The sequence below is a fragment of the Psittacula echo genome (assembly GCF_963264785.1).
Source record: "Psittacula echo genome assembly, chromosome: 1".
NCBI lineage: Eukaryota > Metazoa > Chordata > Aves > Psittaciformes > Psittacidae > Psittacula > Psittacula echo.
In genome coordinates this window covers 1,220,576-1,789,525 of record NC_137735.1, presented here as the reverse complement: position 1 = coordinate 1,789,525, position 568,950 = coordinate 1,220,576, and the positions used below count along the sequence as shown (strand labels likewise).

General features: G+C 49.6%; 6 protein-coding genes across 9 annotated transcripts; 4 read left to right on the top strand and 2 right to left on the bottom strand.

The window, feature by feature from the left end:
* The first annotated feature begins 12,669 nt into the window (after positions 1–12,669).
* Positions 12,670–48,257, top strand: RAB11FIP5 (RAB11 family interacting protein 5). 2 transcript variants are annotated; one of them, XM_080633727.1, is made up of 6 exons: positions 12,670–13,177; positions 26,769–27,208; positions 29,153–29,858; positions 39,325–41,118; positions 46,805–46,994; positions 47,976–48,257. In XM_080633727.1, the coding sequence occupies exons 1-6, from the start codon at positions 12,807–12,809 to the stop codon at positions 48,183–48,185; spliced, it is 3,711 nt and encodes a 1,236-aa protein (XP_080489853.1). In that variant the 5' UTR covers positions 12,670–12,806; the 3' UTR covers positions 48,186–48,257. The 2 variants fall into 2 exon arrangements, with proteins under 2 accessions (XP_080489853.1, XP_080489852.1); XM_080633726.1 differs by having other exon boundaries at positions 39,325–41,799.
* A 7,400-nt stretch (positions 48,258–55,657) lies between these two features.
* On the top strand, positions 55,658–124,606 carry SFXN5 (sideroflexin 5; the record flags this gene model as incomplete). The annotated part of the gene is made up of 12 exons (XM_080613220.1): positions 55,658–55,718; positions 64,845–64,913; positions 75,143–75,220; positions 92,887–92,913; positions 94,135–94,189; positions 96,226–96,251; positions 100,349–100,402; positions 101,807–101,863; positions 102,694–102,759; positions 117,227–117,317; positions 121,865–121,980; positions 124,517–124,606. Exons 1-12 carry the CDS (start codon positions 55,662–55,664, stop codon positions 124,604–124,606), a joined length of 786 nt encoding a protein of 261 aa, XP_080469346.1. The 5' UTR covers positions 55,658–55,661.
* Positions 124,607–162,007: 37,401 nt separating this feature from the next.
* Positions 162,008–171,740, bottom strand: EMX1 (empty spiracles homeobox 1; the record flags this gene model as incomplete). Its single annotated transcript, XM_080621031.1, has 3 exons — positions 162,008–162,175; positions 169,544–169,728; positions 171,374–171,740. The coding sequence occupies 3 exons, from the start codon at positions 171,738–171,740 to the stop codon at positions 162,008–162,010; spliced, it is 720 nt and encodes a 239-aa protein (XP_080477157.1).
* A 15,843-nt stretch (positions 171,741–187,583) lies between these two features.
* Positions 187,584–189,161, bottom strand: SPR (sepiapterin reductase; the record flags this gene model as incomplete). Its single annotated transcript, XM_080619547.1, has 3 exons — positions 187,584–187,774; positions 187,915–188,205; positions 188,825–189,161. The coding sequence occupies 3 exons, from the start codon at positions 189,159–189,161 to the stop codon at positions 187,584–187,586; spliced, it is 819 nt and encodes a 272-aa protein (XP_080475673.1).
* A 13,664-nt stretch (positions 189,162–202,825) lies between these two features.
* Positions 202,826–505,167, top strand: EXOC6B (exocyst complex component 6B; the record flags this gene model as incomplete). Of its 2 annotated transcripts, XM_080627685.1 has the most annotated exons (22): positions 202,826–202,938; positions 251,141–251,306; positions 256,441–256,488; positions 258,441–258,531; positions 258,625–258,670; positions 261,832–262,036; positions 337,851–338,027; positions 345,908–345,976; positions 375,768–375,851; positions 376,019–376,065; positions 377,294–377,414; positions 380,861–380,932; positions 381,357–381,454; positions 382,867–382,972; positions 384,125–384,234; positions 390,451–390,562; positions 393,952–394,086; positions 395,154–395,333; positions 419,625–419,766; positions 432,484–432,557; positions 499,777–499,889; positions 505,041–505,167. In XM_080627685.1, the coding sequence occupies 22 exons, from the start codon at positions 202,826–202,828 to the stop codon at positions 505,165–505,167; spliced, it is 2,436 nt and encodes an 811-aa protein (XP_080483811.1). The 2 variants fall into 2 exon arrangements, with proteins under 2 accessions (XP_080483811.1, XP_080483812.1); XM_080627686.1 differs by lacking the exon at positions 393,952–394,086.
* Positions 505,168–541,150: 35,983 nt separating this feature from the next.
* On the top strand, positions 541,151–560,561 carry CYP26B1 (cytochrome P450 family 26 subfamily B member 1; the record flags this gene model as incomplete). 2 transcript variants are annotated; one of them, XM_080623580.1, is made up of 6 exons in its annotated part: positions 541,151–541,354; positions 543,512–543,736; positions 556,795–557,070; positions 558,149–558,304; positions 558,981–559,262; positions 560,169–560,561. In XM_080623580.1, the coding sequence occupies 6 exons, from the start codon at positions 541,151–541,153 to the stop codon at positions 560,559–560,561; spliced, it is 1,536 nt and encodes a 511-aa protein (XP_080479706.1). The 2 variants fall into 2 exon arrangements, with proteins under 2 accessions (XP_080479706.1, XP_080479707.1); XM_080623581.1 differs by lacking the exon at positions 543,512–543,736.
* Between the last annotated feature and the right edge of the window lie 8,389 nt (positions 560,562–568,950).

Genomic DNA, 568,950 nt, shown 5'->3' with positions numbered 1-568,950 from the left:
TGAGGGACACGGCCCAGATCCCACCTATGCGCACACAGTTTGGGATCCCCCTTGGACCTGCTGGTGGGGCAGGTGGAGATGGATCTTACCTGCTCCTCAGGGAGCTGCAGGGAGGAGGAGAGCAGCCGCCTCTCCGTGCCCACCGTGTTCTGCTGCCATCAGACTCCAGACCCGCTTGGCTTTGCCTCTCTTGGCTTTGGAGATGGGCAAAGAGCACTTGGACATCAGGAAGCCTGGAGGTGAGGGACAGAACGGGAGTCAGGGGTGAGAGGAGCCCTTGAAGGGATCCCCTTTGGACTGGGGTCCCCCCTTGGAAGGGATCTTCCCGTTTGGATGTGGTCCCTTTCGAGGGGTCTCTTCGAAGGTCCCCCATTTGCAGAGGGTCCCCTTGGAGAGGTGGATGCAGGTCCCTCCTGGAGAGAATCCCTTTGGAGGGAGTCCCCGTGAGAGGTGGAAGGAGCTCCCCCATTTGGAGATGTCCCCTGAGAGAGGACAAGGGGCTCATTTGGAGGGGCAGAAGAGGGTCCTTGTTGGACAGATCCCCTTGGAGAAGGCAAAGGAGGTCTCCCATTTGGAGACATCTGAATGAGAGAGGTGGACAGGGGTGTCTGCCTGGGAAGAAGTCTGCATGGGAGAGAGGTTCCCCATCTGGAGAGGTGGCCAATGGTCTCCTTGGAGATGGAAGGAGATCCTCCATTTGGACATATCCCAAGAGAGGTCCCCCTGGAAGAGATCCCTTTCAGAAGGGTCCCCCAGGAGACATGGGTATGGATCACACCCTTGGAAAGGTGAAAGGAGATCCCCATCTGGAGATGGCCCCAGAGAAGAAGTGGCTTCAGGTCCTTGTTGGAGACAACCCCTTTGGAGGGAGTCCCCTTGAGAAGATGGAAGGCAACCACTACTTAAGAGATGACCCCATGGGAGATACAGATTCAGGCCCCATTTGGAGACATCCCCATGGGAGAAGGGGATATGGGTCCTCCCAGAAGAGATTCCTTTGAGCAGGGTCTCCCATTTGGAAAGGTGACCTAAGGTCCCCCCTTGGAGAGCCAGAAAGAGGTGCCCAGCTTGGAGATGTCCCCAACAGGGGTTGTCCTCATGGGAGAGGTGGATACGGGTCCCCCTAGAAGAGATCTCTTTGAGCAGGGTCCCCCATTTAGAGAGGTGACCTAAGGTTCCTTCTTGGAGCTATGAAGGAGGTCCCCAGTTCGGAGATGTCCCCATCAGGACTTGTTCCCTCTGGGATGATCCCATCCACAGATGCCCCATCAATGATGCCCCATCAGGGAAGCCCCATCAATGATGCTCCATCAGGGATGCCCCATCAGTGATGCCCCATCAGGGATGCCCTATCAGTGATGCCCCATCAATGATGCCCCATCAGTGATGCCCCATCAATGATGCCCTATCAGTGATGCCCCATCAGGGAAGCCCCATCAATGACGCTCCATCAGGGATGCCCCATCAGTGATGCCCCATCAGGGATGCCCCATCAGTGATGCCCCATCAATGATGCCCTATCAGTGATGCCCCATCAGGGATGCCCCATCAATGATGCCCCATCAGTGATGCCCTATCAGTGATGCCCCATCAGTGATGCCCCATCAATGATGCCCCATCAGGGATGCCCCATCAATGATGCCCCATCAGTGATGCCCTATCAGTGATGCCCCATCAGTGATGCCCCATCAATGATGCCCCATCAGGGATGCCCCATCAATGATGCCCTATCAGTGATGCCCCACCAGGGATGCCCCGCAGGCTGCAGCGGTACCTGTAGCCCCGAGCCAGGCGGTCCAGGCGGGAGGGACCCTGCTGCAGGCAGCGGCGGTGCGGCCCGGGGGGAGCCCCAAGTCCCAGCAGCGCCGCGATGGTGAAGGCGCTGCCTGGGGGCGCCGGTACCGGTGCCAGTGCCGAGCATGGGGGGGATCGAGCCCGGGACCGGCCGCTGCCTTTGTACGGGCGGGGGCCCGGCCGGGCAGAGGGGACCGGATGGGTGGGGCGTGAGCGGCGGCATCGCCCGGGGCGGTGGGGAGGGCCCTGTGTGCGCCTGTGGCCCCTGACATCCATCGGGGTGTCCCCTCCGTGGCCCTTTGCCCTCCATGGGGATGTCGCCCCCAGGTTCCCCTGCCATCGATGGAGATGTCCCCCCACATATCCCTGCCTTCCATGGGGACGTTCTTCCCATGTCCCTCGGCCACTGACTGGGGTGGCCCCCCTACGTCACCCCTGTCCTCGGTGGGGATGTACCACCCATGTCCCTCTGCCTTCGACTGGGGTGTTCCCCCCTCCTCGTCCCCCTGCTCTCCATGGGGATGTCCCCCTGCCCTCAATAAGGATGTCTCCCCTCACATCTTCCCTGCACTCAATGGGGATGTCCCCTCTCGTGTCCCTCTGCTCTTGATGGGGATGTCCCCCACGTCTCACTTCCCTCCATGGGGATATCTCCTCCCATGTCCCCCTGCCCTCAATGGGGATGTACCCCCTCATCCCTCTGCCCTTGAGTGGGTAGTTCCCCCACTGGTCCCTCTGCCCTCCATGGGGACGTGCCCCTGCCCTCAAGGATGTCCCTCTCCTTGTCTTGCTGCCCCAATTGGGGTATCCCCCTCCATGTCTCCCTGCCTTCGGTGGGGTTCCCTGCCCATATTCCCCTGCCCCTGGTGTAAACACCCCCGTGTATCCTCCCCCAGGTGGGCACCCCCTTGTCCTCCTCCCAGGATGACTTTGACCCTGAAATACTCAGGCAGGAGCATCCAGGTACCCAGGGCACACCAGGGGACAGCCAGTACCACCCCAAGGCCACCTTTGGCTTCCTGACCCCATCACACCACCATGCACCCCACTGCTTGTGGGGGGGCACAGTCCACCAGCGAGGAGATGGGATAGGAGCAGGGATGCTCCGAGAGGCAGTGGCAGAGGTGTGGGGCTCCCCCCTCACTGCTGATGGGATTCAGATGGTCATTAGGGGCTGAGATTCCTAAAATCCCGCAGCTTTTCCTAATGAGCTGGGAAAAGTCACACCTCGGCTGGGCCCGGCAGGGAGCGAGCCCCGGTCAAAGGACTCCACTGGGGCTCGGGGTTTATTGGGGAGGAAATGGGGCACAGGGGAGTTGGGGGGCTGGGACCCACATCTGCACTGCAGCAGACCCCGCATTTGGCTTTCATGAGGTCCCCAGGGCCCAGCACAAGCGTGTGGAGTTCCCAAAGCTGGGAAAATGATCCCAAAGGATCACTGAGAAAGTCATTATGGGGCTCTGCCCCATATGGAGCATCCTCTGCAGCTGCGTGGATGGGGATAGGGATGGGGACCCCCCAGATCCATGGTACCGGGGTACATCCAAGACAGGCAAAGGCTCCTCAGCAAAAGAGCCATAAGAAGCTGGTGATGGGCACTATGCCACGCTCCCCAGCTCATCGTGGGGCCTTCACCCCATAGCCACGGTGTTGGGGGCAAATAAAGACCCTTTTTGGGGGTACAAAGATGAAGGAGAGGCAAATTTGGGGTGATTTGGTCTGAACTGATCTTGAAATGGGAGAGATAAAGACAGGAGGCTCCTGCCTTGCTCCAGGAACCTGTTTGTTTGGTCAGGAGGTGCTTTCCCTTGGTTTATTCCTTGTTCCTCTCCCTCTGGTTGATGGAACTCAGCAAATCACTGCTCCGAAGTGGGGCGACCACAGGACTGGGGGTGCTCAGCATCCCTGTGCTGGCTGGGATGCTAAACGGGGACCAAATGGGATAAAGTGGGGATACTGGGACAGCCAGGTGGGAAAATCCTGTCCTGTAGACATGTGTGTGTGTGTGTGTGTGTGTGTGTTAATAATTTGGGAGTACAAGAGGGATGGAAGCATGGAATTGGGGGGTCACTGCTCACAAACCCATCTCCTTTCATCCCTGTCCATATCCACAACAGGGATGTGACCCCAGGGATGGCTCCTGCCTAATTTGGAGCCAAACTTGCCCCAAGGCTGCAGTTCCTGGGCTAATGAATATCAATGCTGCTCCTTAGGCCTCTGTCTGGGCTGGTGTGGATTGTGTCTGCGGAACAATGGGGCCTCCAGGGTCACCCCCATGTCCTGGGGAGCCTCAGGGTGACACCAGACCCACAGGACCCTCCCCTTTGTGTCCATCTCCTGTCCTGCAGCATCCCTGTGTCCATCCATCCCCTCTCCCAGTGTTTTCTCCCCAAAAGCCCTTTCTATCCAATTGCCAATGTGCTGGGCTGGGCTGGGGGGCTGTGGACACCCAGTTTTCAGGGAAAAGGGGGAATTTCCCCCAATTCAGCTCAAAGTATTGGGAAAAACATGAAGTATTCGGACAGCCGCTGCCATCAAGTGGCTGAGGAGGATCCAGGCCTGACCGATGGCCCCATGGATCTTCTCTGAATCCCACCCCCCAGTTAATGAAATCCATTCATTAACTTCCTTGCTTGTTAGTAAAGGTCTCACCACCGGGATTTGGGATGCAGAGCAAAGCCCTCCCTTAAGCATCCTAAGATATGCAGCTCCGCTGCTTCTCTCCATAGACCTGACCTGGCTCTTAGGGAGGGTGTTCCAGCAGGATTCAGTGCACTGGTCGCTGCCAGCCCCTGTTATATGATCCAAAGGGAATAAAAATGAGGAAAAACATCATTTCTATTAAAACCCTGCAAGGGATTGACCTGAGGAACCCCTTGTCCGGGAGCTTGTGGTGGTTGAGAGCTTCAGCAAAGGAGTTACTGCAAATAACAGCATCCAGAGCTGTATGATCCGGGTTCAAATGCACCATATCCCAGACTGGGGCATCCTGCAGCAGAGATGGGTGGCTCAGTGACGGGATGGGTCCCTCCAGGTCTGGGATTGGTCCCTCCAGGTTGGGATGGGTCCCCCCACAGTAGCCAAATGGGTTCTAGAAATGCTTCCATAAACTGAAGCAGGATGGCAAAGTTTGCCTTCAATTCCCTAAAGGTTTTGCCCCTTTCCATGCACCGGAAGGGAAACTGATGGGGTTTTCTTTCCATCACCTTCCTCATTCCTGTTTCATGGTGTTTTATTTCATGGGATTTGTGGCTAAGGCCAAATCCTGCCCTGTTGATGCTGCTTTGGTCCTGCTCCATATGGGCTCTTTAGGATGCTGGCAGCTGCTTCCAGCGAAAACTCCACTGCAGTTCCCAAAGGCACCCAAGTGCGGAGCAGCTCTGGTTCACATGGACCCGGGAGCTGCCCAGAAGCAGGGATCCCAGTTGGCAAACACCACAGTTAGTGCATATTCAGTCAGCAGGCACCCCAGCTGGTGGGCATCCCAGTTACCTGGCTTCCCAGTTAGCCAGTATCCCAGTTAGTGAGGATCCCAGTTAGTGGGCATCCCAGTTAGTGGGCATCCCAGTTAGTAAGCATCCCAGTTAGTGGGCATCCCAGTTAGTAAGCATCCCAGTTAGTAAGCATCCCAGTTAGTGGGCATCCCAGTTAGTAAGCATCCCAGTTAGCGGGCATCCCAGTTAGTAAGCATCCCAGTTAGCGGGCATCCCAGTTAGTGGGCTTCTCAGTTAGTAAGCATCCCAGTTAGTAAGCATCCCAGTTAGTGGGCATCCCAGTTAGTAAGCATCCCAGTTAGTGAGCATCCCAGTTAGTGGGCATCCCAGTTAGTAAGCATCCCAGTTAGTGGGCATCCAAGTTAGTGGGCATCCCAGTTAGTGGGCATCCCAGTTAGTAAGCATCCCAGTTAGTAAGCATCCCAGTTAGTGGGCATCCCAGTTAGTGAGCATCCCAGTTAGTAAGCATCCCAGTTAGTGGGCATCCCAGTTAGTGGGCTTCCCAGTTAGTAAGCATCCCAGTTAGTAAGCATCCCAGTTAGTGGGCATCCCAGTTAGTAAGCATCCCAGTTAGTGGGCATCCCAGTTAGTGGGCTTCCCAGTTAGTGGGCATCCCAGTTAGTAAGCATCCCAGTTAGTAACCATCCCAGTTAGTGGGCATCCCAGTTAGTAAGCATCCCAGTTAGTGGGCATCCCAGTTAGTAAGCATCCCAGTTAGTAACCATCCCAGTTAGTGGGCATCCCAGTTAGTAACCATCCCAGTTAGTAACCATCCCAGTTAGTAAGCATCCCAGTTAGTGGGTATCCCAATTAGTAAGCATCGTGGTTAATAGGTATCCCAGTTAGTGAGCATCCCAGCAGCAGGCATCCCAGCAGCAGGCATCCAAGTTAGTGGGCATCCAAGTTAATGGGTATTCCAGTTGGTGAGCATTCCCAGTAGCAGGCATCCCAGTTAGTGAGCGTTGCAGGTAGTGAGCAACTCAGTTACCAGGAATCCCAGCTCCCAGTTAGCGAGCATGGTAGTTAGAGGGCATCCCAGGTAGCGAGCATCCCATTTATCAGGGATCCCAGTTAACAGGCATCCCAGCGAGCACAATTCCAGTCAGCAGGAATTCTCCCAGTTAAAGAGAATCCCAATTAATTAGCAGGCTGCTAATGAGTGGGTATGCCCGTTAGCACAGAGCCTGCCGAGGGGATCTTTACTCACCAGGGATCCCAGTTGCAGGGATCCCAGGTAGCGAGCATCCCATTTAGTGAGGGTCCCAGCTGGGAGGTACCCAGTTGGCATCGTTCCAGTAGGATCCCGAGGGATCCCGGAGGGTTCGAGGGAGGACCGGGAGGGTCTCGGGAGGTCCGGTCGGGGCCGTTCCGCCGCTGACCGCCAGAGGCCGCTGCCCGACCGCGCTGCGACCGGAGACACACGGCTGCGGCACCGGGCCGGGACCGGGATGGGGGACACCGGGATGGGGGACACTGGGATGGGGGACACTGGGATGGTGCATCCTGATATGGGACATCAGGAGTGGAGCACACCGGGCTGGGACACACGGGGGTGGGACAGCAGAGTGGGGGACACTGGGCTGGGAGACACGCCAGGATGGGATACACTGGGCTGTGGCACACCAGGCAGGACAGCAGGGTGGGACAATGGGATGAAGGACACTGGGCTTGGGAAGACTGGGATGAGGGACACTGGGATGGGAAAGTGGGATAGGACACACTGGCATAGGAAACACCAGGGTGGGACACACTGGGCTAGGACAGTGGGATGGGGGACAATGGGATGAGACACACCGGGGTGGGACGCACACACTAGGGTGGGACACACAGGAATAGCACAATGTGCTGGGACACTGCAGGGACTGGATGTATTGGGATGAGACAAACTGGGGTGAGACATCAGGATGGGACAAAACAGGGCTGGTCTCTGGGGCTGGCCCAGCACAGGGCTTGGGTGATGATGTGGAGGAAGGAGAGGAGACTGAGATGAGCTCTTAGGCAGAAGCTCTTCCCTGTGAGGGTGCTGAGGCGCTGGCCCAGGGTGCCCAGAGAAGCTGTGGCTGCCCCATCCCTGGCAGTGTTCAAGGCCAGGTTGGACACAGGGGCTTGGAGCAAGCTGCTCCAGTGGAAGGGGTCCCTGCCTGTGGCAGGGGTTGGAGCTGGAGGAGCTTTAAGGTCCCTTCCAACCCAAACCAGTCTGGGATTCTGGGATTCAAGCACGATCCCTTCCAACCAGCCAAGGGCACACCAAGGACACCATCACCTCCCTGTGTGTCCAGAGCAGGGGTGGTTTCAGGGTCTGAAATCCACCCTGGAGCTTCACCCAAGCTGCCTGACTTCAGCCGAGCCACATGAACCTCATGGGGTTGGCTCCATCCGCAGCATCCCACTTGTTGGCTGATCCCAAGGCGAGCAGATTCACCCCATCTCTAACCAGGAGAACACACATGAGCTGCAACCAGCCCCCAAAACCCCATTTATCAACCCAAAAAGGGCACAGTCCTGGTCAGCACCTTAAGGCCGTGCCTGTCCCCACCATCCCATGGGACAACACCATGTGGGGGCAATGGGAAGGTTGAGGTTTGCCCTTCTCCGTGTGCTGCTTTTGGGGCTGACCATGATTTCCCTGGGGCTGGAATGGTGGGGGGGGGGGTTGTTGAAGCATCCCCACATCCCCCCTTTTTGCACTCCCATCTGCCCCCAAAATATGGGAGCAACTCAGAACCCTCCCCATCCATCTGCCCATCCGGGAAAGTCAAAAGCAGTGTCATTGCCAAATCCAGAGGTGCCTGTGGAATTGATGGAGCCGGATTTCCACCCTTATTTGTCAACAAGGCTGCTCGGCCTCCCCCCGGCCCCGCAAAGCCCCCTTAATCTCCCATACAATTGCAGTTTGCTCTGCAAACAGCTTTTGGGGGGGCTGGCGTGGGGTCTGCATGAGAAACGGGTCATTTGGGGGTGGCCGGCAGTGCTGCGGCTAAGCCGGGAGTGAATCCCGGCATCCCGAACGCCGGATTGAAACGATTCCGAAGCAATTGCCCTTCAATAACCCTAATCCTCGGCTCTGGATGGGGGTGTGTGTGTGTGTGTGTTAACTCCTGCCCATTCTTCCCACCTTATTATCTATTGATTGACTTTTAGAAAGGGTAATAACATAACGAGACTGATGCTCTGAATCCCGCCCGCAGATCAAATGGAGCCGAGGGTTCCTTTGCCGTGTGGGATCCGATGGATAAAGCCCAAAGCTTTGATTTAACACCCCCCCTCTCCCCGAAGCAAAGAGGAGACCAAAGGGGTGATGGGGGGCACGGAGGCAGGGATAAGGGAGGGGGGGAACTGCGGGAAGCAAACAATCAGAATAAAAGCAAATCATTTCTCCTCTCTCCCTTGCCGAGATGAGCGATAAAGCCCCCATCGCCCTTCCCCTCGCTGATAACGCCTCTCATTTCACTGCAAGGCCTAAAAATGCCATTTCTAAGCAAAACAGGACTCTGCTTTCCCATAGAAAGCTCCTGATAAACGCCAAGGGGGGGGCTTGTTCTTCCTTTTTTACCTGTTTCCCCCTCATTTCCCTCTCGCTTCGCACAGGGAAATGCCCCCGGAGCTACAAAGGCCAATCCAAGGAATAGTTTAGTCAAAATAGGCAAGCGGCGCTCGCAGCCAACTTCCAAATTAGCATTTTGAGGGCAAATATGCAGCCATTGGAGATAATGAAGCCTGATTATTCAATCCAATGAATGTTAAATAGGCAGCGAGGCCGCCCGGGCCTTATCTCGCCCGCTTCCCATTTATGGGAGTTCAGTTTAGTTTTAATCGTTTCCCATTTGAACTCTTTATTTGTCTTGGTTTCAGCCTCACCCGCATCCCCCCCCCCATTCCCTCCATCGCCCTCCTGCCATTCCTGTGCTGCAAGTTGGGATTTAGTAGTGGGGAAACACCACCAAACACTGTTGTAACTTGGGTTTAGGGGGTATGCTGCTTGTAACCCCCAATGGAGCAAAGGGAGGTTTAGCGATGCTGTTAAATGTGGGCCGTGTGTCCATGCACTGCATTGGGGGTGGTTCAGTGGTGGGTTAGAGCTAGCGGAAGGTGTCCCTGCCTGGGGCAGGGGTTGGAACTGGAGGAGCTTTAAGGTCCCTTCCAACCCAAACTAGGCTGGGATGCTATGTTGCTATGATTCACGCTGCTGGTGCAGAGATTTGGGGTGCTGCATCCCCAGCTCTTGCTCATCCTTCATCTCTTCCTGTCAATCCCAGGTCTGTTTGTGTGGGTGCTGGTGCAGTTGCTCCCACCTTGAGTGTCAGCATCCATCATAAAACCCAGGAAGGTTTGGGTTGGAAGGGACCTTAAAGCTCCTCCAGCTCCAACCCCTGCCACGGGCAGGGACCCCTTCCACTGGAGCAGCTTGCTCCAAGCCCCTGTGTCCAACCTGGCCTTGAACACTGCCAGGGATGGGGCAGCCACAGCTTCTCTGGGCACCCTGGGCCAGCGCCTCAGCACCCTCACAGGGAAGAGCTTCCCATAACCCAAACCCAACCAGCAAAGGAGCCCTGGGGGAATGATCCCAGCACCCGATGCCATCACAGAGCAAATCCCAGCTCAGCATCCCGCCCATCTGACAGCTTTCCAGCATCGCTCTGCTTCACTCTCATGTAATACAATTCTTTTGCGACCACAGTGATGTGCCTTTCCCATCCCAAAGGGTCAGCTCCAGGTTGGAAAGCTTTTGGAGGTGCACAGCATGATGGAGAGCAGCATTTTGCACCAAAAAGGGGGGGGGGGGGGGTAGGGTAAGCAAAACCATATCATTAGCATTGTTTTCCAGCTCCTTGCTCCTGTGGCAGATGGGATTACGGAAGAGCCCTCATCTAGGATGCTGTTGCAATGATACTTAGGAGAGGATGAGCTAAAGGCAAGGAGAAGGAGAAAGCAAAAATCAATGTTAAACACGAATCAAGGTTGAAGGAAAAAGGCAAAGTTTAAGGAAATCTTAAAGGGAAAATTCAAGTTTAAATCCAAAATTAAAGTGGCAGCAAAAGATAAAGCAGAATTTAACCCATCCCAGTCTGGTGCAGGACAATGTCAAGGGCACCCATGAGGCAGTGGCACAGCCCCAGCGCTGCTCCTAACGCGTTTTCCTTGTGATCCAAGAGGAAAATAACCAACCCGTCCTTGATTCCTGGGGTAATTAAACCCCCTCTTCATGCCTCAGATGCAAAAGTGTCGGTTCAATCAAAGAGGTGACTCAAAAAGAGCCGGGAAGTGGGGCAGGGAAAGGTGGAGATGGAACAAGAACCCCAATTACGGGGCCGGGATGGAAAGCGGGCGAGGAGGAGATGTGGGAGAGGAGAGATAATCAGGGAGGAGGGCAAAAAACAGGGGAAAACAATCAAAAGAAGGCAAAATCAAAAGCAGATGCTGAGGAGGGATAAGAGGCGGCAGCGGAGCGCGGCCGGGCACCGGGCGGGTGGGATAATTGGATTTCAGTTCATCTCGGGGGCGATAAGAGATTCCCCGTGTTTTGATTCCTCTATGAAGCATATTTTAATGTCAGATTTGAATAGGGACGGGGCAGCACATCCCATGGCGAAATGTACAGGTTCCTGAGGGGTTCTTTTCCCTATTTCCTGCAGTTGGGGTTTTTTTGGGGGCGGAATGTGGCTTATCAGCACTCAGGGTTCGGCCTCTTTGGGGCGAGCTGGAGTGGTGCAAAGCCCCAAAAGCAAGGAGATGGGATCCCAAGGGAGCCGCAGCAATCCCGAAAAGACCATCAGGGCACCCTGTGTCCCTGCATCCGAGCGGAACGGACACCCCCGGCCCCCGGGGAAGGGCTGTGAAGCAGAATTAAGCCCAAAGCTGAAGGTGTCCGGTCGGTGTTAGATGGGAGCGATAGAGCAGAGCAGCCCAGCCCCGTCCCATTAACCGGGGCGGCCCCGGACACCGCTTATCGCGACGGCATCAGAGCCCCGGGGCCGTGACCGTGAGCACCCGGCCCGCCCGCACCGAGCGCGGAGTGAGGGGGGATCGGTGTGACCTTGCTCCAGGGGCCGGGAATGCCGGGGTTGGATATGGAATGGCGCTATTAGGGTCAGCGGAGGGGGTTTAATTGTGTATTAGGGCTGGGGCCCCCGCAGGGATGCGGCGTGGGAAAGGCGGCTGGGAAAGGGGAAGGTTGGTGGTGGCTCGATGTGAGCCTCGCACCGGGAATGATGTCGGGATGTTGGGAAGCTGCTCCCGTGGGGATGTGTTCGGGGTGAAGCAGGGTGTGAGGGGCTGGGGGGGCTGCAGTGAGTGTGCGCGGTCTGTGTCTGCACACGGTGATGGTGCGTGCGCGGACATACGTGGACATGCGTGCACACGTATGGACACACATGCATGGACATGCACACACATGTATGGACTCACATGCATATGCATGAACACACATGCAAGGACACATATGCACATGCACAGACACACATGCATGGACACACATGCACACGCATGGACACACATGCATGGACACACATGCACATGCATGGACACAAATGCATGGACACACACACACGGACACGCACACGTGTATGGACACAGATGTACAGACACACACACACATCTACTGGCACCCATACATATGCATGAACACACATGCAAGGACACATGCACATGCACAGACACACACGCCCATACACAGACATGCATGGATGCACATGCACAGACACACACATGCATGGACACACATGCTTATGCACAGACACATGTTGGACTTGATGATCTTAAAGGTCTTTTTCAACTTACTTGATTCTATGATTCTATATGCACGGACACACGTGTGCATACACAGATATACATGCACAAACACACATGCGCATACATGGACACAGATGCATGGACATGCATGCACACACATGCACGGACACACATGCACATACGTGGACACACGCATGGACACACATGCACTTGCATGGACACGCATGCACATACATGGACACGCATGCATGGACACACATGCACATACATGCACACACAGGCACACACATGCACATACATGCACACACATGCACACACGTGCACACACATGCACAGACACACATGCACACACATGCACACACATTCACACGCTTGCACCCGCTTGCACACGCATGCAGGTGCGCTCATACACACACGTCTCGGGATAGGGTAACAGCAGCGAGCGAAGGAAACGGGGAGAGGGGAACGCGGGAGGCGCGGGAACTGTCGCGACATAGCCGGGTGTGCGGTGACACCCGCCCCGCTCCCCCCCAGTGCACTCGGCCGCCCCCGGCCCGAGATGGGGCGGGGCCAGCGGGGGGCAGGGGGGGCGTGGCCTCGGCGAGGGGGCGTGGCTCCAGCCCGCTCGGGGGCGGGGCTTGCATCGGGGCGGAGGGGGCCGGTGTCGCTCGCGCTGCGGCCCGGCTGCGGCAGCGGCGTCGGAGCGAGGCTCGGTCCGGCCCGGCCGGTCCGGTTGTGTCCGGTTGAATCCGGTTCCAGCCGGCCCGGCGCCTCCCTCAGCGTCCCGCCATGGCGCTGCTGCGTGCGGCCGCGCTGCCGGCGGAGGGGTCCCCGGCCTGGCTGCCCACCCACGTCCAGGTGACGGTGGTGCGGGCCCGCGGGCTGCGGTGCAAGAGCGGCGGCAAGGCGGGCACCAGCGACGCGTACACCATCATCCAGCTGGGCCGCGAGAAGTACAGCACCTCGGTGGCCGAGAAGAGCACCGGTAACCCCGAATGGCGGGAGGAGTGCGCCTTCGAGCTGCCCCCCGGGGCCGCGGCCTGCCCCGGCCTGGTGCTCACCGTCATGCACCGGGCCCTGGTGGGCATGGACCGCTTCCTCGGGCAGGCCCTGGTGCCGCTGGAGCCCGCCCTGCAGCAGGGCCGAGCGCCCGATGAGCGGTGAGTGAGAGCCGGGCATCGCCCCATGGGCGTGGGGAGCAGGGGGGGAGTCGGATTGTGGGGTCCCAGTGTGCTCAGGATGGGGGCCAGTGGGTCCTTGGTGCCCCAGAATGGGTGTCAGTGGGGCCCTGCATACCCAGGATGGGTGTTGTGGGGTCCCTGCTGCCCTAGGATGGATGTCAGTGGGTCCATATGAGCCCCAGGATGGGTGTTTTGGGGTCCTTGAGTGCTCAGGATGGGTGCTGTGGGGTCCCAGTGTGCCCAAGATGGATATCAGTGGGTCCCTGGTACCCCAGGATGGGTGCTGTGGGGTCTCTGCATACCGAGGATGGATGTTGTGGGGTCCATGCATACCCCAAGAAAGGGCTTTGCAGGCTGTGGGGTGTCACAGGGTCCCTGAACACCCCAAGAAGGGTGTCCCTGGGGCCAGGGGATCACGGACACCCTGTGTGCCCCAGGAAGGGCAGTGCAGGAGGTGGGCTGCGGTGGGGCTGTGTGTGCCTCAGGGCATCACCGGCTCCATGGGCACCCTAGGGAGGGGGTCACGGGGTGCCATGGGATCAGGCTTGCCCCATGGCAGGGGCTGTGCATGCACCAAGAAGGGTGTCACAGGGAATGGTGGGGTCCCTGGGAGGGTGTCCCAGGGTTTGGAGTGCCCTGAGGTCTGTGTATGACTCAGGAAGGGCACTGCAGGATAAGGGTATCCCAGGGCCTGTGGATGCTCCAGGAAGGACATTGCTGGGAGTAGAACATCACGTGTGGTGTGGAGGATGGGGTGGCTCCTATCAGCCCTGGAAGGGAATCATGTGGGACAAGGCACAGGATCCATTGTTCCATGTGCCCCAAGGGACCTTCCTTATCCCATGAGGGTTCCCCATGGCTCTGTCATTCCAGGGAAGCTGGGGCACGGATCCATGTTGTGCTTTGTCCTTCTGATGGCTGTGGTGGGGCTGTGACCTGATTTATCATGGAGCTGCTGCAGGAGGCTCCCTCAGTTCAGGGGCCTGACCCCCGTCCTTGTGTTGCTTCTGGCATAAATCCCTATTGGAGGGGATTTGCTGTTCTTCCTCCTGAAGGCTTTAAAGCAATAATAACATTTCCTAGCCTTTGCCAAGCAGAGAAATGCAGGAATGTAGATGAAATTCCTTTAGGGAAGCGCTTTGCTGTGTGCCTCTGGGAGCATCCCCACCGCTCTGCCATTCCCAGACCCCAGGAATTCCACTGGCTCCTTGCCCAAAGCACAGGCTTGGAGAGGAGCCTCCTCCCCAGGGCACAGCCTGGAGAGTGGGATCAGCGTGGAAAAGGCTTGGAAAAGTGGAGAGACGGGTTTCATTTCCATCTGCAGCCTGGGGAGCCTCCTGCCTGCCCTAAAATGGGAGTGTTCCCAGAGGAAAAGGGACTCAAACCCGGGAGCTGGTGTCTGAGTGTTTCCCCTGCGGCGCTCAGATTGCTTCTACTGGCCCTGCCTGGGGAATGGGAGGCGGTGGAGGAGCTGGATCGGGATTCTCCAGGTCTAATTCAAACCAGGATCGCGCACAGGCTTCAGAGCAGTTCTAATCCGTGGGTATTCGGGATGAGGCGAGTTGTTTTGGCACAGGAACTTTTCCATCCTGCCTGTGGTTTGGGGAGCGCCGGGAGCTGGGATAGGAGCCACGTCTCCAGGAACGTTGTGCTCCTGTCAGCAGAGGTTGATGGAGCTGTGAAGGGTTCAGGAGGTTGAGCCCATGGTCCTGGCTCAAAGGTCTCAGTGTCAGGGGCTGTTAATCCCATGGGAACAACGTCCAACGTGGCTGGACGCTGTCACACCATGACTGCAGCACAAGGCGGGGGTCGGGGCAGTGAGGCAGGAGAATTCCAGGCTTTTTGCTGTCTCCTTCCCTCCCTTCCTGTAGCTTTGCTTGCATAAGGAAAATGAACTTCCCCTCATGCTGTTAAGAGCTTTTCAGGCTCTTTTTCTTCCCTTCTTTATCTCCTGGTGGAAGTGAGCATGGAAAACCTGACAGGGAGCAATCACCCTGAGCATCTCCCTTCACTCGCCCATGGGTGGAAGCTGTTTGGAGTCTGCAGTGTGGAAGGGGCTGCACTTTATCTTGGATCAGAATCCCAAGTGCTGGAGCTTGTCCAGATGAAGACTTGGGGGCAGCCCCTGGTTCTATGAGACCTCCTTAAACTTCCAACCACATTCCCATGTCTTCCATTGCAACTAGTTTTGTTTAGGAGGGACTTTTAGTCCCAGATTAAGAAAGAGCAAAACAGGCTCCAGGCCGACACCATGGAGCACACCCAGGGCTGTGCAGCAGAGATAACCACTGCCCTCAAGTGAGGGATGCAGGACTTGAGTCTCTGCCATACACTGCTTAGGACCCCATTTATGCTCCTTGCTCCTGGGCACAAAGCTGCTACCGGTTGGAATGGGATCCTGCTTCCCAAAGGCCTCAATTGTCAGTGCCCTGCCCTTGCTCTCATTTTCCTGCTCGTTCCTGTTGCATGGGAGCATGTGAGGATTTTCGCCCTTGTTTTTCAGCTCGATGCAAAATGTTCCATCCGACTTGGACTCTCCTCCAGGAAGCATCAGGGTGTTTCTGAGCTGCTCTGTTGAGCTCAGCATCTCTGCCACTACGTGTTGCCCAAGAGGCAATCAGCTCTTGGATTTGCACAGGAGCAGCCTTTTGGCCTTTTTGGGGTATCCCGAAGCTTATCCAACACTCAGCTCCAAGGCTTGGGGCTTGGCAAGCAAAGCAGCGGTGCTCAGCATCACTCCTCCTTTTCCACTTGAGCTCCTAGTGCTTTTATGTACCACCCATGCCTTTTAGTGCCCAATGTCCATCCTCCTGTGTCAAACCCTCTGTGCTGTAGCTCTGCACGGGCAGGATGCTCCTGGTCCTCCCTTCTCCCTCCCATAACCTGTCCTGCCTCATATTTTGGGAGCCCAAAGCCCAGTCCAGCAGCAGGATGAGACCATGCAATGAAATCCTTCCATACTGGCATGGTGACGGTCACCACAACAGTGCTGCTGGCACGCAGGGAGATGTGGGGGCTCAGTGGATCCCCCCAAACCAAGGGCTCAGCCCAGCAGCAGAGGGTTTCTCTGTGCTCCCAAGGCAGTTATCACTTCTGCTTCCTGACAGCCAGGAAGTGCCATTGCAGGTCCCTGCGGGGCTCATCCTGCTTTCCCTCCGCATCCATCCCTGACACAGGGTGTTTGGGATGGGTGGAAATGACTCCAGCTGCCGTGAGCCAGAGCTTCCATCCAACACCCCTCAGGCTGTGTTATCCACTTGGACAGTGCTGTAGCATCTCTCAGGTGTGTGGTGTGGTGGGAGCTCCATGTTGGGCATCCCACATAACGCTTTGGGATTGGACTTTGGGCCTTGCTGTAGGGATCTCAAAGGATTTTGCTCCATGGCTGATGGTGGGAAAGGGCAATGGACACGTCAGGACCTCCTCTCTATCCCTTTGAAATCCTATTTTACTTTGCCTTCTTTCCCTAAGATCTCACACTGGGAAGGGTTAAAGCCTTCCAGGGTGAAGCTCTGCTGGAGCTCGGTCTCCAGAGGGCAGAATTCCAGGCTTTGGAGCACTGGGATCTTTGTAAGGGGACTGTAAGTAGCAGGAGTTGTGATCCTGGCCCTGGTGTTGCCTGCAGTGACTTGCAGTTGTTTGTTGGCTGCGGCCTTGGAACAGGAGTTACAGCCCCAAACCTCCCTGTAGCACTTCCCTTTACTTCTTCCTGTCCCTTCCCAGCTGTGGAGGGGCTGGTTGCTGCGGGGGTCTGGATAACCACAGCTCTTGTATCCTGGGAGCAGGAATAAGATGCTCTTCTCACTGTCCATCAGCAGAGAAGCCACTGAGGTACAAACCCTTTTCCTTTGGGTGTTAAACTTCTCCAGCTGAAGTCCTTGAGGCCACTGTGGCTTCTTCTCTCCTCTGTGTCTTGATGGAGCTCAGTTCTGGGGCAGGTCTGAGTGGAAAAGGGAATTCCCATCCCTTGAACACTGCCAAGGATGGGGCAGCCACAGCTTCTCTGGGCACCCTGGGCCAGCGCCTCAGCACCCTCACAGGGAAGAGCTTCTGCCTAAGAGCTCATCTCAGTCTCCCCTCTGGCAGGTTAAAGCCATTGCCCTTGGCCTGCCCCTACAGGCCCTTGCCCAAAGCCCCTCTCCAGGTTTCTTGTAGCCCCTTTGGCTCTGGAAGACTGTTCCAAGGTCTCCCTTAAATCCATGGGCATCATTAGAGCAGAACACTGTGACCTGTGGGCTCTTGGCTGTGGCATCTCGGATGCAGTGGTTTGTGCTCATTGCCATTCCCACCACAGCCTTGGCTCATGGCTGCATCCTAGGAGAGATCTTCACACCCAGGGTCAGGGCTCACTGTCTGCTCCCTATCAGGCCTGAGCTGAGGCCATAGCACTGCAGTGTGTCCTTAAACCAAGGAGGGGAAGAGACCTTGGTAGGAGGCCGAGAGGAAACAGCTGCTCAGGGATAGTTTGGGGATGGAAAGCCTTAATGCGAGGGCAAACAGAGCTGTCTTTGCAGGAGCTGCTGTGATTAGAGGTGCTGGTGAAGGTCCTGAGAGCGCCAGTTTGCTGCTCAGACACCCTGGACTGTGGTGAAATCCTTGTTGTGGGCTGGAAAGGCAGCTCTGAAGGGTTGTTGTGTCTGTGCAGAGCCAGGAAACACCCTGCTGTGTTGAAACACTGCTGAGCAGAGGGAGGAGGAGAGGGCTGGTCCTGCCAAAACCGAGGTCAGGATGCTCTCTGTGTGCTGGAGGCAGTTGGCTCTTGGGACAGGGTCCTTGGTGGCCAGTGTTTGTCCTGAGCCGAGAGCCCAAAGGAGAGCATGATGCTGCTGCTTCCAAACTGATGGCAGGGCTTCATGTTGCTCCTACCAGCCCAGTTAACCCCATTGTCACCCAGTTTCCAGTGCTGCTTTAAAGGGTTTAAGGCCTTTGCTCTGTTCTGCTTTTGTCATTGTTTAAAAGCTGTTTGAGCACTTTGAGCCCAGCTTTGCAAGTCTGACACATTGGCTTTGGGCTCAAGGTGACCATCCATCACCCTGCTTCATCTTCAACCCTCAAAACCTGCAGATTGAGGCTTCTTTCTCTGTTTCACATGGGTTTTCCAAGCCCCAACTGCTTCCAGCTGGCTTTTTCCCTTAGAAGTTGCAGGAAAACCTTCATCTCAGGGAACACCTCAAACCTATTGGTATAAAGCTCAAGTTGCAGATGGAGGTGGTGCTATTGCATGTGCTGAGTTCAGCTGATGCTCGGGCCGTTCTTCACCACCTCAGTTCATCTTTCCAAGGTGATTCCCTCCTTTATTTCGTGCTACTCCTTCCTCTTTGATGACCAGGAATGTGGGGTGGGCTCTGCTCTCCATCCTGTCACCCCCCAAAGGGATGTGTCCTCATGTTGGGATGAGCTGGTTTGCTCAAAGGCAGCATCCACAGCAGGAGAGGAGTTACTGGGGATGCTCTTCATGGTTCCTGCTCCATTGTAGGAGACATCCCCATTCTTTCACCAGAGGGAGAGCATCTGTTGGTGTGCAGAACGTTTGCACTGTGGTTGCTTCCAGAGCAGGGTCTAGACTGGGTTATTCCGCCCATCCTCTGTAGCTGGCTCATGGATGGGCTTATGTTGGTGCTCACATAGGCTCCTTGCCTCCAGTAACCCCGTGAGGGCTCCTTGGCATAAGGAGTCCAGGGAAGACCTCGCATCTTTCTACATGTGGTCCATGGAGTGGAAATGGCTTTTAAATCAGTGCTGCCACCTCTCTTGCTGTCACAAGCTTGGCTGGGATGGGAGGTTTGGCTTTCCAATAGGATGGACTTTCCAGGCCAGTTGAGGGCTTGGGACCCCCATTCCCAGAGGAGCATCCCTTGGCCTCTCCTGCTCTGCATTTCCAGCCGATGGGTCTCTTCACCAGCAAATCCACCAAGGGTAAAGGTGTGTGTATGAGTAGAGCAGCTACTGCCCTACTGTGATTCTGGGATGTGTAACCTACATGCTAGATTGGGTGTTTCAAGCTGTGTGGAGGCCTTGGGGTTGTTTTCCCCTCCGGAGAACAGGCTCTGCATTCCCAAGCTTGTGTTGCTCCAGGTACTGGGCTGTCCATGGTGCTCTTTCCAGCTGGAAGTAGAGAAGGATTTACAGCAGTAACATGTTTCTCGTGCCCATCGTGTGCAGGTTGGGTTGTGTGTGAGGTGGTTCCCTGGGAGTGAGAGCACCAGAGGAACCTGCAGGGCAGCTCCTTGCTGTCCGTTGTGCTTTGCAAGCACAGGATCCCCGAGTGGTTTGGGTTGGAAGGGACCTTCATAGGATCGTGGAATCACTCAGGTTGGAAAAGCCCTTTAAGCTCATCCAGCCCAACCACTGCCCCAGCACTGCCAAGGCCACTACTACCCCATGGCACTGAGGCCTCGTCTCCACGGGCTGTGAACACTTGCAGGGACGGTGCCTGCAGCCCTGCCCTGGGCAGCCTGTTCCAATGCCTGAGCACCCTTTGGGCAGGAATTGTTCCTCAGCTCCATCTGAACCTGCCCTGGTGCAGCTTGAGGCCGGTTCCTCTTGTCCTATCACTTGTTACCTGGGAGCAGAGCCCAGCCCCTCCTGGCTCCATCCTCCTCTCAGGCACTTGTAGGGAGCCATCAGGTCCCCCCTGAGCCTTCTCTTCTCCAGACTGAACCCCCCAGGTCCCTCAGCCCTTCCCCATCACACTTGGGCTCCAGGCCCTGCACCAGCTCCAGTGCCCTTTTAAGAGCTCATTTTCTGTCTCCTGCTGTTACCATCTCCATTCATAAATGATTCATGTCCCGTTTTACAGCTCCTTAAATCTTCCCAGGTCTCCTCTTCCTTCCTGCCCATCCTGCACTAGGCCCTGGAAAGCTCTGATCTTCATAACCTGGATTGATCTGTGATGGAGTTACCCACCCTTGTTCTCATGCCAACAATGCACTGGTGGCTCTTCTCCATCCCGGGTGTCTACCATGTCCCCCTCCTTCCCATCACCCCCCTGCTTGCCTCTGCCAGCCAGCACAGGGGCTGTAGGGGCAGATTTGGGGAGGCATGGGCAGCATACGGGGTCATGGCAACAGCCTGTTTGGGGCTCTGCAAGTCTGGGCCACCCCTGTTTCCTCATAGCCAAGGGAGGTGATGTGAAGTAGAAGGGTCCTGTGGGGCGCTGCTCCGGATGGGATGCAGGAATGAAGCTGCTCAGGACATTGTCAGGATGGACCTCATGCATGGAGCAGGATGCATGCCTGGAGCCCCAGGTCTGTATCACAGCCTGGCTGTTGCACCAGGCTTCCCAGTGAGCTGTGGACCCAGGCAGGGGTAGTTTTATCCCTGGGTTTCGTCGTACCTTGAAGGGTTCCTTGCCATTGAGTCCCACTGGAGGCAACAGCTCTGTCCCTCGACTGAGAGCCATAGGATGAGCCTTTCAGCAGGGCATGGATGGTTTGTGCCCTGGGATGAGTGTGAGTTAGTGGTGGGATTGTCCCATGCTCCTGCATCCGCTGCAGTAACATCACTTGGAGCACCACCACTGCGCCCATAGCTACATCCTCTTGTCCCCCTCACCACACACAGCTCCTGCTCTTCAGTTCTGACATCTCATTTAACCGACACCCTCCTGAGTAGCTGAGTTGGTCCTGTCAGGGCTGGAACCCATCAGAGGAGCAGCTTGAGATGCTGGGGAGAGGTTGGTTCAGGTTTGGTTTCAAGCACTGCTCAGTGATGCTGTTTGGAGGGATGAACTTCTCCCCCTCAGCTACCCGAGCCCTTTCTTCCCCATCTGGGGGGCATCAGATTTTCCCTGGTTTTCCTGTGTTGATTTTTCCAGCTGTGTTTTAGCAGCTTTCCAGGGAGCACTTTGCAGAGCAGCCAAAAGCAACCCCAAACCCAGCCTGTGCTGCAGAACCCCTGGCACCGATGGGGAGCACAGAGCTCCCCCGGGCTGGGTTGTTTCCACCTTCCACTTCCCTTCTTGGGTGCTCAGCTTCCTCCTGCTGAGGGAAAGTTCAGGTTGGATCTAAGGCAGAAGCTCTTCCCTGTGAGGGTGCTGAGGCGCTGGCCCAGGGTGCCCAGAGAAGCTGTGGCTGCCCCATCCCTGGCAGTGTTCAAGGCCAGGTTGGACACAGGGGCTTGGAGCAAGCTGCTCCAGTGGAAGGGGTCCCTGCCCGTGGCAAAGGTTGGAGCTGGATGAGCTTTAAGGTCCCTTCCAACCCAAACCAGGCTGGGATCCTACGTTTGTGTTTCCATAGGGCTGCTTCAGCTGTTGGCTCACCAATGTGCCTTGTGCCCATCGAGGGGGTTGTGCCCCTTCTGCCTTCATGTTTTCTTGTGCCTGTCCTGCTGTGTCACTGTAGAGGCCCAGATAGTCTTGGATCAAAGACCTGGGGCTCTTCTCCTGAGGCTGACCTTGGTGCAAGGATGAATCAGCAGTGAGAGCCAGGCTGCTGCAGGCAGGGAAGAGGCGCTGGCTCCCTGCTGGGCTGTCTCTGTGCTGCAGCTCAGGAGGCTCGGTTGTGTGGGGCAGGAGCAGTTCTGCTCAGTTTGAGGTGAGCATCACCCCCCCCCCCGGCAGTGCTGAGCGGTTCTGGGGGGCTTTTGGGAAGAACACTCCCATCTGTGCATCCTTCCCTCCCTGCATCCATGAACACCGCGAGTCGCTGTGGGACTTAACTTTCAAGGAGAGTCTCTTGGACTCACTGCTGGTAAAGCACTGGGACCAGTCTGAGAGAGAAACTGGAGAACCATTGCTGGAGGTACCAAGGGTGCATCGAGCAGGTCTGTTGGGGTGAAGCTGGTCCCTCGGTGGATGGGGATCTCTTGGGGACCCCAGCCCAGGTGGTGGTCCTCCTTGGACGGATGCATGTCCTGCTTGGCAGGACCCACATCCTGCTTGGAAGCAGGGCAGGATGGTGGCCTGGTGGTGCACGTGGCATCTCAGAGCCGTGTTTTGTGATGGGGTGGGGGCTTTGGGCTTGGGTTTGTGCTGAAGGAGCTGCTTGTACCGGGAGGGGGATGCGCAAGGTGACAGAAAGCCTCAGGTCTGGTCTGCTCAGGCTCCATGTCCTCCTGTGCACCCCAGCAGCTCGTCAGCCCCCACACACCGAGTGTCTCCTGAACCCGAACAGCCGCTCATTGACAGGCAGAAAGCACAGCCCAGGCATTTTCCCACTGAGCTCATTCCCAACACAAGGTTTGTGGGAGTGGGGGCTCCATAAGCAGTCACCTGCCCCTCAAGGAGGACACAGAGCAGAGGGGATGGTGTGAACCAGGCACTGACCCTGAGCGGTTCCACCCCATCAGCATCCCGTGGGGTCCCTTTCCCTCCTTCGCAAGCAGCTCCTACGCTCCTGTTTCCATGCCAGCCTGGTTTTCCCTTTGCTCAGCGCTTGCTGCCTTTCCGGAATGGGATGTTGCTGGAGGATGGGGGAAAGCACGTGGGGGCCTGGAGCTAGAGCAGTGCTTTGTGTTCTCCTTTCCATGCTTCCCTTTGCTGCTCCAACTGATCCTGGCAACCGCAGCTATAAATATAGATGCTTTCTGCCTTTCCTCCCAAACCTGCACATCCCACCCTTCTCCTTGGCTCCTGTGGGAAGAGAGAGAAGCCTTTACATAGAAAGGGTTTAACTGAAGCAGTCTGGAAGCGTTTGGGATGTGCTGATTACACACGGTGACCTACATGAGCCATGCAGGGGGTTGGGAACAGTGGGATGGCAGCTTGCAAAGCCCTGGAGCATGTCTGAGAGCTTGAAATGGCCTCAAGCTTCCCCTTTTTTGGGACATCTGCAATGAGTTTCTGTTTGAGGTTTCCTCTCTGTGCTGGGGCAGCTTCCTGCTTCCTTCCCCCTGCAGCCATCCCCTGACACAGCATCATGGATGGCAGACCCTGGGGTGATGCTGGGACATGCCTTTGGGGGGGATGCGGTAAGCAGGCACTGGATGGTGCTGGACCCGTAGGGTGGAAGAGGGAAGAATGTAGGAGGATTCTGTAGCTGAACCTGCAGCTCGTGTCTTCAGCTGCTTTGAGCTGTGTTCCTTGCTTGGGTTGTGTTGGAGGTGTCTCTGAGCAGGCCTGGCTCTCTGTGTGGCCTGGGCTGAGGTGTCCAACAGGAGCAGTGGCAGTGGAGGTGGGCAGTAGGTGATGGGTGGAAATAGGGAATCCCAGCCTGGTTTGGTTTGAAGGGACCTTAAAGCTCCTCCAGCTCCAACCCCTGCCACGGGCAGGGACCCCTTCCACTGGAGCAGCTTGCTCCAAGCCCCTGTGTCCAACCTAGCCTTGAACACTGCCAGGGATGGGGCAGCCACAGCTTCTCTGGGCACCCTGGGCCAGCGCCTCAGCACCCTCACAGGGAAGAGCTTCTGCCTAAGGGCTCATCTCAGTCTCCCCTCTGGCAGGTTAAAGCCATTCCCCTTGGCCTGTCCCTACAGGCCCTTGTCCCAAGCCCCTCTCCAGGTTTCCTGCAGCCCCTTTAGGCACTGGAGCTGCTCTCAGGTCTCCCCTTCAGGAGCCTTCTCTTGTCCAGGCTGCCCCAGCCCAGCTCTCTCAGCCTGGCTCCAGAGCAGAGCTGCTCCAGCCCTCGCAGCACCTCCATGGCCTCCTCTGGCCTCGCTCCAGCAGCTCCACCATCACCACCAGTATGGGGTGGCTTGTCCTGGATGTCCTGTGCTGGGAGGAGCTGGACCCAGGCTGGTGACGCCCTCTCAAGAGAGGCCTCAAACACCTTTGGAAAGTGGGTCCCTGCAGTCTGGGTGCTGGACATGGTGGCAGAGGTTCCTGTATCTCCCCATGCTTCTTGGTACCAACACCTCTTCCACTCGTTATTACTATAACCCAGTTCAGTTCAGAGCAACTGGGCTGAGCCTGAGCTGTGAAGCCCATGGTGGCCATTCCAGACCTGGAAAAGGCTTTGTATGAGCAGAACCTGTTTGGTTTTGATCGTGTCCTCCTCTAAGACTTCGGTTTGTGTGGCCCCAATCCAGAATCCCACCCAGGGCTTCCCCCTGAGGGCAATTCATGGAAGAAACATGGAAAACTGAGGGATATTCGATAATGGCAAAAAGATGCTGCAGGAGTTTGTGTTTAGCTGGGACTTGAAACCAGCCCCAATCCCAGTCTCCTGCTGCATCCCAGCTGAGGCCGTGTTGGCACCTCCTGTTTCCACTGATTCAGTCAGAAACACCCAACATGGAACAACTGAATCCTCCCAAACACCCATAAACTTAGAGCACAGCCTAAATATAGCTGCGTGCCCTGTTTGAGGTGATGTCCTGACTGCTGGGGAGGTCCTGGGAGCTAAAATAGCTCCTAAAGCCAGCGCCAGCAGCAGCAGAGGCTGTTCCTTCACACACGCTGTTTGGAGCAGGTCAGGTTTTCCAGCTTCAGGTTTTCCAGCTCCTTCTTTCAAAGGCATCAAATTCACTTTAATGACCACAACTTCTTCACTGATGGGAGATGCAGGGAGTGAATCCATGGAGGCTGAGCTCTTGGGGGCTGTTCCATCTCCTCATCCTCAGCAGCTCCTCTCTTTCCTTAATTCACACAGATTCTCTCTATTTATGACACAGATCTGGAACCCATTGTGAGATTTCCTCTTCTCATCCCCAGCTGAATGATTCAGCTCCTGAATCCCTGCTTTCCCAGCAGCCAGGCCGCTGCAGCCCTTCCCTCTTGAACCTCATCCAGGTCTTGCATCAAGCTGAACAATGTTGGAGCTGATGCGCTGTGGCCACAGCCTGTTCCAGACAGCCCTTTCCCTACGGCTGCTCCGGGAAGTGTCCATCTGACTCACCTGCTCCTGCTTCCCGACTGCTCCCTGGCACTGGATCAACCTCTCTGGGAGGCTTTGTGCTGCTGTGACTTGCTGGAAGGGGTTAATGCTGCTTTTCTTCCCCATGGATTTTATTCTGCGTGTCTGGATGTGTCCGAGCTTGAGGCTGAGCACTGACAGTGGAGTGGGCATTGGAAAGGGGTGGGATAAGCAAGTGGAAGAAATAGGAATGATGACAGCATTCCAGTGCCTAAAGGGGCTGCAGGAGACCGGGAGAGGGGCTTTGGACAAGGGCCTGTAGGGATGAGCTTTAAGGTCCCTTCCAATCCAAACCATTCCCTGATTTACCCCCATGTCCGTGCCCAGCACCGTCCCTCCTGCCCTTCGGTGGCACCTCAGTTGTGTGCTGAAGGACCTGGGTGCTTCCAGCTGTGCCCACGTTATTTATCCAGGTATCCAGCAGGGAATGAAGGGTTTGTGCCTCCTTCCCAAGGCAGAGTGCAGGCTCCTCAGGTTTTCCATCGCCTCCCTTTGTCCAGGATGTGGTATCACCCCCAGCACTAACTCGGAAACCTCTGGAGGCCATGATTCCTGTTTTCCCCTCTCCATGGAGGTTTCAGGGTGCTCACACCCATCTCCACCCCTCACATTTTCCTGCCCTTGGTTTTGTTCTCTTTCCACTGACTTCACTTTCCAGTGGCTGGAAAACACTGCTGGGATTTGTCTTTCTTGGGAAATCAGTGGGAATTTGGTTACCCAGGTCTAGAAGGTTCTTCTGCCTCTCATTGCTGTGTTTCACCCATGAAACGTGGCAGGGAGAAATGGGGGCTGTCCTGAACCTACAGACTTCCTTGTGCCTTGTCAAGGGGAATGTTCACACTTGGAGCAGAGGGATCAGAGCTGCAGGGACAAGAGCTGTGCTGGAGACCTGCTCATCCTGCTGCAGCCACCCAGGGAAGCAGTGCCTGGAAGCAGGGCAGAAGGATGGAGCATCTTATGGGAGGAGAAGGGACTGAAGGGTACCGGGTTGGTAATGGCTCTGGGGAACAAAGTTTCCTCGTGGCCTAGGTCTTGTTCTTCCCTGTTTGAATGCGGTACCATGGTGAAATGCAGAAGTAGAAGGTTCATGAGCTCCCCATGACCCAGCTTCAGTGAGCGCTTGAGCCCAGAACCCCCCCGTGTGCTGGGTGCACCCCCAGAGCGTGAGCAGCAGCTCAGGGAGGGGATCCTGCCCCTCTGCTGTGCTCTGGGGAGACCCCCCCTGCAGCCCTGATCCAGCTCTGGGGCAGCAGCACAAGAGGGACGTGGAGCTGCTGGAGCGAGGCCAGAGGAGGCCATGGAGATGCTGCGAGGGCTGGAGCAGCTCTGCTCTGGAGCCAGGCTGAGAGAGCTGGGCTGGGGCAGCCTGGACAAGAGAAGGCTCCTGAAGGGGAGACCTGAGAGCAGCTCCAGTGCCTAAAGGGGCTGCAGGAAAGCTGGAGAGGGGCTTGGGACAAGGGCCTGTAGGGCCAGGCCAAGGGGAATGGCTTTAACCTGCCAGAGGGGAGACTGAGATGAGCTCTTAGGCAGAAGCTCTTCCCTGTGAGGGTGCTGAGGCGCTGGCCCAGGGTGCCCAGAGAAGCTGTGGCTGCCCCATCCCTGGCAGTGTTCAAGGCCAGGTTGGACACAGGGGCTTGGAGCAAGCTGCTCCAGTGGAAGGGGTCCCTGCCCGTGGCAGGGGTTGGAGCTGGATGAGCTTTAAGGTCCCTTCCAACCCAAACCAGGCTGGGATTCTTGGATTCTAAGGGCCTTTCCTTTTCTCTCCTCTCTGGCTCCAGGTGGCACAAGCTCCACTCCAAGGCCGGGAAGAAGGAGAAGGAACGTGGTGAGATCCTGGTGTGCATCCAGTTTACGCGCAACAATATCACAGCCAGCATGTTCGACCTCTCCATGAAGGACAAGCCCCGGTCACCCTTTGGCAAGCTGAAGGACAAGGTGAAAGGCAAGAAGAAATATGACTTGGAGTCAGCCTCTGCCATCATCCCCAGCAGCATGGGCGGCCTGGACATGGAGGATGACTATGACATTGGGGGCAAGAAGTCCAAAGTGAAGGGCTTCTTCCTGAAGAACAAGCTCCGCAAGTCATCCTTGACTCAATCCAACACCTCCCTGGGATCCGACAGCACCATCTCCTCTGCCAGCCTGGGGCTGGCCTCGAATGTTCCTGAGGTAACCAGATCCCCCAGCAGACACAGCAGTGTGTCCATGGAGCGCTCTGGTAAGAGGATAATGGCTTTAATTCCCTCTCCCCCTCTTTATTCCCCCTTTTCTTTTCTCTGTGAGGGACTCTTGAGGCTTTCCTGCAAGTCTCTTAACTCATTGCTTACCTGCAGGCTGCACAAACCCTCTGAGATCTGTGAATCTCCCTTTGGGTGCCAGAGAGGGGCTCTTCATCAGGGGCTGTAGTGATCGGACAAGGAGCGATGGGTTCAAACTGAAACAGGGGAGATTTAAGTCAGATATAAGGCACACGTTCTTTCCTGTGAGGGTGCTGAGGCGCTGGCCCAGGGTGCCCAGAGAAGCTGTGGCTGCCCCATCCCTGGCAGTGTCCAAGGCCAGGTTGGACACAGGGGCTTGGAGCAAGCTGCTCCAGTGGAAGGGGTCCCTGCCCGTGGCAGGGGTTGGAACTGGATGATCTTAAGGTCCTTTCCAGCCCAAACCGTTCTATGGCTCTTTGGTCCTCTGCATGCTGGCAGCATTGTGCTTCCCAGAACAGGGAAGGGCATTGGAGATGTTGCTTTTCACACTCTATGAACAACCGGGCTTGGGTTGATGCCTCATTGTCCCTGCAGCTCGCCATCAGCTTGTGGGCTATGAGCGTTCTTTAGGACCTTTTCCTCTCTGTCTCCTAAAAGCAGGTCACAGCAATAAGCCCCTGAGAGAGGGCACAGTGCTGCTGCACTTCCCTGCTGCTGCTTGTCTGCTGGGACACCTAAGGCCTGAGGCAGAGCTGAGGCAGTGACTGGCTCCTGGTGTTAAAGCTCTTGGCGCTCGGACAGCGGCGATTTGCAAACAAAAAGGGTCCTTGTGGAGAATGAATTCTTGCTTGGAAGCAATGTGCAATGATCTGGTTTAATTGGCTGGAGACAGCAAATCCGCACGTTGGTGGGAGACTGGTGCTGCTCCTCACTGTGCTGGTGAAGCCACGCATGTGATGCTGCTTGGTTTGTGCTGCATGGTGGAGGCACTGGTCTGAATATAGAACAGTCAGGGTTGGAAAGGACCTTAAGATCATCCAGTTCCAACCCCCCTGCCATGGGCAGAGACACCTCACACTAAACCATGGCACCCAAGGCCAAATGTTGTGGTGAAGGGGAGTTTCCCGCTAGGAGGAGGAGTGGCTGCGTGGCACATGGAGCCCAGGCACCTTTTTCACCTGGCTCTTCCGCAGACAAAACCTGCTGGGTGCTGCAGTAGCCACAGTCAGGCAGGAGAGGGAGGAGCAGGCACTGCGCAGTACGGGCTTGTATCACACAGGATACAGGAGCAGAGCTCAGAGACTCCGCATCTTCCGTTCAGTGCAAACTCTTAAATCACTTGGAAGCAAAACCCCCTCAGTCGTAGACTCACAGAGTGGGTTGGGTTGGAAGGGACCTTAAAGCTCATCCAGCTCCAACCCTTGCCACGGGCAGGGACCCCTTCCACTGGAGCAGCTTGCTCCAAGCCCCTGTGCCCAACCTGGCCTTGAACACTGCCAGGGATGGGGCAGCCACAGCTTCTCTGGGCACCCTGGGCCAGCGCCTCAGCACCCTCACAGGGAAGAGCTTCTGCCTAAGAGCTCATCTCAGTCTCCCCTCTGGCAGGTTCAAGCCATTCCGCTTGGCCTGGCCCTTAAGTAGCCTCTGGGTACCTTCTTGCATGCATTATCCACCTTGAATCCTCTCAGGCAAGGGATTTGCTGTCTTACAGAGACTCCTCTCTGCATCTGGCAGTGGGAGGTGATGTCTGGGGAGGACATTGCACAACCTGTGCAGCCACATACCTGTGACCTGTGCTTTGCATTTCTGGTAGTTTAATTATGCAGTGGGAGCCTGGCAGGGAGAAAGCTGGTCTCATCTCCCAGGTCTTCAGTGTTTGCAAGGGGAAGATAAGGATGTTTGTCCTACCTGGACCTGTTACTCAGGCGGCCTCGCCTCTGTCTTGTGTTTGATTCCCCCCCCAGTGAAAGACTTGTTGCCATCTCCAAAGTTGACCCACAAGAGAGCATTCAGTGATGATGTCTCCCAGGTGAGCCCAGTCCTGGAGCCCAAAGCAATCCAAAGCCTGAAGCCAAAGAATGATCCCGTGTCCCGCTCTTCCCTCTGCATCAATGGGAGCCACGTTTACAGCGACGAGCCTGCACCAAAGAGCCCTGTGTGTGTCCCACAGAGCTCCAGCATTCCCAAGCGGCAGGAGGAGAGCTTCGGCTTTGCTCCCCTCCATCCCGAGCCCCAGGAGGTGCCTTGGGGGGCCAGCAGCTTTGAGAGGACACAGCAGAGAGACGAGCCCAGGTTCATCCCATCTCCTCCCAGCTTGGCCCTGCAGGAGGAGCTCAGGGTCTCCACAAAAGCTGTCACCCTCAGTAACCATCTGGGCAGAGCCAGGATGGAGGAGAGCAGTCGCATGGAGAGCAAACCAACCCAGGCTGCAGCTCCCATGGTCTTCTCCACGGACACAGCGAAGGACAAGCAAGCTGAGGACACCAAGAAGGAAGACAAGAAAGCAAAGGGTGGCCTCTTCCACCACGGGGGCAATAAGAACGATGCCGGGAGCAAAGGGCAAGGGGAGAAAGTGGGATCTTCCCATGGCTCGTCCATCCACACAGGAGGAGATGAGAGGAGTAAGAGCAGCGGCTGGTTTGGTTCAAAGGAGTCTCCTCAGAAACCCAGGTCAGTGAAATGGGGGTGGTGATGCCTGGGTCATGAACTGGGTGTCCCGGTGTCCTGTCTTCAACACTGAGCTGGTAAATGCGCTCCAGCGTCAGCAGGGGACTGCTCCCAATTGCTCAGAGAGGTGGTAGTGGGGGAAATGCTTCTTGGTCTTAAATGTCTCAAGGAGAGGGTGATTTTCCTGCATCCTTCCCTGGCTTCTGCCACAGACCAACTCCATTGGCCCTCCTGGGCTGTGTTTCCCAGTTGGGAATGGGAGAGATCCACTTCATGGAGAAGGAATTGTTTCCCTGTGCAGAGGCTCAGTGTGGTCATGCCAAGTATTTCTGTGGCCTCAAAGTAAAGGATCATTATTCTTGAGCTGAAAGAGCTTCCCTGACGCACACTGTGGGATGTGGGACACAGTGACACGGAATGACATTTATCAGCCTCCCACCCCTCTGTTTCTGGTCCAGTTTGGGGATGCAGTACATTGGTACCTTAAAATGAAGTAACTAATCCCATCCCTGCTCCTTCCTCTTCCCATCCCACCCCAACCTTCCCTTCTCCCTGGTGGGAATCTCTGATTGTTCCTGCTTTGTGTGGTGATTCGTCTCTTCCCAAGTCCTCAGCACTGGGTTCATGGCGCACAAACCGTGGTGGTGGTGGTGGTGCTGTTTCTGTGTGGGCTTTGTCGTGTTGATGGGTCACCTGTGTCCATCCCCATAGCTCCTGGGGGAGATTGAGAGCCCAGTGTGGTGTTGTCATTGCTCAGTGAGAGGGAGGAAAGGGGTTAAAGCAGCCAGAGAAAAGAACCAACAGTTCTGAGCTGGTTGAATCTCCAGGGTTGATTTATTAGGGGATTTTCCTAATCTGGGCTGACTTGAACCTCATGTATGAAGCAGAAGGGGTTTAATTCAGTCTGAGCCTCCTTTCATGAGGAGGGCACTCATGGTTTATCCAACCCAACCACATGCCCACAGGTTCAGCTGCTTTGCAAGTGCTGCTCAGAGCTGAGGGAGGGTGAGCACATGGCTCCCTGGGGCTTCAGAGCAGGGCAGCACCTAAAGCGTCGTCTTCTCACCCCACAAGATGGTGTTGTGCTCGTAGGGGGGCCTTTAAAGCCAAAGGGTGAAAAGGACTTGCTGCCACCCCCTTCCCAAGGACAGGAGATGTGTCCTTGTGCTGTGTGGCACATGTGGTGCCTTGAGAGGAGGATGAGCTGATGGTGAGAGCATGGGAGAGGAGCCACGGGGGCTGGTGAGGCTCAATCCTGCACTGCCTGGGCAATGGGGACACTGAGGCAGGCAGGAGCTGCTCCCCATCACAAACACCTCCTACCATAGGGCCTGGAGCTCTTTCCCCTGAGGCCATGGGGAAGGGAAGGACAAGGCAGGATGTGGGCTCTGTCCCTGAGCTGCTCAGCAGCAGAGGGGTGAACATGAGGTCCTGGGAATGCAGAGGCACCATTCCCACCTATGGGTCTTTCATTTCCAGGCGGTTATTGGGTGTCACACCCCAGGGCGAGGCTTGTTTCTGGATGAGACTAAAGGAATCTGACTGAGCTGAGCTCTTAGGCAGAAGCTCTTCCCTGTGAGGGTGCTGAGGCGCTGGCCCAGGGTGCCCAGAGAAGCTGTGGCTGCCCCATCCCTGGCAGTGTCCAAGGCCAGGTTGGACACAGGGGCTTGGAGCAAGCTGCTCCAGTGGAAGGGGTCCCTGCCCGTGGCAGGGGTTGGAACTGGAGGAGCTTTAAGGTCCCTTCCAACACAAACCACTCTGTGGTTCTGCGAATGCTGGGATTGAGGAAGGACAGAATGGAACCACTCGAGATTGTTCTTTGATTCCCTTTTAGTTCATTTTGTGATAATAAAGCTGCTGTTTCAGTCCTGCAATAGAAGATCCTGTATGAAAAACCCATCAAAGCCCTTCTGTGCTCAGGCAGTGACTGCACAAGCTGCCTGAGCCAGATGCTGAAGCATTGTGAGCCTGCGGTGGGGTAGGATGGGAGATACCCTCTGCATCTCCCTATGGAGCCTTTTCCATGATAAATGGGTGAGGAACCTCCAGGTTCCCTCCTGCTTTGCAGCTCTGGGTTTGAGGCAGATGTGCTCCGTGTGCTCCATCCCCCTGTGTGAGTTGTTCTATCCCAACGGACACCACTGTCCTCAAGGCAGGGATGTAAATGGGCTCCAGTAGCATCCAACCCAGGGGATAATCACAGAGGTGCCCTCAAACACTGCTGGTTTCTAACAACCATTGACAGCTGCTGGAGCCATTCCCAGTGTTATTCCTTTCCCAGAGGGTTTTCACTCTGTTCTCTCTTAACCTACTTCGGTGCTCACAGTTGAATTCAAGCTAAGCTGGAGCTAGGCTTAGCTTAGAGTTGGGTTGCTCAGGACCCTGCCTGCAGATGCCTGTTTTCTATAGGAGGAACTTGGATGAGCTGTGCGGCAGCAGCTCCTCCAGCTGGGGTTTTCTCTCCCCAAAATAGGAATTGCTTTGAAGCGGTGCGGGCTGCAGGGAGCAAATTCACAGAGGCTCCTTTTGGAGCATTTCTAAACAGCTGAATGGGCTTTAATTGCAGTTTGCAAATTGGAAATAGGAAGTAATGAGCTTAAACTGCAGCCTGGAGAAGGCTCCTGAAGGGGAGACCTTAGAGCAGCTCCAGTGCCTAAAGGGGCTCCAGGAAAGCTGGAGAGGGGCCTGGGACAAGGGCCTGTAGGGCCAGGCCAAGGGGAATGGCTTGAACCTGCCAGAGGGGAGACTGAGATGAGCTCTTAGGCAGAAGCTCTTCCCTGTGAGGGTGCTGAGGCGCTGGCCCAGGGTGCCCAGAGAAGCTGTGGCTGCCCCATCCCTGGCAGTGCTCAAGGCCAGGTTGGACACAGGGGCTTGGAGCAAGCTGCTCCAGTGGAAGGGGTCCCTGCCCGTGGCAGGGGTTGGAGCTGGAGGAGCTTTAAGGCCCCTTCCAACCCAAACCATTCCATGATTAAAAGAAAGCCAATGATGCTTGGGGTTATCCAACTGAAGCCAGAAGGGGAATCTCAAGAGCTTTACTTCAAGTTGGGCTGGTTTGTTACCCTTACAGAGCTCATGAGCAATAATAACCCAGGATCTTGATGCTTTCCCCCATATGGCCCAGGCTGGATGATGGGAGATGGTGAATGGGTCTCATTTGATGCAGAAATGGCCTTTCCATCATCCCAGGGACATGCCCTTCTCTGGTCTGGCTTCCCTGGGTCTTCATTTCTCTGACCATTAATTCCAACACTGTTGCTCATTCTAATTCTGCACAACTCTTGTGTGGTTTTATTCTCCTTCCTTACACGGAACGACCTCGTGGAGCACATCACTGATGCAGGGCAAAGCTGTTGCAGAGCTTTTGAGGTCTTGCTGGTATCAGGTTGAATGTGTGGTCTGGTACCATCAAATGTAGGATCAGATGTGCATGGTCTCTCAAGCATGCATTGGGCACCCAGCAGTGGGTGTTCTGTGGGTGTCCACCTGCATCTGGGGCAGCTGATTGGTACCTTCTAGAGCTGGAGATGGATCATAGCCGGGGACTGTTCAGCCTGGAGGGAAGGCTCAGGGAGACCTTGTCACCATGGTCCAGTGTTTAAAGGATGGCTGCAAAGAAGACGGAGACTCCCTTTGGACAAGGAATCCCATAGAAACCACGAGGGGTGATGGGCAGAAGTTACTGCTGGGGAGATTCCTACTGGACCCAAGAGGAAAAGGTTTCCCAATGAGCACAAGCATTGGAATGATCTCCCCAGGGAAGTGGTGACTCCCTGACATTGGACACTGTTAAGACTGGGCTGCACAGGGTCCTGGGCCATCCAATCTAGGTCATACTGTGCCTGGAAAGGTTGGAGCAGATGATCCCTGAGGTCCCTTCCATTGGGATTCCAGGATTCCATGATGAACAGTTGCTTTGTAGAGAGAACAGCTTCTGCATGAAGCAGTTTTAAGCCTTTAACTTACCTGCAGAAGGGATTTTCCCCTCTTGCTCTCCTCGTTCTGGAACCTTCAGCCCTGCAGCTCCTACCAGCTGAGCCAGCAGCGTTCCCTCCTCTGTTTGCCCACTGGAGAGGTCAAGTTTCACCCGGAGCCAAATGGATGGAGACAGCATCAAAAGCAGACACCGTTGCGGGGCCAGAAAGCTCAACCTCTCATTAGTTAAAAGCTCTGTAATTAGAAAGCTGCTTTACAAAGCTCAGCTTGAAATGAGCCTCCAGCTAAGCCAAGTCTTGAACCTCTTGCAAAACCAGACCCTGTCTTAAAAGCAGGAAGGTTCTGGGTTAACTTCTGCTTTCCAAAGAGCTTTGCTCTTCTCTTATGGGCAGGGTTTTGCTGAGCCATCAGCAGCACTTATTTACAGCTGGTTACTCACTGCCTGCACAAGGAAGGAGGTCCCAAAGGTTGTGCTTTGCTAAAGCCACCAGGCTTTGATAGTGGCTGGAATGGAAGCAGTAGGAAGATGGTGTTTGCTCTTTGGAGCCCTGAATAAAGGGCTCTTTGGGGTTTGTTGTTCTTAAGGTTGTGTGGTCCAGGGCTGTAGGGAAGGAAGGAGCTCAGCAGGTTCAGCTGAGGCTAAAACAATTGGTTTCACTGTTTTCAGGGTTTCCTCCAGTGTTATCAGAGCTCCACAGAGCCTGCTCCCTGCAGGGTGAATCGGAATGATAAAAGGAGGCTGCATCTCAGGCTTGGCAATAGAAGGGAGAAATTGTGCTTTCTCCTGTACAAATAACAGTACTGGTGCTGTTTGCAGGTTAAAAACCTTCTCTTGACAGGCTGAGAGAGCTGGGCTGGGGCAGCCTGGACAAGGGAAGGCTCCTGAAGGGGAGACCTGAGAGCAGCTCCAGTGCCTAAAGGGGCTGCAGGAAACCTGGAGAGGGGCTTGGGACAAGGGCCTGTAGGGACAGGCCAAGGGGAATGGCTTGAACCTGCCAGAGGGGAGACTGAGATGAGCTCTTAGGCAGAAGCTCTTCCCTGTGAGGGTGCTGAGGCGCTGGCCCAGGGTGCCCAGAGAAGCTGTGGCTGCCCCATCCCTGGCAGTGTTCAAGGCCAGGTTGGACACAGGGGCTTGGAGCAAGCTGCTCCTGTGGAAGGGGTCCCTGCCCGTGGCAGGGGTTGGAGCTGGAGGAGCTTTAAGGTCCCTTCAAACCAAACCAGGCTGGGATCCTATGGAAAGCAGGTTCTGGGGTTTGCACCCACCTGGGCTCCCACTTCCCAGATCCCATCTCTGCTATTTATGTGTTTATCCCTGTGTTTTGGGGCCACATCTATAAAGCAGGACTGGGCCATTGTAATTGGGATGATGGGCAGGTGAGGACCAAGGGGAAAGCAAAGCAGTTACTCCACAGAGACCTAAAGCCACTCCTTTCACCTCCAGAATTCCTATTTAAAAGCAGTGTTTGCTTTTATCCTCTGCCTCCTTCCCACCCTGTCCAAAAATGTCCTGGGCTGCCATAGCCTATCCCAACCCTTTCCACACCAATCTGATGGGAGGAAATTCCTGATCCCTGCCAGCCTTTGAAGCTGCTGCTGGCGCCTCCAGCGCCCTGATCCTGCTGGTTTTCCACCTCAGCCCTTGCTCTGTGCTGGTCCACAGGGAAATGGTGCCAAAAGCAGCTTGTGAGTGGCATGGTTCATTGCGGGGTGTCCCTGCCTGTGGCAAGGGGTTGGAACTGGATGATCTCAAGGTGTTTTCCAACCCACACCAGGCTGGAATTCTGTGCTCCAGCCCTCTTAGGAGGGATTTTCCACTTGAGCTTCAGTGCAGCTCTTAACCTTGACTTATTCTAGCTGGACTTGAGCCTTGCCCTCCCCAAACCTTGACATTTGAGCACATTCCCTTTATCTCCATGGTGCAGCTTAACCCATCCTCTTGCAGATGGGCTGTGATGGCTGGGGACCGTGCCCTGTGCCTGCAGGGTGTTTGCCTTCAGCCTGGAATCTAGGCTGCAATCCATAGGGGAAAACCCCTGCATTGAACAAGCTGTTTGCAAGAGACTTTTCCATCAGGGGGTTGCTCAGCAAGATTTCTTCTCTCCTTTTTCGATGCTGAGAGGCTAAACCACGCCTGTGAAGTGCTGCCAAACACAGAAATGAGGGCAGAAAGGTACCAGCTATTTATTTTGGCTGGCGGAGCTGTGTGCTGGGCTATGGGAAGAGGAGGAGGAGAAGGAGGAGGAGGAGGGTGAGTCAGCGTTTGAATGCAGCAAGATCATCTCCCATCAGGCTGCTGCAGGCGGAGGTTTCCCTCTAGAGGAATTCGCCGTCCTCAGCTCCTGGTTTTCCTCAGCATCCTTCAGCAGAGAGGGGAAACTCAGTGTAAGAAGGACCTGGAGCTGCTGGAGCAAGTCCAGAGGAGGCCACGAGGATGATCAGGGGCTGGAGCACCTCCTGTATGGAGACAGGCTGAGAAAGTTGGGGCTGTTCAGCCTGGAGAAGAGAAGGCTGCGTGGAGACCTCAGAGCAGCTTCCAGTATCTGAAGGGGGCCTACAAGGATGCTGGGGAGGGACTCTTCATCAGGGACTGTAGTGACAGGACAAGGGGTGATGGGTTCAAACTTGAACAGGGGAAGTTTAGGTTGGATCTAAGGAAGAAATTCTTTACTGAGAGGGTGGTGAGGCACTGGAATGGGTTGCCCAGGGAGGTTGTGAATGCTCCATCCCTGGTTGTGTTCAAGGCCAGGTTGGACACAGGGGCTTGGAGCAAGCTGCTCCAGTGAAGGTGTCCCTGCCCATCACAGCATGCATGGACAGGTCAGCTCCAAGCCGAGCTGGTCATTCTGGGCTGGTTTGTGCCTAAAGATCCATCACCTTCTCCATCACCTCCTTCCATGGCTTGTCCTGGAGATGTTCTGTTCTCACAGAGAGCTCAAAACAGCCAGGAAGAGCTGGGCAGCTCTGAGTTATCTTCTGTGGAGGTACATGCCTGGAGAGGACATGGAGCCCGCAGCAGAGCGTGGATGGACTCTGGGAGGACTGGAGTGGATGCTTGGCCATGGCCATCACTGCTGTGTAGTGACTGCAGGAGAGGTGACCCAGGAGCTCTCTCTGCCCACAGCACCAAGTGTGCTGCAGGTCTGGGGGGAAATGATGTTTCTTATGGGTGCTTTGGTGCTTGAATTCCCAGTTCTGCTCAGTAGTATCTGGTGTGGTGTCTGATGGGTGCTGGAGTTGAGCTTCAGCCACTTTCTGTGTTTGTTACCTACCTTAAAACTGGGATGGAGGGACTCTGGTGGTATTGGTTGCACAGATAAGCATTTTCCAAGGTTGCTGCTTGGAAAGTGATGTGTGAGAGGGGCTGTGAAGCTGCCAGGAGCAGGGAGGAGGGGGTCCTGCCACCCTGCTGCAGTGAGCACAGACTCCTCCCCATCTGTGCATCACTCATGGTCCAGGGCATGGGCAGCACATAACCTGCCTGCTGTGAGACATGGAGGTGCTGGAGTGGGGCCAGAGAAGGGCACTGGAGCTGGTGCAGGGCCTGGAGCACAGTGTGATGGGGAAGGGCTGAGGGACCTGGGGGGTTCAGTCTGGGGAAGAGAAGGCTCAGGGGGGACCTGATCGCTCCCTACAAGTGCCTGAGAGGAGGATGGAGCCAGGAGGGGCTGGGCTCTGCTCCCAAGGAACAAGGGATGGGGCAAGAGGAACCGGCCTCAAGCTGCACCAGGGCAGGTTTAGATGGAGCTGAGGAACAATTCCTGCCCAAAGGGTGCTCAGGCATTGGAACAGGCTGCCCAGGGCAGGGCTGCAGGCACCGTCCTGCAAGTGTTCACAGCCCGTGGAGATGAGGCCTCAGTGCCATGGGTTAGTGGTGGCCTTGGCAGTGCTGGGGTAAGGGTTGGACTGGATGAGCTTAAAGGGCTTTTCCAACCTGAGTGATTCTGTGATTCCGTGGTTATGGTTCTGTGCTGCACCTTCACACGTCCTCAGCTTCTGCCTCAAGATGGCATTTTTGAGCTTTAAAAAGTGTCTGAGGCTTTTGTGCATCCTTATGAACACAAGAACACAGTTTTCCAGGCGACTTTCCCATTTGACAGCGCATTGACCATGATCTTCCAGCGCTGCCTGTGGTCCCCTCAGGGGAGGCAGGGAATGCCATGGTGTGTCCCTAGGGCCATTCCTTCATTCATTCCTCATTAATCTTTGCCATGCCCAGTGCTGGCTGGTGAATGTCCATGTTTCTCCCAATCCAATGCTGGGGGCTCTGAAGCTCAGCTGTGGTGGCTGATGCAGAAGGAGGTGATCCCATTGCCTCAGTTTTGGGGCAGCTCAGTCCTGGTGCTGGGTGTTCCCATCCTGGCACTGGGATTGCTCCGGGTAGGGGTGAGTGAAGGGGATGCAGGCTCAGGAGGAGGGATTATGGTATCAGAGCACCGGTTGGGACATGGGGTGTCCACACCATGATGTGAAAACCACCAAGATGATGATCCCCAGCCTGGTGAGTTCCCCGTGGGGGTGATGCATATTGCCAGAGGAGATCCCAAAGGAAGATCAGTGAATCCCAAAGCAAGGTCACTGTAGTCCCTCTTGGAAAGGCAGCAGGGAACGGGCTGCCTGACATGGGGTGAGGTACAGGAGGATGTGCAGTGTGAATCTGAGGTGTGCTGGATCCCTTCCTCCTCCTTGGGGTCCTCCATGGGGTTTCAGGCCAGAAGCGATGGGATGAAGGGGATGTGGGGGCACTGGGCAGAGTCAGGAGCGGATCCAGGGCCGCATCCTGGCCATGTGCTCCCTCCTGCTTGGTTGCCCTCCCCTCCCTTCTGTGCCAGAGGGAGCACCACATCTGCTGTCACCCTGATGTGCTGGCAGACAGGTATTGAAGCACTGGGATAAGCTGGGAAAGACTCACTCCTGGGTGCTCTTCCTGGCTCAATAATCCCGATCCAAGAGCCCATCCCGGCTCCTTGTACACACCAAAACCCCTGAGCCCACTCCTTGGGCTGCAGGAGGTGGGAAAACCTCTTGGCTCCTGAGTCTTGGGGCTTGCTAAGGTAGGAAGGGGAAGTGTGGAGGACATCTAGAAGAAGGGCTGCCCTCTCCTGTGTGTCGTGCATGCCCTTTCCATGCCTTGACTCCATAATCATTGCTCTGCCTAACCAGAGAGACGAGAACGTATTTGATCATGGCATTGCTTTGGAGTGTGTGTGGTGTGTGCTTACAGCTCTGTCACAGCATTAACCAGGAGGACTCTTTTGTCTTCCCTCCACAGCCTGGAAGTGTCTCCTCAGGTAGAAACCAGCTCAGATGCTCCTTCTCATTTTCCTCCCTGCTCCCCTGCCCAGTTTCCTCCTGCTGCCGTAGCCCATCTCGCTAGCATGCCAAGCACTAACCTCTCTCCCGCTCTTGGAGACGGTCAACCCGGATGCTTGTCCCCTACCAACCCATTCCTCAACTCCCTGCAGAGCAATCCCTTCTTTGAGGACCTCCTCGCTGACCAGGTACTAAATTCTCCTTCACCTACTCACTTTCTCTCTAGTTTCCCGCCTGGGCCACGTGCTGCTCCAGAGGTCGCTGGGAGCTTTTATTCCTCTGAGGATTCCAGTCCCTCTGCCTCCCTAAGACCTAAAGACCCAGAGAGGGAGTCTCCAGCCCAAAGTGTTGGTGTCCCCGTTCCAGAAACAACTCCCCCATCACAAGGAGCCCTTCCTCCTCCGGACAAGAAGCCCGCTGTCCCTCCTCCCCTCTCGGAGTGGGACGAGACCTTCGATGCCTTTGCGACCAGCAGGCTCAAACCGGAGCTGAAGAAGGAGAACTTCTTTGCCTCGGTGGCAGCAGAGGGCATGGCTTTCATCGATGATCCTGGTGTGGCCAGCCCCACAGAGAGACCAGTGGAGCCACCTCAGGAGAAGGGGACAAAGGCTGATGCGCAGATGAGCACTGAAATACCCGCAACTCTACGGGCTTGGACCAACTTCTCGGGGTTAGATGTGGGGGCAAACCTGGTGAGCACAACCCAGGAAGCCACCGTGATAGAGGATGTGCTGAGCCCCGTGTCTGTGGGGTCAATGGGAAGGAGGAGGAAAAGCAGCACTCCTACCGTTTGGACAACCACGTTTGCTTCGGGAAACCCAGGGGAGAAAGAGGCTTCAACCCCACTGAGTGCTCCCAACCGTGTTAGGGAGGAAGGGGACAGCAATGAGGAGGACGCCTCTAGTGCAGGGACAAACAGCTGGATGACCATAGCCACCGAAACCACCCCTGACCCATCAGAGAGCACCCAGAGCATGGCAGGGCAGGAGCACGTGGGTCAGGAGAGCACCTTCAGCTCACGTCCAGCCTTCCTCAGCGAGGGCACCTTCGAGGCCAAGAGCAGCTCCCGCGCCGCCGCTTGCGTGTTGCCCAGAAGCACCTTCAGCCCCGAGCTGCCCTCCGAGCCCCTGCCAGGCAGCAACGTGGTGGCTGTGCCCCCACGGGTGCTCCCGGATGTGGCCCCACGACGGTTCCCTGTGGTCCCCGAGCCCGGGATGGAGCCTCAGGGTGCCGGAGGGGAGGAGGACGCGTTCGACATTCGGACATCGGTGTACCGGCTCCAGGCCAGCATGAGGCTGGAGGCCAGCGACAGCCGAGTGAGGCTCAGCTCTGACGTTCGGGAGAGGCAGGTTGTCCTCTCTCCATGGACAGGGAGCCGAGAGAAGGAGGAGATGGTGGCCAGCTCCACTGCGCCACCACCCAAACCTCCGAGGTGGTTCGCAGCCATGGGAGGTGGAGGGGATGGCGAGGAGGAAGATGCTTGCAACCCACAGCGAGGGGGTGAGGAGCAACGGGAGGAGGTGGAGGGCCCAAAGGCAGAGGTGGAGCTGCCCAGGAGCTGTCTGAGCAGCGAGCCCTCCGGCCCAGCATCTCCCAGCGCATCCACAGTGGGAGTGGATGGAGCTGGGAGTGAGTTCCCGGTCTCCAAAGATGTGGAATCTGCCCCTGTGGACTCAGCAGCTCATGTGGAGGCGAGAGCTCACGAGCTGGCAAAAGGGGACACGTCTTTGAGGGAAGAGCCATCAGAGATGAATGAGACACCTGCAGCTGAGCACTTCAAGACCTGCCCATCAAAGTTCTCCCTGAATGGATTAGGCCAGTCAGGTTTATCCCCTCTGATGGGGATCGAGTGGGAGATGGCCTCCAACCAGGAGCCATTCCCTGAGGACCTCAGTACCTCAAGACTAAACCCACCTTCCAAGCTAGACCTGGCCCAGCAGGAAACCTTCTGGACAGCTCTGGAAGAGCAGGAAGCAGCCGGTCACCCCGTGGGTCTCAGCTCAGCACCACAACCCCAAAGGTTAGCGCATGGGGAGAGCCCACCGCAGCCAGAGCTGGCACGGGGTGATGGTGAGGGGCAGCAGGAGCTGGTGGCCGGCCCCATGGGGCAAGCAGGAGGCCAGGGTGAGCCGTGGCACCCCATGGCAGTGGCTGTTACTCCCTGGGAGGCAGAGCAGGGCAGCCCCACAGCCAGCGAGCCCGGGATAGACTTCAAGAAGGCTGATTTCTGGAAGGCAGCAGGGGCAGAGGAGAGGCACAAAGAGGACGCTTCAACCCCGAGAAACCCCTTTGCTCCAGCACTCAGCCCAAACCCCCCAACCAACCCCTTTGTGGAGAAGCCACCAGACGCCATCCCTGTTCAACCTGTGCTGCCCGAAAGGTTTGCTCAGGGAGGCTCCAGCTTCTCCAGCCTCCAAGAGGAAGCTCTTGGGCAAGGCTTCCCCACTAACCTCCCTGGGGATGTGCTAGGCAAACCCTTCCTGCATGACCACCAGCCCTTGGCCTTCTCCACCCCTTTCCTCGTGGCTGCAACTAACCCAGAGCAGTTTGACTTCCCTTGCCCCTGCCCTGCCGCCACCAGCCGCGCAGCCGCCCAGCCCTGCCCTATGCCACAGCCCGGGGACACACAAGCTTCAGCGCTCCTGGTTTTGCCCAGGGAGACACAGCCAGCTGAGAAGCCCTTTTTCCAGCAGATTTCCAGGTGAGCATTCCGGGGAAGGCGAAGGGATGTTGTGTTTGGTAGAGGTGAACCCTGGCTCCCATCTGCTCTTAGCAACGGGGTTGGTAAGTGGATCCCTCAGCAGCCGACTCCAAGGAGGATGCTCCATGTGTTGCTGCAGGGACTCTTCCCTCACCTTCCCGTGGTCCCAGAGAGTCCAGGCTTGAGCAGCTTGAAGCTTTGGCTTTCTTGGATCACGAGGAATGGCCACTGGTGTCCCGTGTTTGCCCTAACGTAGGGTAAATGGTTTGATGCATCCAAGACCTGCCCCAGCTGAAAACGCAGCAGAATTGCATCCGCATTGCACTCGATGCTAAGTTTGGCTCCATCATCTTCCCTGTGCTTGCAATAGGTGCCTTTTCCGTGTCTGCCAGGAGAGCTTCCAGCCGTTAATGCTCTCATGAGTTCCTTCATGGCATGTGCACAGCTCCTGCCCCTTCCCTTGTCATTCAGCTTTGGTTTCTTTCCTTTTTAAACGACCATCAGGGACTAAAAGCCTTCTTCCTTCCATAGCCAAAAGTGGTGTCACCAGGGCGGTGGCAGATGCTGATCTTCCCTTCCTCCTGCAGAGATGCCCACTGGTTATGAAGCCACAGGATTTAGCCTTAAGGATAATGGGAATGGGAAGGGGGATATTGCGGTGTTGCATCAAGGAAGGAAGGGGCTGTTCCTCCTCCCAGGTCAGCTTTGGGCTGTAGAAATGCCATGAGGAAGATGCTGAGTTGAGGGTGAGGACTCCTGCTCTGTGTCCTTCAGGTCATCAAGTTCTCTTGGTGCACCTTCCCCTGGTCTGCCTGGGCAGAAGGTGGTCATGGGCTCTGCGCAGAGCATCAGGGATCAAGCTCTTGTGGTTTCCATGGGGTCCTACATGGGTCTTCTGGCAGGGATTTATTTGGCTGGCCTCACTTCTGCTACAGAGGCAAAGGGAGCTTGATGGGGGCACTGAGATGATAAAATCCCACCTGGCCCAAGCGTAGTGCTGGTCATGGGGCTGGGGAGGGAGGCAGGAGATGGGGACAGCAGAACGTAGCTGAGCTGCAGCCCTTCTGCATGGGGATCCCTCCTTGGCTTGAGTGGGGATTTGGTGTCCTTGGGAGCAAAGAGCAGCACGAGCTGGGGCTGGGAGCTGGTTTGGGTTTTTATCCCTTCATGGAGGCCAGATCCTCAAATCATTCCTAATTGGATTTTTCACCCCCCAACAGGTAACCTTGGTCACAATTTGTGGGTAGAGATGGAAAGAGAAGTGTCCTGCAGTCCCAAAGGGTAGATTTAGGCAACGAGTGTACTCCCAGAACACTCCGTGTGGATGGTACATGACGGTAGATGCTCACAGTCATCCTTGGGATTGACTGTGCATCCATCCAAGTCCTGACTGGCTCATGGGAGGAAAGTGGGCTTGGACCTAAGAGCTGGTCATTGTGTCAGTGCTGGCCTCTGTCCTGGTGCATGTCTGAGGCGGCCTCGAACATCTCTGCTCTGGTTGCTCTGCCTGTAAACCATGGATGGTTTGGATTCTTGCTGCTGGGACTGAAGAACCTTTGAAGGAGTCACCTTGGAGGAGTTCCTGAGGTCCCTGTGGAAGGCTCTGAGGTTCTGCATTACTTGATAAGGTTGGGGAGAGGTGACTCATTGTCATAGGGGAGAGAGGAAAAGGAAGGGCCTTTTCCAGGTTGGCCTTTCCTTAAGGAATCTCCTTAATAAGATGCTCAGTGGCAAGGTAGACAAAGAAAAGATACGGTAGAAATAAGGTGGAAGGGAAAAGGAAAGACTTAGAATGGACATGAAGGCTGAGCTGGGACAAAAGTGGCTTTCTCTCCCATGAGATGAAGGAGGAGCTGGTACCTGGATTGGTATGGAGAGCTGGTGTGGATTATTGGGAATCTGGTGTGCTGAGGGTACATGCCCTCCTTTGGAGGGATGGAAACTCCTGCAGGGTCCTATGTCCTCTTCCCAAATGTCCAGAGGGCTCTGAGCTGATTGTCTCATCCAAGATGGCAAGTCAAGCGCTAGACTTGTGTGTCTGACCGACACCAGCAGCTCCTGCCTGGTTTGGGTGGGACACAGCTTGGTTATAGGGAGCTGGGAGGTTGGAACAGCTTCTGGTGTGCTGGATCTGAAGATGGAGCCGGGGAAATCAGTGTCCGGAAGAGCACGTGTTGGGATTGTGTTTGCAGGTCCTGCAGTGAGGGAGGGCTCCCACCACGGAAGTGTTGCTGCTGGGTTGATGTGGGTGCTCAGAGCATCATTTGCAGCACTCAGGTGTGCGGAGGATCCCTTTCTGCTCTTTGGGGAAGGGAGGGATGGTGCCTTCACCACTGGGAAGGTGTCTCTGGTACAGGTGGGACCTAAAGGACAGCCCATGACAGTGCACTGGGGACTCCACTGCCTTGGAGCAGTTGGGCAGCTCCTTAAGTGATGGGGAACTCTGGTGTGTGACTGTGGCAGCGTCACGTGGCACTCGTAAGAGGCAGGATTGGGAATGTCAGAGGTGCCGAGGTGAGATCGGCCCATGCTGTTTTGGGCCTTCCTCTGCTCTGGAGCCAGGCTGAGAGAGCTGGGCTGGGGCAGCCTGGACAAGAGAAGGCTCCTGAAGGGGAGACCTGAGAGCAGCTCCAGTGCCTAAAGGGGCTGCAGGAAAGCTGGAGAGGGGCTTGGGACAAGGGCCTGTAGGGCCAGGCCAAGGGGAATGGCTTGAACCTGCCAGAGGGGAGACTGAGCTGAGCTCTTAGGCAGAAGCTCTTCCCTGTGAGGGTGCTGAGGCGCTGGCCCAGGGTGCCCAGAGAAGCTGTGGCTGCCCCATCCCTGGCAGTGTTCAAGGCCAGGTTGGACACAGGGGCTTGGAGCAAGCTGCTCCAGTGGAAGGGGTCCCTGCCCGTGGCAGGGGTTGGAGCTGGAGGAGCTTTAAGGTCCCTTCCAACCCAAACCAGTCTGGGATTCTCTGACGGCATTTGGAGCTGCTTGTGTTCATATCTGGCTGGGATAAGCGGTGCCCCCACTGGTCTCCTTCCTGAACCGCGTGTTTTGAGGAACAGGATTGTTCCCACAGTCGTTTGTGGGGTCCCTCTCCATCCTTCCATGCTGCTTTGGAACCCTGGCTCTGTCCATGCACTCGGACAGCTCTGACAAGGAGTGACAAGGACAATCCTTTGGCTTGTTGGAGCTGGTCAGTGGCTACCACTGCTGTCCTCTCATAGCAAATGGATGACAGGAGGCATCATCGTGGTTGAAGAGGACTTCAGACGTGCCCTGTCAGCACAAGGAGACTGCTTGATATGTCCTGATCCCATCACCATTGACATGGCATGAAAGCACCAGCCTTGAGGACTTGGTCCACCCACCTGATGCCTGATGTGATGAATGAGGCTGGGACAAAGGTGTCATCTCAGTCCTGGAACAGGGTTGAAAGCTTTCAAAGCACATTAAGCTCAAGCTAGACTTGAGAGGTGTCAGTCCCAGCCCAGCAACAGCTCACACCGTCACTGTGGGTGTCAGTCCTCCTACAGCCCATTGTACCAACACCCTGACATCCCCATTGTAAAGGGTGACTGTGTTTGCTCACCTTGCTAAGGTCCCTCTTCTCCTGCAGCACTGTTTGGATGCCCAACACTGGGGATTATCCCTGTGCTGCTGCATCTGGTGGGAGCAGAGGCTTTGCAGAGCTCCTGGTGGATTTTACAATGGAGCTGGTGCAGGGCCTGGAGCACAGTGTGATGGGGAAGGGCTGAGGGACCTGGGGGGTTCAGTGTTGAGAAGAGAAGGCTCAGGGGGGACCTGATGGCTCCCTACAAGTGCCTGAGAGGAGGATGGAGCCAGGAGGGGCTGGGCTCTGCTCCCAAGGAACAAGGGATGGGACAAGAGGAACCGGCCTCAAGCTGCACCAGGGCAGGTTTAGATGGAGCTGAGGAACAATTCCTGCCCCAAAGGGTGCTCAGGCATTGGAACAGGCTGCCCAGGGCAGGGCTGCAGGCACCGTCCCTGCAAGTGTTCACACACCATGGAGACGAGGCCTCAGTGCCATGGGTTAGTGGTGGCCTTGGCAGTGCTGGGAACGGTTGGACTGGATGAGCTTAAAGGTCCTTTCCAATCTGCTTGATTCTGTGATTCTATTCTATGATTTCATCCTGAGGTCTGTGTATTCTTTGCAGGACAGTAGCATCAGGTCACTTCTCTTTCCATCACACTGAAAAGCAAAAGGACTTTGATTAAGTCCAGAAACAATTTTTTGGGTGAAGAATGAGGCCAGAATAACTGAAACTGTAATTCCTTCTCAAGTGACAGAGAAGGTGCCCTCAGACACAGCCTCCTCACTCTCCCTTTTGGCTGGTGGAAGGAGACAAATCTGTGGTGTCTTCAGGCAGGTGGAGTCCAGCTCTTGGGCTGAGGCAGTTCAGGAGCATCCCTGAAGCATCAGTGGTGACTCCAGACTCTAACCTGGGGGCTCCTGAGCCCCAAACCCCCGCTCTGGGCAGTGGATGTAGCAGCTTCTGATGACATTGGACCTGGGTTGAACTTCCCCTATGGTACCAGTGCCTGGTGGGAGTTTTGACCCACAGGACTCAGTGCGGACTGAGCAGCAGAGGTGTGGGCATGGGGATCTGTTGCCTATCTCAGCCAAACACACATGTTCTGGGGCACCTTATCTCACCTCTGGGTGGAAATGGTGCTGGAGAGCACTCTGGGCTGCCTGCTCTGCAGAACATGGGCTCTCCTCAGAGCAGCTGAGCTGTGTGGAGCTCACTGAATGTCATCAGTGGGTCCCATCCCATAAAAACTGTGGTTGCCCCATCCCTGGCTGTGTTCAAGGCCAGGTTGGACACAGGAGCTTGAAGCAAGCTGCTCTAGTGGAAGGTGGCAGGGGGTTGAAGCTGGATGAGCTTTAAGCTCTCTTCCAAACCAAACCAGTCTGTGAAGAACCCCAGGGAGAGCTATCGGTGTTGCTCCCCATCCTGGGAGGGTTTTAACTGTCCAACCTCCTTGTTCTCCTTAGTCCTCACCCAGTGAAACCCATCAGCGCTGCGATGCAGGAGGTCTCCAGTGAGAAGAAGCAGCAGCACAGGTCCAGCCTGACGACTGCTCTGAGCAATGGGCTGGAGAAGCTGAAGACGGTCACCACGAGCAGCGTCCAGCCTGTGGCCCCGTCCTCTCACCCGGAGAAGGCAGACTCCAAGAAATTAAAGGTAGGAACATCCCTCTGAGATGAGAGCTGCGTTCGCACCTCCTCCAGATGTTCCGTAGCTGGTGACAGAGGAGCAGGATGCTGGTGTGGGATGAGGTGGAACTGGGTCCTGCCACAGTGTGAGCAAAGCCCACTGTGTGTTAACCCTGACATCCTCAATCCTGGTTGCCTTCCTCCATGGCTTGGTCTCTGGATCTTCTCACCCTGTTGTTCTCCCATTGCTTGCTTTGGGTTGGGGTTTTTGTTGTACAGGGTGTGAACCAATGCCAGGTTATCCACAGAGATGAGAGGATGGGATGAGATAAGTGCCTGATGAAAGGCCTGAAGGCAGAGGGGAAAGTTCTTCCTGGAGCCTTGCTCCTGCCTCTTGCCTGCTGTATCCCATACACTGGCATGTTGAGGCAAGGAAAACACCCATGTGAGATGTCTGAGGGCACAGTGTCAGGGGGTGCCTTCTCCTCCTTTCTTGTCCTGCTCCTCCTTCTCCACTGCTGCTCTGTTTGCCTCCCCAACCTGACCTATAAAATGCTACTGCTGGGGCTCACCTGAGTGGAAGGACAAGTACAACCTCTGTGCCCAGAAAGCCCTTTCTGGTTCCACAGGTAGTTCACGTTACGGGTTAGGAGCATCTCAACTTATCTGGGATGAGGTCTGTCCGGGTCCTGCTCCCCTGTGCTGTTCCAGCCTGTCTGGAAACCTGAATCGCCTGGAGCTCTCATCCTCTGGGAGCTCCTAAAGGGGTTTTTCAGCTCCTAATTGTCTTTTCCTGCTGCTGGAGGACTGAAGAGAGTGGAAGCTCCAGAAAGGGAGGTAGCTGATGGCAAGTCTCATAGCAAGGGAATGGGCTCTGTTGTGCTCCCACCTTTAGCTTTTAACTGTTGGGGGACAGGGGTTTCATTTGACTTAAGGTCCCTCCCAACCCAAACCATTCCATGATACGATTCTGTGACTCATTGAATGTTCCTCTTGGTTTCTACCACAGGATCCCACCGTTCTGGACCAGTCAGCCAAGTATTATCACTTGACCCACGATGAACTCATCGAGCTCCTGCTGCAGAAGGAGAAGGAGCTGAACAAGAAGGAGGAGCACATCCATGAACTGGAGAACTACATTGACCAGCTGCTGGTCCGCATCATGGAACAGTCTCCAACGCTCCTCCAGATCCCACTGGGAGAAAACAAGACCAAGTAACCTCTCCCCAGAGACCAGCACTCCTCCAATAAACACGCTGCAAACATCCCTGCACTCCCCTTCCTCTTCCAAGAGGGCTCCAGTGGCTTCTGTTTGCCAAAGGTTATCTGCTCCTTCCCAGCCCAAGCTTATCCCAGCTCTGGCTCCAGGGAGCTATAGGGTGATGGGCTGTCACCCACCCTATGGGGAGGAGCAGAGCCCTCCCCAGGAGGCTGATGCCTCCTTAGGTTCCTGTTGTGACCGAGCAGCATCTTCTCAGGCACTCATCTGCCAATGCTTTAAGTGGTCCATGGGTATCTGAGAGCTGGAAACCAACCACCTTGCCCATGTCTTCCTCCTGCTGCTGCTGCTCTTCTGCCCACACTCTTCCATATCTCTTCTCTGAAGTGGTGTATGCTGGCTGATGGATGGTGTTCAACTGGTTGAACATCAGGATGCTTAAGCTCAGTTTGGCTTTACCAGCATGTAGGCACTTAGGGGAAGGAGCTGCTGTTGGACACCTCTTTCCCTTCCTCTTGTACCCTAAATGAAGAGTCTCCATCTGAAGAGCTGGCTCCAGTGTGTCAGCGATATGGGAGGTGCTGCTGGAGTTGGAGGCCATAAAGGACTCAAGCCAATGTCACTGCCCAACCATGAGTGGTGTTGGTTCCTTTGCTGTGTGATGCTGCCTCAGTTCCTCAGCTCTAAACTGTTCTGTGTCCACAGGAATCACCTTCCACCGCCTGCCCCACCACTGACTTGGTGTTGTCTTTCTCAGTGCAGCAGGAAACACCATTAGGACTGAAGCTTGTGTGTGGAGATGGGTGTCAGAGCACCCACCACCTCTGTGCATGACACCCTGGGAGGTCAGGAGTGCATCCAGCCCTCACTGTCAGAGCTGGCAGGTCAGTCATTACCCACCACAGAGCTCCTTCAAGCCAGTGCTGGCACCAAACACCTCGAGCTGTACCACATCCACCCTCTGGTGTCAGGCCTCTGGTGGCCTGGGCTCACCCAAAGTGCTTCTTGCTGCTGACTTTTGAGTGGCCATAAGGACATTGGCCTGAGGCTGGTGAGTGATGCTCCTGGCTGCACTGGAGAGCAGGGCAGCTTTGGCTTGGAGATGCTGGGGAAGGGTCTAGAGAGGGTGTTGCTCCTCTTGTTCTGCCAGGGCTTTGGCGGGAGAAGGTGCCCGTGCAGGCAGAGGGTCAGTGGTGGGGGTCTTGAGCTGCTTGGACATGTGAGGCACCTTCTCCCTCCTGTACATCTCCCAAACTTACCAGATTCCTTCAAATCCTTCATATTCCTTCCTCCTTAATTCCTTCCAGTTATACCATGACATGGAGAAACTGTGCCTTTTGCAGTAGGACAGTAGCAGGCTCTGAGATCCCATTCTCAGCCCAACACATCCCATCTCGGGCAGCTTTCCCTCTGCTGCCAGCTCATCTGAGCAAGGTGAGTTTAAGTGCAGGCAGCAGAGCCTTCCCACCCCTGTGTGTGGGTCACTTTGGCAGGAGTTCTGCATGGACAGCAGATAGGAAGAGCTGACACTGGGGGAAGAGCAGGCCAAGCATTCCAAGACAAACTACAGCTGGATAAAGACAGTGTTAGGTCATGCTCAGAGTCTGAGGTGGGAGAAACAGGCTGTTGGGGTGAGAGCTAGCAGGAGAAAGGCGGTTTGGTGTCACTGTCATGGTCATATCTAGCATGGAGCCCATCATACAAGGAGGAGGATGTGTTAGTTGGGAAGATACCAGCCATGAGCCTCATTCCTACCTGATTTCTACTGGCTTTTGGCCCTAGGAGGAAGCAATCTGGGCTTTTGTACTTCTTCCCCCATGTCTTTATGCTGCTTCTGCCCTTGTGCAGGGACTTTGCTTCTGGTTTAAGACATGAGGGCCCGAGGGAAGGTGTTTCTCCCAATGCAGAAAGCACCAGAAACCTCTCTCTGCCTGTATCATCAAGAGGACCCATGGCCTGAGAACTCGAATCCCTTTCTGGGGGTTCCTCTCATGGAAGAGCTCCCCCCTTTGACCTGAAAGCGAGCAGGGAGGAGCTGTGGATAGGTAGGATCCAGCCCAGCATCAGCAGAGCAGCATGGAATGGGCAGAAGGGCTGGGAGAAGTCGCAGGGATGCTGAATGGAGAAGGCTTATGTCAGTTGGGAATGAGGAAGGGGAAACCAGAGCTGGATTCTCACACTGGCTCCCTGCTCCCCCCCAACCATCTGCTTCCCAGGACTTCTGCATTGTAGGTGCTCCCCACACACAAGTGCCAGTGTTGATAAGGAGCTCACTGCACCTTTTCCCCTCCTCTTCAGCACGTTCCCCTTCTGCCTTAGCTCGGCCTTTTCTCTCCTCCAAAGCTTGAATGTTTTGCACTTGAATATATAAAGTTCCTCTCAGCAGGGCTGTATTGGGCCCTGTCAGCAATATCTGACACCTCCCTCCGAGCAGCACGGTCCCCAAATGTCCCCAAACTGCCTTCTGCTGCCATCGAGGGGAGGCTAAAGCACTCTCACGATGGCTTGGTGACAGCAGAGCATCTCCAGGGGCCACGGTGGGGCTCTGCACGGGGACCTTGGCACTTGTGCTTAGGAAAAGGTGTCTTGAAGCTGTTCTTGTCTTCGTTCTCTGTTTCTCCACTCGGCTGTCCTGCAAACAGGTTTCTTCCCCCCAGCACACAGTTTACTCTCTGCATACATAAGTGGCTACACACAACAGCGCGGAAGCCAGAGTCTGTGTAATCTCCTTGTTAAAACCTCTAAGTTATCAGAGGGAAATGGTTTGAGGACCTGGATGTTGCCTTGTAGAGGGGGAAGGTGAGGAAAAGGAGCAGGGAAACATTCCCAAGTTGCTCATGTCCCACATCTCCACGTCTTCTTTGCAAACCCATGGAGGGAACACTCTGGCTCTGGTCCTCGCTGAACCCAGCAGGGTTTTGGTGGCCCAGCAGCAGCTTCTCCCTGGGTCCATTTCAAGCACAACCATAACATCACTCTATGGTTTTGCCTCTGGTCTTTCTCTTTCCATGCTCAAGCTGTTCCACGAGGCCTTGGGCAGGGAGCTCTTGCTCACAGCTCTGCTTTCGCTGCCAGCACATAACTGGGTGTTTTCTGCTCTTAAAACACTCTGGCCAAATGATTTCTTTATGCCTTGACTGGCCCTTCCAGCCTGGAATCAGGGGCCAGAAGAACCGTGAAGGAATATCCTTCAGCTGGAACAAACCTGAAGGGATGTGGGTGCTGAAGCAACGCGTGGACTCGGCCTTAGGCTGTGTCCGGGAAGAAACCTCTGTGTGTTCCGTGTTGTAAACGTGGGGTGGGAAAACACCCCAAAATGGGAAGGAGAAGCGTCGGGGGGGGGGGGGGGGGGGGCGGCGCGTTGAAGTCGTTGGTTTCCCTGTACCTGATGGAGGCAGGAAGTGGGTTCTGAGTGGTTCATGTTTTAATAGTTGCAGCTGATGTTTCTAAAGAGCTTGTTCTTCTGTTTGAAGCACTTTAAAGAGAAAATAAAAGTTGTTCAAGCTGTTCCTAGAAACTTGTGAGTTATTGACAACAGCGTCTGTGCTGATGGCGCTTGGGCAGGGAGTACATGGCAATGAGGAGGAAGCTCTTCCCTGTGAGGGTGCTGAGGCGCTGGCCCAGGGTGCCCAGAGAAGCTGTGGCTGCCCCATCCCTGGCAGTGTTCAAGGCCAGGTTGGACACAGGGGCTTGGAGCAAGCTGCTCCAGTGGAAGGGGTCCCTGCCCGTGGCAGGGGTTGGAGCTGGAGGAGCTGTAAGGACCTATCCAACCCAAACCATTCCATGATTCATCCTCTTGCACATTGCAGCGGGTCTCCCTCCTATTCCCGTCCAGCCTGCTGTGAACACTGCCAGGGATGGAGCAGGGATGAAGAGACCTCATCCTGCATCATAGCCACCAGAGAGTGCAGCCTCAGGTGCCTGGTGAGGAAACCAGCTCCATCGGTGCCACCCCTCATGGAACAGGGCATGAAGTATTGAGGGTTCTCACAGTACAGGGCTGATTCCCAGCCCTTCCCCTCCAGCTCCTCTGCCCTAATCCCACCTTTTCCCCTTCTCCAGGATACAGCTTCCTTCCTTCATGCCTTTTCCTTCAGACCAATGAACCCTTTAAGCTTCCCTAAATCACAGCTCCGACAGAAGAGTTTTGTCAGCTCTAATCCCAGGTTATTTTTCCTCCAGCTGGATCAGGAGCTTAGCACCTGTCTGGGGGGATCATGTTAACCCTGAGAGCCCGAATGGGAATGTTGGGAATGCTGCTCCATGGGATCAGCGCTCTGAACTCTGATCCCCTGAAAGACTAGCCAAAGAAAAGGCAGCAGGAAGGTCAGGGTTAGCGTGGGCTCCCCTGCACCCTGCTCCACATGGACCTCCATGGGCTGCAGGGGAAGCCCTGGAGCATCTCCTGCCTCCTCCTGCACTCACCTTGTCTGTGCAGGGCTGCTCCTCTCGATGTTCTCACTCCTCTCTCCAGCTGTAGGTGCAGTTTTGTCCTTCTCCTTCTTAAATCCATTGTCCCAGAGGTGCTGCCACGTTGCTGATGAGTCCATCTTGGAGTTCATTGGTATCATCTCTGTTGGATATGGGGAAGCTTCCAGCAGCTTCTTACAGAAGCCACCCTGTAGCCTCCTGGTACCAAACCCTTGCACCTAAACCTAGTACATCAGGTCTCCAGAGCCCCTCACTCAATGGTTGGGTGCTTGTTCCCCACCACAATGGAAAGAAGCATGATTGTCAACCAATTGTGAGGAAGCAGCTCCCCCTCCTCCTCCTTCCCCAGCCCAGGAAGCAGGAGCTGTCAGTCTCCATGGATCTGGTGAGATTGACATCAGCCAAAGAATTGATATTCTTTCTGGTATTTAACCAAAAAAGTGATAGTCTTATGTCACTCCAAATGGGGTTTGAGATAAACAGATTCTCTCCCCTCTGTTGTTACCAAACATTTAGTGTGTCAACATTAGGGATTGTATCAGTTCCCTGGCTCTGGCTGGGATGGGAGGGAGGGAGATTCCCCCTGTGTGGAGACGGAGGGGTTTGGGATATCATCCTTAGGAAGTGGAGGGATTTGGCTGCGCTGTGAAGTGCAGGATGAAACCTTTAGGAAAGGGAGAGCTGCCTCGTGAAGCGTTACCCACAGCACAATGGATTTGTTGTTCCTTTTAGGATGGCATTTAGGGCTCTGAGCAGGGTTAGACCCTGCCTAAAAGGAAGGGATGCTGGAGAGGGACTCTGCATCAGGGGCTGTTGCAATAGGACAAGGGGTGATGGGTTCTAACTGAAACAGGGGCAGGTCAGGTTAGATCTAAGGAAGCAGTTCTTTACTGTGAGGGTGCTGAGGCACTGGCACAGGGTGCCCAGAGAAGCTGTGGCTGCCCCATCCCTGGCAGTGCTCAAGGCCAGGTTGGACACTCTGAGCCCCTTTTCTACCCAGAGCTGCAGGAGATTCAGGATCCACTGAAGGGGATCGGTGCTGAATTAGCCTAAAAGCAGAAATGGTTTTGCAGATGGGAAGGGATGGGAAAGAAAGGAGATTCAGCACCACATCCATAAAGCAGAGCAGCCGCATCCCCACAGCAGTGTTGTGACGGTCACATTTTTCCCTGTAAGGCAAAAAAAAAATAAGGGTTTTATTTTTCACACCTATTGTTTAATTCCTCCTTAGGTGGAAAATCTGTTCCCGCCCTGCTCTGTAACCTCCTGCTTTGACTGCTGCTGCTCCAATCCTTCCCCTTATACCTGGCTGCTTCCCCTGCTCCATCCTCCCCTGCGCTCTATTTGCTGACCCTTTGCTCTTCCTCAGAGCATTGATCCTAATCCCCCAACCCATTGCAGCAGCATTGGAAGGGTCAGACTCTTGTTATCCCACTAATCTAAAGAAGAAGATTCCGGAGGCAGTTCGCACACATCCCTTCGGCCCCCAGCCCCTCCTTTAGCTCCACACATCCCGGCACTGAGCACATGGGCAAATCCATCTGCATCCGAGTAAACTCCTTATTCCCAGATTGCCAATTCTTCCCTTGTAATCACCTATTTTAAAGGTCAATAGCAATTGTTAGGAGCCATCAATGTGTTTCCACAAGGAAAGGATGAAATTTAAGGGGTTTTTCTTCAGCAGCTTTCAGGCTTTCCCCTTTCTCTCTGTTATTATTTGCTCAATTCCAGCTTTAAGGCAAACGTCCACTTTCCACATCACGTTCCTGTGAGTCCTCTATCACCACCCGTCTCCTGGCTGCTGCATCACTGACAAACAGTGTTTGTGCTCAAAACGGGAAGGGCTTTTTGGCATGAGTTCCTTATGAAGGGGTTGGAAGCGTGGGCCACGAGGTGTACGTGCTCCCAGGGCAGGAAGAACAGAGCAATGCTCTCTGCTTGCTTCAGACATCGCTGCTGGTTGCTAAATTCAGCTGTTTCTTCATAAAAAGGAGGATGGACATGGGGAAGTGGCAGCACCTTCACAGGGAACAACTTCTGCCTTATCTCCAACCTGGACTTCCCGTTTCAGTCTGAACCCGTTACCCCTTGTCCTGTCACTGCAGTCCCTGATGAAGAGCCCATCCCCAACATCCTTGTAGCCCCCTTCAGACACTGGAAGCTGCTCTGAGGTCTCCACGCAGCCTTCTCTTCTCCAGGCTGAACAGCCCCAACTTTCTCAGCCTGTCTTCATACAGGAGGTGCTCCAGCCCCTGATCATCCTCGTGGCCTCCTCTGGACTTGTTCCAACAGCTCCACGTCCTTCTCATGTTGAGGACACCAGCACTGCAGCTCATCTCTGTCTAAAGACACCGTGTATAGTTCACTGCACATGTTCTGTGTGTAAAGGTCTCTGTGGGCAAAGGTCCTTTACCTCAGGAGGTGGGATTTTAGTCTCACAATGAGCCAAGTTCCTCTCAGGACACGGTTATCTTGTGTTTTGCTGAGCTTTCCAAAGTCACTTCTGTATTTTTGACCCTGGGTTTCTTCTTAATCTTTCTGCACTTAGATCTACATTAGATGTCAGGACCTTCTCCTCTGTGAGGGTGCTGAGGCGCTGGCCCAGGGTGCCCAGAGAAGCTGTGGCTGCCCCATCCCTGGCAGTGTTCAAGGCCAGGTTGGACACAGGGGCTTGGAGCAAGCTGCTCCAGTGGAAGGGGTCCCTGCCCGTGGCAGGGGTTGGAGCTGGAGGAGCTTTAAGGTCCCTTCACCCAAACCCTTCTGTCATGGCGGGTGCTGCTTCTGCTGCCCTGAGGATATTCGCCCCCCCCGGGTCAGACCCCTCATGCTCCCGCCGCGGACTCCATTTCCCATACTGCCCCGCGGCCCCCGCGCCCTCCCATTGGCTGTCCCTGCCACCCCCGTCCCTCCGTCCGGACTCCATTTCCCGTCGTGCCCCGCGGGAGCTGCGGTGGGCAGCAGCCAATCAGCGCGGCGCCGCCGCGAGGGGCGGGCCCGGCGGCGGGGGGAGGCCGTTTAAAGTGGCGCTTGCGGCGCGGGGAGGGGATGGCGGAGCCGGCCGATTATCCCCCGTTCCAGCTGGGGAAGCCGCGCTTCGAGCAGGTACCGCCGGCCTCGGAGGGAGCGGGGAAGGGCAGGGACCGGCGGCGGGAGGCGCTTCCCCTCAACCTCCGTGCGCGGCTTCGCGTCCCCGCACCCCCCATTCCCCCCCCCACCCCGGGAGAGGAGAGACCCCCGCTCCTCTGCCCCGCCCTCCCCCTGGTATGCTCGCTGATTGGCTGATTGATTCTCAGCCCCGCCTGCGATTGGACCGCGCCGCTGTCACTCAGAGCCACCGCCCCCCTCCTCGCGGCGGCTCCCGCGGCGGGCGGTGATTGGCGCGTCCCGCCGTGCCCCTGTGGCGCTGAGCGAGTGGGGGGGCGAGCGTGGAGCAGGAAAGCCGCGGGTTCGAGCCCCGCGGCAGCCGCCAAGGGCAGCGGGGTTGGCGGGGTCCCGGGTACCAGCGCATGGCGCGGCCTCATCCTTTCACCCTACCCCGGTGCGGGGTGGCGAGCACAAGGTTGTAGGGAGGCGAGGAGCTGCCTACGGGTGGGAGCAGGGCTTCCAGCGCAGGGCCCCGGTGGTAGGAGAAAGCCAAGGGGTGAAGGAGCCAGCGCCGGTCCCAAGTTGTTCTTTTGGCCGCCTTAGAACGGGCTGTGGGTGCCAAGGGTTCGCCTGGCCCCTCCATGGAGCCTATCCCATGTCTATCCCATGACGGGGCAGGAATGGCATCATGTGGGGTATTGGAGGTGAGGAGCTGTGGCTTGGGCTGGTGTGTGAGGCTGGAGCATGGTGGGGAAGGGTCCCCAGCAGCCGGGTGAGGAGATGCTGGTGCAGGGCTCAGAGGTGCTCGTCCATGCTGCCACCTTCCAGAGCCTCTTCATAAGCACTCTGAAGGGTTCCTGCCACCTTATAGCTGACAGGGACCACTCTTCATTCCCATGGAGGCCATAGAGCATCCTTCTGTGGCTCCTGAGCTGGGCAGGATTCCTCAGGAGAGGAATGAGCCATTGGAACTGCAGGCTCAAGAGTGAGTCTGCTCATTAATATGTGTGTCTGTGACTACTGGGGCAGTCTCCAAGGAGACTCTTCCCACCATCCCTATGAAATCTGCACAGGACCACTATTTGCCAACCATCTGACTCGCTAATTGCAGCTCTCCATTGACCAAAGCACCCATCTGGGTTGCTGAGAGTCCAGTTGCTGGTTTCCCATAGGGGCCAGCTCTTTGCTCCTGCATCTCCGTGCCTCTTTTCCCCACCGCCTTACCCCTGTATGGAAGGGCACGGAACCTCCTGGGAGCGCCGCGAGGAAGAGGTGACTTCCCCATGGCGGGAGCCTGCTCGGCTGCGTGAGCCGAGGGATGCTCAGGCTGGGGAGATGGAGCTTTTTAATAAGGAGATGAGGAGGAGGAGACGCTACTCCCTTCTAGACACCACAGATGATTCGAGGCACACTTGGCAGCGAGTCAGGCACAGAATCGGTGCGTTCTGTTCATTAAGGAGCGACTGTCACTTGTAGCAACATTTAGAAGCCGTTTGGAGGGCTATGGCAGGATGTTAATGATGGGTTGTGTGTGTGTGTGTGTGTGTGAGAGCGAGCCCAGCCGTCCCCTCCTCGCTGCCACCCCTGGGAGATGAGCTGGGTGCGTTAACCCTCACCCTGCTGGGGAACCCAGGCCCCTTGGGACTGTGTCCTTTGGGGGTGCGCTGCCAACGGCGTTGGGAAGCATTCCCCTTCTCTTCTGGAGTGGGTTGATTCCTTTCCTCCTGCTCTCATCACACAACCCAGCCGAGCTGAAGTCGTTCATGTCTAGGTCAGATGGTTATAGTTGTCATGAGGTTGCTGAGGCACTGGAACGGGTTGGCCAAGGAAGTTGTGAATGCTCCATCCCTGGCAGTGTTCAAGGCCAGGTTGGACACAGGGGCTTGGAGCAAGCTGCTCCAGTGGAAGGGGTCCCTGCCCGTGGCAGGGGTTGGAGCTGGAGGAGCTTTAAGGTCCCTTCCAACCCAAACCATTCTGTGATTTCCCTCATCTTGGCCTTGGGGTTTGCCACCAAACTTCACGCCCCAGTTCTGGGGAGCAACATGGGTGTGAGCCCAAGGGATCTGCAGCCCTTGAACACCCCGATCCTTCTCTATCCATGCCTTTCCCATTCTGTTTCGTGGCTCGTTGCAGGGGTTTATCTGTTTCTAGGATCCCGGTGTTGGATGATAAAGGATGCTTTGCGTGCCTTGGAAGGGATTAGTGATGCTGTTTAAATTCCAGCCATAGCCCCGTGTGATGCCAGCACTTGTTTTCCTCTGAAGCACTGGCTGGGAGCAGGTCTGGGGCTGTTTAAGGGGAGGTTGGACTAAAACCGGGGCTGGAAGTGATGCAGGGACTGAGTCCCTGCAGGGGGAAAACAAGGCAGAGATGTGTGCGAGGAACAAAACCCTTGGAGAGCAAACTTGGATCTGGGGCAGAGGAGCTCGCGGTGGTTTCCTTCCCCTGGCACCACCTCGGGAGCGAGCTCATGAAATCCCCTTTTCCCCTCCCTTGTCTTGCGGTTGATTGGGTTTTCTTGATCTCTGGGCAGTGAGTTCTGTCAAGTCACCTTTCTTTGGGGTTTCTTTGCTGCAAAGAGCCTTGCTCGCAGTGGAAATAGGCTATTTTTAGGTGAAAGATGAAATGAGGACTCTTAGGCTTGAGAATGTGTGAGAAGGGCTGAATTTCCTGATGAGTAGCTCTAATTTGAGAGCTGTACCCTATTTTCCTTAAGGATTTCAGTGCTTCCTCTTCTGAAGCCAGAGCTCAATGTGTGTTCCCAGTGCCCTGGGGTCATTACCTGCAGCCCAGGTATTTACCCTGGGCAAAATCAGTGCTTTTTCTATCAGAGGAAACCTTAACAGCAAGGCTCTAAATAAGATGTGGGCGCTGCTGTTTGCTGCCCAGGGGGGTTTAATGCTGGAGGGGGTTAAATTCTGATGCTTTTATTGGGGTCAGCCCTTTATAAAGTACTATGAGGTTGTCTTGGTTGGTGCAGGAGGACTTTGAGCGCAGCCAAGAAGTGAGGAGACTCCTTCCCAGCTGAGGTTGGGGGCATTCATCTCAACAAGCACAACTCATGGGCATAAAAAGGAGTTGCAGATCTTGGATCCTTCAGAGGAAGGAGATGGAATAAAGGGGAATAAACCCAAACCAGCCCCATAACCATCTTCTAGCCCTCGCTCGGCTCAGTGAATGGTCCTGGAGCACGTGGTGCGCTCTGGAGGGTCCGTTCTGTTGGTCCCACGTGCCATTTCTCCCCCTGCACCATTAACAGCGTTGGTGGGGATGTGCTGCTCCAGAGCTTGACCTTGCAGAGGGTTTGAATGCTGGAACTTCGCACATGATCATCTCGGCAGTGGCTCATGGGGACCTTAGTGCTAAAACTTGTTATTTCCTGCTCTTCCTATGCTTTAATCTGGTGAGTTGAGAGCCCAGCCAAGGTTTATTGCCCCTCTTATCAAAACCACGTGTCCAAGATAACCCTTGCAGTGACACACAGATAAAGATACTGATTAGATACGCCTCTCAGGAGCTAAATGCCTCGCAGCTTGCACAGTGTGGTCGCTAAAAGCCCAGTTACAGGCAGCAGGAGGAACCGGAGCTGTACTGCAATGGGAGCACAGAAGTTTCTCCTCGTGCTGCTTGGTGTGAGGTTGTTTTCCACTTTAAGAAAGGGAATGGAACTCTTCTCTCCTAAAGAGGCATCACTGTCACAGAATCCCAGCCTGGTTTGGGTTGGAAGGGACCTTAAAGCTCCTCCAGCTCCAACCCCTGCCACGGGCAGGGACCCCTTCCACTGGAGCAGCTTGCTCCAAGCCCCTGTGTCCAACCTGGCCTTGAGCACTGCCAGGGATGGGGCAGCCACAGCTTCTCTGGGCACCCTGGGCCAGCGCCTCAGCACCCTCACAGGGAAGAGCTTCTGCCTAAGAGCTCATCTCAGTCTCCCCTCTGGCAGGTTCAAGCCATTCCCCTTGGCCTGTCCCTACAGGCCCTTGTCCCAAGCCCCTCTCCAGCTTTCCTGCAGCCCCTTTAGGCACTGGAGCTGCTCTCAGGTCTCCCCTTCAGGAGCCTTCTCTTGTCCAGGCTGCCCCAGCCCAGCTCTCTCAGCCTGGCTCCAGAGCAGAGCTGCTCCAGCCCTCGCAGCATCTCCATGGCCTCCTCTGGACTCCCTCCAGCAGCTTGGTTCACAAGTGCTCCAACTCCTGTCTATGGGCAGCTCCATCCCTGTGTGTGCAAGCAGCTTGAGATGGGTTGGAATGTGCTAAGTGGTGTTTGCTCTCACCGAACCCTGAGGATGTGCTGACCCTGTGTATCCTGTACAATGCACTGCGTCCTGCCAAGCATGTGCTTGGAGGTGAATTGCAGAGCAGGGGAAGGAATGCAGACACCTTTGGGGTTGATGTTTATCTGCCGACTTCACAGAACCCGCCCCAAAAGCCATTCCTTTGCTTTCTTCCATCTCTATCAGCCACCATAGGTTTCTAAACAGGGAGTTTGTTTGTCTCTTGTCCTACACGATGCAAACCCCACCTAACACCAGGGAAAGGTTTCCATGCTGCTTCCTGGTGCATCCCCGTTCATGCTCACCCCCGTCACTGCAGGTGCCTGAAGGTACTGAGGTGCAGGAGCTACTCCTGGCTCCGTACTGGTTCTTTGATGTTTAAAGTCAAGCTGAGAGCGTCCAACAGCAGAGTCCATGGCCTTAACCTAAGCTTGCGCTGGGCTGGGCTGCAGCCTGTGTGCAGTTACACAGCTCTGCTGCCTGGCCCATTGCTCCGCAGCTTGCATTCCCTTGCTTTGGTTTGGGTCAGCTTTAATCTCTTCCTAATTAATTTCAAGCTGACGTCAGCCTCAGTTTTTTAGCTCAACAAAAAGAAAAACCAACCCCAAATCTGCCTGCCTCTTGCTCCGGCTTTAATTAAATCCTGTTTGAAATCACACTGCAATTAAATTGGGGCGAGTTGTATCTCCTGTTCTTCCCAGGGCTGCCTGCTCTTCAGGAATCGCACAATTCCAGAGCGGTTTGGGTCGGAAGGGACCTTAAAGCTCCTCCAGCTCCAACCCCTGCCACGAGCAGGGACCCCTTCCACTGGAGCAGCTTGCTCCAAGCCCCTGTGTCCAACCTGGCCTTGAACACTGCCAGGGATGGGGCAGCCACAGCTTCTCTGGGCACCCTGGGCCAGCGCCTCAGCACCCTCACAGGGAAGAGCTTCTGCCTAAGAGCTCATCTCAGTCTCCCCTCTGGCAGGTTCAAGCCATTCCCCTTGGCCTGGCCCTACAGGCCCTTGGCCAAAGTTGGACAAAGGAAAAACCATGGATATCTTTGCTCCGGGGCTGTACGGTGCTGCTTAGGTGGGCTGAGTAGTGAAATATGGAGTGATGATGCTTAGATGCAGCCTGAAGAAGACTACTTTGCTCTTGATTTGAATTTGGTCCCATTTTAGGTGGTTTTCAGAGAGACCACAGCATAGGGAGCTGCTGATGTGGAAAATGAGCTTCTCCTTCATCAGAGGTTAAAACACCCACAACAAATCATATTTGAACTCTTACTCCTCTATTTTTGGGCCTGTTTTTTATGACACAGTGTATGGTACCATGAAAGGACTTCGAGATGTTGTAGATGTAGAGCTGGGGACTTCCACCATCCCACTCTGCCACTCATCTCGCCTCCATCTAGCTCTCCCTGTCCAAGCCTGACCTTGGTTTGCTTCTTTTCCTCTGGGTTTTATGACCTCTGCACGTGATGGGATGAAGCAGGATGGGGAAAACGCTTTTTTACCAATTCGAATGTTTTCTTCCCCAGTTGCTTCATCGACAAAGCTGCTCCCTTTAAAATCCAGGCCTGGACATGGGAATGAAGGAGGTTCAATGCAGTGGCCTCATTTGAAGAAACTTGGCCTAACTTAATGGCTTGTCTTCTGCTGTCGCACAGTGGTGATGAGGGATGTTGAGCTGACCTGTGAGTGTGCTGAGGACCCCTGAAAGGATAAATCACTGCTGTGGGCCTGCAGCTCATCCTGTCTCTTGGAATCTAGGACAGAGAGCAGGAAGATCCGGGCTTTGATCCGAGTGATGAAGATTGAGTCTTAGGGTGACAACAGCTTTCTGTTGGAAGGGGTGGGTTGTGGTTGAGCACCAGAATACCATTCATGGGAGGCTTTTTAGAGGGGTTTTTCACTTCCAGGCAGCAAATCAGAGCAACAAGGAGAAGCACCTTCATGTGAGTGCATCTTAGAGAGCTCATGGTAGAGCAAAACCAAAGTGGAAACCACAGCTGAGGGGCTGGGTCTTGTTGCCTGCTCTAGGGAAGGGAAGGTGGACTCAAACATGGGTCTCCCCACTCCCACACTGCCCCATCGTGCTGTGCTGTCCTTCAGGCAGGCTGGAGAGATGGGCAAGAGGAACCTTTGGAGCAACAAAGGCAAGTGCAGGGTCCTGCCCCTATGGAGGAATAACCCCATGCACCAGTAGAGGCTGGGGGCTGACCTGCTGGGAAGCAGAGAGGGACCTGGTGGCCATGGAGTTGTCCATGGGCCAGCAGTGTGCCCAGGGTGGCCAACAGTGTCCTGGGCTGCGTGAGGAAGAGCGTTGCCATCAGGTTGAGGGAGGTGATCCTCCTTCTCCTCAGCACTGGTGAACTGTGTCCACATCTGAGGTCCCCAGTATGAGGGAGACCTGGAGCTCCTGGAGCAAGGCCAGTGAAGGGCTTCTGGAAGGATTCAGGGTCTGGAGCATCTCTCCTCTGAGGAAAGGCTGAGGGAGCTGGGGCTGTTCAGGCTGGAGAAGGTTCAGTGGGATCAATGTACAGAGGCATCTAAAGGGAGGATGGGGCCAGACTCTTCCTGGTGGTGCCAGGTGATAGGATGAGAGGTGATGGAATAAACTCAAACATAGGAAGTTCCACCTGAGCATGGGAAGAACTTCTTTACTGTGAGGATAAGTGACCATAGGAATAGGTTGCCCAGAGAGGTTGTGGAGTCTCCTTCCCTGGAGGTAATCAAGAGTCATCTGGACACCATCCTGAGCAATGTGCTCTGGGTGACCCTGCTGGAAGAGGGACATTGAATGACCTTAAGGTCCTTTCCAACCCAAACACTTCTACTGCTCTCAGTGCCATGGTTTAGAGGTGGACGTGGCAGCGCTGGGGTAATGGTTGGACTCAATGATCTTAAAGGTGTTTTCTAACCCACTTGATTCTATGATTGGACTCAATGGCCACCAATGGTCCCTTCCAGCCTCAACCATTCCGTGTTCTCATTTACTTCAACTGCTCTGAATTCCCTGTGCTGTTTGGCATTGAGCAAGCACAGAAGGATGGGCAGTGGGAGAGGGATGACGGAACGTGGGAGCTCGGGATAACGTGAGGAGGGCCCAAGTGACTCATGGCTTAGTCACGGCACTGCCTGCACCACTGGCAGCCGTCTTGTGGAGGACAGTGGCATCTGCAGAGGGTTTTAGACTGAAAACCAAAGGAAAGCAGCAAAGCATCAAGCCCACAAAAGCTGGAAAGCACCAGAACTGGTGCTCATGAAACCAACGCTAATTAAAACCCACGGGGCTTCATTTCTGAAGCTCGTTTGTTCAACTGTGGGGTTTTCTTCTCTCGTTTTAGTGGAGAACGTGGCAAAACACAGCAGAGAGTTATGTGAGGAGCTGAGCATGGCGTGTTGGAATGTGAGGTCCTGGGAGCTGCTGTTACAGAGGCAGCTCTGCCTGAAGAAGTAGGCAGCGTTATTGGTATTCCTCTTGATGGCTCAGTGGAGAAGAACCAGCATGTTTGATGAACTGGTGCCAGGCTGTGATTAAATACCATTCTCGCTGCTGTATGCATGTTCTGCTCCTTTATTTATAGCACATTTCTGCATTACAAACACAAAGGGGTTTGCTGCACGTGGCTGGAGAGCACTCAGGGCAAAGGGTGCTCAATAGCAAGGAGTACGTGAAGGTCCATCCATGAGCAGTGTCCTTTCTGCATCCGCAATGGGCTGCAGGAGAGAAGCCATGGTAGGGATAGAGGAGCTGCTGGACCAAGCTGCCCTGGTCTGTTTGGCTTTGCTGGTGTCCAGATGAGGCTGTGGTGATGCAGCGCTGGCACTTAGCCTCTATCTGCATCCAGGTGGAAGAATCCAGACATGTCTGAGTGAGAGATGGGATGGAGCAGCCCTGAGGAGAACTTGGAGGTGTTGGATGAGGAGAAGCTCCCCATGACCCAGCTTCAGTGAGCGCTTGAGCCCAGAACCCCCCCGTGTGCTGGGTGCACCCCCAGAGCGTGAGCAGCAGCTCAGGGAGGGGATCCTGCCCCTCTGCTGTGCTCTGGGGAGACCCCACCCTGCAGCCCTGATCCAGCTCTGGGGCAGCAGCACAAGAGGGACGTGGAGCTGCTGGAGCGAGGCCAGAGGAGGCCATGGAGATGCTGCGAGGGCTGGAGCAGCTCTGCTCTGGAGCCAGGCTGAGAGAGCTGGGCTGGGGCAGCCTGGACAAGAGAAGGCTCCCGAAGGGGAGACCTGAGAGCAGCTCCAGTGCCTAAAGGGGCTGCAGGAAACCTGGAGAGGGGCTTGGGACAAGGGCCTGTAGGGACAGGACAAGGGGAATGGCTTTAAACCATTTATTCCCTTGTTGAGACTTTAAACTCTTTTAGGCTATTTGAAAATCGAATTTCCCAAACCTGTGTTCCGGTGGTGTGCAGGGGAAGGGGTTTCTTCACACGACTCTTACCCCCAGTCAGGGACCCTGTGAGATGGGTGTTAGGGGCAATGAGGACAAGCAGCACGGGGACAGGCTTAAAGACGTCGAAGGGTGGGAATCCTATTGACAAGATCACTTAGAGGTCTGGAGCTGTGCCTTGGGTTTTGTGGCCTCTGGCATCTCCCAAGAGCCCCATGGGGAAGGCGACAACGTTGTATTTGGTGTGTAAAAGGAAAGGATTTTAGCAGCTTGATAGTATCCCTTTATTATAATATCTATATTAGTATCCTGTTAGTAGCAACGCTGCTATTAGCAGGATCCAAGGCATCATCTTTTCCTTTTTGCTTCCTATCCCAAATTACAGCTGAATAGCTTCTATATTACATCTTTTTCGCTGCTATTTAGGAGGAAATAAAACTTTTCTCTTCATTGGTTCCTAACTGAACATGTTTTGTTCTTTCCCTTGTTTTCCAGACTTCATTTTATGGCAGATTCAGGCACTTCTTGGACATCATCGATCCGCGCACTCTCTTTGTGACCGAGGTAATGTCTATGCACCTTGTTGTCTGAAACCCTGTTTATTAGACAGGTTTAGATTGGAAACAATCTCTTCTGTGAAGAGCAGGAGTAATGAAGCCAGGTTTCCAATGGATTTGTGTCTCACAGCTGATTGATTGCCCAACTGAGCTCTGTTCAGTCCATAGCCCAGACTTCTTTCGATTAGACATTGGTGAATCCACACCAGTCAATCTCCCATCTCCATCCAGTAACCGGTGAGACCCTCCACTGGTTTCAGTCAAATTTGCCAGGGATTTAGTCTTCTTAGGAGGAAAATTCCTACAATCTTTATGGAATAAAATGCAGGTGAGTAGATGAGGGAGTAAACAGTAATTCTCATGAAGGGAGAGGGTTCACACTGCAGTTTTCTGTGCCTGTACTCAAGAAGACCTTATCTGAGTGAGGTGGTGTAGGTTTTTCCTTAGTTATTACCCTGTTTGTAACAGACTTTTTGGGTTTCTGGCCCATTTATGTCCTGTCCAGCTTTACTGCATTTCCCTGCTCTCACAAAGCAGTTGTGGGGAATCCTTTAGAAGTATTTCAGCCGGTGATCTTCAGTTCTGCTGCTGGCCAGAAAACTCTGGATTTTGCTTCCAGTGAAGGGAACTGGCTTTTTCCTTTTCCTTTGCTGCATTTTATTTTGGTTCCTTTTGAGGTGGGGTTGTGTAAGATGAAAACAAATGTGCAAGCAATTCTCGGAACACAGGGAGCTGAACCACTCGTAGCTGGTGGTGAACTGAGGCCAGTTCCTTCTGCACTGCGATGGTGGTGGTGAAAACGTGTACTTTAGATCCTGAAAGGATCTGTAGATCTTGTACTTTAAAATATGTCATGTGTGTATATATGTATATGTGAAGACAGGCTGAGAACTTTGGGGCTGTTCAGCCTGGAGATGAGAAGCTGCGTGGAGACCTCAGAGCAGCTTCCAGTGTTGGAAGGCGGCTACAAGGATGCTGGAGAGGGACTCTTCATCAGGGACTGCAGTGATAGGACAAGGGGTGATGGGTTCAAACTGAAACAGTGGAAGCTCGGGTTTGATGTAAGGCAGAAGCTCTTCCCTGTGAGGGTGCTGAGGCGCTGGCCCAGGGTGCCCAGAGAAGCTGTGGCTGCCCCATCCCTGGCAGTGTTCAAGGCCAGGTTGGACACAGGGGCTTGGAGCAAGCTGCTCCAGTGGAAGGGGTCCCTGCCCGTGGCAGGGGTTGGAGCTGGAGGAGCTTTAAGGTCCCTTCAACACAAACCCTTCCATGATAACTAAAAGCTGTTTGGTTTCCTTTGCTAGTTGAGGTGGCAAATTAAACTCCATGAAGGGTTTGATGAGGAAGCAGCAGTTTATGGAGAGCTCCTTCCCGCTGACAGATGGCTGCATCTTCCAGGTCCGGGGTTCTCAGGGAACAAATAAATCACTGTTTGTCTTGGAGGAGCTCACTAGCAAATGGGGGGGAAAAAAAGGAGATAAATGAGTTTCTAATGAGAAGGGAGGTTAATCCCATGGGAAATGTAATAATATGGGGGTTTTCTCCATCCTATTTTAATTGCTGTGTGTTACATCATTACATCCTACTGGTAGCTCTGTTTGGAGGAAGGATGAAGTGATCCCTCTGAGTGGGGGAAACCAGGCACAGTGATACGGAGCACAATGAGCCTCAGTGACAGTCCTCTCGTAGTCATTCCTCTTTCAATAAAGCAAATCCTTAACACCATTAAAAACTTCCTTGTCTTTTAAAGGTTCGTGAGCATTAATATTCAAGGGATACATGTCCTTAAGGGATACATCCTCAAGTGGATAGTGTCCGTGACCATGGCAGGGGGTTGGAACTAAATGAGCTTTAAGGTCCTTTCCAACCCAAACCATTCCATGATTACATGGCAGAGGCAGTTGGAAGGCAGTTGCCCCAGTTTTATCTTTAGTGTAGATACAAGTATCTATATCAAACTTACCTACTCATTTTACTTGCTTTCTGAGTGCATCTGATACTGAAACAAGGCAAGGGCCTCGTGCCGAGGGTGCACGTCACCTCTAAAGTGGAGGTTTCCTCGTGTGCTAATTCATATCATAACTGGCTCCTAATGAAATCATCTTTGGCAGCAGCAAATGTGCAGCCTTCTCCCATTAAGCAGGAGTCATCCCAGAGGACAAACCCAACGAGTCCCGTCACTGAGACCATGAGGAACCCCTCAGTGGGTGTAATGCCTGTTTTCGAGCAGCGTGAGCTTGAAAGGATTGGGATAATGCTTTTAATTGCTCTGTAATTAAGATCCATTGGGAGAAGCAGTGTGGTCCAGCAGCTATTTTGATAAGCCTAACGTCTCCCATCTGACACGAGCCTGGCCAGACTGTTAACGCTCATTGGGAAGCTCTTCCTGGAGAAAGCTGTGGAGCTGCTAATAATTGAGAGCCAAAGTGGAATAAGGATTCAAGCGAGCTCAGAGGGGCCGTGTGTTATCTGCTTCTGCTTCATCTCATTGTTCAAAGCCGAAGTCTGCAGAGCACGGAGCATCTTGCATTCCCATATTTGGGTTTAAAATGGAAGCAGGATTAGATGTATGTTATTTATATGAACGATACCTTCTTACTCAGCAGATTGACTGTCTGTGTTTATTCAGTGTCACATCTGCTGGCTCTACTTGAACAAAAAGTTTCTGGCTCCTGTTGTCTGTCACTGTAGATCCAATACAATAGGGCCAGCTGGAGTCAAGTCTGCCGTATGTATCATCTATGGAGTAGCAAGACAAAATCAGGGGTGGTTGAGTTGCTGATGGCAGAGCACAGCTGGATTTTGGTGCCCCACGTTGCATTTGTGGTGCTGGTGGCCAGAAGACTCTTGCTTTGGTTCACATGCCGATAAGTCATCATTGGTCTGAACCTGAAACCGGTGAAACTTGTAGTCACAGAGTTGAGCATCACAGGGATAACGCAGCCTTGCAACCCCAATACGAGCTCCACAAGAGCAGAGGGAGATGCCAACTGTCCCAGTGCACCCTGTCCCATCAGTGGGTTTTCTCTTAAAAGCCTCGCCTGCAAAACTTGACTCTCTCTTTGTGTTGATTCTGTAACAGTAATGTTGTAGTGCTCCTGGCATAATGACTGTTATTACGGTCTGTATGTGCACATATGGGTTTCTGGAGGCAGCTCGAAGCCATGTGTAGGCATCAGTTGGGATCCAAGAGAAGACAAGGCACAGATCTCTCAGACAGAAACAGTGTGCCCTTGAGCACGGAGGACAAGGTGGAAAATCAGTGCAAGAGTTCACGTGCTGGATGGAGGTGTCTGATGCTTGTATGTATGGACAGTTGTCTGCAGTTGTCCTCCTGTCCCACCAGGCTGCTGGAGTGATGGCTCTTAGAGGATTCGGGGTGGTGGCAAAGGGTTCTTTGTGGTGGCCATCAGCTCAGTGTTATATGGGACAGGCCAAGGGGAATGGCTTTAACCTGCCAGAGGGGAGACTGAGCTGAGCTCTTAGGCAGAAGCTCTTCCCTGTGAGGGTGCTGAGGCGCTGGCCCAGGGTGCCCAGAGAAGCTGTGGCTGCCCCATCCCTGGCAGTGTTCAAGGCCAGGTTGGACACAGGGGCTTGGAGCAAGCTGCTCCAGTGGAAGGGGTCCCTGCCCGTGGCAGGGGTTGGAGCTGGAGGAGCTTTAAGGTCCCTTCCAACCCAAACAATTCCATGATTCTATGATCTCTGGTCTTGTTCTTTATCCCCTTTCTTTGGCTGGCCGAACCAAACTCCTCCTCATACGATCCTTTAGCAACTCTTCCTACAAAGACTGAAAGTCTCCATTCTGCTGATGTAGTCCTGCAAGCGTGCTCCAGGCAGTGACCTTCTGAGTCAATGCCTGGTGGCCCGGGTCAGGGCAGAACAGGTTACATCAGCTCTTTGAATCAAAACCTACAGGTTAGATCTAAGCTGGGTCATTCAAACTGAGTCAGGTGCTGGCTTTTGGCTGTAACCGTAAACCCCAGGGTCATGGATCAGCGGTAGCCCTTTGCATACTTCTCATGGGCTTAGTGAACTGAGCTGTGGTTCAAAAGCTGGGTGAGTTTGGGCCTACAATGATACCAGAGAGGGACTTTTCATCAGGGGCTGTAGTGATAGAACTGTGATGGGTTCAAACTGAAACAGGTGAGATTTAGGTTTCATATAAGGTAGAAGTTCTTCCCTGTGAGGATGGTGAGGTGCTGGAACAGGTTGCCCAAAGCAGTGGTAAATGCCCCATCCCTGGCAGTGTTCTAGGCCAGGTTGGACAGAGCCTTGGGTGACCTGGTCTAGTGTGAGGCATCCCTGCCCATAGCAGGGGTTTGGAACTGGATGAGCTTTAAGGTCCCTTCCAACCCAAAACGTTCCATGATTCTGTATTTTCCAGCCGTGTTCAGCACAAGGCAAGGATTGAACCCCTTTCCTAAGACCTGTTCTTGTTGGGCAGCATTTCCCAAGTGGACACGGCTTGAGCTGCTGTGGTGGAGCACCAAGGGTGGAAGTTTGTGCTTCTGAATCCCTGAGCGTGGTAGATCCCTGGCACTGCTTCTGGGCTTGGGTTTGTAAGAACCTCCTCCGGGTGCAGATGGTCTGTCTAGCACCCTATTATGAGAGCTGAGACCCCATCACCCACCACGAGAAGTGCTCTAGTTTTGATGAGAAGAGGGGTATGAAGGAAATGATATCTACGAGGGAAAGCTGTGGCTGCATCTTTTTTTTAGGTGATGCTGTAAAAACTCCGGTGACACTTCTTCCTACAGGCAGCAGGAGAGAAATCAAGCAGCAATAAACATTGAAACAGTAGCACAACCTTGCAGAGAGACATCTTTTCCCCTGTTAAAATGGAAATGAAGAGGAATCTCAGACATGAGCACTAGCGCAATAATGCCGCGCCGTGCTGAAAGCAAAGGAGGCGAGCTTTGGCTGGTGTTTGGAGCTGTAATTCCCTATTTTTTGGGCTTTTCCAGAAGGAAAACAAGGCACTTTTCCCTAAGGAATGTTGAGCCTGGGGGGCTGTGCACTAAAACTACCTGACCACTTCCCAGCCATGTGAAAAGCATCTTCTTAATGCGATCCTTGCATGAACACTTTGCTTTCTGTGCCACTCTTTTGTCCACCTCGGGACCCATCAGCAGCGCTGGTTTAGGACTCCTTTCTTTGGGAAACTTCCCTTTTCTCCCCACGGAGCTGAAAGAGGAAATTCATGAAGACTGGGATTTTGAAAAGCAAAATCAGCCTTTTTTGTTTTCTGTTTGTTACCATACTCAACAAGATGGGATCTGGCCAGGGTTGTTATAGTAACTCCGAAGATTTCCTCAAGAGAAGGGGGAAAAAATAGAACACAGACCCATTCATCTCTTCCTTCCAGTTTTTCATTCAGAGCTACATGCTGTTCTCTGCAGATCATTTGCAAGGCACACACTGGAGGTAATCTCAGCCACAAAACCACGAGGCCAGTAATGAGCACAAATGGCTCTCCAGAATGTTGGGCTGGCGTTCCTGGGTTCTTTGCTAGCCTGGGAGGTGAGAAGCGATTGTCTTCCCTGGATCTGTTGTTCAGCTTTTCACCACAATATTATACATGATATGATATGCATATATGATAGCCACAATATATAGGATACCCAATATATTATACAATTATATGTATATACACGTATATCATGCTGGGTAATCCTAATAGGATGTTTTTAAGCAGCCATGAGGGCAAGGAGCTGTCAAGAACAACTTCAAGAGGCTCACGTCCTGTTGTGATCTTGTGTGATGCTTTTCTTGCCGCATCTTGAATCCTGTGTTCAGCTCTGGGTCCCCCATTAGAAGAGAGACATCGAGGTGCTGGAGCGGGGCCAGAGAAGGGCACGGAGCTGGAGCAGGGCCTGGACCCCAAGTGTGATGGGGAAGGGCTGAGGGACCTGGGGGGTTCAGTCTGGAGAAGAGAAGGCTCAGGGGGGACCTGATGGCTGCCTACAAGTGCCTGAGAGGAGGATGGAGCCAGGAGGGGCTGGGCTCTGCTCCCAAGGAACAAGGGATGGGACAAGAGGAACCGGCCTCAAGCTGCACCAGGGCAGGTTTAGATGGAGCTGAGGAACAATTCCTGCCCCAGAGGGTGCTCAGGCATTGGAACAGGCTGCCCAGGGCAGGGCTGCAGGCACCGTCCCTGCAAGTGTTCACACCCCGTGGAGATGAGGCCTCAGTGCCATGGGTTAGTGGTGGCCTTGGCAGTGCTGGGAACGGTTGGACTGGATGAGCTTAAAGGGCTTTTCCAACCTGGGTGATTCTGTGGTTCTTCACAGGTTGGAAATGCCCGAACCAGCCTAAAAATCCCATTTGTTTCTCATATCTACAGTGCTTACAGCTTTCCAATGATCAACCAACATTCTTAACTGCTCTTTCATGTAGTTGGTCATTCCAGCTACTGAGCCCTGAGGGTCTTGCCCAAAAGAGCATGGCCATGTGTCCGTGCCATTGGATTTCATCCCATGTGCCCATTTCCCAAGGTCAGCATTGCTTATGTATGAGATCCTCAGCCTGTCTCAAGGAAGCTGTGTCACCAGTGCTGCACCGTCTTCATTCATAACTCTTGCTTTTTGTCCAGTGTCAGGAGGACTTGGCTCAGGTAAGGGCTCCTATCTCTGTCTGGGATGTTTGATAGATGAGGAAAAGTATGACCAGTGACTGGCCTTACTCATTGAAGTACTTGGAACAAGAATATTTGTGTTCCTAAACAACGTAGGCTCCTTCCAGGAAACTATTCATGCTTTCCCTCTGTCACTTGCATATGACTTTTTATTAAGATAAGTTTAAATTTTAAGACAAATTTAGCATTTGTGTGCATAAGGCAGGGGGGCTTAGAGTGAAGACGACACTGATTTTTCTTGCTATGTAGAGTCATAGAATGGTTTGTGTTGAAGGGACCTTAAAGCTCCTCCAGCTCCAACCCCTGCCACGGGCAGGGACCCCTTCCACTGGAGCAGCTTGCTCCAAGCCCCTGTGTCCAACCTGGCCTTGAACACTGCCAGGGATGGGGCAGCCACAGCTTCTCTGGGCACCCTGGGCCAGCGCCTCAGCACCCTCACGGGGAAGAGCTTCTGCCTAAGAGCTCAGCTCAGTCTCCCCTCTGGCAGGTTAAAGCCATTGCCCTTGGCCTGGCCCTACAGGCCCTTGTCCCAAGCCCCTCTCCAGGTTTCCTGCAGCCCCTTTAGGCACTGGAGCTGCTCTCAGGTCTCCCCTTCAGGAGCCTTCTCTTGTCCAGGCTGCCCCAGCCCAGCTCTCTCAGCCTGGCTCCAGAGCAGAGCTGCTCCAGCCCTCGCAGCATCTCCATGGCCTCCTCTGGCCTCGCTCCAGCAGCTCCATGTTTTTATATTGGGGTCAATGTGCACGGGACAGTCTGAGTCAAAGAGGGGGCAAGTTTCAGGCCAATACACCCAGAAATAGGGCAGAAACCAGGACTATATCACTTGTTACCAGTGGCACAGGGCTGTGAGCTTTGGCTGGCAGCGCTGACCTCACCATCAGCACCCAACACAAGCAAGCCCCATCTCGGAGCCCACGTTGTGCCAAGGGTGTAGTATTTTGCAGAGGTCATTCCTATCTGCTGTGAGCCCTATTTTGTGGCTTTGTACAGACTCCACTTGTGCTCGGGAGGTGCTAATTGCTGCAAGAATCAAACCTATAAAATACCAGGGCTGGAAATAGCATGGTGCTGCTGCTGTGAGCAGAGCCAGCGTCAACCCAGTGGCTCCGCTCCCAACGCGCTCGCTCCGTGCAGGAATTGCCACTCTTCCATATGTCTGGTGTGTTGAATGTTTTCGGGACAATAGTCATTCATTAATTGCTGCTTTCAGGTTGGCGCTTCCAAGGAAACAACAAAGTACTCTTTGATGTTGGCATGAAAGGGGGGCGAAGTAGTTTCCCTGCCACCGATCCCATGGATGCGAGCGCCTAATGAGCTTTGCCTTGTTTACAGGAGGGATGTGAGAGCAGAGCTGGCACTGCCTCGGCACGGTCACACACCAAGCACAGGGTTTAGATGAGCCACCATCACGCTGTGGGTGATTTTAGACAAAATACTCCGTGTTTATGGGATGTCCTCCAGGTTTAAGACCAGCAAAGCTGCCACAGCAGCAGGGCTAGTGCAGCAATCAGACCAAAGCCGATGTTACTCAACTGGATGACAGATAACCCGCGGGAGGCTTTTGAACGTGGTTAGCTGAGTGATTCGTTTGGCTTCAGATATTTGGGGGCCGTGATCTAGTGCTTCCTGCAGGCTTGGATAAGTGGATTTAACCCCCCTGAAGCTGCTCTTTGTATCCCGACTTGTTCCTCTTTATCTTAGGTTAATCTCTCTCTAATTTGGACCTCTCTACTTCTGCCCTGTGGTTTGCTTTAGTAATTTTTAATTGATTTCAAGAAATATATTTATCTCATGTAGAATGTGTCATAGAGTCATAGAATAGTCAGGGTTGGAAAGGACCTTGAGATCATCCACTTCTGACCCCCTGCCGTGGGCAGGGACACCTCACACTAAACCATGGCACCCAAGGCTCTGTCCAACCTGGCCTTGAACACCGCCAGGGATGGAGCATTCACAACCTCCCTGGGCAACCCATTCCAGTGCCTCAGCACCCTCACAGTAAAGAATTTCTTCCTTAGATCCAATCTAAACTTCCCCTGTTTCAGTTTGAACCCGTTACCCCTTGTCCTGTCACTGCAGTCCCTGATGAAGAGCCCATCCCCAGCATCCTTGTAGGCCCCCTTCAGATACTGGAAGGCTGCTCTGAGGTCTCCATGACCTCACATGTGTGTACATGTATGGCTTTAACCTGCCAGAGGGGAGACTGAGCTGAGCTCTTAGGCAGAAGCTCTTCCCTGTGAGGGTGCTGAGGCGCTGGCCCAGGGTGCCCAGAGAAGCTGTGGCTGCCCCATCCCTGGCAGTGTTCAAGGCCAGGTTGGACACAGGGGCTTGGAGCAAGCTGCTCCAGTGGAAGGGGTCCCTGCCCGTGGCAGGGGTTGGAGCTGGAGGAGCTTTAAGCTCCCTTCCAACACAAACCATGCTGGGATTCTATGATATACACTCTATAGTATATGCTATATATAATATAGTATCTATATACACACAAAGTATGTATTTCTGGAAGTTATTATATCTAGTTCTTGAAAGCATTCTGCATACATAAGCTACTCTTCAACTACAGAACACTTCTTTATATTTCTATATATACAGATAACTGTTTTGGGAGTGCATTGATGATTTTGACAGGCTGGTAGCACGGCTCAATGCCCTTGTGATCCCTTGAACACATGGAATGTGTTCATTCTTCTATTTTATCACAATGTGAGGAAAATCTTGGTTTACTCATGTATGTGTTTGACTTGGTGGTGATAGCCCCATTCTAACTCTTAACTGCAGCAACAACTGACGTTGTTGGTGTTCTTAGAGAGAATGCAACCGGTTGTGAGCCCCTGTCTGAATGAGTGCGGAACAGGCACTTTAAACAGCAACACAGGTCAGTGGGTCAGCGCAGTGGGACTTTGAGATCCATCTGAAGTGTATGCATTGGGGCTGCAGATAAATTAACTCAGCTTGGACTTCAGTGTGCAGTTACAAAGGGTGCTGTTACACTGCCTTGCAAGCTGTTGTATAGTAGCTCCAGTGGAGATGCTCTTCACAGCATCCCAGAGTGGTTTGGGTTGGAAGGGACCTCAAAGCTCCTCCAGCTCCAACCCCTGCCACGGGCAAGGACCCCTTCCACTGGAGCAGCTTGCTCCAAGCCCCTGTGTCCAACCTGGCCTTGAGCACTGCCAGGGATGGGGCAGCCACAGCTTCTCTGGGCACCCTGTGCCAGCGCCTCAGCACCCTCACAGGGAAGAATTATCTATTGCTCATCTTCACTGTTTTCTACCTTGAAGTGAGAACTTTCATCTCCAGGGTTTATCAGAGCTCTGGTGCCACACTGCGAACTCTCAGGTTTTTATGATGTGTTCCATGGACACAATGCAAGGGGCAGGTTTTTCTCTTTCCTCTTTTATTTCTCCCTCTATACCACTCGTGCAGTTAGATACAGAACAGCAGGACTGTACCAGCCAGCAAATCCACACATCCATCTTCTATATCATATGGTTAAAAATAAACCATAAGGTTTCCACCAAAGAACACCTAATTCTATGACTTCAATCCATTGCCCCAGTAAAACCATTCAGTGCAGGACCGGCATTGCAGATCTGCTGCTCTCTCATTTGCAGAGTCGTCTGAAGGAAGCTGTGCAGTTGTTGGAGGATTACAAACATGGGACTTTGCCCCCCGGGGTCACCAACAAGGAGGTAAGAGGAAAAAGCCTTTGTTAAACCTCTGCTTCTCTCCGTGCTGTAAAGCAGGGGAGGATGAGGTGACATTTCGGGCTGTGTTTGCATCACTGCAGGGCTTTTTGATGTTTCTACTGGTGGAATCCCTGCTCTTCTCTGCTTGGTTGGTTGTTGACTTGTTCAATGTGGCTTCTGGTCCCCTGCAGCTCAACTGCCAGTTTGTTATAGTGAATTTGGGTGGTTCTGAAGTTCCTATGTTCTAAATGTTGCTGAGCAGCAGTGATAGCAAAGGGTTTGCCATACAGACACACAGGTTTGCTGCTTTCAGCTGAAGGGAACCTTGCTGTCCTGTAGGTTCTGGTACCAGCAACTGTGGGGCATCAGCCCCATCTCCTACTGTGTTCCCGTTGGTTCTCATTGCTTTTCTTGATGGAAAGAAATGTTGTTTGGGCTGTGTATAACCCTCGGGATGCCCTCGTGTTATGGATTGTACCATCTGCAGTGGTACTTTGTGCTGGGTGGTGTTCCTGCCCTTGGGAAGCTGAAGGATGTTGTGGGTAGCCCACTGATGGGTAAAGTGTCACTTTTGGTAGCACTTGATTCTGCTTTGGGACAGAGCGGTGGGCTGGTGACGTCTCCAAGGTCCTGTCAATCCTGTTCTATGGACTTTTGTCTGGTCTCTGTCTATATATGAACACATGGAACTTGTGGAAGCAGGGATGACTATTGCAGAGACTGCTTTTTGAAACAAGGATCTTAACCTTCCTGTGGGCATTACCTCAAACTCTCCTCCTTGTCTGTCCATGTGTACACACCTGACCTGATGGGGCTCTTTTGTGGTGTGTGTACATCCAAAAGACTTCAGTCCTATGTAGTTTAATGTCATATAAAGAGCAGCCTGACTCGATTGTCAGGCTTGCCTCAGGAGATTAAAGAAGCAGCCGTGCCAAAGGACCAGTGTACCTCCCGCGTAAGCAGTGATGGAGATGGTGGAGAGCTCTTCCTCCATGCCCTGTTGGTCAAAGAGCCTCTTCTATTTTGTTCCACTGTTCAGGTGTGATAATTTCCTCTTACGAAAGACAAGTAGAGCAGGTGAATGAATTAAAAGTGGCATTCAGTTCAGAAAGTGGCTGCTTGTGTGGTAGGTGCTGGGTTGGGCAAGAGGCATGGCTTCAACAAAGCATCAACGTGAAATATCCCCTCCCTGCGTGATGTGCACTACGAGGCATTGCTCTCCTGGTCTTTTGATGTCACTGGATGCTTTCAGCCCTAATCTGACGGCAAGCAAAAAGGAGCTGGGGTTGAGGGAAGGAGAAGAGCAGAGAATGCTGCAACAGCAGTGACTCAGATCTCATCTGCCTTCAGGCAGATGTAACACAAGTCTTTTGCTGTGGCAAACCACGCAGACTTCTGACCTATATTTTGGGTTTGCTTAGTGACACCCTCAGGATATAGCCAGGGTTCAGTCAGAGCTCACTGAGAGAGCAAACACAAGTGTTTTGTGCCTTGTTTCCCTTAGTCATGACCACGTGTGCGGGAGGTGAACTTTGTTATGCAAGCTGAAGGGTTCTGAGCGTGCAGTGAAGGTATGGGACAGAGGAGGGGAGAAGAAGTAATAGAATCAGACTGGTTTGGGGTGGAAGGGACCTCAAAGCTCCTCCAGCTCCAACCCCTGCCACGGGCAGGGACCCCTTCCACTGGAGCAGCTTGCTCCAAGCCCCTGTGTCCAACCTGGCCTTGAGCACTGCCAGGGATGGGGCAGCCACAGCTTCTCTGGGCACCCTGGGCCAGCGCCTCAGCACCCTCACAGGGAAGAGCTTCTGCCTAAGAGCTCATCTCAGTCTCCCCTCGGGCAGGTTCAAGCCATTCCCCTGGGCCTGTCCCTACAGGCCTGAGCTTTCAGCTTTGCCAGTTCTACCCAAGAACTATAAAGTCCAGATGAATTGCATGACAATGGGTTTTCATCAAATGCTAAGTCTGTGGTGATGTCAGGCGTTGGGTACTTCTTGTCTTGATCAGCCAAATCCTCTCCTTTTGTTCTCCGAGAAGATCTAACAGTAAATCTGATGGCAACAGGGCTGTGGTTGCTGTCTCTGCATGGGAAGTGTAGGGCTGGATCCTGCACTCTGAGCATCACTTGTTGCAGGAGCAGAGGGGAAGGCAGAGAATGTGGGGAGATCTGGGCAGCTGGCAAGCTTGCCACTGCTGAATTAAATAGGAGTGTGGCAGATACATACAGCTCTAAGCGTCTCCTTAATCATTTTCAGAGCATCCAGTGCATCAGTTCATAGAATCATAGAACAGTTAGGGTTGGAAAGGACCTTGAGATCATCCAGTTCCAACCCCCCTGCCATGGGCAGGGACACCTCACACTAAACCATGGCACCCAAGGCCTCATCCAACCTGGCCTTGAACACCGCCAGGGATGAAGCATTCACAACCTCCCTGGGCAACCCATTCCAGTGCCTCACCACCCTCTCAGTAAAGAATTTCTTCCTTAGATCCAATCTAAACTTCTCCTGTTTCAGTTTGAACCCGTTACCCCTTGTCCTGTCACTACAGTCCCTGATGAAGAGTCCATCCCCAGCATCCTTGTAGCCCCCTTCAGACACTGGAAGCTGCTCTGAGGTCTCCACGCAGCTTCTCTTCTCCAGGCTCAACAGCCCCAACTTTCTCAGCCTGTCTCCATACAGGAGGTGCTCCAGCCCCTGCTCATCCTCGTGGCCTCCTCTGGACTTGTTCCAACAGTTCCATGTCCTTTTTATGCTAGGGACACCAGTTGATGGCTTTGGGGAGGGGAAGCATCTCACTTGCACAGATGCCACCCCAAAATTCTACTGCTGAACCAAGAACACTTGGAGAACACAGTTTTTACTGTCCTCAGGCTAAGTTTTACCAGTTTAATGGCCCTTCCCTGCACCACTCTCTGCAGGATGGACTCTGCTACAAGGCAGAGACAATTTGCAGTTGTTGTAGTGCTAACTCAAGGAAGGGATTCACTGCAGCTCTGGAGAGGTGCCCACTTTGTGGCTCACGTGCATGGGTTGATGTTGGAATAAAAGACTGAGGCGTCTGATGTTTGATGGAGCTGATAACTGAGTGTCACACACACCTCTGACGCACTGATGGAGATGCCACACGCTGGCAGGAGACCGGAGGATGAGAGGCAATTTGAGTTTTGACTGATCTTTTCCTTTCTTTTACCCCTCTTTGACTGTGAACAGAGTTAATCACCGCATGGCCACTGTGGGCAAGCATCTGCTGGAGCGGTGACTTGGCTCAGCTGATGTGGTGACACGATTGTATCTGAGAGAGGAGAAGTCGCTGTTGTTACTCATCAGAAAGGCTGGGTGGAACTTGATGGGGTTACTTAATGGCTTTGAGAAGTGGGATCTGCAGATCTGGCTGTCTCTGAAATCAAATGGGTCACAACAGGAAGCTAAAATGACCCAAAGAACTGATTTTATAGTCACAGAGTGGAATTCGTGTTTCTTCTGGATAAAATACAATTCTATAGAGAGGGGCTTGGGACAAGGCCCTGTAGGGACAGGCCAAGGGGAATGGCTTGAACCTGCCAGAGGGGAGACTGAGATGAGCTCTTAGGCAGAAGCTCTTCCCTGTGAGGGTGCTGAGGCGCTGGCCCAGGGTGCCCAGAGAAGCTGTGGCTGCCCCATCCCTGGCAGTGTTCAAGGCCAGGTTGGACACAGGGGCTTGGAGCAAGCTGCTCCAGTGGAAGGGGTCCCTGCCCGTGGCAGGGGTTGGAACTGGAGGAGCTTTAAGGTCCCTTCCAACACAAACCACGCTGGGATTCTATAATGTTCAAGATAGAAGCACTCAACTTCATTGTCTTTGTTTCAAAGCAGATTCAGGTTTGATTGCCAGAGCCACTTAGAGATGCAGTTGCCACCCCTATAACAGGTTCCTCAGGCACGGACTGGGTATAGCACGTGCTTAGAAGAGTTGCCTGAATGGTCTCTTAGGTTTCAGAATCGAAATCGCAAGCACCTTGGAAGCCTTTAAAACTAACAGTTTGGGTTAGAGTTTTAATGCATTAGCTTCCTAAGAACCCAACACTCCCCCCTAGATATCAGCTTTGAGACAAGTTGTTTTGACAGAGTTGTTTCACTAATCTCCTGACTGATCCACTTTTGTGCCACAGCACATTTGACAGTGTTCAAACTCCCTTTTTCTTCCCCCCCCTCATTCAGAAATTCCTGGTTCTCCTGAAGGATGGCAGGCAGGAGCTGGAAGCGTCACAACAGCTCAGCACTGTCCCTCTCGCTTGCTGAAATGGCTTCGCCGCATGAAAAATGGAAAATGTAAAAGCCTAAAGCTATGTAACGTCAAGTATCTCCTCCACACTTCTCTCTTTGACAGGGTTCTTACAGAGCAAGTCTTTCTCTGCTGCGCTTTCCAAGCAGGTTTTACAGAATGAGCTGAAATGGGACAATTATGGACTATCTGAAGGAGTAAAACAGAAGAGCCATCATCATCTCGAGAAAAACCACTCTGAAGAGCCCATAATTGTGCTTTGCTCCCATGGCCTATGACCATCTCTAAGCCAGTTTCCAGAACAGACACTGCTTTGCTCCATTTTACTCTCTAGGAGATGATTCATGGACACCGATGCTGCCAACACCTACATCTCTTCCAGGTCTCTCACACTCATCCAGTGGCTCTTGAACTGGAGTGATTTCAGTGCTCAGGAAGATGTCCATTAACTCAAAGTGGTAAAAACCTATTTCTTGGGCATCATTAGCAAAAAGGAAGAATTGATCTCTTACCTGTCAATAGCTGCTAGACTGCTGCTAGCTTTTGATTGAGGGCAACAATAGAGTTTGTTCCTACATTGGAAAGATGCTTTAAACCCATGGGGTTTATCACGAGTGGATTGTGTAGTCAGGAAACCAGAGGCCAAATAGCTGCATGATGAGTATTTATCATATTAGAGCAAGCAAACATGCTCCAGTCTCCACTTCTTCCCCTAAGCTTATTTACCCACCTCTTCCTTTGAATATATAAGAGCCAGGCTTGGGTTTTATTAGCTCTGAAGTTGAGCGTTTCGCATTCCCCTCATTAAAACCCCACCAACCAAAAACATTCTGTGGAGCAGCAATACCCCACGCTGTAATTAGGGCTCCTCTCTGACAGGCTCTTAGGATTTCATATTCTTTTCCTCTAAATAAGAAGATATTCTTGGTAATGCCACCAGTTGGGGTGTATTTCTGTTCTCCTGGTCGCTTGGGTTAGATAACTTGGCAGGATTAGAGAACGTGATTGCAGAACAAACTCCTTGAAGGCCTTGGGGAGGTTTGGTCTCCTCGTGGAGTGTTTTAGACTCATAGAATCACAGAATGGTTTGGGTTGGAAGGGACCTTAAAGCTCATCCAGTTCCAACCTCTCCTGCCCTTCCACTAGAGCAAGGTTGCTCCAAGGCCCGTTCAACCTGGCCTCGAACACTGCCAGGGATGGGGCATTCACCACTTCTTTTGGGTGGTCGTGTCTCTATGTTAGGGGATTGAATTCCACAGAAGTGTTGGATGGAAGAAACCGTGGTTTCTTTTAGCGGTTTAGAAGTGCAAAATGTGGCTGGGAAGGCTTCAAGAGAGCGGGTGAGTTCAGTCAACTTCTGCTCTTTGGTTCTGTTTGGTGACCGCATCCGTTGATGTCCTTCATTTGGCTCCCTCTGCAGAGAGTAAGGGCATCTGAAGTGGCACTGTGTCATGTGGTGGGGTGTATCCCCCTTCCTCTCCTGGTCCCAGAGCTAGAAAATAACAGGATCCTTAGAAGAGGAGGGAAGAAAAGGAGATGTATAGGATTCAGATTGATGGGAGAAACCGGTTCAGTTGTCATTTATGTTTTGGTATTTAAAGGGTGGCTACAAAGAACATGGAGAATGCTTTTTTACAAGGAATCCCATGGAAAAGACGAGGGGTGATGGGCACAAGTTACTGCTGCGGAGATTCCCACTGGACACAAGAGGAAAATATTTCCCAATGAGAACAACCATTGGAATAATCTCCCCAGGGAAGTGATGACTGCCCCAGTGCTGGACACTGTTAGGACTGGGCTGCACATGGTGCTGAGCCATCTAGTTTAGGTCGTGCTTTGCCTAAAAGCCTGAACGAGATGATCCTTGAGGTCCCTTCCAACCTGGTGTTCTGGGATTTTGTGATTTATGTCTTGTGTTTCCCATCTCTGTAGCTACTATTGTATTATTGCCTTCCTATAAGGATACCTTCATCTCCAGAACACCTAAAGGGTGCCTACCTAAAGCTGGAGAGGGGCTTTGGACAAGGGCCTGTAGGGACAGGCCAAGGGGAATGGCTTTAACCTGCCCGAGGGGAGACTGAGCTGAGCTCTTAGGCAGAAGCTCTTCCCTGTGAGGGTGCTGAGGCGCTGGCCCAGGGTGCCCAGAGAAGCTGTGGCTGCCCCATCCCTGGCAGTGTTCAAGGCCAGGTTGGACACAGGGGCTTGGAGCAAGCTGCTCCAGTGGAAGGGGTCCCTGCCTGTGGCAGGGGTTGGAGCTGGAGGAGCTTTAAGGTCCCTTCCAATATAAACCAGTCTGGGATCCTTTGCACTTTGTGCTCCCCATTGAAGTGGTCTCTGGTTACTCTTAAGCAACCTTTTCAGCTCACATTCCTTACAGGTCCCTCCATGCAAGGGAGGGATGTGCCAACATGCCCACCCCTGCTCCAACCTGGTTTTAATGGTGGTTTCCACTGGTGGCTCCCAGGGTTGGCAGAATCCATCCCTTTACACGAAGCTCCGGTGGCTGGTGCGAGCTGCGAGTGGGTAGGTGAAAATGACACACACAAGTGCACTGGGAGCCAATTTGCAGCAGAAGGTATAGACTGTAACATATCCAATTCTAAACAGGGCAGGCAATTCCCCCAACTGCCTCCTGGAGGGAATCTCTGCTGGAGTAAAAAGGTTTCATTTGAGGGAATAGTTTCTCCTATAAAAACAAGGGCTGTAAAATATCAGCCTGATAAAGGAGGAAGAACCAGCTTGTTAAAAGCAGGCGTTTTCCTTAGCTCAGGAGTGTCGGTGCTGAGGTTTAGCCTCAAACTAAAAGGCTGCACCAACTGCAGGGCATAATGATGTGGCTTTTGTCCTTTATCCTCAGGCTCCCTTTGCTAATTTGGAGGCTTGCATCTGTGTCCTCTGTGTGTGTGAGTCCCTTTCCCAACCTGTCCAACAGACCAGCACAGATTGGAGGAACAGATTGATGCTGGCATGTCAGCAGCGGTAAAAGTTATGAGAAGCAGCACTCGGCGGCTATCAGCTACAGCGAGATTGAAATCAATCCTGCTTTATGACACAGCTGCTTTCTGCTGGGTGATTTTTGTGCTCAGTACTGCAGAAAAGCCCTTTCAAAGGCTGGGGAACATGTGGACAACAGTGTTCAGGCACTAAGGATCTGCCTTGGAAGGACTGCAGTAAGGTAGAGTGCTGGCATTGTTCCATTATGAACTTCAGGCTGCTTTTCCCCCCTAAATAGCTTCTACTTTGATTTCCTTTGCTAGAATTCCCTGCAGTAATTCCATACTTGAACTACACTGCTGGCATGGCCAGCAAAACATGCCCTGAATCATTTTAGCCTTGGAGATTGGGGTACAAATAGCTGCTGAGCTGTCAGCTTAATATCACTGCCTAATACCGCTCCAGATATTGAACAGCAGTTGCCTGGGCTGATATTTGATTCAATATTTGGAGCAATATCAGGCTGATGAGCAAGTTAGGATCTGCTCCTTGATTTGCCCCATTTCTAGGTTCGTACCACTCTGTTCTAAAACCTTAGTATCTAAAGCAGAAGTGGAATACAGTCTAAGGAATACAGTGATGAAGGTCTATTATCCTCTTCTCCCTCCCCTCTGTCCCTCGGTCCTCATCGCCGGCTGGCACCCCAGCTTCTCCCTATGGTCCTGCCAGCAGAGAGAGGTAAAGAGCCACAGAATAGCAGAAGTGTCTGAACAAGGACTCTGGAGAGTGAGGGATGCTTTTTCTGTGCAAGGCTTTTTATGAGCATGGGGCCAAGAAGAGGTTTAAAACCTCGGTTAAATAACTAAATGCAACCTTTGTACGTAAGCACCTACAGAGTTGACTCTGCCCTCCACTGTGCACCCGCAAGGGAGATGGTACCTATTAAATTCATCATTCCCCTGAACTTTATATATGAACTGGTACAAATTTGTTCTGTGCCCAGAATATTGCAAGGGAAAGTGTGATGCCATGGCAGCGTGAGCTGATCTGAGGCAGCACTGCCATGTCTCTGTCTCCTTTCCTCCCGGCCATGTGTTCCCACCTCCTTGCTGGCTTGCACTGGCACAGCTGGTTCAGAGAGCTGCTCTTAATAAAAACTGAGCCTCCCTTCCCCCCTGCTCCCAAAATGCTTCAGTTTTGACTCAAGCAGCTTCCTGGATTCCAAGCTATCTGCTCTGTGTTGTCTGTGCAACGTGGGGGATGGAGCGTGCGCTGAGGATGGGGATGCTGGGGCCATGAACGTACCCCAGCTTGAGCTGCTGAACAGGAGGTAAGTCAGTGATGGAGGTAGGGAATTAATCCAGGATTCGTGGAACTAAGGCTAAACATCTTAATCTGTGGATTTTAAGCTCTCAGACACTAGATATTTAGATCTTTGATCCATCCACCTTTGCCTACTGTAGGATCAAAGGTAATCCAGGCAGGAGGGGACTTGAGGAGGTCATCTAGCCCCACACAGGTCCCTAGATGTACTCTTGGAAATCTGTCTGTTCATTTAGCTGTATGTCTACTTATAGATGCGTGTGAAGATGCATATATGATGCGTATAGATGAATATGTATTTATTAGGAAACAAGATAGGAGAAAGTCAGCTCTTTTACCTGACTTTGTGCCCGTAGAAACTCCACCCTGAAAGCTTCACCCCTTCATCATAAGGGGGTGGTTTGAGAAGGGGAAAAACCCCCTAAATTCCAAGTAAAGCCAAACGGAATGATCCATGGTGAGAGGAAAAATGCAGCTTCTTGAAATTGTCCCTTGGAGACAGACATTTGCTATTCTCCAGCCAGCCCCTTCCTGCGAGCGTTGGCGGAGCATGAACCGCGGTGTGTCACTTGTGACTTCTCACTCTTCAGCCTTTCCAAATGCAGTTTTGGCAACTTGCTGTTTTGAAACTGTTTCATTTCTTCCCCATTAGTATCAGTGAAGTGAAAAGAGGCTCACCAGCTTAATGGGCATATATTTATTACTGTGTTCTGCCTTCAATCATGTTAGCAGCGGGAAGAGCCGCTCATGCTGTCCCAGACACAGCAGAGAACAATGAATCTATCAGAGTCTAAACAGCATCCCTTTTGGAGAATAATAGCTTTTCTTAACAGTGTTGATGAAGAGCGAAGAGGTCCATTTGCAGTAAACTGTAATTTTTCCCCCCCTCTGGTCTCTTGCAGGATGCGATAAAACGTAGATGCATCAGTTGTCCTGCTGCTTCCTTTCCTTGGCAAGAAAGTAGCTGCTCCAAGGGCTGAGCTTGGACCTTCTCTCTGCTGCTATCTGTGATGGTCTAAGATAAATTGAATGCTTTAGGTGTCATTTCCAGACTGTCAGAGGACAAAAGGCACCCAGGGAGCTTAGATAGAAGGTTAACACACCTTGAAGGAACCAGGTTAGATGGTACTGTTGATGCTCCTACTCAGTTACAAACCGGCTTTGCTTCATCCCATCAATTGAGGATTAAGAGTTTATCTAAATCCCATCTAGATTACAAATCAGATAAGATTTACAAGCTCTGCATGGCTAAAATAAGCTGAAACAAAGCTGATCCTGAGCAACCTGGTTGGAGCAGCGAGCCTGGTTTCCTAAGGTGCTTTTAGACGATGCAACGGCATCTAAGTTCTCCACCCTTGGTGCAAGTGATGCTTTTCAGCGAGTGCTTCTTATTCTGCTTAAGCCTTCCCAGTAGAGTGCTGTGAGGATTAATTAGTTAATGTTTATTGAGTGCTGCAAAGCTGCAAAGTGTTATTTAAGTGCAGTCTTTTTTTATCAGTCGGGACTTGCTGCTGGTTCCACCTACACTTGGGTTTGTAGCTGTGCAAATCTGTGCATTGCACTGGAATGGCTCGTGCTTTACAATGCAATTCCCAACGCCGAGGCACTTGTCTCGCCCTGCTGCTGTGCAGGTATCTCAGCTGATGCTCTTCAACATGTGGATTTGTTTGAAGGTTTTATGGTCCTGCAGATGGGCAGCAGCTCGTGGTGCTCTGACTCAACAACGCTCAGGACTGGGGATGCATTTTCCATTGGAATCCAAGAAAAGCAGTGGCTTCTGGTGCCTCTTGTGCTGTCTTATTTCAGTGCTAGGTACAGGGCATAAAATGTGTAGAGACCCTTTGTGGTTTATCCCATGCGTTGGAGCGTTTGAGCTTTATCACCTTAGAGCTGAAACCTTTCTAACATAAAGATTATTACGAGTAGGGTTGTAAAAGGTTCGTTGTTGAAGTTTCTTACTGAGGAGCAAGTGCAGACAATGGTTTATGTGACCTTGTTGTCCATGTTTATCAGTAGAGCCAGACTCCATAGAAGGAACCATAGAATGGCTCGGGTTAGAAGGGGCCTTAAAGCTCATCCAGTTCCAACCCCCTGCCACAGGCAGGGCCACTTCCACTAGAGCAGCTTGCTCCAAGCCCCATCCAGCCCCATCAGATTCCATATATATTAGCAGGTGGGATTAAGCACATCAGGTGACGTTAAATGTGGAATGAAAGGATTTGGGATTCCACCACTGTAGATCTCTAGACCTTGCCAAAAGCATTCAGCCCTGACCAAATGCTTTGGCTGGAGCTTGGGGTGTGCATTTGTCTCTATGTCTCTATCACCTTTTGAGAAGTAGATCTGGGGACTGAAGCTGGAGAGAAGTGAGAGAAAGCCAAACAAAGCAGGAGTAATCACACTCCTAATGGAGGGAGAAGCAGAACACGTTGTAGCTCTGTTGGGCTGCACCTTGGCTTTGACAATGGTGGTTAGTGTTAGTGAAATACTAAGAATACTTCTTTGTTTTCATGGGAGCTGCTGAGAGGTTCTGGGGTGGATCTTCATCCATAGCAGTGTAAACTTAACAACATTAAAGGATCTGAGAAGTGTAGTGAAATAAAAGTGATGTAATATCAATAAGAAGCACTTCTTGTCCGGGATGGACCTCCTGTTTCAGTGGTGAGGCCATGGGTGCGTGTTCTTCTCTAGCTACTTTTGATGCAGACTCTTCTTCCTTGGCAAAAAGGCTGCAAGGAGCAGTTTCAGTGCGGAATGTCCCATGGTACTGCTGGGAAAAGGGATCATGGGAGTTTTCCAGTGTGTTTAACCTTATAATGGAGATGGATATGAGCTATCCCTGCTGATGGGATGTGGTGGAGCTGCTGCTGAGTGCTTCTGCATCAAGCTGGTGGCCCTGAGGAAGGGCCAGTTCTTTTCAGCTGGATTTGCAGATCTGTTTGGCAGAGTTGTAATGCTAAAGTCTGGGATTCCTAAATGTTCTAACATAAAATCTTCAACTTTCACCGAATTCCTGTTGGAATCTAAGGAAACTGTACCTTTGCAATCCATGCCGAAAGCAGTACGAGCTCTGGGTGCTTGATGCTTTGGGATGTTTTTACATCTTAGACCCAAATCCACTTTGAGCCAAGGACAAGTGTCAGGTCTTGAACCTGGGAAAACACAATCCCAGAGTGCAGCACAGGCTGTGATGTGCTGGGCTGGGAGAAGATCTGTGGAAAGGGTCCTGGGGGACACAAGCTCAATAGAAGTGAACAGTGTGCGGCTGTGGCAATGAAAGCCAACAGGGTGCTGTGGAACATCAACAGGGGCATCACCAGCAGAGATAAAGACGTGGCTAAGGAAGCTAGAGTGAAGGTAAAACTCACTCAGAGTCATCACTATCACTTGATGTGATGGGGGTTGGAACTGGATGATCTTAAGGTCCTTTCCCACTCGAACTATTCTATGATTCTATGGTGCCAGATCCCTGCTGCTGCTCTGAAGTGCTCCTCAGTGAACTCTCCAAGCACAGTAAGTTACACCTTTGGAGCAAGGGCTGCTTTTTTCTTCCTGTTTTCCTCTGGGTTTGTATCATTTAAACAATTGGGGTTGTTGGAAAGCGCATCTGTTGGAGCCTCTCCCTCTGAACGGCCGCAGACATGAAAACAGCTCTCGAGAATGAGTTTTGCTGCATCACACGTTCTGCTCCCGACACCCAATATTTGGAATTCAGCGTGGGATAGATAACCTGAGCTCTGCTTTAATAAACCTTGTGACTCCTGGAGTGTGAAACTACTGGCAGCTTCTGATGGGGTGTGAACTCCAGGCTGTTACCTTATGAAAAGCAAGGTTTTGCGGGTACAGGTGGGGTCTCAAAGGCTTAGAACCTTCCTCATGGGGTGGGAAGGGGAGGAGGAGATTTTGAGGTGCAACTCTGTCTATGCTTGACTGGACAGATGAGGTAAATCAACTGAAAGTACTCATTCTTTGGAGTATTTCCTCTTCAGCATTGTCTATACTAGAGGAAATCTGGAAACTTATGATGGTGCAAAGTCTGACACAGGTAGACCACTTAGACTTTGCTTAAACTGGTGTGTTTTCTCTTATGCGTAGAGCTCATATATTCTCCATTAGCTCTTTGAAATAGCTGTGTCTTGTCATTAATGTTTAATGTGTGGTTAATCAGGAAGGGATTTTCTCCATAGAGTTCTTCCCTGGCAGTGTTCAAGGCCAGGTTGGACACAGGGGCTTGGAGCAAGCTGCTCTAGGGGAAGGTGTCCCTGCCCGTGGCAGAGGGTTGGAGCTGGAGGAGCTTTAAGGCCCCTTCTAACCTAAACCAGTCTGATTCTATGATTTAGTGATCCCTGACATGGCATATCCAAAGCACATACTCATGGATTTGAGATCATTTCAGTGTCTACTACTGTATTGTGCAAGGGATGTGCAGTTGAGGGAAGGAAGCATTAGAGCATCTACTAGAGATTCCCAGCATCAAATCTGCCTTCGTGTCCCCATTGAGCACAGGGAGGTGATTGCTGGCAACACATGGAAGTAGGTTGTGTGAATCTGTTGGTGCTCTCCTGACCGTAACCAGTGGAGGCCAACTTAAGCAACATATTAAATGCCTTGGATACAGCAAATGCACTCATGTAGGGCAGACCTGGCCAATTGTTTAAGCAGTGTCGGAGCCTGCTAGAAAGAAGGGTGAGCAATTTGTTAACTTGGGCTTCTAATCCTGGTGAAACTTTGGGTAAAGGGGAAAAAAATCCCACCTTTGATTCCACAAACACAAAATCCTCCTGTATTTAACAAGAGGGAGGTTATTGCTTTAAAGCTGACTGGTACCCTTTGTACTGTGTTTGTGGTGGCAGGTGTTAGCTAATGGATTGGGGCTGGGTAGATTCCTTAAATAAATACTTTTTTGGGAAAACTATCTCCAAGCTGCAATTCTGCTGCTAAATAAGGAGTGCTAATGAATGTCTTGTCAAGGAAAGATCCTATCTGTTCCCCCAAAGTTGCTCTAGTCTCTAGCTCTTTACTGCAGCTTTGGTTCGCTTTAGACGGTGGCAGCTTTCGATACTCTTCTTAAGCACGGTATGCTTCTGTATAACTGAGTTCAGTTCCTGAGCCCAGGGCTTTGAAGCTCTCTGCTGGAGGTGGTGAGTATCCCTTCCTTGAAAAACTGTAGGAAAACCTGGAATCCTGGGACGGATGCATGAAAATCTCATTCGTGAGTGCAGCTTTCTGAAACGATGGTGCTGGAAGCACTTGCAAACGGTCCTGGAGCTGATTCCTCCATGACCAATGGGAACAATCAGCCATTGGAATAATCTCCTAGGGAAGTTGTGGATTCCCCAACACTGGACACTGATAAGAATGGTCTGGACAGGGCGCCGGGCCATCTACTCTAGGTCCTACTTTGCCTGGAAGGGTTAGAACAGGTGATCCTTGAGGTGCAGCCCGCTGGGGTTCTAGGATTGATGATATTTACTGTGAGGGTGCTGAGGCGCTGGCCCAGGGTGCCCAGAGAAGCTGTGGCTGCCCCATCCCTGGCAGTGTTCAAGGCCAGGTTGGACACAGGGGCTTGGAGCAAGCTGCTCCAGTGGAAGGGGTCCCTGCCCGTGGCAGGGGTTGGAGCTGGGTGAGCTTTAAGGTCCCTTCCAACACAAACCATTCAGTGATGGCATCTCCATGAAGCAGGGCCCGTTCTGTCCCAGTGAAAGGTTGCAATAGCTACAGGCTAGAGACACTTGTCCATTACTGCTTGCTAATGCAGCTGAGGGGATGGTAGAATATGTTAACAGTGCTCCAAAGCTGCTGTACTCTTGTCCTCTGGGATTCATTGGTGTAAACCCATATTTCTTGCACACAAATATGAATGGTGGCAAAACCCTTGTGTAGCTCTGAGCCAGTAATTGTAGAATCCCAGAGTGGTTTGGGTTGAAGGGACCTTAAAGCTCCTCCAGTTCCAACCACGGGCAGGGACCCCTTCCACTGGAGCAGCTTGCTCCAAGCCCCTGTGTCCAACCTGGCTTTGAACACTGCCAGGGATGTGTATTATCCAGCAAAGCTAATGCAGAGGAAGCTGATCTATTACAGGACACCCACCCAGTACAGGCTCTCTATATTTAGAGATCACAGACCTAAATGTACCATAGATCAGGCATGAATCTGGAGTCGTTCCATGTGCTCCAGTTGAAGATGCTTTGCATTCACGTGTGTGTGTAAATGGGATCAGAATCCGGCTGCTGCTCCAAGGTGGCCGGAGAGAGCGTGAATGAAATCCCCAGCAAAAGCAGAGCTTTGCTGTCAGAACCGAGCCCCCCCAGCTGGCAAAGCCTCACCAGAACACTGGAGCTCCTGAGGGATGCTGCAGACAGAAAAGGAATTAGAGGATAAAGAAGTGAAAATGAGCTGGCAGGAGCGTTAGGTGACTCATCAGGTGCATCTTGCAAAGTCTCTTTCTGAGAAGTAATGAAATCCCATGTTCTAACAATATTTGCACTGCAGCAGGGAAATGCATAAATATTGGGCTCAATTAATGAAATGAGAGAATTTGACCAAAAACGCCGTAGCGCTGGCTCAGAAACCAGCCCTCTTCCTATTTGCTGCACTTGGTCCTTGTAGTTGGAGAGGAAAAGCCCATGTTTTCCTTTCACATCCAAGATAGGCGAGACCCGGGCAGCCACATGGTTGCTTTGGGTAGTCACCTGCAGCTCCATGTCACCCCATTGACTTCCATTGTCACCCCATGGAAGTTCTTGAGCTGATGGGCAGGTGGATGTAGAAAACCCCTTGTAGGTATCTGGGCAGGAGCCTCGCACCCTTCGGATTTCAGGGTTGGTGAGGGTAGACACATCTTGTCTTTTCCAGCCACAAAAGTTGTATCTTTGTGTCCCTCAGTCCCTGGTTTTTAACTGTAGGATGGAGAATAATGGTTTGCCTTCAAAAGGAAGTTTGCCTTAGGGAAGAGCTGTGTGGATATGTGCATCAAGCCTGTGACATTTAGATACTCCAGTAACTGTACGTGGTGGAGTTCATCACAGAGCTTCAATTCAGGGGTGAGAGCTGGATTTGTGAGCGGAATACTGGGGTTGCTGTATCAGGGGGTGAATTGATGCCATTTATAGAAGAGTAATTGCCTTATTGCAACAGTATTTTAATGGGTTTATATTTGGGGGAGGTGCTAAACCTCGGGTGAGGAAGAAAGGCAGAACAGGGCTTAATTTATACCATAATGATAATACCCTCACAAAGTTTGCTGATGACACCAAGCTGTGTGGTGCAGTTGACGTGCTGGAGGAGAGGGATGGGATCCAGAGGAACCTGGACAGGCTGGAGAGGTGGGACCGTGTGAACCTCATGGACTTCAACAAGGCCAAGTGCAAGGTCCTGCCCATAGCCTGGGGCAATCCCCAGCACAAACACAGGCTGGGGTGGACGGGATGGAGCAGCTCTGGGAAGATCTTAGAGCAGCTCCAGTGCCTAAAGGGGCTCCAGGAAACCTGGAGAGGGGCTTGGGACAAGGGCCTGTAGGGACAGGCCAAGGGGAATGGCTTGAACCTGCCAGAGGGGAGACTGAGCTGAGCTCTTAGGCAGAAGCTCTTCCCTGTGAGGGTGCTGAGGCGCTGGCCCAGGGTGCCCAGAGAAGCTGTGGCTGCCCCATCCCTGGCAGTGTTCAAGGCCAGGTTGGACACAGGGGCTTGGAGCAAGCTGCTCCAGTGGAAGGGGTCCCTGCCCGTGGCAGGGGTTGGAGCTGGAGGAGCTTTAAGGTCCCTTCCAACCAAACCAGGCTGGGATTCTAATGATAACATCTTAAAGGCGGATGCCTGTGTTGCAGAATAGGAGCACTGGTGTAGGCATTCTGGTGGGTAATCCTGAGCTCTCCAAGCAAAAAGAGCTATCGCTGTCTTTGCCTTTATCAGCAGCAAGAGCAGAGCTCCCAGGTTACCCTACCCTTGCTTTGGCACGGCTACAACTGTTGTTGGAATCATTTGTCTGGTTTCTGGCGTCCTCGATGCGGGAGGATGTTGACAAATTGGAAAGATGCAAAAGAGCCACGAGGGTGGTTTCGAGATTGGAAACGTGCCTTGCCAGCAAACAGGCAGTCTCCTGGCTCGGGTGGATTCTGGACTTATTTTCCCTTACATGCAGGTTAAAGGGTGCTTTCAACAGCTCCAAGTACCTGGGTGAGGAACAAAAATAGACGGTGCTGGAGGCTGTCAGACAGAGGTGGAACACAAGCCGGTGCTGATGTTGAATCCAGCCTTGAGCTGAACAGAAAGGTTTTTCATAGTAAAAGCAATGATTTATTGGGGTATTTTACAGGAGTCCTGGGGTTTCATCCGTCTCTGGAATTTCATACATCAAAATCAGGATTTTTATTTGTATTTTAGAGCTTATAATTTGCATTTGGGTAGAATTCATGGAGGAGAGCCCTCTGGCTTTCTTAGGCAGGGGCAAACTATGGGTTTACATCTATGCCAAAGCACCTCTTGATGTTGCGCACCTCCTCATTGGTTCTAGCTGCACCTTACATGGGACGTTGTTTCCTCAGTGCTCATAGATCTTCACTGCCTGAGCCAGATCTGGGGTGTTTCGATGCTGCTGAGTGACACTCAGTAAATCGCAGTCGGCGCTCGTGAGAGTTTTAGCTGAGATTTCTCCCCTTGACGAGCGCTTTGCGGTGCGTTTCCCTTGTGAGGGATGAAAACTCCTGGTGCTTTATTCTGCAGCCAGGTTTGATGTGAAGAGACGCTCGTCGCCTTTCCCTGCAGGGCTTCCTTGCTCCACCTTTGTTCCCCAGCAAGCTTTGGTTTCCGCAGGAAGCTCGTCCAAGGAGAGGCTGTGCTAATTTTACCTTGAGATCTCCGTGCGGCTGTTACCGAGATGATTCTCAGTTTGTAAAGCTCAGAGCAGAGCACAAAGTCTGGCTGTTACTCTTTATCACTCAATATAAAGAGAACATGATCTCTCTCTGGCTGATCGGACTGGCCATGCTCATATGAAGGAGCTCAATGTGTCTTAAGCATCTTTAAATGCATCCAGGAAGGATGCTGCAAACAGGTCTGTTTAAACGCAGTCATTCATTCACTACAACAGCTCAAAGACGAATATTTGGGGTTTCACTGCTTGGTTTTTTATATGTAATATTCTCTTTTCTTTCTTTCTAGCTGTGGGGAGCTCAAAAAATCAAGCAGGTAATACCCGTTTTGTTCCTATCTGATGATTATTGTCAACCCTTGCTGTTTTCTTTCCTCTTTGCTAAGTGTCGCTGTCCTCTTCTCCGCTATTGACTTTGCCAGTCGCTGTTTTGTCTTGCCACAGGAATGTAAATGCAGCAAACACTTGCCACCAAAGGCTCTGATTTTTTTCCCTCTTTGTATTTATATATTTTGATGTCTTCATTTTCTCCTTCCTGTCTAGTCAAGAGATTTCTTGTCTCCAGTCTTTTGAAAATAGTTTGACAGTTCCTTGGTAAGGTTTGGAACTGTGTCGTACCTCCCTCCTCTGCAATCCCAGATCACTTGGGGATGCTTTTTTCCTCCCCAGCCACTTAGTGCCAGTGCAACCTCCTGTAAAATGAGGTGGAAAATGATCCAAGTGACCTTGGTTGTCTGTTTATTAGGAAAACATTTAGGACTGCCATGGATATCGGGCTGTCCACAACCACCAGCGCTGGTTGAGGAGCTGTGGTTACACATAAAGGTTGAATAAACCAGCAAATCCAAATCCTGTGGCACATGAGGGGGTTTTATTTGAGTGACCCTTATGGTGACAACCAGAGAGGACAGCACCTGTAGGGTTTTTATCCCACCTCTGATCCTGAAGCGGCATTTCAGACTTCCTACAACATACTCATGCAGACGCACCTGCAGATGGAGATGCTCCTTGGAATGCATCCATCGCGGCAGAGCCACACCAGTCCTTATGGGGGTCTCCTGCACCCGTTTGCTTTCTGAGCATCACAAAGTGATTTACAACCAAGCAGGCAGCCCTGCCCTCCCCATCCTTCTGCCTCAGCGAGGGCTTTTCCTTTTGTAGAGCAGTGTTTCAGCCAGGACATCGAGCTGCATCTCAGTGGAGATGCTGAAAACAGGTTTCCCTTTTCCCCTCCTCAATCTGCTTTTCTCCCCCTGGGGTGAAGGTGTAGCATTGGGGGACATTATGGTGCCAAGAAAGAGCCACTTCTTGTATTTCAAGTTAAATGATGTATTCTGCATTATCAACTTACACTCAATGACTTCAGGAGAGGGACAAGCAATGGTGGGAGGTTTGGTGGAGGCTCTTGAACAGTAACTCCCTTGGTTGAAAGCAAGGAGGGTGCTGAGTACTCGCTGGTGGAAGATGCTGTTTGGAGAGGCTGAGCACTGCCTTTGCTGCTGTGCCTTCACCCTGTCTCTCTGCTGACTCTTTTCCAGGCCATCATCCATCCCGACACAAATGAGACCATCTTCATGCCTTTCCGAATGTCAGGTACAGTATGTCCCAGCCGGGCCAACATGAATATTACTGGGAATATGTACAAAATCCCTTCTTTTTTCCTCCTGTTTCTGAATTGCAGCTTGTAAATGTTTAGATTAAGCTCAGAATGTAATTCAAATGCCCCAGTCCCTTTGCAGCTGAGGAGAATTGGGATCCTAAATGCCTATGGGAGATTTAGGGCTTCATATTTTCCTTTCCTTCAGAGGTTCTAACGTGAACTCAAGCATTTGGCATTTTTGAGGCATCCAACACCATATTGGGCACGTTAATTCTGTAGTAAATAGCAAAGCTTGATGCCCAATGACCAGTTTATGGGTTTACTCTCCAGGAGAGAATGGGATGAGCCCTATTTTACCATGTGCCTAATAGCCATGCCATGGGGAGCCAGGAAGTATCAGCTTCCCTGTGGCTTATTCAGGTTGCTTAATGATTAAATCCTTGCCTCCTCCTTCCCACATTGGGGTGTCTCTTTGCCATGCACAGGTCCACAGCTACTTCTGCTGTGGGTTGAATAGCACCTCTCTTGAGGAGGAAGTTTGGCCTTTGGCTTTTTCCCAAAGGACCTACTTAAATAAATAGGGCTTTTCCCATGTTTTTTGTGGGAGCATCTTCACCTGAATGCTGGGCATAAGGGGAATATAACAGGGTTGATGGGTTTTGCTCTCCAGTTCTTTGTAGAAGGGTGATGCTGAGGGTGAAGTGGAGGGAAGAAAAGCCAGGACCCGCAGTTTGCTGGTTCTATATTTCTTTCTTTGTTTAATTATTCTTCCTCTCAGGTCTTTGCCCCTTTTCTGACTGTAAATTGGATCCATGAGGCTTAATTCAGGAATATCGAGACCTTCTAGTGGAAGTCATAGAGATGAATTATAATTAGCACAGAAATTGGCAGACTTAGCAGGGGGAAAATGTGAAGCATTTGATTTTTGTGGCACTCAATAGGATTTGGGGTAAAGGCTTATCTCTAATATAGAGCTTTAACTTAGACCTGTGATTAAATAGTCCTTCCCTCTTCCATGATGCTACTACACTTTCTTCAGCTTACACCCTCTTGCTTCTTCTACTGACCTAGAAATCAATGAGCTCTCCTGCTATAAAATCACTCATGGAGAGGTTGATGAAGCAGATGGAGAAAGAGGAAGATACCACCTCTGGCGGCCTCTGCTCCTTAACTGGCATGGGCTCTGCAGCTTGTTAGATGGCTTCATGAGCGGCTTTGGCATGCTGTAGTGGTGGGACCAGGTTCAGCAAGAAGGGAAGGGGCATGGAAAGCTGGAGAGTGTTCTCCTGGGTTAGTGAGGGTAGGTTGTGGGAGGGTCTGATGAGCAACAGAGCTGGCACAAGGAAGGGAACAGATTGTGTGACTGAGCTTGGGAAGGGGGGCAGGATCTCCCCCTTCCCATGGCAGCAAGCCACTAGGTCAGCTCAGATAGCAGCATCCAGCTCCTCCTGCTCCGGACCGAGCAGCTCCTGGTCTGAGCTCTCATCCCTTTGCTTCTGATGATGTGAGGTTTTGCTGGCTGCTGAGCCCGGCTCAACTACATGATGCCCTCTGAAGTGCCAATGCTATGTACTGGAACAGACTGGCCTTACTGGAGTAAGCTTTAGGGTCTAGATGATACATGCTTCAGGGGAAGTCTTAGACCACAACCCAAGAGAAGCAGATGGAGGACGGGAAGGAGATGAGGAAAAATCAGGAGTCTGCTCTAGTTGGTGCTTGGTGCATCAGTCCGTGTCCCGATGGTGGTGAAGAGCTGGTGGAAGCGAGTGCAGCCCATCATGCCAGGTTTGAATCATGAAATGGTTTGGGTTGGAAGAGACTTTAGAGCTCATCCAGTTCCAACCCCTGCCATGGGCAGGGACACCTTCCAGTAGAGCAGGTTGCTCCAAGCCCTATCCAACCAGGCCTTGAACACTGCCAGGGATGGGGCTTTGACTGCTACCCTGACCTGATCCGTGTCTTAGATAGGATGTTTTTCCATCCCAAAACTATGTATTAAAATGAATGCATCTCTTCTTGTTTTTCATAGGTTACATTCCCTTCGGAACACCCATCGTAAGTATTTTAACATCTCTCCCCATTTTGTTTGCAAGTACCAAGAAACACATGTTTTAGCACTCCACATACCACCTACATGCTCCCACAAGGGTTCCCATTGCATGTTAGCAAGGTCTTCACCGTGTTAAACCTGCCCTGTGCACGTTGTGCTTGAGGTTACTCATCTCTTGAGCGTCATTCACTCAGCCCCGTGCAACATCTTCAGCTTCGTCTTTCCCTTCTGGGAAAAGGGAAGACCGAGATGAGCTCATTGCCTGCAAAATGCAACTTCTGCAACTCTCAGAGCTCAGCTTTGGACACTTCTGTTTCTGTTTTGGGGTTTCATTTGCATGTTTTACAAGTCTCTCTCTGAACGTGATGAGCTGCAGCACGGCGAGGCCCGTGTCGTGCGCTCCCGGCTCGATTAATTACAACAGCGAGTGCTTTCCATGGGGTTACTGCTGAGGGTGCTTGGAGTTTGTACTTGTTCTTGGGGGATGTGTAAGCATTTGGGTGCTCGCGGTAGCGAGAGCCAGAAGGGAGATAATTCTGCCTGTCTACTGAAACCTCAGCTCGTCTTTGGGAATGGGAATCATTCATTAATCCCTTTTATGAACGGGGAAACTGAGGCATGGAGTTTTGCCTTAAATTGCTCAATGTTGACACCAGAAGGTCCTCAGAGCCACCAGTTCTTGGCTCAGCTTCTTCAATCACGTGTATTAAAATGGTCGGAGGAGCAAAATCTGCTCAATTTGACCTCCTGCACTCACTGGACTGTGGCATAGTCCTTGCTTAAAGGTGACAATCAGTGCGGACCAGTGATAGCGGGGTTGTCAGCACCTAAAAGCAGAACCCGTCACATCCATTACTCTGTTGTGGTGGGGAAAGGGCTTGGTGGGCACTTTGTATGGGGCATCTTCAAAGAAAAGGTTAAACAAAAATGAGTTAACGCTCAAGCTGACAATGAAATCGGCCCCAATCCAGAGCTGTCAGAGGAGCTGCGAGCTGTCAGATGAGCCCAATTTCACTCGCTGTAAAGGATAAACTGGAACCTCTTGTCATTTACAAAGAGGAGGAGAAAAAAAAAAACCCCATACCCAAACGTTTCAAATGTTAAAATTAAAATGTAACATTTATGCCAATCGATCTGTGAAATTTAGTGACAAAATTGGCAGCCTGCTCTAGCATAAAAACAGTTTGAGTCTTGCATTTCACATAGGGGGATGGGATTTCCTCAAGAGAGACTCAACGTGCCTGCGGTGAGCTCTGGCTGTGTGAGTGTGGCTGTCCTCACCTCCGGCGTGACCGTCCCAGGGTTTGAGGGTCACTTAAACACCCGGCATAGATGGGATCAGAGACTGTATTACCAGGTTTAGTGCCTCTCAGTCAATCCATGATGCTGCCGCTACACATCTTGATTTGGGTTTTTTTCCTCCCCCTATAGCTAATGCAAACTAATTCAGTTTGGTTTAGCTCATTGTGAAAGAGATTAAGGTCTTGCTGAAGATAATCGTTTCTTTTCTGGCCAAAGCAGCTACTCCCCTGACACATCAAATCTTGTGGCTCTTTATCCTTCCCCTGAGTTGCAATCATCTGCTTTTCGTTTTAGCTTCCATCCTTTCCATGCTCAAGCTCATGGCTCCATCATGGAATCAGTTGCAGAGTGAGGACAGCATGGGGGATAGGTCAGTGTAGGAAGAGTCTGTGTTTGCCCACTGAGATTTCAGCCCAAGAGGGAGCAAATCCATCCCTTCCCATTACAGAACCAGAGACTGGTTTGGGTTGGAAAGTCCTTTAAAGCACATCCAGTTCCACTCCTCTGCCATGGATAGGGACACCTTCCACTAGAGCAGCTTGCTCCAAGCCCCTGTGTCCAACCTGGCCTTGAGCTCTTCCAGGGATCATCTCCCTTTGCTGTAGGGGTAAGATGTGCAGGGCAGCTGCTGGGTTGTGGGCTTTCCTCTGGGTGTGGGTTTCATCCCAGGGATGGAAGGCTTTAAGGAGGAAGATTTATCTGCATGTAGGGAATTCAGCCTAAGATGGGCAGTGAAGATGGAGCAGAAGCCGTGCTGCTGTTCCCAGCTGCCACCCACTGCTTTAAGCACCTTGTTTTCCCCAACCATTAAAAATGGAGGGGTCTTGTTGAGGTTTCAAAGTCCATAGAGAAGACCTGGGTGTTAATATGGGGATGCAGACAACTCTTGCTAACACACAGAGCAGGACTTGGGCCTTGCAAGAGGAAACTTCATAACACAAACAGAGCCCACAGATGCCCAAGCAGTGGCTTTAGCCCCGTCTTTGGTGCCACGAAAGCCCCTTCACACCTGATAGGCAATTAAACGTTATAGCTGGTACTTTTCTAAGTGTTTAGAAGCTTTTTGCCTATTTTGTTTTCCTTCTTAGTTATTTTTTCCCCCTGACAGTAATTAAAAGTGAAATTGTACATTTCTTGACAGACTCTTGCACATATGGAGAGTTTGCATTTAAACGTGCCTCTTTCAGTCATACACATTTTGGGTGCTCTTCTTTATTTATTTATTTTCCTCTTCTATTTCCCTCGGCGCTCAGCTTCAGCTGACAATGCAAGTGCCTGCCTGGAGTCTTCCCTTTCTCCTCCAGAGCCTCATTAGCCCGGTGGCTTCAGAGCTAGAAGCCAGTCCTTGAGCGAGGAAGTTCATCGCCTCTTGAATTCATTTGGCTAAGCCCGGCGCTGGAGTAATTAATGACGAGAGCCCCATATTGAATGGAAGTGGTAAATTAGTGTAACTTGCACGGGTTGGCGCTCAGCCAGCGTATGAAGTAGCTGTAACTTCACGAGAGGCTGTAGGAGGAAAAGCTGGAGGAGGAGGAGGAGAAGGGAACGAAGATGGAAATGAAATCAGGCCTCCCAACCCTATTACCCTTTTGTTTGTTGTTATTTCTCTCTTCTGTCCTTAAGCGTAGAGGTTGCCTCCTCTTCAACTGATGCTGCTGCAGATGTGGGGAGATGGCGTTAGCTTATCCCTCCTTGCAGCAGGCTCTCAGTGCTCCAAACAGGGATGTTTGTTCTCTTCTTAGGAATACACTTAAAGAAAATGGTACAAAAGACAGTTTGAGAGTGGGAATGAACTCACAGCCTTCTTGTCCAGATGCCTCGGGGATGTTTTAGTGCACATCAGTGTCCTGAGAATAAATGTGTTTGGAATTAGAAGGAGTTAGCTGTTCAGCCTTTATACTCATAACAAAGAGCAGAGATGATTTTGCAACAAGAAGGATGTCTTCTTCAGAAACTATCAAACATCCTGCTCATTGCAGTGGGGTTGGATTAGGTGACCTTTGAAGGTCCCTTCCAACCCAAACCATTCTATGAGCTCATGTGCAGGAGGAGAGGAAATGACAATGATGTTAGGAAGTATCTCTCACCTTACATGTTTCTTGGGGTTGGACTAGATCACCTTTGAGGGTCTCTTCCAACCCAAACTATTCTGTGGTTCTTCCCCAAGAACTCATCCTCCTGTGAGTTTATTGGGGTTTTTTGTTGGAAGTCTTCATGCTTTGCGTCCTTTTCCTCTTATTCAGTTTCTTCTGTTGAGTACAACACATCCATAATTCTCTCTTAAAACAAAATCCAGTATCCCAGACAGGACCCCATGTGCTTCCAGGTGTCACTCCTGTCTTCAGATGTTCCAATCCGATTCCAGTCTTGTGCTTGAAAGAGCAAATGTGCCAAAGGAAAATAAGAACGACCCCGCTTTTGCTGCCAATAGCAACAACTTTGAACTCTTGCATTCAAGCAGTGTTGAAGCTCTCCTCCAGAAACTCCTGGATTAAAGAAGTTATTACATTTTAATGAATTAATCTTTGGGCATTATCTGCTGCCAGACTCTTTCCAGGGTGTGCTGCAAGCAACAAATAAGAAGCAAAGCTTTCATGGGCAGCTCCATTGCCCAGTTTCACCACTGGAAAGCTGAGAGACAACAGGCAGAAGGGAAGTTCAATAACTATAATGAAATAAAGCCATAATGAAGGTCATTTATTCAAGACATCAGAAATAAGCTTGCTGTTTGCTTGCCAAGAAAAGCATCAAGGGCAAATCAACAATGCATTTACTAATGACCAAATCTCTTCTCTTGCAGGTTGTTGGTCTTCTCTTGCCCAACCAGACGCTGGCATCCACTGTGTTTTGGCAGGTAATGTCCGAATGGATGGAGAATGGGATGGAATGGAAAGAAGCAGTTGAATTTTGCCTAGATACATGTGGCTATTCTGCATTGCCAATGCTTTAGTTAGTGGGGAGATGATGTGGCTGGATATAATTAGGGAAAAGTTTGGTAGGTCTAGAAGAGACTATAAGCAAACTGTTGGGTCTGCTTTCCAGTTTATGCCATTGCAAGGGAGATGAAAAATACTCTGGAATCACAAAATCAGCTTTTTGGACCCATTTTGTATAGGTGTAAATCACAGGATCCCAGACTGGTTTGGGTTGGAAGGGACCTTAAAGCTCATCCAGCTCCAACCCCTACCACAGGAAGGGACACCTCGCGCTAGAGCAGGTTGCTCCAAGCCCCATCCAGCCTGGCCTGGCTGCCTGTGTGGAAGGAGCTGTGGGTGTTATTTCCCATTAAAATTCTGGGAATTAAGAGTAAGAGGGGGAAGCATGCACGTGAATGAGTTACATCCATAGTAAACACGCCAGTGAAGTATCATTTCAGCAGTAACTGAAATGAAGGAACAAGTTCTTTTCAGGCTTATTTTTAGTTGTGAATGTCTTTTTATTGTCTACAGTGTAAGTGATGATAGAGAATTATGCAGTTAAGAAATACCAAAGCAGAATGGGATCTGCTTAGTATGTTAGAAAGACTGCAGGACCAAGAATATGTTGGTACGTGCCAGTAACTTGTGGTTTGGTGTGTTTAGCTGTAACTTGTGCCGTGGGGCATCACCTGCTGTGGGAGTAGGATGGTGGCTGGAGACATCTACACTCATTCATGTTTATGAAGGCAACTTGCCTCCCCTGCTTTTAGAATGCCAGAATCCCAGCCTGGTTTGGGTTGAAGTGACCTTAAAGCTCATCCAGTTCCAGCCCTTCCACTGGAGCAGCTTGCTCCAAGCCCCTGTGTCCAGCCTGGCCTTGAACACTGCCAGGGATGGGGCAGCCACAGCTTCTCTGGGCACCCTGTGAAGGGTGGAACTGGATGAGCTTGAAGGTCCCTTCCAACCCAAACCAGTCTGTGATTCTATGTATTGACTGCTAGGCTTAATGCTACCTCTTAACAACGGTATGGATTTGGTGCTGATGAAAACAAAGACCAACTGAGACGTGTTGAGGTAGACTGGGCCAGGAGAAGAGCTGTTTGTCAAGCAAACAGGGAAGCAGAGCTGCCCTCAGGTCTATGAATGCCTTGGGCTTTCTGTCCCTCCCTTTGAGGGGCACTAAATCAGATGTAGGTTATACAGGGGCCTCTACAAAGAGATGGCAAATTGTGAGCAGGCCCAAGGAGACAGTTTCCCATTGACATTCCCACCTTTAATAGATATTTTTCACTTTATTGGTGTGAAGTTATGTTTATGCCTGTCTCCTGTTTCCTCCTCAGTGGTTGAATCAGAGCCACAATGCCTGCGTCAACTATGCAAACCGCAACGCGACAAAGGTGAGGAGACCCAATGTCTGTGCTGTGCGTGGTGTGTTAGCTCTGGTTTAACACAGAAACAGGAGTCTTGTCTCTCCGCTGTTAATAGATGCTCTGGAGTTAACACAGTGATGGATTTATAGATTGGCCATTCTCCTGTATAGGCTTCCATGTCAAACCTCAGCTGTAAATGGTATGGGGATCCCCAAATCACTCAAAGCACATCAGTAACACTAAACGGCTTTGAGCTGAACCAGTATCTAGTTCTAACTGGTGTGAAATGGTTGCATTTGATACGGAAATGGGCACAAAGCAAAGTGATATCTGGGGTTCTGGGTAGCAAAAGACAGCTCCTTGATCACCCTGGTGTCTCCTGAGGACTTTATATGTGCTAGCAGCAGTGGTGCTGGGAAGTGGTGGGGCTGTTCCTCCTCTCTCCCATTGCTTTATCATTCGTTACAAGCTCAAGACAGGAAGCTGAGCTGGATAACATTTCAACCACGCTATTTCATGTGAAGAGTTTGGGGCTCATCACTAGTGTATAAGAATAACTCATTTTGTGCCATTTGCTGAATTCCATTCGCATCCTTCCTTTGAGCTCCAATTAATATTATCATTTTCTGATGCCAATTAATTTTCCAGTCCCTTTAACCTTGCTCACGAGGCTCCAATTTGCCTTTCTTTTGCCGCTGCTACATGACAGCCCATGTGTCACGGAACAATATGACAGAGATGAAACCTGTCTCTGCTTTCAAACAAACACAATGAAAACAGCCCCCAAAAAGCAGAGCTGCAGTTTAATAACCAGGAGTTTGTTTAGTGACAATATGTTTTGTTTTCTCTTTCCAAAGCCTTCTCCGACGTCCAAGTTCATCCAGGGCTACTTGGGAGCTGTCATAAGTGCTGTCTCGATAGCAGTGGGTAACGCTTTGTATCTCTATATTTCACTACTAACTGCTCCCTCACAGTGGTTTTGAAGATGTTTGTTTGAATTGCCAAGCATGTTTGTCTTGTAATTGGCAGAATCCGGTCTATATAACCGGAAAATACCATTGCTGTGAGGTGGGTCTCTCCATGCGTGCTCCAGCTTCCCAACAGAAGGAGATTTCTACTGGTGATGGCTTCCTGCACTGTGATGCTGGATGAACTCGGATCATCTAGTTGTGCATTAACTGGGGGGGAATTAGCCTGGTCCAAGCTCAAAGAGGGACTTTAGCATGCTGAACAAAGGCAGGCTTTGAGAGATGTCCTTCGGGTGGGTCACCGCCTTGCATTGAAAGAACCAAAGCACTCCAAATGACCTGCGGATGAGTGTTCAAGCTGGAAATGGTGGGTTTGGGTCATAGCTGAAGTAGTCTCTAAGAGAGGAACTTTAAACAATGCTAAACCCATGGTCTCGTGGTGCACTTAACAGGCTTCTAATACTCAGGTTCCCCAGAAGCATGAGTGGACATCTGTAGCAGGGTCAGTAATTCCTGAGGAGGCAGGTATATTTCTCAGGAGCAACTTATGGAAGTTCTTCCTTACGCTGGGTTTTCAAATAAGCCCTGAACTGGATGGTTGTACCTTTCCTGCTGGGACATTAAAGATCCCACAGCATTTGTAGTTGTTTTCCTCTGGCCAAGACTTTCTGCCTTCATCTCAAGCCACAGACATCCTTTTCCAGGCGTTTTTTCTGCAGCAGACTTTGCTATGGGAAGAGGTCAGCCCTCAGGGGACTGACTCAGTGGATGGTAGTGGTAGGACAAGGGGGAATGGGTTCAAACTTAAACAGAGGAGATTTAGGTTGGATATAAAGCTCTTCCCTGTGAGGGTGCTGAGGCGCTGGCCCAGGGTGCCCAGAGAAGCTGTGGCTGCCCCATCCCTGGCAGTGTTCAAGGCCAGGTTGGACACAGGGGCTTGGAGCAAGCTGCTCCAGTGGAAGGGGTCCCTGCCCGTGGCAGGGGTTGGAGCTGGAGGAGCTTTAAGGTCCCTTCCAACCCGAACCATTCTATGGTGATTCTGTGGTTCTCAGCCTGCTCACCGTGCTGTTTGTACCCAGGTTCCCCAATTCACGTTCAGGAAGATGCTACATGGGCTTTACAAGGTAAAATGTCTATCTAGAGCAGACCGGGGATCACTAAGGGAACTATGGAAGCAGGAGCTTCTTGCAGTGAGTGGTTTGGCACATCATGGCCACAGCGGACAGCAGGAAGTCTGCGGAAGGCTTATCTCTGTTCTTGTGCAGACAGCTTTGCAAAGGGCATGGAGCTGGTGAAGCACCCTGAGGTTTTGAGTGGAAACTGTCCGTCTATTGGATGCACATCTCCTTGACAGTTGTCCATCCCCTGGCTTGGTACACTCACTGGTTGCTGTGCTGCTCCCTTTTATCACCTGTATTACCCCTTCACTGCAGAACAGAGCAGCCTTGTGTTGGTGTGAGCTCCCACCCTTCATAACCCCATGAAGATGTGTCCACACCAGCTCCAGCTTCCACGGCTAAAGTACTATGTGAGGCCCCATCTCACCCACCTCAACCCTCTGTCCACTCTTCCTGGTGTAGCATAGGAAAGCCTTCTCAGTCCTTAGCTCAGGTATTTCCACCTTGTGAATCAGTAAAGCAAAGCTCTTCAGCTTGATGTGCTGCTGCTGCTTACACCCTGCCTTCCAACCCCCAGTGCAGCTGCAGCAGAGGGCTGATGTCTGCTTCCACGTTGTTGGCATTAATGCTCCTCTCCATTTTGGCAACAGGGGCAGATAGAGGGCAGGACACATGAAGAAGTAATGTTGGGAGAGGTTTGTCACCCCGAGAAGCTGACAGGCTTTGGTAAGGAAACCATTTGGGCAGTGCGAGGTGATGTCCGTCTTGGGACAGTTGATGTGGGTCTTGGAAAGCTCTGGTTCCTCCTAGGCTGGCTGCAAAGGAGCTGAAGCAGAGATAGGTTCATAGTGCAGAAGTGTCACCATCAGTGGTACTGTGAGAAACACTTCTTCTCTGAAGCAGTGTGAAAAGCTACACCAAGGCACCTGGGCACCCTGATGTAGCTGAAGATGTCCCTGCTCATTGCAGGGGGTTGGATTAGATGAGCTTTGAAGGTTCCCTTCAACCCAAACCATTCTATGACTTGTAGATCAAGGTAATTACAGCAAAGCAGCAGTGACCTGCTGTTACTGCAGGGTGGCTGTCACCACTGGTGGCTTGTAGGTGGCTTGCAGTCTTCTGATAGTAGATCAGCTCTTTGTCCCGTGATAGTTTATATCTCCATTAGTTGTACTGTCTCCTCCCTGGTGGTGAAGGAGATGCTGGTCTGTACAGAACAATGAACTTGGAGTAAGCATAGAAGTGATGCTGGGATTTACCTGTCCTCCTCATTTGTAGGTGCATCTCCAGCAGGAGCCCCAGGGCCTGGTTACCTTGCACACCTTGGCTGTCCATCACTGGAGAGCTTTTAAAGCACTCCAAGGAAAGGTATTCTGTACAACAGGATTCCAGGCTTGTGCAAGAGGAAACCTTCCTTGGGTGGTGTGGATCCCAGAAGGAGTTTCTACCTTCCTGTTCCAGTGCTACAATGGCCCCACCAGACTGGGCTTCCACTGAGATGCCCTTGGCACGTAATAGCAGTGTTCTGTAGCTGTGGTGCTCTGAGGGTCAGAGTGTTGTTAAGGGGAGGCAGGAGCTTTCTGTAGATCCATTGATGTAGTTGAGAGAGTGAGGAGCCTTCATGGATTCTTCCTGCTTCCTGCTGTAGGGATGGAGGTCTTCTTCCAAGTGAAGCATGTAGGGTGCAAAAATGAGATGTACAACTGATGTCCCTGTAGTATGTCCCCATAGCCGAGCTGTTGGGGACACAACTATGTGTGTTACAGCTTCGTGTCCTGATAATCCATCACAGCACTTCCTGCCTGCTCCATTCCCAATGCAGAGCAGCCTGGAGAAAATCCTGCAGAGCAGGGAGTGATTTCTATATTGTAAATACCTGGATTAAGATCCAGCATCTCCTCGAGTGCTTTGTTTTTTAAATGATGATGACAAATAACATCGAAACAGCCCCGGGGTTCATTATGTTGGGTTGGAAGGTCTCAGCTCTCATTAAGTGATCTCTGCTGTCAGTTAGCAACAAATCACCTCCCAGTGTGAGCCTATTAGGACCAGATGACCTGAAAACAAGTGCCACTGCCTCCAGTGGCCTGCTGAGACCTGCTATTAATTAAACTGAGCCCCTTCCACCTTTGCAGTTGGCAACAATGCGGGGAGAAGGCTCAGGAGTGACAGAGGGGTTGACTTGTGATACAGCTTCCCGTTGCCTTTGCCCTCCGTGGCTTTATCTAACAGAGAGGGACAAACAAATGACTTGCTCACACGTAGAGAAGAGCAGATTTTGGCTTTGGGCTTCTTGCAGTTACACTGAAAGTCTTGGAAAGCTTTGCAGGTAACCAGATTCTTTTCCCATGCTAGAGAGATGGAGGAATCGCTGTCGAAGAGAGGTGATGCTTCTCTCTTGGATCCAGTGCTGCACCTGGGATCCTGATTCACAGCCCTTCAGGATGAGGTTTTGGAGGAATCAATGCTCTTTTTTCCAATGGTTTTCAATATTTCAATATTTTTCCCCAATATTATCCCTCACTACAGAAGAGACATTGAGGGGCTGGAGCAGGGCCAGAGAAGGGCACTGGAGCTGGTGCAGGGCCTGGAGCCCAAGTGTGATGGGGAAGGGCTGAGGGACCTGGGGGGTTCAGTGTTGAGAAGAGAAGGCTCAGGGGGGACCTGATGGCTCCCTACAAGTGCCTGAGAGGAGGATGGAGCCAGGAGGGGCTGGGCTCTGCTCCCAAGGAACAAGGGATGGGACAAGAGGAACCGGCCTCAAGCTGCACCAGGGCAGGTTTAGATGGAGCTGAGGAACAATTCCTGCCCCAGAGGGTGCTCAGGCATTGGAACAGGCTGCCCAGAGCAGGGCTGCAGGCACCGTCCCTGCAAGTGTTCACAACCCGTGGAGACGAGGCCTCAGTGCCATGGGTTAGTGGTGGCCTTGGCAGAGCTGGGAATGTTTGGACTGGATGAGCTTAAAGGACTTTTCCAGCCTAATTGATTCTATGACTCTATGAATATTCCTGTTCTTTCCCCCCACTCCCAACCCAATCCACAGCCTAGCTCCAGGCAAGGAAAGACGTGGCAGCTCCAGAATTTTCTCTCTCCTCCTGTGCAGTACTTGTGTCTAGCCCTCACATGAAGACAGGTTAGAAAAGGCATCAGAAGGGATAATGGTGGGACTGGATGTGGGGAACGAGGTGAAAAGATGGAGCTGTTCCATCTCGAACTCCTTACACCAGGTTGGATGGGGCTTGGAGCAAGCTGCTCTAGTGGGGGTGTCCCTGCCTGCGGCGGGGGGTTGGAACTGGATGAGCTTTAAGGTCTCTTCCAAGCCAAACCATTCTATGATTCTATGTCCTTGCTTGTGGCAGACGATATGTTTAGAGAAGTCTGATCACCGCTCCGTAACCTAGATTTCTCTTTCTCCTTCTGTGGTTGTAGCTTATTTTTAGCATATTCTCCATCCACCAACCTCCTTCCTGCCTTTTCTTTGGATTCCTCTCGTTTTACTGCTTTTCTGAGCAGTAATTGTTATTTTTTAATGTATTTTTTTCATGCAATTGAGTGGATTCCTGGAATTGGGCCCTCTTTGCTGATATCTGGCTGCTGTGCATGATGATGGATGAAGTGTAGTTAATATCAGGTGGTTTTCCTAAGCAAGGCAAACAAAGGCAGAGAGTGGTAAAAGGACATAAGAAAGATCAAGTGTCTTTGAGATGTTAGGGTTTGGGTTTTTTCCCCCAATATCCTAGCACCAGGAGTTATATTGATGGGAGGGATTGGAAACCCTTTCCAGCAGACGCGCAAAGACACGAACGTTCTAATTTGACCATGCTTTTAAAAGGATAAAAAAGCAACATAACCAAACCCAATCTCATTGTTAATAACTGGTTTGACATATGTTATAAACAGGTTTCTTAATTTCAGATCCAAACTCAATTTACTCCTGTGCTGCCGATCCCTTTTGCTTCTGACCCAGCTCTTTATAGACTCACAGACCGGTCTGGGTTGAAGGGACCTTAAAGCTCCTCCAGCTCCAACCCCTGCCACGGGCAGGGACCCCTTCCACTGGAGCAGCTTGCTCCAAGCCCCTGTGTCCAACCTGGCCTTGAACACTGCCAGGGATGGGGCAGCCACAGCTTCTCTGGGCACCCTGGGCCAGTGCCTCAGCACAGAGAAGATGCTATGTCAGTACTATGGGCTTAGACCATAACTTCAGTTTGAGAACAGAGAGGTTCTTGGGGCTGCAATTAAATGCATGCAAACTAAACCAGATCCAGACAAGGGCCATGAGCAGCTGCCCTCTGGTTTATGGGGGGTCACTGGTGCTGAGACCTGCAGGCTGGAGCCTGGTGGAGCCCATGGTGGAGAGTCGTTGGGTTTCTCTGTACGTTCTCCTAGAAGCATCTCACGGCAGTGGTGTTACTGCCATTGCTTTCTGTAGTCCTTGGATCAGAGCTTTGCACACCAGGTTTTTAATGTCCACCTGTGGTTCTGCCAAGCCCAGCTCCAAGTCTTGCTCCTTGTGATCCTGAAGACCCTGTGGAGACTCTCCAAGGGCTTCCTCTCTTCTGCCAGTATCATTTGGCCATGTTTGACATCTCCCAGTAAGCAGTCCATTGTCGCTCAGCGTGGTGCTCTGGTCATTAGCTCATTGTCCATCTGGTGACCACTGTGTGTACCCTGGAGGTGCCATATCCATCGGTACTGCTGGCATTATCCTCTTCAGTTGGCAGGATGGGCTCTAATTAGACCACAGCAAGCCTGGCAGTCATTCAGAGTGTGTTTTACATGTAGAGGTGTATACAACTTGACCAGGAATCCTCTTATTGTGACCACCAAGGCACGATGGCACTGAGCTTCCCCCTTGTGATAGGCCTTTGATTCCCCTGATGGAAGGAGAAGCAAAACCACGCGTGTGAGATCAGGCACCTCTGCAGTGGAGGGATGGTGAAGTTCACCCCAATTATAGAAGCTCCCTCCATCCCCTTGCCAATATACCAGGGTTTGTAGCTTCTAACCAGGCTTTTATTAAGTGCAACTTTGGGATTGATGGTCTTGTCAGTACAGAGGCAAACAAATACGTTGTTCTCACTTAGCAACCTGAGCTAAATTCTGACAAAAGTAGGTGTTTTGTCTTCTTTTGTACAAGAGAGAGATGTAATGACATGTAACCATGACTCCCCGCCACGCTCCGTGTTCGATATTGATTTATACACTTAAAATGCACCTGCTCCAGACTTGAATGTAACCTTGGGCTTAAAAAACTCAGGTGGTTAATGCCTTAATAACTGCGGTGCTATCAGCTACTAATGACTCACCCTGGAGTCACGGCTGGTCGAGGTGTGCCCGAGGGTGTTGGAAGCAGCTCTTGGACAGAGCCTCGGGTGCCATGGTTTAGTGTGAGGTGTCCCTGCCCATGGCAGGGGGGTTGGAACTGGATGATCTTAAGGTCCTTTCCAACCCGAACTATTCTAGGATTCTATCATTCTATGATTCACAGGCAGAGCCAGGCCTTTTCATTTTAAATGTGACCCCACGCTTCCTGACCCTGGACAAGGCAGTGGAGGAAGGGAGCTGATGCCAGTGTGGTTTGCTGATGCTCTGGCTTTGTTGTGTGGAGTGTGCACGGTGCTTTCACAGACTGTGAAAATATGTGGAGTTAGACTGGAGTGTGTGTAAACCCAAACCAGGTTAAAGCTCCAGAGAATCACAGAAACATAGAATTGAATGGTTTGGATTGAGAGGAGACTTAAAGCTCCTCCAGCTCCAACCCCTGCCACGGGCAGGGACCCCTTCCACTGGAGCAGCTTGCTCCAAGCCCCTGTGTCCAACCTGGCCTTGAACACTGCCAGGGATGGGGCAGCCACAGCTTCTCTGGGCACCCTGGGCCAGCGCCTCAGCACCCTCACAGGGAAGAGCTTCTGCCTAAGAGCTCATCTCAGTCTCCCCTCTGGCAGGTTAAAGCCATTCCCCTTGGCCTGTCCCTACAAGCCCTTGTCCCAAGCCCCTCTCCAGCTTTCCTGCAGCCCCTTTAGGCACTGGAGCTGCTCTTAGGTCTCCCCTTCAGGAGCCTTCTCTTGTCCAGGCTGCCCCAGCCCAGCTCTCTCAGCCTGGCTCCAGAGCAGAGCTGCTCCAGCCCTCGCAGCATCTTCAATTCACGCCTCTGATACAGGTGTCAGTCATCCTGGGGCAACTTTCTTCTGCACAGAAGCTCTGTAGATGTTATTTCCAAGAAAATGCAGCTTTTGGGGGAGTTCTGTGATTGCTGTAGGGCATCTGCAGAGCTTCTGAGTTCTTGAAGCGCTGTGATTTGTCTCAGAGGCTTTGGGTGGTATTCCCGCAGGGTTCACAGATGATCGGTCGTGCAGGATCTCAGCTGCGGTTGGAGCTGCCTGAGCACAGAGGTTACACACAGATGACAACTCCTAGATTGTAGCTGTATCGGAGAAAGGAAGTTGAGCGGGAGTCTCATCAGCAAAGCCCAGTGTGGGTCTGGGAGGTCAGCTCAAAGCTGAGGCTGCTCCTGGACAAACACACATGACATAAATGATGCTTTTAAGCCAGCTGGATTCCCCCCAGCCCAAAGAGTTTTCATTTTGCAGAGTCAAAACGTGCCTTGTCTTGAAAACATCCCTTATAACCCAAACCGCCCCCGCAACCACACAGGATTTCAGCAGAGATCTTGTTATTCGTCTCCTTCACCTGAGAGGTGAAGTCTGCTCAAGCCTAACGTTAGTGCTGTAAACCAATGTTCGTGTTGTAAGGGGTTGTGTCGCAGCCGGCTTTGGCAATGCCTCTGCTTGCATCCTGACAGCCACAGCTCAGTGACCTGGATCACTGATGCCACTGGGGACGTGGAGCTGCTGGAGCGAGGCCAGAGGAGGCCATGGAGATGCTGCGAGGGCTGGAGCAGCTCTGCTCTGGAGACAGGCTGAGAGAGCTGGGCTGGGGCAGCCTGGAGAAGAGAAGGCTCCTGAAGGGGAGACCTGAGAGCAGCTCCAGTGCCTAAAGGGGCTGCAGGAAAGCTGGAGAGGGGCTTGGGACAAGGGCCTGTAGGGCCAGGCCAAGGGGAATGGCTTGAACCTGCCCGAGGGGAGACTGAGCTGAGCTCTTAGGCAGAAGCTCTTCCCTGTGAGGGTGCTGAGGCGCTGGCACAGGGTGCCCAGAGAAGCTGTGGCTGCCCCATCCCTGGCAGTGTTCAAGGCCAGGTTGGACACAGGGGCTTGGAGCAAGCTGCTCCAGTGGAAGGGGTCCCTGCCCGTGGCAGGGGTTGGAACTGGAGGAGCTTTAAGCATCCTTCCAACACAAACCAGTCTGGGATTCTGTGATTAAAAAAACCTTGGGTGTATCCAACCGAAGCTGGAGGGAGAATCTTAAGAGCTTCTTTTAGATAAATTAGATTTGGGCTGGTTCATTACACTCACAAAATTAATGTGTAATGAAACCCCAGGATTTGATGTTTCCCCCACTCCCTGCTCAGGAAGGACAGGAGCTTGTTGGACCAATTGCTCAGTCACATCTGTGTCCAACCTGGAGCGGGGAGAGCATCCTCACAGCAACCCGCTCCGTTGGTACCACCAGCCAGGGGTTGTTGCTCCTTCCCCGCTCCCATTGCACACTTCCCTCGCACACACGCACCATTTTTCACTCTCCTCTCTAGGTGGAGGTGCCCCTGTGGATTTTTCTAATCCCAGCTCCTTCTTCCTGATAATTGTTTGTGAGCCGTGTGGAGCCGCGGCATTGACAGCCTGTGAATGTGGTGTGATGCCCGTAATCAGGTTGTGAGGCAGCACAGGAGGCCACCCACTGCCCTCAGCACTGTCGGCCACTTAGGGCAGTCAGGAAACACTTAGAAGCTTGGAGGCAGTCGGTGCAAAGTAGGGCGAGGGGTGGGAAGGGGATGGAGCACGGCTGGGCCCTGCCTCGGAGGTGAGCTGTCATAGGGAGACAGGAGGAGAATCAGAGGAGATCGGAGGAGCTGGTGATAAACTCGGGTTCGGTGCTTGGAGGTTTTAAATGAGGTGGTGCCTGCCTCTAGAATCTGGGTAGCTGTGCTTCCAGTGTCCAGTGCTCCCAGTATCCCAAGGGAGCCTATGAGAATGCTGAGAGGGTCTCGTCACTGGGAGCTGCAGTGATACAAGGACAAGGGGTGATGGGTTTAAAATTAAATAGGGAAGATTTAGGTTGGATATAAGGAAAAAGCTCTTCCCTGTGAGGGTGCTGAGGCGCTGGCCCAGGGTGCCCAGAGAAGCTGTGGCTGCCCCATCCCTGGCAGTGTTCAAGGCCAGGTTGGACACAGGGGCTTGGAGCAAGCTGCTCCAGTGGAAGGGGTCCCTGCCTGTGGCAGGGGTTGGAGCTGGAGGAGCTTTAAGGACCCATCCAACCCAAACCATTCAGTATTAACTCCCTCTTTTCCTGCTCATACCTCTCCTGCAATCTTGCTTCTTTTTCCACATTGCACCATTTTCTTCCATTGAAGCATCCAACTGTGGGGCTGCTGTGGTCATCCCTTCTTCAGTCATCTCAGGTGTCACTCAGGTTTCCTCTCTTTCTTTCTCTTGCTCCTCTCTAACTTCCTTCTCCATTCGGATTGTTAATGCTTTCCCTTCCCTTATACTCCTCCATTCTGTTCTCCTTGACTTGGTAGAGCTCCAGTTGGTAAACAGCCCAGTTTTCCATCTCTCTGCCTCCATCTTCACCCCTCAGCCCTAATGAATTGGTTTTTTTCCTTCCTTCTCCTAATGCTCTTTTCTTCACTTCAGCTGGATGGGACTCATCAGATCCAATTAGTGTTCTAATTCAGCAATCTGGTGATTTGAGGGCTGAAGGAGAAGCTTCTTTGGAACCAGTCCCTACTTCCAAGTTGGCTTTCTAGGTCCTTTGGAGCAGCCAACTCCAACTGCAGCGGTCAGGGATTGTCCCGATGCTGATGGAAGCTGGGAAAGCTGAATCCCTTAAATCAGTGGAGATCGCGCCAACGCAGTTAATGAAGCCTGTGACGGAGCTGCTCAGCAAGTCTAAGTGGTGTTTAGGTGGTGTCAAAGAATTCCAGCCTGGTTTGGGTTGGAAGGGACCTTAAAGCTCCTCCAGCTCCAACCCCTGCCACGGGCAGGGACCCCTTCCACTGGAGCAGCTTGCTCCAAGCCCCTGTGTCCAACCTGGCCTTGAACACTGCCAGGGATGGGGCAGCCACAGCTTCTCTGGGCACCCTGTGCCAGCGCCTCAGCACCCTCACAGGGAAGAGCTTCTGCCTAAGAGCTCATCTCAGTCTCCCCTCGGGCAGGTTCAAGCCATTCCCCTTGGCCTGGCCCTACAGGCCCTTGTCCCAAGCCCCTCTCCAGCTTTCCTGCAGCCCCTTTAGGCACTGGAGCTGCTCTCAGGTCTCCCCTTCAGGAGCCTTCTCTTGTCCAGGCTGCCCCAGCCCAGCTCTCTCAGCCTGGCTCCAGAGCAGAGCTGCTCCAGCCCTCGCAGCAGCTCTGTGGCCTGCTCCTGGTTCGTTCCAGCCAATGTCCCCTTCGCTTGCTGGACTCCAAATACTTCTTTATTTCATAACAAATCCCTCTCCAAATTAATTGAAAGAACTTCTTGAATTCCTGATGCATTTACTGCTCTAAAACTGGGTTAAGATGTGGAGGGATGAAGATGTAGGTGGTAAAGGTAGACCTTTATCAAATGGCTCGGTTGTTCCCAGCTTCAGGCATTGAAAACCATTTAATTGGCTTCAAAATAATCAGAAAGGAAAAACAAAAATAAAGCAGGGCTTATTTCAGAAATTCCTATGATTTAATATTCATGTCTTGGTGGATACTTTGAGTCAAGGAAGAAAAGAAAAGGAAGCAGAAACCTTGGCTCAAAATTTTGACAGTGTCTGGTTCGGTTTCAACATCACAAACTTTCCTTCTGCTGAGATCATGTTGTTGATGCTGGAAACAAAACCAGGAGGAAAATACACAGCAGGAATTCCTGGCACTTGAAGAAGAGGGATGGAGGAAGGACAGAGTGCTGCCAGAGGTGTAGTAGAGCCCTGAGTAAGGTTACTCTCCTGTTTTCAGTGTTCTGTCCCAGTTTTGTGTTGCGGGATGTTAGCAGCCCTTGTGGTGTGATGTATCCTGGTGTCCAGCTTCCCTTGCCTTGTTGGGATGCTCCATCAGCTGGATGGAGGAAGTGCTCTGGGAGAAGAAACCCCAAATAAATAGGCAATCTGGATTTGTCCCTTAGTCTGGATCACAGTGCAGGAACATCCCAAACCTGGACTGAGCTGAAACCACTGGTCTTGGCTGAGTTGAGACATGACCAGCATAGGTGTCTTCACCTGAGCTGCATTCCTGGCCTCCTTTGATAGTCAGCAGGGATAAATGGGCACTTTTGGGGACATTTTACGTGAGCACCCATAAATGTCCATCTTGGAGGAGAATAAAAACCCTCAAAAAGGCTCATTTCTCTGCATGGGGCTGCAAAGGAAGTCTGTAGGATGAGAGGAAGCAGCCTTAAGTTCTGCCAGGGAATGTTTAGATTGGATATTAGGAAAAACTTCTGCACAGAAAGGGTTGTCAGGCATTGGAGCAGGCTGCCCAGGGCGATGGTGGAGTCACCATCCCTGGAGGTGTTTAGAAGATGTGTACACGCGGTACTTAGGGACATGGTTTAGTGGTGGCTTTGGCAGTCATGGGCTCAATGATCACAATGGTCTTTTCCAACCTAAACAATTCCATGATTCTGAGTTTCTCCGACGTTGGGTGTGATGAATCCCACCTGCCTCTCTGTTACGTGTCTCTACCAGTGTGGTAGATCCCAGCTCTGTGACTCAGGCTGTAGGCAGGGTGATGATAATAATACTCCTGTGGTTGTTTTCTTAGGGATGAATTTGCCTCTATAATGAGTGTTGTTTGGCCAGCCTTTGGGAATGAAACTCATGAAGCTGTCCTTGATGGCCCTTTCGCTTATGGTGCTCTGAAGTGGAGGAGAACCTGCTCATTGTTGGATGCTCCCCTTGACCTGTTTACCCTCATCCCGCGTTGTGACCTGTGGGAAAGAGTTCACAGATTGGTTCAAGCCATTTCCAAACTGTAAAAAACAAACCTTCATTAGCTCCCTAAATCTGCTCCTTGTGTTGGGAATTTGGGAGATTGGATTGAAACCTACAGCAACGTTTAATTTCATATTCACAGCGGGGTGGTTGCTGTAAGTGGAGGAGCCAGTTCATCTGCAGCACCAAATTGAATCTGAAAGTAAAATGCTTTTATTACCACTCTCCTCACAGCGGGGTCTCTCCCAGGCTCATCTTTGCTGTTGCAGAAGCTGCTGCTCTTCCACTTCATGGTCAAATCCTTCCATTAAACCTACAAGCCGAGGCTGCAAACCCAACAATATTTGTCATCTGCACATTTGGCTATAAATACCCAAATCCATGGGGCAGTACCAGCAAAGCCAGGCTTATGGTTGTCTTACCTTTAATCTTAAAGTCACCATTTTAGAGTGCTTTGTAGTTTCTGGAAGCATTCAGATTTTGCAAATATGCATCCCAGCACTTGGAAAATGTACAAAGAAATACTAGAAATCAGTCATTTTTGAGGGGGAAGAAGATTAAGACAAAACCATCGTTGCCCAGCTTAAGAACCACCACTGTGGTTTCGCTTGGGCTCGGTCCTAGAGTCATAGTGGCCAAGGAGAGGAGGAAGGATCCTGCTTGGGGTCTTGGTGAAAGCCTCCTGGGGCTCTGGAAATGCTCCATGGGTTTTGCAAACCAGCATTCTGCTTATGCAGGGCTTACCCAGCAGTTATGCTTCTCAACATCATCCTCAGCCTCCAAAAAGACGAGATGCGCTGCGGGTGCATGTATAATGTAGCAGCCTGCAAAATATGTTCTCCCCTGCTTTCCTTTTCTTCTTTTTCCTTTCTTTTCCCTTTTTTTAAGACCCCAAATCACTATTTGTTGGCAGGTTTTTGGCTTTGGCTGATTTTTTTCGTAATTTTTTTGAATTTTTCTGCATTTTTGGCTGCAAACTGTCCCATTTTCAGCCTGAAGTAATCCGCACTTCGGGGCTGTTGGGATTTTGTTTGCGCATTTGGATGAGGAAGAGAAAATATTGTGAGGGAGAGTAATTTGAAGACATTAAAGTCATTCCCTGTGAAGAGGTGTGTTTAGTTAATAACCCCAGCTCTGCCTGCAACCAGTTTTGCTGGGAATTCTCTGACTATCACTACTATCCAACCACGCTGAGGCTGACGAGGCAACGACTCTCCTCCGTGCCGCTCCTATGAACATACGCAATGACTTAAATCCCTGCAAAGCTGTGGAGAGCTCTGCATTATTCAAGTGGTGGAGGAGGCAACAAGAAATGATCCATGGCTATAATAAACTGCCTGCTGGCTCTTTGTGTCTAGTAATAGCTCTTGTAGAGCCCAAGTGCATTGGAGTGAGGTGGTGTGGTTTGCACAGACCCTGGGAGGAGGAATGAGTTGTGTTGGGCAAGCCACCGCCTTTGGGCTTTGTCCTAGCTGGGTGAGGTCTTCCAGCCCCAGATATTTTGTGGTGGATGAGGAAAATGCCAGTAAACTGGGTAAAAATGCAGCTAGGGGCATTTCCTGGGGAGCTGAATGGTGTTACAGTGATTTCTAGCTCGTCTTTTAACTGGAAGGGGTTTAAATCCAACGGTTGGGTTCAACCCTTTATTTAAACCCAATGGTTGGGTTCAACCTTTCATTTAAGCCAAATGGCTGAATTCAACCCTTTATCTAAATCCAGCAGGTGGGTTAAACCCTTTATGTAATCCCAGTGGTTGGGTTGAACCCTTCCAATGGTTGAGTTCAACTCTTCATTTAAACCCAGCATTGGGTTCAACCCTTCATTTAAATCCAATGATTGAGTTCAACCCTTCATTTAAGCCCAACAGTTGGGTTCAATCCTTCCAATGGTTGAGTTCAATCCTTCATTTAAGCCCAGCAGTTGGGTTCAATCCTTCATTTAAGCCCAGCAGTTGGGTTCAATCCTTCATTTAAGCCCAACAGTTGGGTTCAATCCTTCATTTAAGCCCAACAGTTGGGTTCAATCCTTCATTTAAGCCCAACAGTTGGGTTCAATCCTTCCAATGGTTGAGTTCAATCCTTCATTTAAGCCCAACAGTTGAGTTGGACCCAGCACAATTAAACCCTGCAGTGTGTGGAGGGTTTAGTTCTCGTATGCTTCTGCATGGGGAGAGACCCCAATGTGTCCCCTTGAAGAGCTCTGCTGCTGTCTGCAAGCTGTGGCGTCTGCCCTGCTCCCTGTAGCTAAACGTTTCTGCTTCTCTGTTTTGTTTCTCTTCTGTTCAAAGGTGGGCCTTAATGTTCTGGTTCAGAGAGCAAACAAGTTTACCCCCGCCACTCGTCTCTTGATCCAGAGGTTTGTGCCATTCCCTGCTGTCGGTAAGAAAGGACACCTTTTCTCTATACTCAAAGTGCTGGCTGTAAACCTACTGGTAGCTAAAGGACACCTAACTCCATCCTTCCTGCTTTATGCCACCATAAAGTTGAGGTCCCTGAGTTGGTGCAGACAGCAACAGGATGGTGCAGAGCAGCATTTTGGCAGGAGAGTGATGCAAAGCTGCTGGTGGAGGCAGCTCATGAGGCTTTATCAAGCTGCACTTTCCACTCTCAAGCAGTTTACAAAATGATCGGTGTTGACTGGTCCTCGATCATCCAAATTCGAGAGGATTTAATCTGCAAGAGCTGGTTTGAATCATGTCAAATCAAACCTTGAAACAAGCAGTAGTGTTAGGGGTTTTTTTACAATACAAATGCAATGAAATGCTCCTCCTCTGAATATACAGATTTCTAAGAGCTGCTGATCAAAAAAAGACTGAAGCGTGTGAAGAATTAAGGCTGCTGCTGCCTTATTGCAGCACAAAATAAACCCTTCTGTGTTTTAGCAGCAAACTGCTCCATGTTGGAGGGAAGGGACGTGCTGGACTCATCCTTTGCTGAAGCCTGTAGTTAGAATGTTAGATTAGTTCAGGTTAGATATAAGGAAGAAGTTCTTTGCCGTGAGGCTGCTGGGACACTGGAACAGGTTGCCCAAAGAAGTGGTAAATGCTCCATCCCTGGCAGAGTTCAAGGCCAGGTTGGACAGAGCCTTGGAGGACAAGCTCCAGTGTGAGTTATTGTGGCTGTGAAGAAATCACCAGTGGAGCTGGAGTGATTTTTTAATGTATTTATCTATAAAGATGGTGCAAAAATGGTCCAAGCATGGAGGAAATCAGTGATCAGAGGGGTCTTGCTCCCTGTTGCAGGTCGCTTTTCAACTGTGTTAACGCAAAACTTCCCTTTAAGCTTTTTCCTTTGCAAGGGCCATATCCTCAGAGCTTCGCTTGAGGCTGCTGAGCCTCTTCACCTACCTGGTGCTCTCAGATTCTGTGGTCTTTTTACTCCTTTTATTACAGACAGCTGGTTGCTCTGTCTCTCCAGCCTTCAGTTCCTGCATTGCTGGGGTTTTTCCCCTTTTCTGCCAGAAAAACAGCCTCCTGCCCTGTCTGCAGAGAACGAGGTGATGGGGATTGTGGTCTGTGATTGCGCTCGATCTTGTTTCTGAGCTCTTTGCTTGCACATAGTGGATCTATGGATGTTATTATTGCTTTCCCAAAGCTTCCTTGGAATATCTCTTCAGAAGCTTTCAGCTTTCTTATGATTTCTATAACCAGAAGGGCACTAGAGGTGAGCACAAGACTGGGTTTGAGTCAGAGATGCACGTGGGAAGCCTTTGCCGCCGGGTTCGTCTATTTCCATTCCAAGGTGCAAGGAGAAAGAGATTTTGCTTGTGTCGGCATTGATTGAGGACCCGTAATTAATTTGTTTAGCCTGTAATTAATTCTCTGGTGCTTATTTTATTTGTGTACTCTCATGCTTCATTTTGTGCCAGGACATCAGGAATCCTCCCACTAATTGCTGCTGTGTGGTTTTGAAAGCTGCGAGTTACTGGTTTGCGGACCTGGACAAACTGTTTAATTAAGATGCATCTTCCCATTGCTTTTGACCCACCAGCTCCCTCCATAAGGGCAGAATCTCACTTTCTCTACATAAAAAAGCTGGTGTAAAGCTCTTGCTCCACAACCATTAAGCCCTGGTTCTTCCTTGCATCCCTCTCACTGGGCTGAGCTTGGTTGATAGAAGCTGGAGAATTGGAGGATAGCATCAAAGCTTTGTGGTCTCCATCTGGCTGGGTCAAGACAGGCTGAGAACATTGGGGCTGTTCAGCCTGGAGAAGAGAAGCTGCGTGGAGACCTCAGAGCAGCTTCCAGTGTCTGAAGGGGGCTACAAGGATGCTGGGGATGGACTCTTCATCAGGGACTGTAGTGATAGGACAAGGGGTAATGGGTTCAAACTTAAACAGGGGAAGTTCAGGTTAGATGTAAGGAAGAAGCTCTTCCCTGTGAGGGTGCTGAGGCGCTGGCCCAGGGTGCCCAGAGAAGCTGTGGCTGCCCCATCCCTGGCAGTGTTCAAGGCCAGGTTGGACACAGGGGCTTGGAGCAAGCTGCTCCAGTGGAAGGGGTCCCTGCCCATGGCAGGGGTTGGAGCTGGATGAGCTTTAAGGTCCCTTCCAACACAAACTGGTCTGAGATTCTATAAACGCTAATAGCATCCAGTGAGTTGGAGAAGCCTCCAGCTGTGGTGGAAGCAATGGATCTGCACACACCATCATGAGTCTCACAAGAGCCTTGTTCTGGTGCATCCTGCCTTGGCCAGAGCATCTCTGCTGGCATGGTTTCATGTGTTCAGTCTTGACTGATAGCTAGAAGGACGGATCATGTGAGTGCTAAAGAAGAGAAACGAGAAAGGAGGGGGGCTAAATGAGCTGCCTGCTTGCTTTTGCATCCTGGATGCAGGAGCTGGAGGGTTGGTAACACAGATATTTTGATAGATGGGAAGAGTGGTCTGGTAGTTCGAATATTAAAGAGAGAGACAGAGTGTGCGTGTGTGTATGTTCCTCTTCTTCTCGAGTGTAAGGAGCATTTGTCACCACAAATCAGCCTTGATTGCAGCGAGCTGCGATGGTATAGGGCTCACCCACCCACCACCCTCCAAAAATTAGACATTTGTTATATGACATGAATTGAGATTAATTAGTGAATATTAACCCATCAAGCAGTGCAGAAGCACATTTTTGGAAGCCGTGGTACTTGCAGCAACAGTGGGTTTGTATTAGTTCTGGTTGGAAAGTTTGCAACAAAATGTGCTGGGGAGGGGAGGGGGGTGATGCTGGAAGATGCCAGTTTATCCAAACTTCAAGTTTTATAGGAATTAGCAGCTTTGCTATGGAAAACCGAAGCAGTGCCTCGGCCCCGGAGAGGAGCTGAACCTGGCAAAGGTGTTTCTCATCCCCAACTCGTTACTCAAGGAGGAGAATTTGGGATCACCTTGAGAAGGGTACAGAAGCCACAGGCTGGGTGAGGGTGGGGGGTGTCAGGAAGGATCCCAGCTCTGCTCCCACCTCTGCAGGGCTGAGATGTGGGAAATGCCACTTGGGAAGCAGAGCCAAACCCTGCTGGTTTGTGTTATGGTTCAGATCAGTATTGTTAAAGCAAAGAAACAGGTCTCCAAATTAAGCCCACAGAGGCATTTTTCCCCTAAAACGTGAAATAAGGACAAATAGTCAGCAGGACCCTCGCGAATGGGATATGTGTCCATGGAACCAACCCAACCGTGTCCTATTTGATTAAAACCCCCAAGTTTGTCCTTTTAGGAGCTCAGATCTAAGTTCACATTCGTTGCTGATGGCATCCCTCGCTGTGTATTTCCAGTATACCTGCTAAAACCCGTTATTTAAGAAGAGTTCATCTGCTGGCTTAGGATAGGGAGTTAAAACCAGCTCTGGGATGTACCGTAAGACAAGGCAGCTGTCAGTCAGCAGTGCCTGGTTGGCTGAAAGCAACTGACGGCCCAGGGCAAGGACCTGTTTGACTTAGTAGATCAACATGGTGCGTGAAGGATCCCTATGGAGAGTGGGAGCTTGTGCGAACACCAGCATCTGGAATCGTAGAATCATAGAATAGTTAGAGTTGGAAAGGACCTTAAGATCATCCAGTTCCAACCCCCCTGCCATGGGCAGGGACACCTCACACTAAACCATGGCACCCAGGGCTCTGTCCAACCTGGCCTTGAACACTGCCAGGGATGGAGCATTCACAACCTCCCTGGGCAACCCATTCCAGTGCCTCACCACCCTCACAGTAAAGAATTTCTTCCTTAGATCCAATCTAAACTTCCCCTGTTTCAGTCTGAACCCGTTACCCCTTGTCCTGTCACTGCAGTCCCTGATGAAGAGTCCATCCCCAGCATCCTTGTAGCCCCCTTCAGACACTGGAAGCTGCTCTGAGGTCTCCACGCAGCTTCTCTTCTCCAGGCTGAACAGCCCCAACTTTCTCAGCCTGTCTCCATACAGGAGGTGCTCCAGTCCCCTGATCATCCTCGTGGCCTCCTCTGGACTTGTTCCAACAGTTCCATGTCCTTTTTATGTTGAGGACACCAGAACTACACACAATGCTCCGAGTGAGGTCTCACGAGAGCAGAGCAGAGGGGCAGGATCACCTCCTTCGACCTGCTGGTCACGCTCCTCTTGATGCAGCCCAGGATACGGTTGCTTTCTGGGCTGCGAGCGCACACTGCAGCCGGCTCATGTTCATTTTCTCATCGACCAACACCCCCAAGTTGTTCTTCTGCAAAGAACTGGTGTTTCTTCGCATCAGTACGTTTCTGATTGTGGCAGCAGATCCCTTTGCAAGGAAAAGGAAATGCTCTTGGTTATTATTCTCTTCTTGAGAATCACATCTTAGTCTTGGTGTAAAAGTGGCTCCTTGACTTGCAGAAACGTCTTGGCAGACAGGCAGGCGAGGCTGAAGGGCTGTCGCGGCAAACAGAAGCCTGCCATTTGGCATTGACCAGGCCTGCGCTGCTAATCGTCATGCTTTTCTCCTCCTCAGCTAGTGCCAATATCTGCAATGTTGTCCTGATGAGGCACACGGAGCTGGAAGAAGGAATTGATGTTTTGGACAATAACGGAAACATTGTCGGCTCTTCCAGGATTGCTGCAAAACACGTACGTACCTGTGAGGTTCCTGGTGGGCACTCGGGTGAGCGTGGACACAACTGGCTCTCAGGCTTAACAAATCCCACTGCCATAGGAACTGATGGCTTGGAAGAGCTACAAATAGCTGAGATTTAGATACTAGGAAAGGATTCTTCCCTGTGAGGGTGCTGAGGCGCTGGCCCAGGGTGCCCAGAGAAGCTGTGGCTGCCCCATCCCTGGCAGTGTTCAAGGCCAGGTTGGACACAGGGGCTTGGAGCAAGCTGCTCCAGTGGAAGGGGTCCCTGCCCGTGGCAGGGGTTGGAGCTGGAGGAGATGTAAGGTCCCTTCCAACACAAACCACTCTGTGATGCTATGATATGATATGATGTGATATGATATGAGAACCACACATCAAAACTCACTGCCTGCTTTGTACCCACACATGCAATTGTGTAGCCACCAAACAGAGTGTGCCAGTGGGCACAGGCTCATGTCATGCTGGCAAATTGAGCTCACCCTGATGGTTTAGAAGGGTGCAGATTGACATCAGGAAGATCCTGTACTACCCTGATGCTTTCTTTCACAGCCTTAGGATTTCTTTGTGGAAACATGTAAGCAGTTGATGTTGAGTACGAAGTGAAGATAACTTACACCTTTTTCTAAATGAGGAAGACTTCGTTTTGGAGCTGAGCAGCTTTTTAACCCTCGCCATGTCAAAACTGCATGAACGAAGCTTTGGGAAGGTAGCCAGATGTTGTTATCCCCATCCTAACACCTGGCTTGGTTTCCCCTGTAACCCTCTACTCCGCCATCTGCCTGCTATTATCCCCTTTTCTTCCATCCTCACATAGTTTTGTCTTCTGAGCATCATCTGATTGTCTGAGACATGTTGTTTCCAAGTGGGCTTTAATCTGAAATGTAAAGCATGTACCAAAGCACACGCCCAGGCAGAGGAGTTAATAATATAATGCTTGGCATTTCTCTCGCTCCTTCTGTCCAAGGCTCTTAAGGCACTTCATAGACAGCAATTAATGTACAGATTTACAGTCCTCGGCAAGAGATGGGAGATCTCTAATATCTCTCCATATTGTTGTTTAACAGGGAGATTAAAACAATCTGTTGAAGGGCTTGGAGATACTTACTTGAGCCAGTTTTCCTCACTTCCAGTAACTGGCTTCAGGACCCAGCTTTCCCCTCTCCATCCTAATGGCTGAGAGGAAGAAAACAACATAGAAAATAAGTAGTCAAAGGGCAGGTTCTATAAATGGGGTTTAGGTGGAGTTTGAACATCAAATACGGGATTTCTGAGAAGTTGTGCCCAGCTGCCCTCTAATCCCAATGCTTCTTCCTAAGTAGCTTAACACTGGGGTTTGTCATGTAAAATTTGGCCTCAGTGAACACATCTGTGCCACTCTGAGACCTCAGCCCAGACTGGAAGGATTGAGTGCTCCCAAGCCTGGCTGCATTGCACGATCTTCAGCATTTTCATCCAAAATCCACAGTGTCCTCTGCCTGGATCTGCTAAAGCCCCACGCGTGGTTGCAGAGCTTGGGGCATCTCAGTTGGGTGCTGGCAAAGGTGGTTGGAAGATGGAAATGAAGACACAGTGGTGGTTCTGCACCTTGCTAGAGTGACCGTGATCTGCTCTCGGTATCATTTCAGGGTAACTTATAGGTATCATGCTGCTCTGTTTGCTGCTTCTTGGCGTATCTCGCTAGGAAGAAAGCACCAGTGGATGGACAGCCATAGCTCCACAGTCAGGTGTCTTCTTGGGAGAAGAGAGGTCTGTGGGTTACAAGGCTTCGCAATAAACCACCAGTAATTAAAAACCAGCAACAAGTCTTGGAGCAGAGAATAAGGTGCTGTGTTCCCCCAGCACGTCACTGAAATTGAATCTCAGTTGAGAGAGGAGTTGAATATCACACTGAGATATTTCACCTCACAGCATCTTCCAGGCAGCTGTTTTGCCTCTCCAGGCAGCACTAACATGGTTGTGTAGGAATATCATAGAATCCCAGCCTGGTTTGGGTTGAAGGGACCTTAAAGCTCATCCAGCTCCAACCCCTGCCACGGGCAGGGACCCCTTCCACTGGAGCAGCTTGCTCCAAGCCCCTGTGTCCAACCTGGCCTTGAACACTGCCAGGGATGGGGCAGCCACAGCTTCTCTGGGCACCCTGTGCCAGCGCCTCAGCACCCTCACAGGGAAGAGCTTCTGCCTAAGAGCTCAGCTCAATCTGTCGGTTTAAAACCATTCCATAGGATAAGATGGGATGTTTGAGCATTTTGGTCACAGAAACTGAAACCAGGGAAGCTTGTGAGTGTCTGTTTATTCCACTGGATTTGTGGAATGGGCTCCAGCCTGTTGTTTCTATCAACAGAGCAAAACCAGGTTGTATCCCAATAGCTGATAGCAACGTTGAAAGCGTGTGTTGGTACACTCATTGACATCAGCACAGGACAGCCCAGCCAAAGCATTTCTGTGTCCGCATCTTGCTTGCTCAGCCCAGGTACATCCTGAGATGGGTTTTAAATGTCTTGGCTTTGTTTGTTTGTTTTCCTGTTTCAGGCACTGCTAGAAACAGCCCTGACCAGAGTGGTTCTGCCAATGCCTATACTGGTTCTACCTCCAATTATAATGTCCATACTGGAAAAGTAAGTGTGGGATAATACAAAGAGGGGTTTTTCAATGGGATGGGAGAAAAGAGCCACAGTTTGTGTTATTCATTGATATTTCTAAGCATCAAAGACTATTTCCATCATTTTTGATGTGTTCCATCATTTTTGACCATTTTGGAAGTGTTACATTGATGCTGTTATTTTAAAGCATCTTTCTGAGTCCCCAGCACTTTGCATAACCCTATTCCATAGGGTCAGGGTGAGCCAAAACTCCCTGAATTCAGTGGAAAAGTATTCCTAAGTTTTCAGTCCTCTGCTTAGCAAACGTTAGAACTGCCACATGGGGTCACACTAAAGATCTTGGCTCTTGGTTCAGCCAGATAGGGAGGGTAGGGTCTTGCTGACCGTGCACTACATCCAGACCACATTGGCCACCATTGGACTTGCTTAGGCCCTATTTGAACTCCTGTGGCTTGGACTTCCTCAGAAGAATATATCATAGAATCATATGTAACAACATGGTTTGGGTTGGAAAAGACCTTAAGATAGGTCATCCACTTCCAACCCCCTGCCATGAGCAGGGGCACCTTCCACTAGAGCAGCTTGCTCAGTGCTAGGAGAGTGGACAGGAAAGGGCAGGGTTATTATTTCATATCCAGTTATCTCATATCAAAGTTCCCAATAGGAAACCCCTCTAAACTACCCTGTCCATTGGCCAGTCTCCCACCTTCCTTTCCAGCACCTCTACTTTTTCCTCTGCCCAGAGATGCTCTGAGCCTCTTTGGATCTATTGGGTGCCTGTGGCTCTTTTAGGACACCCATCAGCAGCTCATTGGCATGAATGATCCATGAGGTGGGGGTCACCTTTGCCAGCCTCTGAGACTGATTAGTGCATTGAAAGATGGGGATGCTAAAGGGCTTGCTACCTTTGTCCTGACAGCCAAGCTGGAAGCACTCTCTAAACAAAGCTGTTGGTAATGGCTGCTCTAAAGCACTCCACTGACAAAGTAAATAGCAATTAGTAGGGTTAGGGATTGACCCATAACTTTTTAGCCTTGTTTATCCTTGTAGAAACACCCCAGGGCAATTTTCTCTCCCGAAGGGAAGGGTTGGAGCTGCTTCTGTAAGGTTGGGCACTGATTTTTAGCATCTGCATTTAGATATATAGATATAGTGTGGTCGCCATCCAGCACCTAAGTGTCACTTCCTCCCATGGCCTGGATGTGGGGAGAAAGAGGGCATCAAACTCTGATTTAGGAGCTGTAAAGTAAGGTCTTTCAGCTCTTTGGAGCCAAAATACACTGTTTTCCCTCTCTTTTCCAAAGGGGCTGTGGTGGTTCCTTGCAGCAGGGCACAGTCTTGGTAACACCTTCTGCTGTCTGGAGATGGCTGCTGTTGACACACAGGGAGCAGGGGTAGATTCCAACCTGGCCTTGAACACTGCCAGGGATGGGGCAGCCACAGCTTCTCTGGGCACCCTGTGCCAGCGCCTCAGCACCCTCACAGGGAAGAGCTTCTGCCTAAGAGCTCATCTCAGTCTCCCCTCTGGCAGGTTAAAGCCATTCCCCTTGGCCTGTCCCTACAGGCCCTTGTCCCAAGCCCCTCTCCAGGTTTCCTGCAGCCCCTTTAGGCACTGGAGCTGCTCTGAGGTCTCCCTTTGGATTCCTGGAAGCCTGTGAGTGAGAAACAGCAGGGATAGGGAGCGGGGTGTAGTTTGGCCATGCAGCTGAAGCTGGTGGTACCGCTGTAGGACATGAAAGCATCCATCTGATGCAAAAAGCATCCCTTTCCATAGCTGAGGGATTCTCAGTCCGGGTCTCAACTCATGTATCTTTTCAAGTGGTTACTGGAGGGCACAGGCAGGGGTGAAACCTCATTTTGGGAGAAAAACTTGGAGCATTTGGTGAAAAGTTTAACTTTTTTTAGTTCAGTAGAATTCGAGTTAGCCCAGGGTGTTTTTCATGGGAGTCATAGCAAGGAATGCATTATCAACTTATTTATAGCCATCCTTACAGCGTCTATAATGAGAAAGACGAGCGTGATGGCTTATTATTTGGAGATCTGGAATCAGAAGTGGCAATCTGGATCCTCTCCTAAGTCATTCCCACTTGGGGATGTGGGGAAGGAGGAGAGCGATTCTCCTGCCTTGCGCTGAGGCCGGGGTGGCTGTGGGTGCCAGCGCTGCCCTCGGCTGGGAATTGCACCACACCAGGAGCACCCTCCCTGCTCCCAGCAGCGGTTTTCCCATCCATGGATAACTCCTTCCCTATGGGAAAAGTTTATTTTAAGTGGCCAGTTCCTGGTCGCCGTCTTTCCACTTGGATCCAGGTCTTTCCTCTCTCTCAGCCATCTCTCCATCTGCATGTTTTAACTCCCCCAGCTGCCTCTCTCGTCTCTTGTGCCATTTTTTTTCAGCTCTCTTGGCTTCCCTCGTCTCTTTGCCTGCTGTGTATTTTAACTCCCAGGGCCGCCTTCTCTGCTCTCCAAGGAATTCGATGTTACCTCCCACTGCTGAGCTCCATTCTTTCCCCATGTTTCATGCATTTCCTGCTGCTTGGACGCTCTGTTGAAGCAGCTAACATATAGAATCCATGTTTATTTTGAGCGTGCATATGCCATGCAGGGAACACGGTGTCAGTTATTTTGTGCAGATGTATTCTCATTGAGGCTTTATAAATAATATCACTGTTGGCAACTTTAATATGGAGAAATATTGGGTTTGCTTCGTCTATAAGACGAAGACGACGCCTCTATGGGATGCAGCTGACTTTGGAGCAGACAATGGAAACTTCATTGGTTTCTGCCATGTCACAGGGATATGGGGCTGGCTACATCCACTGCATGAAGACCTGAGCAACCTGGTCTAGTTGAACATGTCCCTGCTCATTACAGGGGGGTTGGACCGATGAGCTTTGAAGGTCCCTTCCAACCCAAACCATTCTGTGACTCTAAGTTGGACTTCTTGTCCCTCAGACATTTCCCTTCATTCGGATGCTTCTGTGAATCCTTTTGTCCGGTGGTTATGATGAAATCTGGGGTATGGGGCTGGTGTCTCCCAGCCACCATCCAAGATTTCTCCAGCAGTCTTGGTCCAGCTTCCAACTCCTTGCATCATTGAGCCCGTCTATGTGTCGACCATCCAGGTCTGTGTGTAAGTGCAATTTCAGGTTCCCTTGTAGGCTGAGCAATGCAGGTGGGAGAGCCCATATCCAGTGGTACGTGTGGTCTGCATAAGTGATGGACAAGTAGTGATGGACAGTATCCGCTGTGGACACTTTGAGCTAATGGCAGTGGAGACTGAAGAACATAAGCTCTTATCTCCTCATCCTAAAGTTTCTTCTCTGCCTCACAGTACAAGCAACAGGGGGTCTGAAGCACATCAGGATGGGCTCCAGGAGCTCCTGTATGTCAGGCTAGACAAGAGGAGGCCCTAGAGCTGACTGTGGGGTGCTATGGAGGACAGATAAAGCTGGAACTATTGACAATGGGCAAGAGAGAAGAGGGGAGCAGAATAGTTGTGTCCACAAAACAGGAGTGTTTCTACTCTTTCTTCACCTCCGTATCATCCTGATCTTGTGGCAGAGCTGCCCCAGCATGTCAGCATCCTCATGCAGCAGTTGTCAGGGCTGTTTTCCTGGAAAACTCACTGGGATGCTCCCAGGCTGGATCAACATTACAGAGCTGCTCTGGCTTGGCTAAGTCCATCTAACCATGCAAAAGGGATAAACCAGTGCTCATCCCGTGGCTTTGTGGTGCTGAAAGGCTGTTTCCTTCAGCTTAAACCATGGTTTTCACTGCGGAAAGGGGTGCGAGGGAAGAGGCCCTCCTGGACCTCGTGTTCATGGCCTTTTCCTGGGGGTATTTCCCTGCTCCAGAACATTTCCTACAGGTGCTTTTCCCGCTTGGAAGTGGCTCCGTCCGGCTAAAGCCTCGCTGAGCTTTGTTTAAACTCAAGCAGCTGCCAGCAGCGACACCTTAAACTGCTGTGGCTGTTTCCAGAGTAAACATTGAAACTGCTCCTTTAATGGTGTCAATCAAGCACTGAAATCCCCCCAACCACACTCGCTTCGCATCTGCTGTGTCCTCGGGAGGGGGCACTGGGGCTATAGCAAAGAGCGGGAGATGCTCCTTGGCGAGGACAAGCTGGACGGGGCAGCAAACAAGAGCTACTGGTTGCTGGAAGAGCTCAGCATTCCCAAATTGACCCCAAATAAGTGGGAAAAGCTGAGAAAGACCCTCTGCAGGGAGCAGAGGGACCTGAGGGGCTCTCTGAAGAAGTGGGCTGTGGGGTAGGACAACCCCAAAGTTTGTTTGCACATCAGAGAGGGGTTTTGAAGGCTCTGAGGAGCTCGGGATGCTTCGGGACACCCCAAGCTTCATCTCCATCACTTTTGCTTACCCCGCCAGCGTCGTCTTGCAATGTATGTATTAGCTTTGAACCTGTTTATAGCAAACACTACAGAAACCCCACAGAATCTGTCAGCTGGGAGACTTTGGTTAACTCCTGTCAGATTGAGTTTAGCATCTGACACCTCCTTCTAGACAAATACAGCTCTGGTTCACTGAACCCGATAACTCCTTTTGAGTGTGGCAACTGACTTCCATATGGAATAAATTACAGCACCTCTTGAAAAACGCCAGAGGCAGCTGCCAAATTATGCAAAATTGAAGCCACTAATGAACAATGTGATGAAAGTTGAATGAAGGTGTATTTACAAGCTCTACAACACACTGTCTCCGCGGAGCAGATGTACTGTCTGTGCAAGTATGTGTTGTGTGGATATACCTACGTACATGCACACTCATGCATATGGAAATGTTATCCCGAAGGTCTAGCTGGTTGAGGTGTATCCCGTAACAGGAAGTCTTCCGTAGAGGTTAGTGAGCCACAGGCTTCCCAGTGTGTTGCTGCCTTTTTGATGTCTGTTAGGCACATTTTGTGAGGGTAAATTGCAGAAGGAATGGCCATAAAGGGGCTTTTGAAGGGGTAAAGAAAGAAACCTTTAGGGGAAAGAGTTAAAAAGAGAGAGGAAGGGGGAAGCTGAGCCAGGCTGAGAGAGCTGGGCTGGGGCAGCCTGGACAAGAGAAGGCTCCTGAAGGGGAGACCTGAGAGCAGCTCCAGTGCCTAAAGGGGCTGCAGGAAACCTGGAGAGGGGCTTGGGACAAGGGCCTGTAGGGACAGGCCAAGGGGAATGGCTTGAACCTGCCAGAGGGGAGACTGAGATGAGCTCTTAGGCAGAAGCTCTTCCCTGTGAGGGTGCTGAGGCGCTGGCCCAGGGTGCCCAGAGAAGCTGTGGCTGCCCCATCCCTGGCAGTGTTCAAGGCCAGGTTGGACACAGGGGCTTGGAGCAAGCTGCTCCAGTGGAAGGGGTCCCTGCCTGTGGCAGGGGTTGGAGCTGGAGGAGCTTTAAGGTCCCTTCCAATGCAAACATGCAAAAATGCATGTTCTTTGCCTTCCAAAGGCTTATGTATAAACGTGGGTCACTTACATGAGGAGACCACTAAGATTTACATGAAGCAGACCGCTGGTGCCAGAAATTTGGCTTCTAAAACTGGGAAGAATAAAACATCTGTATTACTGTCTTCCTGCAGATTTCCATCATGAGACCTTCTCTCGGTGCCCACTTTTCAGTCCTGTGTTCTCTAATCTGAGCACCAAGGTTTCATTCTCTTGGCCAGTCCTGTCCTGTGTACGTGGTGACAGTCCATGAGTTCATAAGGCAGTTCATATGAGTCCATGTTCTCATATGAAAGTAGCCTCAAGTACTTCTGCAGAATTACTGGTAGCGAAAGGTGGTGTTTGCTGTTGTGAATAAAGCTGTCTGCTTTAAAGATGCCAACAGCAAAGTTGGGCTGTCAGGGGGAATCTAAAGGTCCAGATCTCCACCTCCCTGATCCAACCCTTTGACAGGGCACCCAGGACGGCGTTGTAAACTAATACACTCTTCAACAAATGGATATTAATGTTATTTATCTTTAATCTCCCATAAAACTCTGCAGTTAAACCCTTTGGAAACATCTAATCATTCACTTCCAATGAGGGGCTTGATTGGGTTTTGATTGCAGTTGACAGCTAACAAAAGGCAGCACCCAATATTTAACTTCATGTTCTGCACAGGGAGAGCGAAAGCGCCAGGGCCAGAAGCAAACTGGACCTTTTGTCTAATTATGAATCATTTATTCTGAACCACACAAAATCCAGGCTCTGAAGCCCAATTAAGACATTACACCACATGTGTTAATTAATCTCCTCTCCTCTTTAAATCAAGCGATAACTCTTCTTAATTAAGAGCTTGGCCATTGTTATTTGAACTGGCCTGAGTCTGAAGCGCTCCTGGAAATCACACCTGGGGGCTGAACCTGGGATCAGTTTAAATTGGTCGAGGTTTTACTTGGGTGATTATAAGGTCCCTAACAGGGCGGTAATTAAAGAGGGTGCAGCTTCCAAATTAAGATGTCAGGGGTGGTATAAGCAGTCATGGTTTGGTTCTAAACTGTGCGCCAGGGGTGGATGCTGGTCATTGGATTTGCTCAGTGAGGGCTCTCATGGATCACAACAGCTTAAGCAGGGGAATAAATCAGTTCCAAGAGTTACCCCTCAGCATCCCAGGGACTGGTTATCACAGCTTATTGATGGCAATCCCTGAATGTTGCGTTTGTTAAAGAGCACGGAGCAAGGTAACCTGCTTTCCTGACTCAGACAAAATCCTTGTGGTCTTCTGCAGGAGGCTTTTGGGTTAGATCATGCTCTCTGCAAAGCAGCTAAATACTGGAGAACAGAAGCTTGGCTTTCACAGCACAAATGGATAGGATCAACTCCGTCTTGAGAGCTTATTAATGAGGAGCTGGGATATTGGAGGAGTTAAGGCTCTGGATCTTGTTTCCCTTCCCCACTTCCCCCAGACCTTCTCAAGATGAAGACAGCTTTCAGCAAGCCTTGCTAGCGAAGGGTGAAGAGTCTGAATGTTCAGACACACCGACACCGTGCAGCAGGGTAACAAGTTCCCACACATCAGCTGCTCCGTTAGAATTCATCAGGTGCATGTTTGTAGCCTGCAGTAAACGTGGAGTAGAAGGGGGCCGAGGTAATCTGGGGAGAGGTGCCTGCAGCACCACGTGTGCCAAAGCAGGCTGGTGGCATGCCCTGGTGTGGGGAGGGTTCCTCAGCTTGCTTTTGGTGGGCACCTTGTGAAGGCACCATGCTGCATCGGGAATGTGTTTTTGCATCCCTGGTGATGGTAGCCACAGTGATGTTTAGCGGTTGGTGTAATCTGATTGTACCTTCCTTGGCCAAAAGGGAGCTCCTATGTTATCATCCCAGTGGGAACTAGCAGATCTTGGCCCATGTTTGATGGCAGGGCACTGTGAGGTATCAGCAACCTTGAGATTGGAATCCCAGAATCCCAGCCTGGTTTGTGTTGGAAGGGACCTTAAAGCTCATCCAGCTCCAACCCCTGCCACGGGCAGGGACCCCTTCCACTGGAGCAGCTTGCTCCAAGCCCCTGTGTCCAACCTGGCCTTGAACACTGCCAGGGATGGGGCAGCCACAGCTTCTCTGGGCACCCTGGGCCAGCGCCTCAGCACCCTCCCAGGGAAGAGCTTCTGCTTAAGAGCTCAGCTCAGTCTCCCCTCGGGCAGGTTAAAGCCATTCCCCTTGGCCTGGCCCTACAGGCCCTTGTCCCAAGCCCCTCTCCAGGTTTCCTGCAGCCCCTTTAGGCACTGGAGCTGCTCTCAGGTCTCCCCTTCAGGAGCCTTCTCTTGTCCAGGCTGCCCCAGCCCAGCTCTCTCAGCCTGGCTCCAGAGCAGAGCTGCTCCAGCCCTCGCAGCATCTCCATGGCCTCCTCTGGCCTCGCTCCAGCAGCTCCACGTCCCTCTTGTGCTGCTGCCCCAGAGCTGGATCAGGGCTGCAGGGTGGGGTCTCCCCAGAGCACAGCAGAGGGGCAGGATCCCCTCCCTGAGCTGCTGCTCACGCTCTGGGGGTGCACCCAGCACACGGGGGGGTTCTGGGCTCAAGCGCTCACTGAAGCTGGGTCAGTGTTGGGCTCGTCACTCAGCACACCCAAGTCAGGATGGACAGAGGAGGGATGCACGCTGGGACTAAGGCCATTGCTGATGACCCAGCACCAAATCTGCTGTCTCTACATCCCTAATATACACTGAATATTCAAACAAAACTCACTGTCAAGTTGTTGATTTATATTCCCAGTTGCTTTGGTTTGGTAGAGGCAAGTTGGATGACAGGGTCCTTTTGGTGTAAACAGCTTCAGAATAAACCCTTTACATGTTTCTCCTTAACTGTGTGAGGTTTTGTATCCTGGAATATACTTAACATGCCACCTAAGTCAGCTAAATGTTGTCCCTGTCATTTGGTGTTAATGGCATCAGAAGGATCACTAATGGGTCATTATCAGAATCTGACCTTGCAGGCATCTGAAAGTGTTTGCTCTTAGCAACTCCTAAATATCCCCTGAGGACAGCGAGTGTTAAAACATCCTTATCACTGCCTCCACAGAGCTTTGATTTTTAACAAATTAAGGTATTGTCAAGTTTGCTACTTTATTACCCCATTAACAGAGCTGTGTGCCTTTTCAGTACTGCTGCTGCTAGGGCCACAAAGTCCACATTATCACTCAAGATCTTAATTTCCTTTGCTCACTCCATGTAGTTTCCAAAGCCTTAATGCAGGTGACACCTGCATGTGGCAAGATCACCTTCTGTGCCGTTTACTCAAGGTAGAGATGGTTTGAAATGGGGGAAGTGTGTGTGAAATGATCCTGATTTAATGCAGGTTGGTGTGGGCTGTGGAACCCCAGCAGATTCAAAAGCTCCGTATGCAGGACTCAGCATCTTTTGTAGGTGAACTCGTTGATGACCTACTGAGAAGGAACCTGGACCACTTAGAGTGAGACCAGGGGGCCTGGGTGACCACCAGTGTCCACTGATGAGGGCATGCACTCATCTGCTCTATGAAACGGTCTAACGAAGCCTTTCCTCTGCAGAACATCCCTCCTGAGGTCCCGTCCCCGGATGATTCTCCCGGTCCAAAGCCTTGTGTGCCTCGCGGCCTTTGGCCTGGCCCTCCCCTTGGCCATCAGTCTCTTCCCGCAGATGTCTGAGGTCAGTATGTGTCTGGTCACTGCAGTGGGATATCTCAGGGGGGTCAGCAATGCCAATGTGTGTTTGCCTTCTTGGATAATAGTCCCATTCCTATTGGGACTCCTCCGTGTTTGGATGAAGTTGGTTGCTGTCTTCTTCACTCGAACAAGCACAGATTCCCTTGGCAAGAGATGGTTATGTTAGTCCCTCCTGTTAGCACATTATGTGGATTAATATCACACAGCTTTTCTATGCCTCTAACCAGTGTTTGGACCATGTGGTGGGATGTACCTTCCAAGCAAACAGAGGAGGAACTGAGCAGAGTTTGTTCCATCCAACAAATACACCTTTTACAGGCAAGGGATGGTCATGGGTGATTCTCTGATCCTTCTTCCTTCCATTGCATCCACTGTTCTCCCACAAGGGCGATCTGCTCCAGGCCTCTCTCACATGGAGGACAAATCAAAACACGAGGGATCGGGGCGCAAGCAGGTTGCAATAAGGTGGAGGGTTTAAACGTATGAAGATCATGTCCTGCCTGCTTGATCGCCAGTGCCTCAGCTAGCACAGTGGGTATCCTGTCCCTCTTTAGTGATGCCCAGGTCAGGTCTGATCAGATCACAAGTGAAGGGATGTTGGTTTTTCTGATGGGTGACTCAGACTCCGGCTGGGTTCATCCTGTCTTGTCTGGGGACATGAGCTCAGTCAGAGCTGAGCTGCATGGGAGAGAACATGTTTCTGTTCACCCTCTCCCCTCACAGTGGCATTTCCTCGGTGTTAACATAGTGAAAACAAGTCTTTGTCCATTGAGCAAAGAGCCTGGGATGTACATTGGATGTGGATGTGCTTTCCAGAGCTTCTTTTAGGGTTTCTGCCTTTTCCTCTTCTAGCCTGGCTCTGGGAAGACACAGCCTGGGGGTGAACAGAGGCAACAGAAATGAAATCTCCCCAAGTTAGCTCAATGCATTGCTAAGGGGTATTTGTTTGTAAGTCATTCATTTGGACTGTTTGGAGCTGATAGATTTGCAGCCTGTGTGTTTGTGCCTTTACAGGGAGGGTCCCTATTATAAAGTGATAAAACCCCTATCAAACAGAGCAAAGGACTTTGCTGGAGTTCTCTGTCTGTGTCACCTGGAAGAGTTGATCAGTAATCGGTATGCCAGCCTCCACTGGGGAATTCATTGCATGGGTTTATCCATGACTTCTAGCCAGGGAATCTTGTTGTACACTTGTCTGCTAGACTGAAAAACCTGCTACAGATTTTCTGTTGTCCTTCTTAGCTATTTCCAGGCTGAGATAAAACTGTCCCTTCGTCTTCTCTTGAAGAGACGTAATATGTCTCAATCTTGGAGTCTCTTGCTAAAAGACGTGTTTTCTGAAGCTTTAATGATTCATATGGCTCTTCCTTAAACTTTTTCTAATTAGTCAACATCCTTTTTGGAGCCCTTCCATGAGAACCAGACACAGTATTCCAGTAAGAAGTTGCACAAGTACCAGTTGCGGGAGCAATGTGATTTGCCTGCTTGAATTCATACATCCACAGAAGCATGTTAGTCATTTTGGCGTGAGCTCAACCTTAGCTCCCTGTCCATCAGTTTTTTGCTGTGAGCCCAAGTTCTGCTCAGAGGTTTGGGTTGTGAAGGACTGAGGAGTATTTGCAGGTCTCACACCCGTTCAAGGTGCCTGGATCATGTCCAAAGTTCCTGTTGGAAGGAGGCTTGGGCATAGAGCATCGCTTGTAGAATGCTCTGATTCCAGGGAATGCTCCAATGATTGTGCTCCTATTTCCAGGGAAAGGAGCTTCATTCTGCAGAAGGCTTTTCCTGGGAAATCTTCTTGCAAGATAATCAGGGAAGCAAGACCGTGGGAGGCACAATCAACCTCATTTACCCCAGAGGGGGCATCGCCACCATTCCTCCCCTATGCCATAAGCACACACACTCTTTGCGCCCAGAGGGAATTCTGTGTTTGACCATAGTATGATGCTCATTGACTTCTGTTCCACAGATCAGCGTGTGGTCCAGAGGTCTCAGTGACCTGGGCTCTTAATTCCTTACCACTTTCCCAGACTTGGTGTCATCTCGAGCCTTAAGCATCCGTCACTGTGTATTTTTCTCCCTTCTTACTGATGATGTGTTGAGCATTCATTCAACATAGACAGCAAACTCACCCTGCAATTCTGTTTTGGAATTCAGCATTTTGTCCACTTCCAATGGTTTCTGTAAGCATCACTTCTCTGAAATAGGAAGTGTGCTAAGGAGGTCAATGGGAATTATAGTTGTGGTACCAGAGTCTGAATTATTCAGAGTTCAACACTTTGAGCTCTAGAAGAATAGTAATTTGTTGCCTTAGTTTGTCTAAAACTGAAGCTCACGAGGTCTTTTGGCCTTTATGTTTTAGCTTGATGGGTGCCACATTATTTATAATGTCTAGTATGTGATACCATAGCATGAAGAATTGTGTCGATGCTAAGAGCTGAATGAATTCTAGCCCACGAGGAGAACGAAGGTCTGCCTTCCTTCAGAAGGATATTCAAATTGCAGGCATCAGGCACTACTGAAACCACCCAGCATCACTTGAGGATGACCTTCTCCAGCAGATGAAATGTTCTCTGCAGTGTAAACATGAATCAGCGCTGATTAGTAGATCAAACAGAATGACGCTCCCTGCCCACGCCTCGTGTCAATGAAGAGAAACCATTACAGCTGGTGGTGGAGCTCATTACCTACTGGGATCACAGCTCTGCTCGGCTGGAGATGGCTCCACGTGCACAGCTGGACCTCACATCTGCCGATGCCAACAACTCAGATTCTCCGGAGCAGCCTGGTGTGAGCAGACTTCCAGTGATCTTTGCATTCATTATGTGCAATATGTTTGCAAGGCCAGGCTGGACACAGGGGCTTGAAGCAAGCTGCTCTAGTGGAAGGGGTCCCTGCCCGTGGCAGGGGCTGGAACTGGATGGGCTTTAAGGTCCCTTCCTCCTAAACCAGTCTGGGAGCCTTTGATTCTGTGATTACTGTGTGAGTGTGTGCATAAAAAGCATAAAGAGATCCTGCAGAATCTCATTGATGGTGACTGTGGAGATGCTAAAGTGAGCAGAGCAAATGCTTTCTCTGAAACAATCTCTCCAGAGCCATTTCTTCACATTCTTGGATAGGAAATCTGAGTTTCCTTGCAAAGAGCATTTCTCAAAATGTGTGACTTCTTGGTTGCTCATCACTGGTCCATGAATTTAGCTAAGTTCATAGACTAGAGGGGAGTTTTGAATTAGATCTTAGGCAGAAGCTCTTCCTTGTGAGGGTGCTGAGGCGCTGGCCCAGGGTGCCCAGAGAAGCTGTGGCTGCCCCATCCCTGGCAGTGTTCAAGGCCAGGTTGGACACAGGGGCTTGGAGCAAGCTGCTCCAGTGGAAGGGGTCCCTGCCCGTGGCAGGGGTTGGAGCTGGAGGAGCTTTGAGGTCCCTTCAAACCCGAAACACTCTGTGATTCTATGACTCTATGGCCTGGAGTGTTTGAACGTTGATCTGTCTATGCACATGCATGTGTATCTCTGCATGCGTGTATTTGCTTTCCCTCATAACCACAGTATGTGAAGCAGCTATGAACATGACACGTCTGAGATGATGCTGTTATAATGAGCGCTACCCAGGGAGTAAATTATGAACAACAAGAAATAGGCGTGTTCTGTTCCAAAAATATGATTATGGTCTGAGCAGCAGCCCTTTCAGGAATTGTAAATGAGCCAAATTCTGCCCTTAATCACACATTCACAGTCCTTTTTCTTTAGTCAGAGAGCAAACACAGAGAGCTGATGTGTTATTAAGCACTTGTTTTAGCATGGGAGCTTGACTGGCCGCCTTTGATCCACTCTTCTAAAGGGGCTTAAACTTACAATTAGTTTTCAAGCAGAACTGAAGCCCTGTGTGTTAGATAAATGCAGCCACCTTATCACATCAGCTGTAGCTGCTTCACACTTCTACCTGGTTTAAAGTAATGTAAGAGAAAACAGAATTTGGCTCTGGTTCTGTGTAGAAACACCAATAACAGGTAAATGAAAACTATGGAGCTGGACAACCTTCATGTACTGGGAAGGTGAATGCATCCAGATTTTCTCTTGGGTTGGTATTTGGCATAGCTAAGACCTTGTACCTTCCTTGATGTTGTACAGATGGAATCTCTACATTCTCTTCATCAAGGGCTGTAGTGATAGGACAAAGAGTAATGGGTTCAAACTTAAACAGGGGAGATTTAGGTTCGATCTTAGGCAGAAGCTCTTCCCTGTGAGGGTGCTGAGGCGCTGGCCCAGGGTGCCCAGAGAAGCTGTGGCTGCCCCATCCCTGGCAGTGTTCAAGGCCAGGTTGGACACAGGGGCTTGGAGCAAGCTGCTCCAGTGGAAGGGGTCCCTGCCTGTGGCAGGGATTGGAGCTGGAGGAGCTTGAAAGGTCCCTTCCAACCCAAACCAGTCTGGGATTCCATGAATCCATTTGGATATCTGCAACAGTGCAACAGGATTACAGCTTCTTTCTAGATGTTATGGTTTTGAAGATCACCTTATGAGAATAAAACCCTACTGTCAGCCAGAAAGAGATGGGTCCTTGCAACTAAACACGCTTAAGATGCTGAGAAATACACTCTGAAGCCCAATATAGTGTTAATTCCAGTACCTAAACGCATCAATATGCATTAAGTCATTCACTGCTGTTAAGTTTAGGAGAAACATCTAGTTAATGCATTTAGCCCACAACCTCCAACTGCCTCCCATGCCCCCCGGGGAATCTCTTTTCTAACCGCCTATCCTACAGCATCCCCACTGACAACTCCTACTCAGCTATGCACTGCCAATAGAAACAGCTGTGACAGTTCCAAACTGAAAATGGGACTTGTGCAAATGAAATTCAGTGTAGCAGCAGAAGAAAGAACCATGGGGTTGCTCCACTCCTTTTTCCACCCTTTGGTCTCTGCTCATCCACATCATTCATTTCTTCAGCATCCAAAAGGATGCTCTTGGACTTCCAGGGTGCCCCAAAGCCACTGAAGCTTGCCTCATCCCATGCCTGGTGTGCTGGTTGTGCTGATAAAGAGGGATAAACCCAAGTGAGAAATGGGGCTGAAACAAGAGCTGATGGCAGAGAAACCCTTCCACTTGCTGTAATCCACATGCCCTCCCTACGGGTTGAGTTTAAAGGGCTTTGGTTGCTGGTTAGGGCAAACCAAACCATCTTCCGGAATGAGGCTGATTTCAGCTGAAAGCCTTTTCTTCCAACTAATCTTCCTTTTGGATCTCCAGGACAAGGGGAATAAACAGCCTAAAATCCAAGGCTGAGCTATTGTTTTCCAATCTGTTTTAGCCTTCATCTTGTTGGCAGGCTGCTTTAGAAAAGCAAAAGGTTAATGAGCCAATGTGCAGTGGGATTATTGCAGTAAAGATGACAGTGAACCAGTAATTACTAATTAGATGCAGTTTAACAGGAGGAACAAGTGAAATCTCCTCTTCACCAACTGTCAATAATTAGCAGATTTGGTGAGGTTGAAATGTGTCCACAGTTAAAAGGCTGATTTTTTAATGAAATGGCACTTGACAAAAGAGCTGTATGGAGGTCACAGCCATAGCCCTCGAGACGCTTCCCTATACCATACTTAGGAGGGAAATCAGATGCAAGACAGCAGGGGGTCCCCATGAAACCATTTCTCCCTTGGGATTGCATTGCACAAGGGAAGGGGGAGGGGAGCAGGAGGGATTCTCTGCAGTAATTTTGTCCAAGTTGGATGAGAAGCAAAGGAAAGGATTTGCCAGCTGCCATGGGGGAAAATGTTTGGGAAGTGAGAAGTTGGGTGGTATTCCTTTGCTTCTGAGCAATGGTTTCTTGAGGGTCTGGTGAGCTGAGCGCGCTGGTCAAAGCCTACCCTTGGGATGGAGGTTGGTCTTGGAAGGAGAGGCACAAGGTCCTTAAGGACTGTGGGAGGCTGGAGGCTCGGGGGTGTCTCCCAAAGACTACAGTAGATTCAAGCTGTGCCCTGAAGGTTTGGTTTCACACTGACACACAGGCAATGCTCCGTCGTTGACTTGCGAAGCATGTCGAGGTTCATCTGAGGTTCCTCTCCTATGTACTGCTCTAGTTTCTCTGCTAGCAAAGTAACTGATTGTAACTTGCCATAAGCAAGAGTATCTTTATTTTCCACATCAACTTCGAATGGAGAGGTGATGTGTGTGAGCTTCTTTAGGCCAGGTTGGATGGGGCTTGGAGCAAGCTGCTCTAGTGGAAGGTGTCCTTGCCCGTGGCAGGGGGTTGGAACTGGATCAGCTTTAAGGTCCTTTCCAACCCGATCTACTCTATGATTCTATGGTTCTTTAATGCCCATGAAACTTTTTACTTGAGCAGAAACCCCCGGGATTTTCATGGTACTGAGTGGTTGGATGCTGCTGTGGTTCAGGTACGGCTGGAGAGAAGACCTGGGAGACCTGGGATATCTGGAAATGTGTTGATCCCTGTTCTGGCCTTCAGATGAAGGGTGGTGCTTAGCAAGGTTTGTGTCTGGTGTTCTTTGGTAAGGATGGACTCATTCCTATCAGAGGCTGGAGGACAAATGAGTGGCTCCTTCCAGAGTGTAGTCCTGCACTTGGAAGAGTAAAGTGATGGGAGAGGAGGTGATATTTGGGGAACAGAATGATACTGCCATGACTACACACAGGCTGGATGTGGTTGCACAAAACTCAAATGTAAGTTGCTAATCCATGGTTTATAAGCAAAAATAACCTAAGGAAATCATAAACCACATCTATACTTCTAAACCCAACAGGGTGTGAGTACAAACTGGGTCACTGGCCCGTGGTGTTCAGCCTGGTTGATTGTCTGCATCCTCTCTGGATCAGTTTTGGCTTCCCAGCTAATGCTGGTGGGACTCAGGGACTGCTTCCAATGCATAAAGCCTCCCTCTCTGGGGGAAGAGTTTGGCCATATGGATGCAGGTTGTGCCATACCAGTTGTCCCTAAGCCCAAGACTGGATTCTGGCTCATGTTGTGACACACAGCAATAGCTCTGCCTGTACTCAGGGAGTGTGCTAATTTTGGTCTGGGACCTCTCTATGTTAACTTGATTTATGATTTATAGGTCTTATCTGAGCTGAGTTTTGACATCAGAGGACCAATGTAATCTTGCATTACAGGAGAATCAATGCATAGTAAATGCCCCATCCCTGGCAGTGTTCAAAGCCAAGAGGGACAATCTGGGGCAACATGGTCTAGTGTGAGGTGCCCCTGCCCATGGCATGGAGTTGGAACTGGATGATCTTAAGGTCCTTTTCAACTCAAACCATTCTATGGTTCTATATAATCCTGCACCTTGACAGAATCATGCCTCAGCTGAGCAGTGGAGAGGCAAAGATCTCTTTAGCCTTTGCTTCAAGTGTCTGAGACTGTTGGACACAAAATGAAGGGTGATCTGTCCTGCCATACTTCTGATGGAGCCTGCTCTTGCTGACATCCTGGGCCTGGACCTGAGGTCTGGAGATTGAAGTGTTTGTCACCAGCTCTTTTTGTGACAAACCCTTCCCTCCTCCAAATCAAATTAGCCTTGGCCATGAATGTTCATGAAGCCACCAGAGCAGCCCGAAGCACAGTGGGACCAGTCCCCAGTGCTCAACTCTGCTGTCTCAGTAGCTCATGCAGAGAGATGGGACCTTACTCATGCAGCACAACAGGAGTCCTCACCTGTACATCTCAAGGTGGTGACCATGCAATGCGCTGAACAAGGCAAGTTGGCCTGAGGCTGCTTGCTAAGGGATGAGCCATGAATTTGAACCTAACTCTGGGCTAAACAGCCCATTTTGGGAAAGGTTTCCATCTCCCATGGCTTCAGACAGGAATGCTTTCACCATTTGCTTCCCTGATGTCTCCCTTCCTTCCCTGCTCTCACCAGCACTCTCTAGTTGAGAGCATGGATCAGAGGAGAAGATGATGCGTTTGGGCTTAGCCCTCCCTTCCCAGGTTTTCCTTTACTTGCCCCAGCTGCCAGGGCAGAGTTTGCAGATCCTTGCTTTCCAAGGAGCCAGGTTCTTCTGACTGGAGCAACCTGGAAGGTGTCTCTGCTCATGGCAGGGGGTTGGGGCTGGATGAGCTTTCAGGTCCCTTCCAACCCAAACCAGTCTATCGTTCTATGATTTCTGGATGTTTCCCGTGGTTCTTTACCCATGTTTTTCCCCAAATCAGAGTTTTTCCCATGCCAACTTGCTCCACAGCGGGCTGGGGTTGGGGGGTCTCAGTCACTTCTTCTGTGAACAAACATCCTTCTTTCCAAGAGGAAGAGGAAGGATCAGGTCTTCAGGAGCATCAGCTGCACCATCCCTCTTCACAAGCCCCTAGGCAACATTGGAGGGGGTGTAGGTTTACAACTGCTCAGCCTGTTTGCACCTCACGGGGTAATTATTAGGCTCAATGACATCTCGTCTGGGGCAGGTCACGAGTGAGCAGTGCTCTGATTGATTTGGAGCCCGGCTCTTTGTTCTCACCTTCCCTGTCCCAGAGGCTTTGATTTGTGACCCAGCTGCTGTTTGAAGTCAGCTCCTGAGAGTGGTCCTTTGTTTCACAACCAGCGCTCACCAGAGAGCCAAAGGTGCTGAAAACCTCGCAGGATCTGGCCCTAAAATCCTAACCTGGCCCAGCAGGGCTTGTTCTTGCTGGGACTGAACTGTTATTTGTGGTCATTCGTGGTGGGTGTGGGAGAAAGGAACCCTTTGTGCTGCCCAGGGGCTGCAGCGCGGTGTCAGACAGGATCTGGTTTCATGTTTATATCTCTGTCCCTGGGATACAGGTTCAAGTATGTAAACTATCCATCCTGCAAGCACAGGCTCCTGCAGGTGTGTGGGTGCTGGTGGGCATAGAAAAACATTCCTGACACCATCTCTTTTGAGGAGGCTTCACCTCCTGATGGCTATAAGCCATTAGGAGTCAAAAGAAAGAGCTGACATCCGACAACTCCGGATAAACAGCTAAACATTAACCCTTAAAGTGGCCCGAAAAACGTACTTAAAAGGCACTTTGTGGAAAGAAGCCATTTTTTTTCCAGGCCTGTTAATTGCTGTCTTTCTTCAGGACACCTTTCAGCAGCACCTACTGTAAACAGAGCGGCTCATCCCAAAGCACTTCCCCCAAGGATTCCTTCCCTGCTCGAGGAGATGGGCATCCCGGTCTCCTCCTGCCCCGTGCAGTCCTCCTGTGGGTCCTTGGTTTTGCTGGCTTATTCTTTATTCGATTTAGGACCTTTCTTTCTGCCAGCCCACTCTAAAGACTCAGTCCTCTTTCAGCCCCAAAAACTCAGACCTCTTGGTCACCAGCAGCCTCTTTATTTGGTGCAGTTGGGTTCATCCCCAGATCTTCCATGGCCGTTGCCTGGCTTTACCTATCTCTTGCTGCACAGGGTTGGATATGTCCTTTCCTGTGTATTTGGAGAGGGTTCTTTAAGCTCAGCTGAAGCAATGGTACCTCAGACTGCTCCAAGTGAGACATACAGGATACAAGCAAAGGAAGGTGGCCGGTTGTCCAGGCTTGCCTGCCGTAAGGATGCTTGCTTACTGCAGAGAATGCCTTATTAATCATATTTGCCAAGCACAAGTATATATATAATCATCTGTAATTGCTTTTTAAATCATTTATATCCAGCAGCATCTTTCTAGTGAGGCTGTTGGTCCTTCACAGAAGGAAATGTGATGCAGGTTGGGATCCTGAGGAGCTTCCTTAGCTTCTTTAAAGCAACAAGGACACCCCTAAATCCTGCAATACCAATGCAGAACCATCATCCTCTTCCTTCTTAACAGCAGGATGTTTGATGTTCTCACCAAACAGCAACAAATGCTCTCTTCCTTGACAGAACTGCTTGAGGGTTTCTTACCAGAATGGATCTAATAGCTCATTTTCATCAAGAGGGAAGCTTGCCACATTCATAATGTTCACACTCAAAAGCAGCAGAGACAACTCCAAGTCTCTGCAAATGCTCTTCATCCCAGCGAGGAGCAGTGACCCCAACTAAACTGTGCAAGTTTGGGGGTTCTCAAGGTCATGTTTCAAGTGGGCTGATGACTCCCACCCATCCATTGGCCTGAATGTTCCCCAAAGAGTGTCTACACCATGTCCCGTGAGGCTTCTTTCAGTGTGTGCTCGCAGCCCAGAAAGCAACCGTATCCTGGGCTGCATCAAGAGGAGCGTGACCAGCAGGTCCAAGGAGGTGATCCTGCCCCTCTGCTCTGCTCCCGTGAGACCTCACTTGGAGCATTGTGTGCAGTTCTGGTGTCCTCAACATAAAAAGGACATGGAACTGTTGGAACAAGGCCAGAGGAGGCCACGAGGATGATCAGGGGCTGGAGCACCTCCTGTATGGAGACAGGCTGAGAACATTGGGGCTGTTCAGCCTGGAGAAGAGAAGGCTGCGTGGAGACCTCAGAGCAGCTTCCAGTATCTGAAGGGGGCCTACAAGGATGCTGGGGATGGACTCTTCATCAGGGACTGCAGTGACAGGACAAGGGGTAACGGGTTCAAACTGAAACAGGGGAAGTTTAGATTGGATCTAAGGAAGAAATTCTTTACTGTGAGGGTGGTGAGGCACTGGAATGGGTTGCCCAGGGAGGTTGTGAATGCTCCATCCCTGGTGGTGTTCAAGGCCAGGCTGGACAGAGCCTCGGGTGCCATGGTTTAGCGTGAGGTGTCCCTGCCCATGGCAGGGGGTTGGAACTGGATGATCTTAAGGTCCTTTCCAACCCAAACTATCCTATGATTCTAAGACTCTTCTTTGAGGTCAGGAAGAAGTTTCTTTTCCCCTACATGCTGTAGGCTGAATGCCCTGCACAGTTTTGGGACAAGTCGTCTCCTGAAGAAGGGTCCTTACCTTAAGTCTCATTCCTGAGCTGCTCCATTTCTCTCTATGGGTCATAAGTTTGTGTTGCTTGTGTCTTACCCCTTGGTCCCTTGTGAAGCATTGCAGACCACGGTGCCACCTCACTGGGGACACAAGCTGGCACCTCCTGGGTAGCAGTGACTGTGTGAAAGGAAGGAAAGCCCTTGGCCTTCCTGGATTGCTAGGGAGAAGTGGAAATGTCTCTCTTCTCTGGCAGACAGAAAGAACTTTATCTGGATCTTGCTGTTTGAAACCTGATGGTTTCAAAGCCTTTATTTGTTTTAATGCTGCTGTTTTTGTTAATAATTGAGGTTTCTGGCACTGTGGGCATCCCTCTTCAATTTTGCAATGACTTGGAAATGGTGTCATGTTGGGGTTGGACCTTTCAATGTGTTCATAAAGCCGGAAGACTTGAGAGGGTCTGAGAGCTGTGTGAGCCCAGTGCTAACCAAACCCAGCTCCTAGGAGTGGCTTTCATTCATCTCACCGTGTCTGTTCATCATTGGTGTCATCCTGAGACATCAATGATGATGGGTTCCCGTGTGGAACTGGAAGGTTAGACCTGGTATCGCACTGATGGACTGGTTTGGGGCTGTGAATGGACATGAGGGGCAGAGCACAGGAGTGACACGTGGCTGTTGAGCTGCTCTGCTGCAGGACAGGCAGGGACACGCTGAGCAGCTGGAGCTACCTTGCAGCCTTGTTGTATATTGTTTTCCCACCTCCTGACACTGTTGTCATCACTCACTTCCAGAACGCTGGAAACAAATGTGCTGCTGGGCAAGGGTTGCTCATTGCCATGGGGCAGTTGTGCTCAGCTCCAGCCTGGTTGGACAGTAGTGTGTAATGCTGGATGAGTTCCTCCCTGTGAGGGTGCTGAGGCGCTGGCCCAGGGTGCCCAGAGAAGCTGTGGCTGCCCCATCCCTGGCAGTGTTCAAGGCCAGGTTGGACACAGGGGCTTGGAGCAAGCTGCTCCAGTGGAAGGGGTCCCTGCCCGTGGCAGGGGTTGGAGCTGGATGAGCTTTAAGGCCCCTTCCAACACAAACCAGGCTGTCATTCTATGATTCTATGATCAAGTCCAACTGTTAATCTAGCACTGCCAAGTCTGCCCGTGATGTGGTGGAAATGACTCTCCCATAACTAACCCATAAATCCTACAAACTCTTCTGCTCTGCTTCAGGGCAGAGCCAGTTGTTCCCTTTTAAGGTGAGGGCAGTAACATCTTAAGCCTTGTAGCTCTCTATTGCAGAAGCAATTGCACATCTTCATCCAAACATCTGTTGAGCATGAGGAATATTCCTACTCGTCTCCATACAGAAGCCTGATGGCAGCCAAGGTGCTGCTGACACTTTGCCTGTCGTGCTTTGCTAACAGCAGGGACGTTTTCAGGGGACGATGCAGAGGTGTGAGCAGATGTGATAGAGTGAGAATAGCTTGTGGCACTAACAGTGTCACTGACATACTTTATATCTTACAGATGTCATAGCAGGGTACGTGTGGTGCCACCATCAGACCCTTTCCAGCCTGGTCTGAGAAGAACCTCTTGTTTTCTGCCCTGTTCTACAGGCAGCTGAAGGTGGGTGCTGGTGGTCGGAGCATCCTTGGCATGCAGACTCCAGGCTGTGTATGCACAACCTTCATGGTCCTCTTCTTGCAGTATGCACAGGCTCTGCTCACCAGCTTCTTCAGCACAGCCCTGGCTGGAAAAGCCCATCTGCTCTGCTCCTTGCAGCGTGATGCTGGGGGGAATCCCAGACTCTTCAGGAATGTCAGTCCCTGGTGCAGTTGCATACCTTGGTGTGCCAGACAAAAGGAGGTGATCAAAGGAGGATGGTGAGAAGGCCACCAGCAGGTGCACAGCTCTTTGATCCCTGCATTCCGGGGGGATCCATCCCTCTCTTCTTGAGCTGACCCCAAAGTTGGCACTTTTTGGGGAAGGGGGATGTGTGAAAACCATCAGTGGGCTCCCACCAAGCCATGAGGCTCTTGCATCCCAGGTAGGGCCAGATTTGGACATGGTGCCACCAGTGATGGGTGGAGGGACACCTGGCTGCTGGGCTGTGAGTGGCTTCTTAGGCTCTGGTTATGTTTTGCTAACACCTTCCCCAGCATCAGAGATGGAAATGGAGTTGAATAACTCATTTCCACGTTTTTGAGAAAACATTTTGACTAGATATGGTGTGTTTTCTTATGGAAACAGAACATTCATTTAAAAGAGGGAGTCGGTAGGACTTGAGGGAAACAAAAAATGAGGAGAAGTGGACAGGTCGACTCGAAAGCTCAACTTTCATTGTTAATTTGAAGGGAAACCTAATAAAATTGAGCTTTATCTCAAAATCATTTCCCCCCAGCTTTGTGATTTGGCCAGCAAACTGAGTATCAGTTATTTATGAAGTTATTTGTTGCCATGTACGTTAGTCATGAGAGCATCTCTCAACCAGTGTGTCCAGTTTGGGGTACATAGTTTTCTTAACTATGTAGAAAAACTGGGAAGTGGTCAGAAAAGAGCTTTAACACCAATATCTCCAACAATAACCTACCTCGTAGAGAAGAAGCAGGAGTTTTGTCTGTATTGGAACAGGCTTCCCAGGGAAGTGATGGGATCCCTGCAAGTGTTCACACCCCATGGAGACGAGGGCCTCAGTGCCATGGGTTAGTGGTGGCCTTGGCAGTGCTGGGGAATGGTTGGACTCAATGATCTTAAAGGTCTTTTCCAACCTGGCTGATTCTGTGATTCTGTGACCTTTAACAAAGGAGATTTAAGGATCTTTGAATCCTTTCATGGGCACAAACTTTCTGGCAGGAGCGAGCTCCTGATGCAGCAGATCGATAAGTGCAAAGCTGAGCCTGAGCTTAGACTAATGTGACCCATGGAGATGGCTGATGCCCTTTGAAGCAGGATACTGAGAGGTCTTGTGACTCCACTCTTGCTTGGACTCTTCAACCAGAGGCTGGGTATCTTATGAAGAGCATCTCCTGTGATTTGGTTTGGGGTGAGATGGGGCATTTGCTGTATTCTCTCACCTATCAGATCGCCTTCAGTTGGCCATAGGTCCGTAGCATTTCCAAGAGACAATCCTTAGTCAACACCTTTTCCTCATCTCTTTCCTTAGTAAGTGGATCCATGGAGAGCACTTTAAATTCTGATGTTTGGGAAAAGCTTTGAAAAAGGTTTATCTGAACAGAGGAGAAAAAGCCCTTGATGTCTTTAGCTCATTCAGTTTATATTTCCCAGTTTTGGAAAGCCTTATGAAATGAAGCACAGTTTCAATCTGTGATTTTGGCCCCATCAGCATGGGTTTAGCTGCTGTCAATTGAAAGAAGAAAAGGTCTGAGATGTCTGGAAGAACATTTAGGCAGTCTTACCATGGGACCAAGATCATTGAAAACCCAATCAAGATGGGTTTTGACCCCAAGAAAGTATCTTAAACCAGATTTAATGAAGTTCTGCTTCTGGGCAGAGTTGGATTGGGCGACCACAGGTTGAAAGCAAAAGGAAGCCTCCATAGGACTGTACAGAGCTGCTTTCATGCCATGGCCTCACCAGGTTACAAGCAGAGGTGCCTGGTGACCATGGCATGGTTGATGAGCAGTAGCTCATCTATCCAAGGAAAACCATGGTGTTTCTTCACTGAGGACACTGAGGACAGAGCAGAACCTGTGCTGGATGTGCCCCACATCTCCATCTATGTGTGGACAGTGTTCACCACCATGGAAGCAGCAGCTGCTGGTCCTTCATGTCCTCTCTAACCAGGGATGTCCCAGCTGACTGGAAGTTAGTAAATGTGACAAGGGCTGCAAGGAGGATGCAGGGAAGTACAGGCCTGCCAGCCAGACTCAGATCATCTTGAGTGCATGCAGCTTGTATACAGGGCATGAAGGTGGTCAAGCTCAGTCAGCATGGGTTTATGAAAGGCAGGTCCTGCCTAACGAACCCAATCTCCTTCTGTGACGTGGTGACCCATTTAGTGGCTGAAGGAAGGGCTGTGCATGTTGTCTACTGGGCTTCTGTAAAGCCTTTGACACTGTTTCCCATAGCATTCTCTGGGACAAACTGGTTGCTCGTGGCTTGGATGGGTGTACTCTTCATTGAGCAGAAAACTAGATGGCTGAGCCCAAAGAGTGATGGTGAATGGAGTTAACTCCAGTTGGTGGCCAGTCCCAACTGGTGTTCCCAGGGCTTAGTACAGGGGCCAGTTCTGTTTAATATCCTTATCAATGACCTGGATGAAGGGATTGAGTGCACCCTCAGTGTGTGTGCAGATGACACCAAGATGGGCAGGAGTATTGATCTGCTTTGAGGATAGGAAGGCTCTGCAGAGGGATCTGGACAGGCTGGATTGATGGGCCAAGGCCAATGGTGTGAAGTTCAACAAGTCAAAGTGCTAGGTCCTGCCTTTGGGCCACATCAACCCCCTGCAACATTCCAGGTTTGGGGAAGAGCAGCTGGAAACTGTTCATGGAAAAGGAGCTGGGGGTGCTGATTGATGGAGCTGAACATGAGCAGCTTGTGCCCAGGCAGCCAGGAAGCCAACAGCATCCTGGCCTGTATCAGCACCAGTGCGGCAGCAGGGCCAGGGCAGGGATTGTGCCCCTGCACTGGGCACTGGTGAGGCCGCACCTTGAATCCTGTGTTCAGCTCTGGGCCCCTCACTGCAAGAGAGACATTGAGGGGCTGGAGCAGGGCCAGAGAAGGGCACTGGAGCTGGAGCAGGGCCTGGAGCACAGTGTGATGGGGAAGGGCTGAGGGACCTGGGGGGTTCAGTCTGGAGAAGAGAAGGCTCAGGGGGGACCTGATCGCTCCCTGCAAGTGCCTGAGAGGAGGATGGAGCCAGGAGGGGCTGGGCTCTGCTCCCAAGGAACAAGGGATGGGACAAGAGGAACCGGCCTCAAGCTGCACCAGGGCAGGTTTAGATGGAGCTGAGGAACAATTCCTGCCCCAGAGGGTGCTCAGGCATTGGAACAGGCTGCCCAGGGCAGGGCTGCAGCCACTGTCCATGGAGATGTTTAAAAGACATGGCGCTTAGGGATGTGGTTTAGTGTTGGACTTGTCAGTTCTGGGTTAAGGGTTGGACTTGACTATCTTGAAGGTCTTTTCCAACCTAAATGATTCCATGATTCTATGGTGCCATTTATTAACCACAGTCCTTGTTACACCTCACTGAGCTTCACTAGTGTTCCATTAGCTTGGCACTGCCCTCAGCCATTGCCCTGCTGTCTAATAGCCCAGGAGAAGATGCCAGAGGGCTGCTGGAAGGGCCGGGAGAACCCTCCTGGGCTCTGAACCGGGGCCACCATCACATCCCCCTTGCTGGCACTGCCAAGGCAGCAGCAGAAGATGCGGTGACCAGCCTGGTCCTCCCTTCCCCCACCTCCCAGTGCAGCATCCGTCAGTCCTCATGACCCTCCCCCTCCCAAAATTGGCTGCTTTCTCCCTTCTTCTCCCCCCCTCTCCCTTTTTTTGGCTGAGTGATGAGCTGTATGCCAAATCCATCTGCTTCTGTCTCCCCTAGCTGCCTTCCATATCGTTACAGGATCCCTGGCAGCGTGCCTAGACCTATCTCTCTCCCTGCACTCTTCGGAGCACATTCCTTTCTACACCTTTTCCCGAGCTGGGATAGAAATGAGTATCAACCCCAAACAAAAAGCATCTGCTTTCTGCCTGCTTCTGCTTCACCGGACGCGCCTGTACGCTACACCCGTGTCAGCAGCGAATGCAAAACACACACACACAACCCCCCACCTCGTCACCCCGCATCCAACACGGGCTGACGGAACTTTGGGAGCCGGGAGCCTGCCTCACACCCTCTCCCTCTCCATCTCCGCAGCACCAGCTGTGACCACCGCACCATTTGTTCCTCCAGCCCACGCCAGCACTCGGAGCCAGTTCTTTATCACCCCAATTAGCCTTGTCTGTGCTGATGAGAGGAGAGAGGCTCCCACTGCAAGGCAGGGATGGGGGGAAGAGAGCTGGCGTGCGGTGGGCATGGCGAGAGGCGATTCCCTTTGCGGTGGCTTTGTTCCCCAGGAGGGATAGATTTCACCGGGTCAGGAATGCCGCTCAGAAGCCAGCGCTGTTGCCCTGCCTGCATCACCTGCGGGATGCTGGTTTATAAACAGTTGCTTCAGTAAGGTCAGGGGACACCGTTTCTTGCTTCATGCACTTGGCTGGGTGCTAGAGGGAAGAGGAGCATCCTCAGCCTGTGGCGGCCCTCAGGTGTTATGATGGGCTGGAAGAGTTTGGAGATGCAACCCTCATAGCAACCTTCCAGTATCTGAAGGGGGCCTACAAGGATGCTGGGGATGGACTCTTCATCAGGGACTGCAGTGACAGGACAAGAGGTAACGGGTTCAAACTGAAACAGGGGAAGTTTAGATTGGATCTAAGGAAGAAATTCTTTACTGAGAGGGTGGTGAGGCACTGGAATGGGTTGCCCAGGGAGGTTGTGAATGCTCCATCTCTGGCGGTGTTCAAGGCCAAGTTGGACAGAGCCTTGGGTGCCATGGTTTAGTGTGAGGTGTCCCTGCTCATGGCAGGGGGGTTGGAACTGGATGATCTCAAGGTCCTTTCCTACCCTAACTATTCTATGGTTCTATGATTCTATGCACCTTGGCCTCGTCCCCAGTGAGGATCTCCCTGCATCTATAACAAAGCTTCTGGTAGCCTCACAGAGGGATGAATTCCCCCTTCTCCCTCTGCCTCGTTATATCCTGACATCCATACATGCAGTTATTCATATACATACATATATATACATGTCAGGATATGGAGTGGTCAGTGCTGCTTGAAAGCCTGGGGTTCTTCCCCAAACAAGCCCCCAGTAGCACTCTTTTGGAGCAGTACTTTTACACCTTGGTGCCCTCAGTGCTGTTGTGAGCTTGCGTCCCTCCTGGACTTCTCTGGATTCATTGTTGAAGGCCCTTTTCCAGTAGGCACTTCAGTGCTGTCATTCCAGAGCAAGGAGTGAGATCATCCTTTGCCCCAGCGCAGGTAGATCTACCTTACGAGGAGGAAGAGGATGGGCGCAATTCAAACCCAGTCCCATGGTGGGCACTCAGTTTGAAAAGACAAAGTCATCCCATGTGGGATTCTACCCCAACAGGGTAGAACCTATTCCTCAGAGCATCCTCCATGGAAAGCATTCCCTGTTACAGGGGGTTCCAGCATGGCCATGGCCAGGAACGACCCTACTGTGGGGTCTTCTTTGAAGCTGAGACACAAGAAACTGGACAAGAAACTCCAGATGTGCTTCACAGGGCCTCCAGATGTGCTTCAAAGTGCCACGTCCAGTGGCCAAGCAAGTCCAGGATGTTGGAGAGCCAGAATAGCAGTCTGCACCAAAATAGGTGGAATTACCCCTTCCAACAAAAAGCCCTGAGGGATTCAAAGACTGAAGTGGTGCACAGTAAGATTGTGTCTTAAAGTTGTCTTAATATCTGGAGCCCAGCACCCTAATGCTTCTCCTTGTTCTTCTACATTGAATTTCCCAATGGGAGGAGTAAGTTACTTGTACCTCCATCCTTGGTGCAATTGCACCCCTTGGAGCTGCTGTAGCTGAGGCTCTAGGGCAGGTTTTAATGTCTGTTTTATTCTAGTTAGCCAGAACACATCTTCAGAGGTTGCTCCAGTTAAACCAGTCACCTCCCAGCAAATATATTTCACATCATCCCAGGCTTCAGAAAGGGGCTTAGGTGAGTTCAGGGATATGCAGCTCCAGACTGATGTCTATGACCAATTGTATCTTCTTTCAAGATCTTCAGAGGAGTCGCTGACCATGTGTCCATCTTGCATTAAGCATCCTTGCCCTTCTGCTCAGACACCAAAATCTGTCTCTGAACTCTCCCACCTCAATCCTGTCCCTCCTAAAGCCATCCCATCCAACAGCCTTGTGTGCAGCCTTGCTGTGAATGAAGAGCTCTGCCATGCAGGGAAAGGAGGCTGTTTTCCTCCTGGACCCATGGGAGGAAGCTGGAAGGACTTACCAGCAGTTATCTCATCTGTCTCCTTCCATCAAGACAAGCTCAATTCTGCTTAAACTATTCTTGATGGGTTTCATCTAATCTGTGCTGAAAACTTCCCACCACAGAGACACCACACCTTCCCCAAGCATTTGGTTGCAATACTTTGCTCCTTCCCACTAGGATACAATTCCTGCTGTTCAGCTTGGATCCTACTCGATGCTTTTTGAATGGTGTCCCAAGAGACCGTGAACGAAACATTTCTCCTTTCTTCCGTGCTGTATCCTCTTGCACACACAAATACCACCACGTCTCCCTTGAGCTCCTCTCTTCTAGACTCAGCACATCCAAGTCCTCACTGTTTCCCCATAGATCTTGCTTTCAGACCACTAATGTGGGGTTCACCAAGGCAGATGTGACTTCCCTCCTTTTCCTTTGCAGCTCCCACCTCTCCAGCCGCTGTTGGAGAGGGATGGGCTGTGGTGGCTCTCCATTGCCTTCCTATGGAGGCTTCCCAGTAGCAGGTTGAGATTTGCCCTCTCCAAGCTGCCCCACATCCCCAAGCCCTACCAACCCCACCATGGATGCTCAGGGTCAAATAACCCAATTTCAGGTCATTTTAAAGCACTTCCCACCTCAATATTCTCGTGCCAATGGTGAAACCACCCCAGCCCCAACACCTTGGAGCTTTTCTTTCCATCCCTGGAAGAAAAGGAAGAAAACAATAGGAAGAAAAGCTGCGTCAGAGCCAGGCAGATCCGACTTAATCCTCCCTCAAAATGGATCCTGTCGGTGAGAAGAGCCTCTCCTGCACCTTCGCTGGGTGCTCTCCCCGGCACAATGCTTCACTTTGTGTTTCAGCACAGAAAGAAATGGTGAAGTTGCTAATAATGGCACGAAAAGAAAATATGCTACATCTGTTATGGATAGCAGTACAAAATTAGCTGATCACACCTCTGACACCCAAGATGTCTTCACTTAAAATACTCGTTGGCTTACTTTACATAATTTGCTGATTATATTTAAAAGAAATACAATTTTGCAATTACTGTTCTTTCTGGTGTGCTATCTATGCATCATTTTCTTTTTATGTTTATATATTTCTCCTTCATTAGTGCAGTCTGAAGGGTGATTAGATCCCTTCAAACATTTTACAGAGGTTAAACGTTGATTAAGATTTAATTATTACTGTAAATAGCTTGGAATGACATATGGTGCAAAAACCTGACATATGTGCATTTGAATAAATGAAGTGCTATTTCCCATGATGCTCCAGTAGCTGTTTAACAGCTTTGCTGAAGGGTTATGTTGCACCTCATGTTAAGATTGCTTTGATGTTATATTTTGTTGGGTTTTTGCAGCTGAAAGCTAAGAACAGTTTTTCCAGTTTTTAAAAACATTGAATATTTTAAATACCTAAATTGTTTTGCACAAATTTTTGCTAATTTGTCTAACTAGGTTAAACATTTTCAAAAGCATCTCGATTTTAACGTGGGCTCCTAGCATTGTGTCAGCAACAGCAGCAAGTCAACCTATAGGATTCCTCAAAGGCTGGTCTTGCAAGGTGCCCTGTCCCGCTTGGGAGCGGGATCTTTGCTTGCTATGGGAAATGGGAGCATCGCAGGGATGCAAGGGTTTGGAGGGATTCAGAGCTTCTTGTGAAGCCAGTGAAAGGGAAAATGTAGGAAAAGGCTGGAGATCTTATGGAGACAGAGGAAGAGGTGGGTAGATTTTAGCACTGATCCCTCCGTGTTGGAGGATGTAGAGCACTGGTCCAGGAGCTGGATGAGGGAGCGCTGTCCCCTTGTGTCACCACGCAGCCCTTGACTGGTCCCTGTGGATGCAAACAGCTTTGGGGACTGGGTTCCTTCTAGCACCATGCTGTGGGAAAGGAAGAGATGTCTCCTGGAAAATGATGGGTGGGATATGTTTGATTTGCAGAGACACTCTATAATTCATTGAATATTATAGCAAGGCAGCGAGCGGGCATCATTTCATGTAATATAAGTCACTCCAAACAGGGTTGTGTTGAGACTTGAGCAGAGTAAAGCACATTAAAATGACACGGAAAAGGCACAACTGACATGGTATTATTTACATATCATACCTCTCCACATTAATTTATTGATCTCTTGAGCTCCTGCTGCAGCACAACGATTCTGATCTTGTCTCCTCTTTGGTTCCACAGATTGAGACATCTCATCTGGAGCCAGAAATCGCAATGGCCACCACCAGTAAGACTGTAGTCTACAATAAAGGATTGTAAGTGGAAGCAGACCATCTCAGCCCAGAAGATATGGGGAGGGAAAGGGGGAAACTTGAGATCCCGACTGGGGAAAAGAAAGCAACAACAAGCTAGAACAAATCCTAGAGCTCAGCGATAGTAACGTCTTAGCGCTCCCGGCCAACCGGGAGTAGGTTAACACTTGCAGAGAACTGACACCTCACACCAGTCTAAAAGGTTAATATTAAAAGTTTTACATTAGCAACAGGAGCAGCAACAACAAAACTTCACATTCAAACACTTTAGAGAAGTAGCTGAAGAAGAATCTCAGAACTTACTAGCACTGCATGGAGGGATGTTTAACGGCGTGTTTACGTGGTTATGCCTAACTACATGACTACTACTAACTTCACCCAGCAACTTTTGTGTTCTCCACACTAATGCTGCACAGAAATAATTCCATAGAGATCAGCGGGTGCATGAATGTGAAGCTCTTGATAGGGTGTTCGATAAGGGTCCTGTATTGATTCCATGCCGATCCTGCCCCTCTGCTCATGAGCAAAAGCAATCTTCCATGGTTCAATGTGCAACGCTCCGTTAGCACAGCGACGGTCTCAGCTTGTGCACCTTCCATCTCTCCATCTTCTGCAGGCGGTCCTGGTGGCATCCTGACTTTTATTGTGCTCCCAAGGCTTGGTGTCACAGTAGCCTAAAGCTGGGCATGTCCGCAATGGCTTCTGCTTAGGCTTCAAGATACTGGAAAGCCAATGTGCCCATACATTGAGTAGGAAAGGATCTTCTAGCCAGAAATACAATCAATCTGCTCTTTTCCTTTGCACAGATATGAAGGATGGGGTTGGTCCCACCTAAAGTAGATTCTCTAAAGTAAGGTTTTTATTCTAAGCTAATTGGCTGAGCCACACTTGGCTAAGCTAGTTGTCTGAGGGCAGAATGTGCTTCTCTTCTCTTCTCTTCTCTTCTCTTCTCTTCTCTTCTCTTCTCTTCTCTTCTCTTCTCTTCTCTTCTCTTCTCTCTTCTCTTCTCTTCTCTTCTCTTCTCTTCTCTTCTCTTCTCTTCTCTCTTCCCTTCCCTTCCCTTCCCTTCCCTTCCCTTCCCTTCCCTTCCCTTCCCTTCCCTCTTCCTCTTCCTCTTCCTCTTCCTCTTCCTCTTCCTCTTCCTCTTCCTCTTCCTCTTCCTCTTCCTCTCCTTTCTTCTGCCATAATTTGGCTTTCTGGTATCTTGCACCCAAGAGTAAACCCTGAGTGACTCCCTGAGGACCAGAGGAGTTAATGCAGATTTTGGACATGATCACCGGCAGAAGACCATACGGATAATGAGATCTGCCTCTAGGACCATTGTAGGGATGGAGTCATGGGGATGATGGGCACGACCAGATGCACAGGCTGGCATCCTTCAAATGCCAATTTACTGAGGGTTTGGAGGGGTGGGGGGAGAAAGGGAAACCAAATCACCACTGACATGGAATGTATTAGAAGGATTTTTTGCAATGCTTGGAATCAGGAGGCCTGAGCCCACTCCTGCTGGAGTCAGACCCATAGGAACTGGAGTCACCAATGGTGGGGCCAGCTCAGGGAGATTGATTCTGTCCCTGCCCTGGTGTGGATCAGAAATAATTGCACAAAACAAACCCATTTTTGAGTATTCACACACCTGTGTGCAGGGGAGAAGAGGAACAGCTGGATTTGACCCATCAGAGTTCTAATGCACTAGATGAGATGAATGTATGCTCCAGAGGAAGTGAGGACACTCCATCCATTCCGGTTGGGATTTGGAGATGCTGCAGGGAGGTGGCATCTGTCCTAGGGACATTTCCATGGGCGTCTCTCCTACGGGCAGCACAGTGCAGTGTCAGGGCCTGTATTTTGCCTTGGAAGCAGTGAAAAAGAGGAGGAAAAACCTCCAACCCCAGGAAGGGGAGCAGGGATGCTGTCAATCCCCAAACAGCAGCCTGCCAATGGGATGGGCAGCAGCAAGGCTTCAGAGATCCAGCTGGGATGTGCTGAGTTGCCTGAAAAAGGGCCCTTTGCATTGCTGCAGGGTGTGGGAGGAGGTGAGGATGCTGTTGGATGCTGGGGATGCAGGTACCCCCTTGCACACACATCCACATGTGTGTGCCGCAGGGAAAATGCTACTCTGAGCCCAGAACTTCAGCTTCTGGTTCCCTGAGCCCGCACAAGTTGGGAGCCAAGCTGCATCGCGTTGCACGGAGGCACAACTTGCCTTCTTCTTCCTCCTCCTGAATGGAAATGCGAGGCTGAGACAGAAACAGCCTCTTGTGTTGACAGGGAGAAGCCTCCTGGCTCCGGTGTCTGTCTGGGTGGATCATTTCCCCTTCTCCGGTGTGTTTTGTCACTGCCTGAACCATTCTGCTGCAAAGCTTGTTCATCCCAGGCTTTTTTTTGGGGGGGAAGTGGTGGAAGCTGTGCTTTGCTGTGAGGTTTCAAGAGGAGGAGCAAGGAGGGAGACAGGGATTTGGTTTTGCATTGTATCATGGATCAGAGATTTCCAAGTGTGAGCTCCGGCTACCTGCCGGGCCCGCAGATGGAGAAGGGAATTTGCAGTGGAGGAAGGAATCAGTGCTTTGCTTGCTGGATTTCTTTAGGAGACACCCAAGGGAAAGCATGGATTGAGCAAGTTCTGCCGCAAGAAAGAGCCAATTCCTAATGTTCTCCATGATGGGAAGCATGTATGGATGCGTTCCCTGCACGCGCATCACCCACACAGGTTGTTAATTAGCAGGGGATGCTCATCATGTTAATTGAGTGATGCTCAGTGAGGACTGTGTTGTTTTGGGGGAGAACAGACTAAAGGCTTCTTGCTGTGTATCCCAAGGGCCTGATCCTGCTCCAGGGGGTGAGGACCAGCTTGAGGGATGTCAGAGGAACCAGGCTTGGCTCAAAAGCAGCTGCACAGGCGAACAAGCGACAATCAAATGGGATAAATGAGTCTGGATTTATCCCCTGCCATCAAACTTGTTTCTGTTCACGTGTCATGGAAATGGGTCTCAGTCAACTTGATGGTTTGCACTGAGGAAGGAATAGCATCCCAGGTCCTGATCCAGGCACACACCGGTGTGTCTCTGGGAGCTGGAACAGGCAGCCCATCCCGGCCTCTGGGTGCCTGGGGACAACGTTTGCTCTCAAATGTTGTCTAAATGCACCTCCAAATGTGTGTCTCCTGCCCAAAACACTAGGAAAAAGCTTGGAGCTGGGAAGGGGGAGCCACCACTTAGGCAGTTCCCTTGCCTAACCTCTTCTGAAAGCATCTGCAGGTCTTTTGTAGCGAGGTAGTGCTTGTATTAGTGATATGCATGGGGCTGGAGACCAAGGACATCTCCCAAACCCATGTGTGTCCCCTTCCTCTGGACATCCAGGATGGTGCATACCCATCTTTGCTGCCCTTTTCTTTGCTGTCCCCTGCCTTGGTGGCAAGCAGGATATATTTGAGGAGTACGTTTTGGTGGCCCTATGGTCCCAAACTCTTCAGGAACACAAGGCTACGGTGTCCCCGTGCTGGGACACTGATGAGGTTCAGCCTTTGAGCCACCACCATCCTCCCACCACGGGGGATGTTTGAGATGCATCTTTCTTTAAAAGCAACACAAAAGCACAAACCTGGCCCTTATGGATATTAAGAGATGTTTTACTCCCAGAGCAGCTCAAGGTTGGGCTCCCTCATGCAACGGTCCCACCACCATCTCAGCACGCTTGCTGCCATCCATGGTAGGACCTCCAGCCAACCCCAAAATACCACGTTCCACTCTTCCTACAGCATTGGGAACGAAATGCATGGAGCTGGGGAAGCGGCAGCACATTAATGCTGTTTATTAGGACAGCAAATTGTGCCAGAAAAGACTACACACAACAGCTAATGATAACATGATGCACATCCACTAATAGCTAATTAATCTCTTCGGCTTGCCTAATGTACAAAGAGGAGCCTTCGGTTTGCAAGAACAACCCAACCATTTGCATCTCTGATTCCCTATAATTGGGGAAGTGGAAGGAACGGGGCGCGAAAACCCCACCACACACATCAAGTTGTTCACCTCGGCAGATAATAATAATGAGATGATCATCTCCTGTAGTATTTAATTAGAAATGTCGCAGTTAATTGATTTCTTGGATATGTTAATTAAGAAATAATGAGGACCAGGTTGCAGCTAAAGGTGCCAGCGAGAAGTTTTGGGGCCCTTCTGGAGGATGGTTCTGTTGGCTGCTCTCTGAGCTGGCCAGGGGACAACCCCAGGGTTGTGTCACCCATATCCTCAACCCACCTTCGAGCTTGGGCACAGCTCAGCTCCTTCCATTTCTGCTTGTTGCTCATCTCTCTGCTCTACATCTCTGCTTGTGGCCAGGTCCTGGTGGGATGTGCAGCAGGTCACCCCATGCCAGTGGTTCTATCCATTGGGATGACTCTTCCCTCCTGGGACAAACGATGCTGGTAGATCTCAGGGTTATACCAATGCCATGTAGCCAAGTGATGTTGGTGTCCCCTCCTCTTCAGTTGGCTCCTCTTGAAGAGCTGTGATGGAGATCTAGAACCTGGGGTGTCCTTCAGAAGAGGGGGGGACTCTGGAGTGTCATGGTGAGATTCTGATAGCCTTTGAGCCAAGGCTTTTAGGATGTGGATAAGCTCATTGGGAAGCTGGCCTGGCTCTGTGAGCATTCCTGGTGTTGCATGTGCAGATGATGGAGGCTTGAAGTGGTCCTGCTGGTGGTAGATACCCCCAGCCCCAGGCATCACCCTGGGTCGCTTTAGCTAACATCCACTTTTGGCTTTTTCCCACTTTTTTATGGCTTATTTTGCACCCAACATCCTCAGCTGCCCCTCCTCATGCAGACCTTGATCCGAACGCACCTTAGAACCGCGATAACGGCAAATCCCTTGGGATGCGGTGGAGGGGTCGCCCGCCAGCTCCGGCACGTCTTCCAGCGGTCCCTCCATGGGACCTCTACGGGTGGAGGCACCTCCGCCACCCCCGGGCACCCGCCGGCTCTTTTTAACCTTCCCAATTGAGTCCTGACCGCGACACTTTGTGTAACACTCGGATCCGTCTGGAATAAAAGAGTTTAAAGACTCGGTGGTGGTGTCCCATTGCTGCACGGGAAGGATGTCGGGATTTGAAGGGATCAGCTTGAGAAGATGAGGGGTTTATGGGCTGGTTTGTCAGGGCGAAGCTGCTGGGAATGGGCTTTTCCTTGAAGCACAAGGGGAGGGCTTTCCCAACAGCAGGAATGACTAGATATTTGTGTGAGTGTATACGTGTAATATATAATATTATATATAATGATAGTCTATTATATATAATAAAATATATAATGTGAATATATACATATATATAATGTGTATATGTAATATATAATATACAATGCACATAAGAGATGTAATAAAATCTATAAGACGTAAATATATCCTACAATATGAACTTATACATATTTCCATATAACTATATATAATTCTATATTATAAACTATAAATTACATTATAAAATGCATTGTAGCTTTATAAAATTCATTATATATTATATATAGTATAAATACATTATAAAATATAATATATAATATATACACACATTATATAGACATATATAAATGTATCTATTGTGTGCATGTATATATAAGTGTGTTCACATAGCATATCCTATATAATTATTATATTTATATGTATATATTATTTATACTATATATGTATAGTTGAAGATGTCCCTGCTAATTGCAAGGTGTTGGAATTAGATGGCATTTGAAGGTCCTTTCCAAACCAAACCATTCTATGAATCTTTGATTCTGTAGCACATATATATATGTTCTATAATACATAGATTCTGTAACACATATATATATCTGATTCTCTCTATATGATTCTGTATATATATTTGATTCTCTAGCACATATATACATAACCCCACAAATAATCATTATATATATTTTATATATTCTATTATATATAATAAAATCTATAATATGCATATATATAATAAATATGTAATATATAATATATATAATATATAATATATATAATATATATAATATATATAATATATATATAATATATATATAATATAATATATATAATGATTGTAAGTGTCCTTTCCCTCAGACCCCAGCAACACATGGAAGGACACCCAACCTTCATCCCCCAAGACCCCCCTGACCCAAGTCCCTCATTGGGATCCTCATTCCAGGTCCTGGTGTGCCCGGAACTGAGGGGGTCCCTTCAACCACCCTGGGGGTATCCCTGCTTGGGGTGGGATATTCCCAGGAAACGGCGCTGCATGAAACCTCTCCCGACATCCAATCCCCCATTGCAGGTGTGAAGCTGCCGCATACCTCTCATACGTGTGGCCACCCGCCCTGTCCTGCCACCCCCTTCATCCCTCCAGCACCCACCACCATGGGGCTACCATGGCTCCATCGCTCCTGTGGGACACAAGGCCAGGTTGGAGCAAGCTGCTCTAGTGGAAGGTGTCCCTGCCCATGGCACGGGGTTGGAACTGGAGGAGCTTTGAGGTTCCTTCTAACCCAAACGATGCTGTGAGTCTAATTCTATGACACATCCCTCCACAGTGACACCCCGTTGTGTCCCCCCAACAAGGACACCAGCACCCCCATGGCTTTCAGTGGTGAGAGAGGGGGGACTTGTCCCCCAGCTCCATCCACCAAGGCAACCAGACACGTTTCCAGCACGTTGCTCTTTATTACCACGCAGTAACACACACTACAGCTGCTGACTACCTACGACAGGGAACGCACGCACACAGGCACCGAAAGAAAAGAATAAATTAAACCAAAACTGTGTCAAATCAAATAAAAAACCCCAAAAAACAAAAACCAACAAAACAACGGGGGCTGGGGGTGGGGGGAAGGTGAAGGAAATCAAAGTGAAAAAGGAAACTGAAACGGGTTCACATTGAGCATCTCGATAGGACGTTTGGATTTGATCTCATGGCTGACGGACGCCTTCCAGCACGGAGGAGGATGCGCGGTCGCGTCCCAGGGCCACGGTCCCTGCAGCCTCCTCTTCCTCCTCGGCTCGGCGGCGGGAGCTTCCCGAAAAGCACCTCCAAGGGATGCCCCGGGCAGCGGGGTGGGGGGGGTGGACGGGGTGCGGGTCCCCGGCCGGGCCGGGGGTCCCCAAGGAAAGGCATCGGGTGGCGGCGGCGGTGGCTTCCCTAGAGTCCGTTTGGTGATGCCACCCGTGTGCCCGCGTCCTCCCCCGGGTTCCTCTCCATGGTGGCTGCACCAGGAGCCTGTCCCTGCCTTAGTCGTTGGAGGTGACGTCGATGTCTTCTCCGCTCGACTGCTTGGTGGCGAGGCGCCATCGGTTGATGTGGTGGGAACCTTTCTTCTTCTGGTCCGAGTCGGGTCCTTCCTCCTCCAGCTTCTGCCGTTTGTATTTCGTCCGCCTGTTCTGGAACCACACTTTCACCTGGGGGACAAGGAGAGATGGGCGCTTGTGGGGGGCCTGGTGATCAGGCAGCAAGCCCTCATCTCCTTGAGGACCAGCACAATGAAGGCCCTGTCCCTCCAGGAGCACTCCCTGGCAACCCTGCCTTGCCTCAGTTTCCCCTCTGCCCATGGCAGGGTGGGATGGGGGGGACGAACATGTTGGGTTGCAGGATGCAGGATGCTGCCGCATCCCAGCCTTGGAGAAACCCAAATGAAGGTCACTCAATCGCACCTCAGCCATGGGGTCAGCAGATAAACAGGGCCCTTCTTAGAGCGCCACAACCCTGTGCCCATCACCCTGGTGTCTGGGCTGTGCCCCGATCAGCACAGCATGGTGGGAGCTGCTAAACCCATCCCCATTGCTCTTGGTCACTGGTGTTGGGTTCCTACAGCTCCAATGAGCCCATGGGACACACAAAGCCACCCCCATGCCACAAGCCAGGACCTGTGCCCCAGGGCAGGGTGGCTTCATTAACCAAGGATCTAATTATGGATAAGGAATTACAATGAAAGGCAATTCATTTACTACATTTAGGTTTCAGGAAACCTTTTCCACCATGATGGTGGCCGGACGCTGTTCCTGGGGTCTCCATCCTTGGAGACAACACCCTCCTTCCCTGCCCAAGGCCCCAGCATCCCACTCCAATGGGATCTCTGGTGGGACTATGGCCTGCAGTGGGGGCTGGACATATCAGCAAGGACATGGTGACGAGTTTGGGATGCTGAAAGCACCCACAGGGTGGGTGGTGTGAGATGCTGTGGGCACCCATGTGGTTGGAAATGCAGGATGCTGCAGCCAGGGATGCGGGATGCTGTGGCCAGGCTGCAGGATGGCTGTAGCCAGGGATGCAGGATGATCCGGCCAGGCTGTGGGATGCTGCAGCGGGATGCCAGAAGTAGCAGTGCGGGATGCTGTAGCCAGGATTGAGGGATGCTGCGCCTGGGGATGTGGGATACTACAGCCAGGGATGCAGGATGCTGCAGATGGGATGTAGGATGCTGCAGTGAGGGATGTGGGATACCAGGGGTAGCAGTGTGGGATGCTGCAGCCAGGAATAAGTGATGCTACATGCAGTGGTGCAGGACACTACAGCAAGGTATGCAGTATGGTGCAGGCAGGGATGCCGCAGATGGGATGCAGGATGCTGCAGGCAGCAGCCCTACTTGCTGCAGCCAGGAATGAGGGATGCTATATGCAGTGATGCAGGATACTATAGCCAGGGATGCAGGATGCTGCAGACAATGCAGGTTGCCACAGGCAGGATGCTGCAGTAGTGGTGCAGGATGCTACCTAGCTCCCTGGTCCTGCAGGACATGAGGTGCAGGACACTGGATGTGGGATACTGGATGCAGGACACGGGATGCAGGACACAAGGTGCAGGACATGGGATATAGGACACAAGATGCAGGACACAGAGTGCAAGACACAGGATGCAGGACACGGGATGCAGGACAAGGGATGCAGGACATGGGATACAGGATGCAGGATGCAGGGCATGAGGTGCAGGACACAAACGGGATGTAGGATATGGGATGCAGGACATGGGATGCAGGACACAGGATGGGCTGCAGAACATGGGATGGGATGCGGGACACTGGATGCGGGACACTGGATGCAGGACACTGGATGCAGGGCACAGGATGCAGGACACTGGATGCAAGGCATGGGATGCAGGACATGGAATGGGATGCAGGATATCGAATGGGAAGCAGGACACGGAATGGGATGCAGGACACGGAATGGGATGCAAGACACGGAATGGGATGCAGAACACAGGATGGGATGCAGGACACGGGATGCAGGTCACTGGATGCAGGACATGGAATGGGATGCAGGACACGGGATGGGATGCAGGACACTAGATACAAGACATGGGAGGGATGCAGGACACGGGATGCAGGACACAGGATGCAGGACATGGGATGGGATGCAGGACATGGGATGTAGAACATGGGATGCAGGACACGGGGTGGGATGCAGGACACGGAATGGGATGCAGGACATGGAATGCAGGACACAGATGGGATGCAGGACACGGGTTGCAGGACATGGAATGGGATGCAGGACATGGAATGCAGGACACAGGGTGGGATGCAGGACACAGGGTGGGATGCAGGGCACGGGATGGGATGCAGGGCACGGGGTGGGATGCAGGACACGGGGTGGGATGCAGGACACAGGGTGGGATGCAGGACACGGGGTGGGATGCAGGACACGGGGTGGGATGCAGGACACGGGGTGGGATGCAGGACACGGGGTGGGATGCAGAACACGGGGTGGGATGCAGGACACAGATGGGATGCAGGGCACGGGATGGGATGCAGGGCACGGGATGGGATGCAGGGCACGGGATGGGATGTAGGACACAGATGGGATGCAGGACACGGGATGGGATGCAGAACACGGGATGGGATGCAGGGCACGGGATGGGATGCAGGGCACGGGATGGGATGCAGGGCACGGGATGGGATGCAGGACACGGGATGGGATGTAGGACACAGATGGGATGCAGGACACAGGATGGGATGCAGGACACGGGATGGGATGCAGGACACAGGATGGGATGCAGGACACGGGATGGGATGCAGGACACAGATGGGATGCAGGACACGGGATGGGATGCAGGACACGGGATGGGATGCAGGACACTAGGTGCCGCTGCTCGGCCACAGCTGCCAGCCCAGGCTGCAGCATTTGGCCACTGGCAGGGGATGTGGTGCCCGCAGCCCCTCCAGCAGCGCTGCAGCCCCTCATCCCACGGGAACATCACCGCTTTCCCCCTTCTCCAGCATCACCTTCAGGCAAAGCTTTCTTCCTGCTCTGGAGCTGTTGGCAGCGAGGCTGAGGCCGGTATTCCCACCTCAAACCGCATCCCACCGGCACACGCAGAGGAGCCCTGCACTTCCAGGCATGCCCAGTCTATGGAAACAGCGGCTTTATGGCCCCGGTGTATGTTATAACCCGGACTCCAACCATTTGCTTTCCTTGCTTTGGGGCATTTCTGGAACAATGCTGAGCTGGTGCCTTTCATTCAGCAACTGCAAAGCACTTTGTAAACTTTAATTAAAGCTCGGAGCCCTCTGGGAGCAGGGAAGTTGCCTTATCCCTAAATTACAGAACGGGAAACTAAGGCATAAAGCAATTAAGATGCTTGAGTGAGGCTCTGTGGCAAGCAGGGGTGGGAAGGAAGCGGTTCAGCTTGGAGAACCCAGCCCGGTACGGCTGTATCCCGCGGGATGAAGCTCTCCTGTGATTCCCAGCTGCAAGAATGGGGATGTTTCCAGGCTGGATGGGATCCCTGACCCCTCCGATGCCATATCCCGCTCTCCAACAGGCCAGAAGCCACAATGAGGGAAGTGTGAGAACCTCACAGTGGGCAACTGGAGGATAAGCTGCCCCCTACGATGCCTCATCCCGACTCCAAGAGTAATTGGTTGAAACCCCCATTCCTGGGGGTTTATCCCTTCCCAAACCCTTTCTGCATTAACCATTGTCATGCCGGGTGTTTGTGCATCCAGGCAGTGGGATGCTCCCGGGGTCCTGCCTCCAGGGTCACTGCATGCTCCTGCTGCAGGATGGGAGCAGTCCCCGGATGGCTCCTGCATCCCAGTCCTGCCTCTATACACGGCTCCCACCATGGCTTTGCTGCACATGAGCTGTGCTTCCACCCCTGAATCCACCCTTGAGTCCACCAGGAAATGACGCTGTGCTTCAGGGACACCTACAGCACCCAGAGAATCAGCTCTGGCTAAAAGGTGACATTGCCATCCCCAAGCTGGGGACAACAAAACCAAGGTGGCTTCATGTGCCCATAACCCAGATGATGGCCTGAACCCTGCCAAAGGCTTAGAGCATGGGTATGAGTCTGGATGGTGACCGGAAGACACCAGCCTCACCATCACTTGCATCCAGACACGGTGACACCGCTTGTGCTGTGCTGTCACCCGGATGTGCCATCACCTCCAAGGGCAGTGCAGCTGCTCAAGCATCAACACTGAACCCTCACCAACACCTGCAGCCCCAGCTGGGACTGTTCTAAAAGCACCCCACAACTTTAAAGAGCTTGGTTTTGGATGGTCCTTAGTGGGGGACCACTGCCAGCCCCGGGCTTGGCCATGCGGGTGTTCTCTGGCTGTATCTGGGATGTGCATCTTTCTCCTCTGTGATTCCCAGGTATTCACTTGGTTAATTATTACTGCTCCAGCCAGGGCTGCTGTGCCTCCATCTCTGCACACACAGCGCTGGGAGGGAATATTGGGGTCCACGATGTCTCCATAATAACCCCAAATCTCCCGCTGGCAGGATCCAAGGAGAGGCCTTAGCTTTGGGAAGGCAGGATTTCAGACCCGGAGTGGGTTTGTATCGTGTGCTGCTGGGGATGGAGAGGTTCTGCTGGGAGATGGGGGCTGTGTCATGCAAAATTAACTCAGGGAAGTCATTTCCCAGCCCAGCGTGCTCCCATGGGGAGGTGAAGTGACCTGATGCCACCAGCGATGGGCACAATGGTGCAACCACTCGTGATGTCCAGCCTGGTACCCGCACATCCTCCCTGTTCCCCACCTACCCCGCACACGCATCCCGCTCCCATCGCAGCAGCCCTAGTGCATCCCTGAACCTCTTTGCACCAGCTCACACATTCCATGTCCCACATTGCCATCCTGTCACACACATCTCCTCGGATGGCTGCTCTTGCACAGGTCACCCCCCATTCCTGCCCTACACATGCTCCAGCCTCATCCCACTTTCTGTGTTTGCTTCGGGACCATAAGCTGCCGCTGCTTCCCCCCCCCCCCCAATCCCTTTATTTCTGTCATTCCATGGGCCTGTCTCAGCCCAGACTAATGCAGCTCCTTGGTAGGAAGAAGGATGGGAAGGGGTTAAACACCTCCACCCTTCCCCACCCTATATCCCAAGGCATTTCCTGATGCTGGGCAGGTACCTGTACCCTTTTCACCTTCCCCCTGGGCTGCTCCAGGTGTTGCTTCCCGGCTGGGGGACCTGGTGTGGGCGAAGCTCCCTTTTCCAGTGGGAAAAGCAGTTGGGAAATAGGACCAGGCCGAGCCATCACTGGCAGCTCCTTATGGAAACGGCTAAATCCACTGAAAAACAACCCAAGGCACCCACCCGTGGGTTGGGATGTGGGGCTGAGCATCTGTATAGGGTGAAAGCATGCCTGTGTCATCAGTCATACAGGCGATGTGTGTCATGGAGTCAGGGGCTTGGATTTTGATGGGAGGTTTGTGTGTGTGTAGGATTCCTCACTGGATTTACAGTAATAACAATAATTAATAAGCATAGAATAGAATCATAGAATTATGGAATGGTTTGGGATGGAAAGGACCTTAAGATCCTGGGAATCTTTCACTAGACCAGGTAGCTCAAAGTATAATAATAATAATAATAATAATAATAATAATAATAATGGCAATAATAATGGCAATAATGATGGTAATAATGGTAATAATAGTAATAATAATAATAATAATAATAATAAGCTTGCTTTTGGGACAGCCACCAACCAGGCTGCCTCTCCCACTCTCCTGTGCTTTGATGCCCATCCTGTACCCCATCCATTTGCACAATGGGGTTATATCCCTCCAAATAATTAAAAGATTAATAAAAATTACTATTTTCCTAAAGCCAAAGGGGTAAATCTCGTCCCTGCCAGCCCACAGACCCCCCTGCAAACCACTGCTGCCAATCCCAGCCCTTTCCCAGCTCGTTTTCTGCCTGGAGCCATGGGGAAAGGAAGGACGAACGACCCCACTCGCTCCCTGCCCTGCGCCCGGCGCCTGCGATGGAAACAGCATCCTACAGAAACCCCTGCAGCACAGAAAAACATCCATCCCATCTATATCTATAATGCCTCTTCCCATTCCAAGAGCTCCATGTGGATTTAGGGACGGATGCCTCCGCTTTTTCCCTAATAAACTGCATCATCGCTCAGCGGCTCGGGGCAGCGCCGAGCTGAGCTCCCCTCCGGGCATCCCGCCGCTGCCCTTTCCGCCCAGACAAGTCTCTGTTTGTTCTTTGACCTCTGGGTTTTGTTGTTTGCGCTCTTTTTGTCCCCGCTTTTAACAGCGTTTTCAGCCCGGAGAGGTGACAGAAGGGAAAGGACCGGCGCTGAAGGGTCCCTATGGATGCACCCTGCGAGCCGCGGGGCCGGGGGTCGGGATGCTCTGATTTTACTGCCTATTTCTATGAGGATACAAACAGCTTTGGGAGGATTCTGTGGGCTCAGGCCACTCTCCCTGCATCCACCTCTGTGCATTCCCACAGTGACATTTTCCTCCCGGGAACTTGGGAGGTTTTGCTTGGCAGAGCCCGGTGAGGATGAGCCAGGCGGGTACCGGGAACACCCACAGCTCCGGCTTGGTTTTCCAATTACAGTAAAGGATAAAAATGAAATTAATTCGGGAATAGGCCCACCTTCCTAATAGGAATTTAGAGAAAACTTTCTCCATAGACTCAGGTACTAAACATTACGGGAAACTGGACTTTCACCTGGAACATTTGGGAATAGCCGCTCACCAGGACACAGTGCTTGGACACACACAGAGATGCTCAGCCCCGTCTCCCCCGTTTTCCCCCAGCACAGTATGATCTCTATTTCCTTTTATCCCTACAATTTTCCCGGGTCTCTTCCAATCTAAATCCCTGTGGAATGGCTTTTGTAAAAGCAGAGATAAAGGAAATATTATTTCCTTCACCCTTCCTGACTTCCGCAGTGTTTAAGCTCAGAACCAAGACGCATTTTTGCAGCTCCCCAGGGAAGGGGATCCCTGTGCGGCTCCTTTTTAAACTCGAGTTTGAAAACCAGATCTTCCTCTCAAGGAAAACACCCCAAGCAAGCAAGAAATAGCCCTGGAAAACCGCTCCGGAGAGCGGCGTGACACAAGCCCGGCATTCCCAACCTCAAGCCCTTGCCGGGAACGACGGCAACAACCGAAGGAACTCTGCATCACAAAGATAAAATCACCCAAATCAGCACGGATCAGCCACTGTTTCCTAGGTAAAAACAGGTGGAATTCTGTAGAGTGCAGCCAGAGCCCTGAGCACGTTTAGTGCTGTATCCACTGCCTAACCCTGAGCTGCTCCCGCTGGAAGCTGGACGGATGGATGGATGAATGGATGGACAGTGGGGCTGATGGCTGTGGGTTGATGGCTACCTGAGGTCCATGGCTCTGGAGGTATCTGAGGTCACCGGGTTTTGGGGATCCCTGAGTCAGGACGTAAATAGGTTTTGGGGTACCTGGGTCTGGGGTATCCTGGGTCTGGGGGTGGCTGAGTCTGGGGTTACTGGGTCTGGGGGTACCTGGGTCTGAGGGTACCTGGGTTTGGGGGTACCTGGGTCTCGGAGAGGCTGAGGCTGCTGGCCAGCTGCTTGCGTTCGGCACCCACCACGTAGTGATTCTTCTCGAAGGCCCGTTCCAGCCGCAGGAGCTGCGACGGCGAGAAGGCGGTTCGGATGCGCTTGGGCTTCCGGGCGAAGGGGCCGTGGAGGAGCAGGCTCTCCTGGGACACCTCGCTCCCTGTGGACAGTGAGAGCAATCAGGGTCCTGCACTGGAACCCCCAGCACACCCAGAGCCCCCTTCATGGGACCGGCGGATACAGGAAGGGCAGACACGGGGGTACCAGGGGTACCCTGGTCTCCAGGAGTGCAGCTTGGTCCCACTGAGCACGGCGGTGCCTTGGCCATGCTGCTCTGGGTCCCATGGTGGGGATGGACATGGGACAACGGGAGGAGAAGGGGAAAGGAGAGGGAAGGAAAGAGAGAGGGGCTGAGAAAAAGCAGATAGAAAAAGAAGATAAATAAAGAGGAGAAAGATGGGCTGCGAAAGTGGCAGGGGGAAAAAAGAATCAGGGAGAAGTGAGAACGAAAGAAAAAGAAAAAGAAGAAAGAAAAATAAGGCAGAAAGACAAGGATAAAAACAAGGAGTGAAAGGGAGAAGGGAAGAAGGAGAGAAGGAACGTGGGAAAGGAAGAAAAGGAAGCGAAGAAGAGAAAAAAGCAGAGAGAGAAAGAGAGAGATGGAAAGAAAAAAGAGAGAAAGAAACGAAGAGATAAAGAGGGAAGGAAAGAGAGAAAGAGAAATATAAAGAAAAGAAAGAAGTCATAAACGAAGGGAAAGAGAAAAATAAATAAAATAAGGAAATAGATGGAAGAAGAAGGAGAAATGAACGAAATAAAATAGATTAAAAAAACCGAAAAGGAAGAGAGAAATGAACGAAAGGAAAGAGAACTAAACGAAGGCAAGGGAAACCCCCGAGAGGCCGGCAGCGGGGCTCGGCGGAGGGGCCGAGCTCAGCACCGGGGAGGCAGCGCCGGGAGCCGGGCCGGGATCGGGATCGTGTCGGGCTGGTGCCCACGGGCTCTGCCGGCAGCGGCCGTGATCCCCGGCGGAGCCACCGGAGCTCGGAGCGACGCGAGGGGTTGGTGCCGAGCAGATAACCCTGATCTGGGCTCCTCCGGGACAACCGGGACCCCCGGGCATCGCGGCAGGGACAGCGGGGACAGGAGGAAAGAAGGAAAGGAAAGGAAAGGAAAGGAAAGGAAAGGAAAGGAAAGGAAAGGAAAGGAAAGGAAAGGAAAGGAAAGGAAAGGAAAGGAAAGGAAAGGAAAGGAAAGGAAAGGAAAGGAAAGGAAAGGAAAATGGAACAAAATACAGACTGAGGAAGGGAAAAAGAAAAGAATATAAGAAACGGAGAGGCAGAAAAGGAGAGAAAGAGAAGAAAGAGAAAGGCAATGGAGGGAGTCGGAAGAAAGAAAGAAGAAGAAAGAAGGAAAGAATAAGAAGGAGCCGCGAGCAACGCGTTAAAATCAAACGAAATCCCGCCGAGAATCCCGGAGCCGCCGCGATCCGTCCCTCCGTTCCCGAGCGGGAGAAGCCCCAACTCCCGGCTCCGCCAGCCGCGGGGCCGCGCGGGAGCCGGCGGCGCAGGTCCCGTCCCCGGGAACCCCGCGGGGCCTGGCCAGGACCTCGCTTCGGGCACCGGCATCGGGAGTGCAAAAGCACCGGCACCGGCAAGCAAAGGCATCGAGCACCGGGAGTGCAAAGGCACCGGCACCGGTGTGCAAACGCCCGCAGCCCCGCACGGCCGCCGCAGCAACAGGTTCTGCCCCCGGTTCTCCCTCGCCCCCCGTTAACGGGCCCCGCTGCGGTGCCCGCCGCTCACCTTGGAAGCGGTGCCCGAAGAAGCGGTTCCGCAGCACCCAGGGGTAGAAGTTGAGCGGGTCGCGGTGCTGCGGCCCGAAGAAGGAGTGAGGCGGCGGCAGCGCCGAGCCCCCGAGCTGGTGGGGCCCGACGGGCAGCGCCGGGTGCCCCACGGCCTCGGGGAAGACGAGCTCGGCGCTACCGTACAGGGCCCGGCCGGCGGCGGCGGCGGCACCCGGGAAGCCGGGGGTGAAAGCGGCGGCGTCGGCAGCGGCGGGGCCGGGGTAGGAGAGGGCGGCGGGGCGCGGGGGGTCCCCGGGGCCGAGCGGGGTGTCCTTGCCCACCAGGGACTCGATGGTGAAGCAGCGCTTCGCGGACGGCTGGAACATGGTGTGAGCCGGGATGGGGCGGGAGGGGGGGGGTGTGGGATGGGGAAGGGGGGGGCCGGAGCGGGGCTGTTCCTTCGGGCGTGTGCGTGTGTGTGTGTGTGTGTGTGTGTGCAAGAAACCTCCCCCCGGCCCTGCACACCCGCACACCCGCACCCGCCCCGCGGGTTCCCACGCACCCGCAAGCCCCGGGCAGCCGGTACAAATACAGCCGGTACCTGGCGGGGCCCGGCGGAGGGGGCGGCCTCACCTGCCCGGACCGGGGCCGGGACCGGGGATGGGGATGGGGCCCGGCGGGGAGGGCAGGAGGAGGTAGGGGGAGGCAGGGCAAGGGAGGGAAGGGGAGGGCAGGGCAGGACAGGCAGGGGAGGGAAGGGGGAGGAAGGGGAGGGCAGGGGGAGGCAGAAGGAGGCAGGACGGGCAGGGGCAGGCAGCAGGAGGTAGGGGAGGGCAGAAGGAGGTAGGGAAGGGTAGGACAGGCAGGAGGAGGCAGGGGAGGGCAAGAGGAGGCAGGGGCAGGCAGGAGGACGTAGGGGAGTGCAGGGGGACGTAGGGGAGGGCAGGACAGGCAGGGGAGGGCAGGAGGAGGCAGAGAGCGCCCGAAAAACTGGACTGGAGCCGCTCCCGCAGCCGTGCCGCGAAGTTGTGGAGAGGGGCTGAGGCTGCGGGCGGCTCCTTCCTGCTTCTTGGAGAAATAATAAATATTTAAAATCGTAATAAATTTTAAAAAATCCCTTTTTAAAACCCCATCTTTTTCTTTTTTTTTCCCTTTTCCCCGTTTTTTCGCTTTTTAAACCTACTAAAATAACCCCGTACCCGGAGCGCCCGTTTGTAACCCCGCGGCTCGGGAGCTGCCGGCCGGGACACGCAGACACACACAGACACGACACTGCACCCCCCCCGCGCAAACTCCGCTCCCCTCCGCGTAACGCCAACCCCTCCCCAAAGGCAGGACCTTCCCCCCGGACCAAATCCCGCTCTTCCCACGGGTCCGATCCTGGGAATAATGAATGGAATTGATTTAACCCCCCCCAAATAACCCCCGTTTTAGGGTGTTTTCTCGGCGGCGCGGGGGTTCCGCGGGGCGCGCAGCCCTGCGCGGGCCCGTCCCGAGTTCGCTCCGCAGTTTGGCGCTGCTCGGGGTTCCGCCAGCCCGCCCAAAGCGGGGGGAAAGTCGATTTTCCACTTGGCTGGATTGAAATACCCCGCGCGGATCCTTGCCCTCCCGCGGAGAAGGGAGCGCTGCTGCGCGGCCCGCGGGCTTTGCGCGGACTTTGCGCGGACTTTCCGCAGACCCGTTCCCGCAGGAGGATGCGGGAAAAGAGCTGGAAGGGGGGAGGAGAGAAAAATTGCATTAAACCCGCAGAAATTAAAGCCTAAACCAGGAGCGAGCGCCTCGGCAAAACGCGTTTATTTTGATAGCCCAAATGGAGGAAAAATGGAAATCTAAATTTTAAACCTCTTTTTCTATTAAAAAATGGAAATAAAGAAGCGGGATTGGGTCAAGCGGCTTCTGGAGAGGGCAGCGCAGAGCGGAGCGCACCCGCGGAAGGATGGGGATAAGGAAGGAGAAGGGGAAAGGGAAAGGAAAGATAGGAAAGGGAAGGAAAGAGAAGGGAAGGGAAATGCGGGGAGAGCATTCGGCTGGGACGCGGGAGCTGTGCCCGGCTCCGGACCAGTGGTGTGATTTAATTTAAATCCATGTAATATAATTTAATCCCCGTCCATTCCCGGGCTGTTTCCTCTCCTGCCGCCCGCGGAGCCCTGCGCAGGGCCCGCGGGTCGTTCCGTGCAGATCCCGCTGGATTTCAGCATCTCCTGCGGGGGGATAATGAAAGAGGCGGCCGGGGACCGGCTGCTCGGCGTCTCCTCAGGAACCTTATTTTTGGGGAAGCCGCTTCGGATCGAGGGATAACCCACCCTATCGGGAAAACTAGAAACCTGTACGCTGGTTTTTCATTTTTTCCTATTCATCCCGGGGGATTTCAGCCCTGGCTCCATGTCCAGGCGAGCTCCACGGATGCTCTGAAGGGAGCTACACTGAAAACCGGCCGAGAAACCCAAATCTATCTCTGCATTTCTTTCCCCCCAGGCCTCCAGCATCATTCAGGCAGGATCTTCATCCCCTGTGGGAATAAAACACGGGGCCCCAAGTGGGCGCCTTGCTTCGGCCCCAGGATTATTAAGAGGAAAACTTTAGCTCCAGCATCGCTGGGAGGAGGTGATCCGGGAGCTGCCTGCCTTCCCGCTGGATTTCTGGCCAGGAGGAGCTCTGGGTGGAGGCATTTTCCTTTATAACGAAAGAGCGGCTGAGCCTGCTGGAGAAGCGGAGGGACGCAGCCAGCAGCAGGCACTGGGCAGGAAGCACTGGGCCCAGGGGTGCTGCACCGGGATCAGGGGATGCTGCTGGGGGAAAAAGGGAGATCTGCTGCCTGTTAACAAACAGCAGTGAGGGTTTTCCCAGGAGAAAACGAAAGAGGGATGAAGGAGAGGAAGAGGGGGACAGGACTGGCACCAAAAACTGGCTTTGGGGATGGGAGTAGAGGGTCAGCATGGGGAGGTGTGGGGATGGGCAGATGGACTGTGGGTCCAGCCCCATCCATCAGCATCTTTGTTAGGCTCAAATCAGTGTCTGAGCTCAAATCACTGCCTGGTCTCAAGTCACTGCCTGAGCTCAGATCATTGTCTGGACTCAGATACCTGCCTGGACTTAAATCAATGCCTGGGCTCAAATCCCTGCCTAGACTCAAATCCCTGCCTAGACTCAAATCACTGCCTGGACTCAGATCCCTTCCTGCACTGTTCTCCCCTGCAGCTGGAGCAGGCAGGCTCTGCCGGGGCCGGATCCTGCACACCACCGGCAGGTGCTGTCCATCCTCCCTCTCGTTAATCTGTAACACATCAGCTTCCAGCATCAAAGGGCAGAATGTGGAAAATCAGGCCCTGGGCCTCGGAGCGTGGCCACGGGCGCAGCTTGCCGGGATGTTAAGAGTTGACCGGACTTCAAAGTGCTGGATCATTTCCTCCCAACCTCTCCCACCTGCTCTTCCCATGGGCACAGCTCCTTCCCCTGCTTGGATTTCTTCTCATCAGGCTTCAAGTGTGGCCCCGAAGTGAAGAAGGGAGGAATGGGGCTGTATTGTGGGTTAGGGGTCTGGAGCCTGCCTGTTCTGGGCTGCTCCCCCTTTCCTGCTTCACTGGCTTTTGTTCTTTGTTATTTCACTGGATTCAGGGATATTCTAGATTGGGATAAGCTGTTCCTGCACATCCTGTGGGCTTCAGCAGGTTATTCATCCCACCTTCCTCAGCCACAATTTTTAAGGTGGTTTTATCAATTGATCCATTGATAGTGGATGGATGGGTGGATGGATGGATGGGTGGATGGATGGATGGATGGATGGATGGGAAAAGTGGGGATGCTGGTAGATATGTGCATTGACATGAATGGATGGGAGAGAACCACAGTCTATGGAGTCAGGCTGATATTGAGAAAGGATCCCACCACTGAGCCAGGGAATGGGAAGCCACCCAGATCCCATTGCTATGGGCTGGAAGAGGTCAGTCCAGCAAGGAAAGATGCTGCTGGCCCTCACCCACCTCAATGGCCACACTGGCTTTTCCATGGGGGCTCTGCACAGACGTGGGCTCTGGTGTGGCGAGTCCTGATGGGCTCTCAACATACTCCAAGGTAGGAGATCTTGCAGGCCATTCCATGTGGACACGGCTGTGGTTTCCATGGTTGCAGCCGTGTGTCATTAGCTGAGAGTGATGTGCAGAGGTTGGGCACTTGGGGACCATTCCCCAGACCTTGGCCCTGACCATGGGGACCCCATGTCCCCTGTTTGCCTGCAGGTGAGTGGGGGAATGAACTGGTTCACCCACACCAGGGCCCATGGAGAGCAGCATCACTGAAACACAGGGGGTTTGAGCAGCATCAGCATCTCCTGCTTGCGACACACAGGGACCGGCAAGACATACATGGCTCAATGGGTTCCATGGCCAGGAGCTCTGTGCTTTAGCACTGTGATTCCTGGGAATGCTTTCGAGGTTTTACACCACTGGGAGCCCTCGGTAGAGCTCAGTGGTGCTGTTCGGGTTGAGCCAGCTTTCCCCACTGCTTTTGGGGGTGACGACTGGTCTCCCAGCTAATGTCCCACCACGTACCTCTCCCCAGTGCTATCAGATGTCACCTTAGGAATGCTTTTCCATGCACAGCAGGGTCATCGCTGCGGCAAAACCATCTTTCTAGGAGAGCTCGGGGTATTTCAACACAGGAAATTACACTTCCAGCCCCAGGAAGGGTTTGAGTGCTCCCCTGGATGGCACCAGAGCGTGACCCCACATCAGACCCCCCCAGGCTCACACTGGCTTTGCTCCAGCAGAGAGGAAATCAAGATCCCCTGCAAGATTACAGTGTTTAGGGGCAAAGGAACCATGGGGAGAGGTGCCATCCCCACTCGGATGCTGTAAGAGCCCCCCCTGAACCCTGTGGGGATCACCCAGCATTGTATTAGGGGAGCTCAGCAGACTTGGCTCCCCCTCACCCCCACAAAATACCATTAAATGGCATCGAGACAGTGTATGAGCCTCTTACATATGTTGCTTATAGACGCCAAACTTATTAACACAATAAAACTGCTGCTAAGAAGCTTTCCTGCCTCTTTTCCCGCGTGGAGAGCATCAGTGTTGGAAGCACCTAAACCGCCTCGTATGGAAACATCCGGGGTTGCTTTTCATATGGCACCCAGGAAAATAAATATATGACTCAGCCAGGATCCCCCTTCCAGTGCTCCCAGGAGGGCAGGGAGATGGGGATCCCCAGAAGAGGGGGGTTTAAAGCCAGTCTGCGGGGGAAGCATCGCATCCCATCCAATGCCTGGCTCGGAGGGGATGTGTCTTGGAGTGCTGCTGGGGCTTGTGGGGTGCTGGTGGTCTCCTCCAATGCACAATGCTCCGAATGGATGAATCCTCCTTCTGCTTCCCTTTGGAAGTGGTCGGAGGGGGACCCTGCCTGAGTCACGTATTTGTTTTCCTGGGTGCCATATGAAAGGCAAGCCCGGGTGTTTCCATACGAAGCAGCTTAGGTGCTTCCAACACTGACATCCTCCCGGAGAAAAATAGGCAGGAAAGCTTCTTAGCAGCAGTTTTATTGTGTTAATAAGTTTGGCGTCTATAAGCAACATATGTAAATGACTGATATACTGTCTTGATGCCATTTAACATTATGTTGCGGAGGTGAGCAGGAGCCAAGTCTGCAGCATCAAGACTAATACGTGAGGAGCTGCCAATTCCGGTGGGATCTTTCCTTCTTTTATTTCCCCCCCCCTTTGTAATTCCATTTAAACAACCCAACAGTCTCCCCGCGCCAAGCTAATGACTCGGACCCCTCTGTCTCCGTTGCTGTTTCTTGGGAAATGGTAAATATTGTGTTCATTCAGCTTGTTCAGCTCAAGACCTCAGTGCTGGGATGGGAAACCGCAGCTTGTTTGGTATCCCTGTCCCTATTGCTGGGGATAAGGAGAGGGGATATGGAAAAGGGACGGCGAGGAAGGAGCAGAGCCGTTGCCAAACGCAGCCCCGGCTGTCGGTAGAGGAGGTGCCAATGTCTCCACGGTTCCCCCTTCCCCAATGAGGGGAAAAAAGCCCAGAAAACAAGGGGAAAAAAAAAGAATTCCATCTAAAATCCATGAGTTTCTCCCTCTTGCAAGTAATTTTCAGTTAATTTATGTTGAATCAATGGTTCCTTGCAGTCATATGGATGGCACGCTCCCAGCCATTATTAGTGTAAACAGATTTGTGAGCAGTATATTTAGCTGTTCCATATTGCTTTTAGGAAATGTGCACATTTCAATGGCGTATACTTAGAGAGGGCCATACCCTGCCACCGCTCTGCAGGTGGGGATGTGCTGTACAGGGGCTCCCAGCCTCCTCTTCCTCACCCGAGAGGAAGCCTTCAGCTGGCACAAGGGGTTTCAGCTGCCCTTTGAGGCAGTGGGGGATGTCAGCTCCTTCATGCATTTCATCTGCTAAAAAAACCCTGGATAAATGGGGGTTGCTGGTGGGGATGGGTGGCTGAGGCTATGCTCATCCCTGCAGGTCACAGAGCCCATATCCAGCTCATAAGGTTGGGGATGGAGGTGTTTGCAACAGAGGAGGTCCCTTGGCATGGGTGCCAGCATCGTTTTGATGCTTCAAGGCACCCACCTATTCCCTGGAGCTCTGTGCAGCCTCATCAGCCTACAAGTGAGATGAGCTGAGCCAGGGCTCAAGCATCATTGAGGTGAAGACCCATGGGATTGGCCTCCTGTGCTGTCTGGGATGGGAGCTATTCAGGGACCCCACTGGGATGCAGGTGGCACATCTATTCATGGTCCACACTGGGATGCAGGTGGCACATCCACCCATGGACCATGCAGGGATGCAGGTGGCACATCCATCCATGGACCATGCAGGGATGCAGGTGGCACATCCACCCAGGGACCATGCTGGGATGCAGGTGCCACATCCAGCAGCAATACCATGGTTACATGACACATCTCTGCCACGCCGGGATGGATCTGGACCGTTCCCCCCCCAGTCTGAGCAGTTGATTTAAGGGAAGTTGTGCTTCGGGGAAGTGCCAATCCCAAGAGTTCTGGGGCCAGGATGTAAAACAGGCTAAAAAAGAACTCCCCACATCTCAACAGAAGGGATGCAAAAGCCCAGCCCAGCCATGAAGGAGCCCTCCAAATCCTGCAGGATGGATTCTGCTGCTCAGCATCCTTCTGCTCATCCTATTCCCTATGCCATTGAGGAGGCTGCCCAGCAGCGAGCAGGATGAGTCCCTTCCCCATCTCCCCACCAGCTTCACACCACGCGCACACCTCACCCACCCCCAAAATAACCCTGAAGCACCAGAGCCAGAACCCGCTGATGGTTCACACGTGCCGGGATGGCACGAAACGTGGGTGCAGCCCCTCTGCCAAAGGAACTGGGGCAGGAACGAGCCCTGGGGGGCTTTTGCTATTTTGATTTCCCTGCCGTATTGCCTGCGTGCCTGAAATAGCTGCCGGGAGCGGGCTGGCACGGGCGGCGCGGAGCATCGCCAGCATCCAGCGGGAAAGGATTTGGGCAACGTCTCACCATGGCTACCTGGGATAGGGAGAAGTATGTGGGCTCCAGGGGGGAGGGTGCCGGCCCCTTTCATGCAGGAGAAAGCCACGACATCAGGGCTCTGTTGTTGGATGTCACCGTCTCCCTCCCGCCAGTGTGAAAAATCAATTAGGAAGAATTAGCGACGTGTCAAGGGGGGAGAAGGATGGGCCCCATCCTGCACGGAGCGACACGGGTTCACCCAGGGGAGGTGGCAGTGTCACCGCTCCCTCGGCCGTCCCCACGATGCCCCAGCACCCAAATCCAATCCCAGCGGGCTGATTTCCACACCAAGGGCTCATTTGTGCTTCATTCCACCCCAGTGCTTCCTGCCTCAGTTTCCCCATCCCTGCGATGCGGCTTGGCTGGACCGCAGCTGCCAAGCCCTGCAGCATCACTGGATGGAGACCGCACCAGAGCCCATCCCTGTGGCTCCAAGACTGGAAGGAGTTCATTGAGAGCACAACTTGCCCCGTGTTGCTGCTTTTCCCACCTCTTTCTGCGTGTGTGTGTATATATATAAATAAGAAGGGGAGGGGGGCGGGGGAAAATCCCAAACTCTGATTAAAATCCCCTTTTCTTATTCACCTGCCCATCTTTCCTGTCTCCGTCTCCCATTCTATCCAAACTCATAATTAATCGCTCAAGGCAAAAGTAATGAATGTTAATTGGCCATCTGTACAAAGACTAATTAAAATCTACCATGCTGGGGATTAAAACATACCTATAGCAACTGCCTGAATTGAGAATGAGACAGAGGAGAGATTGAGAAAACAGCTGAAAGGCTTGTGCAAAACGCACTCGCGCTTAGGTGTGAGATGAGCTGCAGCTCGGAGATCTGAGATGCTTTATTATTAAATTAAGGAAGAAAAAGGGGGAAAAAAGAGAAGAAGAAGGGGGGAGGAGGGGAAAAACTTGTGATGGGAGATGGTTTAATGGGAAGAAAGGCCGCCGGAGATTTCAAAGCCAAGTGACCCCCAACATTTGGGGTTTGGTTTAGATGAGGATAATGCTGCCTGCTCCCCTCCCCACTGCAGGAGATATTTTGTGGCCTTTTCAGCTTTTTAGGGGGGTTGGATGTGAAGAAAACACTCCTGGAACTGGGAAACTGCTGGTTGGAAGAGGGGAAAGAAGCACTGAAGCTGGATGGAGCAAGCTGTTCTAGTGGAGGGTGTCCCTGCCCGCGGCAGTGGGGTGGAACTGGATGAGCTTTAAGGTCTCTTCCAGCCCAAACCATTCCATGATGATCCCTGACTATGAAGAGCTGGTGATGGAGCTCTTGGTACTGGGCAATGGGCATCACTGCCTGGCTGGGTATCCAGTGGGATCTGCATCCCGCTCTGCCCCGAAGCTGCAGCGCGCCCTTGGCTGCCCTGCTCCCTTCTTTGTCCTAAATCCAAGGCTTTTCAGGCCAGCCGCCTCTTTGTTGTGGGGAGGGTTTAGGAATAGCACAACATGAATAAGCCAGTGCTAATTATTCCTGGGGCTGCTCCTCCTCCTCCTCCTCACTGCGTCTCCAGTGAGTCCCCGGCCCTCATCAAACACTCCCTGACCTTCCCTGTGCTGCACATGAGGAGCCAATGTGGATCCTGGATCCATCCCACCCGGCTGAGGTGGCCCCTCCAGCACTGGAGGTTGCAGGAGGTGCCTGGGGATGGAAGGCACCCTGAGGGATGCTGGCTGGAGGGTGATGAGGAGGCTGGACCCTGTCTCCAAACAGGCTCCCCAGGCTCAGGGCAGCTCTGGCACGTGTGGAAGTGTAAAATTACATCTATTTTTAATTAAAAATAAAAGCAAAAAGGGACTTTTCCTCCAGCCCAAGATGGGGAGAGGGGGGTGTTCCATCAGGCATCAGCAACCTGCAGCTGCAGTGTCCCCATGAAGCTGCAGACCAGGACTGTCCCAAACTATAGAATCACAGGCTGGTTTGGGTTGGAAGGGAGCTTAAAGCTCATCCAGTTCCAGCCCCCTTGCCATAGGAAGGGACACCTTCCACTAGAGCAGCTTGCTCCAAGCCCCATCCAACCTGGCCTTGAGTGTTCCCAGGGATAAACTATCCCATGTACCAGCTCTGACACCACCAGCCAACCTATCTTATCATCCCAGATCCCCTGTGCTCCATTCCAGGGGCAGCCGACTGCATCCCTGTATCCTTGTGATGCCGAGGAGCACCACAGCCTCTGAGCATCCTTCCCGGGGGGGGGTTCTGGGGTTCAAGGAAGGGATGCAGAGAGGAGGATGAGCATCCCCCCTCCCGTGAGCGTGCTGATGCTCTGCAGCCTTGCTGGGAGCACCCGGCTCTGCTCTTGTTTTCCCAGATTCCGCTGTGTTTACTCCCAACACGGGTGACCGCTGTGGCCCTATTACGGGAGCGGCTGACAGCTCGGCTGACAAGTGTGCTCGCAGCAGGAATGTGAATGCGGATCCCGGCCTCGCCGCGGTGCCTCGGCGGCAGCTTCGCCCGCACTGTGACATCCCTGTGGAAGGAGATGCTCTGGGTTTCCCATGGGATGCGGTGCGGCTTGATCCTGGTCTAAACCAGCAAGAGCCTCCCAGCATCTTAATGGGAAGGACAGGGATCTGCTGGGATTATTCAGTGCTTGGGAAGGGCTGAGCACTCAGTACAGGAGGGTTTCAAGGCTGGATGGAGGATGATGGGCTGCATCCATGGCACAGGATGGGCTGTGGAAGAGGAGGATGGATGCGCTGAGCTGAACTGGATGAAGGAAAGCGGACAGGGATCACCAGTGTTGGGACCCAAATCCTGAGGGAGACATGGAAGCAGCTCAGGCACAGCCTGCCTCCAGCTCAGCACCTGATATGGGGGGACGGTGGTTTGAAATGCACCCGGCTGCATCGCACACGGGCCAGCAGCAAACGTGACAAAGCCTGGCTTTGGGCTGGTGCATAGGAAAACAGGGAAAACCTCCTCTTTCTGGGTGCTCTTTGCCATTGGAGTGGAGGTGGCTGTTGCTCTGCAGGGTCCAGTTCTCTCACTGGTGAATTCAGTGGGTATAGGGCAGCACTGGAAGCAATGATGAAGCTGGGGATCCAGCCCATGGCAGTGATTCCAGCTCTGTCCTTGCTGGATAAAGATGGTTTAATTAATCCCAGATCATTTCTGCTATGTCCCCCCATTAACCTCCATAGCAGCCTAAATAATAACTCATTAAAGGCATTTGAAGCTCGCAGGAACAGGACAGTTTACCAGCAAACCCTCTGCTCTTTGGCTCTAAACTGGGTTAATCTGTCATCTCTCCTTGCAGGGTCCCTCATTACTCATTAAATGACTGTTCCAGGCCAGCCTGGAGCTGTTCCTTCTCCTTTCACAGTCCTAAAGCCACCAAAACCGAGGGACGATGTAGAGAGGAGGTGAATAAGAGTAGGTCAGCGGGCTTAGAGTGAGGAATGCAGAGCTACAGGCAGGAGGATGCATGAGCAAGGGTTCAGTGATGGGGAGAAGAACCACGCCAGCTCAGCAGAAAGACGTTTGCTCTTCTACCCCACTCAGGCTCCATGGACATCCACCAAACCCCAGCCATGGCCCTGAGAAGCCGCTGCAAAGCTCCTGACTTGTCACACAGAGAAGCAGGAGGCTCTGGGGCAGCTGACTGTGTGCCTAGGAGAGATGTACAAGGGCCAGGTACATCTGCAGTCCCAGGCACAGCTACAGGTTGGGCAGAGAAGTGATTCAGAGCAGCCCTGAGGAGCAGCACTTGGAGGTGTTGGAGGAGGAGAAGCTCCCCATGACCCAGCTTCAGTGAACGCTTGAGCCCAGAACCCCCCCGTGTGCTGGGTGCACCCCCAGAGCGTGAGCAGCAGCTCAGGGAGGGGATCCTGCCCCTCTGCTGTGCTCTGGGGAGACCCCCCCTGCAGCCCTGATCCAGCTCTGGGGCAGCAGCACAAGAGGGACGTGGAGCTGCTGGAGCGAGGCCAGAGGAGGCCATGGAGATGCTGCGAGGGCTGGAGCAGCTCTGCTCTGGAGCCAGGCTGAGAGAGCTGGGCTGGGGCAGCCTGGAGAAGAGAAGGCTCCTGAAGGGGAGACCTGAGAGCAGCTCCAGTGCCTAAAGGGGCTGCAGGAAAGCTGGAGAGGGGCTTGGGACAAGGGCCTGTAGGGACAGGCCAAGGGGAATGGCTTGAACCTGCCAGAGGGGAGACTGAGATGAGCTCTTAGGCAGAAGCTCTTCCCTGTGAGGGTGCTGAGGCGCTGGCCCAGGGTGCCCAGAGAAGCTGTGGCTGCCCCATCCCTGGCAGTGCTCAAGGCCAGGTTGGACACAGGGGCTTGGAGCAAGCTGCTCTAGTGGAAGGGGTCCCTGCCCATGGCAGGGGTTGGAGCTGGAGGAGCTTTAAGGTCCCTTCCAACCCAAACCAGGCTGGGATTCTTGGATTCTATGTGCATGTCTCTGGGTGTTCCATGGGCACCTCGAGGGGCTCTGCCCACAGGATGGGGGTCCCTGGGCAGGCACTGTGGGCACCACTGGATCTTTCCTCCCCAGAAGCACCTTTGCCGGAGGAGCAGCTCCGTCACCTTTGTCCTCAGCAGCAGCTTGTTTGTGAGCAAGGAGCTCGCTGGGCACTCGATGTCCTGGCCAAAAGTGCCACGCTCAGCGTTTCTGGCCACCGGATGGGAAAATAAAGGTCATCATCTCCCCTCTGCTGAGGAACCTTTCATAAGGGGCAGAGGAACCTGGCTGCAGCCGCCTGCCCTGCTGAGCCGGGGGCAGTGCAGGGCAGAGGCTGAGATTTGGGAGGTCGTGGGGTGCACGATGGTTTTAATTTGGGAGGCTTTGGGGAGGATTTAGGAGGCTCCTTCTCACCGCGGTGACCAGGACCTGGTCACACACACGGAAACAGAACCCCAGCGCTGACTTTGGCTCCTTTCATAACTCAGTTCCCCATGGCGCAAAGGGCACAGTGTTTCCCCAGGAATGAGGAATGGGTTAGAGGGGGTCCCATGGGGATGTGGTGCTGGTAATTGGGCCGTGTCACCCCTGAGCATCGCATTGGCACTTCCATTCCTGCCCCAAACTGCTACTGAGGCCATCACAGAGGTTTTCTGTAGTGTTCTATAGGGATATCAAGCAGGGAGATGGGTTATAGGCATCTGCACAGCTCGTGCTCCAGCTTTTTACCTCTGTTTACTCTGTTTGCTCCCTGTTTACCAGGAGAGCACCTCACCTCTCCAGCACCCATCCACTACAGAAAACTGCAAGCAAACGGATTTGCTTGAAAATATATGAGCTCAGAGCAAAAAGGGGGGCATAGAGGGATGGGATGTCCCATAGAGCCCTTGCAGCTCCACACTGGGAGAGTGGGGCTGAAGAGCCCTTCCTGGTGCTGCCACAAGCCCCAGGGCTTTGCTCCAGGGATGGGATGGGAAGGAAAAAGGAAATAGTGAGGAAAAGAGATAAAATGCCCTATGCAGCACCTTGCTGCAGGAGACAGGGTGGGAAGCAGGTGAGGGGCAGCCCCACTTGGAGAGACACCCCATGGTAGGCAGGATTTGGGGCTTCAGAAGCCCATCTTTACCCCCATCAGGGATAATGTGGGTCCTATGTGGGGTGGAGGAGGTGACCGATCCTTTTGGGGTGACCCCTTCAGCCACAGAGCTCCTCCTTAGCCCATGGGACAGCACTGCCCAAATACTGGGGCTCCCCGTGGGTGTGTTATACCCATCGGATCTACTTGGCTGGGTGACCTGGGAGCTCCTAACTCTGTAACAAGGAGAGCTCAAACCTTGGGTTTTAAATACACCCATTTCCCCTTGCTGAGCCTCTGGCACGGTCCCAGCGGCTCCAGGACGTGGAGATTCAACTAAAACCAAGTGAGTGGCCGCAGGGACCTGTGATGAGACGGTGCAGAGGCAGGAGAGGAGCCGCAGCTTGTGCCCCCTCCATCCCCGCCGAGCCGGTCCAGAAGCACCGATGTTCCCATCCTCAGGGCTGCTGCCCGTTACCCGGTCTCGGTACGCCCTCAGCTGGTCACAGAAAGTATTAGGAAAGGGAAGGAAAAGATTTCGTCTCGTTTTCCCCATAGCATCTCACAGCACCCATAGGTGCACAGGTGTTGGCTGGACCCACGGGGCGTGGGAACTGGGCCAGCAACCCGGGTAGGGGGTGCTGGTACCTAGGGGATGCTGGTTGCCAGGGATACCAGCATCCCCCGGGTACCAGGGGAGACAGAAAAGGGAGCGAAAAGCGACCCAGTTCCAAACACGAGACAGACATGGAGCTGCTAGGTTAGGTTCAGAGGAGGCCACGAAGATGCTGCAAGGGCTGGAGCAGCTCTGCTCTGGAGCCAGGCTGAGAGAGCTGGGCTGGGGCAGCCTGGACAAGAGAAGGCTCCTGAAGGGGAGACCTGAGAGCAGCTCCAGTGCCTAAAGGGGCTGCAGGAAAGCTGGAGAGGGGCTTGGGACAAGGGCCTGTAGGGCCAGGCCAAGGGGAATGGCTTGAACCTGCCAGAGGGGAGACTGAGCTGAGCTCTTAGGCAGAAGCTCTTCCCTGTGAGGGTGCTGAGGCGCTGGCCCAGGGTGCCCAGAGAAGCTGTGGCTGCCCCATCCCTGGCAGTGTTCAAGGCCAGGTTGGACACAGGGGCTTGGAGCAAGCTGCTCCAGTGGAAGGGGTCCCTGCCCGTGGCAGGGGTTGGAGCTGGAGGAGCTTTAAGGTCCCTGTCACCCAAACCATCCTATGAACCAAACCAGTGTCTCACAAATGATTTCACTGGGGTTCTGTGCAGTCTGACATAAGAACGTGTATCATTGTTGCTGATACATCCCCAGCCACTGGAGGGTGGTCAGACCTCAAGCAAGCATGCACGGTCCAAAAGTAATCCTCTCCCTTGTACCCTGGTTTTCCATGTGTCTTACCCTGAAGAACCCACCTGCATCTCCTACCCAGCTGGCACCAAATGGTCCCCATGCCCTGTATCCTCCACCTCCTCTTGCAATACAGGGCTCCTTGAGCCTTTCAGAGGGGGTTACCTTCCTCGAGCCCAAGCTCATTGTCCAAGCTCCTACAAGGGCAGGGACCCCAGCTCTGAGCCCTGCGGTTATGTTTTTGTTGAAAGCCAGATTCCCAAGATGGGGTGGGACAAGGCCATAGGGATTCAGGGTGAGGAGATGGGGAATTGTAACAGCAGCGGGTTCACCCGGGTTACACAGACCATAAGAAACACCACCAAGCATCAAACTCCAGAAGAACAACCCCATTGTCAGTGTAGGGAGCAGCAGAGGGGGCTTTGCTAATAATGAGTTTCACAAGCACAGAGGGAAGATGAAACCAAGCAGACAAGCTGGGGAGCAGTGTTTGTTGAGCTTAACGGGATTAAGTTAACACAGAATTAATGAAAGAGCTCAGAGATGGAGGAACAGGACTCCAAGAGGGCACGCTAGGGCCTTGTCGGTGCTTAACCCAGGATCTCTCCTCCCATCCTCCCAAACCCCCCTTTTAATGACACACAAGATCCAAACCAGACACGAAACTTTTAATGACTGCAGATCCAGACGGATGAAATGAGAAACACAGGGATGAGGCACTGCACTGGGGAAGGCTGTTGGCATTAAGTATAGAGGGACGCAGGGGATGCCACTGGGCTTTAGCGCAGCTCTCCTGCATCAACACACACTGCAGATCAGCTGCTTTCGATGGGCAAACCTCCAAGCACCTCCTGGAACCCCATGGAAAACGATGATAAAACCCACAAATAATCAAGAGAACAACCCAGGAGGGGCTGAAGGCCCAGATCCAGGCTTGGACCCACAACCTGCAAACAGGAGCATGGGCTGAACTCAGGGCTGTGCCTCAGGTGTACTCTAACCTGTGCTGTGCGTGGGCACAGGTCTAGAGAAGCTGGTGACCCCACCAGGCCCCCCAGATTCACATCTCATCCACAGGCAGCTCCCTCTCCTGGCCATCAATTGTGCACAACAACCCACAGGGACAGGCTTTGCTCCATGTTTTAATGCACAGAACTCACACAGAGACCACGCCAGAAGCGCAGGAGGGTCTGGGCAAGGCACTGGTGAGACACGGAATGAAGAGTCAGGGCTCTGGGAATGGCTCTTTTGCCCTTTGGTGACTTGCTCAGGTGCTGAGCACACAGCTCCTGAGGGGCAATGGGGACAGACACGGGGACACTCAGCCCTAACCCTACTGTTGGCTTCTTTGAGACCTTCTTGGTGGCTTTCTTAGCTGGCCTCATGTGCCTTGGTACCTCCTTGGCTCGCACACACTCCTGTGCAGGAGAGCTTTAACCCTTGGAAAAGGCATCTCTGGTCTCCCATCCCCAGCAGCTGAGAAACCCCTCCTTCTGCTGGAGGGTACCCAGGAGGGCTCCACAGCTGCAGCAAAGCAGTGACTGCTCCTCATCCCCACTTAGGGTATTTTAAGGCACCAAGAGGTCTTCTCTTGAAAGCTGCAGAGCACCCAGGACTCAAACAAGGTCAGCAAGGTGATCGTGGCCATGGAGATGCTGCGAGGGCTGGAGCAGCTCTGCTCTGGAGCCAGGCTGAGAGAGCTGGGCTGGGGCAGCCTGGAGAAGAGAAGGCTCCTGAAGGGGAGACCTTAGAGCAGCTCCAGTGCCTAAAGGGGCTGCAGGAAAGCTGGAGAGGGGCTTGGGACAAGGGCCTGCAGGGACAAAATGCTCTGTGATTCTATGACCAAACACAGGGCTCAGCAGAGAGCAAAGCAGGAAGGCAAAGGCAGAGGTGAGAGGAACTCAGATGTCACAGAAATCCACATGGGCACCAGAGGGGAAGGTGTCCTCCTCCAGGAGATTCACCAGCTTCTGGGCTGACACAGTGCAGTCTATCAGCTTTCTGCTCTCATGCAGGCTTTGGAAATGCTGCCGCATCTCAGGGTCTCCAGTCTTAGTCCGGGCCAAGAGCTGCATGTCCGTGTCCAGGGGACCTGGGGAAAGAGCAACCAAAACCAAATCCCATGAGGAGAAAGCAAAACCTGGGGCTCATTTTTCCCTCTGTACCTGGCTTGGCTGCAGGCATCTTATCCGCAAAGCCAGGAGAAAATGAATGACTGAGCATCCTCCTCACCCGGGGCATAGTTGAGCACACGGATATCCGGCTCCTCCAGTGCCAGCACTTGGAACATCATGTCCCGGGAAGCCTTCCCACTGCAGTACAGGGCCCAGCTCTTGAAGGGCTTCAGGGCACACAGTGAGGAGATGTTCACCACGGTCCTGATGGAGCCAGGCCTCTTCCCAAAAGCTTGCAGGGCATGGGAGGTGAGGCAAAGCGCCGAGGTGACGTTGAAGGCAAAGTAGCTGTTGATCTCATCCGGGTCAGTGAAATCCAGGAAGGATTTGGAGATGTCTCCCAGAGAGCCTAGGAAGGAAGGACACAGGAGTTAAGAGAAACCGTCGAGCATCTGAAGGGGGCTACAAGGGTGCTGGAGAGGGACTCTTCATCAGGGACTGGAGCAATAGGACAAGGGGTGATGGGTGCAAACTGAAACAGGGGAAGTTCAGGTTAGATACAAGGCAGAGGTTCTTTACTGTGAGGGTGCTGAGGCACTGGCACAAGGTGCCCAGAGAAGTGGTAAATGCTCCATCCTTAGCAGTGTTGAGGACCAGGCTGGAGAGAGCCTTGGGTGACATGGTGTAGGGTGAAGCATTCCTGCCCATGGCAGGGGGTTGGAACTGGATGATCTTGAGGTCCTTTCCAACCCAAACCGTTCTATGATTCTATAAGCAGCAAAGCACTGTGGTCCTGGCATCAAACCATCCCTGCTCTGCTCCCCCAGTTCATTAATTTAATACAGTAACAGGATCCACGCAGGGTGAAATCCCTCCTGCTCCGTCCTTTTTTTGCCTATTCACTGGCACCCAAAGCACCGATCAAGCCCCTCTGTAGGACCAAGGGCGGGCTCGCCGCGGCTGAGCCCCGTTGCCCCGGGGTCTGCCAGCCTGGAAGGGAGGAAAGGGACGAAGGTTCCCGCAGTTACCGGCGTTGTTGATGAGCAGCAGGCGGCCGGGCGGCCCGGAGGGCAGCACCTCCCGCAGCGCAGCCGTCGCCTGCCGCAGCCCCTGCTCGCAGCCCAGGTCGGCGGCTACGCACTCCACCCGCAGCCCCGCGGCGCTGCCCCGCAGCTCGGCCGCCAGCTCGGCCAGGGGGGCCCCCGAGCGCGCCAGCAGCAGCAGCACCGAGCCCTCGCCGAAGCGCGGAGCCAGCAGCCGCGCCAGGCTGCGGCCGAAGCCGCGGGAGGCGCCGGTCAGAACGCAGGAGACCGGGCCCCAGCGCCCGGGACCCGATCGCGATCGCGATCCCAACCCCGGCTCCATCCCTGCCCTGAGCGGAGGAGGCGCGGCAAAACGCCTCACCACGTGACCCGCCCCATTCATGCCCTCCCTTCACCCGCAGCTTGGTGATTGGCCTCTCCGACAGCGGCGGCACCGCCGCCTGTTCCGATTGGTCAGCGCTGTGGCCTCGGTCAGATGACGTACATAGGATGGGTGGGCGTGGCCAGAGTGGCGCGCTGGGGACCGGGTACTCCCAGGGGTAGCAGGGGACAGGGATCGGGATAGGGATCGGGATAGGGGTCGGGATAGGAATCGGGATAGGGATCGGGATAGGGATCAGGATTGGGATCGGGATTGGGATCGGGACGGGGGCACCGAGGATCGCCGGGTGCTCCCTGGCCAGTGCGCGGCTGCACTTGGATTTTTCTCCAATACTTATTTTTAATGCATTATTTTTGTGATAAACACATAAATGTATTGACATTCGCAAATCATAAATGTGGTTATGTGGATATAACTGCACGAGTTTACAATAACAGAAACAAAGCTCGCTAAAGACACAAGATTAGACAACAAGTTAAAGAAGGACGGGAACTCTTGGGCAAAACGGAGTCACATAGCAAAAGAAATTACTGTAAAGGTTAGAGAAAGAAGGGGGGGGCTTGATATAAGAAACGCTAGTGCCTGGAAAATATAGAGTTCAAGTACTTTTTAGCTTAACTTAGGTTGTAGAAAGAGAACAATGTTTATGTTGTAAGTCTGTGGAATTTAGGGGGCCCCCCTAAACATGAGTTGTTTCACACTAGTCCTCTAAAGTATCTTTAGCTTTAAAGAACAACATTTGTGTTGTAGGTCTGTGGTGAAATAACAGGATTTAGTGGCCCCACTAAACCTGAATGAGTTATTTCACACCATCCTTCTACTTTTCAGTTAGCTTAGAGACAGAGCCTCCCAAACATCTGCTAGCTTGGGATACTCCTTGCCTGCCCGTCCTGCAATAAATTTTGCAGGAAGGTCACCCTGTTCTCAATCTTTGCCAGTTAACAGAAGGATTACAGATATGGCTGCTTTCAGCTAGTTCTGTGATTACTGGGGCATCCAACTATGCCAAAGGTGAAAAGTACACCGCGAGGAAGACTGCTTACTTCATCTTGGAGACCCCAACTCACAAGAGGAAGACTGCTTACTTCATCCTCAAGACCCCTGCCTACAGTCACCGGAGAGCACTGCGCAGACGCCAAGAGGAGGAGACTTAAAGTATATAAACCTGTAACAAACATCAATCACTTGCGCCTCTGGCTATGGTCATGCGCCCAGCGCTGTTGCTTTTGCTTCATTGAATTTGTCCCTCAATAAAACCTTGTTATCTCATTCAGAGCAGTGAGGTCGTATTTAACAATTTTCACTAAAAATGTGGCTGCCCCATCCCTGGCAGTGTTCAAGGCCAGGATGGGCACAGGGGCTTGGAGCAAGCTGCTCTAGTGGAAGGTGTTGGGGTTAGTGGATGGCATGGGGTTGGGACTGGATGAGCTTTAAGGTCCTTTCCAACACAAACAATGCTGTGATTATGTAATAGAATATCTATTATATATAGAATTCCTCCATTTTTCCCCCTTACACTTACAAGTGTCAGGTTTTTCCCCTGGATAAGCCCAATCCTGGAGTGCAGCACAGGCTGGGATCTGCCTGGCTGGGAGCACCTCTGTGGAAAGGGACCTGCGGGTCCTGGGGGACACAAGCTCCATAGGAGTGATCAGGGTGCAGCTGCAGCAATGAAAGCCAACAGGATGCTGGGGAACATCATCAAGGGCATCACCAGCAGAGATAAAGATGCCATTGTCCCACTCTGCTCAGCGCTGGTCAGGCCACACCTGCAATACTGGGTTCAGTTTTGGTCCTGCTGTACAAAAAGCTGTGGATGGGCTGGAGAGGGTCCACAGAAGGGCCACAAAGATGATCCAAGGCCTGGGAAGTGCGTGAGGAAAGACTGAGAGAGCTGGGACCGTTCAGCCTGGAGAGAAGGCTCAGGGACACCTTATCACCATGGTCCAGTGTTTAAAGGATGGCTGCAAAGAGCACGGAGACTCCCTTTGGACAAGGAATCCCATAGAAAACATGAGGGGTGATGGGCACAAGTTACTGCTGGGGAGATTCCAGCTGGACACAGGAGGAAAACGTTTCCCAATGAGAACAAGCAGCCACTGAAATGATCTCCCCAGGGAAGTGGTGACTCCCTGACTTTGGACACTGTTAAGACTGGGCTGCACAGGGTGCTGGGCCATCCAGTCTAGGTCATGCTGTGGATGGGAAGGTTGGAGCAGATGATCTTGAGGTTCCTTCCAACCCTGCATTCCATGATTCTATGGAATCCCCATGCTTGCACCTCCCCAGCAATGGCAGTTTGCTGCCAGATACCACTCCATCTTTCCTCTTGGAGAAAGCCTTTGTGCAGCTTTTCCCTCTTCAATCAGTAGTTCTGACACTGAGCACCGGGTGTTTATCAGGTAACGAATGCTCCATCTGATCCCAAAGACCCCCAAAAGCCTTTTTAAGTTATGAATATCTTTGTGCATCAAGACACAAACAGCTTACAAAGAGGGTTTTTCCAAGGGATACCTGGTTTGTGTGGAATTAGCTTCCAGCTGGGCTTGGTTTCCCAGCTGTTAAATCCCCAGGACAGATGGTCCCTGTGATGCATAAGAGGTAACAAAGTGGAGTCTCACTCCATTAAGCAGCTGTAGGCTGGGCTGAAACCCTCCAGCGCTCTAATAAAGCATTAAAAATTCATGGTATGGCAGCAACCCAAGAGTGATATTTGTTTTGCTAAAGCAAATCTTACACGTTCAGTAAAATTAAGATCATCAGCAAAAAATAAGGCAGCAAATGCGTATTTTCTTCACAAGTAGCTTCTTGATGGCAGAACTTGCTTTAGTGACTGCCAGTTCCCCCTTTCCCATTTTGGCAGCTCCGGATTCCTGCATCCATCACAGTTTTGCCCCGGTTCCCAGCCTGCCACCGCATCCTGTCCCATGTAGCTGTGCTGAACACGGAGCTGGGCTGGTGGGAAAAGGCCAATGTTTTGCCGGCCTTTCCTTCCCATAAACCATTTATCTCATCTGACCGGCTGCACCAAAGGGTGCAGAAGATCATTATAGAATCCCAGACTGGTTTGGGTTGGAAGGGACCTTAAAGCTCCTCCAGCTCCAACCCCTGCCACGGGCAGGGACCCCTTCCACTGGAGCAGCTTGCTCCAAGCCCCTGTGTCCAACCTGGCCTTGAACACTGCCAGGGATGGGGCAGCCACAGCTTCTCTGGGCACCCTGGGCCAGCGCCTCAGCACCCTCACAGGGAAGAGCTTCTGCCTAAGAGCTCATCTCAGTCTCCCCTCTGGCAGGTTAAAGCCATTCCCCTTGGCCTGGCCCTACAGGCCCTTGTCCCAAGCCCCTCTCCAGCTTTCCTGCAGCCCCTTTAGGCACTGGAGCTGCTCTAAGGTCTCCCCTTCAGGAGCCTTCTCTTGTCCAGGCTGACCCAGCCCAGCTCTCTCAGCCTGGCTCCAGAGCAGAGCTGCTCCAGCCCCATCCCTGGCAGTGTTCAAGGCCAGGTTGGACACAGAGGCTTGGAGCAAGCTGCTCCAGTGGAAGGGGTCCCTGCCTTTGGCAGGGGGTTGGAACTGAATGAACTTTAAGCTCCCTTCCAACCCCAACCAGGCTGAGATTCTATGATTCAGATTCATTACTTCTCTCACCACCTGTTCCTTGGGGATGTCCTGCTGCTGCAGTTGCTGTTCTGGCTCAGCCACATCATTTGCCAACGCCAGACACTGTGTTCTGTTGGTGCAGGTGGCTACCTCAACCTTGGGCAGGAAGACCTGTTATCTGTGACTTCTTCCTTTGCTTCATCAGCGCCAGTATCATCACTTCTTTCGTCGCTGCACCCACGTATTTGCTTTGCTTTGCAGCAAAATCCCATCCCTGTCACTGATGAGGAACTTGCATCTTGGTGTAAATCCACTCCACTTTGTAAAGCCAGGTCGAGCTGCTGCAGGGGCAGACGTGGAGGGGGGCAAAGGGAGCAGAAGGACATCAGCATTCCCCATCCTGCCAGGGCAAATCCCACCCAATGGGTGCTGTAAAACTCCACAGCCACCCCCAGTTGACCAAGGAGAGAGGCTGGGACACAAGCTACAAGAATCAATATTTCTTCATACAGGGACATGAGGTGTCCCAGCCGAATTGCAGCACCCTGGTGGGGTTTTACACGGTGTTCTTGCACCCTTCAGGCATTCAGGTTCAATGTGATTTGACTAATCACTAATACACATGCACACCTTGGTTATTAAGCATAGTAAATACAAAACCACTTCAGTTTTGCAGCGTTTTTCCTGCCTTTCTAGTGATCCAGGCGTCCCTGGAGCCAGCCATGCTGCAGTTACTCATCTACGACACCAGATGATGCTGGGAGGGTTTCAAAGCCGGGTCACAGGGGCTGGGATGCTGCGCTATCTCATTGTCCTGGGTATCCTTTAGCCCTCATGGTCAGCTCTAAGCTTCCAAGAAGCAAAGTCCTTACTTCCAGGGCCAAGCTGTCCTTCAGTTTGTTCTACATAAGCATGAGCAATGCCAAAGTCTCCAGTGAAATTCCACTGCCACACCAGAGTGTATAATGTGAGCTAATACATATAGATAAAGCAAGCTATGCACTTTCATACTATAAAGACTGGGTGATGTAACAGGAAAAGGCATTTTCATAACCCAGGAGAGCTGTGAAATATCCCCCTTAGATCAGCTCCTTTCATCCCCTGGGTTGCTTTTTAAGCCAGTCATTGTGAGGATGTGTTGAATGCCACTTTCTGCCACAAAGGGTACTATGGTATTGTTTGAGATTGTTAGTATTAATATCATTGCTAAGACTGTGTTATCCAAGATGAATTCCTGTTGCCCGATGGACACAGCACGTGGTGGAAACCCTCTGTAAGCAGCTTGGGGTTGCTCAGGGTGATACTCAGAGCTCTTCCTATGCAGTTATGGAGGTTAAGCTGTGTTCTTTCACCAGATGCTCTCCATCTCCCATGACAGCCACTTGCTTTTCCCACTGGATTTCAACTCAATACAATCATTCTGAGAATGGCTATTTCCCTTCCCTTGGAGAACACTCAATCCTAAGCATCGCTCAGCAATTCTGAGGCTTGCTGCAGTCTCATGCTCTATATCTTCAGGGACAAGAAGGTACCAGCACTCTTCTTATCCTTCCTCCAAGCACCTTGGAAGTGCTGCTGCCAGAGCACCTCAGGGAGAAAAGAAGATGGTTTGCCATAGGGGTAGGGAACTTAGCATCAGGAATAACGGCCAGATCCATAGGACTGCATGGATAGTTCACAGAGGGAAAGTCTCCCTATGGAAGAAAGACTCGAGAAGTGGCAGCTGCTATCTGAGCAGAGGAGGCTGTATTGGAACAGGGCATGGAGCAGAATACAATTTAATGTAATCACCAGGAGCCAGTCCATTTTGGTTGGACTGCCCTGGAGCTCTCTCAAGAGGATATGTTTTAAAGCAGAAATGATTGCCGTTGGCTGGGGATTTGAGTAGTACATTAAGAGATACGATATGAAAGCATCTAATGCATGGGAGAAGGAAGGGGAAGGGCTGTACATTGCAGAAAGGTCATCACTGAGTTTTCAGAAATGATGTAATGTGGGCTGAGAAGGTGACAGAGCTGGGAAAGGCCTGGAAGGCGACCTGCTGTACAGATGTGACTGTGCTGCAGGGACACCTTCCGTAGCGCATAGAATCCCAGAGTGATTTGGGTGTGAAGGGACCTTAAAGCTCCTCCAGCTCCAACCCCTGCCACGAGCAGGGACCCCTTCCACTGGAGCAGCTTGCTCCAAGCCCCTGTGTCCAACCTGGCCTTGAACACTGCCAGGGATGGGGCAGCCACAGCTTCTCTGGGCACCCTGGGCCAGCGCCTCAGCACCCTCACAGGGAAGAGCTTCTGCCTAAGAGCTCATCTCAGTCTCCCCTCTGGCAGGTTAAAGCCATTCCCCTTGGCCTGTCCCTACAGGCCCTTGTCCCAAGCGCCTCTCCAGCTTTCCTGCAGCCCCTTTAGGCACTGGAGCTGCTCTCAGGTCTCCCCTTCAGGAGCCTTCTCTTGTCCAGGCTGCCCCAGCCCAGCTCTCTCAGCCTGGCTCCAGAGCAGAGCTGCTCCAGCCCTCGCAGCATCTCCATGGCCTCCTCTGCCCTCGCTCCAACAGCTCCACGTCCCTCTTGTGCTGCTGCCCCAGAGCTGGATCAGGGCTGCAGGGGGGGTTGTCCTCAGAGTTAATAAAAGCCTTTTCCTGAGTGGCATTGGGTGAATGCAGGGGGAAGCCACGTGTGACTGCTGGAGCTGGTCCAGGGAGGATTTTTCATTGAGGAATATGAGCATCACCTCATCCCTGGGTGAGCACGCAAGGCAGGGAGGATGAGCAGGCTGGCACAGATCCTCCTGGGGCAGAAGGAGCTGCTCAGCCAGGGTCTCAGTGTGGACAACAAGGTGCAGGCACTTCTTCCATGCTGCAGCTCCTCACCTTCACCATCGGATTAGGGCTTCCCTTGCAGCTCAGGCTGTAGTTGAGAGAAGCAGCACTAGGTGTCAGAGGCGTTTGAACTCTGGAGGGAGCTGAGGTCAAACCCTGAGCCCAGGGACCCAGGAGGACAGCGTGGGGTCTGGGGGCTTGGCTCCAGGAGCAATCACTGCTGCGAGCCAGCAAAGAAGTGCCAGGGCAGGAACATTTCTCTTGGTGGTGCTGATGGTGAACATCACCTGGTGTATTCCCAAATTGCCCATCACTTGAGATGGCACTTACTGGGTTCATCTGGGGAAGTCACCCAAGCCACATTGCTGTTCCGGCATGGATCCTGTTGGCACTGTTTGACAGTGCATGCGTGTTCACAATGCCCTCAGCAGCTTCTGATGGGTATAACAGGACTCCCACAAACCCAAGAGAAAGCAGGAGGGCTTCCAGAGGGGAAAACCCACCCCACGCACTGCAGGGATGGTGGGAATGCCGTGGAGCTGGTACTTTGGAGCAGCAGCCGCCCTAACTCTGCCAGGGCTCACACGTGTTGGAGAGGGAGTGCTAAATTCCTTCTGCGTGGGCTGTTAACAATAGCTTTCAGGAAGAGCCCTGGGTATTTCTGCTTGCTGTTACCACCCAAGAAGGGCAGGGCTCGAAGTCACACAAGGTGGCCCTGGCTGGAGCTGTCACTGCTGTGACTTCCCACAGGCTGCTCGAAGGGATGGCTGTGGTTTCAGTCCTGAGCTCTGCTTGTTGTTTTGGCAGCCCAAAGGCCACCCCAACTGTGGGATTCATCATGTTCAGCAGTAATTGGGTGACCTCCTGAGGACGAGATGCCTCGGGTGCCCACAAATGTCTTGCTCCGTACAGTGCGGTTGCTATCTGGCCAGGGTTCATGGCAGCAAGAATAATGGGGATGGACTGAGTGGCACAGTGGGGACCTCACTCCTGCTGCTATCTGCGACGAGAAGGGGAACACACAGGGAGGAAATTGCCCTTGATAGGGGTTAGGAGGTAGAATCTGCTTCCTATTCATAAATGATGATCCCTTCTGCTTGCTGTCACCATGAGCCAGGCAGCACTGAGCTGTGGTAGAGAGAACCTCACGCTTGCAATGGTGCTAACCACTTCCTGATGTACGTGGAATAGAAATATATCGTGCACCCTCCAGCTGAAGGGTGGATGTGTTTGCCCTTCTGCTTCTAAACAAAGAGGGAGAAACCAGCCCTTTCCTTCTCTGCCAGCATGAGCTGCCCAGGTTCAGCTGAACAGTCCAGGGCTAAGGAGCAGATGGGGATCCATCACTTTGGTCTTCACATCCTGTCTAGCTGAAGCTACCCTGTGCCACGTGTGTTTTGACATGACTTTAGATAGCCCAATACAGCTTGCCTAAAGAGCTTCACACCAGAAATACCACCAGAGATCCCCATCCCTGTATTGGGTTCAACCAGAAACTCGGCTTTGAAAAGCCTCCACAAAGGTTGAAAGATGGCTCAAATCCACCAGTTTCACTCTGCCCAAGCTACTAATTTCCCCTATTCAGACAAAAGAGGTATAATAAAATGCATGAGAAAACAAAGAGTTATGAGTAGAAGCATCAAGGTCTATCCCAAGCAGGGATTTGGGGAACAGCGTGGTAACATCAGATTTTAAGCAGAGTCTAGGGCTGGAAAACATGGTCTTATCCATGTATCTATGTTGTGGAAGGTGGGATTACTTTGTGCTTACTGATATGTGCAGATGGGTGCACCGGGGGCAATAAACCACGCAGAGCTCGGTCTAGGTGAGGGAACCTCCATGAGAGCAGCATGACCTCGGTGGAGCTGCTGTATGGGGTCTCTGGCAAGCCAGGCCGGCTGCTGGGGCTGCTGTGGGTGGCATCAGAGTGTGTGGGATAGCAGCGATCAGTGCAGAGGGAGCTGTGGCCCTTCTCAGAAGCAGCAACTGTTGACAGCACTTCTTCCACCCTCCATACAGGCAGGAGCAGCCAGCCCGGCTCCCCGCAGCTCCTCACTTCCTCTGCATCTCCATCCCAGCTCCAGGCCTCCCTTCATCCTGCAAAAGGGCAGCGAATTCCTGAGCTTTGCCCCCCTGCAACGGGCAAGATTGCGTTTCATAGGCTTACAGGGAGTGTTTTGAGCTGGCACCACATGGCAAAATGTGGAAAGTGGCTGAGGGAGGAGGGATAAATGAAATGTAGGCACCTCTCTGGGTGATGGAGGTTTATTTATTCCCTTAGGGTTGAAGTGGAGGGTGCTAAAGGTCAGCCTTTAAGATGGAAACCAGGCTGCTGCACACCCAGAGCAAACAGAACTGGGTGATTTGTGTGCTTAGTCAGCACCCGGGGCGTTCTTGTTGCTTTAGAAACACCATGTGCCTTTCCTTGTCCAGCTTTCAGCTGTTTGGTAGGAGAAAGTAAATGCTGAGGCTGAGAGTGGGGTTATGGCTTAAGAAGCTTGGTGAAGGCAGAAGGGAGAAGTGGGGAGCAAGAAGCGGCTGGAGCTGAAGGAGGAGAGTGTGGAAGCAACTACAGGGGCTCCAGTCCATACCCCAAAAGGGACCTACTCAGAGAGGTTGCTTGAGATTCCCCCATGTCCCTGCAGGAGGCTGGTCTTCCAGGCCAACAGCATCTGGCCTCGCTTGTTTCTTTCTTTCCACTTCCAATCCCTGGATCTGTTTGACAATGCCTTTGTTTCACTGTGTAGTGTTTTCTGAATGACACTGCAGAGCCCAAATGTAAGAGCAGCGTTGGCATCGCGCCTGCCTGGTGGTACTTGAGCATAGGTGCGGTCGGAGGAGCGTGGAGGCGACTGGAAGGGAAGAAGCAGCAGTGAGAAAAGAGTTCGGGAAAGTAAGAACACAACGTGAGAAAGTACAATAAGAAAGAGCTTTTTAAGGAGAAAAGGAACTCTCTTCTCCAGGCTTGTTCAGAAGAGGAGAGAAGGCTCCTGAAGGGGAGACCTTAGAGCAGCTCCAGTGCCTAAAGGGGCTGCAGGAAAGCTGGAGAGGGGCTTGGGACAAGGGCCTGTAGGGCCAGGCCAAGGGGAATGGCTTGAACCTGCCCGAGGGGAGACTGAGATGAGCTCTTAGGCAGAAGCTCTTCCCTGTGAGGGTGCTGAGGCGCTGGCCCAGGGTGCCCAGAGAAGCTGTGGCTGCCCCATCCCTGGCAGTGTTCAAGGCCAGGTTGGACACAGGGGCTTGGAGCAAGCTGCTCCACTGGAAGGGGTCCCTGCCTGTGGCAGGGGTTGGAGCCAGAGGAGCTTTAAGGTCCCTTCCAACCCAAACCAGGCTGGGATTCCATGATTCTATGGAATTCTGATGCTGGTATCGCTCCAGTGAAATGGCAGGATTAGAACTGGTCCTCAATTTGGGAAGATCCTGGGTGCCACAGTGATTTGCAGACAGTGATGATGACTTTTGGACCAGCAGCCCCAGGAAACCCATGTAAGAGGCTGTGCAAAGGCTGCTCAAGGTTTCTGACCTGTTACATTGATCTCTTTAGGAAGTTTTGGAACACAAGGGAAGTTCTGGAGGACTGGAAAACACCAATGAGAGGTCAATTATGAAAAGGGAGAGTGTTTAAAGCTCCATCAGGCTGTTATCAGCCCACAAAAATAATTATGTAGAACTTCATTAGTAGGACATTAAGGGAACATCAGAGTTAATGTCGCCAGCACGGTTTTCAGGGCAATAGACTCTGTCAGGCAAAGTCAATATGATTTTTCAATGAGATTATGAGCTGGTAACAGATGTGTTTGACACATTTGTGCTGGCTCTGCATGATGATATGATTAATAAATGGCAACAATAGAAATGCAGCATGTTTATGTCAGTGACTGGTCAGAATAAATAAACTTCTTGAGGACAGGCCTGCAAATGGTACAAAGTTTGTGTGGCAGCAAATAATAGGGGCAAGTCCCAGGCTGCTGCGTAAACCAGATGCAAGCAATGAATATTCATGTGATGGTGAGCAAATGCCATGTGTCCAGGGACAAAGAATGTGCCTTTTCTTACAGCATGGAAAGTTTGATCCCAGGTGGCAGTGACCTGACAGGAATTGAAGGTGATGGTGAGTAATTGGCTGAACATCAGCCTCAGCATGACCCTGTGATCACCAGCTAATGGAACCCGTGATGGTACCGACACAGCGTTGAGGAGGAGCAGATGGATCATGTTCTTTCTGTGTTTGTTACAAGAGCCACTGCTCCGTCCACTTCTGGCACCCACAGATTAAGGAAAATCTTGAAATATGGTGATTTTTGCCCCCCCAAAAAGCATAAACAAGGAAATTCCTGGAAATGTGCCTTCGAGTGAAAGGCTGCAAGAGCTCAATGTGTTCAGCTGGTTAAAGAAGAGGTTGAGTGATCCCAAACCTCAGGACCAGATGTGAACACCAAAGACTTGATAACAGACTTTTAACTCTGCCAGACAAGGGTAAAAAGAGATCTATGGTTGGAACTGGGTGATCTTTAATGTCCTTTCCAACCCAAACCATTCTATGCTTCATTCTGTCATTAAACCCATTATGGATTGGTACCAGCCACTCACTCTCTGAACACTGGTGTTAAACCCTGTTTTTAAAGCTCAGTGAAAACCACACAGTAGTTACTACCTACTTCAGGAATATTAGCTCAGTCCCCAACAGCACAAACTCTAACTTGATCAAAACCAGTAATCATAGCTGCTAACAGTGGTAGATGGTGGTACCCACAGATTTTACACCAGAGCTGGGTACGTAACGCACACCAAACAGTCCATTCTATATCCCCCATAGCCACAGGTAGCTAATCCCAATGGTCTGAGGTACAAAACATGTTTAAATCGCTCCTTGCAGCAGCTGGCAAAGGCAGGCACAAAATGCACAGGGCTTCCCCCTGATACAGCTCCGGCCCCATCCGAGGAAAGGCAGCATCAGGCTGCGGGGCTCAGAAACCACCCGGCTGTTTCATCCCCTTTCCTTCCACCACTGATGTCTCTTCGCTTCTTGGTCCTCCAAAAGCTGCTACCCCATCTCCATGGTGACTGCTGTGTCAACACATCCGAAGTGACATCCATCTGGTCTCGCACGGCACCGTGCTTGGCAACTACACGTGGACTAATGAAGTTCCCACCAGGCTCTCCTCGCCCCTCCTGTGTTGTTCCAGTCATGGTGCATTTGGGAAGTCCTTTTATCCCCTTCCCGTGTAATTTAGTGATGATACAGGGGAATTCAGACCAGCAGCGTTCAACCTTAGCAAGCAGCGGCGAGAGAAGCCAGAGGAGCCCATACAATGAGCGCAGTTTATTTATATCTCTGCAGATAAAACAACAAAGGCAAACGCAGGAGCCCTCGGTGGCCTGCATAGCCTGGTCTTGGTCCTGCTTTTCATCCCCACTGTGCCTCTGGCAAAGCATGGAATTCCTGTGCAAGGACGGCTCCGCTGCACCTGATAACGTGTGCCTGGGAATGGGATGCTTCTCGCAACACAAAGTCATCACAATAACAAAGAGCTGCTTCCAAAGGAGGGAGCTGCAGTGTTAAACCTTGAGGAGACCTTGACATCCAAGGAGGTTTCTAGGGGCTCCTGGTGTTTTCCACAGGAAGCTCTGGTGTGTCCTTGGGTGAAGATGCTTCTTGGATTGCGTAGCTTTTGGACGGGACATTTCAGGGTCAAGCTGAAAGGGGTTTGGTGTCAATGGGGAGCTTTGGGATCACAGTCAATGGCACCTTCTCAGGATGGGGGTGACATCCTTTATGGAGCTGAGGGACAGGATGGGGCAGGAGGAGCTGAGGTTCATCACTCACAAGAGGGATGAAGACCTTGTAGCAGCCTCCCAGTATCTGAAGGGGGGCTATAGGGATGCTGGGGATGGACTCTTCATCAGGGACTGCAGTGACAGGACAAGGGGTAACGGGTTCAAACTGAAACAGGGGAAGTTCAGATTGGATATAAGGAAGAAATTCTTTACTGTGAGGGTGCTGAGGCACTGGAATGGGTTGCCCAGGGAGGTTGTGAATGCTCCATCCCTGGCAGTGTTCAAGGCCAGGTTGGACAGAGCCTTGGGTGCCATGGTTTAGTGTGAGGTGTCCCTGCCCATGGCAGGGGGTTGGAACTGGATGACTTTAGGGTCCTTTCCAACCCTAACTATTCTATAAGGGAATGCCTGTGCTCAGGGCTGTGTTCCTTCAAGGGGTGGGTGTTGCTGCCATGGGGCTGTGCCCCTTCATGGAGCACACGAGGTCCTTGCCCTAGGGCTGCATCTCCTCAAAGGGGACACAGGGATCCTGCCGTAGGGCTGTGCCCCAGAGGGAGGTGTCACGGACAAGGGGCTATCCCCCCTCCTGGTGGGTGTCGCTGCCTTGGAGGCTGTGTGTCCCCATGGTCGGTTTCATGGCCCTGGGGCTGTGCCCCTTCATAGAGGAGGAAACAGGATCCGGCCCTGGCTGTGCCCCTCAGGGAGTTACGGCAGGCATGGGGCTGTGCCCGCTCAGGAGGGATGCTGCTGCATGGTATCAGGCTGCATCTCCCCACGGTGGATGTCATGGCCGTGGCGCTATGTCCCTTTATGGGACACATGCGGATCCTGCCACAGGGCTGTGCCCCCTCAGAGGCAATGTTGCAGCCATGGGGCTGTGTCTGCTCAGAGGGGATGTTGCTGCCATCGTGTCCGCGTCTCCCCATGTGGGTGGCATGGCCATGGGTCTGTGTCCCTCAATGGGAGAAGGACACAGAGGTCCCTGCCGTGGGGCTGTGTCTCCCCATGATGGGTGCCATGGGCAGGGGGCTGTGCCCGGCATGGGTCACACAGGGCTCCGGCCACGGGTCTCTGTCCCTCGGGGGGCCGCCAGCACCCGATCCCCGGCTCCCTCCGCCTCACAGCGCCTGCTCCGCGCTGTCCCCTCCGGCTGCCCGGAGCCGCTGACACCGCCCCGGGCGGCCGCTCCCCGCCCCTCGGTGCCGGGCTCTGGCGGCGCCGGCGCAGGCCGCGGCTCGCCCCCAGCCCGCACTACATTTCCCGGCGTGCCGGGCGCGGCGGGGCCGGCCCGCAGGGAGCGGAGCGGGGCTGAGCGAGAGCGGAGCAGCGCGGGCGGCCCCGGCGCTGCCGCTGGCCGGGGCGGGAAGGGCCGCGCCGGGGCGGGCGAGGGCAGGTGTGGCCGGCACGGCGCAGCCCCATGGAGCGGGGGAAGATGGCGGAGCTGGAGAGCCTGGAGACGGCGGCGGAGCATGAGCGGATCCTGCGGGAGATCGAGAGCACCGACACGGCCTGCATCGGCCCCACGCTCAGGTGCGGGGCGGGGGGGCTCGGGCGGAGCTCTCTTGCCGCTCCTCCATAGGAACACGGGGGGAAATGAGGGCGTTTTAATGGTTATATTGAATAGCCGTCCCTGCGGAGCGCCCGCAGCCCCCGGCCCGCCCCTGCCCGGCTGCCGGGGGCTGGAAGCTGCCGCCCTTGGCCTGGGTCGCTGCGGGGCCGGTTCGCGGTGCCCCTCGGTGCTGGTACAGGAGGGGAAGGAGGGCGTTTTCCAGCCCTGAACGCGGAATCTGGCCACGTTCTCATTGCAGCCCATCGCCTGCCCTTCTGGTCGATTTCTTGTCAGTCTCGCAAATACCGTGGTTAATTGTGAAGCCGCGGGTATGGGGACAGTTATCATCCTGACGCTGGTATGAGTTAATGCCTCTGTTTGCTTAATGGAGCCTTTGTTCTCCTATTAAGCATCTAGTTCCCGGTGGTTCTTGCAGTATCCTTCAGCTGGGAGAACCGGCAGCTTCATCTGTGCTAAGTGCCGAGCTCCTGCCCCAGGGCGCAGAGGGATGAAGCTGCTGCCCAAGAGCGCTGCGCCTTCCCTTTCCCTTCGGCTTCTTTCAGCGTATCTGGATCTGGCGTCTCAGCCTTTTTGGGTGTTTCTTTGTGGATGCTGGTTAGGGTTTTGCAGCAGACATGCACTTCAGGATGGCTTTCCTGCTTCTTCTGTGTTAATCAGGCTGTTTAAGTGAAGCCTGTGCCTCATGAGCAATCACCTCATTTCTTACCAAATGTGATGTTTTAGGTAAGTTATGCACAGCTGTCTACAAGTATTGCTCCTTCTTGAGCAAGCTGCTCTAGTGGAAGGTGTCCCTGTCTGTGGCAAGGGTTGGAACTGGAGGAGCTTTGAGGTCCCTTCCAACACAAACCAGTCTGGGATTCTGATACTGTGATCTAAGTCGTGTTCCTGCTAGCCAGACTCTGTACTGTTGGCTCCTGCCTGCACAGTGATGCTACATAATGACTTTGGCAAACTGAGACACCTCATCCCTCCTTCCTCCTCTTTAAAGTAAAGCAGAAGTTCTCCAAAGAGCTTTATATCAAAACCAATGTGCATTACTCTGAGTGCTGAGCGAGTGTATGTTATCCTCTGGAAGGTTGCTGATGGAAATGGGTTGAGGGTATTTACAGCTCATCATAGCTAAATTTATTGGGCTGTGAGTGGGGAAAGGTGCAGTTGTGTTACTTGGCTTCAGAATCTAAATACTTGCATTATTGCAAGCTTAAAACCTGGTGCTAAGCTTTGTCATTCAGTCCTTTGGCAGTGCTGTTGCTTTCACCTTCCTCTCTCAGCTGCTCTGCATCAGCCTAGGAGCTGCTCAACTGGAAATCTCAGTGCCAGGTGGGATTGTTTCCCTATAAACAGCCCTGGAGAGCTCCCTTCCCACCCCGTCCGCTGCAGCCCTTTGGTTTCTTTTCAATAGCCAAGTTTTACAAAGTCATGATGTGAAATGACTCGCATGGCTTTAAAAAGCAATGGGTTTAAGCTGTTTGACTTGCATTGATACTGCAGTGAAAGGCAAAACCCACCGGAGCACTGGGTTTATCTTGCTATAGGGTTGCCCATTTCTTTAGGTTTTCTGACTTCTTGCAGTTTTCTTTCTGGAGTTCTCCTGCGAAAGCTTTAAAGGTAAATTAAATGAGAATGGGATTTATTAAAACTGAAACAACTGGTTCCAATGTCTGGGAACTGCCAGAATGAAGAGCGTGGGTGGTGTTTTTCCCATTTCATAGAACCGAGTGCAGTTGATCTTGTTCCTTAGTATTAAGGTTAAATGAGGAGTTTGGCTTAATGTCTATCTGCATACCCACATTAATAACAGTTTGAGACAGAGAAAGGGTTGTGCTTGCCTATCAGTGAATGGTACTTCGTCAGGAGTGTTATTATTGATACAAGCGTAAGCAATACCTGCTCCAAGCACTTTCAGAGCTAGCCCAGCTCAGGGTAAACACGATGTGCTGGAAAAGAGGATGAAGGAAACTTCATAAAAGGGTGACTCACTGGTCATAGGCATCATGGAAGAAGTGTGTCTCCAGGAGCCAGGCTGGCTTCCCTTTGAGGAGCAGCAGTCCCAAAGCATGGTTCAGAAACAGGCAGGGCTGTGGGCCCCTGCTGCCAGCCTGGGTTTGTTCATGGAATCACACTTTTATCAGTTCCTGACTTGGCAGAGTGAGATATTGCAGCTCCGTGGTGTCCTGGGGCAGTGCTCGAGGCTGACTTAGCCCAGAGAAGCTGTGGCTGCCCCATTCCTGGCAGTGTTCGAGGCCAGGTTGGATGGGGCTTGAAGAAACCTGCCCTAGTGCAAGGTGTCCCTGCCTGTGGCATGGGCTGGAGCTGGATAAGCTTTAAGGTCCCTTCCAACCCAAACCAGTCTGGGATTCTATGAATTGCTATTATCAGAGGGTGATGGAGGGGTTAAGATGTTAAATTTAAGGTCCAACTCATTCATCTGTCTGTGTGGGTTTGTGTTCCACCCATCAGGGAGAGCGTTTTCTGCTAGACAAATAGCAAGTGTAGTAATTCTTGCCCTGGGGCAGGGGAAGGCAGAGATGCCTTCTTCAAGTCCCTATTTTTCTGCTCTGTTCTCGCTGTGATTCTGGGAGTCAGCAGCCGGGACTCCATTGTGCTGGGTGCTGGGCAGATGTGGGATGAAGCCTGGCCCTCCTCATGGAAAGGAATTTCATCCTAAATATAAAATAGGAGATGAGGGTGCGTGAGGAAATATTGCAACAGCCTCTATCTGTGTGATGAGCTGTGCTGGTCTCATGTCCTGCTGTGCTCATGGCTCTGATGCCAACCCAGTCTCTTATTTTCTCTATTATATCTACCAGGGAACGTCGTTGTGTTTGAAGGACACTGAACAAGTTAAGTGAGTCTTTGCGGGGTTCCCCTTGAGCCTGCGATGCTCCTGAAATCAAAATAATCCACTTCAGGATGTCTTTCCTGCTATTCAGCCTCTCCTAATTATATCCATTGCTCCGAATTCCACTTCCTTCTGCTGTTCTAATTCCTCTTTTTCCTCTTGTGTTACGCTGCTTGGTTTTGCAGAGTATTTTTGGCTTTCCTCTCTGTATCTCGGTTTCTAAGAATCACTTAATTCTGCAGGATCAGATAACGTCCTAGGGAAAGAGAAAACCTCTTTCTTGCTCAAAACCACCTCTTGGCTGAGTTGTGACACCCGAGTGCTCTGATTTTTATTGCACCTGGTTGACTGATCCAGTTTGTTGCTGTTTGAGGAACTTTCTGCCCACTTCATCTCCTCTTTAGTGATGGGAAGCTGGTGATGTTCTAACGGTGGCCACTGTAAGTGAGGATGGATGGGTTGGAAACCACAGAGGATGCATCTGCCCTCTGTGGTCTCTAATCAAGGTTACTCTTGGGGATAAGGGTGATCCCTCACCCAGCTCATAACAGCATTTCCTGAGCACTGAACTACATAAATATATATCACTTTGGGTATGTAGAGATTACTTTATTGCCTGGCTGAGGCTGTTATACTTTCTTCTGTGATTCACTTTTCTCCCTTTAACTTCTTCCATAGCTGTTTGTATAGAATATCCCACGTTTTGTGCTCTACTCCTGGATTACCAATGATTGACTCAACGTGGCACAGAATAAAGGAGAAGCAGTGAGGTTACCTTGTGTGAAACCCCATAAATGTGGGCTGTATAGCTACAGCCACTTCTCCCTGTGCTCAGCCTGTCATCTAAGGATGAATTTGTGGGATTATCGGAGTTGCTATTCATTTAGAAGCGATTCTTGGTTTTGGCTGGGGATGTTTTGCTGTCCTTTCCCATGCAGCATCCTTTAACACCGGGTGTCTTCTCGCCGTTAAAATACCAGCTTCTATTTTCAAGTCACTTCTTAGTAATCCCGCTTTGGTTTTACAGCTCGAGCTCTGCAAGCCTGTCGCTCTTGAAAACCTTCTTCCTGCTCTCAAGCTGCATTTGCAGCCTTTTGAAGTCACTGAAGGGTTTTTAAGCAGCATTTGATAAGCTAAAAACTGCAACTCCATCAGTCTGGCTGCACAGATGTAGTTACAGTATCCCTGTGTCTCCTCACCACTTCAGAAGCAGATACAATTACGCTGATCCTGGAGCAGTCTCCCGCTGCACGCTGGGACTGGAGAAGCTCGCATTCCCTCAGTGTTTTAACGGGAATTACTGCTTAATGCAGAGTTGTTTTCTCGGGAGCACTGCATCGTGCTCCTCGTTGCTGCATCTGTACCTTTGTGCATGGTTCTCCTGTGGTGCGAGCTGCTGGGGAGCATCAAGGCTTGCAAGTGATTGTTCTCTGGGGCTGCCTGATTTCATGGTTGTTGTCCTGCCAGCTTTTGTGTCATCTGCACATTGTATCATCAGGCTTTTTGGTTTTCCTTCTCTTTCTTTGATATATATCTGCTTTCTGGATTGTTCCTTAGCCCCAACCAGTTATGCTGGGAATTACCTGTGCCCCTTTAGAAATGTGGTATCTCAGCAATTAATCACCCTGTGCTTTTATGTGCAATTATATATTTAATAGGAGTTTAATATCTTCTAATTATGTGTGTTCAGAGAGATTACAATGTTGTTTGACCCAAGAATGAAATTTAAGCACATTTAATGGGGTAGCGTTTCTACTAAGCAGCTCTTGACTGAGATTAAAGCAGGACTTGTAATCAAGCTCTGTTCCCTAAATCCTTTATCAACTCTTCCATGACTGTGCCTGGGATTAGCATTGCTCTGGCTGACCTGGAACCCTTTACTGGCAACGTGTCATGTTCACCCCCTGCCCATAATGTCCCCCATGCCCAGGTTCATCTTAGACAGTGGAGCCAGAGGCCCTCAATTGCCTTTAGTTATTTTTCTAAGGATTCTTGGTCTTAAATGCTTGCCAAACACTGTTCTCATTTGGGGCTGATGGATGTAACAAAGCTCATCTCCCATAAGGGACATCACCGTAGGCCCTTCTTGGTACCTTTAGGCTCTGGCTGAAGGGATGATGTTGGCTGATGGGGATGACATTGAGAGACCTGAGCTTGGATGTGGAAGAGCCAGAGGTGCTGTTGCTGCAGCCCAGCTTGCTGATATCATTGGGTGCTACCTTAAGTCCAGGCTGAAGCAGTGAGACAGTGCAAATAGCAGCAGCTTGTCTGAGGTCCTGACTCCTGAACTGGTACTGATGACCTGGTAGGGGATGTTCTTTGGTTTTCTTCTATAGCTTCAAATGGAGCTGAGCTAAAACTGTTACAGCCCTGTTCCTGTGTCCTTCAGGTTTCTGGTGCTGAATAGGGAAAACAGGCTTTGCTTTTAGACATTTTAGACATTTAGACTTATGGATGGGGTCCAGCAAGTGCTGGGGCTCTTGTTTAGCTCCTCTGAACTCCCCAGTGTCTCCTAGGCTGAAAGTTGTAGCATTAGTACAAGCCCTCCTGGCTGGAAAACAGATCTGGATGGAAAAATAAGCCAGCTAGAGAATGTTTTGCTCTAATACAGCTGTGTTTCAATGTGTTTTGCTGTGTGGTGGCACAATTACTGTTTCCATCCCAGAGGAGAGGTTGTGTGGGGATGGGAATGAGGCATTCAGTGGTGGCAGAAGTTAAGACTGAGTCGTGTCCAAGCAGGCACTAACCTGCTGTGTGCTTCATGGTCCACAGTCACGGGCACTGATACGGGCTTGGTCAGGCTGCCTGCAGTGACGTGCACATTGCTCCTCATGGTTGGGGCTATGGGGTGTGTTTTGTTGGGCAAGAATTGGCTTAAGCAGTTTCCCATCTTCCATTTGCTCTTCCCAAGCGTTGGGGTGGCGCAGCATTCATGTGGGTGCTGGAACACAACCCTCCCCTTTCCCACCTGGTTTGTGTTATGGTTTTCCACTGGATCATCTCACCCCAGCTGCATCCTGGGCTCATTTTGTGGCTTCCCAGTGTCTAGACTGGCACAAGGGATTTGGTGGCAGGATACTGGGTCTGGGGGCCAGCTGTGCTATTAGACATCTAATGTCCTTGAACTTGGATGTGTCCTTCTGCCATGAGCTGCCTGCGGTTCCTTCACCTGGTAGAAGACTGTTTTACTGGGTTGGGGAGTGTAACTGGTTTGTGGTGCGTTGGATGAGCATGGAAACCATGACCCAGTAAGGAGCAGGAGCAGCAGTTTGAGCCGTCTGGGTTGGGTGTGAAGAACGAAGCCTGTCCAAGCTGGTCCTAATCTCTGTTCCAGTGGGTGAGATGAGGATAATGGTCTGTGTTACAGATGTGAAGCGAGGAGTAATGACAGGCATCTGGCTTCACATATTCCCTATTTGTGTTTTGGAGTGGAGGAATGAAGAAGGCACAGTGTCCTGATCACCCTGGGGACTGCCTTTACTGGTGTAGAGGGCTGGGATTGCTGTGGTTTGACCTTCAGCTGAGCCTGCCTTGGGTGAGGAGAGGGGAAGGAGACCTTTGGGATGAAGTGAACCTTCTGTTACACACGCTGGGCTGGTTAAGAAGTGCCTCCCCAAGGTCTTGGGCACAATAAGAGTTGAAGAGCATCTGAAAATCTCACACAGTATGTGCAGATCCCCTGAGGCTGCCTATGGTGAGAACCTCATGTAACAGAGCTGAAACCAGCCTGAGCTGTTCCGACTTCTCACCCTTCAGCTATGCCACGCGTCACCTTGGCTCCACGAGTCCCATCTCTACAGGCCCCGTCCCTTGGTTTACATACAGCAATTCATGTGAAATGCCAATTGCCAGCAAAGCAACACAGTGAAGAAATAGCATAGAGTGTCTAGACATGAACTGTTGGCCACAGGAAGCTGCTTGTAACAACTGTGAATCGTCTGCTCATAAAAGCCTCGCAGGATCTTTTGAAGCATCTTTCAACCCATTCTCCTGCCACCCAGACAGGGAAATCTCCTGAAGATGAGCCTGGGTCTCTGTTCATATGTACCTAATTAAGTGGCTTTTAAAAGCCAGTTCATTGCAGCACTGCTTGAATTGGATTAACATTCCCTTCTGGTCGGGCTGATGCTGTTCAGCTCCAGGTTTTCTGCTGGGGAGGAAGAAGTATCAGCAGCTCCTGGGAAATAGTCGGGTATTGGTGTTAATGGTGTGTCAGGAGACGGACTGGTCTGGTTTCATGTGCAGAGCATCAGGGATCTCTGCCTGAAGGTATGATTTACTGAATGAGCTCAGCTTTATGGATACTTTCTTGTCTGCCGCACCTTAGCACTGCAAACAGCTTTGAGGTGGCGAGTCCTTATCGTTGATATAACCCTTCTTATTTCAGTCTGCACCTGAAGGGAGCAGCTTGCAAGACTGTTCTGCTCAATTATTTATACCTTGGATGTGCTTGGTCTTTCTCACAGAAGCTCATTCCTTTCTGGAATCGAATGAATCACTGTGAAAGGACAGATGATCAAATGCCTCTTCCTGTTCTGTGGGATGCGGTCTCATGTCTGGGCTCTCAGTAGCTCCCTGGATTTATAGTCCTGCTTATCCTCCGGGCACCTCGTCTGCGATAGCGTTGAGGTAGTGAGCAAAAATGGGAGATTTCCCTTGAATTTTGGGGAAAGGCTGCTCAGTTCCTCACTCCTGGGGTCTTCTGGAGTGGTTACTCTGTATGAGTGAGCAGTATTTCATGTCGAGCCGCAGCTGAGCTCATCTTTAGAGCTCTTCTCTGTCCTGTCTGTGATGCGGTGCAGAAGAATAGCAGCTTGGGAGTTTGGTTGATGACCCTTTTGTAGGCAGAGTCCTGTGGCATTGAAGTCTACCCAGACTGTCCTTTCTGTCCTGCTCTTTCGGATTCTGCTTTTATTGGTTTAAAGGGGTTTTTTTGTTCTTTTTCTAAAAAGGAAGAAAAAATGGTTGTTTAGTCCTGGCTATGGAAGTGCACTAACACTGCCTGACTCTTCTTCCCAAAGGAGAGCAAACACAACCTTTGAGAAAGGCCTGAAAAAGGACTGGGATTGCTTAACCTGGAGAAGACAAGATGGGCACACAATTCATCTTCATGTGAAGAATGGACTGTTGAGAAGATGAAGAAAAGCTCTTCTTTCATAGCTCTGTGCAGGCTGGGATGTGGACTACAATTGCAGCAGCAGGGATTCAGGATAGATGCGAGGAAGTGCTTTCTACCTAATAGCTGAGGAAATCGTGGAAGCGTTTGTACTGGTCACATCAGAAGCTTCTCTTCTTCATTGTCCCATCTCTGACGGTAATGAGGAGTGGGTGCTTAGTAATTGAGATACAGAGCAAATAGGGACTGGAAGCGCTTTGGAGACTTTCAGCACGGTTTATAGGGCTCTGTTCAAGAGCTTCCCGTGGATCTTTTCTCCATGACTGTCCTGTCAGCATTTTGCTGTTCTCTCCCATTTTACAGTGATGAGTTCTGCTGTTTAATTGTGCCTTGTGTATTCCTTTAGGGTTTCAACTTGGTTTTCTTTGTTAGGAGAAGGTCTGGGCTGTCACAAAGGATTACAAGAAATAGTTAAGTCATGTTTTTTCCTGCCTTCCAAACTGAAGGTTCTTAATCAATTCATTCTTTTCTCCTGGTAAAGCTCTTTTGAATTGCTTATTATCCCTGTTGCTTTTCTTGGTATCTTCTCTCATGCAACTATCACCTTTCTGCGGTGATGCTGGAAAGATCAGAGCTGCGCATCGTGATTGAGATGCAGATTCACAACTTGAGGTGGGTGAAGCAGCGCAGTGTTGTTCTCTGCTTTGCTTTCTCTTCCTTTTCTTGCAGCCTCTGTGCTCTGAGCCAACACTTGTGACACTAGAGCCACAATACTGCTGGTGTCTCCTCCTCGGTGGTGGTAGTTAATCTGGAGCCCTTTGGTGTGTTGTAAAGGGTTTGTCCCTTGTTCCTCCCCTTGGAGTGTCCTGCTTCACATTGCTGACACTGAGCTTCCTGTGTCATTTTGTCACCTGATATTCGGTGTTGTGAGATCCTTTGCAGCTTTTTGCTTTGGAGCTAAGCCAAGTGAATAGTTCTGCGTCCTCTGCTAAGTGTCATCATGATGTTCACTCCCTTCTGCAAGCACTGTGAAGCACACTGGCCTAGAGAAACATCACCCATCTATTTCTCCCTTTGAATTTTAATGCTGCTGTTAGCATTTGAGTGTGTTAGGCTGACCAGATCCCCCTTGTTACCAAGTCTGACTCCTTCAAAGCATGCTGGTGAATCAGAAGTGTGAATGCCACCCAAGGAAGTTGTTGTCTCCTTTGCTGTGCTGTATTCTACATGTTAGCTGACTGTTTCATAAGAAGGACTTCTGCTTTGCCCAGTCACGGTCAGTGCCCTGTAGCTTGCAGGATTCTTCATGTGCTGCAGAAGCCGCTAAAGAAAGTGGGATCATGTTTTCCATCTTCCACTTCAGTATTAGTGATAGGTTATTGCTGACCTGTGGCCCGGCACTTGTATGTGACACAGCTTTAGTGTTCTGGAGTAAATACAGCTGTTCATTTCATTGACCCCCTCTAAGCATAGAATCCCAGCCTGGTTTGGGTCGGAAGGGACCTTAAAGCAGATCCAGCTCCAACCCCTGCCGCGGGCAGGGACCCCTTCCACTGGAGCAGCTTGCTCCAAGCCCCTGTGTCCAACCTGGCCTTGAACACTGCCAGGGATGGGGCAGCCACAGCTTCTCTGGGCACCCTGGGCCAGCGCCTCAGCACCCTCACAGGGAAGAGCTTCTGCCTAAGAGCTCATCTCAGTCTCCCCTCTGGCAGGTTCAAGCCATTCCCCTTGGCCTGTCCCTACAGGCCCTTGTCCCAAGCCCCTCTCCAGGTTTCCTGCAGCCCCTTTAGGCACTGGAGCTGCTCTAAGGTCTCCCCTTCAGGAGCCTTCTCTTGTCCAGGCTGCCCCAGCCCAGCTCTCTCAGCCTGGCTCCAGAGCAGAGCTGCTCCAGCCCTTGCAGCATCTCCTATTAACTCCTCAGGCTGCATCAGCAATAGAAGTTTTGGGGTAGAAACTCCTCAGTTGCATCCATGGGATGCAGCAAACCATTTTTCCAGCCATTCCATAGTAGCATTTTCCTGATAAAGCTTCCACTCTGTTGCTTGCCATGACAGTCTCCTGGTGTTTCTTCTGATGTTTGAAGCAGCTGCTAGTTTTGCATGTATCAACTGATGAGCCTTTCACATGTCTCTTTTTGCGTGGATTGTTGGGCACGTGTGCTTAGCTTACTTAAAGTAAGTTAAAGTTAACTATTCTATGATTCTAACGTTGTGCTCTTTAATTTTCCGGAGTTGGAAAACTTGTCTCTTATCCCTTGGAAGTCTCATCCTGTTGTTTGACCGTGGTGCCTGAGGGGGGTGTGTGTGAATGCTTCAAGCCTTTCTTCATAGTTAGTGTACCGCTGCCTTGGAGCACATAATATGGCTTTTAAGCAGTTTTGTTGCTACCCACAAGCATTTAATACTTTGAGCCCTTCCTTTTTAATGTCCCTTATGGGTAGGGAAGAAACGAAGAAGCAAACTGTCTTTCTTCTTTGTAATGGTAAGTGATGGAAACGGTTTTCTCCCTGTTCCCACAAAGGTGCTTGGTTTGGGTGTTTCACCCTGACTGTTGCAGAGAGCCCATCATAGATACTGAGCACTTCAAAGGGTTGGAGCAGAAGCACTTTTGCCTACAAGAAAGGTGGAGAGGGGCTTGGGACAAGGCCCTGTAGGGCCAGGCCAAGGGGAATGGCTTTAACCTGCCCGAGGGGAGACTGAGCTGAGCTCTTAGGCAGAAGCTCTTCCCTGTGAGGGTGCTGAGGCGCTGGCCCAGGGTGCCCAGAGAAGCTGTGGCTGCCCCATCCCTGGCAGTGTTCAAGGCCAGGTTGGACACAGGGGCTTGGAGCAAGCTGCTCCAGTGGAAGGGGTCCCTGCCCGTGGCAGGGGTTGGAGCTGGATGAGCTTTAAGGTCCCTTCCAACCCAAACCATTCCACGATTCTGTGGTCCCCATCATAAACTCAGGTGGTAGTTTTGGTGGGTCAGTATCTCTGTATTCCTGCTGGACCTCCTGTTATTCCACTTCTGCAGATCAACTGCCTCATGTGTGTGACACTCACGGCATTCACAGTCAATGTGTCCAAGCTTCTGGGTGAGTTTATCCCACTCCCACTGGGATTGAGGAGCCACAGGACTCACTCTTACTGAGAACGTGCTGTCGCCAGTGCTGTTCCTTCAGCCTGGCTGTGCCTGCTCTCCTCCGTCAGCCCTAGTGCAGTCAGCAGGCTGTGGGCTGGGTTTGCTGTTGTGCAGGATGCTGTCCATGTTCTGCCTCCAGCACCATAGGTTAAGTGCTAGAGTTTCATGAAATAACTAAAAATAGGAGTCAAGGCTTCTTGTTTCCTGTGGCCGCACCTTAGGAAGTAACATCCTCAAATAGAATCTCTAGATGCAATTTTGGGTCATTGTAAAGAATTGGTTCTTGGTAGTACCCAGCCTGTTTTCCAGATGCCCTCTGCCCTGTACAAGTGGGAATGTGCAGTGTGCCTGTCTGCTGGAATTCCTCTCTTTGCTTCCAGATCTGTTTTGGGTTTGAAAATCAGTGTATGGATAATTCTCTCTCCTGCTGCATTTGCCTTAGGGCTCATAGTTTGCTTGGCCAGGACACACACACACTGATTTGTGCTCTTTCAGTCACTTAGCTATGAAGGAGCTGAGCAGCATTAGCGGGGGGAGAGCACCAGGAACAAATCCTGCTTCTTCTCAGCCATAGCTCTTAGGAAAGCTGAGGATGAAGCTAGTTCCAGTTGTGCTTTTTGGGGTGGACTGATGCCTTTGGGATATTAAACGTCAGGCAACAGTTATTGAAAGGTCCAAACCTGCAGAGGTGACTGTTTTCTTCCTTACATCTCTGTGGCACTTTAGGCTCTTGTCTAGCAACCGGTTACCTGACTTAATGTTTAACAGCTTGCCTCTGGCCTGAGCATCCAGTGGGTTGTGAACGTGTTGGTGTCACTGAGCACATGAGCTAAGGGGAGAGGCTTTAAGGGCGACCTGACCTGTCTGCCCCATTCCTGGTGTCAGAGCAGGGCTGTCAGAGCTGATTCCACTCTGTTGCCAGCTCTGGGGGTGGTGACGTGTCCTACACAATAGATAGTGCTGCGAGCACACGTGTCCTTGCATGCCCCAGCTGGGTGAGGAAGAAGCCTGAGGATGTGCCCTTGGGTGTATTAATAGATGAGGATTTAGCTCAATGGCTTTGTGACGAGCTTGAGAGTCTCAGGCTCATCAGCAGCTGTCCCAGTGAAAGCAAGTGTTTCTTGTGTTCATGAAAACCAGAAGTGACACAGACTCATCTGGGTGGTTTGAGTTGGAAGGGACCCTAAAGCTCATCCAGTTCCAACCCCCTGCCACGGGCAGGGACACCTTCCGCTAGAGCAGGTTGGTGTGCAGGGGACCAAAGCTCCCTCATGGTTGCTGCTGTGCTCCATTCTTGATGCCAGGAAGGCGAGGATGCTGGCAGAGCTGCAGTAACCTCCTCTGCACCGCTCCCCCTGCACCAGCCCACTCATGATTCATGTGTGTCCCAGAGGAGGTTCAGTTTTCCATCTCAGCACTGACGTAATTCTTTGCCTCCCTTTCTGTGACAAATCAAGCTTCAAACGTCTCTCCCAAACTGCGAGCTCGCTGCTCTCCCCCTGTGCAGAACCTTCTCTGGGTGTTGGGGCTGAGGATGCTGACACAGCGAAGCAGGGTGTGTGGCTCTGTCTCAGGCTTAACTATGGACTTGCTTGGAGTGTTGGGCTCACAAGAGTGAGCAAACAGAATCTCCTCCTTAAAATCTGTCAGTGACGTTAAGAGCTTTGCCAGGGCTTTCATAAAAGGCTCACTGGGAAGCCAAACTTGTTGTTTTTTTTGTTTCCCCTCTGTGGCTGTCCAAGAGGAGTAGAAAGGGAAAAGATGAGTGTGAGGAGTGTGTTTTCCCCTCTGCTGAGTAATGAAGAGCTCGAAAGTAAGATAAGTTGATGGAAGGGTACCTGCGGGAAAGCTGGAGAGGGGCTTGGGACAAGGGCCTGTAGGGCCAGGCCAAGGGGAATGGCTTTAACCTGCCCGAGGGGAGACTGAGATGAGCTCTTAGGCAGAAGCTCTTCCCTGTGAGGGTGCTGAGGCGCTGGCCCAGGGTGCCCAGAGAAGCTGTGGCTGCCCCATCCCTGGCAGTGCTCAAGGCCAGGTTGGACACAGGGGCTTGGAGCAAGCTGCTCCAGTGGAAGGGGTCCCTGCCCGTGGCAGGGGTTGGAGCTGGAGGAGCTTTAAGGTCCCTTCCAATATAAACCAGTCTGGGATTCTATGAAGGAAAGCAGCAGAGGCTAAAGCCACACAGTGATGGTCACCTCTGTGATTCCTCCTCTGAACTGGTAGCACAGCATGGAACATTGTGGTCCTGGTAGGATATTTGTTTTGTTGTTGCCCTGCAAACTGGAAATGCTGCAGCCTGGCTACAAAATGTGTCTTTTCCTGGCCCAAATAGATGGGGCCATTTCTGTTCCGGAGCAGACAAGCTGGAAATGGGAGTTTTCCAATTTGTCCTGTGCTTGTGGGCTTTGCTACAGCTTTGGATTTACCTCACAGTCCCTGGGAATCTGTATGGCACCTTCCAGGGACCAAAAATGAAGGCTGCAGTGATGGAGACCCGGAGCAGTGGAGTTGATGAGCCAGGGTAAAAATGAAGTGAGAAATAACTGATATAAATGCCTTGGTTTTGGTAAGCTGAAGCAGGTTTGGGGCCATACAGTGCTAATATAGGTGGATGGCTTCTGTGTGTCATAGACTCACAGGCTGGTTTGGGTTGGAAGGGACCTTAAAGCTCCTCCAGTTCCAACCGGCTGCTATGGGCAGGGACACCTTCCACTAGAGCAGGTCGCTGCAAGCAAAACCACCATGTATTAAATCAACAACTTCTTTCTGTATACTCCTATGTGGGTCCTGTTGTTTGCTTCTTGGTTTGGAAGCAGCAACTAGAAAGGAACATCTTTTGTTGGTACCCTGCCATGAATTGTTGCGTGCCAGACAAGCGAAGCTGCGCTTTATTTGGGAAGGAGCTCCCAAATAGGTGCTGGAAGGGAGCTTGAGGGATGACACATCCACTGATGGCAGTAAAACATGTCCGGGGTGTTGGTGGTTTTGCTGAAGCCTCCAATGCTATTGTGTGTCTTCAGGGGAGTGAACTCTTTTGCCACAAATAGTTGCAATAGGAGAAACCCCACCAAGTCTTTTATTATCAGCTTATGGCCCTGCTGGCTATTTAGTTGTCTGCACTTTGTCCGTTTGCTTTGTCTTCTTGTCTTTTAAACTAAATATATGGAAGTCTGAAGTTAAGGACAAAATACTCCCTCCTGCGAAGCACAATCTCCTTTCATTCCTCTCCAGTCCTTCCCAGCTCTGTGCAAAATAACCTTGAGATAAAGTGTGTGTTGTTTCCTTAAACCCAGCTGTCCATTGGAGATACAGGTGAGGTCAGACTCTGGCTTTCTAGCAACTAGATCCAAAGCTAGATCCAAAACTAGATCCTGTGAAATAAGGTATAAGGTTGTAAGATACAAGGTTAGATTCAAGGCAGAAGCTCTTCCCTGTGAGGGTGCTGAGGCGCTGGCCCAGGGTGCCCAGAGAAGCTGTGGCTGCCCCATCCCTGGCAGTGTTCAAGGCCAGGTTGGACACAGGGGCTTGGAGCAAGCTGCTCCAGTGGAAGGGGTCCCTGCCCGTGGCAGGGGTTGGAGCTGGAGGAGCTTTAAGGTCCCTTCCAACCCAAACCAGGCTGGGATTCTATGAAATGCCTACAGCTGGGATGTGGAGTTGGTCTTTGTTCGCACTTCAGGCTCATGTCTTTAGGTTGGGTTTCTTGGCTGGATCTCTGCATCTCATCCAGGACAGGTTTTGGTCATGCAGGTTGAAAGCATAAACCCAGGGTTTTTTTTGCTCTTTTTTTAGTGCTGCTGCTCACATTTGGTTCTGCTGCAGAAGTGTAATGTGTATGATGCTCAGCCTGAGGTTAACTAATCCTGATTGGGCTGGTTAAGCAGTGCTTTCATTTTCATTGGAAACTACAAATAATAATAAATGACAATTGAGTTGCAAGGGCAAAATACGAGGGACATGGGTGCTTAAGTGCCTGTTATAGAATCCCAGAGTTGTTTGGTTTGGAAGGGAGCTTAAATCCCATCCAGTTCCAACCGCTGCCACGGGCAGGGACCCCTTCCACTAGAGCAGCTTGCTCCAAGCCCCTGTGTCCAACCTGGCCTTGAACACTGCCAGGGATGGGGCAGCCACAGCTTCCCCCTGACTGTGCTAAAAGCCTTCAATCTTTAAGGTGTTATAATAAACCCATATTTAATTACACACGTGGCTAAAACTGTGATGCAGAGGCTGCAAGTAGTGGCAAGGACAGAAAAATAAATGGAAGCTGGAAATAAAAGCAGGAAGCACGAGCTGGGATTCAACCTGGCGCAACCCCAGTGATGCCTATTTGAAGAAAAACTTGCCTTTGAGTGTCTGACAGCATATACAAATCTAAAACTTCTTGTCAAGAGGAGAATATAATCCGAACCAGAGCCCTGATGGGAACAGAGCACTTGAAAGGTGCTGCCAGCGGGGATTTCTTGTAGAGAGCCAGTTGCTTTTGTGTTTGCACCCTCTTGTGATACACAGTGGGTTTAAGGATGAGGGATGTACCTGCTGCTCTGCCTGCAGCCTCTGTGCTGCAGGGCTTGGCACACTCAGGTCTTCAGCTTGCTTTCCATAGGCGGAGAGGACGTGAGGAGAAGGGAAGTCAATACTGGAAGATGGGGTGGGATAGGAGAGCTCCAGGGAAGGGAAACCACCTCTAGAGATTGAGACTGCCTGAACATCTCATACACTCACTGAATGTTGTGATGCTTCTAGCCCTGAAATGTGCTATTAATTGTCAAATGGTGCTTGCAAGTCTTGCCTGAGAAGATGCTTCATTCGAGCTCTACATCCCAGCTCAGTCTCAGTGAGGGAGGTTGTGGCAAGGGCACCGAGACTGCCTGGCAGGGGATTTCTCAGCCTTCTAAAGCAGAGAGCTGCCGGAGCAAGCTGAAGCTGCTGTTCAGACTGGATTGCCCCCAGCTTCGTTTGTTTTATGTGTGTTTGCTCAAGTACACATGCATAAATTCAAACAAATGTGCTTTGCTGAAAGGCTCTGAGGGAGTTTTTTCATGTTGGAGTGGAATATACTTGACTGAATTACGAGGGAGGAGAGGAGAGCGCTGCTGTCTGTGTCTTTGACTAGCAGTAAGTGAAGTTACGAGGATGAAAAGAGCGGTCCTGCAAAGGCCAGTTCAAAACCCAGGGTGTTTATGTCCTCCTGCATAACCTACATGACACATAGGACTGATTTACTAGGTCTTTCTCCATGTCTGAAGCCTGCGGCTTGGTCTTCTGGGGGATCATCCCCTTCCACAGGGATGGCAACTGCAGCTCTCTGAATGAATTGACAGATGGAGGTGATCCTGCCCCTCTACTCTGCTCTCGTAAGCCCTCACTTGGAGCATTGTGTGCAGTTCTGGTGTCCTCAACATAAAAAGGACGTGGAGCTGTTGGAACAAGTCCAGAGGAGGCCACGAGGATGATCAGGGGCTGGAGCACCTCCCGTATGGAGCCAGGCTGAGAAAGTTGGGGCTGTTCAGCCTGGAGAAGAGAAGCTGTGTGGAGACCTCAGAGCAGCTTCCAGTGTCTGAAGGGGCCTACAGGGATGCTGGGGATGGACTCTTCATCAGGGACTGTAGTGAGAGGGCAAGGGATAACGGGTTCAAACTGAAACAGGGGAAGTTTAGATTGGATCTAAGGAAGAAATTCTTTCCTGTGAGGGTGGTGAGGCACTGGAATGGGTTGCTCAGGGAGGTTGTGAATGCTTCATCCCTGGCGGTGTTCAAGGCCAGGTTGGACAGAGCCTTGGGTGCCATGGTTTAGTGTGAGGTGTCCCTGCCCATGGCAGCGGGGTTGGAACTGCATGATCTTAAGGTCCTTTCCAACCCAAACCATTTTATGATTCTATGCAAGCGCTCTTACCTCTGCCAGCAGTGCGAGTATCCCTATTTTCTGATCGATTCCTTGGGAGAACTAGCTTAATCTAGGAAGAGGCACAGGACTACGAGGTATCTGAAAGCATTTCTTCAGCTGTGCCATATAGAGGTATTTTTCTTCAATCCTCTCTGTGAATTTGTGAAGGTTTGACCTTGGCATCCCTGCAATCTGCTTGGGAAGGAGAAACACAGCCAGGCAGGGGCTGTTGTGGCTGCCCCATCCCTGGCAGTGTTCAAGGCCAGGTTGGACACAGGGGCTTGGAGCAAGCTGCTCCAGTGGAAGGGGTCCCTGCCTGTGGCAGGGGTTGGAGCTGGAGGAGCTTTAAGGTCCCTTCCAACCCAAACCAGTCTGGGGTTCTATGACTGTGCTGCCGCTCCAGCCTGGCCCCATGAAGGTGAAGACCCACAGGCTGTCCCAGAGGTGCTGATAACACAGTTTCCATCAGGCCCTGTTGAAATCACTGGCAATTAGCATGGCCAGCAAGGGGGTTTTGTGACCTGACCATCTGCACACTGGAGTCTGGAAACCCAATAAACCCCTTGACAACACTCTTGCACATCAGAAATAGGAGCTGGTTTGTAACAGAAAACCACTTCTGTCCCTTTTCCTGTTGAGCTGCTGCCCAGGGATGACTTTTGCCACAAAAACTGATGTTTTTTCAGTGTTCCTTTTCTCTTTGGCCCCTACTTGCAGTGTGTCTGCGTGATGGGATGTTTTACATCCAGCCCGTCAGCTGATGGTGTGTAGTGGGCTGCGTGTTCCCGTTTTCCAGCAGGAACACATCGCTATTGGCAAAGCTTTAGGGATTTTTCCCTGTGTTTGCTCAGAAAAGGTATAATAAAGGAGCAATTTGTTTATTTTCAGTGCCTGATCAGCCAGGAGTTTTGGGAGAAGCCAGCTCCTGGGTGGGGAGGGATGATCCAAACAGATGAATTCCCATCCAGAAGCTCAAAAATGCCATGAAAACAACAGGGACGCGACATTGGCAGAGATGCAGAGTTAAATGTGCTGTGTTCAGGGTAATTGCATTTTGGAATGGTTTCTCTCAAAGATGAAGTTTGACATGTAAGATTTGTGGTCTGCTTGCCCACCATTTGGCAGCAGGGAATGCAGTAGGTGTGCTTCTGGAGCTGGCATGCTGGTGTGTGTGTTCCTTCTGGCAGGGCTGGTTGTTATTGCTCTGTTAGTTTGTGGCTTTCAGGATGTGTCATTGAAATTGAGCAAGGAGAAATGAAAGGAGAAAGAGGTTCTGCAGGAGAGATGTCACAGGGGCATTGGTGTGAGGTTGTAGAATCATATAGAATCCAGCCTGGTTTGTGTTGGAAGGGACCTTAAAGCTCCTCCAGCTCCAACCCCTGCCATGGGCAGGGACCCCTTCCACTGGAGCAGCTTGCTCCAAGCCCCTGTGTCCAACCTGGCCTTGAACACTGCCAGGGATGGGGCAGCCACAGCTTCTCTGGGCACCCTGGGCCAGCGCCTCAGCACCCTCACAGGGAAGAGCTTCTGCCTAAGAGCTCAGCTCAGTCTCCCCTCTGGCAGGTTCAAGCCATTCCCCTTGGCCTGGCCCTACAGGCCCTTGTCCCAAGCCCCTCTCCAGGTTTCCTGCAGCCCCTTTAGGCACTGGAGCTGCTCTGAGGTCTCCCCTTCAGGAGCCTTCTCTTGTCCAGGCTGCCCCAGCCCAGCTCTCTCAGCCTGGCTCCAGAGCAGAGCTGCTCCAGCCCTCGCAGCATCTCCATGGCCTCCTCTGGGTTTGTTCCAGCAGCTCCGTGTCCATCTCTGGACCCTTCACTCACACAAACTCTTGCATTTCTCTATTCTGGGACTTTTTTGTACTTTCAAGCATTGCAAATCAAATGCATTTGCATCTTTACAATAATGAGGAATTCCAAGCATTTCCCTCTTCCTGGTGAGTTGTTTCCTCTTCTGTCAAGAGGATTTGGATGCAAGCGGAACTGTTTGGTTCTGGCATTGTGACTCATGGCTTCCCTCTGCTATCAGCCTACAGACTGGATTTGATACAACTGTATTGTTAAATCTCTGCTGCAAGCCCTTCGTGGGAATACTTCTCCTTGAATTCCATTTCTTGGACAATGTCAGTCCAGAGAAGGGCACTGGAGCTGGAGCAGGGCCTGGAGCACAGTGTGATGGGGAAGGGCTGAGGGACCTGGGGGGTTCAGTCTGGAGAAGAGAAGGCTCAGGGGGACCTGATGGCTCCCTACAAGTGCCTGAGAGGAGGATGGAGCCAGGAGGGGCTGGGCTCTGCTCCCAAGGAACAAGGGATGGGACAAGAGGAACCGGCCTCAAGCTGCACCAGGGCAGGTTTAGATGGAGCTGAGGAACAATTCCTGCCCCAGAGGGTGCTCAGGCATTGGAACAGGCTGCCCAGGGCAGGGCTGCAGGCACCGTCCCTGCAAGTGTTCACAGCCCGTGGAGACGAGGCCTCAGTGCCATGGGTTAGTGGTGGCCTTGGCAGTGCTGGGGTAAAGGTTGTATTTGATGAGCTTAAAGGCTTTTTCCCACCCAGACACTTCTGTGACTCTAAAGACCCTGCAGTGTTGATCCATTGGGTTAATCCGTAACTCATTGTCCTGTTACTTGTCTATTGAGCTCCAAGTTTTACACCAGCTCCTTGTTTTGTGCTTTCCAGCTGTTACATGTAAACCTCATACCTACACACACGTCTACCTATGTATGTGCATATGTTCTGGCCTTTGGCTACAGGTGCTGTGGGGTCTGACCCTTCTCTTGCCTCCGGAGATTCCCTTTCCCGTGGGCCATCTCAGTAGCCCTGCTGTTGCTCCACGGTCCCCCCGTGCCTGTTGTCAGGCTGGAGCCGAAGCTGAAGCCTGTTTTTCCCTTCACGCCGCCTTTCCACTGCTCTTTAATGAGCTCTTGGCGTGCTTTTCCCTGCATCTCCTTCATGGGGGGGGTATTCTTAGAGCAGCTCCGGCCGTGTAAAGATAACGCCTCAGTCGGGAGCTTCACCATCTGAACGAGCTCAGAATAGCCATTCTCAAGGGATGGGTGGAGGAACACGTGCGTGTGAGCGGCCGGCTCCGTGCGGCTGCTCCACTGACCTGTGCCTCATTCACTGGTGTGCTTGGGAACTGCGTGAGGAGAGGTTATAGGGGAGTTGGATGGTTCTTTGGCTTTTATTCCACCCCCACCATCCCATCTGTGATGGAGAAGAGGGGCTGGGAAAGCTGAGGGGTGATGTGGGGACCTCACTGAGGTTTGGAGATGGACAAAACCTCAGTTTTGGTGCTGAGAGCCTGGTGCCTATGTGCTATAGCATCTCTATACCACCTCTCCATTGATGCTGCAGCATCAATGTAGCTGGAGTCTATTCTCCCTTATTTAGGATCCCATTGGATAGTTTTCTCTTGATGTGCCTCACCAGGGCTTCATTCCAAACCCAAAGTCTTCTGTAAAGGCAGGAGCTGTGTTAGCCTGTGCTTGACTAGCATTAAACTCAACTAAGCCATGATTCAAAGCTTTGAAACATGCCTTAAATTCATAGATCTTGGATCTTAAGCAAACCATGTTTTATGCCCTAAATTCATAGCTCTTAGACCTTAACTAAACCATGTTTCATGCCTGAAATTCATAGCTCTTAGACTTCAACTAAGCCGTGTTTCAAGCCTTAAATCCATAGATCTTAGACATAAACTAAACCATGCCTTAAATTCCTAGATCTTAACGCTGCAAGGTGCCTGTTTCGCTGCCTTTCCCACGTGCATGGGATGGGTGAGGGGAACAAGTCCCTCTCCAAGCCAAAAAGGTGGGACTCATAAATTGTCCTGATCTAATCAGGAGCCCTATTTTTACACATCCTGTGCTCTGTGTGTCTGGGTTTTTTTGGTATGTTTTAAATGCTCTGGTGTTTTTCCCCTTGCCCACTTCCCAAACAGGAAAAGTCAGGGCTTTATTTTTTCCTCTGAAGGAAGACATCTCAACCGCCCCCATATGTTGACAAGCCAGAGGTGTAAATATACGAGAGATAGGGTTTGGCTCTTTATGCTTCACACAAGGATGAGGCTTAAAGAAATCTCTTCCCCAGGACGTGGTTCATGAAGCTCCCCCAGTGCTGGAGGTGAAGTAGCTTCGCAAGCTGAGCTTCCTGGGGAGAATACCCTGGGATAATTCATTGCCTTTGTAGGGTGATGTGCATGTGGTGAGCTGCCCTTCCTTCCCTTGGGATAACGCTGGGTAATGACAAGGGAAATTGCTTGCCCAAAGTGCTGGGTGCACCCCCAGAGCGTGAGCAGCAGCTCAGGGAGGGGATCCTGCCCCTCTGCTGTGCTCTGGGGAGACCCCCCCTGCAGCCCTGATCCAGCTCTGGGGCAGCAGCACAAGAGGGACGTGGAGCTGCTGGAGCGAGGCCAGAGGAGGCCATGGAGATGCTGCGAGGGCTGGAGCAGCTCTGCTCTGGAGCCAGGCTGAGAGAGCTGGGCTGGGGCAGCCTGGAGAAGAGAAGGCTCCTGAAGGGGAGACCTGAGAGCAGCTCCAGTGCCTAAAGGGGCTGCAGGAAAGCTGGAGAGGGGCTTGGGACAAGGGCCTGTAGGGCCAGGCCAAGGGGAATGGCTTTAACCTGCCCGAGGGGAGACTGAGCTGAGCTCTTAGGCAGAAGCTCTTCCCTGTGAGGGTGCTGAGGCGCTGGCCCAGGGTGCCCAGAGAAGCTGTGGCTGCCCCATCCCTGGCAGTGTTCAAGGCCAGGTTGGACACAGGGGCTTGGAGCAAGCTGCTCCAGTGGAAGGGGTCCCTGCCCGTGGAAGGGGTCCCTGCCCGTGGCAGGGGTTGGAGCTGGATGGGATTTAAGGTCCCTTCCAACACAAATGGGGCTGGGATTCTGTGACTTGAATCATAGAATCATAGAATAGCTAGGGTTGGAAAGGACCTTAAGATCATCCAGTTCCAACCCCGCTGCCATGGGCAGGGACACCTCACACTAAACCATGTCGCCCAAGGCCTCATCCAACCTGGCCTTGAACACCACCAGGGATGGAGCATTCACAACCTCCCTGGGCAACCCATTCCAGTGCCTCACCACCCTCACAGTAAAGAATTTCTTCCTTAGATCCAATCTAAACTTCCCCTGTTTCAGTTTGAACCCGTTACCCCTTGTCCTATCGCTACAGTCCCTGATGAAGAGTCCCTCCCCAGCATCCTTGTAGGCCCCCTTCAGATACTGGAAGCTGCTCTGAGGTCTCCACGCAGCTTCTCTTCTCCAGCCTGAACAGCCCCAACTTTCTCAGCCTACCAGCTTAAAAAGCTTCAGAAACTGCATGGAGGGGATGTAGCTGGAGAGGACGTCACCTTCTCTACTCCAGCACCCCTCGCCTTCTGCTTTCCCTGGCTGACACCACAGTAGAGTTACAAACTGATATAAATCCCACTGCGGAACCATTCTTTGTGCACCCATTGGAGCTGGATTAGGCATTCATGGATGTAGTAACTTCACAGTGATTGTTCTGGCTTTGGGAATTGCCGGGCTGCTCTGAGTGTTTATGCAGGAGATTGATGGCCACGATAGGCCCTCCTGGCCTGGAAACGCCTGGCCCGTGTGATAACAAGCAGCTCCCCAACCCTAAGGCTGAAGAAGAGATTTAAGAGCCCAGCATTGCACGGGGGCCATTGGGTACTGCTCTTTGCTGGAGGCAAAGCACCCTGAAAAACAGCTCAGCTTCGTGCCTGCGTTTCTTTGTTTTCTCCATGTGGTTTCTTTTTCTTCCTTGTTAATTTTCCCTTTGGGGACACCGAGGTCCTTTGAAGCAAATTGGCTCCAGGCCTGAGACATTACATGTTGCCTTTTTAAAATTCCTTTTGCACTATCAGTTGGACACAGCATCCTTTGCTTCCTGTCCTAAATAACTGCAGAGAGCTGCTTTGTTCTGCCGTAGTGAGAGCTGTGTTTGGAGTAGCACATGGAGCTGGAGGCTGGAAACTCTCTAGGAACCCTGGAGAGGTGTCTCCATCATTCGGGGCTCTTTAAAATGAACTTCATGAGGAGCTGCTTCCAGTTTGGAATAGCTTGGTGGGTTTGAGAGCTGGAATCTTGGAGCTGTGCAGGCACAGAGCAGCGATGAGCAAGGGATGCTTCTGCATCCGTGCTGCCGCTTGTGATGTTCTATGAAGTGTGAGTGGTTGCAGGAGCTTAAGTGCTTAAGGAGCACTGAGCAAAGGGAACCTGAGCCTAGGAGCTGTCTGGGACCAGGAGGGATGAGGTTAAAGCCCTGACTGCAGAGATGAAGGTGGAAGAATGAATCCCTGCTTGGATTAAGGCACCTAAACGAGACCTTCATTTGGAAGTGTCACAAGAGCAGCCCTGAAATAGGTTCCTACTTTTGGTCAGCCAAATAGTCCAGTCAAAAGCTCACCGCCAGCCTCACAGGGAAGGACTGCCTGAGAGTTCGTCTAAATCCCCTCTCTTTCAGCTTACAGCCATTGATGACATCTTAGGCTCTTCTGTTTCCCTGATGTACTGGTTTGTCTCGAGGTCTCTCCTTTGTGGTTAGCAAAGGTGTGTTTCCTCCAGGCTGTTCTTTATTCACCAGGCTTTCTGAATCCGTGGTAAAGCTTGTCTCAGCCCTGGGGAAGAGGGGAGCTCATGGGGCTCTCGATGTGTTGCTGTGTAGCACCTGGTGCTGCTCAATTCAGCAGGACCATGGACTTGATGCTCTCCTGACCACGGGCTTGCACTGGTTTGGTAGCGCCGGTCAAGGCAGGAAAGGACCAATGTGCTGTGCCTTTCTCAGCCTCCCACCAGAGCTGTCTGAGCAGCATCGCTTTCACATCAGTATTGGTCTTGTTTTAAGGGTGAATTGGTTGATCTATCTGCCCTTTGCACAATACAGCTCATAAACTCCTCAGCCAAGGCTGTGACCTTTGCTTGAGCCTGAATACAGCTTCCAGTTGAGATGAGGCCTCTTTGAAGAGATGCTGTGATGGAAAGTTTGTCTTTCTCGATTCTTTATTACTAGAGGATTATTCTTATTGCTTGCAACATCCTGCCTTGTTCCAAATGGGAGTTTGCCTGGATTTGATTCCTGGGTGGACCAAGTCCTGCTGCTGAAAGCACTCCCATTAAGTAATATTAGTGATTAAATACTAAATAATGGTAACAGATCGAGTTACTTTATACACCGACTCCTTTATTATTCTCTTTAAGCCAAACAGATGGCACTTGTTAGGTCACTGGGAGGGCAGTTTATGTTAAATCAGTATTTCCAGTTTCCTCTATCATGTGTCCACAAACAGGCAAAGCGTGGTGCCTGCAAATAGCATCACTTCCTAGCAGTGGGTGGTTTTGGGATGAGTTTGTCTCTTGGAGATGTTGTGGTTCACCACAAGCTGTCATGCCTGGGGTGGCTGTGGTGGAAGGAATGTGTTGAGAGTTTAGATTCGGGTGGACAAGTGATGATAAAACAATAACAGCATTGATAACCTCATGAAGTTCATCAAGGCCAAAATGTAAGGTCCTGCACATGGGTCAGGGCACCCCCTGGTATCAGAACAGGCTGGGGGATAAGGGATTGAGAGCAGCCGTGAAGAGAAGGACTTGGGGGTGTTGGATGAGGAGAAGCTCCCCATGACCCAGCTTCAGTGAGCGCTTGAGCCCAGAACCCCCCCGTGTGCTGGGTGCACCCCCAGAGCGTGAGCAGCAGCTCAGGGAGGGGATCCTGCCCCTCTGCTGTGCTCTGGGGAGATCCCCCCTGCAGCCCTGATCCAGCTCTGGGGCAGCAGCACAAGAGGGACGTGGAGCTGCTGGAGCGAGGCCAGAGGAGGCCATGGAGATGCTGCGAGGGCTGGAGCAGCTCTGCTCTGGAGCCAGGCTGAGAGAGCTGGGCTGGGGCAGCCTGGACAAGAGAAGGCTCCTGAAGGGGAGACCTGAGAGCAGCTCCAGTGCCTAAAGGGGCTGCAGGAAACCTGGAGAGGGGCTTGGGACAAGGGCCTGTAGGGACAGGCCAAGGGGAATGGCTTGAACCTGCCAGAGGGGAGACTGAGCTGAGCTCTTAGGCAGAAGCTCTTCCCTGTGAGGGTGCTGAGGCACTGGCCCAGGGTGCCCAGAGAAGCTGTGGCTGCCCCATCCCTGGCAGTGTTCAAGGCCAGGTTGGACACAGGGGCTTGGAGCAAGCTGCTCCAGTGGAAGGGGTCCGTGCCCGTGGCAGGGGTTGGAGCTGGAGGAGCTTTAAGGTCCTTTCCAACCCAAACCAGTCTGGGATCCTCTGTGGTGCTGTTTTCACTGTGTAATGTTTTCTGCCTATGAGAAACGTCAGTGCATTGGATTTTCAGAAGGTTTTTGTAGTTCCTTATTTCTAACTAGTTCTGAGCGGTAAAAGCCACCGATATTCCCGATTCCTCCATGAGCACACACTGCTAAAGCAAAGCCTTAGCCCAGTTGTTGAGCAACACTCTACCAAGCAGTCTCCAGTGCGGTGAAGCTCATTTGTCCTCATGGCTTTTTGTTTTGGCTCGAACAAGGCAGTTTGATTTCCCTGCCTGCCCTGACTGATGTATGTCTCTGGAGATGAATGTCTGTGGTGGTCTTGGTCCAGTGTTGAGAACAAGCTCGCTTTGTGTTCTTGGTTTTGGCTTTCAGCATGGCCTTTTAATTACTATTTCATGCAGCTCTCATGGTGAAGGCTGTCTAGTGCAGTAACAGCAGGGATAAATCAGAGGTAAAATCTTCTTGCATGCATTTGAGCTTCTGCTTCTTAGTAGGTCCTTCTAACCAAGCGGTAGATGCTTGGTTTTGGAGTACTTGGCACAGGTAGGAACGTTCTGCAGGTGTTTTCTGAACCATTTTAAAATGGTAAAACCTGCTTTTTTTCATAACATCTTTTATTTTCCCCATTTTGTAGCCAGTTGAGGGTACTCATTCTTCAGAATGGCTTTAACCTGCAAAGGGGAGACTGAGATCTGAGGCAGCAGTTCTTCCCTGTGAGGGTGCTGAGGCGCTGCCAGCCCCAGCTGCCCTCCACCGATCCAAGGGGTGACAAGGTAAATCCCCAATCCAATTAAAGTTACCCAGAGTTAATCAAGAGTCAACCACAAATGCCAAGATCCTGGATTACCCAGAGCTTCATCCAGCAGCCCTGGGATGCTGCATAAGGACCACAGGACCTTATAGTTTGGAGAAGAGGAGACTGCGGGGGGACCTTATTAGTGTATATAAATATATAAAGGGGGAGTGTCACGAGGATGGAGCCAGGCTCTTCTCAATGGCAAACAATGATAGGACAAGGGGTAATGGGTATAAACTGGAACACAAGAGGTTCCACTTAAACTTGAGAAGAAACTTCTTCTCAGTGAGGGTGACAGAACACTGGAACAGGCTGCCCAGGGAGGTTGTGGAGTCTCCTTCTCTGGAGACATTCAAAACCCGCCTGGACACATTCCTGTGTAACCTTATCTAGGTGTTCCTGCTCTGGCAGGGGGATTGGACTAGATGATCTTTTGAGGTCCCTTCCAATCTCTAACATACTGTGATACTGTGACCATAGCCTATGGAGAACGGGTCCACCCCTCGCTGGGAACTGGAGCTGAGCTTTGCCCTGCTACAGCCAGCCTGGGTTATCCTCCCATTGCCTGCTGTGGGGGACTGAACCACTTACTGCTTTTCTTGTACGTCCCTCTTAGTTAGAGGCAAATTTCACCCCCAACTCTCAGCAAAACATGTCCATTACAAAAACCTATGGGAGCCACATCACCATTCATTACTGCTTTCCCCAGAGCAACTAGATTTTCTTAGAAACATAGAATCCCAGACTGGTTTGGGTTGGAAGGGACCTTAAAGCTCCTCCAGCTCCAACCCCTGCCACGGGCAGGGACCCCTTCCACTGGAGCAGCTTGCTCCAAGCCCCTGTGTCCAACCTGGCCTTGAACACTGCCAGGGATGGGGCAGCCACAGCTTCTCTTGTGGGTTGTGCTGCAAGGCCAAGTGTGTCTTGTGAGGGTGGTGGGTACCAACTGTGTGCCTGCACTCAGAAGAAGGGGCTTCTGAGATAACAGAGCAGTGTTTTCTGGGATCTGTTGGTGTTCAAACCAGTCTTCTTCAAGCTTTGCCATCACTCCAGGCTCCCATGGTGAACAGCTCATGCTCTTTGTTAGTGTGATGTCTTGTCACTGGCTGATGGTGGTGGATTTGTGGTGTGTGTTTCCTTACAGGAGTAGAGTTGCTGGTTTAGTTGGGGTATGACCTCACCTACAAAGACCATGAAAAAGGCCGAGCTCATAGCCTGTGCTACAAGCGCTGTGATCTCTTTTGCTGCCCTGTTTGGATGCAGGAATATCACAGTCTAGGAGACAGTTGTTTTCTTGTGTTCTTATGCAAGGCGTTGGTCATAAGCCTTTCTCTTTAGGGTTTAGACCTTTTCCTCCCTGTCTACTCTGCATCTGGTCATGTGAAAACATAGGGTTTTCTCTGGTGCCATCCTGTGGCAAGATGCAGTATCGTGGCTTGAAGGGATTCACAGGACGAGCTAGGGCTGCAATTGGGAAAGAAGACTTTACTGAAGGGCACAGTGAGATTACTTGGGATATACCTTGTGTGGGAAGGGTAGGACATAGGGTATCAGGGATAATCTGACTTTGTAGAAGAGAGATGCTATGGAGGATCTGATAGTTTCTCTTTCCTTTTCATTCCTGGCCTTCTGATTAATCTCAGGCACTACATTAGTCAAGCATTTGTATGAACATGGCACACATCAGTTCCTCTTTAGCAGCCTCCGAGCATTTAACTCAGTTCTTACATTCAGCTTTGAAGAAGCTGGTTGGTGAGCAGTGAGTAAGAACAGTGAGTAGAGGGGCCTCAGTAGCCCAGACTGAACGTGGCCTTTCTTTCACAGCAGTGCTGAGGATGGAGGACGTGACCAAGTACATTGTATTGTATGAAGGACATCCCAGATTCTGTACCTCTTGCTCTTTCCACTCCATGAAATTACTGTGATGCATAAAAGCACTGCTGGAAACAGGACAACCCATTTATTGCTCTTTCTCTTCTGTTGCCAAAACCTGCATCACGTATTGTGCTGTGGGCAGGGGAGGGATGAAGGCAGGATTTGCAGGGGAGACTTCCCACGAGGTAAATTCGGGTTTGCTGCCTCTAATGAAGAAAAAAAAGTGATGTTTTGTCATCTAATTTGAATCTATGGGCTTGTTGTAAAGCAGAGGTTTTGGTTGTTGGGAGGGTTGCTAACCAAATACGTGGTTTAGTAAGGCTCTCTGCTTCATCCTTCCTCTATTTCTTACTGCTCTAGTGAGCTGAAACGGATGCACGGATGTTCTGTCGCTGCAGGTTACAACCTAAGAAGTGAGGACTTGTGTGTGTCAGGCCTTGATGGTATTTTATTGATTGCTGGAGTGAAACCTGGTAGCATGAAAGCGTTTTGCAGTGTGATGCTGATGCGCGGATCAGACCTGGGTTGGGGGTGGTCCCCATGCACCAGTACATCACCTCCTGCAGTGCACACCTCCAGCCTGGCTGATCACGGGGTAGCTTGAAAACAAGTAGGCATGAACACCACACTTTGTATGCTGAATCCGGAGGATGGTGCTGTTCCAGGATAGGGTTAGCAATAGTTAATACTCTGAAAAATCTTCTTTTCTTAAGCCTGAACTGTGGAAATGGCTGAGCTGTTTTGATAGGTGTAAGATGAGAAGCTTCAGAAGGGGAGAGGGAACCACCTGGAAGCAGATATTCGACGTATAAGGCTTCAGCCTCCCCAGAATACTATGCATATATAGCACAGACCCAGGTAAAAGTACAAAGATGGTCCAGAAGTCACCCAGAGCGACCAGCAGCAGGTGCTTCAGGAAAGTATAGCTCTGTCCTGTTCCTTGTTACTCAGATACATGCTCTCCTGCTGCAAATACTCAAGAGCTTTGGATCTTCCCAAGCCAGAGCTGTTCCATTTGAGTCAGTGTTTGCTATCCGTGGATTATAAGCAAAGGGCTGTTCAGCACAGAGCCTGTACCAAAGGGATGCTCAGCAGCTGTGGGATGAGAAGGATCATTGATCTGTTCAGTTCTGCGGTCCCTGTGATAAGGATTTATGTGCACAGTGAGCTTTCTGGCTGGCAAGTGGGATTCTTTGTGTGGGTTACTTGGAAGCCATAGTCCCCAAAAAGGTGGTGGAAAGGCCAGTAACTACCCCTTGCCTCTGTGGTCCTCCCTGGCAGTCTGGATTCCCTTTCTCCTATGCAGAGAGAGGTTTAAAGCAGTGAATGTCAGCACTTGACCTCATCTGGTTGTTTCAGAGTAACCTGGTTAGCCATAATCTGCTCACTGCTTGAACTGCACATTGGTGTGATCCTGCACTGGGTCAGGTTGGATGTTCATCTTGCCTGCGAGTATCCCTCTGCTAAACCCATGTGCTTTGTGCCTCCATCCCTGACAGCGGTTGTGGGTGTGCTGGCTTGGGCAGCCAAGGACTTGGTAGGGGCAAAGTCCTTTTGGCTGTTTATAAAGCCTGTTACACTGGCGGAGGAGGATGATTACTAAAGAATTCATCTATTGCTAAATAGGATTTATCATAGAATCACAGCATGGTTTGTGTTGGAAGGGACCTCAAAGCTCATCCAGCTCCACGGGCAGGGACCCCTTCCACTAGAGCAGCTTGCTCCAAGCCCCTGTGTCCAACCTGGCCTTGAGCACTGCCAGGGATGGGGCAGCCACAGCTTCTCTGGGCACCCTGGGCCAGCGCCTCAGCACCCTCACAGGGAAGAGCTTCTGCCTAAGAGCTCATCTCAGTCTCCCCTCTGGCAGGTTAAAGCCATTCCCCTTGGCCTGTCCCTACAGGCCCTTGTCCCAAGCCCCTCTCCAGGTTTCCTGCAGCCCCTTTAGGCACTGGAGCTGCTATTTCTTATAGAGAATACATATATCTCTTTCATACATCTCTACATATATCTCTTTCAAAAGACTTCTCAGTTTGTTTTGTGGGTACTTGATGCTCTACAAGTTGTGTGCTGCATCCCAAGATGATTCATCCAGCCTGGGATCTGCTGATGCCCGTCCTCTTGAGTTCCCTCCAGCCTCTTGTGTGCCATATAACGTGCTATGCTGGGAGCGACCCTTGATTTACCAGAGCAGCCTCGATCGGCCCAAGTCCTTTAATAGTAACCTCCCAAAGGAAAATACTAAGGCTTTCCAATGACATTAAAAAGACAAAAGGAGGAGGGAAAAGCTAAGTTTAATTAGAGCAAAAACTGGGATAACTGACTTTAAATAGATTAAGGCAAGTAAGAAAGAAAGCAAGCTGGATGAAGTAAAGTTCACAAGCAGTGGGTTATAGGATGCCTTATAGAAGGCAGCAGTAAGGTTGGGTCAAGGCCTTTGTATTTCTCTGTAGTGTAGTTGTTAATGCTGCTCAGGCCCCTGGTCCCTGGGAAGCCTTCTCCAGTCCTCTGGTGTCTGCCTGCTGCAGGACTCCAGCTCTGCTGTGCCTTCCCAAGCTGCTGAATCAGGGATTACGGAATCCTGGAATCCCAGGTTGGGAGGGACCTCAGGGATCATCTGTTCCAACCTTCCCAGGCACAGCATGACCTAGACTGGATGTCCCAGCACCCTGTGCAGCCCAGTCTTAACAGTGTCCAATGCTGGGGAGTCACCACTTCCCTGGGGAGATTATTCCAATGGTTGTGCTCATTGGGAAACGTTTTCCTCTTGTGTCCAGTAGGAATCTCCCCAGCAGTAACTTGTGCCCATCACCCCTCGTCCTTTCCATGGGACTCCTTGTAAAAACGGAGTCTCCATCTTCTTTGCAGCCACCCTTTAAACACTGGACCTTGGTGACAAGGTCTCCATGAGTCTTCTCCAGGCTGAACGGTCCCAGCTCTCTCAGCCTTTCCTCTCACGCTTCCCAGTCCTTGGATCATCTCTGTGGCCTTTCCCTGGACCTTCTCCAGCCCATCCACAGCTTTTGTTGTGCAGCAGGACCAAACTGAACCCAGTATTGCAGGTGTGGCCTGACCAGTGCTGAGCAGAGTGGGACAATGGCATCTTTCTCTCTGCTGGTGATGCCCTTGATGATGTTCCCCAGCATCCTGTTGGCTTTCATTGCTGCAGCTGCACCCTGATCACTCCTATGGAGCTTGTGTCCCCCAGGACCCACAGGTCCCTTTCCACAGAGCTGCTCCCAGCCAAGCAGGAAATCTTCATAAAGCAGTGTGAAGATCTACTGTTTTAAAGGCAGTTCCTATGATGAGCAATGGTTGTATTCTTCATGAACAGCCTGTCTTGGGGACCCTGTCTGGGTATTGGAGAGTGTCTTGTGTCCTAGTTCTTAGCTTGTGGGTGCAGAGCTGTGACAGCAGAAGCAATCCAGCCTGAACAAGCAAGTGTCGTGGTCCCTTTGCTCATCTCTGAGTGAACGACATCCTGGTGGTAACAACCCTTTTTGGTCCTTATTTCCATTTAGGTGGTACAAAAATGTGTTTGCCCAATGTGTAGATGGCATTTAAGAGGTTCCCATCAGCGGAATCTCCTGCTGGTATGCTAAAACTGTGCTTTTAAGGTTCTCCTGAGGAGATTCTCTTACCTCCTCCGGAAGCAGTGAACACAGGAGGGCAAAACCAGTCTTAGAGCCTCTTTATACAGGGATCAAGTACCACTCAGGGCTTGCTGTGCTTGGAAGCAACTTTATTCTTTGTGAATGAAAGTATATTGAAGCTGGAACTTGTGCTTAGCTCAGTGTGAAGCCCAGACAAGCACATACTTCACTTCTCGCTGTGATTTTAGAAACCAAATCAGAGCAAATGTTATTTCTCTCCAAGCCAGAGGAGCAGCTTATTTCTGTGCGTGACTGAGAGCTCCCTGCTCTGGCAGTTATGCAGCATTGCTGCTGCTGCAGCTTGCTCTGCTCCTCACTGCTTGCTTCATAATAAAATCCTGTCTCTTTAGCTGCAGTGACTGAACAAGTTTGATCGATGCTGTCAGATCATTGGTATGTTTAAAACCACAGGCTGAACAGTTACATCACTGCGAAAACCAACTTACTGTCTTGCTTAGTTGTTTGCACATGAATATTGAGTCATTTCTCTATTTTCCCCTGTGCTTTTCATGCTGTCACTGTAGTAAGTAAGGTAATGAAGAATTGGATCTTTAAACCACGTGCTATAAAGCAGCAGTGCTGCTTGAGTTTTCTACCCAAAACTCTTGGTTAAAGTTACAAATTGTCTTTGTACGTAACCATAGCATCCCAGCATGGTTTGGGTTGGAAGGGACCTTAAAGCTCCTCCAGCTCCAGCCCCTGCCACGGGCAGGGACCCCTTCCACTGGAGCAGCTTGCTCCAAGCCCCTGTGTCCAACCTGGCCTTGAACACTGCCAGGGATGGGGCAGCCACAGCTTCTCTGGGCACCCTGGGCCAGCGCCTCAGCACCCTCACAGGGAAGAGCTTCTGCCTAAGAGCTCATCTCAGTCTCCCCTCGGGCAGGTTCAAGCCATTCCCCTTGGCCTGGCCCTACAGGCCCTTGTCCCAAGCCCCTCTCCAGGTTTCCTGCAGCCCCTTTAGGCACTGGAGCTGCTCTGAGGTCTCCCCTTCAGGAGCCTTCTCTTGTCCAGGCTGCCCCAGCCCAGCTCTCTCAGCCTGTTTTGGGCTGGTTCCTTGCCCGTTAAGAAAAAGCCCAATCCCAAGTTCACCAAAATGAATTGTAATGAGTGCAGCTGTTTGAAAGGGGGAAATGTCGGCCTGACTTGTGGAGGAGGAGAAGGAGGAGAGGATGGTGTGAATGTGACTCACTCTGCAGTGACAGTTGCCATCAGCTGGTGACGGTTTGTGGTGGATGAAGGCACTGAGCTCCTAAGCAACGGCTGCAGTTGGGAGCACGCGAGGGCATTTCCCACCACAGGAAACAATTGCTGGCAAACATCTTCAGATGGGAGAAGAGGAATGGATGAAACCCTTTGAACAACTTGAGCATAGTTGTTTTTGGTGCTGTGCAGGGGTACCTGTCTAGGGTCACCCCCCTATCACTTTTGGGGCACAAGGGAATGTGCACATTCACCTGCACAGTCGGCAGCTTTCAGTTAGTGAATCTGCAGGAATGGCTTGTGCTTGTTATAAAAGCACTGTTTTTAGGAAGCAGGCACCAGGACAACTTGTCCATGTGTTATGTTGGGCTTTCCCATGTTCTGCAGCTGCTTTCGTTGTTACTGGGAGGCTCTTCAGTTTGAGGGGTGGAAGTGGAAGGAGGGATAATGGAGATGATGAGTTCTGGAGCCCTCAACGTAAGAGGGATGTTGGAGAGAGTCCAGAGGAGGCCGTGGAGCTGCTGCGAGGGCTGGAGCAGCTCTGCTCTGGAGCCAGGCTGAGAGAGCTGGGCTGGGGCAGCCTGGACAAGAGAAGGCTCCTGAAGGGGAGACCTGAGAGCAGCTCCAGTGCCTAAAGGGGCTGCAGGAAAGCTGGAGAGGGGCTTGGGACAAGGGCCTGTAGGGCCAGGCCAAGGGGAATGGCTTGAACCTGCCAGAGGGGAGACTGAGCTGAGCTCTTAGGCAGAAGCTCTTCCCTGTGAGGGTGCTGAGGCGCTGGCCCAGGGTGCCCAGAGAAGCTGTGGCTGCCCCATCCCTGGCAGTGTTCAAGGCCAGGTTGGACACAGGGGCTTGGAGCAAGCTGCTCCAGTGGAAGGGGTCCCTGCCCGTGGCAGGGGTTGGAGCTGGAGGAGCTTTAAGGTCCCTTCCAACCCAAACCAGGCTGGAATTGTATGATTACAGGGAGAAGGAACTTCTATGGGAGGTGCAGGGTACTGGATGGCAGAAGCAGTCTGGGATGGACTATATGTGTTTGCTGTCCTCTCCCACTGCGGGCCTTGCACAGCTCAATCACGCAATACTTGCTGTGGTGGATGGATGCAGCAGCTTGTGCTGCTCCAGTTCTTTGTCCATCACGCTCTTGTTATTTGTGCTCAGTGCTGGCATGTTTCCTGTCTTGTTTTGGAGCTTGGGATACCTGATCTCTGAAAGTCTGTGCTTCTGAGGTGGGTCAATGGAGAACTGCCCATCTTCATGGTGAAGCTAAAGCTCCCTTTGGCTTCGCCTTGCTCCTGGGGAAATGCCTGCTGCCTGGAAGCACTCTGATTTCTGGCACAACCGAGGCTTGTTGTGTGGCCTTGGGCACTTTATTGTTCTGTGCCTCCCAAGTTGTCAAATACACATGATGCTTCTCTGCAAAGGGAAACTGAGGCAGGATGGTGGCTGTGAGGTATCCTGGCAGCTTCTGATAGGAGAAGCATTTGAGGGTTGCTTTAAGTTATTGTTTTTAAGTATACCTGATTCAAGGACTGTTCTGCAGATCCCAAAATAAACAGAAATGGTTTGGGATACCCTTGGTAATGTTATACTGCCAGGGATACTTTGGATGCCCCTTTACAAGCAGGAACCAAAGCTCCCAGGCTGTCATCCTCATTTTCATCACAGTGATGCCAAGTCAAAGGATGAGCTGGGCTTACTCAACCAGGAGGCTGTTTCCAGCTTGCTTTTGGTACCTCTGCTCCTTAGGTTTCACTCATCTGAACAAACTTCCTTTGTGCTGATTCTGTGTCTGGCTTCAGCTCTTGCGAACCCTGCTGCGCTTGGAGCCGGGATCACGCATCGGTGTGGAATACTTGGCTCCAGCATCCCTGCGTGCAGAGTTCAACTTGAGGCCTTCCAGATCCTGATGCCGGCCTTGCTTTAGCTGCTTTCGTGCTGAAAGGCGGGATTACGCGTTCGACCGTTGCTGGGCTTTGGGTAAGCTCAACCTCGATGCAGTTCAGGCATCGCAACACAGGGTGGCGGTGCCACTTCAAGCTCTGCTGGCCCAAAGGCTTGGAGAATCCCGGGGTGTAGTTTGCTGTGTTCAGCGCTGCGGTCCTTGGTGGCTCTGAATCACATTGCTCTGTGTCTGCTTCTTCCAAAGCCCCCTCTGTAAGCCACAAGGCACTGAGCTGTCATTTGTGGAAGGGCTGGTGAGAAGGCTGGGACATAGCAGTCATCCCGTGGGCATCCCATGAGCAGATCATCCGGTTCCAACCCCTGCCACGGGCAGGGACACCTTCCATTAGCCAGGTTGCTCCAAGCCTGTGTCCAGCCTGGCCTTGAACACTGCCAGGGATTTAACCACCCATAGTGGTTAAATCACCCCCATCCTTGGCACACATGGCTTCACCTTCTCAGCTATTTTAACCCCTGTGTTTTATCTTCCCTATCACTTACATCTGGTTTCTGGATCCTGCTGGCTGAACACTGGCTTGGTGAGGACTTTAGCAGACTATGTAGTGCTATGGCCATACCTTTGCACAGTGCTGCCTCTTAGGAGTGTGTGCTTATCTGGCGGGGGGCTTGTTTTAAGCCAAGCTCAACTCCAACATCAGTCTCGCTTCCCACATTTCCCTGTGTGTTCCAGTCTCCCTCTGGTTTTCCATTGTCTTGGGTTTGTCTCTGTAATGCAAAACTGTTGTGACTCTTAAACTGCATTGCCCTAAACCCCTTTCAGGGGTGACACAGGCTCAGGAGCAGAATGTTCCTTGGTGTCTCCTCTTTTTGTTCTGTATTCCCCTGTAACAGGGCGAGCCTTTGGGCACCTATGGGTCATCTCTGGTGCTGCTCAGCTTTGAGAAGGTCACTTCTGGTGGTGGCAGAGGTCTCTTCCTTCCAGTTCTTGGCTCGGTGCTGTTGTTCTGTTTAGTGTCTGGTGCATGAAGCTCTCGTCAGCACATCCTGCATGGGATTTGCTTTCTTTGTGCTGCTTTATGATAAATAGGAGCCCCTAAGAGAACTTGGAGCGTGCTCCTGCGTGACTGTTCTGCCCCTTCCCTAGGGCCTTTTCAGAGGGTGTCCTCTGCAGCTGGGGTGCCAGTTGACTTGCAGGTCTCTGCTTGGGGCTAAGCAGCCTCCTCCTCTATAGAAACATCCCATATCCTGCAGCAATCCCAGAGGGAAGCGTGTCAGGAGCGCAGCTCTCCATCCCAGCTCTTGCGAGCTCAGAGGCCTGGCTGTGTCTGAATCATTTCTCGGTCTGTGAGCAGACAAGCTGGAGGAGCTGGAGCAGTGCCTACGGGATCTCTCCTCAAGCAAGGTTGGATCTGTCTTGTGGAAGGCAGTGAGCCTGTGAAAATCCACACGGCAAAAGAACTGCTGGCAAATCCTCCTCCTACTGCTCGTGGTGGTCACTTGAGGTAATCCTCTGGAAGCCTTTAGATAGGGTAGGTGGAGAGCTTGGAAAACTGACCCCTCTCTATAAAGCCGTACAGCACATCAATAGGGTGTCTGGTTCCAAGAAAAAGCACCTTATAGGATGGTGTCCGTGCAGCATTTAGGAAGCCGAGTTGGTTTCTTTTCATTTTTTCTGTTCTTTAAGTGAATTATAACATGTTTGTAGCAAGTTATTTGGGATTCTGTTACCCAGCTCCGTGTAGCTCTTCCTTCGTGCTGGAATTGCAAAGCCTTTCCGTAATGAAGGTCAAATGAGTGTACGGAGTACAGAGGGTGAAGGCATGAGTCAATCTCAAGCTTTCTGGTAGGGAAGTGCTTATCAATGGCATGATGAAAAATCTTTTCCCAGTGTCTGAATGTCTTGTGATGTTTTGTTGTACTAATCTGTTATAGCTGAGGCATGAAGAAGTGAACTACATGCCAGAATAAGCACGACCACATCTCATCACTCCTTGTTGCTGTTGCTTCCAAGTGTTTAAAGGCAGTACTATTAGCTCCTTCCTCCCGAGCTGGAGGAGGGATGACCTGCCTAGATCCAGGAACCATAGCTGTGTGTGTGAAGAAGCTGAAGGAAACCTCATGTATGTGGCAGCCTCAAATGTGTGGCAGGTTTTGTGGTTATCTCCCTACCATCACAGGAGGTGGAGGTGCCGGCACGGGTTCTGTCGCCATCCCATTGCCCCACTTAGGTGGTGCCTCTTTTACTGACCTTGTTGCAAGGTATTAGAGTTCTGGAGATAATGTCCCATTGCTTTAGGTACCCAAAGAGGTACCTAAGCTAAAACTGGTCGTGATGCCTCTGGGTTTCCTCTCTAAGGGTGCTTGGATTTAGCTGCCTTTGTAATATGTTGGGTAGAGAGATGGGAGTCTCAAAGGCATGCATGAAGGCAGATGGCCTGGTAGATCTGAAGAGACTGTAGATGACCAAAAAGATGAAGTTTGTGCCTTGACAGTGGACAATTTACATGGACATATAAATCTCCCATTTATAGGATGAGGTTGTCGATGCCTCCACCTTCTGAAGCAATGGAATCCATCAACCACGGGAGAGGAACCTGTAGGTTGATGAGGCTGAAGATGAAGGGCTTTTGACAAGGGCCTGTAGGGACAGGCCAACGGGAATGGCTTTAACCTGCCCGAGGGGAGACTGAGCTGAGCTCTTAGGCAGAAGCTCTTCCCTGTGAGGGTGCTGAGGCGCTGGCACAGGGTGCCCAGAGAAGCTGTGGCTGCCCCATCCCTGGCAGTGTTCAAGGCCAGGTTGGACACAGGGGCTTGGAGCAAGCTGCTCCAGTGGAAGGGGTCCCTGCCCGTGGCAGGGGTTGGAGCCAGAGGAGCTTTAAGGTCCCTTCCAACCCAAAAACCAGGCTGGGATTCTATGGTCTAGTAATTAAAGTGCCTCTCAATTTCCCTTGGAATAAGCTCAAGTGGGGAGGTCTTTCAGTGTCCTGACACATCCACTGCACTTTCTCTTGTCTGGGCTCTTTTCTGGTTGTATTTTTGACGGGGCCTTTCCTATCCAGTGCTTCGCTGTTGGTATTTTCTTCACATTTGCGTTTCCAAATAAAGGTAACCCACATAGTCCTGGTTTCATACCCTTTGATTTCCCCCTTTGAAAATCAATGCTTCCCTAAAGGTCACGGTGCGAATCGACCCAAGACAGAGCCGATGACTCAATCAGAGCTTTCTGTCTCTCGTTGTACATCAGATGTTTTATTTATATCTACTCCGTTACTCTGTGTGTCCTGTGCCTGTTGTGAAGGATTAGACGTGCTGGAACACCATTGCAGGCGCAGCAGAAGGGAGATTAGAACATTTGTGGTGGCTTTGCATCCGCATCCCCCAATTCTTGTGGGTTGGTGTCTGCCTCCTTATTTCGGCACTTTTCCTCACAATAGTACATATGGTGGCAACGTTCAGAATCGTCCTGCAAAGTCAGTGTGACGAGGGTATATCATTAGGTTTGAGCCTTTTTTGAAGCAGCCTTGTTTACAGGCATTGTAAAGATGATTCATCTCCCTCTTAATGCTAACCAGCTTGGATGGGGCGCAATCTATCTCGCTTGGTTCTAGCGAGCATTCCTATCCTACACATGGTGCGAATCAAGTGTCCCTCCAACTTGAAAGAGCTTTGAGAGAGTAGGGCCTGCTGACGCATCGCTTTTGTTCTTGGGGGAATTGTTTCCATTGTGCTCACAGAAAGAGGAGGGAAGTTGAGAGCTCTGCTCGTGGCCAGTTCTCTCCATAACTTGCCTCGGTTGGGGGCTTTCGTGTTTGCTGGAGCTCTTCTGGCTTTGGGTTGCTCCTTAACGTTTCCTGGCTCTTCTGGAGGCTAATTTGTTCAAGCTTTCAGTTCTTCATGTCTTTTATCATCTGCAGCTCGTTCTTTAATAGGGACATTATAACCAAGTTGTTCCATTATATTTGCAATTAGGGTAATTATGCCTTTCCTTCAGGATCTTGTCTGGCGCAGAATAGCTGTATTCCACCCCGGAGATTGCTGTGGCTTTATGGTGGCTCTATTTATCCAGTAATGTATAGCCTAAAAGGGCTTTGTTGTCATAAGTGTACGCTTAAGAAGGCTTCAGAGTATTTTACAACTCAAGACCTGACCTTGTACAAATGGAGGAAATGGGGGTTTGTCTGTGGCCATCAGTGAAAGCTGAGTTGGGTTCTTGGAAATCCTTATAAAAACCTGGCAGGATTTAGTACATGGGGTCAGAGGCACCGTTTCATTCAGCTTCAGGGCTTAGTTCAGTGTTGGTGGCTTCCAAAGAGCTTCATCTGGTTGGACCCATAGAAAACAGGACTTCAGGGGCTCTTCGGGCTCCTCAACCCTCTCCTGGGCTGAGGAGGTGCTTGGTCTCTCCAGCAGCAAATGCATCTACGCTGGTCCTGCTTGATGGTTTTCTAGCTTATCCTTGGAAATGATCAATTTAAAGAGGTTCCGTAACATGCCTTGGGGATCCCTTTTGGATTTCTGCCACCCTTACACTTAGAAAACCTCATCTGATGTTTAACCTCATTCTCCTGGGCAATTTAAGCCCATTATGATTTTCCCCTCTCTTCAGTAGGCACAAGTATTTGCACAGGAATGTGAGCCTGGGCCTCCTGGTAGTCATACATCCCAAATGCTCTTGCCTTGTCATCCAGCTTTCCTCCCTGAGGATGTTGCTGTGTCTGGTCCTTCAGATGGGTTTGCAGAGCAGGCATCTATAGTTAGAAGGAGGATGTGCTTTCAGTTACAGCACTGCAGTTCAGTGGTGAGCAGCAGTTTGGGGGCTGAGGTTGAGGTTTGTTGGCAAGGAGGGATTTACTCATCTGAAACTCAGCATTAGAGACCCAAACCTCAACCCTGGATGAGCTGGGACAATAGAGGCTTAAGGCAGGTTTAGTGTCCCTCTTTTGTGGAGGTCTTTTGGTCTTGTTGAGTGGGTCCTGGTCAGTGTGGGTTTTATAGCAGATACATGCCATATATTGAGCTCCCAACACCTAACAGATCTGCTCTGAGCTTCTGCGTCTGAATTCTGTCCTTAGAGCTGGTCCTGAGCTGTTGTTTTGCCTTAAGCTGCTTCCCTCCTCAACCAAAACACAATCTGTAACATACCTTTCCGAGGAGGCTTTAGTGAAGCTGAACTGAATATTCAGTGTCACTTTTCCTGTGCATCACTGTTATGCCTGATTTTGACTGCGTGGATCCTGGGGATGTGGTGGAATATCTCCATGGAATAATGGAGAGCTACACGGGTAGATGCAATAAAATGCAATAAATGGATTCTTCCACTCTCAGTTCTGTCTTTTGGAGAAGCCCTTTCAAGTCGAATTGATTTCTGCGCATCTCCTACAGAGCCTCTCTGCTCTTTGGCACGTGTAACTGGGGGTTCATGACCTGAGTCTTCTCAAACTGAACAAAAGGGCTTCTCACTCTTCAACTAACCCACACAGGGAGCGACTCAACCACAGAAACAGAGGTACCTTGTGCTGCTTGTGATGCTCGGTCTTATCTGGCCTCCAGCTGCATCCCTAAAAGGCCCTTTGTAGTTCCTGTGCCACGTTAACCTGCGCTAGGCAGGTATCTCAAAGGGTGCCAGGCATCTATATTTATCCAGCTAAAGTCTAATCTGAGACTTACGTGTTAGTTTAGAAAGCAATTATTAGGCTGTAAATGAGAACGAGCTGCCTCTAGCTTGAGCTGTGCTGATGGGAGAAACTGGGTCAGCAAGATGCTTGTCTTTGCCAAGTCCCTGTTGCGTCAGGTTTGCTTCTGGAAGCACTTGTGTGATTGCTCCTAATCTGGTTTGGTTCAACTGATCAAAGTTATAAGAAGGTTTAAAAGTAGTTTTCCTCTTTCTGGGGTGCTGGTGGTGCTGGAGAGGGCTGAAGGTGTAAGTGGAGCTGGAGCAGGCGCTGGCAGAAGGCTGCTTTCCAGTGGCAGCGCTGTGTGCAGAGCACAAATCTGTGTGCTGCTGAAAGTCAGGACCTTCTCCACACAATGAATTGGCAGCGGGGAGCTGCATTGTGCCATCCCGTTCAACTTTTGCCTCTGAGGGAGACCTCGAGTTGACCTTGGTACTGAACCGTGGTCTTCTGCAAGAGGGAAGGAGCTGGAAGCTGGTGAGCGCCGTGTGCTGCCAGGCAGGGACGTCTGTGCCCAGTGCTGGTTTCTGTGCACTGAACTGCCTGGAGGTGAGCACAGAATTCCAGTGTGGTTTGGGTTGGAAGGTCCTTAAATCCCATCCAGCTCCAACCCCTGCCACGGGCAGGGACCCCTTCCACTGGAGCAGCTTGCTCCAAGCCCCTGTGTCCAACCTGGCCTTGAACACTGCCAGGGATGGGGCAGCCACAGCTTCTCTGGGCACCCTGGGCCAGCGCCTCAGCACCCTCACAGGGAAGAGCTTTTGCCTAAGAGCTCATCTCAGTCTCCCCTCGGGCAGGTTAAAGCCATTCCCCTTGGCCTGGCCCTACAGGCCCTTGTCCCAAGCCCCTCTCCAGGTTTCCTGCAGCCCCTTTAGGCACTGGAGCTGCTCTGAGGTCTCCCCTTCAGGAGCCTTCTCTTGTCCAGGCTGCCCCAGCCCAGCTCTCTCAGCCTGGCTCCAGAGCAGAGCTGCTCCAGCCCTCGCAGCATCTCCATGGCCTCCTCTGGCCTCGCTCCAGCAGCTCCACGTCCCTCTTGTGCTGCTGCCCCAGAGCTGGATCAGGGCTGCAGGGGGGGTCTCCCCAGAGCACAGCAGAGGGGCAGGATCCCCTCCCTGAGCTGCTGCTCACGCTCTGGGGGTGCACCCAGCACATGGCGGGGTTCTGGGCTGGAGCAATGGAGGCAGTGAAGCTGCTGTTTTTCTTCAAGACCATGCAGAAGCACCACTAAGGCCATGGAGTGCTGGTTGCTGATGCTGTCCCTGTCCTCCCACCAAGCTGTGGGTCCACTGGCTTTGCATGTGGAAGTTATCAATCACAGCAGTGTCAATTTTAATGTGCTTTGTCTGGTTTCCTAATGCAGCACTTCTCATCTCATGCATGTCTGAAGTATTCGTTGCGCCTCTGTTGGATGTTATGACAATATTGCTTCACACAGAAAGGGAGGGTCTGGGACTGAAAGCCAAGAATGCACCAAAGAAGAAATCAGCTTGTTTAAACAATGCTTTAAGATGACAAAATGAACTTTGTTCCTAGGAAAAAGCACTTTAGTGGGACAATAACACAGCAAGGATGGACATTAAAGTTTTCCTGTGATAATCTCATCTGCTTTTATAGCTGTGAGGGCTAAAATCTTAATTCTGTAAAGTGCATAAAAATGATTCTCTGTTATCAACAATTTGATTTGTGGCTGCTTTGGGATGGTGCCTTCCTTCTTCGTCGGCAAGTGTTCACTTCCTCCTCTTCCTTGTGCTGCTGTAGGTCAATAGCAGAGCAGCTTCCATGGCTCCTTCTTCCCTGCCTCTTCAGCAGCCCTTTCTCTTCAAATCAACCCCCAAATTCCTTTGCCTCTTCATAGCCCAATGAATAAGGTGCTGTGGCTGGTGTGGAGCCTGTGTTTTTTCCTGCCTCCCCTCTGATCCCATTGCACTTGCGCTGCTGGTTTTGACCTTTGCTTGGACCCCAGCCATGCACTTGCCTTTCCTGACCTTCCTCCTCCTTGACTTCTGGAAACACTTCCAGTTCCTCAAGGTCTTTGGCTGCTGCTTGTGCCTCCTTCACTTTGGTGTCACCAGCCCATTTCCAAAGCGCTGCTTGCGTTCTAGCGTCTAATTCACTAATAAAACCGCTGAGGAAAACCAGGCCCACAACAACTGCATGGGGAAGCCCTGCTGAAGAGCTCCTTCAGTCATTGACAAGTAACTTGGTTTTGTAGGATGGGTTTGGAGCAGCGTATGCAGGTGGTTTATGGGAATGCTGTGTGCTGCCTTGCTCCTTGTGAGAATACCCACCCGGGGTTACACCAGGACACGGCTGAAATCAAGGTGTTCTCAGCTATGAAACAAGGGTCATCCAGATAATAAAGTACAGTGATGCTCTGCAGAAGGGGCTTTGTTTGCTACTCCAGGACCTTGTGGTAATGGGATATTGCTGATGTTTTTGCTGAATTTTACAGTGATTGGAATGATTTCTGTTGTAAACTGAGAGCATGACGGTGGGGTAAAACTTCTGTGCAAGAGATGTGGGGCTAAGCAGAAGTTTAAACAAGCTGAGAGAGCTGGGCTGGGTCAGCTTAGAGAAGAGAAGGCTCCTGAAGGGGAGACCTTATAGAGCAGCTCCAGTGCCTAAAGGGGCTGCAGGAAACCTGGAGAGGGGCTTGGGACAAGGGCCTGTAGGGCCAGGCCAAGGGGAATGGCTTGAACCTGCCAGAGAGGAGACTGAGCTGAGCTCTTAGGCAGAAGCTCTTCCCTGTGAGGGTGCTGAGGCGCTGGCACAGGGTGCCCAGAGAAGCTGTGGCTGCCCCATCCCTGGCAGTGTTCAAGGCCAGGTTGGACACAGGGGCTTGGAGCAAGCTGCTCCAGTGGAAGGGGTCCCTGCCCGTGGCAGGGGTTGGAGCTGGAGGAGCTTTAAGGTCCCTTCCAATGCAAACCAGGCTGGGATTCTATGAAAAGCACACATGGGAATGCTTTCTGAACTAAAGTAATGAAAAATGATCATGATTCAATGTTTTATACTTTTCCAAAATGGAAAAAAAATAGTTGCTATTTTCCCTCCATATTTGTGCTGTAGATATCATCACCATGTGGGTGATGGGACAAAACTGAATGGACTCGCATCTGTTTAACATAATGAAAACAAACAGCACGTTCTGCACTTGCTCTTCCACTGAGATAACTGCAGGTGTAACACACCGAGTCAATGGGGCTCTTGGAGTCCAGCTTGCTAAAGCTCTGTGTACGCAGGTGGCCTTGGGGAAGCCAAGGCTTGAAGCTCTTTGCTCTGGCAGTTGGATGTTGAGCAGGTCCCCATCTTGCCAGCTTGCGTTGCCCTTTTCTCCACGCACCACTCTTGAATCATTCTATGTAGTATTGCTTGCATTGCTCAGGAGTCAATTTGTTGATTACAAAAGTCAAAAGAAGATTAAACAAACTGCTAACGCTTTTATGTAGCGTAATGAGAAGAAAATGTTTCGGAGGGATTAAAACCACTACAGAAGTTTAAAGGGGGGGGGGGAGAAAAAGGGAGAGAAAAGTCCATAACAGAGTCAGGAATTTGTTCCACTTATTAATTGAAACCAAAAGCAAGTCCCTTCTGTTCCAGTGTCCCCGGAATGTCCTCCTGCATTGTTCCAGATCGCTTTCATTTCGCCCCCAGAGAATTCCCTCCTCTGTGCTTTCCGCTGGGTTTATTGAGGTGACTTCTGAGTGCCCGTCCTGCAGGCACCTCGCGTTGGGGCTGAGGTTGGGGGTCAGACTCGTGCCTTGGCCTGCCCCGAGGCTGCCTGGAGGGCTCGTGTGAACCGGTTGAGGATGAGACGCAGCGAGCACATGCGGAAGGGGTTGTGAAGTATTTCCTAGCATTAATTTATACGTGTGCAGTGCATTTAAGCTCCTCTGAGGTGTTTTCAGCATTTATATCGTACAATCCCAGACTGGTTTGGGTTGGAAGGGACCTTAAAGCTCTTCCAGCTCCAACCCCTGCCATGGGCAGGGACCCCTTCCACTGGAGCAGCTTGCTCCAAGCCCCTGTGTCCAACCTGGCCTTGAACACTGCCAGGGATGGGGCAGCCACAGCTTCTCTGGGCACCCTGGGCCAGCGCCTCAGCACCCTCCCAGGGAAGAGCTTCTGCCTAAGAGCTCATCTCAGTCTCCCCTCGGGCAGGTTCAAGCCATTCCCCTTGGCCTGTCCCTACAGGCCCTTGTCCCAAGCCCCTCTCCAGGTTTCCTGCAGCCCCTTTAGGCACTGGAGCTGCTCTCAGGTCTCCCCTTCAGGAGCCTTCTCTTGTCCAGGCTGCCCCAGCCCAGCTCTCTCAGCCTGGCTCCAGAGCAGAGCTGCTCCAACCCTCGCAGCATCTCCACGGCCTCCTCTGGCCTTGTTGCAACGCTATGTGGATATGGTGTATGGATGCAGTAGATGGTATCTGATATAGGACTTGCCAGTCTGAGAACAGCCACATGAAACACTTAAAGAATGGTTGACCTCTGCTTTTCCCCCAGTGTTTGCTCTTATGGATGTTGAAGTGATGGAGAATGCATTGGAGTATCCAGTGCAATGTGGTTGAGTACAGCAGAGTGAGGCTTTGCGGTGTGGGGAGAGCATGAAGGTGTGAATGGTTCTCCATCATGATGTGCTTCTGCATGGCTGCTGCTTGGGAAATGGAAAAGGTGACAGAGCATCCAGCTGTGCCACCCATCCACATCTGCAGCATCCCTTTTGTTAATGGTTTGGCTGCTTGACATGGACCAGGTTTGGTTGCCCCTATTTTGGGGGCTACACTTTGCAATGACACAAGACGCAGATGGGAACTCCTGGTGCGTTTGCCTGCTTTGGCTTTCCTGGAAAGATTTTTGCAGTTGACCTTTTGGAATCAAAACCCAAGTGGATTTTTAAGGGCTGCAGAAATTGTGGAACTGAACAATACAATCCAAGAACTTTTCCAAGGCATCCTCCATGGTTTTGTTTAGTGAGTGTACTTCAGAAATGTAAACCAGACTGGTGTGGCACTGAGCAAAGTCTTCCAGCCCAGAATTACAGCCTACAGAGCTATAAGATAAGTACATGCAGGACACACCACTCTTCCTCAGCCTGTTTCAATCAGAAGGCTCTTTGTGAGGGAGGCTATTACTAAAGCTATCTGACAAGCAATATTTTGTAGCAAAGGCAAAAGAGAAGCTGCCTCAAGGATCATTTTCTATAGCATTGTCCCAGCGCTTTGTTATTTACAACCAAGAGCATGAATAGGCCAAACCACTTCTAATTGTGATTTTTGTTCTCCTTCCTTTATGTGTTCATTGTGTGCTGTCGTGACTATTAATGGGTATTAATCTATGTCTAAAATCCATTTCTTTCTAGAAATGCTTTTGCATCACCTTGTAGTGTCTTCTTATCAAGTCTCTTCAGGACACGTATTGAAGATGCAGATTGGGCTGTTATGAGTGCTTAAAATAGGAGAGATGTTACTAAGAGCAATGTGTATGTGCAGAAAAAATGAGGTGGAGGGGAGCAGCTGAAGAGACCTGGAGATCCAGAGCAAGGCAGTGGGAATCCTGAGGGTTTGGTAGGGAAGAAGTGGGAAATGTGATGCCCCAGATGTGGTAATGTGAAGGACATAATGAAGGTGCTCAGCTGAGTGCGTCAGGTGAGAACGGGAGCTGGGCTTGAGAAAGCTGACAGTAACTAGGTAGGGAACAGCACACTTGCATCAAGGGTATGGCATCACAGGGATGCTTTGCAAGAGTGGTGCTGTAGCTTGGGCAGCTGAAGCAGCAGCTCAGGAAGTTGGATGTCTACCAGAGCCGGGGAACTGAAGATGATGATGGTGGAGTTTGGGACTTGAGAGTGTCTTGATGTGATTGCAGGGGTGAGATTTGTTCTTGCAATCAAACTGAGTCCCTGCACACTTACTGTAATCCACTTACGATGGTGTTCAATACAGAGTAAGAACTTGACATCCCCTTACTTTGGGGTTGCCGTCCTTCAGCTTTGGAGTGTATTGCAGTTTGATCTAGGATGGGCTGGGCTATTGCCCATTTGCTTGTGTTTTATAGGGAGGACAGAAGTGAAGGATGCTGGTTCTGCTGTGGAGGGAGGGTTGTGGACAAACAGGAGAGCTCAAAGGGGAAGATGAGGGTGCTGAGGCGCTGGCCCAGGGTGCCCAGAGAAGCTGTGGCTGCCCCATCCCTGGCAGTGTTGAGCTGGCAGCTGGAAGAGCTTTAAGGTCGCTTCCAACACAAACCAGGCTGGGATTCTATGGTACAGAGTTTGTTCAAATCCAAGCTTAGAGCTGACCCCGGAGATGCTGGGGTTTCGTCGCTTTCTGTCACCAACTGTTTTTGTTTTACACTCCACTTTGGCTGAATAAAAATACAATGGAAGGTTCTCAGTCACCAGACCTCTATGGCTCAGTTTGGCCACCTCCAGAGGAAACTTTGCCCGGAGTTGTGACTAATTCTGTGTTTTTTCACCCTTGATAGATGCTTCTGTAAGCGCAAAGAGCACTAGATGGCACTCTGCCTCCAGCATCCCTGTTCCACCAGCAGAACTCTGCTAAGCTGTAAGCAACAACCACTAGTATCCATGTGATTTCAGGAGGTTCTATCTCTCTGTCACCTTTAGCACCAACCGACTTCTGTCTTTGAATAAAGAAGGGAATAGGGTCAACATTGCAGGCTTCTAATCTTGGTGACTGTTATTTTGCATTGAGTTTTAAGCAGGTTTATAAAGTTTAGGCGTTTTTGTTTTGCTATTGAGAGGGCTTACTGAAACTGTGTAATAGAAATTCCTAGGGCAGATATTAAAGGGTGATAATTCAGAGCTTTTTCTCCAGCTTTTAGCCCTGTCAGGTTATTTTTATGACTAAGAGACCTTTGTGAATTGCAGAGGTGGGATCCGCCACAGTGACTTGTGAGCACAGATCGCTCCAAAGGATCACATCACTTTCTGCAGGCAGAAAGATTTAATGTATCATAGAATCTTAGAGTGGTTTGGGTTGGACACTGCCAGGGATGGGGCAGCCACAGCTTCTCTGGGCACCCTGGGCCAGCGCCTCAGCACCCTCACAGGGAAGAGCTTCTGCCTAAGAGCTCATCTCAGTCTCCCCTCTGGCAGGTTCAAGCCATTCCCCTTGGCCTGGCCCTACAGGCCCTTGTCCCAAGCCCCTCTCCAGGTTTCCTGCAGCTCCTTTAGGCACTGGAGCTGCTCTGAGGTCTCCCCTTTAGGAGCCTTCCCTTCTCCAGCAGCTGGGTGCTATTTCAGCTGCAGGAATTGCTGCCTTCCACGTCTCACTCAAGAGCAGTGTTGACCTTTCCTCTGCCTTTATGTGTTTTGGGCTCTGTTTTCAGCAGGCAGTGACCCCAACCACCCTTTTGCTGCTTCTGGTTCAACAGGCAATTTGTTCTCTGTGGCTGTGCTGGTCTTGCAGCCAAAGGGCTAACAGTGCTGTCAGCATTGGGAGTGGGAAGGGGAATGGGTTTTGGCAGCTGTAGATGTGATACTTTTCCATTATAGCTTTTACTCTTGCAGACTAAAGAGCATCCAGGAGGAGCACTCAGCATTGTAGCGTATGGTAGCAGATAGTGATCAGGGGTGGCTGAGCTCAGAGACAGAGCACAGGGACTTTGTTTTGGATCATTTGGTGCTGGGTTGGCCGTGTTGCGGTCTCTGAGGGAACATGGAGCTGGTGTTCGTTACAGGTGGAAAAAGAAAGAAGGGCAGCAATAGGCAGATACACAAGGCACCAAACTCAAGTTTGGGTATGTGAATAAATAGCACAACTATCCCTTTATCACAGGAGGCTTTTTGAAGCTCATTGTGTAAGCAATGGCTTAACAAATATTGCAATATTGACCCATCATTGTCATCTTCTCTTTAGGTCCGTCTATGATGGAGAAGAACATGGTCGCTTTATGGAGAAACTGGAGGCACGGATCAGGAACCATGATCGTGAGATTGAGAAAATGTGCAACTTCCATTACCAGGGCTTTGTGGACTCCATCACAGAGCTGCTGAAGGTTAGAGGAGAAGCTCAGAAACTGAAGGTAAGAGAAAGCCATCCAGATGTGGTCCTGGTGGAGCAGAGGGCTTGTTTTCAGGCGAAGAAGCTCCAACCTCAGTGTGCTGACTGCTGCTTTTCATACATCTATTTATTCACTTAAAGCTGTCTCTGGCATTTCCAAGCAGGCTTTTGGCTTTACACACACAGCTCTCCATCCCACAGCCAACCACATGCTCACAGAAACACCTTCCTGGGGGGATATCCTGACACCAGAAGCACCCGTGTTATGACAGTGGCATTTTCCATGGCAAGGATTCATCCAGCGGTCGATTGTAGGATGAGGCCATCGAAAACACCATCAAAAAGCCTTTATTTATTTATTTTTAAGCTATTGTTCCTAGCCAAGAATTCCACATTGTTTGTTGGCAAAGGCTCGTTGCTGTTTCCCATTCTCCAAAGAGCTACTTTGTTGGTGGCGCACTGTGAAGTCCATCTCTGTACCCTCAGGATCTCTCTTGATTTCCATTACTATGCGATCTATAAAACAGCACATGGGGAAAATATACACAGAAACATGTTTCCCAAATCCTGAGCCTTCTTTGTAAGGGTTTCCTCAGGGAATCATCCCTGGGTCCAGTGGTGAGCGTGTGTTTTGTTCCAGCTATTCATTCTCTGTTTGATCTGGGTCTTGCTCTCAGTAGCGCTGCTCTTTGAACGTACATGCAACCAGCAGTAAAATAAATGCCCTCCCTGTTGCATCTCCACTGTGTATCTTCACTCCTGTGCTTTTAGCTTTGGGGCATTTCGTGTAACATCAGGCTGTAGAAATATCAGTGTTCATTGTTTTAAGAGTGCCCATGGTAAATGTGAGCTGGGTGCGTTGTCTTCTGCCATTCACGGGTGACACGGCTGCCCTCCATGCAGGAGTGATGGATTTCAGGGGGCTCCAAGTGACCTAAAATCTTGAGAAAAGAAGGCTCAGGGGAGACCTTGTCACCATGTTCCAGTATTTAAAGGGTGGCTGCAAAGAAGATGGAGACTCCCTTTTGATGAGGGGTCCCATGGGAAAGACAATGGGTGATGGGCACAAGTTACTGCTGGGGAGATTCCAACTGGACATAAGAAGAAAAGGTTTCACACTGAGAGCAACCATTGGAATAATCTCCGTAGGGAAATGGTGACTCCCCAGTGTTGGACACTGTTAAGATTGGGCTGGACAGGGTGCTGGGACATCCAGTCTAGGTCATGCTTTGCCTGGAAAGATTGGACCAGATGATCCTTGAGGTCCCTTCCAACCTGATGTTCTATGACTCTGTGATTCTGTGATTAGAATCTACTCAGGACTGTACTGCTAAACTTTCTGTCCTGCTTTTGTGCCCTGTGAACGGGTAGCATTGAACTGGGAGCTTTGTGCTCTTGATCAGCAGAGGAGCTCCTTGCAATGAATTTCTGCACTACACAGCACTGTGTTGTTTTCAAGAGATGCTGGGTCGCTGAGTAATAATCTGTCTATGGATGAAAAAGAAATGAATTGAAACCACGCAGGATGCACTCCCAAAGAGGCATCTCCTTAATTTGGATGATATTTCATAGAATCCCAGCCTGGTTTGTGTTGGAAGGGATCTTAAAGCTCCTCCAGCTCCAACCCCTGCCACAGGCAGGGACACCTTCCACTGGAGCAGCTTGCTCCAAGCCCCTGTGTCCAACCTTGCCTTGAACACTGCCAGGGATGGGGCAGCCACAGCTTCTCTGGGCACCCTGTTCCATTTCTTCCTAATATCTAATCTAAATCTACCCTCTCTCAGATTAAACTCATTCCCCCTTGTTCTACACCTACACACCCCTGTAGTAAGTCCCTCTCCAGGTTTTTTGTAGGTCTCCTTAAGGTATTGAACATCTAAAGTCCAATACCTTAACACCATCCTAGTGACATTTATAACCTTATGTCATTAATAACCTCAAGGGCAACTACAGTGCAGTGAGAGTAGGAGCTGTCATTAAATTCAAAGTATGTGTCTAAGGGAATCTACAGCCTAAATTCTTGTTGGGTTATTTCAGATGTGCTCCATCACATATATAAAGGATTTAGGAAGGAGCTGCTGTGCTCTTCATCCTCAGTATAACAGCCAGTGAGGCAAACATCCCACACTTAGCAGAATCGGCAGTAGATGGGTTTTGGACAGAGGGATGGAGTCAGCACCAGGGTCATGGTGGTGTCCTTCAGGTCCATTCCCAGGATTCCCCTCCAGCTCCCTTTGCTTCTCTCTCTCATCACTGACACTCTCTAAATGGTAGCAGAGTGATGTTTAACCCCTCTCCCATCCCAAGCCCTGCTCCATACCACATGTTCCGTATGCAGATGAATGAACTAATGACTTGAGCATCCTTTAAGCCCCTGTGTGATCCCAGTGTCTTGTTCCTCACATGTGCTCACCTGTTGTCTGTCCCCCCTTGCTGTGCGTCTGTCTTAGATTATAAACCCTCCTTGTCTGAAAAGCTTCAATGTGTCTACAGAGAGTCTATATAAATAATCAGCTATTTTATTACAATATATACACGTAGACCTTAAGACCAAAACAAAACACGACTCCCTGCCCCCTGAAAACTCCTAGTGTGCAAGGGCAGAATATATCCTTACTCTTTGCTTTAACTGGGATTGATATGTAATTTTAATAGAAGACTGCTACAGCCCTGGCGTTATTTTAGGAGCAGTTTTAAATTAGCCTACACGGATTCCTTTTTCCTGGTGGGATTTTCAGGATAGAAGCAAATAAAATAATCTTTGGAAGAGATGCTGGGCTCCTGCTTGTAAAAGCTCAATGCATCATAAAGGAAATGAGCAGTTTTTGCACAGGGCAATCAGCCAGGAAAGCTGAAGCTACTGCTGAAGAGGGAGCGATGTGATGCAGATGCTGTCAAGAAACTGTGAGAGGGGAGATCATGGGATGACTCCTCTTTGCAGCATGGTAAGCTGGAACAGCAGCGTGGCCAGTGTTAAAACCAAAGGAAACCTGTGAGGCTGGATGGCTTTGCTTGCTGGGGCTACACAAACATTTCAGTGTGAGACCTCATGTTGCAGTTTGGAGCAGTGTGGGAAATCAGTGTTGCCCAGTATCTTCCAATAGTCAGCAGGGAACAAGTTGGATCCTCAATCAGTTTAATCACAGAGTGGTTTGGTTTGAAGGGACCTTAAAGCTCATCGAGCTCCAGCCCCTGCCACGGGCAGGGACCCCTTCCACTGGAGCAGCTTGCTCCAAGCCCCTGTGTCCAACCTGGCCTTGAACACTGCCAGGGATGGGGCAGCCACAGCTTCTCTGGGCTCAAGCACACACTGAAGCTGGGTCATGGGGAGCTTCTCCTCACCCAACACTCGCAAGACCTTCTCCTCAGGGCTGCTCCATCCCATCTCCTTCACTCTGTATTTGTGCTTGGGGTTGCCCCAGAGCACATGCAGGACCTTGCATTTGGCCTTGTTGAACTTCATGAGGTTCACATGGGCTCACCTCCCAAACCTGTGAAGTCTTGTGTATAAATACCAAGCTCCCTTTCTATCTCAGCTGCTTGCTTTGTGGTGTGCTCCAAAAGGAAAGAGAGAGCTTCACCCTGAAGCTTGTCCTGCTTTGCTCAGCTGTGGCTCTGCTCCACCTACTGTCTACATTGTGTTGGGGGTTCAAACTGAAACAGGGGAAGTTTAGATTGGATCTAAGGAAGAAATTCTTTACTGAGAGGGTGGTGAGGCACTGGAATGGGTTGCCCAGGGAGGTTGTGAATGCTCCATCCCTGGCAGTGTTCAAGGCCAGCTTGGATGAGGCCTTGGGTGCCATGGTTTAGTGTGAGGTGTCCCTGCTCATGGCAGGGGGGTTGGAACTGGATGATCTCAAGGTCCTTTCCAACCCAAACTATTCTATGATTCTGTGATCTTAGAGAGACAAGCCTGGAAATGACCATTTGCAACTTGAGTAGCTGTGAAAATAAGTTTTCTATGGAAAAGAAGGAGCTTGATGGCATGTTAGTCTTGGACTGATGGAGGCACCTGAACTCTGCTGGTATTTACCTTCACAATTGGCTGCTCTTGCTGAGGACCTTAATCTGGGCATGTTTACTTGGAAGTTTGTGTAATTTTCTATGGCTGTCCCAGCTGGGCTGTAGAAGATGCTATCTCTGTTCACAAGCCTCCTGTCTGAACATGAATGAGTATTCAGGAGAAAACCCAAAGTTGTCTTTCTATTTGTTGTCTAAATACTGTGTAAGCTGCTGATTTTGTATCCTGATGAGTCTGAAATGACCTTCGTTCTCGTGTGTGTCTTCATTGAGTCAAACTGATGTCTGGAGCCGCAAAGGGGTGAACTGCTGTGATCTTGCTAGCCCAGGGAGCCTCCAGGTTTGCAAACTGGGAAGTTACTGAGCTGTGAGCCCCAGCTTTATAGGATAATACAGGAAGATGGTTTAGTAAAGAATATACATCCATTTTTATGCCAGCTGTATAAAAATGACCTTTTTATACCAGCCAGGAGGAGGGATCCAGTGGGAAATGCATCTGAAGATCTAACAGAAAATATATGGACTTTATAGATGAATCCCACATTGAAGAATTCTTTTCTTGCTGTGATAACAGGGAATTAAAACCCAATTGTCACGTACTTGGTGGTGAGGAGGGGAAAATATAACTCCTTTACCACTCAGGTAAAATAGCTTTTAAGGTGATGCCCCATCCCTGGCAGTGTTCAAGGCCAGGTTGGACACAGGGGCTTGGAGCAAGCTGCTCCAGTGGAAGGGGTCCCTGCCCGTGGCAAGGGGTGGAACTGGGTGAGCTTTAAGGTCCCTTCCAACACAAACCAGTCTGGGATTCTGTGAGAACCCACATGAGCGTCTGCTACAAGATTGGATCCATTAAGACCACAGCATTTTGAGGCTCCTGTGCAACACCATGAACCTCTGTTGCCTTTTAGCTTTCTCTAGTAGCAGGGAAGAAAATCCATGGTGTTTGCTGCGTGGCTGCTGGCATCCTTGTGTGCCAGAATGGCCATGACGATTAAATGAGCTAAAGAACACTTCTGTGCCATACAAAAGGAGATTGCGTGAAAAGTGATGCTGTTTCTGTACAGTTTAGTTGTGAAGAACATTGTCCTGATTTTCATGTAGGTGTGCTTTGTCTTTTTTCCCTGACATTCCCACAGAATCAAGTGACAGACACCAACAGGAAGCTGCAGAACGAAGGGAAAGAAGTAAGTTCAGTCATTCATTTTGTCTGGTTTTTGCTTTTCCATTATTTGGCTGTGCTTGTTAGTGGGAAATCACAGTGTCACTAAGTGCTCAGCACTAGCTGATAACGTAGGTGGCACTGGTATTAGAGCATGCATTGATTCTCTGTCCTGTCTTTTGCTTTGCTGCCTGAAAGGTGAGTTGTGTCGGAGTGTTGGGAAGTGATTTTTCCATTTGGCTGCTTCTGGATTACGAGCTAGTGGAAGGCGCAGCCTGGGAAGCAGAGGGAATGTAAAGCAACAATAATCCTATATCGTGGGCTTCATCCTGCAGCCCTGAGGGATGTCATTGGGATTGCTCACAGCAATACTGCATCCAAGGAAGTGTGGCCAGCAGGTCAAGGGGATTCTTCCCCCCTGCAGTTCTGCATCCAGCTTTGGGGCAGCAGCACAAGAGGGACATGGAGCTGCTGGAGCGAGGCCAGAGGAGGCCATGGAGATGCTGCGAGGGCTGGAGCAGCTCTGCTCTGGAGCCAGGCTGAGAGAGCTGGGCTGGGGCAGCCTGGACAAGAGAAGGCTCCTGAAGGGGAGACCTGAGAGCAGCTCCAGTGCCTAAAGGGGCTGCAGGAAAGCTGGAGAGGGGCTTGGGACAAGGGCCTGTAGGGCCAGGCCAAGGGGAATGGCTTGAACCTGCCAGAGGGGAGACTGAGATGAGCTCTTCAGAAGAAGGTCCCTTCCTACCCAAATCAGTCTGTGTTTCTGTGCATATGAGCTGGAGAGCCTGACTGCTGCTTCCCAGAGCAGTACAGCAGCCATTAAAGTCAGGGTGGTTTTTGAGCTGCATGAACAGAGGCATGGAGGCATGGGGAAAGGAAATGATTGAGCATCTTGTGGATGCCGTGTGCCTTTATCTACATTCATTCTTCTAGCCCCTTCATCATAAGAGAACATTAACAGACTGGAGGCACTTTAGAGCTGGGTGTGCTGAAGGCAGTGGTGCTTCAAGTTTTCCAAGTGCCTGAGATGTGTGAGAACTCCCAGGGATGGTTCCTCTCCTCTCTTTTTCGTTCCTCCTGAGAATTGCATTATTTGCTATACAAAATTCTTCCTCTTGCAGCTTTTTGGTTTCATTTCGTAGCTGCTTTCCCAGACACCCTGACTTGGTTTTGCTCCTGATACATGCAGGCAGCTGCCTTGCTTTGAAAAACAAACAAGAAAATCCCCATCCTGGACTGCATCAGAGCAATTATTCTAATGAAGATTAAAGACAAGAATGCCCTTTGGGGAAGAGGTGATGCAGCTTCCATCCTGAATCAAATAGACTTGCCTCCTTGAATGGAGGATTCACCTCCAAGAGTAGAAGAGCCTGGGATTTCAAAAGGACTTTCAGTCTCAGCTTGGTACTGGGGAGATAAATGGATGCTCTGGAGGATAAATCCATGACCTATCCCTTTGGAAAGAAGAAAGCAGAGTGTTTTCTGTTGTATGAAGTGGCTGCTCCTTGTTTGTCCTTGCCCACATGCACAGGTTTTTCTGTTGGAGACTGAGCATTTAGGAAATCCTTGTTAGCTTGGGATGGTCAAAAGCCCCTTGGGAGCGTGTCGCCACATCCTGTCTTTGGGAAGAACTAGAAAAGAGAAGCTTGGAGAGGGAGTAGGGAAGAGATGAATAAAATGGGAAGGGGAAATAATTGTTGGAATCCAGAGGACGTGCTGCAAGGCTGGTGTTTTGTTGCCTTTGGTTTTGCTTCTTGCTTACTTGAAATGAAGGGAATGCCGCTGGTACTTGCTGAGCCAACCCGAAGCTGCCTCTGCTCCGATTCCAGCAGCGCTCTGCAGCCTCGCTGAGCTCCTGGTTATCACAGTGGGGTTTTTTGTCAACCTATGGTGTATGGCCAGGACAAGTGCAGTTTATATCCTCTCTATTCCATCTGTTCACTGCTCTAAGTGAAACTTGTCTTTTTTCCCTTCCCAAAGTTGATCATAGCAATGGAAGAGCTGAAGCAATGCCGGTTACAGCAGCGGAATATTTCAGCGACGGTTGATAAGCTCACGCTGTGTCTTCCTGGTGAGGAATCTCAGATTGCTCTTTATTTTCCTCAGTAATTCACATCCCTGGGCTCGTGTCTCAATGCGTGTGTGTTTTTCCTTCTCTTTCCAGTCCTGGAGATGTACAGCAAACTGCGAGAGCAAATGAAATCTAAAAGGTAAATTCTGTGTGGAGTGGTGTCTGTGATGGAAGAGTTGGAAAGCACCCGTTGGGTGCTGGATAGATTAAAGATATCCTCTATAGGATATAGATACCTATAAAGAGTCTTATATTCTCAAGATATAAGACTTCAAAATCAGCCCTTTCAAGTTAATTTGTTTGATTTCTGGGTGGAATCTTCACGCTCCTGCTCAGCCTCCTGTGTTACAGCCCAAACCCAGGATTGCAGCAGGGCACTCATCTTCATTTTAGGCTTTTAAGTGAAGGTGGCTTTTCACTTTTTCGTGGAAGCTGGATGTTGTCATGCATTCAGTCAACGTTTGACGTGGCGTTTAGGGGGTATTAACTGGGTTTCATTCTACGAATGTCATAATCCAAACCCTGATATGATCTGAGTGAACGGAAGCCAACCACCTGGGAAATGTGGCGCAGGGTGGGAGAAGCTGGTGAGAAGGTCTGCGGTGTGTTTTGTGGTAGAAATAACTGCTCAGGAGAGTGTGTGAACTACATGGACTTTGTGTCTCAGGAAATGTAGGTCTGTGACAGGCTGAGAGAGCTGGGCTGGGGCAGCCTGGACAAGAGAAGGCTCCTGAAGGGGAGACCTGAGAGCAGCTCCAGTGCCTAAAGGGGCTGCAGGAAAGCTGGAGAGGGGCTTGGGACAAGGGCCTGTAGGGCCAGGCCAAGGGGAATGGCTTGAACCTGCCCGAGGGGAGACTGAGCTGAGCTCTTAGGCAGAAGCTCTTCCCTGTGAGGGTGCTGAGGCGCTGGCCCAGGGTGCCCAGAGAAGCTGTGGCTGCCCCATCCCTGGCAGTGTTCAAGGCCAGGTTGGACACAGGGGCTTGGAGCAAGCTGCTCCAGTGGAAGGGGTCCCTGCCCATGGCAGGGGTTGGAGCTGGAGGAGCTTTAAGGTCCCTTCAACCCAAACCACTCTGGGATTCTATGATTCCCACCCTGCATCTATTGTGATGCTGAAGGATTCAACCATGGTTTGGGATATTTGCATGGCTGGGATCCCAGGGGCCGGTTTATTTAAGCACTGTGGGACTTTGGAAGCTCATTGTAGCCCTGGGAGGTGGCAAATTGGGCAAAGAGCAGCTGCTGGCAGGAGCTGGGCTGGAAACACAGCAGGCTCCAGGGGAATGGCACGCGGGGAGAGCGGTGGGATCCGATGCCTGATGGTTTCTGCCATCCATCATGGGAACAAGACAGAAGAAACCAGATGTTTCCAACAAGGCGATAACTAATTGGATGGGCGTATTTGTACACTTCCCTCTCCTGCTCTGCTCCTCTCTGTGCTCCTTGGGCCCAGCAGCCTTGGGTCCAGATGAGCATTAACTCCTGAAGGGTTGGGCTGGCTGGAGGAGTCACAGGGAGCTTGTTCAGCTGCTCCCCAAGCTCACTCGGGATGGCTCAGCGCAGACTAGGGCAGCGTGTGGTTTGTCCAAGTGTTTTTACTCTGTTGAGAGGAACAGCGAGGGGCTTATCTGTTGACAGATGTGGGGTGGGGAGCTGGAGCTGATCACAGCGCTGTGAACTTCTGAAGGGAATCCACATGCTGCTCGGTTCCCTCGCTCTGGAAAGTGTTTCCAGGGCCTGCTTCTAAGAATTGTGTCTTTTTTTGCCTTCCCTTCTCTTTGAATTGGTTCATTTTGAAACAAATGGAAGCTGAAAGCCACATTTAAAGAAAATCTGAATCCTTGGCTTCTTTTTTTTTTCTACTTTCTTTGTCTGTATTTGATGGCTTCATTCACCAAACACAGCACAATGTCATTAAGTACTTCTCTAGCTGCACCCGATATCACTTATATATCAACTCATGATGGCCAGCAAGGGCTGGTTACGAGCCTGAGTCTTGGGGTTTGGGTACACGGTCTCAGAGGATTTGGATTTGGGGTGAAGACACTCAGCTTCCCAAGGCAGACAAAATGAGCTATGTGCTGTTTGCTGCAAGGTGTTTGCAAAGCCAGTGCAGGTATTTGCCCAGTGCAGAACCTGTGGCCATGAGCTGGAGATGGAGCTGGGGAAGGAAGCGTGGTCTGAACCCAGAGGAGTAACTCTGCAACCAGCAGAGAGAAGAGATGGAGAGGGACGCTTTGTCTCTTGTTGTCCAGACTTTAAGGAAGGAGCAGAAAGAGCTTTTCCCCAATAGCTGAGGCACATATGGCTGCTTGTTGGAAAGTGATGAGGATAAACCCTCTTGGTTCTGCAGGGCTCTTGTGGGACCAGGCTTTTTTACCCCAGCTCACTTCTATCCATACAGTCTCCAAGCAGTAAGAAAGGAGAATGCTTCATCCTGTGTGTAACAGGATATAGCTTGAGTAGAGCAGAGCTGTGCCACCCAAGCAGAGCCGAGGTATTTTCAGGGAAAAAACCCCAAGAGCCATCCAGTTTCATGGGTGCAGTGTCGTTGGGGCACAGAGCTGGCACAAACATGGCTCTTCTGGGTGGCTGGTAATAGGCATCATGGCATCAGGGAATGGTTTGGGTTGGAAGGGACCTTAAAGCTCCTCCAGCTCCAACCCCTGCCACGGGCAGGGACCCCTTCCACTGGAGCAGCTTGCTCCAAGCCCCTGTGTCCAACCTGGCCTTGAACACTGCCAGGGATGGGGCAGCCACAGCTTCTCTGGGCACCCTGGGCCAGCGCCTCAGCACCCTCACAGGGAAGAGCTTCTGCCTAAGAGCTCATCTCAGTCTCCCCTCTGGCAGAGCTCATGGCTCTCCTGGGGGGACCAGTGCAGGGTCTTCCTGGGGTCCCCCTCTGAGCACCTCCGTGTGCTCATCCATGAGCTTTTTCCTCATGTAACCCGACCATACTACATGTGGCTTTTCCTTCACTGTGTAATATGGAGCCCCAAATGGCTTTGCTGTGGGTGAAAGCTGCTGCTGGGCTCAGGTGATGCTGGTTGCTTGTTACCCAGCTGGTCCTTGTTTGCCCATCAGAGCTCTGATAAGGAGCTTCTGTGCGTTTGTGTTTTTCTGCCTCTCTGTTTCCAGAGGAAGATGGTGTTTTTATGGTTAGTTCCCTTGATCTTAAGCTCTTTGTGGAGAGCTGAGATTCTTGGATATATCAAATGATTTGAAGCTTACGTTGTTTTGGAGGGTAAGCAGGATGGAAATAGCTGTTCTTCCTTCCACATCTGCCTTGCTTGCTCTCCCCAGGCACTACCCTGCGCTGAAGACCCTGGAGCACCTCGAGCACACCTACCTGCCCCAAGTGAGCCACTACCGCTTCTGCAAGATCATGGTGGATAATATCCCAAAGCTGCGTGAAGAGATCAAGGAAGTTTCCATGTCAGACCTCAAGGATTTCCTGGAGAGTATCCGTAAGCACTCGGACAAGATTGGGGAAACGGCCATGAAACAGGTAGGACTTGTGTGTGCACACGTGATGGAGGGCTTCTGGGGAGAGGAGATCATATTAAACTCAGCCCTTCTTTTCCAATCCCAAGGCACTAAACTTAGTTTTAAATATTGAAGTGATTTTGTTATAGGTGAAGCCATGATTCTTCATTCTGTGGTTGCTACCAGAGGTTTTATCTCCTGATTTATATACTGCTGAAAAGTGATGGACCATTTTTGCTGCCTTCTCCCACCTGTATTTTGCTGCTGGATCCTGGTAGTCCAGAGCCTTGATGCACAATCAGGGTGTGCAGCTCATCAGGACAGGGCCATTTGTGCTGCTGCATCTGGTGGAAGCTGGTGCACCTGGAGACACCAGTGTTGGTTTCCCAGGTTCAGGGTAAAGCAGCAGGAGTTCATGCACTGATACCAGCTTAGCTGCTTTTGCATCTTAAACTGGTTTGCACTGGGTAGCTTTCCTTATGGCTTGCTTGCATTTGCCTATCGGTTGATGTCTGTAAAAGGTGACCCTGATGGAGCTGAACATCCCCGTGCATGTATTAAACCAGAATTGCCTTTTCCCACTCTTCTTTAATATTCTAGATTTGAATTTCAATGGAGTTTTTCTTGTCACGGCCAGGAGACTGCTCACGGAGGCGCTTAAACAGAACTTGGCTACTTTGAAATTCATATTCACTGGTAGTGAAATGTTACCTCTCATGAGCAGTAAACTCCCTCCTCTGATAGTGATGGATGGATTGGGCTTGTTGATTTATGGGAAGGACTCTTGATGTGATTTCTCACAAGGTGATGAGCTTGTGCTGTTGGGTTTATGGTCAGAGGTAGAGGCAAGTTCAATTTACTGTCTTTTAAACACTATCCTTCCTGTAAGATGGTCTGGCTTGAGCATTGCTATTAATTGATTTAATTTCCAGTATAGCCCATGCTTTACTGTCTTCTCAGCTTCTTTGTAGTATTTTAAGACAAACCAAGCCTTATAGGGCTATGGGGAGATGCCATTCTGCATCCGGGAGTTCAGTACAGTGTTTTGTTCATTGTTCTGTTGGATCAAACAAATCTTTCTGAATCTGCAGAAACCACGTTGTGACCTGTGCATCCTATTGTAGAGCATCCATGGTGGCGATGCCTGTGATGGCTACAGGTGTTATTGTGCTGAGTTTACCCAATGCAATAGCTTCTAGAACAGTAACTGTTCCCAAACCCCACAGCACAAGGGGTAACGGGTTAAAACTTAAACAGGGGAAGTTTAGATTGGATCTAAGGAAGAAATTCTTTACTGAGAGGGTGGTGAGGCACTGGAATGGGTTGCCCAGGGAGGTTGTGAATGCTCCATCCCTGGCAGTGTTCAAGGCCAGGTTGGACAGAGCCTTGGGTGCCATGGTTTAGTGTGAGGTGTCCCTGCCCATGGCAGCGGGGTTGGAACTGGATGATGTTAAGGTCCTTTCCAACCCTAACTGTTCTATGATTCTATTTTGTTCATTATTGGCAGCCCAGCCTTCTTAAGATTCTTCCTTGGTTCTTGTGGCTGTGTGGCTGGAAGGGAGCAGGAGTTTCCTTTGCCTTTTGTTGCCCAATTAATGGCAGCAAGTACATTACTAAATAAGTAACTTCTTTATACCCCCTTCAGGATATAAGAGGATGTAGATGTGGTGTCTTCCTCTTATAATTTCCAGTCTTGTCATCTTGATGCTGGGATTAAACCTCCCAACATCTTGGCTGGGATTAGACATTAGGCAGAAGCTCTTCCCTGTGAGGGTGCTGAGGCGCTGGCCCAGGGTGCCCAGAGAAGCTGTGGCTGCCCCATCCCTGGCAGTGTTCAAGGCCAGGTTGGACACAGGGGCTTGGAGCAAGCTGCTCCAGTGGAAGGGGTCCCTGCCCGTGGCAGGGGTTGGAGCTGGAGGAGCTTTAAGGTCCCTTCCAACCCGTTCTACAATTCTATGATCCTGTGAATTTTCTGCTGCAAGGTGCAGGGTCTGGAAGAGGTTTCCTTCACCCTTTGTGGGGACAGAGTTATCTCGGCCGGTGGACTCGATAACTTTCCAGCAGTGTGGATGCACTGTTCCCATACAGCCAGGGGAGGAAGGTCAACTTGCCGCTGCCAGTTGCAAAAGCTGATTTGGAAGCGCTGCTGGGATTTGAGCAATGGTGTAGGTTTATTCCTGCACAAAGCATCACGAGCTGCTTTACACTGAGGAGCTGAAGCTTTCAGAGCCTCCCGTTGCGTGGGGTCAGTCCACGTCGCCGTGCCGAAATCAAAGGGCAGGTTTTCCACTGCCAGAATTCCCAGTCTTGCGTGGCTGGGCCTTTTTCTCCTCAGTCTGTTGGCCGTGATTGATAGTTGCTCTGGAACAGAGCGGAGCTGGCAGGAGGCCTGGGCGAGTCAGGGAACTGCGATTGGCAGCTAAATACATTCGGTTTAAATTAGCATCATATAAATTCTTCTCAAATTGTTTGATTTCACCAGCGGGAATGGCAGAGGGGCTGATACAATGGGGAAAGGAAATCATGTTTTTGTAACATTACAAATCTGAGGCCGACGATGACAAGAGCTGAAAGTTTCATTTTGTGATAATCAGAAGGATCTGTCTTGGAGCGCTCGGAGCTGTGGTTGTGTTCCTGGCCAGCAGTCAAGGATGCAGGGAGCTCACCGGCCCCTCTCTGGGACAGGAAGCCTGCGATGGGATGAAGGCAACTGAGATGGTCCCAGGGTCAGCCGGACCTGAGAGATCTCACAGCGCACAGAGAAACCTTACAGTCTCCTAGTAGGAATGATGAGCTCCCATTGACTCCTTTCCTTGTGAATCTGACTTTCATTACCTATGGTTCTGGGGGAATTTGCTGCCTTCCAAATATTGGTCTTAATTGCACAGATAAAAGTAGCTCTGTGCATTTGAACTCCTTTTGGACTTTGGCCCTGTGAACCTGCGTGTGTGTTTTGGTTTTGGTGGTGTTTCTTTTTAAAGAGCTCGCTTCTGGCCTTGCCAGGAATGAATTACATCTTATTAACACTTGCTGATATCCGGTATGTGGTTTTATTATCTAGCTTAATGGCTGAAATATGTGCAGCATGTGGAGGAGGTCACTTAGGATGGTGCCTCAAAAGCATCCAGGGTAAGCGCAGTTAATGCTGCCCCACAGGGGTCCAAGAATAACCCATCCAAAAGCCATTATCGGATCAAGTTTGTCAGGATGGCCAAAATACTCAGCGTGCCTTTCGCAGAGATGGAGGCAGACCAACTTTTGGGGTTATTTTCGCATCACTTGGATGCGCTGTCAAAGCTGATGTTTAATCAGTGGTGATCCAGGATGAGTTTGAATGGGTTGATGTTTCAGCTCTGCCTTTTTTACAAGGGGATGTTTACTCTTCTCGCTGACACAGATTGGTGTCTGTGCCATTTCTGAGGAGTATAATGGAAGGCTTGTGTAAAAAATAGTTTCCCACAGCAGCAGAAAATCAGCTTGGTTAGAATCATAGAATCATAGAATAGTTAGGGTTGGAAAGGACCTTAAGATCATCCAGTTCCAACCCCCCTGGTTATATGATTACACTTAAAGAACAAGGTAAAAAGTTGCATGATGATGTGCACAATAGAATCATAGAATGGTTTGGGATGGAAGGGACCTTCAGAGGGCGTCTTGTTCTGACTCCCCTGCAGTGAGCAGGGAAATGCCCATCTGAGTTTGGTAGGAGTGCAGTTCTGACCATCAGAACTGGAGAAAATGGAGAAGATGAAGCACTTCAGAGCATGCGTTAGCAGCAGCTCCATAGACAACTGCATCTTTGAAATTCAGATCTAGGGTTTGAAGGGCTTCTCTTGCTTCAGTTCTATCCCTGCGGGTCAGAGCTGAGTGAGAACCATTCATGTATGGAGTGTCACATCCCACATGTGGCCTCTCCTTGTTTAGTGTGGCCTCTCATGCCTGCAAATAGCTTGGGCAAGGATGCCTAAATAGCATGTGGGTACATGCAGCTGCCACTGTATTCTCCAGTATAGAAGTTTTTGGTAGCACAGGATCAGGCCTTAGAAAGAAAAGATCTTGTGGATGAGAAGTAGAGGAGGAGATTTGTTCTATTTCCCCCCCAATTACTTGGTCTGGAGATGATGGCTGTTAATAGACATTCCCTGGGCCCACTGGGATGCATGTGGCATGGATACAGGCCATGCTAAGGCTGTTGAGCACGCAGCTATGTGCTTCAATAGAATCATAGAATAGTTACGGTTGGAAAGGACCTTAAGATCATCCAGTTCCAACCCCCCTGCCATGGGCAGGGACACCTCACACTAAACCATGGCACCCAAGGCTCTGTCCAACCTGGCCTTGAACACCGCCAGGGATGGAGCATTCACAACCTCCCTGGGCAACCCATTCCAGTGCCTCACCACCCTCTCAGTAAAGAATTTCTTCCTTAGATCCAATCTAAACTTCCCCTGTTTCAGTTTGAACCCGTTACCCCTTGTCCTGTCACTGCAGTCCCTGATGAAGAGTCCCTCCCCAGCATCCTTGTAGGCCCCCTTCAGACACTGGAAGCTGCTCTGAGGTCTCCACGCAGCTTCTCTTCTCCAGGCTGAACAGCCCCAACTTTCTCAGCCTGTCTCCATACAGGAGGTGCTCCAGCCCCTGATCATCCTCGTGGCCTCCTCTGGACTTGCTCCAACAAGTCCAATATTTTAGGTGTGTCTGGATTTAAATGTAATTCTGACCTAGAGTTCCCTGGATTCATGATGATTGGTTGGAGGATGCAAGTTTCTTTGTGTAGTTTTCTCTGTGCTACTGGTTTGGTCTTTAAACTGTAACCAAATCTCTTATGTGCATTTTTACTGGGATTACAGAGAAGTAACTACATGTTGATGAGTCCGGAGTGTCCATTAATTGCTGTTTAAAGTCATTTTGAATACATTGGTGTTGTAATAAAAATGCTATTGTGTAGGGGGTTTTTTTAGGCTAAATTGAAATGCCCCATCCCTGGCAGTGTTCAAGGCCAGGTTGGACACAGGGGCTTGGAGCAAGCTGCTCCAGTGGAAGGGGTCCCTGCCCGTGGCAGGGGTTGGAACTGGAGGAGCTTTAAGGTCCCTTCCAACCCAGTCTGGGATGTTAGGATTCCATCTCTGTAAAAGCTGGCTCACATGCAGGCTGCCCTGTCTGCTTCTCTGCACAATGCCCATGTTAAACTGGGTGCTCTCGCCTTGCCAGCACATGGAGCCCATTTCCTTGGCTCACTCCAATCCACAATTTCAAACCCTTCCCTTGGTTTTTGGATCCTAGGATGGTGTTTGCAAGTGTTCTGCACTGCTGGCTTTGTGCCTCTGCCCATTTCCGTGGTGTTCATCCTGTTGACCTCTTTCAGGATGTCTCTACAAAGATGATGGTAGTGATGGGATTATGTGGGCAACGGATAGTCAGTGTTTGTGGTTCGTGGCCTGGGAGGACAGCGGGTGGTTATAACACAGCTTCAGGCCAATGACATGTGCTCCAGAAGCACCTGAGGAATGTGGGATGTGTTAGGGAGTTAGCAGAGTTGAGGTGGGTGAAGGGGAGGGAATGAAGGAATGAGGGGTGTGGAAAGCAGTGGAGAGCTTGACCTACAGATGTACATCATGGCAAACACACCTTGGCCGTGCGGTGTAGCTTTACTGGTGGTGCCCATCCAAAAGCACAAGGCGAGGCTGGTTCCTGTGCCCTGTATTGGGAAAAGGACCAGATCCCTCTGAGGCTGAGCCTGCTGTGGCACCCGCTCCTCACACTCTCCTGTTGCAGGTGGTTCTAACTGAGCTGTGAAAACATGAGGATGTTGTGCCAAGCAGCTTATTGGGGACAATGGTGATAAGTAGAGATGTGGAGGAATGATACTTCCAGTATCTGAAGGGGGCTACAAGGATGCTGGGGATGGACTCTTCATCAGGGACTGCAGTGACAGGACAAGGGGTAACGGGTTCAGACTGAAACAGGGGAAGTTTAGATTGGATCTAAGGAAGAAATTCTTTACTGTGAGGGTGGTGAGGCACTGGAATGGGTTGCCCAGGGAGGTTGTGAATGCTCCATCCCTGATGGTGCTCAAGGCCAGGTTGGACAGAGCCCTGGGTGCCATGGTTTAGTGTGAGGTGTCCCTGCCCATGGCAGGGGGTTGGAACTGGATGATCTCAAGGTCCTTTCCAACCCTGACTGTTCTATGATTCTGTGCCGTGATTGCAGCCCTATTGGGAAACCATGTCCCCTCCCTGTGCTTCCTTTTAAATGCAGCCACATGGCCACCACCCCAGGCCACAAGAGCAAGCGGTTCCCTGCATAGCAGCGGACAAGGGGATGTTCTCTCAGCCTCCAGATACTGCCCAGTAGCCTTTTGCTGGCCCAGTTGATGTAGTTTAAACTGCACTTTGGGCAGTGTTCTTAATTATCGCTATCCCTGCCGTTTTCCAGCTTTATGTAACCTTCTGCAGCGCATATGGAAATTGTTTTGGCTTTGTATGGATATTTTAGAGCAAATTAGATTTTACTGCCTTTCTCTGGATGTGCCGTGCGGGGAATGGCCTTCTGCTGGGTGTCAGTGCTCCGGCAGCCCTCAAGACTCAATAGAGGTCAAGGGAGCCCTGTGTAAGACTCAGTCTCCTTTGCCACGTGGGCTGGATCTGCCGGAGCCAAGTCCAGGCTTACGTGGAGTGTTTGGAAGATCCCTGCATCCGCTTGCTCCGTGGGGGCCGGCTTTCATCCACATGCCCCAGGACTTGCAAAGCATCCTTGGAGCTGAGCTTCCTGCTGGTTTAAGTGGTGTCCCTTATCCCAGGGGGTTTCTTTAACAAGCACAAACAGTAAAAGTCGTGTTGTTTATTAAAAGCAAGGGAATTTTATAGTCTCGGATGCAGGCAGGAGAGCCCCTTGGGAAGGTCAGTCTGGTGGCTGGGTATGCACTGGCTGTTTACACAACAGATGGGGATAAGGGGATGGTGTTTTCCCCTCCTGGGCAGGTTTGTAAAGCAGAAACTTATTCTCTAGTAAAATTCAGTATAACGAGACCTTCTTAATCTTTGATACTGCTGCTTGTCTACTTGTTATATTAAAGTCTTATGGAAGGAAATAAGTCTTCTAGGGCTGTTTAGATTGGAAGTCTGATGGCCAGCTATGGTCTCAGCTTGCAGGAAACGAGGCTGAGTGAAGAGGGATGCTGTGGTCCAGTGGAGGAATGATGAATGTTCTCTGGTTATTGAAGGGAGGTGTCACTGCTGGACCTGTGGGAGCTCTGAAATGCCTTCAAGTGCCTTGATAAAAATGCTTATTGTCAGAAGCTTATAATGTGTTTGCATCTGTCTGCTTCCCTTCTATGAGTCATAGAATCAACAAGGTTGGAAAAGACCTTTAAGATCAAGTCCAACCATTAAAAATGAAAGAGATGGATAAATAGCGGTGACTTCAGTTGGTCGCTTACCCTCAGCATCCTTTGCTTAACCTCTTTGAAAGCGGACTTGAGAAAGCTGGTAAAAAGACTTAAAATTGCAGACAAATCTTTAATAACTCACTACTTTTTCATTAAGACTTGGCCCTGAAAACTGTTTCCTTAACAGAGTGTTGAGCATCATCTCAATGGTGACTGGATGAATCACTTGACACTTGCTGTTTAATTTGGAAGCTTTTTCATAGAATCCCAGCCTGGTTTGTGTTGGAAGGGACCTTAAAGCTTCTCCAGCTCCAACCCCTGCCATGGGCAGGGACCCCTTCCACTGGAGCAGCTTGCTCCAAGCCCCTGTGTCCAACCTGGCCTTGAACACTGCCAGGGATGGGGCAGCCACAGCTTCTCTGGGCACCCTGGGCCAGCGCCTCAGCACCCTCACAGGGAAGAATTTTTCCCTAATTTCTAATATTTCCCAATATCTACATTCTAAATTCATTTTTGAGGTAAATCCTGGGGATTTGTCTGCATTTGTTAACTCAGTCCACCCACTCTTGACTCACTCTTGACAGTGGAGATTGTGATAGGTTTTGAAGATGAGATGCGAATCAGAGGAGGGCCACGAGGATGATCAGGGGCTGGAGCACCTCCTGTATGGAGCCAGGCTGAGAAAGTTGGGGCTGTTCAGCCTGGAGAAGAGAAGGCTGCGTGGAGACCTCAGAGCAGCTTCCAGTGTCTGAAGGGGGCCTACAAGGATGCTGGGGATGGACTCTTCATCAGGGACTGTAGTGACAGGACAAGGGGTAACGGGTTCAAACTGAAACAGGGGAAGTTTAGATTGGATCTAAGGAAGAAATTCTTTACTGAGAGGGTGGTGAGGCACTGGAATGGGTTGCCCAGGGAGGTTGTGAATGCTCCATCCCTGGCAGTGTTCAAGGCCAGGTTGGACAGAGCCTTGGGTGCCATGGTTTAGTGTGAGGTGTCCCTGCCCATGGCATGGGGGTTGGAACTGGATGATCTTAAGGTCCTTTCCAACCCAAGGTATTCTATGATTCTATATCCCAGTGCTGTTTAGCCAGAGCCAGTGTGGTGGCTTTGAACATGGGTTCCTCACCGTCTTGTCCTCAGCTTCACATATTCGGGCTGGAGCTTACCTGTAGGAACCAAAGTGGTACCCAGTGAGGTCTCTTACGGCTGTAGGATGCTCTGCAGCTTGCCGAAGGGATAAAAGCAGGGGAAAGAAGCAGGAGGAAGTGATGTGAATGATTCTGAGGACTGGAAACATTTGCTGAAGTGGCTTCTGAAGGGAATTGTCAAGCCAGGAGCTTGAGGTTAAATGTGATCCCTCAGCTTCCCAGCGGGCGTGGGAATGGAGCGGCTGTGGCAGCCGGACAAGTCTGGGTTTAGTATGTTGGGTCGGGGTGGACGGGGCAGCCACTTGATGGGAAAAGCAGATGGAAGCATCACTGAGGACGTCTGTAGGTGGACTGGAGGCCAGCAACACATCTGGGCCATGCTGGGGAGGTGGTGATAGGGGTATGTGCAGATGTAAGCATGTTTCTGTTCTCCAGTGCACGTTGTTTGAGGTCTTTGTACTTCCTCGTGCTTTAACTCCCCTTCTTCCCACATCACGTAATTTGAGTGCAAATGTGCTTATTATCATAAAAGCTTTTTAGTCTAACGTTTCCTGGCTTTTTGGGGAAGGTTTCTCTGTTTATTCAAGAGGAATTCTGTGCCTTTAAGTCTACATTGAAAATTTATACTCCATAGGAACTTTATTAATAACTGGGTATTCCTCTGAATTCTTTTTATGACCTCAAAAATGAAACTGCTAAATCATAGGCCCTTTTTATTTCAGCATATGGATGACTAATGGCCACAGGGACTGTGGTATCCCCAGTAGGATATCCAGCATGTTCTGTGGACGTGGCTGCAACATAAAATCAAGAGTTTAACTACAGGGCAGTCACATCCTGGACTGCCTTTTTGTGTGGTTGCCTTTTAGACCCTTAGAAACACTTGAAATGCAAAGATGCTTCTTGAAATAAATCCTTTATCTTCTAATTATGATAGGCTGGGTAATCCTTAAGATCTTACAGAGCCGGGCAGTGCCAAGTTGAGGCATGAGCACCCTTTGCTCCTTCTTTTAAGCCGTCACTAATTGCTGTTTCACTTCTTGTAGCTGGGAAAAGAGGTGCTGTTCAACCTCTCGTTTTCACTGTAGTGGTTTTAATTATGGAGACTGTTAAGCTGCTTCAAGCAAGGTGCTGCCCAATGCTCCGGTCTTCTGCAGACACGGCAGCTTTGGAGGTGAGACAGTGTGGATAGACCTCAGACTCATAAACCAGGATGCGTGCTGGCTTTGGCGTATCCCATGTGGGAAAGGATGTGGGGGTCTGGACAGGATGGTTGTGGCAGGAGAGGTGCTGGAAATAAGGTTTGCTCAAAAAGCGCTGGGAATTGCTCCCATCGGGCTGCTGCTGCCTGGGATGATGAATTCCTCGGTTTTCATTAGGATGTCTCGGGCCTGTCGTGATGTAGCTGCTAATAAACCTTCCAAATTAACTGATTGTTCCTTGTTTTTCTTTTTAAAAATTCCCGGAGTGGTTTTGGTAACGGGTTCTTGTGCTGCACACGGGGTGGTTTGAGCTCTCTGTGTGAGTGCTCTCGCTCTGCGCCTGGCTGTGTATGCATGGAAGGAGAAGCTGAGGAGGTTTTGAGAGCCTGGGGACTCCTGGTGTAACGCAGTCATGTAGAAGTCTTCATGTACCTTCACCTGAAGGTGTGCAAAAGCAGTCTGTGGATGTGACAAGTCAGTAATGCTGCTGTGAAAATGGCACCAATGCGTTATGCAAGGCCAGGCTGGACACAGGGGCTTGGAGCAAGCTGCTCTACTGGAAGGTGTCCTTGCTCATGGCAAGGGTTGGAACAGAATGAGCTTTAGGGTCCCTTCCAACCCAAACCATTCTATGATGGTGATATGCAGTGTCACCTATGTCATGCATAAGCCAATCAGAAATATATGTGGTGGAAGAATGCTACAATGAGATCAGTATGGCTGGAACAAACTTATTTGGAATCACAATAAATAGAATAAGAAGCTATAGGACGAGGAAACTCCAAGTCAGAAAACTCCACATTATGTTAGAAAACCAACACTGGATGATCTTAAGGTCCTTTCCAACCCTAACTATTCTATGATTCTATGATGAAGCGATGCAGAACCCCAGCTCTTCACCGCTGGTGCACGATTCTAAGAGGATGCTGACAAGTGCATTACAATTGGCTGTATTACAGTCACTGATTCATCACTCCGCGGATGATGAAGCAGTGAAACACAGCAGCAGTACGCAGTAGTTTGTATATATGAGGAAGGGATGCAAGCATCAACTCTTACCAAACGAGTTTTCATGTCATCAATGCAATTACACCTACTTTACAGTTATATAGATATAAGGCAGAAGCTCTTCCCTGTGAGGGTGCTGAGGCGCTGGCCCAGGGTGCCCAGAGAAGCTGTGGCTGCCCCATCCCTGGCAGTGCTCAAGGCCAGGTTGGACACAGGGGCTTGGAGCAAGCTGCTCCAGTGGAAGGGGTCCCTGCCCGTGGCAGGGGTTGGAGCTGGAGGAGCTTTAAGGTCCCTTCCAACACAAACTGTTCTCTGAAATACCAGCCGTTGCTTCTCAGCTGATGGACTGTGACCTATTCGCAAGCAATGGGGAAGGGGAATGGCTCATAGGAAGTGCTGTGGGGTCACCAGGGAGCTGTGGGCTCGGGGTTGCTAAAGAGATGAGAATGGCTTGGAGTGAGTTGGGCTGTGTTTTTTTCCCAGTGGAGGCCCAATGGCTCGGTTGGAGGGAGAGGAGCACGGAGCGGGGCCGTGCTGCCTGCCCTTTGCATGACACTCCTGTACAAATTGCAAACGGGTGTATGCAGGAATCACCAAGTGAAATCCTTCAGCAACCCAAGATTTCTAATTCCTTTTAGTTTAAACACAGAGTTCTGCTGACAGGCTCAGGTTATTTAAGCCTCTTGACATATTCTTCTAATTCGCATATATAGCAAATTTAGAACAGCTTTCATTTGTGGGTAAGAGGGCGCTTAAGTTACTCCAGGACAGCTCAGCTTTGTTTCTCTTCTCCGTCTCCTTTTAGAGTTGGACAGGTTCCTCTGGGGGACAGGGAAGGGATGTCTCGGACACACCAATGTGTTTGTTTGACTTCAGGAGTGTGTGTGCTGCAATCTGAGCATGGTTCGTCACCGCAACCAGGGAGTCTGATGCTGGCACTGCTGAAGTCTTCCAAGGGCTTCATTTTTGTGAGAAACCAAAATCCCTCTTGGGTAAGAGAGGAAAACCTGCAGCAGGAGAAGCTGCAGTCTGTAATGGGTTGGGTGAGCCCCTCTGCAGCAGGAGAAGCTGCAGTCTGTAATGGGTTGGGTGAACCCCTCTGCAGCAGGAGAAGCTGCAGTCTGTAATGGGTTGGGTGAGCCCCTCTGCAGCAGCAGAAGCTGCAGTCTGTAATGGGTTGGGTGAGCCCCTCTGCAGCAGCAGAAGCTGCAGTCTGTAATGGGTTGGGTGAGCCCCTCTGCAGCAGGAGAAGCTGCAGTCTGTAATGGGTTGGGTGAGCCCCTCTGCAGCAGCAGAAGCTGCAGTCTGTAATGGGTTGGGTGAGCCCCTCTGCAGCAGCAGAAGCTGCAGTCTGTAATGGGTTGGGTGAGCCCCTCTGCAGCAGGAGAAGCTGCAGTCTGTAATGGGTTGGGTGAGCCCCTCTGCAGCAGCAGAAGTTGCAGTCTGTAATGGGTTGGGTGAACCCCTCTGCAGCAGCAGAAGCTGCAGTCTGTAATGGGTTGGGTGCTATAGCCCTGCAGGATGGAATTCTTGTTGGGTGAGGAGAAGCTCCCTAGGACCTGGCAGCATGCACTTGAGCTCAGAACCCTCTGTGTGCTGGGTTGTTTTCTCTCTAGTTGCATTGACCCTGGTAGGAAACGGTTGGATATGGCTGCCATGAAGAGTCGAAACTGCTGCATCCATCTGTCCTTATGTTCCAATTCTGTTGAAATCCTTATCTGTGCTAACAATTCTTGTATTTCCTCATCATCACTATCTTCTTAGCCCTTTGCTGGTGGTAGCTGGGTGAGATTGGTGCCTTTGGTCCCTGTTATACAAAAAAGTCTTGTAGAGCTGAAGAGTATCCAGAGAAGGGCAACAAAGATGGTCAAGGACTGGGCAGTGTGTTAGGAAAGGCTGAGAGCTGGGACTGTTCAGCGTGGAGAAGAGGAGGCTCAGGGGAGACCCTGTCACCATGTTCCAGTATTTAAAGGGTGGCTACAAAGAAGACGGAGATGCCCTTTTGGGAAGGAGTCCCATGGGAAAGATGAGGGTTGATGGGCACAAGTTACTGCTGGGGAGATTCCAACTGAACACAGGAGGGAAAATGTTTCACATTGAGAGCAGCCATTGGAATAATCTCCCTAGGGAAGTGGATTCCCCACTGTTGGACACTGTTAAGATTGAGCTGCGCAGGGTGCTGGGACATCTGGTCTAGGTGATGCTCTGACTAGAAAGGTTGGACCAGATAATCCTTGAGGTCCCTCTTGACTTGATGTACTATGTTTCAATGCCATCCATCACTTGGTGGGCAGCAGCACTGACAGGGGGAGGCTTAGGGGGCAGTGGGGGAAGCCTGTGATGTCTGGGATTGGAGATAAGGAGCTCCTGGCTCTGTCGGGGCTGGAAGGATGCTGCTGGTTACGAGGTGCAAACAACTTCAGCCCTCTCCACCTTCCAGGGGGCCGTGGCGGATGCTGATGCTCCTTTGCATTTTTAACCTTCTTTCTCTTTTCCACCCCTCTTAATGCTGTTTGTAGTTCCTCTAAGCCATAAAACAAGTGCCCTGGGAGTTCTCCTTATAAGCAGACAGCAGTATAAACAAACACCCCATCCCGTTCTCCTGGCGCTCCAGCCTTGAGGAGTCTTGTTTTCAGCTCTGACCCCACAACCTTTCCTCTGGTTGGCAGCGTGCTGGCGTTGACAGTTCCACTGGTTCAGCCAGAGTTGAAAGATAATTGCTGGAGGAGCAGCGGCCGGGATGGTATGCGTTATTCAGCAGGACCCCCTTGAGGCGAAGCTTTGAATCTGGTGCACATTTCAAAGCATGTGTTAAACTTGATGTGATACTGATTAAAACGGAGGGCTTCAGGGTGAATTGGCAGGGCCCTGCCATTGCATCTGCCAAATGACATGCAAAGAAATGTCTTGCTACAGTAGAGGGCTTGAGTAGTTGTCTCAGCAGAATCAGGATCTGAAAGGGGGGAAGCCTTCTTGGGGTGTTCTTCCTATACGGTGCTTATAGGTCCTGTGTGAGTGCTGCGCTCATATGGTGTTTTCATTGAGCCTTTATATTGTCAAACCCATATGGAAATAATACTTCTTCTCCTCCCCCAGCCGTGTCCTTCAACTTTGTGTTTCCAAGGAGCAGATGGAAAAGAGTGAGGGAATAAACGAAGGCAGGTATCATCAGACCCTGGGATGCAGCAGTGTTGGGCAATGGAGTGCTCCAGCACTCCCATGCTTCCTCTCTGATTCCATATCTTCAGTGAGGATGTGGTTTGCTGTATCACTGATGCACAGCTAAAATACCAACTGTATCTCAGTGGTGCTTGCTCCAGAATCTTCCTCTGAGATGCACAAAAGGTTAGTTTTGAGATGACGCTGTTATGCGATGTTCACTTGGATCGAGCTCTCCTGCCCTTTAGTTGCAGAATTGGAAGGGAAGTGTAGGTCTTGATGTGTTCCTGCTGTCACACACATCCTCTTTGTAGGCCCAGCACAACCTGGGTAGCTCCTGCTGTCCCAAGCTTGCAAAACTCAGTAATTAGCAAAGAAAAACCCACTCGGAAATGGGGATGGATGGATGGATGGATGGATGGATGGATGGGGGCAGCCTGGTACCTTTATAAGATAAGCTTGGTGTGCTTCAGCCTGGTACCTTTATAGGATAAGCTTGGTGTGCCCAGCACAACCTGGGTAGCTCCTGCTGTCTCAAGCTTGCAAAACTCAGTAATTAGCAAAGAAAAACCCACTTGGAAATGAGGATGGATGGATGGATGGATGGATGGATGGATGGATGGATGGGAGCAGCCTGGTACTTGGTGTGCTTCATGAATTTTCTCTGGCTCTTCAAGCTGCAAGTGTGCCGCCCTGTGCTTTAGCAGAAATGGTAGAGGGCAAGGAACCTTCCTGTGCCTCAGGCCAGTTTTGGGAATGGTTTAAGAAGCAATTTTTTGGGATATGGGGGAGAAGATACTGGGAATATAAAGAGGAAAAGCTGCTAAATGTCACATCCAGGAGGCGGTTCTTATATCAATAGGTTTAGGGCAGCATCTGCTGCTATATGCAAAGACTTAAAACAAAGATGTGCACGTAGATGTCATTGCTTAAAACGTTTGCCTAAATCTGAGAGGGGTTTGGCTCCCATCAACCTCCCGTGCTGTTGTGTGCAGGTAAAACTGGTTTGTTTTCCAGCTGCTTTTCCACTTGTACACTGATTTATGAACATCCCATGCCAGCTTTCTCCTTTGTTTGCCCGTTAAAAATAAACAGAGCTTTCCCCTTGGAGTATCTTCTGCTCCAGGGGTTTTAATTTATAAGCTTCCAATAGCTTTTTTGAAGCTGTTCCCCTTTGGCTTTGAGCATCAGTGTTTCCAGTCAACGATAGAAACACTAAGAGCAAATTCCGAGTGTTTGGGGTTTGCTGGGTATTGTCAGTGTTTCCAGTGCCTGGTCCTTGGGTATTCCTGGGGATTGCAGCTTTGGGACATCTTATTTGTCATGACTTGGAGTAAGTGTGTCCTTCTCCTTCAGAAGAACACTACCAAGAAGGCCCAGGTGACATAAAGGAAGGAAATCTATAGTGAAAAGCAGTTGTTAACACTGGAGCTGTGTAAGATGAGGTGTGTGAACACCAGCTGATGTGGCACATTAAGTGGAACTGTATTTCTTCCTCAAGTAACTTGTAGCCCCTCTTGTCAGCTTTCCCATTGCCAGCCAGTACAATCCATCGGCCGATGTGGCTGTGAATGTTCATGTCTTCCGGTTTCCTCTTGTTTCCAGCAGTTTTGCCTTCATTCCAGCACAATTCCGATCAGCTTTTTGCTGTCCTGTTTTGCCTAATTCCAGCCTCTTACTTCTTCCTGGCTGTGTTTCATTTAAACTTGCAAAATTTGTTGCTGTCTTGTTTTTCTCACTAGCGAAAATGTGATGAATTTGGTATTGGTGCAGGTGTGACAGCATGGAAAAGAGTTATGTGAATTTCATGGAATCATCATAGGATCCCAGCCTGGTTTGTGTTGGAAGGGACCTTAAAGCTCCTCCAGCTCCAACCCCTGCCACGGGCAGGGACCCCTTCCACTGGAGCAGCTTGCTCCAAGCCCCTGTGTCCAACCTGGCCTTGAACGCTGCCAGGGATGGGCCATTCTTATTGGTCCGCTGTGTATTGAAGGCTGCTCTCAGGTCTCCGTATAGAGGTGTCTCTCTGCGTTTTCCATCTCTTTATTTTAGTTAATTTTAGTCTGTGGTGTCTATGACTGCAGAGGGCTGAGACCTGTCTCTGAACCTGCTGTGGTCTGCCCAGCCTCATGGGTGTATTTCTCTTCTGTCAGCGAGGGCTGTTTTGTCTCCAGGTATTTTGTGGTTGATTGCAGCTTAGAAGTCTCTGTGCCCGCAGTGGTAACTTAATTTGATGCTGCCTTGTCCTCAGCAGCCCCCTTCCATCTTCCAGCATAGCAGATGTTGCATAAAGAAAGAAAACAACAGCAGCATTCATGAGTTTTGGTCCAACTTAGGTTATGATCTGCTGGGCACAAGGACTTTCCTTGCCCTGCATGCTGGGCACGTGCGTTGCGTCTCCTCCCTGCCCTTCCTGGCTTCAGCATGGTTGCGTATGGGCATGCAGGAACCTTACGGATCATCTCCAGGTTCCTGCTCAGTGGGTTTGGGTTGGCAGAAGTCATCCATGACCCGTTTGCAAGGTCAGGGACTGGTGGTGTGGACAGGTTATTGCATGGCAGCCGCTTCAGGAAAACTGATGACTGACCTTGGGTTCACTTGGTGATGTTACTTGGGTTACTTGATGAGCGTTGTGATCCAAAAGCCGGATCCGTATCTCCGTGATGCTCTGAGTGAGTTGTGTTTCCATTTTCTCATACCTCTGTCAATGAGACATTGAGCATCTGATGGGTTGAGGCATATTTAACAGCTACTAGTAAATGCGTGACCACCTGAGAGCCTTATGTGGGAGCTCTGAGGAGCATCCTCCTCCTGCTGCTGCTCCCCGCCAACCTCTCCTGTGAACTTACCAGAAGTCCTTTGGCAGAGTAAAAGCCATGGATGCTTTTTGTTACTTGAAGTATTTTCCTTATAAAATGCTGGCAAGGGGTAGTGACATCAGTGGATCATTGAAATATTAATGAGCAGATTTGTAGGGAAAAGGAATTCATGTCCCCTGGATCAAAGAAATTTGTTGTATATTAATTTGATGTATTTACAAGTTCAAATGCTTTCTAAATGTCTTCTTCTGGTGCCGTTTCTGTTAGCAATGAACGTGAATGGTTTTAATAAGCTTTTATTTGCAGCAAAGCTGGCAGAAATGTTTTCTGCTTTCCTTCAGAGTTGGTGGCATTGCCTTCAAGCTGTCTCTGGCCTCGGAGGTTGACTTAACCCCTTAGTCTCCGATGGTCGCGCACACGTAACATCTAGGGGCACTTGGCACAAGCTGCATGAAATCTGGTTTAGTTCTTTAGAGCCCAATATTTGACATGCAATTAAAAGGCTACGAGCTTTGCTAGCTCTCATAAAGCTCTTTTGCAAGTGTGGCTGTTCAAGTCCAGCTTTATAAGCCACCTGTGCATGCTTTTATATTTTAAATAGGGATGTTGGCCCTGTAAATCTGGCTTTTTAAACTTGAATGCTTCAGATGTTATTAAAGTGTCTTTACAGTTCTCTGCTGTTGTTGCAGCTGCAGCTTTGATAGGTTGTAGTTGCAGCTACTGCAGATCTAATTGTGCACGAGCTGGCGGGGGGGGTACGTGTGCACACACATGGCAATCAATGCGTGTTCTGATATTCCCAGGGAGGCATCTACAGGGCGTTAGGGGCAAGAAGCCATTCCCTGAGCTTCAGGACTCAAATCTAGGGGGTTGATGCAGCCTTTAGCCCTTCAACTGATTTATTTTTAGACCTCTTGTATTTGGAACAAACCAAACCCAAACCTCGTGGTGCTGCAGTCCCTTTATTGCAATGAAACTTCAACTAAGATGATACCTAAACTGGGGAGACTGAGATGAGCTCTTAGGCAGAAGCTCTTCCCTGTGAGGGTGCTGAGGTGCTGGCCCAGGGTGCCCAGAGAAGCTGTGGCTGCCCCATCCCTGGCAGTGCTCAAGGCCAGGTTGGACACAGAGGCTTGGAGCAAGCTGCTCCAGTGGAAGGGGTCCCTGCCTGTGGCAGGGGTTGGAGCTGGAGGAGCTTTAAGGTCCCTTCAACCCAGACCGGTCTGTGGTTCTATGAATCAAATCCAGGGTTTCATTAATGATTTCATTGATGTTCCATGCAGCAGGACAAATGCACCTCGCTGTTCAAACCCAGCATTCCAGGGAGGGTATGAATGTAGCTGTAGAAGGCTCCCTGTGGTGCTCCATGCAGGATTGATGCCTTGCTTCATGCTGCTGGGATGAAATTAATATGAAGTGCCATGACCTTCATCTGTTCAAGGATGAAGGACTCATGGTGGCAAACTCTGGGCATTAGCTTGTTCATGGCACTGGATGTCACACTTGGCCATCCCATAAGCTTTGTGTGCTGAGCCTCAGATGGGGGAGATCCTTGCATGATATCATTGTCCTGGAATGCAAACTCATCTGATCCAGTGAGACTGAGCACAGACAGTAAAAATGGGTCTCAAGCAGAGGGATGATGGGATTTATTGTGGGTGCACGTGGCCCAGGTCTGCTTCTTGCTCTCCTGTTTTATAGAAACCTCTAAAATGTGAGAGCACAACCAGGTGTCCTGAGGCATTCGGTCTTAATTCTGGGGCTTGCTCTGGGACTGTGGCCAAGGGCTGGAGTCAACATTGGAGGCAACCTCCCAAGTGTTGTCTTCATTGTATGAAGCCCAGATAATGATGTTCTGCATTGTTCTGGTTCGGTCCCTATGTAGCACTTTGCACTGGTCTGCAAAGATCTGCCCTGACCTTAGGGTCTCTGAGGTATGATTCTGCGCTGTCCTTTGAAGGACATGGCAAACAGGGGGTTGGAACTGGATGAGCTTTAAGGCCCCTTCCAACCCAAACTATTCTATGATTCTATAAACGAGGGCATGACTTGTTTGCTATTGTGGCTGATTCACGTTTGTCTTTTATCATGGTGGCTCCTGACACATAGTGCTTGTGGGGCTTTAATGTCTAAGCTACAACTCCCCAGTTTGTTTCATATACGCTAAATAGCTTATTATTGGGATGCTTTTCCTCAGAACTACAGATTTCAGGTGTCAGAATCCCAAAGTGGTTTGTGTTGGAAGGGACCTTAAAGCTCATCCAGCTCCAACCCCTTCCCCTTCCAACACCTTCCACTAGAGCAGGTTGCTCCGAGCCCTGTGTCCAACCTGGCCTTGAGCACTGCCAGGGATGGAGCCACGTCCTCTTCTCTTCCCACACCAGTAATAAACCCCCCTTGTGTGATGTGGCTTTTAAATACTAATGATTTCCTCTTAGTCAAAGGCTTTATGTACCGAATATCCACCAGGCTGGGGAAAAATGAGCTTTTCTGCCTTATAAAGCCCTGGGAGCAGTTGTTGCTGGTGGAGATGTTGACAGACCCCCTTGCTCGGCGGTCTGCATGGTGCCACCGGAATGAAATGTCAGTAGTGTGTGCATGGGTGGGACAGCTTGTGTACAGCTGAGCCTTTATCACAAACAAACAAGTCTTTGGGAGCGTTGGGTGAGTTTCATTTCTTCCCCCCCCCCACGTTTTTATTTGCTTTTCTCCCTTTTAAGCCAAATTCTTGTCATTTACTGCTTCCTGGACCCAATGGTTTCTGATTGAGTTAAAAAATAATAATACAGAAAATACGCTGTGTAGATTAAGCTGCTGAAATGCCTTCAAGGCGTTGTTTATAGGTCTATGTTCTTTCTGTGCCGAGAGAAAGTGAGTGCTTTAATGTCTTCCATATTTCACAAATCTCTCTGGCTTGGATGCAAAGGGCTGTGGCATTTGAAGACGGTTTTTGCTGCTTTTAGGGAGAGACTGATGGAAATGTTGGCAGATGTGGTTGTGCTTCTGCCTCTGAAGGTAAGCATAATGTGTGCGAAGGGGTCGGGGTCAGCAGCATCAGAGGCTTCAGACCTTAGAGATGCAGAATGTGCTGTAGATGAGTTGTGCTCTGGAGGCTTTGGGGGAATGGGGTTAAGCATCCCAGAGTGGTTTGTGTTAGAAGGGAGCTTAAAGCTCCTCCAGCTCCAACCCCTGCCACGGGCAGGGACCCCTTCCACTGGAGCAGCTTGCTCCAAGCCCCTGTGTCCAACCTGGCCTTGAACACTGCCAGGGATGGGGCAGCCACAGCTTCTCTGGGCACCCTGTGCCAGCGCCTCAGCACCCTCCCAGGGAAGAGCTTCTGCCTAAGAGCTCATCTCAGTCTCCCCTCTGGCAGGTTAAAGCCATTCCCCTGGGCCTTCTCCATAGTGCATTTGTTTGCATGGCACAGGCATTCTTTGCAGTACATGTGTTGCCACTGAAAGTATCAGATTGATCTAGGTGAGAAGTATTCACGTTTTAGTCTTTAGGCTTGGGTCAGTGCTGTGATTTTTTTCCAAGTTCCATGGAACTTCCATTCCATTACCGAAATAAAAATATCTTGGTTTTAACTGGTGCCATTTTATAGGATAACAGGAGAAAAATGTGGGGAAAGGCGATGTGCAGGGGTATGGCTGGGACTGAGGCTGAACTGATGAAACGGTGTAATAGCAGCTCTGGGAGGGGAGTTTCGATAAGTGCTCTGTTGCTGTTACATGTTTCTGGGTAGTTTTGTCTGTATTTGTCAGTGTGCGCACACAGGTTCAGCCTTGCACCATCGAGTAGGTGGGCAGGGGATGGGAAAATCAGGATGAGAGAAGTGAGGAATTACACAGCTGATTTCCCATCTTGACATTGGCCTGGATCCTAGAGAAAGTCCCTTTGAAGTGAAGGAATCTCTTTTGGGCTCATTTGCCTTTAGTGGGAACATGGGGGCATGGCGTGGCTCCGGGTTGCTCTTCCCACCGAGGGCTCACCTCAGTTGTTAATGCTTCTAGTGAAGAAGTTTGGGATTTCCATCAGTCCTAATGACCTGATAACACTTCCTTTCCTTGCAGCCTGGAAATCAGCAGCCTGAAAGCCTCTCAGTAAGAAATTCCCCCTGACTTCAATGCAGAAATACAGGAATTACCAGAGCTAGAGCAGAAGGAGCCCATCTGAGCTCATGGTCTTGGTGTCAGTGACGGGGTTTGGGGTTGTTCTCACCAGAGGTGCTTTGACTTTGTTCCTGTGCTCAAAATGATGAGTTTTGCCCCCAAACCCATGTTTTTAGCAAAGCAAGTAAACAGTGTTCTCACCATAGATGAGGACATGCTGCTTTAGGACTTAAAGTCTATGTAGAGTATGAATGAGGATCATAGAATCATAGACTAGTTAGGGTTGGAAAGGACCTTAAGATCATCCAGCATGAGAGCTGCTGCAAAAGCACGTGGGGTGGGTTTATCTTTGGAGTGATATGAGATGTGCTGATCATCCCCAATTCTTCAGGCTCTCTGAGGCAGTTTGGTGCAGGTAGCCAGATGCTGATTGCTCGTGACTTCTGATCCTGTAAAACCTTGATCAAACAGCTGGAAACAATTGAAAGAGAAGTCCATGTTCTTCTGTTTAGCCAGACAAAGCCTATTGTGTGCTGGAGCAGGGCATGAAGGATGGTTTCTGCTGCACTGAGGGACAAAGGGCTGAGTGCTGCAGCTGAAAAATTACTTTCCCAGACAGAAGGAGAAGGACCAAATGTGATGGACAAGTTGAAATTGTGCTGTGGCATGCAGGGGATGGGGGGCTTTGATGTTTCCCTGACATCTGCGTGTGGAGTGGGCAGAGTCCTGCATCCAGCTATGGAGGCAACAGCACAAGAGGGACATGGAGCTGCTGGAGTGAGTCCAGAGGAGGCCATGGATGTGCTGCGAGGGCTGGAGCAGCTCTGCTCTGGAGCCAGGCTGAGAGAGCTGGGCTGGGGCAGCCTGGACAAGAGAAGGCTCCTGAAGGGGAGACCTGAGAGCAGCTCCAGTGCCTAAAGGGGCTGCAGGAAAGCTGGAGAGGGGCTTGGGACAAGGGCCTGTAGGGCCAGGCCAAGGGGAATGGCTTTAACCTGCCAGAGGGGAGACTGAGCTGAGCTCTTAGGCAGAAGCTGTTCCCTGTGAGGGTGCTGAGGCGCTGGCCCAGGGTGCCCAGAGAAGCTGTGGCTGCCCCATCCCTGGCAGTCATTTTGGATATGGCAAAACAGGGCAGCAGCCAGCTCAGATCCAGATCAGGCCAGAGGTCTCTTAACTGCAGCTTCCACTGGTTGTAAGCTTCCCATTAAGATAAGCTGCAGAGGCTGGTGTTTAGTTAGATTACAATAACACATCCTCTCATCCTGCTTGTTCGGAGCTGTTGACTGCAGGGACAGCATGGAGTGCCAAGGGGAGGGGAGGTCTTGCTGTTAAACACTTGCTGTCTACATGGCTAAGGAAGTGTGAAAGCCGGGAGTGCATCTGCTTGGGAAGCAGTCTTCTGGAATAGGACGTTTGCCATAAAAGGGCCTTTGTGTCTCTAGAGTCACTTGTGTGGCTGTTGCATGTGATTTGGCCACATTTAGATGCTTCGAAGGCTGGATTACCAAGGTTTAATGGTGATGGGCGCCCAAGGAGAGCCTTCACAAGTGCTGTAACTGAAGCAGAAAGCTGCAGGAGACGTTCGTGTTATAGGTTATTAGATTGAGTTTGTGTATTAGATGCTGGAGAGCCTGTGGGCAGAAACCGCTGTAGTGATGCTGCAGTGGTGGCTGGGGCTCATCCTGCTTAGACACCAAAATCCATGAAACTAAAGTGGCCAGCTCTGATGGTCCCCAAATTCCTCATTTATTGTGTTTTCATCTCAACTAATTTCATTAGAGACTCATGCTTAATGTCTGAAATAGGTGGTTTAATATCCCCTTACACATCTCGTGTCTCCTTGTGCTCTCCGTTGCTATAATTCATCATTCCCAGTTTTCTGAAGAGCCTGGAGGCTCCACTGCTTTCCCCTTTAGATGGTGAAGAGGGAAAGAAAGCTTTATAGCATCGTTTTTATACAATAACTCTCAAATTGGGGTTACTGTTTGGTAAGGGGCAGCCTTTTGTAGTGCCTGGGTAAATCCGTTCCAGGACCGTGAGCAGACGTGCTTGTATTAGTGTGTTAATTTCTTATATTGGGGGAGTTCTGATCCATGGAAAAACAAGCTAATGAAAGGGGTTTTAATTCCCGTTTTTTTTCCCCTCTTTCTCTCTTGCCCTAAATTAGAAACATTCACGTTTGGAAAAGAGAAAAAATAGAAAAAAAAATAATAGTGAAGTTAAAGGCAAAATGATGGCATTTATTATCTTGAATTTCCATGGCCAGTTCATTTGGGCTGTGTGTGGGTGGCTACATAATCCTTCTGTTTCCGAGAGCTTCCTGAGGAATTCTTTGTTACTGCAGCGAGACAGACGCCCAGTGTGGAAAGTTGAAATGGTCAAATCCCAAATCCCCTCCTGCTGCCGGGCGCCGCGGCGGCTGCGGGACAGCAGATACCAGCGCTCGCTGATGGGATCCTCCTTTCCAACGTGTTAATCCGCATCTGCTCATCCTCCCGGCTTCCTCAGGGAGGGCAGGAGAGGCGGGTGCTGGGGATGGTGTTTCTGCAGGGTTGAGGCTTCTGCTGGATGCGTTTGTGACTGTGGAGAGCATCTCTGTAGGTACTGCTGGAAAAGGCACCTGCAGGAACCTGCAGAGCTGCCTCCTGCTGATCTGTGCAAAGCTGTTTTGAATCACTTTTGGCTGTCTACGACCAAAATTGCTTGAATTTTCCGGACTTATTTCTCTCTCTCTTGGTAATCTGTTTTAGCTTTGTATTCTAAAAATAAAGGTGTCTTTTCACAGCCCAGAAAACACCTGTGTCATGGGCTTCATCCCCAGCAGAATGAGCTGGGCTGGGTCAGCCTGGACAAGAGAAGGCTCCTGAAGGTGAGACCTTAGAGCAGCTCCAGTGCCTAAAGGGGCTGCAGGAAACCTGGAGAGGGGCTTGGGACAAGGACCTGTAGGGCCAGGCCAAGGGGAATGGCTTTAACCTGCCAGAGGGGAGACTGAGATGAGCTCTTAGGCAGAAGCTCTTCCCTGTGAGGGTGCTGAGGCGCTGGCAGAGGGTGCCCAGAGAAGCTGTGGCTGCCCCATCCCTGGCAGTGTTCAAGGCCAGGTTGGACACAGGGGCTTGGAGCAAGCTGCTCCAGTGGAAGGGGTCCCTGCCCGTGGCAGGGGTTGGGGCTGGGAGAGCTTTAAGGTCCCTTCAACCCAGACCGGTCTGTGGTTCTATGAATCAAATCCAGGGTTTCATTAATGATTTCATTGATGTTCTATGCAGCAGGACAAATGCACCTCATTATTTAAATTCAGCTTTCCAGGGAGTGTGTGAATGTAGCTGTAGAAGGCTCACTGTGGTGCTCCATGCAGGATTGATGCCCTGCTTCATGCTGCTGGGATGAAATTAATATGAGACAGGGGCTTGGAGCAAGCTGCTCTAGTGGAAGGTGTCCCTGTCCATGGCAGGGGGTTGGAACTGGATGAGCTTTAAGCTCCCTTCCAACACAAACTAGGCTGGGATGCTGTGATTCTGAAGCCTTTCATAGCCCTCAGGCAGCATGAGGGATTGCTTTACTCATTGTCAATCTGTGGTCCACCCTGGAGCACACCAGAGTAATGCCTTGTGCCACGGGAGGCACAGTCCTGATGCTTTCCTCCCCCAGAACAAAGCTTTTGGGGGAGGCAAGAGGTGAAGAAGTGGGAGCTTCACATCAGGCAGCAGCAATAAAGTCATGATGGCTGGCACCAGGCTGGAGACCCGCATCCCCCAGCCACCCAGGCAGCATCTTGGTAGCACAATCTGGCTGGGGGCTGGCAGCACCCTGCAACCCCATTCAGAGGCAGCTTTAAGCCGTTTAATTGCCTTATCCTTCAGTCCAGGGGTGGAGTGGGGGGAGGAAATGACATCCTCCATTTGGGATTTCATTCTGGTTCAAGGGATAGCGCCGGGGAGCGTTCCTTCTTATGCCTTCTGCGCGGTCCTTTTGAAAGCGGAGGCTTTTAGGAGTTTAACATTATGAATACCTTGGGCTCAGTGGCATATGCAGAACAAATGTGAATCAAACACACAAATAATTCCTTCAAGAATTGTATTTCTTGATGTGGTAGCGCAGTACTCCACTGTTTACAATAGAGAGTTAAGTGGGATTTTGGGTTTGCTGGGAAGTTGACAGCTTGCGGTCCGGAGCAAAATTTCTGCCTTTTGTGGGATGAAAGAAGAAAAGCTGATGTTCTTGAAATGGTTATTTAGAAATGATTTGAAAGTTTGTTCCCTTTCCAGGCAGGGGAGAGCCTGCCAGGATTGTGGTTACTGCGATGGTGAAGTTGGGGATGTGAAGAAAAAGGAATCACAGGAGTCTGTTTGCATTAGAATAACAAGATAAAGAACCTTGCGGGGGACTCAAATGAGATGCAGTTGGGAACAGATTTCCCTCGCTCCCTTTCTCACGGGTAGGATGTTGGGAATCTCGAGCTGAGTCTCTGAGCAGAGACTATTGGAGATGCAGCGCTCTCAACGTTGGGATGGGATTAACCTGTGGAAACAGCCAGTTTTGGTTCGTTTGCGCTGCCATCAGGTTGTTTTGCAGGCTCAGTTCTGCATCAGCTCTGCTGTTTCCTCTCCCATCCTTTCCTTGGTTTCCCCTTGGTGCTTCCTTGTTGGCTTCCAGCCCGCTTGGCCATGCTTTGGGGTGGTGGCTCTGGACGTGCGGTGCCAGCATTCCAGGGCTAGGCATAAAATCTGTGCCCCAAAGGAGATGATGATAAATAATGGGGTTTTGTTTCTCATTCTGTGTCTGAGGCTTTTGCCATAGTGCAAATTTAGTGGGGAACCAGGGCTGCTGAGCAGTGGTTGCTGCCTTCTTCCTAACATGAGGTGTAGGGAAGAATGGACACTGTAGGAAATGAGAGGATGCTGCTGTGTTACCCAGAATAGGTCCCTGGTGCCCTGTGTGTCCGCTTCCCGACTCAGCCACGGTAAACCCCATCCTGCTCTGGGATGGGTGAAGTTAACCCCACTTCCTGCTCATGATGCAATGCAAAGGAATAAAAGTCTGGGTTATCTAATGAGGGATATTAGCAGGAAACACCCCATGATAACATATTTGGAGGTCTTCTCATGGAGTAATCCCTGAGGAAAGGGAGTGAGCGGGTTGTGGAGCAGTTTATCGGCAAGAAGGGGCTTTACGGCGGCAGCGTTTTGCTTTTGTCCAGCTGTGGAAGGAGTCGGTGACCTCCTCCAGATGTTCCCATTGCAAGAGACCAATCTAAAGGTGGATTCCTTGTTGTGTTTACTACACGCCATGTGCTAATTCTTCCAGGTGCTGTGGTCTGTGTTGGTAACGCTGTCAGCAGAGGGCTGGAGCCTGCAGAATGGGAATGCACTTGCTCTGTGGCAGATCCTTGCCCAAGATAGCGTGGAGAGCAGAGAGATCCCATAACCCCAGGCAGAGTTTTGACCAGGTCTTGGAGCTTGTGGAAAGAGAGGTTGTCCGAGCGTTAGGAGCTGGCAGAGAGGTCATGGTGTTGAATTGCTGCCCTTGGTGCTTTTCAGTTCTCAAGTGTTGGTAATTATGCTCTCTTAGAGGGTGGCATGATTACTGTTCTTACAGGTCTATCTTGAAAGGCTCAGTTGGGTTTCAACAATAATTTATTGAAATATGTAAAGGTTTTTGCACCTTTGTTTTCAAAATGAAGGCATGTCTGCTCCTCCCTCCTCTGGTGCACATCAGCCGTCAATGGCATATGGCCCCAGGAATGATTTGGGATGGGTTGCCGTCTTCCATCCATGGCCCCATGCTGGTGGGCTGGCACATGGGAATGGAGTCTCATCAGCTTGGTGGGGTGAAAAGGATGTGTCTCCATTCTCTGGTGTTGCAGGGTGGGTGCCGTCACCCCTCCTGGCAGGTTCCTCTGCTCACCCTGGTCAGAGTGGCCTGAATCAAGTTTGGTTCTGATGCTTATCAGGGGTTAGTAGGACACTAAAACTGTCTGAAGCAGCAAAGTGCCAACTCCAGCCCCATTTGACTGTTTCTGTGATGCTGCTTTGCTTTACACTGTGCGTGTTTTCCCAGTTTTATTTTGTTACCATCCTTGAGGCTTGTATAAAATACACTAAAATGAGGAAAACCCAACCTGAACAGTGGAGGAAGGGTTTAGGTTTGGGTCCTGTGTGTGCCGCTGCCCTCTCCTGGGGAACGCTTTGCTCCTCGGCAGCACACTGGGCTTACTCCAGTCTCACCCAGATCACTACTGAATACCGGGATATTTGACCAGGAGCTCGTTCTTGTGGAGTTTCCTCTCCCTGAACTGCCTTGATCTCCATGGGGAGCGTGACCTGTGCCAAGAGGACTTCACGGTGGCAGGCACAGTGGAGCATCACTGCTATCTCCTCCTCTGCCTTGCTTCTCTCAGCCGTGGGACTGCCTGGTTAGGCCTGGTGTCCCCTTGCCTGCTCTCCCCAGGGTTGCTGGAGCTTTGCTGGGATTAGGTGGCTCCTCTCCTCTGCCCCTTCCTCTTGGTGGGGGCAGAGTGGCCATGGTGGAGAGGATGGAGAGCAGCACACGACAGGGCTCCAGCACCATATGGAGGAGCAGGGTTACACGTCTTGGTGCCTGCTTGCGCTTTCATGTGATGGCATCCAACAGCATTGTCTGTATTTGGCCCCCTGCCTCATCCGAGCATCCCTGTGGCTTGTCTGAACCAACACTGGAGCCCCCCGTTGCCTGGTGCAGGATGAACCCCCCCATGTCCTTGCTGCTGTGTGCATCTCTAATGGGCGCACTGAGGGGCGGGCAGTGCGACTTCCAAGTGGCATGGGTTTGTTTTGAGTTGTGCAAGAAAGCAGCAGTGTCGGATGCCAACTATTTGTTTACTTGTTTTAAGATCTAACATAATGAGTTTGTTTACAAGGGCTTCAGATAGACCAGAAGGAATCCATTTGATTCTGTGGGGAACGTAATCTCTCAAACCATTGCTTATACAACACAATGACCCGGGTCGCTTTTGCACCCTGCTTTTTCTCTTAATTAAACCCCCCCCCAAACCTTCATCTTCCAGCCCCAAAGAATAATTGTATTGTCTCATCATTTGTTGTTGATTCTCTGTTAAATTCTTGTGGAGTGTTTTAAGTGTGTAATTTGTGGTGATGCTCTGTGTTGTGGTGGACCTCGTAAGGCATTAACAGTGCGTGTGTGGTCACCGAGGAGGTGAACAACCTGCAGGAAGGGGTCAGCAGCCTGGGCAAGGCTGGGAGAACAGAGCTTTGTGGAGGTTCAAGGGCAAGAGCGGCTGTGAACAGAGGTTGTGGTGTTGTCTTTTGGATGCTGAAGTGCGTCAGTGAATTAAAGCCCTGCTCCTTGGGATGATGTCTGTTGTTATATTGTGGGGTAATGAGGATGAAAATACCCCCAGCTGCTGTTTGTACAGGGATGTAAGTTGCATTTCTTATTTAAGAAATAAGGGCATGAGGGTTGTGCTGCTTCTAAAATCATTTCTATCACTCACACAATTCCTGATCAATACCTGACTGTGGCTTCAACAGAAGCTGTAAACCTCCTTCTAAAAGTTAGGTATATAGGATAAACCTTGTGGATACTGGAGGGGTTTTGACTCCTTGATCTTCTCCCATCTCCTAAATTGTCTGTGTGCAGCTGAATTCCCCGGTCATCCCCATGGATCTGAAATCCCTTTAAGTTCTTAGGCTTAGTTTGATTTGATGGAAATCTCTGCAATGGGTCACTTGTGGTTCTACTGTTAAACATTTATTTTCATAGAACCATAGAATAGTTTGGGTTGGAAAGGACCTTAACATCATCCAGTTCCAACCCCCCTGCCATGGGCAGGGACACCTCACACTAAACCATGGCACCCAAGGCTCTGTCCAACCTGGCCTTGAACACTGCCAGGGATGGAGCATTCACAACCTCCCTGGGCAACCCATTCCAGTGCCTCACCACCCTCACAGGAAAGAATTTCTTCCTTAGATCCAATCTAAACTTCCCCTGTTTCAGTTTGAACCCGTTACCCCTTGTCCTGTCACTGCAGTCCCTGATGAAGAGTCCATCCCCAGCAACCTGAAAAAACACAGGGTGCCCAGAGAAGCTGTGGCTGCCCCATCCCTGGCAGTGTTCAAGGCCAGGTTGGACACAGGGGCTTGGAGCAAGCTGCTCAAATGGAAGGTGTTGCTGCCCATGGCTGGAACTGGATGAGCTTTAAGGTCCTTCCCAACCCAGACCACTCTGGGATTCTGTTTGTAAAGACTCTGAAGCCTCCCAGCTTAATGAAGAACTGCCCTTGAGTTATGGGAGTGGAGGAGTTATTTGAGCTCCTGCTGTGTTAACATCTGTGCCCATCCTGCACTAGGACTGGTCTTGGTAGGGTGCCTCAGTCACTTCAGTTCTTCAAATATCCAGGCCCAGACATTGCCAGTGTTGTTAATCCATGGGACAAGAGGGTACCCATCCTCTAAGGTCTCGTTCCTCTCACTGTGCAAGCAGTGCTATTTGCATAGCCTCTACTACAGCTGCTGGCAGAGGGAGGCTTGGGCATGTAGAGGCAATACCCCTTCTCCTTCCTCTGGACCTAGAGCTGCCACTGTCCTCCTTGGGAGTGTGTCAGAACAGAGTTGTGGCCCATGGGTCTCCACTGGGGGTCTGCTCTTCACTGACCCTACCTTGTACAGGTGGATTGGAGTAGGTTATCAATGGTCTTATGGTCTGTGGCTTGCAGGGGAATGTTACCGGCTGATTATCCATCTGCTGCTGGACAATGAGTGTGCCAAGACTGTGTGGTACATGGTGGACAGGGCTGGGCTGCATAGGACCTTGTATAGGGGACCAAAGGCTGTTGTGATAGGGTTGGCAGCTGCTTGGTACTGCATTCATGTAGAGCTGGGATCCTACCACAGCCCTTGCATAGCCTGTTGCTGCTTTGTGAAGACTGTGTGTGTAGGGAGGAGGAGACTCCACCTCCAAACCCTGCTCCCACTGGGTCCAGACGGTTGGAAGTCCCATGTTGAGTGGTGTTTTGAAACATGGTGATGGGGGATGCTGAAACCCTCCTGCTTGTTGTTGATCTGCGCTCTGTCGGTGGCTTTGCAAAATCTCATCATCCCACTAAGCTGTCTGACCCTTTACTTCTCCCTTGCTCCAGTCCTCCTGGGAGGAAGCTGCAAAGCCAATCCTTTGACTTTTCTATCGTGTTGCTTCACTGATCACTGTTTATTTCTCTTCTTTATTTGTTTTTATCTTGCAGCTGCCTCTTCAATAAAGAAAGCTTCTTTAAACCTTTCAGTTCCTAATTGGGGGCAGAGTTGAGCTGCTGTAAACTGTTGTTGGGGGGGAACTGGCTGGTGTCCCATCAGTAGTGCAAAACTTGACTTGAGAAGAAGTTACGGAGAGAGACTTCCCTGGCATTCATGAAATGAGAGCAGTGGTTTTATGGTTTGACTTAGGTGATGTGAGACTAGAGACGAGAATTCACCGCTGGCTCTTGTGCTGCTTCTGCTCCCAACTTACGAGGTTATAAACCAGAAAACATTCCTGGAGCCTGGGAAAAAAGCTGTTGTCTGGGTTATTGTGGTCTGTGCTGGTTCGGCAGGGGCGGAGGTGGTAGAAAGGTGCCTGTTTGAAGAGCACCTTTGAAGATCCTTCCATCAGGAAGCAGCTGCTGACCTGCAGGAGCAGGACAGCTGCTCTCCTGGGGAGCTGGATTTACTTTCAGACAGAGCAACACATGGTGGGAAGTGGAAGGAGAGGGCGGCGGTGGTGATGTTGAGCTGGGTTAGCAGCATGGACACCCCTTGGCTGCTCCAGATCCTTTTTTAGGAGCTGATGTCTGTTTCTGGTTTTAATCATTGCTCCCGTTGCGTAACTGTAAATGTTTTCCTGTTTTGATGTCTATTAAAATCATAAAGCGCAGAGAATGACCTGGTGCAGCAGCCTGTGCGCAGAGCACAAACCTACGTCCAGCGTTCACTTAAACTCTATGTATTTATAGGTATAATTCTTCAATCATTCTGGGCTCCTGTGGTCCCAGCAAGGTTTGCCAAGGGGAAACAAGGAGAGGTGGCAGACAGGGGAATGAGTTTGTATTTAGGAAGGGAAAGGTCAAGAAACGACTGTAGAAAGGAGGCCAGAACAGGAGAAACCACGGCAGAATGAAGTAAAATGAGAGAGTGGGAAGGCTGCCGTGTGTTTTTAGGGAGCTGTTGCCAAACCCCACTGTCTGTATCTCTCTTGGCTCCCAACAAAGGTATCTCGTGTTATAAATGAGAAACATCAACGCTGTCGTTATGTTTGTCTTGGAAAAGCAGGCCAAGAAAGGTTTGGGACTGTACCTTGTGTCTTGCACCCTGCTGGGTGTGATGACTTGTAGTAGCTCAGACCTTTTACCTCCAGCTTGGAAAGCAACTTTATCTCCTGCTCTCCTGGGAATTTTAACCATCTTCTTCTATTCCTTGTATTTTCCCTCTCTTTGCACCACTTTCTTCGTGTGTCTTATACCTGTAAACATTCTTACTGTAGTTTTGCAGCAAGAATTGATTTTCTTGGCATCTACATCAGAACCTCCTTGGAGCAGGACCAGGCAGCTGTTAATGTTCGCGGCAGACAAGTCTGTGGTACTTGCTGCAGAAATCTCTGCAGCGTTTTCTGTTATTCCCTTTCACGACCAGACTTTGTACTGGAGCAGATGCAGGATGTTCGCACCGTGGTGGTGGTGGTACCCTTTGGCAGAGGAAAGTGGTTTCTTAACACCATTAACTATATCTGCAGTAGGACCACCATCTCTGAGCATGTCTGTAGAGGATCAGCCCAGCTCTGGGGCTGCAGAACCTCTTTAGAGTTTGGACTGTGGCCTTGAAACTGGACTTACCTGAGCAGAGAGCCACTGAAGGTGGTGAGACCATAAAGACCATCTTGAGGGTGAGACTTGGCAACCTGGCTTGGTGCCACAGGAGGAATATCCAACTGCTCTTTGGTTCCTAACCTGCAATATCCATGGCCTCGTAATCTTGCTGAGGGAGATTTGTGGCTTGAGCATTTATTGGGAACCTGGTGTGTGGGTGATGACAGCTGCAGGGGATTATATTGGAGGGACTTGGGAATGTTAAACCAGCTTTGACTAAAATATGTGTGGCCAGAGCAAAGGCCCTTGCGTCCTCCTGCAGCCTCGTTGCTCAGCGTTTACCCTTTTTAGTATTCCAAAAGGATAAAAAAAGAAGCTGTTCATTCTGTTTCTTTCCTTTGAAGAGCCAAACCCAACAGTGTAAACCCAGACACATGTCAGGAAAGAAGCCTTTTCGGGGCCTTGCCCCCCTCTAGGAAAGACGTGATTGCTGACATTTTCCATTGGGTCGCTGCTGTTAACCTAGCTAGTCCCAAACGAGAGCACAATTAGCAGATGAGCCTCAGGACATGTTAGACACATGTGTCCTAGCAGTGGGGAAATGCAAGTGCTATTTTGAAGAGAGCTGAGGAGACGTTGCTCTTTACTGTGGTGGGCAAGCTGGCAGTGATAAGCTGTCAGGAGGCACGCGGAAGGGTTGCCTTCAAGTGGTCCTGAGTGCTTTGCGTGGCTGCTTTGGTGTTTTCTGTCCTCATGTAACCTTGTATTGACCTTCCTGTGTGATCCCTCATGGAGCTGTTGGAACAAGTCCAGAGGAGACCACGAGGATGATCAGGGGCTGGAGCACCTCCTGTATGAAGATAGGCTGAGAAAGTTGGGGCTGTTCAGCCTGGAGAAGAGAAGGCTGCGTGGAGACCTCAGAGCAGGTTCCAGTATCTGAAGGGGGCCTACAAGGATGCTGGGGATGGGCTCTTCATCAGGGACTGCAGTGACAGGACAAGAGGTAACGGGTTCAAACTGAAACAGGGGAAGTTTAGATTGGATCTAAGGAAGAAATTCTTTACTGTGAGGGTGGTGAGGCACTGGAATGGGTTGCCCAGGGAGGTTGTGAATGCTTCATCCCTGGCGGTGTTGAAGGCCAGGTTGGACAGAGCCTTGGGTGCCCTGGTTTAGTGTGAGGTGTCCCTGCCCATGGCAGGGGGTTGGAACTGGATGATCTTAAGGTCCTTTCCAACCTTAACTATTCTATGATTCTATGATCTTCTCCATGGATATTGCAGCCATTGCGAGTGTCCTGCTGCACATTATTGGCTTCATCCCTGGAGCTGTGCAAGTGGAGCAGTGGAGGACAGGACTGATGAGCAGGACATTGTGGTCTGTACCAGCACCAGTGCGGCAGCAGGGCCAGGGCAGGGATTGTGCCCCTGCACTGGGCACTGGTGAGGCTGCACCTTGAATCCTGTGCTCAGCTCTGGGCCCCTCACTACAAGAGAGACATTGAGGGGCTGGAGCAGGGCCAGAGAAGGGCACTGGAGCTGGTGCAGGGCCTGGAGCCCAAGTGTGATGGGGAAGGGCTGAGGGACCTGGGGGGTTCAGTGTGGAGAAGAGAAGGCTCAGGGGGGACCTGATGGCTCCCTACAAGTGCCTGAGAGGAGGATGGAGCCAGGAGGGGCTGGGCTCTGCTCCCAAGGAACAAGGGATGGGACAAGAGGAACCGGCCTCAAGCTGCACCAGGGCAGGTTTAGATGGAGCTGAGGAACAATTCCTGCCCCAGAGGGTGCTCAGGCATTGGAACAGGCTGCCCAGGGGCAGCTGTGTGTGTCTAGGGACATTCTATAGGTGCTTGTACTCAATATAGAAGTTGTTTGCTTTTTCCTGTTTTGGGAGCTTAAACATGATGGGGGAAAGGAAAAAAATGACAGATGACTATGGAACTGCAAACAGGAATGACTGAGCAGGTATGATTTCAGTAATTACTGATCTTATGGAACAATGATAAGGCTGTTGGAATGCAGAATGCTTTCTGAGATGTCCTGGAGAAAGGAAGTGTTTCCGAGTCTTCTCCTCTTCCTGAGGTGTAACTGGGAGCGTAGGTCTGTGTGCCTGAGCCAAATTCTGAGCCAAATTCTTAGGCTCCCAGTGGAATTCGTTACCTTAATCTTGCAAATCCGAAGGCAGAACTTGTGCCTGTGCGGAATTTAGGATTTCATTGACACCAGGAGGCTCTTATAACAAGTCCAACCTTTCCAGCGTTCCTCACAGGGAGCGATGGTGTGGCCCTGAAGCTGTGGTGAGCAGCGTGGTGCAGATGGTCCTGGAGAAGGCTGCTTTTGTCCTAATGCTTTTCTTCAAGGCTTTATTGTTTGCTGGTGCCTCATAGCATCCCAGAGTGGTTTGGGTTGGAAGGGACCTTAAAGCTCCTCCATTTCTAACCCCTGCCACGGGCAGGGACCCCTTCCACTGGAGCAGCTTGCTCCAAGCCCCTGTGTCCAACCTGGCCTTGAACACTGCCAGGGATGGGGCAGCCACAGCTTCTCTGGGCACCCTGGGCCAGCGCCTCAGCACCCTCACAGGGAAGAGCTTCTGCCTAATGTCTAATCTAAACCTGTGGGAAGTGGCAGCATTGGCCTGCGGATGTTAGAAGGCTCTAATGCAGGGGAATAGATGAGAAGTAATTGAATGTTCATCTCGGGTCAATTCAACCTTTGCAGAATTCACTTTTAGAGAATAAATACCGTTAAATCCCCTCTGTTTTCTGAAAAGGAATCGCCATTGTCCAAACCTCAAACGAACGTCTGAATCATACGGGATAAACTGGGAATAATTCAGCTGAACAAATAATGCTTCTCTATAAAATGGAGCGCAATAACATGCAGAGGATTGGAAAAACATGTCAGTGACCAAGAAAAATACCGTTGCATCCATATTAATATTTCATTTTCAGTTAGAAGAGAAACCGTAAGTCTCCATTAAACTCCATTTCAAAACTTTATATTCTTTTTAATGCCTCGATGCAGCAAACTTGACCATTTAGGAATGGCTTCTCCATGCTTAAGTCACCTTTAGGGGAAATTAAGCACATGCTTAAAGAGCCGAGTTCACTCTGAAGCGCATTGCTGATTCCGAGTTCCAGCATCCCAAATTACTTGCTGGAAAATAGCTGAAATTTGGCATTGGGTTGAAATTTAGTTTTAGAGAACATTCAAGAGCAGAAGAAATATTTCCACTGTGTGCTTAAAATATGGAAGAATATTGGTTTATGGAGCTTTTATTGCATTGTCTGCAGGCTGAGAAAACCCAGAGCAGCGAAATCGCAACTGAGCAGCATTGGTGGAGCTTGCTGGCACTTGGATCCTTATAATTCCTTGTGTCAGTCTGAGCATAATATATAGAGTGCACACAGTGTGAGTTTCAAAACAAGGTCCCTCGCAGCTTTAAATCATTGTTTGAAATAAGAAAAGAAAATTAAACCAGCTTTCTTCCATCTCCCATACTGGTTGTCCCCGGGCGGGCAGCGGGGATTCAGTGGTTCAGGGTGTGCTATGGAGCTCTTGCTCCGTGCTTCTTGCCCATGATTGAAGTATCCCGGTTACCCAAGTGGGTTTTACCCACTTAAAGAGAGACAACTTCTCTGTAATAGGGACGTGTTTACAGGAACCCTGTGTGGGTTCTAATTCGGGCTGTCAGAAGATGCGAAGCGTCAGCAGTGGCGACCGAGTTGGGAGCAGCGAGAGCCTGGAGGTGCTCTGCTTGCAAGTTGAACTAGCGCAGAGCTGAGAAGCTTCAGGGGAAGGGAAGGAGAAGTTTGGGTATCTGGGACGTGTTTAGAGACTGCGATTGATGGTTTTCATTGTGCCGAGCTCCTTAGCTCTGCTTGCAGGAGCCCGCTGGCAGCGTGGGGGGCAGAGGCAGATCCTGGGGCTGCTGGCGCTGCGTGAGTCTCCTGCTGCCTGAAATTCCCTCACTGGTGGCTGACAGCCCCAGTGTCCGTGCTGCCGAGATGTGTCTGGAGGGGACGTTCAAACCCATTGATTCCCGTCTGGGTCAGTGGCAGGGGAATGGGAGCAGGGGGTCTGGCTGCTGACAGGGCTCGTAATGAGATCCGGGGTCACCGGTCCTGCTCCTGCCATTCCAAGGGCTCATCGGGGGGGATTCTATCAAGGCAGCAGGCTGGATTGTCCCGGGGGATGGCCCCATATGGTGCACACTGCTCTTTAGCAGCCAGTTTGGTTTTTGGAGCAGTGTCAGGGCTTAGTGTTGCCTCTGCCTTTGACCCGAGAGTGATGGAGGAAAATCTGCAGGGGAAATAGATAAAGTCAGGGCTGTTCCCCATCACTTTGGATCAAGCGGGGCACACAGGATCAGGCCCAGAGCACGTGCACACAAGCAGTTCCCAGGGCTGTGTGCCCTGGGAGAAAGCAGCTCTCCAGACTGCACTGAGAGGAGCATCTTTATGTATTTATGGTGCCACACACAGACCAGCAAAGAGCCTTTTCCAGGCACTGCTGAGGGCTTGCTTGTCTGCAGCTGTCTTAAAAAACCCTATAGCTGTCTCTTAATCTTTGTCAATGGAAATGCGCAAGCTGAGAGGCAGAGTTCATAACACCAACACCAAATGCTCACTGTTCCCTCAGTCTCTGCTGCCCCTGGCTATGATAACAACACAAGAAGGACGTGGAGCTGTTGGAGCAAGTCCAGAGAGGGCCGTGAAGATTATAAGGGGGCTGGAGCACCTCACAGGTTGAGAACATTGGGGCTGTTCAGCCTGGAGAAGAGAAGGCTGCGTGGAGACCTCAGAGCAGCTTCCAGTGTCTGAAGGGGGCCTACAAGGATGCTGGGGATGGACTCTTCATCAGGGACTGTAGTGACAGGACAAGGGGTAACGGGTTCAGACTGAAGCAGTGGAAGTTGAGGTTAGATAGAAGGCAGAAGTTCTTCCCTGTGAGGGTGCAGCTGGATTCCCCATCATCCACATGGATCTAAAATCCTTTTAATTTCTTAGACTCTGTTTTAATTGATGGAGGTATCTGCAATGGGTCGCTTGTTGTGGTTCTATCATTAAATGTTTGTTTTGGCACAGGGTGCCCAGAGAAGCTGTGGCTGCCCCATCCCTGGCAGTGTTCAAGGCCAGGTTGGACACAGGGGCTTGGAGCAAGCTGCTCCAGTGGAAGGGGTCCCTGCCCATGGCAGGGGTTGGAGCTGGAGGAGCTTTAAGGTCCCTTCCAACCCAGACCAGGCTGGGGTTCTGTGATCTTTCTCATGGCGTGGTGGGCAGCTGGGGCAGATAGGCTTGCTTCCTAAAGACTTCAGGAGAGATTTGCACAGCTTGAGTTTATCCGCAACGCTCCCAGTTACAAACTAAAAGACTGAAAAAGACCGGAGGTTGCGGTGGGTTAAAGAGATGGCTCGAAGCGGGGGGACACAACCATTGCAGGGGGCAGGAGTTTCACTCTGCTGCCTCTCTGACTTTGCCACCCTCAGCTTGTTGGGTTTTATCCTGGTTGCGAACAGACCCAGGTGAAATGAAGTCAATGAGCAATGTGAGCGTATTCATTTGTGTGTGCTGAGGAAGGTGCTTTCCTGCTCTGCAGCTTGTGCTGTCTGCAGGGTTCTGGAGCTGTAGCTCGCTCTCACGTGAAGCAGCTTCTGGGAAGGCAGCGATGCGAAGCTGCCGTCCAACTCCTACAGCAGATTGCAATAAATTTTTATTCCTTCTCCTGTTTCTCACTTCTGAAGTTGGGAACAAACCCAACTTCATATAAGTTATGTTCCTAAAGGAGACTTAACTTCCTACTTTGCTATTTATAGCTGGCTCTTTCTGCATGCATATGGATTGCAGCTTTATTTTCTCATCTTCAGTAGCTTCTGTTTGATCTCATGGGTGCTCCTTGTGCATCTTCAAGGAACGCTGCTGAATAATTTATCTGTTCAAGACTCTGAACAGAAGTTTGAAAGGATTGCTGGAGTACCTTGCACTCACATGTGTGTGGTGCTTCAGAAGGTCAGCTCTGGGTCTATGGGAAGGACTGGTGCTACCTGGTTTTGCTGTTCAAAGGGTGTAAATAACCAGTAAACTGATCGTGGAAGGGTGGGAATAGTCCCAGTAATAGTGAAGCCAACTGGGGTTGTTGATTTTGGACCTTAAGGAATGTTTCTCTGTGCCAGTTTGAGACCTCTGTAAGAAATCCCTGTTATTCCCGGTGCATTTCACCCTTGCGTCCATTGGTAGAGGTTGACATTTTGTCAGTCCTTGGTTTTCCAGCTGATCAAAAGAAAACCCAGCCGAATTTGGTTTGCATGTCTGCAGCTGTAGCAATGTCTTCTGAGTGCCCTCACTGACAAATGCCAGCTCAGAAGAGCAGCAGAATCAGTCAGGGCTTGCCTTGGTCCACAGAAGATGCCGTGGGGAGAGAACATCATATTTGGTGGTGTTCGTTTTGGGTAACTCTTGTCCTGCTTGTGATGAATTGAATGGTGTTTTGGTATTTGTAGACAAGGAAGAGGGGTCGGGATGTCCAGAGGGAAACTCTTCTGCAGTGAATGAAGCTCTAGCCCTTAGTTATCTGGAATTTGCCCTTTGCAGCTTCGGTCCCAGAGTAAATCAGCTGTGGTCTTGCCATAGACTGAGTGTCTTTGGACCACACTTGGGATGGGATGAATTCAAACCTGATGTTGCAGAAGAAATAACCTCTCCCTGGGGCCAGGGGAAGGACTTGGCCTTGTTGGCCATTTGATCTTTTTGCTGACATCTGGAAGAAGTGTGGAACATCCTGGATCCCGTCCTAGAGCGCAGCTACGTGTCCAGCCAAAGGGTCGACCCTGCAGTTCCCCATTAGCGTGCTCAAGAAGGTTTGTGAAATGCTTCCCTACCCACCAGTGTTATTATCACCTCTCAGGCATTACAGCTTCATGCTTCTTGGTTTCACCCAAACTGAACTCTTGCAGGAGGGATTGGTTTGCTTCCCGTGTTCGGGGAGGTCTCCTGATGATTGCTGTGTCAGTGCCGGAATGGCTTTATGATTAGAAGCTTTTCCTGGTTATTATGATATCTTTTAAAGAGAACAGATACTTCTGTCAGCAGTTGTAGCATCAGCTTCCAGGGTGTATTTGGAAAATGGTCTTTCCTTTTTTAAAACACCATCAGAACCTGTTCTTGGGAGCACTGACAGGCACAGAGCAAGGAACCCGTATCTCTGATGCCGTCTTGCATAGACCTGGGTGTTCAGATATTCGTTGTGTGTGCACAAATTGATATAAAATTGCCCCAGCTATGGTTGATGCCTTTTTCTTAGCAGAAGCCTTATCTACATCTCAATGCCAAGGGGAAAATACTCACCCTGGAGTATCTTGCTTTGTATTTCTGCATTTAAGGAAAGATGCTGTGTTGGACAGTAACCCAGTGAAAAAGCTCGAGGTTTTATTTCTTCAGATAAGGCACCTGAGGGTTGTAGAAGTTGTTTGTAGAATCAGGGGATAGTTTGAGTTGGAAAGGACCTTCAAAGGTCATCTAGTCCAAGCCCCCTGCAGTGAGCAGGGGCACCTTCAACTATGCCCATAACCAAGAACACAGAAGCTTCTTGTGTAGGTCAGAAGTGACCCTCAGAGGTTTGGTTTCTTTCATTAAGAGACTTTACTAATGTGGTGCAGTAGGTTGTGACTGCTTTTCTTCTGTGTGTCTGGTATGAACACTCTGCTTGGAAGAAGTAGATGAACTCAGTCAAAGGGAGCTGTGTTAGTTTGTTCCCCATCAGTGATGTATGGGTTTCACATGGCCTTCAGGCTGCTGGCAGTAGGAGGTGATGATGCTCTGACTTCATTAACAGGGGTTATGTTCTCAAAGATGGGAGCTGTGCTTTGCTGAGGAGCCCCTGTGTATGGAGACATGGGGATCTTTGGGGGGTTGAAGTGTGTCCGTCTAAAGTGGTTCTCTTTTGCTTCTCTAATTTTCTCATCGTTCCCTCAAAGATAGAGTGCATCTCTGAGAAGAGGAATAAAGAGTTGAATGGTTTGATCTAAAATTGAAACATTTTGCAGAGCCTAATGAAACAAACCCATGATTATTATGTAAAACCCTGTCCCAGGCCTTCAAACAACTTCTGAAATACCAGCTTTGCTTGAGAGCCGTGCCTAATCACCCCTTGAAAGAAGCAGGGAGCAACGGGTGTTGAAAGGCGATGGTTGGAGCTTGGCGAGGGAACCCAGCGACCACAAGTGTTGAAATTTGCACGGAACACGAGGAGGGCTTTGATCAAAACACAGCCCAAATTTCCACAGCTTGGGACTCGACCAAGAGCGCAAAGCTAGCAACAGGGAAAGAAGGTTTTGGAGAGACTTCAGAGGTTACAACAGCAGCGTCGCAGCCTGTAATCTCAATAGAGAACTGGCTCGATGGTAATTAACAACATAGCAATGTAATCCATGTCAGGACAATCCCTTCCCTCTCCTCCTGAGAACCTCTGGGCTCTTTGGGTCCTTTAGTTTCTTCCTAACTGCGTCATACATTGAACGCAGAAGAAGAGGTTGAGATGCGGCCAGGGGAACATGGAAAGGATTTTGGCCTGAGCTTTCCGAATGGAAGATCATGACATACTCCTCGTGTTCTCCACGAAGGACAGTGTGGAAACAGAGCCGCGGGACTTGAAAGCAATGTCATTTTAGGTGTCCTGCACTTGTTTGAAGCAGGCTTGGGACATGGGTCAAGGCTGGGTATGATTTGGTGAGACCTGACAAAGCAAGTAATAGCATGTTGGTGACATGGGCAGTGGGATTGAGCGCACCCTCAGCAAGTTTGCCGATGACACCAAGCTGTGTGGTTCGGTTGATACGCCGGAGGGAAGGGATGCCATCCAGAGGGACCTCGACACGCTTGTGAGGTGGGCTGATGCCAACCTGATGAAGTTTAACCATGCCAAGTGCAAGGTCCTACACCTGGGTCAGAGCAATCCCAGGCACAGCTACAGGTTGGGCAGAGAAGAGATTCAGAGCAGCCCTGCAGAGAAGGACTTGGGGGTGTTGGTCAATGAGAAAATGAACATGAGCCGGCTGCAGTGTGCGCTCGCAGCCCAGAAAGCAACCGTATCCTGGGCTGCATCAAGAGGAGCGTGACCAGCAGGTCGAAGGAGGTGATGCTGCCCCTCTGCTCTGCTCTCGTGAGACCTCACTTGGAGCATTGTGTGCAGTTCTGGTGTCCTCAACATCAAAAGGACATGGAACTGTTGGAACAAGTCCAGAGGAGGCCACGAGGATGATCAGGGGCTGGAGCACCTCCTGTATGGAGACAGGCTGAGAAAGTTGGGGCTCTTCAGCCTGGAGAAGAGAAGCTGCGTGGAGACCTCAGAGCAGCTTCCAGTATCTGAAGGGGGCTACAAGGATGCTGGGGATGGACTCTTCATCGGGGACTGCAGTGACAGGACAAGGGGTAACGGGTTCAAACTGAAACAGGGGAAGTTTAGATTGGATCTAAGGAAGAAATTCTTTACTGTGAGGGTGGTGAGGCACTGGAATGGGTTGCCCAGGGAGGTTGTGAATGCTCCATCCCTGGCGGTGTTCAAGGCCAGGTTGGACAGAGCCTTGGGTGCCATGGTTTAGTGTGAGGTGTCCCTGCCCATGGCAGGGGAGTTGGAACTGGATGATCTTAAGGTCCTTTCCAACCCAAACTATTCTATGATTCTATGACTCTATGTTGTGTGTACAATATGTACAGTAGTATATTGTAGCTGCACCAGTGGTTGATGGGTAGAAGTGGGTATGTAAGTGTGGTGATCCAGTCTTGCTTATAATTTGTCAGGCTTTTCAGTTCAGAGTGGCTTTTTGAGGAGTAATGCCCCTCACTCCAATTGGGTGATCTGCAGCAGGGTTTCTGAGCTGTCAGCAAGTCTTTCTGGACTCTCGGTCCCTTTGATTTGCTGTTACCTTTACAGTTACTATTAAATCATGTAATGGTTAAGAGGGCTGTAAGTGGGATCGGCAGCGGGTGAACGTTAGAAAAATAAGGGGTGGCTAAAGAAATACAAATCTATGTGTGAGGTTGGGCCAGGGCGCATGAAGGTAGCTTCCACTAGAGCAGCTTGCTCCAAGCCCCTGTGTCCAACCTGGCCTTGAACACTACCAGGGATGGGGCAGCCACAGCTTCTCTGGGCACCCTGGGCCAGCGCCTCAGCACCCTCACAGGGAAGAGCTTCTGCCTAAGAGCTCATCTCAGTCTCCCCTCGGGCAGGTTAAAGCCATTCCCCTTGGCCTGTCCCTACAGGCCCTTGTCCCAAGCCCCTCTCCAGCTTTCCTGGAGCTCCTTTAGGCACTGGGAGCTGCTCTAAGGTCTCCTCATGGCTGCTCCATCCCATCTCCCGCGGCCTGTTTGTGCTTGGGGTTTCCTTGACCCAGGAAATACTTGGTTTGAGCAGGTGGTAGGACTTTTTCTCCCCTTCAATGTTTTAGTATTTTTGGGGGTGTGAAAAGCCCTGCTGAGAATGGACCTCCAAATTTCTGATACAGACATCCAGCTTTTTAGACTCTGAACCGTTAATTCTTCGTTTAGATGGACTTGGGTATAGCGGTCCTGCTGTGCCCACTGAGTCAAGAGAAGCATATACTATGCAATCACTAAATTATCCACGTGAGCTTTCTGAGCAGCTGCAGAGAGGAACATTTAATGAATAGTGAAGCAATTATCTTGACAACTAAGCCCAACTCAGAACAATAACATGTTCCCAGTTACTGTGTGGTAGCCAGATGGTAACGCAGCCTGCTATTAAGGGCTTGGCTTGCCACTCTTGAGGTTACTGGCAGGTAATCAGTATGCTTTTCCCATTTGGAGGTTTGGATGTTGGTGTTCTGGGAATTAGGCCCACAGGGATGTCCAGTAGATGTTTCATTGTGAATGGAAGGCTTCTTTTTTTCATTCTTGCTAGGAAATGTTTCTTCCTGATGCCAAATATCGAGATGCAAATAGAAATATATGTGCTCTGGCGTCTGTTTGGCAACAAATGGGAAGCTAAACCAGGCAGGAAGCTTTCCAGAGCTTAATGTAGACACTCATGATTTGGTAGAACATGCTGTGCTGGTAACCTCATTGCTGTCTTCCAGTGCTGCTGCTGGTTTTGGTCACCTCCCCCTGTTCACCAGCTAACCAGGCTGATAGATGTTGACAGCAGTGATCTGTGCTGGGTTTGATAGGTGGGTCTGATGTGCCAAGGCTTTGCGTGGTCCAAAACCAGAAGTAATGAGTTGCCGATGGTGAATGAAGTCTTGTCATAGAACCACAGGATGATTTGTGTTGGAAAGGACGTTAAAGCTCATCCAGCTCCAACCCCTGCCACGGGCAGGGACCCCTTCCACTGGAGCAGCTTGCTCCAAGCCCCTGTGTCCAACCTGGCCTTGAACACTGCCAGGGATGGGGCAGCCACAGCTTCTCTGGGCAACCTCCAAATACAGAGAGGAGGTGTTTTATGTAACCCAGAAGTCTAAGAACCTGTCTCTAGGCCACTGAAGACCTGTGGCTGCTTATTAGTTTAATTTGTGTCTTCCTAAATTACCATCTAAATGTTTGCTCTCTGCCTGGCAGAATTTGTGGTATCGTGAGGGTAGGACACAAGTGAGGGCAAGAAGCAGCCTGAGGAAATGCTAAACTTCACAGCTGTGGAAGGAGAAGGGTCCTCCCATCAGGTTCAGATGTCTGGTATAAAACATGGAATAGTTTGGGGTGGAAGGGACCTTCAAAGGTCACCTGGATTCCAATAATGTCTGTAGAAATGCTGTCTTAGGATTCCCAGGCATTAGAGGCATCCCTCTGAAATCCTGAAGGTCAGGCTAAAATGAAAACACATTCACTTGTTCTTGAGCACGCATCCTGAAGACCCATGGTGGTCAGATGGCCCTGGTGGAACCCTTTGGCTGTGGGTCACAGTGGAGAACCTGCTTTGTTTCCATGGCATCCCTTTGTTTCAGCCCTTGGACCAAATGGCGCAGGTGTCCAGGGAAGGTTTGTTGTAGAGATGGAAGAAGCCCTTGCAGAGAGGGAAGCTCCCACCACAGAGTCCATGCTTGATATGGACTTTTTCATGCTCTTACTAGAGGTCTTATTTATTAGCTCTGAGGTTGCAACTACCGATGTCGGTGTAGAGCAGGGAGTGAGGATAATTAGCAGGAAATATTATGTGAGCTTGAGCAAACCTGCTCTCCCTCCTTGGCTGGTTGTGGTGCAGGTCTCGGAAGGAGACCTCATTCCTCACCGTGGCTAAAGGAGAGAATTTGCAGAGTAAGTGCTTTCCTGTGCAGAGGGTTGAGCGCTGGTGTGTGCTGAAGGGGTTGCTGTGTGGTAGCTGCCTCAACTGGGCATGACTCAGGGGCCCTTCTGGACCTCCAGTCTGCTGGGCTTTCTCTTTCTAGTGAACCATGTGTTTTGTTTAGCACGTGGCACAGGGTGTGCTCAGTGCTTCCATGAGACAACTACAAACTGCTTGACCAAAAACGTGATGTTCAACTGTGTGGGGCTTTTGCAAGTTTAGAAATGTATCATAGAATCATAGAACAGCAGGTTGTGAGGGACCTTAAGTATCATCTGGTCCAACCCTTCTAGGCAAAGCATGACCTAGACTGGATGTCCCAGCCCAGTTCATTCTGCCTTGCACATCTGCTCTGCTTCTTCCAGCACCTTTTCAGGTGTGAGGATGCCTTCAGCATCCTCTTGCTGCCTCGTTGGTGTTGCCTTCTCTCTCAGGCTTTGGAAATACAATTGTCCTGTAGGTGATGGAATTGGGGTCCTGTGTATGTGTGAACCCCACTAGCAAGCAGAGATGATGTGGTGATGCTTTTCAAGGCACTGGTTGAGGTATTGGGATAAGTCACTGATTCTTGGCATGTTCAGTATCTTGGAAGAGTACCAAGAGTTAAGAAACCTGATCTGGCTGGGGGGTCTGTTTCTGATGAATATCTGAGTTCTTTTAAGGGGTGAAGTTCTTGATTTATTAGTTGTGTGTCACTAATATCAGCAATTACACATCAGAAGTCTGGTCTGGAAGGTGATGCTTGTGTCTTATGACTTTTTAGTTGGAATTTTGTAGGCTTTTCTTAGACCCTGTTAGCATGTGGTCATCTTGTCTCTCTCTTAAGCCACCCTTAAAAAACACCAACCCAAACCCCAACATTCCCAACGTTCCAAAAAGCTTCATTTGGAATGCAGTCCTGCACTGTTGTGATTAGAAATTGTGGTCTGCTCGATTTCTAGACATCTGTTTTGCTCTCACAGTCAGTGTTAGACTGAGGCAAGAATTCCTGGTTTTGTCTAACAGGTTTTCTTCTCATTTTTTCTTATTTTTTATCTATTTATTTATTAATTTCAGGTGGTAACTTCTAAGTTTGCTGCCACTTCTTACTAAAACTGGTGGTAGAAAAATAACCTCCTTGCCATCTTAATAGGAGGAGGAGTCATATAAGAGAATGTAGGAATCAAATTGAATAATAACTTTGAAGACCATCCAGGACACAACATCTTTGTCTTTGACATGGACAGTGGGATTGAGTGCGCCCTCAGCAAGTTTGCCGATGACACCAAGCTGTGTGGTTCGGTTGATACGCCGGAGGGAAGGGATGCCATCCAGAGGGACCTCGACACGCTTGTGAGGTGGGCTGATGCCAACCTGATGAAGTTTAACCATGCCGAGTGCAAGGTCCTACACCTGGGTCGGAGCAATCCCAGGCACAGCCACAGGTTGGGCAGAGAAGAGATTCAGAGCAGCCCTGCAGAGAAGGACTTGGGGGTGTTGGTCGATGAGAAAATGAACATGAGCCGGCTGCAGTGTGCGCTCGCAGCCCAGAAAGCAACCGTATCCTGGGCTGCATCAAGAGGAGCGTGACCAGCAGGTCAAAGGAGGTGATCCTGCCCCTCTGCTCTGCTCTCGTGAGACCTCACTTGGAGCATTGTGTGCAGTTCTGGTGTCCTCAACATAAAAAGGACATGAAACTGTTGGAACAAGTCCAGAGGAGGCCACGAGGATGATCAGGGGCTGGAGCACCTCCTGTATGGAGACAGGCTGAGAAAGTTGGGGCTGTTCATCCTGGAGAAGAGAAGGCTGCGTGGAGACCTCAGAGCAGCTTCCAGTGTCTGAAGGGGGCTACAAGGATGCTGGGGATGGACTCTTCATCAGGGACTGCAGTGACAGGACAAGGGGTAACGGGTTCAAACTGAAACAGGGGAAGTTTAGATTGGATCTAAGGAAGAAATTCTTTCCTGTGAGGGTGGTGAGGCACTGGAATGGGTTGCCCAGGGAGGTTGTGAATGCTCCATCCCTGGCGGTGTTCAAGGCCAGGTTGGACAGAGCCTTGGGTGCCATGGTTTAGTGTGGGGTGTCCCTGCCCATGGCAGGGGGGTTGGAACTGGATGATCTTAAGGTCCTTTCCAACCCTAACTATTCTATGATTCTATGATGCGAAGAAGAGTGAGTTTCTCTGAAGGTGTGGAAAGTTACAATTTGGTTGGAAACCTGGGGAAAAAACAATTGGAAAGTGGTATTTATCAGAAGTGCTGCCTGAATGTGAACTTCAGGCCAGGTCACTGGATGCTCGGTGATAGCTCCCGAAGATCATGTGGTGGGATTAGCAGTGGAATTGAGTTGGAGGCTGTGCTTTAGCCTGGTTTTGGTGGGGTCTCTGTATCATGCAAATATGTGGGAATGTGAATGTGGGTGGTGATGTGTGAACTGTCTTCTCAACACGTGACAGGGAAGAATCATCCAGGCTTAACATGAAGCAGAGGTGTGTGGTTTGGTGATAGGGAGATAGGGAGAGAAAGAAAATGAGCAGGGAAAACAGAAGCTGATTCCTTATTCACCTTTTTTAAACTGTGAGCAGCTTTTCAAAGATAATTGATTAGATGCAGTTATATTTTATGATTATTCATTTCTTTAATGATTGATGCAGTCTTGTCCAGTTCCCATAGACCCATTGATCTGGAATGTCTTGAGGCTGAATAAGATCTTTACGTGTGCTTCCTTCTGTTGGGTTTAGTTTTGGCATTGTTTGGTACTGCTATGTCTTCTGTATAAAAGTATAGGATTGCTTGGTTCACATTCTGCTGATTTTCCACCTATTAAATGGTTTATGGTGATGGCTTAATATTTCATTGCAGTGAAGAACCAGAAAGTTCATCCTCGTGCAGAGGAATGTGAGGTGGATTTTAAGCCCTTCTGGTCATGCACGGCTCTTAAATGTCTTGCTTCCTATTGCTTTTCATCAGTGAATCTCTTTACAGCCAGGCATGGTCCTCCCAGCAGCTCTGAAGAACATGGCAGATAAGCTGATATGAGTTGCTAAAGGACACAGTGGGCTGGTTTTACAGGAAGGGGTGGAAGTTACCAAGAGAAATGCTTTTGGAGTCCTTTTGGAGACACCTCTGGGTATGTAGGGTATCTGGGTAGGATGGAGTCAAAAAAAGATCTTTGATGTGCAGTCAATTCCACTAGACCTCCGGATGTCCTAAAGGAATGAGCTTTCTTATGGTCAGAATCCGTATGGGAACAGAGGGACCTATTTCTTTTCCTCTGTCAAATTAAAGCAGAGAACACTTCTGCTTGGAGTGTTATCTTCTATCGTGGAATCATAGAATAAAATGTTTAAGCTTTTGACCTGTCCTCTCCAGATGCTGCATCTTCCAGGACATAGAATAGCCCAGTTCAGGCAAAAACTGCAAGCAGGAAATGTATGAGCTTTACTGAACATCCTCATGACAAGTGTTAATGTTACTTGACCTGCAGAGCATCACTTTGTGCAATGCAATATTTGCCTTTGAGTTTTATGGTTTTATACAGAGGTTGTCCTAATATTGCTGGAGTTATTAATGGTTTTGTTGTACAAAGATGTGACAATTTGAATCTTCATTAGGGTTAGGGATAGGAAACAGGATTTGCATACAAGGCTTGAGAAACTTAGTATCTTTGATTTATGAAAGAAGAAGATTGCAATCTCTGCTTCTCTGGGTGTTAGGAAACACTGATAGGAGCTACTGTTTTAATATGAGCAGCCAAAGGTTTGCCAAGATAGAATCCCAGTCTGATTGGGTTGGAAGGGACCTTAAAGCTGCTCCCAGCCCCCTGCCACGGGCAGGGACACCTTCCACTAGAGCAGGCTGCTCCAAGCCCCATCCAACCTGGTCTTTAACACTACCAGAGATGGAACATAAAGATGCAATGGCAAAGGTCAAAGCTAGGCAGAGGCATGGAGGTAGTGAGCTGCTGGAACAATCCACTGGGATTTGTGGTGGACATTGCATCATCCCTGGCAAACCCTTCCAATCAGAACAACTTGTTTTTCCTAAAAGCTTTATGTTCCAGGTCAACCACAACTACTGACCATATAGTAGGTATTAATTAGTGGCCGACTCCTTGTCTGCAGTTCTTCATGATGGCAGCCTACCTGACTACTGTGATCTCTTAAAGCTTTATGACTATAGGAATTATAGATTCTTGTGTCGTGTTTTTCTTCTTGTGGCAAAGGCTAAATTAAAGAAGCAAAAGATGAGTTTAAAGTTGAGCAGCCAAAGGTTTTGGTGTTCTGATTGTGACTCTGATAACTCTCGTTGTGTGGCCTTGGGCAAGTTACTAATCCACATGTTCCTCAGTTTGCCAGTTTGTCTGACCCGGATAACTTCACTCACCTCATAGGGATGGCGTGTTTTTAACATGCTGTTAATGTAAACATGGAATAATTACAAGCTTTTTATGGCTATTTTGTTTATGACAAAGGAGAATGGGTGTATTTAGAGTAGATGCCCATTTTCCAGACCTACTGCATTTAATTCCTGGGAGGTGTTTTGACTCTTCAAAAGAGGATTTTTCTTGACTTGGGGCCACCACTGTGGTACTCTGTCCCGCCAAGTTCAATGTTCTTCTGGGTAGAATAAAATGTGTTTATGGATTTTGATGAAACTTGGGAATACTTGGATTGTTATATTTGCTGTGTTACGGGAAAACAGATCAAGTTCTGACTCATGGAGGAGAACTGACCTTGGGGGGAAAGGGCAGCACTCTACATACCACGTTTGATTCACTAGCAAAGTATTCCTTTGGTTGTCTTCGGCATATATTTATTCTTGTCACATTATTACTGTTGCCTGGTCTCAGATGGTGCCATTAAGGATGAGACATGGCCTTGGTGCCCCTCTGAGTTTGCACTCTTTGTTATTGTCCATCAAAAGGAGCGTGACCAGCAGGTCGAAGGAGGTGATCCTGCCCCTCTACTCTGCTCTCGTGAGACCTCACTTGGAGCATTGTGTGCAGTTCTGGTGTCCTCAACATAAAAAGGACATGGAACTGTTGGAACAAGTCCAGAGGAGGCCACGAGGATGATCAGGGGCTGGAGCACCTCCTGTATGGAGACAGGCTGAGAAAGTTGGGGCTGTTCATCCTGGAGAAGAGAAGGCTGCGTGGAGACCTCAGAGCAGCTTCCAGTATCTGAAGGGGGCCTGCAAGGATGCTGGGGATGGACTCTTCATCAGGGACTGTAGGGACAGGACAAGGGGTGATGGGTTCAAACTGAAACAGGGGAAGTTTAGGTTAGATATAAGGCAGAAGCTCTTCCCTGGACACTTGGGTTGTGCTCTGCTCCCATCTCTCATGGTGGCAGCATCTCCAGCTTTCACTGCTGTCTTGGATCCCAGGCAGATACTTCACCTTTCTATCCGCTCTAACCCTCTCAGTCTTCCCTGGATGTGTCCCCCTGACCATCCTTCAGTGTCTCAGTTGTGGATTTAATTTCCCTTAAAATTCCCTTGAAGTTTGTTGGCTTCAGTGGTGCAAACACCTCAGTTTATTGTCACTGGCAGGTTTCTGTGCTGTTTTATTTCCACTCTTCGTGACTGTTTCTTGCCTGCCTGGTCTCTCTCTTCTCTGCTTTGTTGTTGTTTCCTCCCTTTTTAATGTTTGTTCCCTTCATTTCCTAAAGGATTACAGATACAATCAGTGGAAAATAATTGCCAAGATATTCTTCAGTCTTCTGCTCTCTCCAGACATGAAGGTACTTTGCACTTGATCAATCTATTCACTTAACCCCGCTCTGAGAACAACATGAACCTAATTTCTAGTCTACCTTTGGCTTTCTTTGAAATACACGGATTGATTTTGTGGCACTAAACTGCAAACTTGAGTTCCCTGCCTGAGTACTTACAGTTCACTAACCTTGAAGAAATCACGTTAGAGTCATAGACTGGTTTGGGTTGGAAGGGACCTTAAAGCTCCTCCAGCTCCAACCCGTGCGGCAGGCAGGGACCCCTTCCACTGGAGCAGCTTGCTCCAAGCCCCGTCCAACGTGGCCTTGAAGACTCCGCGTTTTCCAGTCTGGTCATCTGCTGGGGTCTGAAACCGGAGCAGTTTTTCCACCCATCTCCTTGAATCTGGACACCAGAACTGAATTCAGTGTATTAGAAGTCACGACCTATGCTTGTACATCTAAATTGTACTATCTCCTGAACTAAACATGGTTTGTTATTCTGCCTACTGCTTCATTGTGTAGAAGTGCAAGTGGATAAGTGCTTTGCATGTCTGTGGGATGATCTCCCATAGCAATGCAGAATAAGATGCTATTGAACAATTTGTTTTCCAGTTCTGCATTTCCACAGGAAAAAAATGCCCTTTCCTTTTGCTATAGGAACAATCCATCCTGAATGTGCTTTTAAAAGCAATCACTGATAACCTCAACCAGCCCTTGATTTCTTCATGTGTCCTCTTCCTTCCTGTATCATCTCTCTACACATCCTAACACCAGATTCTTGTTTGTCAGCTGGAGCTATTCTCTTGATTCCATTTGTCATGTTCCCTTTTTCTTTTCTTCTTTATTGCCTCCTTAACTTCCGTCTGAGCCAGGTTGCCTTTTAACAAGCGTGGCCGCCCTTTTCAGTTGTGGGATTGTGGCTTTTGGAGCATCTAGTTAAAATGTTCTTAAACAATTTTCAATTAGTCTTCATATTTTTCTGATTACGTTCTTTTTCCCAACTGATTTGGCTCGTAATTGTTTTCAGCTTGATGAAACCGGCCCTTTTAAAAGTGTATGTGTCTCTATGTATGTATGTATACATGTGTGTACTACTGGTAGTGCTATTTCAGTCCTAATGTAGTTGTTTTTTGTGTGCGTATAGAGTTGTGATCAAGTCATAGTGACTTCCCTCAATCCCCAAGTGTGGGATAAAACATGGATACTGGTTAAAAACTCTTTCCAAATGGCCACTAGCACAGGGGATACTGATTTAGGGGCTTATTATTTAGCAGATGGTGCTTCTGTAGGGAAGGGGCATCATCTCCAGCCCTTTTTGATGTCTGAACAACCTCAGCTCCTGCTGGACTTACCCTGTGCTGTGTTACATCCCAAAGGTTAGTGCCCTGTTAGCTTGAGAGTGATTTAAAAAGCTAAATACTGCCTTCGTGCTGGCTTTGGATGTGCTGTGATCCACTTCAGCATGAGAGTCCAGCTGGGACAGGAGAAGACTTAAACAGGCGAAGTTTAGATTGGATATAAGGAGGAAGCTCTTTACTGTGAGGGTGGTGAGGCACTGGAATGGGTTGCCCAGGGAGGTTGTGAATGCTCCATCCCTGGCAGTGTTCAAGGCCAGGTTGGACAGAGCCTTGGGTGCCATGGTTTAGTGCGAGGTGTCCCTGCCCATGGCAGGGGGTTGGAACTGGATGATCTTAAGGTCCTTTCCAACCCTAACTATTCTATGATTCTATTGATTCTAAGACCACATTGCCTTGTGTGTGCTCTGCAAAGCTTGTGGAGCCTGTAGTGGGAAGTTGGAAATTCCAACTGGAAAAGTGGAGGACAGCTTAAGGTACGGTGGAAGATGGAGGCAACATAACTGCAGGCTGGTCCAAGTCCATTTAGGGTCATTTGGAGATCTTTCCTGTAACCTTCACATCCACATGACCCCAAACTGGGTAACAGCTGTGGTGGAGCGAGCTGGAGAGGGCTGCAAGGGTGGAGGTGGGGAAGGCAGGGAAACCATATGGGAGAACCTACATGTAACAGCCACCCATGAGAGAAGAACCTGAACCTCTCTTCCACCAGCACAGCCCTAGTGAGATGTCCTGCACCAGGCCTGCATCTCTCCAGGGATATGCACTACATGTATGTTTAGATTACAGATAAAGAAGCTCTTCCCTGAGAGGGTGCTGAGGCGCTGGCCCAGGGTGCCCAGAGAAGCTGTGGCTGCCCCATCCCTGGCAGTGCTGAAGGCCAGGTTGGACACAGGGGCTTGGAGCAAGCTGCTCCAGTGGAAGGGGTCCCTGCCCGTGGCAGGGGTTGGAGCTGGATGAGCTTTAAGGTCCCTTCCAACCCATATGAGTCTATGATTCTATTAACTCTTGGCTGGATCAAGCCTGCAGCGTCAGGGGTGCATTTGGAAGCTCGGATGGGAGGGACTGTCCCAGATTACCCCCCAGCTGACCTTTTCCTTGAGTTGGATGGAAATGATCAGCGCCGCGAATGTAAATGATCAGCAGTTGGGCTCCATCTGCAGCTGGTTAATTACCCGTTCACACAATATGTTGTTAGGGGTCATCTGGTTCCAGTTTCACCATAAACAGAAGTAAATGTTGAGAACATACTTTTCTACATCCAGTTTCACTTGTTGTGGATGCTTGAAATACTTTGCAACCCACATCTTTGGGTTTTCGAGGAGGGCTTTGGGCCAAAGAACCCAGCGACCAGTTGAGATTTTGGATTTTTTCACTTTAAAAAGTGCCCTGGAGGTTGCATTGTAGGGGCTTTTCCTTATGCAAAACATAAAAGTGCTGGTTTTTAAAGAATCGTAACCATCTTTTTCATTAAAATCAGCTGGAGTCCCAATAAACAATCGACTCCGACGTTTTCCCAAATGTTTGCTGTGATGCTGTTTCTATTTTTAATTATTTTTTTGAAAAAGTGTCTTTTCTTAAACATTTCTTGGTTTATAAGTTAAAGAAGTGACCGAGTAAGTCATTAGAAATGTCCATGTGTAGAGCTCTTTATTGTAACATAATTAAAACCTACTGTACATGCGAGTGTAAGACTACTTCCATAGCAGCGTCTGATAGTTTCTGCCATTTGCCTTATGGTGAGAACTTCTTATTTCATTATCAGCTCTTCTTAAAGACTCTTCCAGCCTGTTTCTACATTTGGTTTATATCAGTTGAGAGCTGTGCATATAAAGAGAGATGCTGAAAATGCTGTAATGTAGCAATGAGGCAGAGAAATGCTGGTTCCTAGGCACTGGGGCAGGGTTTCCACTCCGCAGCAGCTTTTGGTATTGTCATTTTTAGACCTTATTCAGAGTTTTATGGCTTTTTTTGGTACCTGCTACAATATTTATTTGCTGATATCAAAAATAAACCCAAGAACCCACAGCTAAAGAGCAACAAACCCAAGTTTTGCATCAAAAGTTGTTGTATTGTCCCTGCCCGTGGCAGGACGTGGAACTAGATGATCTTTAGGGTCCCTTCCAACCTAAGCCATTCTGTGATTCTGCATGTGTTTTATACAAAACAAGTAAAGATGGCTTTGTATAATATTTAGGGTTAAAATTTGTTGTTGCATGCTGGAGTTGAAGAATGTTGGAAGATATTCTGGCACTGCTTCTGTAAAATGCCAAGTGTCTGATGGAAATACTACTTTACAGAAAGAACCTGGTGCTGTGAGAAAGCCATGGTGATGGGGAACCTCTCCCTGCTGCAAAGAAAAATGGGGTGGGAAGAGGAAATTCGGGGTTTGCCCATTTTTGTTCTGCTTTAACCTTCTCCACCAGTCACTGCTGAGTCTGCTCAGCTCAGGGTATGAGCCATGAGCCCTGTTTCAGTCAATCTAGCTGCTGGGGCAGGCAGGTTGCATGGTTAGATGTCCACTTTTGCCAGAGGCATGGGATGTAGAGGTTGAATAGGAGGACTGGTCGATGGGGATCTGTCAAAGAGAGCAGCTGAGCTTGTGGATTTGTTCATTTTTCTCATCTCTGAACACCAAAACCCATCTCAAAGCTGCTGGCTTTGTTGTGCTTCTGGGTGCACAAAGCTTCTGTCACAGGCATGTTTCGCATGGTTCAAATCATCCTGTGCAACCAAGCAAGGAGTTGCTGTGCTTCTGGGTTTTGGCAAGGCAAAGTGGAGTGTACCCAAGCCCGAGGAATGTGTGGAGCTGGTGCCCGGTGTTGGAGTTTCATTGACATCTTCACCATAGCAAATTGCTCTTTAGCCTCCAAAGGAAAGAGGGGAAAGAAAATTTGTTGGAGTAGCTTCTGTGTTGCTTGAAGCCTGTTATGCTTCTAGTGAACGATCCAAGCCATGAGCGCTGATGGGATAAATCCACATAATGACTTTGCTTTTCATCTCTTCCAGGGTTATTTGTGTTGTGGGACTTGTTTGAGAGTGATATAAAATGCCTGGTTTTCATGGGCCTCTGGGACGTTCAGCTGGTGCAATGTGTGCAGATAAGGATGTGAGATTTCTACTTGGTGTTAATGTGTTTTCATGTTTCTTGAGGGGTGTGTATGGTATGGTCTGAGTCCTCAGCTGGATACAACATATTTCAACTTGCATTTAGGTCTCCTTGCTTAGTTTAATTAGTATTTGTCTGTAATTATCAACAAAGACTACCCTGTGAATAGGTGAGGATCAAGCATAATCAGTTTTGGTTTTCTGCTGAGGACCTCCTTTGTGATAGGAGATTTCTTGGGTTGGTTCAAATACACTATGGATAACTTCCTATGCTTCCTAACACCCAATGCTAGTTGTAGCCAGTACATCTGTAGGAATTTGTGGTCTTCCTGGAGTCTTCCAACCTCCTGACCTTAGCTGGAGGATCTTCAGCGTTGAGGTGCCACCTGTACCCATTGCGTTAGACAGACCAAGCTGCCTGTGCCCATAAATGGGTGGAAGGAATTTTGCCCTTGTCCTCTCTGTTAAAAAGACAATTGCTTTTCTTGGGTGAGCCTGCTCAGCAGCATTATCTTCCTCCTGGCTTTCTAAGTCCCGGGCACTGCGAGTTTTCAGTAGACCTCCCACTAGGATGGCTGTTGTGTCAGAGCCACTAAAAATGCCTTTCTTGGTGGGTCCATTCAGACGATGAATGGTTTTCTGAAGTCTCTGTGAGCATTAGTTTGGTGACTTCTTAAACTCTGAACTGCCTTCTTTCCCTTTTGCTTTATTGTTTTCTTCTAAAGCCTTTACAGTGGGCAGTCTTGAGATCTATTTTGCTGAAAGGACTTGGGAGGAACCTGAGATGGGCTTTTATGTTGAGATTGGTATCTCTTTCGACACATCTTCATGACTTGTTGCTGAGTTCTTAATCGTGTTTTGCTGAGGAGACTGAACAATTTTGGAAGAACACCATGACGATCAGTGTCCACTTCACATTTGTGCTGTTGACATCTGTAGAGGAGAAGCATCCATCAAGAGAGCTAGAATTTATCATTGTTTCATGAGAAAGGGCAGTAGCATTGTTGAAGCCCGATGGGAACCCTTTGGTACTAAGCGCCTCCAGGGATAAATGCAAATTTATGCTGGCTTTTCAGACAGACATAGGCCAGAAGTCCCTTTTAAATCAGAAGATGGAAAGATTGTTTTATCTTTAGTAACTCTTTCAAGAAGACCTACAAAGCTTGTACATGAGCCACAACTTCCCTATAGCTGGGGTTTGCATCCCTAGTCACTTGTTTTCTATGGCTTTGTGGTGGAGCTGAAGAGTTAGTCTTAAGATGTGGATACTAGGATCCTTTAGTTGGTAGATGGCCATTTTGAATAGCAGTTGCCACCTTTTCTGGAGGGAAGGAGGGATGAAGAGAGTTTTGTGTTGCTATTGAGAAAGCATATTGGTTCCAGATATGGTGGCTTCAGCATTGCAGGAAAACAAGCTTGCTTTATGGCAGAAGCAAATTGTGGGGGGATTGCTTCATTGGTCATCCCATGAAGGGTTGGCTTGGGGCATGGGAATGCCTTTAAGTCGTAGACCAGATATAATGCCCCCACCCCATGTTCCTTCTCATCCTTCAAGATCTGTTCTTAATACAGACCCACAGAAGTTGTTTACCAAAGTGTCTTGTGGTTTGTGTTCAACAGAGGATGCTGCCCTGTAGAGTCCTAATATCCCATCAAACTTGTGTGTCTGTTTGACCGCAGTTAGGCAAGTATCAGTGCTGACGTTTCACTGTGAAGAGGGTAAGGCCATGTTGACACCTGTATCCTCATAAATAAGTACATTTCCCAATGTACCACAACACCTGAGTATTTACAAAGCCATCCTCTCCAGAGCATGACATTCCAGGATCTACTTGGACATTAAGTTGACCATCTTAATCTCCCCTCTGGCAGGTTAAAGCCATTCCCCTTGTCCTGTCCCTACAGGCCTTTGTCCAAAGCCCCTCTCCAGCTTTCCTGTAGCCCCTTTAGGCACTGGAAGCTGCTCTAAGGTGTCCCCAGGGCTTTCTCCAGGCTGAACAAGCTTGTCCATCTCTCCTGGAGAAGACCTTTGTCTTTTCTTCCCTTGTAGAACTCATTGCTCGCCCTGGTGGTCTCTTGTCTTCCTGAACTACAGCTACTGTTCCTGGCTTTCTCTGCAATCTTCTAGACCAGCCTGTTGATGTGTGATGTGTGGGCTCACTTAGCACCACTTAAACTTTCCAGTTGTTCACAGCATCTCTCTTGAAGTAGCTCAGTTCTCTCTGTCTTAGACCATGCAGTAGCCCTGGTCAGTGGAACGTGCTTTAAATTGGGCTGTTGCTGTTACCCTGGAGGAGAGTTTATTGATAACTTCCCACAGTAGCACCTCATAAGCACGAGGGCTCTCATTTTTACCTTCTGTTTCACATTTAGCATGCTGGAAGAGAGATTTCCTGCCCCAGTTAGGAGAGCAGCCAACTTCCTTTTCGCACGTTGCGTTGCAGCATCTCCCAGGGTTATTTTTAAAGCCTTGTTTGACTCCAGCTCTTGGCTGGCAGGAGGTGATTGCTGACTCCAGGCTGGGCAGTGCAAGAGCTGTGATCAAGGGGCAGAAATCTTGCCCAGTGTCCAGCAAGTCCCAATGGATGCTTGGAAGAAGGCTTAGCATCAGCCTTCCATGTCCCTTGGGATCCGCGAGGAGACAGTGTCCTGCCACAGATCCTTTTATCACAGAATCCCGAGGGTTGGAAGGGACCTCAAAAGATCATCTAGTCCAACCCCCCTGCAAGAGCAGGGTAACCTAGAGTACATCACACAGGAACTTGTCCAGCCGGGCCTTGAATATCTCCAGCGTAGGAGACTCCACAACCCCCCTGGGCAACCTGTTCCAGTGCTCTGTCACTCTCACAGTAAAGAAGTTCTTCCTGATGTTCACATGGAACCTCTGATGCTCCAGTTTACACCCATTACCCCTTGTCCTATCACTGGACATCACTGAGAAAAGCCTCGCTCCATCATCCTGACACTCACCCTTTACATATTTGTAACCATTGATGAGGTCACCCCTCAGTCTCCTCTTCTCCAAGCTAAAGAGCCCCAGCTCCCTCAGCCTCTCCTCATAAGGGAGATGTTCCACTCCCTTCATCATCTTTGTGGCTCTGCGCTGGACTCTTTCAAGCAATTCCCTGCCCTTCTTGAACTGAGGGGCCCAGAACTGGACACAAGATTCCAGATGTGGCCTCACCAAGGCAGAGTAGAGGGGGAGGAGAACCTCTCTCGACCTACTGACCACAGCCTTTCTAATGCACCCTAGGATGCCATTGGCCTTCTTGGCCACAAGGGCACATTGCTGGCTCATGGTCATCCTCCCATCCACCAGGACCCCCAGGTCCCTTTCCCCTTCACTACTTTCCAGCAGGTCAACCCCCAACCTGTACTGGTCCATGGGGTTCTTCCTCCCCAGATGCAAGACTCTACACTTGCCCTTGTTATTTATCCAGTTCGTTGCAGAAGTTTAATCCCGTTTTACATTTGATGATGATTTTTACCTCCTTGAGAACCTTCAGTAACATCTTTGCATAGTTGATCATCACACAGCCAAGACCAACGCTTCTGAATGGCTGAAGGACGTGGAGAAGTTTGCACTAGGTAACATCCACAGTCTGATAATTAAATCTTCAGCTCCAGTTGTGTTTTCAGTCCTCTAACAACATAAGGTGAGGGTATGCAGCAGCGTGGATCAGCAGTTGGGACCAGGGTTAGGTGGGCTGATGCTGTGTCACTTGGTTTTGTGTGTTGTGTTACCTTCATCAATCTTATTAATGCATCTGGCCATTAGAGTTTAAACTTGGGTGTGCAAACCAGAGACATTGTATTAAAGGTTTAGAAACTATTTTGTCCAAAACTTTGAGTTTCTTCTTTAGAATCTTCTTCTCCTCCTTCATGCTTTGGGGTTCTTCTTGCTTTGGGATTCTTCTTCTTTCTAATTATATGACTTCCCAGTTGCAAATAAATTGGCCTGTAGTATTTTGCAGATTAGGCTTGTTTCTTCTCTTCCTCCTTCTCATCCCCACCAGCTAAAGAGATATAGAATCCCTGTGTGGTTTGTGTTGAAAGGGGCCTTAAAGCTCACCCAGTTACCCAGCTCCAACCCCTGCCACGGGCAGGGACCCCTTCCACTGGAGCAGCTTGCTCCAAGCCCCTGTGTCCAACCTGGCCTTGAACACTGCCAGGGATGGGGCAGCCACAGCTTCTCTGGGCACCCTGGGCCAGCGCCTCAGCACCCTCACAGGGAAGAGCTTCTGCCTAAGAGCTCATCTCAGTCTCCCCTCTGTCAGGTTAAAGCCATTCCCCTTGGCCTGTCCCTACAGGCCCTTGTCTCAAGCCCCTCTCCAGCTTTCCTGCAGCCCCATTTTAGGCACTGGGAGCTGCTCTAAGGTCTCCCCTTCAGGAGCCTTCTCTTCTCCAGGCTGAACATGCTTTCTTCTTTAATAAGTCTACTTGAAAGGCTACCTAAGGTGTATGTTTCAACTTAAGGAAGAAAGGATCGGCAGACAAATTCCTCGTCTTCGTGGGCATGTTTCTGTAGCATATTGCAGACTTTAATAATGTGTTCTTTAAAACATCCCTGGAAAAAGGAAAAGGATCAGACAGTTTACTAGCTGCACGCTAAGTTAACTTTGGGTTGAGCAGCCCTTCAATTAGCCAAGCAGCAACTGAAGTCAGTGTCTGTGGCCTTCAATGACTTGGACAGAGTTGGAGCCTTTCACTTAATCATTTATAACTCATTGCAGTAGTTCTACAAAGTCAACACGAATCTTTGGAGAGTGCTTATACTAAGCAAGAAATTAGTATCATATTTTGGCTGTTTTGCACATTGCAACTGTGCTCAGACCTACTTATTTTCATTAGTTCATCATTGTAAGCCTGCTCCAGGAGCTGAAAATCAAGCTGTGTTAGATCTGAACTCAGGGGTTCATAGAAATACATCACAGAGGATGGCCCATTTTTACTTTAGTTCTCCTTATGTTCTGCTGTGTAGAGAATCTGTGATTTAGCTCACAAAGTGGTTTAAACATGTAGGGAAGGAGGTATGCATAAACTCTGTAGTGCAAGACTGGCAAAGCTATTGAGGTTTCCAATGTACCTCTGAAGCACCCAGACTGTAGAATCCCAGACTGGTTTGGGTTGGAAGGGACCTTAAAGCTCCTCCAGTTCCAACCCGTTGCCATTTGCGGGGACACCTTCCACTAGACTAGGTTGTTCGAATCACCTTAAATGAGAAGTTATTTGGCAAACAGAGAATGTGATTTGAATTCAGTTGTGGATCTGGCCCTTAAATGACCTGCAAGGCTTTAGGATGAAATTGTTTAATAGTTCTTCAGTCATTTCTATTGAAGTATCTCCAAAGCGTTTTAAGAGTTTGGGAGATGGGAGGAACTCTCTTTTCCACTTCACTTGGAAAGGGAAGAAAAGGCACTTTGGAATTTATTTGAAGGATGAGGAGGTTCCAGGTCCCTGAAGATTTTCTGATGATTTACAGCAGCAAATCTTTGGGGCTGTTCTTACATGGGCTCTACCAGTCCCTGGGCTAGGGTGAAAATAAAGGTTCGTTTTAGGTGTGATTCCTTGTTGCATCCATCCCTGGAAGCTCTGGGCAGCGTGCCCATCTCCAACATTGCTGGACAAGGGTGAGGAACAGGGCAGAGAGGTTTCTTTTTGCTTTTTTTTTGGGGGGTTGCCTGCAGTTCTGTCTCTCATCATTTTCTTGCTCAACTGTCCCCCAATTGCCTAAAATAATTCCTGTTTTGTGGTTCGGTGATGGATGTGATAGGCTGCCCTGTTTCAAGGGAACAAATAGCTCTGTAACAATACCCAGGAGCGCAGAAGAGTGTTCTCTTTTCTTTCAGTAAGAAATGACATTTAGAAGATTAAACATGACTTGGAAATTCAGTCCAGCTCAGGTTCTTTGCTTGCCTTTGTGCAAAGCTCTAACCAGTGGCTTTAATGGTTGGTTCCTGCTTTTGGAAGATGTGGCTGTAGCTCAAATATTGCACATGAATCCGTTTGCCCAGCCTGTCATGTGAAAATACATATAAATCCTGGATCTGTAAAGAAAAGGCAGATCTATTGGGCTGGAAATCAGTTGTAGGCTTAGATGTTACTTAAAGCCACATCAAAAACTCATGGTCCAGGGGCCGCTGTTGTTGTTGAAGATGTACCTATACATATCCCAATGAACGTGTTGACATCCTCTACCCTCCTGACCACTCCTGTGTGTGGACCACATTGGTCCTAAGGTGAGGAACACTCCCCAGGTGACTGCCATGAAGTCTTCAAAGGAGAGCAATGTCCAAGTCAGCCATGAGCTGAAGCACATCTGAACCTGCTTCACTGGCTGCTCCAGTGCCTGTTGTCATAGAACCCCAGACTGGTTGGGCTTGGAAGGGACCTTAAAGCGCATCCAGTCCCAAACCCCTGCCATGGGCAGGAACACCTTCCACTAGAGCAGGATGCTCCAAGTTCCATCCAACTTGACCTTGAACACTTGTTGGACTCTTCCCTATCGCTGTTGTAGCTGCTGGTCAGCAACCTCAGTTGGGTTTGCATTGGCATAAAGCTTCACTGACACTAGAGGAAAACAATAATGGTTGGTTGTGTTGACTTCTAATGACTTTTTTCTTAATCTAATGTGTTCTCATGATACAAAGTTGTGTTTTATTTCCTAACTTTGTCCCTCATGGAGTTATCTCCCTACTCTTAAGTGTGGTTTGAGGCAGTACCAGTGCCTTGCTTGGGCACTTTGGGGGGGTCACCTTCCCACTTTGTGAAAAGCAGGTGCAAACCCTATTAACTCCAGGTGGAGGCACAGCAGTTGAAACCCTATTGAATTGTGTTCTTCAGCTTCCTTTACCAACCTCATATTGGAGCTAGACAAAAACATACTCTAAAAATACATATTTTTATCCCTATTTATAAGTAGCAGTTACCTGCAAAACAGGGATGGGTCAATTCAGCTGCATGTTACTGAGCTATGAGCAGTGATACGACACATGTGCCAGTTGCTGGGGTCTCATGGAAGACCTCCCAGCTCAGTTGAGAGGTGCTTTATGCTTTTAAAAGGTATATAAATCAAAATTGGAAAGGGCTGGAGGGGAGGTGTGAGATTTTTCTGGTGTTTTTGTACTTCAGAGTTATATTTTTTATCCTTAATAGATTTATAATATGCAGGTCCCTTTATTTGTTTCTATAAAATTAACTAGTAAATGTAAAATGGAAAAAAGCTACTAATAGGAACCAGCCCATCTTTGCCAACACTGTATGGAAGGTAGACAAGGGCATTTTTCCCTCTGCCAGGTTTTATGCCGGAGTGCCACATGTTGGAGGGTTATAAAACTTTTACTAACGCGAAGTTGGAGGAGTGCTCCCTTTCTAATTGCCCTTTTTCTTGGTACAAGCTGCTGTTTATTTTGGTCTTTGAAAAATGTGATGGTAATGTTGAAGTCTGTGGGTTTTAAATGTGGGCAAGCAGGGCCCGGCTGTGTGGGACGGAGGACGCCTGACCTGGTGGCCAAGAGAAGGGCTGGTGAGCTGGTAGGTATCATCATTGGCTCTTCTTCTGCTAAATCACCCTGGGTAAACTCCTCATCATTTCAATCCTGCAAATCCTGTTACTGCCAATGGGATTTCATAGAATCATAGAACAGTTAGGATTGGAAAGGACCTTAAGATCATCCAAACTGAAATGGGAAGTTTAGATTGGATCTAAGGAAGAAATTCTTTACTGTGAGGGTGCTGAGGCACTGGAATGGGTTGCCCAGGGACGTTGTGAATGCTCCATCCTTGGCGGTGTTCAAGGCCCGGTTGGATGAGGCCTTGGGTGCCATGGTTTAGTGTGAGGTGTCCCTGCCCATGGCAGGGGGTTGGAACTGGATGATCTTAAGGTCCTTTCCAACCCTAACTATTCTATGATTCTGTGATTCTGTGATCCAGTTCCAACCCCTCTGCCATGGGCAGGGACACCTCACACTAAACCATGCCACCCAGGGCTCTGTCCAGCCTGGCCTTGAGCACCATCAGGGATGGAGCATTCACAGCCTCCCTGGGCAACCCATTCCAGTGCCTCACCACCCTCTCAGTAAAGAATTTCCTCCTTAGATCCAATCTAAACTTCCCCTGTTTCAGTTTGAACCCGTTACCCCTTGTCCTCTCACTACAGTCCCTAATGAAGAGCCCCTCTCCGGCATCCTTGTAGCCCCCTTAAGACACTGGAAGCTGCTCTGAGGTCTCCACGCAGCCTTCTGTTCTCCAGGCTGAACAGCCCCAACTTTCTCAGCCTGTCTCCATACAGGAGGTGCTCCAGCCCCTGATCATCCTCGTGGCCTCCTCTGGACTTGTTCCAACAGTTCCATGTCCTTTTGATGTTGAGGACACCAGAACTGCACACAATTGTTTTTTATTTGTTAACATTTCTCGAGGAAGGATTTCTTTACAACATCCATAACGCAATGCCGGCATGTTCCTAGTGAGGGATGGACCTTTTGGTGTGTGGATGAAACCTCCACCTAAATGCTGAGTTCTTCCTGGCTAATGTTGCATTAGGCATCCTTTGCCTTAATTCTTTCTTGAAAGCAGGTTGTTGGGAAACGTGATGAAATTAAACAGATGAGTTCTGTAATGGTCAAAGAGGGATTGAAGTGCAAAAGAGCTTTGTGGAAGCTTATGGGTGCTTGAGGGATTAAAGCTTGTTTGTGCAGAGATGGTTGTGTCCTCATCCAGATAATTGAAATGTGTGCTGCTCTCCCTCTATTCTTTTTTCTCATTGTCGTTTTTCTTGCTATTGCTTCCATGCTGTTGGGAGTGTGGCAGTGGTGAAATGGCCTGAAATGTCAGTCTTTAAATCAACAGAAAGGGCTTGATGAGGGTAAGAAATGATGCTCTGGGAACTGGGCGTCTTCTTTTTCTTCTTGAATAGTCTTTATAGCTGTATTTGAAGGGGGAGAAGCAGAATTAGAGCTTTGCAAAAGTGCCTCCAGGTTGGGCTCCTCTTGAGTACCACATGTTGCTCTGAAGGAAGTTTGTCACCAAAGAGAACTGCTGATTTATAAACCCCTACCATGACTTCAGTGAATTCAGCTGAAATTCAACAGAAAGTCCTTTTCCAGTGCTGTGTGTGCAGGCAGGATGGGCTTCCGTCACACATCGCATCTTTGACAGGTACTTTGGTCAGAAATTTCAATCCAGAATAATGGGTTATTCTAACCCTTGCTAAGGTACCCTAATGAAAGCAACTACTTGGAAAGTACTTAACAGTTGTGAATGCTGTTTATGTCAGTATATTATCACCCCATCTTCCATTTAGGATCCTTGCATAGGGAATTCAGAGGGAGAACTACTGGAAAACTACTAAATACGCATCTCTGAAGGTGTCTACATCCAAAACCCCACTCCTGTCCTTAGAAAAGTGATGTTGCTGTGTTGTAATCTCAGAATCAGAGAGTGATTGGGTTTGGAAGGGACCTTAAAGCTCCTCCAGCTCCAACCCCTGCCACAGGCAGGGACCTCTTCCACTGGAGCAGCTTGCTCCAAGCCCCTGTGTCCAACCTGGCCTTGAACACTGCCAGGGATGGGGCAGCCACAGCTTCTCTGGGCACCCTGGGCCAGCGCCTCAGCACCCTCACAGGGAAGAGCTTCTGCCTAAGAGCTCATCTCAGTCTCCCCTCTGGCAGGTTCAAGCCATTCCCCTTGGCCTGTCCCTACAGGCCCTTGCAGATAATGATTGGGGTGGGAACACAGGTTTCCAAGCTATTTTGTTATGGCAAATTGCTGTATCTAAGTTCCAAGTGATCACTTCTGTGCAGCCACGGTCCTACCACAGCTCCTCTTCTGCTCTGTGTTGTACTGATAGTGAATAATAGCAATGTAAAGACACCATGCAGTATTAAAACATTTATTCTGTGAAATATGCATTTAATTGTTTAAATGCTTTCTTTCAGATCATGCTTTCTGAATTTATAAGTAAAGTTCATGAAATAAGCCATGATGGGAGCAAAAGATGCATGTTCATATTTAGCGAATGGCAGGGCTGAGCTTTTTCATCTCTTGCTTTTTAGTTGGCATGTTGGGGATGAGCATGTTTTGACCAAGAGGGGCAGGCTTCAAATAACCAAAAACCAAGGGATGTTATTGAGGCCAGTGAGTCTGGAAGAGCTGATGTCTCTGGGCATTGGTGTGGCTGCATATATTGTCTTTTGTGAAACGAGAAGTAGAAAGCTCTAACAGCCTTCTTTCTGCCTTCCAGCTCCGGTTGACTTCTTGGTTAAGATGGAAACATGTATTGAGGTCAAAGACTTAATATACAGGGTTTTGTTGGATGGTTGGGCTAAACATGATGTGTATCATTAGCAAACTGGTTGGGTCCTGCAGCAACATCGATGCTGTTTAGCCAATGACTTGCAAATTACATTGAACCGTAAAATAGATGGGATTCAGCCTCCTGTCTGATGAAATCTTATTTATGTCTCATACTCATCCCTCTGTCAGCACTGCAGAAAACTATATTATAGGAGTGTCTATTAAGGTAACGGTAGAGCTTTCTTTGGGTTTGTCACTGTGTGCGTTGAGGCCAGGTAGACGTTGGTCAAGTTGAGCCTGGGAGCCTCTTGAGTCGTTGAAGAATAGGTAGATTGTAGGGAAGAGGGCAGGGAGGTAAGAAAAGGAAAATAAGAGGCTGTATCACACCTTCAGGTCTTTATTTCTGGCTGAGAAGTTCTCTGCAGTTTCCCCATTAGCCTTTAGAGGGCAGATCGTGTCCAGTAAATAGATTTAGGGACTTGCCCGAGTTTTCTGGTTGTGCATTCTAGAAGTTTGGAGACCCTGAATATGATTTTTTTTTTCTCTTAAATGTGTAATTTTAATTCTGCAATAACTTGTGGTGCTTGAAGGGATAAATGTCATGGCAATTTACAGAAGCGAGATGAGATCAAGTTTTGATTTATCTTTGTATTTGCACTCTAGTTTCAATCCCCAAAGTTGTGATGCAAGCGAAATGTTATTTATCGATGCGGAGAGAAAAATCATGGGAACATACTGTGGTGGAGGAGAATTATGCAATATGTGGACTGAATGCATTTGTATGTTAAAAAAGACCGCCAAAAAAATCATTTGGGTTTGGAGTGTGGGTTTTGGAGAGTAATACTGTGTGATGAATGTGTAATTTCATTCTTCTCTGCTGTAATCTCATCTCTAAATCCTCAAGCCTCATGCCCAGCAGTCTTATCCTTGGGGAACAACTGCTTAGAAGAAGCCTGTTTATCAATAGAATATTCCAGAGGAATCTGTGTGAAAAGAAGGAAGCCAAATGAAATTCAAGCTTTTCTGTAAAGTCACTTGCAGGGAAACTTTTCATATGGATGTTAAATACCCCTTATAGTCAACATGCTTGGAGAAGCAGCCGCTAGTTAATTCTCCCATTAATTAAAACCAGAAATAACAAAATAATGCTCTGCTTTCTTCTGCTGCTACCCTAAAGCTCATGGATCATGGGGAAAATGATGATTCTTGAAAAAGTTCTTAACAAGAAAAGCTGGTCTTTGTGGCTCAGCCCTTGTGGCATCTGCTTTGCGGGCTTCTCATCAAGAAAACCATAGGGGTTATTCCTAAACAGGATGAAATATTCTTTGTTTCACAAAGGATTTCTCTCTTTATTTTTTAATTCATTTTTATTTTTAATCGTCTAAAGGTGAAGGTACTGCTATCTGTGTTCCCCAAGAGATATCAACTAGTTAGAAGGGGTTGCTTTATATGTTAGGACTCAGTCTTTAACTGCCGTGATCCTTGCCTCTGTTATACAGAATTGGTGGGTAAGGGAGGAGCAACTGATGTCATCAGGCTGGACTTGTGTAAAGCATTTGACACTGTTCTGCATGAGATCCTTTTTTCTGAAGGGGAGAGACATGGATTTGATGGATAGACCACTCAGTGGACAAGGAATTGGGTGGATGATTGCATACAAAGAGCTGGGGTCAATGGCTTGAGGTCCAAGTAGACATCAGTGACAAGTGGTGTTCCTTAGGGGCTGCTGTTGGGACTGGTGCTGTTTAGCATCTTTGTTGGTGACATGGACAGTGGGATTGAGCACCCTCAGCAATTTGCCAATGACACCAAGCTGTGTGGTATAGTTGACACAATGGAGAGAAGGGATGGCATCCAAAGGGACCTGGACAGGCTGGAGAGGTGAAACCATGTGAAGCTCATGGAGTTCAACAAGGCCAAGCGCATGGTCCTGCGCATAGGTCAGGGCAATCCCAATCACAGACACAGGCCAGGGGAGACTGAGTTGGGCAGCCCTGAGGAGAAGGACCCCAGAAAGCCAAGTCCTGGGGTGCATCACCAGCAGCATGGCCAACAGGTTGGGGGAGGGATGCCTTTGGGTGCATCTTGGAACAGATGAATCTTTGGTGCCAATGTGTTGGATGACGTTACTTTGAGCCATTGCCAAGAGTGTATTAGTACAGGTTCTGTGTCACGGAAGAAGGTTGGAAGAGAAGATCCATGCCCTTGCTTGAATTGGTGGAAGGCTGCCCACTGCTTTGATGCAGTTGAGGACCAGCTGTGGAACCATTTATCTCAGGTTATTGCAAGTACGGTCAAGGATAGTTTCTGACTGTAGCTCCTAAGGGTATCTGCTCTGCAGATCTCCCCAGATCTGAGTCAAAAGAATTACAAGCTGCCTTGTGGAAAAGCCAAAAATGTGTTTTCTCCAAGACTCACCATTCAGGGCTTTCTCCTTGTACTTAGATGAGTGTCGGTGTGGTCCAGGGTAATCAGGACCATCTCAGATAGGTGCTTTGAATGTTGCTGGTTTCTCAGAATCTTGAAAAAGCCCCAAACCAGACCCGATAAATGGAAACAAAAGCAGAATCTTGAAAGGAAACTTATCTCCAAAATGCTTGACAAGGCCCAGAGAGAGGGTGTGTGAAACAGCAGTTTGGGAACTCCCACAGAGAATGGAATATAAGGGTTTAATCCGAGGCTGGGCCATGAGGGTTGACACTTTTCACTGAATAACTTTCTGAGGGTCAGTGCAGCAAGGTCAGTAAGTGTGGAGCAGAGACCCAAGCACTGAGGAGTTGTTTAGTGTCTTCTGGCTGTGTGAGCAACCCTTCCACTTGACACATAAAATGGGGTTATTAGGCAGTGCGTTCCTTGGTGTACAAGGGGCTTGAAATGTCCTGCACCCCCTAGATGGGGTGCATCATAATGGTTGGACTTGATGATCTTAAAGGTCTTTCCCAACCTAGTTGATTCTGTGACAGTGCAAAGGAAGAATGAGAGTTCAACCACTTGGAAAAGTTGGAATCATTTGCCTTACTGTGGTTTACAGGAGCATGTGAGGGCCCTGTAGCGTTGTCCAATGTGGGGCTGTGGTATCTCCAAGCTGAAGCAGCAGTTGTAAGCACGCTCTAATTGTTTTTCCAGAATTACCTATGGATCAAACTGTGAAAAGCTTCACAGTAAAACACACCTTCAACCTTTTGTGAGATCTAATCCATGACTTTTTACCCTAAATTGCCACAGGCGAGATAGTTGCAACTTCCTTGGGCAAGGTCGGAGGTGTACGACAGCTACTGGAGAGTTGCCCAAGACGATATAAGGAGAGGTGAGGGTTGGCGTGCTGTCACTTGCTGCTGGAGCTGCCTCCAGGCTTTGATTATCGAGCTTGGAATGTTCCCATGTTAGAGGTGATGGCACTGGGGGCTGGAGACATCTTTGAGTGCTTTCAGATGGAGGAGACCATTTCCTTGGTGCTACGTTGGCTTTGGCCATCTTTAATGGAAGCGCGGAGTAGGGCGTAGCATATCTTTAAGTCAAAGCCTGTCCCTTTACTTCTTCCCTCCCTTCTCCATCTGCATTCTCTTTTCTTCTGACGTTGGTCTCTGGGAAAACAAGCCTTTTGTCTGGATTTTTCCTCTTTAATAGTTTCAGTGAATGAAACAACCCTGTTACCTCTGTCATGCCCTGATTGTCAGAGAGCGTGTTGAAACAAACCCGCTCAGAAAATAATTGCTATTCCCTGGTGCCTGAGTACTTAAAGCTGAGGCTTGGTCCTGCACGGTCGTGTGCACCTGAGTCATTCTGGGATGGGGAGGGTGAGAGTTGGACCCTCTCATGTGTGACTGGTTTTGCTTGTGATTGCCTCGCTGCTCTCTCTCTCTTACTCTGCAGGGTTTGGTTCAGGTGCAGTGAGGCCAATGAGAGGTTAAACCAAAGGGTGAGAGTTCTCACTTTTGCTTTGAGTCAGAGAATCAGAGAATCACAGAATGGTTTGGGTTGGAAGGGACCTTAAAGCTCCTCCAGCTCCACCCCCTGCCATGGGCAGGGACACCTTCCACTGGAGCAGCTTCCTCCAAGCCCTGTCCAACCTTGGTACTTAGGCAAGAGTCTCCCATCAGGGAGAGAGATGCCTCCTTGATGCTGCATGAAAATGCAGTGCTAAACCCCCCTGATATTAGAGTGTGGTTTATAGTATTACATGTAGCAGGGGAGTTCCTACAAAAGCTCTCAGTATTTAAAAAGGAATTGTAAATTGTTGGTAAAAGTTAATCAAAGAATATGCATCCAGTTGCTCCACAGTGAGCAAGAGTAACTGATTTATCTCAGCCCAGCTCACAAAGTGCTTGGAACTGATTAAACAAAGACCCGAGCTGTGGAGTTGTCAGGGCCGTGTGGTCTTTAATGTGTTTGCAATACCTTGTCCAACAGCCATCCTCCTCCTCCTTTTAGTCCTCTTATCTAATTTTTGGCTTCTCTACTCTGTGTAAATGTGATAAATAAACTTTGTAATCGCATAACTGAGCTACTTCTGATGCCTGCCTCCAGATATCTTGTTCTTGAGATCCCACCGCAGTGTAAATCAACACTTTGCTCCATAAAGGACTTCTTAAAAAAATGGCTTTTGGTCTTTTATTGTACAGCTGACCTGGAGGACGTGGTTGCCCAAGTCTTTTTATCAATGCTAATGTGATAAACTTCTTTTTACAGCTCCTAAGAAAGGAGGGTCTTGCTCATTCCTTTCTCCAAGTACTGTACTGCAGGAGCTTCCCCAAAGAACAGTTGAGGTTTAAATAGGTTTTGTATAAAATGCTGAATGAACCAAGTTACTCTTGACAATGAACTCTGAGGATATAAATAATGCTGACCTGTGGGTAGGGAAAAGGAGCAGGAGTGTGGAGATGGGGATAAATCACTGGGTGAAAGCAAAAACAAAGGGAGAATTACGTGTTTCCCATCGCACACTTGATGCCAAAAATTTCTGTTGGAGCCAAATTGATATTTGGGAATATCAGTATCAGGAGCTGGATTTTGGCACCAGATGGGCTGAGGTTGGAAGAGTCATTTTTTAGGGGAGAAGTGGGAGGTGAAAGCAACGTCTGCGCAGGGTGTTGGGGAGCACAAACTTGTTGAATGCTGCATTTCTCAACTTCACTTTTCCTAATGACCAGGAGTTAAACAAAATCACATTTTGGGCCTCGTTTCCTGGGCTGATGGTGAACTTTGTCAGACAAACCTCTGACAAATTGTTCTCTCTGATAACCAGTTAACACCGAGTGAGCAGAGAGGCAGAAACTCTTATCATCTTGACAAGTGACGGGCGCCCTTGCTAAAACTCAAACCAGGAGCTGTGTCAGTGTGTTGAGTTTACACCTTGCAATAATAATCCCTGCTTTTATCTGATCGGAGGGGGATTTTATAACTTCGGAATGGGTCTTTGGAAGGGAGCCAGCCCCACTGTCATTTGTTATTAACTCGCTTTTTTTTCCTTCCCCTGTAGCCAGTCTGCTTTTTCCTGTCATAATGCTGCAGGAATATGTATCCCATTCCTAGGGATATTGAGAAATGGTATGTTAAAGTTCTGTGTCTCAGCCCATTAGAAGGGTCTATAAAACAATCGCAGCAACAAATGTGCAGTAACTAATCAAAACCACTGAAGCAAACCGCAGCACTGCTTCATTCCCTTTAAATCATAAAAAGCCCCCTTCTTTTTGCCTGTGCCTTATCTACTGTCTCATCAGGAAAGAGCTAATTAGATTCCTCTCAAGAGTTAATAGTGTCAGGTCATTGGTGGGTGGAGGTGACGGGAGGTAAGAGACGCTCACGCGTTGGCAAACCAAGGCAGAAAACAAGGTGAAGTTATAAAAACCCAATAAAAAGCTATTTGAGTTTTAAAGGAGCTTGTTCCCCGTGTAGGTGGTATAACAACTTTCCCTTATGGTGGGCATGGCCTCTGTTTGCAGAGCCTGGAGGAGTCCACGACCTGCTCTGTTGCTCCGTGTCATTCCGCAGCTTAGCTATGCAGGTTGGGGTTGAAGGTTTGGGACCGTGTTTGCTTCATCACAAGCAGTCAGGATGCTTTGGCTTTGACAAGAAATTGAACTACTTGCTTGTTGCTAGTGTTTTAAATCAGTGCATTTCTCATGCGGAACATTGGGTCTGTGTGCTTGGTCGGTTGGTTTGGCCTGGTTGAGTTTTGATGGTTGGTGAAGGTGGAGTTGCTGCTCCAAAGCTTGAAGTGGCCATTTCAAGACTCACAGAATCCCAGCCTGGTTTGGGTTGGAAGGGACCTTAAAGCTCCTCCAGCTCCAACCCCTGCCACGGGCAAGGACCCCTTCCACTGGAGCAGCTTGCTCCAAGCCCCTGTGTCCAACCTGGCCTTGAACACTGCCAGGGATGGGGCAGCCACAGCTTCTCTGGGCACCCTGGGCCAGCGCCTCAGCACCCTCACAGGGAAGAGCTTCTGCCTAAGAGCTCATCTCAGTCTCCCCTCGGGCAGGTTCAAGCCATTCCCCTTGGCCTGTCCCTACAGGCCCTTGTCCCAAGCCCCTCTCCAGGTTTCCTGCAGCCCCTTTAGGCACTGGAGCTGCTCTAAGGTCTTCCCTTAAGGAGTGTTTGTATCGAGGACTTGTGTTTAGGACTCTTGTAGGGCAGGCTTGAAGAGAAAATCCCCAAAGCCACGTCCTGCAAGGTTGAGTGCTTGGTAGCGTGGTGTACTTGTAATGTAAAAGAAGCAGATGGCTGGGGAGAGAAACCTTGCAATAGAGGTAGAAGTGTCTTTCCCCCTTGTTCCTTTGATTCTCTCTTTCTCAAGGGATCAGTTCTTCTGGTTGCATTCGGATAACAAAGCCCACTAACCTCTCCGTAGTGGAGATGGTCTCCTAGGCTGCCTGATGGCCAACCTCAGCCCAGTTAAAGCAGCAAACCTAGGTCACTGACCTGAACCTGAACTTGAACGTGGAAAGCTGCCTTTGCTGCTAAGATCAACCAGCCTGGCAATAGCATTGCTGTCAGGGAACTGGGATTTCTGCCGTGTCAGAGCAGTGTGGGGTGTTCCTGGACAGCAGGGGGGCTGCCAGGCTGCTGTGCTGCTCACGTGGATGGAGAAAGTAGCTGTGCCGGGAGGGAGTTTCAGCTCCATGAACCGAATGCTTTGTGTGTTATTGCTAAATGTAATGTTAGCTACGACCAGGCGTTCGGCTTCTTACCTTCTGTTTTGTTATCGGTGCGTTAAGCAGAGAGCCAGGAGATTGATAGCCTTGTATAATAGAGGCAATTTTACAGAATAAGACAAAAATGCACTTGCTTTCATGTAAACCACACCAAAAGGTAAGGGGATTTTTCTTTATTATTGTTTGATTTTTGTCCCTTGAGGCCTTTTTGCCTCCCCTGTAGCCCCAGGTCCCTCCGTTTTCAGAGGGCACGCCGGAGTGTCGCCTGGGCTTTGATGTGGTTTCTAAAGTGTGCCTCTTCATTGGGCTTCCTACAGATGCCTTGATGTGAAACAGAACATTAAAATCCAAATGTGCCTGCTCTGCAGGTCGTTTTTCATCCTTTATGGGCAACGTCAACTCGATTGCAGAGTTGTTCTGCTGCACCCCCAGCTTGGGAAGGTGAGGGTAACAAGGAGGGGGTAGGAGAGGGGAGTTCCTTGGCGGTTAAGGCCAAGTTTCTCCTTAGTTGCTTCCTCTGGGCCTCTCCCCAGCTCTCTCTTTCTCTCAAGGTGAAACTGAAACCTCGGTGACTTCACCCAAGCCTGCTGAATTTAAAGAAAATCTGATATTTCTCACTTATAGGTCACTTCAGTCCAGGTTGTTTCCTGCCAAGAGGAGGGGTAGGGGGAATGCCCTCCTCTTAATGGAAAAGCAATTACTGTTTCTCCTGGCGTGTACGTTGTGTCGTTCCAGCGTAACACCTAAGTTATGGGCTCAGCTCCGACTTCTCGCGCTCCCAGATGGATATCGATGGGCTGTGCCCATCGTGCAGCGAGGTGGGGGTTGCATGCTGTGATGTGCACCAGCCTGCTGGAAGGGAATGAGCATCCGCTGGGTAAATCTGAGGCCATTTGCTTGTCTTTAAGGTAGAAATCCCTGGAAAAGCCCTTCTAGTTTAGAACTGCTCCCTCTGTCCCTTCCCAAATTCCTAAGGTGAAAATTGCACTTGGTGGGCTGGAAAGCATTTGTGCCATTGAGAGCATCTCTGTGGCTGCTGTAGGTGGATCTTTGGGAATTGGGACATACTTTTTTTCCCTGTTTTCTTTTTCCCAGTAGGATCCCAGACTTTCAGTTCAGATCAAAATTCTTCCCTTGATAAACTTCAGTGTATTTGCATTAAAAGTATGAAAAATGGCTTCGAACTAGAAGGGAGATTGAGGTGAGCTCTTGGGCAGAAATTCCTCCCTGTGAGGGTGCTTGAGGCGCTGGCCCAGGGTGCCCAGAGAAGCTGTGGCTGCCCCATCCCTGGCAGTGTTCAAGGCCAGGTTGGACACAGGGGCTTGGAGCAAGCTGCTCCAGTGGAAGGGGTCCCTGCCCGTGGCAGGGGTTGGAGCTGGAGGGGCTTAAAGGTCCCTTCCAACCCAAACCAGGCTGTGACTCTATGAAGATGTAGTGTTGGAATTTGGATGTTGAGCTTCTTGGCCTAGAGCAATGGCTTTTTCTAGCAGGACAGATTTTCTTGACTTTTAGGTTTTCTCAATACCGGTATTTATCAGGTCTTATCAATATTTGATTGGAATTTTATCAGTATTGACATCTGGTTGGGACATTTCACCTACGACTGCTTCTCTTATGAGCCCAGCTAGAGCTGAAGGAAGACATTAATATCTCTTGTTTGTAAAGCGATGGGGGACCAACATAATATGTCTTCTCAGAACATGTCCACCAGGTCCTCTGGGGAGAGCAGTTCTGTGTTCAGCCTAAAATGCTGAATGTCACATGCTTCAGGCTTCGGCAGTGAAGTTCAGAGCTGGCGGCAGCATCCTTCAGCTTGTTAGGCCAGATTTTCCCTCTCCCATGACCACTTTTCTTGCTATGGTCTTGCTACACCCTGTTTAATGTTCCGTTTCAAGCACAATGTTTGATCCAAAAGTTTGCATTTTCCCAGTCTTTGATTTCTTCCCTTTCTGGAAGAAAAAAGATTACATAAATTTGAGAGGTTCTAATGAGGACACTGGGCTTGCTTTTGGTGTAATTTACAGTGGATTCAGTGTTACAACTTCATTACGCTTCAGTTGAGTAACTTATGTCATAAATGGGTGTATCTGAGAGTGGAATCGAGCCTCGAACCTCTTTGTTGTGTGTGCTTCAGAAGAACCAAAGGCTCAGTCCCCTTTTTGAAGTCCTAATTCTCTTTCTATGATGTTGCAATGTCTTTCTATAGAGTTGTGCTTCTGAAGTTCGAGATTTCTAGTGCAAAAAGTACCACTTTCCCCCCCCCATTTCTTCAAGTATTGACATTGTTAGCGGAACTTATCCTTAGCAGTGTTCACACAGACCTTTTCCCATGGCTTTGTTGCAGAAATCCCTCTTGTTGAGGCTCATCCCTTAAGAGATCTTTTAAATAAGCTTAGTTGGCAGTCCCCTTGTTCTGCCGTTCCTTCTCTTGTAGGAGCAATTGTAGTAACCATCAAGGATACTACTGCTTTCCAACCACTAGAGGTCAAGATTGTGCTATGGCATAGCGCAGAGCTGCCCCATGTAAGGTTTAGCTCCAGTTCTGATGCATCCACGTCCAATCTGAGCTAATACATGTTTAATCTTATTACTAATTACCATATTCATTAGCTGAGATGAGGCTGATTGAGTGTTCATGGTGTGAAGAGCACTTTGCCTTACACAAGGGTAGGATGTTACCTGGTTGGGGTATCTGTGCTTTGCTTGGCTTTTAATGTTCTTCAGATCTAGAAACTACACAAGTGATCTGTCTCTGATGGGGTCTTTCTTCCCAAGGAGAGATTCAAAAACGAGTTGAGCTGAAAGACCCTGTCAAAATAAAACTTGTTCATGACTTATTTTTGTGTAATATTCATCCTTTTAAGTGTTGAAAAGGAATTAGTTTTGAAGGTTTGCACTCCAGATATAGAGCTTTCTATTTTCTGCAGTTCAGGTAGCAAAAGTAATCATTAAGATGATTTATTTTTAGTAGGTTCCACTTGTTTTACTCTCCATTGTTTTCCTGGCATGGTTGGTTTCACTGACAACCGTATCTACAATACATTTCCAATGTTCCTTCTTCCTTCTAAAGCCAGGCTGGCGAGGGGCAGGGGTTGGTCCTTTTTGCCACCTTGTTTGTCTCCTGTTGCAGGGGTGGAATAAAAGACCTGGTGCAGGTTTGACTTGGGCTGTAGAAATAGAGTTTATATTAATAATTAATATATATATATATAAAACACATTCTTTTTTTAGAAGAAACCTACCCTGTAAAACAACACTTTCAGAAAGACATCTGGATGATTTCCAGGCACCTTTCTTCTTATATATAAAAAATATATAGAAAAATGCGTGAGGAATCCTATAAACCTGTGTGTATACATCCATATAAATTTCAGGTTCACAGCATGTTTAGTTTCTAGTTACACCAGAGCATGAGCCCACATGTGCAGACCCAGCACAGCCTTTGCCTTGGCCTTTTTCCCCTTGTTTTGGCCATGATCAGGCGCTTGTGGCTGCATGCCTCTCTGTGCCATCCTTCCTCCTTGCCCTTCCCCATCAGTTGGAAGTTATCTTGGTCAACTCTCATGAACAATTGGGGTGAAACCACTTTTTCTATCAGATACTGTGGTCAGTAACAGTGATAAAGCCAAGCGAGTTTCTGCAGCAGAGCACATGCGTTGACCTCTACTCCAAATGAACTTCCAAGCCCCAGGAGCAGGTATCAAGAGGGATTGGAGGGAGCTCCACTGATTCCATGGGTTTCCCTCCCTGAATCCCGGCACTGCTCCTGGCGAGTGCATTTTTGTTCCATACCTTTTACAGCTCATTCTGTACATCAGCAACGTCCAATTAAACTCTCCTGGGGTACCACAAAAATGCTTTCAGGAACCTCTGGGGTCCAGATGTGGAATGTTTTGTGCTGACATGGGTTGAAAAGAGGAACAAATCCAACGGTTAAGTACGTCCTTTAATTTAGCCTGTGACAGTCACCACATGGCCTATGGGCTAATATTTCTGCATCTGTGCTGTAAATAGATCAATATGGCAGTATGATGGGTTTGGCATTTTGATTTATGAAGAGTCAGAATATTGTTTGTATTGTTGCATAATCCCTGGAATGGTTTTGAAATGAATCTTCTGTTTCTTTGGAGTATCTGGGTTAGGGAAAACATAACGTTTCGAAGCTGCATTTAGTGTGTGGGGTTTTTTTGTCTCATTTGTTCTATTTCGTGACTGATTGCATCTTTGGGCTGAAAAACAGTATAAAATAAGGGGATGGCGTTGTAAAAGGTGAAATCTGCTTCTTTTTTCTAGGCACAGCAGCAACGAAACCTGGACAATATTGTATCACAGCATCCCAGAATAAGCGGGGGGAAGAAGTCCAAGAAAGAAGCCTGCGCAAGCTCAGAACTGGAGGTAAAAAACACTAGCCCCATGTCTGAGCAAGATTCGGGTATCCTGGATGTTGAAGATGAGGATGAGGATGAAGAGGTAACTGTATAACGTCAAATCCAGGAGATTGGGCAGTTTGGGGGTGAACGGTAGCATCTCAAACAGTGTTTGCATCTCGTCTTTCCTGTTGCTATTAAGCATGACATAAAGATGCAGAACAGGCTGTAGGACACGGGGTGTGAGCCAGTATTGGATTATTTTACACCATTGTCCCTGTTCTCATTAGCAAGCTCAGCAGAGGGGTCAAGTGTTGGATAAGAACTGAACAGCCCATGTCTTCAGTCCCCCAACACAGGGGTTGCTTACTCGGGCAGCAGTTTGGTATCCATCCTTCATTTAGAAAAAGATAAATTCACGGAATCCCAGCCTGGTTTGAGTTGGAAGGGACCTTAAAGCTCCTCCAGCTCCAACCCCTGCCACGGGCAGGGACCCCTTCCACTGGAGCAGCTTGCTCCAAGCCCCTGTGTCCAACCTGGCCTTGAACACTGCCGGGGATGGGGCAGCCACAGCTTCTCTGGGCACCCTGGGCCAGCGCCTCAGCACCCTCACAGGGAAGAGCTTCTGCCTAAGAGCTCATCTCAGTCTCCCCTCGGGCAGGTTCAAGCCATTCCCCTTGGCCTGTCCCTACAGGCCCTTGTCCCAAGCCCCTCTCCAGGTTTCCTGCAGCCCCTTTAGGCACTGGAGCTGCTCTCAGGTCTCCCCTTCAGGAGCCTTCTCTTGTCCAGGCTGCCCCAGCCCAGCTCTCTCAGCCTGGCTCCAGAGCAGAGCTGCTCCAGCCCTCGCAGCATCTCCGTGGCCTCCTCTGGCCTCGCCTCACATGTCAAGAGAAGGGTATTTTTAGCTACAACTGGTAACTGAGTTAGGTGACATTTGTTGCCCTGAACTTGACAGCCCATAACCAGCCAGACAAGTGAATGAAAAACAAGTTTCTGACATTTAAAATAGTGCAGGTTGCTCAGGTTGCTCTGTGCTCTTGTCCTGCCTTCTCCCCTGCCATTCAGTGCTCTCCTCTTCATCTCTCTTGTGCTTCCACAGCAGCGTGAGGAGATCACTGATTCCTTCACTGAGACCAAGCTGCAGGGTACAGCCCCAAAGCCCATGCACTGCACTGAAAGCATCTGTGTGGGCTATTTATTCCTGCATTAGAATGGAAGTAGAGACAAGTTATAAAGAAAAATGAGTGGAAAGAGCACGGTTTTTGTAAAAAGACATTGATTTGAATAGATTAATTTTGATATTTTCCTGTTTAAAAATACGGTTCTTCAGTGGTTCTTGTTCCTTCTTGCTTCCAAAATTTTTCTCTTGCTGTGGAGTGGGTTCTTGCAAAACTGAGCAGTGGTGTGAAGTGTAGCCACACTTGCTGAATAGGCAAAGTTTTGAGTAGAGTTAGAAATTAGAATGGAGTTTCAATTAGAATTGAAAGGTGTAAGGAAAAGTTGAAGGAAATATTGAGGAGGGAAGAATTTGAGGGCAATTAGAATAGCACAGTTGGGAGTTGTGTTCATCACAGTGATCTAACTCATCTCAATGCAGATGAAATCCCACCTTGTGCTGTGTTTAAAGCCAGGCTGGTAGTAAATGGATGGACTTGCCGTAGGGATCAGGTGTGTGGTGGAGGATGTGGTGGGACAGGATGGGGCTGGGGTGATGGCTGCTGTCCGTGGTGATGAAACAGAGCTCAGTGGGGGCAGCACTGCAGGAGCCCCCGGCTGCCTGGCCTGTCTGTGTGGAGCCTCCTTGCCAGTTCCTCTGCTTCTTCTTCCCCTATTGGCTTAGGCAGGAAAAGCGAAGGACAAGATTTGGGTTCCTAGAAAGCCTGGGTTGCATCAAAAGAAGCATGACCAGCAGATCGAAATGGGTGATTCTACCCCTCTGCTCTCTTGAGACCCCACTTGGAGTATTGTGTGCAGTGCCTTCCACTGGAGCAGCTTGCTCCAAGCCCCTGTGTCCAACCTGGCCTTGAACACTGCCGGGGATGGGGCAGCCACAGCTTCTCTGGGTACCCTGTGTGAGTGCCTCAGCATCCTCACAGGGTGGTGAACTTCTAATAAGAACTTCTGCCTAAGATCTAATCTAAATAGAAGGAAGAGGTGTCCCACTGTAGAATAAAGTCTGTAGACAAGTAAAGAAATGATCGTGAAGCATTTTAAGATCGTAGTGGTAGCTTTTGCTCTTGACCAGTCACAGCCGATAAAGCCAACCAGAAACTGCAGGTTTCTGTTTGGAAGACAACCAGTGAAGACTTGTTAAATATGGAAAGAGAAGAAGGAAAGGTACCTTGCACCGAATCCTGCTCAGAACTGAAAACAGGATGCTCCTAGGTATTTCTGGTTAAGTTTAGGTAGGAGACCTCCTGATCCTGGTGCACAGGCTGGAAACAGCAGAGTAAATACATATTTTTTTCTCTAGGAAATATCTGAGGCCTTTCAGCAGACTGTGTTATGGAGTCCTCCACCTAGGCTGGGTGAACTGTTGTGGAGATCCTGTGCTGCCTCACCCCATGGAGCAATCCCTTCATCACTGCAGCAGAATTTCTGGGATAAGCTTTGAAAGGGAAGAAAGAACATACTGTTCTTTGCTCGTACTGTTGAATGTAGCTTATTCCCTTGGAGTAGCACGAGAGAGAGCTCTACCAGCTGCATTCAAGGGGACAAATACGAGATGTGGTTCTCCGCTCCATTAGCATTCTCCAGTTTGGAGACATCATGGTCCAGACTTAAGCACAGATGCCTCATTGAGGTGGAAGCTCCCATTGTAGTCAGAGTGAGGGAGTGGGCACAGCTGTAACTGGGCTGGGAGAAGGCCCAAATTCAGTTTTCATGAATGTCAAGTTGCAGAAGGAGAATTTGCATTTCACAGTGAGTAGCTCCACAGTCTGCTCAATTTGTGCCAGCTGTTCCCTTTGTAGTAAGAAGCATCCAGCAAACTACAAAGCTCATCCAGCTTCTTCTCATTTTCAGTGACTTTTCTTTTGGATCTAGTAGAATACAGCAGGGCAAACTTGCCTGCATTGCGCCTTGTTTCTTCTTGTCCCCCAAAAAGGCTGGTCAGGTGGCTGTGGAGTGGTCGGGCTGAATTGGACTCCCTGGTGCTTCTCTGTGAGAGCGGGAAAGTTCTAAGGAAGGACATTGCACTTCAGAGTAATGGCTATTGAGCTGTCTTTGAAGAGCAAATCACAGTATCACAGTATGTTAGAGATTGGAAGGGACCTCAAAAGATCATCTAGTCCAATCCCCCTGCCAGAGCAGGAACACCTAGATAAGGTTACACAGGAATGTGTCCAGGCGGGTTTTGAATGTCTCCAGAGAAGGAGACTCCACAACCTCCCTGGGCAGCCTGTTCCAGTGTTCTGTCACCCTCACTGAGAAGAAGTTTCTTCTCAAGTTTAAGTGGAACCTCTTGTGTTCCAGTTTATACCCATTACCCCTTGTCCTATCATTGTTTGTCAAAATCAAGGACTTCCAAGCATTTTTCTATCTGGAGAAGGAGTTTGGCACTCAGGAAGGACATCAGCAGGTGTGAGGTGTTACCATAAGTCATCATGCTTCTGGCATTCCTGCAGGTTGACCTGGCTGTAGGGAACTGAATGTACCCTCAGCAAGTTCGCTGATGACACTAAGCTGGGAGGAGTGGCTGACACAGCAGAAGGCTGTGCTGCCATTCAGCGAGACCTGGACAGGCTGGAGAGTTGGGCAGGGAGAAACTTGATGAAATTCAACAAGGGCAAGTGTAGAGTCCTGCACCTGGGGAGGAAGAACCCCATCTACCAGTACAGGCTGGGGGTTGACCTGCTGGAAAGTAGTGAAGGGGAAAGGGACCTGGGGGTCCTGGTGGATGGGAGGATGACCATGAGCCAGCAATGTGCCCTTGTGGCAAAGAAGGCCAATGGCATCCTAGGGTGCATTAGAAAGGCTGTGGTCAGTAGGTCAAGAGAGGTTCTCCTCCCCCTCTACTCTGCCTTGGTGAGGCCGCATCTGGAATCTTGTGTCCAGTTCTGGGCCCCTCAGTTCAAGAAGGACAGGGAATTGCTTGAAAGAGTCCAGCACAGAGCCACAAAGATGATGAAGGGAGTGGAACATCTCCCTTATGAGGAGAGGCTGAGGGAGCTGGGTCTCTTTAGCTTGGAGAAGAGGAGACTGAGGGGTGACCTCATCAATGGTTACAAATATGTAAAGGGTGAGTGTCAGGATGATGGAGCGAGGCTTTTCTCAGTGATGTGCAGTGATAGGACAAGGGGTAATGGGTGTAAACTGGAGCATCAGAGGTTCCATGTGAACATCAGGAAGAACTTCTTTACTGTGAGAGTGACAGAGCCCTGGAACAGGTTGCCCAGGGGGGTTGTGGAGTCTCCTACGCTGGAGATATTCAAGGCCCGGCTGGACAAGTTCCTGTGTGATGTACTCTAGGTTACCCTGCTCTTGCAGGGGGGTTGGACTAGATGATCTTTTGAGGTCCCTTCCAACCCTCGGGATTCTGTGATTCTGTAAGTGAGTGTAACAGATTTCTTACAAAGTTTTGGGAGCTGGATCAGGCACCCCGGAGAGCTCTCCTGGCTTTCCCTGGTAAGTGGCTCTGTCAGATGCTGTCAGCCTCCACCTTTGCTTGCTTCCCACCGCTATTACACAAGAAGCATCTTGGACCCTGAGAAAAACCTCTCCTTTTCCAGACAAAGCTGTCTGCCTGTTGTCTGTAATATGAGCCAGAGTGAGATCAGTGAGTCTACAGGACCATCTGGCCACTCCCAGTGTTACAGTCTCCTGAGCATCCTCATCACCGTACAAATACATCCATTTTATTCCCCCTTAGGTTAAGCCATTGGACTCGCTGGAGCAGTCGAAGGATGATCACACAAGACATAGCAAATTCACAGCACAGTTTGTTCTGTGCCTCTGTTCAGGATGAGAAATATCCAAGATGTGATTTGCTGAATCGTAGAATAGTTTGGGTTGGAAGAGACCTTAAAGCTCATCCATTTCCAACCCCCATGGGCAGGGGCACCTTCCACTAGAGCAGATTGGCTTGTTCATCCTGGAGAAGAGAAGGCTCCAGGGAGATCTTAAAGCAGCTCCAGTGCCTAAAGGGGCTGCAGGAAAGCTGGAGAGGGGCTTGGGACAAGGGCCTGTAGGGCCAGGCCAAGGGGAATGGCTTTAACCTGCCAGAGGGGAGACTGAGATGAGCTCTTAGGCAGAAGCTCTTCCCTGTGAGGGTGCTGAGGCGCTGGCCCAGGGTGCCCAGAGAAGCTGTGGCTGCCCCATCCCTGGCAGTGTTCAAGGCCAGGTTGGACACAGGGGCTTGGAGCAAGCTGCTCCAGTGGAAGGGGTCCTTGCCCGTGGCAGGGGTTGGAGCTGGAGGAGCTTTAAGGTTCCTTCCAATCCAAAACATGCTATGAATCTATGATTTGTCCTGTTGTAGGGCTATGGCTTTATGTGGAATAGACGGTCTCTTCCTTAGAATATATTGTAGGTTTATACCCTGCATAAAATCCTAGCTCAGGTTTTGGGTGCATGTCTTTCTGTTTGCAAAAGCTTTCTTACGACCCAGCACTCCGCGTCTGATAGTGTTCTACTGAGATTGGCAATTTCACAGCTATTAATGTCTCGGAGATGTTAACTGCAGAATAGTCCAGCCGGTTTCTTTGTGAGTGTGTGTGTGTGGGCTTGAAAGTTTTCACAGAAGATCAGAGACTGTGAAAATGTTGCAGTCTGCTTTGAAAGAATTTCTCTGGGGGAGTAAAGTCTGGTTTTGGCAATATCCTGATTTCACAAATCTTTATCAGAAATATTTCTCTATGGGCCCTGTTCAGCCAGTGCCCCAAATCCAAGAGGAGCAAAACCGTTTGATCCGGAATTCAAATTCATAGGAAAACATTGTCTGCTTTGATGATGCTCTGAGGGGATGACAGATCTCTCCTCCCTTTGAAAAACACAGGGTGGACTCAGGTCCATCCAGTCCAGCTTCCCCACGCTGAAGGTGGTTGCTGGAGGATGCCCAGGTCGAGCGAGCACTGATACTTCCCTGTCTGCTTTAGTGATCTCCAGCAGTTTTGCAATCAGGAATTCCTGAGCCAGAAGGGTTTTACTGCTTTACCAACTGGAGAGAAATTGTACTTAATGATAAAGGAATACAGCAAGGCAGAATCATGAACTAGCTGATATCTGGATTTGGGAGCTATTTAGGGAGCATTAGAAGGCCTTAGAGACTGCAAATGGAAAATAAATGGCCAGGAAGGCATGATAAAATTGGCATTAACCCAATAAAACTGCTGCCTAGCGTTTGCAAGTGTCAAATATAGTCTTATAAAAGGTAAAGCAAGAAATGCTAGTGAGGGTGATGAGCTGTTTCCCAGATGCTTGCTCTTGGTTCAGACTCATAGGATAGTTTGGGTTGGAAGGGAGTTTCAAAGCTCATCTTATGCAACTCGTTTGTAATGAGCAGGGACATCTTCAGTTAGATCAGGTTGCCCAGAAGCACATCCAGCTGTGTAACCCTTCTGTTGGTGACCAGCAGGTTCAGTGTGAAGAGGGGCACCAGGCAATGCCAGCCCTGTCTCTCACTTGGAAACCTTCCTCCCTCCTGCTGAGCCAGCCTTGCCATCTACCACAGCTCAGTGCATGGAGCTCCAAGAGATGGGCATCCCCATCTGTCAGCGATCGAGAGCTCCTTGTGAAGGATGGAAGGAAGCCCAGTGAGATGGATGAGCTCTGCCCAAAGAACATTCTTTATTCCCAATGAGCTGGCTGCTTCCTAGAATCCTAGAGTAGATTCCCTTCCCTGCAGCACCAGACTGGGAGCCTCGAAGCGATGCTGGTGGTGTGGGACGGGATGCTCTGTCTGTCTCTGGCTTCTTCATCATTTCAGCTCCAACCAAGAACCTCTGTAGTGCTGAGGACTGGGTTTCTTTGCATGAAGGAGGTTCTTTAACAGCTCTGGTTCCACATTATACAAGAGGCTATTCAACAAAATCCCCTGTTTTCCCTTTCCAGCCCATAACTTCTGTACTCCCCTGCTTGAAGCCGTTGTTTTAGATGAGGACCACTCGCCCCAGGCGCTTTGGGCAGTGTTGGTTGAGGCTTGCATCAAACTAGAAACTTCTCTCTCCTTCATCCTACCTCCTTTTTAGCAGAAATGCCTCTTAAGCATAATTAAAAATGTATAAAATAAACATGTTCCCCCGGCCTGTCCATTGGTCCCTTTCATCTTTCTCCCCTTTTTTCCACCACATGTCAACAGAACACTCCCCTCCACTTTGGATTTTGGGGGAGAAGGATGGTTGCCTTAGCTTTATGCCTTGGCCAACAAGCTTAATACTGTGTTGGCTTGAATATATCCAAAGGACACAAGCTTCTTGTATGCAAATTTCTTCTCTGATCTTTCCTCTCTTCCTCCCTCCATCCCACCCTTCACAAATGCGCTTCCTTCTCCCTGTGCAGGGCTCCCTGTGTTGTTGAAAGGTGGTGGAGTCTGTGTGGCGCCTGGATTTTAAGAACAAAATAAGAAATAGAAATTGGGCTTTCAAAGATATCAAAGCAGGAATCTAGAGAATAAGAGCTTGGCTTTTTCTCTTTTTCCCCTTTGGTTCATAAGTACCAGAACAGTTTGTGCCAGGATGCTGGAATTCGTGTTTAAACCTATGGTCAAGATTAAATCTGCTGAGCTGGCTAACAGAGGGGCTAAATGCTGCAGTGGGGTTTCATAGGAGCAACATTAACTGAGATTTCCCTACTTTGAGAATCTTCAAGAAAGTTAAATATGGTCAAATATAGATAGATATAAATAATCAATCTACTTGTTACATACCTGAAATCTTTACATCCTTCTGAACCTGCATTGAAGTTGCACTTATCTTAGGTGATATGTTAGAGTTGCACTTGTCTAGATGTGTTCTGCGTGTTTCACGCTGATCTCCTGCTCTCTTTTAGGTACCTGGAGCCCAGGACCTGGTGGACTTCTCACCGGTGTACCGATGTCTGCACATATACTCTGTCCTGGTAAGTAACTGCTGCCCATGAGACTGGGACTGACACTGAGCTGTGGTTTAAAGATGATGATGGGGTGGTACCCATTTCATCAATGCTATTGCTAGGAGGCGGTTGCAAAGCATTTATCAGTGTTCACCTAGTTAGGAGGTGTATTAGCTGGAGTAGGAAGTAGGCCAGTGATGGATGGATTTGAGTAAAACCCCCACAGTTTCTTCATGCAGGCCACAGAGAAATAAAGGGATATTTTCTCCAACTGTTGCAGACCCCGGGTCGTAATATTATAGAATCATGGAATGGTTTGGGTTGGAAGGGCCCTTAAAGCTCCTCCAGCTCCAACCCCTGCCACAGGCAGGGACCCCTTCCACTGGAGCAGCTTGCTCCAAGCCCCTGTGTCCAACCTGGCCTTGAACACTGCCAGGGATGGGGCAGCCACAGCTTCTCTGGGCACCCTGGGCCAGTGCCTCAGCACCCTCACAGGGAAGAGCTTCTGCCTAAGAGCTCATCTCAGTCTCCCCTCTGGCAGGTTAAAGCCATTCTCCCTGCAGCAGAGCTGCTCCAGCCCTTGCAGCATCTCTGTGGCCTTGCTCCAACAGCTTCATGTCCTTCTTAATTTGGGGAATACACATTTCTTGGTTATACAGTTTTGCTCCAAGAATTCTTCTTCGGGCACAGTAGCTTCATTATTCAGTGCAAATGGAGGAGTTGCAGGAGAGTGATTGGTGTTAACGTGTTATTTTCTGTGCTCAGGAGAACTTCTCTCTTCAAGCATTGTTTGACGGGGGCAGTTTTTCTGCTGTCCCACCAAAACCACCGTTTTCTGCATCACTCCCAGTTTCCCCAATAGGCTTTGCGTGCACTGAAAAACATGGCTAAAGGGAAGCTGTTCTGTGTTGGTGGTTGGTTATTGGCTAAAAAGTGTTACTTTAAGCAGTGTCATGGTCTTGAGAGCTTTTCAGGTGAGCTCCCATTGCTGTGGATAGGCTGCTCGATGAGCTGTGTTTCTCCTAGGTTATGAGTACGTAAGGCATTGCTTTTCTTATTTATACCAAGGGCAGGTAAGATGCCCTTTGTATCCTACCCTTCAACCTAATTTCTGTGATGCCTCCAGACATCATATGAGCCTTGCATCTGCAGACCCAAAGAACCTGTGATATTTGCACCCATTCTTTAACATCCTTTGGAGGGAAGGAGCTTTCGGAGGGCTCTTCTCCTGCGGTTGAGCAATCTGAAGCGCAGGCAGCAGATGAAAGGAGCACTCTGTTCACAGCTTTCCTCCCTTTCCACAGCGGAGCCAGGCTTGAGAGAGAATTGTTTTCAATGCACTTCTAAAGCCAGTTTCTCCAGCAATACACACAAATGAATTTGCAAAAGGAAAAGAATTGTCATAAAAACCATTGATGTAAAATCTTTCTCTTTTTGTGCCCTCATCTGTTAATAATTAGGCAATTTGGCTACACTGCCATGATATTTTATTGGAATGACAAAGTTAACCTACCCAAAATGTGTTACTGTGTTTATGTTGGATAAAAACCTTCTTCTCAAGCCCAGCGCTGGGAGCCCGGTTCAGGGAGTTGCTAATTGAAGATTACAACTGGTCTGAAATGCATTCTGGATTTCCAAGTGTCACTTTATTTGGAGAAACTTCAGTGAAGAAGATGGATAACGAAAACAGGATTAGGAATCCTGTTTGTGTGGCTTATGTGCATTTGTTTAATGCAGTGGTGTTTGTTTAATTGTGTATTTATGTGTAAAGCTGTTATGAAAAGGATGAAGAGCTTTTGCTGGTGGATATCACAGTTGTGCCTGTTTGAAATGGTCTCATTTCTTCACTGGGACTTTGTTGTTGTCTGGTTGCTTTACTTTTTAATCTCAAATAGCACTTGGTATTAGGGAAATGCTACTGCTAGTAGACAGATTTAATGGCCAGCATTCTGTGGTGGATCTGGGTTTGGATTATCTTCTGCTAGAGGTGGGAATAGTGCAGTGGGCTTGGTGATGGTCAGGCTTAACCTGGTGCAGGGGTTTCATGCCAGTGGGTTAGCATCCTCTGTCCCCATCCTGAACTGAGATCATTCAGTCCTTGTCCCCTTACTCCTCTGTTTCAGCCCAAAGCCCTTGTAATGAGTTAAAATAGACAGCAGAGCTCTAAAGAAGGTGTTTTGGTGAGAAAAGAGCAAGAGAGAAAGGTAACCACCGGTTGTAAAGGCTCCTGAAAGGAAAATTGCCCTTTTGCTGACCTGTGATTGAGTCCTGCCCTGGCTTTCTAGGCCCAACTTGAGTTGAACAATGTCAGAGATCCAGCAAGCGTCGAAGGAAACGGCCACATCAGTGTCAGACGGAAGGATCATAATGTAATAGTTACCCAAAACTCCTAATATTTGTCATTTACAATAGCGTTATCTGAACGCTTGGCCTGCAGTTAAAAAGGCCCACGTTGAATAAACATTGAGATATTTATTATTTTTAGTGAAATCGACCTTCCCGTCACCTCGGTTTTATGGCTGTGCTGCTTATAAATTCCCAAAGGATTCTTTGAAAAATCCTACTCCTATCTGCCAGCCTTATCAGCAGGGCAGAAGTTCACATATTGTAACGGGAGGTCAGCCTTCGGTCATGGTCTTACAGAGGGGGCCAGGCACCTGTAAATCCTTCCTTCAGCAACCAAGGCGAAGTACAATATCAAACAGGCAAGGAGCCTTTTCCAGGAAACGCTGAACTTTCCCAGGAAGGGCAGAGGAGGGGGAAAGAAAGTGAAGGAAGGTCAAGCGGGGGTTAATTGAGAGTTGGACCTTGGCGTGGTGGCGGCTCCGGGGAGGACAGGCTCTGGTGGGATGCTTTATGGGACTATTCATCCACAATCCCTCCTCGTGTGAGAAACGGGGCGGCTGACGGTGTCTCGAGGAAGAAATGGGCGTAGGGGAGGCTTTGAGTATGTGCAGATATCAAGCAAAACAGCACAAGAGTGTGTTTGTGTGTTATGCTTGGAGTTGTGCGCACAGATAACCCTTCGGTGCTCTCTTGCTCTTTGCTCTCACGATTGGGTTTTTTCCCTATGTGATGCCTAGAACAAGTCCTTACCCTGCCCGTATGCACCAGATACACTCTGAATTGTGTGAAAAAAGGCTTTCAGGTGACAGGTTTGGTTTCTAGTTGGTGCAAATTGGTAACCACTGAGCAACCTTAGTGTCCTGGTGGAATCCCTGTAATATTAGACAATCGTGTGATGTCCGTTTCCTAGGAAAATCATAAATCAGACTAGGTGGAATCATGGATTATGGTGGTTCTTCAAGTGACAGGAGCGTCCTATAGAAGAGTTAAGGCAGAGAGAGCCAGGACACGAGTTTTGGGGCCTGTATCCTTGGTCAGTTGGCCAAAGTCTGCCTAGTTTTAGCTGATTGTAGACTAGACCCGGCTTAGTTTCTGTTCATCAGCAGTGTGCTATTTAAGGACGTTCACCTGCAGCGTGGTTAGGCTGTTGGTATCGGGTATTATCTTTTCTTTAATAGAGCAGTTTGTTGAAAATGGTAATATTGTTATTATATAAAGAAGAAACAAGAATATTTCAGTGAAGTGATTCTGCCATTGACGTTTTTGTCTTTTATGTTGTCTTTGACCGAAGTCTGTGTAATGCTCGAGTTGCTTTGATCGATCTCCAAAATAAATTAGGAAAGGTGAGGTTTGGGCCAGCTGGTTTATCTGCTGGAGCATCTGAACAGCTGTTGGGTGCCTTGTATTTCAAGGCCAAGACATGAAATTGCTTTGCTTTACATAACAGAAAATGAAAAGCCGTTTTTTGTTTCATGTTTCCCGTAAACTGTAGCAAAGCAGAAAGCAAAGAGTGAACCAGGAGGAGAAAGGAATTTAAAGTAAATAAATAGGCTAGAAAAAGGCAGTGGTTTGTACACAGGGTGCTCCCAAGAAGTTGTCTCAAAGGCAGCTGATGGTGATTTAAGTCACTTTAAGCTCCTGCTCCAGCCAGTGCTGTTGCCTGTTAGGGTTTGCCTTTGCTAGGTGGGTTTCTTTAGCTTTATGCTAATTGCTTACCAATTACTTTGAGGTTCTTAACATGTTCGTGAAGACACTGGTATTGACACTCCCAGCTCTTTGATCCGAGCTACAAAGGGGTCATTTTAGGGTAAAGAACAAGTGTCCAAAAAAAGAAGAGAACAAGAGAACAGATTCTGGTGTAAATACAGGCTTAAAACTGTGGCTGCCTCCGAGCTGATGAAGTATTTCTGGAGAATCCCAGGGCTGGATAATTTAGATAAATAGCAGTTGACAGGTATTTACTATAAATCTGTCATATCTCGCCACTGACGTTTTTATCTGCTGTAGTGCTTCTACCCCGAGCCTCTCTGACCCGAACGCCGCTTTGATGCACAAAATACATTAGGAAAGGTGAAAAAATATAACAAAACAACCCCCACTTTACTTAAAATAATCAATGAAATGTCTTTAAATTGCTATATTAAAATGCAAGCGTTGTGTATAGACTGTATCCACTTGGTACGTTTTTGCTTGCCTGTTTTAGTGAAGAATGTAATGTTTTATCAAGGCCAGGTTGGACACAGGGGCTTGGAGCAAGCTGCTCCAGTGGAAGGGGTCCCTGCCTGTGGCAGGGGTTGGAGCTGGAGGAGCTTTAAGGTCCCTTCCAACCTGAACCATTCTATGATTCTATATCTCTTAGCTGTGTGGAGTCAGCATGGGTTTGGGAGGAGAAACAAGGGTTTATTTTTGCTTATCATTGAAACGGCTACGTTCTGGTGGAGGGGGATTCATCAGCTCGGGGCCTCAAGGTGAACTGTGGGGCTGAGGAAGGGAAACACCACTTTGTATCTCCAGCGCCGGGGCAGATTTCATTTGCAGTGGGAGATGCCGCAAATCCGGCGGCGGATCATGAGTCTCCTCCCAACCCTCGGCTTTAAATCATGTTTTCTTTTATGTATTCCTCTTAGAAGTGTGCTAGTGATTGTGCTGCTGCATTCATCCTCCTTTTTCGGCCTGCATTCATCCTCCCTTTTCTGCCTTTGTGGGCTAGCGCATTGGCAGGGCTGCTTGCTCATCTGCTTGCCCATGGTGGCGGTGACGCAGCCGGTTGTTCCTGCCCCATCCCCACCTCTCCAGGGGGGACGCTCCAGCATCCCCACCAAAATATTTGTTCTTTGGTAACTGGGGCTAAACAATTGAAGTTCTGCTTTTAAGGGATGAGAAAGCCTCTTATAGGAACCACAATTCAAATAATAAGAGCTACCCAACCCTCTCTTTCATATGAAAACGTCTCTTTTTTCTCCTCTCTTTGTAGCGCTGGTTGTTCCTTTTATTGATACTGCAACACAGACCCTACCATGGAAAGTCTGTGGTTTACTTCTGTTTTGGAGATCGGGGTTGTAACGTTTTCCCTCGGTGTCCTTGGGAACTTTAAAACCCTTTTCTTTAGGGGTGTGTGGGGTGGGGGGAAGCAGTGGAAAAAATTCCCTTCTCGAAGCCTCTGGTAACTCCTTGTTCATCTCAGACACTTTGCAGATTGTCCCATCGTTGTGTCCTGGCATATCTCACTGTCTGCTGACTTGGCTGACCCAGTGGTGCCTGGTGGAGTTAGATAGCTATAAACACAGCACTGAGATCATAGGGAAAGGCTGAGGGTGAGACACTTTGTGCACTGGATTGATAAGGACACAGGAAAAGCCATTAGAGTGAACTGGTGTCAGTGACCTGTGATAACCATTCTGTACTACGTGCTAATGGACCCTGGGTAGTGTGTCTGTCTGTAGTGGCAATAGATTTAACTTTTGTAATTGTCATATTGCTCTTTTAACCCTGTGACCTTATTACCCATGAGAAAACCACTTGGCTTTGATCAAAGAAGCAGCAAAGAAATCGGTGTTCATTCTAAGCTGGCTAGATATGATCACAGGCAGCCTTGATTCTTAAAATATTCAGCTTGGAAAACAGACATGTTAGGGAGGAGGGGGGGGAAATAAAGGGAGGTTTACTACAATAGCCCGGATGCAGACTTCTTGTCACCTGAGGTTAGGAACAGCAGCTGTGCTTTCCCAGGGCTTTGCGCAGCTCTGCCTGGTCACTTACCCACTGAAAATGTACTGATATTTCACACTGAATGCTGATTTCATGGAATCAGAGAATCCCAGAGTGGTTTGGGTTGAAGGGACCTTAAAGCTCACCCAGCTCCAACCCCTGCCACGGGCAGGGACCCCTTCCACTGGAGCAGCTTGCTCCAAGCCCCTGTGTCCAACCTGGCCTTGAACACTGCCAGGGATGGGGCAGCCACAGCTTCTCTGGGCACCCTGGGCCAGCGCCTCAGCACTCGCACAGAGAAGAACTTGTACCTAATGTTTTTCCTAATGATTTTCCTAATAATTTCTTCTAGTCAAACACCTGAAATAAATAAATGGTGAGCATCTGCCCATGTGGCATCTTCATTCTTCCAACTCCCTGTGCTCAATCCCATCCTGCTCTCACTGGTTAACTCTGTTAATCCTGACCGTGCTATGCCGCATCTGTCAGTATTTCATCAAATCATTCGGAATGGATGTAACCTTTGGAGGTCTCTGGTCCAACCTCCTGCCGTAAGTTGGGGCAGCCCTGACATCAAACCAGGTTGCTCAGCCTTTATCCAGTCTGGTCCTGAAAACCTCCAAGTACTAAGACTGCAAAACCTCTCAGGACAACTTGTTCTGCCCCATGCCCTCCTTGTAGGTGTTGAAGGTGGTTGTTAGGTCCCCCTGAAGCAGGCGCTCCTACGGACTCCATCAGCCTCCAGCTGTGGAGCCCAACCATCTTGGTGGCCTCCATTGAACTTGCTCTGGTTTATCGGTGTCTTTCCTGTATTTGGGAGGCCGAAAACTGGATGCAGGGTGTGGATACAGTCTTCAGGAGTGCTATGTAGAAAGGGAAAATCACTTCCCTCCATCTACTGGCTTTGTTCCTGTTCATACAGCCCAGGAGGCTGTTGGCTGCCTCTGCTGCCAGGGCAGGCAGCTGGCCCGTGTTCAGCTTGCTGTCTGCCAAGGCTCTTGGTCCTTATCCATAGAGCTGCTCCCCAGACAGTCAGTCCCCAGTCTGTGTTGTTGCAAGAGGTTCTTCCTTCCCAGGTGCAGGACTTGGCATTTCTCCTTATGTGTTTTCATCAGGTTCCTCTCAGCCTGTTCCTCCAGCATGCTTGAGACCCTCTGGATGGTGGCCCTGCTCTTGAGTGTATTGACTTTTCCCCCTAGTTTAGTGTCAACTGCAAAGCACTTCAGAAGATGCTCTGTTGCCTCCTCCAAGTCGCTGTTGAAGTTGTTAGCCAGGACAGGTCTCAGAACAGACCCTGTTATGGTTCCCCACTAGTCACCAGGTAGTGTACAACTGATTAATCCAGACCCTTTCAACCTGATCACCCTACTAATTAATTAACTGTCTGGCTGGTCTCTCATCCACACTGAGACATCTGAATTTAGATACAGGAATCTTGTGGGAAAGCACGGCAAAAGCCTGGCTATGGTCTATGACACCCACTGCTTTCCATCTATCAACAGATAGAATCATAGATTCATAGAATAGTTAGGGTTGGAAAGGACCTTAAGATCATCCAGTTCCAACCCCCCTGCCATGGGCAGGGACACCTCACACTAAACCATGGCACCCAAGGCTCTGTCCAACCTGGCCTTGAACACTGCCAGGGATGGAGCATTCACCACCTCCCTGGGCAACCCATTCCAGTGCCTCACCACCCTCTCAGTAAAGAATTTCTTCCTTAGATCCAATCTAAACTTCCCCTGTTTCAGTTTGAACCCATCACCCCTTGTCCTGTCACTGCAGTCCCTGATGAAGAATCCCTCCCCAGCATCCTTATAGGCCCCCTTCAGACACTGGAAGCTGCTCTGAGGTCTCCACGCAGCTTCTCTTCTCCAGGCTGAACAGCCCCAACTTTCTCAGCCTGTCTCCATACAGGAGGTGCTCCAGTCCCTGATCATCCTCGTGGCCTCCTCTGGCCTTGTTCCAACAGTTCCATGTCCTTTTGATGTTGAGGACACCAGAACTGCACACAATGCTCCAAGTGAGGGCTCACGAGAGCAGAGCAGAGGGGCAGGATCACCTCCTTCGACCTGCTGGTCACGCTCCTCTTGATGCAGCCCAGGATACGGTTGCTTTCTGGGCTGCAAGCGCACACTGCAGCCGGCTCATGTTCATTTTCTCATCGACCAACACCCCCAAGTCCTTCTCTGCAGGGCTGCTCTGAATCTCTTCTCTGCCCAACCTGTAGCTGTGCCTGGGATTGCTCCTACCCAGGTGTCATGCTGCCAAGCAGTTGGATCATTGCCATAAATTCTCCTTGTTAAATATGTGCTGGTTGTCCCAGTCCCCTTCTCCACTGGAAATGTGTCCAGGAGAACTCAGGTCACCACTTCCCCAGGGACTGAGGTGAGGTTGAGTGTTCTGTAGTTCCTCAGATCATCTTTCCAGCCTTTATTGCCACATTTGTCTTCTTATACTGTCTTTTAATGGTATTTTAACTACTAAGGGCCTTTGGTTTCAAGACGAAGGCTGATTTTGTTATGAGATGTTCACCATGCATGGTGCAGAATACAGATCAGCTGAAGGACCCTAAACACCAACACCACTGTTCGTATTGTTTAAGTGTGGGAAGGCTCTTCCTAAGATTTGCTGTTTCCGGGCATTGGGGCTCAGGAGAGTCCCAGGAATGTTTGGAAAATGCCTCAGCTACCCCAGAGAGCTTTGTGGTGGTGTCCAGAAGTGGCGATATCTCAAAAATAACAAGTGATAGAGACGGAAGTGCACTGATTTGCAAAGAATTTCCCTGAAGATCGTTGAGTTTTGTAATGTAAAACTCAGTTTAACAGACAGGGAAATCTCTGACATTCCCACTCTTTTCTCATCCTCATAATAATTTAGACTGCAGGAAACTCATGGAGGACTTGGGTCCAACCCTCCGCTCGGGGCTGAAATTGAAGTTATATCAGGGTCTCAGAGCCATATTCAGCTGAGTTTTGAGGATCCCCAAGGATGGAGACTGTGCAGCCTTCCCGAGTCCCTGATCCAGTGTTTTACCACTCTTATTCTATTATTTCCCCCTGTTTAATTGAATTTATCTTTTTGCATTTTGTCTCTTCCCTCTCCTTTTGCTGCACATCTCCAAGGAGAGCCTGGCTCCATCTACACTGTAACCCTGTATTAGATGTGCTTCCTCACTCTTCTTCCTCACCTTTCCTCATGTATTGTGTGCTGCAGCTCTCTCATTTACTTTGGTGGCCACTCCTGGCTTGGCTTCAATGTGTCATACACCAGTAACTCTTGCATAACACTTTTAAAGCCTTTTTTATAGCAGTTGCTTCACTGGATCACTGGGCTGATGCTGATATTTAGTATTTAGGTTATACCAAATTGAATAGGGATTGGAGCAACCTGGTCTGGTGGAAGACGTCCCTGCCCGTGGCAGGGGTTTGGATGAGCTTTAAGGTCCCTTCCAACACAAACCATTCTGTGGTTCTATGATTTAGGGCTTATTTTTGCTCCTAGAACTAAATAAATGGCACTCTCGGTGCCAGTTCATAGTGACGTGAAAGAGTGCAAGAAAACCCTAGACCCAAATTTGACTCTGGTGAATTTACCCCATTTTTGTTGACTATGCCTCAAATTGGAGTGAGAGCAGAGTCCGAGGGACCCCTCTTAGAAGTGAAGAGTCTTGCCTTAGTGGCATTGCCTCCAGGCTCCATGTGTGGAAATCACTGGAAATCAAAAGTATGAGGATACTCATGGATGCAAAGGCGTGAGAATATCCTGTCCCTGTCTTACCTTGTACTGTGGAGTATTTGAGTCGCTTCAGACTGGATCTCAACAGGGTATAAATAAGATGCAGACTCTCTAAGACTGCTAAAAAAGAGGCATTAGGAAGATCCTTCTGCATGAGGTCTCTTGAGCTCTGCGTGTTAGTCAGGCTCTGTATTCTGTGCATAAATTAACCCCGGGGGAATTATCATGTGCTGACCAGAAACTTCATCTTTTATTTGCTTTGTATTTAAAGAGGAGAGTGTGTCTGGGGGGGAGAGGAGGGGGCTGTAAAATAATAACCCCCATGTTTTATGCCTCTTGAAAAATGGCTTGGTGCACAGCTGCTGTTGCTGTTTTCCTGCTCTGGATGTTGTTTCTCGTCTTAAAGGTCTATATGCACTGGATCTGGGAAATGATTGCCATCCTGTTTTCAATAAAACCCCCGTTTTTTATGAAGGGTCTTGAGCTGGCTGGACATTAATTCTCAACCTGTTTACAAATATTTGCACAGGAAAGGGTGAGCAATGTTCAGGACATTGCTTATGACGCAGATAACCCCCTGTTTCAGTCCTTTGTTCAGGAAAACGTGGAAACAAGGCAGTTGTTGTACAATGAACAAACGCTGCCTTCGCATTCCAGGAGCGCGGTGTGGGAGCCGTGGGCTGACGGTGGGAAGATGAGGAGCTCAATGCAAAAAAGCGGCTTCGGGTCTGAGATCAACAGGCAGCAAAGGTTGTGTTTTAGGAAGGGTGATGGAAAAGCTCCGATTCAGGGGGTTTGATATTTGCTGTGTGCAAAAGCAGGGATGTGGGTGACATATTCATAAGGTGAGCGTTGTCCTCAGGGAGGTTTTCCTTGACTCTGCTCACCTGAGTCCCTTGGAATGAGAGGCTTGGCTTCTGAGTCCTGAATCCCCTAAACCGAGAGGCTTGGCTTCTGAAAGGTGCCTCATCTCTCTTATAATTTAAAGCTTGTACTTTGAGATCTTGGTGACTGATCATAGAATCATAGCGTAGTTATCTTCTAGTTTCTTCACTTTGTGGAGGCTTAATCACCTACTCACAGACACTGAGGAACACACAAGAGCTGCTGTGAGAGCGGGGACTTGCCTCTTGCCTTTAAATCTTCTCTCCTGGCTTTAGAACCTCCAACTTGTCTTGCTCCAGCCATGGGTGTTGTACTTGGAATCCTTCAGGGTAAAAAACTTGACAGGAATAGCAGTCTAAAAAGTTGTTCCTGTTCCTTCTTGTAATCATATGAAATATCAGCTACAGGACATGCATGCCATATAGCAAACTCTTTGTTGTAGTAATAGCTTGGGTATAGAATCATAGAATGATTTGGGTTGGAAGGGACCTTAAATCCCATCCAGTTCCAACCCCTGCCACGGGCAGGGACCCCTTCCACTGGAGCAGCTTGCTCCAAGCCCCTGTGTCCAACCTGGCCTTGAACACTGCCAGGGATGGGGCAGCCACAGCTTCTCTGGGCACCCTGGGCCAGCGCCTCAGCACCCTCACAGTAAGAATTTCCTCCCAATATCCAATCTAAATCTCTGAACCCATCACCCTTTGCCCTATCACTACAGCCCCTGATGAAGAGTCACTCTCCACCATCCTTGTAGGCAAATCACATCCCAGGAGCCTGTTGGCCTCCTTTGCTACAATGGCACAGTGCTCATGGTCAGCTTGGTGTCCACTAGAACCCCAGGTCCTCTCCTGCCAGGCTGCTTCCCAGCTGGTCTCCCCCATCGTGTGCTGGTGCTTGGGGCTATTCCTCCCCAGGGACAGGAGTTGACCTTCATGAGGTTCTTGCTGGGCCATTCTCCAGCTGGCTAAGGGTCCTCTGAATGGCAGCACAACCCTCAGGTCTATCAGTTGCTCCTTCCAGTGTTGTCATCTTCATTTTGAGAGATTAGGGGAATCAAAGGCAGGTTTCACCCAACAGAGCCCCATAGGTGATGGGTAGGAGGAAGGAGAACTCTTGTTCTGTTGGAACTGGAGGATCTTTAAGGTCCCTTCCAACCCAAACCATTCTATGATTCAAATGAGCTGAGTGCTGGAGCTTACGTCTCTGTGTCACAGCTATTTCGCTGCCTGCTTACTTTGGCTTCTTGACTTAACCATCTTCTATAAACTCGTATTTATTAATACATGTTGGTTTAGGTGGGCAGAGTTGAGAGCTGGTCAAACCAGAGGTCATGCTGATCCACTTTGGGTTGGGAGTAGGCTGTGCAGCATCCCGTGTGCTTGTTTGAATTCAGTTTGTATGGCTCATTGCCTTAAAAGGGGGCAGAAAAACAGGAAAATGGGAAAATGGGCTGCTAGGACACGATTTCTTCCCCAGCATGGAGAGTGTAGCCAATACTGGATGTGCTGCTCCTTGGTGGCACTTGGTGTCTGTTCATTAGTGTATCCTGGATTTATTTCTCTGTGTTCCCTGGTCATTCCCCACCTTCTGTGTTGGAAAAACCTTAAAAAACAAATGCACAAATGTAATTTTCCAACCCAAACCTTTTATAGCAGAGTTTTAGGAGCGAGCTGCATTTTCCTGCATGACTGTGGTGTGCGGGATGGATGCTTTCTGCTCCTTCCTGGGTGTGTGCTTGGATTCAGGGAGGGAGAGAATGGATTCAGGGAGGGGGAGAATGAACAGCTTTGAACTCAAATCATCAAGCGGTACGGCACCATCTCCTTATGGAAACATCCAATTTAAGGGCTTTTCCCCCTCTGTTTGTCTCCAGTTAGTGCAAACCCCTGTCTGTGAGTGATCATTAGCTCTCTGCTAGGAGAGTTACAGCTTGAAATGCACAATTTTAAGCAGGCTGTAAAAAATGGGTGAGATTCGTTGCAGATTGTATTCCTTTAGGTACATTTTGCCTTCTCTTTTTCCACCTTCCTCATCCCTTTCCTCCTTTGCCTCCCTTTGGACACATCCTTCATCTTCCTCAAGGACTCATTCTGCACTCTTCTTAAACTAAAGGATTCTTTTCCCCCTTAATTGATGGGAGCCATGACAAGGCTGATTAGCTGTTGGGGACGCATCCTTCCTTGCAAAGCTTGTGACCAACTTCCACCACTTCCTTCCTTCCTCAATGGAGAGTGAGCTTTCTTCTGTGAGCAGTTGCCTCCCAGAGGTTTTATGCACAGTGGCCTTGCATGGAAGACCCTGCGGGCTTGTCCTGAATGTGTTTTTTTCCCTGGCAGCTCATTCATTATAAAGTTTTAATGAAGTTTAGGTATATTATGAAAGGAGCACGTGGTTAGAAGCCATCTCTGCTCGTTGTTACCCTGGGAAGCGTTGTGCTTCTCTTTGCGGAGAGAGTGGGTTTGAATGCAAGCGGAGGAGAAAGGCACGTCCCCGAGTGCTTAACCTTGTGGGTCACCTGGAACGGGAGGAGATGGCCAAAAATGCAACCTGAAAATGTTTAGCTGCTGCTGTTCATAATGAGGAAATATCTGTCTACATCATCGCTTTGTAACTTTTCAGGAGTATGGCTTAAAAAGGGAGAGGAGGGGGAGGATGGAGAGGGAGCTGCGCCGCCGCCTATTCCAGAATGAGAAACACAGGTTACTTGTTCAGTCAATTCAGTTTAGGTCAAATGTAGTTATGAAAAACAGATGATTGCTGGTGATCAAGCTGTACTTTGACAAATATCCCATTGTTTGAGCGTGCAGCGATTTCTTCAGAGCGTTACCCCGGTGCGGGGCTTGGAGATTGCCTTCCTCCAGCTTGGAGCCTGTCAGACAGTGTGAGGATGGGTGCTCCAAACCCAAGGGCTTGGCTTCGATAAGAGGATGGATTGCACAGAAGGCAGAGCTTGGTGCAAAATGTGTGAAGTTTCCACTCTAGTTCCTAAAATGAGCTCACTTTGGGCTCTCAAAAACACTTGAAAGGGTGCTTCCCATGTACATGCTGTGTTCTGCATGGCAGAGTGAAGGTTTATTTGGCCGTTGACATGCCCAGAAAGGTGGTGGATGCACCATTCCTGGAGACATTCAAGGCCAGCCTGGATGTGGTCCTGAGCAACCTGATGTAGTTGAAGATGTCCCTGCTCATTGCAGGGGGGTTGGAAGGTCCCTTCCAACCCAAACTATTCTATGATTTGGGGGATGCTGCTATTTGAGAGAAGCCCCTTACTATTAGTGTATCTTAGTCCTGTATCACTTTGAATTATTTTATATTCTGTGATTTCCTCTAGAAAATAATCACTTAAGAAATATCTGTGAGGTAAGGAACCTGTTATTTTTCAGAGACAGGGCAAGTTGAAGCCAAGATAAATGCATGTGTCCACATTTGAGTGACCCATCGAAAGGTGAGCCCTGCTCTGATGCTTGTTGGGTCTTGTGCCCTTCTGCATTGCAGTGGAGTGATGGTGTTTGGTGGAATTGCTCTGCAAGGTGGCTGTCAATCTGAGATGTCAAAACATCTTATTTTTTGCATGTGTTTTGAAGTTTCTAAGGTGGAGACTCTGGTTTTATGAGCAATGTGAAGGCAGTGAAGTGCCAAAGGAACGTTTAATCCTTTTTAGGATCTTTGGTCCGAAATCAGTATCCCTTTGGTCAGGAATCTGTTGGCTTCTGGGATGCAAGAGGGCTAATTCTGAGTAGCCTCAGACAACTTGGGAGCTTTTACTTCTGTGCCTTGTGGCGCATTGCACCACCTAAAAGATTCAATCTTACTACAAAACCCCAGACACTCGTTGCTGTTGCCTCAAGTTGGTTTATGACCTAACATAAACCAGCTGGAGTCCGTGGGGATCTTGGGAGGTAGATGGGGTTGATAGGGTGTGAGCAGGTGGATCAGAGGCTCAGGATGTATGTGCAGATGGCTGGGAAGTCTAAAAGCAGAAGTGGGGTTGATAGAGAAAAGCTTTTTCATGGTAGAAGGTCTCTCATGTATCTGTCCTCAGAGCAGTTACAGGAAATATTCCATTAGTCGCTGGGAAGACTGAAGGGCTCCATTTGTGTATGGTCCTGGTCATTGGCATAACTTTTAGAAACATACACTGTTACTTGATGTATTTTGTCATCTGCAAACAAAATCAAAGCTATTAAAGCTATGGAAAAACAGTTGGAGTTTGACATTTATCGGTGTCGCTGGTCTTTGGGGTTTGAACGTGCATTGGGTCTTCTGGTGCGCTGCTACCACTCTCAGATAAACTTCTGACTATTAATCACGGGAGAAGATTAGGCTTTCCAACAAATCTTTATGTGTGCATGTGCCCTTCTCCTGCTTTCGAAGCAGCATTAACTCCGAGGAACTGTGAAAGCTGGAGCTGTCATCTCGGAGAAGTTTAATCTCCTTCTCGCCTTTTACAGCTCCGCGTGCTCTGCGCTTCACTTGATTTGTCAGGCACAGCAGCTCCACGTTTGGAGGCCTCCTTCTTAGCGCTTATTAGAAACTAAAAATTGTAGGATCAGAAAAGGGCCCCAGGGGAAGTATTTTGAAGTATTTGAGTCTGTCTTTACGCTCCTTCTGGATGCACGTATCTCGCTTTCATATCGAGAATCGATTTGCTAAATACAAAACCAGTGGTTTAAAAGGCTGGCCGTGTGTTCAGTGCTTATAGAAGCAAACCAAGTCTCTTCATCTAGGATGATGTGATGTTAAATCGCATGCTGGACTGAGGCAGAAGTCTTTTGCTTAGTCTAGGTCAAGGAAAAGACCTAATCCTGCTAAACAGAATAGCAAAACAAATGATACTTGGGTAGCAGAGACTGAAAACCTTGTGCTCCTTTTCTCTTGTTAAACGAACCCAGCAGCACTAAACCGATGACTGAGCAGTAGCAAATGCACTAAATGTTTCAACTGATACTAAATGGAAAAGAAAACACATTTCTGGTTAACATTTAAACCTATTAAAATGTGATTGCAGTGGAATTCGCATCTTGGATCGCTCGGAAGATTTACTGTGGCTGCTTGTCTGCCACGTTAGGAGAACTTGCATCACCCTGAAAATCCCTGCGTTTCACTACAATTGCTGTATTTAGTTCATGCAGCTTTATATCCTCTTGCAGACGTTTTCCTTGCAGCTGAGATGCCTTTGCACCATGTAGGAGCTCAGCCTGAGTGATTGAGCAAACGATGATTAATGATAAGTAAGAGCACAATCATGAATAATGATAAATATAAGGATAAAGAAGAGCACAATATTAATGATAAATAATAAATAAGAGCACAATTGTAGATTCAGAGAATCATTCAGGTTGGAAAGAACCTTGAAAGCTCATCTAGTCCAGTGAGCAGGGACAACAATGTAAGGCTAGAATTAATGTAGTCAATGGTAAGTACATTTTGGACTTTCACAGTAAAGGGACATTGGGTCTGGATGAACTCTTAGCAGCAGACTCCTCCTGTTGCAGCGTGTTCCTTGCACTCATAAGGCTGAGGAGCATTTTGTTCCAACCCATCAGCAGTGCTTTGGTGTGCCAGAGAGTTTTGCATTTCCTCACAGAGCTTCTGTCCTTGCCCAACAAACTGCTTTGTCTCAAGAAGCCGACGGGTCACAGAATCTGTTGCTGTATTTGAAACCTCAAGTTTCTAATTGGTAACTTTGGTCAAGCCTGGGAAGAGGGGCATGTCTTCGCCTCCTCATCCTCTTCCCCGGCTGCTGTCTATTCTGCTTTCAGAGTGAGTGATGAACATACAAGGGAGAAATGCCCTTTCTCCTGGAAGGTTTTACTTAACTTTTGCAGAGGTTAAATTCTTAACAGAGAAATAAACATGAAAGAGGGGATTTCTGTCCCTTCCCCCCTTGCAAAGCCCCCTGAAACCTGTGATGCTGTAAGAAAGGTGAAACGGGTTGTGAAGGCGAGATCTCGACACGAGTGTGCTTGAAACCAGGCTTGGGATTTTGCTATAAAAATGACTTGGATGAAAGCATCCATCTGTTCTGTGTGTAGATGGATGTTCTCTCTGTCTTCTTCAATGGAGTCGTTGCAGGGTTTGAGCGTGGGGCATCAGTTCTTCATCCGATCGTCTCTTCTGCTTGCGCTTGGGAAGGGATGAGGTTTTGGGTGGGTGTAATTCCTTCCAGAACTGCATTTTGCAGCCTGACAAGAGCCCTGCAAAGGCTCTGCTGGCAGCAGGAATAAACTTTATTGGTGGGAGAGGGAGATCCGTTGTGCAGATAGAGCTGAGTTGTTGATGCCTTTTTGTCCTGTAGTTTTTAGATGTTTTCTGTGTGCTCCATCCAGGCTTTGAAGATAAGAGCACCCAAACCCCAGTTCTCTGTGGTTAGCCACGATGTGGGGGAGGCTTTGGGTGTGCTGATGGCCTGTGCTGCCATGGCAGCCTCTGGATTTGGGGCTTGGTTGCAGTTTTTTGATGTCTTTTAGCTCCTCTCAGCCACACAGCACAAGTCACTTCTTCCAGCTTTGTCATTCAAACTGGATTCTTCTAAGAGAGAATATGGAATTATGAACACTCTTTTCATCATCATCAAATCAGAATGGCTTGGATTTAAAGGGACCTTAAAGCTCCTCCAGCTCCAACCCCTGCCACGGGCAGGGACCCCTTCCACTGGAGCAGCTTGCTCCAAGCCCCTGTGTCCAACCTGGCCTTGAACACTGCCAGGGATGGGGCAGCCACAGCTTCTCTGGGCACCCTGGGCCAGCGCCTCAGCACCCTCACAGGGAAGAGCTTCTGCCTAAGAGCTCAGCTCAGTCTCCCCTCGGGCAGGTTCAAGCCATTCCCCTTGGCCTGGCCCTACAGGCCCTTGTCCCAAGCCCCTCTCCAGCTTTCCTGCAGCCCCTTTAGGCACTGGAGCTGCTCTCAGGTCTCCCCTTCAGGAGCCTTCTCTTGTCCAGGCTGCCTCAGCCCAGCTCTCTCAGCCTGGCTCCAGAGCAGAGCTGCTCCAGCCCTCGCAGCATCTCCATGGCCTCCTCTGGCCTCGCTCCAGCAGCTCCACGTCCCTCTTGTGCTGCTGCCCCAGAGCTGGATCAGGGCTGCAGGGGGGGGTCTCCCCAGAGCACAGCAGAGGGGCAGGATCCCCTCCCTGAGCTGCTGCTCACGCTCTGGGGGTGCACCCAGCACACGGGGGGCTGCATTTCCCTGGTTTTTAAAGCCTTACAGTCTCTTCTGATCTCTAACCTCCCTTTTCTCTGAAACCTTGACACCAGGTCATACAGATATCGATAGTTTACATGGGCACAGGAAGCTGTTGGCCAAATTTATGGGGGAAAAAAATCCATAGGGAGTATTAAATAAGATCTGGCTTGTGGCTCAGGGCATCCCAGTGCTCTGAGCTGCTGGAGGCTGAGAAACAATGCTAGGAAACTGGATTATGTGTTCACCCTGTTCTTGTGTTATTCTTCAGTCCCATTAGGGCTGGTGCTGGAGTCAGGGCGCTGTGCCCAGGCACTGCCTGCTCGGCATTGGCACGCATGGATTAGGAAAACTGGTTGTTCCTGAGGTTAAATTCAGGTTTGACTGAGTGATCTCCAGCTCTCTCCTGACCCCACGCAGGCAGGACATGGGGTGGCTCCTGGCACCTCTTGTAAGAATGGATAGGAGACCTCACATCTTCTGTCTTCCCAAGGGTTTGAGACACATTAAATTGTCTGATCTTTTATTTTCTATGGCTTTTTTATACATGGGAATGTCTGGTTTCTTCCAGTTATACCAATGTAGAATCCCAAACTGGTTTGGGTTCGAAGGGACCTTAAATCTTATCCAGTTCCAGCCCCCTGCCACGGGCAGGGACACCTTCCACTAGAGCAGGTTGCTCCAAGCCTTGTCCAATCTGGCCTTGAACATGAATGAGGTGAAATAACTCGTGACATTAGAGTCCGTATTTATTTTCTGGCCTGAACAATTGAAGGACACTTTATTCTCATTTTGTGCTGGTTTTCCCCAGCTACAAGATTTAGAAATGCTTATTTATTTTCAATATAGTTCTTTACTCCAGCCTCTGAGCTTGAGATGAAACATTTGAGTCAAACAGGTATTGAGAGCAGAGCTAGCACCAGAAATGGCTCGTCTGTGATTCTGAGAAGTAGAGATGAGTTTAGATTGGATCTAAGGAAGAAATTCTTTACTGTGAGGGTGGTGAGGCACTGGAATGGGTTGCCCAGGGAGGTTGTGAATGCTCCATCCTTGGTGGTGTTCAAGGCCAGGTTGGACAGAGCCTTGGGTGCCCTGGTTTAGTGTGGGGTGTCCCTGCCCATGGCAGAGGGGTTGGAACTGGATGATCTTAAGGTGCTTTCCAACCCAAACCATTCTGTGATTCTAGGAGACCTACCCAACTCTTTCACCAAGCTAAAGAGGCAATTCTGTGTGGCAATTTTAATTGCTCTGGGCTTGCTTCGTGTCCTTCAAGTCTTCCGTTCTTTGATTTTTCATCACACTGCCAATGGTGTTTTTCTGTCTTGTCAGTCATGCCTTTTGGCTGCAGGAAGATGGGAACTCTGATTGTGGCCAGAGCAAAGAATTACTTGGTTTTCTGCTACTGGTCCTCACCTTCCTGCAGTTGCTTTCATCTTGATTCCTTGGAGAGGAAGGGGAAAATGGTGGGGTTTTTCTTTTCTCTAAGGCACCAGCTAACTGTGGGGGCGTGGACTGGTGAGCACCAGCATCTGGTTCTCTGAGTTCTGAGGTCTTAAACTGAGAAGAGAGTGGTTTGAGTGGTTTGCTCCCCTCTATGTTACATGAGCCATAAAAAATTCATATTTCTTACTCAAGTGTGATTTCCTCCTGTTGGGAAAACTGGAGCATGTATAAAAGGGGTTGATGTGGGAAGAATCATAGAATAGTTCGGGTTGGAAAGGACCTTCAAAGCTCGTCTGGTCCCAACTTCCCTGCAATAAGCAGGGGCATCGTGAACTAGATCAGGGTGTCCAGAACCACTTCCAGCCTGGCCCTGAGTGTCTCCAGGGATGGTGCATCCACCACCTCTCTGTGCAAGAAGCTGGCTTCTGGTCTAGACAGAGTGAGGTGTTGCTCATCTCCAGACTTCTGTTCCATTGGATTCAGCTCCGTCTCTGCAAGCTGCCATTCTTCTTGGGATGGAAACTCCTCCTTTTGCTAGCGTGGCCCTGCTGTTTGTCATCCCAGGGCAGAGGTAGGGAAAAGCAATAATCAATTAAAGCTTTATTAGATGTAGCTCGTAATGCTCTGAAAGGAGCCAGCCAAGCAGAGGCCACTAATAAAGGCCCTTTGTGAAGGTATTTAATAAATTAACACTGTGCTGTGGCAGGGAGGAGATTACGAAAGCCAGGCTCGTTAATCAGTGTATTTACCCTCACCAAACACCCCGGCCATGCAGCTCCCTAATCTTTACCCACCGGATCTGATGGGAAGCGTGTGGGGACGGGAAGTGCCTCCGTGGGTCATGCCTGGGCCACGACACCGAGGACACGCCAAGACAAACATGGGTTGTGATGGTCATTGCTCCCATCGCCAGAGCTCCATGTTAAGCAGGAATGGTCCTTAGTGCAGGTACCCATTGTGAGTATGGGATGATGCTGAAGGAGTGGGATTCTCATCGTCCCAACCGCGCTCATTTTCAGGTGTCCTTATTTTCCTAACCCCTTGTACACCAGGCTGGATGTGCTGCCAGGCTCCGACATTAGAGGGCATCTCCTCCTCAGGCTTCCTTTATTTCTTCTTTTTGGTGTGTTTTGTTTTAGTGCAGCTTAATCTATCGGGCTGTCTTTAAAAAAGCAAATAGAGCATTTGACCTGCTGTGCAAATTAGCCATATGGTGAAGTGTAATATCCCGCTGACCCTCATTACCGTGTGGTATGAAAAGCTCTCCCCTTTTCACATGCAAGCATATTAAAGTGGCCTTTTCAGCATTTTCTTCCATATAAAACTGTCTTCACTCCTGTGGCCAAGCAGTTAAAAGGGAACTCCAGCTGCAGCCAGGAGGCTGAAATTAAAGGCTTTACTCTTGTCTAAATGGAAAATAGATATTGCTTCCTATAGACAGGGCTGGGGAACAATGCTGCGCTGCTGGCTCCGGCAGTGGGACTGGGGGGTAATGGCCTTATTTGCTGGGAGGAAGGAGCCCGGCTCCTTTGAGAGAGGAGGTGTTGGGCATCTACCTTGGAGGAAGGGGGGCAAAAGGAGGAAATCTTACCTATTTTCCTCTATAGTTAACTATTTCCTGGCCAAGGCACTGGGAAGCAGTGAGAAACTGTGCCAGGACCTGCTGCATGCTGCAGGACCCCAGGTTTTCCCTAGGACAAGCGGCAGCTCTTGTGCGTTAGAGCTAGAGAAAAGCCTTGTGCGTCTTCACCTTGGTACCTTCATCGGCTCTGGTGCATTGATGCTCATTTGTTCCTTGTTCACCTGGGCTCCCAGTGCCCTGCCTGGAGGGATCAGGAGGGTATTTTACTGTGAGGGTGCTGAGGCGCTGGCCCAGGGTGCCCAGAGAAGCTGTGGCTGCCCCATCCCTGGCAGTGTTCAAGGCCAGGTTGGACACAGGGGCTTGGAGCAAGCTGCTCCAGTGGAAGGTGTCCCTGCCCGTGGCAGGGGTTGGAACTGGGTAACTGGGTGAGCTTTAAGGTCCCTTTCAACCCAAACCACACTGGGATTTCCCATCCATCTTCTTCATCTCTGCTGATGGAAGTGGCCTGGGTAGCACTGCCAGCATCTGCTACCATGTCAGACTAGGTGATGGAGCAGGAATCTCCAATCTGTTATCTGTTGGACCCAGGCTTCATGATTTGCTTTCTGGTTGCTTTTGCTTTATAATTTTTTGTTGCTTTCAAACTTTGGTTTAAATTAATTTATCAAGCCGATGTTTGGAGAGAGGAATAGGAGCACTAGAGCTCCTATGGACCCTTCTAGGTTGGCTTTCCGTTCTTGTGGCTCTTGATAGCTCTTCGTTAGAGTTTCTTTCAACTGATTAGGTTATAAGCTTGGTACTACATGATCTCTGGAGCACTCCTTTCCTTTGGGATGGCCTTTGGTCATGCTCCTTGACCTTCTTCCATTTTCCTAGGTCTCAATTTTGTTCTATGCTCTTGAGTGCAAGTCCATCAAATCAGGCAGTTCCTATCAGTGCACTGTTGTTGGATGCAAGCACTTAAGCACCTAAACCACAGAATTCACTTTGAAACTTGGGATTTAACAACTTCAAGAAATGGGTTATGGTCTTCCCTCTGGTACAGGTTGGAGTCAGGGCTGGGTGGAGAAGAGATTAAATCCTACCTAGGGTGGGCTGGTAAGAAGGCCATGGCTCCATGTGTGTGCCCATGGACCTTTTATTTGTGGGATGCACGTGTAGTGAGATACTGGCAGCACAAAAATCAGTCTAACTGGGATGGTGAATCACAGAATCATAGAATGGTTTGGGTTGGAAGGGACCTTCAATCCCCTGCCATGGACTGGGACACCTTCCACTAGAGCAGGTTGCTCCAAGCCCTGTCCAGCCTGGCCTTGAACACTGCCAGGGATGGAGGGAGACACAGGGATGATGAAGACATTCCTGGCCAGGACAAGGAGGTGCTGTGAATGTTCTCTGCTTACCTGTGCTCTATCAGCTGTGGAGGACACAGAATCACAGAATCCCAAGGGTTGGAAGGGACCTCAAAAGCTCATCTAGTCCAACCCCCCTGCAAGAGCAGGGTAACCTAGAGTACATCACACAGGAACTTGTCCAGCCGGGCCTTGAATATCTCCAACGTAGGAGACTCCACAACCCCCCTGGGCAACCTGTTCCAGTGCTCTGTCACTCTCACAGTAAAGAAGTTCTTCTTGATGTTCACATGGAACCTCTGATGCTCCAGTTTACACCCATTACCCCTTGTCCTATCACTGGACATCACTGAGAAAAGCCTCGCTCCATCATCCTGACACTCACCCTTTACATATTTGTAACCATTGATGAGGTCACCCCTCAGTCTCGTTGAGATGAGCCTGGCCGCTTGGGAGCATGCACAGCCCTGCAGACCTTAGAAGGAGAGGCTCACCTCCAAAGCAGAGCTTGCGATGCTGCTGCTCTCTCTTCCCCCCACGCAGTTTTCTGGTTGGCTTTATCTGTCTCTGTTTGGTATCAAGGTGGTGTTTACAGTCAACAAGAGGTTCCACGGGGCTGAGCAAGAGCCGCCTTTTTGATCCTGATTCAGCAAAGCACTTCTAGGCTCCGTGCTGAGCACCTGCACCCTGTGCCTCCCTGGTGTTATTTGGGAATATTTGCATTTTACAAGTCAAGCATCTGCTTGAGAGTTGGACTTCTTTGTGTTTCATTAGTGGCTACTGGTGTCCTCTTATCTTGAGGCATCTTCAGGGCATGTTAAACTTACTTTCTAAGCTCTTTTTCTTGCAACCTATTTCTAAGCAGAATGCAAGCCCCTGTTGGTTCCTTTAAGTCCTGGGCAATCATCTCTCCTTAGAACAGACTGCCTCTTTTAGGTAATTTGGGGGTAAAAAAGTGGTTATCTATAGGATTTTAGAACTTCCGTGCTGCTTTCACAAGGTAGGTCCCTTCCAAACTGCTGCTCTAAGCTGTCGAGCTGTCAGGGCAGGGGTTGTAAGTGTGGGTCTGGTTCTGGGTATGCCCCTGAAGCTCTGGGGTTACAGAGGGGAACAGAAGTGGGATCCAGGTTTGAGCGAGCGTCTCTTTGGTGTTGATACGATGCCAAGTGTTGTTTGGCACTTGCAGGCAAATGAAAATGAAACACTATCTGTAGGGGCCATTTGAGCCAGGTGAGGGGTGACACATCACAGCACTGCTGCTCAGTGACCTGGGGGGAAAGGAGTAGGCTGTTTCTTGTTGAAAGGAGGCTAAGATTGGCTAAACTGTGACTGTACCCCCCCTGAAATGGGACCTCTGGCCCTTCCTACTCATAGAACCTGACATGGGAAATGGCTGGGGATCAGGACATTTGGAGACCAGGTTGGGAAATGAGCATGTGCAAAATACCCGGAGGCTTCAAAATATCTGTGTAGGCTGTTTGTAGAGTGTGTTTCTCACAGGATGGGGTCATCTCCGGAGGTCTCTAGTCCAACCTTCTGCTTGGAGCAAGTCAGCTGTGAGACCAGACCTGGTTTCTCAGGGCTTTATACAGCCTGGTCTTGAAAGCCTCCATGGATGGAGACTGTAAAACACCTTTGGGGATCTCCTTCCACTGCCTGTTTTTGCTGTCAATAAGTTTTTCATTGCAACCAGTGAAAATGTCTCTATTTCATTTGTACCTTTCTTCTCCTGCTGTGCATCATTGTGAAGTCAGCCCGGCTCCATCTTCTCAGTGATCTTGTCTTAGATATTAGGGTTAGTTCTCCAGATGGTTTTGGCTGCTTTTTCCTGTGAGGATGCACTGCTGGTTCATGTTCAGCATGTTGTCTACCAAAACTTACACTCTTTAGCCACAGAGGTGCTCCCAAAGCAGTGGTCCTTGGTCTGTGTCGTTGCAAGGGGTTCAGGGGTTCTTCCTTTTCATATGTGATATTTGGTATCTGCCCTTATTGACTTTCATCATGTTCATGTTGGCCCATTCCTGGAGCCTACCAAGACCCCTTCAATTGGTGGCATTGCCTTCAAGTGTTTTGACTTCTCTCCAGATTTGGGCTCACTTGCAAAGTGGATGAAACCACATCCCTCCCCTCTTCCAGGTCGTTGACAAACACGTTAAGCGAGGCAGGTCCCAGAACCCCTGCTATCATTCTCCACTTGTTACGGGCCTCCATGTAGAGCATGACCTGTTAACCGAAAACCCTCTGAAGGCAACCAGGAACAGATGTTCCAAGTACCAACCAGGTACCCACCATCTGCTTAGGTACAATGGTTTGGATTTTGAGAACTCCACATGAGGAGGAAGAACCATTTGAAGGCAAACTTTCATAGATAGTTGAATACTGATCTGATTCTTGGGTACAAGACGACAGATGAAGACAGGCTGAGAGAGCTGCCCTGGGTCAGCCTGGAGAAGAGAAGGCCCCTTAAGGGGAGACCTTAGAGCAGCTCCCAGTGCCTAAAGGGGCTGCAGGAAAGCTGGAGAGGGGCTTGGGACAAGGGCCTGTAGGGGCAGGCCAAACCAGTCTGGGATTTTCTGATTTTTAGTAAATAGACTAATGATGTTGCAAGTACAAAGTGTTTGGGATGGCTCAGCCAATAGTGTCCCAGTTGGAGTGATGGGTTACTGATGGCACTTGTTACCCAGTTGTGTGCAGCTGGTAAATTACCATTACCTGAAGTACACAAGGCGTATTTCTGCTTCCAGGTAAGCAGAAATGTAGTAGTCCAAACTATTGTCATCTACATGTTCTGTATCCAGAATTCCCATTTTACTGGGCATTTTGAGGACAACAGCAGGATAAAGCTTACAGTCGGTTTCCCCCAGTGTCATTCACACATAGATTTGCTCTCAGCTCTCTGCTGCTCCTGAATTAGGAAACTTTTTGGGTTTTTTTTCAGCTGCTGTTTTTGCATTCTGTTTTCCCTTCTGTGGTGTTCATCCGTGAGCTTAATTGTCCGCCTTTCATTGCCAAGTCTGTGAGCTCCTGAAGCTCACTGGAGAAGGAAGGTTCTGCCCAGTAATTTTAAAAAGATGAGGCATTATTGAGGGTTTTTCCTGGACAATAGAACCATAGAATCATAGAATAGTTTGGGTTGGAAAGGACCTTAAGATCATCCAGTTCCAACCCCCCTCCCATGGGCAGAGACACCTCACACTAAACCATGGCACCCAAGGCTCTGTCCAACCTGGCCTTGAACACTGCCAGGGATGGAGCATTCACAGCCTCCCTGGGCAACCCATTCCAGTGCCTCACCACCCTCACAGTAAAGAACTTCTTCCTTATATCCAATGACTGCAATAAATGTCTAGTTTGGAAACGTGGCTTTGGGTTCTTCCCGCTCCTTAAAGAGATTGAGAATTGGATAAAACCTCCCTAGGAAAGGGACTTCCTTCTCCTCTCCCCACCATGAGTGCTTGATTTCCACATGTCTTACGGGTTGAGCCCACAAGAAACCCAGAAGGAGCAAGGATGCTGTCCCTGTAATGAGATGTATCAGCAGCATCTTGCTTCTGCAGAAGGTCACTGGTGGATTTGGAAGTCCATGAGAGGTTGGGGCTGGGAATTGCTCCTCAGTAGTCTTCCTCGAGTGGTTCTTGTTCTCAGACGTGCCATGTGCTGCTTGAGCTGTGCATCAACATCATGGGTTTCGATGAAACGAAACACCTTGCAGGTGCAATGCATCTTTTTAGGCTAAAATAGCTGCTTTTAGGAGAAAGGGAAGAAAAAAGTTGGACTGTTTGTCACCAAGGGGACATGGAGATCACACCTCGCTGCGCTTTGGTGGCTGATATGGGAGGCTGAGCCTGGACAGCCTGGTTGGCTCAGTGGTGCCCTTAGAGCCACTTCTCATACCTCATGTACAGCATTTAGGTCCCAAGATACTGTGTTTGAAGACTGGAGGTAAGGATGGGGTTGGTTGAATGTGAAGAACCACCAGGTGTAGGGCTGGGAAAGAGGAACAGGATTGAAGTATAAATAGTGCGTGGTGTTTCAGATGAGTAGTCTCTAAAACAATGGCTCTTTTGGTCTGTTCTGGATACTTTTTTGGTTTATTTCTATTTGTTTTCTGCTTTTGGGATTTTTTTTGCCCAGAGGAGTGACATTATCTGAAGATCTGATAAATTGAATAGTCTTAGATAGGGTCAGATGTGATAAACAGTGTGGTCTGAGCTAAAACTGCCACTAAGAGGAAGAAAGATTTCCCATTTTGAGGAGAATATAATACATGAGTGATGAAAAGATCTAGGGAGGTGGTGGAGAAATGCCCTTGAGAGAGCAGGGTGAAGCTGTGCACCAGAGAAACATGGATAGTGCCAAGAGAGATTTTCTTGGGAGTAGTTGTTTTTCATTGGAGTAGCTTAGAGTCCCTAATTCGTGGAGGAGCCAAAAAAGGCTTGAGAAAGAAAATACAGGGAACAGTGTGTTGGGAAGGAGATGATTTTGGTCAAATTGTCAGGTCTGTAGGCCATAAATTTTAGGGAAACTGTTAAAATGTGAACATGGTTTGTGTTTTTTTGGGAGTGGTTTCCAAGGTCACTGCTGTTCCTTCTCTTCTGCTACAGTTGAAGCCATTTGTTGGGCTGGAACAAGGAGGACTTGATATCCAAAACCTTCTAAGCACACTGTGAGGCTCAAGAGGCTTCTCTCCAAGGTGGAGAGGAGGGTTTATAGTGAGTTCTTTGTGTGGTATCTCCAGTCCAGCTCAGAGCACTCCTGCTTCGTGTGTCTGTGGAAAACATCTTTTTCCTCTGAAAGTGTAAGCCAAAATAGGTTGATTTTCAGAGAACATTATGGAGTTGGTTCAGATGCTTCCTCTTCCTCAAAGGCATCAGTGAAACAGGGATAGAAGCCTGGTTTGTGGTTTGCCCTCAGTGGTGAAGGAGCTGTGCGAGGTTAATGAGTAGCTTCACCGACAGATCTCAGTGATGCTCCCAGAGGTTGGGTTGCTCTCATGGGCAGGATGGAGGTGATGAGGAGGTTTTTGTGCCATTTGTGTCGGTTTTGAGAGGTGAGGCACAGCAGGATTCAATATATATCTGAAATGTGGTCACATCAGTGGCAAGGTTGGAGTGGGACAAGTTGTTCTGTTGTGGTTCTCCTGTGACATCCCCAAAATGGAGAGGGAGTGGGTGATGGCAGCATCCTGAGAAGCACCAGCTCCCAGGGCTGGAAGACGAGCTCCACGGGAGCTCAGAACTCCCTGGTTTATGTCCTCTGAAGGGGCTAAGTCCTTAGCTTGATAGAACTGTAATAATCCTCCCTGTTGTGGGTCTGACCTGTAGATCAATGATTTCTAGCTCATGGGCCTTCCTTTTCCAGGGGGAAAACAGGTTTTGGGAGCATTAAGGAGACATCTGACATGGAAATGCTGGTTCCCAAGTAGTTTGTGCTTTTGGAAAGCTTTCTTCAAGTGTCAGATTATTTGTAGGTTCAAACGTGATTGCAGGGAAAGGCTTGGATTTACACCCATTCAGATTTGTCCCTTGCCAAGGGGATTTGGACCATGGATGGTTGGATGGATGTGCCCAGCATGTGTCAGGAACTCCTCATCCAGTGCATCCTGATAATCGGTTACAATAAAAAGTGGAATTCAGAGACAAAATCATCATCATAAATCTGCCAAATCCTCACAATGCATGTGCATGGTGGCAAGAAGGTATTTCGATGCACTATGGCTCCATTGGGAAGGGCAGCAGTGGTGGGAATGACGCTGGAAACATCAGCAAGGCTGAGATTTCACTTAAGCCTTGAGCTCCGTCTTGTAGAAGTCAAGGAGCAAGTCAGGCCACAGCTCCTCAAGGGTTCATTGCAGACATTTCATAAGCATAAGCTGAGGGCATCTTAAGGCAGCCTGGTTGTGTAATGCCATAGTAGCTGCTAGATCTGTAAATCAGCACCAGGTTTTCGTTTTAATTCCTTTATTTCTTGTAGTAGGGAAGGTCGACGTCTGGTGCCTCGCTCAGGTGATATTTGTTGTTGTGTGTTGTTTGTTTTCTGCATTCAGAACGAGATCTTTTGTTTTATTGTCTCGGAACAGTTCAAAGCAAGACCTTGTCCCTTCTCTGAAGTGTTTGTAATCCCATTTCAGACATAAAACAACACGGGTGTGGAGGAGGCAGGGATGAAACGACAAGGTTTTCCATAGCCTAGGGGACCGGGGCGGTAGGCGGACATCTGAAAGCTTCAGCACGTCGATGGCATTTGAGGATCCTCATGGGTTTGCTGCCTGGGTGGTGATGCTCAGATGTAGCCTGGTTGGTAAAACAACCACCTACAGATGGAGCTCCTGCAGGAGCAGCTCAGGTCCCTGCTGCAGCGCCCAGCATGAGTGGTGGTACCTGCGGAGGGCAGAAGCTCAGGAATCTGCTTTATTTTTGCCAACTATATAGACTGGACTCATACATTGCTTTAAGGTGAAGGATGCTGCGCTCTGGGGAGATCCCCCCTGCAGCCCTGATCCAGCTCTGGGGCAGCAGCACAAGAGGGACGTGGAGCTGCTGGAGCGAGGCCAGAGGAGGCCATGGAGATGCTGCGAGGGCTGGAGCAGCTCTGCTCTGGAGCCAGGCTGAGAGAGCTGGGCTGGGGCAGCCTGGACAAGAGAAGGCTCCTGAAGGGGAGACCTGAGAGCAGCTCCAGTGCCTAAAGGGGCTGCAGGAAACCTGGAGAGGGGCTTGGGACAAGGGCCTGTAGGGCCAGGCCAAGGGGAATGGCTTTAACCTGCCCGAGGGGAGACTGAGATGAGCTCTTAGGCAAAAGCTCTTCCCTGTGAGGGTGCTGAGGCGCTGGCCCAGGGTGCCCAGAGAAGCTGTGGCTGCCCCATCCCTGGCAGTGTTCAAGGCCAGGTTGGACACAGGGGCTTGGAGCAAGCTGCTCCAGTGGAAGGGGTCCCTGCCCGTGGCAGGGGTTGGAGCTGGAGGAGCTTTAAGGTCCGTTCCAACCCATACCAAAGCTTTCAATGATTCTATAACTCTCTAACCCATACAAACCCATTTTGCTGAAATTCCCTGATGTTTGTGGCTTTGCATCATTCTGCACCCATGAATCAGTGGAAGAATTTCTGGCATTGTTTGTGCCCTGCTGCTTTTTGCTCACGCTAGAAATTGATTGTTTCAGTGCCCCAGGGTTAAGTAACTCTGATGTTTGTCTGTGTCATGGTCCAGCAAAGAAGCTGCTTGCACATCTCTGTGCCCCACATCTACACAGTGATACTGGAAAATGGGTATAGAAGAGTTCGTCAGATACTGTTATACCTGAACAGCTGTAGTTTGGATTAGTGTTTTCATAGAATCATAGAATAGTTAAGGTTGGAAAGGACCTTAAGATCATCTAGTTCCAACCCCCCTCCCACTAAACCAGTAAAACTCTTTATCTTTTGATATTTGGGTGGCATTTTGCAGGAGTGCTGCGCAGATGTGTTGGAGGAGTATGGCATTGGCATCTGAAGCGCAGGATATTGCAAGTCAACAGTAAATCCAGTACGTCACGAGTTTTTAGTTAATGCAAACCATTGTAATAACTTCAGTGAATCGTTCCTGTTTTCCAGGGTGCCCGAGAAACCTTCGAGAACTACTACAGGAAGCAGAGAAGAAAACAAGCCAGATTGGTCCTGCAGCCTCCTTCGAACATGGTACGATGCTCTCCTCCTCACAGGGCCCAAACTTGCTGTGCCGGGTAGCAGAGCGGAGCGTTGGGTATCTCTGGGTGTGCTGTTGCTGGTGGGATGGTCTCTAATTCCTTTCCAGTTGCTCTTGGCCACCTTTGGTTTAATCTTTGCTCGCTTCTTCTTTGTTGCAGCACGAAACGTTGGACGGCTACAGGAGGTATTTTAATCAAATTGTAGGGTAGGTGTTCTTTTTATACATGGCCTTGCTAAATCTGTGTGTGCAGTGTTGTTGAGGAGCTCAAAAAGAAAGAGAGGAGGGAATGTTGATGTCCTTCAGGGCCTTTGTACAGAGCCAAAAACAGGGGGGAAGAGGTAGTTTGGGCTTTTAGAGTGTATTTTATAGCACCCATGAGCTTTGCTGTGTCACTAGTGGGAGCGTGGAGGAACCTGCCGGCTCTTGTACCAGCGAGGTCATTGCTGGGGATTTGAAGCTAAATAACCTCTGTGGACTATGTGCATCTACTTGTCCCACTAATGGGGTGAATGGGCCTCTGTCTTAATTATTCTTTCATAGTGGATAATTATTCTTTGATTATTTTCCTGGTAAAGGAAGGTGATTCTCAAACCTCTGTTCCTATGAGCTGCTTCTTATTGTGCTCAGATTTGACCAGGGTCTTCCAAAAGCAGCTGAGCTGTCAGAGGAGGCGATCTAAGCCCATCCATCTAGCAGAGATAGGGGATGATGTTGAAATGTCTTCAGCTAACAGTAATAATTTCAACATCTAATTACACCCATCACAAGTGCAATGTGTGCTCCTCACCTCCTCCCCCAGCTCCATGCTTCTGGGCTGGATTTCCCCATCAGAACCCAGCTTAGAGATTTTATCCATGGCTGTTTAAAATGCCCAGTGCCACGCTCACTCCCTGGAAAATCCTGTTTCTTTTTGGCCAGGCTGTTTGATAAGTGGAGATTGGAGTGAACTGATTGCCTTGAAATACTTGGGAGCCTGTGGGGTATCCCGGTGCGAGAGGGTATTTTCCCTACACTTAAAGTAGTTTTCCCTGTGGGTAGAGTATTCTTCCCTGCAGTTAACCACTTGTAATGTGCTTGCTGCTGACTGGAGCAGAGTGTAATCAGTGGTTCTTGTTGAAATAACGGGGTGGGGAGCTTAGAAAGGGGAAATTCTGCCTTTGTATACACACAGTGGCATTGCAAGGAGCAACTGTGATTTAGGTCACTTTTATAATAGAGTGAAACATCATAAAATGTTGTGATGTTAAAAATAGGTGGACAAAGTGTTTAGCATTAACCGTATTTAATACACGTACTGCAAATCTGAGCTTGCTCTGGGGATTTGTGGATGTGCAAACGCCATATATCCCTCGCCTCCAGTGTCTGAAGATCTCTGTGGATGTCTCAGAACCTGGGGCTTCTGATAACAGTGCCATTTTCTCCTCTCTGTTAGGTTTTTTGTAGTTGAAGATCACATCTTGCATACAACGCAGGGCTTGGTAAATAGAGCCTATATTGATGAGCTGTGGGAGATGGCGTTATCAAAAACTATTGCAGCACTAAGAACACATTCAGTAAGTAAAAGCCTCGGGTTGCTCAGCTGTTGCTTGAGTATGACTTGACATGCTGGAAATACTGGCTTTTACAGTGGGATTCTTTGTTTTGCCTCTTTTCCAAAGATCCTGGTTAAAATAACAGTGTGAAGAACACTGCTGTTTCATAGAATCCCAGCCTGGTTTGGGCTGGAAGGGACCTTAAAGCTCCTCCAGCTCCAACCCCTGCCACGGGCAGGGACCCCTTCCACTGGAGCAGCTTGCTCCAAGCCCCTGTGTCCAACCTGGCCTTGAACACTGCCAGGGATGGGGCAGCCACAGCTTCTCTGGGCACCCTGGGCCAGCGCCTCAGCACCCTCACAGGGAAGAGCTTCTGCCTAAGAGCTCATCTCTGTCTCCCCTCGGGCAGGTTAAAGCCATTGCCCTTGGCCTGTCCCTACAGGCCCTTGTCCCAAGCCCCTCTCCAGGTTTCCTGCAGCCCCTTTAGGCACTGGAGCTGCTCTCAGGTCTCCCCTTCAGGAGCCTTCTCTTGTCCAGGCTGCCCCAGCCCAGCTCTCTCAGCCTGGCTCCAGAGCAGAGCTGCTCCAGCCCTCGCAGCATCTCCATGGCCTCCTCTGGCCTCGCTCCAGCAGCTCCACGTCCCTCTTGTGCTGCTGCCCCAGAGCTGGATCAGGGCTGCAGGGTGGGGTCTCCCCAGCGCACAGCAGAGGGGCAGGATCCCCTCCCTGAGCTGCTGCTCACGCTCTGGGGGTGCACCCAGCACACGGGGGGGTTCTGGGCTCAAGCGCTCACTGAAGCTGGGTCATGGGGAGCTTTCCTCTTGAGCCTTCTCTGGCTTTTTTTGCCTCTCGATGCTCTGCATTTCCCTGCACCAATCTCTCAACATTTTGGATGACTGGGAAGAAAGAAGACCGTGGTTTGATATTTTTCCTGTTTCTTTGCTGATCACTGTTGGGAAGCACCAGCAGAGGGAGTCGGTTTGTGCTGGAAAACTGGGGAAAAAAAGTGTCTATTTGGCGCACTGGAGTACAACCCTTGAAGTTCATGGCAGCGAATGGGCTGCTATCAAATTGTTTGTGTGTAAAAAGACAATAAATAGATTTCTGACGTTTTAATACTGAAAGAAGTTTGGGAAGATTGCTGATCACTTTGGTATTTCTCTGCTTGAGCAAAACATCCAAAGCCAGTTGCAACAAATACCCAGGTTTTTTGCCCCATTTCGTATGACCTGAGGTAATGTTATGCTGGTTCAGCTGGGAGCACTGGAATTTCCTGAAAACCCTATTGGTTAATGGGACAAAAAAATTCCATTTGACCATAAAAGCAAAAGCATAATGACTGTGCACAAGTCCACTTTCAAATTGTCAGGCCATGTTGTCCAGGAAAAGCAAAGTAATAAATCCCTAAGATCCCACTGCTGCTCGGGGATGGCAGTGCCATCTGATAGCAAGAGGATGCTGCAGGGTTGTGTCAGTGCAGATCTGCGCCTACTGTGGTGCCGCATGCGCGTGGTGGTACCCAAGTGATAGAGATGTCATAAAATCCTACACTGGTTTGGTTGGAAGAGCCCTTAAAGCTCCTCCAGCTCCAACGCCTGCCACAGGCAGGGACCCCTTCCACTGGAGCAGCTTGCTCCAAGCCCCTGTGTCCAACCTGGCCTTGAACACTGCCAGGGACGGGGCAGCCACAGCTTCTCTGGGCACCCTGGGCCAGCGCCTCAGCACCCTCACAGGGAAGAGCTTCTGCCTAAGAGCTCAGCTCAGTCTCCCCTCGGGCAGAGCTGGATCGGGATTGCAGGGGGGGTCTCCCGAGAGCACAGCAGAGGGGGAGAATCCCCCCCCTTGGCCTGTATGTAGCCAGGGTGGGTGTCCCTCTGTGTGGAGTCACAAAATGCTCCTTGCTCCAAACCCCACTGAGTTTTGCATTTAGGTGCCCATGACTTTGTCTTGGTCACCCGCTGGCAGTGTTGCTGAAGAGCTGCTTGGCTTTCCCTGTGCAGGTAGGGATTTTCCAGGTGATGGACCATATTGTTGGGATGAGGGACCACAGAGGCTTCCCGGAGTGCTCCCGCTCCATCCAGCACAGCAGTTGTGCTGACTGGAAAGCTGCCTCCTTCCCCTTAAGCTTCTCTGTTACAAAAGGGGATAAACACAATGATGTACACCCCGCTAGGTTCTAAACCTGTGTTTATTTTCTTTTTAAGTGGGGTTTTCTGCTAGGTGAGAGTCCTGAGAACAAGCCAGGTCCGAACCCGGTGGTTTTCAGTCTTACCAGCTTTGTTGCCATGACAAGTTGTTTTAAGTGATGCCAAACCTAATGCATGAAGTGGCTGCCAGGAGAGGGGTTTTTCAGTAATCGTGAAATCACAGAATGATTTGGGTTGGAAGGGATCTTAAAGATCATCCAGTTCCAACCCTCTGCCCTGGGCAGGGAATGTTGCAGTATCATGGCCATCGCTTTTAAGCACTGCTCCTGTATAGAGCAGTGCCATTGAGACTCGATGGAGGGCTCTCGCATTGGTCACCCTGCTTCAGTTCTTCCCATTCAGCCAAACATATCCCTGGCTTTTCTTCCTTGCTGCAGACAGGGACATCTTTTATCACTTCAGATAGCTTTAGGGCGTTATCTTTCTTTCTGACTTTCTTTTTTGGACAGTGAAGTGGAAAATGTGTCTCTTCCAGTCTTTCATGTTGATTAATGCAGCCATTCCTCCTCGAGTTTCCAGTGAGCTTTAAATCTGTTTCTCTTTCCAGCTTATGATCCCTGATTCTATATTTGGTTAGACTCTGTCTGAAACCTTCCATATTTCAGCATAGAGAGGATGTCTGCGGTGTCCAGAGAGCCCACGAAGCCTGTGGGTGACATGGGGTGGCTTTGGGAGGACAACGAGCACTATTGGTACGCTGGGTTGTATCTTTAGGGCTTTGAGAAGTGTCTTGACCTGCAATAAAGACTTGTGTTGTAGCTCTGAGCATTAATATCTCTGAAACACAGGCAGACAGAGTGGTTTTTCTCAGCCTGAACCACTTAGCATTGAAGCCTTCACATGGGGCTTGCGGATGCCTCGCTGCGATGCTTCATTACCATCAGACACAACACACTAAATATTAAATGAGAGGCGCTGCTGTCGTCTTGGTATGACAACGTGCTGATTTGCTTCATCTCCTCTCGCTTCCCCAGCAGCTCCTGGGTAATCTTAGAGACACTCCAGGTATCTCTAGAGCAACCCAAATCCTTCTTCATCATGGAGAGCCTCAAGAGCAGTGTGTTAGGAGGAGAGATACCCTTATCAGCATGCCTTCCCTTGCCCTGTGCAGCCTTAGGGCATGGGCTGGCGGATAAAAGCTGCTGATCATAGGACTGCATGGCCTCTGGATTTATTATCTCTCCAGTGATAATGCAGGAGGGCTGAGGGCAATATTTTCCTGCAGTTCAAACCATGTTGTTATTTCTCCCCTTCTTTGCAGTCCTACTGCTCGGACCCGAGCCTCGTGTTAGACTTGAAGAACCTCATCGTCCTCTTTGCAGATACACTGCAGGTACGTGGCTGTTGGTAAATAACCACTCTTGGTCTTGCTCAACGTTGTGCTGATCATAGATGGTGCAGTCAGAGGGGTTCAGTGCCTGATGAGGGCTTGCTGTGGTGGCCTGGCTTCTCTCTTGGCATTGTGGTGCCTGAGGGACAGCCTGGTCCTCCCTGCACATGAAGTGGCCAGCCCATAGGCAAGAACCAAGCCTTGACCACCTTGCCAAGTCCTTGTGCCTCTTGCCCACACACAGACCCATAACCCTTGGTCCTACCACCTCAGTAAATCACTGCCTAAACCCCTTCTGCAGCACCATTCATCTCTGTGGTGATGGTAGGGGAGAATTTACTCTCTATTGAACAGAGAAGCTAATATTCAGCTGCCTGCTTGTGACTTTTTCTTACCTGAAGTTGCTCTCTTCCATGCCCCACTGCAGGGATACGGCTTCCCAGTGAACCAGCTCTTTGACATGCTGTTGGAGATCCAAGACCAGTATAGTGAAACCCTGCTGAAGAAATGGTCAGGAGTTTTCAGGTAAGAAGCTCCGTAAAGAAACTCACGAGATGTAACTTACAGAGCAGTTTTGACTCATAAATAAAGGAGAGATGAGCAAGCTGCTCCAGTGGAAGGCGTCCCTGCCCGTGGCAGGGGGTTGGAACTGGATGAGCTTTAAGGTCCCTTCCACCCCAAACCATTTGATGGTATGATTTGATTAGTAGCAAGCTCATGTTTAAATTTTGGGGAACAGTAGGCTTCAGCCTGAGCCCTCCTTGGACCAGGGAGAGACAATTTAAAGACAGTTGTGAGGCTCCTGTGTGTGGTGAGATCTGTGCAATAACTTGGTGTAGACCAGAGGTTTTACATCCCAGAGGGATAAGGACCGTCAATAGATGGAAGGATGCAAAAAGCTGGTGTTGCAGCAGCATTTCTGTGCCCTCACTGTAGCACTGAGCTGTGTGTGTCCTGGGACATCGGTGGCATATCCCTGTGCTGCTGGTGTGGGCATGTCCATGAGCTGAGCATTTGCCCAGCAGTAGGATCATAGAATCAGAATAGTTAGGGTTGGAAAGGACCTTAAGATCATCCGGTTCCAACCCCCCTGACATGGGCAGGGACACCTCACACTAAACCAGGCCACCCGAAGCTCTGTCCAACCTGGCCTTGAACACTGCCAGGGATGGAGCATTCACAACCTCCCTGGGCAACCCATTCCAGTGCCTCACCACCCTCACAGTAAAGAATTTCTTCCTTAGATCCAATCTAAACTTCCCCTGTTTCAGTTTGAACCCGTTACCCCTTGTGCTGTCACTGCAGTCCCTGATGAAGAGTCCATCCCCAGCATCCTTGTAGCCCCCTTCAGACACTGGAAGCTGCTCTGAGGTCTCCACGCAGCTTCTCTTCTCCAGGCTGAACAGCCCCAACTTTCTCAGCCTGTCTCCATACGGGAGGTGCTCCAGGATATGATCTATTTATTATCCAGGATCCCATGCTGTGCTCTGCAGCCACCAGCTCATCCTGTGATGGTCCTCTGGGACCTCCCAGGAGGATTAAGGCATCTCAGAGCATGGAGCATTGGCAAGAGGTGCTAGAGGATTGTTAAAACCCTGGTAACTCAGCATCCACCTTTCTTGATTCAGGCAGGACTGAAGCTGACCTGGGTTTTGTCAGGGGTTGCTGCTGAAGCTCCAGTCTGGAGTAAAATCACCATTAAGCTCTGGTTATGGCTTTACACAGGCTGAAGACAGCAAACTGAGAGCTATCAATGAGTTTGGCTGCAGCAAAGATGATTTCAACAGTCACAAGCATGGGGAGAAGTTTAGACCCAGGGGATTGCATCTTACACTGGCACTTACCTCTTCAGAGCTTCCCAACTGAGCAGTAAATCTGCAGAGCTGTGGCTGGTTACAAAGACCATCGCCTTTGTAACTTTTCTTTTCTTTCCTTAGAAATATTCTTGATTCAGATAACTACAGCCCCATCCCAGTGACAAATGAAGAAGTTTATAAGAAAATAGTTGGACAGTTCCCATTCCAGGATGCAGAACTTGAAAAGGTAATCTTGAAACAGGGAACGTGGTACGGTGGGGCTGCTGGTGCAGGAAAACCCCGCACCCTTGTTGCTGGCATTGGGAACTGCAAATGAAAGCATCCAAAAATCCCCAACCAAACCCAAAACCTCAAGCCCCAAACCAAATAAACAACAAAAAACCCCCTAAAACGAGAGAAAAGAACAAATACAGTTTCTATATGATGTATTTCTGGTGTGGGTGAGGGAAGTGCATATAGCGATAACCTCATTGATTTTGTTTTCAGCTCACAGTGTGCTATTACAGCTGCAGTGGACAAGAAACTAGAAATATCTGCTTCCATTGGTATTTTATTCCCAGTTTAGGAGCTGTTATTGACCTTTATTTGTTTTAATCTTATATTAAAAAAAAAGGCCAACAAAATGGTATATCTTGGCTTTTGTAGCAGTGTGTGCTTGCAAAACCTAGATCTCGCCAAATCTGACCTAGCCAGTGTCCCTTAAAAGCCTGCTTGGCCTTCTGCTGCACATCTGGCAGCCAGCGAGCTCCGAGCCTGGTGAACTTAATTAGGACTGGGAGGCTTTTTGATCCAAGTCAAGTATTTAGATTTCAGGAGGTCTGTGTCCTTCCCCCAAAGCTATATCAGGGGCTCCAGCTTCTTACGGTTACGCTCCGCACCTCCCAGCCCTGTGAGTAAAGGCTGGTTGGAAAGAGCTTTGTGTAGGACATCTGTTTCCTCTTGGCTTTTGGTGGTGTAAGCAAGTGCTCACCTTGGGCAGCAACTGTGGGAGGTGACCAAGCACAACACCGTGTGCACGGTGGGAGAGGAAAGTTAATTTGCTCTCCAATGGGGATTCTTCATACGAGTTAAGGAGTTAGGAGAGGGAATGAAGGTCCTGTTGGGCTGCCTGCTCCCTCCTAGCTGCAAGTTTCCTTCCAGCCCCGCTTCAGACTCCAAATCCCTTCTGCACCCCTGTGCCATTTGTAAGTGATTATCTGGTCTTTCACTTGGCTGAAATGTTTATATAATATACAGTAAATGCTGGCTTGTTGTTTCATTGCTGGACTTAGCTAAACACTAGAATTGATTTGGCTGCTTGGAACATGTTGCTGGAAAGCAGTCGTCACTCCTGTTCAGTGTCTGCTCCTCGACTTGAATTCTCTCCTGTATTTTACAGCAGCCGTTTCCAAAGAAGTTCCCCTTTTCTGAGTTTGTGCCTAAAGTTTACAATCAGATTAAGGAATTCATCTACGCCTGCCTGAAGTTTTCGGAAGACCTTCACCTGAGGTAGGAGATGAGTGTGGTAGGGATTGGAATACAGAGGCTTTGTCTGCACTCAAGCATCCTTGGCAGTGTTCAAGGCCAGGTTGAAAGGAGCAACCTCATTTAGTGGAAGGGTTGGAACTGGATGAGCTTTAAGGTCCTTTCCAACTCAAACCAGTCTGGGATTCTGTGATCTCAAAAGGCTTAAAATATGAATTCTTTCCCTCAACCCTTCATGCCGCTCGACTCCTTGGATACCTTGTCCAGGCTGGAGGTGGCTGGTGGTCTCCTTGCGGTGGTGGCATCCTTCATGTACAAAGGGATGGCCAAGACTTCAGAAATAGCTGCCTCATGTAGGCAAAGGGAGCCCAGCACCACGCTGTAACTTTACAAAAGTGAGGGGACTTGTTCCCTGCAAGATGTTCCTGATTGAGTTGTACTCAATAGATGAATCTGGTTGTCTTAAGAAAGCTAGTGATGTCCCCTTGTCATTGGGTCAGTGCCTGGTCTAACATCCGCAACTCCCTGGATGTCCCTTAAGAAGCCCATGGCCAGGAAAGCCCTTGAGGTTTTCATTCACCCTGCTTTAGGGGGTTTGTTTTTCTTGTTTCCCATGGGAGTTTCTATGCAAATAACCGGATTATTTATTTTTTTCCTTAAAGCTTACAAAATATTCCTTGTTTTTACCCTCCTTTCTCCATCCCAAGTTGCCGTGGTGCTGGTTTTGCCTGTGTGTTTGTGTGTGAGATTGGAAAACAACTATATGTGCCAGGAACTGCAAGTTGATGCTTTCTTTTTGCACCCAGTGACGCCTGCAACTTGGTAGAGATACATAAATACAAATAAATAAATAAAGGTGTATATATGTATAAAGGTATATATAAAAGTGTGTATAAAGGTATATAAATAAGTAAAGGAATATAAATGAATAACAACATTCTTATTGCCAGGAGGGATCCTTCTTCCCTCCTGTTCACAGCACTGTACTAGCAAGAGGGTGGACTATGGCTGGCATTTATCTCCCTTGCCAGCTTCATGTCCTCGCCATGGCCTGACACTGGACATTGCCCCAGTGTATTGTGAAGCCAGGGCAGTGTTCTGGGGACTGGCCAGATGTTTCTGTGCCTCCACGGGGCTCTTCAGGGTTTGAATTCTCTTCCTTTGAGTGAGGGGTAGTGATTTGGAGAGGCATTTTCTCTCCATCGTCTGCTGGAGGCTGCAGTCGCTCATTGGTTGATGGGGGAGCACAGGAGGTTTCTCACCCCCCGTTTCATCTCAGCCTTTCACCGGTGGCAGGTTGTTCTCTTTGGTGGCTCCCAGGGCTCTTAACCTGGGGGTCACCATTAAACATCTCGGTTTCTAAAGCCGACAGCATGGTCCTATTTCACACGGATGCTGGTTTCACCCAACCCCTCCGTTGGCACTTCCCTTGTGAGTTTTGTGCTCTTCACCATTACGGAGATGATTGGGTTTGTCAGGGAAGGGAAGAAAAGTGTCCCCTTGGGTCCCTCCTCAGGGGTCCCCTTGGATATGTTATTAAAATTCCTTTCGACATTGGATTTTCCAGCCCTTTTTGAGGAGCAGCATTGGGCTGGGGGAAGGGAGCCCAGCTCTTGGCTTTTCTAGGCAAACATTTGGAATATTTCTCTGCAAACCCCTGTTGACACTTTCTTCATTTCACCCTGACAGCTTGAATTAGTTTTTATGAGGAAGCTTGGCTACAAAGCCGGCAGCAAGTTTTCTTTCTCTTCTCTTTCTTTTTCTTCTTTGGTTGTCATTTACCTTGCACCCTGGAGTGATTGGGGTCAGCCTGTCAGTCATGGAGGGCCTGAAGGTCATGACTACTGCTATGGTATACGGGACATCAGCTGTCATTAACCCAGACAGTTCCTTTAAATACTCTGCAGTCTTTTCCTGCAGAGCAGAGCCTATGGCAGAAAATGCAGCTTGTGTTTTATTCTCTTTTTGTAATTATTTCTTTTAAACCAGCTCCTTGTATTTGTTGGACGGGAACGTTCTCCTTTATGTTGATCTGCTTGCGAAAGTTACTTTGCTTATTGAGGAAAATTTGGAGCTTGGTGTGCGTTTATAAGGGTGCGCATTTTCTGACTCTATTAATTTGATTAGGAGAAAGAAAACCTTTATATTTGCATCAGTTTTCCCTGTGTTAAGAAGCGTGGATTTAAGTTCATCAAGGCGATGCCTTTTAAAAGTATCCACTCACTGGAAGACTTCCAAACTTCCACACCAGTGACGTTTCCCATCTGAAAGATAGGGAATATCTTTGGAAAACAGTGGGGGGAAGGATGAGATGTCAGTTTGAATATACCAGGACTTTGTCTGATTGGTTTGGGGGGTTTGTTCAAGCAAAGCACCAATCCTGGAAGAACTTGGGGTACGAGTTTTAAAGTGCTGGACAAAATTTTAAGTGCATAAAGTTATCAAAAATAAAATGGAATTAAAAGATCACAGGCTTGAATAACTACATCAAGTAGTTACTGGTTTGGAAGTATTGATTTGGAAGTCAGCTCTAGGCGACAGGAGATTGATGTAGTTTCTTTGATAGCTGGTACTGCTTTGGTGTTCATAGTGCTCTGTGTGTAGGCTCGGTAACAACCATCGAATTGGCCTCAAACATACACAGTGAGCAGCCCACATGGACAATATTTGTGGGTTTGGTTTTCTTCTTGTTGCATATTGAGAATGGAGATCTGACCTGGCTCTTGAAACCAAGGCTCAACTCACACTCGAGTCAGCATCATACGCCTTACTGGTACCATCACCCTTTGCTAAGTGGCTCTGCTGGTCTGGGCACTGGGTCCTGTACTCCATAGAATCATAGAACAGTTAGGGCTGGAAAGGACCTTAAGATCATCCAGTTCCAACCCCCTGCCATGGGCAGGGACACCTCACACTAAAGAATGCCACCCAGGGCTCTGTCCAACCTGGCCTTGAACACCGCCAGGGATGGAGCATTCACAACCTCCCTGGGCAACCCATTCCAGTGCCTCACCACCCTCTCAGTAAAGAATTTCTTCCTTAGATCCAATCTAAACTTCCCCTGTTTCAGTTTGAACCCGTTACCCCTTGTCCTGTCACTACAGTCCCTGATGAAGAGTCCTTCCCCAGCATCCTTGTAGGCCCCCTTCAGATACTGGAAGGCTGCTCTGAGGTCTGTATGCAACCTTCTCTTTTCCAAGCTCTTCAAGGCTTCTTCTTGGCTCATCATTTCAGCTGGGAGGGTGCTGGCCAAGGCAAGGACTAACACCCATTGCCCCTGTGGCCACCCTAACTCACTGGGTCATGGGGAGCTTCTCCTCTGAAAGCTCACTCTGAAGTGCTTTGAAGAAGTAAAAGCAGCCATCAGCACTGGCTGTGGTGTCGGGCAGAGGCAGCATCCTGCTCCTGCCAAGAGCGTGACTGTCTCGGAGCGTACACGCAGCCAGACAGTAACTGGCTTGTTTAATGTTGATGCCCTGATGACAGGTTGATGTTTGAATTACAAAGAGCAAGCTCTTCCAGCACTACCTATGTGACTGCTGCGTTGGTTCAGTGGGAAAACTGACGTCATGTCCACAGTCCCATGGTTTTCATGTGTTGCTTTCTTGGTTTCAGTAGATGCTGGAAGCTCCAGCTACCAGCTCTGCTTCCAATCTTGGCCATTTTGCATCTCCACCTTCCTTGGGGACAGGCTGTGTTACTCCCTACGGAGTGCATTCCAGGATTTCCCAGGGATAATCCCAAAAGGGGCATGGTGCTTGTACAAAGATACAGCTTTGGGTGTAATTTCCTGCCTATACAACTGTTTCTTGACCCCCTTTTGAGTGCGGATCCAGCCCTTTCTGCTCCTCGGCCCCATTCCCCCATTCCCACGCCACTCTGGGAGCATCACCCCCTGTATCACCCCTTTGCTTTGAATCTCCTTGGGTGTCTTTTTTACCATCTGTGGATCATCACAGCGTTAGATTTTACGGGGCTTGCTATATTTAACCGTGCTGTTGTCTGGTGGAGGGACTGGGGACAATCTGGTTCTTCCTGGGGGGTGATGGAGGGCAGGGGGGGTGCATACACGGTGGGTTTCTTTTGGTGTTCTCTTTACGTAAAACCTCATTTGAGAGCCCTACCCATAGTATAAAGACCAGGAAAATTCACTGGCTGGTTTCTTCTTCCCTCCCATTTTGGTTCATGTTCTATACTTTAAGAAACCCAAACACATCACCTTGGACCACACATCAAAACCCTGCGAGAAGGAGCCATCTGGGACATGAAGTGGGCTCGCCCGGATTATTGCTGGCATAGGATGTGCTTCCCTGCTAAGCAGGAGGGAAATAAACTCAGAGGGATCAGTAGTGGTGATCTAGAAGAGATCCACACTATGACTTTGGCTGATGAGATTGAATTTGGGTTGTCAGGAGCTGGATCCTGCTAACCTGCTGGCCCTGCTCCACTTGCATTCAACTGGGAAGGAGGAGGTGGGCAACCCTTGACAGGCTTGTAGCTCCCAAAAGCAGACTTCTAAACATCAGGGAGAAGGAAGTATCAGAAGAACCTGTTGGGGAGCAGAGTGTGGCGAGCTGCTGTGTGCATGGGGACTTGTGCAGCTGGGTTTTCCTTGGGAAAGCTGCAGCGAGACACGGGTTTCTTGGTCTGGCAGAAATACGAGCATGACGTTGCTCCGAGATGTGAGTGGGGAGCAATATTTGCCGCTTCTCCTGGGAATTTGAGGGATTTGAGTGCAATTCTCATGCAGCAGAACAAGGAAGGTCCCGAAGAACTTCAAAAGTTGAGTTGATTGAAGGGTGGGCAGCGCGTGGGGAGGATGAGCATGTCCAGAAGGCTGCTATGGCCGCAGAGACTGCAGCTGGAGAAGGTTTAGTCTTCTTTTCCCAAAGGTCCAGGGCCTGGCACAGTGCATCTAGGGTTAAATAGGCACAGAAGTTTGGGAGGGTCAAGCTGGACCAAGCCTGGCAGCACTCATCCGTACAACCAACAGGCACCCCCATACCAGCACCCACTACCCTCTACCCTTCACACTGGTAGGGGGGGAGCTGCAAGTCTTGCTTTTGTTTCTTGTGTCAATCCCTGCTTTGTAATTTGGGCCATTTGTCAGGTAAAACAGGAGAAGGAGTAAAAGGTCACGGGATTGATTTACCACGAGCCTTAAAGTTAATAACACTGCTCAGCCTTCCAGTTGGGAATTTGCTTTGCCCTCAGCCGCCTGTCACTGCGCTGCTGGAGATGAAGCCCCATGGTGTCAGGGCTAATGCAGGGCCAATGACAGATCAAAGGAGCCTGTGTTGGGGTGGGTTTCCAAAGCCTCCTTCAGTAAGGAGAGGTTGCACCTTGCTGGTGCGCACGTGGAGGAGCAGCAGAAAGCCAAAGCCCCAAGCTTCAGCAATGCTGTGGTTGCAACCGTCTGGCAAAGAGTATCAGTGTGTTGCAAGAGCTTCCAGTGTGATTTATCATTGAATCCCAGACTGGTTTGGGTTGGAAGGGCCCTTAAAGCTTCTCCAGCTCCAACCCCTGCCACAGGCAGGGACCCCTTCCACTGGAGCAGCTTGCTCCAAGCCCCTGCGTCCAACCTGGCCTTGAGCACTGCCAGGGATGGGGCAGCCACAGCTTCTCTGGGCACCCTGGGCCAGCGCCTCAGCACCCTCACAGGGAAGAGCTTCTGCCTAAGAGCTCATCTCAGTCTCCCCTCGGGCAGGTTAAAGCCATTCCCCTTGGCCTGTCCCTACAGGCCCTTGTCCCAAGCCCCTCTCCAGGTTTCCTGCAGCCCCTTTAGGCACTGGAGCTGCTCTCAGGTCTCTCTGGAGCCTTCTTTTACTTAAAATGCCATGAGAAGGTATTGGGGGGGTATTTTGGGGGTTAATTTGTCTTTTCCCCCCCTTCACATCTTTCCTCCCTTTCCCCTTGTGTACTGAATGTGCAGAACTCCAGCATTGTTTGCTGGGTGGTGACTTGGCTGTGTGGTTTAATGCTGACTTTACAGGCAAGCTGTGCTGGACCAGCCCCTGTAAGGGGCTGACGGATGTAGATTTAGCTCATTTTAGCCTCTCTTATTGACACATACACAAAAAGACCTAAACTGTTGGTATTTCGGTATATATTAGTGTGTCAGTGCAAGCAAGCATCGTGAGTAAGGCAGAAGAGGGTTGGGATGGAGGTTGGGTGATGAGGGCTCAAGAGTTTCTCCTTTCATAGAGCATTTTGCAAACCTCTTTGAATTCCACTTTCCAGCTCCACGGAAGTCGATGACATGATCAGAAAATCCACAAACCTGCTGCTGACCCGAACACTGAGCAACTGTTTACAGAACGTCATCAAGAGGAAAAATGTTGGGCTGACGGAGGTAGGGCACGGCTTGGAGGTGATCCGGGGTGTCAGAAAGGGTTTGGTCCTCAGAACTCCTTACGGCACCTTTAGAGGTGCTGGTGTGGAGCCTTATTCTGAAGTATTTGGTTGGGAAACAACAATGGAACCACACAGTGTTGCTGTGCAAAGCAAGAACGCTCTATATTGTGCGGAAGAAGATTTTGTGCTATTGCTGTTGGCATTGTCCATCTTTTAAATTAATGGCTCATTATACATGTGGATTAAAGTAAGAGGACATCAAGGAGCGCCAGAGAAGAACCAAGTGGGAACTGTGACAGTGCCCCATCTATAGGGGATGTTTGGAGGCAGTTCCAGCACATTGCTGCAGTGCAAACTCTATACTGGTATTTTCTTTTCCTAACCGATAACTTCTTTGTGTGCAAAGTCAGGTTTCTGCAAAGCTTAATGCATGTGAGTCATGGCTGTTTAGGAATGTGTGTGGTAGCCAGGGTGGTTGGATACCTTAGTGGGACCTCTGTGGGCTGTTATTAAACAAGTAGATGTTAATACAGCTGCAGTTGTTTAATGGACAGTGCTGTAGAAATGTGTCCTGCTCTCTGGACCCTCTAAATACCCTGTGGAGGTGAGCTTAGGAGGGTTCAGAGCATTTACAGTGGTATGTATTTACACATGATGCTTCCTCAGCCCTTTATCTCACTGTCTGGAATCTCTCTGCTCCCTAGGGGCAAATTCTTCTTCCCTCCTGCTCCTCCCAAGACTCCCTCCACAGAGGAATGCAACATTATCCCCGCACTGTTCATCCCCCAGATGATCCTTTTAGCTGCTGTTGCAGTGTGATTGAACATAGGAAGGGCAAAGAGTGCCCCAGTCCCCTTGCAGCTTCTGCCCGGTTTAGATGGTGTAGATGTTCCTTGGCATCTTCCATGACGAGTGAAGGCGATGCCTTTCTTTGGGCTGAGAGTGGCTTCTTCAGGTGCTTTAGAGCTGAAGAGGATTTTTGCTAGGAAAGCCTATGTAGCTTGACCCAAGTTTCAAGTAAAGGTTTAATATGGCCGGTGGTCATCTCTGGATGTCATATTTTCATCCTCTTATTCCTTACCACTTGCCAAGGTACCACCAGCTCTCTCCTGGGGTTGCCTCTACCACCATTGTTTTTCTAATTTGGTTGGAGAAAAGCTACTTTGAGCATCTTCATCCCCTCCTGCCTCTTTTCTTTGTGTAACCATGGACCCGTTTGTCCATATGGAAGCACGTGGTGGTGGTGTTCTTCTGAGTTGCTCAGATCTTCTCCTCTTAAGACATTGGTGTGACTCTGTGGAGCACAGGAATTAAAGGGCACATTGAGGAATCCCAGCTGGTACGAGCATAGTCCTGGTGTCAGAAGTGGTTGCAGAAGATATTTAAGTACCTTGTATAACTGTCACTTCCCAGATTTAGTTTCTGTACAAAGCAACACCATCCATATCTGGGTTTTCCAATGTAATTTTCCAAGCAGTGGACAAGGTAATACAAGGCTGTGCACTAGCCTTCCTGGTCTGTTGTCCTCTTTGATATAGTTTTCATTGCTGGTTTTTGTGGACTGCCTCTTAGGACTGGAGGTTGAAGTTTGTTAGCAAGTCTGCTCCAAATGACCCTGGTGTTTTGAATAACCCTGACACCTCTCAACAAAAAAGAGGGAAGAGATGCTCCTATTTTAATCACTTGAATACCCCAATGAGAAGGTCTTACCCAGATGAATTCAAGAGAAGGTCAGAAGTTGAAGGAGCCAGAAAGGGAGCAGGAAAGCTCATAGCAAGTGCTGGAAGAAAATCAAAGCAATCAGGGCCTTCAAACTTGGTAATGATCTGGACATCTAAATTGTGATGATCAATGAAGAGATTTAAGAGGAATTTCACACAGTTGGAAATATCCAGTATTTAATTAGCTTTACAGGAGAACTTATCGTGATCATGATGTCAGAGCTATCTGACACAGGGAAACGCTTGTTTGAAGGCAAAAACTGAGAACAAAACTAATCCAAGGAATTCAGAAACGAGAAGCCCTCTAAGCTCTCTGTGTAATACATTTCATGGAGCTAGTACAAAACAAGAGGAGTTCAAATAGTTCATAATTTCATTTATTAATGACAAAATCTGATGGAAATCAAAGAAATGTTAGCTGGAAGGGACCTCTGGAGGTATCTAGCTTCATATGGAAGTGGGATCATTGCTCACTTGAATCGTGTCAACTGTGGCTTTTCTTAGCCAACTTTTGCTTCTTCCCATACAGAGGTCCCACAGCTTCTAAGGACACCTGCTTCCAGTTCTGCACTCCCCTTCATAATGACTCTTTTCCTTCCTAATATCCAAGCTGAACCTCCTAAAGTGTAACCATTGCCGTTCCTCATGCCATCAAGAGTTGGGTGCTGTAATCTGTGTAGCATTGCTTCAGTATTGCTGTGCCTGCAACACTCAAATTGCTGATTAATCCATCTCATTCAGAACATTTGTGAGTGTTCAAAAGCATTTCTGTAGAGAGGCGACTGCAGCCTGCCACGCCATACCCCAGCAGTCAAATTATAGCAATCTGGAGCATGGTAATGCTTTCAGGGTCTGTAAGAGAACTGTTTTGGCCAGGGTATCTGAGCTAGATGTTATTAGAAAGGCTTTGTTAGAGCCGATGTTGCACCTTGAAAACATTCACAGGAGCCTGCTTGGACAAAAGGTATCTGTTCAAGGAATTAACGGTGCTTCCAAGTCAGTGATCCTCAAGTGGAAGCCCAGATTGGTTTGCTCTGGATTGTAAATGTCTGATGACATCTGACTGTAAATGTTGACTGACTTCAGCAGAGGTTTTTACTCTGTAGTTACCTTTAATGTCCTGAAATAGCGCCATGTGAAGGCAGATGAGATGACAGCGTTAAGGAAATGTCAACTAATGGTGGGTATGATAGAAGACACCAGGGTGAGACCTGATGCTCACCCTCACAAAAGTAAAACCTCGTTGTTTCTTTGCTAAATGCCTCGCTATGATCTTGTTTGGTGTCACTCAAGATATGGGTTACTTGGGGTTCAGCAGCAGCTGCAACACTTGTGATTTGACATGGCATTTTTTGGTAAGCCTCTTGTGTTTGACCTGTGCTGAAGTGAGCACTGATTGACAGCTGAACGTAGGAAAGTCATGAAAAGAAATGACTTTTTGTGGTATTAGTGGCTGTCATGGGAAATGCTTTTCCCCCAAAATTATCTTTTATTTAAGTTTCTGATATTCTTAAAGGAGGAAAGCTTTTGAGCATGTAGAAAAGGTTAGTGTATTTGTACAGCGGCAGCTTTTCATGCCAGAAGGTCTTAGATACTGGCATCCATTAAGCTGGCACGTCCCTGGCTTCAGGAGCACAATGACTGAACATCTCTTTTGCCTTTGCAGCTTGTACAGATTATTATAAATACGACCCATTTGGAGAAATCGTGCAAGTTCCTAGAGGAATTCATAACCAATATCACTAATGTACTTCCAGAAACTGTCCACACTACGAAACTCTATGGGACCACAACCTTCAAGGTGAGAAGGCTTGGTAGATCCACCCTGGGGAGATGCTGTTGATGTTTGGTTGGAGAGTATCTGCTTTCAGAGCACATGTGGGGATGAGTGGATGTAAGGGGCTAAGCTGAGCTGGGAGGTAGTTTTGTCATATCCTGGGAAGCTGGTGCCATCAGATTAGGTTTTGGGTTTGGTCTTTGGGGTGTCACAGGGATGCCAGAGGAGGGACTCTTCATCAGAGACTGTAGTGATAGGATAAGGGGTCATGGGTTTAAACCTAAATAGGGGAGATTTAGGTAGTATATAAGGAAGAAGCTCTTCCCTGTGAGGGTGCTGAGGCGCTGGCACAGGGTGCCCAGAGAAGCTGTGGCTGCCCCATCCCTGGCAGTGTTCAAGGCCAGGTTGGACACAGGGGCTTGGAGCAAGCTGCTCCAGTGGAAGGGGTCCCTGCCCGTGGCAGGGGTTGAGACTGCATGAGCTTTAAGATCCCTTCCAACCCAAACCAGTGTATGATTCTGTTCTATGATTTTATATTTGGGTCAGCTGTGGGGTGTTTGGGTTGTGTCTTATGGGGAGCAGGAGCGGGGAACAGTGCTGAGGATTTAAGTAACAATAGGGAACAAGTTAGGTAGGGTTTGCCCTTAGGATAACTCAGCAGGTGACTAAGGCCCACGTCTCCAGGGAAGTCCATTCATTTTCCCTTTTGGCATCACCTAACTATTTGGCCTAAGGGTGAGTTTTCTATTATTCAGGCAGGCCCTCCTGTACCGCAAACCTACACAGAATTTGGTGGGTCTCAGGCTTTTTCCATATGAGACATTCCTCTTCCATCTCTCTCTTTCATCGTGCACTAGATGTGTCCTCCTGGTCCCAGGTTGGATCAGAGGCCGACCAGCCTGATCTTGCCTCCCACTAACCTGCTAACCGTGTCCCACCAGTCCCAGCTAACCTGAGGCTGTAGTGGCCATGTAGTTACCTACAGGTGCTCTGTGTTGTGCTGCCTTTAGGGATTGGGCCAATGTCCTGTTACTTGTGTAGGCTTGTTGTTATAGAGACTCCATTCCATGGAATGCTGTCTTGTTTCCCAGGATGCCCGCCATGCTGCTGAGGAGGAGATTTACACCAACCTGAACCAGAAGATAGACCAGTTCTTGCAGCTGGCAGACTATGATTGGATGGCTATGGAGCCGGGCAGCAAGGCCAGCGACTACCTTGTAGATCTCATTGGCTTTCTACGCAGCACGTTTGCGGTGTTCACCCACCTCCCGGTAAGTCACCTCCACCAGTTTGCTTTCATTTTACATCTGGGGAACATCTGATGGTGCTGTTGAAACTAGTGGTTGCTCAGGCTTCATGGAGTGGGATGGAAATGGGGCCTTGGACTGTCAAGTGTTATGAAATAACAAGTTATAAAGGGTAGACTGAGCTGAGCTCTTAGGCAGAAGCTCTTCCCTGTGAGGGTGCTGAGGCGCTGGCCCAGGGTGCCCAGAGAAGCTGTGGCTGCCCCATCCCTGGCAGTGTTCAAGGCCAGGTTGGACACAGGGGCTTGGAGCAAGCTGCTCCAGTGGAAGGGGTCCCTGCCCGTGGCAGGGGTTGGAGCTGGAGGAGCTTTAAGGTCCCTTCCAACCCAAACAATTATGATTCTGTGTAACCTATCTGTTACCAGAAGTTGGTCTTCAGTGACAGTCTCCCCAGGTATTTTCAAGTCTACTTACACGTGAAAGAGGCAAATACCACAGTCCATCATGTAGAAGAAGGACCATAATTCATCGGCCACCTACATTTTAGATACGTTAACTCAGATTAATGGATGTTCAAGATCTTTTTCAAGGCATGCCAATATACGGGTGTCTATTACTTGAACTGCAGATAGAGTTCCAAATGTTCGTCAAGTCACTGGATGCCTTACATCAAAACGTTGCTCTTTGGAAGGCAGCATATGTTTCTTTCTTTTCTCTGCTGTCTAAAATAGGCCTGTGTTTATGCTGCTATTGCGATCAAAAATGTATTTTATGTTGCTTTATTGCAGTTGGCTGAGTAGTGTCCCATTGAATAGGAAAAGTATAAGCATCAGGGAGTTTCATTTTTTGCTCAAAGAGCTTTTTTTCCCTCCTTTTAAATAGGATATGTTGGAAGCTGTCTGAATATATACTTAGAGAGTATCTTCAGTTGTCAGGTATTTTGTAACAGCAAATCCACCGAACACTATATTTGTCCTAAAAGCAATTTCAGATCTTTCTTCCTTCCTTGACTGTTATTTATTTGGTGTTACTGGGTGCCCAGGGCTATAGCGCACCAGCAGACACTGGGCATCTCTCATGAGCTTGGATATAAACAGGAAAAAAGACTAGTAATACACAATGGTGGTTTTCTTCACTGCATTCTGCTTGTTTATACCACTGTGATTGCTCTACTGGAAGGATGTTGCAGCCCTTCAGAGCAGTTTTAGGAGGTGTTACAGCCCCAAAGCTGTGTAGCCCTCTGTATAGCTCATGTCCTTATCATGGTTTGGGTTGGAAGGGACCTTAAAGCTCCTCCAGCTCCAACCCCTGCCACAGGCAGGGACCCCTTCCACTGGAGCAGCTTGCTCCAAGCCCCTGTGTCCAACCTGGCCTTGAACACTGCCAGGGATGGGGCAGCCACAGCTTCTCTGGGCACCCTGGGCCAGCGCCTCAGCACCCTCACAGGGAAGAGCTTCTGCCTAAGAGCTCAGCTCAGTCTCCCCTCTGGCAGGTTAAAGCCATTCACCCTGGTCCTGTCTCTCCATGTCCTATCACCACAAGTCTGATATGGCTGCCTCTATCAGGAAGATTTGGTAGCAGTATGGAAATGAGGATTTATTTGCTATGGATGGAGAAGCCACCAAGAGAGAAATGAAAGGGTTTTCCTGATGCTCTATAGCCAGAGTTGGTGAGGGGAAGGTGCTTATTTGGCTCTGTTATCACTAGAACAAACTGCTAAATAAAGTGTAGCTCCTGTGCTGAGAGGTTGGAAGGGCTTTCATCCATCTTCTTGTTCAGGACAGGTTTATTGCCAAAATGTCCCTCTGTTGGCAGCCCTGAGCAGTGTGGCTGGTGCCCTCTGGATCAGGGGGTGCTTGGAGATGGCTGGATTCCTCAGCTGCTGGATTTCTCCTTAAAAAAGGAGATGTAGCTCCATTCTACAATTAGATGTAGACCAATTCTACAAATCATACTAGGACTACTCATGCAAGCAAGTAATGGAATTTGACAGGGAGATTGGTCCCTGCACCAAAGCATGAAGCATGGCTGGCAGGAGAGATGAGCGTGGGGAGAGATGCCCACAGTGATTTATGAGATGGACCTGGAGTGATTTATCTTCCTTAAATATTAATGTTTCCTTTCTAAGTGAGTCAGAATTGTTTTGGAAGCTGGCAGGAGAGCTGATTGGTCTGAAAAGAACCAAGGCAGATTGAAGCAGCCTTTTTTCTTCCAGAACTGGATTAGGAAGGACTCAGCCCAGGGGAAGGCTGTTTGTATTTGCGGTGTAGCACCTTATCTTCAAAGCATTGCACGGCACTGATCCTCCTGATAGCCTCAGGAGATAGGGGAGGCAAGTCAATCAGGTGCTGCAATCTGGTTTGTGAAGCTGTAGATCTGGTGCAATGGTTTGTAGGAGATGTAGGTCTGGGGTTTTTATATGTATTTGAGTTTCCTCCTTTAAGGAGTGCTCTGAAGATGCTGTCACTGAACATTGCTGATGAGTCCCTGTGTACCCTTGCGAGCAATGGTGTGTGAGAGCGAGTCAGGAAGAATCAGGCTGCATCTAAAAGGCAGCCAACTCCTTTGGTGTCTCTGCTGGTTCATTCTTGTAGGGTTCAAGGGCCTTTTTCCCCTGGCTTGATAGAAACAGGTTAAAATCATAGACTCATAGAATAGTTAGGGTTGGAAAGGACCTTAAGATAACCTAGTTCCAAACCCCCTGCCATGGGCAGGGACACCTCACACTAAACCATGCCAATGTCTGCACTTTGCTAAATGAGATAGGAGATAAGGGGTGGAGAAGGCCACATCAGTCTAGAGCGATACAGGAAAATGATGGGGATGTTTGTGAAAACACCAGAACTGCTGGATGAGCTTTACTGGTGAAAGGAAAGAGTGAAAGGCGTTCATGAGGGAAAGGAACTATCTCCAGAAATGGTGATCTCTTAAGAGGATGTTGCTGGATTGCTAGTGGCAAGGTAGCGCTATTCCTATACTGCTGGTCCACATCTGGCCCAAATCATTAGCACTATAGCCTTATGATCAAAAAGAAGATGCTGCCCTGTTTGAAATGAGTTTGCAGCCTGGTCCAGCTATAAAATGTAGGATTTCCAGACTGCCAGTAGCTCATGAAGGAAAGCAAGTAACTGCACACCATCCTTGGATGAGGCATCCCTGGAGCATCTTCTCATTACTGGAGGTGGACTCAGCACAACACCTTTCTGTTCTCATGTCCTTTGCTGGCTTGGGAATTCCCCTCGCTTCCAGAGGTGATAATTGGGTACCTTTGTGTTGAATTTGCACAATTTTAAGACTGAAAAGCGTTCTCTTAGTGTTGGAACTTGTTTTTTAGAGGAAGAGTGGCAGGCTCAGGAGATGACTAAATGGCAGGAGCCAAGCTACTCACCTGCCTTTTGTCACAACAGCAATTACACCAAGAAAAAACCTTCACCTGGTGATCAAAGAAACTCGGCCTGGGCTTGTCTGCTGTTGCTGTGCTAAAATTACACCAACAAAAAGTGCTGTCCTGTAATAGAATGGAACTGAAAGTCCTGAGCCTGCAAAAATGCAGGCGGCTCCTTAACATGACGGGTGTGAGTAATCCCATTGTCTCGGATGGGGCTCCTTGTCTGCAGGAAACCTTTCTGGGGTCAAGGCTCCAGCTTGCTGCAAGGCAGGTCAGATGGCCTTGAGAGGTCCGGTTGACCCAAGTCAGTGTTTTGGAGAGGGGGTGAAGAGGAGCAGAGATGCTGAGCGAGCTGAAAGGTGACTCTGAGCCAAGATTTGGGAATTAGGTTTTGTGTTTCCCTTTTTGGATACATGAGGTGGAATTTTTCCTGTATTTACTGGGGGGAATCCCAGAATGGTTGAAGTTTGGAAGGGACCTTTGGAGGCCATAGGATCCTAGTGTGGTTTGGGTTGGAAGGGACTTCTAAAGGTCAGCTAGTCCAGTCTACACTGCCATGAGCAGGGACACCTTCCATTAGAACAGGTTGCTCCAAGCCCTGTCCAAACAGGCACTGGGCACTTCCAAGGATAGGGCATCTACCACCTCTCTGAGCAACCAGGTCAACTGGTCCAACCCATGGAAGAATAACCCAGAGCAAAGCTAGTCCTGGCTGATGGAGGGCCATAGTTTCCACTTTCTGTGGTGTTCAAGCAGGAATTGCAATCCCTATTTTTTCCTTTAGAGCATCAGAGTAGACATTGTGGGAGCTGGTGGAAACCACTCGGTATTAGGAACCCCTGGAATCAAGTTGCTTTTTGCAGCTTTGCCTCGGGATGTTGAGCCCCCATCTGTGAAGGGCATGCTGGTGGGTACAGCGTGTGCCGGCGGGGGGCAAGGAGAAGTTCATGGGGAAGTTAATGGGGTTTTGGTGCATACCACTGCTGCATGGAATTTTCATGGTGGTTTAGAGCCACAATTTGAAAATGCTCCGCAAAGTGCCCCAAATGTCTCCAAAGAAATAAAACGCTGGTGGGAATCAAAGTATAATTAACATTTGGGTTCAAGGCTGCCCTCTTCCTGCGTTAACCAGGGAGAGTGGGTTACTGCTGCTGCTGATCTTATTAATATGGGATGCTCGGGCCTCCTTTAAAAGAAAATACTTCTGTTTTTTAAAGGAAAAAAAATACTTTAGGGAGAAAAAAAAAAGTATTTTAGGAAAAGGAAAAAAAAAAGGTGGTTTCTGCTTTTCAGCTAGTAAAGGGCCTCCAAAAATGAACATTTCCAGCGTAATACTTTTAAAAGAATGACTGAAAAAGCCTTTTGTCTTTGATGGCTGCTTGTTGTTTTTATTTCTTGTTAGACAAGTTAATGTAAATCGCATTGACAGGGCTACTCCAAACACACTGATTTGTTGACATTAAGCTTCTCGGAGATGGAGGGTTGTGTCAACACCTACAGTGAACTGTCAGGTTAACAAAGCAAGGATGTTTTCTTGGGGGAGGGGAGCAGGGTTGGGGGAAAAGGGGGGTGTTTTGTTTTTATTTTAGGTTTCCTTTAATCCTCTGTTAGTCTTGTATCTTGATAACCTCCTTTGGAAGGTAATCAGGGCAGGTCAAGAGGTGATGCTGACCCGGGAAAGGGAAGCAATCTTTCAGCGATCGAACAAACTCTAACCTCTGCCGTCTTTGAGCGGTTCAGTGTGAACTTTCTGCAGAGGGGGTTTGGGGGTTGGGTTTGGGGGCTTTTTTTTCTTCCTTTTGTGCTTATTTTTGCCAGATGGCAGGCAGAGATTTCAGCTGGAGCCACGCGAGCGCTGTGGCTGCTCTGCCTGCAACGGTTTTGCCTTATTCACCGTGTTGGCATCTCCTCCCTGTTGCAGATGAATACTCGAGCCCCGGCGGCTCTTGCTTTGGTTGAAAGAGCCTTCAAAGTGTTTCTTTTTCTTTTAATGGGAATGATTGCCTATTTTTTTGTTTAAAAAGCCAAATCCCTCTCTAATATTTTCAAAAGCGTTGTGCATGGAAGTAAAATGCCTTGAGCTTTGCACCAATCGCAACCTTGACCGTGTTGGGAGGGACCCAAGTGGAAAATAACCATCATGAAGACATTGTATAAGCACCAAAGACGCTGTCTTTAGATTTGCACAGGTCCTATGTGTACTTAGATAACGTGCCCAGGCACTCAGAATTGCTGAGGAACTTTGCCTTGAGCTGGTCCCTGCTGTCACTCACTAGGGTTTGACGTCCATCATCTCCATCTTACAGGTGGGAAGGCTGAGCGACATGGATGTTTACTTGCAGGGCATATTTAGTGACAATAAAAATTGTCTTGTGGTACTTTCGTTCCCTCCTTATCCTCTGTCGACTGGGTTCAGAGAGCTCATATTTTGCTTTACTAATACTCTGCCAACTGTCAAGCAGCTGGTCCTTGGTTAAAGCATTGATGGGTTGGTTGTAGGCACCTCTGGGTGATGACCGATGTGACTCTCTGCCTTTCTTGCTATTGCTTTGCTCTCTTCTGCGTTTGACTTTAAACTCCCTGTGTTGTCCTCTGTAGGGGGATGTAGATGTCCACTCTACAATGTCGGTGAGTACAAGACTGCGTGTCGCACGCGTTTGGTCTGCTCTGCTCGCACCTCAGATGTGAAGAGGGTGAGTTGAACCAGAAAAGGTCCTTAGTCTCAGAAGGGAGGAAAGGAAAAGGCTGAGTAGAAGTTTAAATCAATAGGATAAATAAGAGAGCCGGGAAAAGGGTTCCCTTCCAGAGAGGTCACCCACAAGCGTGCTGTTGCAGTAGCGTTGCTAAATTGCTGCCTTTAGAGCACGTGGCATTTAACTGCCTCCTTTTATCCCCCATGCATCTCTAAATGTATGGGGAATTAGGGGAAATGCATGTTATTAGGGAAAGCTTGATGGGATCTTCAACCTCTGCTTGAAAGAAGAAAGCTCTTTCTAAAATCCCCCCTCACTCCCTGTATTCTGTTCAGACAAATCCCCTATGGGGATTTCAGCCTGATGATCCTCCTGGTCTAAGTGCTCCGACCTGGATCTTGGACTGCTAAGTTCCCTCCAGCTAGAGGGGTAGAATAGTGTTTTATCCAGAAAATAGTGTGGGTGCTTGAATGTTTTCTGTCTCCCTATTTGGATTAGGGCAATTAGCACAAAGAAAGTGATGGAGAGCTCCCGGACCTGCCTTCTGGTTCAACGAACCCCTCTAGTTGTTGTCATTCCTGCTTGTTTCATGTGCGGGAGAAGAAGCAGCAGCATTTCCACAGATAGATTGCAAACAAAGTGCTCTCGAGCTACCTTGTTTCCTCTATTCCCATGTCTGCAAGGCAAGGCACGTGTGAGCGAAGTGTGCCTTGTTTTATGTTGGTGCAGCCCTGCTCGATGCGGTTGTGAGATGCGGCCGGCACGGAGGTGTCGCCTCTACCCCAGCTTCTGCTTTTCCACCTTTAACCCCTGCTCTCCATGTTAATGCTGAGCTGCCATGGTAGTATTGGTATTTCATGCCACGGTTGGATGCTTGTACCCCTTTTCCTGGAAACTGAGCATAGCTAAGCCTTGACTATTCGCAGGCTCTGGGCACCTGGGGGTTTCTAAGTCAACATCGAGGTCTCAAATCAATGCCAGCTTCTGGAAAGAAAGAGCCTTGTTAAAGCAATTTGAGGCCAGCTTCCATCAAAGCAGCGGCTCGGTTGCTGGCAGGGCTGCGGGAGCTGCCCGCGCTGTTGGGAAGCAGGCTGGGATGCTTTGGGCATCCCCCTGCTTCCGCGGGCTTCCAGGAGCGGTGTTGAATGTCGAGCATCCTACGTGGTGTCCTTGGGGCGTACCCTAAGAGAGACAGATGCAAGAAGTGGTATTGCCTCTGGCTTTTCAACCATTTAGAAGCCAGATGTATTTATTTCTCTAATTGAATCCAGTGCCTAGACAGCTATGGAGTCAGCTTCCTACGGAGAGGGGTGCATTAGTTTCATTAAGGTAAATCAATGAAAAATAATACCTGGAGGTCCCCTGGAAAGGGTCAGGGATGGAGTAATCCCTTTATATGGTGGGACTTTGCTTGCCTGCTCTTAGTTGCTTTTGTTCTTACTGCAACAGATTCTCGTTTTCCTTTTAACCCTTCTAATTTTCTGTTCTCTAGGTAGTTGGTGTGAATTGGTGGAAATAAATCACTAATCTGGCTAAAAGAGAGTGACGAATGAAAATCTGATTGCACAAAATAGCAAGACAAAGGAGTAATTGTAGCAGAATTTAAACTGTCTGGTGGGAAGCAGTTGTGGCTAATCCTGGAAGTTTCTTGGGGTAGATACAGACACATAAAATCAAGGCGAGTTGCCTGGGATGAAGACATGGACAGGGCAGGGGGAGCATCCAAAATCCTCCCTGTACGGTCCTCAGGGAGCTTCTTTGCTCTCCAGAGATGATCTGAGTCTCTTGGGGGGGTTGCACGGACCAGCTTGTCCTGAAAGTTGGGCAAAATGCTCTTAAAATGGTGGTGTTTGGGTGGGGGGAAGATGGGCTGTGTGGTCCCTTGCTGTAGTCTGTTGGTTGGGCATTATTTTCCTGGGTCTTCTCAAGTGTCTCCAAAATCCCAAATACTTACCAAAATGAAGGGGTTGAAACAAGAGCTAATGGTTGCTTTAAAACAAGGAGCAAAGCATTCAAATGCAGCGGGTTTGGCTTTGTTGGCTGGGGAGAAGGCTGACCTCTGATTAACCCAGGGGCCCTAGTTAACTCAAGTCTGGGTAAGCCAAGTTATCCTGTAATTACATGGTTTCTTGTCTGCTTTCAGCACTTTGAAAATTAATTGAAACTAAAATGCCCAGTCCCATAAATCCTTTAAACCAGGGTGTGCATGCTTCCCTAGGTAGTGCTTCCCTTTGTGTAGTCACCTTGGCATGTTTGGCTTTGATTTTTATTTTACAAACTTAAGATTTATAAAGCTGTTTTGTGCTCACTTTTGCATGCACCTACATACAGATGTGTAGTACAGGGAATTTGGCAGCCAAAAATCCATCCTCTGTGTAAGGAATCCAAACGTGCCTGCTTCCTGCACCAGAGCCACAGCCTCTACCTTCCCAAAACCCTATACAGAAGTTGAAAGATGAGTTTGTTTGGGGTTTTTTTATCCCCTTTAGCTAATTTAAGTGAAACAATAAACTGCAATTTTATGTTTTCCTGTTCTTTCATCCACTGGAAACCTGAAACCTTGTAAGGTTCTTCTTAAGCTATGAACATGTGAAGGAACATGGATGAACACATCTGCATCCAAAGCCCCCAGCGATCTTCCTTAGCCTATCCACAAGAGGAGACCCACCTGCCCTAGAAGAGCCCACCCTTCATGTGCAATGTCCTTTGGGGTCCCTGTGCAGTGGTCGCTTGAATTGAGGTTGTGTGGAAGGAGGGTTGAGAGTTCATTCCCATCATTCAGAGCTGAGAGGTGCATGAGCACTGTGGAGTGTTGGTGGTGCGATTGAAGTGGCTCTAATTAAGGGCATTGCATTGCATGGCCGTCATGGGGATGCCTTTACAGAGAGATATGTTCTCCCTGGATCTTGCAGCCTAGATTGGATATAATAGCAAGAGAGAGCACGAAAAGCATGTAGAATTGAGATCCTCATGGATTTCTCATGATGGCCATGATCTTTCATCATTGTATTTCATGAAGGGCAATACATAAGGAGAGCCCAGTGGGTTAATTAAAACCCAAGGTACCTGTAATTCTACAGCATTGACTGTCCATCTTTTTCTTCTCTCTATTTTTAAACTATATAACAGCTAAATATTGAAAGCAGTAATTCAACGTAGGGTTCAGTTTGGGGGAAAATATAAAACAGGCTGCAGTTTCATACGTAGCTTGTGTTGGTCACTCAGTAATCAGCTTAGCTTGGAAAATAAGAATATCTGCTGAATTGGGCATTGGTGGCTCATGGAGTGGAAATTGAGTGGATGGGTTTTGGTTTTTAGTCTTTCTTTTGTTTTGAACTCATCCTTTTCCCAGTCTGTTCAACATCTGGGCCTTAAGTCATGTATTAGTTGCGTTTCCAACTGGCGGCCGTACGTCACAGCAACGTGCCGACCCTTCCTTCAGCATCCCAGCAAGCAGGAATCTGCGTAAATAGGGAATCTGGAGCATCCCTGTGTGTGCAAAGGGTTGAGAAACCCTTGGTGTCAATGTGTCGGAGTGCCGCGTGCTGTGCTCCAAGCCTTGAGATCTTTCCCCTTTTATTTATAACATCCAATTAGAATGATGAAACTATATAGCAAAGATGAAGCAATTCCATTAACTTTCTTTTAAGTCTTCCTACTGCCATAGTTGGCAGATGCTCTTCCCTGATAAATCAGCAGAAAGAAGCGTGGTTCTAGCACTTCATACGTTAGAGAAGAATATATTAAAGATCTGTATTTAATCAACTTTTTGTTTCCAAAATGGCAGCTGCTTTGTATTTAATGGAAAAATCAGGCTCTTCCCAATGGAAAGAATGTTATTCCCAAAGCGAATACAAAAGAAAATAAAAGCCACAAAAGAGGAGGATGAAATATGTCATTTATATACTTTTTCGTCTCGTTCATTCCAGTTGTGGAGTCACGCGCTCCCATCATGGTCAGGCCATGGCTCTGGTTTGTGTCAAGTAACTTGGAGAGTCTCAGCCCATGGACACAGGGATCAGGAGAGAGCCTCACCCCGTGTTAGGAGGCACAAATAGGACCAAGAAAAACTGGGGCTACTTCGTGCTTCTTATGTACACAGATACTTGTTGAAGCAAGGTTGTTTATACATCTAATTCCTTTGCGGGCTGAGATGTTCCACTGTTGGAGCACCGTGTTTTTTCCTTGACACCTCTTATTGCAGAGTCTTGGTGTCTCCTTCAGAGGTGAATGATCTTAGAATGAAATTAGATATAAGGAAGAAATTCTTTACTGTGAGAGTGGTGAGGCACTGGAACAGATTGCCTAAGAAAGTTGTGAGTGCCGCATCCCTGGCAGTGTTCAAGGCCAGGTTGGACACAGGGGCTTGGAGCAAGGTGCTCCAGTGGAAGGGGTCCCTGCCTGTGACAGGGTTTGGAATTGGAGGAGCTTTAAGGTCCTTTCCAATCCAAACCATTCTGTGATTCTATTATTCTGTCTTTGTGGAGACCCAAGTAGTGAGCATGGGAGAATGAGAAGATTGAGGAACATCAAGGGTGATAAGGGTTTGGAGAATCTTTCTTATGAGGAGAGATTGCAGGAGCTGGGCCTGGTTAGTCTAGAAAAGAGCAGACTAGAGGGGATCTCATCAATGCAGATCAATATCTCAAAGGCAGATGCCAGGAGGATAGTGCCAGTCTCTTTTCAGTGGTGCTCAGTGACAGGATGAGGAGCAATGGCCATAAACTAAAACACAAGAAGTTTCACCTCATCATGAGGAACAACTTCTTTACATTGCAGGTGGCAGAGCACTGGAACAAGCTGCCCAGGGAGGTTGTGGAGTCTCCCTCTTTGGAGAGACATTCAAAACCAGCCTGGGCATGTTCCTGTGTAACCTGCTCTGGGTGGGATTGCATCTCCAGAGGTTCCTTCTAAACCTGATGATTCTGTGATCAAGCAAGGTCCAAGCCCCCACCCAGTGGGTCCGTGGGTCACCGTCTTCTCTTTGGGGTTTCAGTGCATCTACAGCACCATCCTTTCTCAATCTGCAGCTTGTGTTTGCTCTGAAATGCATTGAAATGAAGATTTAGTGCTGGGGGGAGGCTGCCAAAGTGCCACCGTGGCAAGTTGGAAAGCCCAGTGTCTGTGCAGTTCGGTCAGTGGTGCAACTCCTGTTGCTGAGCCAGGGATGTTGAGCCACGTTGTGGAGATACCTTCTGGGGGAAGGAGAAGCGGTTTGAGCTGTCATGACGTGCTCTGTCCATGTATTTTGGGTTTTGCGTGGGTTCTGGCAGCTGTTTCCCTTCTGGCCCCGGCACCTCCCTGTCTCCTGATGCCGCAAGAAGCCGGCGCAGGAATTTGCAGCACCGAGTATTTAGAGAGTGGGTAAATGGGGCTTTTTTATCTTACGTTCCTTAAAAAAGAGCATAATGTATAGAATCACAGAATCGTGGAAATGGATAGAAAGCAGAACGCAGCAGATATGGGACGGGAGTTTGATGCCATGGGCTGAACCTCCAGCCTGGTGGGAAAGTTGAGATCAGATGGTTAGGTGATTAATGAGTGTCTACAGTTAAATCAAGTGGCTAAAGGATAAAGCATATATTTCCCAGTGTTTCCCCAAACATAAAGCTGTTGTACACCTCACCTGGACTGGCAGGAGTGTTTTCCCACCCGTGTCCAATGTGAACGTCCTTGCACAGATCTCTGGAGCATCTCAGGAGACCAACCGGCAGCTGGATGCTCCAGCTGCTCATTGTGGGTGAATCAGGCTCTGCACACAACTCATTCCATGCTCTAGACATTTAAAAAGTAGTTAATTAAAAATATCCTGCCATGCGTTTGGATGGTTTGCAAGGAAAAAAGGCACAGATCTTGGAATCTGTGTTTCCTGGGGGGTTTTGCATATGTGCATATGCAAAAAAACCCCTCAAACAGCAGCTTCCCAGCTTTGCTGCAAACTCCTGAGCTTCTACAATAGACCTCTGCCTGGTTGTGTGCTTCCATAAGGCTTCAAAGAAACTGGCCTGTGCTCAGTGTAGGATCTGCATCCCATGGTACTTCCCTTCTCCACCTCCTGCTCTTCCTTCTGTTTATTTGTTTTCCTACTTCAGAAATAGATGAAGTTGCTTGTTGATTCTGACAGCACAGTCAAAGTGAGGGCAAAATCTTGTGTTCCTGTGCATGCTCTCACCTTAGATCCTCTTGTGTCCATAGAATCATCGAATAGTTTGGGTTGGAAAGGACCTTAAAATCATCCAGTTCCAACCCCCCTGCCATCGGCAGGGACACCTCACACTAAACCATGGCACCCAAGGCTCTGTCCAACCTGGCCTTGAACACTGCCAAGGATAGAGTGTGCTCGCAGCCCAGAAAGCAACCGTATCCTGGGCTGCATCAAGAGGAGCGTGACCAGCAGGTCGAAGGAGGTGATCCTGCCCCTCTGCTCTGCTCTCGTGAGACCTCACTTGGAGCATTGTGTGCAGTTCTGGTGTCCTCAACATAAAAAGGACAAGGAACTGTTGGAACAAGTCCAGAGGAGGCCACGAGGATGATCAGGGGCTGGAGCAGCTCCTGTATGGAGACAGGCTGAGAAAGTTGGGGCTGTTCAGCCTGGAGAAGAGAAGCTGCGTGGAGACCTCAGAGCAGGTTCCAGTATCTGAAGGGGGCCTACAAGGATGCTGGGGATGGACTCTTCATCGGGGACTGTAGTGACAGGACAAGGGGTAACGGGTTCAGACTGAAACAGGGGAAGTTTAGATTGGATCTAAGGAAGAAATTCTTTACTGTGAGGGTGGTGAGGCACTGGAAGGCCCAGGTGATTACATGTGGTTACAAATCATTCAGTTGTGCTTTTGTTCTTGGGTGTATTGGCTCCTTCTCGTGAGTAGGTGCAAATCATAGTGCCAAGACCTCCTGAAGCTCCTATTGAAATGTGGGAGCAAGTCCAGAGGAGGCCACGAGGGTGATCAGGGGCTGGAGCACCTCCTGTATGGAGACAGGCTGAGAAAGTTGGGGCTGTTCAGCCTGGAGAAGAGAAGGCTGCGTGGAGACCTCAGAGCAGCTTCCAGTATCTGAAGGGGGCTATAGGGATGCTGGGGATGGACTCTTCATCAGGGACTGGAGCGATAGGATGAGGGGTGATGGATTCAGACTGAAGCAGGGGAAGTTCAGGTTAGATATAAGGAATAAGCTCTTCCCTGTGAGGTTGCTGAGGATCTCCACAGGGTGCCCAGAGAAGCTGTGGCTGCCCCATCCCTGGCAGTGTTCAAGGCCAGGTTGGACACAGGGGCTTGGAGCAAGCTGCTCCAGTGGAAGGGGTCCCTGCCTGTGGCAGGGGTTGGAGCTGGAGGAGTTTTAAGGTCCTTTCCAGTCAAAACCATTCTGTGATGCCTGTGTAGGAAAAACGTGGCCAGGGAGCTGGTTATTGCACGAATTAAGTGTCATTTTGTTAAAGACCAAAAAGCCTTAAACCAAATTAAATAAGATTATTTGAAGAGAAGCCAAGCACTTTCAGATCTGTCCGTTGGAGCTGGTTGTGACTGTCAGCCCCAGCGTGAGTTCTGCTGCTGACAGCCTTGAGTCTCCCACCAGCTTCAGCCAAAATAGCCTCCAGCTGTTGACCTTGGGCATCTTCAACACAGCCAAACTGTTTCGGTTTTCCCTCTTTTGGTGGAATGTGAGAGGTTTTGTGTCGGGCTGCAGTGGCTGCTGTAACCGCCTGGTTTATTTTTTGTGTGGTGAGGATAATTGCTGTATTTGCTTTTTTTCTCCCCCCTTTTCTTTTTCATTTGACTGGTTGCCTCTAAGCTTCTGGTGGGAGTTCAGCTTTGCCATGTGTTTGTCTTGCTGCCGTATCTGTGACAGCCTGTTTTCCCTTTAATGCTCAAAATAGAATAGAAGTGGTAAATGTTTACTTCAGAAAATGACACCCCGTCGGTTTGGTTAAATACCTCTGGAAGGCAGCCACTTAGACATGGGCTTGCGCTCAGCTTTCGTGGGAGTTTGAAACCAATCCTGCTTCAGTCAGAGGATGGTTGGAGCAACTGCTCTTTTAGCGCTTCCGATGCCACCAGCTTCCCAGGTGAGTGGGTCTTTGCGCGACACAGATTGCACTCAGATTCTGTTGGTTGGCACTGCTTTCAAGTGTTGCTCCTCGTAGGTTTACTGTGGTGATATTTCAGTGGTGGAAGGCTGTCTCTTCAAGCTGTTGTGTGATAGAATTGTAGAAACAACCAGGTTGGAAAAAACCTTTAAGCTCATCCAGTCCAACCGTTCCTCATCACTGCCAAGGCCACCATTGCCTGATGGCACTGAGGCCTCCTCTCACAGTGTGTGAACCCTTGCAGGGACGATGACTGCAGCCCTGCCCTGGGCAGCCTGTTCCAATGCCTGAGCACCCTTTGGGGCAGGAATTGTTCCTCAGCTCCATCTAAACCTGCCCTGGTGCAGCTTGAGGCCGGTTCCTCTTGTCCCATCCCTTGTTCCTTGGGAGCAGAGCCCAGCCCCTCCTGGCTCCATCCTCCTGTCAGGTAACTGTAGAGAGGTGATAGAGGGGTGGTCAAAGTCATCAGAAGTCCAAAATCCCACTTTTACTCAGATAAGGCTACGAGAGTATCTCAGAGGTGATAATCTGTTTAGATATGGTGATTTGCTAATGGCACTGAAGCTTCTTCCATAGACAACTACAACTCACCCTGCTCCCAGCCTCAGTAATCACTTATAGAGGGGAGGGGAGCAAGGCCAGCAGCTCATCCTGCGCAGAGCATCACTCCTTCTCCTAAACCACAGGTTGTCATTCATTTGGTCACTTCTGGCATGGCAGATTCTGAGGAGAAAGAGGCCCTTCTTATTCCTGGTTAACCATGGATGGCTCTCCAGTTCACTGTAGCTGTTGGAAGGGAGGCTGCTGACACAAAGGCAGTGCCATCATTCCAGTAGGTCCCAGCCATGCATTGAGTTTGAAATGCCTTCCTCAGAGTAACGTGAGTGCAGTCATTGCCTCTCCTTTTGTAAGTGTGGGCATTGGGAAACCTTTAACCTTTAACTGCCAAGTAATACCGAAGACCTGATGAGGGCCCAAAGCTGAGAGCATCTCTTTCCCCAACAGGCATTGCTCTGTGGTCAGGAGCCCTGGACCACAGGTATTGCTCATCGCTGACCTTCTCTTGTTGGCTGGAAGGTTTCTTCTTCTTTTCCTTGGCAAATTCCAAAACCACCTGAACGTCAACTTGTAGCTTGGTGCCAGTCACCTTTTTCCAAGTCCGTAAGTCAACACACTGGCTTCAGTGTTTAGCTCCTGGGATGACTTCATGGAGCCAGAGATCAAATGTGGAGCTTGACAGTGGCTGAAATCAATAAGTGACCATTAATGTTTGCACATCAATCACCCCTCATGACTTGCGTGGGCTACTTCTAATGCAGAGTGACAGGGCTTAGCCCATAGCACGTTCTCTGCTGGAAAGCAGGAGCTGGTCTACTCTCATCCTCTTTCCATAACACTAATGATTTTGGGAGGAAAAAGTGATTTCTTAATAAGGGTACTGCAAAGCCAAGTAAATAGGATTAATAATTAAGAGTTGCTCTCTTGATACCTATTCTGAAGCTAATACTTTTAGGGGTGGATTTGATTTCCTGGGATGTGTGGTGTTGTCTCACAGTATCACACTTAATGAGTCTCATCATACCCTGGATAAAGACACTGTGTGGATTTTTCTTTTATATTAAACATAAAACTTAGAAAAATGAACTTTTCTTTGTGCTAATCTGTGTAGTTGCCAGTGATTTGACGCTTGTGCTGTTGTGTTTTAACTCCATATGGATGCTTCCCTTCTCATGCCTTAATCTGGTCTTGGTTTAGGTGCAGTCCTCCAGATCATCTTCTCTCTTTTAAACACCAGGGCAGGTGTTTTCTCTGCCTTTCCATCAAAATCCTCAGTGCTTCAAGGCCTAAAAAGGTTTCAAGGCTTCAAGGTCCCTAAAAAAGGGACATCAGTTTAGGAGGCTGCCCTGCCCTCGTCCCTCCACTTGGGTCCATGTGATCCCATCCTGTGGATGTGTAGGTACAAGTTTTGGTTTTGGACCACACTCCTTATTCCATTGCTTCTCCACTCCATCCGAGATGCACCCATAGAGGCTGGTATGGCCAAGTTGGTAATTGATGACAGCTGAGCTCCTACCTTCAGAGAGGGCATCTTTGGAGACCACCCTCCGTGGAGTGGCATTGATGCACCAGCTATAGGCTTGCTCAGCTCAGGTCTTCTTGACCCATTTTGCTCAGGGCTCTCACTTGTTCATGGAACTCTTTGTTCTGGATAAAGTCACTTTAATTTCCAAGATACGGAGTGCACATCCAAAGGTTTTTTAAGCAAAAGATCCCCAATCAAAAACAACAGCAAAAAAACCCCAAAACCTTCACAAAACCACGTTGTCAAGATTGAAAATGGATTTCTGGGCAATTAATGAGTGATTTATTTGTTTTTTCAAGTAAACCTTTTAAATCCAGCAAAGTACTTGTTGTACACTTGTTTTGACTGTTTGGGAAGTGTTAATGTATCTGGGTAATGGTTTGGGGTTTTTTGCCATCTTCAGTGGCTGCAGAGCAATGGTTCTTAAGAAAAGACAGTCAGAAATGCATCAGGATGGTGTTAAGAACCTGGCCAATCAGGACGGCATGGAAAAGCCAGGGAATTCAGGAGTTAGCAGAGGTGGTTTTGTGGTGTTGCCCATGTCTTAGTGAGCTTTGGAGCTCCAGTGCTGCAGGCAGCAAGGACAGTTCAGAGATGTCCAGGGTGGGAGATTGAGTCATGGGATCTGTAGGGTCTGAGATCTTCATCCATGCCTGCACAGAAAGCAGGGATGCTGGAATTAACCTCAGTATTGCATTATTGAATTGGAGCAAATTCAGTGTTGAGATTATTGGGACAACTTGTGGTGTTTATAGAAAAGTGGTCATTTAATATTGAGGAATTCTGATTTTTTGGCTCACTTTTCTGTTGTCTGAAGTCCATGGATTTGCACATCTAAATACATTCAATCACATCAATCCCAGGGCTTCTTGCAGATTAAGAAGAAATCCTGTTGGTAGCACAAAAATAATTGGAAACTGAGACCATTTGAAACCTGTCAGTCCTTGTTTTCCATGGAAGTGTCACATTAACTCTTTGGTGAGGTGGTGGAAGCGTTCTCAGTGCTACAGTAGGACTTTTGTTTGCATTTCAGTGACCACATCGCACCTCATTTTGACCAAGCACAAAGCAGGTTCCTCCTTGACAAAGCCAGAAGTGCTTCTGCAGGGTGGTGGCATGGTGCCCCTTGGACCACGGTCTCTTTGGGACCCCCCAGTTGGTGGCTATTGCTGGTTCATGCCATCGCCATGGCTTTGGCAGTGGTAGATGTGTGCTTGAGGAGCCCCCTCTCCCACCGCCAGCGGCAGCATGCTCCTGATTGCATGTGAAGATTAATGGGTATTTATTTTAACAACCATTCCGTTGCAGTAGCTTTTAATGAGTCCTTTGATAGCAAGTGCCTTAATTAACAAGGCAGCTTTTCAGCGTTTCCTTTCCCTAATTGTTAACATATTTGCTATTTTCAACCAAAATGTGCTACCGTGAGCAGTGCCGGCTCCAGAGCCTCTGTGCTGACCTTCCCCATGGTGGCTGCTCGTCCCCTGGGAAACCAGAGGCTTCCATCTGCTGCCCAAGGATGAAATACTAATGAAGAGAGATGATTTCTTAGCTGAGCCCCTGAAGTGTGATTGACTTGGTGGGGTCCATGGTGATGTGCTCTGGTAGGTGCCCCTTAGTTGTGTCTTTGGGAGAGCTTTAGAGATTCGGCTCTGCCTTTTCACTGGTTGGCATGGCCACAGTGAACCTCTCTAAATGCCCCACTTGTGTGTCCAGAGGAAGTCTTGGAACAGGGAAGGCAGCATTGCCTTGGTAGGTGTCATGGAACCCCCAGCTGCAAACTCCAACTGAAAAGGGAATCATAGAATGGTTTGGGTTGGAAGGGACCTTAAAACCTCAGTTCCAACAGTTCCAACCCCACCTTCCACTAGAGCAGGTTGCTCCAAGCCTTCTTTTGTGCTGGGGACACCAGAGCTAAACACAGTACTCCTGGTGGGGGTCTCCCCAGAGTGCAGCAGAGAGGGAGAATCCCCTCCTTTGACCTGCTGGCCATGGTTCTTTCAAGCGGTTGCATCAAAGGCCATGGACAGAGGGATTCATTGCCAGAAATATGGTTATTAAACTGATTTGAGCCTCAAAACAAAACACCGTGGCTTTTGCTCTAATAATGTATTTAGAATTGCTTTACTTAACTGAAATTGGACCAAGCTGGCGCCTGGTGACGTTGGCTGTGCAGATGCTTGAGTGTCTTGGCCACTGAGCTCTGTGAACTTCTACCCATGATCCTTGTTCTCCCCGATGCAAATCCGGTTTATTTTAGTGAGGTTTGCAAAGGTCTTAAATAAGGGACTGGTGCTATAGAGGGGTTACTGGAATCACTTCGTGAGATCTTAAACTCTTCAGTTTTCTGTCAAGCTGGTAAATGAGCTGTTGGTGACTTTAAAGCGTTTGTTTTCTCCCTTCTTGCAGACAGCTCAGGTCATGGCTTCATTCCTCCTCCTTTGCCTTCTTCTCCAAAGCTCAACTTGCATTTTAGGTAACAGCGTTCCTGAGCTGCAGGGACCACAGTGTTCAGGCAGGTAAAGCACTTCTGAAGTCCAGGCAGGGACCGAGCTGGTTTGGAGCCACGGGGGGTGGAATCAGGATGTAACTGTGATTTCCCAGTGCGCTGGCAAGGGGAGAACCTGTGGGAGTGCCGCTGGTTCCACTTTGTGCTCTCAGAAGTCATCAGGGTAAACGCATGAGGTCTGAGCTGTCCCATCTGAGCGCGGCGGCTCCTCTGAAGCTCAGGGTTGTCTAGGAGCAGCCCATTCAAGGGTTGACATCTCGGAGGCGTCCTGCTCTGTCTCCATGCCAAGGCACATGTCCTAACACCGCTGCTGTGGGTGGTACAGTTAATGATTTCGGGAGGGGGGTGAAGCCGGTGGAAAACACATCCATCACGGGCTCGGCTCCGCGTGTCGGTGCGATGAGCTGGGGCTCTGCATCCCAGCACGGCAGGAAAGCTGAGAAATGAACCAAGGAGAGAATAAATAACGCTATGAACTGAACCACAGTCGTCAATAAGTGCCAAAGAACCAAGATGGGCACGTTGTGGTCTGAGGATGTACTTGATACCTGCCAGCGCGCAGCCCAAACCATCCCAAGTGTGAATACAAACAACCTTCTTCACTTGCAGCAGCAGCTTATTAGTGGTGATATATCAGTGTCTTGGTGCTGTATTTTCTCCTTGTCAGCAGCAGCTCCTTATCAAGCAGATTTTGCCCTGTATTTGTGGGGAAATAGTGTAAAATTAATGTTTGGAAGCTGTTGCTGGTCTTATAAGGAGCTGCTGTAAGTGAGCATCTGTTGTGCTGAGTGTAGGGGTGAAGCAGGAAAGGTTTAGGTCAGTCTTATTTATAAGGCTAGGTTTGGGCTTATTTATAAGGCTACGTTCATCCTGACTTATGAGAGTGAAAAGCATACATTCTGGAAGGGTTTTAAATCTTGGTGCCCAGGGAGTGAGGTGCTGGTCATCCCTGGTGGTACCTTCTTTTCTCCAGCCAGACATTTAGCACAATGATTTAAAGCCCTGTGGCATCTCCAAGCCCTCTAATAGTAAATATAGGGGGGAAATGGATTAATGCTTAAAAAGTGGGAAAAAGTACCTAAATATACTTTTGTCTTTCATCCAGTAATGTTGGATCTAAACAGCCAGGCATCTGTATGTTCTTAAATCTCTGACAAAAGACTGAGTCTTTTTTAAAGCAGAATGGTTTTTTAGGTGTTTAGACCTTAAGAATAATGGAAATAAAAGGTCAGGTTCTCATCTGGCATGGGAAGATTCAGCCTCAGGGTTTTCAAAGACATGGTGCACATTGACACCTGAAAGAAGTCTTGGTTATGGCCAAATCCTGTGTGGAAAGGAAGGAGGAGGGAAGGCTGAGCCAGAAGCTGCTCCTGGTTGGATCCCCTTTACAATCTCTGCAACGAGTTGTGGTAGGAAATACCTGCAAAGAATGTTCTAAAGTACCACCTACACCCTGCTTTCATGGTGAAGACTCAACAGAGCTGTTGTGCTGTCAAGCCCTGATGATTAAATTACTTTTCCCATCCCATCTTCCTCACGTTCAGCTTACTAGCTTGACATTTCAGCTCAATCATTTGCTCTTCTTCACACCCTCCTTGTGTCACTTGTCATTCAATCTCTATTTGGACAAGTCGGACTGGCCAGAGGAATGCATGCAGGGTGTTTGCTATGGCCGTTGCAGGTGGAGGTAACCCTTTGGGTTCCTCTGCATAGGGTGATCTGACCCTTGCTTGATGTGCAGAAAGGTTGTTCCTCTTAAATTTCTGTCAATGGGGCAGAAAACATTCCTGGGTTTGATTTCCCTCTGGGACGAGCATCCCCAAGGCTTCTCCAAGGGTTGCAACCCTCTGTGCAAACTCTTCCTGATGTGCAAGCGTGAGCTACTTCTCGGGATGTTCTCATGCTCTTCCAAGCTGTAAGAAGCCCTCTCCCTGATGCTCAGCATGGGTGAGGGTCCCAGGGCATGGCTGCAGAGTTTCGCTTTCTCATTCTCTGCTTCCATCTGGGTCTTCTGCACCCCCAGAGCGTGAGCAGCAGCTCAGGGAGGGGATCCTGCCCCTCTGCTGTGCTCTGGGGAGACCCCCCCTGCAGCCCTGATCCAGCTCTGGGGCAGCAGCACAAGAGGGACGTGGAGCTGCTGGAGCGAGGCCAGAGGAGGCCACGGAGATGCTGCGAGGGCTGGAGCAGCTCTGCTCTGGAGCCAGGCTGAGAGAGCTGGGCTGGGGCAGCCTGGACAAGAGAAGGCTCCTGAAGGGGAGACCTGAGAGCAGCTCCAGTGCCTAAAGGGGCTGCAGGAAAGCTGGAGAGGGGCTTGGGACAAGGGCCTGTAGGGACAGGCCAAGGGGAATGGCTTGAACCTGCCAGAGGGGAGACTGAGCTGAGCTCTTAGGCAGAAGCTCTTCCCTGTGAGGGTGCTGAGGCGCTGGCCCAGGGTGCCCAGAGGAGCTGTGGCTGCCCCATCCCTGGCAGTGTTCAAGGCCAGGTTGGACACAGGGGCTTGGAGCAAGCTGCTCCAGTGGAAGGGGTCCCTGTCCGTGGCAGGGGTTGGAGCTGGAGGAGCTTTAAGGTCCCTTCCAACCCAAACCACTCTGGGATTCTATGAAAACGACTTGGTTTTAGCAAAATCTCAGGTGTCTTTTGGAAGTAATGAAGAAAAATCACAGTCAGGTAGCAGCATGCTTCCCACTGCGGTTGGGGATGAGGAATTGGCACGAGCAGTGTTTTAAATAACCAAATGTGTCAGAAGGTGCGCAAGTAAATGATGAAAAGCAAAAATAACACCATGGCTCTGCTAAACTTTATGGTTGCCATGTTTCATCTTAATTTTAGCAAAGATGTTTGTTTGGAGGTGAGTAATGAACGCTCCTGGAGCCGGGGAGCGGCTGTGAGCAGCGGAGATGAAGTACCCTGCCCCAAAATGCATGGGTCTGCTCTTTTTGTTTGATACAAGAAATGCTTTTTTTCCCTCCTGCTGAAGATGAATGTGGCCTGAAGATCCAAAACAACTTTGCAAAGCTGGCAAAAACCCTTTCCAGCACATACATCAAACATTTACAATGGGGGGATAAAACACTGGCACACATTGCCCAGGGAGGTGGTGGATGCTCCATCCCTGAAGATATTCAAGATCAGGCTGGATGTGGTTCTGGGCAACCTGATGTAGGTGAAGATATCCTTGCTCATTGCAAGGGGTTGGACTGGATGAGCTTTGAAGGTCCCATCCAACCCAAACTGTTCTGTGATTCTGTGCTTGGCTTATGTGTCCTTGCTGCAGTAATGCAACTTGCGATGCTCTGCTTGGAGCACTGCGTAACCCGCTCGCTGTAATCCCAGTCTAAATACAGTTTGTGAAGTGAGATCTCCCAAGCCACTCCTTGTTTTCAAGAAAGCGTGTTAAAGCCTTTTGTGTGCATCTGAACACATAATCTCCTGCAGAAGCTGTTTTCAGGTAGCACCATTATCCAGAAATACAGGATATATATGCAAGCATCAAATCATTCCATGCAGCATCAGCTGGTGGGTTTGTGCGAGTCTGTGCTCTTGTGCCGAAGGATTTCCCCATGTTTATGGCTTTAATGCATGTTGCAGACCTGTGCCAATCTTCACCTGCCAAATTTTACCTACCCTAATCTTACCTGCCACCCATTTTGGATGGCACACAGCAAACTAGAGGAATGAGTGGTTGGAAATAAGGAAGAAAGGTGTTTAGGTATAAATGTCCCCATGTGTTCAGTGCCCTTAAATGATGCTTGGGGTTACTTCACTGGGAGTTGGCTCTTCGAACCTCTGAGACTTGCTGCCGTGATGCAAAATTAATTCAGTGAGAATGGACGAAACCTCCTGTGTAGGTGCTGTTGAGGGATGATCTGAGTTTGTTTAATGGCTTTAGTAGTGGTCCTTTGGATTTTCTGAAGTGCTTCACTAAACACAGTGTGCTCCCTGCTTGCTCCTGAGCCTGGTCCTCTGGAGGACCAGAATTCTACAGGGCAGAGCATCATCCTCTGGCCATCCTGGGATGGGCCAGTCAGCACCTCTTGGAAGGGTCTTTTCCTCTTCTCTCCCCTCGTGGCATCTCAAGAACCTGTAGGTCTTCATGGAGTACCTCAGTTCTCCATCAGCTTCCCTCTCTTGTGGTGATGGCTCTCCTTGTTGCTGATGGTTTAACCAGGTCAGGGTGGAGGTACTTGAGCTTGCTTATGGCCTTTGGCAGGAGATAGAGCTCTCTGAGGACCCATCTCCTTTTTTCCCGTTCCACAGCCCATCATTCCTTTTCTCAATATGACTCTTCTTTCACCATCCTAAGTCCTCAGGGGCATCCTGGGCTTCCTACCTGACAGTTCGGTTGTGTCAACGCAGGGGCTTAAACTGAAAATCAGCTCTTTCAGAGTTCACAGTTCAGAAATTCAAGCATTCATATTAAGGCATCTGTCCTGATTACTCTTTTCTTGCCTTGCAGTAGTTTCTTAATAGGAAAATGGAAGGCTTACCTGGGGTAAATCCTCTTGCTGCGAACTCTCCACGTGGTTTATAGCTTGAGATTTCAGTTGTTCCCCAAAAATGAAAGATACCCATCATGCCTTAGAAAAAATGGGTCTGAAATTATTCTCTGACAATGTTCTGAAATTCCTTCATATCTGAAACTCATCACTTCTCATACTTCCATTATAGATATGAACTTTTTGAGGGTTTTAAGTAGTTTCTGTCTGTATGGCAGCCTTGGCTTTGGCTTCCTCCTCATCAATCCCCTGTTTAATTGCCTCCTACTAGGGATAGCTTGGGAGAAGGCTCTAAGGTCTCCCCTTCAGGAGCCTTCTCTTGTCCAGGCTGCCCCAGCCCAGCTCTCTCAGCCTGGCTCCAGAGCAGAGCTGCTCCAGCCCTCGCAGCATCTCCGTGGCCTCCTCTGGCCTCGCTCCAGCAGCTCCACGTCCCTCTTGTGCTGCTGCCCCAGAGCTGGATCAGGGCTGCAGGGGGGGTCTCCCCAGAGCACAGCAGAGGGGCAGGATCCCCTCCCTGAGCTGCTGGAGGGGCTGGACAGTATCCACATGCTGGTGACACTGTTGTCACAGCGGTGTGGCCCCAGCTTTCTTCTCCCTTGTAGCCAAGGCTAAACCTTGAACTATGAGCCTCTGCTGTTGGAAAGGGAATTTGAAATTCCTGTATGGAATTATGTGGACACTGATTTAGGTGTAGACTGGAGTTTTCAATTGCCATCAGCACTATTTTGACCTGTCAACAAGGTTACTTCAGGCAATCTATGTAGGATGTTGAATAAAACCATGCTGTGTTGTCTTGCTTATGTTAGGATGTGATAATGAGAGATGCCTAGAGCTCTAAACACCAAGGTTCTCCTGTATTTGAACTACTCCTTGGCACTCTAGACGCAAGGTCTAATCCTACTAGTAGCAGTGGAAGATGATTCCCTTTAAGGACGGTGATTGCAAGAGTGAAGGTTCCATAGCAGATGGGGCGTGTTAAAGATGTTGGACTGGTGTATCCTGGTCTGGAGAAGTTCCTCTTGCACATTGCGCTTGATGGCCTTACTACAGGTGTCTCTTTCCTCCGCAGGGGAAGGTGGCACAGACGGCGTGCATGTCAGCATGCAAGCACCTCTCCACCTCGCTGATGCAGCTACTGCTGGAGGCCGAAGTGCGGCAGCTGACGCTGGGTGCCCTGCAGCAGTTCAACCTGGACGTGGAGGAGTGCGAACGTAAGATACCCAAATCCTTACCGTTTCCCTTATTTCACTTTGCTCGTGTGTGTGTCAGGACCCAAGCCCCAGGGCTCTTAGCGATGCCAAGTATTTGGGGCTGGTGAACCTCTGCAAAGGTCACTGGTACTGTGTACAGTGACGCTTGGTAGTAACTTCGGGACAGAGTAGCCTGGTCAATTCTAAGAGATGAAAGCTTTACTTTTCCTTTTTCTCTGTAATGCAGCCTTCATGCTTTCATAGAATAGAATCATAGAATCAACCAGGTTGGAAAATACTTTTAAGCTCATCCAGTCCAACCTTCATCCCAGCGCTGCCAAGGCCACCACTAACCCATGGCACTGAGGGCCTCGGTTTGGAGCACTTGCAGGGACAGTGACTCCAGCAGTGCCCTGGGCAACCTGTTCCAATGCTTGACCACCCTTTTGTTGAAGAAGTTTTTCCTAATATCCAACCTAAACCTCCCCTGGTGCAGCTTGAGGCCAGAAGAACATTTCCAGACCGTCCCTGCTTTTTGAGATGGAGCATTATAAAAATAGGAGTAGGTGAAACAGGACGCCTAACAAAAAGCACATTTGCTTATGCCTGTTTTGGAAAACCGGAATTGGGCTTCTGTTCTTTAGACGTTCTGGTCCTCTCCTGACCTCAGCTGTTTGTCTCTTCTACCTGCTTCAGGGAATTCTTATAGAATCACAGAATGGTTTGGGTTGGAAAGCACCTTAAGATCATCCAGTTCCAACCCCCTGCCATGGGCAGGAACACTTCACACTAAACCATGGCACCCAAGGCTCTGTCCAGCCTGGCCTTGAACAACACCAGGGATGGAGAAATTCTCTCTCAAAGCAAACTCTTATTGCAGAGTTACTGTTGTGGAGATGTGTTAAAATGCCTACATCCTTTCAGAGGTGTGCATGGAGCATGGTGGTACCAGCACTGCAGCTTTGCTCTCAGCCCTGCTCTTTTCTGCTGGTCTAACTTACACCTGAATTAGCTCTGGAATCTGAAGATTTCCCTCAAGTTGCTTTTTATCCTCCTCAGTAAAAGGGCTAAAAAAATATAGCACAGACCTGCCAAAACTATTTTAATAATTAAGCTAAAGCAAGGTGAGCACAGTTCTGCACAGGAACCTCTCTGCCTTACAAGTAGGATGGACTTGTTATTGGCATTAATGTTAGGATGGAATAGTGACCATAGCTATGGAAAACACAGAACTTGATAGAGTCGATAAAGAGTTCATGAAATCCTTGATAAAGTATTTTGGAGGAAGTGGGCTTTTTTCCCCAAATATCTGCGGTTTTGGCTCTCTCAGTTGAGCTGGAGCTGGGAATATATCCTGTCTAAATAGCAGTGAGCTTGCTTTTCGTATCTCTGATAACCTGGTCTCGTGAAGGTGTCCCTGTGCTTGGTAGGGGTTAGAACCACATCATCTTAATCATAGAATCATAGAATAGTTAGGGTTGGAAAGGACCTTAAGATCATCTGGTTCCAACCCGCCTGCCATGGGCAGGGACACCTCACACTAAAAGGTCCTTTCCAACTGTCCTGGTTTAGCAGTAGCAGTCATTTTTTCTACTGGTGCAGTGCTGTGTTTTGACTTTTGGCCTGGGAATAATACTGATAAAGCCGATGTTTTCAGTTGCTGGTCAGAATGTTTACCCTGACCAAGGACTTTGTGAGTCTCATGCTCTGCCAGGAAGGAGGAGAAGCCGGGAGGAAGCAGGGACAGGACACATGACCCAAACTAGCCAAAGAGGTATTCCATACCACAGCACGTCATGCCCAGGAGGTAGAACTGAGAGTTACCCGGAAGGGCTGGAGCACTGCGGGGTGGGGGTGAGATACCGGTCGGTGAGCGGTTGTATTCTCTTGCTTGTTATTTCCTTTATCATTATTACTATTAGTGGTAGCAGTAGTGATTTGTGTTATACCTTAGTTATTAAACTGTTCTTATCTCAACCCGTGGGAGTTGCATTCTTTCTATTCTCCTCCCCGTCCCTCCAGGAGCGGAGGGAAGAAAGGTGGGGGGGGAAGTAGACTGCGTGGTTCTGATTTACGGCCTGGGCTTAAACCATGACACCAACCCAAACCATTCTGTGATTCTATGATTCTATGATTCTATAACTCAGTGAAATCAGTTGTGTTGGTTTCTTCATTGTCTCTCACTTAACACTCTCAGAAGGTATTCTTCCACCCTTTCTAAAAGGTGTAACTGGTTGTGTTTTAGTTCAGCTGCACCCATCAAGAGTGAGATGAAATTTATACCTGAGAAAGGTCACTCCATAAGAATTCTGGTGTTTGCAAAGAGTATATTTAAATTTTTCATGGGTTTTGCTGATTTCCAGCACTCATCTGAATAGCCTGGGAAAGGATCGCTGTTTAATCGTAGAATCCCAGGCTTTACATTGGAAGGGACCTTAAAGCTCATCCAGTTCCAACCCCTGCCATGGGCAGGGGCACCAGCCACTAGACCAGCTTGCTCCTCAACGCATCGCATCCAAAAGTTGCAGCTATACCATATGTTGCACCACAAGCAGTGCCTTATTTTGTTGTCAGCAGCACCTTCATCCCTAAATTCTTGCTGTCTGATTTGTGTCCCATCAACGTGCTGGGGCTGCAGCAGTAGCAGTTGTGTTCCCAGTCAGTGTCCAGAGGGACAGGCGATGTTACTGAGGATAATGGGAAGCATTTGTCATTAATAATAGTTTCCTTCTTTTTCTTTTGGCTGCCAACAGACTTGAAACCCTGCAGCTTTCTGCCCCATCTGTAACGTGGGTCACTAAGCAGCATCTCTTCCCTAAAAGCCCTTGATGGATAGGTAAAACGGATGGCATTTAATATCAGGTTTAAAAGCATGGTTCCTTAAATTCCAAGTGTTTTGTGAGACAAAACCAGGAGCACTCAGACATTCAAGAGCAGGTGACGCCAACCTGAGCATTGGGCAGGCAACCTGCTCCCCCCGCAGCCCCTTCCCTAGGTGCCGTCGCAGGCAGGGAATGGAGACGGATGCTGGTGCTGTAACCTTCCTATCCATCACTGTCAGCCCCTAGATCAGTAAACCCAGACAAAGTCTTTTTCTTCCCTTTTTGGCAACGAAACCACGTTCCCTCATCCCTGTGGGTTTCTCTGGTGGCTTTGCTGACACTAGGAATAATTGGAGTTCTGTTTTACAGAAGCAGTGCATTAAGATTTTCGTTTTAGGAAAAGCCAATCCCAAGAGTGAACTGGTGTATTCACAAAATATTTCCATTTTTAAGGTTTTTTGTTTAGTTTTTTGTGTATTTGGGGTTTTTTATCCTTCACCTGAAAGCCTAGCTATGCGTCTCAGCATCCTTATTGTACCAGTTGCATATTCAACTTTAAGTCTTTGCCTCCAGCCCTTTTTCTCTCCCCAGACACCAGAGCCTTCCCTAGTTTAGCAGCTTTATTATCTACTTATCATGTTAAAATAGGATTTTATAGCTGTTTGGAGCACTTCCAGTGAGGTCTGTGATGTGGGAACAGGGCTTCAGAGTTTCAATCTTGGAGTTTATTAGGCTTTCCTTTTAGTCTCTTGTGAATGTCAAAGGTATAAGCTGGTTAAGAGAGTGGTGAGGCAAATTAATGAAAGGACTTAGTTGTATATTAAGCACGGTTTGAGGGTGATGCAGATAATTTGCTGCATATTAGGGTAGGTATAATACACATTACAAGAACATGGGTTTCTATACACAATAGATAACAATTGTAGCGGTGAAAAAGATACTCGCTTAGGCTTATAACAAGAAACCCATAAATTAATTCTCCAGACTTGTGGGTTCATAAAATATTGCTTGATTTATTAATATTTACTCTAATGTTAGCATAAAAAGGAAATGGCTGCAGGAACCTTTGCATCAGGTTAAGATTTGCAAGCCTGGGTGGTGCTCAGGAGAAGGGGTTGTGATGGGACCCTTTACCTGCACTAGAAATCCCCCTGGTAGAAACATGCTTGTTTTGCATTTTCAAAGCAGTGAATACAGTTTATTAATGTTATGACCTGCAGAAAGAAAGTTTTTGGAGATTTGGACCTGTTCAGCCTGGAGAAGAGAAGGCTTAGGGGAGACCCTATAACTGGTCTTCACATGCTGGTCTTCAGTACCTAAATGGGCTGACAAGAAATCCAGAGCTTTGGACAAGGGCCTGTAGGGCCAGGCCAAGGGGAATGGCTTTAACCTGCCCGAGGGGAGACTGAGATGAGCTCTTAGGCAGAAGCTCTTCCCTGTGAGGGTGCTGAGGCGCTGGCCCAGGGTGCCCAGAGAAGCTGTGGCTGCCCCATCCCTGGCAGTGCTCAAGGCCAGGTTGGACACAGGGGCTTGGAGCAAGCTGCTCCAGTGGAAGGGGTCCCTGCCCGTGGCAGGGGTTGGAGCTGGAGGAGCTTTAAGGTCCCTTCAACCCAAACCAGGCTGGGATTCTATGATTGTGTGAACTGGGAAGAAATAGTAAATCAAATAAACATTGTGAGCCAAACCTTTTGGTTGTATGAACAGTCCCAGGTACATCAGCAGTATTTTGGGTGTGAAAAAGGCAAAGAAGAGTAGAGCTGCAAAGTTACAAAGCTCCTATTAGGTTGCCTAAAATGAGAGAAACCTGGGAAAAAAGGGAGCTGTTTTCCTTTAGCATTATCCCAGTGGTGAGACCAAGGGGCTTGAGGAGATGCAAGGCACTGGTCGTGTCCATGGAGGTGGATAGCCTCTTGCTTTGTCCCAGCAAAGACCTGTTTCCCCAGATGCATATCAGAGGTCGTGCAGCTTTACAGCAGTGTGTGTGTGTGTGGATGGCATGGCTGGCATCCAGGGAAGGGCAAAAGTCATTTTTAAATGGCCTGTTGTTTGGCCAGGTATTAGTTGTAACTCTCGTTCTTATTGCTTGGCTCCGCATAGCTCTTTTTGATGCAGTCAAGAGAGGTTCTCTTACCTCCTTTTTAAACCTGAAGTGAAATAAGGCATCGAGGTTAAACGAACTGCCCAGCAAGACGCAGTGGGACACGTCTAATTATGTCTCAATTTAGGAGGGAATTCTGGCTCCAGCCCAGCAAACCAGCTTGAAAAGAGGAAAAAAACAGCTCTAGAGAGGAAAAAAAACCCCTAACACAAATATTGCTGTGAACCTGTAAATAGAGGAGGTGATGCTTTTTTCAGACCAGGCGTTTGCTTTATAAAATGAGTTTGCTGTCTTCCAGAATCCATGTGTAACCCAAGATTTAACAGTACATGCAACGTGCTTTTTGTAATTGCTACGTGCCTTGTAACCCAGTTCTCTGCTCTGCTCATTTCTGGGACCTCCTGGTGCTGCTTTATATATCATTTTTCCCTATCTCCTGTACCTCAGAGGTAGTGGGAACTGAGTGTAACAACCCAGATTTGGAGATTACGACTGAAAAAGCAACAAAAAAAGGGGGTTGCTCCCGCTCCTACAGAAGTGTTTCCCATCTCTGTAACCGGTTCCAGCAGTGGTTGAGGCAGATTGTTTTTACAACCCTTAGATCATAAAATAAGCAGTTCCCTAATCTCCAAAGTCTTTTAACCGCTGCTTTATGAGAAATTAAAAGCACCGTAAAAATTATATTTCAAATTGCATTCAACTCCCACTTTTCAGTCAGACCGCTCCTGGGGGCAGGCAGGAGGAAACCCAGATGTCTGCCCTGTTTGAGGGATCCTCCATCCCAACACACAAGCATGCCAAAATGTGCTGATACAGGTCCTGGCACAGCTGTTTCCCACCTCCCTCTTGGCCACGTTATCTGGCTCTGAGGACTTCCCACGTGGAAATCCAGTTGTTTTGTGTAGGATGCTGGAGTTTGCCCACCGCACCCTGTGAGTGTGCGCTCACAGCCCAGAAAGCAACCGTATCCTGGGCTGCATCAAGAGGAGCGTGACCAGCAGGTCGAAGGAGGTGATCCTGCCCCTCTGCTCTGCTCTCGTGAGACCTCACTTGGAGCATTGTGTGCAGTTCTGGTGTCCTCAACATCAAAAGGACATGGAGCTGTTGGAACAAGTCCAGAGGAGGCCACGAGGATGATCAGGGGCTGGAGCACCTCCTGTATGGAGACAGGCTGAGAAAGTTGGGGCTGTTCAGCCTGGAGAAGAGAAGGCTGCGTGGAGACCTCAGAGCAGCCTTCCAGTATCTGAAGGGGGCCTACAAGGATGCTGGGGAGGGACTCTTCATCAGGGACTGCAGTGACAGGACAAGGGGTAACGGGTTCAAACTGAAACAGGGGAAGTTTAGATTGGATCTAAGGAAGAAATTCTTTACTGAGAGGGTGGTGAGGCACTGGAATGGGTTGCCCAGGGAGGCTGTGAATGCTCCATCCCTGGCAGTGTTCAAGGCCAGGTTGGACAGAGCCTTGGGTGACCTGGTTTAGTGTGAGGTGTCCCTGCCCATGGCAGGGGGGTTGGAACGGGATGATCTTAAGGTCCTTTCCAATCCTAACTATTCTATGATTCTATGAAGCAAGCAAATCCTGGTGCCTGTACAAGCACATACTTCAGTGCATCCCTGGGAGCTGTCAGACCCCCTCATTACCTGGTGCTTGTTGCTCGTGATGGCTGTGACCTGCACTGTCCCTCAGAGGACAGAAGGAGAGTGTTGCTTCCTTCCACCTCTTCACCTGTCAAAACTCAGCCCTCGTTGAGGGCTGTTCCCCCTTTTATTAGGAAACATAACTTTGTGTTTTCCTGCTTTTAAAGTGGAGTGGGGTGATGCATATTAACAGCAGAGGTGTCTTCCAGGCACTGCTGTATGTGCTTTCTGAAATGGGGAGGGTAAATTACTGCTTCACCGAGTGACAGAGGGCATAGAAGTGGGAGCCTCTGGTGCATGGCTGTGCCATGTTCCTATGCTTAGATTTATCCAGCCTCATTTCTCCCTGAATTTGTTCCCCTGGGCATAGCATTAACTTATTTAGTGCTGCATTCATTTACCTCTGCTGGCCTTTCACAGAGGTTGCAAAGTGCTTGCAGTGGCAAAGAAAGCAATGCCTGGTCACTTAGTGTGTCTAAATCTGCATGGAGAAGTATATGACTCCCTATCGATGAGCTACCAAAACCATGCCCTTTGTGTTTGGATGCTGATGGGAAGTACTTGGACAATGCTCTCTACTTAAGTGGTCTTTGCAAGTGAGACTTGAGCAAGTCCTGGAGTTTGTGTGATGTCAGAGACAAATGAGCTTCCCTCCAGCCTTTTTACTTTGTCCTTGAACTTAGACCTCCTGCTTGCTTCTGCTATCTCTAACCATCACCTGATCTTTTGCCCTATGTTCTCCCTTCATCTATCACCTTGTCTCCTTCAGCATTTTAGGTTCAGTATTTCTCTCGCTGTTTTCCTTCTATCTCCTTTGTAAACCTGTTGCCAATCCTATGGCATCATCTCAGCCTCTCCTGTCCTCTTGTCTCCAACTTCTGCTTTCTGCTGCAATATTATGAATATCCTCCACCTCCAGCACCTTCCTGTGTTCTTTGTTACCAGGATACCCACTGATATCTATTTACCCATCTTTACAGTCCTTTGTAACTCTAATAAAAGATACCTCTGTCCCCACCTAATTCTGTTTAAGCACTTTTAAGAGTGCAGTTCCTCAGCTCTGCACCCACTTTCCCTTCCCCACCATCATGGACACATGCTGTTGATGTTTGTCAACCTTTGCAGCTTGAATAAGCTAATAATGAGATGTGCACATTCCATTTTTCCTAGTATTGCTATTCTAGTGGAGCTGAGAACTTCATATCTTCTAAGATACACACACTGTACCGCTTGGGTTATGGTTTAGGAACCTATATAGATGTGTAACTTGGTTCTGTAACCCTGTCCTGCAGATTGGCAGGGACCAAGTTTCTTGCTGCACATCTCATGCAATTTCTTGATAGCTTCCTTTTCTTCTGCTTGAGAACATCTAATGGTCCATCATTGAGGAATTCCTCTCTGGGGCTGTGAATGCGCCTTAGCCCTGTCTGCAAACCATCGCCTCCCCTGGCACCACTCATTTAGATGCAATAACAGGACTCCAGGCTCAACTTCGTTCCATCAGAGGAACAAATGCTGGAGAGGGGTAGACATTTTTATTTAATCTGACCCAGTTCAGTGTATTTTGGGGAATTCCTCCCTCTCCCCACAGCTCTCTGGCATTCCCCAGATGGGAATGAGCTTTGATCATTTGGCCTGTATTAGGGAACAGCTTCAAAGCAGGGCTGCGTGGGAATGGTGTGGGTGACATATAAGCTCAATATGGAAATTGGGATCTTCTCTTTATTCCTCCTGCTTCAATTTCTATTTATTATTTCTCCCTTTTTTTTTCCCTTGTGAGCTTCTGCAGCGTCCATGCAGAGATTTGTTATTTAGCTTGAGTATCCTCTGGGCAAGGTGCAAGAGGTCCTGTCACTTGGCGTTTCTAAGATAGTTTTCCAAGGTTTTGTCTAAGGAAGATGACTTTGAGGCCTGTTTTCTTTCTTGAGGAAGAATGAGATGGTGTTTCCCCAAATGCAAAACCATGTTCATGGTGATGCAACCACAAGCAGGTTGCCCAGGTTGCCTTCACCAGGAGCTGCCGTAACCTCGATCCCTCAGGTCTGCAGTCATGAACTCTGGTGGTTTCATGTCATTCAGAGAAAATATTAGCCTCAGAATGATGTTTTTGAGGAATGAAGTTGCCAGCTGGGTTCATTTTAACCTCACAATATGGGTAAGACTCCGTCCCCATGTGCTTAGCCTTGTACAAAAAGAGATTCCCCCGTTCTGCGTAATTAATTTACAGTGGATGTCTCTTTTCTGGTGTGCGTTTGAACTCCTTCTTCTTTGTTCATTGTAAAGGGCTTAACGGTTCCTGTTCCTTGATTCTTTCATCGGTGAAATGTTTTGGAAGAGAGGTTAGAGTCCCCTTGTGACCTGCCCTGGGTGGCCCAAGCCTGTAGACCTTGCAAAGACATTACTTTTTTGGCCTGAACACAAGTCTCTCAAACCTTTAGCCTGGCTAAATGCTTTGTACAAACAGGCGCATACTGATCTGCTCTATTCTCTTGTGATTTTCTGCTCAAGGGGCTGTACTATAGGTGGCTTGCTATGTTTGCTGCTTGCCTTGGTAGTGGAGACAGTACAATAAAGAAATCCGACAGTACTGAGGCCAACGCTGTGCTTGGTCGTTCCAAGAAAATTGTCCTGAAATCTGGTTGAAGAGATTAAACCCAAGAAGAACTGCCTGTGTCTTTCCTCTAAAGCTCTGTTCAATTCTTTGTTTCTTTTTCCTTCTGTAAGACTTTGTTCATTCTTCCTTCCAAAGAAGTTTGTGGCATTGGTATGTAAGCTGTGACCTGCGATTACAGAAGGTACGGCTATTTTTATAACAACCATGGGGTGAAGCATTGCATTCATTCCTCCTCGGGCTCCTAACAGCCAAGTGCTGGAGCAGCTTTCTTCTGAGCCGTGTTCTTGATCTCATTTCTTCCGTAATACAAATAATATGATCTCATGCATCATTTCACTTCTTGGATGTCAAGTGCACTGTTAATGCAGTAGAGGCTCCAATCCATTCTTTTGATGGGAATTACTGTTCAAGCAAATGTTGGTTCAAGGCGCTACCGTCGTTGTAATGTGCAGTGTTAAAGGGCAGCATCACTCCATAACTCTCCCAGCCTTCCTCCCACATGGTTCCTCACTAAGAGACAGCTAAAGGTGAGCTGCTAACGAGCAACCTTGTCTTGGGATGAAATCTGTCTTGAGTCGTTCACGAGCAGATGACAGTGGTGATAAATTCACGAGGCTTGTGAAAACATTCGAAACCCAGTCACAGGAATTTTCTCCTGAGGATGTGAAATTCATGCTTTTGGGAAGACCTTAAATTCCACAACCCCATGTGTGCTTCTAAATGGATTCCTAGCAGCTGCGAAGCCCTTACTCCAAAGTAGAAGTTTTCTTTCATTGCAGTCCTTTCAGGGTTTCTGTTTTCCAATGTTTCTCCAAATATAATCAGTAACATGATGTGACCCCATCCTTAGAGCTTAGTTCGTTGGGTACCTCAAGCCAGGGATGTCTGAGACACAGAGCTGCCCAGGGCAGTTTCATCTCTTGAGAGGATGCTCAAACACTGTTTCTCACATCTAAACGTTTTTAGCTTCTCAGGTACGTGCTTTTCCAAAGCTGGGGGTGTTTCAGGATTGATGTGGCTTTTGGGATAATTCTTCCAGATGAGACAGTGGGGTGTACAGCAAATGTGTAAAGATGATTTATCCCTTTGCAGATCAGAGTCAGAAAGCTTGTGTTAGTCCTCCCTTGCGCGTGTGCTGGCTCAGGCAAGCTGCAGTCAAATTTTATAGCAACCCTACATTAAAATGCCTTTACAGCTAGAATTAATTAAAGCAGTTTTGGAGGGTTAAATATAAACTCACTTTGGACTATTCGCAGCCTGGATATCACAGCATTGGGCAGTGGAAGTGGCTGGAAGCTGAGCAGCTCCTACCTTTGTCCACTCCCTGTGCAGAAGAGGCAAAGTCTATAAGCACAACCATGGATGGTTTCTTCTGGGTTTGATTCATGCTTTTCCAAATCTAAAGCATTTCTAATCTAAATCTAAAATCTAAACGTGAACAGTCATGTACATACTTTCTCTTTCTTGTTTTTTATTATTTGTTTCTATTTGTAGCATTGGCTAAAAGTAATGATTTTACAGCCCTATTTGCTATTGTCCTGCAGCAGTTATCACTTGACTGATCACTGCAAAGATGAGCAATGGTTTCAATCTTAGAGCTCTCCTGGCACCTGGAAATATTAAAAAGCAAAGCCATGGATGTCTGGAAACTGGCTGCTGTGCCCCCGGAGGTACCGGTGTCTGTACTGAAGGATGTTCTCCATCCTGAGATTTTAATGGAAGGTGGAACAAGAAACTTGATAAATAACCCTTCTTTGGTTTCTACAATAAGGCGGTTGAGGAACAGAGCTGAATTCCTGTGTCTTATTCATTAGTCTGTTCTCGTTAGAGCCATGGGGGCTGCTCCTATGACTGGGCTGCTCTAGGAGATCTTTAAGAGTAGGATTGCAATGATGTGTTTTCCTTGGTTTGTGGCGTCTGCTTGAAAATGAGATAACTTTTGGAAAGGGATGCATTGAAGGAGAAGACCAGTTAGCATGATGTGACTCTGCTCAGTGTTGAAGGACAGCACAGATCCTTTAGTACCTCTGTGTAGTCATGGAGACAGAAGGCAAAATCTACCATCCTTATTGCTTAGTCCTCAGCTTTGTGGAGCTGCAAGAGCTGGTTTGAGGGTTCCTGTATGGTTAAAAACCAGAACAGTTCGGGAATAATGGGCTTTATTTAAGTTAAAAAACTGTACATTGATGTATTTTTTCCCTCTTTCCTTCTTTTTTTGCCCTTAAACATGGTTGAATCTCAAGACAGTATTTTGTTTCAGCGTGCACCATCTTCAGTGTCTGCAGGAGCAATAAAATTCAGAAGGCAGAAGCTGCCTTTTGAGAATATGAAGTTGAATGTGTTGAATGTTTCATGATGTTGAATTGTGGCTTCATAAATTAGGTCCCTTCGGTTGTGTGGAGAGCAGAGATAAAGCCACTACTTCTGTAACTAAAGAGGGTGAAAATTAGGCAACGTTGGGCTAACCAACCCCAGGAGCATCATCAAAAGATACACTTGAATACGTGCAAGTCATTGGCTTCATGAGTGCTACCAAGTAAAAGCTATTAAATGGTGTGAAGGGCTGAGGTCCTCTAATGTGGATGCATGCAAGATTCGTTCTTTAATTTGAAGAAGTTCCTTACTGTGAAGGTGGTGATGAACTGGAACAGCTGTGGCTGCCCCCTCCCTGGCAGTGTTCAAGGCCACGTTGGAAAGGGCTTGGAGCAAGCTGCTCTAGTGGAAGGTGTCCCTGCCCATGGCAGGGGGTTGGAACTGGAGGAGCTTTCAGGTTGCTTCCAACCCAACTATTCTATGATTCTAAGTCCCCCTCAGTGGTTTTAGACTTGGTTTAAATAATGGCTTAGAAGAAAAACAAACGTCTTAACTATGAAACTTTGGCCAGATTACACTGGAAGGAGGGAAATGTGGCCTTGGAAATATTCTCTTGGCTTTGGAAACCAATGGTATTCAGCTGTCAGATGTCTTCATCCAACAGAAATAAATATGCAGCAGAATGGCCGTGATTCTTCCTATTTGGGGTGACCGTGCTCGGGCAAGAAGCACACCCCAGCAGATAATGCACAGATCGGCTGCCGAGTAATTAATGACAGGGCTGGGCATATTTTTTTGATGAATGCTTATGGGGCCTGGTGACAGGCGTGAAATTAGAAAATTCCTTCAGCGCCCTAAAATATAAATAGCTTTCGGAACTGAAAGGAGTTTCACAGCTGAAGATTTTATTGTGTGGAGAGGAAAAACTTTTCCACCCCCATCCCCCCTTTTCTTCTCGGCGAGTTGTTTGTCCGTTCACAAAACAAATACTCTGAAGCCCAGTACGGCTCATGGGAATAAATTTCAGGTCGAATTAGTACAGTTTCCTTGCTGTCAGGACGGTGGAATTAATGGTGTTTTGATGACACGAATTTTGAAGGGCGAACAAAGACGCTGAAGGGAGGGAGACATGACTCCTTAGAAGCGCGGTCCTCCTCTCCCCCAGCCTCTCTTGTCTTCCCTGTCATCCGTCTGCCAATCTCCCTGTCCATGGTTAGTTAAAGGCGCTTTTTATCCTCTTTTCTTTCCCACAGAGTTTGCCAGATCCGGCCCAGTGCCTGGGTTCCAAGGGGACACGCTGCAGTTGGCCTTCATCGACTTGAGACAAGTAAGTCTTTGTGTTTTTGTTTTTTGTTTTTCTTTTAAGATGTGTGACTGAAGACCATCAGGTCTTAAGGAAAAGGAGAGGAGGGGAAACGGCGTCAGTGATTTACGCCAGAGACCTATATTTCCCCCCTCCTCCTCTTCCCTACGCTCGAAGCCACCTCCTTATTGAGCTCTCCTGGAGATGATGGAGGTGAAAAGGGCTGGTGGTATGGGGGTGAGAAAGACTGACCCTGGCCGATGGGGTCCATTGTGCTCCCGTTGGCTTCTGCCGACGCAGCTAAAAGATAACTGGGCGACTCTCGCAGCTGACGCCAAGCAGGTGGTGCTGACAGAGAGAGCAGTGATGCAGAGACCGCCCGCCTCGAGGACTTTTGTTCACAGATAATGCCCACAGAGGCGTTTTGCGAGGGCGAAGGAATTTGCATTTGGGCTTGTGTGGGGAGGCTATGCCTGTGTGTGCATCCGTTGGTGTCCGTCTTTGGCTCGGCAGCATCCCCCCCTTCCGCGGTCCCCTCTTCCGCAGATGGTCCCCAGCCATGAATGACAAAGTGGCTGTTGGGGAAGATGATTGGGGAAGGCTTCACCCATCGGTGCCCACCTCTTGAGGGGGCCCCGTTAGAGCCAAGTTGACCATAGCAGGTACTGAGGCATTTGTGGGGCTTGGCAAGCCAATTTAGGGAAAAGGGCCATTCTAGCGAAAGTCATTTGTTTGGGGGAGAAATGGGCATTATTGATACACTAGGCTGGGGGGGAAAAGTGAGGTGGTCCTGTCATCTCTTGGCACTGAAGATGGATGGGTTGGATAGAAAGTCTGAATGAAGTAAGACTCAATGACTGATGCTTCTCTCCTATTAAAACAATCTTTTTTTGTCTGTTAAACCCCCCTGGCTTTGTCCCTCCTGCCATCATGATGCAGTGCCTCTTGTTTTCAGGGTTGACGTAGTTTGCATTCTGAAAACTTTCGGGTGCCGAGGGTATTTCTTCCATCTGCATAATCTCTTGTATCGATGATCTCCTTACCACTGGGACTCTGATTCATGCTGGAGCTGCTTTTAACCCGTAAGGGTTTGAGAACTTCTCTGAATCCAGTTGATGTACAGGGAGCAATCTGTCATCCCGTGACACTTCTGCAGAGCAGCAATAAGTTTAATAGCATCGAGATGCCATGCGTTTGCTTTTAGGACTTGGACCTGCCAGTAACTGCCAAATTTGTTTGCAAAATGGTCAAAATAGCTACGTGGGTAAGGTGTGTGTTACCACTGCTCTGCGTTGACACTTTTATCTTCATTAGCTTCTTGGCACTTTATTGACCGCAGTACGCAATGCGCTTGCAACCTTCTGGGTATAAGGAAATGTGGAGGCTTTGGTCCTTTTCCAAGCACGAAAACATGAATGCAGGGATTTTGAAGAGGAAAGCTGTGGCTGTTTGAAGAATGAAATGCCTTAAAAATACTCGGGGAGGTTCAGCTGCTCTGAGCCAGTGCATTAGCAGTGAAATGGTTGTATGGTTTATAAGTGCAAAATGCAGCCAAATGAATTCAGCTTGGGTGAGGAGAAAGCTTAACGGTAGCCCTCTTCAGTTATTCCTCCTGTTCAGATGGTCTTCTTTGTCCATGACATTTTCTTCTGGGAAGGTAGTCCCAGCTTTTTTACTTGCGTTTAAAAATAATATTGCAAGGAGAAAGGGGAGATGCTCTGGCCTGTTGAGTTTCAGGTGAGGACAGACAGTCTTTGATCTTCTGGATAACAGGGATGCTTGTTGATGCCAAGTATTGTACAGATAATTGACAACACCTCATCGCTTCGTGTAGAGAAGAGCCCACCTATCACTGAGCTTACAATAATGAGCAAAGATGAGATAGTTCCCAGCTCCCTTGATCCTGTTGATAACCTAATCCCATGACATGTAACGTGTCACCGAATTCCATCCGTGTGAAGCTGTTCCACTGCTTCTACCACTGTGGTACTGTTTGTAGGATGGCAGCTCCAGCTGCAAGGCCTGGGAGCCGGGGATGGCTGGAAGGGTGGATGGATGAAGGTCTTTAATTTAGTTCTTCAACTTGTTTTGAATTTGTTCTTTCTGGACATTGCGTTCTTTCTCTTTTAAGCTGCTAAATGTTAACACAATATTGACTTAAAGCTGAGAGCAGGGAAAAAGATGCCACCTTTAAGTGTTTGTGTTCCTGGCTGTTTTCTTTCTCCTTGGGAGGGGATGTCAGCATAGGTCATGAAGGGGTGTTTCCAACCTGAAATCCAGACATTCTCAAAATGTTAAAAGTAATTTCAGGTTTATATTTCAGGTAGGTTTATACTTACCTTGGAGCTGCTCTGTCAACTAGTGTGGCTTTGCGCAGCTTGGTTATGTAGGGAAGAAAAATGACTGCGCAAGAAATGCATCAGCTAAGTAAGGAGATGAAAGAGATTTCCCCCTCCCTTCACAGTGTATTTCAGTGCAAGCTGTTACAGAGCAGTTGCAGATGGGAGACAATTTTCAGAGTGATGTGGGATAATTAAGGGCATGACCAAAATTAATTCTTAGTACAATAAAATAGGAAATGGTAGAAAACTGTAGTGATTGGTTTGTGACTTGGATGCAGATCCTTGTACTAGAAAATAAGCCCTGTAAAAATGTTGTTGTCAGGAGCATCAGAGTTCCTCCTTGTTCAGTGCAGCAGATTAAAGTGTAAAATCCCTCTCTGCACTGGAAGCCTGATTTTCACCTTGTGCTCAGGGAAACTGGAGCAATTCCATCACTGTGTGGTGAAGAGGAAAAGAGGTATAGAATCCTAGAATGGTTTGGGTTGGGAGGGACCTTAAAGCTTATCCGGTTCCAACCTCTGCCACAGGCAGGGACCCCTTCCACTAGAACAGCTTGCTCCAAGCCCCTGTGTCCAACCTGGCCTTGAACACTGCCAGGGATGGGGCAGCCACAGCTTCTCTGGGCACCCTGGGCCAGCGCCTCAGCACCCTCACAGGGAAGAGCTTCTGCCTAAGAGCTCATCTCAGTCTCCCCTCTGGCAGGTTAAAGCCATTCCCCCTTGTCCTGTCACTACATGCTCATCAGTCAAGCCCAGAGAATCAAAATTGCTATTGTGAGCAGACAGTAATTTAAAAAGAGGACTTTTCTTCTCATCCTGGGACAATTCTAAATCCATAAATACCTTTAATGAAGTGATAAAATCAGCCAAGTCGCATCTCAAATCCTTCTGTAAGAGCTCTTTTATAACAAGGGTCTGAAAGCAATGCTCAAATATTTAAGGCTTTACAAGGAAGCAACAGTTATTTTTTCCCCTTAAAGTTTAAACTTTGCTGTTACACATCCTGTGCTGTATGTTAGAAATCTGAAATAGATTTAGTTCCATAAATAACCTTGCTAAAATATGAAAGGTGCCTAAATAATACAGTCTTCTGCATCTTTCTTTCCAAAGTGACTTAGGCACTTCTGTCCAAACACTGTTGAATGTCCAAATACCACTGAAGATCTCCAGGAGGTTTCAAATCAACCCCAAGGCTGCGCATGCAGTGAGTTCCCTGTTCTCTCCGCAGCTTCTGGCCAGCTGGAAATGTTTTAGCTTTTCATTTTCATGGGTTTGTTATACGAAAGTGAGCTGAAGAGGAAGGTTTTATGTTTGTCTGTGAAGTCATTGCACTCCACAGCCACACTGATCTCTCCTCAAAGCCAGATCGACACTTGTGGCTGCCCGCCAAGGAAAGTCTTGTCTCCAGCACTCGAAGAATTCCACTCTGGGTTCTAGCAAGGGAAAGCACGCGATGGATTCGAGCTCCTCACTTTAGGCCTCTCCATCTGTCCAGAGAAGTATAAATCCTGTGTGTTGAATTTCCTCTGCAAGTGCTAAGTTGAGGGAGATGTAAGGAAAGGCAGGCAGGTCTTGTTGGAGATGTGGATGTGCAAGGAATGGGGACAGGAAGGTTCCACTCTTCTGCCCCATCATTCTTCTGTTTTACATTATGGTCGTGACTTGACAGTGGTTATGAATTTGAGCATCAGCTCTTCAGACCCCATCAGTGAGGTTAAGACAGGCAAGTGCTGTCATTAGTCGTGGAATAGCTCTTCTGCCTACTGCTTGTCCAATAGCAAACATTTTGTGTGTCTTTTTACTGTGTTCAAAACCCAGTTGTGGTTATTGTGGGTTTGTGTTGGATGCTGGCCAGCTGCGTAACAAGCAGGTCTCCCTCTGATGCATTAATTTTTCCCTATTACCTCTGATAGAGATGCTTAATAAAATAGTATTCCCCTCAGGAACGCAGTTCCCTTAAATCCCTGCCCTGTTCTTCCCTTCATATGGGAAGAATCCTATCTCTTCTGCATTGTTTGCATCATTACTGGAGGGTGGTTTTTATTCATTTAGAAGATGAAATACAAAGTTAGGCAGGAACTTTCAGCCATGTGAAATGCGCAGTTGTTCTATCTTTGTGTCCATCTTCATTTCCCTCAATGACTTCTGAACCTTCTGGCCATGTTTGGTTGATGGGCTTCAAAGGCGTAGCAGCCCTACATGTTTTTCTGCAATTGTGAGCCAAGATAGAGAAGCTGCAGTGTGAACTCATCCTTTAGATTCAACCTTGAGAGAGATGCATGGGGAAATCTGGATTTCTTGGTTCTATGCTTGGTTTTAAGGAACCACCTGCTCAGGGAGCAGCATCTATGAGGTTACGTTGATGGATACAGTAATGCTGGCAGTTGTGGATATCCAGCTTAGCTTCTTATCATAACATCAGATGATAAATAAGGCTTTTGAATCTCCATCTGATTTGATTGTTGGCTGCTTTAAAGGCACTTGGCGGCTTGGACTTGTGCAAGTTGAGAGGTGTAACCCTGTCTTCTGTTGCTACCATGTGGTCCAGTGCTTCCATACCCAGCCCAGGCATGGTGGCCAAGGGGAATCCTTGCAAAAGTGGGCTGAAGAGCCAAGGCCTCATGGGTCTGTGCCTTGATGTGACACTGCAAAGCTCTGGCCACCCCTCTACTCTGTTACCTGAGGCAGTTTGATGGTAGGAAGGTGAAGACAATCCCTCCAAGAGTTTCGAGACAGCATCCAGGTATGTTCCCATGAGGCAGGAAACCCTGGGTGGTTTTTTTACCTTGTTTTTCTATTTGCAGTTAAACGTGATTTCACTGACCTGCAAAGTCTAATGAGATGGTGTGAAAACAAGACACTGGGTGAGCCTCGGAGCCCGTCTTGAGCCTGCTGAGAGAGGGAATGCCAAGGCCGTGAGTGTGCAGTGGCATGGAGAGAGGCTCGTTAGATGTGAAACTGGTTTGGCTTATTTTTCCCTGCTTGTTTTGCTGGTAGATGCAACAGAAGTTGAAAATCACATTAGAGGGACAGTCAATTAAGTTAACTATCTCAGTGAGATGTCTCCTCTTCACATGTATTTGCTTGTGTCTTTGAAGCACAGGTTTCTGTTGTGAGAGAAGTTGCAGACAGAGTAGATGCCGCGTTAATCATTGGATGCAGTAAGGCAGAGATGAAGAGGTGACTCACGGGTTTCAGCTCATCTACTTCCTTGCCAGTTGCTATTTGCCATCTCCAGTATGTCTGTAGATTGCCATGCTCTGGCCCACTACCTCGCCCATCTTTGTCCTCACTGCTTGGCTGGCTCTTCCAAGTGCCCATTACTCTGCTTTGGCCAAATGTTGCAGCATAGGGGATCTATATACTAGTTTTTTCGAGAAGCACTCTTGTACGTTTTGCTTTGTGGTCATCTTTAGAATCACAGAATCATAGAATCAACTGGGTGGGAAAAGCCGTTTAAGCTCATCCAGTCCAACCGCTCCCCAGCCCTGCCAAGGCCACCACTAACCCATGGCACTGAGGCCTCGTCTCCACGGGCTGTGAGCACTTGCAGGGACGGTGCCTGCAGCCCTGCCCTGGGCAGCCTGTTCCAATGCCTGAGCACCCTCTGGGGCAGGAATTGTTCCTCAGCTCCATCTAAACCTGCCCTGGTGCAGCTTGAGGCCGGTTCCTCTTGTCCTATCACTTGTTACCTGGGAGCAGAGCCCAGCCCCTCCTGGCTCCATCCTCCTGTCAGGTAGTGTCTAATGCCCTTTGCAAAGGGACTTTTACCATTACATTTTTACATCTCAACTTACATCCTCTTCTCTCTTTCTAACTGCATCCCTTTACTTCTGTGTTTACCCTGGTCTCTGTCCTTGCTTAATAGGGCTTGCTTTAATTATTTAACCATTGCTACGTGGCCTCGGCCACATTCTCCTCTCCAGCTCAGTGATCTGAAGCCCTTTGCTGGCTCTGGAGAGCAGTCCTGCCTGCCCTGCCTGCAGCTGCCTCCCAAGTGGTGTCAAGTGAAATGTTGAATTCTATTAATCTTTCATTGCCACTGCCATCTTCCTGTGCACTAAGGAAACAAGAGGTGTGAAGACACATGTTCCAGTTGCAGCCTTAATTCTTAATTTCCCAGCAATGATGGGTTTGAGCTAGTTTCATCGTTATCCTTAAATACAGGGGTTTGCTGTTAAGATTGTATCTCCAGGCTCTTAATTACTTTTTGTTGCTCCTCTCCAAGTTCCTTCCTTCCACTGATCAGTATCTTTTGGATAACGCATCTACCATTATTAATCATGTTCATTATGGTAGTGCCTACAGGCCAACTAATAACTGCCCATTTTACTGGGTCTTGTGCAAACCTGGAGAGTCTAAACAGATGATGGAGACCATAAAAGGCAGGCCAAATTACACATTGCAGCCAATTAAATGGTATTTTGTTTCCTAACACCCGTGAATGTGGTAGATGCTTTTTTAGTCATCCAGAAGCCACAGCCCCATCAGCTTCCCTGAAGTGGGGACCTTCATCCTCTGTCACACCTCTCTGCTTCCATAGACCCAAATGATGCTTGTTTTTCCAAACTCCAGATTGCCTGGGGAAACCAATTTCAAAGTCTGGTGTTAATTTATGGTGGACCTCAGTGGTGTCGAGGCCACTCCAGCATCATGCTGAGCTTCCTCTCAAAAGTTATCTGCATGGGGTAATGCAAAAATGTTGTCAACAAAGACTTGTCCATTAGTTTTCCCTCTCAAGAAATGCCTGGATTTGTTTCCTAAGTCCATGTTTGGAATGAAATTACCTTTGGAAATGTTTGCTGTAATGACTTGGTGGAAAGTAACAGTTTGTGTCACGTTACAGATTTATTAGGACCCATTTAAAACCTTACGAATTTTGTGTACTTGTAGGAGTTGTAGAATCATGGAACGGTTTGTGTTGGAAGGGACCTTAAAGCTCCTCCAGCTCCAACCCCTGCCACGGGCAGGGACCCCTTCCACTGGAGCAGCTTGCTCCAAGCCCCTGTGTCCAACCTGGCCTTGAACACTGCCAGGGATGGGGCAGCCACAGCTTCTCTGGGCACCCTGTGCTAGGACCTCACAGTGTCACAACCTCACAGTCTTTGGAAGGTGGAGCTGGCCATACCCTTCAGTTAGGTTAGAAACCTGCTATGGTGAGGACATGGTACCTATTTCATCTCTGAACAAGGTGTGGCCAAGGTTTTCAACATCTGGAAATCACTTGAGGATGTGGGACCTATTCCCATGTCACACCTTGTGCTTCAAATGCCCTTTTGATGTCCATTGGTAAAGGTATTCGGTTGTCTCCATCGAACTATCTCGCACCCCATGGCTCCCCATGGCACTGAAAGAGTCGCAGAAATAGAAAGATGAGATGGTGGGAATGACTTAAAAAAAAAACCCAACCAAAATTAACAGACAAACCCCTGCATGTGTTTAATGAGGGGCCTTTTTTTGCCTTATTTCATGCTCTTAATATCACTTAATCCTTCTGCCTTGATATTAACACCATCCATTTTACCCCCTGTTGGTAACATCAGAGCAAGGTGCTTTCTGTTTTCTGGAAACCATCTGGACTTTGATTAAAAGCTGTCTCGGAGCAGTTATGTCACATCTAAGAAGCAGCAAGAAGATGGTTTGGGAGTTGTGTTGGAACAGCCGAAAGTCAGGCTGAAGTCCAGCAGCATCCTGCGCCTCTTGTGATGCTCAGCCTGCCCAGAGTACTCATCAGGAAAGGTGCCCAAGTCACAGACCCATCTTGGATGACAGAGAGAAGCCTTTTTGCTCCTCTCTGATGCACCTTTATGCAGATGCCCATGAAGATGTGCTCAGACATGGATTGTCGGGCAGGAATCCCCTGGGCTGCGGCTAACCCGGAGCACCAGGAAGGACATTCCAGGGTCTTGGCCAAACCACTGTGTTTCTTGCTTGTTAGGCTCAGGGTGCATTTTTGGGTTGGTTTTTCTTTTCAGTGCCCAAAACCCAACGGTATTTTATAAGGGCACATGAAGTAGTTTATTTATTTTTAAATCAGTGTTAACTCTGACTCACAAAGGCAGGATGCTTCAAAGTTGGTGCTGAAAATCCAAGCTGCTGCTCACTGTGCTCTGCAGAAAGGGGACAGGGAGAGGGCAAGACACAAAGGCATGAGCTCAAAGCAGATTTAGAGCCTTAACTCTGATTTTTCTTGCTTGGGTGGGTTTAATCTGGTCTAAGTGTTACTTTAAACATAGCCTTTTGTAGTTCAATTATAGTAAAATCACATTGATCCCTAATCCGTTCAGCCACTCAGATTCCATCACTCTTGATCCAGGAAGGATGTATTGGCGTAGTGAGGAATTAAAAGTGCCTGGATGCTCCCTAGAGCCTTCAGACAACAAAAACATCAAGAGTGCAAACATATTCTGTTAGCACTTCTCTTACGCAGAGCGCGCTGCCTGGGTTTCTTTCGTTAGGGCATGGCAATGGGAATTGTGGAGTCTGTCGACACTTTATAGGCTGGAACAATAAATCCAAACAAACAATCAAATCCTCTTTCACTGGGAGATGTTTCTGGGGGCTCGACAGAAGAAATAAAGGGAGGAAATGAGGAACTGGAAAGCGAGAAGCAGATTTTTCTACCTTGTGGCTGGGTGTTTTGTTCCTTGAGACGGCACGTGAACAGTGCACTGAGGTTGTGTAGATGTTGAAATCAGAAGATGATGGGGTGGGAGATACTGATTCCCACCTTAACCTATGCTTTAGGCTGACCCTTGGGGTTTGTTGGGAATGACTGGGCTTTTCCTGTTGTGGCCAGGTCTGGTCCCATACACCCCATGTCACTGTGTCCATCTGCTGAAGTTAACACAGACATTACATTCTTCTTTCCAAGGCTGAGAGTGATTCAGTATAACATTATGCAATCGCTCATTATTCCTTCATCTTGTTTTCATGTTTATTTTATGGTAAAACAAGCAGTGCAGCCACTCCGATGGGACTCCATGGAGAACCTCAGCTAAAGGAGACCTTGCACTGGAATGGGAACACGTTTCCTTCGGGTTCTGTTCCTCTGAGACTCAAGTGTTGACTCTGCCTCCTCCTGAGCACTCTCAGCTGTGGCTGCTCATGGTCCATCCACCTTGGAGCAGGTTGCTATTACTTCAAGCATCTGCCATGGGGCATGAACAGCAGAAGCTGGCCCATGCTGGTGGGAGATCTCCTCCCCACTGTGCCCTGTAATTGCAGGAGGCTGTGAAACAGTCATCCAGCCAGGAAAACAGACACCACTGGAGCTATAAGGCCCATTTTCACCTTTAACCTGCTGATTGAGGCAGGATTGATGTGGAATAGAGAAGGCCAGAGGTGGTTGCCCTTCACCTCAGCATCCCCGCCTGTGAAACCAAATCCCCTCCGGTGATCTGTGCATGCCTGAGAGCTGTCACTCTTGAGCTAGTGAGGAAGAGCCGTCCATAAAGAAGCCTTTATGGAGCTGCCTCTCGTGACATCCTCCCTTCACCTTGTGCAATGTGGGGTTTTTGGTTTCCCCTGAGAGCTCCTGTTGCTGCTGTGAGAGCAAAGAGTCGCTTGGCTCAGCTGCTGGGTCTCCCTGGAACACATCAGCTGGGCCTTGGTGGGTGGTAAAGTCAGTTTAGCAGAGCAGTCTTGTCTTTGAAGCCATAGGGAAACAGTATCCTGATGCATCCGGATAATTCTTCTCCTTGGGATATCTCAAGTGCAGCTGTATTGCTGGATTGTTGTTTCAGAGCAAGGAAACGTTAGCTCTTGGGTAGCCTGTTCATCCCCTCTAGTCCATTCTGGTAAGAGCCTCCTTCCCCCAGTCCTCATCCAGCTCTGGGGCAGCAGCACAGGAGGGACGTGGAGCTGCTGGAGCGAGGCCAGAGGAGGCCATGGAGATGCTGCGAGGGCTGGAGCAGCTCTGCTCTGGAGCCAGGCTGAGAGAGCTGGGCTGGGGCAGCCTGGAGAAGAGAAGGCTCCTGAAGGGGAGACCTGAGAGCAGCTCCAGTGCCTAAAGGGGCTGCAGGAAAGCTGGAGAGGGGCTTGGGCCAAGGGCCTGTAGGGCCAGGCCAAGGGGAATGGCTTGAACCTGCCCGAGGGGAGACTGAGCTGAGCTCTTAGGCAGAAGCTCTTCCCTGTGAGGGTGCTGAGGCGCTGGCCCAGGGTGCCCAGAGGAGCTGTGGCTGCCCCATCCCTGGCAGTGTTCAAGGCCAGGTTGGACACAGGGGCTTGGAGCAAGCTGCTCCAGTGGAAGGGGTCCCTGCTCGTGGCAGGGGTTGGAGCTGGAGGAGCTTTAAGGTCCCTTCAACCCAAACCGTTCCATGATTCTATTGCCAGTCAAGCAGTCAGCTTTCTGACATAAGGCACAAATCCACTAATGGCAGGATGAACATCTGGGGCAAGACAGGACCACTGGGACTTTTATCCATCAAGGTGACTTGAATTGCAAGATAATTGTTTGAGAAGCTTAGGTGCCCTGTATCCTTCAGGAAGGAGCTGTTAGTTGCCTCTTAGCTGGTCCCAGAGCAGTCTGTTATCAGACTGTCCCATTGATTTTTTCCATGTGATTTGAAGAGTTCACATACTGATTAGCATTTATGTAGTGTCATACACGCGGATTAAGAGGTTAATAAATGAGATAAGGTTTGTGAGGAAAGGCAGGTGACTGATGTGTAGGAGCTCTGTGAAGGAAAGAAGACAGAGGAGAAGGAACTTGACCTTTTCATGCTTCAAGGTGAGGAGCAGGTGCAGGAACAACAGCAGGACTGGAGCTTTAGGAGAAACCAACAGAGAAGAGAAGTGTCCTCCAAATAAGTTGAAAGTCTGGATGTCAGCATCGTGTTTAAAGATGACTTCTGTGTTACGTTTCAGCCAATGATTCCTTCGTGAAGCTCAGTCGCTTGAGGTTAAGGTACTGCACATCTTGCACAAAAGCTTCAGTCCTTCACAGTTGTCATTTTTATTGATGAATTGACAGCAAGGTGGCACTATATAGCAAGGAACATTTACAGTGTGATTTATTTCAACTGTTCTATTAGTCATCCCCCCCTTCCCATGATAAAAACATTAATTTGCACTCCTGTAGGTTCTGCTGATTCCAGGGCACGGGTGTTTCTTTTTAAACACAACACAGTAGTTGTTGCTGTTAGATGTATAAATGGGCTCTTTTCTATCTGGAGAGGACACAGATTGATCTGGTGATAGTGGGAAGTTCTGTGCTCTTTTTCTGAATCAGTGCTTCAGTGTTAAAGTGCGGTTTTCCTCTGGAATAGGAGGGATGTGATAGAGATGTCTAAATGCGGATGGCTTCTGCTGTCGTGTAATCCCAGAGGTATCCTAGATGTACACAAGAGACAGGTAGAATAGGACACAGGCATTCAAGAGACTTGTGTATTGCTGCAGTAGCAGCTGGTCGATGCCTTTAGGTGCTAAAACGGCACTAGGTACCTCTTTTTAGGACCTGGGCTCCTCTGAGTGACTGATACTGGTTTATTAGATGGCTGTCAACATCGGCTGTAGTGACAAAACTAAGCTTTGAGGTAAGAGCTCTGCCTCTAGTAGAAGTAACGGAAGGTGAGGTGGGTTTTGTTCTAGCCCATGGCTGGTTGTGTTCCAGGTGTATGTGCTAATGCAGTTTCAGTTTCTATCCTTAAATGCACCTGTGCAGTTTCAGGGAGCCAGGAGTTGGAACATGGTCTCCGAAAGGCAGTTCTTCTGGAGGACGAGAGGAAACGGCCTATAGGTGCACCAAAGGAGGTTTAGGTTGGATATTAGGAAAAGTCTCTTCCCCAGAGGGTGCTCCGGCATTGGAACAGGCTGCCCAGGGCAGTGGTGGAGTCACCATCCCTGAACGGATTTAAAAGATGTGTAGAGGTAGCACTTAGGGTTATAGTTTAGTGGTGGCCTTGGCAGTGTTGGGTTAACAGTTGGATTTGATGATCTTAAGGGTGTTTTCCAACCTAAATGATTCTATGGTTCTTCACACCCAGTGTTAAAAGTGAATAAACCAGAAATATCCTCAGTTGACTTTCTAGCTTTAGGTTGACTTTGCATTCCTGCCCATTACTAAAACAAACACTTAATCCTAGAATCATAACAAACTTCACCAAAGCATCACAGGTTTAACAAGCATTAGAAATCTGGTGTGTAATTTTGACTAAGTATTAGAGGAAGTACCCTTATTATTGCTTATTTTATATGTATCCAAACCAGCGTGTGACCTCCGCGTTGGTATGTGAGATCAGCAGAGTGCTAAGAGGGCTCTGTGTGCTACAATACATAGAGGGGAGGAAGGGAGCAATTAGGCTAATGGTCCTTAATTAGTAAAGATTGAGGTGGTCTGACCACCAGCACAGAAGAATGGCAGTTTTCTGCTGTAGGGTTTGTTGGAGGATCTGGCTGAAGGTGAAACCGGTCAAACATATACACAGATTTTGCATCTGGACCTAAGAGCAGGTATGATGAGTGAATAAAGTGAGGACAGGCTCCTTTTGGACTAGGAGAACCTCCTGAGCTTTCAGGACTGTCCAGGCAATACAGAAGAGAGAAAACAAGGGTGAGAGGAACAGCACATGTGTGTGTGTGGCAAAGGAAATGGCCCACCAAGGAGTTTCTGCTTTGCAGGAGCATGTGTCGATTGTGCTCTGTAACAGTTCATAGAATCACAGAATAGTTAGGGTTGGAAAGCACCTTAAGATCATCCAGTTCCAACTGCCTGCCATGGGCAGGGTCACCTCGCACTAAACTGTGCCACCCAAGGCTCTGTCCAACCTGTCCTTGAACACCACCAGGGATGGAGCATTCACAACTTCCTTGGGCAACTCATTCCAGTGCCTCACCAGAGTTCACAGTGCATCACTTGTTGCTTCATCTGAGATGAGGTGAAGTCAAGTGGCTGAACTCCATTTTGCAGGCTCGACCCTTTCTCCAGTAAGAGGGATTGATGTATCTCCAAGGGCTATTGAGGTTCCAGCTGAGATGAGTTTTCCTCTGGAAATGGTTGTGGCATCCCTATGGCTTCTGACAGGTCCAAGCAGAAAATGTGTGCTTGGCTTAGTTAAGGTTAAGCAATGGAAGGACCATTCTCTTTAAATTGCTAATGGCAAGATGCAAGCATCTTTCAGACCCCGTATCTACAAAGCCTTTTGCAGGATCCCCTTCCAGTGCACACAGAGATGGTGGCTGATGCCCCTTTTGTCAAAACCTCATGTGTTCTGTGTAATGCTTTTGAACCTCTTTCTCTTTTGCACTAAAGACTAGAAAAGTCTTTCTGCTTCCCACAGTGGGGTGGTTTCCACCACAGGCTACATCTTATTGTGCTTACAGGCAGGTCAACCCCAGAAGTAGAGGAAGAGAGGTGGGGGGAAGGCTTATGACTCCAGACAGTGTTTATTATATTTAACTGTAATCTGTTCATGTAGTGCCTGTTATTACTGGATGCTTTAACGCATTCTTGGACACCGTGTCTGCATCAGTGGGGCTGTTTTGAGATACCAGACAGGTTTCTGCTGCAAAGACCCATCACCAGCTTAGTGTGTTTTCACATGGTTCTCTTGGATAATCTCTTGCTCTTTCTAATAAATCTAACAAACCACATGAAATACAGGATTTATTCAGGTCATGTGCTCATGCATATGAATCTCTCCAGCTGGCTTCTCCTCCATTCATCTAAACTCTCCTGTTCTATCTGCTAGAGGCAGGTCCCTGAGGGATGTATTTTCCTGTAACAGCTAGCTGGCGTCGAGTCTCACGGGTCGATACTGTGCATGCTTTCAGCGTTTAAATTACCACCATGGTCTGTTGGTCTTGGCTTAGGCAAAAGAATCCCGGTGCTGAAATGACACTTGATCTGGAGTTCACCAGATAGTGTAAACAAGCACATTAGTTGGACCGGATAGGCATGATAATTGCGGAGCGAAGCTGTTGCTTGAATGGATCCATTAAAGTCGGCTTCAGGGAGCTGCATCATCCTTTTAGATTGCTGCAGAGAAAGGAGTGAAATACTAGCCCTGGCTGGAAGGTCTTGCTGCAGAACATGAAGCACCAAGTGTATTCTTAACTCTTCGTTGTTGAGCTTATGCCACTTGCTTGATGCGATTCAGGGTGTTGGATCACCTGGGAATCCTCTTTGTGCTGTAGGAGAACTGTGGTTAAATGGGGTTATGTAGCTGTTGCTCTTGAGCATGCTTGAGAAAATGGGTAGAGTTTTATGTCCTCCTGTTCCAGGCCTCAAGTCCCTCATTGATCCCACCAGAGAGAAGCAGCATCCCCCTTCTTCCTTCTCCAGTGCAGTTATGAATGTTTGCAGAGGGCCAGGGTGAGCTTTTAAGTTGCTTTAAGAATTTCCATGCTTTGGAGCCAAGTGAGTTCCAGAAATGCTGGAATTTGAAGGAGAGATCCCTGTGAAAAGCATCACATGGTGTGAATTTGGAAAGGTCTGACAGAGGAGTGATGGGGAGATCCTGGTGTTTGTTCCCTGATACTCTCTCACATTGGTTGAGAAACAGCTCAGTCATGGGGAATAAGGTTTTTAGGAGATGCTGGAGGTACTTTGATTGAAGTCTGTATTCCGCTGTAAGAATATACCCACAATGTTAAGAGCTGTGGACTACCTCTGACATACAACAAAATAAAGAAGTACTGTCGTACTAGATGTTAGCTGGCCCAACTTTGTTGACCCAACTTGTGCTGACTGGGTAATCTACTGGGATGGTGACGGTTGGATTCTGTGAGTCACCGAGAGCCTTCATCTTGCTTGAGCAAATCCTGAGTTCATTAAATAGGATAATTTAGCTCTGTGACTCTATTCTTGTCATTTTTGATTCATCACTCAGCCGTGATGGTTGGCCAGTCAAAGTTTGGGCTGTGGCTTGGTTTGATCAGACATAGAGGCTGCAGAGCTTTTGTTTCTGGTGCGTGGTTGGGAGTTTCTGTCTTTTGGGATGAGACCTCTTGTGAGCAGATTGTTTAATGTCTGTGATCTTTTGTGTAGCTTCCCATGAAGTGTCTGGTTCTGTCTCTCTGGTTGGGTGCTGGGCTGGGTGGAGCTGGGAGTTCCTGGTGTTGGAAATTCAGGTTGTCCTGGGTGGATGCATGTGTCTTTGAATTTTATTTAAAGTACGGGTATGTTTTGAAGCGTGGGCTGGAGCGCCCTGATCTGCTGAATATCATTTAAACAGCAACAACAAAAAAAGTCTGCCTGTTGTATTAAATGGTGTCAAAGAGACAGACAGAGAAGGAGCAATAGGTGTGTACCACGCAGAGATTCACTTGGCATCTCCCCATCCTCCTGTTCACAGCAGTCGCATCTGCCCAAGTGGAAGGGTAAATACTCCTCCGATCTAATCGCGTTAAATGTTCCAGAGTGTAATACCTTAATTTGGTTGCTGACATGAGGGCTGATGGGGAAATGATGTGGTAATCAGGAATGACAGCAATGGCAGATAGGAATCTTTTGTTTCAAAGATTAAGCGAACCTGAGGAGATCGTCTTGTCGGGTGTGCCCCGTAACCAGAAATAGTCCTCACTCACTGACTCAGAGCACAAAGCCACGCATGAAAGTCGGATCTGTCTACAAATGGCTTGGCTTGTTCTCATCTAAACCTGTTATCGGCCTCTGGAAGATCCAGTTCAAGGTTAGAGGCATCTACGGTTGGACTCCGTGATCTTAAAGGTCTTTTCCAACCTCACTGATTCAATGTGGTATTAAGCTGTGAGTACACTATAAAGAAAAATAGAACAAAAATGTGTAATGCATCTTTTCGTCTTCTTTTTTTGGTGTCAGTTTGAAACCAGAGTGTACAAAGTCTGTTACTGCTCTGCTCCTCTTAAAATCTGCTCCTCTTTAAAGTCTGCAGAGGGGAGGGAATCCTCCCTGGAATGCACACCCTATGCAGAACTGCTTTTCCAAAGTGTTTGAAAACAATCTCTTCTGCAGGAGTAGGAGCTGATTTGAACAGCCAGTTCTGTCCCTGAGATGTACATGACAGGATGCCAGAGGAAAATAGCAGCCTGGAATTTGCTTCGTGTTTGAGGTTAGTTTGAAAGGAGCCCGGCGCTTTTATTGAGGGTGGTTTTATATAGCAGCTCGCAATGGAAACAGTTTGTCTTTTATATTTTTAGGTTAAGGGATTTCTTTAAGGTCAGCTTGAGTTCACCCAATTTTCTCTTCTGCTTTGATGGAGGTAGGCATTAGTATTTGAAATGACTGGGGTCCAAACTTGCTGTATAACCTCTTGGGCACGTTATTCTCTATGCTTGGTGGAAGCAGGTTGATGAAATAAACGTGCACGTGTGATTTCCCAGTTTGTGGAAAAATGCTGCTTCCATTTTATCCCCTTAAACTGGTGAACTTTTCCATGGGCATCACCTGAATTCCCAGACCCTCATTACCTTGAAGAGTAACATTGCTCGCAGACTTAAGTGCAAATGGTATAATTTAGGGCATTTACTTTTCCTCTGCCTTTCAGCTGCTTGCAGCTTTCCCCGAAGGGCTCTTAACAGAAGGCAGAGGAAGCCTCCAACACAGATTTCTCTCTAGTAGCATATTTTTCCTATAGATTATCCTTTAATACACATGATGAGAATATTCTGCTCTCGTAAAGAGATAGTCCAGCATGTGTGGGGCTGTATCCATAAATATATATATGAAGTTACAAAGTTTTCCAAGAGGAAAAGGTGATGTAATGGACTGTGGAAATAATATTTTTTCTTATTCTTTCTCTCATCTGATCACACTTATGATATAAATAGTGGAAAAAGGCACAAACCCATTGAAATGTAAACCACTCCAGTAAAGCTCCCCCATCGCTGCGTGCTGGGTTCAGGCAGCATCCATCGGTGGTTTCCAGCACATTAACAGCAACGTGTGGAGCCATCTGTCATGGCTTGGAGGTGTCAAACCGATTCAGCAGTTCATTAGGCAAGGCTGGAGGAAAAAATAGCCTAGAAAATCAGCATATAGACAGGAGAAGGGAGACTGAAGAGCTGGAGGAAGCATGGTCTGTGCAATGCCGTAATAGCCTGAGTCATTTGCCATCGCACCCCGTTGTGGGGTCAGGGCAGATCATTTGCTACCTCTGCAATGAGATTTGGAGTTGTCCCCAGTAGGTTAAGGCATGGTCAACAGCAGCACCAGTGCTTTGATGGATAGCATCTGGCTTCTCCAAAACCACCCTCGGATGTCCCAGCACTGTACCTTGGAGGTACCCTCCAGGTAGACACATCTCAGCTTGGATTAAGTTCAAACGAGAGCTCCAGATAATGCTGTTTGGTGTTTTCAGTGCCCAGTTTGAGTTTTATATGGTTTGTTTTCCAGCAGGATGACTTGTAGGAGCAAATTCCTGATTTGGTGCATCTGCAAGGCAGGTCTGCTCCATGAGAACCTGCATTCAGCCCTCCTTCATGGACCTCCTTCATGGAGATGTTTGCATGAAACATTTGTGAGTCTGAGCTGTTAGCCATCCCTGGCCTCCTACAAAATAGCTGGTTTGCTTCTTCCAGCATCCTTATTCTGCCCAGTATGCAGGTTCTGGCCTTTAGTTTTACACCTTTTCATTCCCTATTGGGAGCTGAGCATTTCCTTGCTGATAGTGGGTACAGCTTCTCAAGCACGTACATGCGCTATATGCAGGACATTGGTTTTAGGGCAGTTGAGGCTCTGTCTGCATCTTCCTGTATTGTTGTTAAGCCCTTTTTAAACAAATCCAACTCTGGATAATGCCAGCTTTTTGTTTCTGTTTTGTACTTGCCGTGTCTTAATGAATTTTTTCTCTTCTGCTATGTTCAAAGACCAACTTCTCTATCTCCATAGGAGATCAGTATTGCCACAGTGACTGCAGAGGCAGCAACGTGAACTAGGGATGTTTTGATTTAATTGTCTCATTTCTCTTCCTCAACCTGTCCATTTGTAGGTCTTTCTCTCTGCTCTGATGCTTTGCTTTAACACTTGGCTGCATTCAAGCATCCAACAGTTTGTTTGAAGGGAAACCTCATGCTCTGCGGAGTTGAGATGTACTTGTTTGACTCAGATTATTGACTGACACTACATTGATTGGCTTTATTTCTAAGTGGGTATCATGCAGATGTTGTACCAACCTCCCAATTTACTGTACAAGCTGTGTTTTGTTTGGAACATGGGATTTCAACCTTTCTGTGCGTTTGGAAGCTGTGCAGCAAGTCCAACCATTGTAAAATGTGTGGGAATCATGTCATTTATTGCTTTCCCTGAAGTAGCTTAGTCTGTATACAAGTTGCAGACGTTGCCCCCAAGTGAGATATGGGCAAGGAAGGGGAAAGAGATTCCTGCATGGGTTTTGTTTCTTGACGCCTCAAGTTGTGGCGAAGAGCAAAGGGAAACTTTGATTTCTGCTGCTCCTGTGGGGTGTGGGGATTCCCAACCATCCCAGCTGGAGGACAGGGCTCAGAGTGATGGGATATTCAAGTTCCAGGTCTGAACAGAGCAGTGCAATGAGTTAATGCAGAAATCCGATCTTGAATTAAAGCTTTGGGGTTGCTGGTGTCCCACTAAGGCCAATTTGAAGGACACATGCAAAGTGTTTGCACAACTCTTCTGCAAGACAAAACTGGTCAGATACAAAGCCAAGGTTTGGAAACCTCATTTTTATGTTTCTATTGTATCTGTTTGCAGAGTTTACTTAATTTGATGTGGTTTTCCTTTAAATAAGCATGTGAATTCTCTTTTAATCAGAATCTAAGACCTCCTCCGATAGTGGAAGGTACATGAGGCATCAGCAAAGGCAATGCAGCCCCAGGCAGGAGCAGTGTATTCCCTTATAGCTGTTTTCTGTGGAACAGATGGAAATGCAGGGTTCTTCAGAAATATCTTTAGAAATGGATTTCCAGAGATTTTCCCATTTTCAGAGTCCTGGGGAAGTCTGGATGTGGTGATAGCAACATTGATGGTGACTTTGCTTAAGGGTGGAGAGCTTGAATAGGCAACCAAGTTGGATATTTTTCACATGAAGCCAATGGCAAGTTTGCTGAAGTGTTGGACAGGATCTGGCCCTTACAGAGTAATTATATTCTTGGTGGCTTCTCACAGCTATGTTTAGCTACAGTATGGGGAAAGTTGCCATGCCAGTTGGGAATGCTGGTATATTCTCCCCGTTCTAGGCAGATTCTGGTGCCTTTCTGCCTGCAGGCTTGTATCTCTATATATGTATTAGCTCTTGGTTTGCCTTTTTTAACATGTCTTTCCTCACTAAGATCTCCTTTCTTTACTTAGTCCTTCTCATCATTCCCTCCCATTTGTAATCCTTGCTGTTTCCTGAAAACGAGTAAGGAAACAGATTCTAATATTCAATGACCTATCTAAAATAACCCTTTGGAAAAAAGATATTCCAGAACATGACTGTATAGTGCAGAATAATGGCTAGAAAAGACCCTTGGGTGTCTCTGATCCAACCTAGTACCTAGAGCAAGATTCATGCCAAAGCCACACCAGGTTGCTCAGGACCTTGTTCAGAGAATTTCTAACCTATTTGTATCCTTTCCAACCTCTTTTCCCACAAAGGAGTGTTTGGGTTTTATCTTGTTTGCCACTGCGACGTCTCTGGTTGCAACCTGTGCTTCTTGTCCTGTTGGTGGTCACTTTAAGAAGGCTCTGGTTCTTTTCCCTCCATAGCTGCTGCCTTTTAGGTTGGTAGGTACCAAAATTCAACCTCATATCCCACAGCTTTTATTTTGGGACCAGTGTAGTCCTGAAAATATAAATACTTTTATTTATTTATTTTAAAATGAAACTAGTGGAAAGTTGAAAAAAAATGAAGAACTACTTTTTGGGAGGAAACCACCCGCCCAGATGCCACAGAAGAAAGGGATTTATCTGCCCTTCGCTCTCTGGGTCATTTTGAAGGTTTGTGTTGGCTTTGATTTAAAAAGATTTGGGAGAACTTTGCAGCTCTGCAAATGGGCAACCTTTTCCTTCATGCCTGAGCATTCATAGAATCATAGACTGGTTGGGGTTGGAAGGGACCTTAAAGCTCCTCCAGTTCCAACCCCTGCCACGGGCAGGGACCCCTTCCACTGGAGCAGCTTGCTCCAAGCCCCTGTGTCCAACCTGGCCTTGAACACTGCCAGGGATGGGGCATTGCTGTGTTTCAGGGGGGACCTCCACCTGGTTTAGAGTTCCCAAACCTGCAAAGTAAATGATCGGTGTTCCTGATAATTACTTCTTTCAAGCAGAGGCTGCCCCATCTTCCAGCATCCCATCGCTCCTCTTCCTCGGAGCTTCCCAAAACTCTGAACTTGGCCCCGGCAGCCCCGCTGGGATGGAAACTGAATCACGGAGCAGGAAAGTCCCGCTGTTTGACTCACAGGAGTCGTTCACATGAGCAGAGCCCTGGCCCAAAGGCTTTGCCAAAGCCACTAATAGAATTCAGGATTCTTGGGTCGGGGATGGAGCTGATGGGGACTGGTGGGGAGCAGTGCACCAGGGCTGCAGCTCTGCACCCCACTCTGGCCAGAGTCCTTGTGCTTCAGTTTCCTCCTCTCCTCCATGAAAAGCTTTGATATATGTGGATATTGAGAAAAAGCCAAATAGTAAAGCAAAAAGAAAAGAGGGTTTTTTTCATTTCTTGGAGGGAAACTCTCTTCTTGCAAACTCCTATGGGACTGAAGCTCCTCTTTTAAAACACACTTTAAACATTAGGATGAAAGAGGGTCATTTTAGCTGTTTATGGTCAATGACTAGCAGTCAGGCTTGTCCCCAAAGTGTGATAGGTGGTTTGCAAAGAGTAGCAAAGACACGATTATTGCTTCTGTCAGCCCAGTCTAAATGGAAAACACGCAGACAGTGGCTGAAGGCAGGAGCTGACAATGAGCTGAGTGATCGACCCTGAAACCCAGCACGGATCTTGTCAATGCCATCGCTTGTAGTTGGATTTTTAGTCATATATTTTTCCACTGTCTATTCAAGCAGCATTTTGTGTTTCAAGTTATTGAAACAGTTTGTGGGTAGCGCTGCAGCTAATGAGCCGGCTGCATCCAGCGCTGCAGAAACATGTCAAGATACTTAAGTACAACCAACTCCAGCTCCCTCTTCTCAAAATTCATGGGAGCTCTGTGCATGGACGGTACAGACTGTAGCAGCTCTAATAACCTACAAATGAGGTTTCGTTTTTAAAGTAGATTATGCTAAGAGGAGATTTTATTTATTTTTTTTGGTAAGTGATAGGGTTGCAATTGGATCTTTTGATGAAATCAGCTTTTTTAGGGGGTGGGGAAGTATTTGGATACAGCAACCTGGCTCTTGCACAGGGGCTTAAATCTGTCTTCCATCAATGAGGCTGGAAATCACCACGTGTGTGATGGCGTTTAGTTTCTTGAGCATGTTTGTGCCTTAGGATCAACTGCTGCCTGCGGAAATGCTGCTGTGGAGCTCAGAGCCCTGATCTCTGGATCTGCTACAGCATCTCAACAGGCTGCCCAAGGAAGAATGCCCCATCCCTGGCAGTGTTGAAGGCCAGGCTGGACAGGGCTTGGAGCAACCTGCTCTAGTGTGGAAGGTGTCCCTGCCCATGGCAGGGGGTTGGAACTGGATGATCTTAAGGTCCTTTCCAACCCAAACTATTCTATGATTCTATGATCTCATCCCTGGGATTTAGGTCCCTGCAGCAGGACGAGCTGCGTGGGGAGCTGGAGATGCTGAGCACTGACCAGCCATCAGCAGAAGGAGAAAAGCTGGGCCTGGGAGGTCGGCGATGCTCCCAGCATCCTTCCTCCACCTCTCACGGCTCACTTAACAACAAGATGTTGAGTCTCCGCACTCGCTGCTGGCCACCCTCTTGGCTTTAAAATAGAATGAGCAAACTCACAGTAGTGTGCTGTTTTTAAAAGTAAAGGGCAGCCTGAACGGGCTGCCTTCCAGAGGAGTGAACAGCCTTGGAAATTAGATGTTGAAAGCCCATGAAAAATGGTTGATGGGTTGGAGTATTTGTTTTGAAGATAACATATCCCACCCCGCGTCCTCCTGCTTTACTCTGGTTTTGCTCTCCTGTGGCTCTAGCAGTGAAGAGCTTTCCTGTGCCTGCAGAATTTATATAACGCACACATTCATCCTCCCCTCGGCTGCAGCCTTTAGCATGTTTTGGTCAGTTTTACAGTTGTTATAGTGGCATAATAAAATTTGTCAAGACCATATTAAATTATGTTTTCCCCATCACTTTTCACCCTGTGAAGGTGCAAACAGCAGCTCTGCAAAGAGATTACACTGAGAGCAGTTTCCTTCTGGTAGAAATGATCGTGAAGCTTAAATTTGCTTCAATAGCATCTTAACAAAGTCCGGTAACATGATAAAACGCAGCTTGCTTACTTCAGCTTTTAAACTTACAAGCTTTTACCTTAGAAGTAAATGACTAAAAGTAGGCTTTTGCCATTCTTATGCTTTTGGTGGCCTTGATGCCCTTGTTTACCCCCAGTTTCAACACCCAGGGAGCTACAACCTGAATCATGAATGTGTTTTCAAAGGCATGGATACTAATGTGAGCTGTGGGAGCTGCTTTGTGCATGTCTTTCCCATGTATTTACTGGGGGAAAAAAGGCTTAAGGAAAAGAAGTGTAGTAGAAGCAGAGAATGTGAATTTGCTGTGTTGCGTGGCAGTGAAGAAAGCTCTTAGTCTTCACCACCATTTGAGGTCTCGGTGGTGCGCTGCCAACACCTCTTAGCTTGACCATGTCTCTAAGGGGGTTAAACGCATACACCTTCACTAAAGCCATCCAGTTATATACGATCGAACGATGTTCCCAGGGGATCAAAGCTATGTATCATCAATTTTGTTTCAGCGAAGACGGTTTTACTTGACACCTAATCAAATGATATTTACTTGCTGCCGCTTCGACTCCGAACTGTCATCTCATAGTTGTGTGATTTTTCATGAGCGCGGTGCCAGCAGAGTTGAGGAGACTGTGGTTTGGTTATAGCTTTAGGCTAAACTAAGCCAGATGTTATGGCCTTTATTTGAAGTCATTAGTTCTTCACCAGTCGGGCCGTGCACATTCCTTTCATTGCTGGAGCGCTTTGCTTTTCTGAGAATATCGCCTTCTGCAGGGATTCCTGGTCATTGTTAATAAATTACTTCTGGGCATTTCAGGAAAAAATGAGTGAAGATGTAATTTACAGAAAACAAGCAACACCCTGGCTTCATTCCCACAGTGGATGAAGAGCCAGGAGACCCACAGCCACCCTAGAACACGCAGGAGGTCCAAAGAGCAGAAGAGATCTTGGAGGAACCTTCTTTAACCTTGTTTCCAAGAGTTTGTTCCAGGGGTAATTGGAAGGAGGGGAATTTCCATAGATACTTTTGGGATTTGGGAGGCTCTAGGTTTGGCTTTGCCAGTTGATGATGATATTGGGCAATTTGTGTCCTTGACTTTTCCACAGCTGTTGAATGGGCGTTTTCGACCTAATTTGGGACTTGAGGCTTCAGTCAAGTTTGTAAGTTGGTTTCTAGTTCGTACTAGAAGGGCAATAGAGAACTCCGTAGTACAATGATAGTAAAATACCATAATGAGGCCAGTTGTTGCCAACCAGTAGATTTTAATTTCATTATAAACATACAAATATTAAGGAACACTTTTTTTCTCCTGTGAGCAAAGAACTGTGAGTTTCAATGGCACTCCAAACTCGCAGTAATTGCTTAAGAACATTGCTTAAGCAGCTCATTGTTTTCTTTCATAGGAGTTATGCTTCTGACATTGAAAACCCAAAACATGAAGTGTCTTCACTGGTTCTTACTGTCATTACTATCATCATCATCATCATATATTGCAGTTCAAGCTGTCTCTGGAAATAGAAGCTGTTGCCTGAGATGCTGCCCTCTTGGGCTCGGAATATTGTTGGAAATGTAATGAGTTAAAAATTGCTGCCTTTTCATGTGACTTTGGTTTGTCTTAGGGCTGCAATTCTCAGAAGTCACCTTTAATTGTTGAATAATCTCCATGACATTTGTGATGAGTGACAATACAATTATAGTGGTAGAACTGCACCGCTAAGGAATTTGGCTGGAGAACTTACCTGTGTTTCCCACAGCTGAAACCTTACCTCATTTAACTAGTATTTGGTTGTCTGGTTAAGGTTAAGCCAAGAAGAAGGAGTTGAGCAACAGTTCTGGTATGGGTGGATGAGGCAAAGGCTGGAATTTGCGGCAGGTTGGTCATTTCATCCGCGGCAGGGGGTTGAACTGAATGATCTTTAAGGTCCCTTCCAACCCCAACCATTCTGTGACTCTATGACATCCCTGTTTTGAATTAGCTTTTCCAAATAAGGAGTGCCCTATGGTGCCAGAAGCATGATCCATAATCCTATGTTGCATGTGTCCATGGCAAAATGGAAGGTCGGTTCCTTCTTTTAAAATGGCCAAGATAAATTTCTATCTAAAGAGAAATGTGTTCCACATGGTTTAAAACATCTTTCTGGGGTGGATTTGTTCCATTCAGTCAAGACCAGAGCTGCTTGGTTGGTCATACTCTGAGTTGGGGGTGGGAGTGCTCCATCAAACAAGTTCAGAGCGAGGATACACTCCTATGCCGTAAAATCCTAAGGACCGCTAAGCTGGGTTTAAGCACTGAGAAGATATATGAGCCTTGTCCTCTGGCGATATAAGAGCTGTTCCCAGTGATAAATTTTGCCTGGTAGGGTACTGAATATGTGAAGCAGTTAGTATTTCTATCCCAGCTTTCATTCAGAAGTGTCTCAGATCATTAAAAGCACAAATTAAACTTCCAGACATCCCTGCCTAAGAGGGAGGGGAAGCATTGTGCTGGTTTTACAGTCTAGGAGATCACATGGAGATGCTGTTGTAGGGATGTAGAGCTCCTCAGTCTCAATTGCTGCCACCCAGATCTTGGTCCATGCTGGCACACTGCTATCTGTAACTGCAGTTTGCAAGTATAAATGGGTTTTACAAGGGCCTGCAGGGACAGGCCAAGGGGAATGGCTTTAACCTGCCAGAGGGGAGACTGAGATGAGCTCTTAGGCAGAAGCTCTTCCCTGTGAGGGTGCTGAGGCGCTGGCCCAGGGTGCCCAGAGAAGCTGTGGCTGCCCCATCCCTGGCAGTGTTCAAGGCCAGGTTGGACACAGGGGCTTGGAGCAAGCTGCTCCAGTGGAAGGGGTCCCTGCCTGTGGCAGGGGTTGGAACTGGAGGAGCTTTAAGGTGCCTTGCATTTCTATCATTTTACATGCTAAATATGGTGCAAATTAAGGTTTCTGTTCACCCAAAACGATGCGTAAAGCCACTACTGAATCCCAGGCTTGCTTTCAAGCTTGTGCATTACATCTGCAGCTTTGCCCGACTGGGATGTTGGACGCGGATTTAAGTCCTGGAGTTGAGGTGTGAGGCCATGCTTTGTTGGCAGGCTGGAGCTGTAACCTGATTAATCTGAACAGGTAAAAGTAACACAATCCATCAGCAGCACAACTGGCAGTGCAGCCCAGCAAGTAGTGAATTTTTCATCAGGGGGCCCTTAGAGAGGAGGTGTATGTTACCGAGGGTGGTAGAAAGAAGAGAAACCTAGCCAGGCTTTCATCCGGAGGGGTATTGCCTAACCAGTGAGGAATCCTTTCATCAATAAATTATGAGAAGAATGGGAAAGTTTCGAAAGATCAGCCTGTTAACGTGCTCTCATCCGGCAAATTTAAGGAACATTATATTTTGGCCTGGGATGCCTTGCAGGAATCAAGAGGCGATAGCGTGCAGCCGTGCAGACCGAGGAAGGTGAGACCCTGTTGCGTGTGTTGGAGCTGGGACGGGCACCGAGCATCCATCAGCGGAGAGGAGGCAAATGTGGTGTGACCGCTAAGCCCCGGTATTGAATAACGGGAGGAAAAACCAAGCAGGCGCCCTTTTGTTCCTCCACCTGGCTGCCATCCACGCCGCGGATCCTCCCTTGGAAGGGTGGCCGTGGCGGAGCAGACATCTGGTCGGCTTTCTGACAGCTTCTGCTTGGCGCCAGTGGGGATCCCCATCCCTTCACATGTGTAGTGAGCCCTGGCCCCACTGCTCCGAGGAACAGGCGCCGCTTTTTCCGTCCGGAATGACCAAAACACGTTTGGAGAAGGCAGGGCTTGAAGTTCTCATTTCAGCACAATTTGAAATGCTCATGTCTTTAATTTATCATAACCTCTGTTTGACTCGGGGCTCAGTGAATAACAAAAGATACTTTTAGCACCATTACGGGAAGATGACAGCGTGCTCTGCGGGTAATGGAGGAGACATTGAGCAGAACCCTTTGCTCCTTGGAGACACCATCTCCTTGCCCAGGTAGTACTCAGGGAGAGGAGGTGGTGACGGCAGTGAAGTAAAGGAGCTCCTTGACTGCACCTACACATCCCCATCCTTCGTTGCATGTAACGATGGAGCTGTGCTCCCTCCCTTATGTAAGCTGGCACACAAACAAGAACTAAGTTATAACAGAAAACAAAAGAATTCAGAGCCGTGATCGAGCTCCCGCCGTGTTTACAGGGTGGAAACTTACCCAGAAATGTCATTTTCCAAACGCTTCTTACTGTCAAAAGGGGTTTTTTTTGGTGCTGGCTTTGTACTGATTCGAAGTGAGCAGCTCTGCACCAGCAAGATGCCTGCTGATCCTGACAATTGGGCAAATTATTTTCATGTCAATGAAAGGGGCTGTTTCTGCAGGGCAATGAGTGGGAGGCAAACCAGAACTGGAATTTACAGTGTATTTGCTACTATCCTGCCTTAATTTCCTCATTTTTACTATGTGCAAAGATTCCTTCAAGTCTAACCTCAAGCGTGTTGTCTTCTCTAGTAGGCAGCTCAGAGCAGCAACACAGGGAGCCTTGGCTCTCAAAGTTATGGGTGCCTTATGTTGCCCAACACTGGATGCTAAATGGGAGTTTGACCTCCTTAGGTCCCAGTGACTACTTCTTCATGAGTTTCCAGAGCTTGTTCTTCTACAGATGTGCATTGTGTATCCAGCAAAGTCTCTCTAGGGAGAGTTACTGCTGAGTAGCTGCTGGAGAAAATGTCCCAGCAAAGCAAATTTCCCGTGACCCATCTATCTTAATGTCACAAATAGTGAGTTTTCATATGGCCAAGTTGGCTTCCCCCACGGAAGAGAAAATTCCAAGTCTTTTTCTGCAGAATCTCCTCCAGGTTTGGGTATTGGCAAAGAATTTTGGCAAAGAATTGGGTATTAGCTTGGAGGCTTGCTAATAAATAACATTTTTCCAAAGCAATTAGCTCTTGGTGCATAGCAAGATGCTGAATTACAACCTGGAGGAACTGGTGTTGCCAGCTTGGAGTAGCTCAGGATCGTTGTGGAAGACAAGAGACAGGAGGAATTGAAGTTCTTTAGTGTTTTGACTGGCAGGTTTTGCCGTATTTTGCTCCTTATCATTGCAACCCTAGTAATTGATGCTACAGGAATTAGTGATTAATAGCCCAGTGTCCTTTCTCGCATGAACATAAATGCTTCTACCATATGTTAGCAGCTTTTAGCAGTCTTTTGGTTAAATAAGTCTGGACTCCAGAAAGAATTTTTCTTTCAGAGGCATCCCAGATCTCCTAACAGCCCCGAATCAGAATGTTCAAGTGGTAAAACCTTCTATATAAATAAATCCACTTTTTGCCCCTTTTTGTTTGTTCTATGTTTCAAGTGAGAACATCCAAGTACCTGCCGTAGAGTTGTGTCTGGGAATGTGTCCATATGGACCATTTTGATGTCAGATCTCTGAATGATGGGATATGTGGTCTCCAAGTCCATCGCATAAGACATTTTGGTATCAAGTCTCTGAATGGTGGGATTTATGATTTCTAAGTGTTTTGGCCATCCAGTTTCTTATGAATGCAGGTAGACAGGGGTTTTTCCATGACTTTTGACTGAACCGCTGACTTGCTTTGCTGCCTTTTCCTTTGGAATATCATTTAAACCTCCTTACTCCACCCACCTTGAAGGATGATGAGAAACCATAATAATGGGTAACAAAGTCCTCCTAAAAGCTAGACTAGACAGAATGAGTTGATGAGTCCTGATCACGTAAAGGGTATAAGGCCACAACTGTTTTCCTCCACGTTGGAAGGGGTCATCTCCTTCAGAGAAGCAGCTGGGTTTCTGTTGTTGTAGGTCTTATGGGGCTGAATCAATACAGAAGTTTGCGAAGGTCCTTGTGTGTTTAGTGTAATGTATTGGCAAAACTTGGACCCGCAAGGTTTAGCAGGCACACAAGGATGTAAAGTCAAAGGCAACACCAACAGCACACTTTTAGTGCTGTCCTTCTGGATCAAGAGTTTAACAGGAACAGAAAACCTATGGACACGTTGAGGCGAAGGAAAAGAGGAAGCCAGAGATCTCTTATCAAAACAAATCCTGCCTTGAAGGTACTTCCAACTGTTGGGAGCGGAGCCAAGCTCGTCTTCGGTGCTTCGCTGCCAAAATTCCCGCAAGGACTTATCTGATGAGCGAGGAAACGGAGCGGCCCCCAGTCCTCCCAGCACAGTGGGGTGTCTCCAAGGGAAGGCTGGGCTCACACCTGCCTGGAGGAGAGGAGAAGCCAAAACCAGACGCCAGCATATTTTGGCGGAGGTGAAGAATAAATCCCCACCTCTGCGGGGCGGCTGCGTCTCGAGCGGTACCGGACGCCTTGCACACCAGCTGAGTGTTTAAGCTCGGCTTGGAGGTGTGCATTTGGGAATATCAAACATCAGTTCAGAAGAGCCTTTGTGGTGGTAATTCCTGGAGCATCCAAGGGTTATTTCTGCATGGTGAGCTGCTCCTTACAGCACTGTAAACCTCTTCTGTGCATTCAGCAGAGAAAGTGTCACTAAAATTGCTTAAATCAGACTGAAAGAGAAGGTGATATCCCAGGGTAGCATACGGTAATCTGCAAACAAAGGCTCTGAATGATGCATTTCTTCCCAGTCTCACTGGTACCGTGGTGTCTGTATCGGATAGCGTGTCCTGAAATGGCCAAAGGGAGAATTAGCATAATTTCTGGCAGTGCAATTATTTCCGTAGGTTGCCGATGAGGATAAGAGCAAGCATGATGTGAGAGCATAGAGAGATCGGGTTGGAAAATGACTCTCCAAGTTGGGAGAGTACCTCCAGAAACACACCCCCATCTGCCCAGAAGCCCTGAGCCCGTGAGCAGCTCTGCCCAACAAGCAGCCAAAAAGCTTGGGAAGGTTTCTTTTATTTCACTATATTTCCTGAGAGTCCCTAAGTCAACATGACTCTGGGTTCGCGCTTGTGCACAAGGCGGGGTTATGGGCTCATGGTGAGCTGTGGGCTGGAAGTGGTGATGAGCACCTTGAGACAGGAGTTTCTATGTGCTCAGGCAGCCAGGAAGAACAACAGCATCCTGGCCTGTGTCAGCAATAGTGTTGCCAGCAGGACCAGGGCAGTGGTGAGGCCGCACCTCGAATCCCGTGTTCAGCTCTGGGCCCTTTACTGCAAGAGAGACATTGAGGGGCTGGAGCGGGGCCAGAGAAGGGCACCGGAGCTGGTGCAGGGCCTGGAGCCCAAGTGTGATGGGGAAGGGCTGAGGGACCTGGGGGGTTCAGTCTGGGGAAGAGAAGGCTCAGGGGGGACCTGATGGCTCCCTACAAGTGCCTGAGAGGAGGATGGAGCCAGGAGGGGCTGGGCTCTGCTCCCAAGGAACAAGGGATGGGACAAGAGGAACCGGCCTCAAGCTGCACCAGGGCAGGTTTAGATGGAGCTGAGGAACAATTCCTGCCCCAAAGGGTGCTCAGGCATTGGAACAGGCTGCCCAGGGCAGGGCTGCAGGCACCGTCCCTGCAAGTGTTCACAGCCTGTGGAGACGAGGCCTCAGTGCTATGGGTTAGTGGTGGCCTTGGCAATGCTGGGAATGGTTGGACTGGATGATCTTAAAGGGCTTTTCCAACCTCGCTGATTCTATGATTCCATGGCTCTGACCTCAGCGTGCACAGTGATGCCGAGATGATAAGAGCCAGATTTGCTAAACTGGGAGAGAGAAGAAAATAGCACTTGTGTATCGAGCATCACACTTGCAGGAGCAAATCTCTTTTGAAGCAGGGAGCAACTGCAGGCAGGGATGCTCTTGCAGCAGGCAGGATCACCCAGGGGTTTTCATGGTGCCTGCAGTCTCAGCAGGGATTTGGTGTATTTTTTCACATCTCTAAACAAACTGCATCTTCCAGTGTAGAGAAACCCCACACAACCTTACATCCACCCTTGTGCTCAGATTGTGACTGATAATAAGAACAGGTATTACTCACCAGATCTTATCAAGACTTTCCGTATCCTAAAGGGCCTCATGCGGGCTCCAGATGCCATCACCTGCACTATGGCTGCAGATTCAGTCTTAGCACTATTTAATTTTGATGAACACTACTTGCTTGTTTGGAGACGTCAGCTCTTTGGCACATGCCTTGGCCATCATCTCACTACTTTGCCTTTTGGAGTCTGCCCACAAAAAAAACCCCAATAAATCAAAAAATCGTAAAAGAGAGAAAGAAGTAGCAAGAGGTGCATAACAAAGTGGGTTGTGCTTGCTCACATCCGCTCTGAATTGCTTTAGGATCTGATCAGATCAGGTTCCTTCATACCTCAAACCAACCTAGAGGGTTTTGACAGCTTGAGAGCACTCAATGAGCTTTATCAGGCAGAGATTTTCAGATGAAGTCTGGGCGCCACAGTGATGTGATGCCAGTGACCAGAATATTCAGTGCTTCTGCTGCTGCCAGCTCTGAGGTTTTCTTATTTAATATGGTAAATGGTGACAGGACCCTTTTGTCTTTGCTGTAATAAAGTGGAGAGAATAATCCTGACTGTAACACTGCATGAACTGTTGATCTTAAATCTACCTGCTTAACAGGTAGACCTTTAAAAGGGTCTAAAAGCTGTTCTCCAGCAAGGTCTTAGTGAGGAGAATGGGACTTGATTTGGTTTCTCCTGGTATTGCTCATGCATCTTCTGGTTGAGTAAAGAGAGCTCTAATGGAAGATGCGAGTTATTGTGCTCAGTGCGTAGTTGGATGGAGCCATGGTTGGCCAAAGCTTAGATTAGTTAAAGTGGGAGTATGTTGTTATTACCGACTTCCACCCAAGGAGAAGCACATGAGCCAGCCATGTGCCCTATGCTACAGCGGAAAATGCAACTGCTCTGTAGGAAATTGGGAAGAATATGAGAAAAACTGTCCTAGGACAGCCAGGGATGTGTTACTGTCCGCTGAGAGATAGGCAAAGCTTTGGCTTAGCAAGGACTGGGACTAGAGTGTGTCATTGAACAGTGCAGCTGACCTTAAATGAGTGAATATTAGCTATTAGTTAAGAAAAAAGAGGTCGATTTTGCCAATAAGACAGTATTTTTCACTATATATGTCACCATCCAAAGGTGAGGCACTGCTGAGCTTCCAGAGGAGAGGCAATAAGGATGATGGGCACAAAGTCCTCCAGGGTTTTTGGGTTAAGCTGTAAGCTTGGCTTTTCCTTGCTGCTTTTCTCTCGCTGCGCTTCATGGTCTTGCAAACGGGTGAGCAAAGAGCGAGATCAGCCGAACGTGTTCCTTCTATTTTCTTTAATAAGGCTACAAACCCATCCAAATTCCCCTTCATCTCTTCAGGGAATGGAAGGCTTTTTCTCTTTTTTTTTTTTCCTATGACTGTCATTCCCAACTGGATGTATTATTTAAAACAAAATATATATCTGAAAATCAATTCCGACCAGTGCCTCTTCATGCCGAGAGTGCTTCCATTAATATCAGATGGGAAACTCAGTCCAAATACTGAAAGTGGATATAGTTTGCATTTGAAGGAAGGTTTTGTGTATGAAACTGAGAAACGCTTCCCAGTCTGACACCGGTGATTGATTGCAGTTCTGCTAAAGATTAGCCAGACGTTTTAAGCACCGCAATTATTCATGTTTTCATAGTGAGATGCTATATTTAAACTGTGTCTAACAACGTATGTACACTGGGTTATGCTGCTGCACAGGCCCCGCTCCTGCACGGGGAAGGAAAATGCAGTTTTATTTCATTTTTCCACATAGGTTTTGTGCCATGTGTGCTCCTGAATGGAGCTCACCTCATGCACACATGATGTCAATTAGAGCTGCGCCGCCCATGGCACCGGCACCTTCGCAGGAACAGGGGGTGAGGGATGTCCAGTGAGGAGAAAGGGGACCTGGAGGGGTCCAGGCATTGTAAAGTGCAGCTTCTGCCCAGGGTCCCCATCCCTCGCTGCAAGGCAAAGTGCTCCCAGTCACAACAACAATCCCTAGGACCTCATTGGGATGTCTGGAACCAGTGGCTCAGTGTTGGCAAAGCATTTTGGTATCAGTGGGTGGAAAGAGGCTGTAGAATAAAAATGGGTTGGTTTTGTTCCTTTCCAGCTCTTGGTAATAGGGAAAACCCAAGGCAGGAGCTGGTTATGGCATTGTGGTGATTTCTATGGGTGGCTGAAGAGACAATAGTGTGGCTTTCTTAGCTGCCAATTCATAAAACCAGCTAAGGCGACCTTGTCTCTGTGCAGTTGTGCTTTTAAATGGTGCATCTCTGGAGGAGGTATCTGGTCTCTTCTCCCAAGGAGCAAGTGCCAGGACAAGAGGAAATGGTGTCAAGCTGTGCCAGAGGAGGTTTACATGGATATTAGGAAGAATTTCTTCACCAACAATGTGGTCAGGCATTGGAACAGGCTGTCCAGGGAAGTGGTGGAATCACCACATCCCTGGAAGCGTTCAGTAACCATATAGATGAGGCCCTCAGTGACATGGGTTAGTGGTGGCCTTGGCAGTGCTGGGCTAACAGTTGGACTTGATGACCTTAAAGGTCTTTTCCAACCTCGTTGATTCCGTGATTCTATGATCTTGAGGAGCACTTCACACAGAGATCTTCACCCACATCCCCGTCTCAGTTTCCACCTGAAAAAAGCAAGAACACCTTGCAAACCTTAAAATTGCCCCACTTTAAAATGCCTTCAAATGTTTTGTTTGAACATCACTGTCTCAGTATCCAGCGATGCTCCCAATAAGCTTTGGGACTCCAAGACTCTGGGTCATGGAGTTTGGTTTGCTTGAAGGCTTGTCCCAGAGATTTTGTAGGTGAAAGTGATGGGTTTGAGTCTCTGGATGACTTCTGAGGGGTCCAGGAGAGGTAACTCAGACAGACAAGCCTCTTGCCAGTAAACTTCAATTCATTGTTCAGGAGCCTACATGTGAATTTGTGCTGAATTTGGAGAAGGCTCAGCAGATCAAAAAGAGGTTGAGACCCCCTGGCTCAGGGAGAGAGGACGTGAAATGCCAGAAAACCTGATGGAAAACCCGACCTTATGATGTGTTTCATTTTAGGAAGGATGGATGACAGCGGGTTCGCTGCTGCGAGGTGCTGGCTTGGAGATCGATTGGAGCATTTATCATCCACCGCCCATTTAGATTTGTAGCTTATGGCGGAGCTTTGAGTCTGCATTGAAATTCCTACTGTTTCCACTAAAGGATAGTGTTTACCACTTTCCCATTGCTTTCTAGTGCCTCGAAAATGCAGAAGACAAATGAAACCTGCAAAATAGATGATGCTGGTGGTAAATGTACATGGCTAATGTGAGGCATGGTGGTGGCTGATGTGACCGGCTCTGTAAGGGTTAATTTGGCGTGCTCCTGCTCTGCAGTTCCGTGATGGAGTTGATGGTGTAATTGAGTACAGGTGATTTTTATATTTTTTGTATGGATATGTATTGGTTTTGTTCCATTTTGGGGTGATTTATAACATTGGAGCATTTCAGCTGTTTAGACTATAGAGGAGTTTGGCTTCACATGCACTCACCTCCCATATGTTACGGTATTAATAAACCACTGCGTTACTAAGCGTAATACATATTTTTCTCCCCCAAACCCAACACTCTGCAGACAACAAGCCACCAAAACAACTGTCAGGTGTCCCAGAGCCTTGAACTCCTGCTGCAGGTTATTGATCGGGTGAAGCTGGGAAAGCTGATGGCAAAGGGGAACATAGAGAGTAAGAGCAGCTCAGACCTATTAGTGTTAATGAGCTGCAAAGGTCTTTAAACCACAGGGATGCACTTGGCATCATGCGGGCGTCCCTTGTTGACCAAACTCCTGGTCCATGTTAATACCCTCAGCTATAGGGATCATCTTGTGCTGTTACATTTCCCTTCCCTGGAAAAAAGAGAGAGAAAAGAGGGGAAGGAGTGTAAAGAAGTTGTGGGGGGAGAGGAAAAATGGGGAGGAAAAGGAAGGGGAATGAAGGAAAAACAAGATAAAATAGGAGAAGGGAAAGAAAGAAGGGAAAAGTAATTATTAAAAGGAAAAAGAAAAAGGGAGAAAAGAAAAAAAAGGGGAAAAACAAAAAGGGAGGGGAAAGGAAAAGGAAGGGGAAAGGAAAAATGAAGCAAATGTGGCAGTGAAAAAAGAAAAGGGAAAAGAAGATAAAAGAAAGACAACAGGGAAAAAAAACCCAAAAACCAAAAAAACAAGGAAAGGGGGGAAAGGAAATAAAAGAAATAAAGGGAAAAACGGGAAAAAAAAAGACGAAATGCAGCATAATCTGGCAGTAAAAAAAAAGTGTGTGGGAAGAAAAAAGAACCTAAAGGTAAAAAAGGAAAAAGGAGGAAAGGAATGAAAGATAAAATGGGGGGGAAAGGAAAAAAAGGGGGGAAAAAGGAAGAGATGCAGCATAATGTAGTGGTGTCCTCCAGCAGCCCCAGGCTCAAGCCTGCTGTGAGCGTGCAAACCCTGGTGTTGCTCACCATTCACTATGGCTTGTCACAAGACATCTCTTGGAATGGGTTACATGGGTATTGTGGAGCCCGTCATGCCAGGCTGTTGGGGGTGACACAAGTCCTGGTCTGTTGGCCATTTATTACCCTTCTTGAAAAGGAGCTTTGAGGCTGAACCTACCTTCATGCCATTGTGCAGCTTCTGATTAATAATTCCCTATTTAAGTAGGGTTTGTGATTTATGGCTACAGGTAATAGGATCAGGATTGCCAAGCTGTTGGCTTTACTATGCTTCCTAAAATCAATGTATCCTCTCCTTACTGGCATCACTAAAGCCCAAAATCCTCCCTGGAAGGCTTGAATGTGGACAGCAGGATGGCAAACTTAATTCTGGCCTTGCCACAACTCCATCCAGCTGGGATTTACTTGTGAAGGGGCTAATCCCATTGCTGTTCCTGCAGATTTGGTCCTTGATGCCGTGATTCAAGAGCACCACCTTGAACTTAGGAGATGCTTGGCATCCTTTTGCCAGTGGTACCCAAGGCAGTGCGTCAGACCCAATCCCTATATTCTTTCCTATAAATCACTGTATTCCATTCAAAGCTGAACCTGGACCTGCAGTTGAAGGTGGTATCTTACACAGCGCTGCCTGCAGCCAGTGTAACCCTGCCCTGCAAGTGAGCTGCCAGAAAGAAACTTCAGCTCCACGTGTTGCTTTGGCTCTGCAAAGAGGACAAGTGTAATTTATGGTGCTGAGAGCCACCATTGTCAGGATTTCAAAATGCAGCATATGTTAGGCTTGGAAAGTTGTTTTTGTTCTTGCAATTAAAGCACCACATCAATATCCGACAGATGAGGTGCTCCAGGCTCGCTGAGTTATGGCAATAGCTTGCAGAAATCAGTCTAGCAGGCATTAATATACTAGTTTTTTTCTATGCTTGGATTTATATTTCTTGGTGTCTTAAAGCTACTGTGCAGTCGTGTTTAAGGTTAAGGTTTAGTTCTGGGCAACCTGCTAAGAAATGTGAATTGTTACCATGAACTCTATGTGGCCTTTCAGCTTTGTTGACAGAAATTTAGTCTTTATAGACAAAAGGGAGGAAAAAAAAGTAACAAATTAAGCAGGTGAGGTCATTTGGAGTTGAAAGGAGCCTGTGTTGGGAATGAAGCTGTGATGGGCTCAAAGAAAAGGGGGGAAAAAAGATATTTAGAGAAGTGAAAATAAGACTAAAACTAAGCACATGCAGGTGAGACCCTCCAGAGTCTGGCTGTGTTGGCCTGGCCCATTTTTGCTGGTTGAGATGTGGGGCTAGCTTGTTATCCCTGATGGTGTTGCCTTTTCTGTGCCAGCATGGGGAGAACCTGTGGTCTGGATGCCAGGGCAGGCAGTGAGTGAGGTGCTGTGAGCTGGTAGCACTGCCCATTAGATAGCAGGGCTCCCCCCAGTGCAAAGGTGAACTCGTAGAATCCCAGACTGGTTTGTGTTGGAAGGGACCTTAAAGCTCCTCCAGTTCCAACCCCCTGCCACGGGCAGGGACACCTTCCATTGGAGCAGCTTGCTCCAAGCCCCTGTGTCCAACCTGGCCTTGAACACTGCCAGGGATGGGGCAGTGTCCTGGGTTTAAGCAGTAGCAGTCATTTTTTCTCCTCCTTTGTAGCTGGTGCAGTGCTGTAGTTTTGACTTTCAGCCTGGGAACAGCGCTGATAACACCGATGTTTTTAATTGCTGCTCAGTAATGTTTACTCTGACCAAGGACTTTGTGAGTCTCATGCTCTGCCAGGGAGGAGGGGAAGCCGGGAGGAAGCAGAGACAGGACACCTGACCCAAACTAACCAAAGGGGTATTCATACTACAGCACCTCATGCCCACTATATAAACTGGGAGCAGTTACCCGGAAGGGCTAGATCACTGCTCGGTCAGGCTGGGTATCGGTCAGTGGGTGGTGAGCGGTTGTATTGTCTTTCCTTGTTATTTCCCTCATCATTATTACTATGGGTGGCAGCAGCAGTGATTTGTGTTACACCTTAGTTACTGCACTGCTCTTATCTCAACCCATGGGAGTTACATTCTTTTGATTCTCCTCCCCATCCCTCCGGGAGCTGGGGAGAGGAAGGGGGGGAATGAGAAAGCGAGCTGCATGGTTCTGATTTATGGCTGGGCTTAAACCACGACAGGCAGCCACAGCTTCTCTGGGCCAGCACCTCAGCACCCTCATAGGGAAGGACTTCCTAATGTCTAACGTCCTAATGTGTGGTCTCAGTGTGTGCTGTCACAAAACATTCCTGACACCCTTTGATGTGACTACCAAGAAGGTGCAGGGAAGAAACATCTCCCTTATCCCCTGCTTTAGGAGGGTCATTTGTGGCCTGAAGCAGATAGTTGGTAACCCTTCAGAAACCATCTAGTTTGCATTTCCATGACACATCTCATCAAGCTGTGGTTCGTGCAGTGTCACACGAGTGCATTATGTCCATAGAGGCAAAGAGAATGGGAAGGTCTGTTCATGTAAAATAAAGTCATAAAAGCTCCGTGCTGAAAAGTCACCACTTTTTATATATTGTAAAATATTCCATAAAACTAACGCAGGGTTTAAGTGATTTGATCCAAGCCCTGTAAACTTCAGTTGAGGGCTGTAATGATAAACTGCTGAGGATCCTGGGATTCTGCGGTTTGTCATTAAAAATCCATGGATGAAAAAGTGCTTCCATGCTGCATTTCAGCTCCTTATCTGTGCCATAGGAGAGTGCTGAGATTTGGAGTGAAATCTCCCTGGGAACTGATTCTTAAATAGGAATTTTCCCCATTTGTTTGAGCGCTGTGGGTGTGCTTATTGGTGAAGCAGGCAAGTGGTGAGATTGCTGTGGTCAGGTTGGGATGCTCAGGTACATGGTGATTTCCCATAACTCTCCATCCAGGTTTCCCTGTGGATATCTGGCCAGCAAAAGCTCATAAAACCACCCCCTACTGCTGGCTGCATAGACGATGGTGGGAATGCTTGGTGTGAACTAAGGATGTGACTTCTCCATGCTCCTGCATCCATCCCTTCCTCAGGTCCATCTTGTAGGGTTTCCTTAGCAGGAGCTGGGACCCAAATCTTCGTATCTTTATATGCCCGTGGACACATGGTGCAAATGTTTGTTGCTTTTCTGTTAGGTTTGCTTGGCTATATGTAAAGAAGCTTCCACAGCCTTGTTGTAACCCAGCATCTCCATCTGCCTCACTCCATTTGGGATTGCTGGTAGACAAGAATACTTGAGTTTTCCTTCAAGTTCCTTTTGCACTACATCAAGTAGCTGGTGGAGACTTTGTTTTGTATGGAAAGAGATTGTGGGGCAGCCACAGCTTCTCTGGGCACCCTGGGCCAGCGCCTCAGCACCCTCACAGGGAAGAGCTTCTGCCTAAGAGCTCATCTCAGTCTCCCCTCTGGCAGGTTCAAGCCATTCCCCTTGGCCTGTCCCTACAGGCCCTTGTCCAAAGCCTCTCTCCAGGTTTCTTCTTGCCCCCCTTTATGTATTGAAAGACTTGCTGCTCCTTGCAGTTCCCAGAGCTTTACTGCTGTTGATCATCAATTGGTTTTAATTTGAGCATGTCATTCCCTGGTCCTCCTTGGGGTGGATCTATTTATCCTCTTCATCTGTATAGCTGGGGTCTTTCTGCATCTCTGTGTCCCTGGTGCTGTCCCCTGACTGCTTGTCAATGCATCCCCATCTCTTTCACATCGCTGTCTCCAAGTGGAATGTGTGACATCAGCTGAAGAAGCTGCATGAATGATTCCAATGAGTCTTGCAGGCCTTTTGCTCAGCGCTGACAACTCACTTTTAATGTGTGGGTCATTACAATCATTAGAGAGGCTCTTCATGCAGGCTGTATGTGGGCCTGACTGAGTACCTGTGCAACCTCCCTCTTCCTCTCCAGCGTCTCAGAATGTGCTGAGTTAAAGAAGAGCAAAGTCCAGTCTCTTCCAGACAAGGGTTTCCCTGTATTCACACCCTGTATGTGCTGTAGGGACTGATGCTCCTTGGCCATCACTTCCAAAACTGGCACCATGCTGAAGCACAAATCCTGCCCTCAGCTTGCTCCTCTTGGGCTGAATTAAAACCCAGACATTTCCCTGGCTTCTATGGGGACCTTTTAAGCAAAGAGATAGATGCTCATGATGCAGTGCTGGCTGCACCTCACTTCAGCTGCTGTAGAATCCCAGGGAATTCTTTCCAAGGTTGCTGGATTAACAGTGGCGGAGGGGTCGAATGGATTGCAGGATGTCCGAGAACATCACATTCTCCGCATGCAGGGAATATTTTGGAGTCCTATGAAAGAGATAAAGAAGATTTTAGCCAGTCCCCCTTTTGCACAGAGCTGTGGGACATATCCCTGTCCTTCCTATTTATTGTTTGCAACAGCCAAGCAGGACAGGGCACATCCTTCTCTTTTGCAGGTTCAAAATTACATGGCTTTGGCTCTCCTGCTGGTTTTGGCCCGTGTTGGTTCCAGTTTGTTTGATGCTTCTCTCTTCCCCATCCCTCCATCCTCATCTTCCCGCTCCACTTGAGCCTCTCTGAGCTGCTGCTGCTCTTCTGAGCCCCCAGAGAGAGAAATAAATTGGGCAGAAACAAATTCCCTGCATATGAATTCCCCTTGGAAACCCGCCTGCCTGGTTTATAATTAATGCTGCTGTTGTTCTCCTCCTTTTTTATATATTTAGATGGCCTTTTTGTTTAAAGTTGATTACTTGCTGCTCCTTTGAGTATCTCTCAGGGGAGGGAAATGGATGATATTTCAACAGTGGATCAGCCACAATATGTACTAAGTAAACAGACTTGCTAAAAACACCATAAAGGCCCCTTTGTCCTGTCAGAGAGCAAAAGGAGAAGGGGAAAATATCTCCCAGAAGGATGCTGGTGAATGTAACTTATCTATGGGATCTCCTATTGCTAATATTGTACCGGAAAGTGTCCTAAATTAAACACTTCCACCCTTCATCGGTCACCTAAAATGTCACCCCAGCTTTAAAGGTCTAGCAGATGGTATCATCTTAAGTATTCCCAGTAGCAGGCAAGCCTGTGCTGGGCAAGGTCTCCGTGTTCAGCTGTGTTAACACACCGTGCAAGAGCTTATGGCGAGAGGCAGAATAATAGGTTGCACATGGCTATCGATTAAATGACAGTTTTCCCTCCTCACAAGCTTGATCTTGGCTTTGGGTTTAGCAGGCCCCAGCCCGGGCTGCGAGTTTGTCAGTTATCTAATTTTAATGATTTCTTCTGGGAAAGTAATGTATGTTTCAGAGGCTTTGGAGAGAGAAGGGAAAAAGGGAATATGGGAACATCCAGCGATGCCGGGGAAAGGCTGAGCGACCTTCAGGCATCCTGGATGTGTTCCTGATAGGAAGCGGCTAGAAAGTCAATTCAGATAGTGATTTTGGGGGGGATTGAGGGGATCAGCAGTGTTTGAACCCTCAGGTGATCTGGGCCACACAGAGCACATCACGTGAACTTGAGTCATGAAGCTGGTTTGCAGTGTAGGTGCCCTGCAAGCTCCCCAGCACCAATGGGAAGCTCCACCAGCTTCTCAAACTTAAACAGGGGAGATTTAGGTTAGATATAAGGAAGAAATTCTTTACCGTGAGAATGGGGAAGTACTAGAACAGGTTGCCAAAGGAGGTTGTGGCTGCCCCCTCCTTGGCAGTGTTCAAGGCCAGGTTGGACGGAGCTTGGAGCAAGCTGCTGTAGTGGAAGGGGTCCCTGCCTATGGCAATGGTTTGGAACTGGATGAGCTTTAAGGTCCCTTCCAACCCAAACCAGGCTGGGATTCTATGGGGCTGGTTATACTTTAATTTCTCCTTAACCTTCGTGCTTGAGTGGAAACGTGTCATGAAGCTGTTACCTAGAGGCAGTGACCTGGGTTCAGCCCTGCTGTTGGCTCCCAATGTAAGCAATGTGCTCAGATAGACGCACTGGTGTCATATGGTGGCAAGTCCATTGGGGAAGCTCTTTGAAGCTTATCAACCTGAAGGACCCAGCCTGCTGAGGAGCAATCTCGATCTATTATTAACGACTGGGTGAAACAATATCATGAATGACTGCAGAAATCTTGCATCCAGTCACACACATGATTATTTGCTGCTCCTTTTCGGAACTGAAGTTCAACGCTGGGTTAATTGCTTTTGGTCTGTAGTTATCTCCGGAACATCCTATCAATGTCATATGATCAATAAATAAACTCAGAAGAAAATTTAAGACATCTGCATGGACCAAAATATTGGGTATGAAATCATAGCAGAAACTGCTTGGCAAAAGAGGCCGTTAAAAGCAAGATTAGTTTTCATAAACAACATCATGGTGTGTTTTGAAATGCTTGCTTAGACTGCAAAAAAGGAAGGAGGCCGAGGGAGTCAAGATGAGGAGGGAACTGTTGACTAGAGCTGCAGTGAAGCATCCCAGGGCACATCAGGGTGCCTTTAGCACAAGTGGAAATCCATGGCAAAGCAGGAGCTGAGTTCGTGCCACAGGCTCCTGAGGTTCGAAACTTCTTCTCCAACAGCCTGTGGATTAAATGCAGGATTTAAATGCAGGGTAAAGAGTTGGGCTGGTTCAGCATGGAGAAGAGAAAGCTTCTTAAGGGGAGACCTTGAAGGAGCTCCAGTGCCTTAAGGGGCTGCAGGAAAGCTGGAGAGGGGCTTGGGACAAGGGCCTGTAGGGCCAGGCCAAGGGGAATGGCTTGAACCTGCCAGAGAGGAGACTGAGATGAGCTCTTAGGCAGAAGCTCTTCCCTGTGAGGGTGCTGAGGCGCTGGCCCAGGGTGCCCAGAGAAGCTGTGGCTGCCCCATCCCTGGCAGTGTTCAAGGCCAGGTTGGACACAGGGGCTTGGAGCAAGCTGCTCCAGTGGAAGGGGTCCCTGCCCGTGGCAGGGGTTGGAGCTGGATGGGCTTTATGGTCCCTTCCAACACAAAGCAGGCTGGGATTCTATGTTTTATGTCCTGGGACTACGGCATCACCCAAAGCAGCATCACCAGCAGTGTGGAGGGGAGGACACTGCTTTTCTTTTCCATCTCTGTTCTTCTTGCAGGTTTCTTGGACCTGAAGGGTGTTTCTTTGAGAGCAAAAGCCCTGTCTTAATCTCCTCTCTAATGGAGTTATCAACTCCGTTTACTTAACGGCATGTGGAATCACCGCAAACAAGTTGTCGATGCAGAGAGGCAGCTTTGAGTTGTAATGCAGAACAGAAGGAGAGAGTGTCTTAGGCAGAGATTAGTGGCTGAGGCCCTGCAAAACCAGAAAGAATGGTGATACTCTCCTTGGTGGTGAGAGGATGAACGAGCTGAAAACCAGTAGAAAGAAATAACTTAGGAGAGAAAAACCCATTCAGAACTGCTTTTTCTTTTGTCCAACCAAGTGAGAGCAAGGTAATGAAGTCACAGACTCTTAAACTGGCAGGGATGGGAGCTTGAATCCTGACAAAGTTGGCTTTTTGGTTTTTTTAATAAACAGCAATTTGCTGCCACAGTAAATCAAAGCTGGGGTGGCTGAATTTAAAACACTGCCTAACTCTTCCAAAGGGGAGTTCAGAAAGGAACATGGGAGGGAAAAGGAGGCTTCGGTGGTAAGGCAAAATGTGCTTTCCTCCCAGGTGTGGTGGTGTTTCTGCTTCCTTATCCTTAGAGAATCTAAAGCTTGAAGGATTTGGGTGAGAACATTGAAAATGATGACTGTATCTTAGCATCATCTTAGTGTGCATTGCGCTGGGTAAAAATACCTTTAATGTTTGGGGTCTTAATGCAGGCAATAGCGACGCTGTGAGTATGAGGTTTCTTCCCTATTGGGATGCTGTCCCTTGTGCCCTCTGCATAACTCCCATTGAAAGTGATACACAACATTTCCAAGATGCTGGGAGAACAATTAATAAATTGCATTGAATAGAATTACATGAGCCCTGCAGCAGAAAAATGGATTGCTTATGGCCCTGCCAGCCACCCTCCCGCGGCCGTAACCTCGGAGGAACACTCACTTTACAGTTCGCGCCGCAACGAGGTCAGATCCAGTGTTGAAACAGGATGAAGTACCAAAGGGGTCGTGAAATAATGTTAGTCTGAGTGAACCCTGATAAAAATCAAGGGAACTCAGAGCTCAGACCCTGAAACTGTTACAGTGGAGTCTATGTCAGTGTGTGCCGGGAGACCGTGTCTCCGAGGTGATCACCTCGAGATGCTGGAGAATAATAAGGTTAAATGAGACAATTATTATTTATTTTAGGAAGATTAAGGATGGATTTGGGCCCTACGCCTTGGGAAATGTGTTGAATCGGTAGCCAGGAGCATCTCTCAGCCACAGTTGTCCATCTTTACGCTGATGCTGATTTTTTATCTTACCTCCTTTATTAAGCTCCTTAATTTCAGATGGGTGAAAATGGGTGGATGTAAGCTGCCTGTAGATAAACTTTGTGGTTTATGATGTGGTTTATGACCTTATGGTTAGGGCTGTTCTCTTGATCACGGTGCAGTGTCGGTAGCTAAAGATTTGCCCTCCTCCCTCTCCACCTTTGGTTTTTTGCTGTCTTCTATCAGTAATTTGCCTTTGCATTTGTTATTGCTTAGCCCAGTTGCACCCAGTTGTACCTATTTCCTCCAGTGTTGAAGGTATGAATCAGCTGAGAAAAGAGATGGAATATAATGACAGTCCTAGAGGATGTGATGGCAGGATGATGGTTAAACTTGGGGTGCTTAAGTTGTATGAACTGTTAGGATAGCCCCTCTGGGAATATGGAAGCCACATTGTTTGATACAGTTAAATGCTTTTTTCTGGAGAAGCATGTTCAGAGGGGACGCCAGAAGAGCTGGATTTGTCCCTGTCTGGGCTCTCCTAAGGAAATGTAGGTGTGATAGCTCGTACATGGATTAGCCTTGCAATAAGAAACACTGTAAGTCATAAGCGAGCTGTTAGTGCGGAGGAGGATGCTTGAAGGAGCAACTTGTTCCCAGCTTGGGACACTAGCTGAGCTCATGGTAGGTGCTTTCCAGACACACGTGATGGGCTTGTGCTGCTGATCATGGACTTCTTCATGATGATATTTAATGATATATGTTCAGCATTCAGATGGAAACAGCATTTCCCACCCCCATCCCCAGCTGTAAACACTGCACACACGGTACAATGGGTTAACCGGTGCTTTTGAGGAATTTAGTAACTACTTAAAACACAACTGCTTTTCTGGGACTTTCCTGACGTGTCTCTGAGTGTGGCAGTGGATTTCGGGAGGCCAAGACTAGCGCTTGGAAGGTATTTCCACAGAAAATTGCAGAACTAAATCAACTCTGCATGCTGGTAGCTCTATTGTGATGGAATGCATTGAACCAAAAAGTTCAGTGTTCTTGGAGGCTTTTCTTGTGGTCAGTGCCAGAGATTTCTGATAAATAAGGAAAACAGGACGGCTTCCTCCCTCTGAGGTGCTGGGATTAAGAAAATTAAGCAATAGGGATGAGGAAAAGCCTGGAGCCGGAGGATATAATGGTAGCAAAAGGAAGGAGAATAAGATGTAAAAGTGTGCATCCCCGAGAAATAGTAGGGAGAAAAGTGGGTTTAAAAAGGCAGTGGAAGCCTTCTGGGAGAAGAGTTTGGTTTGATGCCCACTTGAAGATGTGCAGTTGATCTGCCAAGCATCTTCTCCATCCCTGATAATTATCTGAACCAGGGGAAACGCTGCTGTCCTGGGAATGGCATCATTAGGAAGTCTGGTTTCGGCAGCTCACACTTGTTTGGATTTTCTTGTGTCTAATAGGACTTGAGCATTTTTCTTGTATGGTCTTGTCTTCTTTAGCTGGCCATCTGCTTTGAGCAAACAGGGAAGGTAATTGTGCCAAGGAGTTGTTGAGTCTTCATCTCTAGAGATGCCTAAAACCCAGCTGATGATCATAGAATCCCAGAGTGGTTTGGTTTGGAAGGGACCCTAAAGCTCATCCAGCTCCAACCCCTGCCATGGGCAGGGACCCCTTCCACTACAGCAGCTTGCTCCAAGCCCCTGTGTCCAACCTGGCCTTGAGCACTGCCAGGGATGGGGCAGCCACAGCTTCTCTGGGCAACCTATTCCAATGCTTTACCATAATAATGTTCTGAGCAAGTCACTCCAGCTCCCATGCCTTGAGCAGGAGCCAAGTGATCTTCAGAGATCCCTCCACCCCCAGATACTCTGTGGTTCTCCATGTTCTTCATGAAAATGGCTCAAAGCTGCAGCAGGGGAGCTTTAGACCAGACATTATGAAGCATTTCTGTATTGAGAGGGTGGTCAAACACTGAGACAGCCTTCCTAGAGAGGTGATTGATGCCGCAAGCTTGTTGGTATTGAGGAGGCATTTGATGAGCTCTGAAGTGGTCAGGCACTTGGACTAAATGGTTATTTTAGGTCCCTTCCAAGTGAAATAGTGTTCTAGTCTATGTTGACAGCTGTGAAGCCACTACTAACCAGTTTGTGTTTTAGGGAGATTAAGGATTGACTCTCATAAGTATTAAATTGCATGAAGAATAACCATGGAAGCCTCTTTTGCTTGAGGAACCCATCCGTAAAGCAAGAAGTTGGAAAGGTGAAAGTGAAAAGCAGAGTGGCTTATCCAACAGATCCACATCTCATGCGTTGTCAGCAGGAGGGTGAATCTTGGGGTCAGCACTTGGGGGATGAGAGGAAGGGGTTGAGAAGAGCCTGGTGGATGCACAAGCAGCCGATGCCCCAAGCTCTGAGTCACGGAGGGGGTTTATTAACTTGAGCAAGAACAAAGTTGTACCCAAAGGCATTTTGATGTTGTGCAGACATCTACATAAGGATATCTATGTTTTCTGACCGTCCTGTGTCCCTGCCAACTAAATCCGATCACCCTCAGCTCGAGTACTTTTTCTCTTTATAAATGTAGCTCGATAATGAAATAGAAACACATGAGTTGGGTTTTTTTTTTCTCCCAAATACCATGTTAATTTAAAAAAGGCCTTTTTCATTAGACATTATATACACAAGGGCTACAGATTACAAATGCAGAAAATTAAATTGTAAACTCTACAGTGAGGCCTTGGGGGGGAAGAGTAATGAGAGACGTGAGCCCTCCCGTTTGCCCAGCCTCCACCGGGATGCTCACGGGGAGGCAGGCTGGGGAAGACGAGCTCCCTTCAAACTCCAGAAACCACAAAGGATGGGTCAGATCCTTATTGCCTTTAAATTATACTCAGAACTCCAGGCTTGCTCCGTTTCGCAGCGTTAAATGACTTTTGTGCGTAGATTTGAGGTGAATTTGGGATTTTGCTTCGGTTTTCTCTCTTCTTTGCTGCTGCTTCCAAGTAAGTTATTACAAAAAAATAAATAGGCAATTCATCCCATTTCTGATCCTAGATCTTAATTAATATTAATTATTGCAATAAATCTGTCTCATTGAATCCCTTCAGTGGCTGAAGTCCGTGACTGTGGCTGTGGCAGCATCCTTCTCAGTTCTCTTAATAAAATATTTGCTGCTTCATTAAGCCCCCAGGGAACTGCATGTGGTTCCTCTCCCGTTACATGTGGTGTGCACCCGTTCTCCCAGCACACACTCTGTAATCTTCCCTCATCTCCTTTTTTCTTAAAATCCTGAGCTGAAAATGCTTCCGTGCCCTTCATTTCTTGCTTTCTCCTGCAGTTGTAGCTGCTTACACTGTCTCTTCATCCTGAACCCTTTCTTCTTCTCTTTTGTGGTGCTCCTTGGCAAGAAGGATGCTGAGTTATGCGGAGGATTGCCTGGGACATATATACCTCAGCTCTGGAGCCAGGCTGAGAGAGCTGGGCTGGGGCAGCCTGGACAAGAGAAGGCTCCTGAAGGGGAGACCTTAGAGCAGCTCCAGTGCCTATAGGGGCTGCAGGAAACCTGGAGAGGGGCTTGGGACAAGGGCCTGTAGGGACAGGCCAAGGGCAATGGCTTTAACCTGCCCGAGGGGAGACTGAGCTGAGCTCTTAGGCAGAAGCTCTTCCCTGTGAGGGTGCTGAGGCGCTGGCCCAGGGTGCCCAGAGAAGCTGTGGCTGCCCCATCCCTGGCAGTGTTCAAGGCCAGGTTGGACACAGGGGCTTGGAGCAAGCTGCTCCAGTGGAAGGGGTCCCTGCCCGTGGCAGGGGTTGGAGCTGGAGGAGCTTTAAGGTCCCTTTCAGCACAAGCCAGTCTGGGATTGTATGACTCTGTAATATGATACAATATCATATGATATAATCCTGTATCTAGTCTAATGCTTTCCAAAGGAAATGAAGACCCAGACAATCACTGCCTGTGAATTTTGCCCGTGTTATTTCCCCCTCTGCTCCTCCCTACACTTTTTGAACTCATCAAAAGAGTTCACAGAGTTTCATAAAGTGTGAAGGGTTATTAAATTACTGCAAGTTTCATGGAAATAGGATAAGAGGGAAGTCCAGCAAGTGCTATCCCTAGAGAGGGACTACACTGAGAGCTCACGCTTTGTTACACCCAGAGAATCCAGCGGGAAGGAGGTTTTATAGATGGGATGAGGTTCAAGAAGGGTTGGCCCATCCTTGTATGAAAGTCGATCAATCACACACATGAATTTATGTAAAGCCACGCTTGCTTAATGTGCTGCTCACTGAAACACTTGTTAGGAGTTAGGCCATGGTCTTTTCTGTGGCTGACTCTGTAAATGACTTGATGCTTAATTCCCATGTGGTCTCATTAGATTTTATTTGTTAAAGGAGCTGCCGGTTTTCAGCATCTCTGAAGCAAAGTCTGGGCTTTATTTGCTCATCTTTATCTCCCGGAGCGTTTTAGGGCTTAGCTCACCCACAAGAGCATCATCCCTGTGTATGATAACAACTGTGCTGCAGTACTTCCCGTGCCTTCTTTATGCTCTTTGCAAATCCATTTATGCCCCTTCTCCTGTGCAGGGTCTTCACCACCAAAGGGTTTTGCCGGGGGAGGGAGCACAGGCACCTCCTCAAAGTCTGCAGAAAGCTGGGTTTTTTCCTTCCCTTTTAGTTGTTTCCTATGTCCCTACAGGGTGAGGAAGCTGTGCTGCCCTGCGTGGAGCAGCCGTGACCATGAGGTTGTTTCAGGTGAGGAGAAGAACTGCTGCTGGAGCCCTTCTGGAGGCTCCCTCCTGGGGCAGGTTGGACTCTCACCATGGTATTGAACCTTGCACACATCTGTGGTGCAGGAGGAGGAGAATATCAAAAGCCTGGGGTTCTCTGGGCTCCTAAAAGCAGCGCTGGTTTCCCTCTTGCCCATCACGTTATCTTTTCACTTCTCCTTTAGGCATTAGATCAAGCCATTGAGCAGGCAGGTGATTAACAACCCATATGATTTCCATCTCTGCAATGACAGAATGGTTTGGGTTGGAAGGGACCTTAAAGCTCCTCCAGTTCCAACCCCCTGCCATGGGCAGGGACACCTTCCACTAGAGCAGCTTGCTCTAGGCCATGTCCTGTTTCTTTGTAAATTGTCTCGATTTACAAGATTGGGGTTTTATCTGTTTGATTTTTACTAAACTCAGTGATCCTGTACGTCAGTTGTACGATCCACTCTTTAAACACGCTTTCTTTCATGGAGAATGGGGTTTTCTAAAGGCTTTGCTGTCTCCTCTGGGCCTGGGTGAGGGTGTAGGTGTGCGGAGGTGTTCCTCGTCTACCGATGGAGTACAGCGATATGCAGAAGGTCACGGACCCACAGACTAAATAAGTGATGAGATGTCATGAAAAACTCGTATTTGAGCACAAGGAAAGCTCAGCACATGCCATGGGCTTGCTTGGCTTTTATTTATTTTTAATTTTTCCTTTCTTTTTGGATTCACTGCCTGACTTATTCATGCTTCTGTCTCGGGGGCCCTTCAGGAAAGAAGCCCTTTTTAAAGAGAAAAGACTCTCAGACACAGCCAGTGGTTCAGAGGGGAAAATCACGAAGCAGGAGGAAGGAGTGTGGGAGAAAGCATTAAGACAAGAATGAAAAATGAGGTTCGGAGAGCGGCTTGTTAGCAGCAGAGAGATGAGCAGCAGTGTATGAACAGGGATTTCACTGCGGAGTTTTGACTTTGCATGAAGGTTTCAGGGGTTCAAGAAGCGCTGAACAGCAAAATCCTCTTCTCCTGGGGTTGTGCCTCTCGGTTGTCTCTGCTGGATCTGCTGTAGGTGAGGGTGGACGGTGTTAGGGATGGAATCCTGCTCTTCATGTATGATTTACAGCAAACCTCTGGGGAGACAGCAACTGCAGACTCCGGGCTGGTTCTCCAAAACTACGAAGTTCACCAAAGGGTGAGAGCAATCCTGCTGAGTGGAAACTGTAGTATCGCTGGCAATTGGAAATGAAACCCTGCATGTGATTGCCTCCGGGGATGTGCGAGTAATTCTATCCCATATGGATCAAGAGATGGGAAGAGGTTGGGTGGAGAGACAGCCAGGCAGACTCTGCTTTCTGACTGTACATTTTCAGGTTAAGAGGCCTCTGCCTTTTGCTGTTGCAGTGTGCTTATATCCCTTCTGCTTGAATTTATTGATGCTCATTGCCTTTGATAGGGTCACTCAGGAATCCTCTGGCTTTGATGAACACCTTATTAGTGATTTGTTTCCTTCCCATAATAACACTGTCCTTCCCTTTCCTTTCCTACATCCCTATTCCTATTGCCGCTCAGTGTTTTAACTGTGTGCTGCCTTCTGCCATGGGTGCAACTGGTGTGGTTGCAGGTGGATGGGGATGTTTCTGCTGGAAATAAGCATCTCCTAAAGGAGCTGGCTGGAAGATGCTGAGGACACCAGCTTCACCCCTGAGAACAGCACACAAACCCAGTTACTTTCATGACTTTCATACCTTCTCTTCATTAGTACCCAGGTGCAGAATTTCTTTCCTTCTGGACCCAAAGCTTTGCAGTTCTTGGGAACTATTAAAATACCCTGCTCACCCACAAAACAAGCCTTCACTTGCAAATGTCTGGGTCTGCCAGTGGGAAACCTTGTGCTGGTATTTGCTTAGGAAATGAGCTGTCTCAATGCTGTCACCCTCTGCTCGGTGGCTTGGACCTGTCCTTGGGATGACATACTGCTCTTGCAAGGTTTCTCCTGTTGAGGAAGAAGTAGAGTAGTTTAGTGTTGATTCTGGGGGATAAAAGTCTTTTGAATACCCGATATAAGTGATTATGAGATACATGATTGGGATAAACAACTATTGCACCAGTGCTGCTTCGCTAATGGTTTTTCTGCGCAAACTTGACTGGAGGACAAAGTATCTCAAAAACCGTCTTCTGCCCTTCCAGTGCTGCTTCCTGGATGCTGAAGGGGCTGGGACTGCTCTTATCTTGTGATACCATGTCAAGAGATTGGCAGGGACAACATTATTGCCACCACAAGCTCCTCTTCTGGGCAGTGACCCTCAGAATTCTGAGAGTTTAAAGTCTATTTCTGAGGCTTCTAAGCCCAGGTTTTGCCATCTTAATAACGTGAGAGAGTGGCTTGGGCTGCTAGATGGAAAGTGTGTGCAAGATTCATGGACCTCACTTGGAGCATTGTGTGCAGTTCTGGTGTCCTCAACATAAAAAGGACGTGGAGCTGTTGGAGCAAGTCCAGAGGAGGCCACGAGGATGATCAGGGGCTGGAGCACCTCCCGTATGGAGACAGGCTGAGAAAGTTGGGGCTGTTCAGCCTGGAGAAGAGAAGGCTGCGTGGAGACCTCAGAGCAGCTTCCAGTATCTGAAGGGGGCCTACAGGGATGCTGGGGATGGACTCTTCATTAGGGACTGTAGTGACAGGACAAGGGGTAACGGGTTCAAACTGAAACAGGGGAAGTTTAGATTGGATCTAAGGAAGAAATTCTTTACTGAGAGGTTGGTGAGGCACTGGAATGGGTTGCCCAGGGAAGCTGTGAATGCTCCATCCCTGGCAGTGTTCAAGGCCAGGTTGGACAGAGTCTTGGGTGCCATGGTTTAGTGTGAGGTGTCCCTGCCCATGGCAGGGGGTTGGAACTGAATGATCTTAAGGTCCTTTCCAACCCAAACTATTCTATAATTCTTTGATGGTTTTGCCATAGCTTTTGCCGTGCACCACCTCAGCTCCTGGTTGTGCAGCGCAGCTCCGATCTGGCTGTAACACTCGTTGTGCTTTTTTATTTCTTTAAATAATTCCTTCCCTTTTTTTTTAGCTAACAATGACCTCAGCTGTTTGTTTAAGGAGTTCATAACCCCACAAAAACGTTACGGCAACCGAAAGGAGGTTTGCAAGAAGCCCTTTGGTTGGGAGCCTCTGGCATCGATCTGCTGGGCTTCTGCTTTATGTTCCTATCAAACAATAATGAAATTAAGGAGAAAGAAGAAAGCAAACAGTTTGGTGTAAATAGAGACATATCCGTGTTGGTTTATCCTTCCTCAAACAGTGTTGAGCACAGGAAAGGGTGAGCAGACGGCTTGGCCTGGCTGCCTCTTCCTGCAAAGAGGTGAATGAGGCAGCAAAACGGTGAAGGACATGTGGGTACCTACAGGTGAACCCTGAAATAAGGCATCCTGGTATTGTATTGTGCCAGCGCCTTCATTTTGGGCTGAAATTGCCCAGGAAAAGGGATGCTGGGCTTAAAAACACGGCTGCTAAGGCTGGACTGAGAGCTGAGATGTGTTTAGTTTATGCTTGAGTGCACCAGTGTCGTGTAAACTGGACCATTCTTGAGGGTCTTACTGGTTTGGAGGAGTTTCATCACCTGTGGGCATGCTGAGTTAATGGCTCTGCCAGACTTGGAACCAGAAGTTTGGTGATGAAATGTGGATGGCAGTTCCCTGAGCAGATTGCCATGGAAAAGGGGTGAACTAGATGAGCATTAAGGTCCTTACCAACCCAGCCCAGTCTGTGATTCTGTGTTGCGGGTTCTGTATATGAGGTTTTATCTGCTCTGGCAAATCTCCCTCCTCTGAAATCACTTCTACATGAAATGCATCTGTCTCTTTTTTTATTGCTGTTATTTTTATTTTCTGTCTTCTCTTTTCCCCCTTTTAACTTGTTTGCCCTTTTCTATTTTTACTTTTTTCTTTTTTGTTTTTTTCTTTGGTTTTTTTCTTGTTTTCCATTTGCCTTTTTCCTTTTTTCTTCTTTTTTTTTTTTCAAAATTCTTTTTCTTTTTTTCTTCCTTTTTCTGCTTCTTTTTTTTTCCCTTTTCCCCCTTTTTTTTTAGCTTTTATTATTTTTTATTTCATTTTCCTTTTTTCTTGTTTTCTCTTTTGCTTTTTTCCTTTTAACTCCCTCTCTTTCATTCCCCTCCCATCCCCACTCCTGTTTGGTTTGGTTTGATTGGGGGGGGGGTTGTTCTCCCCATATTTGCTCCAATTCTCCAGAGCAGTTTTCTCCTGGCACCTTTAAAATTCCCTGGAGTTTGGAAAAAAAAGAGCTGCCTTTGGGATGCTGGTGATCACTGGGACTGGCCACTGCAGGACTGGGGGAGCATCAGCTCTGGGCATCGCACTGTTCAACCTCTCCTTAAACAGGACAGCACCTTTCCGGATCCCATTTCAGCAACTGAGACACTCCAAACCCTCTCTTTGCAGCCCTACCAGTGTGCTTAAGGAGCATATTTAACCCCAAAAGAGATTTCCTGCTGTTTTCTCTCCCTTCACAAACCCTCATGCTGTGTCCCCATCGCTGCCCCAACGATGGGCGTCAAATTCCCTGCTCCACCAGGACCTGGCCATCATCTATTGCCTTTTTTCCCCACAAATTGCTTTATAACAGCGTGATAACTCTGCGTGCACATCGTAAAACATCTCTTCCCAGGATTTACCTTCCTATGTCGATGCAAAGGGAGTTTCTCAGCCTCGCCTTTCCCTCCTAACCCAGCTCTTGGCATCCAAAATCTGCCTTTGTTTATACCTTTCCAAGGCTGTGACAATAAGTGCAAGGCCATCCAGAGGTTAGTGTGACACCACGTAAGGAAAAGCCTTTGCTTTTGTTTTCAGATTCCTCTGAAGGTTGTGGGCTTTTTATCTACAACAAATAGCCATAAATCCTGCTGGGTCTCCCTGTGCCCAAGGCTGCAGCACGAGCCTGGCGGATGCAATAGCAGGATGAAATGATGCTTCAGCTGGGATCTCTCCTGATGCTCAGCCTTTTCATCCCAACATATTTAGTTACAGGAAAGCGTGCCTTGCAAGGTTTTGGAGGTTTAATTTGTTGGAAGCTGGAGTTTGGTCACCCTGGGTATTTTCAGGATGCCGAAAGCAAGTGTTGAATGCTTTCTGCACAAGAATGTTGTTCCCCCCTTCACATTAGTTTCCTCAAATTTGAAGTTCCTAAAATGGTTTGCACCCAGCGAAAAATGAATAGGTTCAAACATGGTGTTCTGGTGAGGCTCTGGAAGAGGTTACCCAAGGAGGTTCTGAATGCTCCATCCCTGGCAGTGTCCAAGGCCAGGTTGGACAGAGCTTGGGGCAACCTGCTCTAGTGGAACGTGTCCCTACCTGTGGCATGGGGCTGGAACTGGATGAGTTTAAGGTGCTTTCCAACACAAACCATTCTGGGATTCTGTAATTTATGTCCAGGGACATGAAAAGTCTGGGGTCCAGAGTTTGCAAGCCCTCAAAAAGCATCAGCTCATCTATTACCATCAACTGGAGTCCAGTGATTTCATGGCCTTGCTGTGTAAAATCTGCCTTAGATGCTAAGAGGGATGATGAGCCGTCCTAAAGGGAGGTGTGGTGGTGTCCACTCAACCAAAAAAGGGACTTTTTTACTGTGTGGTGGAAAGTATAATGTGAAATAATGGACTTTAATCTTTACATTTTTCCATAGTAATCGGTTAGAAGCCATAGAAATACAATTTTCCTTATTTTCCTGAAGTTGGGAATTACCAAATTCACTGATTTCTAACCTTCTGCAAAGTTATTTCAGTGTTCGCTTTTAGCCAAGTGTTTCCTACCAGTCTTGTCTCACAACTGGTTTAAATATCCACTTGCTTGTGCATCCACCTCTCTGTAGAATACTCTAAATGGCTCTTGCTGTTTTCCAAACACTGAGACTCTGGAAATATAAATCTCGTGGCCTTATAAAAATAGTTCTGATCAACCACCCAAATTGCTGGGTTATTTGATGGACTAAATTAGTTTTGCAGGTGTTGCTACTAGATACAGGGAACGACTGTACTTTCTAGGGGGATATATCTGGAAGTCTTATGTTTGCAAAGCTGAGCAAACCTTCTCAGTGGGAGCTGGTGATGTCCGAGGTCATCTCCTCCATCTCGTCATCCCTGCCCTTTCCATCCTCTGCCTTGGGCAGAGACCCCAGCGTCACCACTGTCTTCAGCAGTGATGCTGGATTCATCTTCTCTGAGCAGGCTCCTGTGAGCTGTACTGGAGCAAGTCTTGTCCACACCTCAAATCCTGTGGTCAGTTCTGGGCCCCTCGCTACAAGGGAGACATTGAGGGGCTGGAGCGGGGCCAGAGAAGGGCACTGGAGCTGGTGCAGGGCCTGGAGCACAGTGTGATGGGGAAGGGCTGAGGGACCTGGGGGGTTCAGTCTGGGGAAGAGAAGGCTCAGGGGGGACCTGATGGCTCCCTACAAGTGCCTGAGAGGAGGATGGAGCCAGGAGGGGCTGGGCTCTGCTCCCAAGGAACAAGGGATGGGACAAGAGGAACCGGCCTCAAGCTGCACCAGGGCAGGTTTAGATGGAGCTGAGGAACAATTCCTGCCCCAGAGGGTGCTCAGGCATTGGAACAGGCTGCCCAGGGCAGGGCTGCAGCCACTGTCCATGGAGATGTTTAAAAGACATGGCGCTTAGGGATGTGGTTTAGTGTTGGACTTGTCAGTTCTGGGTTAAGGGTTGGACTTGACTATCTTGAAGGTCACCAAAGGACCAAACCCATGACAAGTAAATGATGGGAAGCATGAAACCGCATCTTAGAGCTCTCATTGCCCACCCTTCCCAAATCCCTATCTCCTGTTGTGTTCCTTGAACCATCCAAGATGTGCAAATGTTTTATCTTTTCTATTTGTTCCCTGTGTGCCACCCCATCGAGGGAGATGCTGCCTGCTGGCTTTCTTATTCATCTTGAGTCAAAGAACTTCATGCCACCTCCAAATGATGCTGCTTACCTCCTCACCTCCTGCTTCTAATGGATATTAAATAGCTCTATAATTAGGAAAGTGGCATGTTTTGAGCTTCGTAAGCAGAAAAAGGCCATTCATCCAGCAAAGCAGCAGCAGACCCAGTGCTGGAGCCGCATGGGCCTTGCTCTGAGCTTGGACCACCCGCAGGTACCACAGCTGCCCTCCTGCATCCCGCAGGTGCTTGAATCCTTGAAAGCAAGCAAGCCTGCTCTTTTTGTTTCCTATAGAAAAAAGAACCCACCCCAAAGAAGTAGTTCCAGGTCTGAGCCTGCCTCCTGCAAAGCCAGGCAAGGGCACTGCAGTGTGTTTTCTGTTTACAGTAGAGCTTAAAGAAATAAGCATCAGTTACATAGGGGGAAAAATGAGAACACAGTCAAATTGGACCCCAGGGCAAGGCTCGCTGAGAACAATAGATCTGCTAAACAAAACCACCGAGGGTAAGGAGGAAGTTATCATGAAAAGCAGGGGATATATTAGTTTAGTTTAGAGTGGGTTTGTGTTTGTTTTTTCTCCTTAAGAAAGGAAGGTATTTCAAGCACTTGAACTTGAGCGTCTCTATTTCGCCGCCCAGACGGTCTCCTCTCGACCGGCCGAGTGACCTCTGCCAGCGGATGCTGAGCTCTCCCTTTCCCTCCGTGTCAGCTGGGAGATGAAGAGGCGGCTGCCTCTGCCTCCCGTCACGCCTGCGTCTTGGAAATAAATGGGAGCGCGGCGACGGGCTGCGGCGCGCTGCGTGAAGAGGGCAGCCAGAGTTTAGGAGGCCATGGCCTGACAAAGGTTTCCTGCTGGGTGAAAGGAACCACCAGACCCGTTATCGCACCTTGTTGCTCTTTTCTCTTCGCTTTTTCTTGGGTTTTTTTGGGGCAGAAAGCCGTATAAACCCACCGCAGGTCATCCCTGCTCACAGTGGGCACGCAGAGCTGCTTGCTCCTCATAAAGTCATAAACCACGTTGGAAAAGACCTTTAAGATCATCAAGTCCAACCATTCCCCAGCACTGCCAAGGCCACCCCTAACCCATGGCACTGAGGCCTCGTCTGCACGGGCTGTGAACCCTTGCAGGGACGGTGCCTGCAGCCCTGCCCTGGGCAGCCTGTTCCAATGCCTGAGCACCCTCTGGGGCAGGAATTGTTCCTCAGCTCCATCTAAACCTGCCCTGGTGCAGCTTGAGGCCGCTTCCTCTTGTCCCATCCCTTGTTCCTTGGGAGCAGAGCCCAGCCCCTCCTGGCTCCATCCTCCTCTCAGGCACTTGTAGGAAGCTGCCACAGAGCCCGTACACAACTCATTGCATGCTCTGGCGCAGAGAACAACACTCTGCCTCCCTCCTATTCCCTCTTATAGCTGCTTCTCCATCTCCTGCACGTGCCGGTGCACTCCAGGCTGGTTCCCAGCAGCTCCCAGCGTTTCCATCGCTCCCCCTGCCCAAGGAGGACGGGAGGAAGCGCGCCGATAATGCTCATTAAATTTATAGCCGCGTCGCGCTGTAATGTTTAATCAAGGTTACGTGACTGTGTGCTGCCGCGCAGGGTACAAGTTCAACGCAAGGTGAATCTTGTCTGAGATAATCTGAAAGTTCACTCGGAGGTGAAGGCAGCCGCAGCTTCTCGTAGACCAGTTGGGGTTAGCAAGAGGTCACCTCTTTTTTCCTTTCCTCTTTTTTTTGTGTGTGTGTGTGTGTGTGTAAACCCCTTTTTTAATGGGTAAACAAAAGGAAAAATGCAACTTTGCAGAGGACTTGGCATCAGCTGAGGAACAGGAAGAGTAATTGTGGCGTGCTGGCCCCAGGCTGCGGTTTGGTACCCGGGCTGCAGGGCTCAGGGAAGGTGATGCCAGCACGCTTAGGGACAGTGGGAGCAGTTCAGTTCCACTTGCGTGGCTTTCTTGCACTGTGGCAAGGAGGGGACCCTGAGAGCTGAGCTCGAAAAGGCTTTGCTGGTTCACTTATCTGTACTGGTGGGACCCCCCCAGTGAGGAAAACACTCAGTGCCCCTCACCGGGGTGTCTGGGCATCGCGTCCTGGCTGCTGGTGGCACCAGGTGGGGCTGTATTTAGCTGAAAACGGGGCTCAGTTGTCTTCTGGGCAGACCCTGATCACTGCAGGTACCTGAATTTGCAGACGAGGAGCATTAACCCCTCCTGTCCCCAAAGCTTTCTGTCTGCAAATCCCTGCTCCACCAATTAATTGGGAACATTTTCTACTAGAACAGAGGCATCTAAAGTGATTTTTCCCCTCTGCTACTATAGGATCGATGATGGAGTGATTTGTCTATAGGTTTATTTGGAGCACTGCTGCTTTTCTCCCCTCTCAGCCCACTTTCTTGTGTTTAGGGGGTTTTTCTTTTCTGTGCTCTTCTTAACTCTTCATCTCTTGTGCTAAAGCATCCTGATCTGCCATTGAGATGCTGGGATTTTCCGTGTTATTTCTTAACATTTTCTTCAGAACTCCTGATTTTGGAGTGAGGGTCAGGCAGGGTAAGTCAGGTAAATGCACGAGGCTGTGTGCACCCACACCACAGCAGCAGAGAGTACAGTATTTCTGTATACAAGGGGTACCTGAATGCACAATGCCATCATCTGCCTACCACAGAGCAGAGGGTCTTTTCCCATCAGCAAATCCACCTTTTCCTCCCCATAATAGCTTCAAAAATGCTTCTAATTACCTACAACCTGAGTATTTCCCAAGCTTTGCAGTCCACATTCCTCCCAGGTAACCTCAGATACTGACCCCAAGCATTTAGCCAGGCTCCATCCTTAACTAAGCTGAGTAATGGGTGCACCGTCTGGCCGCGGTCACCGAAGATCTGAGCCGGAGAGGCTACCAAAGGGATACTTCTAAAGGAGACATCTTTGCTTGGGGAATGAATCCCCCTTTGTGATGGTTAAATGGAAACGCAAAGTGTTATTCAATAGCGGTCCCTGGAGAAGGCTCTTCCGAGGCTCTTTCATTTCTTTTGGCTGCTGCCCAGTATTGTCTCTTTGTCTTATTGTAGGATCTGGAGGGTAGAAATGCGGTCGTCTTCTCTGGAAAAGCACCATGCAAACTTGTGAACCTGCATGGAGAATTTGATGAGTCTAAATAATCATTCTCATGAGTGCAAACTGGCTACTAAATCCAGCAGGACAGAGTTGCCTTTTGTTCTTTTGGCCATTCATAAAATCCCCCATCTGAGTGGTTATCACTAGAACCAACTGATTTTGTTCACAAACACTGAAATCCCTGTGGGTTTGGACCAAATCATTTTCATGCCTTGCTGGGTTTTATTTTTCCAAGCAGCACTGCATAGTGTTTTGTGATGGTTGGAGAAACTTGGGATTTCCCTAGAATTCAATGTAGCCTTCCCTGTGGGCAAGCCTCCAGTGAATGACTAAAGCCACTATCCTGCACCATCAAACTCAGCAGGAGTGTGAACGAAGTGGGTAGGGACTTTCCAGCCATCTTCAAGGCTGTCACAGAATCATAGAAACATAGAAGAGTTTGGGTTGGAAAGGACCCGAAAGCTCATCCAGTTCCAATCCCCTGCCATGGGCAGGGACACCTTCCACTAGAGCAGCTTGCTCAAGACCCTGTCTCTGTAACACGCTGTGCTAATCCTCAGCGTCTCCACCCTCGCTCTTGGGCTGCTTTGCATCACTTCTCTTGAAGCTCAACAACCTTTTGTGGCTCCTTCATGTGGTTTTGTGTCGCAGGCTGGGAGGAGAAGGTGGATTCCTCAAAGCCGTATTTTACCCAAAAGGGAGGTTTTTTGCTGTAAGTGCGGAAATGAGCTACAATCAGAAACAACATGTTCTCAGGTAAAGCTGTTTGTTAAGATTTTAACGAGACCCTTGGAGTAAATATCTTCTGAGACAGTAGAAAAGTCAACCGGTGTAATTACAGCATTACTTCAAAGCAGGTGAAAAGCCAGAGGTTTTCCTCGTAATAAATGATGAACGGTTGCAGATGGGAAACCAGAAGAACTTTCTGTGCACACAGCCCAGGCAGAAAGCTTTCTGGAGGCCTTCCCCTGGAAATCTGATGTATGAAATACAAAAACCTATAAACAGGCAATAATACAAATCTGAAAATAATCCAAACTGGACAAATCAGGGCTTTGCTGGTCTCAAGCCTTTCTCCATTACATAGTGTCCCATCTGCCATAAATGTTTCCAGATTCTTCTCATGATATAAGTAAACAGAAAACAAAAAGAAGGAAAGATAAAGTTTCTGCCTTAACTCACAAAATCAATCCAGTTAAAATGTGAGATGAGGAACTTGGAATCAGTTCTCCTCCCTCCAGCATGAGTGTTCAGGAGGAAGGATAACCCCTGGTGGAACATCTGCCCAGGAGACCTGGAGGGGGTCACTTGAGCTTTGGGTTGTTGTGCCTTACAGAGAGGTCTAAGCAGGCAGGACAGCATTCTGGGATCTGCACTAACTCCTACATGTCCATCACTCTCTTGCGGACAGGTCTGGTAAGCAGCTAAAATAAGATTAACCTTCGCTGTGCCCTACGTGTGTTGATCCATTGGCTTGTGCAACATCAGGTTACTGCGGGTGTTACCCAACCCCTCATGCAAATACACTCAAGACCTAGAGCAAATCTTAGTTTGCAGTGAAATCAGTGACAAATCTACTCCTGCTTTCACTTAGGCCACAATTTTACCCTCTGTGTCTTTCACAAGTAAATGAACAAACATGATGTTCCAATTCCTGGTGCCTTTTCTTCTTAGCAATGCTATTGTCCAAACCCACATCTCTTCATGGGTTAGAGTATTTCTTTCTCTTTCAGTATTAATTTCCCACAAGGCGTAATTGAAACCTCACCAAAATAAATTATTTTGAATGTACTTGTCTGTGGCTGCTGGTGCTGGAAACTCCTCGGGCTTTTGTGCTCTGTAACAATTACCCATTGGCTGGTAGTAGGGGCTGCTCAACCCGGGATGGGGATGTGCTGTGGGCAAACTGGGAATTGGCACTGGTTTGAATTCAGTTGTCTTTTGTGCTTTTATGGAGCAGGACCAGGTCTTGCCTGGGTGTTTTCTGGTCCCACTAGAAGCATCTTGTCCCTTTGTACAGATGGGTTTAGGTGGGATGATGGAAGACCCCAAGTGCTGCCTTCCTGAGCCTCTTGTCACCTTTATCAAAGGAGCTGTGGAGTTAAATCGATGAAATGACCTTTTTTAAGGCCTTGGTAGGTTTGTAAGCTAGCGGTGTGATCTCTTGCAAGCTGAAGCACGGCTGGTTTGTAGAAGGTCAAAGGCTGATCATTCTTCGTGCTGCTTGCAACAAAGACTGGGGAAGAGGAGCATCAGACTTAGAGTTTATAAAGATGAGAGGGGATAATGGAGTTTTTAGAGCTGGGTTCAGCTTGGTTCTGAAAATATTTCCTCTTTCTGCCCCCAGAAAGCAGGAGCAGTTGCTCATGAACATGACCCTCAGCGGCTTTCAGGGCAGGAGCGCTGCCTCCAGCTGGGAAACCACCAAACCCAACTTATAATTTACACTTCTGTGCACCCTGGTGTCCAGGGGACATAAAGCTCATCATGAAAGCTTGACCATAACCGTGTGGCGCTGCTGTCCCTTCCACATTGATCTGAACCTCCCTCAAAACCAAGGAAGATCTCACGCACCCACTGTTGGCACCATCTAGACCCAGGCCAGGCTCCTCCAGACGCCTGGCTGTCTCCTACTTTAAGTCACAGCAAGTTACCTCTAATTCCCTTAGCTTGGTTGGATGTGAGAAATCCGGGATAATTGCCTTTGAATTTGTTGAAACAGGTTGCAAGGTTTGCCAGCTAATGGTCTGGAGTCGTCCTTCCCTTTTCATCCGTCAGTGTTTGTGTGTATGCTCATGCTGATGGTGTTTGTTTTGAGGTTCCTTAATAGCAGATGTGCTTTGTAGAAGGCTTGTCAGGCAGTAACGCCTCATAGCCCAGCTCTGGCCAGCCCCAACGTGGTCCCTGAGCACCACGGAAAGTCAACAGCTCTTAGCAGAGAAGAGTCTGTCTCCTGCTGTACATGTGCTTAGAGGAAAGAGAACTAAAAGGGTAATTAACAGCTGCAGAGACACAAGAATTCCTTGATTCAGGCTTTTATCAGAGGGAAGATTTAGTTCTTTATAGGATGGTTTCCCACCAGCCCTCACACCATCTGGTTGCCAGTGGATCTGGTGATGCTGTGATGGTGTTGGCAGAGGACAGTTCTTTTCAAACCATCTTGATGCTGTCTCTTTTCATTGTGAGTAAATATCGTGGTGGGTAAAAGGGGAAGGGATGTTTGGTTCTGGGATAGAATAATGGAACCATAGAACAGCCCAGGTTAGAAGGGGTTGAACGATCATTTGGTCCACTCTTTTGTGGTAAGGAAAGCCTACAGGAGATGATCTAGCACCCTGTTCCATGGCATCTTGCAAACCTCCAGCACTGGGGACTCCAGCACATCCCCAGGGAAGTTGTTCCAGTGGATGATTGTTCTCACTGTAGAAATTTCTTTCTTGTATTGAGATGAAACCTCTCCTGTGGCAACTTGGAGGCATTACTGCTTGTCTTCCCCATGTGGCTCCTTGCAAAGAGAAAGCCTTCATCCTCCATGTAGCTACTCTTTAAGTATTGGAATACTGTGATGGGGGTCTCCCTGAGCCTTCACTTCTCCAGGAAGAGACTAGGCCTTGAAGGAACGTGAGGGTCTTTATGATGGAGTTGTTTCTCCTTTACCATGGTTGGACTGTAGGCTGCCTTCATGTCTTGGAGCAGCTCCAGTTGTGAACAGTTGCTCTTTGCTTTTTATTTGGATGAGTTTTGCTTCCTGCTTCAGTGGATGCAACATCATGTCACATGTGGTGAAGGTTCTATCTCAGGAAGCTCTTCCCTCTGCTAACAGTGGATGATCACACTATTCCAGTAGAGTTGTCCATGAGTCCAGAGCATTTGGTGTGTCTCTAGTGGTGGTTTCTTGCAGGTTGAAAGTGTTTGGGTGCAACTCCCTGTTTGTGGATGGTCAGAGTGATGCTGCGTCAGTTCAGAAGAGGGAAAAGGAAAAAATAGGAGAGCCAGGTATTGCATGAAGTCAGGGATATCAGGAATTTCCATCTGTTCTGCAGTAACATTTGCCCTTCAAGTCTCAGGCTTGAGGAGGGGAGGAGAGGTCCTTGGGGCTGGAAGGATTCCACATCTAGAGTTATCCCTGCAGCATCGCATGAGATAGGACAAGGGGGGTTTGCATGGGTTTATTTTCATCTTACGAAACATGAGTCTCCTTTTCCTGCCATCTTCGTTATCTGTAGCCACCATAGGTCAGCTCCTGGGTTTGTCAGAGCCTGCTGTGATGCTGGTACAAGCGCGGAAATACTGGTGCTTCCCTTGATCTTGTTCCAGGGTGCTGGCGGAGCTCGCTAACTGTGTTTAGGATCTCTTTGAGTTCACATTACATTATTTCTGGCTTGGCTAAAAGAACTTTATCCAGATCTGTTGTCTCATGTCAGAACATAGTGTCCTGGTTCGCTTTGCATCTGGAGGGATAAGCTTGGGAAGTCATTGCGATGTCCCACCAGCGTGCAATGAGGTTGCACCATCATTTCCCTGCTCTTGATGTGAGGGGTGTGAACACATGAGATTTGGGGAGTTGGAGATGGTGGTGTTAGAAGGGGGGTGAAATGGTTTTCGAGGTAGAACTGGGGGGAATGGGGAGAAGGTGTTTCTCAGCCCCTGCCAAGTGTAGCCTGAAGCAGGGCTGGGAACTGGTTCCCAGTTTATTTCTTCCTTTCCAGTGTTGCCCGCTCTTGAATCACCATTTGAGTTAAAGTTCATATATATGTATAAAAACTTGGGGTTTTGAGTATCTTTTGGTAGCATATTCAAACCCTTCTCCATTTGTTCATTTATATTAATATATATGTGAACCTCTGCTCTGGAGACAGGCCAAGAGTGCAGGGGTTTTCAGCCTAGAGAAGGAAAGGCTCCAGGAGACCTTAGAGCAGCTCCAGTGCCTAAAGGGGCTGCAGGAAAGCTGGAGAGGGGCTTGGGACAAGGGCCTGTAGGGACAGGCCAAGGGGAATGGCTTTAACCTGCCAGAGAGGAGACTGAGCTGAGCTCTTAGGCAGAAGCTCTTCCCTGTGAGGGTGCTGAGGCACTGGCCCAGGGTGCCCAGAGAAGCTGTGGCTGCCCCATCCCTGGCAGTGTTCAAGGCCAGGTTGGACACAGGGGCTTGGAGCAAGCTGCTCCAGTGGAAGGGGTCCCTGCCAGTGGAACTGGATGGGCTTTACTCTCCCTTCCAACACAAACCAGGCTGGGATTCTATGATTAATGAATGAGTTGTGATGTAAATTACTGTGTAGTTTCTAAGAACTCCAGAGAACCTCTCCACACTCCTGCAACAAGATGCTTCTCATACCCTGGGAAGCTGCAGGTTCGCAGCCCTGCACAGCACACACAGCACGTCTGCAGCTTTCTGAGCTTATTCCACTTTCACATCATCACGCTAAAAGCTCCTCTTTTTTCCTCTCCCTCTTCTTTTCCTTTCCCCCCAGTGTATATGCTGTCGAGTTTGATTTATAGCCTTGAAAAGGAGACTCCAGTTTGAGGAATTAATGGTATTTGCATATTTTATTTGGAAACTCCCCTGGCAGACCCATTGCAGCCCAGCGCCGTGGCGCAGGCGGGTTTTTCCTTTCTCTTTTTCTCCCCCCTCACTCATTCACATTTAGCAGCAGAGGTGAAAAGTTTAAACAGTAAAACCAATAAAACCACATTTATGTGACAGATAAATCGCTTCGAGACAGCTTGCTCTGAGCCATCGGGCTTCCTCCTTGCAAGACCTCTTCTCCTATGGTACATGACCTGCGGCAGAGCCCTGGGAGCGCCGGCGATGCCCTGTGCCACACGGCAGCCAGGGGCAAAGGTGCTGGCCCCGGCTATCCTCAAACCTGCCTCGCCAGCAAGATGGATGTGAGCAAGCAGTTGTAAAATACACAGGCTATCCATCACTGTCGTGAGCTGGCCGGGGGGAGTCTGGGTCTCCCAGTGCCTGGGGAAGGTCCAGCCCAGGCTGGGAGCACATTTAGGATGGGGCTTGTTTAGAATCACGAGATCATTTAGGTTGGAAAAGACCTTTGAGGTCATCGAGCCCAGCTGTTGATCCAACACTGCCAAGGCCACCTCTGAACCATGTCACTGAGGGCCACATCTACACATCTTAAATACCTCCAAGGACAGTGACTGCAGCCCTGCCCTGGGCAGCCTGTTCCAATGCCTGAGCACCCTCTGGGGCAGGAATTGTTCCTCAGCTCCATCTAAACCTGCCCTGGTGCAGCTTGAGGCCGGTTCCTCTTGTCCCATCCCTTGTTCCTTGGGAGCAGAGCCCAGCCCCTCCTGGCTCCATCCTCCTCTCAGGCACTTGTAGGGAGCGATCAGGTCCCCCCTGAGCCTTCTCTTCTCCAGACTGAACCCCCCAGGTCCCTCAGCCCTTCCCCATCACACTGTGCTCCAGGCCCTGCTCCAGCTCCAGTGCCCTTCTCTGGCCCTGCTCCAGCCCCTCAATGTCTCTCTTGCAGTGAGGGGCCCAGAGCTGAACACAGGATTCAAGGTGCAGCCTCACCAGTGCCCAGTGCAGGGGCACAGTCACTGCCCTGACCCTGCTGCCACACTGGTGCTGATACAGGCCAGGATGCTGGGGGCTTCTTGGCTGCCTGGGCACAAGCTGCTCATATTCAGCTGGCTCTTGACCAACACCCCCATATCACTGGGGTTTCTCTCAAATGTGGTTATTGCAGTCTTGCAGCCAGGAATGCAGCTGGAGCTACGTGAATGGCTTGATGGATGAGAGTAAAATCATAGAATCCCAGACCGGTTTGTGTTGAAAGGGAGCTTAAAGCTCCTCCAGTCCCAACCCCTGCCATGGGCAGGGACCCCTTCCACTGGAGCAGTTTGCTCCAAGCCCCTGTGTCCAACCTGGCCTTGTACATTCCCTGGTGCAGAAGAGCTGCATTGCTTCAACCCGGCTGAGCTGAACTGGATTGGAGCTCAGCTGTAGGAAAGCTGTGGGATGGGGATGGCTGTTGGCCTAAGGCTCAGGCTCCCAAGCTGGAGAGCAAGGGCTGAGCTGTTCATCTAAGTTCTTCTTAAACATCTCCCCATGCTGCATTAGCCACGCTCTTTCTGAAAGACATTCATGGGAGGTTTCTCTAGGCCCTTTCCTTATCCATCTGCTGAGCCTTCCCCAAGCCTCTGCTGTCCCCCCAGCCTCCTTTATGACACCTCCCAATGCTTTTAATTCCATCTCCTCCTAACCCACTTCTAATCTTCCCCTTTTTATTTGGTTCTTCTTTTGTCCTTTATTCCTTGGGCTTCATTTCTACTCCCTATGAATGGCTACCTGGCCCCTCCATGGCCCAGCCATGCACTTTCTGTGCAGTAACTCGTGCTGCTTTGTGTATGGGTTGCTAGAGGCACGTTCATCCCTCCAGGGCCACCAGCAAAAGGACTTTGGTGCGTTGGGGGAGATCCGCTTTTAGCCTGTTCAACCATGCAACTTGCCCCAGCAGCCAGCAAAGCCCGATAGAAGAGTTTGGGCCCTGCTGTGCTGTCTGAAAAGAGCCTGTGAAATCATATGTAAGGTTGTCTCTTGAAGGTGCCCATTGGAAAAACCTCCCGCCAATGATGTTCAGCTCGGGTTTGTAGTTAACACAATGGACCTGCCATACAAAGCCGCTCGGGACCGCAGGCTGGAAAAGCCCTCTTAGGTCCCAGCTAATCCGTCCCCCCCGCCAGCCCATGGGATTGTTCCTGACAGCTTCTTTTCTTTGCCCTGACCTACATAGTCAAAAAGAATCTTGTTGCACATTTTCGTTTTGTACCTTGAGGTCTTGGAGGAGCTAAATCCCCTTCTTGGCGGGGCAGGATGTGTTGTTAAACAGTGCTGGAGCTTCCAGGAAAACCATGGAGACGCGGGTACAATGAGCCCTCTATGGTCCCCGCTTGGCTGCGGGATGGTCCTTCTCCGGGCTGCAGTGGTGGGTGCTGGGAGCGATGAAGATGTCCACATGCTTGGCAGCCTGTCCTGCAATAGAGTGGTCACAGCAGCTCTCCAAGGCAGAAGGTTGGGGCAGGGGGGGAATGCAGCCACTCTTAATTAACCTGTTTTAGATAATGGAGATGAAGGCTGCATGCCATGCATCTTCAGCTGTGCTCTCAGGGGCGATGGAGAAGCAAGTCCTCTTAGGGGTAAGGAGGTCCTCGTGTGGGAAAGACATAGAATCATAGAATAGTTTGGGTTGGAAGGAACCTTCAAAGCTCATTTAGTCCAGCCCCCTGCAGTGTGCAGGGACATCTTCAACTGGATCATGAGAGTTCCTGTTTGGGTTTTAAGGACAACAAAGATGCAAAAGGTGGGGTGGGAGAGGGCGTATAGGAAACCTGGGCTATAGTTTGTTTGTCCCTCAACTGGATCAGCTGAGAGTGATGGGGCACTCAGGGAGTCCTTTGTGGAGGTGAAAGACTTCAGGTGTGGAGCAAGGGCTGTGATGGAGGGCTGAATTAATCCTTCCCCTACTGCCAGGGGCTGGTGGTTTCTCTTACAAATGTCTGGAAACCACCTGGGATTCCTGGTCTCTGGTAGCTGTGTTCATTCAATAAACCGCTGAGCTCCTGAATGGGTCCCAAACCTCCCTAGGGAGCTCTCATCGTTGTTAGAGATGCTTACAAAGCACTTGAAAGCTGTTGAAGTGGACCAAGCCTAATGAGAAATCCTTGTGGCAGGGTTCAAATGGTGCTGGAAGCTCTTTGGGGCCAGAAGAAATCTGCAGTGACTTTAACCCCAAAATTGCCATCCTGCTGTAGCTGAGAGCATCAGGATGTCTTTGCCACCTGTCTCCTTGGGGTATCTTGGTCCTCCTATCCTCTGTACTGATAGTTCACCCCAAAAATAGAGATAAAGTAGCAGGAGTGCACTATAGCTAAATTAGTACAGCCATACATAAATTAACATTAAATAGTAATAAATTAATGATTAAATATGAACATGTTAATAGATAGATATTAGCAGATAGTATTAAATGGATTAATAAAGACTAAAACCCATTTGTTGTGGTTAATTCATCCTGTCCAGGGTCAGCTTTCAGATCAGCCATCTGCTCTTTGACCACCTTTATAAATCTTCTATCTGTGTGTTTTTTCTGCTCCAGCTCTTGGATCTGTTCATCCAGTGGGACTGGTCGACGTATTTGGCTGACTACGGGCAGCCCACATGCAAGTATCTTCGTGTGAACCCAACGACAGCCCTTGTCCTGCTGGAAAAGTGAGTGTGGGTCTGGATAACTGGGGTAATTTTAGTCCCATCTTGCTTTGAGCGATTGTGGATTTTAGCAGCGCATTCCATCGTGGTGCTGCAGGAAGCAAAGATTTCACCTCTGGGTGTACAGCGGGAACTCACATAGAAACATGCTGGTTTATCCCACTAACCAGAATTCCAGAGTTTGTATTGAAATGCGTTGACTTTCTGTGAGGTGGCTTGTGCCACTCCTGTGAGCCAGCAGCAAGGAGGGAAAGTCCATGAGTTCGCTGCAGACCCAAAGAGTAGGATTTGTTCCAGGGTTGTTCAGCCTGGAGAAGAGAAGGCTCAAGAGAAACCTTAGAGCAGCTCCAGTGCCTAAAGGGGCTGCAGGAAAGCTGGAGAGGGGCTTGGGACAAGGGCCTGTAGGGACAGGCCAAGGGGAATGGCTTTAACCTGCCCGAGGGGAGACTGAGCTGAGCTCTTAGGCAGAAGCTCTTCCTTGTGAGGGTGCTGAGGCGCTGGCCCAGGGTGCCCAGAGAAGCTGTGGCTGCCCCATCCCTGGCAGTGTTCAAGGCCAGGTTGGACACAGGGGCTTGGAGCAAGCTGCTCCAGTGGAAGGGGTCCCTGCCCGTGGCAGGGGTTGGAGCTGGAGGAGCTTTAAGGTCCTTTCCAACCCAAACCATTCCATGACTGTATGATTTGCTTCACTTGTAATCCCTCTAGCAGATGGGAGAGAGGTGCCACCAGTCACCTGGTAGGAGGTGGCCCTGATAGGTAGACTTTCAGTCTCTCACTGGGAGCACCAGCCAGCCTCAGATTGCTTCCAGGCTTTGGAGGTGCATCTGTAGTAGTTATGATCCACATAACTGACCCACCTCCTCTTGCAGAGGTGAATAAGTAATTTCACAGCAACTTATGACATCTAGATATTGCCAGTATAGTACACAGGGACTGAACTTCAGTAGTTGCTGTGTGTAAAGCACTTTCATACATCATAACGTTGGTTTTATATATGTATTTATATGTGTTGTGTAATATCCTGTGGTATTCACAACATATTCACAACTCAACATGCATGATGCAAAAGCTTGAGATTTACTCAGAGCTACCAATAAAATGGTAACATAAAGAGCCATCAAAAATCAGAGAACTTGGACATGAAGCAGTTGGAAGAACCAGGGAATGGGAAGCAGGCAGTGAGCTGGGATCTGTGGCAGTTTCTGGGATGGCACTGGGACAGCAGGAAGGCAGCTCCATGCTCCTGGCCGTTTTCCCCACGTATTATTCAGGCAGGCAGCACCCATGCATTGGTGTTAAAAAGCCACAAACCCCAGCTTGGCTTGCCAGCCTTCTCCCCAAAAAGGAGAAGTTATCCCATTTGCTTCCTAGTTACCCACCAGGTTAGCACTTGCATCTCCTGCATCCTTGTGGCGTGGCATCACTGGCACATCATCGCCTGCACGCTCTGCCTTCTCCTTGCTTGGGCTTCAGGCCCTTTGAGGAGCCTTCTGTGCATCATCCACCAGCTCCAGCACCCCAGGCACTGTGCACTGACCCAGCCATAGCTTCAGGCACGTCCACTCCTGAGCCCTCCCCATCCCTCTCCATAGCAGCCAAGCTTTGCCCACAAGGCGACGTGAAATGCTGATCCACTGGTTCATTTTGTAACCTGTTTTCATCATTATCTCTTTTCCTAATCACACATCTCCCATAGGATATCACGAGTGTAAGTATGCTGCTTGCTTGGGCTTTTACCCTCACCTCGCAGTGACTTTGTTGTTTGATTTAAATGGAGCACTAAATGATCTAAATGCAAGCTGCCTTTGAAACGGTTCTCACCGGTAACTTTATCGTCTCAAATGCACTAATTAGAGCTAAAAGAGGAGCTTTTACTCCATTGCTTTTTTTCCCTTATAGATTAATTTAAACAAAGCTTGGCTTTATTGAAGGTGGTGTTCGTTGACAGGGGTGGGGACAGCACTGAGCTCTCTCTTTTTCCCTTCCTCTTAGTCCTTGCGCTAACGCACACGGACCATGTTACAAACCCAGGCTTGGTTGTTCCAGGGCACTGCGGGGACACACTTAAAGAAATTAAAGTGCCAATCCTCCAAAGGGCTGCTCGAAAGCATTGCCACCCTCTTTCAAACCTGATAGTCTTGGTCTCTGGATGCACCACTTGATTAGGGACCAGGTGCTTCCTATAGGTAAATGGTGGAAAAGAAATAGGCTGGTGTTTCTGAAGACCTTTAACACCAACCACATTGCATTGGCCCGGTGTCGTCTGCAGGGCTGTGATGGCAGGACCAGAACTGGTCTGGTCTCCTCAAGCAGATCTGGAAGCTCAGCTTTCCACAGGGATGCAGCAGCTCCCAGTGCTGCCAGGTCCCTGGCATAGCACGACCCAGGTTCTGCAGGATTGTGTGTCCTGTAGGCAACTTAATTCATTAATAATAACTTAGTGCCTCTTCCTTCGTGTGCTGTCTGGAGATACCAGATGCTCCTGTCCCTCCCAGACACTCATCCCCACTTTAACAGGCCCACCTATGTGAGTTTGTTTTGGGATCAGTGCTCCAACCATAATGCTTTTTCATCCTGATCGAGCAGCTTTATCCATGCAGATCCTTTCTAATAATTCAAAGAAGATTTTCTTACATACAACACGTGTTACTTCAAAAACATTTCATGGATCTGAAGAGATCCCATGGGATCAGAGATGGCTCCAAGGATGTCCAGGATGAGAGAAAGGGCTCTTATGGCAGAGGATGCTCTGCTGTGAATTCCCTATGCATTACCTGGGGGTTACTGCAGCAGGCAGTGATGGAGAGCGATGGGTACAGCGCTGGGTGGAGGTTTCTGAAGGTACAAGTTTGCTCTCAGCACCTCTGATGTCCCCATGTAGCTTGTGAAGTAGAAACAGAGCTCTCGTCCCTCCTGGTAAAGTGATTTGAGACCCGCTGGAGCTGTACAGCACTGCCCAAGGTGTCCCATGGGAGAATGGTTATGTCCAAAATTGAGGATACTGGGACACCTGTATCCTGTGAGACTCAAAGATGCTGCTTTCTGTCGGAGCATCACTCCCTGGTTCTTGCAGAGGAGCAGCTGCAAACCTGCTTTGCTTAAGAAAGTAGAGAAATTAAGAAAATAATACTTACTTTGGTGAATAAAAGTGCTCCAAGCTATCTTGTTACTGTTGGGAAGGCAGCTTGGTTGTAATCCTGCGTCTTTGGGCACTTACAACTTTAGCAAATTAGCCTTTGGGATAAAGTTGTTATCCTTGTTTCCGGTTCCAAGCTGGATGTTTTTGGGAACATTTCAGATTCCCTTTGGCCCTTTATTATGAAGATTGAAGCATGAAAAAACTTCATTTGTTTTTTTGTTTAAATTGGTTAAATAAGTTTCAAGGGGTTTGCTTTTGCTCCATTAATTCAAAACCCCCCTGGTTTGATGACGTGCCAACTTCCCAGGACTATCAGCGCCGTGTCCCAGTCACTTTAATGCTTCATTGAGATCCCCAAAGCTGCAAACTCAGGCTGACATGACTCGTCCAAAGCCATCAGCTTCTGCCAGATCTGATTTACCAAGAAAATCATTTACAAATTAGGGTATTATACAAGAGCGGTGCTGGCTGGGAAGCAGCAGGTTGGATATTAGGAGCCTGATACCTTCAGCTGTTGAAGGATTGACCATTGTGGGGTGATTTCCCTTCCCAGCACATGTCCTGTCTGCATAAAGCTCATGCTTGGAGCGTGCACTGAGACCTGTCCCCCCCAAATATGCATCTGTGAACACAAGCATGCATGAACCCCCAGCTTTGCATGGCAGAGGGAGATGGAGCTGCTCCAGCTTCATCTTCAGGTCCCATCCTACCACTTGCTTTTCTTCTCTCTGGCTTTTTGGAGGCCTTGTGGAGAGCAGGGCACTGATTCATGTATTAAATGTCCTATCCCTGGCAGTGTTCAAGGCCAGGTTGGACACAGGGGCTTGGAGCAAGCTGCTCCAGTGGAAGGTGTCCATGTTCATGACATGGGGTTGGAAGTGAAGGAGCTTTAAGGTCTCTTCCAACCCAAACCATTCTGTGATTCTATGATTCTGTGAAATGTAATCTAAAAAATATAAATCTCAAGAAGATTTTTAAACTGAGGAAACCTGTGCTGGATCCCTTCCTTTAAAATAAATTATATTCTGTAACACTGTATAATATTTTCAGTTCACAACTCCAAACCTTTCCAGCTGCCCCAAAAGCTGCATCTCCTGGCTGCATGCAATGCATCATGTCAAATAAGAAGCCTTAATGCTGTGGATCCAATGCTAATTTTTTTAATTTCCCATAATATTCCAGTGTTATCACGTGCCACTTCAAAAGGTGACATGGGGATCTAGCAAACAGAGATACAAGAGAGACATTGAGGGGATGGAGCGGGGCCAGAGAAGGGCACTGGAGCTGGTGCAGGGCCTGGAGCACAGTGTGATGGGGAAGGGCTGAGGGACCTGGGGGGTTCAGTGTGGAGAAGAGAAGGCTCAGGGGGGACCTGATGGCTCCCTACAAGTGCCTGAGAGGAGGATGGAGCCAGGAGGGGCTGGGCTCTGCTCCCAAGGAACAAGGGATGGGACAAGAGGAACCGGCCTCAAGCTGCACCAGGGCAGGTTTAGATGGAGCTGAGGAACAATTCCTGCCCCAGAGGGTGCTCAGGCATTGGAACAGGCTGCCCAGGGCAGGGCTGCAGGCACCGTCCCTGCAAGTGTTCACAGCCCGTGGAGACGAGGCCTCAGTGCCATGGGTTAGGGGTGGCCTTGGCAGTGATGGATTAATGGTTGGACTGGATGATCTTAAAGGGCTTTTCCAACCTGGTTGATTCCATGATTCTGTGAAAGACTGCTTGGAAGGTGAGGACAAGAGGCTTTAGGGTCTTATGAATTTTAGCATTAGAGTTAGACCCAATGGTGACATTGATAGGGATTTGTGGGGCTTAAAGCGTAAATACAAAGCCTACACATGGCTTGGTATGCCCATGTTTATACGAATACATGAGCAAAGCTGGGTTAGAGCCTGTAGATGCAGTCACCTCCTCTGTCTATCAGTGCTCTGTGGGCATTGCACATGGAATTCCTTCATGGGGCTTGGGTGCGATGTTGAGCGGCTCTTCGTGTGCCGTAACCTGTTTCTGCTCTGCGCAGGATGAAGGACACGAGCAGAAAAAACAATGTTTTTGCCCAGTTTCGGAAAAACGAGAGGGACAAGCAGAAGCTGATCGACACCGTGGCCAAGCAGCTCCGCAGCCTCATCAACAGCCATCACTCGTGAGGGATTTGGGGACCTCCTGCCCACGCCGGTCCCTGCACCACAGCCTTCCACATGCCTGGACTTGGGATTCTTGTTCAAAGAGAATATATGTATTTTTTTATTCACCTGTATAGTATTCATGAAACCCACCCTTGATGACAAAATGTTCCTTGTTAAACAATCCCGGGGCAGACAGGCAGCACTGCTCGTGGAGGTGGTGTCAGGAGTCTCCTGTTATAAACTCCTATTTTCAGGGGTTTATAAAGCAATGGTAAATCCTGAAGCCTGAGAGACAAGTTCACACCCAGACTGTTTTCTTTTTTTTTATAGAAGCCAAATGGAAAGAACTGTTCTGACTTCCTTTTGTTAACTTATTCAGTCGCAGAACAAATGAAAGCAAGAAATATAGGGAGGAGTCGTGGTTTCAGGTTCTCCTCATGGGCTCCGGTAAAAGGAGCACGTTTAGGAAGAGGGTCACCCATTAGTGTGTCTTGCCAGTTTGTGTATTGGGTTTAGGGAAAGAGGCAAACTGATTTCCCAACTTCTCTCCTCTTTTTTTCCTCCAAGGGCTGGTTTCCACTTTATGCTGCAGATCGATGGAGCTGCATCCCTCTCTGTAATCAGTGTAGCCACCCCCTGAGCTCCACCTCTAGGACTTGCCAGTGTCTTTTGGACCTGCACTGAATGTAGAAAGGCTTTGAGATCTGCCTCCTTCATTAGATTTGGAAAGGGAGAGCCAGAAGGTAATCTGGTATGGTGCTGCTCACATCCAGCACATTTGGGTTGCAGGAAAGGAGTGATGCTCAGCAGGGATGGTGCAAAGGGATACGGGGCTCTCTCCGTGTCCAGGCCACTCCATTCAGGGATTTTTTCCTCTCTTTGCACCTCTTTTTCGTGCTGCTGTCCCATCTTCCCTCTCCTCCTGACACAGTGCAATGGGGTGAAGTCCCTCTGCTCCCTACAAGCACTCTGCTTTGTGCTGTGGGAGGAGCAGTCCTGGAAACTCACCAAAGGCCAGGACACCAAGCAGGAACCTCTTGGAGGTCCCCAAAGCAGAGATGCAGCAGGAGATACCCCATGGAGCAGCATCACTCACTTCTCCCCAGCTCAGAAGTGCCTATGGACAAAATCCCTCTCTGCTCTGAAGGTGCCCAAACGTCCTCCCCTCAAATCAAGACAGCCTTTGATGAGGATGGTGTCGTTACCAACAGGACTTTAATCCCAGGGTTCAGGTTACAGAGAGAGGGGACTTTAGCCCTTATCTTCTCGTTACCCTTTTGACTCTGATTACTGCAAGTGAAAGCTTATCCCAAGCCGGTTTTCCCACCTCCCAAATGATGTTAAAGGGAACTAAATCTTCCTGGTGGATGTCACAGCCCTGCAAGTGCTGCTTCAGCCGGGTGTGAGCTGTGCCTGTTTCCTACCCTCGTTTGAAGGCAGTGGGTGCTCAGCCCTCAAACCTGTCTGGAAGTGGAGGGTTTTGCTTTGCTGACCTGTGGAACAAGGTTCCTTCTCCTTCCCCTCTCCCAGCACAGACTCCTGAAGCTATGGAGGAGCAGGACTGGTTCAAACATCCCTGCATGGCATTTGGAGAGGGCAGCAGCTCTGCCTTGGGGCGTTCAGTCCCTTGCTGACCACATGCACCTTTTGTTGTGTGTTTCTTACCTGGGGAGCAAGTCCATCACTCCAGATTTGGATGCACAAAGGGGATGGTGCTTTATCTTCCTTCCTTGTTCCTCAGCAGCACCTTTTTGTTGTTTTCTTTTTGATAAGGGTACGTGTTACTTAACCCTGGACGTAAATGGGAACGTTGTCAGCAATGACCTTCCGGAGATGTTATCCTGTCCCAGCAGTCTCCAGCCATGAGGAACAAGGGATTACTTTCATTAGTAAGAGGGAAGAACCAAACCTGGCCTTGTGGTTCCTTGTTTTTAGGGGGTGATCAGACTTCACTTTTTTCCTTAACACCTCTTTGAAGTACATGTAAGAAGGATGGAGTTAAAAAGAAGCAGCTGAAAGTTGGTGTTAGTGTGGCCAGAAATGGAATCATCTTCGTAGGTAGATCTACATATGACCCGGCAAAGGCTTTCAGGGGGCCAAGTGAAATGAACTCAGTCCATTCCCTGCTGGTAACCTCTTTCCTGCTCTCCAAAATGCTGGACCAGAGCATGAACCAGCCTGTGGGCTTGACCTGTGAGTCCCAGAGCATCCCAGCCCAAGCTTGGCATCCCAAATCCCACACAGCCAAGAAGGAAATATTGCCTGGCTTTTCAGACTCCAATGGAAGAGGAAGCTCTTCCTTGCCAAATTGCTGGGGGAAGGAAGCAGACAGGTTCTTATGGTCATGGCAGCAATAGGAGAGCTCTCAGCCCTTCAACCAAGACTTGTCCCACAAGCTACAGGACCATGGGGCACTTCTGTTCCTCCTCCCCATCCCATGGTGCCTCCATGAGAAAGATGTGAGGAAGAGTGTGAAGGGGGTTCAAAAGCAGATGGAATCAGCTGGTTCAAGCACCAGCCCTGAGCTCCTACCCAGAGGATGGAGACCAATCCAAAATCCCAGCTTCCCAATGGTGACAGTACCAGTGGAAGCTTCAACCCACGGGGCACTTCAGTTAAGGGCCATTAAACAGTAACAAGCACTTTAAAATCCTTCAGAATCAAGCTGCTACGGATGCTGGCATCTCTGAGCATCAGCATGACAGATAAGGCACTCTGGCATTCCCAGGTGTTATTAGTGGGAGGATAGACTGTCAAACACAGGTTTTAATCACTTTTGTCAGCTGCTGCCTTTGCTGACAGTTGAGGCAGGGGCTTTGCAGCCTGGATGGTTTTTCTCTCCTCTGTATTAGGTGTGGGATGAAGAGAGGAGGGCAAGCATCACCTCTGGTCCCTGAAACACAGCAAAGGGGCTTTGTGCTGCCACTGCCTTGAAACTCCACTTTTCCCCCCCAAAGGTTGACCCCTGTATCGCATTGCACAAGGTAATGCAGTAGGTAATGGTATTAGGTAATGCACAAAACCCCAAAGCATAAAAACCCCAAAGCAGCCAAGTCTTGGGGCAAGACCTTTTGTCAGATGCTACAGGCATCACCCAGCCTTCCCCATCCCACATCTGAGCTCCCTGTCCCATCTCCACCGAGCTCGAGTTGAAAGAGGAGCGACCCAGCATTGCCATGCCTGACGGGGATGGATTTCCTTTCCACTCTGCTTGGAGAGGCCGGGATTGGGATCCTGCAAACCGGCTTCTGGCGCTCAGGACTTGCTGCTGGGAAAGTCAAACTCGGCCAAGGGAGAGATTCAGCGAGTTTCTGATTTCGGGAGGTCAAGCGCCTTACCGCAAGTAACAGCCCGGGATGAAAAATGGCATTTTGGTGCTCTGGTCCTAATTAACTTTTTGTTCTGAGAGATGCAGTTCCATCCCTTCAAAATAAAATTAATCTTTTAAACAGATTGCTTCAAAAGCCCTGGAAGACGTTTCAAATCCCCTCTAAATCTCTTACTAATGATTGGTATCCTCCGATACGGATGGTATTGCTTATGAGGGGAAGGTTGTTGCTATAAATTTACAAGGGGGGTAAGAAACAGAGGCAGAACCCGCTGCTATGATCTAAGATTTCCAGCCCCCAAACCCAATAATGCTGCTATTAACACCTCCTGTACATAGTTCGAACCTTCCTTAGGGTTTTTGTATGCAGTGGCTGTAGAAAAGATCAGTTTCTCCCCCACCTTTTCCCCGACCTAGCAAACATAGCTCAGCACCAGTGGGGAAAAAAGAAGGGAATAACACAAAAAGACCAGTTTTGGCTTCCTGAGGAGTATCTGCACATCTTATCTTCTTTGTAAGTCTTCAGGGGTTGGGAATAATCTCATAGAAGGTCTCTAAAGTGCTAATGTGCAGCCCAAACCGGACCTGTCCACGAGGGGAATGGCCTCTGTTAGACACCAATGTGTGAGAGAGAGAGGAGGAGATATTGTCTGGGGTTTATTTTGTTTTATGTCATTTCATGTCATTTTTATTCCTAGGGCTGGAGTTCAAGTCAGATGCTCTTGGCAATTTTGCACTTTGTTCTACATCCAACCGCAGCTCCAGGCTCTGATGGGGATAGGGAGGGAGAAACTGGCTGATGCTTTGTTCGAGGGGCTGGTTTGGTTTTTCTTTCCTTCAAAATTGGCTGCTTTTGTGCTGCTATGAGAAAGGGATGTTTGGACAGAAGGCGTTGGTGTTTACACGCTGGCCCCAAACTGGTTGCAAGATGCTGGGAGGCAGAGATGGAGCCACAGCCACTCCAATGGCATCGGCTGCTGTTGGCACCTCCTGCACTGAAGCTGGTTTTAGGGTAAAATCTATTACCCAGTCCCAAAGTAGTGATGATGGGAAGTGGCAGCTGAGGGAGGTTTGTGGTAGGTGTCCCTCCAGCATCCCTTCAAACCAGTGTTCAAACCCCAGGCAGAGAAATCTTTGCCCTTGGTTGCTTCCTACCTGTCCACCACACCTCCGTTTGGCTTTTCCCTTTCATTCTGGGTTGGGTTTGGTGCTTTTTTTGACCATCAAGTAGTTTGGAGCATCAAACCCATGCCCCAGCAGGATGCTGTGGGGCTGCTGGGGTCTCTGTGCCCCATTTCCTATGGCTCCATGGTGCCCACAGACCCCATGTGTGTCGCCACCAGCACAACTCGTGTCGATCATGCTGATGGGAATCTCGATGGGAACAGGGCTCACAAATAAATCTCATTGCAAATGACTTCAAGATGGGCCCATCTCTGCTGTCAACTGACTGTGCTGGAGGGGAGCAACCCAAATACAGTGCTCTGGGTGGGATTCACCCTGAAAACACCGGATGGAGAGGGGGGAGCTCAGCGCTGACCTGGGGAATGGTTGGTTAACTTCACTCCAAAGCTCCTGCTCTGGTCTCAAGCCCCTCTCTTGCTGAGGGAGCTTTAACCAGAGCAAGCGTCCATCCCACCTGCAGCTCCTCCAGTTGGGGAGCATCACCCCAGAACCCCAACAGGCAGCTCAGGGTTGGGCTCCTGCAACCCAGTTTGCACCGAGTTGCATTCTGCCTTGGCGCATCCCTCTGGTTTCACTTTGACACAACAACATCCCCATCCCCATCCCTCCCGCTCCACTGGCTGCTTGTGTTGCCTTTTCTCGTTTGGGTTTTTTCTGGGGGGAAAAGGACGTGATTTTGTAAACTGATGTGGTGAAAACAGCTTTTTTTGCACAAGTCGTTGCACAATAAGGGGACGATTTAGTAAATTAGGTTTAACTTTAAAGGGAACTTCGTTTTTTTCCTTAAAACTCACTAGCAGAGCTACTGAATAAAAGAAGAAAGAAAAGAGATGGACTGATGAAAACATGGACTGCATGGTTTACAGGTTAAATTGCGTTAGAAATTAGCATGTTGATTTTGAGTGTACATTTATCCTATTGTAACTTCTATTAAACAATACAGCATATAACTGTTTAAATTCGTGCCTGTGCCTGTGTGCATCACCGCCTTTGCCTTCATCATGCCACGAAAACATCCTAAACCCCATAAAAGACAAAATTCAACACCCTTGTGGCACAACCAGCAAAGATTTGCTGCTGCAACACCAAGATTTACACATTGTCCCATGGGGAGATGACCCCTTGATAAGTGCTGGCTCCCACCCCATGTTGCGTTGCTCTCGGTGATCTAAGGCCAAGTTTGGTGACTATTTTACTTGGTTTCTACCATCAACAAGCATGGTTAAACCTAAGGCTGGAGTTCAAGAAGCAGCTGCCTTGCTCTCATGGGTTACATTGAGGTTTGCAGATGGGGAGAGTAATCCCAAGTGGGAATTAAAGCTTTGGAGGGCAGCGCAGAGGTACTAGGAGTAAATCAAGGCAAAGAGGGGGCTGCATTAGCTTTCTATGGGAAAACTTTCTCCCTGCTCCCAGTCTTTCTTCTCTTTCATGGTGTTTATCATCCTTTGCAACCCAATTCTTCTATTAGCATGTTGTTTTGTTTTGTTTTCTGGCCCTAAACTGCATTAGGATATTGGATTCCCCAAATACCTCCCAGCCCTGGCACTGAAGGTGCAGTAGGCTTTGGTTTCTGTAAGATGCATACATCTTGGTATAGTCTATAACTTGGTACCACATGGCACATCATTGGGATATTAAAATGATATAAAATCAACATGACACATGCTAATTCAAAACTGGCTCACTAGGGTGTCTTATCCTAAGCACAGGCACAGCACTGGGGCACCTCCATGGGGCTGGGCAATGCTGAGCACACCAGGATGGGGGAGAACTTGGGGGTCCTACCCCCTTGGTAGGGGTGATGGGGAGGTTTGGTGGAAGGGCTCAGGGAGATGATGTGGTTCCATGTGTAGGAGTGAAGGATTTAGGGGATGTTCCCGGGCTTGGGGATTCCCTCCTGGGAAGCAGCAGCTGGGTAAAAGGGGCCCGGATGGATTGTATTCCATGAATTCCTCTAAACCCCTTTTTTAAGCTATTTATCCCTTTTGGTTTGCATCACATTCAGGGACAGGGTATCCTGCTTGTTAATTCAGTGCGGTGGGGAGGAAAAGTGCTCCTCGGTGCTTGTTTCTAACTAAACCTCTCTGCCAGGGGTCTTTGCACGTGCACACAGGGCAGAAGAGGATAAAAGGAAGATGGGAACCTCCCCAATGTAATCTGTCCACCTCAGAATATTCTTGGGTGCTATCTGATAATGGCAATCATGAACAGAAGGCAAAGTGCCATCTCCTCTGACAGCAGGTCCTGGTGGAACCCCAAAAATGCACAGGGCAGCTCTGGGCAAAGTGCTTGGGTTAAGGACTTTAACATTAGCCCTGTTCCCTCGGCCTGGTTGTGTTTTGAGTGCCAAGGTGTGCTAAGAGCAGGCAGGATGTTCCAGGCTTAGCACTGTGCTACAGGGGACGTGCAGCCCCAGGCAGGAAAGCCAGAGATGTTCTGCAGCATCCACAGGGCTGAGATGTGGTCCAGCACCACAGGGCTCTGGTGGGAGATGATGGGCAGAGATCTCCTCAGACCATTCAGCTGCTGGATCAGTGAGCTGCAGCCATGGGTATGTTTTGGGGCATGGGTGTAGGATCATAGAATCCCAGAGTGGTTTGGGTTGCAAAGGACCTTAAAGCTCCTCCAGCTCCAACCCCTGCCACGGGCAGGGACCCCTTCCACTGGAGCAGCTTGCTCCAAGCCCCTGTGTCCAACCTGGCCTTGAACACTGCCAGGGATGGGGCAGCCACAGCTTCTCTGGGCACCCTGGGCCAGCGCCTCAGCACCCTCACAGGGAAGAGCTTCTGCCTAAGAGCTCATCTCAGTCTCCCCTCGGGCAGGTTAAAGCCATTCCCCTTGGCCTGTCCCTACAGGCCCTTGTCCCAAGCCCCTCTCCAGCTTTCCTGCAGCCCCTTCAGGCACTGGAGCTGCTCTCAGGTCTCCCCTTCAGGAGCCTTCTCTTGTCCAGGCTGCCCCAGCCCAGCTCTCTCAGCCTGGCTCCAGAGCAGAGCTGCTCCAGCCCTCGCAGCATCTCCATGGCCTCCTCTGGCCTCGCTCCAACAGCTCCACGTCCTTATGTGCAGCATCCTTATGGGATGCTGCAGTGCTCAGCGATGATACACACAAAACCAAGCGCTATAGTGTGGCAGGGCTCTGCCTGCACTTAGATCAGTGCACAAAGCAGGGCCAAACCTCACCATAGCAGAGTGGCACCTCAGAACCCCTCAGCTGTCTCTGTGCCAACCCTCCCCAGGGACATGCCCAGGCATCTCTGAAGAAGAGCAAGCTGGGACAGTGCAGCCAAAGGGGTGAGATGCAGCCCCACATCTCTGCTCACACCCTGGCCTGATGCCGTGTCCCTGGGTAGATGCAGGGAGCTTGCCCTGGGCTCTTGGGTTGCTCCTGTTGGTTGTCCATGCCTTGTTTTCTCGTCTTTCAAATAGTTTGCCGTTTTTTGTGTCTTCTGCAGGGCACTGTTTCTGCATCTAACACCTCCGTGCAGTGGTATGTTGCCTTGTGCTCCCTGCAGAGATGGGATGGAGGCCAATGGCAACTCTGGTTGGGTTGTTGCCATCAGTGTTGAGTTGTGGGGTCTGCCGGGCCTTAACATGCTTGGACCTAGAGTTGCTCCAGCCCTCTCCTGTGGGACAGGACCTCTGGAGGTCTCTAGACCAGTCTCCTGCCCAAAGCGGGACCATTCCTAGCACTAGATCAAGGTGGCTGTGGCTTCGTGTGACCAAGTCTTGCAAAACCTCCAAAGGATGGATATCTCCCTCTTCTCCATAGCCTGTCTCAGGGCTGCACCACTCTCCCAGTGATGACCTTCTTACTGTCCAAGCTGAACACAGTTCCCAGATGTGCTTGTAAGGACACTGTGGGCTTATGCTCATCCTGGTTGACACTGTCAGTACTAGGACTGGTCCAACAGTTCCCTACTGCTCAGTTCCCACTCTGTGACTCCTTTCTAGGGTGACACCATGCAGATCTGTACTGAGGGTGCTGACCATGCAGACTGATGACCATCCTGTATGTGTATGAGACAGCAAACCCACGGCTTGATGATGGCATCTTCCAGTCCCAAGCCTCATTGTGTCCCATGGCAGCTCCATTCCTGGGGCTGCTGAAGCTGACTTCCTTAAGGAGGAAAATCCCATAGGCTGGAGACAGGCTTATCTGACAACTTCACTTTCCTGCAACCTCAGCCAATCTCATCAAGGAAGGAGGTTAAGAGGTAAATCAAGGTGAAGGCAAGAAGGGACAGAGACAGGAGGAAATAAATGCTCAGGAATATCTGTTGTAAAGTATTTGTCTGGCCTGCCTCGAAGAAAATAAGGAGGAAAAAAACCCTCCCTGCTTGTGGTTGCTTGTGGGTTTGGGATTCAACTCCTTGGGAAACAGCTACAGCAAATGCAAGAAGAAAGAAAACCCTGCTGGGTGATGGCTGAACCCTGAGTCTGGGTGGTGGCTGCAGGCAGGAGACTGCAGGAGAGCCAAAACCTTCCCAACCAAACCCACAATGGGTTGAACACCAGATAATGATGGCCCAGACGTTCCCTTCTCTTCGCTGGCTCCAAAGGTTGACTTAGTTCAGATGTAGGTCCCTGCAGACAAGAAGGGGAAGACTGCTCAAAGTGGGCTCACATCAGATCTTGAACCCTCTGCCTGGAGTCTGCTTCTTGGAGGTATTGGGTTGATTCCATTAGGTCCTGTGGTGTTAAACTGGTATCAGTTGTGTTTAAATCCCCACTTTGAATGAGTGAGGACTTTGTTCCTGGATTCCTATTTGGAAGCCTTTCCAGCATCCCACTTCTCAGTTACCTAAAAGTCTCTGTCCCATGTCCCATATCCCACCAGTGTGTGTTTGAGACCAGTTTGCGCTTGCTTTTGCATCAGCTCTTGTTCAGCTTTATTAGCTCTTTCACCCTCCTTGGTGTTGTCTCTTTTGAATGCGTGTAGAGAGAAATCAGCTGGAGCTTTCCCTGCTTAGGAGTCTAAAGACTCCCTGTCCCCCTCTGTTTTCTGGCTGCCCTTTCCCATCTCCCATCCATGGTTCCATCTAAGCCCTTCTGTCAACAGAGGGGACAAGTAGCTACCAAGACTAACACATACATGGGCATTAATGCTTCACTGTCTCAACTGAAAATGTCTCACTAGATACTGAACACCCTTTTTCAGTGCTATGACAGAATTGCTTTGTTGTAGATCATGACCATCTCATTCAGGTCTTTCTTCTCGCTGGCCATTTTAAGGTGAAGGCCTCTTTGCTTGATGCATGACCCTGCACATTGCTCTAACAGCTCTCACCCTCCTCCCTTCACTCAGCTCATCATGCTGTTCAGTTCTTCCCAGTTGACATCACCATGATCCCATCAATGGTGATGTGGTTGCAGTGTGGAGGGTTTCTTCTGCCATGGGTCAAAAGCAGGTCTGGCAGGATAGAGAAGATTGTGTGAGATGGATGAGAGGTTATGGCCATCTTCAAGGAACTTCTTCCCACCCCTGAGAGCAGGGAACAAGTAGGCAGATGGACAGTGGAGCAGAAGGACCACCAAAGTTTGCAGGACTGAAGAGTTTAAAGCAAAAGTGGAGGAAGGAAGCTGATAGAGACATCTGTCATCACATGCCCAGGAAGCACAGGTGAAGGAGGTTGTTAGAGCAGATAAACAAATATGAGAAGGGAGAGGAACAGATAGCCCAGAGATAGCACGACCCACGATAAGGGAGGGTGAGGGAGATGAAGCATCTAGGGAAGGGATTGCACCTCCCCTGGCAAGAAGACTGGATGGAATCCAAGAAGAATGAGCACAGAGCATTACGTACAAGGGAAGAAATGCGAGCAGGAAGACACGGGAGGTGGAGCAATCGGATTTGGGATGTGAAGCTGGGTCATGCAGGGAGTAAGACGGCGGCAGAGCAGTCACAGTCATAGAATCATAGAATCAAATAGGTTGGAAAAGACTTTTAAGATCATCAAGTCCAACCATTCCCCAGCACTGCCAAGGCCACCACTAACCCATGGCACTGAGGGCCTCATAGAATCATAGAATAGTTAGGGTTGGAAAGCACCTTAAGATCATCCAGTTCCAACCCCCCTGCCATGGGCAGGGACACCTCACACTAAACCATGGCATCCAAGGCTCTGTCCAACCTGGCCTTGAACACTGCCAGGGATGGAGCATTCACAACCTCCCTGGGCAACCCATTCCAGTGCCTCACCAACCTCTCAGTAAAGAATTTCTTCCTTAGATCCAATCTAAACTTCCCCTGTTTCAGTTTGAACCCGTTACCCCTTGTCCTATCACTGCAGTCCCTGATGAAGAGTCCATCCCCAGCATCCTTGTAGGCCCCCTTCAGATACTGGAAGCTGCTCTGAGGTCTCCACGCAGCTTCTCTTCTCCAGGCTGAACAGCCCCAACTTTCTCAGCCTGGCTCCATACAGGAGGTGCTCCAGCCCCTGATCATCCTCCTGGCCTCCTCTGGACTTGTTCCAACAGTTCCATGTCCTTTTTATGTTGAGGACACCAGAACTGCACACAATGCTCCAAGTGAGGTCTCACGAGAGCAGAGGGGCAGGATCACCTCCTTCGACCTGCTGGTCACGCTCCTCTTGATGCAGCCCAGGATACGGTTGCTTTCTGGGCTGCGAGCGCACACTGCAGCCGGCTCATGTTCATTTTCTCATCGACCAACACCCCCAAGTCCTTCTCTGCAGGGCTGCTCTGAATCTCTTCTTTGCCCAACCTGTAGCTGTGCCTGGGATTGCTCCGACCCAGGTGTAGGACCTTGCACTCGGCATGGTTAAACTTCATCAGGTTGGCATCAGCCCACCTCACAAGCGTGTCAAGGTCCCTCTGGATGGCATCCCTTCCCTCCGGCGTATCAACCGAACCACACAGCTTGGTGTCAGTGGCAAACTTGCTGAGGGCGCGCTCAATCCCACTGTCCATGTCACCAACAAAGATGTTGAACAAGACCGGTCCCAACACCAATCCCTGAGGGACACCACTCGTTACTGGTCTCCAGCTGGACATCTACATGGTTTGTGAACACTTCCAGGGACAGTGACTCCACCACTTTCCTGGGAAAGCCTGTTCTAATAGGTGATGGTCAAGCCAGATGGCAGCTAGGGTTGTGGGAGCATTGTGGTGATGCTGTTCAATGGGGAAGAAGCAAGATAGGACTGCTTGGGGTAAAGAGGACATTTCTCCTTTCCTCCTTGATGCTTCCTCAGGGTTTTGTCCCAACACACCTCAGTGCATCTGATCCCCAGGTGGAACCGGGTTGGCATTCCTCCTGGTGACAGCCCCTTCATCTTCACTCTGCGCCATGATTATGAGGCCCACGTGGCTTCACAGCCTTGCTAATTGCATTCTGTGGGGCAGTAATTGAATGAAGGCTCACGAGAGCCATGGATCAAAGGCAGGCGCCCATCAATATCTGCCTGCCCCAGAATCTGATTAGCAGGGAGAAGGCATAAATCACGGCTGCCCCTCCCTGACCCAGCAATACTTAATGCAGGTACGGAGCCCGGGACGCTGGCAGGGAAATCTGATTTGCTCACGAAAGGTTAAGCAACGCTGTGGATGACAAATGGTTGCGATGCCGTGTCTCCTCGGCAGTCATTCATCTCCGCGCCACTCGCCGTGGGATGGAGGGGCTGCCCGGGCAGGCTTGGGGAGATGATTACTCAATGTCACCAAGACGTGTGAAGTGTTAAAGACCCCCCGGCTGGGCACGGGGCAGTCGTTTGTATTCATTAGCCGGCCCACTGCAGATGTCTGCTCGCTCTTTGAGGGGGGGCAGAGACACGCTCCTCGCTTACGGTCCTCGGTGAAGTGGCAGGACCTGCTTTCATCTGCCTTGGTGGCCCCAGGCACTTGTTGATCCAGTGCAAGGAACACCCATCTAAGAAAGGCTGAGAACATCAGGGCTGTTCAGCCTGGAGAAGAGAAGCTGCGTGGAGACCTCAGAGCAGTTTGCAGTATCTGAAGGGGGGCTGCAAGGATGATGGAGACGGACTCTTCATCAGAGACTGTAGCGACAGGACAAGGGGTGACGGGTTCCAACTGAAACAGGGAAGTTCAGGTTAGATATAAGGGAGAAGTTCTTTACTGTGAGGGTGCTGAGGCGCTGGCCCAGGGTGCCCAGAGAAGCTGTGGCTGCCCCATCCCTGGCAGTGCTCAAGGCCAGGTTGGACACAGGGGCTTGGAGCAAGGTGCTCCAGTGGAAGGTGTCCCTGCCCGTGGCAGGGGGTTGGAACTGGATGATCTTATGGTCCTTTCCAGCCCAAACCACTCTGTCATTCTATGATCCTGTTTCTCTTCCATCCACAGTCCTAGTAACAAAACCATTCCAGCAGGGCCAGACAGCCACTGACAGTAGGGAACAAGTCATATGTAGACCTGGACAGAATCTGAACTTGCATCTTTTTCATTACTCTCTCCTTTTAAGGCTGAAGCTGTGATGGCCCCAGGGCTGTGCGGAGTATAAGCAATGCTCTACAGCCCCATCCCACCACTATCATTTGCATCTCTGGTCAAGTTCTCCACCACGAGGTGCAAATGCCCCAACTGAAGGCAGCACTTGGCTCTTCTCGTCTCCAGATCTTTGGCACTGAGCTTTCACTCTTCCTCACCAGCCTCTTCACAAGCCAAAGCCACGGGTTTTCCAGGACAGAGCCTGGTAGATGACTGGATCTCAAAGTATGTTTCTGTTCTTATCTATCCAATGGTTCAATGTCTGGCTGGAGACCAGTAACGAGTGGTGTCCCTCAGGGATCGGTGTTGGGATCACTCTTGTTCAACATCTTTGTTGGTGACATGGACAGTGGGATTGAGTGCGCCCTCAGCAAGATGCCGATGACACCAAGCTGTGTGGTTCGGTTGATACGCCGGAGGGAAGGGATGCCATCCAGAGGGACCTCGACACGCTTGTGAGGTGGGCTGATGCCAACCTTATGAAGTTTAACCATGCCGAGTGCAAGGTCCTACACCTGGGTCGGAGCAATCCCAGGCACAGCTACAGGTTGGGCAAAGAAGAGATTCAGAGCAGCCCTGCAGAGAAGTACTTGGGGGTGTTGGTCGATGAGAAAATGAACATGAGCCGGCTGCAGTGTGCGCTCGCAGCCCAGAAAGCAACCGTATCCTGGGCTGCATCAAGAGGAGCGTGACCAGCAGGTCGAAGGAGGTGATCCTGCCCCTCTACTCTGCTCTCGTGAGACCTCACTTGGAGCATTGTGTGCAGTTCTGGTGTCCTCAACATAAAAAGGACATGGAACTGTTGGAACAAGTCCAGAGGAGGCCACGAGGATGATCAGGGGCTGGAGCACCTCCTGTATGGAGACAGGCTGAGAAAGTTGGGGCTCTTCAGCCTGGAGAAGAGAAGGCTGCGTGGAGACCTCATAGCAGCTTCCAGTATCTGAAGGGGCCTACAAGGATGCTGGGGATGGACTCTTCATCAGGGACTGCAGTGACAGGACAAGGGGTAACGGGTTCAAACTGAAACAGGGGAAGTTTAGATTGGATCTAAGGAAGAAATTCTTTACTGTGAGGGTGGTGAGGCACTGGAATGGGTTGCCCAGGGAGGTTGTGAATGCTCCATCCCTGGCAGTGTTCAAGGCCAAGTTGGACAGAGCCTTGGATGCCATGGTTTAGTGTGAGGTGTCCCTGCCCATGGCAGGGGGGTTGGAACTGGATGATCTTAAGGTGCTTTCCAACCCAAACTATTCTATGATTCTATGATTCTATCCAAGGAAGGATGGGCAGCAGCTTTTAAGCTGTCATGTTTGGACAGGTCTTCCCAACTTTCCTGCCTTATGCTCTTTCACTTCTCCACAGCATCATGACTCAGATTAGAAAAGATCCATAGAAGGAGGAAAAGTGTCCTTCAGGTGAATATCCTTGATATTGCCCACCTGAGGTATGGGCAATTGGCTTCACCAGTGGATGCTCCTCCCTCTGCATCCCCAACCCCACCTGAAGCTTCTCCTGCTCATTGCAGCACAGCTTTGGGGCTTTTTGAGGCAGTGAGATTTGCTTTATAAGGGAGAGATCACTGGGCACCCCATAGTTGTTGTCTGAATTTGCTGTTGGTGGTTCCTGGGCATGTAACAATGGGCTGTAAAGAGGAAGACCCTGGCTGATGCTCCTCAGGCTTTCAGTCATATCTGATATGACTGAAACTTTATCTTCACTGTGTCCTTTCCTGCCCTTGGCTCCATGGCTCATGAGAAGGCAGAATACTATGTGAAAAGCCTGTAGCAGCTTCTGGCAGTGTGCATCTGGGCTGACTTCTGTTGGAATGTGGCTACTGGAGGTAGAAATCTGTAGGTTTATCTGGTGAGAACCTGCTTCTGGCCTTAGCATCACAGCTTGTGCTGTGAAATCCCTTCAGCTCTCATGCGTGCCTCTTCCTAGGCACAGTCTGGGATATGTCCACCTATACCCATCTGCATGGAGGACAGGATATAAGGTAGGCTGTAGTCACTGTGATTGGAAAGAGGTGGGTTTGCATCAGACTATTGACAGGAGGTGGAACAGAGCATGGGGCAACAGCCTGAGGCCCTAGGCTAAGCACTGTGTGTGTCTGTGATACTCAACCCATACTCCCTACCCCATCACAGTCTGTTGTGTCCCGCTGAGAGATAACCTGCTTCAAGGAGTCTTCTTGCCTCGCTATGGAAAGGCAATTGCTTGAGAGGTGCAAAACTTGGCTGGGGAATTAACTTCCTTGGTGGGATTGGAGTCTTGTTGCAAAACATGCCCAGCATGGGGCTGGAGAGAAGATTATAGCCTCTTCATACCTGGTGTAAGGGTTCAGATCCCTTTGGATACTTCATGACTAAAGCAGCTGGGAATGTGGTGTTCATCTCAAAATTGGTGGTGGAAGGAAGTATCTCAACAGGGATTTACAGGTAGGAGCACACAGCACAGCTGGGCTTCACGCTACCTGTACATGCTACATACAGATAGCATGTACTGTCAGGAGGATGAGAGCCTTACCAGGTTAAGGGGTGAGTGCAGACAGGGATGATGCACATATGCAACCTGTATTTTATTGCTAAGTGCCTGGTCAGAAGTCCCCCAGAGCTGTGATGCAGCTTGGAGCAAGCTCTTGGTGTGCGGAAGCGATGTGGGCAGCATTGGTTGGGATGCTCTTTGTTCTCCACAGGAACCACCAGCTTCCAAGGAAGCAATGGATCCAGCTCTGCGTAAGTTTGACTTCCCACCCTCCTGAGCTGTTTCATCTCACCAGCAGACCCAGCAGCTCAGCCACGCACTGTGCATTCGTTTCTGTTTCAGACGAAACTCCCCCTTCTCCATCATTGCTTGGGAGAAGACAACTCTGCTGTCAACATGGCAGAAGGGATGCAAAGCCAGCTCATCCCCAAGGGCAGACTGGGATACACATACCCTTCAGGGTCATGTTCTGGACATCTCAGTATCCAAAGCTTCCCTGTGGTGCCTACACAGGCAGAAAATCCCCATCCTGGGATGATCCCACACATCCAGACCCCAGGAGGGGTGAAGTCGCAGCTTTCCTGCCTGGCTCCAGTGTTTCCTGACTTCAGGAGAGGTTTGTGAGCTTTGTCTGCAGGCTCCTGCACACATGTGGTGGCATGCAGGGGTAGATAGCATCTCTCTGGGGTTTGGCCCTAAGGTGCTGGAAGGAGTGCATGAGGGTGAAAACCCAGCCTGGCGTTGGACACTGAGCACAGTATACGTCAGGACTGGCCTTTTGGGGTTACCAGGGCAAGATTTCTCCACCACAGACTTCACCTAAAGACCAATCCCTTCAGCCTAACACAGGAAAACATTTCACACCTGCTCGAGTGCTTTCAAGCCTCTGGGATGCTTTCCCGGGGTAGGGCTGCATGGAAAGCCCTGAGGCTGTGTCTATCCCAGCAAATTAAACAGTTCCCGGGTTCAGACACCAATTATCCTCCCTGTTAAATTATTAGCACTCACCCAAGTAATTCCCAGGCATGGCTCAGGAGTGTGCCTGGCCCTAGACCCTTCCCAACAGGCAGGTTGGATGTGGCCACCCTGTTTCGGCAGGTTGAGGAGGTCAATTCAATGGGCAAAGACTTGTCCTTGGCTGGAGGATGATCCCAAACACGTCCGTTGTGTTGGTGCGGATGTAACCACAGTGCTTCTGCAGCTCAGACATGAGCAACCAGGCTCAAACCTACAGCTCCAGTCTTTACAGCTTGGACAGTTACCAACCATGCAGCCGTGAATACCTCAGTGATAGTAATTAATTCTAATTGCAGCCATTCATATTAATTTACACTAGCATCACTTTTAATTATTTTTCTTTATCCAAGATGCTTATTTTTGCTGATGAAGGGTCATGTCTGCAGCAGCTGATATTGTCACCGGGAAAGGCCTAATTCCTGACAGCAAAGACAAGAAGCCCTCATCTTTCCATCAACTGATGGGGCTCAGTTGGCTCTTCCCATGCTTCCCACCCACCAAAACCCGGGACCCAGCAGTGCGTGTATCAACTGGCACGGAAGAAGTCTCCGTCGCCATCCGAGGCTGCCCGAGCTGTCTGCTGCTCCTCTTCCCATGCCATTCCTCATAAAACCCTCGTGCTTACACGGCACTTTGGATCTGCCTGTCTGCTGGGGAGGTGGGATGGGCGGGCGGGATTTGCATGCTGGAATTTTGCCGAGGAAGTTCCTTGCTGCAGAGGGGACTGAATTCTTCCTGGATTTTTGGCTTTTCTTCCTTGGTTTTTGGTTTATTGTACTTATGTTTGTTTTCCTAGTCATCTAGTGGACAATCTTTTATGATCTCCCCCTCCAAGGACTACTAGAAAGCAGGTGAATGTGACGTGGGACATCCTTAACCCCGGAGTCACCCTGACCCTGTTCCCGGATAGATAAGCTGGTGACTAAAGGATGTCTTGGGCTTTGAGACACACCTTAGTTAGTTGCTTGGCTTCCTTCTAAGTATTTTTTAAGGCTGCTTTCCCCACCCCATTGGGAAAACTGCACCCAAGGAAAGCTGAGTGCATCTGCATCTGGGTAGTGCTATGCCCAGGTAGAGCTGGGAAGAACTGATGCTCACTGAGAATCCGTTTGCCTCTTCAAAAAGTGATAGGAAATGGAATGTGTGAGCTTGGTTCTGCTGGGCATGGCCCAAGCATCCAGCCTCCCTCTCCAGCTTGGTGCTGTTGGGACCTCTGAGCCCAAATCTGTGGGCTGCAGTGCTGGAAGGACACAGACTGGTTGGCAACAGTCTGGTGTTGGGCTGCAAAAGAGACTGAAGGACTGGAAATCATGGCCAAGGAAGGAAGATCAAAAGGATTGCAGTTGTTTAGTTTAGGAAATCTATATAATAGTCTACAAATATGTAACAGGCTTCTGGAAAGAGGAAGGGAATCAACTGTTCTCCCTGTTCACCAGGAATGGGACAGGAGGTAATTGGCTTAAATTACATCCAGAGAGGTTGAATTTAGGAGGAACATTCCTCTATGGTGAGGACAGGGATTTGTGTCGGGGGCTGTAGTGGAGCAGTGTCTCCATCCATGGAGGTTTGAGAAGAGGGAGGACCAATGAGTTGGGAGTGGTTTGTGCTGGAGTGGATGCTGCATGGGAACCTCTGCATGGATCTGGAGTCAGCAATGGGCTGAATGCCATGACAGGAAAATGCATCTGGAGGGATTTGAACTGTGCTCAGCGCTGTGGAGAAGGCAGCTCAGGTCTTCCCAGCTTTGGGGTTGAGAGGTGTTGGGAGCTTCTTCTTTGTCAATAGTAAGGATGCAAGCTGGTTCAACAAAACAATCTGATAACGGAGTGGTTTTAAACACTGCTTTAAGGTTTTCTTTCTTGTTTGTTCAAACCCAGATCGTGTCAATCTTGTGGCTAAGTCAGCTGGGAGCAGGCGTTCTTAAAGCAGTTCTGCTGCTGCAGACACAGCAGCATCCTCATCCCCTCTTCCCATGAGTCCTCCACAACATGCATTTTTCTTTGACAAAATTAGGAACTAAGCAGTTTACTGCACTGCTTATGGAATCTGGGCTCCCTCAATGAGATTGCCCTTGCAATCCTTCCAGCCTTATCCCAGTAACATCAATGAGGGGTTTGCCTGTCCCCAGTAAGTGGGTTCCAGCTGAACACTGGGCAAGATTCAGCTTCCAGACTCCCACCCCTAAAAGCAGAGATGCGATTCAGCTGCAAATATGAGGCCAGTACCAGTTTTAGAGAGCTGGGGAGCCCACCAGCCCTCCAGCTGTTGTTCAAGGAGGATGCAACTCTCCCAGGGATGCTGAGCTGCTATCATCGGCTCCATATGGACAACTTGGATACCCTGAGCACCTCAAACACTACTTCATAACTCTCTGTGGGCAACTGAGACTTGCCTTAACAATATAGTTTGTGTAGTCAATGCAATGGGGGGCTATCACCTAACCAAGAGTAGGTTGGCATGAGCTGAAGACCACCATATACAAGGAAATATCCCAGAAAGCAGAATAAGGAGGAGTTTGCTCTTATCTGCTGCAATGCCCATGACTATACTCACCCATAAGGCAGCAGGACCTGAGCATGGGATGTGGAGAGCCGTCCCATATGTTGTGTAGCAGACAGAGGGTACCACAGAGCACACTGGATTTCTGAGCAAGGTGCAGCCACGCTGGCAGAGAGTTGCACCATGCGTGGGGAGGTTGCTGGGGCTTCCAGCAGGAGCATGACCACGGGGATGAAGGTCAGTCTTGGTCGGAGATAGCTACTCCCAGCTCTTTACGCATTGTCCGCCTTTGGTCAAACATGCTCCTCCATCGGCAAACAGGAAAAGAAAAGGAAGAAAGTAATGCTGCTTGGGGCTGGGAGTGGAAAACTGCTGTGGTTTGATAGAGCTGCTCTGTGCTGGGATGGGAGGGAAGGCAGCAAACAAGAATAAGCTTTCAGATGCTTAGGGCCTGGAGCCCAAGTGTGATGGGCAACGGCTGAGGGACCTGGGAGGTTCAGTCTGGAGAAGAGAAGGCTCAGGGGGGACCCGATCGCTCCCTGCAAGTGCCTGAGAGGAGGATGGAGCCAGGAGGGGCTGGGCTCTGCTCCCAAGGAACAAGGGATGGGACAAGAGGAACCGGCCTCAAGCTGCACCAGGGCAGGTTTAGATGGAGCTGAGGAACAATTCCTTCCCTGAAACTGTTGTCAAGCACTGGAGCACGCTGCCCAGGGCAGGGCTGGAATCACCATCATTGGAAGTGTTCAAAAACCATGTAGATGTGGCCCTGGCAGTGCTGGGTTAATAGCTGGACTTGATCACCTTCAAGGTCTTTTCCGACACAGTTGATTCTGTGATTCTATGCATTGAGTGATGGCTAGAATGGAAGCAGCTGAACGCCCTTGTATACATCTTTTCTGCAGCACTTCACGAAACAGTGAGATGCTCAAACCAGCTCCAGTCACAAGGGCAGATGAACTGTAAGAGAACTGAATTTGTGTGCTCTTTCCCATTTCTGGAGGCCCGAGGTGGGCCTTGGGAAGAAGCAGTATTTTCTGCCAAGCACCTTCTCTGAGTGGAGTTGGACACGTTTTCAAGCATGTGAACCTTCCTGGAGGTCCAGAATAGAGCACACTTCAAGCCAGGTCCTGGTCAAGGATGTCTGTGACTTAATGATGTCAGTTGGGCAATTAGGCAGGAGAGGTGGTTGTCAGGCAGAACAGTAGGTTAGGAAGGGCAGAGGTGATATGGTTGTTAATCCCATAAAACAGAGAGAAAATAGAGGCAATAACTGCCTGTGAAGCAGAAAAGCTGCTGTTGGAGAAACCTGTAAAATGCTGTGAGAGCAACACTGCTCTTCAATCCATCATCTTTAGAGCCAGAAGTCACAAGCTCTGTTCTTGGGTTTTTTTCTTTTCAGGGTGTGTTTGCTGGTGGTGAACAAGGCTGAGATATGAGTGGGGATGGTGAAGCAGAGGGGGCTTTGGTGCTTCTTATGGTGGCCAGAGCAGGAGCTGGCCCTCCTTTGGTCACACCAGGGCCAAAAGGGAAAGAATCACCCCTTCCTCCACACTGTGTCATCTCCTGCTGGGGCTGGTGCCTGGTGAGTGACTTAGGATCAAGGTCTCTGTTCATTCCATAAGTACTTGACTGGCAGTACTTGGCTCCCAGGAGCATCCTTCATGGGGAGAGGTAGGAGAGCATCCAGTGACAACTGTGTGATATCCCAGAGATGACTGTGTGACATCTCTGAGCACAGCAGGAGGTGGTGGCTCTGTTCCTCATCATCCCAGAAGGGTTCATAGAGGGCTTTGAAGGAGGGGGTTTTTCTGCCTATCCATGGTAGGCAACCTTGAGCAGGGCAGGGAGGGTGAAATACCTCTCCCAAAGCAGAAGCAGGCCTCTAAGCACCTAATGCAAGAAGGTAAAGTGGAGACTGGTGATGGAGGCTGAGCTTTCAGGCCAGATAGCACCCCTTTAAGATATTCAAGCCAGATACCACCCATTTCATCTTCTGCCTAATAGGGTTCCCGTCCTCTTTCATCTGCTTCCACTGATGGGTATCTCATGACATTCATTTGCCTTTTCCTTCACTCTTCCCTTGCTGCCCAGTCTTCTCCTGGAAGAAAGAGAAAAGGGGAATACCCCCCACATCCCATTTTTCCTTTGGCTGGGGCAGATGCTGAGTGGGATCCCACCACCCTGAGGTGCTTCCAAGCCTGGTGGTGGGACGTGCATGTGTGGGCAGGGAAGCCAGGGAAAGGAACAGTAGCTTTTTCTCTTCCCGGCGACGCCGACGTGGTGATCAGAGGAGCTGGCCAGAGTCCTAATGAAGATAAATGAATATCCCCTCTCCTCCGCTCCTCCAGCTTTTATTGATGGGCTGTGGGGTGAAAGGCGAGAGCCTGAATGTTCATTTAAGCAGACGTCACGAGTTTCTTTGGAGGGGAAGGTGTAAGAAAAACTGCCTTGTGCTTGAAAGTTACTCCAAGATGAGCACGCTCGGCTTTACAAGCCTTTCTCCATTCCTTCCCCATCCATCACTTCCCGGGACCCCTTTGTAAATGCAAATTGCACTTTGATAGAAATAATGCACTGAGCCTCTATTAGTGTCTGTGTAATGGAGAGGGCTATTTTAATGCAATCATTCTTAAAAGAAGCTCCTCTGGGCCTTAGTTTAGGCTGTGTATCAAAAACCAATCTGAAAACATGCTCCTCCCCTGCCCTCCGCTCCCTCCCGTCCCTGACTTTTCCAGGCGCTGGGATACTTTTTATTTGGGGGTTTTTGGGATTCATGGAGCAGCCTTGGGGTTTGACATGTGAATGAGAGCTCAGGCAGACACCTCATCTGACCTGGTCCCCAGGACAAGGCGTGGTGTTCCAGGCTGGGACACCTGGGCCGTGGGATGATGAACATAGTGGTGGTGACCAGGGGATGGTGAACATAATGGTGGGACAACCTGCATCCTTCAGAGATTGCCATCTGGGGAAGGTTCAGCTGTGGCTTTTAGGGGGATGAGGTGCCTCATTCCCTGGGACTGCTTCTTCCCAGGCTCTCTTATGTGCTTTCTAGCAGGAGGAAGCTTGTTCAGTCCCAGCTATAAACATCTCATGTGTGAGATTTGCAGAGCAGCCCCCGGGATCCCTGATGTGTTTGTGCACTCGGCAAACTGATGTTCTCATGTCCCAGCCTGATCTCTCCCTCCCAGGGTGTGCAGCAGCAGCTCCAGCACTGAAATCAGTTTAAGCTGCTTTAAAAAGAGGGAAAAAGGAATGATTTAAGCCATTGAGATCCCCCTCCACACACACACTTTGGGAGGTCAGGAAGAAAAACCTGCTTTGAACTGTTTAAAAACAAATCTGAGGCATCATTCATCTTCATTAATGAGATATTTAACCAGTCCCTTTTAATAACTTCTTGATGCATATGCCAAATGAAAGAACATATTTTGGTCTCATTTTCTGCTTAAGAAGACATTGTTTTGGTCTCATTTTCTGATATAAAAACCATTATGCTCCATGCCCCTTCTCTCCTTAACCCCTAAATCCTGCTTTTCATATCCTGGTATCATCATCACGCTCCCTCGGACAGCACAGGGTCCTCCGTGTGCACCACTGTGATTTGTGCTACTGAGAGTCTCCCCACAAGTCAGGGGTAGGAGGTGACTTTTACCACTTCTCCTGGGTCTTCCACAGCACTGCTGTGCAGGATTTAATGTGTTGGAGAGGTTAATCCCAGTGGATCAGTCTGTCAGCCTCCTCCTACTGTTTGGGTATGAGTTATACTGGATGCTGGAGTGGATTTTCTCCCATTACTGGAAATCAAAGCAATTCAGTAGCATGAATTAGAAGCCCCTTCCCAAAGGATAGCTCCAAAAGTGTGGTCCTCCAGCACCTTCCCATGGGAGAGGAGCTATTTAGTGCCAGGCAGAAACATCAGAGCAAGCCACAGAGTGGTTCTTCTGAACTCTGGGGTGGGGACAACCACTTTTTGGGGGTCCCAACAAGAAAGATATAGGGAAAGAAAAGTCCTTTCATAGATCAGAGAAGCGGCATGGAGAACAAAGGGAGGAAACATAGAAATCACAAGGGGGTATTTTCCTGTTTCTCGAAGAGCAGAAGAAGAGGAATGGGGAAGGCAGTGTCATTAAAGTGAAATCCCTGACTGGAATGACAAAAGGAAAAGAAATTAAAGCCAGATTTGTTCCCCTGGGCTGAAGGAAGGAGGATCCCTTTTAGTTTGTTCCTTCTTTCTTGTTTCCTTTAAAGACAGGAGATCAATTGCGGGGCTTAATGAGAACCGTCTAGTGTGAGAGGTAGACAATGCGAGGCAGAGAAGGATGTCCAGCGTCCTGGAGATTTTACAGCAGCTTTGAGTGTTGGGATCCATCCCTGGAAGCCACAACCCATCTCTGGGCTGTCACATTGTGCATTGTGAGCATCGTGTGGTGCTAAGCCTAAGTGGGGACCACCGGTGGCAATCCCCATCCCTCATCCTTGTGTCCATGGGTCCGTCCTCTTGTGCACACACATTATGAGTTGGTGATGCAGACACAAGGTGTTTGTAGCCAGTCGTGCAACATCCTTTGAGGCTGCCACAGTAGCGATGGCACTCACAAACATGCTCCCCATGAGCTGCATGTAGATTTGCTGCCCATGATCCCTCATTAGGATCTTCCTCATCTTCATCATTAGGAGGCTCCAATGTAGAAGCTTCAAGTGTAGGAAGCTTTAGGGCACTGATTTCATGTTGAAGGTTATCTTGGGTGAGGAGTTTACCAAGAGCTAAGGAGGACTTGTTGGGATGCTACTGAGATGTTCCTTTGGAGAAAGAGGTGAGCTTCTCATGGGGAAACCTCTCTGGGAAAGTGTCCCATAGAGCATCTCAGCACTCCTGGAGACCTTCAAAGGAGATAGGGGATGCTCGCAGATGCAAATAAACGTGCTCTTTGCGTGCTAAACTTACACCAACACAGATACCCCATCTCTCCGAGTTTTAAACCCCATTGCTCATCAGAAGGCAAGGAGGGGAATAAAATCCCTGATCATTCCCCTCCTCATTCTAGGAATGGCCACCCCGTTCCCCGACTCCATGGGCCGAGCTGGAAGTGCTTGGACACATCCATACCTCTCCCGGAGGAGCAAAGCCTCCCAGACTGGTGTGGAGCAGCCTGTTTGGAGGCCTCAGCACCTGGCCCTGGGGATGCATCCTGTTTCAGAGTGAATTATTCTCTCTGTCACTTGATAGGTGTCAAGCCCAGCGCGATCCCTTGAGCTTCAGCCGGAGAGAGGGACCTTTCATAGGGCAGGTAAGGGGGACGGGGAGGAGGGGGAGCAGGTCTGTGCTAATAGCTCTGAACTTGGCTCAGGCTTCTTAATGGATGCAAATGAGCTTTTAGCTACTGGGTCACTCTGCGGTGTTTTGTGCAAAGGTTTTGTGCTCGTCACCGTAACTGTTCACGTGCCTGGCTTGAATGGCGAGGGGCACGGCGGGGGCTGAAAGGATGAGCAGGAACCTTCTCATATCAAAATGTTAACAACTTCCTCCCCACGCTGCTTGCCAGCTCTGGAGATCTGATATGGTTCCATCCAGGGCTCAAAACCACCCCTTTGCAAAGTGGTTTTTTTTCTTCTGGGGCCTCATCACCCTGGATATTTAATACGCATGGATGGATCTGCTTGCAAACAGGAGCAGAGGATGCAGAAGGGGGGCATTGCCACCCAGTTGTCCTGTACTAGGATCCCCAGCTAGCCCAATGGGGCACCCCATGAAGCATCTTGCTATTGCTGAAGCTACTGATTCCTGTTCCCATCATAAATCCAGGCTATTATTTTATGCATTGAGATGGGTTTTGCCACCTTAAAAAAACCTGAATGTAGCTCAAACTGGGTATGAATTTCTTTCCCTGGTTTTTAACTGGGAGCATGGATTGATTTTGGGGTTTTAAGGTAGTTTTCCTTAAAAGAAAACTGAATTCTGCAAGTGGAATAGGAAAATCTCCTTGTAACTCAGTGATCCTAATGGTGGTCTAGAGAAACCATCAGTGAGTGTTTCAGTAGATGGAAAATATTCAGAGCCAGGATCACCCCACCTCATCCATGAGTGAAATACCAATTTATTCTGTTTTCTCTTAATCATAAGGTCATAGAAGCAGATTGGTGCTGTTGGAAACAGGATGAATCATTTTTGATAGCAAATGAGCCATGTTCCTTTCAGCTTTGTTCCACACGTCCTTAAGAGAAATGGAAAACTTCCCAATGCAAACTTCCCAATGCAAACTTCCCAATCAAACTTCCCAAAGCTAGAAACACTAGTTCTGAAAAAGGCTGGTTTCTTCTTACTCCTCCTCGGTATCTTTCCTCTCTCACAAACTTCCCTCTCATTTTCTAGACAGAAAGAGGAAAGTTGTCCCTTCTTTTTGCTTTGCTAGAAAAAAGTGGTAAAATGAAAATTAATTAATTCTGATGCGGGAAAAAGAGCTCGTTTATGGCTTATTATTATTATTGAAAAAATATTAAATACCAATTGTGCCTAACTGGGATGCCAGCCCGGTGTTATCCCTCCCCTATCCTGCTTTCCAGTGCCACTTCTTGTCCCCAAGGCTGGGTGAGCTCCTTTGTCCCAGGAGCACCATCCTGCACCCATGTGCACCAGCTTTAGAGCAGGTTGCAAACCCAGGAGCCCTGAGTGGAATTTGTACCCGAGTGTCCCCCTCTGTGCCACCAGCAGGTCCTTGAGTGCTTCACCCCAAAGCTCTGAAGCAAAGGAGTGGCTCCATCCCAGAGCATCTTCCCTTTCTTTAAGGCCTGAAGGGATGCAGGTGCTGCAGGCCGGGAGGTGCAGGGTTAGCAGGGGGTCCCTCACTTAGTGTGCCCTAAATGTGGGTGCCCTGAACACTGGGTGCCCCAAACACCAGGTACATCCACCCTAAATATACCCTGACTGCCTTGCTGCGGGCAAGCTCTGGAGCTGACTGCTACCCTCTGCTATTTGAGCCAGAAGAAAAGACATTTTAAAAAGATATGGACGGAAAAAGGGCTTTTTTGCAGGTCCTTTCGGAAAGCATCTCCTTAGGGAGAACCCAATGTGTCTCTGGAGGGCACTGTGTGCCCGGCACAAGCTGAGCCCTTCATTTCGGTGCTCAGGCAGACAATGAATCCCACACTGAACTTCCTCTTGTTTGAGGCTCGATGTGGTTTTCATTTGGGTCTTGTTTTGTTTTCTTTCTTTTCTTTTTCTCCCCTCCTTCTTCCCTATTTTTCCCAGCGGGATTGAATAAGTAGAGCAGGCAGGAGGGCATCGCCATGGATGTGCGCATCGGCTCCAGCCCTTAAAATCACGAGCTTCTGTGTAAAAGCTGATGTCTCTGCTCCTCTCTTTCCATGAATATTTTAAACTCTTTTTCAAAGGATTTTGGATGAGTTTGGGAAAGGAAGCAGGAGCAGGGAGGGGAAAGGGAGCTGGTGGGAGGCTTTAGCATAGAGAGAAGGGTAAAAGTCCAGGATAATGGTATAAATCCCACCCCCCTTCACGTACATATTCAGCGAGGAAAACCTGGTCTTAGAAAGAGTTCCCCGATGAAACTTTGAATGATTCCCACTCAGCGTGTCCTTGAAGTTGCCTCCTCAGCAGTGTTTTGTGTTAAAATCTCTGAGCTCTAAATGGTGTTCCAGCAGCATCTTCAAAATCTCATCTCTTGAAAACATATACGTGCACACATGTACCCCTCGCTCCCTCCTTCCTTCCCTCCCTTCCTCCCTCCCAGCCGGTCCCTGTCTCGGATTACCCTGGCATTTTCTTTTGAGATGAACGGAGAAACTTCACCGTAGTTTATTTTCCTTCAGAGCAGGGTAAGATGTTTCTCGTTATGCCTTTTTAATTCTCTAAAAGGCTGCATGGCATGTAGAATAATAGGGGCTGTATTCTTGCAATGATGCAAAAATCCTTCGCAGCCCACCCTTTTGAGTAATTAGCTGCTGCTCGCAGAAGACCCAGGCAGGGGAAAAGCCAGATGGTTTTCCAACAGGGCTGAGATTTGGGAAGATGGTTTTGCTGGTAGCGGAATAAAAAATACGGAAGTTTGTTAGGGAAAAAAAAGGAGAATAAATACCAGCCGGGGCTGGCGGGTTGGATATTCAGAAAGGCATTTAAATCAGATTTTTAGGGCAATGTTTTGCAGAGATACTATATAAAAGGAGAGAAAATAGAAAAGCAAGGAAGTAGTTTTAGTGATGGACACTCAGGAAAAGAATCTCTTCTTGGAAAGAAATTTCAAACCAGAAGACATAAAGACTCTGGGTACCTGGGATAATTCATAATATAGAGAAAATATTGCCAGATTGCAGAGCGAATGAGTTGCATCCCTGCTCATCTAACCCAGCAAGGAGCTTAAATCTTCCTATTTTCAGAAGCAGGGGGAGGAAACATGCGAAGTGTTCCTACTAGAGCATAAAAAAAGGCAGCAGAAGCTCCAGTGTGTGCAGCCCCCAAGCAGGCTCCCATGGGAATGCCTGACCGGGATTCAGAAAGCCCCAAAGGACATCGAAGCATTTGGCCACTGGGTTTTGGCTTTGCAGAAGGGATGGTGCGATGGGATGGATTTTGGGGAGGTAAAAGGGGCTGAAAGTGACTACAAAATGCTGTTGCCTTATGGGGTGGCACCTGGGAGAAGAAAATTGGAAGTAGATGGGGATAAAGCCATGAGTGGGATAACCCCAAAGGCGTGGAATAACCCTGAGGGACTGCATGGGTGATGCTGGAGCATCTTCCCAAGGGGCCATCCAGAGCTCAGCCCCGAGCAGAGTTAGACAAAAAGCTGCTTCTTGCTTTAAAAGCTGCTTCTTGCTTTAAAAGCTTTAAAAGATGTAAAAATAAAGGATTTGAGTGATCTTCTGTTTATTTTATTTGTGTATCTCTCCGTAGCCATCCGCTAATAACGCCTGGAGGGGGACCAAGCCGCGTCTCTTTTCCTTGGGAGAAGGCAGATGCATAGAAAGGAGAATATCAAAATGATCTCGTTTCTGTCTCTCTTCGGTCTCATATTGAACAAAGGACAGATGGGAACAAGAAAGGAAGAAAAAAATCTCACCTGTTCCCATCCAGTCTTCGGGAGATCGCAGTCATTATCTTGGCAGCTTCACGTTTCTAAAGGGGCTCCATTTTTCTTCTAAACACTGGCATCTTGTTTAAAACCACGCGAGAACCCCCCCATCCGAGTCCCCCACAAACCAAATGGCTTTTCCTTGCCTTTCCCTACCCTCCCCACAGCCCCAACTTTAACACCTGGGAAAGGAAAGTGGAAAGCAAACCGAACCAAAACACAAATAAAGGCCCCCCAAGCCTTGCTTTTCTCGATGGCGTTTCTCCATCTGACAAAAGCCTTTGGTTTTCTGTCATTCTTTTCATTTCCTTGATGGCTCCCCCAATTGTCAAAGCCTTCAAGAAAATGCACTTTAGCTCTTTGTCCCCAAATGTAATTTGATAAACTCTTTGCAGAAACATTCTGGTTTCGGAGGCTTTTCAAAAAGAAAAGAAAAAGACGGAAAAGAAAGGAGGAAAAAAAAAGAGAAGGAAGAAAATAGAAAGAAAAAAAGAAGAAAAAAAAAGGAAAGGAAAAAAGTAGGAAGAAAATAGAAGAAAAAAATAATAATAAAAGGAAGAAAAAAAGCAGGAAGAGAACAGAAGAAAAAAAGGAAAGAAAAAAGTAGGAAGAGAATAAAAGAAGAAAAATAAATGAATAAATAAGGAAAAAGAAAAGAAGGAAGAAGAAAAGAAGAAAAAGAAGGGGCAAAGAGAAAGGGGAAAAGAGACGGAGAAGGAGAAAGAGAAATAAAAGGAAAATAAGAAGAACCCATTGAGCTGCTCCTACAAGGGGTGCAAATGAGGGAGACAATATTTGAGAGCCTATTTGAGCTTTTTAAATGACAAAATCAGGGTTTTTAGCAGCAGCAGCAGCAGCAGCAGCAGGATGATGGAGAAGAGGAAGGAGCAGGATGGAGGGGGCCCGGTCAGCGCTGCGTGCGGCAGCCAGGGGCTCTGGGGCAGCATGGAGGAAGCTTTACATTGTCATCGTCCCCTAATGCTGATGAATCCTCGTGTTGAAGCAGCAGCACCCTGTGGGCGGGGACCACCCCAGCTTTCACACTATAAAACACTTGGGGTTTCCCTGGAGTGGGGAGCGCTTCCCGGGATCTACGGCATCGGGGTTGGCTCAAGCCAACTGGGACTCCAGGTTTGGTAAGTGGCAAAATAACATGGATTTAAGTCTTATTCCCTCCTCGCCTCGGTGGGAGCTGGTGGCTGAGCTGGGGGTCGAGTGCCAGGGAGCTGCACCCAATTGCTCATGGAATATCCGTTCCCCTTCCCTCGCTCCCTTTGGGTTTTATGGAACCGCTTCTACCCAAGGGGTTTGTTGTTGTTTTCTTTCATCTGCGGGGTGAAAAAACCAGTGATGACAAGTGCAGAATTTCATTGCAGGGCTTTAAAGGAGCTGGGTTTGAAAATGAATGTAAAAGCTTTAAACCAAAACAAAGCTTTAAACCAGAACAGGGGGCCTGTTCCCAGGTGGGGAAGTGGTGGAACTCTGCTCCAAGCAGGGCAAGCTGCTGCCCCTGGAGGGAAAAATAAAAGGGGGGGGTGGGAATAGGAAAACTGATCCGGAAGCAAAAGTTGAAATTGGAAATTTGGTTGCAAAAATTCAATTGCAGATCTGGTTGGAAAAATGACATTGTGAACTCGGCTGGGAACGTTAAATATCAGATTTGTGTGGGTTGCTTTTCCAACACCCCCCTTCCCATTAATAGCCTGGAAAGGTTTGTGGTTAAATGACAAAGGAGCAGGAGGTGGGATTTCTTGGAAATGTAAAGCTTCCATATGTTGTGGGTGTCCCTGGAAGCGGCACAGCATTCCCTGTGCATCCCTCCTTTACAGGGAGTTGAGCGGTTAGATGGGATGTTGTGCTCCATCACAGCAAAGTCATCAAATCAGCTATAAAAGTGATGTGAAGGGGAAGTATATTAATGCCCACTGGAAATAAAGCATTTCCTACTAAAACCTGTTGACTTTTCTACTAAAACCTACTTTCTGACCTTAAAGAAATAGGAATATTTGCATCAGGGAGTCCCTGCTCAATAGGGATAATCAGAGCAGCCTGTTAGCAGGGAATCCCGGCTCAATAATTAAAGTTATTTGGATGAATTTTATATTTTTCAATTAAATTTGTAAATTCAAATAGCAATAATGTCACTCACTGTGCGTGGTGTGAGGGCAGAGTGCTAAAACCAGTCTGTGAATGGTGATAATTGCACTTGTGTATTTCCAGTTCCTCCCAATTCCCCGTTGACTGTGATACGGACAGTTAAGAAAGGGATGTGTTGTGAGCAAGCATTTCCCAGGAAGAAAAAGAAAAGGGAATTTCAGAAGCCAGAGTTTTCTAGGAGCTGCAGGAAGAGCATAGCCCATTTTTGGGATGCCAAATCCATTAGATCTAGGAAAGAAGGATATTTGGTGCTCATAGAGCAGCATCAGTGAGCGGCAGAGGCCGCAGGGAGCTTCTCCTGCAGCAGGTTCCCTCCTTGCACTGAGTTTTCCTGCTTTTTCCTGGCATGGGAAGAAGCAGGAAAGTTCCTGATCCTGATTGTGCTGGAAAATTGGTCCTTATGGGGAAAGCGGGATGTGGCAGCCGGTAGCATTGAGCCCCAAACCCACTGCTGCTTCTGCGCTCAGCTGCATCCTGGGGCGATGAGTTCCTGGTGGAAGCAGCATCCATCACTGGAACGCTCCTTGGAATTCATTTTCTCAAACCTGTTGCTTGCTGGTGCCATCGCCCTTCTCCCCCTCATGAATTATTGCTCCCCTGTTGCCTTCTCCATCCTGTTTGCAATTTCACAGGCTTTTGGCTTTATTTGTGGATATTGATAAAATTATCCAAGATCACAGTAAAAGTTGGCAGTAGCTGGACCTTGGAAAAGCAATTTTTCCTCTGAATTCTCTTGAGTTTTGCCCATTCTCCAATGGGCAAAAGCCTGAAAGGAAAGAAACCCCTTAAAAAAAAACAAAATATTTTTTAGGCTTTTCCTTATTTTTTAAACTTATCCTTGAATTTCTGCCAGCGGGAAAAGGAGCTGATTCGTATGGAATTATGTGCTGGTGGCTGATTTCTGCCCCTCTCCAGCCCCTCAAAAGGTCATTCTCACACACTTGGAAAGCAGGAGGAGACATTTCAGGCCATGAGCCCTGTTCACATGTGACACTGCTTTGGAGGGGCTGAGAGCATCTCAGGGATGTTTTTTCCCTAGAGAAAGGGAGGAGGAGAGTGAGGTGGACAAGGCCTCCCTTTCCACTGGGCCTGTCCATTGTCGACCCCATGGTTTGAAGGTTCCCAGGGTGGTTTTGGTGTCAGGCATCACAGTGGGAAGCTGCTGGTGATGGATGTTAAGAGAGCTGGGCTGGTTCAGCCCGGAGAAGAGAAGGCTTCTTAAGGGGAGACCTTAGAGCAGCTCCAGTGCCTATAGGGGCTGCAGGAAACCTGGAGAGGGGCTTGGGACAAGGCCCTGTAGGGACAGGCCAAGGGGAATGGCTTTAACCTGCCAGAGGGGAGACTGAGATGAGCTCTTAGGCAGAAGCTCTTCCCTGTGAGGGTGCTGAGGCGCTGGCCCAGGGTGCCCAGAGAAGCTGTGGCTGCCCCATCCCTGGCAGTGTTCAAGGCCAGGTTGGACACAGGGGCTTGGAGCAAGCTGCTCCAGTGGAAGGGGTCCCTGTCCATGGCAGGGGTTGGAGCTGGAGGAGCTTTAAGATCCCTTGCAACACAAACCATCCTTTGACCCTATGTGCTTCTCCTGAATGTCTTTCCATGACCCTCAGCCCCCAGGCCAGGTGTGATGCTGAGCCCAGCACTGTGCTGGTTATCACTATGCCAGAAGATGTGTGATGTACGTGTCCCCCCTGCTCTATGCTGACCTATGGTGACAAGGGGAGGGCGGTTGCTTGGGGACACTGTGGAGTGTGGCAGGAGGAGGTTTGGAAAGGTATTTTGAGAAGGTGCTTAGTAATGATGTAAGGCTCTTTGGGAAGGTGCTTTTGGGAAGCACTTTGAGCAAGTGCTTTAGGAATGTGCTTTGGGAAGGTGTTTTAGGAAGGAGCTTCAAGAAGATACTTTGCGAAGTTGTTTGGGAAGGGCCCTCAGGAACGTGCTTTGGGAAGGTGTTTTAAGAAGGTGTTTTGGGTAGGAGCTTCAGGAAAGGTATTTTTGGAAGATGCTTTGGGAAGGAGCTTCAGGAGGAAGCTTCAGGAAGGTGTTTTGCCAAGATGCTTTGGGAAGGGGATCTGGGAAGGGGCTTCAGGAAAGTGTTTCGGGAAGGGGCCTGAAGAAGACGCTTTGGGAAGGTGTTTTGGGTAGATATTTCAGGGAGGCGCTTCGGGCCGAGCCGGGGGGGGGGGACACCCTGCAGGAATGTGCGGGTGCGGATCGGTGCGGGTTAGCGCGGTGCAGTGCGAGGCTCCGCGGTCACCTGCGCTCCGGCGCCTGCAGTGCCGCCGGCCGCCACCGGGTGGGGCGCCAGGGCAAAGAGTGAGCGGCGGCGGCGTGGGGGGGGCGCTGCCGGTGCTCACCGGGGGTCGGGGGGGCTCCTGCACCGGGATGCACCGGGAAGAGGGGAGCTCCCTGCACCGGAGGGAGCATCATGCGCTTGGGGGGGCCCCACCATAAGGGTGCATGGTGGGGGGGTCCCCCGGGAGGCACGGCAGTGAGCGGGGGTTTAGGGTAGGGGGGTTTCCCTCCACTGGGATGCACCGGTGGGGTGGTGATAGTGGAAACACCCCGCACTGGGATACGCGGGGACGCAGTGTGTGTGTGAAGGGAGTCCCTGCACTGGGATAGACTGGGAGCAGGACCCCACGGGGATGCACAGGGGAGAGATGATGGAGGCGGGGAGGGGGTGGTTCCGTCCCGGGGCACCCAAAGAGGTGACTGGGGAGCAATGGCTGCAGCCGCCCCGGGGTGCTGCGGGGGGAGTCCCGCACCCTGGGTTCAGCCCCGCACCGGGAGATGCGGGAAAAGGGATCCAGGCCAGGCTCCCCCCCGGTCACCCCGAAGTAAAGGGAACCCCTTGACTCCTCGGGAGCTGCGGACTGAGGGGGGATCAGCCCCTCTCAGCGCTCCGCAGCCTCAAGCCAGCTGGGGCGGCTGGAGGGGGGCGCGGGGCTGGTTGGGGTTGGTGGGGGGAAGCGTAGGAGAAGGGGGGGAACTCAATGAACTTTTGTTTTTCCTGTAATCTGAAGCAAATGCTTTGCAAAACTGCCTGTGAGCAGGCAGCCAGATACCTGCCTCTGCCTCCATCGCAGGGGGTGGGGGGGGACAGGGTGGAAATGCACCCCTGGGGGTCCCCCAGCCTGGATCTCTCCTGTCCTGGAGAAAACCGGTGAGGAAAAGACAGAGGAGGCAGGCCAATCACCCCAATCCCCCAAATAATAGGGTGTGTGTGGCATCTAGCACCCCCTATAATAATGTGAGGGCAGAAAGTAAATCACTGCAATGGTCAATGATCACCGGGAGCAAATAATTGGGGTAGGGATCAATGCAAGTAGGCAAATAATTGGGGAGGGTTCATTGCAAGGGGCAAATGATTGTAGAAGGGTAAATCACTGCAAGGAGGGAAGTAATCGGAAGGTAGCAAGGAGGGAAATGGGGTAAAGGAGTCAGAGTCATCATGGGGAGGGTGAAGTGTTGTAAGGAGCAAGTAATGAAGGGAGGGGAATCAATAGAAGGAGTAAATTATTGGGGAGGGGGGGAGTTATTGTCTGGGGCAAATTAGGGTGTGTGTGAGGGTAAATGATTGTCTGGGGCGAATTACTGTGGGGGGATAAATCACTGAAAGGGGATAAATGTGTCCATTGAAGGGGGGCGGGACACTGAGGGTCATTTTTGTGGGGAATAAAAGGGGACTCGCTAAGGGTTAAACACTGGAGGGGGTCATTGTAAGGGGGAAATCATTTTGGGCTAGATCTTGGGTGTGGGAATCATTGCAAGGGATGAAGTCATTTGGGGTTAAATAGTGTGGGGGGGTTATTGTAAGGGAGAGTCATCAAGGGTTAAATATAATGTAAGTATCATAGCAAAGGGGGGTTCATTGGGGGTTAAATACTGGGGGGACCGTCGCAAGGGGGAAATAATGAAGAGTTAAATATTGGAGGGAGCATCACAAGGGGGGGAAAATGAAGAGTTAAATATTGGGGGATCGTCGCGGGGGGGGTAATATCATTAAGGATTAAATATTGGGGGACCTTAGCAAAAGTGGGGATCACCAACGAGGAGTGAGAGTCATTGGGGGTGGGGGATGAGAATGATGGGAGGGTCACTTCTTATCATTAAGGGTTAAATATTGGGAGGTTGGGGGGAGGGTAATTTGGGTATGGGATTGATTTGGGGAAGGGGGAGGTTGATTTGGGAAGGGGTTTGATTTAGGAATGAGAGGTTGATTTGGAGAAGTGGGGTTGATTTGGGAAGGGAGGCTTGATTTGGGGGAGGGGGGTTGATTTGGGAACGGAGGTGATTTGGGGAAGGGGGATTGATTTCGAGGGCGAGCGGGTTCGTTTGGGAAGGGGGGGATATTGGAGAAGGGGGCGTTGATTTGAGAAGGGGGGTGAACGCCGGCGCTGAGCCGCGCTTGTCTCTCCGCAGGCCGAAGGTACGGACGGCGGCGGTGGAGGAGGAGGAGGAGGATGAAGCCGCGGAGCGCGGCGTGACCGGGCTGCGGGCGGAGAGCCAGGGCTTCTCCTCGGCTCGGTTCAGCTCTGCTCAGCTCGGTTCGGCTCCGCTGAGCCCGGCTCGGCTCGACCCGCCTCCCCCGGAGCCCTCGGCGTGCGGTGGGTGTGCGGGGGGGAGCAGCCGAGCTGGCGGCCAGCCCAGCCCCGGCTTCCCCGCCTCTATATAAACACCCGGGGACTTTCTCCGCCGCTCCTCAGTGCGAGGGGCCATGCCCGCCGCCCGCCTCCCGCACGGCCGGGGAAAGTCTGGGGCTGACACCGCGGCGTGCGGAGCCCCGCGCTCCCGTGTGTGCAGACAGGGACCCCCACCGGCCTGTCTCGCTCCCTGTGTGTAGATACATGTGTACAGCTACTTAGTTCTTGCAGCTCTCCGGGTCGTGGCTGAATTATTTTATCATTTTTCAAGCTATTTTTTCCAAACCTCGCTTATTTTCTTTGATTTTTTTTTTTTCCTTATTTTTTCCCCCCTTCTGGTGTGTGTGGCTTTGCCTTGGAAGCGAGCAGGAGCCAGAGCATCTGTGCTTGGACTTTTTTGGGGGTCTTTTTTTTCCCTTTTTCTTTTTTCCTTCAGGGTTTTTAATTTTTATTTGTTGCCCTCACCCCTTATTCGGGGTCTCCTTTTCTCCTCCCTTCCCCCTTCCCTCACTTTTTCTTTTTCTCCCTTTTTATTTTTCCCTTTTCCCCCTTTTCTTCTTTCCTTTTTGTTTTCCCCCTTTTCTTACCCCCGTTTTTTTCCTTCCCCCTTTTTCCTTTCTGTTTTCCCCTTTCCTCCTTTCCTTTCCCCCTTTTTCTTTTTCCTTGCCACTTTTTCTTCTTTCCTTTTTCTTTTTTCCCCTTTTTTTTCCCTTTTCCCCTTTTTCCTTCCCCCTTTTTTTTTTCCTTTTCCTCCTCTATTTTCCTTTTTCTTTCCCCCTTTGCTTTCCCTTTCCCCCTTTTCCTTTACCCTCCCCCCTCCCCGTTCCTTATTGTAGGGTGTGCTTTTGCGCCTCTGTCACTCCATCAAGTTTATCCCAACCAAGAACAAAGTTTCCAGAGAGGGACCGAGGAGAAACTACTTTTTGCCACCACCCCCTCTGGTTTTCCCCCTTTTCTCCCCCCTTTCCCCTGCTGTTTCCTGCCCTGCCAGCGGCGACGGGGGCAGCGGGGCCCCCCCCGCCCGGGACCCCCCAGGCAGCCCTCACCGTGCGCTCCGCGATCTCCCTCTTCCCGTGCGTGCGGGTGTGTGGGTGCGAGTGCGGTGCCTGTCAAGGGGCTGTTTCTCTCCCCACCCTCCTCCTCCTCCTTCTTCCAAATATGCTTTTTGCAAGTTTTGATCTCGTCTCGGCACTGGCTACCCTCGCGGCGTGCCTGGTGTCGCTGACTTTGCTGCTGGCCGTGTCCCAACAGCTGTGGCAGCTCCGCTGGGCTGCCACCCGCGACAAAACCTGCAAGCTACCAATCCCTAAAGGCTCCATGGGATTCCCTTTAATCGGAGAAACCTTCCACTGGCTCCTGCAGGTAAGGAGGATTCCCTTCCCTGCCTTCCCTTTCTCCCCTTTCCCCTTAGAAGGTGGGCTGGGACCGGCTTTAGTTTTTATTTTATAAGGCTTTTTTCCTTCTTCTCCTTTCGATTGCATCATGCGGCGAGCCGGGGAGGTAGCAGAGGTTGGGGGGTCATTGTGGGGGGACACCCCGGGGGAGCCTGTCCCGGCTCGGCTCGCCCCGGGGCGGCCGCCGAGCTGCGCTCCCCGCTGGGGCTGGGGAGGAAGCCGGGGAGCAGCGAGAGAAGCCGAGGGGTCTCCCCCGTGCTGCCCAAAACCTCCTTTTCCCCTTCCTTCCCAGCTTAAATCCTTGCAAAAAGTAATGAATTATAGTAACGCCGGGGGTAGGAGAGACCCCCGGGGGTCCCCGGGTCCCGTCGCCATCCCCGGGGCTGCTCTCTTCGGGTTCACACCCGCCCGGCTCGGGTCCGGTGCTGGGGGAAGCCCGCGGAGGTAATCGGTAGATTAACCCGGGATTAACCTTGCTAAATGCTGAACAGTGGCGGGCGGAGCGGGATCCCCCTCGGACCGCGCTGCGAGAGGGCGATTGCCAAGAAAAAAAGAGATAAAAATAGAAAGAAAGAACAAGAAAGGAGGCGGCGAGGGGTGCCCCGGGTTAGGGAGGGCGAGAGGGCCGGGCTGGGGGCACCCCGGGGGCTCTCAGCATCCCGGGAGGGAACCCCCGAGGGTTTCCCACCTCCTCCTCCCAGGGCAGGATAAAAATAAAGAGTAAAGCAAACAGGAGCCTGGCGAGGATGCTGCCGCCGGCAAAGGTCGCGTTTCATTGACGGCACCGCCGAAGGGGACGGGCGGAACCCGAGGCCGCGAAGGGCAGCTCGGGCCCGGCTGCGAGGGCTGCGGTGTCCCGGTGTCCCCGTGTCCCCGTGTCCCGGTCCCCCGTCAACGGGGATGCCCCGAGGTGGGAGCCCGGAGCGTCGGCCCCTCTCCCCACCGCCCCTTTCCCTACCAGTGGCGCTGAAGGGGTTAACAGCCCGCTCTCAATAGGGCTTTATTTTTTAAAGAAATTTATCAGATTTTTACAGGGGGACCAGAAAAGGGTTCTCGCTTTTCCACACGCTCCGTCCAAACAGAATCCAGCGCTAAAAATACAAAATTTTTTGTATAAATTGGACTCCATTCGAAACTTCTCCCACATAAAGGTCCTCTTTGTGCTGCCCTGGAAATGGTGTACAAATAACTCTTTATTAATGCCACAAAAAGGACTTTAATTATATTTACGCAGATCAAGAAACAGGGTCACCTGAACATCTAAAATTCACAACCGCGCTTTTGTTTCAAAATAAACACACGCGTTCCCCGCCCGGCACCGGGGCTCCAGCGCTCGCAGCTATTCTCCCAGCTCGGGATAGAGGGGGAGGGATTTGGGGGACCCCCCCCCCCTTTCCTTAACCCTGCGGCTCCATCCACCTCCTCGCCGATAAAAACCTCCCGGAGCATGTGGGAAAGTTATTAAAGGCTCTTTAAATCTGGAGATTTACTTAGGCAAATTGCAGCCTTTCGAGTAAATTCAGGCTGGGAGAATTGGAATAAAAAGAAAAAGAAAAATAAGGGGGGGGGGGAAAGAAAGAAAACGGGGGGGGGGGAAGGGAAAATAAAAGGGAAAAGAGTAAAAACGAGGAGGGAAAGGTTAAAAAGAGGGGAAAAAGAAGGAGGAGGGGAGGGAGGAAGGTTTAAAAGTGCCAAGGGAGGTAAAGGTAGAATTAAAAAGGGAGGAGGAGGAAGGTGGCGGAAGGCACCGACCCCCTCCGGGAGGCGCGGGCAGCGTCGGGCGCCCCTTCGGAAGGAGCCGGGCGGTCCGCGGGTGGGATGTCCAGGTTATCCCGTCCTCCCCCCCATTCCCTTGCCCGGGATACCCCCAAACCTCCATCTTCGATCCCCCCCATTACCTCCCTAAGCTTCACCCATAGGGATCCCCGTAACCCCTCCATCACCTCTCCAAGCTTCACCCGCGGGGATCCCCGCAAATCCCCCATTATCCCCCATAGCTTCTCAGTGGGGATCCCCATAGCCCCCCCATCACCCCTCCAAGCTGTACCCGTGGGGATCCCCACGCGTGTGTGCCGTGCGGTAACACCCCGTCCACGCGTGTTTCTTCCCCTTCCCATCCCTGCAGGGCTCCTGCTTCCAGTCTTCCCGCCGGGAGAAGTACGGGAACGTTTTCAAGACGCACTTGCTGGGGCGGCCGCTGGTGCGGGTGACGGGCGCGGAAAACGTGCGGAAGATCTTGATGGGGGAGCACCACCTGGTGAGCACCGAGTGGCCGCGCAGCACCCGCATGCTGCTGGGGCCCAACACCGTGGCCAACTCCATCGGCGACATCCACCGCCACAAGAGGAAGGTGAGGGGCGCCCACGAGTGACCGCGAACGAGGGATGGGGATGGGAGACACACACAGGACACGGGGTCGCGCCTGAAGTGGGGGAACCCCTTCCCTTTATCCTCTCCATCCCATCCTCGCCTTTTCCCACCGCAGACCCCCGATCCACGTGCGTGAGAGGTCCCGCGTGGGTCCGTTTCCCCCCCCCCCCCCCCCCTTCCGTGTCTGCGCTCGATGCCTTTGAGGAATTTAAAAGGGCGATGATAGAGTGGGGGGGTCACACATGGGGGTGCACCGCAGGGTGGAGCTGAGGATGGAGGTGCTGCCGGTCCCCTCCGTCCCCCATTAACCCCTCCACTATGCCCCCTGCAGCCGGTTACACGCGTTTGGGGGGGCTGAGAAGTGAGCGCGGTCCCGCAGGGCTCTTAAAAGGGCGATGAAACCGGGAAGGGGCGGGGGGGGGGGGGGGGGGGGAGAAGGGAATGGAATGAGGAGAGAGGTAACAAAGTTCGACCCCCCCATTTCCAGGCTCCGCCGATGGAGGTGCTGCAGGGAGACCCTGAGGGGGGCTGTGGTTGCTTGGGGGGGGGGGAGTATCATGGTGCTGAGCGTTGTATTGGATTTTGGGGATATTGGGGCGGTGATGGGGGGGACTGAGCTGGTTGTGGGGATCTGAGATCCTCCTGGGCCTTTGCCTTGTCACTCGGTGGTCCTGGGGTCAGACTCTCCTTACAGCCCCCAAAGAAGCCTCCTGGGTGTTGTTGAGCCCAAGCAGATGTGGGGGTCCATCCTCATGTTTCCCCATCAGCAATGGTGGTGGGAGAGGTGACCAGGCTGGCGTGGCAGCAGGCACAATGGCTTTCGCATCCCATCCTCCCAAGCTGTGTGGGGTCAGGCAGCGGATTTGGGGTGAAGGCAATGTTTCCCCCCATCACTGTGGGATGGAGATGACATTGCTGGCACAGAGCGTGGCACGCAGCACCAAGAGGTGTTCCCTGTCTTTGCAATTACACTGCCATTTGCTTGGGCTACTTCTTGTTTTATCCTTAAGAAATGAGATGTTTTTCCCAGCTTTGTTGTCAAAGAGAAAGGCCAACAGTTCACGGGGCTCCCCCCATCATGGAGCGTAATCTGTGGCAGGAGAGGGATAGGGAAATGGGGAGCAATCTGCTTTCTTGCAGTGGGAGGAAGGCAGCAGCTTTGGCTCCTATTTACTCCCTATTAAGTGAGGGTTAAGCAGCAGCAAGCAGTGATTTGAAGGTGCCTCAAAGCTCCTTTGCTGCTCCTTTTATCTTCTGCACAGCCAGATAATATTTTGCTACTGCAAAGCGGGCAGCTGAAGGCCTTTGGTTGCCATCGCCTTAATAAAACCACGGAATTCCGACCTCAGGAACAGGCACCGGGGGAGGCGAGGAGAGCGTGGGTGATGGGAATGGGGTCATGGAAAAGGGAGGCCTGACCTCTGTGGTATCCTGATGGACTTGTAATTTGTACCACAGCTCAGATGGGGAGTGCCAGCACTAGCTAAGGAGCAACACCAGCAGTGTAGAAAGGGAAGAGCTTCTTTTCCTCGATATTTATAGTTCTTACTGTAGTGTTTTTTCCAAGTGGGAAATGTATGTCCCACCCTAACCTGTGAATCCCAATGCTTTTGCATTTTTCTAACTCCAAAGGCTGGTCTGGATTTCCATTCTCCTCCTCAAAACCTTTTTACCTTCCCAATTTTTGGCATCATGCATGATCCTAAGCTGGCAAGCATTCTAACTCCTGCCTAAGGGATGGCTAAAAGCCTCCTGAGAACAGGTACTCAGACAAAACACCATCCCAGGATGAGCCTTGCTCCTGTTCACACACCTTCCCACTGCCTTGAGCCAGTTTACCTGTGAGCAAGCCCTTTCCCTGGATAAGCTGTGCAGGATGCAAAAGTAGCTCATTATCTTTTAAGCTTTCTCTTTCATTGGTGTGAGGTTGGGTGCAGCTGATTCCCTTCCCTTTGAAAGCAGGAGGTTATTCCAATTCCTTCACCTGATCTCCTCTTAATTCCTGTTCTCATGGAGCTGAGCATCTTGTGCAAAGCACACCCTTGGGTGATCCCTGGGCCTGGGAGCCCTTGTTTAAAAAGCAGTTAAGGAACTTGTGGAAGATCTTCCTGTGAATGGTTTTTTTGTACCTTTTTAGTCAAAATGTAGCTTTTTACTGAAAAGGTTCTTAATATACAGATTTTTTGGAGACTATTTTGTTATTGCCCTGTTTTCCTCTTCGAAGTACACTAAGATGGCACTTAGGGAGATGCCTTAGTGATGGACTTGGCAGTGTTACATATAGTTGGACTCGATGATCTTAAAGATCTTTTCCAACCTGAATGATTCTATGATTCTATGCCTGTGCAAACCACCCCTTGCCCTGCACTGAGTTGCGCGTGCAGAAATAAGGAGAACCTGCTTCTAATGGGAAGAAAAGAGATCATTTTGTTCTTGCTGAGATTACGATGACCAGATTAAGCTTTTTCCAGGCCAGGTCCCTTCTACCAGCCGGTGTCTTTGGAGTTCATTAGACCTGAGCTTTTGTTGTGTTAAATGACGTTGATTTTTAAGTCTCTCCACCCCGCTGGAAAGGCCCAAGGAGGAAGCACAAGGTTTAAGATTGAAGCTTGCTCCTTCTAGGCAGTTTTTCCTCTTGGACACCCAGTCTGCTCTTCCTCTTGACCTGCTGGGGAACTGAGCAAAGAACTTGTGGGCAGAAGGCAACATTTTTCACAGAATTCACCAACTTTTGTAGTAAGGATGGAATAGGAATAGAACTGGAGCAGTCTGCAAGTTCCATGTAGAAGAGCAGTAGTATTTCCTGGGAAACCTTTTAGGTTGTTGATAATTCAGTTTTAAGCATTGTGAGGCTTTCTGGAGTACCTCTCAAATTCTGTTTTCTACGTCATCTCTGAGCTTAAACCTTTGCTTGCTTGAGAAAGTGGTTTCTCCTTCTTTGTCCTTGCCAGAAATTGTACCTAAGGTATAATGTCTCATGAAGCTGCTTGTGGCATAGGATGGTAGCCAACACAAGGAAATGTGTGAAACCACATGGGCTCACCCTCTGCTGCGACTCCAACCATTGAGGTCATCTATAGCTCTTGTTCCTCAACAGGTCCTTGGTCACCACCTGTGATAACTCCTTCTGATCTTTCCAAAAGCCAGTGGAGTTGCATTTGTAACAGCACAGGCAGATAGATTTTCATCATTCCTAGGCAATGAAGCCATGGTCCCCTCTTGATGGGACAGATTGCCACTGAGATACGAAGATAAGCTCTAGCAAAGAGCTTTATAACCAGCATGTTCTTGCACAATGTTTCTGGTAGCTTGCCATTGAAATCAGCTGTTTTACTGGCCATGTGTTGTGAAGCTTTCCAAAGAGTTTTAGCTCTTCAGTTTAACTTCAAGACCAGAAAATTGTAGCTGTCACCACTGGATCTGCTGTAGGACACTGCCCATGATGGTGATGGGATCAGAGATAGGTTGGACAACTCAGTCTCTGGAGCTCTTGGGTTTGCTGTTTCCCTATCTCAGCTTTTCTTCAGGATCTTGTATGGATTCAATATTCCCTTCCATCAAGTGGATGAATATCCTCTTCTCCATCCCTGGGCTACCAGAAGCTTTAAGATTGTAGGTTAAAGGACTCTGGGATGCTCAGGAGGAACAAAGCCGTATTAACAAGCTATGGTAGCTCTCTGCTTTCCCATCCCCTATTTACTAAAGCTCCCCTGCAGGAAGATGTCAAAGGTAATATAAATTGGAGAAAACTTCCTCCTTTTGGCAAATGAACTCTCCAATTATTAGGCAGTGTCTAAAGCCAATTTTGTGCAGGGATGTGACCGCTCATGGGGCAGGAGAGAGGGTGAGAGCAGGCTGGGAGCAGGGCTTGCCTGCGTCAGGATATCGCTTTATTGCAGATGTCATCAGCATCGGCTCTGTCCTTGGCCTGAGATGAAGCTGGTCGATAAGAACAGTTTACAAGTAGTAAACAAAAGGAACCCAAAACTCCTCAACTGCCCTCCTGAGATAAATATCTACTGAGAGGCTGTTACGGCTCTTGGGTCATGGGGTTTATGTTGATGTCAGGGAAGGACCTGGGCCACCCGTGCTGCAGCTTGTTCCTCACAGTGGCACTTCGGTCTCAGAATCACCTTGCAGGTTACTGGCAGGAGCAGCCACGTTGCTCTCACATCCGGCTGAGCATGGGCAGGTCCTTGCTCTTTTTGGTGGCAGATTCTTATCTCTCACCATCGTACGTAGGATGCACATCGTTCCCTTGGGGTCAGATGTGACATGTCCCAGGGAAAGGGAGCGCCTGCTCTCCTGTGTATCCCATTGGAAGGGATGACTGAGGATGGTGCCTGGCTCCTTGCTCCATGCTCTGATGCTTTCCCCATTCTGCTCTGGATTTGGTGCCACCTCCGCCATACCCTGTCCCAGCCTGGCTGTTCGCTCAATCCTTTTTACACCTCATTCTAGATCTGTCCTTATAGACAGCTTCAGTTCCCATTTCTACCTGTGAGCCCCCATTTCTATCCATGAAACCCCAGTGAAATCAGTGCATTTGCTCCAGATTTACCACATGTGTCTTCTGGAAGTGTCAGCATGACCTGTAATGAAGGGAAAGGAATTCTGCTTTTAGGCATGGTAATAGCATATGCTCTGCTTTTATGGGATGTGAGGCCAGCGGGAAGCTGAACTGTAGCAAGCAGAGAGGGAGGCACTCCTGTGAGGGACCCCAGCATCTCAGTGGAGAAGGAAATGGGAATTGGAAATGGCCAGGATGCACTGCCCTTAGGTTTTAGGTTGAGACTGAGCAGCGCCTGGGGCCAGGAAGGAGTTTCCCTGTGCAGGATACGCGCTACAGTGCACGGGGAAGGTGGGACTCAGACTTTCCTCGGAAGCATCCAGCCTTGGCAGGAGACTGCTGAACTTGCCGGGCTCGTGCTCTGTTCCAGCATAGTAATCCCAAAATAGGCACAGCTGGCTTAAAAAAGGAAAAGACAGAATAAAATGAAGGCAGTCCGTGGGCTGGGTAGACATCCTAGACCTGGAGACTCGAGGAGGAAGCAGACAGTGGTGCAATGAAACGGCCTGTTTTGTCTCACTGTCCAAAACTACATCATTCATTAACACACCACAATTAATGTTCTGCCTTGGAGGCATACAAGTGTTGAGCTTATTAGCACCAAGTAGAAAGGTCTGAGGCTTTAATATAGTTTGCAAGAGGATTAAGAACACAAAAGGGGCCATAAATTTACAGCCAAATATAAACCAGCTGCTGTGGGCTGAACTGGGGGGGAGGAAGGGAGGGAAGGACAGGGATGGGGGAGAGGGGCGGGAGGAGGAAGGAGGGATGGGAGGAGGCGGGAATGTACCTTTCACGCTACAAAACCCCCGAATCAAGTTGTTAAGAGGGTTTTTAGTGGCTTTTTCTTTTCTTTTCTGCTTTTTTGCATTTAAACACAACCCAACCACCCTCCTCTGTGTGACTTGTAAATCCCATGGTGGAAAAGAAACCATTCCCTTCCATCCACCTCCCCAAATCATATCAATTGCCTCAAGCGGGCTGGATTCCAGCTGCCATCATAGCTGGCCTGGCTCCAGGAACTTCCCAGTGTGTCCGTGTCAGGCTGCTGCCCCTGTGAGCTTTAATGCATGGGCAAAAGCCACTGGAGCAGGAGAAAAAGCTTTCATTGATGGAGAAGGGTTCCTGCTCGCGGTCTTGGGGAGGAATTTGTCAGCTAGGTTGGCTCATTGACTTTAGACCAAGGAGCGCTGTCATCTACAGTGGTGCAAATCCAGGGTAATTCCAATGGATTAAAAGAAAAAGCCACGCAAAGCGCAGGCTGGGAGACAAATTTTATGCACTTTTCATAGCACCTTCCACCCCAAAAGCGCCCTGCAAGGTCAGACCCTGCTTTGGGAAGCTGGGCTGTATGGGACCGTGGTTACAGCCCAGGAACTGTACAATGGATAGCCTGTGATCTGAACCTCCATAACAGAGGCTTTTCTACCTTCCCGTGTAATCTGGGATGGAAGTGGTTGGGTGTCCCATAAGGCACAGAGCTGATGAAAAGAAGTCTTCCCGGAGAGGGAGACTTCATCAGGGACTGGAGTGATAGGACAAAGGGTGATGGGTTCAAGATTAAACAGGGGAGATTTAGGTTAGATATAAGGAAGAAGCTCTTCCCTGTGAGGGTGCTGAGGCGCTGGCCCAGGGTGCCCAGAGAAGCTGTGGCTGCCCCATCCCTGGCAGTGTTCAAGGCCAGGTTGGACACAGGGGCTTGGAGCAAGCTGCTCCAGTGGAAGGGGTCCCTGCCCGTGGCAGGGGTCGGAGCTGGAGGAGCTTTAGGGTCCCTTCCAACCCAAGCCATTCGATGGTTCTATAAACCCCTCCTTGGGCTGCAATGCTCTCTGCTGGGTAGAACTCCAGACTGCAGCCCACAGCTCTGCATGGGTCCAGGCTCCGCTTCTGAGTAGGAATGGGGGAAGCCAGGAGCTAATCCCAGAGATGTGGGGGAGCCTTTTGGACTCAGGATCCATCCTACACTGTCTTTGTGTAGCTTTGGTTTTCCACTGCATCATACTCCATCCTTCCAAGCAGCTCAAGTAACCTGCTAAGTTGTGGTTTGTAATATCCCGCTCATCCCTCTGGGAACCGAGAGCTTTGTTTTGGATTGACGATGCTCTCCATTCCTTCCCAGCTGGCACTTCTACCACTAAATATATCTCCCTGTCAGCCAGCTTGCTCTTCGGCTTCCTCTCCTTAAATTCTGTGGAGTGGCCTTGGGTCATCTCAGCCCTTGTCATCTCCTTCCCGGGCTTAGTTTAAAGCTCAGAAGACGCCTCATTGGTAGTCTGCAGGAGCTCATGTGTTGAAAAGCAGGGACACCTCTGCACCCTCAGATGTGTGTTCATTCCCATATGATGCTTGGAGCTCTCTCAGCACCTTACTCAGGATTTCAGCTGGAGGAAATGCTTTTCAAGCATCTTTCCACATTGTTTTCCAAGACACCATACATGCTCAGCTATGTGTATTTATTTCGCTTTAGGGATCGAGTGGACTGCACTATGACGTGATTGTTTCCCTCTCATCCTCTCTGAGCATGGCCACCTTTGTGCTCTCCTCCTCTTGCAGCTTGCGGAACACTTAGCAGAACCTGGGACTAAGTGTTCACATGGAAGAGCACTTCTGGTTTCTTCGCCATATCTGGCTTCGTCTCTACTAGTGTTACTTAAACACATGGGATCCCTTCCTTTTGGTCTGCTCTTTGTGCTTCAGGAAGATGGCAGGGGGGACAGCAAAAAGGGAACTTTTCTCCTAGTATTTCTCCTCCATTGGTTCCACTGTGGCGGACAGGGCACTATCCCTGCTGCCCAAGCAAGCTGCTTCTCTCCTCTTTAGCTCTGTGTAAGCTCTTCTCTCCACGCCACAGATACAGGATTTAGTATGTGGTCCAAACCAAATGGGATAGCCTGTCCCAGCTGAATGTGATGCTGATGAATGATAGCTCTGACCATGTGGCTGTGTGCCTGGGAGGTTTGTGGGATGCTCCTTCTCCATGGCTCTGGCCAAAGATCCCAGCCACAGGCAGCAGACGTGTGTCTTGTTGGACCTCTTCTTAGCCAACTGATCCCACCTTTCTAACCCCTTCTGGCTGGCCACAGCTCCTATTTCTTTGTCACACTATTCACTGACGTGATAGCTTATTTATCCCTGTGTTTGATTCCCTCCTTGAAGAGTGGTGACAACATGTAAGGTCGATTTTACTCTCCTCAAATGCACTGGTTGCTTGTGAACAAATGGGAAGAGAGCATTTGGAGCAGTGCTTCAAACGGGGTGTAGGCACAGAGATGCTCGAGAACCGTGTTTAGGTATTTGAATAGACTTGGAGCAAGCCGCTCTAGTGGAAGGTGTCGCTGCCCATGGCAGAGGGTTGGAACTGGAGGAGCTTTAAGGTCTCTTCCAGCCCAAACCAGTCTGAGATTCCATGATCCCTGTAAAATGGGCTAAGAAGCCCAAATTGTTGAAATGGAACTGCTTGCCTTTTGCTGTTGATGACGTTGGTTTTTGAGACACAAGGCAATTTTGCACATGGGGATGCTGAGACAGATATAGGGTGTTCTCCTTGTTCCTTACTCTGCCCCTCCAGCCTGTGCATCATTATTTTATAACGACAGCCTGTTTCTTAAAGGGTTTCAGATGAAAAGTGAGGTCTCACATGCCATGTGGAGGGTTTACAGGAGAGATGCTTGGAAATTTTTATGTTGTAGGGGAATGTGGTGCTTGGGCTCGTTTTTTTTCTGAATACAAGTGGAAATATGAAATTTTGGAGATTCTCACAACCCTAGATGTGAAATAACTCCAGAACTTAGGCATATGGGCAACTCTGAAGTGTGCTTGATCATCATGACGTGGCCTGAGGATGCTGAAATGATCTTCACATTTTTTTCCAGCACATTTTTTGGTGAATCATTCCCATTTCAGTGTTACTGCCTTTTGCAAAGGCACTCCATTCCTTTTCTTCAGCTGGGCTGAGTTTGGAGACTCCAGCTACTGGATCCAGATTCCCTTTGGAGACAGGTCACAGTGTTCATGGGGCTATTGAGAGAGGTGGCTGCCTTCATCTCCACACTCCTCACCTGCAGGCAGTGCTATGCTTTGATGGGCAAACCCAGCGTTGTTCATTTTGTGTGGTTGGGAGCTGGAACTCTTTTCCCTCTCAATGGGCCTGGATTCCTCCTGTGATGGAGCATGGCAGGAGACCATGGAGTGGTCCATGTGCTCCATTTTCCGATGACAGCATGGGGAAAAAAGGCATCAGCTCTTTGCTGTGTGTCTACAAAAAGCAAAGCCCTTTATAAACAGACAGTGGGATGTCAGGGCAGCAGTGGGGTTTTGTGGAGGTCTTCTCTTTGCAGTGCCTCATATAATGTTCACAACTGGTTTTGGTGTGTTTTCCCTTTGCTCACACTCCCAGTACCAAGACAGCCTCTTGCCCCTGAGCCTTATCCCATTCCAAAACCATCATAGTTTACAAGCCCGCTGGAGCGTGGCAGTGGGCTCCATGTCTGGCAGCCCTGTGTCTGATGCCAGAGAGAGGCAGACATCCATTATAACGTGACGACAGGACAGGCTTGGGACAAGCACCGCCTGGTCTTTTGAAATGGAGGAAGAAATAGTACGTCTCCAGGTACTATTTCTGCTTTGGATGCTGCTTTGGATGGCCAAACCGCTGGTGGGTGCCAAACTGGTTGGTGAAAACATCCCCAAACTCATCGTGCCTTCATTTGGTCGGGCCAGCAACTCTGGCTGACATGGGCTGGATGAGATGTAGGTGTCTGATCCCAAAGCATAAGTTTTCCTTCCGGAAAGGAGGAAGGAAAAGCTCCGTTCTGTCTTTGCCGTGCTGGTGTGATGGTTGGGAGCAGAAGACCTGCAGATCATGGATGGCAAAAGGCAGGGGCTGAAGCTGGTGCTTTTAGAGGCTTGGCCAGAACCAAGGAAGGGTAACATAATAAGAAGCATTGTTCCTGTTAGCTCCTCATCACCCCAGCCACTAACTGAAGCCTTTGCTATGCATGAAAACACTGGGTTGAAGCTCAGGGCTCTTCACCTGAATGTTCTTTCCTCTTCGGTGTAGTTTAAGGATTGGGCTGCAGTATTCTCCAGCCAGTACTTTGTGGCAGTTTGCTATCACATAGGACTGGACCTCTCCAGGAGACCCTGGAGCTGAGACACTGAGAAGGAATTTTCTGCCTTAGGAAAACCATAAACCTTTAAATATCCTGTTTCCACTGTGCGGTGGACTCGGAGGTTTCCAGCCAAGCTCGCTGGGTGGTGGTGTCTCCCTGGGCACAGGGTGAGCGTGTGTGTATGGGTGTAAATGAATGTCTTTGGGCAGAGCAAACCCCAAGACTTGGCTCTTATGGGACATATCAAAATGTGAAAAAGATGGGGACTTTTTCCAGCATCCCCAAAATTCCTGGCCACTGCATTGGCCCCGTTACTGAGGCCACCCGGCTGCACCCCCACTGAGGCTGGGCTATGGGAGCTCAGTGTTAGCAAAGCCGAGCATTTTCTTATGGTTCATTTTGTCTCTTGGAAGCTCTGGAGCAACTTCTTATGCACCGACGCTCGTTGGCTTTGCCTTGTCTTGCTCCGTCGAGTGGCCGAGACGTTCGTTTCAGCTTCACTAGAGGGCGCAGGAATTTTAGGCTAGAAACGCACGGAGGTTTGTCGGGGAAAGTTGGCTGCCTTTTCCTCCTTTTTAATCAACTGGAAAGATGCAGGGTTGAACTGGAGGTGACTGGAAGGGGATCCAGACTTGTGTCTGGCTGGGGAAGGATCTGCTGACATGTGGGATTAGGCGGCGTGGAGCGCAGCGGCGGCGAGCGGACGGGACGGTGCAGTGTGGCCGGGACGTGCGATGCTGGATGGCCCCATGGCCAGGAGCTGCAGGCTCCAGCAGACGTGGGAGGCATCTGACTGGGGCTGGAGGATCCTGAGAGGAAAAAGGACAGCTCAAAAAAGAGGAAACCTCCACAGAATCCCCCCCAGCCTCCCAGTGCTAAATGCTCACCCTTTTTCAGGCTGGGCAGGTGCCGCGCTGACATCCATAGGGCCTCAGTCTTCTCCTCCTGAGGGTCCTCTCCTGCGCACCTTCGTTGCGCATCATTCCCTGGGACAGAGATTCTTCTCTTCAGAGTCTGGCTTGGTCTGCAGGGTGCAGGTCTGGGCCCTGGCTGGTTCTCTGCACCACTGCTGAGGTTTTGCACAGTGGGACCAGAGGCATTTCTTGGGCTGCTGTAGTTTCTGCAGGGTGCAGGGGATTCCTGAGCACTTGGTCTGTGGGAGACACTGGGCAGAGCTGGCAGAGGACAGGGTTTCTGCCAGAGGCCATCTCCATTGGGATGGTGTCTCCAAGGAGGCCTGCACCCTCAGTGCTCTTTAGGCAGAAGCTGTTCCCTCATTGGCTCTGCTTTTGACTGGGAAACTGAGTCACGGGAAGTGTTTGTGGGAGGTGAGGTGTTTCACTGGGAGTTTCTTTACTTATCCCAACTGGATGGGAAACATTGGTGTCCCTTCCCCTGCCCCACTCAGGAGATCCTGTCCCATCCCTCACGGCTGCCAGCCCTTCTCCAGCCACCACTGCATCAACCCCTGGTGTCCTGCTCATGTCCCCCAGGAACCATCCTTTTCCCAGCTCCCTTCATACCTTCCGCAGGTGCTTTAGCACCTCCAGCTTCTCTTTGCCAAGCGGCTGCTTTTTCACCCCTCACACAGGCAGCTCTGCCCGAGCATCGCTGCCCTTTCCAGGCTTAAAAATAGCTTGTGAAGTGCAGGGAGGCGGCAGGAAGCAGCAGCCGCACCATCTCGCGCCCTGGCCGTGATCTCGCCACCCTGCTGTTCATTCATTCACTCATTCATTCATTCCTCCCTTCCCTTCATTCATGCCTCCGCTCTGCGTTGCCATCCGGGGACTGCTGTCTGTCTGCAGGCAGGTCTGTCTGTTGGTCTGACTGCATTTTCTTTCCCATGCCGTTTGCATGCTGGTATTTCCATCGGCAGCCTCTGAGCTTGGCCCCACGGTGTATTGTGTGATGAGTTTTACCCGGGGCTCAGCCCGGTGCATTATGAAGCGGCTCTTGTCGAGCCTCCTGCCCGGGGGCTGCGAGGGGACAGAGGTGTTATTTCACCAAACAAACTCCCAGTGAACGACGTGCATTAGCAATGAGGGGTCGCAGCCAGGAAAATATTACCTTTCCCTTTGAGTGCTGACTGCGGAGGAAATTCTCACATTTACAGCTCCAGTGAGCCCGGCGCTCATGGAAAGAGGGAATGGCTTTGATTTCTCTCCTCTTTTGATAACTTTGCAGCCCCCCCACCATGCATTGAGCCCCCTTTGGGAACTGGCCACCGGTGGAGGCTACACCAGCTTGCAGCTCCCTCCTTGGGAGCCTGTTTTGATTTGATTTGCCCGGAGGCCTGGCATGTGGCGGTGCGTGTGTGCGTGCTGCATGCAGCTCCTCATGTGTCTGCGTGTCTGTATGTGTGTGTGTAGGTTAATAAAACATAAACAAACAGCACTTTTTCCTCCGGTGCACTCTGGGAGGGATGCGGCCGGGGATGCCGAATGAAAGCGTGTGCTGTGGGCTGCGCCGGGGAGGGCTGAAGGGACATTCCTGACATTGCTGAGCTCCTCATGCAACGTGGGCCCTGGCCCAAAGTTGGAGCAAGGAGCCGTTAGCATCGGGGACCTGGGGAGGTCCACTCCTGCACAGTGTTTACTCGCAGGGCTTAAATTAATAGTATCTGCTGACATCAGGGTTTTTTCCCTGGTTTCCCAAGCAAATGAGCTGTGTGCAAGCGTGGCCTCTGCATACGTGTGTGCTTCTCTTCCTCACTTGAACCCTTATCGGGGCTCAGCTAGGTGGTACAGAGATCCTAAATCCCTCAAAATACTTGCTTTACTTCATTTTTACACACCACAAAAGGTGGCTGATAGGTGAGAGAAGCCGCCAACGCTTCCCTTTCAGAGAAAAGCTTGTGTCTGTTTGCCTGAGTGCACAACCACAGTAGCCAGCAGAGAATCCCCATGGAAAAGATGTATTAGTAGCATTCAGGTCATGGGGTGAATGTGACTGGGAGCCTTGAGACATGGAGCTGTGGGAAAGCAGGTTCCATCCGTCCCTCTGTGTGCAGGGTGAAGCGTTTCCTCCCATCTCTGCTTAGCACCGTGTTATTGCCCATCATTTGTGGTAGATGCACTGTCCCTGGAGACGTTCAAGGCCAGGGTGGATGTGGTTCTGAGCAACCTGATTCTATGGTTTGTGATGGTTGTAGTGGGGATCAGCTGATATTTCTCCATCAACCTTTTTGGCAGCTGTTTTTGGAATTGGTGATTCTGGATGATGAATTCTGGATGATGACATCTGCTCCGCATAGGAGATCTGTGGCATTCGTTTTGGTGGGCAGAAGCTGGTTACTACAGAAGGCAAAGAGTGGGGCGTTGGGACTGCATAGAAACCTCTGTTTGCTCTCTTTTGTAGGTTTTCTCCAAAATCTTCAGCCATGAGGCACTGGAGAGCTATCTCCCCAAGATCCAGCTGGTGATCAAAGACACTCTTCGGGCCTGGAGCAGCAATCCTGAGTCTATCAATGTCTACCATGAGGCTCAGAAGCTCACCTTCCGCATGGCCATCCGTGTCCTGCTGGGATTCCGCATCCCCGATGAGGAGCTCAACCGCCTCTTCGAGGTCTATCAGCAGTTTGTGGAGAATGTCTTCTCCTTGCCTGTGGATTTGCCCTTCAGCGGCTACAGGAGGGTAAGAGATTTGGGTCAAGTCCTCCACTCGCTGATAACACCCACCTGAGATTAATGGGGTGGTTGGTATAGAATCTATATATATATCTATATATGGGGTGGTTGCTATAGAATCTCCAACTCTATAGGCTCCCGGTGGGATGTCTTCTCACCCTCTGACCTCTAGAAGCAATTCCATTTTGGGCTATAAAGTTCAACTTGGATAGAGTGGAGAGGAACATCCATTCACAGGCTTTCAGAGTGCTAGGGATGGTGGTTTGATGCAAGGGAGAAGGCAGTCAAAGCCTGCTCAGGTTTAATGAGCAATTTCTCCTCACTTGTAGCTGGCAGTTTTGCTGCACTTATTTGTTTGTGGGACCTTTCTCCTGTTACTTCCCTCCTGTCCCCAGGGCAAAATAGGTCAGTGGACCTTTAGATTCCAAGAACTATTCCAGTTTTTTGATGGATGATGCAAAACAAAAATGTAACCAAAAACACTGACAAAAATATTTTTTTTTCATGGAGAATTTTGGTAACAGAAATCTGGGGTTTAAAATCTATTTCTTGTGGTTATCACTGCAAATTTTGTCCCTGTTATTTGACCACTGGAATGAGCCAATTTGCCACCCCGAAGCATCTGCAGCAGCAGGTTAACCCGGTGCAGCTGCACTCAGATAGGAATTGCTTTACTGGGTCCAGGTGATAAAATTGCTTGGGAAGCCCATTATGCTCCTGGAAGGAAGATCCTTTTGAAAGAATTGGCTTTCCTTTGAGAGACAATTTTCCCAGGGACTGCCATACATCCCAGGGTGAGCCAGAGGCCTGTGAACTGGTGCAGTACTGGGGCTCCCACATCAGACCTATCATTTGCACATAGGTGCTGATTACTCCGGCCTGTAATTTCGCCTACTTTGAGTTTACTTCTCCTGCCCAGGGGAACAACTTCAGCATCTTTATACTTCTCTTTGAGCATCTGCAATTGCAGTTGTATTACTTGGATATGTTGCCCCGAGCACGTCTCAAGCTCCTGGGGATGCTGGGCTGAGGATGGTGGTGCTAACGTTGTGTCCAGTGTGGTCTGATGGCTTCCTGCTCCACAGGGCATCCGGGCACGTGAGACACTGCAGAAAGGGCTGGAGAAAGCCATCCAGGAGAAGCTGCAGAACACGCAGGGCAAGGACTATGCTGATGCACTGGACATCCTGATAGAGAGTGGCAAAGAGCACGGCAAGGAGCTAACCATGCAGGAGCTGAAGGTAACGAGCTTCCTCATGGTCACCCTTTGCTTGCTGTACTCAGGGTTGGGGCTCCCTGAAGAGCAAAGCATGAGCTTCTGTACGGAGGACTTTTTGGGGGCCAACTTGAGATGATCAGTAAGAGCTGGGGGGCCACAATGTGTTGTGGGAGCTGCGGATGGATCCTGGTCTGGTGGATTATGGTGCCAACAAGCCAGTTGCTTTCCTATGGGGCGTTTTTATTTACAGATCACACTTAGTCCTTTCAAAAAAGCATTTTCAGGGAATACCAAAAGACCATGCAAGTTTTCTGGAGCTTTCAGGCTTTACCAGCTTCACCCGTTGACCCATCCAGTTTTATGGTGTCTCCTTCACAGGGCATATGAGCCCTTGGCAAGTTGTAATCTGCAGCAGGGTCATGGCGTAACTTGTAATTCATGTGCCAACCCCAGGCTTTTCCTCCTGCCTGTCTGGTCCTCAGCATCCTTCAAAGCTCTGCAGAAAGCTGTCCATGGTGGGTCTCCAAGACCTGTGCCTGGACATGGAGAAACCTTGCAGTTAGACTTGACCAGCCTGGAGAGCTGCTGGGAAAGAACTGCCCCATGGCAGCCTGCGTGCCTGTTCCTTGATGTGCCATAGCTGTTGGTCTCTCTGCCTGTCCCCTGTGTCTTATCCTGGCTTTGCTCTTATCTTTCAGGATGGTACCCTGGAGCTCATCTTTGCCGCCTATGCCACCACTGCCAGCGCCAGCACCTCTCTGATCATGCAGCTCCTCAAACACCCTCGGGTCCTGGAGAAGCTGCGTGAAGAGCTGCGCAGCAAAGGCATCCTCCACAACGGCTGCATCTGCGAGGGCTCCCTCCGGCTGGACAACATCAACGGCCTCCAATACCTGGACTGTGTCATCAAAGAGGTGCTTCGTCTCTTCACCCCCATCTCTGGGGGGTACCGGACGGTGCTGCAAACCTTCGAGCTGGATGTGAGTATCGCCATATCTCCAGGGTGCGGCTACACCGCGAGCTCCTCAAAACAGCCTTGTTGTTGCATGTTATTGCAAATCTTGCTTGAGCCTGGCTTGGACGAGGCCTCAGAGAGCATGAATTAGGTCCTGCTGGTGATGGGAGGTGGAATTGGTGTGGATTCAGAGTGGAGTGATGGGATATGGCCCATGGTAGGGAAGGGATGCGCTTGAACTGTCAAAGAGGAGACAGGCATGATGCTTCAAAGAGCAACTCGTGACAGTGCTTGACGCCAAAATCTGAGCTGGGGTGTGGCAAGGGAAAGGTTTACTGCAAAGGGCATCTCCAGGCTGCTGGATGACGGGCAGATTACTCACCACGATGGCTGGAATTTCCTACTAGCAAAACAGAATCTTGAGACCTGGCTTGTCGCTGTAAATCCTACTAATGTAATGATTTGAGTCGGAAACCTTTTAAAATGCTCAGAGGATGATAAATCCACCCCATTTCTCATCGCCCAGGCCCTGACATGTGCATTGGGCGTTGGGCTGATGGGAGGCAGGGTGTGAGCAAAGCCATGGGATGCTCTGGGGAGCTGCTTCCCTCTCTGCTTTGTGGCAGTCGAGCACCACAGGGCTCCTGGTAGGCAACTCCTGCCAGCGACCACAAAGCAAATAAGTAACAATGGATCATCCGGAGGGTCCCTGGGATAGGGACAGGAATAAACTCAGGATTCCCCCCTCCCAGCTCTTTGCGCTGCACTTTCTGGTTTTCTTTTAAGTCTGCATCATGCTTAAGTAATAAACCTAAAGGAAAAGGGAAAAAGCAGACACAGCAAAACGGTTTTATCTTGTCATCCTGCTCCCTCTCTCTTTGCAATAGAGTTGATTCTGGTTTTCTCTCCACCCCTTCCTTTTTCTCTGCAGGGTTTCCAAATCCCCAAAGGCTGGAGCGTGATGTACAGCATCCGGGACACCCACGACACTGCCCCCGTCTTCAAGGACGTGGATGTCTTCGACCCTGACCGCTTTGGTCAGGGTCGAAGTGAAGACAAGGACGGCAGGTTCCACTACCTCCCCTTCGGAGGAGGCGTACGGACCTGTCTGGGCAAACACCTGGCCAAGCTCTTCCTCAAGGCATTGGCCATTGAGTTGGCCAGCACCAGCCGCTTTGAGCTTGCCACCAGGACTTTCCCCAGAATCACCCTGGTGCCCGTGGTCCACCCTGTTGATGGACTCAAGGTCAAATTTTTCGGACTGGATTCCAACCAGAATGAGATCCTGACGGGGACAGATGCCATGCTGGGGGCAACGGTGTAAAGCCCACGCTTGTGGCACGAGGGACGGGCAGCCGGGGGATGGAGGGTTGGGATGGGGACAAGGGGACGAACAGGAGGGGAGGAGAGAGGGATGAGAAGCTTCTCCACGATGCTCACTTCGCAGAGCCTCCAGGTCGGGACTGCTTTCTCCACCGGTGAAGCTGCCAAAACCGTTTTGCTCTTCCCATGTGGAGCAGAGAAGATGTCGCTGTGCATCTCCTTTTGTTGGAAAGGAGTGAAGAGTCGCAAAACCCGAGGCGCGCTGGGATGTTTGACCATACACAGTATCTAAATATTATAAATATATATATATAAATATCTATAAAACACTTCTGCTGCCAGGAGGAGCACTGCAAAGGCCCGGCTGCGGGAAAGGCTTTGGAAATCAGCCCACAATCAGAGGTCTGGTGTGCCTGGGTGGCTCTCGGGTGGCCTCTGATCTTTTTCTTTTAACAGTGTTAAATTAGCTGGTGATAACAGTGTTTTGGGGTTTTTTATTTGTGGCTTTGTTGGGTTTTCCCATTTGTTTGGCTGTGTTTTTTGTTTCGGGGCATTGGAGGCTTTCCTTGGCGAGGGGGAGACAAGTGATGCCCATTCCCATCTCCTCTCCAGGGCAAGCGGGGGAGGTGGAGCTGTGTTTTGCCTCTGCTATGGGACCGAAAAACCCTGTGGTGTCTTGTGTGGGCCTGAATGGCTGGGGAGCCATCCCTCTGAGCCCTTGGACAAGTGCATATCTGCATTTGGGGCGCTGGGTAAGGGAAGGGGTGTCCTTTCTGTTCTCGTTGAGTTTCCTGCTGCTGCTACACGGCCTGTGTGCACCCATTCCCCCACCGCAGCCCCTCACCAGCCCCTTTCCCATGCAAAGGCATCCGTTTTGGGGCATTTTGTGGTGCCTTTGCTTTCCTTCAAGGTGCAGGCACCAAACTGATGGCCCTGCTGACCCACCGAGGCTCTGCAAGCACCACGGCACTGAGCAAAGCCACCCCACTCGGAGCTGCTCATTTCAGTGTGTCCTCTTCCGCAGGAGGCATTTGCATTAAAGGTGATCTCTATAAATAAGCCAACACCTGCATTATTTGTCTTGTGTTTGGGTTTTGTTTGGCGATGGGAAGAGCTCAGCAGGAAGGAGAGTGAACAGTGGGCTCCTTGCAAGCTGTTGGCCCCATTCCACCACTAATCCAGGAGATGGACCCTGCCCAAAGCTTCTCCAGCACAAGCAAGCGGTAACCAAGGTATCTTGCATTTGGTTTGCTGGGTGGGTTTCTTTAATTTTCTTTACTTTATGCATGCAAGAGGCTTCTGGGTTGAGTGTGAGATGGGTGGCTTGTGTTGAAAACAGACATGGCCTTGCAGATGGGTGCAGAACAAAAGCTCCCCAAGCACCCCAGCAAGTGTTTGGTCCAGACCAGAGCCAAGCACCAGGCTGGGAGATCCTCTCTGACCTGAAGCATCCCTGCCCCTCCTGCCCCACTCCTCTCCCATCTCCTGCCCTCCGTGGTGGAAAGACCAACACAAGGACCATGGTTGAGACCTCTCCTAACTGTGATAGGAAAAGATCTTGTGCTCGAGTGGGCAGCTTGGCTTTCAGCTTTAAAGGTGTCCAGATAAGTCAGAGGGGTTGAAATAAGAAAGGGCGAAGGGGCAGATGTGGCTTACCAGGTTGCTTTGCAGGTTGTGCTTTTGATGAGTGGGTGCCTCTTTGGAAGGTCAAAGGAAGTGTGAAGCGAGCGATGGTGACGGCTGCCTTTGCCAGCCCATTGTCTGGTGGGGGCAAGGAGGAGGAAGGCAGTGTTTTAGCCAGGGGAAGCACTTGAGGTTGGATTGCCATTAGCCAAGCTGCCACAGACCCTCCAGGAGCATCCCAGTGGATGGTCTCCACTCACACCAGGGTGCACAGCTTGATTTCAGGTTGATTTAACCTGAAATTAAACTCCCAGACTTCTAGGAGATGCCATTCAGACCCAGACCTTGCCTCCTGGCTGATAAACAGCGTGCCAAACCCTATAGCAGGGTCTCAGGAGCCTGTTTCTCTGTGCACGGTGTCCCTGAAGCAGAGGCTTAGTTACTTTGCCAGCCTGGAAATTTGGAGTGAAGCATCACTAGCTCAGGCACTGTTGAGATGTCAGGTGTTATCCTTGTCCCTGATGGAGAGAAAACTTTCTCTAGTATAAAAGGAGCTTAATCACAGTCAAAATCCCAAAGGGCGAAGAAGCAAAGGAGAACATAAATCTGGATACTGTGGGAAGGGGTAAGTCTCCCAGGGGCAGACATTTGGAAAGGGAAAGTGGCAAATGAGGTTTCCCATGGTCTTTGTGGATGACAAGCACTTGTAGGACATGGGGAGAGGGACAGAAGGTGGATGGTCTGCAGGGTGAAAACCCATCAGTGACCCACCACCGGCTGCTCTCCGGGAGCCCCCATTTCCATCTGAGACCTGTCAGAGGGGTGATAAAACTGTGCTCAGGGGAAAGGAGGCTGAAAAAGGGGAAAAGCAGGAGAAGGGAATGGATGACAAGAATCGAAGGTCTGGTTAAAGCTCATGGGTGGCTTTGTGCTGCCCCGTGGTGAGCAAAATCTCTTCGGCAGAGTTCTCTGTAATAGCTCGGTCCCATGTGTGCATGTGGGAAATCAGTGAAGGGTTTCACTGGAATGATTTTAACTTCCAATGTGAAAAACAAAGTGAAAACCAAACATGCTTTTGAGTGAGTGGTTGATTGGAGAGCGGTAATGTCAGATGCATACATCCATTATATATATATGCTTACATCATGTGTATATATAATGTTTGTGTGTGTATTTAATCTAGGCATAAGTAAGTCATGCTTTTGTTTTTTTTCCCATTCCTAACTATTATAACTTGACTAAAAAAGTTGCTGCAGTGGGTTTGCAGAATAAAGCACTTTGAATCTCAGAATTGTTTGATTTTTTTTTTCTTAGCACAGTCCAATTTGCTATAATATTATTTTATACACAAAATTTTGGGGTTTTTTTTGGTCTGTCTTTATAAACTATTCTAAGTACTATTTTTGTTATAATTCAAAATAGATATTTAGTATAAAGTTTTGCTGTTAAATATTTGTTCTTTAGTAAAATATGATTTGGTTTTTTCCTCTTTATTGTAAACAGTGTCTGGAAAAAATATTAATATGTTTTATCACAGTTGTTTTTTAATATTAAAAAAAAAAAGAAAAAAGCACTTGTGGGGTTTTTCGTTACGAGATTGGTGCCGTGTGAACATGTGTTTCAGTCATGTGGTTTTTAATATGTATATAATATTCTGTGTCGCATATTAAAATGGATGTTGTGTATTTTGTGATCTTAAAAAAATAAATAAAATAATCCATGTGGCTATTTTATAGACTTCCATAATAAAATGAGTTGAATCTCCAACCTTTTTTGTTTTATATCCATCTGCATCTCCTCTCAAAGGGCTTGCGGCCCCTTGGTTTGGGGTCTCAGGGTACTGTCCTGGTCACCCTATGAGGTTTCTGCACCCATCTGGAGACCTATTGGCCTCCATGGCCAGGGTGAGGCCTTACTGGCTGGCACAGATTGAAATATAGAATATTCCACCAAGATACAAGAAGAAGCTTTTCTTATATAGGGAGGATAGCCAAAGATGAACCAAGTTGCCCAGAGATGATGTGGAGTCTCCATCCCTGGAGATACTTGACTGTGACTGGATGTGGTCCTGAGCAAGCAGACCAAGGTGCCCCTTCTCTTGAGGTTCATCCCACTTTGAGGGTCTGGTGAGCTCCTAAATACCCAGTTTCTGCCCAAACCTTTTACCTCTCCCCAGCAAGAGGCAGAGGTTGGACAAAACAAGCAGGAAAAAAGGGAAAGGTGCTGCTCTCCCCTTGTGTGTGTGCCCTGGCCTCTGCTGCAGGCTCTTTCAGAGCTTACACCATATAGATGCAGCATGGGAGACCACCATGGCTTGAAGAACATACACCCAACTACTGATTGCATTGAAAGGCTGGACGGTGGGCAGGATGCACATAGTGGAGCAGCCAAGGCAGGACACACTTCCCAAGGGTAGCCCAGGTGGGAATGATTCCTGTGGGCAACCCCAGTGCTGCAGGTCTGGTGTGAGAGGTGTCCCCAGCCCTCCTGTCATCTCCCATTTGTGCTATTGAGACATTGACTGCTCCAGTCATGAGCTCCTCAGCAAACTTGGGTCCCAGAGTTTTCCATGAGCTTTGAGCTTTTTAATCCCAAAAGGTTTTAGGAACTTCTGGTCCTGGGTGGTGGGACAAGGTGCTCTGCATGAGATGTGACAGGACAAGCTGCTGGTGAGAGTTTCAGCTGCACCCATCCCAGGGTGGAGATGGGGTGGGCTGGGAGTGCTTAGAGTAATTAGGTAATTACTGAAGTAATCAGCTTCAGTCTCCTTGCTCTTTGCCTCATAAAAGAGAGCTCTGATAGCCCTTTGGCTGTGGTGGGAGTGTGGAGAACAGGATGTTGCTGCTCTGTGAACCTCTTCCTATGATCACATTCAAAGGCAAGTGAAGGCTGGAGGAATTAATATAGCTCTTTCCAGTTGGTTGGAAAATATGACCATGCAACCCAAGCCTGTGTCCCTTTGGTGTAACCAGAGGCTGTGAGGCTCTTTTCCCTCCCTTTAGCGCTTTGTGGTCGCTCTCTTTTCCTAGTTGCTGCTCTGGATGTGTCCTGCCAACAGCGGTCCTGCCGTGTCTGTCCTGGCTGTCGCCAAGAAACTACTGTGTGGTTGCACTCATCCATGGTCCTGTCCCTTTCCTGGCCTCTCCTTGAGCTGATGTGTCACCTCCTCGCCCTCCCTTTCCCTTCCCGTGATGGGATTTATAATGTGATGATCCCGTGATGCCTTTATAATACCCGTCTGTCACCTATTTAATAGCTGGGGAGGTCATTTCCTTTTGGCCTTTTCTCTTTGGGATTTCTTTTTTTTTTTTTTTTCTTCTCCTCTCCCTTTACTTCCATTAATTTATTTATTTTCAGTTTATGGCTCTTTAGCAAGAGCTGCACCACCCCTGGAGGGAGGCGATGTGGCTCCAACAGAAGCGGGGAGCTGTAATCGGGGTGGTCTCGCGGGAGCCGCTGGACGGCAGCGCGGGTCAGTCGGACTCCGTGTACTTTCCATTCGGCTCCGGCACCGAGTCTCACGTTACTCGCTTTGTTTTAACTTCAGCTGAACTCTTGGAAAGTTTCTTTTTAAAGGTTGCGTGTGAGAGCATAGAAAAGGTGTGTGAGCGTGTGTGTGCGTACATGGGCTTTGCTTTTCCCTTTTTCTTCTACTTTTTGCCCCATATGAGCGCAGCCTGGTAACTCTCGCAGAATGAAATGGGCTGCTGGAGCGGGTTTATGTCCCCTTGATCTGGCTGAAGCATGGCTTTAATCTGCAAAGCTCAAGGTTCAGGCTGCTCTAAGGGGATGGTGAGGCAGTGGTGAGCTAGAAGGAAGAGTGCAAAATGTTGAATTGTCACTAAAGTAATCATAGAATCGTAGAGTGGTTTAGGTTTGAAGGGACCTTAGAGCTCATCCAGTTCCAACCCCTACCACAGGCAGGGACCCCTTCCACTGGAGCAGCTTGCTCCAAGCCCCTGTGTCCAACCTGGCCTTGAACACTGCCAGGGATGGGGCAGCCACAGCTTCTCTGGGCACCCTGTGCCAGCGCCTCAGCACCCTCACAGGGAAGAGCTTCTTCCTTATATCCAACCTAAATCTCCCTTGTTTAAGTTAGAACCCATTACCCCCTTGTCCTATTATTACAGTTCTTAATGAAGAGGAACATTTACAGGAATTGTTGAAAAAAGAAAGAGATGGGAGAAAGTGATGATAGAGTTCCAGTTGGTAAGGGTGGCTTCTTGGCATCGTTTCCCCTCAGACAAATTTGGGAACCCAACTTTGGTCTTAGCTGGCATTTAAACACCAGAAGTGTCATCTGCTGGTTCATGGATAGAATAGTGTATTTTAGTTGAAAGGGAGCTACAGTGATCATCATGCCTGCTGGGGGATGCTGCTACAGCAGAGGCATGGGGGTTGCTCATGGCTTCTTCTGTGTTCCTCTTGTGCTGGTGGCTTCACACACCAGTTTCAGACTCTTGCAGTGGAATAGCGAAGCTTGTATGCTGTGTGGATCCAGTCCCCTTCTTGGTCTCTTGATAGAGAAAAGCTAAAACCCCCCTCCATAAATCCCACTGTATCTTCCCAAATATTATGGTAATAGATTATAGTGCCTGGATAGCTTTTATGTTTTATAAATATCCAATTTATGCATTTAAAAATGATCAATTGTGACAGCAAGAAGGATGTAAAGAGGCAAAAAGACAAAGAGCTTTCTGGAAAATATTTCTTTCTGAAGGTCTCTCTCCTCACTCGCATGAGAGATTTCCAGTTTATCTCAGCTGGAAGTGAAAGTTTCTTTTACAACAGGTGATTATGCCCAAATCCTAATTTGCAGCATCTTCCAATTATTAACTGCTGATGTGTCATTTTGATGTGGTAAAATACAAATGATCAAAGTTTGCATGAAAAAATGTGGCAAAGAGAGGATCAAGAAGATTGGAGGCTGTGCCTTAAATCTCCTGTGGACCTCTGTGTGTTTTCTTGTACACAAAGTAACCTGCAGCATAGAGAGCCAAAAACTGGGGGCTGAAGAGTGGTTTTGACTAACGCATCCCTGCAAGACTTCATACATGTTCCCACTGGGTGCTATTGCCTTGATTATGACTTCATCAGAATCAAGAGGTGGTCCTTCCACATTGGCTTGAGCTTCCCAGCGATGGTGAGGATCAGAAAGGACAGCCTGCAGCGCTCGGGGTGAGAGCTCCATGATGGAGACCTTGGGAAGGATCTCTGTCAGGGTTGGCTTTCCTCAGACAGCTTCCCAAAGTCATCATTAGGTGACAGGAAATTAAATTAAGGTAAGGTTGAACACAGCCTTGAATAGCATCATAATGAGAAGGATTCCAAACCCCAATATTAAAGTATTTCATGCAGCAGCTTCAACAATCAATTCACTCACACTCAGATAATTTCTTTCTAATGGTCCAAGACCAGCATCCAAATGACCTTACCTGTGTCCTCCAGTTCGTGCTACTACTTCATGACCTCCTCCAGCACTCAGTAAAGTCAATGGTTGTCTGTCTTTTGACTGTGTTGGAAGCTGGGTCAGGCTTTTATATGCTTTTTTTCAACATTATAAATATAGATGGAGTATATATGTATATTTGTTCTGAAGTATCATGTTTGACCATTTGTTATGGCATGAACAGTTCCTCTTTCAGTGTAATGAACAGAGTTTTATCTGGCATAACAGCTATGTTTAGTCTACATTCACATAAAGCTTTTCCTTTAACAATATTTGTCTAATTGTAACTACCAAGTTTCACTTTGCTCAGTAGGCAAAGGTTGATTTCTGGACATGCTTGTGTGTGATGGTAGTAGATAGTGAAGGTGTGAGGTGGTGTATTGCATTGAGCAACTTCAAAACCCTACAGATGCGAGCTTCGGGTGCTTGTGAAATGTAAGAGCAGCTGTTGTGCCCCACTGTATCATGTCCCTCCTTCTGACCATGGCCAGTAACATACATTAAGGGAAAGATTGAAAGAAATTAGGTAGGTGTAGACTGAACCTTTTTTTCTGGCTAAACCTTAGGTTATGTGTATGGGCTGGTGAGGGAGGCCCTGGCCTGCTGGAGCACCAGGATTTATGATCTGCCTAAGAGCTCCTCTCAGTCTCCCCTCGGGCAGGTTAAAGCCATTCCCCTTGTCCTGACCCTACAGGCCCTTGTCCCAAGCCCCTCTCCAGCTTTCCTGCAGCCCCTTTAGGCACTGGAACTGCTCTAAGGTCTCCCCTTCAGGAGCCTTCTCTTGTTCAGGCTGAACCAGCCCAGCTCTCTCAGATGCTTTACATCAGCTTGACTGTCCTGTTCTGGAGCTCTCAAAGTAGATCTTTCTCCCTGTGGTGTGGCTTGTAAAGCATCCATCATGTCATGGAGCTGGACATTGCAGTAGTATTTCACATCCTAGAAGCAACCATCCCAGAGCTCAGTCTCTGGCTAGTCTGAGTCACCGGCTTCATCTGCAGAAGTCAACTTAAATACAGAAGCCTACAAGTACTACAATTGTTTTTGCAGGAGTCTCATTAAGGCAGACATTATTGCAGCTATTAATAAAGCAGAACATTTCCTCTGCTGGCTATTAATCGCTGGGTGGATACACTCAATGAGGCAGTGAAGGGGCCTCATGGACAAATCTGGACTGGATAAATGAATGTGTCGAATACTATTATAAAATTAACTAGTGTTTGTCCACAGAAAACTGGAGAAAATGGACCCAGGGAGACCACAGAACCATCCTGCTGTTAGAGCTGACCTGCTGGGTAAGGTCAATTCACAGGAAAAGCCA

Bases quoted from the DNA above. Each gene is read 5' to 3' on its own strand.
- RAB11FIP5 (XM_080633726.1), top strand. From the start codon at position 12,807: ATGGCGCTGCTGCGTGCGGCCGCGCTGCCGGCGGAGGGGTCCCCGGCC. The intron at 29,859-39,324 runs GTCAGTGAAATG...CTTTCTCTCTAG, and splicing joins GAGTCTCCTCAGAAACCCAG to TTTCCCGCCTGGGCCACGTG. The intron at 41,800-46,804 runs GTGAGCATTCCG...TGTTCTCCTTAG, and splicing joins TTTTTCCAGCAGATTTCCAG to TCCTCACCCAGTGAAACCCA.